Source organism: Podarcis muralis, chromosome 3 (genome assembly GCF_964188315.1).
Source record: "Podarcis muralis chromosome 3, rPodMur119.hap1.1, whole genome shotgun sequence".
Classification (NCBI taxonomy): Eukaryota; Metazoa; Chordata; class Lepidosauria; order Squamata; family Lacertidae; genus Podarcis; species Podarcis muralis.
The window spans coordinates 36643864-37167338 of NC_135657.1; the positions used below are offsets into that span (position 1 = coordinate 36643864).

Sequence of the window (523475 nt, forward strand, 5' to 3'; positions counted from 1 at the left end):
CCCTGACTGTAGCTTTCTTAGAAGTTACACAATACTGGAAGAAGTCTGAGGCTGGCTCCTTAGAGAGGTGGTACTTCCATGTACGGGATATATATGTCTTTACTGAGGGAAAAGTGACTTCCATGCAACATGGTAACACTTTATCTCCCATGTGAATGACCACCTCTTTTAGTGTTGCTGCTTCAGATGTTCTGGACAGTCTTTTCCAACATGGTACCCTCCAAACTTTTGGGACTACAACTCCCAGCTAGAGAGGCGGTTGGACGCTTGAATGCCAAGGGAGCCAAATATGTACTAAAAGAGGATAAGGAGATTGCAGAGAAGCAGAATTGGTTATTTGCACCTGCCTTCATAGCAGAAGATATAGGTCAGATCCCAGTGCCTGAACAAATCTTTGCAGGAAGGAAGTCTGAGTAACTAAGAAAATAGTGGTGATGAAAAACAAAGTTCCAGGCCTAAAAGACTAAATGAAAACTGACAAATCGTCAGGTCTGGATGGTATCTATCTGAGAGTTTTCAAATGTGAAATAGCTGATATGTAATTTGTCCTTCATATTTGTTGGTGAAACTTGGGAATATGTGTGAAATTGCACTAACTGCTTGGTCTGTGTCCCGAGCAGGGGTGTCAACTTGAATAAAATAAAATAACTAATAAAATAACTAATCACATGATGCAGTTCATGCAGACTATTTGAATGGCAATGTGCATCAACTGGGGGTGGGCAGCCCTCTCAAATATTTTATTGGGAGGGTCGAAGACATCTTGGCCCCTATGCCCTTTGTCCACGACTGATTTCTGTTCAGGGTAAGGATGCCAGCTGTAGTGGGTTTTGAAACAGCTCAAGGCCACAGGCCTCTGGTATTACTCATGCAGCCTCTCTTTCTCCAAAGAATGTGTGTACATACAAGCCACTTTGAACTCTGGGAAAGACTGACAACTGAAAGAAGGAGCAGACCCTGAAGCTCTTCTGGACTACTCTGCTGGCGCAGCACAACTCTACTGATTACACTGGGATAGGTGTGATATCAAAATCCTATCATACCTGAGGACTGGAAAGTAACCAACATAATGCGATTTTTTTAAAAAAGTGATGTAGCAGGTGGGGTGGGAGGGTGACCTAGAAATTGCAGGTCAGTTAATAGCTGTCCTTGGAAAATTGGTGGAAAGTATTGCTTAAAATAACCAAGCCTTCCTGAAGCAGAACCAATGAAGCTTCTGCATCTGCAAGTCCTCTCTATTTGAGCACTCTTTGAGAGTGTCAACAAGCATATACCGTAGATAAGAGCTGATCTGGTTGACACAGTGTACTTGGACTTTCAGAAAGCCTTCAACAAAGTACTGCAGCACAGACGCCTAAGTAAGCTAAACTGTCGTACAAGGAAAGGTCCTCTTGTGGATCAGGAACTGGTTACATAACAGGAAATTTTAATAATGAATATACAGTGGTACCTCGGGTTAAGTACTTAATTCATTCCGGAGGTCCCTACTTAACCTGAAACTGTTCTTAACCTGAAGCACCACTTTAGCTATCCATTCTTAAGGAAATCAGCCCTGAGTGCTCACTGGAAGGACAGATCCTGAAGCTGAAACTCCAATACTTTGGACACCTCATGAGAAGAGAAGACTCCCTGGAAAAGACCCTGATGTTGGGAAAGATGGAGGACACAAGGAGAAGGGGACGACAGAGGACGAGATGGTTGGATAGTGATCTCGAAGCTACCAGCATGAGTTTGACTAAACTGCGGGAGGCAGTGGAAGACAGAAGTGCCTGGCATGCTCTGGTCCATGGGGTCATGAAGAGTCAGACACGACTAAACGACTAAACAACAACAACATATATATAATAATAATAAATCTCCAAAGAATGTACCTTTCCCTGTTTGTTTGTTTTGTAAAAGGCAACCTGACAGGAGTGTGTGAAATTATGTATAGCATAGAGAAGGGGGACAGGGAACAGTTTTCCCTCATTCTCTCATAGATTAGGTTAGAACTCCAGTAGACATTAAATGAAGCTGAATGACGGAGGATTCAAAACAGACAAAAGTCCTTCCTCACACAGTACAAAGTTAACCTGTGCAATTGCTCCCTCAGGACTCAGCAATGTCTTATCAATTTGGGTGGCTTTAACAGAGGACAAATCCATGGATTTGTCTATCGGTAACTACTAGCCAGATGGGACTAGATGGGACGCGGGTGGCGCTGTGGGTAAAACCTCAGTGCCTAGGACTTGCCGATCGCATGGTCGGCGGTTCGAATCCCCGCGGCGGGGTGCGCTCCTGTTGCTCGGTCCCAGTGCCTGCCCACCTAGCAGTTCGAAATTACCCCCAGGTGCAAGTAGATAAATAGGGACCGCTTACCAGCGGGAAGGTAAACGGCGTTCCGTGTGCTGCGCTGGCTCACCAGATGCAGCTTGTCACGCTGGCCACGTGACCCGGAAGTGTCTGCGGACAGCGCTGGCTCCCGGCCTATAGAGTGAGATGAGCGCACAACCCTAGAGTCTGTCAAGACTGGCCCGTATGGGCAGGGGTACCTTTACCTTTACCTTTAACTACTAGCCATGATGACTAAGCTCTGCCTTCATGGTTGGAGGCAATGTGCTTCTGAGTACCATGAGCTGAAAGCTGCAGGAAATGACAGGGCTCTGGAGCTCAGGTCCTGCTTGCAGGCTTCCCATAGGCCTCTGGTTGGCCGCTGTGAAAATGGGAAGCTGGACTGGTTGGGCCACACTGGCCTGATCCAGCGGACTCTTCTTATGTCCATATGCTGCCTTGACGACCTAGAAATGCAAACTATAAATCCATTAAGTAAACTAACATTAAAGAGTGAGACATAATTCCCAGATGTGAAAAAACAGCTTTTTTTTAAAGCACACACTGCGGAACAGGACATTATATTTGTTTTAAATATTTGAGTAGAGTACAGATAACTAATCCCAAAACTATTAGTCATTGTGGTTTCGTTCATTTTGAGAGTTTTATATTGCATGGGTGTGAAATGTGCATCTTCATTAGAAAATCTCTGGAAGTGATGGCAGCGGAAGCCTTGGTGTTTTATCAAATCTACCAGGTTTAAGTAAAATGCTGTGGCTCATTCACACTCATTCAAACCATGGTACAATATATATATATATATATATATATATATATGCTTTCGTAGATTTTCACGGGTACAGGAATGCAGGTTTTGGTGTCCTCGGGTGTCTTCCCGTGTAAAAGTTGGGGTGTCTAGGCGACGTTTCGACGAGGTCTCACTCGTCATCTTCAGGCTGGTGCTTTCGGCTTCTTGTTACTGGAACAGAGCAGGATCTCAGTGTTTGAGTTCCTATAAATACTGTTGAGGAGGTGTGGCCTCTAATGTTCTTGGGCAGAGAGGAAGTTCCCAGGCTAGTGTGCCTTTTCTTCTTTTGTTTCTTAATTACTTGAGGGATATCTTGAGTGATTTCTTGAGTTGTATCCTGAGTACCACTTAGGTGGGTCATTAGGTGTGGATTAGTTGCTAAAGCCTTTGTGTCTTGACCTCTTGAACTTTGTGAAGAGTTTTTCTGGGAAGATGGTTGTACTGCATTTTGTTGTGCTCTGGCTTGGCTTCGTGTATAGGGGCGAGCTGTGGTTTTGTGGTCTGTGCCAGCCAGATCTGTGTAGGGATTGCAGGGGGGTGCAGCATCCGGAGGTGCCACCATGGTTTGGCTACTGGATGGTATCTGTAATTCATCTGTGGAGAGGGTCTGGGTTTGGGTCTGGTGTGGTTGATTGGTGATGGCGTTCTGTGTGCCTCTGGCTCTGGTGTCAGTTTTTGTGGGGAGGGCTAATTTCCAGATGTCTGGCAAGCGGGATGTGTCGTCACGCTTGTTCATGTATATGCATGTATATATATGCAGGTTTTGGTGTCCTCGGGTGTCTTCCCGTGTAAAAGTTGGGGTGTCTAGGCGACGTTTCGACGAGGTCTCACTCGTCATCTTCAGGCTGGTGCTTTCGGCTTCTTGTTACTGGAACAGAGCAGGATCTCAGTGTTTGAGTTCCTATAAATACTGTTGAGGAGGTGTGGTGTATAGCCTCCAATGTTCTGGGCAGAGAGGAAGTTCCCAGGCTAGTGTGCCTTTTCTTCTTTTGTTCCTTAATTGCTTGAGGGATATCTTGAGTGATTTCTTGAGTGATATCCTGAGTACCACTTAGGTGGGTCATTAGGTGTGGATTAGTTGCTAAAGCCTTTGTGTCTTGACCTTTTGAACTTTGTGCAGAGTTTTTCTGAGAAGATGGCTGTACTGCACTTAGTTGTGCTCTGGCTTGGCTTCGTGTATAGGGGCGAGCTGTGGTTTTGTGGCCTGTGCCAGCCAGATCTGTGTAGGGATTGCAGGGGGGTGCAGCATCCGGAGGTGCCACCATGGTTTGGCTACTGGATGGTATCTGTAATTTATCTGTGGAGAGGGTCTGGGTTTGGGTTTGGTGTGGTTGATTGGTGATGGCGTTCTGTGTGCCTCTGGATCTGGTGTCAGTTTTTGTGGGGAGGGCTAATTTCCAGATGTCTGGCAAGCGGGATGTGTCGTCACGCTTGTTCATGTTGTGAGGGTGTTTCTCTATCTCGATGGCTTCCATGATTATTCTCTTGTGGTGATGTTCCATGTTAGAGAGCAATTTGGAATCTGCAAAATTAATTTCGTGTCCTGTTTCTTTCATGTGTTGGAAAAGAGAGGAAGTTTTTTTCTTCTTTTTTGACGGCATTCTTGTGTTCTGCGATACGTGCATTTATTCGTCTGTTTGTTTGTCCAATGTACGTGGCTGGGCAGACTTTGCAGGGTATTTCATAGACCCCTTGGTTTTCCAACTGGATTTTATCCTTGGGGTTTCTGAGGATATTGGCTATCTTTTGGTTGGCGCAAAAGGCTGTTTTGATATTGTGTTTATGGAGGATTTTTGCTTCACCAGCCTGAAGATGACGAGTGAGACCTCGTCGAAACGTCGCCTAGACACCCCAACTTTTACACGGGAAGACACCCGAGGACACCAAAACCTGCATTCCTGTACCCGTGAAAATCTACGAAAGCATATATATATATATATATATATATATATATATATATATATATATTGCTTTCATGGCCTTTCTTTACCATGGAATTTTTATTCAAGCAATATTTTGGGAAAGATTGACAGTAGTCTTTGTCTTCATTGCATGGTACCTTCCCACAACTCTTCCTCAATGCATTATTGCATACACAAAGTGGGAAACAAAAAATACAGTGCAATCATAGACTTGTCAATTTAGAATTCAATAGTACTTCCTTCTCATTTTGCAGCCCAAGAGCTCAAAGCAATCCAACTCTATAATCTCCTCACATAGAGGGCCAAAGCTGAGATATTGTGGCCACCTATGGCCACTCAATGATGTCCAGGTATCTATGTGGACAAGGCCAGCCCAAAACATCTGGCCACCTGAGGTGGACAAGGTGGTCTCCTTTTCATGTGCAGAAGCTGACTAGACTGGCAGAAATGCTACAGCAACACTAATGATGGGACAGTGTCCTCCATCACACCAGAGGGCAGCAGGCTAGCATGTCCTCCAACACCTTACCCCTGCTCCATGCCCCTCAGCATCTTCCACTGGAGGCAGCTGTTTCACTCTGTCTAATGGTAGGGCCAGCCCTGGACGTGGAACCCCAGGTGACCAAAACCAGTCTTAGCTCTAAGAATGCCTCACTGGTCCTTGGAAGACCCACTTCCCACAAAGCCTGACAGTACGGCAGCCTGCCAGATAAAGAAATTGATGTTATTTTCAGGCCAAGGCACCTTCTACAATACTCAGGTTCAGGGGTGCCAAGCTGAATAAAATATTGTGAGAGCCCAGGTAAGCCCTGCACCATATAATTGATCACATGACACAATGCACACACACACACACACACACACACACACACACACACACACACACACCATTTTAATAGGAATACCCATCAACTCTGTGGGGGCCCAGCTCCTTCACATATTTTCTGGTGGAGGCCGAAGCCCCCATGGCCCCTTCGAGTTGGCTCCTATGCTCAGGATGCTAACAATATGATTTTATGGTGACTGGTAATGAAAGCCTTGTTTAAAAATAAATAAATAACAGCCCTCCAGCTAACTAGTGCAATTACAGGCCTATTATCCTATTGTAGTTAGTGATTTGATAGACCATTAAATTGCTTCGTAACTTCCAGAATCCCTTTTTTTAAAGCCACATTGTAAACATTTCAGGGGGAGTTAAGAAATGACTCAGTGGAGGTGTGATGCAAACCTTCAAAGTGCTTCCCTCCATTCTTGAAAGGCAATTCCCAATATTTGTTCTACTTTTAGAAGAGCCGACTCACGGAGGTAACCAAGGAGGAAGCAAATCTAACTCAATTTGTCGCAACTTTCTTCTTTTCTTTTTTTGCTTCTTCCCAGGAAATAATTTCAGTTTGGGTCCAATTTGATTAAGAAGCTACAAAACTCTTTTAAAAACCCTGAAAATAGGGCACTTTGAAGTGTGGACTGTGTTGGTTCGGGTGGTGGGGGAAGTATAAAAGAATAATTCATGGTACCTACAGTAGTTCCTCCCAAGGTACAGGGAAGTTGACATAGCATTTGTATCACTTTGGCCTTGACCCACCCTCTACTTCCACCTCCTTAGTTGGTGTGTGGAACAGGAGATATTGGCTGTGTTCACATCATAAGCACATTTAAAGTGCATGACATCCCCCTACCCCAAGCAATAATAATAATGCAAAATAATAATGATACAAAAAGATACAAATTTATGCAAAATGGAAAAAATACATAGACTATATTAAAGTACATTGTAAACACTTAAAGACATTGGCAGGATTTTTATAACACTTGTAAATTGCAAAAACCAAAAGACAAAAAAAAAGGATTAAATTAAAGTTAGATAAATTTAATCAAATGTGGTAAGATAAAAAAAATGTACATTTTGAAAACCAGGGAGGTGAGGGGAAGTTCAGGGTTCAGAGAACCCCAAGTTTATATCAGTGTTGTTTTGTTTGAATGGATGTTTGTAATGTTAAAAAACATGGAGAAATTTATTTTTAAAAGATACAAATTTATGTCTCCCTCGCTCTTTTAGGTGACTTATTTTTGTGTGTTTGTCATCATTTTTAAAAGTCTTTATTTTGGCTAAGGGGCCTCAATAGAGGGCAGTGGCTTGGCTCTCTCTAGACCTCTAAGTGGGCCTGAAGCTATGCACTAGCTTCAATATTCGAAACAGTGTGACTCTGAATATCAGTCATGGTGGAACACGATGGGAAGAGTGGACTATTGCACAAATGCCCTCCCTGTGAGCTCCCCATAAGTATTTAGTTAGCCATTGTGAGAACAGAGCACCAAATTAGATGGGACTTGGTCAATGTCAGGCTTCAGCACAGATCTTATCTTAAATTATTTTCTAATTTTGTATTTATCATACTTTACTGAAGCAACTTAAACTGTGTACACATTACCGGATTTAAAAGCAGCCTGGTCACTATTTTTCTCAATTAGGACAGAAGCTAGTTTGGGGGTAAACCTATAAAAATGATGTAATACATTTTAAAAAATGGCATAAGAGACACAGGATAGATATGGATTGTGGCTGGTGTCGTATGTACACCATTTTCCAAAACAGCAGTGGGAGCCCACTGATTGTGGAGTGAAAAAAAGTGTGTACACGGCTAAAGAAGCCACCCTATAATTCAGAACAATCCATATTGATTTTAAAAGACACATGAGGAAGAAAACAGTCTAAATTTATTTCTTTTCTTTAGTTAAACCTTTTGTCTCTGCAATATAGTCTCATGTTTTGTTAGGATAGCATGCAAACCTAGATCCACAAAAATTTTGATCAGCAGATACATTCCAGTGCCCTTTAAAGAGTTTGAATGGTACATAGTTCATTCTGATTTTAGAAATATTTACAGGCTGAAATAAGGCCTGCAAATGCTAGTAAATGCAAGCAGAAATACATTTTGCCACGTGAAATGATTTCACTGAAAATAATCCATCATATTTTTCAGACAATGGCTTAAGAAGCACGTTGCATAAACTGATGTTGCCTTCACTCGCCCTTTATCTACAGCCAGGCTCTGACAATGTTCTCTCTCAAGATTACCAAGTGCTTCACAGGCACACTCTCACACACCTGAGAGTAAATATAATTACTCATATTTCATGTAGAAGCAAAGGGACAAAGGAGTTGCACCATCAGGGAAAATTAGTTGGAATTGTTCTCCACCCAGTGATTCAACAATAAAAGAAAAAGGGGGGCGGGAAGTCAACATTTAATTTTCCTATTTGCATTTTAAAAATGGAAGTAAGGAAAGAGCCAGAACATGCTCAGAGAGGCACATCTTTGAAGTGCAGAAGCCATCATACACAGGTTGGAAGCGTGCAACTGGCAATGCTCAACTCTTTATGGGTTTTCATCACATAAAAAATCATGCAACTGAGAGAGCCTGTGTGATCTATTATTATTATTATTATTATTATTATTATTATTATTATTATTATTACAATTGATTTGTTAATTGTCTTCTAAACCACCATCTCAAGTTGATTTACATTTACATTTTAAAAGTAGTTGTGTGTTCAGACCCAGAGACCTCCCCCACTAAATAAACACACAATTGACTCAAATTTTAGTTTTGGTTTTTGGCAGAATTTAGGCCACAACTTTATTGATTACAGAAAAGTGAGTGGTTGCATAGGCTCTGGTTCAACTAGTTCCCTCCACCCTTGCAGGTAGCGCTGACCCAGAGCTCTATCATAGGTCAGCCAAGGGTGAACACCTGAGGCAGGTGAAAAGCCTGGGAACAGACTCTGTTCACTCCCCAGATGCTCCCCTGGACTCAGGCGCGGGCACAACCCCCTTTCGGGGGTTGACCAAACCAAGTTGAGTCCCTGGATTCCTTTAACGGAATACCCTTCACATAGGGATGGTGAGACCGTTCTCCTATCCCTATCACCTGAACCAGTGCCTATCCGCAACCTTACAAGTTGTGACGAATTGCTACGCGGCAGGCGAAACCCAAAGGCAACAGCCAATCAGCCAAGTGGGGGAAATTCCTGCCATGCCCCTGTCCCAACGACAGACGACACACAACGGCATAGCAAGGTCAAGCGCAACAAGCCCTAAAAGTAGGGAGAGGTGGGTGAGTGTTCCGAATGCACGCACTGAAAGAGGAAGCTCTGAGTCATGTGCATAGGTATATATAGGTCCCTCGGTCTGTTTAAACTGCACCCCATGGGCCAGATTAAACCCAGCAATGAGGGACCTACCAATCGGGTGTTGTGGCTGACCAACTGTACCCACCCACAACCAGGAGGTCAGTCTCCAGGTCTCACCGCAACATGTGCCCTCTTTTAGGGAGGACATGATTTAAGAACACAAAAATGATACATGCAAAACGAAAGAGTTGGAGGGGACCTTGAAGGTCATGAAGTCCAGCTACAGTACCTCCAACAGCCTCTCCAACAAATGGTCACACAGCCTTCACTTAAATATCTCCCTCCAGCAGATCGGCAGTCAGTTGTGCTGTTGAACAACTGTTACCATTAGCATGTTTCCCCTTTCGTTTAGCCAAAAGCCATACTTAGCCGAAGCCCACACTCCAGGGAACAGGCAAGGCCTTTTGTGTTTATAAAAAAGCTCAGGAAAAATGTGTGTTCTGCCTACAATTGACTTTTAAAAGCAAAAAGAAGCTTTTCCTTTGTTGTAGACAAGATAATTGTACAACTGTATGAGAAGACTAAGGAATCTGAAGGCAGAGCACGCCAACTCAATGGTGAATCATCTCCCCATGACAAACTACTTACCAACCATTACGAATTTGTAGAAGAATCTTAAAAATATATATAAAGTATGCTCTAAAAACAGAAGCTTCACATTTCCCCTCTTCATCTTCTAAAAAGGATGTCCAGTATTCTCACAGAACTCATAAAACAGTAAATAATTTTATTAAATGCTTGTACTGAAAGTTTAAAAGTAAGTTGGTAGCTGTTCAGATATCCATGTTCAAACAAAACTTTGATGCATTGCAATATATGAAGACTTCAGCAAGAGTCTGTCTGACCAGACATGTGCTAAATGATTCACAGAACCAGGAAGAGAAATGTGATGCAAAAATGTAAAAGAACTAAACAAATGGATGAATGAATGCACACACATGTGTGCGCACACGTACGCACACACACACACACGTTGGCTCCCAACTATGTACACTAACATGGTCCTGTCCCAGAGCACCACCCTATCAGCAGCCATTGAATACAGTTGTGTAATTATTGTTTCCTGGTCAGTATGTGATGCTGCTGACTGCATTGAAAAACTTTATTTTGTAAAATAGTATGACGAGTGTAGCCGGAAGGTTCTTTATATTTTTCACTTCTTCTTTTTCTTTTCTTTGTTCTTTGTTCTTTCTTTTCTTTTTGGTATGTTTGTAATATGTTGGACTATTAGTAATGTACAATATTTACAATTCATGTATTTTAAGTTATTTGAATAATAAAGGATTTTAAAATTTAAAAAGTAAAAAGAATACTGTTAAGGAATGCTGTTGAGGACTGTTGAGGAATGGTGGTGAGAAGGGGTGTTTTGCAGCTGTTTGATTATTATTTAAAAATATAAAGTAAGCAAAGAGTATGTGATGCTACTGACTGAATTTTCTTTTACTATATGTAATAAGGTGCTACAAAGATAAAATAGTGATGGATTAGGGATAATGATGTTCTTAAAAAGGAATGAGGAAAAGGTCTATTGAGCATCAGATTGTTACATTACTCAGCAATCTGTCATAAAGCCAATGAACATCAAATGGTCAACGTGGGCACATGCATTGTGGGTGTTCAAAATTTTCTCCCACACTTCCTCCACAGAACTCAATGTGGGGATAATCCCATTTTATCTGTTCAAATGAGCTGGTTTGTTTGCTTGCTTGCTTTCTTAATCTTTGGAGAAAGCCCATGAGATAGAGAACAGCTTGGGAATGCACAGAAGGCGTCATGACCAACAAGGAATATGAAGCTGGTTTGGTGGAGAACCTCAGGCTCAAGGGCCAAATGAAGGCCTCCAGACTTCTCTTTTTGGGCCCTTTGGACACTCCCTAGACCAGTGTTTCCCAACCGGTGTTCCGCGGCACACTACTGTGCCGTGAGACATCGGCTGGTGTGCCGTGGGAGGGAGGCGGGCGAGTCGGGCGGCGAGACGCGGGGCGGCGGCGGCGAGCAGCGGCTGCCCAGCGCGGGGCTCTCGCCGTCTGCCTGCCTGGCTGCCTGCCTGACGCGCAAACCCCCGGCGCAGGCGCCCCGCTTGTTGACACGGGAGGGGAGGGGGGAGAGGAAACGCTGCTGGTGTCGCTGCTCCTCGGCGGCGGCTCCTCCTCTCAGCCCGCCCTGCCTATATTTGCACCAATCCCCGCCCACTAAAGCATTCGCGCCTCCCAATGGGAAGCCTTGCCGGGCGGCGGGTGCTGCTGCCTGAGAGTTCTGAAGCCAAGCCCACTTTCCCAGAGACTGGCGGTTCTGAGGGATCCAGGGCAGGGCCGGCGCGCGCGCGCTTCTTGCTGCCCGGGCGCTTGCTCTAATCCCGCCTTCCCTGGGAGGGAGGGATGGCGGTGGCCGCGAGCGTCCGGGGTGGGGCGCGCGCTGGCTCTCCCTGGCGGCCCCCGTGCCTGGCGTTCTATCAGTGCGCCTCCTCTCTCTTTCCCCACCCATCCTCCACGTGCTGCGCTCTAACCCGGAGTTAGAAGCAAATTAGAACACGCCCCCCGTGTGTGGTGTGTTTTTTGTGCTGCTCCTCTTTTTTTAGGGCTTTTTGGCGGCTTTTGGGACGGCGTCGAGGGGTGGCCGCCTCAGCTGCCGCCGTCCCTCAGTCCCTCGCTCTGCTGCCTCCTCCCACCCCGGCAAGGGGGAGGGAAAAAACTTTCACTTTTGTGCGTCCCTCCCGGCGTGACGCTGCGCGCTGACGTCACGGGGCGGGGCTTTAATGGTGGTGTGCCGCGAGATTTTTTTCCGGTAAACAGGTGTGCCGTTGCCCAAAAACGTTTGGGAAACACTGCCCTAGACCATAATCTCATTGAGGTGTTCAGACAATCCTCTGTCTTAAAGGCTGCATGGTCCAAGTGAAGTTTAAAGTTTAAAAATACTCAAAGAAGGGAGAGCACCCGGACAGGAGATTGAGCAGGCATGATGGAAACCTGGTCACAGTCTCCTCAGCTAAGGCAAGATGCATTTCTATTTGAATTACAATGATTATTTATAAATTTGCATTGATACCTCTAAAGTATTGACTTCCTTATGTTCTTGGACTACAAACGTTCCTGAAGAAGAAACAAAACAAAATAAATAAAATAAAATAAAATAATAAAAAAAAATCCTTCTAGTAGCACCTTGTTGTTGTTGTTTAGTCGTTCAGTCGTGTCCGACTCTTCGTGACCCCATGGACCAGAGCACGCCAGGCACCTCTGTCCTCCACTACTTCCCGCAGTTTGGTCAGACTCATGCTGGTAACCTCGAAAACACTATCCAACCATCTCGTCCTCTGTCGCCCCCTTCTCCTTGTGCCCTCCATCTTTCCCAGCATCAGTGTCTTCTCCAGGGAGTCTTCTCTTCTCATGAGGTGGCCAAAGTACTGGAGCCTCAGCTTTACGATCTGTCCTTCCAGTGAGCACTCAGGGCTGATTTCCTTCAGAATGGATGCGTTTGATCTTCTTGCAGTCCATGGGACTCTCAAGAGTCTTCTCCAGCACCATAATTCAAAAGCATCAATTCTTCGGCGATCAGCCTTCTTTATGGTCCAGCTCTCACTTAGCACCTTAGTAGCACCTTAGAGACTAACTAAGTTAGTTCTTGGTATGAGCTTTCATGTGCATGCACACTTCTTCAGATACACTTTTTAATTCCTTCCTTCGAAAGCACTCCAAAAAGTGCAAGTAGATTACTAGGTACTGCTCCAGTGGGAAGGTAAACGGTGTTTCCGTGTGCTGCTCTGGTGTTGGTGTTCTGTTGCGCTGGCCACATGACCTGGAAAAACTGTCTGCAGAGCGGACAAATGCTAGCTCCCTTGGCCTGTAAAGCAAGGTGAGCGCGGCAACCCCAGAGTTGTTTGCGACTGGACTTACGGTAACTGTCAGGGGTCTGTTTACCTTTACCTTTACCTTTATGTATGTTATTATATTGTAAATCACTTCAGGATGCCTCATGGGAAGCAATTCATAACTGAAAATGAAATGATAATGCTAATTAAAAGCCAGGGGCATCTTGAGGGTGCCACAGTTTTTTTCAGACAAGTGTATGTGTGCACACGTGTGTGTGTGTGTGTGTGTGTGTGTGTGTTTAACTTTCACATTACTCTCCCAAAACATAGCTGCAGCTCACTCATCAACAAAATGACTGACTGCTGGAAATGCCTCTGTCAATACGAGAAAAGTAAGAGAAGATCTCCAAAGAGTTTTATGGCTAAATAACATTCTGAGTATGTGTTGACTTTGGCCTCAGCTACTGTCAGGCCTTCCTGACAAATAAATCATTGTCTTTTAATTGCCCTCTCACTATCAGTTCAGTGCAGTTTGCAGAATTTGGAGAGCAGCAGGTGGGAAAAAACCTGAAGCTTCCTGCCCTGGCAGGCTCCTGTTTCTTCAACAGGTGCATAACAGGTAGCCATGCAACTGATAAAGCCTTCTTCATACCTGTACCTCCTTGGCAAGCAAGGGTCTAGCTGTCAAATTTCTGTCTGTCTAGCAACTCTGAAGGGCACACACACAAAAAAGGTTTGACATCCTTGTTAAAACAAATCACATTTCCCAGTTCAGCAAGTTTCTAGCACATTCATTCTCTTTCCATCCTAACCAGCAGGCGTTTGCAGAAAGCAGCTGTTCCTGTTTACTGTGTAGGAAATTAGAAAAGCTCCTGGCTTAGAGAGACTTTGTGTGATTCCATTACACATTACGGCACGTTCTCACACACAAGTGGCTCCTTGACTTGCACGCTTTGTATGTGTAGGCAGACTGCTTCAGAACAAAATGGCTTACAGTCTCTCAACAGGTCCACACCCCGAGGATTCAATTGCCTGAATATTATTTCCTGATATTGTACATGCCTCTGTGGTTCTGGAGGGTTTCTTTTCCCCTCTTGGTTCTCCTTCCTTTGTTGAAATAATGACAGGGTCATTTAGGAAGCAGATTGTTGATTTTCTCTCATCTGCAGGAGAGCAAGGTGTGAAGTACCACTTTGCATTTGAGAAGCTTGGTCCTCACACTGGCTCTGTTTCTGAGGCTGGCTCCATTGGAAGTTGTTCAAAACTTTTTGAGGCAGAGTTCCACCTCCAAAGCATCCTTAGCTCTCATGTGGCTTTAGGGCAAAGCTCAGCTGAACTGGATTATCCCAGCTCAGTACTCATATACTAGATATGCACTACGCCTGTGGTCCTTGTGGCATTTGTCTTAGGGGGAAACCAGTGCTATTTTTCTAGAAAAAGAGGTGCCAGAACTCACCATGAACACCTCCCTCATTCTCTTAGAATGGCAATGGTCCCCATATGAGAGGTGTCAGAACTGAGTTCTTCTGGTGAGTTGTGGCTGAAAAAAACCCTGGGGCAACCTAGATATGGGCTTAATTGCACCCTTGATTCTAATGTGCAGTTATTGCCACCATTGTTTTAAGTAAATAAATGAACAATCCACATCTTTTAAAACTAGTGGCATCCTGTCCCACTCCCAAGAATCCATGAAGCCCATTTCTACTGGCCTTACCCAGTCATGGTAGACAGAAATGCAATCAACCTGTACTAGCCTTTATAACATCAAGACTCAATGTCAACATAACTTAATGGGAAAAAATACACTTCCATTCTGTGGAGTTAGGGCTACTGCATCATGCAATGAGTACAAGTTCACAACTGAAAGAAGGATATGTTACATACTCTCATGGATGGCAAATCCTATTTTGCCACCTGAGGTAAAACAGGAAGGAGCTGCCTCCCTGCCACTACCCCACCTTCACGCTGCAAAGCCTTGCTCACCCTGGTCACGCACCTACAGCTTCTGAGTTCTGGTGGGATCTCACAAGAGGTCCATGACTTCTCACTGGAACCCAGAAGCCAAAGTCACTTCTTGCTTCTCTGGTGGTGGGCAGGGCTCCCCTGCTGCCACAGAAGAATTGAGATGAAGTGGCTCCAAGATCTTATGCAAGCTCTGCAAGATGACACAAGATGTCCACAGGAACTCATAAGAAACCAGAAGCCGTGACCACTTCTCCTTGCTTTTTCAGTGGCAGGGGCAGGCAGGGAAGACTTGAGGTGCTGCCTCTTAAGATTCTGCTGCCGCAGTCCACCTCATGAGCGTGCCAGCCCTGCCTACTACTCGCACATGGGGAAAGATGAGTATCTGAAATAGACTCAACAAACAAGTCTTGTACAGAACTGACTGGACTACTTTGCCTATCTGTTTATCTCCTTCTGTCTCTGAACTTCTCTCACGATGCTATCTATACACAACCTTCCAGTTCAAACAACAACAACAAACCATTTCATGGTTGCCTGGGCTCATCCTGCCTGGAAAACAAGCCTAGGAAAGCCCTTCCCTCTAATCCTAGAGAGGCAGCATTTTGTTTATGGACGAGGCACAATGCGCCCCCACCAGCATTTGTTCCTTCTTCACAATGTTTGGGCTGTGAACCCTGGCACTGAAAACAGATTTCAGGGCTTTGCCTTGGCTGAGCTTAAGCTCCAACGCTGGGCTGTTTCTATTCCTCTTCATTTGCATCAAACGAAACATATCTGTCTTCCGTCAAGCATGTAGAGACAGCTCTATTAGTTGCTGTAATTAAATGTACCGCCGAGAGTTCTTAAGCCGTGTGCATGAATGGAATCCTTGGCTGCATTCCACCACACTGCCAACTACGGAGCAAGCCTGTGGCTTCCCATGAGTCTAATCTGGAGTTAAGTGTCGGGTGGACGTCAGCCTCCACCACCCTAAATATCCAGGCTGTTCCTTGGAAGGAAGGGGGGCGGGTTTCAAAGGCACATTCAGAGTTTACAGGGGTGGGTTGGCTTTATAGTCTATATAGGTGAGTGGTATAAAATTTATGAGTAGGTTTTAGCCTTCTCACCCTGTGGGTGGGTATTAGGCCTGATGGTGTGCAGACCTGCCCTGTGGGTTTCGACTTATAGGTGTGGGCGGGTTTCAGCCCCCAGTTCTTTGAATATCCAGGCAGCTCCACAGAACACGGCTGGCCCAATACATTTTTTTGGCACCTGAGGTAAACCACAAAATAGCACACCCACTCCTTTGCTAGGGAAGATGGGGTGAGTGAAGCTCTACATCAGGAATGGGGAGGGGTGTAGGGCACCAAATCAACCTTACTCAATGGTTGAAGTGGGAATTAAAGGGGCCCGTTCTGAATCATGCCAGGTTGGGCAGCCCCTGCTACTTCCTCCCTGAGGAGGCCAGCAGCACCTTCTATTCACTGAGAGGCCACTGCTGAGGTGGCATGGAGGGGGGCTGCTGAGGAGGTGGCAGATCTGGCCTCTAAGGAGTGTGCCGCAGCTATCACTGTCACCACAACAGTGGCAGCAGTGGGCGATGCATTCCTTGGAGGCCAGATCAGCTGTCCCTGTGGATCCTGATGCCTCAGGTGCTTGCCTCCCCTTGCCTGATAGGTGGGTCGGCCGTGGCCTGGAAAGTGTGGGTGGGGATGGATTTCAAAGGCACATTCAGAGTTTATCAAGCAGCACTTTGTGGCAGGAGGGAAGCAAAATATCACTAGAATCCCAGCAACAGTAAACATTCCTCCGGCCTATTTTCCAAAGGGTGGGATACCTCTAGTTTGTTCCAATGTGCCTGCTTCTTTGAAGAAATATTCAGATAGTGTTTACGATGAGGTGAAAAATGTGGATATTTCAGAAAGGGTGTGATGACAAAATTCTGAAAGAATGCATGGAAAGATTTTTAAATGCCACATGTACATTTCAGCTGCTGAGACTTAAAGGCTATGCTACTCCCTTTCTCTGCATGTTTGAGCCAGGATCAATGGAGGACTGGGAGACAGGGACCTTGCGTTGTGTCTATTCTGGGACTACGCACAAGTCTGTCGTCCAGATGCAGATGGAAGATCCCGTTCCTCATGGCCTCTGTCTAGCCTCAACTTCCCTGCATATTGCCAAACCTAAATACATAGAAGTAGGCTATGGGAACAGAACTGAATGTAAACAGTATTAATACAGTATGTTCTGGAGCAATCAACCGGGATAGTTTTAACTCCACTCATAGCTCTCGGCTTGTGCAATTGTTTTAAACCTTTCTGCCTTCAGGGAGAAAGCAGGGGAGGCTTTGGGGAGGTTGATATTGCAGTGAAAAGGTACCAGAAGGAAATGGGTTAAGCAGCTTTTCCTCTGTGTCTTTGCTATATTTTGACTTTCAACCTGCTTTGGGTTAAAAAGAAAGAAATCACAGAACTCCACTTACTGTGTCTGTTTGAGCAAATGAATTAACTGTCTTCAGAGTCAGTTTGCACACTAGCTGAAGGACACAGAGAACTCCTGGCCAGGTAACTGAGTGCCAAGCTGCTGCCTTCAAGGTTTTGCTCTGTTTTTCGCCTTTTGTTTGTTTGTCTTTCTCGTGGAAGTTCCTTTGGTTCAGTGATAAACTTTTAGCTCTCTGGCCTTGTTGTGCGACACGGAAAACTTTCCATGACTGAATTGTCAGAGAACAGAAATAGCCAGGCATGTTCCAAACAGCTCTTTGAAACCCACTTTGGATCCTAAGGAAAAAGGGGGAGTTGTGCAGAAGCTCACAGATGATCCGTACATCTTGTGTTGCTTTGTACAACCTCAAATGTTTAAAGGGCAGGGGGAGCCAAGGCATCAAGGAGCCTTGGGTATGACAGTGAAGGGTGTTTTGCAACCTTTTTGCTAAGGCTAGGATAGTTCCACAATATTTCTAAATGTGTTGCAAAACACTTCTTTTTAAAAAAGGTTCTTGGTTCCTTCCTCTGAAAAGAATTTAGTCCCAGTAGCTTAAGAGCAGACCTGGGGGCCAAATGTGGCCCTCCCAACCCCTGACAACTCCAAAGGTAAGGGTTGCTCCACTCACTTTTGGCCTCTGGCCTCAGTCACCACTGGCATGTGCAGGGCCATACCTTGGTAATATGGTGCCCAAAACTGCCTTCCCAAAGCCAGGTAAGGGAGGTGCTGTGCTTTGGGAAGGAGGTATAAGGCACTGGCAGGGTCCTAAAACTCTCCCACATTCTTCCCAAAGATGGGCAAGTGCTAACTAGGCTTTGAGAAGGAGGTGAGAGGACTCGGGCTGAGAAAGGTCCCCTATAAAAAAAAACACTAAGAGAAAATAAAAGCTAAACACCTGTATATACATAAAAGGAGGTCAAACACATCCCAGCCACTAAAGGAGGCCACAGTGTCTAATAGTCCCCACTATCGAACTCTCCCCAGGGAAATTCGCCTAGTGCCTTCATTATACACCTTTAGGTGTCAAGCAAAAATGTTCCTTTTTAACATCCTGATCAACATCCTATACCCATTTAAAATGTGGCTCTTTTGGGGAGGGGGGTATTATTGGGTTATTGGTTGCTTGGTTGGTTTTTTGATTTTCTATATTGTGATCTTGATCTTTTTTGTGAACCAGTGGCGTAGCGTGGGGGGTGCAGGGGGGTCGGCCGCACCAGGCGCAACATCTGGGGGGGGCGCGCTCGCACTCGCAGCTCTCTGCCCCTACCAGGTTAGGGGGCGCAAATTACTTGCCTTACCCCGAGTGCTGACAACCCACGCTACGCCACTGTTGTGAACCATCCTGAGACGGTGGCAGTATATAAGGCAGTATATAAATTCAATTAATAATAATAATAATGGCCAAAAGCCAGACTGAAAAGAAATGATTTGCCTAGTGATGTCACAAGGCAGGCCAGGCATCCATACAATCACACACACTTAACACATGCATTCGCACAACTACACTGCTGTTCTTCTCTCTTCCATTGATCTCCCACCCTAATCCAATATATGCTATTCTATCATCCCTTTCGATTCTGAGCCATATTGCTTCCTGATCCTCCTCCAGTTTAACATTTAAACAATCCTTGTAGGAACTGTGAGATCGCCTTTGCTCAAAAGTTGGCATGAGCCCCATGGAAGTTGAAGGGACTTACTTCTGAGCATGGTCAGTGCCACATTTGAAGGGCCCTCCCCATTCTCTTAGGCGGGGGCTCAGTAATAGTCTGCTTCCCAATTAAGATTACCAGGAGATGGGTGGCATGACAGCCCATGGAAAGGACAGGGTGGGACAGTAGCAGGGCTATCTTTAGCAGATGTGGCACCCCCAAATTACCATGGATAGTGTTGGGGTGGCCGTAGCTGTGCACTGCCAGCCATCCAGGAGGGGCGCAACTCTCCCCCAAGCCGCTGCGGGAGAGCGATCCTTGCAGAGGCTTGAGAGTGAAATTGCGCCCCTCCCAAGCATCCACAGGAGGAGAGCGCAGATTCCCTCTGAAACCTCCACGGGAGGAGAGCGATTCCTGCAGAGGCTTGGAAGGCTTTGGAGGGAAGCTCCCAAGGAGAGCGCCTCCCAAGGATGTGCCAGCCATATGATTGGTGGAGTGCAGCTTCCATCCTAAGCCTCTGCAGGGATCACTTTCCTCCCAAGGAGGCTTGGGAGGGAAGCTGCATGCCCGCCAGGTTTATGGTTGGTGGGGCACAGCTGGCGGGTGTGCAGGGAAAGGGGAGGCCGCCGGCAAAGCTGCACAGCTCCCCCACTTGCTGGGGCACTCCTGAGAGGCCAGAGCCCTGGTGCAACGCACTAGTAAGCCCTATGGGAAAGACGGCTCTGGACAGTAGGCACCTACTTGCCTGGGACTTCCTTAGCCTGGCACTGAGAATAAAAGCACACATGACAAAATGCAGGCATCGGCCTTGCCAGTGAGGAAGGTCCTATTAAGATCCAATACATGGATATTTGGGGAAAATGCTTAGAGTTTTGTACCTTGTTAATTTTATTATGTAACAAACATAATAAAGTGCTTTTCAAAGATGTCTGTGTTCTTTGCATGCTCTGAGGTAGGTAAAGGACCCCTGGATGGTTAAGTCCAGTCAAAGGCGACTATGGGGTGTGGAGCTCATCTCACTTTCAGGCTGAGGGAACTGGTGTTTGTCCAGAGGCAGCTTTCTGGGTCATGTGGCCAGCATGACTAAACCACTTCTGGTGCAACGGGACACCATGATGGAAACCAGAGTGCACGGAAATGCCGTTTACCTTCCCACCACAGTCGTACCTATTTATCTACTTGCACTGGCATGCTTTCAAACTGCCTGGTTGGCAGGAGCAGGGACTGAGCAATGGGAGCTCACCCCATCGTGGGGATTTGAACTGCCAACCTTCCAATCGGCAAGCCCAAGAGGCTCGGTGGCTTAGATCACAGTACCACTGTGCCTCTGAGGGCATACACTGGTGTCTGGGCCTGTCAACTCTGTTGAAACCTGCTGAAGAAGATTCTTGGGGAAATGCTTGCTAATTGTTTGCATTAATTACCACCTAATACTTGCTGAGCAAAATGGGTGCGAATTGACCAGAAAGGTTTCCCAAGTCTTTGAAATGAATAGGCGAGTGCAGAACATTTTCTTAGCATGTGTTTGGCAGTCTTCATTCACTGAGGTCCCCCCCCCCCCAATCTTTCCTGGCACACTTTTATTTATTAATTATGAAAACCTATAACCCTCTTTTCACCATACAGTCCCAGTCCATGGGAGTACATACGTATTTTTATTTAATTAATTTAAAACCCACCCCTCCTTCCTTAGGAGCTCAGGGTGGCAAACAGATACACAGGTACAGATACAAACAGAGGCAGGCCATTTGAGAACAAACAAAGCAAAAACAATCTAAGCAGTCAAAATGTTCTAAAAATAATTACTATTAAAAACATCTAAAAGCAGCTCCAGTTAAAAACATTCTTCCATCCAATTATCTCAGGGCTGCTAGGAATAGTATTTTTCAGACACCAAACGCTGGGGTAAACAGGAATGTTTTCAGATTCCTTCCGAACATTAATAATGTTGGAGACAGCCACTCCTTTATATTACATTAACACAACATTTCAGATTTTTCGGAAAATAAGTTTCTTTTCTTATCTTTGAAGGCTTTCCATAGCAGCCAAAATAATACAAATGCATGTGACCTATTTAGTCTACAATAGGAAGTATCAGCTTCTTAAAACCTCTGGAACCGGCTTTGTTTTATATTTGCTACATTGAGACAATCACAATGGAGGAATAATAACTGAACATCTCATTTAGTGTATTTTGGGCTGTTGTTTTTCTACATGCAGTAAGGACATAAGCAGCATGATTCACGGGGGGGGGGGGGTGTTATTCAGCTCATCAGGAGTTTTTAGGACTGCAGAATAGCAACAATAAGCCTTCGTTCCTAGCCACCTCATTAGTGGAGGAGTAAGTTGATCAGAATCCCCGCGACGGGGTGAGCTCCCATTGCTCAGTCTCTGCTCCTGCCAACCTAGCAATTCAAAAGCATGTCAAAGTGCAAGTAGATAAATAGGTACCACTCCGGCGGGAAGGTAAACAGCGTTTCCATGTGCTGCTCTGGTTCGCCAGAAGCGACTTAGTCATGCTGGCCACATGACCTGGAAGCTGTACGCCAGCTCCCTCGGCCAATAAAGCAAGATGAGCGCCGCAACCCCAGAGTCGGTCACGACTGGACCTAATGGTCAGGGGTCCCTTTACCTTTAAGTGCTGAAAAAGATGTGATGAACTGGCTTATGTCGGCACTCCACATGTGCCCTGTTATGTTTAATGCACTTACTATGTGGAATTAGTTCACATGTAGCATTGCAGTAATGGCATCAAAGTGGGCTACTGATTGCTGGTGTAAGGCTATACATGAATGAGCCAACCCTTCGGAGACAGTTCCTAGGGGCTGAGGTCCCTTTGGCCTCCCCCAATAAAATATTAGAGGAGGCTGGGACACCCCCACCCCCAGTTGATGGGCATTGCCACTGAAATGGTGTGTGTGTGTGCCGTGTCTTGTGATCGATTATACAGGGCGGGGCTTACCTCCCCACCCTCAATATTTTATTCAGGTTGTCACCCCTGACTGCCAAGCCATGTAGAAAGTGCATTTAAATGTGATGGGGTGCATGTTGTACATGAGCATTTCCCACCAGGTGTTTTAGACCACAACTCCCATAATCTCTGACCTTTTAACTACAGCAGCTGGGGCGGATGGGAGTTGTAGTCCAAAACACCTGAAAGTTACCGCACTGGGGAAGTTTGATTTACATGGATTTCTCACCATGTGCATCGTATTTGTTTTGAGAACTAAGCTTCCCAAGGAAGTTCTGAAATCCTTGGATGTCTTCACAAAATCTGTCAGAGATGTTTCAGAGCACAGGGTTGCCCCGTTTCATTCATTTGCTTGTTGCATTTATGCCATGTCCCAGGGGTCACAAACAACTCTACTTTTCTATATGTCTGTGGTTTGTCCTTTCAGGAACTGGCAGAAGATAAAAGTCCCTTGCGTTCCATCTGACACTCTCTTACAGGTGAGCTGCTTAGTGAACATCCATCCTGATTTGTTTGGAGGGAGATTCAATGATGTTTCATGAAATTAAGCACTATTCCATACTTTCCAGTGGCTGGGGCAACCCAGTCAAATGTGTGGGGTACAAATTTATATTATATTATATTATATTATATTATATTATATTATATTATATTATATTATATTATATTATATTATATTATATTATAATATTATATTATATTATATTATATTATATTATATTATATTATATTATATTATATTATATTATATTATATTATATTATTATCCCGAATGCAAAAATTATCCTGAATTGGGAAAACCATTGTGTTGTGCAAGACCTCTCAATCAACTATAACTGTGCACCTTGAATTTACCAGTATGCCTCCAAGCTAAAATAATGACAGTTTGGAAGCACCCCAAGACCGACAATGAGTCCCAGAACATACTGAGGACATACTCTCCCCCAATTTTTCCTGAAAGGATCCTCATGCTGGTTTGGGCCTTCTTGCTGCAGTTTGAGGCTTTGAATAGAAAAAGGCAACAGCTAACTTCTTGCAAACAGCACCTTTGACAGTCTCAGGTCCACTGGTGCCAGCACTCATGACTTGGGTATAGAATCACAGAATTTAAATCTTCTGATTTAAAGGTCACAGAACATCCCCTTGCAATGTGTTGCTGCTGTCTCCCCCACTTCGTGCGCAATAAGGGAAGCAAAAGGTCTTAAAACACCAGGAGATGAGAACTTTAGTAACAATTCAGTATCGTCATCTCTGCTTTCAGACACTTACTGGCGTTTGCCCGTCTGCAGTGGAACAAGTGAGCAAGTCCACTTCTTGTCCTGTATTTCCTTTTACTTATCTCTGGAAGACAACTGGCAAATGGCCAAGGCTTTCCATTCCATTCCCTGTTTATATAGACAATTTGTTTCTTAAAAGACTATTTATTTTATTGCTCAGAACATTTCATAAGGCACATCACAGTTTATTCAAAAAGAGGTCGGGGCATGAGTTTACCCATTTGCATATTGTGCCAAATGCATCTCAATAGCTGTTTTGTTTCATTCTTCCTCCCTTACAGCCTATGAAAAGGCCTCATCATCGGATGATATCATGGGAGAGGAACCTAGTCAGGATTCCTTACATATCAGTGGCTTCCTAGAGGACATAGCTGTGAAGGCAGCACTGTGATGAACTGCAATGGCTGTGCTGATCATGATAATTAGCCATAGTAAATACAATGGAGGGCAGGTAGGCATTTCAAAGGGTTTTCTTCCTTAGTCAATTTTGTATTCTGCTTTTTTGTATCATTCTGGGAAATGTATTAGGAAGGCTGACCAGGGGGCCTTCATTATCCTTTCCAAGCTTGAAAAGCACTACCATTCTATATCATCCTTTGTTGTTGTTTAGTTGTTTAGTTGTGTCCGACTCTTCGTGACCCCATGGACCAGAGTACGCCAGGCACTCCTGTCTTCCACTGCCTCCCGCAGTTTGGTCAAACTCATGCTGGTAGCTTCAAGAACACTATCCAACCATGTTACAGATAGGTAGCCGTGTTGGTCTGCCATAGTCAAAACAAAACAAAATTCATTTAAGGTGCTACTGGTCTTTAAGGTGCTACTGGAAGGAATTTTTTTTGTTTTGACTATCCAACCATCTCGTCCTCTGTCGTCCCCTTCTCCTTGTGCCCTCCATCTTTCCCAACATCAGGGTCTTTTCCAGGGAGTCTTCTCTTCTCATGAGGTGGCCAAAGTATTGGAGCCTCAGCTTCACAATCTGTCCTTCCAGTGAGGACTCAGGGCTGATTTCCTTAAGAATGGATAGGTTTGATCTTCTTGCAGTCCATGGGACTCTCAAGAGTCTCCTCCAGCACCATAATTCAAAAGCATCAATTCTTCAGTGATCAGCCTTCTTTATGGTCCAGCTCTCACTTCCATACATCACTACTGGGAAAACCATAACTTTAACTATACGGGCCTTTGTCGGCAAGGTGATGTCTGTGCTTTTTAAGATGCTGTCTAGGTTTGATATCATCCTAGGGATAACCAATAGAGAGTTGTTCTTTTTCCAGGTAGCATTCTTGGAGTGATAATGATACCTTTTTAAAGCAGATTAGGTGCACATATAGGTGCTCAGCTATGTGCAGCAATAGATCTTTCAGTGGATGGTGACCAAAGCTCCCCAATGGTAGGTTTTTTTTACTGCTATGTAGCAGGTGGTCTCCTGATTAACAATCCTGGAAGCACTATGTACAATACATAAGGTATATGTTTATTATCAATCTAAACATGACATACATAAACATAAGAAGCTTCCATTTAGGTCCATGTAGCCTTGCCTTGTCTGGTCTTCACTGGCAGCAGATCTCCAAGTTGTCTAGCAGGAGTCTTCCCAAGCTTCACGCTCTGAGATCTTTCAAACAAAGATTATGGAGATTGAAGCACAGGGTCTGCCACTGAGCAAAGTGCCTTTCATTCTGCAGACATCCCAAGTCTGAACAACATTGGGAGTGTTTTAAGACCTCTCTTTTTGAGATGGTTCAAGTTTGCATCGGTAAAGGGAGGTGGAATTTAATAGGACTGTTTATATGAAGGCATTTTATTTTCTATTGATAAGTTTCTTCCAAATGTGTGTGTGTGTGTGTGTGTGTGTGTGTGTGTGTGTGTGTGTGTGTGTTGTTGTGAGTTTGTGGGGTGGGGTGGACTCCAATGGAAGAGCCCATTGTTGAGTTAACTGGGCAGGGCTATAATGGCCCTAAGTGTGGGTTGGTAGCATAAGAAAATCAGTGGCTCAGTGCCAGAGGGCAAATGGGTGGGTCCCCTTCCTCACCTGGCTGGTAGTTAAAAGGATAACAGCTAGAGTTGGGTGTAAGAGAGAGAGAGCTGGGCTTAGGCAATAGCCTAAGAGTGAGAGACATGCTTAATTCCTGCTTGAATCCAAGGTTGTGGCTATGGGAGAAGCAAGACCTTTTGGGGTGTTAATGCTCCATCTTCAGCTCAGGTTGAAAATATATGTGTAAATAAACCATATATCATAAAGACACCACAGTCTCCACTCATTCCAATGAAACCTAACCCGGCGTAAGTGCCTGGAACCCCTGGAATCTTGCACTTCCTGGAGACTGGGTTGGTGCCCAACAACAAATATTGCAGCCATATTGCAAACAAATTGTGCGTATGTGCAGTTGCGATATTTGTTGACTACCTTGAGAGAAGCCTTTCCGATTCCCACGCAAATGGGCTTGCAGGAAGCATCAGCTTTGAAACCCATCATCCGAGGGGTTTAAAATCTTAATTGTAGGAGCCAAACATTTCCAGCTGTTGTTGTCTTCTCTTTTTTCCCACAGCATCCTGGCCGAGGTCTGTTCCTGGTCTGTATTCTGCAATGGCCTGAGATATTAGCATAATCATTGTTTATGCTGGACAGAGGGATATTCCTCAAGCCTTACTTCATTAACTCTTTTTTTTTTCTTTGAGGGAAAAGCTTGCTAACTTGTTTATCTTCAAAGGATGGAAACATTTTCCATGCAGTTTAGGCAGACTGGTTCTCTCTCTCCCCCCCCCCCTCCTTTTTCAGATCCTGACACTAAAGTGAACCAAATACCAGAAGTCAATCTGGGCTGTAAACTGGAATATGTCATTCAAGCTTCAGTGGCTTGCAATGTTGTAAGAAGTTGTTTCTATAGCAACTTTTCATCTTTTGGCTCTTTGACTTCCACCTCTTTCCGTCTGCCCATTAATTAGCCCTCATCATCTCCAGTTTACATGATTTACCAAATATTTCCTTTGCAAGCAATCATGGAGGGCTTTGGGGACCAATGTGACATAACAGCTAATAATTTGGAAAGGCGAAATGATTTCTGAAATGGCAGTTGATGCACTGGAATGAGTTGCTGTTGTGGAACATTTAAACCAGTGATAAAAAAAATCCATCTGAAAATAATATTTTTTCATTCTTGTTAGTGACCCGCATTATCTTTTTAAATAGCTCTTCAGAAACATTAGGATTTGGCCAATCTGTGAAATTTAATTTCTCTTAAAGTTTATGCTAAGTCGCATTAAAAATAGAATCCTTCCCTGTATTAAACAGCTCAGGACAGCAAGAGCCCAAGGGCTGCCTCTCTCCATATAAAGTGGCCCAGACCCTGCACTCATCATCTGAGAATGGACCTTTTCTGACTATTTTTCTGCGGTGTCTCCGTTTGTGGAATGCTCTCCCCAAGGAGGCTCACCTAGTGCCTTTGTTACATATCTTTAGGTGCCAAGCAAAAACATTCCTCTTCTCCCAGATCATTGGCTAATTAATCTATGGCCTTTTAAAGGTGTATGTGTGTAATTGTTTTTGTTTGTTGCAATGTTGTGTGTTTTTGTGTTTTTATATTGTAAACCGCCAGGTGTTCTTTGGAGGAAGAGCAGTATAGAAATTTAATAAATAAATAAGAATGAAAGAGAAAGAAAACTGAGTACTTTCATCTTGGTCCAAACCACTGAGAGCCACTTGGGCTTGCCGATCAGAAGACCAGCGGTTCAAATCCCCATGATGGAGTGAGCTTCCACAGCTAAGTCCCAGCTCCTGCCAACCTAGCAGTTTGAAAGCACGCCAGTGCAAGTAGATAAATAGGTACCCCTGCAGCGGGAAGGTAAACGGCGTTTCTGTGCACTCTGGTTTCCGTCACGGTGCTCAGTTGCACCAGAATTGGTTTAGTCATGCTGGCCACATGACCTGGAAAGCTGTCTGTGGACAAATGCCGGCTTCCTCGGCCTGAAAGTGAGATGAGCACTGCAACCCCATAGTTGCCTTTGACTGGACTTAACCGTCCAAGGGTCCTTTGCCTTTTTTACCTTTTACAGTCATTAGCATTTATAATAATTATAATTGATTCTGGCTTCTACTTTAGGAGCATAGGAAAATGCCTTACACCAAGCCAGGCCATTGGTCTACTGAGCTCAGTATTGTCTACTCTCCAGGGTTTCAGACAGGGAGTCTCTTTCAGACTTACCTGGAGATGCCAGGTACTAAAACTGGGACCTTCTGCATGCAAGGCAGATGTTCTACCAGTGAGCTATGGCTCTTGTAGTTTGCACAAGCTAGATAAATAGGCACCTGTTCCAAAGGGGCATTTTTTTTTTGAGGGGCAGGAGAGTAACATCAACCTTTATGAAGCAGCTTATCTTGATTTGGTGTGGTGTGCCATGCACTAAGTCTTTGCGGAGCTTAGGCAAGTCATGATTGGCTGCAGAGTGGTGGGAAGAGGGGGAGAAACAAGCATTCTCTCCCATAGTATTTAATATAGAAAGCAACTGTACATGATGGAACATCGTCCATCGAAAGCAAGTTCTCATTGTCAAGTAAAACACGGCAGGTGTCTTGCACGGCCGGTGCTGAGATACCTGGAGCATCTGCAGAGGGCCTAAGCCAAAAGTGTGAATATTTTTGGCACTGTCAAAAAGCATTTTGGAGTGTTTAGCCATGCAGAGCAAGGACCAGTGACACCAGCACTGAGGCAGATCTGGCTGGCTATCTCGTGCCAGGTAGCTGGGATCGACCATGTGATTTAACCAGGGAGTGTGCAGTAATTTGAGGAATAAAAATGGCATTGAAGACGCCCTGCTTGAGGGATGGGGAGAGGGAGACACAAAGGTAAATAATAGGCTTAAAACAAGGTTAACTTCCTCACAATGGTTAAGAGCAGACATGTCCAACTCCCAAGAGACTGTGATCTACTCCCAGTATTAAAAAGCTGGCAGTGATCTAACACTGGAGGGAGGAAGAGTGGGGGGGAGGTGTTGAGCTTTTTTAGGAGGGAAGTGCCCAGAGTTGTTGAGCTTTTTTGGGGGTAGGATTGCACAGAGTTTTTTAGCTCTCCCCCCCCCATACACGATAAGGATCCTACGATCTACCTGGATCAGCAGGGGATCTACCGGTAGATCGCGATCTACTGGTTGGACATCCCTGGTTAAGAGTATCAGACTGGGATCTGGGCAACCAGGGTTCAGATCACTACTCTGCCATGAAGCTCACTGGGTGACTTTGGACCAGTCACTGCCTCTCAGCCTAAACCTGAGGGGAGAGACTCCATCAGGCAAGGCCTCTTTCCACCTGCCTTGCCCCACCCTCCAACCCTAAGAGTCCTCACAAGGGAGCTGGTCCTGGAAGAAGAACTGTGAGGAGAGATACTTCATCAGGCAAGGCCTCCTTCCACCTGCCTTGCCCCACCCTCTAGTCTCTGCTTCTCAGTTTGTATTGTATTATTTAATGTACTGTGGCTTGCCGTAGTTTTATTTATTATAGCTTAGAAATTATTTATTGTAACTGCTGAGTAGATTTCTGTTTAACTTTTATATGTTATTATTATTTAATACTATTCTAATGATTGTTGAATGTTACTTTTTTGATGTAGGCTGCCTATTTTAAAGTTATGTTTTACTATCACATTTTTGTATTGCATTAGATTGTTATAAGATATGCATTTTTTTTTCTTCAGCTTGTAAACCACCTTGAGTATTGTAAGAGAGAAAGACGGTATGCAAATTAAAAATGATGATGATGATGATTCTTTATCCTAATTTATTCCTAATTTGTTCAGGTCCCTGAATGGCGATTCAAAGGCAAAGCATCCAAGACATATTAGGCTATCCTGCATCTGCAATCCGGTCTCTATCTTTCCTTTGCACTTTTCTTAGCAATCCCTGCCAAATGCACGTCAGAGAAACGATAGTTTCCCTCTCTCCCACCCTCCATCGCTTGTGACCTGACAGTTATATTTGATTAGTTAATTGAAAGGGTGGGAGAAGATCACACACCCACACACTTCTTCCCATTGCAGATGTCACGAAGGGAATAAGGGTTTTTGTAAGGTTGTTTCTTCTGCCCGAATTAAAAAGCTATACTCCCGGAGTAGGTTTCTGAACTAGTGGCGACAACTAGTGGTAAAAGAGATTAATCGAAGAAGCACATCGTCTCTGGAGACGAAGGGAGGGAAACGTTATCTCCAGGTTCTGATTAAAAGCAGTTTATTTAGAATCAAGTGGAAACACACGGGATGTTCTTTATGTCCATATTTCAGTGGACATTTGTTTGTTAAACTGCTGGCATGCATGGACCCACAGGCTCCTGTGCCCCTCATTCCCCTGGCATCTCTCCTTCAAACACAAAGAAGTTCTCATCTAAGTCCAATATAAAGTCTTCCCTCCCATTGACTGCATGGGAAGAGTGGGGAAGGAACCATTTAAACTGCATTACTTGTTGCACTGATGTACTGGGACCTAAGGATAAAGGATGGATAATAAATCAAAGGGAAGGAAGGAAGGAAGGAAGGAAGGAAGGAAGGAAGGAAGGAAGGAAGGAAGGAAGGAAAGGAGGGAGGGAGGGAGGGAGGGAGGGAGGGAGGGAGGGAGGAAGGAAGGAAGGAAGGAAGGAAGGAAGGAAGGAAGGGAAGGAAGGAAGAAAGAAAGACCCACTGCTGGCAACTGATTTGCAGAACATATCATGTGTTTAGAGAGGACTGTAATCTACTCAAACCCTTTGAACACATCCATATAAGGATTATAGGTTTTAATATACTAATGTATTTCTTATTATTCCTTCTGACTGATATGGCTAAGAAGCTACAGCTGCTTAGCCATGATGAAGAGCCGATATCCACTACACAGTAGCTGCCACAAGAATTTTATATGCAACCTATTAGAGACAAATGACTCCTGACACTTAGGGCAGACCCACACCATACATTTAAAGTTCACCTAATGTACATTTAAGGCAAAATATTTCCCCCAAGGAATTCTGGGAACTGTAGTTTGTTAAGGGTGCTGGGAATTGTAGCTCTATGGGGGGGCAACTAGAATCATAGAATCATAGAATCATAGAGTTGGAAGAGACCACAAGGGCCATCGAGTCCAACCCCCTGCCAAGCAGGAAACACCATCAGAGCACTCCTGACATATGGTTGTCAAGCCTCTGCTTAAAGACCTCTAAAGAAGGAGACTCCACCACACTCCTTGGCAGCAAATTCCACTGTCGAACAGCTCTTACTGTCAGGAAGTTCTTCCTAATGTTTAGGTGGAATCTTCTTTCTTGTAGTTTGGATCCATTGCTCCGTGTCCGCTTCTCTGGAGCAGCAGAAAACAACCTTTCTCCCTCCTCTATGTGACATCCTTTTATATATTTGAACATGGCTATCATATCACCCCTTAACCTCCTCTTCTCCAGGCTAAACATGCCCAGCTCCCTTAGCCGTTCCTCATAAGGCATCGTTTCCAGGCCTTTGACCATTTTGGTTGCCCTCCTCTGGACACGTTCCAGTTTGTCAGTGTCCTTCTTGAACTGTGGTGCCCAGAACTGGACACAGTACTCCAGGTGAGGTCTGACCAGAGCAGAATACAGTGGCACTATTACTTCCCTTGATCTAGATGCTATAACTACCATTCCCAGGATTCTTTGGCGGGGGGATACTGTGGTTTAAAGGTGTGTTGTCGATCTGCTATTAAATAATAGCTAGATGAAATGTGGCAACGAGTTCTGATGGCAAAAATAACTATTTCCACAGAAGGGGGAAGGCAGAAATTTGTTAATTTGCCAATAAACTGGATGGATTTTGTGATCTTAATCAATTTTACAAAGCTGTGGGAAGCTGTTTTAAAATGCTATGGCTTAACATGTATTGATTTATTGAGGGGAGGCAGTGAAACCACAACATAAGAATTTACAAGGAATACTGTATGTTGATTTGTGCATTTCACTGTAAAATATTTGCTTGCCATGCTCAAGCATTGAAGTGTGGGCCGCCACTCCTTTTCCCTTCATCCGTACATCTCTACAGCAGCACAGAGTACAGAATAGCTATAAGGCTTCCCAAATGGCAGTGCTGCCCTAGTTACTGTGTTTTGGGGTGATAACAATTACAGCTCGCCAAGGAAGAGGAAGAAAATACTAATAGCAGGTTTCAGTAGCATGAGCATCAAACCAGACACTTACACCCCAATATCAAAGCGAAACATCTCCACCTCCCTAAATGCCATGTGTCAGATGACCTGTTCTATAAACTGCCTGCACAAAGCTAAACATAGGCTTTTAGTACTGCTCTTGATTGTGCAAAAGAGCACTGTGAGTTGTGCTAGTGTTGGTGCTGACCCTTTGCCGTCTCATCCTCTGAATCTGACGTTGCAACAGCGGCTCCAGTGGGGAGGAAAGGAGGCAGGGAGCAGGAAGGGAAGCAGGAATACAGAGTGGCCCGGTACAGTCCCCTGTGTGCATGCACAGTGAAGTTGTAAGGTTTTATGTACTGAGCTGAATCCTAGAACAATAGAATCCATAATGCAGCAGTCTGATTGGTCCACAGGAGCCACCCAATCCAGCTCCAGGTGGAAGTGAATCCGCAACCTGATTGGCCTACAGGAGCAGCCCGGAATTAGTCAATCACGGGTGGGGGGGCATTATGTAAATAATGTATATATAGCAAGACGTTTTGGGGGAAGTTTCATTCATTGCTACTATGAGCTGAATAAAGAGCATGAAATTCACACTCGACTCCAAGTATATTTCATAAGGCTTAACATATCCTTTATCTCAACTGGGATCAAAGCTCTTGGGGCCAGGAAATGCATTAAAACGCAGAACTGTGTTTCATAAGAAATGACAGGATGGATGCAGAATAGATATGGATTGTGGCTAATGTTGTGTGTACATCGCTTCCAGAACCAGAAGTGGGAGAGCACTGGATGCAGAGTACATGGGAATGGGTATACCACTTGGATCTTTCTGGCGCCTTTGATGCCTTTCCACTCATGTAATTATAGAATCATAGAATCATAGAGTTGGAATAGACCACAAGGGCCATCGAGTCCAACCCCCTGCCAAGCAGGAAACACCATCAGAGCACTCCTGACATATGGTTGTCAAGCCTCTGCTTAAAGACCTCCAAAGAAGGAGACTCCACCACACTCCTTGGCAGCAAATTCCACTGTCGAACAGCTCTTACTGTCAGGAAGTTCTTCCTAATGTTTAGGTGGAATCTTCTTTCTTGTAGTTTGGATCCATTGCTCCGTGTCCGCTTCTCTGGAGCAGCAGAAAACAACCTTTCTCCCTCCTCTGTATGACATCCTTTTATATATTTGAACATGGCTATCATATCACCCCTTAACCTCCTCTTCTCCAGGCTAAACATGCCCAGCTCCCTTAGCCGTTCCTCATAAGGCATCGTTTCCAGGCCTTTGACCATTTTGGTTGCCCTCCTCTGGACACGTTCCAGTTTGTCAGTGTCCTTCTTGAACTGTGGTGCCCAGAACTGGACACAGTACTCCAGGTGAGGTCTGACCAGAGCAGAATACAGTGGCACTATTGATTCAAAAAAAACCCAAACACCTGGGAATGGATGGAATGTGCTTTTGTTCCATTGCATTTTGGAAACCTTTGCATGCCTTCCAATATCCTACTGATAAAAATTGTGGCATTTGACGCCCAAATTCAGGTCACAGAGGCACTCACAACCCCCACCACCACCACCCTGCCAGCCAGGGGCAAAAGCAGCAGGGAGGCTGGATCGGTGACGGGGCAGGTTCCCTCTCCCCCAGGCAAAAGTGCCAGCCAGGACTCACCTCCAGGGAAGCAAACTGACTTGTACAAGAGCATGGAACCACAAAATGAGACATTCCAGGATCCAATCAGAAGCCACGGATGTTCCTGTCAAATCAGGCTGGTTCAGGGATAAGACTATGTTACATTAGGTGGGGAGAAGTATAATTTTTTTTCTGTTTCTTTTACTCATATATGTTTGTTTGCTGACTATGTGAAAATGATTGTATTTATGAAGTATTTCCTTCATTAACTCAAGAAATTGATGGCAAAATGCTGTGGTACTGTTACAAGATGGAAGTCACGCCAATTTGCACCCTGAAGCCATCCAGGTTTCAGAGCTACAATCCATCCCTTTGCAGAGGGAACTTTGGGAATGTTAGCTCCATGAGGAGAATAGGAATCTCTGAATACCTCTCAGCACCCTTAACAAACCACATCTACCAGAATTCCTTGGGGGAAGCCATGACTGTATAAAGTGGCATCATCACAGACTTTAAAATATATGGTGTGACTGTGGTCCTGTTGGTACAAGGCAGACTGCTAAATTCAAAGGCTCTGCAGTAGTTAAAACCCAAATTGCTCTTAGGAGTCACATCCTCAGATGTTTAACTTTCCACTCCTTCTGCTCCCCATAAAAGCCCATGGCAAAGCTCTCAAGAGGAGCACATCTGGCTCTCACATTGAAAAAACAACAACAATATTTTGGAAGAATACCACATGAAATCGGAATTCTCCTAACCCTAACATAATAAGTGTGCATAATCTAATTAGGTTTCGAACTGGGATCACAGCAAATGGTCCAAAATAGAAATATTGTAAGATTTCAAAAAAGATAATATGGAAAATGTGTATATCATTGCCAGGCTCTGCCTTCCTTCAAATACATGAGGCATAATTGCCACTGATTCTAGGGGAGGCCTCTAGTCCTTTGAGTGAATCGAAGCTAAATGAGGACTACAGCAAAAGCAAATTGCAAATTATGAAAAAAAAATTGTTTATCACCAAGAAAGAACTGTTTGGTGCGCGAAGGACCAATTTGGGAGATGGGAAAAAGCCGAAGCCAAAAATGGGGAACATCCTCAGAAGGTTAAGGTTTAAAAAAGGAAGACCACGATCAAAGAGCCCAATAGTGGAATTGTTCGTGAGATATGAAGAAAAACAAAGGAATTTGCAATTATGTCAGGAATAAATGTCCTATGGGACCTTGCTGGGGCAAAATAAAAGTCATCTTAGTCATGGGAGAACAGAGCGCGATGAGAAAGTCATCTGCCCATTCCTTTCACTGTATGGTTTACAAGTTCAGATACAGTTTGTTTGGAACAATGGCACATGTACCAACATGTTACAACAGTGGTCTTCAGGAAAAAAAGGGGTTTTTTTTCAGGCAAAGAGAATTTTCCAAGGTTAGCAGATAAAAAAACAAAACTAAAATTGAATAGCTAAAGCTGAAAATGAACCAGAGTGATATAAGATGGTTTCCATCCTTCGCTCGTAAAACACGAAGTGGAAAAGGTTGACCAGAAGCAGCAAAGTTCCCTAACTTCACTGAAGTATAATGTTGGTGTCTGTACTGGAGTTGAAAGTGGTTTTTTAAAATATGTTCTGTAACTGTTCTGTGTATGCTTTATTGCTGTGTGAAATCATTTTGAGATCATAGAACCCAATACCCAAATAACTTTATTATACTAACCATTGGCCATAACAAACCTGAAGCAAAAATAAATACAAACAAAAGGCGTGCCACGCCACAAATAATAGTCTCTATTTAGGAGATCAAAGAATCGTAGAGTTGGAGGGGACCCTGAGGATCATCTAGTCTGTCCACTCACATTGCAGGAATTTGCAGCTTTCCCTAACAGGGATTGAACCTGCGACCTTGGTGTTATTAGCACCATGCCCTAACCAACAGAACTATGTTCCATAGGAAGCAATTAACACATGAAGTAAATGAGAGCAACAACAGCATCTGGGCTATTTCAGAAGTACCAAGAACTGGAGAAACTCCACATTTAAAGGAGGGAAGGTTCACTTTGAGAGTCATTGTTATCTGCGATTGTTGCTGTCATATTATCATGGAGGAGCCAAATGATGTTTACAAATTTATCTGGGCAGCCAATTTTCAGAAGGACAGTCCACAGGGCATTACACAGAGGCTGAAATGTCCTCTGCTGTTTTACTACTAAAGGTGCAGAATCTCTACCACTGCCTTCTTCAACCTGCTGCCCTCCAGGCCGATGGAGGATGGTCTAATGTAGGGTTCAGCAAACTTTTTCAGCAGGGGGCTAGTCCACTGCCCCTCAGTGGGGGACCAGACTATATTTTGGAACAAAAATATGATGCAAGAGCACCACGAGCCCCGGTGGCTGCTTACCTGTGCCTTGGGAGCGGCAGGGACTGGCGGCAGTGGCGGTGGCAGAGGGACAATGAGCGGCGCATGAAAGGGCTCTGGAGGGGAGCTGCTTAAAATGGCGGCCACTCGAATGCTGCTGCTGCTGCTGCTGCTGGCACCAACAAAGCCCAGCCCTCTTCCTCCTCTAGGCAGGGCAGGGAGAAGCCAGGAGGAGGCAGAGGTGGCGCCGCCATGTGAGCGAGAGGGAGGGAGAGGGAAAGAACACACACACTGGCGATCCATGCAGCAATTCCCAGACTGTCCGTGGGCCGGATCCAGAAGGCAATTGGGCCTGATCCGGCCCATGAGCCTTAGTTTGCCTACCCATGCTCTAATGGTACTGTATGCCCATCTTTCTTTACAGTTGGTCACCCTAGAAGAAACCCATCGCACCTTGACTGCAGGCATGCAATGTCTTCTTTAGACCAAGAAGGAAAGCACAGTGCTTTCATGTGGGCAGATATATGAGCTGTTTGCTCGTGATCCTGCTGGTCCTCCTTATGCATCAACATGATGGATTGTGCTTTGGACCAAGTGAAATGACTCTTGTTTTGCTTCCTTCAGATCCTGGCACAGGTCCAAATAGCCCAGGTGGATTTGCCTAAAGCCAGGCTTCCGACAAGAGAAAGCATTCCCAGATAAGCAGTCTGCCTTGGTTTCATTTTAGTTACAGATGAGGAGGCTCAAACACATTCCCCCTTTGACTTATGGACGGTAGATCCCTGGGACAAAGTTTCAAGCTCTGTGCAGCAACAGTTTAATATGGGTCAAAACAAGGCAACACAAATCTGCCACTAGGTACCTCAAAAAGGATGCAGATTTAGGAAGCTTAAGTAGAATATGTTAAAATTTATTGCCACTGGGAAAAGTCACTGGACTGTAAGCCACAGAGGATAAAACTCCTCTGTTTAATCAGAGAGCTGCTGCTTTAGCATGGAAAACTGAAATACAAGCTCCTCATAAATGTTACCTTATCAATACTTCGCATCTCTAGAGGCAGAAATATAGCATCCTTAACTTGCTCTTTTCCCATTTCACCTTTGATGCACTTGATGGAAACTCACAATTGTGCTTACCAGGCAGTAATAAGTAAGTGTAAGAAATTTATTAACTGGGTCCGTCAGAGCTTTGTTGTGTGGAACCTGAGAGCACAATCCTGCTCAGAAATAAACCCCATGATGCTCAGCATGGTTTACTGTTAGGTAAGGAAGTGGGCATAACATTGTGCCTTTAATCACCCAGTGTCTGAAGGCAGACTATTAAAATGTAATACATAAATAAAATACCCAGTTTCCTCTCCAATGTAAAGCAAATGCTGGAGAAGCTGGAACCAGACCAATAATGCAGAGCAGCATCCCACTAATTTGGTGACTTTCAGGTTTTTATTTTGGGGGCAGGGACAACTCCCATTACCCCTTGCCATTGGCCATGCTGACTGGGACTGATGGCAGTTGGAATCCAACATCACCTGCAGGGTACCATATTGGAGAAGGCTGACGAAGACCCCAGGCCATTGGTACAAGTCTTTTCCTTTCTTTTCAGGAGCTGGACCCCAACATTATGTAATTATGTAATTTTATGAGATTTCCAGGAGGCTTTTGATGTCGTTGTTAAAGAGGAATACATCATGCCACAAGATCATGCCCCAAGCTGTTAGGGCTTTGTGTAATAATATGAACACCTTTAATTTGGCTCAGGAGCAAATTGGCAACCAGTGCAAGTCCCTAAGAAGAGGCTCCTCCAACCAAGTCTTATCAATGCCTGCCAAGTCAACCCCTCCTTCTTCCATGAGCAAGTCGTAGATGAGCATTGGTCGTATGATGAACTGACCAGGCATTCAGTAACAGCACCACCAGACTGGAAGGCTCCACAGATAAGCTACTTGTAGCTAAACCTTCAGTGAGTTAGGGACTGGTCTATCCCCTACATGAGAAGACAGGCTTTGGTGGGTTGAGTGGATAAGACCAATAGTGGGTACAATGGTCAAGAAGGCGGTTTCTGCACGTGCTGTAGAGGGAATTGAGTGGCAGATGGGGATTGTCAGTCTGGGAAAGTAGCCCATCTAGGAGAAGGAAAACTCTAATCCTAAACCTCCACTGTTTTGCAGCTATACACATTTGCAAGAAAGGCCTCAGGAGTAAACCTTAAGGAACAATCCTTACTCACTGCTTTGTGGGATATTTTTGGAAGAAGAAAGGTCTAAGGAGTAAACCCGACACAAATTAGGAATGGAGTCCCTAAGATGGTTGGATGGTGCCTTGTATGCCTCCTTCCAGCAACTCTTGCAGCCAAACTGGTGCCAAATGTATCGCTTTCCTCTCCTTTGGACCACTTCAGCGAGGACAGGAGGTGAGTCTTGTCGCCTGAGCAGCCCAGGATCTCCATCCACACTGCGAAATGCGTAGGCAACCATAATATGGTGTGTGTTTTTAGCCCAGCTACAAAACAAAAGCAGCCTTTAAAAAGTTAGAGCAGTGACACCGTACAGACCATAAAAGAGGAAATGGGAACAGCAGCAGCCCATCTGAATGAGAAAGAGATCACTGTACAGAGAGATATCGTACAAAGGTGATGACTGGGGATGGCAATCCAGAAATGTTTCCTCCGCTGGCATTATTAAATGAACTAGCAAGAAAGGGGTTGCTGTGGAAAGCAAAGCTCACTTCAGCCGGGGTGATTTAAATAAGCTTTTGCACTCCTACTGCATCCTACCACTGCCACCTTGTGGGCAGTTTTGATACACTGTAAAAAAATTGTTTTAAATATAAAGGTAAAAGGTAAAGGCCTCCTGGACAGTTAAGTCCAGTCAATGGTGACTATGGGATGCTCATCTCACTTTCAGGCCAAGGGAGTCAGCATCTGTCCACAGACAGCTTTCCGAGTCCTGTGGCCTGCACAACTAAACTGCTTCTGGTGCAACGGGACACTGTGACGGAAACCAGAGCGCACGGAAATGCCATTTACCTTCCTGCTGAAACAGTACCTATTTATCTGCTTGCACTGGTGTGCTTTCAAACTGCCAGGTTGGCAGAAGTTGGGGCAGAGCAACGGGAGCGCACTCTGTTGCGGGGATTCGAACTGCCAACCTTCTGATTGGTGAGCCGAAGAGGTTCAGTGGTTTAGATCACAGCATCGCCCACATCCCTTTTTGTTTTAAATATAGTGAAGAGCTTGCTAGCTTTGCAAAGTTGCTGCCTCGTGGTCTACAGAAGAGTGTGTCAATTCAGCTGTGCTGCCCTCCTGTCCAGTTCCTTATAGCCAGAATGCAGTTGTGCTACTGGTCATTTTTAGATTGGCTGTAGGGATCTTCCTTTTCACCAATGGCTGGAACTCAAGCTGGTCTGCAAAGGAAGTAAGGAAAGGATATTTCCTTTGTGTAGTTCTCTCCTTTGAAGTTGGGTCACCGGAAATCATGGTGGTGTCAGGTGACTGAGAAGTGGGCAGCCAGATCTTGTTTCCTCACCTGCAACTGATTTGGTGCTCTGTGTCCTCCTCATTGACCACAACCTCCAAGTTTTGAGCTTTCAGTCTCCTCTCTAACAAAGCGGGTCTGATTAACATCCATTGCCTGCAGTTTTACTGGCTCTGACTGATCTCTGCATTTTTCAGTACGTGAGCTGTTTGCTTTACCTTTTCCTTCTGCTCTTTTCTATCTGTCCTGAACTGCATCCTACTGCTTCTTTCCTTGTATTTTGCTTGGCTGCTCCAGTTCTGACACTGCAGAAAATTATCATACGATTTTCTGGTCTTCAAAAGCTGTGACAGCAACACAAGCCATTGATTCACCACTTTCAATGGGGAAAACGGTTTTATTTCCTTCTCATTCCTGCATGACAAAACACATCTATAAAAGTTCCCTCTCCTGCTCCAGAATTAAACGTACAGAACCTCTACTACCCGCCAGATTTATGCCATTTTAAGCAGAGGTACGTATTCCCTTGTTAAGGAGCAATCTATACCCTATTCTTCATTCATATATGAAAACTTTATCTATTGAGGGCTGGACAAAATAACTTCTCAGGTACCTTCCAACTGAATGATTCTGTGATTGCAAGGTTGTGGATGAACTCTGCTACAATTTTATAGGAAGAGCTGGCATTAGAAAGCCAGTTTGGCACGAAGTGGTTACGAGTGCTGGGAGACCAGTGGTCAAATCCTCACTCAGCCACGAAGCTCACAAGGAGCCCTTTGGGCCAGTCACTGTTTCTCAGCTTGGTCTACCTCATAGGGTCATTGTGAGAATAGAACCATGTGCCCCAACGTGGAGGAAAGGTGGTATATAAATGTAATAATAAACAAGTAGATAATCAAAGGCTTTAAAAAGTGACATCGCTCTGAGTGCTTGGCCACCACAAGCCAATGATTTCTATGGTGATTTCTTTTCTTTTTTTCTTTTTACTACTCCTAGTTAAAACCTAAAAAGTTTGAAAGACCACGAGGCCTCACTTTCACTGCCTGTAAAGGTAAGGTAAAGGGACCCCTGACCATTAGGTCCAGTCGTTGCCAACTCTGGGGTTGTGGCGCTCATCTCACTTTATCAGCCGAGGGAGCCGGCGTACAGCTTCCGGGTCATGTGGCCAGCATGACTAAGCTGCTTCTGGCGAACCAGAGTAGCACAAGGAAACGCTGTTTACCTTCCCGCTGGAGCGGTACCTATTTATCTACTTGCACTTTGACGTGCTTTTGAACTGCTAGGTTGGCAGGAGCAGGGACCGAGCAACGGGAGTTCACCCCGTCACGGGGATTCGAACCGCCAACCTTCTGATTGGCAAGTCCTAGGCTCTGTGGTTTAACCCACAGCGCCACCCACGTCCCATCTTCGCTGCCTGTATTCATGGGGGGGGGGAATCAAGCTCAAAAGAGTTTTTGCCCTTATCTTTGGGTCCTAGGTGAATTTGAGCAACATAGCAAAAACAGAAGCTGTGCTGTTGGGTCTGCAAAATTCCTTTAAGACATCAAGTGGGTGAGGGCAGGGGGAAATACTTTTGGTTCAGGGTGTTACTTTCAGTCTGCTCCAAAGTTAAACTGGAACATCAGGGCCAAATTCTCAAATGATCTTATCCAGCACATTTTTCCAGAATCTATTGTACCATCTTCTTCTTTGGCCCTCACAATTTAATAAACTAGCGAGTAGAATTCTGCTAATACTTCACTGTCAATAAATGAAAACTAGGAGTTTGCTAGCAGTAGAAATACTGGTGGGAACTGTTCTATTTTCCCCCTCCATTCTCTCTTGTATTACTTTAATATTAACCTCAGAGTCAGTTCTGTTTTTGAGGACAACAATTTGTTTTGCTGGAATACTGATGAAGTGTATTTCAAAATCACTTTGAAACAGAAGCAGCATCACTTCAACTTTCTAAGAAACTAATCTTAGAACTAGCATTTAAACTTCTTATATAAAAAGTTTTTCTTTTTAAGGACACAGAGAACTACATTAAATTTATTACAAAGTGAGAGGAGGAAAGACTTAAAGACCCATACTGCTTGACTAAACATGTCAAATGTAATATTACCCTTGAAGAAGATTTACTGTTCAAGTAATGTCTGTTCCTTCTTTGTCCATAGCTAGAACTATCATAAAGCGATAAAGTAGGTCAGACTTGCCTTCAATAAACCCAGTCTCCAAACATTAGAGTCAGATATTTCATGCTGCAAAGGGCTAAAGGTACATGGTCTCTCTGTGTGTTAATTTAACTCTCTATCAGCAAAAAATAGAGTATAACCTTGCACCAAGTGCTTGTGAGTCACTTCACTCCTTTGGGCTCATTTTCCTTTCCTTGGACAGAACCCTCCAGGCAGAAGTAGACTTGCTTATTACTGAACAACCGGGTAGAATATTGCCTGCCTGATTCCCAAAAGATTCATATAAGTGGGAACAGCAACAAAATGTTGCAGCATGGCGTTCTTCTATACAGGTTTCTGGACACTGTAGTTCCCACACCATTTCCCCCCATCCCCATAGCAACAGTCTATCAGTATGGATGTTCCAGGAACCCTTTTTGGTACTTCTGCAAACATTCCAGCCTGCTGATACCTTCCTCTTTGGCATGGAAAGTGATGTTTTGGCTACATAAGCACTACAAACACTCACTTCTGAACACTGGAAATAGAGGCAATGGTATCCACACATCCCACACATATCTGCAAAAAGAAAGGACATCGAGGCTCTTCTTAATCTAGAAAGAAAGAAAGAAAGAAAGAAAGAAAGAAAGAAAGAAAGAAAGAAAGATTCAAAGAAGGACCCCACCAGATTGTCCTTCCATAAGATCACAGTCCTGTCTTGGAAGCCTTTCTTATGTTGTTTGTGTACATGTACATGTGTACATGCTAATGCAGGGCAGAAGACAGGAGAGGCAGCTTAAAATCAAATGTGTAGTGGGGGGGGGGGGATTCTCTGGGAGAGAATGGTAGCCATTCACTTACAGTATATAGAAAATGAGTGTACTCAGAAACTCTTAAGTTGACCCTTGACCCAGGTTGTTTGGGCTTTGCTCGGTTCTTAATCTGGATCTCACTCCATTTACATTGTTCCCTAGAACATGGATCAGGATTGGAATACAGTGGTATTTTGGGTTAAGAACTTAATTCGTTCTGGAGGTCCGTTCTTAACCTGAAACTCTTCTTAACCTGATGTACCATTTTAGCTAATTGGGGCCTCCTGCTGCCGCCGCACGATTTCTGTTCTCATCCTGAAGCAAAGTTCTTAACCTGAGGTACTATTTCTGGGTTAGCAGAGTTTGTAACCTGAAGCGTCTGTAACCTGAAGCATCTGTAACCCAAGGTACCACTGTATCAACAAGAACCCTCATCTGTTATGTTTAATTTCTTGATCATTCCAGAATGTGGCAGTGACAAACCCAGAAAGCTTGAACTATATATTACGTATATTGTAATGCACATTCTTTCAGCCATGACGAGATCCTCTGAGGAGCAAAGAATGAGAAGATATAGCTAAATATATACATATGCAATATAAATAACCCCTGTTTAAGTGCAATATTCATATCGCCTTTAACTACAATGCAAAGGTAGACATTACAAAATAGGATGAGCCACTTTATAAAAAAGATTTTTGGGTAGCAGATGGCATTTAAGGGATTTTTTTGTTAGGTAAAGGTAAAGGGACCCCTGACCATTAGGTCCAGTTGTGACCGACTCTGGGGTTGCGGCACTCATCTCACTTTACTGGCCGAGGGAGCCGGCGTACAGCTTCCGGGTCATGTGGCCAGCATGACTAAGCCACTTCTGGCAAACCAGAGCAGTGCACGGAAACGCTGTTTACCTTCCCACTGGAGCAGTACCTATTTATCTACTTGCACTTTGACGTGCTTTCGAACTGCTAGGTTGGCAGGAGCAGGGACCGAGCAACAGGAGCTCACCCCGTTGCGGGGATTTGAACCACCAACCTTCTGATCGACAAGCCTTAGGCTCTGTGGTTTAACCCCTTTAAAAAAAACTCATCAACTTTGGCCAACCCCCCCCAAAAAAAGCTCAACAACAACTCTGGTCACTCCCCCCTGAAAAACTCATTCTCCTCCTCCCTCCAATGACAATGTGTAGATCACTGCCAGATATTGTATACTGGGAGTAGATCGCAGTCTCTTGGGAGCTGGACATGCCTGATCTCTGCATTCACCGCTCTTAGGTACAGGTTCAGCACAGTGAAGGACTTATGCAGATATTGAGTGGCAACCAATAGTGACATTGACGGAAGTCATCTATCAACGGAAGGCACCCATCAGTGGAATGGGAAGGGAGGCAATTTGGTGATTTCCCCTCCCCCACGCAGTCTCCCACTTTTTCCTAAATCGGGTCCGGAGGACTGGGACAGAGTTTCAGGGTGCTGTGGCAAAAATGGGTGCCCTCCGTTTTGTTGATAGTCTTATGTACAATGGGGGAGATCTGGATTTGCAGTTGCCAAACTACATTGCTTATTGCCGTTGTACATATTAATATTTTGCATTAATTGAATGTTATGATAAGTTAAAAGACTTTGGGTACCAAAGGCATTTTGTCGCCAAGCAGACTGCACTATCTATTGTAGCAGTTACGTTCCAGGATCCCTTAGGATGTTGCAGAAAAAGCTGGAATAAATATATTCAGGCAGCTTCATTCATACCCCTAAAAAGATTGCTGTCCAGGGATCCCTTTGGTTGCTTTTACAGGTGAGCCTATTGTATTTTCAGCTCAGCCATAAAGTCACTGGATGGACAGAGTTCAAGCCATGAAACATTAGCTCTTTAATGTAAAAATGGAACTGCCCCCTGCCCAATCTTTTTAACTTTTGTGATCTATCACGCACCTTCTGGATGGAACAAAGTAAAACGTTTAAAGTTATTCACTTGTATTTATATATACAATGTATTTATGGGAAAATACAGATACATTATCAAATAAAAATAATCACATTTTTCAAACGAATGTGATTCCTTTTAACTGAATACCTAGGAAAGCTTTTGTGAAAAGCAAGCAGGAAATAATTTCCATAATGCCTTTTCATGGCAAAAGAAGAAGATAAAAAGATGGGCAGAATTCCCTGATCAGAATCCTCCTTTGGCTGACAGAGATTTCTTAATTTTTGGAAATCATCTGACATTTTACCATAATTGTTTCCCATCGGCAAGTCTTGAATATTTATTTGCCAAAAATATCTGTATGCAGTTAATATTAACAAATGCTTAATCAATTCCTTTTAGAAGTTGTTAGTTATGTACTGGTAACATTTTGTCTCTACTAAAACCAACTGTTGAGTTGATATCAATTCTATGGTTTATAGTATTGCATTTGATACTCCCAACTTAAATCCAGGGGGTGAAGTTTTAGCTATAAAAACCCACCAAAATTCTATGCATACTCTTGAGCACCTCTCAGCTTTATATATGTCTGCAAAAAAATAACCTCTTGCCCCTTGGTAATAATGCTTTTTGGGTTTGTGTGTCTTGCTTGCAATGCTGAATTTAGCATGATCTGCTCTGCAAAGAGGCTATCTTTCTATTTCTGTAACTTTCAAAGAAACACAAATGTGCTCCCTTAGAACAGCTTTCTTGTAGGAAGAAAGAAAGAAAGAAAGAAAGAAAGAAAGAAAGAAAGAAAGAAAGAAAGAAAGAAAGGCAATCCTTAGTAGTCCGGTCCTACAAACATGCTTCAGCTACCATTAGGTACAGGGGAGAGATTTGATTCAGTCCTCATTTAAAGGCAATTCACACTTTCTGAAACAATAAGTGAAACAAAACACAGCCATCTTTCACATTTCACACTTTTCCAGCCATGCATTGTGCACATAAAATGCATATATTGTTGAAAATATGAATATTACATAAAATGTGCTTTTACAAAATGTGTATATTAGGCAAAATTGCCTTAGAAAGTAAATTGGGAATAATTCACACTAAAATGCTAATGGTGTTTCTGTTAAGTATAATTGTTTAATTGTACATTGAAATGGAAATTAACTGTAATATGTCTGTGTAGCATGGCATGGAAACTTCCATTGAACTAAGCAAAAGCTATAGAGAGCCTACCACTTAACGATTAAGTGAGACTGTATCTCTGCTAGCTCTGTCACTAGGTGTTTAACTTAAATCACATGAAAAGAATTGTATTGCAGGTCTATGCCTATGCTAATCTATAGGCATCCATCTTGGGTGTGCAAGTTCTTTGTTCTGAAGCCACTGAAGAGAAAGGATGTGATTCTCTCTCCAGCCTCAGGCTAATGGAGGCCATTTGCAAGTGAGGCAGAGCTTTGATTTCAGCTCTGGGTGGTATTCATAATCCCAAGATATTTTATCGATGCTGGGACCAGGACATGCTATTATGCATCTATCTGAATGCAACTTGATTGTTTTAAGTTTGTTTTGGAGTTAAGTTCTGAAGAAAAGCTTCTGAACCATATTTTTGGAGTGGACAATTTTTATTTGAAGAGTTTTTTGTACATCCAATTTGCTTCCAAATGCACAATATTAATAATCTCAATAGTTTCATGTTATTTATACTTGCAAATAGTTATATATAATTGCAAATTGATGTGGAAAACTGACGCTAGGACTGGAAAAGATTGGAGAAAGTGAGAGAAACCAGGATTGACAGATGTGCCTATCTCCTAGTGACCACAACTGAAAACAAAGGCAAATTCTGGATCTTGAATTTGCCTTGTGCGCCAGAAACGTTCCCTCTCTCACAACTGCTGTTACTCCCACAAAGCAGAAATACACAGGAAAGATATTCTTGAAGCAACAGGCGGTGGGGGCAGGACCTTAGCTCAGTGACAGATCTTATGCTCCACATACAGAAGCTCCCTGGTTCAATCCCTGCTGTCTCTAGGAAGGGCTGGGAAAGACTTCCGGTTTGAAACTGCGGAGAGATTCTGTCAGTCAGTATCAACAACACTGTGTGAGATGGACCGGTGGGCTTACTTGTAGAAAGCAGCTTCCTGTGTTCCTATTGCGAGGTCAGAAGGCACCTCACTCCCTTGTAGAGCCTTGCAAGTCCATTATGCCATAATGCTGTGACGTGCAGAGATGGGATGTGAAACACCAGCACTGGGCCAATGGTGCGTCACTGTTAAAAGAGCCTTTTATACCAGGCTTTACCTGTGAGTCACTGCCTCACTATAGTGGTTCATTCTGCAAAAAGATGCAAAAGCCGGCCTGTGCATTCCTGAAGTTCTGCAGAGTGACCATTCAGTGTTAGAGCATCTGTCCAGTAGATGTGTTTCTGTCTCCTAGAAGACATCTGAAGACAGCCCTGTTTAGGCAAGTTTTTAATGTTTGATGCTTTATCGCTTTATTATTATTATTATTATTATTATTATTATTCTGTTGGGAACCACCCAGAGCGACTGGGGAAACCCAGCCAGATGGGCGGGGTATAATTATTATTATTATTATTATTATTATTATTATTAGACAGGAGAGAGGGTAACTACGCTGAATCTTCTGACCCCTGCATTCTTCAGACAGTTCTGCTACTGGTTCCGCAACCAGCAGGAGACCTTGGGGTCTCAAATTTCCCGTGCGACACCAAAATTTGGTGTGCCCACCCCACCCCCCGCCTCTCTAACTAAATAATAGTTGTGGCGTCTGCTGCACTTCATGCCCACTGTGACCAAACTGATTGTGGTCTCCTAAATCTGCCTCTGGTGGCAACTGTATACCAGGAGATTAAAACAGGTACAGACACCTCACTCTGTGGGCCTCTCATTTAGCTATTCTCACCTCAGCAAAATCCCCCTGTGTAAGCAGCTCTGAAAACAAAGTATGTGTCTGCCTTTTGGGGGAAATGAATTGCGATAATGGTTGTCTTAATAGCCCCACGGATCTCTGCATCAGTACAAACTGTTAGTAGAGGCGTTTGAACCATCACCACCCTGCTAGAGGCAGATGATAGATAAGTAGCAGGCAAGAAGCAAATACCATTCTGCAGGTTTTCTTGCCCAAAGATTCATATGAGAATAAGGAACTAATGACTTCAAGTCAAAAATTGATATATGGGCATTATTTCACACTATTACAGTTCCATCCAAAAGGAATGAAAACAATATTCTGAGCACCAATATTTATAACGCATTGCAGCGTTTTGCTATTTTAACTGCATCAAAGTGGAACAAAAATTCCAATGTGTTTGTAGAATGTCATCAGTTAAGAAATAACCCTATGGTTTAATCATGTTCTTTTGCTTGACCAGATTTAGCAGATTATACGACATTTACAGCTGACAGCTGTACTAAAAAGAACATATTTCTCAACACTTTCCTTGTAAAAATAAACTCCAACCGAATCTTTTCATGCTAAATCAGCTTCATTAAACCACTGATATTTCTGACTTGTCCTTTGGTGGAAAGTGTAACATTTCAGTGCACAGGAGTTGGTGAAGCATCCTACCCCATGTATTACCCCCAATCAGTGGCTCCAATCCAAACAAAATGTTAGATGTGAGAAGAGGCTGCGACAACATAAAGATATATTTTGAAAAGCAAGACGAAAAGACACATTATAAGCCCCATTGAAATGAACCGGAGCGTCACAAAAGTACTATTGTACCTATACATGAAACTTGTGAAGACAATGCCACCTACAAGGTCATTGTAAAACTTAGTTTCATGAAATAAATTCAGTTCATAGTTTGGGGTATTTTGTGGGACTTGTGCAGCCAGCAATTGTGCTTTCCTATAAGTATCACTATGGGACGCGGGTGGCGCTGTGGGTTAAACCACAGAGCCTAGGACTTGCTGATCAGAAGGTTGGCGGTTCGAATCCCCATGACGGGGTGAGCTCCCGTTGCTCGGTCCCTGCTCCTGCCAACCTAGCAATTCGAAAGCACGTCAAAGTGCAAGTAGATAAATAGGTACAGCTCCGGCAGGAAGGTAAATGGCGTTTCTGTGTGCTGCTCTGGTTCGCCAGAAGCGGCTTAGTCATGCTGGCCACATGACCCGGAAGCTGTCTGCGGACAAACGCCAGCTCCCTCGACCTATAGAGCGAGATGAGCGCACAACCCCAGAGTTGGTCACGACTGGACCTAATGGTCAGGGTTCCCTTTACCTTTACCTATAAGTATCACTGTGTTCAAAGGGCCGTATTCCCAAGTAAGTATACATAAAATGCACACTCATTAAAATGAAGTAATAGCTTCATGCATATCTTCACTGATTCACAGAGCTCCAAATCTGCAAAACCTCAGTAAAGAGCTGTACACACACAGGCACAATCCTTTGTCAAAACAGCCTTTGCCAACATCTGCTAATACAGACTTTGCTCCCTTGGCTCCACTGCAGTAATGAAACTCGATCATTAATTTAATAATCAGCTGGCCCTCTCTTTTTATTAGAGCATTTAGTAAGTCAGAGTGCATACATATACATTTCACATAGGAGGCAGTTTCTCAATAAATTAGATGAATCCGTCTGTGCTCAAGAAAACAAATGAGATTTGTTCATCATTAATATTATTTCGGAACAGTTTGACATGCACAAAATTGGCCGGAGCAGATAAAATGTGTGGCCAGCAGAGCTGTAGAGCAGCAGTGTCCTAAATGATTGGGCTTTGATTGGACTAAACCTCTGGATGAAGCTGTACACAGAAGTGAATAAATACACCAGTACAGTCATAGTGATCGACCAGCAGCAGTTGATTTGGTTCAAATGTAAACCTGGGGATTTGACTGAATCTCTTATTGCTTGGTCAGCTTAAAAGAAGCAGGGAATTTTGCAAAGAGTTGTGGATGTATGAAATATCTGGTGCTTCCATTCCACCTGGCATATGAAGAATGCTGTTTATGGTAACCAAGCTGTTGATTACAAAAACAGTGATAAGAAGCCAGAGTTGGACTCCAACTTCCTTCAATCCAGCCAGCATGACCAATGGTTAGGGATGGTCAAAGTTACAATCTGGCAACATCTGGAGTAACACAGGTTCCGCATCCCTGGTCTATACTGTGGTACCTTTGGATTTGAACGGGTTCCGTTCCGGAGCCCCTTTTGCATCCTGAGCAGAACACAACCTGTGTCTGCGCGTCTCGCAATTCACCGCTTCTGCGCATGCGCGTGACATCATTTTTAGCGCCTGCGCGAGCAGCGAAACCCGGAAATAACCCGTTCCGTTACTTCCGGGTCGCCACGGAACGCAACCAGAAAACGCTCAACCTGAAGCTACTAACCTTGCCTGATGGCAAGAGATCCTAAGCTCTTGACAAATACATTTCGGAGGAACTAAGCTCTGAATATGCCATAAAGGCTGCTAGGCTTCTATGTACTCGGTTGCTATTCAAGATGTGAACAGGTTCATCACTAAGCAACTCTGCATTCGCAAGAAAGAAATTGTCACGTTCTCTCCAAGATAGTGTTTCTCAAATATTTTGTGCTCAGAGTCCCCTTCTAGATTTACTGTACTCCATTTCACAGCAGGGTATGCAGAGATGGAGCAGGTCACAGAGGAGATATTTTCATAAATCCAAGTTGGCTCATTAAATCTCTTCATTCAACCCATCTGTGTCTTGGCTTCTGCTTGTGCTGTTCAGGGGTCTAGCCCAGAGAGGGATCTCAAACCAAAACCTCCAGTAGCTAGCCTTTGGTGCCTTATCTCCTGTGCTGTCTGTGCCTTCTTAAGGGAGGCCCAGTTAGGTTCTACTGGGAAAGGGTCCTTCAAAGCTCCAGTGCTGGTCTGAGATCTCTCTCTTGATCCAACAGCTTGAGGATGATCAAATGACCTCCAAAACCAATGGAAGGGCCTCAAGCTCCAAGAAGTCCTTCCTTTAGAGCTAGTCTAGCAGCCTGAGCACTTTATCACATCTAGGAACTATGACGGGCATTTCTGGTAGTTGACCTCCAGCCTGCCCATGGCAACATCTTCTGCATCTAGCATTGGGTCTTGCTTTCCTGATATCTGACCTCGTCTCTTACTTATAAAATTGATATGCCGGCCCATCAAAAATTATTTTCTTGATGGCCCAGGCCCTGACAGAAAGACGCACCTGTCTCAGGATGCTGTCCATCACTGGAGCTTCTCTATGTTATGCATGTTATGCATGTTCCTTCTAGGGATTTTACACATCCCAAAGGGGGCTGTCCACTCCATCATTTGTGAACAGCTTCAGCAGAACAGCTAGATGAATTCCCAACTCCATTTCATAAAGATCCACTTCCCCTCCATTTACGTACAACACTTTGGCTGTGAACAAACCATACATTTAAAGTATTCAAACACCAAAGTATCTTGGGAGCTCTAGATTACCCTCACAGAGCTACAGTTCCCAGCACCCTTAACAAAGGGTGAAGTTCCCAGGATTCTGAACCACAAATACAGAGGGAAGGATGAGAAAACAACAGGATAGCTATTCCTCTGCTCTCAAACAAAGTACGGTCTCTTGATATATTGCCATTCAATGTTGATGAAAGGAATTAAAACCCTGAAAAGCTATTGCAAATACATTCAAGTGAGCAAACATCTTCAGACAGCCTATATGGTAAATGAAGGAAGTTCCAGTGAAATAACCTCCGGCAAACTTAGCATTATATTAAAATTGGTTAGCTCAGCACATTAAATTCTGCAATAGGGTAACACCTAGTCACATAATTTCTTAACATAAAAGCAGATGGGGATTCCAATTGGCCAGATAAAGATGATAATGGTGATAGCAAAGGTAATGATCTTGCTGCTTGTAAAATTACTTGGAAATGTAATTTTACAAACCAGATAATTAGGGCCATTCAGAAAGGTGAATCATGTTAAAAAGAAGAGAGAACACTTTCTCACCTTCCCTTTGTCCTTGCATGACCCACTTTCTAATACTTTTTGCACTGAGTACGAAATCCAGAAATATACCCAGTCTGTGGTGTTAATATTACACACAAACTCATCTGTACACAAAGGACCTACTGCCCTTTCTTGTGTTTGTTTTAAGAAAAGCTGAATTATTGATTGTCATAGTGGTTGTCATAAACCTGGCTGGCTGTAAGATGGCTTTCATAGAGGACAAGCCTATCAAAGGCTACTGGCCAGACCTCTGCCTCAGTTGTTGGAGGTAGTATGCCTGTGAATTTCAGCTGCTAGACATCACAAGTCGGGATATACTAGATGGGACAGAACAGACTCTCATGTTCCTACTTCAGGAGGGGGCTACTACCAACCGTGTTCCAGTTTCCTCCCCCCTCCCCAATCCAGCAAATACAATCTCGCACCTGAAACTCTACAAGGGAAGATGGGCAAAGCCACGTTGGGGTGGGGAGTGCAGAAATGACAACGATCCTAGTTATTTATGTCAAGGTGTAGAAATGCTCTGCTACAAATGTCCTTTCCCACCACCACTTTCTTTATCTGTCTCTGCATTTAACTCCTGCAAGTGGGAAACGAAGCGGTGACCATCCGGCAGCTTTAAGGGGCTCGTTCCCGTGCAAGCTCCCAGACCCGCTGGAAGAAGGAACAGGCAGTGGCTTGCAGGGGAAAGCGTCTCCGTCTGGCTAGCATTTCTAACCGTAGCTGAAAATTGAGGCCATGAATGACACAAAACAAAAACCTAAATAAAACTTAGCGGGGTGGAAACAGCTACTCCTCCTTCCACTTCGCCCTTCTGACTTGGTGCGGGCCTTCCTGCCCCTCCTCCGGTCCCGCCCCGGGGGCGGCTCTCCCCGCCGGGGCAGATCCCGGCCAGCCGTGCCGAGCGCGCAACGCCAGCAAGCGCCGCTGGGCGCCGGCTCTTGGGCGCTTGTGCTGGACGTGGCACCGGGCGGAGGCGGGCGCTGCTGCTACGTGCATGGAGCAGAGGCTGGCCGAGTTCCGGGCTGCCCGCCGCGGTACTCGCCACACCGCTCCTTCGGCAAAGCCCCCAGGAAAGGCGGCGGAGGTGGAGACGGCGAAGGAGCAGGCCCAAGCCCGGCCCCCGCTGCCGAGTGAGGTTGGTTAGCTTCGGCGCGAGGCGGCTCCGCCTCCCGAGGCGCGTTGCGGGGAGGGGAAGGCCGCGTTTTCACCCGCTTGGCCTCGCCGCTGCTCTCCTTGCAGGTTCTTCTGCCGCTGCAGCTGCTCTCCCGTCAGAGCTGCCGCGTGCGATATTGCAACTCAAGGCGATGCTGCACGCGTGTTGTGTGTTCAGTGCCCCAGCACCAAACGTCAGGCGAAAGTTGTTAGCCTGGCCTCCTTTCTGACGTACTGATTTCCTGCGTGCACAGGTTCATTCATTCCTGCATCGTAGGGAGCTGGACTAGATGAGCCTAGGGGTCCCTTCCAGCTCTGCTGTTCTAAGGTTATCTCCTTCTTCCACCCCGCCGTGTTGGAGCATTCACAAATGAAGCCCCTGCCTTGAGCACTCAGGAAGAACTTTAGCACTTGGCTCTGCTCTTCCCATACTGATTTATTTATCCTCAGAGAGCCTTCTCTCTCTCCCTGTCCTCTACTATTATCTCATACATTTTAATCCCTACAGTTTTCTAACCAAGATCCTCAGGGCTTTCTCATCTCCACACCATCCCTGTGAGGTAGGAATAGGATAGGCCGGTGATCTTCATGTTTCTTCTGTAGCTTTGTCAGGGCAAGATGCACAGCCAAGCAAGGATTTGAACCCAAGTGTGCCTGGTGGTGATGCTTTCTGTTTTACAGTTCATACTGATCAAAATGTTCATTATGATTGGGAGTGGGCATGTGTGCTCGTGAAACCTGTTGGGGCGACAGTGTAACACCATTTGCACCATATCGTGGAGATGTGGTCCAGCGTCCTTCAGGAATTTAGCCATCCATGGTTGGTCCATCTTGTATTAGGGATGGAGGACAAGTTTTGTTCTCATGGCAACAGTTGCCTTGAAGTTCATCATTTTACCATCTGGTGAGGTGTTCCAAGGGATTGACAGTAGTGTAGTTGGGAGAAACTACATGTTATATAGAGAGTTAAATTGGTAAACTTTGTTAAGAAAAGGAAACAAGAGTAAGGCTGAAGAGTAAGCGTTAGAAATAGGGGTTTAAGACAGCATGAAAACAAACAAAACACCCAAACCCTCTCATCTGCTGAGATTAGTGATAATGGTGGTTCTCAAAAGGCTGTGGCGTGCCACGCCGGTGTGGCAGGAGAGGGTGGCATGTGTGGCAGGAAGATTCAAGGACAATCAAAGAAAAATTTAAATGTTTCAATGTAGTATAGATTGGTATTAAAAAAAAATATTTTTATTTGTAGAATATGGATAGGTATCTTTTCAAAATGAGAACAGGAACACAGGCTTTTCCACTACAGTTCTCCATGACATATTGTGGTGGACAGGGATTTTCAACTCTGACAAATATGAAAGATCAGAAAAGAGAAGGGCTTCTTTGTGTTGGATAAGAAGACGAGAGTTTGTCTCAAATTAGACTTAATATAAACAAGATTACCCAGCGAAAGCAATCTCATACCTCTCATTGAATTTGTATACATACTTAAGGTACATATGTTGTAAGAGGCACATTTATAATTATATTTTGGGAGTGAGTCATGTTCTTACATAGCTGCTTTGTTTTATACTTTCTAGATGTCCCATGATCATATTATAAATTAGTTGTGTTCCATGTTATAAATGAAGCGCTGCTAGTTGTTTCTTTTTGTTTTCCAATTTATTTTTATCAATAAAAAAATTGGTGTGGCACAAATTTTTATTCTGAAAGTGTGGCCCAGAGAAAAGTTTGAGAACCACTGTTCTAATAGGAAGGCTAGAGGGCATGGGCTGAATGGATATTTTAGCTACTACTTACTGAGAATATAGTTTAATGAGCTTTCTGCTCTGGTCCCAAGTTCTTTTTTCAGAAGAATTGAGCATGAGTCTATAGACATACCATTATTCATTATTTGCTGTTTTATACTTTATAAAAGCTGAATCCCATCTATTATGGTGTTGCCGATGGTCTTCCTGTTTGGAGATATTCTGCTGAAATTTCAGTTTTCTTTGCCTACCTCAGTACTGGTAGCTAGTGAGCCATGCCTCTGGATTATCCTTATTATTATTATTATTATTATTATTATTATTATTATTTTGGGGGGTGGGAACTAAAAACACTGGTCATCATTATAGGTGTGAGTGAAGGGTTGGAAAAAAACTGAGGGGAAACATTTTTCTCCAAACCCGTCCCCCACCTCCAAATTAATAACCCCAAAGGATTATGAAATACTTTATTTTAGAAATATGAACAGAATGTTTATAAGAAGATGGAGCTAGGATACTTCAGTCAGTAGAGCATGAGATTCTTAATCTCAGGGTCATAGGACATAGTGGACAAAAGATTCCTACATTGGACTAGATGTCCCTCATGCTCCCTTCCAATTCTATAATTCTATGACTTGGCCCCCCAAAATGATTACTAAAACTGTATCTGGAAGACTTTTATGTAAGACTGTGTACAGATCATTACAATTTCTGCACACTGTGACAAACAATTCCTGAGCTGTGCAATGAGAGTAAAACTTGCAAATGCAAGAGCAAGATGCATTTCTGCTTCTAGGAAGGCACTGCTATAGAAACAAGAGGAGGATTCAGTTCCTGCCATTGTGTCCTTCTGATTGTTGGCATAGTTGGTGGATCTGTTTGTTCTCTTGACTAGGCCTCAAAGGACTGGGAGTGGGAGAAAGTGCAGAACACCATAATTTTGTTGCCACCCAGTTCATGCTGCTGCAAATCTGTCAGATCCAAGATTCAAAGGCAGAAATGTAAGTGATGATAGCACTGCTTCTGTATTTGAGTGGAATACAAAAGCAGCAGCACACGTTAGACTTGTTGTTGGAAAGGTATTTTCGAATGCTGCAGAGCACAGAACATCTTCAGGTAATTGCATTCTGCGATTCTACCAAGCATAGATTTCCTGCAACATGGTGACATGGCCTTTGCCCAGCACAGCCTGACTCCTCTTGCTTCTTACCTACTTCCGACCTATTGCTCAATCTTCTGCAGCGGGTGAAAAAAGTGGTCTTTTTTGGAAATCAATATTCCATCACGAAATTGATCTTAGAAACAATTGCTGTTCTAGCCTTAATTATTTGTCCATTGCATAAATAACCCAGGTGGCTTTTTGTTTTATTTTGCAGGAATCCAGTCAAAGGCCAGAAAAGGCACCAACTGAAGCTGTTACATGCCCTGCACCATGGTGGACCAGTTGCTTTCTTCTGAATGTCACCTTTCTCAAGTTTCTCATCTGGCTTGTCTTACTGGGACTGTTTGTGGAACTAGAGTTTGGTTTGCCTTATTTTGTCCTGTCTATGTTTTACTGGATCTATGTAGGAACCCGCGGCCCTGGAGAAAGACAGACTGGAGAAAGAAGTGCCTATTCTGTCTTTAACCCAGGATGTGAAGCCATTGATGGAACACTTACAGCAGAACAGTTTGAGAGAGAACTACAGTATCGGCCCTTAGCCCAGAGGTAACTAGTGCCTATACCAGTATCACTAGGTCTCTCCCCTCTGCTTGAGCAAAATGGGAACTGTTTCCTGTGAGATTTTTCATCTTTAGAAATGTTTACAATATTGTAATTAAAGAGTTGAGCTGCAGATACTGTTTCTTATACAATAAACAACTAAAGACAGGATATTAAACATCCATATTCAGCCTCCCCCCCCCCCCAAAGGCTCCTTTTCTAGGCTATATGGTTCTCACCATTGAAGCTGTTATTTTCATAGACATTCCTTTCAAATGAAAGCAAAATATCTTGGGCAGCTTTATATTAAAAGATCCAGGAATGCATGTACAAATATGCATATATATTTAGACCAATGCCAAACATTAATATATACACCTATTCTTTTCCTTGGGGTTTCTCTCCTCACCTAAGTTGAATTTGGAGACCTCAACAGAACCAGCTGGAGGGGCAGGGGGACCTTACCTGTCATTGAGCAATAACCTCCAAGTCTGCTTATAACTTCTTTTAAAAATTTGATCCACTCCAGTATCAAAAGCAGAAGAGCCACATTTGTGGAAAGGATAATGTGACAATAATATATACATTAGGTTTGTATTTCTACTGTATGTGTGTTTGATTAATGCTCATTGAACTGAAAATTTGGATCTACACCCCACTTTTAGCAAAAGTCAGCTTGCACAAAAAGTTAAACTGTACTAACACCACCACATATGAACAAAACAGCTGCACTAAATTGGCAGGGGGAAAACAGCAGATATCATTTGCAGAAGTGGTAGAGCTATGTACCATCAGCATACAGATGACATCTCAGCTCAAACTTCCGCATTCCCGGTGCAGGGATTTAAGGCACTTGGCTGGAAGCAAGTGATATTGAACATTCATAGGATTGTGCTTCAAATCACCTCCTAATAGGTTAATAGTAAGGTGTGATTAATAAACTAACAAAATATGAGAATGTGTTACAAAGGCTTGGAAAAGGCAAACAGATTTTACTGGTGTGATGTATTGGGTATTGCTTGCAGAAAGCCACATATTTTACTTTTTGAAAACAAGCAGGTTGACCAGTCTATCAGTTGAGGTACAGTGTGTTTTAAATGAATTTAGTGCCTTTTAGCAGACAATGTCTATAAACACATAGCATACTGTTAAAATGGAATCCATCAGCATGGTTGGAGTGTTAACTCCTGTCCCTCAGAAGAGTAGCTCTGCTAATCTAATTCCCCGGGACCCTGGATGTTGGATATGGATGAAGAGAAATTCCCCAGGCCAGATTACCTGTGTGCAGTTCTGCAGACAGATTCCCCACTCCCATACTTGGGGGCCATAGGATAGTGGTGCCATCTGAGTCAGTAGGTACTATTAAAGCCTATTTTCAACTCTTACTGAATTTATTACATTTCACTGTTCGAGTGTGTTTGTGTTTACAATGTCAGGCACCTGATTTGATTCCATAAAGATCAGCATTATCTTGTATTAGGGATACAATATATGCTAGGTGTGCAAATTTTACTTTTTTTGGTTGCTTGCTTTTTGAAGATTTATTCAATGCATTCATTGGTATGTGTGGATTCAAGGCCTGATATTTTAAAAATGCATGAAGGAAAAAAACTGAATTGATTCTGCTCAAGTAGATCTAAAGTAAACTGAGATACAAATAAATTTATGTCTGACACATCTTGGAAACCATGAGGAGAGAATTACACAGTTAACATCAATTGCAGCAAACCTTTATATGGTAAATTACATTGCTTTTGCAAGACAAGGATGAATTCGCATGTGCACAAAGGAACATAATTCATAATTTGTTATCCATTTTTATATCATTAAAAATAAATACATGCAATTATTTTTTTAAAAAAAGGATCAAAACAGTAAGGATAGAAATATGACATTCACTCATTTTTAATGCTTAATATATATATATATTCACCATTTTGGTACATTTGCAATACGTGCCTCCACTTAGGTGCCTCACAAGTTGTATTAATTTAACAAGACTTGTGTGCATAACTGTGGAATGAAACTTAAGTAGAATCACAGTGAGTGAGCAGGTTGCTGGTGCGTCTTGGGTTGCTCAAACTGTTTTTTGAGCCCCGTATGAAGAGCAGTCTTAAAGCATACTATGAATTCCAAAGCAAAGGCAGCTTGAACATTGAGGCTCATGCACATCTCCTCTATTCATCGGTACTAGTTTTATTGGGAACGTTAAAAAGAGGCTGCTGGTAACGAGAGGGCATTTCTTGTTTCCCAAGGCTGCTTCCACCAGCCCACAGACATGGCTGAAGAGAGGTCTTGAATGCTCTTTTCTGCATCTGCTATCTTCTCCCAAGACTAAACAAGCCTTTAAAGGAGTTGCATATACTGCATCCATCATCACTTTACTAGGAACACATTCCAGAAATGAAAAATAGCTGGCTGAAAGAGGAATAGCAATACAATAGAACAAACAAATTTAACAACACCAACACTACATAATCAATAGGAAGAGAGGATTGTGTATGGGTGGTTTTTTTGGCAGCAATTGTTTCCTTGGTTAGAGTAAACTGTAAAATATCTTGCCAGTTGCAAAAGGGCTCTTTGAGATTTGCGTGGGCTCTACCCATCTCCTTCCATGGTCAGAATGCTCCTGTAATTCTGCTCCTTGAAAGCCCTATTGAACCAAGCACTGCCAGTATGGTTTCCATAACCTGCCAAGATGGGTCTGGGGCAAGACCAAAATAAGGTGGGGGCCCATGTTTAATTGAATTTTGTTTTGTTTTATTTAAAAAGGTCTTCAAAAGAGGAGAGGTTAAAAATCAAGGGAAACACAAAGTGATTTTAAGAACAAGGGAACAGTTAGTGAAAGTTTTTAAAAGCCATGAATTTAAATGGCTGCCTAGCCTAGAATTTTGGCGAAAATGAAAGATAAATAAGTGAAGGCTCAATTTACACACCAAGACAAAATATACTAAAATTTAGAAAATGTCTCTTGGGACACATCATTCAATAACCTTGCCTACTGCCTTTTTTCTTGCTGTTTGGTGAAGCGTGTGACGTTGTTTCCCATATGACAAGATCTATTATGCTACAGGAATTCCATTGTTGACTAAAGGGCAAATTAAACATGGTGGAGCATGTCACTCATGTGTCTGCTCTCTCCTCATATAACACTGAGTTTGTCTCCCTTCCACATGCTCCCCCTTCCTTTGTGTAAATCGGGTGGGGACCTCAGCCAGTGGGGTGAGATGCAACCTTCCAGGACTCTAGTTGGCCCTGGGAACTCTACAGGCGTGGCTTAGACACTACTAATCTTATGAAGTCCCATTTTCAAAACAATCTCTAGTAATAACTGCACAATAAGCATTCACAGATCTCAACCATGCTTGCCTGTAAATAGACATCTGTAGCACAACTATTTCCCACCAATGGGGATTGTGTTGGAGTAAATTGTGAAAAGTATAATGGGGGAAAGCTTGCAGTTGTCAGCTTTTAAAACCAGGAAAGTGGCTTGAAGGAGGCCATTGGAGACAGTCTATATGACCGGCTCTATAGACAATTTTAAATTTGTGGCAGCTACAGTTGCTGTGTCTGATGTGTAGGATTTCTGTCAAAGCCAGCCGATTCAACTCCTTAAAAGGGTTTGGTATTCCAGATCACTGAGCAGCCCACATCACTGAATTATGCTAGCAAACCTACTTGAGTCCGGTGGATTTTGGAAGCCTCGGGTTCTCAAGAAACTAATACGTTGTAGCTCACATCTGGCATGGACAGAATCCTAATATGCTAGTGTAACAGTATAAAAGCATCACTCCAGCAAAGGTGGCGTGTCCAGCATGGCTTAGAGCAGGGGCAGCCAATGTGCTGCTCTTAGAAGTTGTTGGGCTACAATTGCATTTCCCCCCGACCATTTGTATGCTGGCTGAGGCTGCCGGAAGGTGCAGTCCACAACATCTGGAAGCTACCACATTGACTGCCCTGGATTACCACGTTGCTGAAGGTTTCTTTACTGTTAGGTGCACACAGTATATACGGATGCAGCTTGCAAGGCCCAATTATGGCATCACAGTACACAGCCATAGAGATTTCTATGCATGCTCTACACAACACAGGGACAGTCTCCTGGGCCCACAGCAGAACCTTTCAGATTCTGGTAAATCCAAGGTCCAGTCCAGAACGGCCACAATAGTATCATGCAATATGTTTTTAGAGGAGACGACAAGTTTCAAATGTACTTCAACTCGGTGCTGCAGCGCACACCATTACTACCAATACGGTAATTAATATATGATGATCTCTGAAACCAGAGTTTCTCTGTATGCCATCAAACGTTCTAGGAATGACTGGCAACTTGAATTGGATTTACTGAAAAGGCAAATTGGATTTATATATTTTTAATTCATTCCTGCTGAGCAGTCTACATAATTTTTAAGATTCTAAAGGCTTATTGACAAGCAAGAAATCCGGCTGGCTGTAGCATAGAAGAGTGAGCTGGCCAAAGTGCTGAAAATATAGCTCCTGAATCAGCTTGTTTTTGTTTTCAACATCTAGCATAAAAGAGCCCTGTAGCTATAAGACACTTGAAAAGGAAAGAAAAAAAGCAAGGCATAGAAAAACCTATGCTAAAGTTAAGGACTCCTGTGAATAAATGATTAAAGTTCTAAAATACTAAATTCTACATTTGTGTCTCCATAGATGTTATAAAGGGTATTGTTTTCTCCATGTTCCTGTTTATCTGCTTCTATACCTACAGGGGGCAGAGAATAATGCGTTGTTCCCTGTCAAATACTCAATTCCAGAAAGCCACTAATTACTTTGGTTCATAGTAATATTTGTGCAGCCTTCTGAAGCAGTAAAGGTCTATGAGAGTGGTAAGACTGGGCATTTTTTAAAAAAACACTAATGACAGCAGAAAGGGTGTGCATTCATCACATGGAAAAGAACCATCATCTGCACATAGATTTAAGTTTCTCCGAGAGAGAAATTACTCTTTAACATGTTTGGGAGCATGCAACCAAAGGCAACATCAAATATCCAGTATTCATATACTTCAATCATGGATGTACCAGCAAAAATTGATCTGAATGGCACAAGAACAATTCAAGCCTTTTCAAATGATGAAATAGTAGGTGGATCCAGTCACCAGTACTATATGCTTTCCCCATGCAGTGGATGAGTAGAATAGTCCTGCTGGGGTCAGTAGAGGATTGCTCTGCCACATAGAAATTGCCTGTTTATCAGGTTTACTATTCTGCTGTTTTTTACAAAAATGAGGGATAGAATCCAATGCTGCAGAGAAGAAATGTACAGCATGCACTATTTTTTAAAAAAGAGGTATGTGAAAGCATAAGGGTGTAAACTGGTTATTTGTTAAATAATCTTTCCCATTTTTAATTGTACACATTACCATAAAACAGAGAACGCAACAAAAAGTAAACTACGTCTTACTGTGCCATAGGAGTGAAGAGATGAATAACCGTTCATTGCAAATAACGTCACTGGCCATTAGGTGTCCACGACACCACATGTGACATTCAAAACTGCAGTGAATATACTATTCTTGCAGTGTGAGTAGAGGGGGACACAAAAGTCCCATTTGTAGAAATGCCTGGAACACCCAAGTCAAATGACTGCATATTGGGTGTTTAAGAAAGCTACCACTTGGAAAGGCTTGAAGGCTTGAAATGCTTCTACAGATTATGGTGACTGTTTCTTTGTAACCATGCAAAAATTTAATCTCCCCTTTTTCCCAATGGGAGTTTTTTCTTGTTTGTAATGATCAGCTGCATCCTTGTAATTTAATCAGTAAAGCTGTCAACCTGTCTACCCACACTAATAAATGATTACCTTTACGCTTTGTGACAGCATCAACACAGTGTTTATAGGCTTTGGGCACCTGGAGGCCTCTGATATTGAGAAGAAATGCTTTAAGCTTACTTTAAAGAGCATGTCCTCCCCTCAAATGTATTGATTATATTAGGTGGCCGCTTTATTTTGAAAGCTTGTCCAGCTGCCTGCAGCCATGAACGAGGGAGGTTCAAGTCTTCCAAAGGCCTCATGCAATCTGGCTGGCTGGATATTCAAGGGGATTCGATTGTACCTCCTACAATTCATGTCAGCTGGTCAGACTCCTCTGCACTAGCCTTCACAGAAATCTTAGCTGAATGTAGCCTGGAAAGTGGCAGCATAGACTGTGCTCCCCAGGGTACCTCCACTGCTTATACTGTTGGCTGGGTACTTGAGAGGCTTCATGTTGCTGTCTCTGCGGACATAAAAGTGCTCTAGTCGCCAGCGCTCCCAGCTTTTCTGAAATTCTGTCCGAACCTTGCATAAGGAAACAAAAAGGCATGAGAGAGAGAAAGGGGAATAATCCAGTTTTGAGCCACTTCTATTGTAGCACTAAGAAAAGATGAAATATCCCATATAATTAAACACTGGCAAGGTTCTAAAGCCGCCCTTGTTATTGTTTCAGATAATTTCTGTAATTACTTAATCAGTCCTTCATAGGTAGTTTCATAACCAAAATAATAGCAGCACTCTCTCCTTATTCTATAAATAGATGTATGTCTGTGCAACAGTTGGGAACAGTATGCCTTAACTGAACTCCTTGCAGCAACCCGTTGATCTAAAGTTAAGAGGGCACATGGTTCAAACTAGTCTGAATTTCCTGCTTCAACGCCATTTTGAGAATCCAAGATACTCACTGTGACTGTCAACAAGTGTATTTCTGCATACAGATAGAGCTAAAGACCACAATTTATAGAATGTTAATTCAACAGTTGTAAAATCTTGAATAAGACTGAAATTCTAGGCATGCATAGGCTGCAATCCTACCCCTGTTGAACCACACTGACATACTTCTGAATAGACATGGCTAGGATTGTGCTGTTACTTGGGAGTGCCCTTGAAGTGAGAGGGACTTACTGCTGGGTAAAGATGCATAGGACTGGACTGAGGGGGGAATCACCTGGCAAATGCTGTTATGCTGACTTTGAGATCCATAGCAACAAAAAAGGGGAGGATTGGAGTGCTAAGAATACACACACACACACACACACACACACACACACACACAAAATGTAAGTGAAATGAGAGTATTTTAATTACTATGGTTGGGTGTGGATACAAATTGGGAAAGCCGCAAAAGTAGGTTCACCCCATCTCGTTTTCTCATTTCCTAAAAAATTTTAATGGGGGAAAGTAGCGTTTAAATCCAATTGTCACTGCAAGACCAAGTCTAGTGACATGTGAAAGAAACTTAGGACATAAGCAGGCAGCAAAGTTGGTACAACATGGTCAACTCTATTAGAGATTTCTCTTCTTAGGCTATTGGTAAGGGGGAAATAGCATTTGTATAAAGCAAATTATTATTTTTTAAAGCTATTAGAGATCCAGTTCTGTAGCATTCCCCCCACCCCATAATGTTCATAGTTTGGTTGTCATGGCCACAAATAAGCCTGTAAGCTTGGACAAGGGTGTCAATGATGTACTACTCTCTGGTTTCTCCCCCAGCCCCCAGGAGCTTCCTTGGCTGCCCCATAAGTCACTTTCTCAAGTACCTATGAACTGAAAGCTCCAAAACTGTACTGATTAAGGACAGCTCACCACTAGGTCTTATAGTACTTATATTAAACTAGAACTACAGATCCAAATGCAATGCATAGAGTTGGAAGGGACCATGAGGGTCATCTAATTCAACTGCCTGCAATGCAGGAATCTTTTGCCCAACGTGGTGCCCAAACCAATGACCCTGAGGTGAAGAGTCTCATGCTCTACCAACTGAGTAACTTTAGGTTCCATCTTTGAACATGGATCTGCACTAATCATCTGTTAAGCAAAATGTGTGGGGTCCAGTTGCATGAGTAAAAAGGGTGCTGATTTAAATAGTTAATTTTTTATTCAGAGCTGCACAATGTGTACACTAGGATTTGATCCATCACGGTAGCAGCAAAATTAGAAACTGCAGCAAAAGCCACTTATCACATCAGCTAGAATTAGCTTTTTGCACAAAAATAGAGGATACTTAATAAGGAAATACTATGTCCCTCTTGTAAGTGGATAATTGTGCAAGCATAAGCCAGCTAATTCATCTCAGTAGCTCTTGTACTGTAGATACTACTGTTAAGGGAGGGGGGGAATCCATTATGAGGTCTCTTACTGTTTATGATCTTTTTCAAAGGCTAGTCATATTAGCCTGTTGCAGAAAGCAACAGCAAAGAATCCTGTGGCACATATTAAAGCAGGTGGTCCAGATCTTAATCTCCGCATCCCTGGTGGGCCAAATCTGACAGGTGGCCAGTCCCTGAGTCCCTGAAATGAAGTTTCCGAGACCCCCTTTCTGTAAAAGTTCAGGCACAGGGATCTGGCGCCCACTGCGAAGACATGCAAGTTCTATAACACTGCCTTGAAGATATCTCTCTGTTCTGATCAAAATTTCACACAAAATAGAGAAACCAACCCAGATTATCGCCTACTAGGGCTGGGCGATATGTGCCACAGGATAATATGTGCCACAGGATTCTTTGCTGTTTTCAGCATCGTGATACCAGCTAAATATCGTGATATGCCAATATATCATGATGTCTAAAATAAGGATGGAACTATGTACCGTATTTTTCGTCCCATAGGACGCTCCGTCCCATAGGACGCACCTAGTTTTTTGGGGGGGAAATAAAGGAAAAAATTTTTCCTTTATTTCCCCAAAAGCAGGTAGGGGAAACCGAACCAGGTCGAGGAACAGCGGGATGGCGGCGCTGCGCCTCCCTCCTGTCCCCCGAGCTTGTGGGGCTGGCCGATGTCTGCCCGCGCAAGGGGCGCTCTGCTTCAGGGTGCCCAGCCCGCCGGGCGGCAGGCTGCTATCCGCAGCATGGGGAGCCCTGCGGGGAACTCCTGCAGGGCTCCCCATGCTGCGGATGTCTGTCCGGCGCGCGGGGCGCTCTGCTTTAGGGCGCCCCGCCCACCGGGCGGCAGGCTGCTATCCGCAGCCTAGACAGCCCTACGGGACCTCCCGCAGGGCTGCCTAGGCTGTGGATGTGTTCCCGAAGCGCCGGGAGCTCTGCTTTCAGCGCGCCCAGCGCTCCGGGAAGCAGGCTACTATCCGCAGCCTAGACAGCCCTGCGGGAACTCCCGCAGGGCTGCCTAGGCTGCGGATGTCTTCCTGAAGCCTGGAGAGCGAGAGGGGTCGGTGCACACCGACCCCTCTCGCTCTCCAAGCTTCAGCGAAAGCCTGCATTCGCCCCATAGGATGCACCCAGATTTCCCCTTCATTTTTGGAGGGGGAAAAGTGTGTCCTATAGGGCGAAAAATACGGTAGATGCAAACCGAGTAATGTCCTGGCAACTGCTATTACTTAGGGGTCTAAAACTGATAAATTTTTACTTATCTTTAACATATTGTTACAACTGTTATTTTATAGTTCAGCTAATTTTTAAATTAGTGTGTTTTCTCTAAAATAGGGAGGGAAACTATAAGGGGAACCAAACACAAAAACACTAGGGGAAAAAACCCTTCCTCTTTTTTCCCACTGGTGAGGGTGGGTGGGAAGGGAACAAAGAAAAAGAAAGCAGCCAGCAACACATAAGGAAGTATAGGGTTGTGGGAAGAAATGTGTGTGAGAAAGGAAAGGGGTGAGGGGAGAATTGGCGGGGAATTCAAGGCTGAGGAGGAGAAAATTGGGAACGTAATGAGGGGGGAGACAGATCTACACACAGAGAGAGAAGAGAAGGGGGAGGAGGCTTATAAAATGGTGACCAAACTATTTAAGCTTTTAAGCTTTTCAGAGTCCTTGTTTTCATTCAAGTAACGTAATCCTTTTAAATTTTATTCTGGCAGGGTCAACAAAATCCAACTTGGCAACAAGATAATAAGGCTGTACAACAAAAATTCCTCCAATCCCGATACACATTTCAAGTTAACAAGCAAAGGGATGTCTTCATACAGGTCTTCAACTACAACCCTCAACATATCAGTGCTTTATTATAACTTACCACTTTATTTACTCAAAAATTAATACAATGACCTTCTAATTCTCCATACTGCTACTTTGATATATTCATAGAGAACGCTATCTGAATGCTTTAGTTTTCTGTCAACTAAATTACGGTACTTGAAAACATTCTTTTCTCTCTCTCTTTTTGTATGGAAGGTAATACTGCAAAATACATGCCTCTTACCTCACTGTTGTTAAAACAGTAGAGAATTGCAACCAGAAGACCCTGGGGGGGAAATCAGTACAACAAATATGAGTTAGATAATTCATACTCATTCTTGCATTAAACTTCATTAGCCAAACTAGGAGATGAAACTATATCTAATCCTGCTACAAGTACTTCTTGAGAAAAGAATGCAAAAGACTTCATCCCTGTAAACTGAGTAATACCCTGCTGACTCAGGACTTGAAGAAGCAGCTCCTATAATGTGGCACTTAAATTCAATTTATTTGCAATTTAAGAGTGTGCCTTTTTCTCCATAAAAGTGATGGAGGAGTCAGTGTCTTGAAATTGGTTAGAGTTGGACTCCGACCTGGGAGACCTGGGTTCAAATCCCTGCTCAGCCATGATCCTCACTACATGACCTTAGGTTGTTGTGATGATAACTTGGGAAGGGGAGAACCTTGTGCTCCACAGAGGAAGAGAAGGATATACATGTAATAATAAATACATAAACAGATGCAACAGAACAGTGACTGTTTCAGCATAAAAAAGCAGCAACAAATAGATCAGGGGTCAGCAAACTTTTTCAGCAGGTGACCGGTTCACTGTCCCTCATACCTTGGGGGGGGGCCGGACTATTTTTTTTTTTTTATAAAAATGAACAAATTCCTATGCCCCACAAATAACCCAGAGATGCATTTTAAATAAAAGGACACATTCTACTCATGTAAAAACATGCTGATTCCCAAACCGTCTGCAGGCTGGATTGAGAAGGCGACTGGACCGGATCCGGCCCCCGGGCCTTAGTTTGCCTACCCATGAAATAGATGGGCAATCAGGACTCTCACAACTGAAATCCAGATTTGTGAGTGACAGCACCAGTGACACCTCTTATGCAGATGAACATCTTCATGCTGATCAATGCTAGTTCAAATAGATTAGCAGGCTCAGGGCTGATAGTTCATTTACCATACTGCAAAACTCAGTGCCAGTGCTTGGTACTTCTGTGAGGCTCATGTCCCCCGACTTCCTTGTTTAGCGACTGTTGTGGGAGGAAGCAGAAACCTTTCTAATGCTCTGATGGAAATGTGATAAAAACAAAAGAATAGCCTACTGGATCAGGCTCCCAGTAGCCCCAGCGAGCAAAGAGTTGTAGTTCAAATACTAGGTTGGGTTACCATAAAATAACCCCATTATAATTTCAATTTCTTTTTATATACTTGTCCAAAAAGTTCTAATTTTAAGGAAGACCAAAAAATATAGCCCATGTTTCTATTTGTTTTCTTCAGCAAATACAATTCTTCAGCATGCTGCGGCGTAAATACAATTAAGCCTTACAGGCACTGAGTGCCAATGAAAAATGAACTTATAAAAGCTTTCATTTAAATTTGTGTTGATTATTCATTGGAAAATATTTGGCCATATCCAATTCCAGATGGCTGTTCGGATCTGATGTCCTAGATCTCTTTCCCAATTATTCTGCTAAGTATTAATTGATGCATCTGCATTGAGAAGGGTTCTAAATGCAGGGTGCTCAACTGATTTTTATAATTGTGCATCATTTTATTTTCGAAACTGGTCTGTTTTGCTTGAAGCACTGATGATAAATGTTGTTCTGAACAGACAATTGCTGGGTACTACCTGAAAGGAAGAGGAGGAGAGTTCAAAAAGGAGCTTCACAAAGCGCAATGTTCCTTGGGCATGCTCATCAGTAATGTAAGCAAATACAATCTCGTGGGTCCCCAACAGTGGAATCAGAGTGAGTGTAGATTTGGCCAATCTAGAGAATAGAAAGCATAGGAAACTTTAGCAAAAGGGCAGTATCAGAACAGAAAACAAAGTCTTTGGAAGACCCTTATGAACTGGTCCCAGCTCAAACATGTACTTGTTTGGGTTATCTTAAGCAAATCACACCTTTAATATTCTAATGCTCAAATAATAAATAGATGCAGCTTATATTGACTAATGCATATATTTGTATACTTTTACTTTCCCAGTGTCCCTTTCAGTTTCATGTGCACCATTTATCACCTTCTTTCAAACCCCCTATGTTCCTCTCTCAAGCACCATTATATTTCTTGTTCACAAACTTGGGCATTCTTGAGTGTCAGTTTCCCCCCATTTGTAAATGGTGAGTACTTGCTCACCTGGATTGAACTGTTCCTATTAATTAATTATTGGTACAATAACAGAATGTTAAAAATGTAGAGGTAGTAGCATAAAAACAATAAATGATGAAGCATAGGGAGCAATACATTGCACCCCAGACTATACCATCTGTACTAGGCTCCAGAATTGCCTCCCCTCTGTGGGATCACCATGTGCTGCATGGCTTTTGGAGATCAAATGCACTCTAGCTACTAAAAAATATTCTCACAGAGGCAATTCTTGGCAATCATTAGGCAAAAGTCCTGCTGAAGGATTTGTATTAGTATTCTATGGTGTGACATCTTCAAAGCACCATCAACACATTCGTTGATAACTAACTTTGAGAAAATGAAGAGAACTACTGTGATGCAGTAAGAATATATATTTGCTGGACATATGCTCCAAAACCCAAGGAAATGGCTAGTAAAACCTTAGTAGTAGTAGTAGTAGTAGTAATAATAATAATAATAATTTATTAGTGTCAATATATTTTACTTTACACTTCCGAGAGACCAATGATTAAAAAGAACTGAATGAAAAGGAAGCAGGAGAAACTAGAATTCTTGATTCTGATGTTGGAAAACAGGCTCTGCATAAACACAATGTTCAAACATATATGACGTGGGAAGTCAAGGACAAGCTGATACAGCAGGACAGAGATGTCACTGCAGGACCTGTGCTAGGAAAGGATTTGTAACTGCGTTACCATGACCCTGTGTGCTGCTAAGGGATGTGCAAAAGAAATAGAACTAGCTACCTGTTCAAGCATCTGACTCAATGTTTACTGTTAAGTAGGGTTGGGAAACTGCCCCTCTGCGCCAATGTCTGTATTCCCTTGAGAGGAAAGTGGTCAGGGCCAAAGCATGCACACACACACATAATGCCTTGCTCAGGTTCTTAAACACACCGCATTCCTTCTGACACATACTTTCAGCTTTCGCAGCTTCTGTGCTGTGCACTGAGGAAGGGGCTCCCTTTTATCACCACACAGCATGGAAACGTAGTCATGTTTTCATCCATCAGCAGCTCAGCAGCAGGACTTAGCCGCAGTCCTTCCCTGCCATAATTTCTTGATCAGCTGGGGATTGTGGAGAGGCAAGTGGGCCAGAAGTTTCCCACCTTTGTCCTTTGTTACGGGTATCGGCTCATATTGCCAGTTTTTCTCTGCATCATTACTCGCCAAACACTTGTCTAATCCTTTGTTTTTGGTATTGAATTGAAAAAAGCTGAAGACTTCCTCTTATTTAAAAACAAATAGAAGCTCCCCATATGCAATCAAACTGTGATAGTTTCTGCTCAGTGCCACCTACTAGCTGCAATCTGAAATGATGTCATTTAATCCGTTCCTGCAAGCACTTTCTCCTAAGATAAGCACTGAATAGGTTTGCTGCCAAGATGACTCACCTGCATTTTATGTCAGTTTTGCGCAACAGGTTGGCTTGCAGCTTAGAAATGATAATGCAAATAACCCTGATAAAGATCAGGAAATTTACCTGGGTCAAACAAAAAGTAAAGGATTACACGGTGCATCTTTTAAAGCAAACTTCTATTAATTCTAAGACTCTACAGAAGTATCATCTGCCAGGTAGTTCAGCCCTTTCCAGAGTGCCTCACACTCTGAAAAAGCACAAACCACTGACAGACAATTATTTTTAAATGCAAATTCCAAGTGTAAATTCATGGGGTAAAGTTTTTTGGAAACTAGAAAGATTATTGTCGAGATATACAGACTGCCCTGCTGATTTCCTTTGCCGGGTTCCATCCATCTCTCTATACTTGAAAACATGGTCCTCTGCAAGAAGTCACCTAACCTGCAATCTGCAGGAGCCAAGTATCTGGCCTATGCTGCTCAAACTTGAAGAGTAATACATAAAATGAATATTTGTTCACTAAGTTCAAGAAAGAAGGCTGTGCCCACATGATTTGCGTCCTGGAGTAGCTAGTGATCCACAACTGGAGTTCATCTTGTAAACAAAGTAGACCTTACAAATAATGGTTTCATCTGTCCAGTCTCTCTCCCCAGATGTATAAAAGTTGTATCAGATGAATTTGTAAATGTATTTGTAGCTCACTGCTACAAATTACAGTTTTGTTGGTGTCTTGTGGGGAGTACACTGTTTTTCAGGTATGTTGTTGATGGAACCAATATTTTTTAAGGAAATCATCAGGATAATCCATGTACCTCGACAGTAATTATTCTAGAGTCAAGATGTAGATGTGGTGTTGGTTAATTTATTGTTGCTTTTAATGATCCTCTGTTTATGATTGCCTTTCACTGTTTTAATTAATGTGCTTGTAAACCGCCCTGAGAGTTCTGCAATAGGGTGGTATACAGATGTAATAAATAGGTTAATTTACACTTGGCAATGTACATTGAAAGGTTTCTTTTAGACCAGTGGTTCCCAACACAGGGGCAATTTGATTTTTAAGGGGGAAATTCAAGAATGAGTTATTAACAGTTAATGGTCTTTTAGGCTTCCTCCATGTGAATAGGTGTTCACTTTTTGAATAATAAGAATTATATGTCATGGGGAGGGGGATCAGGATTTTAGAGATGCTTAGGTGGCGTATGGCCAAAAAAAGGTTGGGAACCACTGTTTTAGACTGTATAGGTAAGCAGCACTAATTATGTATTTGTTGTCAATGCTACTTCAGAGTGCGAAGCATACTTCTTCTGGAGAGTGGAAATTATTGTATGTCTGGTCTGCTTGCAGACTAGTATGGAAACTGTAAAGAAGGTGACATTTTAAGCTACAAGTGACTTGTTTATGTGATGGACACCAAGGTCAAGAATAAGTAAAGTGTCCCCACAAACTCATCCTCTACAAACATGATAGTTAAAAACCAAGGGCATTACCTACCACATTCTCTGCTTCAGTACAAAATACATTTATTAGTGGAGGTTCACACCAGTACAATAATATTTCCATCTATTTCTTTTGTCTCTGGAACACACTAAATTTTCTGCAAAGATTCCTGATCACTCACCCCTATAGCAACAAGGATGGGCACCCTGATGATCAGCCAGTAGTTCATGTTAAGATTCTTGTTCCAGCAGCTAGAGAAGTAGAACAAGACAGGCAGGGGGAAACTTTAGTACATACATGCAATAATTTCCTCATCATCACACGTCTCGGCAGCGTAGATGGAAAACAACAGCAAGTGCTAGCAAACCAGCACGGTACATTGCACAGATGGATGTAACTGCTTGCTTGCCGAAGAGAAAGCTTTAGGCTAATCTGCAGTGATCACTGCTAAACTGGGTGCTCTTAAGCCTCTCTTTCTGCTTTTGTATGACAAACTTCTCCACCACAATTTGTCATGATCAGTAAATGATTATGGAGAATTATTTTATTAGAAGTCAGAATACAAGTCACTGTGAATTTTGTTAGTCAATCTCCTCCCACATACTAGAAAGTCTGAGCTTGAAGCTAGCAATGTTTTAACTCCCATTATAAAATCCTTGTACCAACTCTTCTTTCTTCACAATGTGTCATTTTGGTCAGAATTCTAGGTTTGCCACAATTTCCCTGCTCTCAGTTATCGGTTCAAACACCTAGCTTGTTTGGACTTTCAGTGATTACCTTCTCCATCCCATCTCAATTATTTTATGAAGATGACAGAAAGGAAACAAGCCTATGGCATCCACTGTAGTTTATTGGTGTAGGCTTCCTCCTCAAAAATAGTCTATTTTTGTTTAGAAATTCTCTGCAATTAAGAAAAGCCAAGCATGTTCTCCCAGTAACATGCAGAGTGCCTCGTCTTGTTTGAGAAGAATACAGTGGTACCTCGCAAGACGAATGCCTCGCAAGACAAAAAACTCGCTAGACGAAAGGTTTTTCCGTTTTCGATTTGCCTCGCAAGACGAATTTCCCCTATGGGCTTGCTTCGCAAGACGAAAACGTCTCGCGACTTTGTTTTCTTTGTCTAAAAACAAATACATGTTTTGTTTATAAAGTTAATTTATTTTCCCTTCAATTTTTGAACTGCTCTTTACAGTATGTGTGACTTTAAAGAGCAGTTAATAAACTGTTGTTGTACCAAATTTGGCTTTGTTTGGACTTTTTTTGACCATAGGAACGCATTAATTGATTTTCAATGCATTCCTATGGGATTTCGTGCTTCGCAAGACGAAAAATTCGCTAGACGACAAAAATTGCGGAACGAATTAATTTCGTCTTGCGGGGCACCACTGTACTTGATAAATTGATCATTTTGTAACTAAGGCATTCAGCAGTACTGAAGACTAGAAATATATGCATTCTCATGATGTGTGTATCTGTGTGTGTGCCCACAGAGGTGTCTTGTATGTAGCAGGGACCCATGGTATTGTAGTGTGCATCCCTCCCCACCCCCTGCAAAATTCCTGGCAGTGAGGTCAGGCCACCCAGTGTTAGGGTGGAGTAAGATGATTTACCCTTTATTGCAATGGTGTCCCTGAATGCAATTATTTCCTTTTCCTCGTAAGTTGTGATCCACCTTATATGGAATGGAGTAAAGATATGAACTGCTCCTCAGCCAATGCCAACAAGGCCCGCCTAGCCCCATCCTGTATGGTTTCTTGTTCCCACAAGAGTGTGACAGAACGTTGGCTAGATGGAGAGGTACCAGGGCTCATGAAAACTGACTGATAAAAGGTTAAAACAGTTGTCAGACGTATGGGTTATGCATCGTGAATTATCAACCTCACCATGGGCATTACAGACAAACATATATGCACCACGCTGCAACAAATGCACAGGCTATGACGTGGGGATGGGATATTATAGCTCCATTGGGGCATCATTTATGTTACACACTGCAGCATATAGAAAGCCTGCTAACATGCATTCAAACACATGAGCTAACAAGTAAACACTCTCAAAGCATGGAAAAAGGTGGAGTGGTAGTTTTAGTTCCAGAATGGTCCCCTCAGTTTCAGGTGGTTTTACCGTTTTCCAGTGGACTTTGCATTGCAAATTTATTTTTAAATATCAGTTTTTTCCTAGATAACTTTCAATGACGTTTTAGCCACTGGCCACATTCACATGTATAGACCATGGATTACCATGAACCAGTTGAGGGCTAGTGCACACTGCAGAACTGCTCTCCTTTTGCTCTTTCCTATGCTGAGCTGAGAGCAACAAAATATGGTGTTAATCCAAGCTTTTTTCTTGGCTTACCATTCAGGGTTTGTTTGGGAGAAATGAACCACAACTGCTACTTTAGACAACATGGTAAACCAACCACTCAAGAAAAGCAGCATCAAAACAGGAGCAATTTATTCACATGCATTAGCATGGTCCTAGTTCACACCAAGCCATGGTTTATGGGTTTCTGTAATGTGTGAACATGGCTACTAAAGCATAGGAAAAGTGTGTTTATGATATTATTACCAGTAGTTCTCTGAGGAAGGACTTGGTCGCAGGAAAGTCACTTCAGGGATACATGTGACCAAGGAACAGTTTTATGGCATATTATTTGGTCCGACTTAAGAATTATTGCTGGATAATAAGTGTGCTGGGGAAAAGGTTTGCTTTCCTCTGAATAGCGCTAGAACAAATTTAAATGTTTTCTGGTATAATGATATAGGTTGAGTAATGGTGCTGTGCATTAAATTCTGCTAGACTTCCTTATGCATTAATTGGCTTCTTACAGCACACCACAGCTTTAACTGCTTTTAAATGTATACCAATGTGCAATCAAAACATCATTACAGTAAAATTAAAATGCCAGAAAAACAAAAAGTGGTAGGAAAATGTAAGTAACTTATCTGCACACACTGCCTAGTTCCTTTGTACTTTCCCAAGCCTATGTTATTAAATCCCAAAGCTTAATGCAATCATCAGCATCCATTATAAATGCTTCAGTAAGATCTAAATCTAAGTTGAGGAGTCAAAGACAGCAGAGCACAGTTACCACTTCTCAGAGTAGTATTTAGAATTTCACTAGATCACATTCACACTGAGAAAGACTCATATGTTCTTCAAGGATGCCAACTCTGTTGTTGTTAGCAGCTGCCCATCTGACTGGGTTGCCCCAGCCACTCTGGGCAACTTCCAACAAAATATCGAAACACAGAAAACCTCAAACATTAAAAACCTCCCTGTACAGGGCTGCCTTCAGATGTCTTCTTTTTTATATCTTTGTCAGAGAGGCCAGATTCTCATTGAGGTGGTAAGCTTTTGTCTGGCCTGTACCACTTCCCTGCGGGTAACAACTAAATCTTACTCCATTCAGAAAATTGCCTCTTCATGGAAAACATCAGGGAAAGGGATTCTTAGCCTAGTTATGTTTTCTATGTACAGAGAATTTTCTACATAGAGGAACATTCAGTTATGCAAAATTTCCACTTGCAGCCTGAAAGGAGACCCTGCAGACACAGGTTTACCATATAAGTGGAGTCTTTATTGAAGATCAAATTACAGTGGTACCTCGCAAGACGAATGCCTCGCAAGACAAAAAACTCGCTAGACAAAAGGTTTTTTTGTTTTTTGAGCTGCTTCGCAAGACGATTTTCCCTATGGGCTTGCTTCGCAAGACGGAAACGTCTTGCAAGTTTGTTTCCTTTTTCTTAACACCGTTAATACAGTTGCGACTTGACTTCAAGGAGCAACTCATAGAACGCGGTGTGGTAGCCTTTTTTGAGGTTTTTAAAGACTTTGGTGATTTTTCAAGCTTTTCCAAAACTTTCCCGACACCGTGCTTTGCAAGACAAAAAAAATCGCAAGGCGACAAAACTCGTGTAACGAATTAATTTCGTCTTGCGAGGCACCACTGTACATTTCTGTACATGCCATGGGGTATACCTTAAGTGATGTCGAGACATCACCTTACCAACAAAGGTCCGTATAGTTAAAGCCATGGTTTTCCCAGTAGTGATGTATGGAAGTGAGAGCTGGACCATAAAGAAGGCTGATCGCCGAAGAATTGATGCTTTTGAATTATGGTGCTGGAGGAGACTCTTGAGAGTCCCATGGACTGCAAGAAGATCAAACGCATCCATTCTTAAGGAAATCAGACCTGAGTGCTCACTGGAAGGACAGATCGTGAAGTTGAGGCTCCAATACTTTGGCCACCTCATGAGAAGAGAAGTCTCCCTGGAAAAGACCCTGATGTTGGGAAAGATGGAGGGCACAAGGAGAAGGGGACGACAGAGGATGAGATGGTTGGATAGTGTTCTCGAAGCTACAAACATGAGCCTGACCAAACTGCGGGAGGCGGTGGAAGACAGGAGTGCCTGGCGTGCTCTGGTCCATGGGGTCACGAAGAGTCGGACACGACTAAACGACTAAACAACAACAACAATACCTTAAGTGTGTGTGTGTGCTGGGAAATATTTGGGATCAAATACACTCATTCATCTTTTCTAATCCTCAAGTGCTGCAAATCCACAGCAGATCAGAGTGAAAATAAGAGGCTGAACAAGAGCAGCTAAGTCTGCACTTCCTAAATTCCTAAATTCCACACTGGACTCTGCCATCATTCTGAGGACTGCTCACTGTTCAGCACAAGCAGTGCAAACATTCCTGGGCCAGATGGTCTTTAGCAAGCAGAATTTCAAATATATTTTATAACTGCACGCATGAGTAAACAAGGGCTTAAGAATGAAATTGCTACACCAGAATTTGGTGGTTTATGATGTTACACCAGTACTGCAGAAAGCTAAGACAGTATGCACATTCTGAATTGGGTATCTTACATATGGACCCAACCACTACATAGAAATGTAGTCTCCCTTTTTTGTTTTTTTTAAATTCGGGCTATTCTATCCCAAAATAGATCATCATAATGGTTCAATGTGATCAGTCTTTACCACAGTACCTAAGCAGCAGCCAAAGGGCACCATACAACAGAAATACATTTTGCAAGACTGACTAACAACTGAGGCAAGTGAACAGCCAACATATTACCACAAGGAGGCAAAAAACAAACACACAAACAAAAAACCCTGGTCACCTGTGCCAAAGTATTAAGTGAGCAGAACTGGGAAAGGAGAGGATTCCTTTCCAATTTTATTTACATTTGGCCTTGCTTGGTAAACAAGACTCATCCACTGAATTGCATCTAAATAAAAATTCCACCCTTTCTAACAACCTGTTTTATAAAAGCTAACTTGTACCATTTATGTAAAAGAGCTGCCCACTTATGATGGGGTTCTCCGTCTTTACTGTTTAAAATTATTGATTTTCAGTACCGTACAGACTTAGAACTGTCAGTTGCTTTGAACCACTGTGGTCTGGACATTATTCATTTCTTAATATCCCTCCTAAGCAAGGAGTTATTCCAGACACAAATGCAATTTACAATCTGCTGCACATCTACTGTAGCATCACAGAGACAAAGGGTAAGTGTTGAGCCTAAGGCACAGAAACCTTGCACTTTATAGAGAAGAAAAGGCACAAGGTTAGTTATTATACCATTTTAGAAATATTTATACAAGTTTTAGTTTACCCAAATTGCCCATTAGGGCCTGCTGAAGGCATCAGACAGTGGGTTTTGTTTAATAGAAATCATAAGCCAGCTTTGAGTAATACAAAAGGCAAGCAATTCAACGTGAACATTTCCTGACACATTTTTACACTGCCAAAAAAACTACTGAGTTTGCAGCATGCTTAGAAGCAGGGATTGGAAGATGTCTGGTTTTTTAAGGTACTGTATACTGATCATCAGAACAAAAATGGTCCTAGTCAAGGTCTTGCTTAGTTTGATCTGGCTTTAGACAAGAACTTCAGAAAATGCTAGGAATATTTTTGATGGGCAAATTGACACACACAAAAGTGTTACATGACTTATGAGCCAGGTGTACAATTCACATCCATAAGAACTCTCTCAGAGTAATTAACATTTTGTCTGGTGTGCTTTAAAAGTGGGAGAGTAGGCTGAGAAGAAGGGTACATTCTGTGTTAGTTGAACACACCCTCCCTCAGATGGCATGGCACCCAGGGCAGCTGGTAGCGTGACTGTCACACAAACATCCAGTCTATTTATACATTCATTTTTCTGAAATTAATGCGTTCAGAGTGGGTTCAAAATAGATACAACGTTAACAGGTTCATTACAAAAATGAATTATGTAATCAAAACAATTTTAATAGTCAGTACAATTTCCAATGCCTAATAATTCATTATACGTACACTCCACAATGACAGCACATTATTTTTTTTTGGGGGGGGGGCACTTAGTGCAACACTGGAGCTGGTTCTTAAGAGTCATTTCACACTTTTGCATGCACAGGAGCTTGCAGTACCAAACACCGTGGAGATATAATTCTTCAAATACTTAGGACTGCATGCTGGAAACCAGGACTGGTCCTTAGCATGTGCATTGCCCACTATGCTCATACACTTTACGCCAACTCTTTAAGGTTAATGTGCGAAGTGCCTGTGCCAAACTCTGAACTGGCTATACATAACTTTTACCCAGGGCATGAACTTGTGCTCTTGTAGCTAAAGAAAAAATAATAACCAGCATAAGACATACATAGCTGCTTCCAGTTGTTATGCCTCACCCACCCTGTGCTCAAAACTCTATGGGGACTATTGACCTTTGAGTCTAGGAATAAGAGTTGGAGGAGTTGCTAGTTATTACTGCCACTAGTTTAGGGGCTACACTACATTAATTGTCCTGTTGGTAAGGTTTATAAAAGGTAAAGGACCCCTGACAGTTAAGTCCAGTCGTGAACGACTCTGGGGTTGCGGCGCTCATCTCGCTTTACTGGCCGAGGGAGGTGACGCTTGTCCACAGACAGTTTTTCCGGGTCATGTGGTCAGCATGACTAAGCCGCTTCTGGCGAAACCAGAGCAGCGCACGGAAACGCCGTTTACCTTCCCGCCGGAGCGGTACCTATTTATCTACTTGCACTTTTTGGCATGCTTTCGAACTGCTAAGTTGGTAGGAGCAGGGACCGAGCAACGGGAGCTCACCCCGTCGTGGGGATTCAAACCACTAACCTTCTGATCAGCAAGCCCTAGGCTCAGTGGTTTAGACCACAGCACCACCCGCCTCCCTTATGCCCACTTAATTTTCTTTGATATGTCTTTAAAGAATTGCTGTTATTGTTGTATTTAAGCTATGTATTATTGTTATTATATTTAGACTGTTGTTTTTTTTAAGCACAGCTCTGCAGAAAATGTGGTATGTAAATGGACTGCGAATAAGCGGCAGGCAGCCATGAAAGGGTGATTGTGGCAGGGGATTATGGGAGGAAGTAGCCTGGATCAGCACGCTACCAACCATTCCAAGACTGGGGCTGCTCCTTGTGCTGGTACAACATTTTGTACCCAAGTCATGAGCATTAATACATGGCTCCATTTAACAAACTACCCCAGAGGGCAATGTCTCTGCCCTATGACTAGGTAAATTAGATGAAAGGGTTGTAAGCAGCTCAGCAGCATGTCAGGTGTATATGTATGTGAGAACTGGGGGGTGCAGTATATGTATTAAGATGCATAGCATAAAGAACCATTACTTCCCCCCACACTTATGATCCCTGAGCACAAGAGGGAAAGAAAGGGAACTGAGGAGGAAGAGGAAATAATGATGGAAGGACATATAGCACAAAAGGGGAGCACTCGGTAGCTAATTCACACACCCACTGAGTAAATTCTCCTAAAACAGAACTGGGAGCCCAAAACATTTGAACACCACCACCAGTTACAGAAGAGAGGAAGTGGTACATTTCTTAAAATGTTGTTTTCATATGTTCAGGCTTTTCCTTGGCACTCTAGAAGAACGTGTCGGGAAGTGGGCATCATGGTGGCAAGCTCTGCCCCCACCCACATCACTTCTAGGTAGGCATGTTGCGGATGTGCAAACGACCACAACCACTTTTATGTTGGTTGGCACAGCCTTCCACTCTTAACGTTCACAGAGTGCGGCTTTGACATTTGAAAGAGGCTTACAAGTAGTAATACCTGCTGCATTTGTTGTTCCCGCATGATTCGTGGGCTGCTGGTGCTGAATGAGAATACCACCTCACTATCACAGATAGTGTGATTGCCACTGTGGCAGGAACAATCAGGCCAGGCTGCCCTACTGCAATCCCTGTTGCCCAGCTGCATGTGTTTGATGAAGAGGTTTATTAAGGCATGCATAACCTGATGAGGAACTGAGTGCTAAATTATGTTTTTCGAAGCTATTTTATTTTCGCTCAAATTTAAACAGTAAAAGGTAAAAGAACAAGAAGTACATGGTAATGTCTTTTTATTTCTTTTGTGTGATATAGTTTGATGTAACAAGAGGCCACCCACACAGAAAATAGGGGTGTGTATTTATAAACAAGTCTGAATAACTCAAGTAAAGGCAAATAGGAAATCAGACACATATTGAGAATAACATATTTTCATCAGAGGAATGTTGTTTAGAGACACAACACACACAGTTGGAAATTTTTGCCAGCCTCTGGAAGCAAAATATATTATTGGCAGCATCACTGAATGTAAGATAGTAAGTAGAGTCTTGCTGGATCAGATGAATAGAACTATCTAGCCCAGTTTCCCATTTTCCACAGTGGCCAGACAGCTGCTCATGGGAAAACTGTATAGGCAGGACAGCTGGTATTCAGAAGCACGCTGCCTCTAACCTTGGAGGCAGTATAATAATAATAATATAATAATACATTTTTATTTATACCCCGCCCTCCCTGGCCAGAGCTGGGCTCAGGGCGGCTAACACCAGTAAAATTATAATTTTAAAAAATGGATCATTTTCAAGCACCAGAAGGAAAACACTTTTGTATATGGGCATCATAACCAGCAGCCACTGGTAAAGTCAGTTAATTTGTCTTATTCTGTATTAGAGTAATCTAAGCAAGTAGGCATCACCACATCTTGTGACAAAAGTGTTTTCCTTCTGGTGCCTGAAAATGATCCATTGGAAATATAAGATCCCCAGCTCATGTAACCTTGAGTAAAAACACAACCTTTTCCCTCAACAGCCACACCATTATAGGACACACACTTTCCCCATCAGATTATGCTTGTCCATAACAGCCACTACTGAAAATAGAAGTTTCGAGACATTCTGACTAGGGTGGTGAGTTATTAGGGGCAGGGAGAGGAAGGGGCCAGGATACAGAATAGGATACCTTTCCAAAGACACACGTATTTAATGATGCAGAAAATGGTTGGCCAGCAAAAGCTTGTGCTTATTTATTTTTGCCAAAATGTCATCAGAACTCTTCTTTTTTCTTCATGAGATACTTTTCTAGCATAAAACATGATCTGCTCTAACCAGGCTGCAACACGAGCAAATGGATAAGATGTCAGTCAATGGAACAGCCACTGCCAAAGCAATCAAGCCAAAGGAAAATGGGCACCTCTCCCCTCCCCACAGCAAACACAACCCTCAAAAGCGATCAGCTATGAATCAGAACTGAACCAACCCCACATCTTCATAAAGGTACTTGACAATTCCCCAGGGGATAACAAACAGCATTGGCACACCTGGAAAAAAAGAGGGAACAAGATATACACAGAAAATGAGAAACAAGAAAAAGGAAACAGGAAGGCGACACAAAGTTTTTTATATAACGCAGAACAACTTTAGTCAAGAAGAGGTTGCAGACAGTAAGTTGAGCCCATTATACTTAAATGAATTAAACACAAACACCCTTTCCTGAAGAAGTTTTCACATTACAAAATCCATAAGGTGGAAGTACTGAATTTAATCTGAAATTTATTCAATAGAACTATGGAATGCCAATGCTAATATTAATACATCGTGGCAGTTTCATTAGATAGCCTAAAGCCCAGATAAATGGCACAGATTGCTAGAAGCGATCTTCACTTCTGGAGTCATTTTTTTTTAGAAAATAAATTAAAACAAGAACAGTAGTAGATTGGACAAGATGATGAGGGCCAGTGAGACCAGTGAAGTGCCATCCTTGAAGTTGTTCAACAGACACCCAACATCTGTTTACCAAGACAGATGAGTAAGAACAGTCCAGCTGCAATATTGAAGATACTCATTGGGTGTCCCACCACAGATCATTTCCAAACCCAGGTGTTTCCTTTAATCTAATGAAACCTATTTAATTACTTCGAATGTTTAATTTCTTGCAAAGCGAAGAAGGTAAATTGTATTAATAAAAGCCTCAAACCATAACACTGGTTAGATGAGATATGAATGCTCAAAGAAAACAGGCTTTATTTCTTTAGAGCAAACAAATAGCTGAGCGGAGCAATAGCCCCTGTGATTTGCAGAGGGCCTGGATGCCTCAGAAAGACCGTCATATTTTATTGGGTTACCTGGTTTTTGAAACGAGCGATGTATTTTAATACGTACAAACCAGACAAAAACAGTTGCTGCTGCTAAATTTGAATGATTCTGTTCTTGTCAGTAGTTTAAAACACAACCCTGAGACCTGAAAGCAATTTGCATACCTATGAGCTGACAGCCTGTGCTTTGCACTGATATACTGTACACAAAGTTACCAACATCTAATTAGAAGTTATAAATCTGGTCAGGTGTATGCATGCATGTTTTACTGCCAGTACTGGGCAATAAATCCCTTGGGTATATAAAGGTGGAAAGGATGAGACAAGGTGGTCAGGTTGCGCACTGCAGGTCAGATACAGGGATGTGCTTGCTGACTGGGTGGCTATTTGCTACCAAACTGCCATGTTTGCCATAGCCAGAACTCAGGTGCCTAGCAGTTTTGAAGAGGAGCACTGAAAAACAAAACAGTGATTTCTATATACTCAGGAGACTCCCTAGGTGCATCCAAGTATATCCACCTGCAAGTTAAAAGCCAGAAGTACAACTGTACCTACCTGAATCACAGTTTTCCATTCCCAATGAAAGAATAGCAGAGAAAAATGAGTGTTTTGAATTCTACACTCCTCTGTCCAAATAGCTATAAAATGCTCAGGTTCAAGGATGGCAGCTCTAAGCCTGAGACCTCTAGCACTACATGCAGTTGCCTCATGGTAAGCTACTATTCATCCAGCTATCCTTCGTGTGAGATGAGGCCTTTGGGGGATCAGTGTCCGATAATGGAATCCCTTCTCTCCGGTATACAGCTGGCACCAAATCTATTGAGTTTTCAGTGCCAGCTAAAGACACTCTTATTCATCTAGGCCTTTACAGAAGTCTGCTGAATTGCTTATCTCATTGATTTATGTACGTTGTTTGGGCATCCTGTTTTAATATGTATTTAGTATTGATTTTAATGTAACCTGCTCTGGCAGTGCCTTGAAAATGAAGTGCAGGTAAGAGATATTATAAATAAACAACATATAACATAAGTCCAGTATTATCTACTCTGGCTGGCAGTAGTACCACACGGAAAAATATAAAGGGGGAAAAAATAATTATAAAGATGTGCCCTCTTCCATCTTTTTTATCTAACCCCCCCTCCCCACCTGCATCAGGAGCAACAAGAACAACAACAACAACAACAACAGAACAAGCAGCTTCCTTCTCCCGGTTAGCTAAAGACCCAAACGTGTGCTCCTCAGAAGGGTTTGTTTCACTTACAATTATGCAAAAGATATCATATGCTTCCACCGCTCTCTTATGCAAAGAAAACTTAAACCTGTAAAATTATTCCTGGAACTTTTCACAGCTTAGAAATGGGGTAAGTGAAATACTATCCCCGCAAAGAGATGGCAGCTGCATATTCCCAATTGCAACTAGAATTTTCTAAGTTTTTCATAGTATTAAAATGTGGTGCAGGCTCCCCAACAGGAGAACAGGTATGTTTTGTTTTCCCAAACTCCTGCTTCACAATCCAAAATCGACTGCCTCAGGCCGTTTAATCCTTCTAAAACTAATTATACGCAATATGTTCTCAGTGCAATTTGTATTGGCACTTGTGATTTATAGCAAAGTCAAAAAAGTTGTTACCGCTCATGTAATTTGATTTTAAAACTCCCTAAGGCTTCCCCGAAAATAGATTTTGCAGTCAGATTGTCTTGTCTTAGTCTTCGGTTACTGCCTGCTTCAGCCTAGATTGAGCCCTCTGACTGACCTTTGGAAGTTAATGCATATTGAAACTACTACTACTTAATCAGCCATTAAGCAGATTCCGGCATCTCCTGCTACTGCCACCTAGATTCAACAGGAGAAGGTAGTTTTTACATCTTAAATGGGATGGCGTGAATGAGACAGCTCTACAGCAATATCTTCACTATGTCTATTTAGAGTCTGAGAGTAGCTGCTACCATTCTCGTGCCAGCCTGAAATACAGCACTCCAAAGGATAGTTTGCAATGAATTCTGCTGTTAAAGCAGCTGCTAATTTGCACAGCTGCAGTTACAGCTTTAAATTAGTTCTTTTTGAACTAATTATATTATAGAAGGGCAAGAAGTCAACTTAGTGAAGAGAGATAAAAAAAAGAACTGAAATAGTCCATTTTCTGTATCAAATTTCCAAAAGAAAGCCTTTCAGAAGCCATTCCCAGAAGAATGCCAGAGATAGGACCACTACTTTAGGAAATGAACACCTGCTTGCTTTGTGTGCACTGAAGTTAATTTTTCTGTTTTAATTAGATAAACTTTATCACAGATCTCTGACAAGGTACCATAGTCTGCAGCTGCAGAATTCCTTGTTATAACATAATCTGATTAAACTCCTACTGAATTCAAGTGATTGTTACTCCCAGGTAAGTGGAGCTAAGTGTGCAACTTTGGTCTACACAAACATCTACTATATTCCAAGCTTTGCAACAGACTAATTAATGAAATCTTAATTTCAAGCCCTTTTGGTCCTTAATATTTTCCTGAAATTTGAATGCTCTGTTTCTGCACTGAGTTTCAGGTGGTTGCCAGGCAACAACTACTTTCCGTGCTTTCATAAGCAAACCTATAGTCGTAAAAAGGTTAACAATACTCTGTCAAAACTGGTTGATTGTTTGCTACATTTATGGAACTGAACTCTGTCAAGTATTTTGTAGGGAGCGGAGAGCAGCATTTGCAGGATATACAGCTTCAGAATGGTGATGCTTCAGGCTTAGAGATATGTCAAGTAATAGGGAAAACATCATATTAAGTTAAGTACAGATCTATATTTCCTAGTTTCTCTTCAGCTCACACCGAGGCTGCATTCAGCCAGCAGTTTATTCCAGTTCCCCAACATTCCCCTAACTGTTAATTTCTGCATGATATCTGAGCTTTCACACGACATACAAGTCACTTCCAGAAATATAGTGGAAAACAGAACAATTTTAGTGCTCATTTCCATGTTATTTGTTTCCAGGAAAAGTTTGCAAGTAACACAGAAATGAATGCTAAGCTTGTGCTATATTCCACTATTTTTCTAGAAGTTTCTTTTACATCTTGTAAATCAACACTGAGAGAAATGTTGGGGAAATGGAATAAACCACCCTGTGAATGCAGCCTAGCAGTGTTTTAATCAATCTGTGGAATACATATTGCTAACATCTGCCACTATTCATATAGGAGAAAGCCAAAGGCAATGAAAACTGGAGCCACAACTGAAGAATGATTCTTTAGTAGGAAACATAGTAGACTCAAATCCTTTCCAAAACACAGTTTACTTGCTAACATCTGACATCAGATGGAAAAATAGCCGGGACTATTCTCTAGTAGCCCTTGTAAAAAGGGATAATTCAAAAAGCAGCAACACATATAAGAAAACTTGGTTCCCTACTAAAGAACTGGTAACTAGTGAAGAACAGTGTAGTATGTCCTAATAAAGATGTTAATATTCTATTTGCAAGTTTCTTATAAGAAGAATAGAGTGATAATAGACTAATAGAAAGAGCCCATCTCCCATAATTCCTCTCCTATGACACAAGGCCCTCTTGGCTCCTTCCTAGTCAGATTCTATTGTGGTTGCCAACATGCTATAATAGCTCCTTGTCACTAGTAAGGGACAACAGAGAGAATAAATTTAGCTCAAAGAGGGGAAGGAAGCTTAATTTTCTCAGCCTTTCGTTTCATTTCCCCTTTTTGAATGGCATGTTCCTTTCTGCCTCTTTAGCTGGATATAAAAAATGCTACAGAAGGTACTCAATTTTTTAAAAAACCTTTCCCCCACATAGTCCAAAGCTCACCAACATTTGCTCTTGTAACACCAAACAATAGTTTAGCATTGCATTTAAACTAGCTCACTTAAATTACATATATCTTATAACTAACTACCTGATGTGGTGTTAATTTTTAGTTTTATACTCCTGTTAGTTAAAACAACTGGGATCAGATTCACAGTTACAAAGAGATTTCTGATACATTATAAAAATTGTAATTAATGAAATGAATACAATGAAGTGGATGGGCAGAATTGTGCTACAGTTGATGTTTCTATTCTAGAATTTACCTACAAGTTAAAGCCAGGGGACAGTGAAAAGGTTTTGGATTTCATATGGCATGAAAAGCAACCAAGGAAAACAAAAACTATTCTTATTAGATTCTCTAAAGCAGGAGGTTTATGTTTCCCTGACACTGTAATATTCCCTTATATTATTTTGCCTGCCAAATACATTTTTTTGAACAATGAGATTCTGGAAGAGATCATATATAGTGGAGAAATTGAGAAGTTTATTTCAAAACATACTCTGAGAGAATATGGACCAATGCAATAAATTCAGCATTAAGGTTGAAAATAGTATTGTGACTGAAAGCTTTCCAAGGGTCTGAAAAAAGTGGAAATTAAAACAATTAGATCCAAACACAGCTGCGTTGTCAGGAGTTATGTTTATGAAAGATCTTAAAGGGACAATTTAATTAGAAATGTTGACAGATCAAAAAAGAGTAGTTCCAATAATCCATATTGATTTGTTGAAAGGTGATAAATTTAGACAATTTAACAATGGATAAGTATACTCAGAGAATAACCAGGCAGCTGGTGGCTGTCACAGGCTGGAAAAAACTGTGCATTGTTAAAAGTACACTTGGAAACACAAAATGAATCACAGAGAGACCAAAGGGAGGGTTTAGCACAGTGTTAAAATTGAAGGGGGAAAACTGCAGCCCCTTTAATGGATAAAAATCTCTGCTTGTATACCCCTATCTTAGAAGCACACATACGATAGATTTCCATAATCATAGTAGTATTTTCAACCTTGCTAATTCCCAACATTATGTTTGCCTATTTCATTGCAGTGCAGACACACACTGTGCTAATGGTTCAATGAGGTTTCCACAATAGCCATGGTGCCTTTTTCTCAGTAGTTTCAGGCATTCAGAACACATCAGTGTATGTGTGGCATTGAACGCATTTGCTTTAATGTGTATTAATTTGCACTTATTAACACCAAGTTTCATCTACTGCTCTGTTGCCTGGTGAGAGAGATTTCTTGAGAACTCTTTGCAGATGAACCCTTCTATGTTGTGCTACAGTAAAGCACCATCTGGTTCTCCAAGTCAGGTTTCATTCTGTATGCAGATAGCCATAGTCTGTCTTTCTTTGCCTACAGATGGGCCTTAAAGTGATGCTAGAAAACTCACTAACCCTCTAGCTTTGTGAATGGAAACACGTACTCTTACAATCCAGAAGTGATGTAAAGAATTTTGAAGTATGTTTTTCTTAAAACCCACAGACTCTAATTTATGCTGAAAGCAAAAAAAGAAAAAAAGCTCAAATCCAAACTGGCATTTATGCAACATAGCCCAGCAAATATGCACATAAAAGCTAATGCCCATTCACCAACTGTTTATTAACATTTAGCTGAAGTATCTTTAAAAACAGTTTGCTGTTTAGCAGTCCAGGTTTTCACAGGCACCAGAAAAAGGACAGTCACTGAGTATGCCTTTTCTCTCCTTGTGGGAAACTATTTCAAATGTGTTTTGAATCAAAATTAAATTGTAGTCTCTGTTCTGGGCTTAAGGCTCCTCTTTTCATCTCATTTCTTTAGACTTCATAGTTGTGGAATACTCACCACTAGTACTTTGCAGGAGAACACTGGGAATAGTGCTCTGTTACATTTACCTCCATAGCTACAGAAGGACAGAGCGTGTGTGCACTCTAGGAAAATATTAATGAAGATGTCCCAGTTAAGTAGCCCTAAACAAAGTCATTATTCAGAAATATGCTATTTCACCCATTTTCCTCAATAGGTCCAAAGGTAGAATCCTAACCTCAAGATGCCCAAAAATCCAAATTCACCATAAGCAAAATTACACAATGCTATTTGAACTAATAAAGATTAAATCTGATTACATATAGAACTCCAGAACTTTACCTAACATTAGCTGAAATGCTAAATATTTTGAAACCATGATTTATGTTCAAGAGACTTCCTGGCCAAGCCTTACTGAATGGAATCCCTGAGTATAGATGTGTAAGAGTTTGTGTTGTATACCGCCCTAAGCTCTATGGGTATAGAGTAGTATACAAATTCAATAAAGAACAATAACAGTTGCACCATAATAGATTGCCCATGTAACTTTATCCAGCAATTTTCTCAACTGATTTGTCATTTGTTCATGCAATAATTCTAGAAGTTACCTGCATGACCCAGTCAGGAATATGTCAATGACTGCCCATGCAGAAGCATTCTATTTAAACTACAGAATAGGGCAATAAGAGGGAATAAGAGGGAAAGCATGGAGCACTTGGATAATAATGAACACTGAGGAAGTGTCTCTAAGAGGCATAAGAAAAATATTTCATTCAATTCCATCCTACTATCCTTTGCATAACCTGGAAGTCGCCTCTATTTAAGAATCTGAGAAATAATGGAAGGTTAAGACAACACAATTTCCTACCACTCTTATCCCTAAAATTTAATAGGATGGCACATCAGTGCTCTGCATTATCTGGAGAGTGAACAAAAGTGCACAACTTAAGCACAAAGTTATGATTACAAGCCATAATGATTAGGCAATGAGCAATAAAACCTTTCGAAGTGACGTATGGATTGCTGCTTGTTTAAGCAATTCATTCAGAAAGTAATTTGCATTAGTTAACAAGCTAGGGGAGATAACAGAAAGGGAGACCTAGGACATAATAAATTACTCAGGTAGTTCTGATTAGCACCAGTAGTCGTGTAAGCCAAACCAGAAGAAATCCATCAACACTGTAGAGGAGCTGCACTTCTAAGATCAACCTGCTGGATATTGTGCAAGGTCTTCCCCACTGGGGTAGTTGCCATAGCAGCAAAAAACACTGTCACTTTTCATTTTCCCACATACAAAACTCATTCACAAGAATATCTAAAAAACAACAAAGTAAACATCTTGCTCTTCACCTGGTTATAACTGCCCAAGCATGTTCTTTATCTAGTCACTCACTAAAAACTGAGGGAAGACATGAAGGTGTAAAAAAAAATTTTCTATATTAAAAACTAGCCAAGAGTCACTTTTCACACTATAGTACATTATTAAGTACTCATTATAATTTTTGTCTATACCCACTTGTACAATGCAATGTGTGATGCAACTAAACACATTTTAGTATCTATACACACAGTGCATAAATGTGCTGCAAGACAAGAGAGCCAGAGTGTGTTTTTTTCTGTGCTCTCATATGGATTAAATGTATGTATCCGTGTTCTGGAACACAAGCCAGTATTACTAAATCTGCAATGTGTGAATAAGCCTCATGACACATTCAGGGCATACCTTCAAAGCTGTCTTATACCACTTTAACAACCATAGCTTTCCCCAAACAATCCTAGGACTGTAGTCCATAAGGGTGCTGAGAATTCTTTTGGGGATGCCATGAGTTTAAAAGTGATATAAGAGTGATTTAAATGTATGGTGTTGAGGTGAGTGTAAGTTTGATCTGGGCGTCAGTGCTAGAACTAAAGAAGAGGAACAAAATCTACTGTTTCCTTGAACCAAGTCACAGTTCCTTAATCCCACTGCAGCAAACCTCCACATCTACAAAATAAGTAGAGATAAGAAAGATGCAATTTTTTAAATATAGCCAATCTAATTCAGCTATTAGATTCAGGGAAAGAGAGAGAAATTTATGTATATGGATGTTTTAAGATGGTCTATATCTGTAATATATCTAATAAAGGTTTGGAGAAAGAAAACATTTTCTTGGAGAAAGGTTTGGAGAAAGAAAACTATCATAGTAAGAAAAATTCACAAGAACTCTACTGCTGAACAGAAAAATATGTAACTGGGCATGATTCAACGTCCCATGAAGACAAGGATAATTTCACATTCTCTCTTTTAAACCCATACACAGACCTCCATTTTAATGTGCTGTTCTCAGCTCTCAGAGGAGAACTAGACTGCATTTGCTCAGAGTGCATATTGGATCCCTTCCCGCATTGCAACCATTGTCTTCAAGTATTGCTAAGTTGAGCCTGCAATCAGAAATATTTCAGGCAGCAAGACAGACAGAGCTCTGCTGTATTCCTCATAATGGATTTTTAGGTCTGTCTAGGTTTGGACAGACTATTAATTCCCCCCATTTCCATTTATTTAGATAAATGTCTAAAGTCAGACAATTTTTTTTATAAAGGGTAAAACATTTTGTCAGCTCTCTGCTTTGTAGGATTTTAAATAATTGTACAATTTGTAGGTTGTAAAGTGCCATTAGAACACCCCCGGCAGAATTGCTTTAGACATTTCTATCTATCTGAGCTCTTTATTATTTATATTTATTTATTGGCTTCAACAGAGCACAATATTTTCATCATCAATATATCACTGTGCATTTGGTAGAGCTAGGTGAATAATTTACAACTGATCATTTGTATGAATTTTGAATTTTGCCAATAAGTTCATTTGCCAGAATGTTCAGACCACAAGGTGAACCAGCAGAAGGGCAAAAACTTGCCAAAGCAATTTAGACATTAAAAATGCAACATATCTGTGAAATACAATTTCAGTGGTATTGGACACCATGTAGCTTAAGCTGTATTAATCTGCTGTTGTTGTTGCAACTCAATGCATGCTGGTTCCCCATCCCCCATATATTCTAGACATCTCAACAATACAAAATGTTTGGACAACTATGCTAACTATTCTCGATTACTGAAATGACAATCTACATGATACCACATGACCTAAAGGTAGCATTGTTTTATTATTTTAAAAAATCTGGTTGATAAGACTGATTCAGAGATAGTGGCTAATCTACTCACTGCTGCCAGGTTATGCAGAGAATGTAATTGGGCGGTAGGGCAAGAACCAATACAGCTCCTTTAATCTCAGATTGGTTATTCATAGATGAACTGTTGCAATTAAACGATTATGATTAAACGACCTGACTATAAAAGGATGCATGCTGGATGTAGACTGGACAAGGTAACTGTTAGGTGGATTTGTGGCTGGTTAACTCGTCAAACCCAAAGAGTGCTCACTAATGGTTCCTCGTCATCCTGCAAAAAAGTGACAAGTGGGGTGAAGTACTGAAGGTTCAAGAAATTTGCAGATGACACCAAACTAACACAGGTATAGTTTCATGATCAAGGAAAGTAATCGTACCACTCTATTTTGCCTTATTCGGACCACAACCTGAGTACTGTGTCCAGTTCTGGGTGCCACAGTTTAAGAAGGATATTGACAAGCTGGAACGCGGGAGGAGGGCAACCCAGATGATCAAGGGTCTGGAAACCAAGCCTTATGAGGAACAGTTGAGGGAACTGACTATGTTTAGCCTGGTACAGAGGAGACAGGGGAGATGTCGCAATCATCCTCAAATATATAAAGGGCTGTCACATGGAAGATGGAGCAAGCTGGTTTTCTCCTGTTCTGGAGGCTAGGACCTGAACCAATGGATTCAAGTTACAATAAAGGAGATTCCAACTAAACATCAGGAAGAACTTTCTGACAGTAAGAGCTGTCTGACAGTGGACCAGACTCCCACAAGAGGTGGTGGATTCTCCTTCCTTGGAGGTTTTTAAGCAGAGGTTGGATGGCTGTCTGTCATTTAGAAGAGTTTGGATTTGATATCCCGCTTTATCACTACCCGAAGGAGTCTCAAAGCGGCTAACATTCCCTTCCTCCCCCACAACAAACACTCTGTGAGGTGAGTGGGGGGATGAGAGACTTCAAAGAAGTGTGACTGGCCCAAGGTCACCCAACAGCTGCATGTGGAGGAGCAGAGACGCGAACCCAGTTCCCCAGATTACGAATCTACCGCTCTTAACCGCTACACCACACTGGCTCTTTACAGGTATGTTCTAGTTGAGATTCCTGCCTTGCAGAGGACTAGACTAGATGACCCTCAGGGTCCCTTCCAACTCACAATTCTATGAAATACATTTATTGAAAAGTGGGCATTACTCATTATATTCTGGAATAGCAAGTTTCAGGAGGCTCTGCTTATGTATGTTGTCTTGCATGCTGGTAAAGTGATTTGTGTTTTTTGTTTTGTATACACTGTGTGTGTTGCAAAATATCTAAACATCATGAAACACACAGTTGGATAAACCAAAGAACTTTAACAACATCCCGCTATTTTTACTTTCAAAACCAAACCAAATGAGAACACAAAGAAAAGGGTGGTCTGTAATAAAAGCACTTATAACTGCAAAGTCTAAAATGCAATCTAACCTTCTAAGTCTTCAGCCTCTCAAAGCATTCTAAAAAAGGACAATAGTAAATATAAACATTTCCTCCACTATAATAGGGTTGCCATATTTTGAAGAGCAAAAAAGAGGACGCTATGACGGTCATTCAAAGCAAATAAATGCAATTTGTCTCAAATTTTACCCCTGAAAGAGAAGATGTATCCTGGAAAAAGAGGACACATGGCAACCCTATGTGGTTTATTGTTCAGCATAATCTTCAATGTGTATTGATTATTTCATACATATGATTCAGTCAAAATACATTTAAAACATTTAAGTAGCCATGCAGAAAATTGGTGTCACAGTATAAACTAGAATCAACATGGTATAAGCTAGAATGATACAAATAAGGAAAATTAGCAGACGCTGTCCTTATTTTTCCTAATTCAATCTAGTAGCAAGCAATCAGATGCTTTATGAAATTATTGATCAGGTTCAGGATGGGGGGGGGAGGAGATATGAAAGATGCACAGGAAGTCCTGTTCTTTAAGCACTGCCTTCTGTTTCCAGAGCTCTTAGCAAACATTGCTGGCACAACCACAAATGCTAGGAACATTAAAATAAAGCAGCAAGATGATTACCAAAGTTTTGCATTTGTGACTGAGCTCTGTGCTAAGCATCACTATTATAATAATCACATTTCAAGAATTCCAAAGGCTAATGGATAATTTATCACAGAGACTTCATAATAGTTTGACAAACGGATATTAAGAATGTGCCTGATATATGTGATACATTTCTTGCCTGGTCAGTCCCAATTTTGCAATGTATATAACTACCAGGCAGATAGCCTTTTCATGGCAAAAGCCACTTGAACTACAATTGGTTGGCAAAATCATAGTGCGGTTAATAGAGATTTGGTTTGCTGGTCTTCATACACTCCCTTGGAAATGAGTATTGTGAAATGCTCAGCTGAGCACTCTCTTCCACAAAGAATCCTATTATTTTCTCTTTGAAAGTAAAGGCATAGATAGAGCATGTCACATACGCTACAAGAAAGGCTATCATTGTGGCCCACTTGAGAGCAGCTTCATCCCTGCCCCTTTGCATGCTTCTTAAAAGTAGACCATCCTCACCACTGATGGGTGGCAGAGTAGCAAGCCCAAGCCTAGCAGAAGAAGATCCTAACACAAGTATAAAAATGATGGCTATGTTGTTGTCTTAAAGAGGCATCTGAGTTTAGCAGCAAAAAGAGAAAAGAAAGTAGATCAAATGGTTAGTACTTCTTTTACTACAAAAGACAATGCTACCCCTGCTCCTGCTTCAATTTCATTTATTCTAGGGCACTCAAGCAGAGAAATGCACTTTTTCATTAAAAACGGTGGCGGGTGGGGAGGGAGGAGAGACTCACTTACCCCAGCCAACAAAAAGGTAGAGCCGAAAGATTCTCTGCTCAGAAAAAACGGATAGTGCCAGCAGCGTATACAAGTACATTCCCTCCACCAACAGCCAATAGTAGTTGGCAATCACACAATACTGCATCATCACAAAGACCAAGCGACAACTAAGTGACTCCTGAAACAGAAGAACAGAGAAATTAGTGAATACAGGATGCCTTGTGAAAGACAAGTAAGCAAAAGCAGGAGTGCATGTGACACGACAGATACCACATTCCCCCAGCCAGTACTTGGCTAGAAACGGCATTTTTAAAAAACCTTCTGAGAGTGTTAATTGTATTTTGAACAAAAGAGAACAAATTCAACAGGAGCATAGCTTTTCCACTACATCCCCCAAGTATGTGTGTACATATACCTATGTATCTGTCTATGCAAAGCTTATTCAGAGGGTCAGAGGCCCCTGTTAAACATGGCAGGATGGGCTGGTGAGGAAGTCATCTAAAATTAGACAGAGGCACCTTGTTCAAGTGGAAGCCCACCTGTATAAGGGACCTCTGCTCAATTTTGGCAATTTCCTCTTTTCTCATTGAATGCCCCATCCCATACTATCCAAGAGAGTCTCTCCAACTCTTCAGAGAAGCTTTCAGGGAGTGCAGGAGGCAGGCAAGTCCCCTTTGGCAACCTTCCTACTGTTTGAGTCTCTCAGGATCCAAGCCATTTCTCACAGCTACCGATCAGTGTAAAAGCAGGGATGGTCAGTCCTCACAAAATCAGGGAACAGAGACGACTGAATTCCCACTTTTTTGGCTGACACAGTTCAAATATCAAACCAAAGTGGAATTGTTTACCAAGTCTAATAATGGGACAGGGCAGAACTGTTCAGGAATCCCAGACCTTCTGCTTTGGGAAAACTCTGGTATCTTTGCCAACGTAGTCTTTGGTTTTTTGAGGTAATATTTCTAGATGTTTGTTGGGATATTGGAATAGTAGCTAAAGAGACATAGTTCAACAGACACTTGTCAGAAAAAGAATTGGTTGCTTCCTTCTCATCTCAGGGAAAGAAAATGACAAATAAAATGGAGCACAGAGGAAAAGTTTTATACAACAAGATCACCAAGGGAGATTTCAACTGTATCAGAAAAATCATTCACAACTGAAATTGTGACAGTTGGAAGACTAGCACTGAGAGCAAACCTCCAGAAGCGTGCAAATCTAACAAGACATCCCAGGGCACCTTTTCCTTCAAATGAAGATGGAAAGTTAAATACAAATATATTGAGTCACAGGATCACTGATACTAAAGGTGTTTTGGCCTCATCCCCCTACCTGATAAGAGAATAAACTCTCCCACTGCTGTTCACGAGGGGCTGTCCTATACATCCAAGTTATCACGGAGTCTTTAATGAAGATGGATATAGCACGGAGGATAAATGAGGCAAAAAGGTTCAAGTGAATGTAGTTCCTGGTGCAGTGCAGATGCCTGAAAAATAATCATCATGTTTAAGTTACTCAAACGTGTAGGCTGTAACAATTGTCGAACAGGGCAACAAGGAGACTCCGCTCAAAACTGAAGTGGGCAAATGAGTCACTTGGCATATAATTCAGGAATAGCTGCAGGGATTTCTTCTTATGTTGAAGGCAAAGGAAAACTTATAATGCCTTCACCCCGAGAAGCTCCAAACCACATTTAGACTAAAAAAGATGTGGAGAAGTGGGGAACTATTTTGAATTTTCACTAAAGTGGTCACAGGAGAGGGATTTAAAGAACAGAGTTTTTTATACTGATCCTCAAATCTCCTTAGATAAAGAAATGCATTTCGTGAGGCATGCCTTAGCTTTCTGTGCACTGGGAAAATCTGCAGGGGGCTGTGGCAGAAGCATCAAGAGAAGTTCTGATATTTACTACCTATTGTTTGAAAAGCAAGATAAGCCTCTATACCGATATGCCACTTAAGAACTATATGGACAGTTGTGGGAGCATGATTTCCCCTCTAGGCTCACAATAAGTAACAATGAACATTCATTATGAATCTCAGTCATGCTCTAGGAGAACAGAAATCACAACCTGTCAAAAAGGGAAAAAAATTCAACTCAGTAGCTAGAACCCAGTATCAATGTAACAGCAATCCTTTATTCAAGAATCTCAAACATTTCTTCTCCCTTTGTCTTTCTGCCACCTAATAACAAACCCCATCTGAAAAGAAATGTGCAGTAGAGCAAGGCAGTTTTGTCCCTCTATCGAAATAAAAATGCTCTGTCTATGATACAAAGCAAAATGTTCCTACACAATAGTTCAGCCATATCTGAGTTAATAGTGATTTCAGGGTTTACATCTGTTACTATAGCATCAAACTAATACCTCTTCGGGGGAGGGGGGCAGGAGAGTTTATGTCTCTCTATTAAGCACAAATATCAGCTGTTTCCGATGTGCAGCACACCATAGCCCAGTATGGTTCTGACTGATGAAGGCAAAATATTATCACTATTGGTTATAACGCAGCAAACTTGGGCACTCTCTTCTTGCACCACAGTTTCCCCACTATATGTATGTAATAGTTTACAACAAACTCTTTAAACTCCTCCACTGTTTATGTAAAGCTCACCTTTATGCTGCCTTTGAATTCCCATTTTATTGCATTCAAACGTTTGAGGTTTTTGAAATTTTGCAACAGGCATCATTAGTACTAGTCAAATGCTATTTACAATTTGGAGTTCATGACTCTTTGTAGGCATATCAAGGTTACCTGAACCCCAAGAGGATGCCAGTGGCTATGACAAGGGCCGAGAAGGAAAGAGCATATCCAGTGGTATAGATGGCAGAAAGGAATAGCATGTGGCCTTCTGGTGAGTCCTAAAAGAAGATAACATAAGAACGCAATGGAAGGATATAGTTATTGGACGAACCCAGCTTCCTCAAAATCCTTTAAGATGAGCAGATGGTCAACGCAAGGCATAGTTGAGTGGATAAACAGAACTGCAAAGCCAACAATCTTATACAAAACATAGGCAAGTAGTACAGATCACAAACATCAAGTCCAATATATCCAAGTCCAATCCCAAAACCATGTGTTCTTTTTTTTGTTCAGAACGATGTGCCCTGGGAGCATAACTTATCCTGAAAGCTTAAAAACTCATTCCATGAAAATAATAAAATGAAACTCAAACCCAAATATGGAAGTCTGTTATTGAGCCTAATTTGGCTCTTATATTTTGTATCTTGATACTGGAGTGGTGTTTTGTCCCCTGTACAAACAGAATGCTGCCTCCTCTCACACAGGAAAGGGGAAATTCTCCAGGATCACGTGAGCTGGCGGTATATGAGATATGCCACCCAAATGTCTTGTGAGTGATCTGGATTGTGTGGAGGGGTGTTGCTGTTTTTAAAGGGAAGACTAATTTGGAAAAGGAAAGAAGAATTCAGAACAGGAGGGAGAGCAGTAACTACATGTGTCAGCCAACTTTAAATTAATAACCAATGCATGGAGTTAGTTTGAAATTGCAAAGGGCACAAACTTAAGACACGAGCAGCAGAACTATAGGTGAAATTCATAAGTCACTGGCAGAACTTCCATTTATTTTAATGAGCTCTGCCTGGACCAATTGTTAGTCTGTGACCATTCCTCTGAGCTTCAATTTTTCCAGTTGGATTTCATGCTCAAGGACAGCTACAGCCAAGCCACATGATGACCTTCACCCTGCCCAAATCTAAAGGTTGTTCTGAGTTCTATTTTTATCTATGGCTCTAAACAGTGTGAGAATAAGTTGGTGGGGTTGTCTAAAATTGAAAATAAAAATCAGTATTTACATTTCAGGACACAACACAGTATTCAGGGTTTCTAAATCATTACCCCCCAAAGCACTCTATTTTATGGAAATGAGACAGGTGCCAAACGACCAAGCACTGTCGTTAAGCATCTGTCTTGTTGGCAGCTTTCTACACAACTGTGAAATAATCTTTTAAACAGCCAATGGAGACAAAAAATGTCCCTGCATGTGGTTTGTATTACAGCAATTCAGCTTCTCCGAACATCATCTTCAGCTATGTCACAGGCATTCAAAAGAATGAGAAAATAGATGGGGAAGCAAGCTTGGGGATTTCCTGCATTTTAATTAACCTCACTTCAAACTTGCAGAATTTCTCTCCTGCCCTGTTCTCTATTTGTATTCTTCCCACTTCTGCTGAATAATCGTAACATGGCAATGTAGACCGCGGTCGGTAACATGTGACCCTTAGACTAATTTCATGCTGGCTGGAAGAGCCCAGGGGGAGAGGTGGACAAGAAGGTAGTGGGGGGAGAGAGAGAGAATGGGAGTTTAAACCTTTGGAGGGAGGAGGTGGGACAAAAGCCCTTCAGACCTGCAGTAGAAATGGCTTATCTCTCCCCCAGCAGCCCAATGCATGGGGAGAAAGAGAGAAGGGAATGTCAGAAAGAAAGAAAAGTGACCCTTATAATGTTTGTTTCTGACCTCCAGAAGATTATCCCTGAGAGCATGCACTTCACCCCTACAGTAAACAATTGTAGCCAAAAGCTGATGTAGCATGATGTCTAAAATGAGCTTGAAAATCACCACTTTCAATCTCACCTTTGTCGTGGAGGATCACAAGGTGGTTCTAAGCAGCCCTCCATCTCTTAACCTCAGCCCAATATAACCTTACCTCACAGAGTTGTTTTGAAGATTAAAGGTAAAGGGTAAAGGTACCCCGGACCATTAGGTCCAGTCATTGCAGACTCTGGGGTTGCGGCGCTCATCTCGCTTTATTGGCTGAGGGAGCCAGTGTACAGCTTCCGGGTCATGTGGCCAGCATGACTAAGCCACTTCTGGCGAACCAGAGCAGCGCACAGAAATGCCGTTTACATTCCCACCAGAGTGGTACCTATTTATCTACTTGCACTTTGACGTGCTTTCGAACTGCTAGGTTGGCAGGAACAGGGACCGAGTAACGGGAGCTCACCCCGTCGCGGAGATTCAAACCGCTGACCTTCTGATCAGCAAGTCCTAGGCTCTGTGGCTTAACCCACAGCGCCACCCGCGTTCCTAGTTGTGAAGATTACTGTGCTGCAAACTCTGAAGTGCTATATTTATGTTCAATAGTAATTATGGTAGTCTGACTTCCACTGGACTGCCCCCAACTAATTTCATGTGATGAGGAACATTTATACAGCTTTGCATTCAGCTTTCTTAAGCTTTCTTAAGTCTTAAGTTTCCAACAAATTGCTTGCAAGTACAAATAACCCAGAGATGCCTTTTAAATAAAAGGACACATTCTACTCATGTAAAAAGACACTGATTCCTGGACCGTCCGCGGGCCAGATTTAGAAGGCGATTGGGCCAGATCTGGGTCCCGGGCCTTAGTTTGCCTACCCATGGTTTAAGCTGATGCGTGTTCACAGAGTTCCTCCAAAAAAGTCCACGTGGTTATTATAATAGTCTAAGTCGGTACTGCCCAGCTGAAGGCAATGTAAATGAAAATACAAAACTCCAAAAAACTCCACGTGGTTATTATAATAGTCTAAGTCGGTACTGCCCAGCTGAAGACAATGTAAATGAAAATACAAAACTGCTAAAAAGATGAGTTTTGCAACCCCATCCATTTTCCATTGCCTTTCACAAGTATCTTGTAAAGGGAGAAACCACTCAGAATTATACCACATTGTCAGTGTATTATCTTGCTTTCTCCCCCCTATGGTCACACATGCAAGGAATTTCCTTCAACATTTGCAGCCTCTATACTGGTTGCAATAATCGGTATCAGCCCTGATAAACATTGGGGCCAAAGAATGCCATGCCCATGCTACTTGTTTTAATTCCACTGAAGCTTTGAAACAATCTGAATTCGAGCAACCAGCAGTGGGTAGCATGCTTTATTACCTAACAGAAAACTTACATCTAAAAAACATCACTACCATTACTACTGCTGTAACAGTCTCTGGGGACAGAGGATGTGGCATACAGGCTAGTGACTATTTCAGCAAAATCTTAGGCACTTACTTCATCAGTAGCCATACACTCAGATATGTTCCTCCATGGAATGGTGGAATTTTCCTCCAGCAGCCACATGCCCTCCAGTGTGCAGAAGCGGTAAATTTGCCCTATCCAAGACCAGAAAGCACATAATGATGGAAGATGACATAAAACAAAAGCAAAATCTAACCCATTATTAGTATCAACCAGCAGAAAGCCCTAGCCTGGTACTTCCCCCGACAGCTTTCAGTAATGTATATTTAACCATAGTACTGACATAGAAGCAGTTCAAGCTGCTTCTAAGACATTTTAGGATTCTCATGTTACATATCTGTATCATGTTACATATCTCATGTTACATATCATGTTACAAAAATGTAACATGAAACCATGGCTTGTTTAGGTAAACTATGGTTTCTTTTAATGGCTCAGTTTTCACAAACATATATCTTGGCTTATCAAGCTGAGATATGAACAAGCCCTGTGTCTGTTGTGCCTCATCTCTCCTCCCTTCTTGGAGATTCAAGTGGACTTATTAAGCTGGGTCCTGAATAGATGGGAAACAAAAGCAGACAAGCACTGGTTGTCTGTTATACATGTAGATGATCAAACAATGATATGGTTCTTAACAATGGTTTGCACAAACCATGGATTTGCTTTACATCTGAACCCAGCCTCTGAGGCTTCAAGTTTAATGAATTTTGACACTGATTGTTTTTCTACTAGAAAAGTGAAGCAAGTTCATTGTACGTTTTTCAGAAAATCGGCAAGTGACAACTCCATGGATCTGAACTCTGTAACTTGAGAGTGAACCTATTACCTGAACCACATGGCTTTTCTCTTAGAATAATTTACATCCCACTTGATAGAAATTAGCATTTGGTTGGCATCCATGTCAGTAAATAAGTTACAGTCTAAATGATCTGGTGCCTACTGTTCTCTATGGACAATGAACAAGGCACTCTCAGAAGCCAAGAGGTAACCAGAAGATACTAAAGTTTGTCACTGCCATAGTAAACACAGAAATAATCTCAGATAATTTAATAATAATAATAATAAAATTTATTTATATCCCGCCCTCCCCAGCCGAAGCCGGGCTCAGGGCGGCTAACAACAATAAAATAATCAAACAATCAAATAATCCAACATTCTAAAAACATTTCGTTATAAAAATTAATTAAAATCAAATTAATGGCAACCGTTAAGCAAAATTCTGTGCAGGTTGCCAGAGGAGGGAGTCAGGTTGCGCCCTGACCAAAGGCCTGGTGGAACAACTCTGTCTTGCAGGCCCTGTGGAAAGATGTCAGGTCCCGCAGGGCCCTGGTCTCTTGTGACAGAGCGTTCCGCCAGATTGGAGCCGCAGCCAAGAAAGCCCTGGCTCTAGTTGAGGCCAGCCTAACCTCTCTGAGCCCTGGGACCTTCAGGATGTTTTTATTTGCAGACCGTAGGTTCCTCTGTGGGGCATACCAGGAGAGGCGGTCCTGTAGGTACGAGGATCCTAGGCCGTATAGGGCTTTAAAGGTTAAAACCAGCACCTTAAACCTGATCCTGTACTCCACCGGGAGCCAGTGCAGCTGGTATAGTACCGGATGAATGTGATCTCGTAGCGAAGACCCCATAAGGAGTCTCGCCGCGGCATTCTGCACCCGCAGGAGTTTCTGGGTCAGTCTCAAGGGCAGCCCCACGTACAGCGAGTTACAATAATCTAGTCTGGAGGTGACCGTCGTGTGGATCACCGTGGCTAGGTCAGGGTGAGAGAGATAAGGGGCCAACTGCTTAGCTTGGCGGAGATGAAAAAATGCCGCCTTTGTTATAGCTGTAATCTGTGCCTCCATAGAGAGGGAGGTATCAAAGATTACACCCAAACTCTTAACGGACGGTGCTGGCACTAATTGCACCACCGCAAGAGATGGGAGTTGCCCCCTCAATCCCATATCGTCCCGTCCCAGCCAGAGGACCTCTGTCTTCAAAGGATTTAACTTCAACCGGCTCCCACGTAACCATCCAGCCACAGCTTCCAGACATCTGGTCAGTGTGTCTGAGTCTTCTGTGTTTTGTGGGGAGGGGACAGAAACCTCCAGCCAGACCGCCAAACTCATGCTGAGTTGGTTTTGGCATGTCAAAAGTGGCCAGGATTTAACAAGACAGGAGTTATTTAGAAAACAGGAATTCAAACGGCATATCTGAATGCTGTATTAGGTTGCAATGGCAAGGATGTGTTTCATAAGATGTTTGTCATAAGACAAAAAAACAACGTCGCACCCAGGTCATAGAGTTGTACAAAATGACACGGTGTATACTTGTCTTTATGAAAGTGCTTTTAAAAAATGAGACAATGTGCTGCACCAGCTTTGTGCTGCTTTGATCAAAACAGCTTTATGTTAATGTCCAACTGCCATCAGCTTGCTTCTTCATGTGGGATCTTATTTTTCCATGGAAGTTGCCTCAAACTGGAAGAAATCAATAAGCGTTTAAAGCTTACACAAAAGAGACCAATATTCTAAAAATGATGCTGTAAAGCTGCACAATTAGGCCAGGGCTTATTTCACATTCTATGTAAGATGCTTTCACACAAAAAGTTAGTTTCTTAGAAGCGATAGCCTTAATAGAGCCTGTTTGCTTGAATTCCATGTCAATTACACCTTATTAGTATTAAATGTTTAAAGATATGGATTGGTGCCCAGAATCCTAACAGTCCCTGTTTGCTGATAAAAGACTGAGAGGGGAGGCCAATAGTTAGAACTGGAGTTAATGTCATCATTTATCTTGTTCTTGGATGAGCTTGTAAATCAAATCAAATACTACATCTGGCAAAACACTTTTAGATATAGGAAATATGTTATCACATGCCAGGAGGCTCACAAATATTTCATTAGCTAGCTCACTTATGCTGGAAATAAAAAAACAAATTAAATGCTTCCCCCTTTAAAACAACCAACCTGATCTGCATTTTACTACAGCTGTGTGTCAGGAATGGTGGAAGATTAGTCACCCAATTGTCCTTTGGAATAAATTGCCACATAATTTATCTTTGAAACAAATTACATCATGTCCTAGCCTATCACATTTTACCCAGACAGGGAAAGACAAGCTGAGGGAGAGGAGGCAGAGAGTAGAGTTTCCCCTCAGCGCGCTCTGCACACGTGTTGAGCATCGTAAGTTGTCCCAAATTAATAACTCTTCTTAATTCTCGACAGGGGAAATGTTCTGGAAAAGGTAACAGTTTTTTTCCAGAAGGCAGTGGTGAATCTGCTGTCTATGAGTAATAGCCAAATTATTTGCTGTGGTAGATTGACTTGCTGTTCCTTGACAGAGTGGTTTGCCCTTTGATGGCAAAAGATAATATATCCTAGCACAAGACTTTGTTCTTTGAACAGTTCCACTCAACCAGCACAACCTAAATTTATCAATCACACAGGCAGCACATCGGCTTTCAGCAACCTTTGTTTCATGGGCAAAGCAAGTTCCTATTCATAAAAACTTGTAGTCTGTTTCCCCATGGAGAACAACAAAAATAGTCTACAACTACCTTTTATTTCCACCCTTAGTTCCCTTTGCACAACGATGGCAGAATAATTTATAAAAAGTCCTCTAAAAATGATCTTGAAAATAATATGAAGCACTTTAGAACACACCTGTACCAATGTGAAAGAAGCCAGCTTCTATAGGTAAATACTAAGCACAGTAGTGTTCATCTCAAATTTCTTCTATAGACATGGAAAAAGTATTGAAGCTGCACAGTCATTTCTGAGTTAGGTATAATGCACAATGATAATATTCAACATGGGACTCAGTATCAAATTCAAGTGAATCTGACTCCTGTTGTCACACCTGACCTATGCCATGGCATCTCTGTTAGTGCAATATTTCATGGATACAGTATTTTTTCCATTATGGAAATAAACCATTATTTTGTGTTGCTATACATCTGTGGAACTTCTGTAAAGGTACCATTATACATGCCCCATATTCAAGCAGGAAGACATTTCAGAGGTTTCAGTCTGTACCTTGGATTGGATTCATTTAAATTACGTCACTGAAATTATATTTTAGTGCTATAAATACAGGCTGAGAATATGATGGGGGTTAACAGCATTAGCTCCAAAAGATATTGATTCCCATCAGATTTCTAGGGGAACCCCAGCACTTTAGCATTTGGATCTTCACAGACTGCAAGTCACCAGCACCAGTTGTCTACTGTTCTTTTATACTGCCAGATCTGCACACACAGACATGCATCTTTCAATGATATCACATCCAACCAGGTGAGGAAGGAAGAAATGTATAGCCACTTTTGCCTTACTTATGTTTCCAGCTCTTTAGTTCCAATGGAAACATATTGTCCTAGCTTATATTACAAAAGGGAAGACTTGACCAAGAAACTAGTCTGCCCATATTAGCAGTCTTCCCTTCTCCATATCCCAGTCTTTCATCTCTAGAATAACAGGGTTGAAGAGGATCCCACAATGACACCCAGCCCAATCCAAATCCCTTAACAGTATCTTCCCTTGGATTTCTCTTCTAAAGCAGGATTCCTCAGGGAGGCTTCAACATATCCGGCAACTCCATCTCCTTAACCACCTGTTCCAAAGCATTCAAGTGATATTTTTATCTCTGGAGATTACTATCCAGTTACTGTTTCTACTTATTTCCCATTTTAAAAAATCAAAATGCACAGAAAGTGGGTTCCTTCCTGTGTCTAAATCCAAATAGGTCTGTTGTTGTTGTTGTTTAGTCATTTAGTCGTGTCCGACTCTTCGTGACCCCATGGACCAGAACACGTCAGGCACTTCTGTCTTCCATTGCCTCCCGCAGTTTTGTCAAACTCATGTTTGTAGCTTCAATAACACTGTCCAACCATCTCGTCCTCTGCCATTCCCTTCTCCTTGTGCCCTCAAACTTTCCCAACATCAGTGTCTTTTCCAGGGAGTCCTCTCTTCTCATGAAGTGGACAAAATATTGGACCCTCCTCTTCAGGATCTATCCTTCCAGTGAGCACTCAGGGCTGATTTGCAGTTCACAGCCTAGTGACTCTCACCCACCCAGCACACTGTAGGAGAACACAAGTTCAAAGAAGGCTCTGCATTTGTATTCATTCAATAGGGACTTTCCCCTTGCTTAATTTGACTCCAGGGATGGTGATAATCAAGCTGCTTTCATATATGCAAAGCCAGGTTGTTTCTTGCAAAAGCAATTATGCTGATTGAGCACTTGTTTCTGCTCTTCCCTAACTCACTTCAGGTTACTCCAATTGTCAGGAAGCAAAGTAAATTAGCCCCAGAAGTGTAAAATGACTCTGGAAGTAAGCCAGAATCTGCTGTCATTATCTTCAAGGAAAAGCTATAAAAAGTGGGTTCCCTCATAAACATGACGCCATTAAGGATTTTGCTCTCGCTCAAATAAAATTTAAGGTGATGAATAGAAATTCTAAAAGTCAACATTTGGAACATGTTTGGGGGATAAAACTTTTATCTGCAGCACTTTCAAAATAAGTAGTAGGGACCTGTGCCTCCTGGGGACCATTTGGCCTATAACAGAAAAGCTCCCTGGAGGATCATCGTCAATAAAATGCAGGAATGTGAAAGGGTAACAATGCAAATATGAGTCATTGTGCAAAATTAAACAGCCTGTGTGCTTGATGAGAGGCAAATGACTCCATTTCACAAGCTTAGCACTTTGCAACTTAAGACTATTTTGCAGAAATGAAATTATTAATAATTTATCAAGTATTTACATATTTTATGTTCTTTATCTTCTTTGCAACATTTACCTTCTCAGGCAGACTTATATTAGTACCATTTAAAATATGAGAAACATGCTGAGATACTCATCTATGCTGATAATTCAACTCAAGCATGTCAGGTGCCCAAGCTCCATGCTTCAAACCAAATCTTTACTTTATTTAACATAACACAGAATAACCTGGTTCACCAAACTAAGCGCAGCATGCCAGCTATGCATGGCAGACCACTGGGAGCAAAATAAGCCTTCTCGGTATCTGTCTAACCGAGTCTGCAATAGTATCGTGGTAGTGATGTCAAACACCTTAAATGTAATTACATGGAGTTTGGCTCTCAACTCCATCGCCACACTCAGGACATAACATGCAGGAATGTCTAGCTTGTATTGCTTTTAAATGTTTTTCTGTAGTTGTACACTGCCCTGATGTTTTGCAAAAGGATGGTGTGTGTATATATATATATATATATATATATATATATATATATATATATATTTGCTTTCGTAGATTTTCACGGGTACAGGAATGCAGGTTTTGGTGTCCTCGGGTGTCTTCCCGTGTAAAAGTTGGGGTGTCTAGGCGACGTTTCGACGAGGTCTCACTCGTCATCTTCAGGCTGGTGCTTTCGGCTTCTTGTTACTGGAACAGAGCAGGATCTCAGTGTTTGAGTTCCTATAAATACTGTTGAGGAGGTGTGGTGTATAGCCTCCAATGTTCTGGGCAGAGAGGAAGTTCCCAGGCTAGTGTGCCTTTTCTTCTTTTGTTCCTTAATTACTTGAGGGATATCTTTTGTTCCTTAATTACTTGAGGGATATATATATAAACAAACAAACTTAATATGGGGGCTTACATAAAAAGAAAAAGTGATGTAGTTCAGTATTCATCTATCCTGTGCCATATAGTAAAGGCTTAGGCAGTAAGTGGGATCAGGGAACCCAATGGCTGTTCCATTTAATTTATTAAAATATATGAAAACCACTGTTCATCAAATAGGTATCAGGCCAATGTACAAAACAAGACCAAAAAGCTGTCATAAAGCTGTAAAACTATCAAACCAACTTTAAAATGCAGTGATGCATAACAGGATGGATTTAAAAAATAGGACATAAGTCTGGGCAAACAGTTTTTTTTGTTGTTTTTTTTAACTTGGCACCAAAAAGCTAACAGAGATGGTTTCCTGTTGGGGCACCATAACAGAGAAAGCTCTCTCCCTTGTTGACACATAACATGCAAAAACGTATTGCACATAAAGCAGCAGATCTTAAGACATGGGCAGGTATGTATACGGGAGACATCCCTTCAGGTATTTGGACCTTAAGTTGTTCAGGACACTAAAAGGTTGAAACCAACATCTTCAATTGGGCCTGGAAGCAAACAGGCAGGCAGCACAGCCTCCTAGGGATCAGTGTAAAAAACATCCTATCCAGCCACACCAGATGTGGCTGCTGTGTTCTGCACTAACTGAAGCTTCTGAGTTGTCTTCAAGCACAGGTCCATGCACAATGCATGATTGTAACCCAGTTGGGGGGTCCCAGATCATGGACCACTGTGGCCAGGCTATCCTCAACCAGGAACCGTCATAGCTGGTGAAGCAGCTGAAGATGGGAAGAGTCACTCCAAGTCAAACAAGCCACCTGGGTCTCGATCAAGCTAACCACCTGCTTTCTCAGGTAAAACTCATTGGTGACACCACACTCCAATTCCCTGTATGATCTCACCTAGCAGCTGCAAATGTTCAAAAGTAACCCCATCCACCAACGCTTTCTTTTGAACTAGATAAGTGTGCAACCAGTATATCACCATGTCTCCTTCCCACAATCCACAATAATAAGTCCTGTGGACACAGTTCAGAAAAAAATAATAATTAAATGGGTTAGAATCAAAATTATCTTTGTATTGCAGGAATGCTTCACTAAACACCCAGTTGAAACAACTGTGCTACTTGCATCCTGTACATCTAGTAAAGCCTTGACCTGCCATGCATTTTGTTCAGAAGTAAGGCTATAGTTTGAAGCAACACATTCTTGCCCCTGGCTCTCATGACCAAGTCATAAGGACCCATCGTATCAGTGCTCCTGAGGCATAACTATGCTGCACCAGTCTGCAGCAAAACCCTGTGTACTCCAGAGGGCATAAGAAAAACAAATGTGGTTACTGCACCTATAACTCTTGTTTGGAACTTGCGTCCCTGGAAGATTTTCTATTTAAGAGGATTTAGGGCCATTAGACAATAAATATTAGGACCCTGAAGGAGTCATAAAATGTAAAATGGATTACCGTAGCAACTCCAAGCTTTCTTGGTCTACACAGTGTTATTGGCAGCAGGGCTTAAATTATAAAACGGTAACAAAAATGAGATTACATTCCCAGTGACAGTAACAAGAGATAGATACCCTCTCTAAAAGAGAAAGCTCTATTTTCCTGAGGACACGATATTCTTATGCTCCTTTGCAGTTGCAGTGATTCCACTGAATGCCAGAAATTGCCTCAGCATGGTTGAAAAAGGGAAGGTAAATTTACCACTGGGCAAGTTTTTTACATTTAGCTCAGGAAAAATCTCCCACCTAAAAAGACCTGAAAAAGTGAGCCCCTGAGTATTCTTCCTACTCACTCGAGGAAGAGCAGAAATGAAAGTATCCTGGATATTGATAAGGTTGGACGTTATCTCTAAGAAATTAAAAGCTGTTTATAGGCTTCATAGAGATCTTCATTTTTTAAAAAAGGAGCGGGAGAGCAAGCCAGCTATTATTTAAGGACAAAAGGGAGTTGTAGGGAGAACAAAAGCCTGTGAAAACCAAGCCCCTGAAGAGATGAAAAAGCAAATGATACTCTCGCTTGGCTACTATACGGAAAAATAAATTTTCAACTCACTGTCCTCTTCCTAGACTTTCTGCCAAGCTTGATGTGTCATCTGCCAGCAAAGCTCATTTTGGGGGGCGGAAGGGGAGGCAGGGGTGTCCTGTAGTTTCTATCTTGGAGTGTGAAGTACATTGAGGGTGAACAAAATCTGTGATTCAGGAGAAACAGCGCGAATGTTCTCGTTCACAGCAAATATGAATATGGGCAGTGCAAATAAGGTAAATGCCCACATCATAAAACTCTCTAAAGCCAAGCGCTCACCAGTGGGCCATGCAAGACAGGCTTCGCTCCTGCTGCCAGGTGTCTAGGCCCACTAAATTAACTGCCAGTAACAACTACACAGATTTCTGTTCTTTTTAAAAGCAAGTGATCGTGTTGCATGATTACCAATAGTGATAGCTGTAACTAAACTCTAATCTAAGAGAGCTAGAAACCTCTTCATCTGCATGGACAATGAAAGCTGATGAATACAACACGAAATAGTTCATGGCTTTCACCCCTTAAAGAACTGTGAGACACCTGACTAATTTTGACCACAGCTTCTTTGGCCAAATTGACAGTCTTAGTTGGGCTCCACTTGACAAAGGAAAACTCAGGTGCTGGGAGCCAAAGTCAACAAAAGTAGCCAGTACTAACAAAGTATGCATCATGGTAAATTTATTTTTGAAGCCTTTGCTACACATAGGCAATTAATGGTTTGTTACACATTTTCCGAGTTGAAGTCTTCCTAGGTCTGCTTGCCCTCATAAAATTACCGGTTTAGATGCTAATAATCTTGATACTTGACAGAAGTTCAGCTATGAAGCTTTAGTACATGTATTCATTTTTGGCCAGCTCTAATTGGCCAAAATACTTGAAGAGAAGACTCTACAGTTTTTATCTATAAGCTGCCTTGAATCCCTGTCAGGAAAAAAGGCAGGGTATTAATTAATTAATTAATTAAATAAATAAATTTTAAGGAGTGGCAGAACCATTAGCTCTCTCTTTGCACTATTATTCTACATAAAGGCAGAAATAAGAGAAGTGGTTGGCTTTAGAATTATGCAGCTGCTGCCATCTTGGGCTACGTGAAATGGCCTGACTTTCAAAACATGTATAGGAATCTTGAGTAATATTTGGTACTATAGCTCCCACCAAGCAGTGAAGAGCCCCCACCCAAGCATTCCTTTATTTTGCTAACTTCAACCAACTCTTATTTATGAAAGTTTTAGTAAGAATTCTGTCTAAAAGGGAATCCATTATGCACCCTCACTTAAACTAACCTAGTTTATCTGGTTACATAATTTCTGGGAAAGGATTTAATGTCCAGATTAGCAAAGGGAACTCAAAAAGATTTTTTCCCATATGCTGATTAGGTTTTAGTACATAATGAAGGCCCAAGGAGGAAGACCACTGACCCCATCACATTGCTGCTGTGGTAAGGTTTTGGGAAGTTAAGTTTATTCATTATTTTATTTATAACAATATTCATACACATTTGTTTGTTTGTTTGTTTGTTTAGAAAATCAGAGCATTTACAATAATTACACATAAAGCTATACCATAAAACTATATAAAAAGTTAAAATCAGAAATAAATTAACTATTATGGAAAGATATATTCTTAATTGTTTGTATAAGTCTGACGGAATACAAAAGTTTTCAGCAGGCCTTGAAAAGTTGGGATAGAAGGTGCCTGCTGAATCCCTTGTTGACATTCGTCTGTCTCAGGGAACAATGGAGTGTGCCTTCAAGGGTGAAGTCAAACTGCCGCAATTAGCAGCATCAAAGTGACCTCTCTAGGGTACAAGCCTGGGCAGTGTGTATGGAGATCCTGGGCTGCTCAGATGTCATGACCCCACTCTTGGCCTCGCTGGCGCAGTCCAAAGGAAAGGAAAGCAATGCGTTGGGCACCAGCTTGGATGCAGGAGTTGCCAGAAACAGGCATGCAAGGTGCCATCCAACTGTCTTAGGGAATACACTCTGGATTTGTGCAGGGTTTACTCCTTAAACTTTTCTTTTCCCAAAGCTATTATGCAAGGCAGCATAGGTTTAGGATCAGAGTCTTCCTTCTCCTAGATGGGCTACCTTTCTAAGTTGGCGAGCCCCATCTGCCCCTCACTTCTCTCTTGGGACGGGGGCCAGGTAGGAATTTTTCCATTTGGCAGATTGGCCCTGGCCACTTGGTTTTCGCCTACCTCTTAGAAATCATCACAACTTTGTAAGGTTTGGCGGTTAGGCATTGGCTCACTGATTTGTGGGGGAGGGGAGGTCGACCATCGCCTGCCCCTCCATTGACCAAGGGTATTCTGTTGAAGGAATCCGGGGTCTTGATCCTGTCCGAAGTCCACTTGAGGGGCTAGGACCATGCCAGGCCTCTGGGAACACCAAGGAGAGTTACAGGCGGGTTCCCCCGATGTAGCTTCCTCTTTTAGTGGTTTACCATTACTGACTTCCTGCAAAGGGGGCAGGAGTCCAATATAGTCCTTTGCCAATACCTAAGCCAATACCGCTCACATTTGCTGTAATCAATAAAGTTGTGGCCAAATTTTTGCCCATTAACCTTAAACCAAAATTCTGTGTCAGTGTGAATTTTTATTGTAACGGGGGCTGGCTTGGGGGCCTTGACACGCAATTGGTTTCGTCCACTCAATCCACAAGAGTATGTGTTCAAATGCAGGGAAAGTCCCTAACTCACTGAGGATTTGAGACCTATCAGTTAGCCTCACCTGGTTTAGCTGGCCAGTTAAAGCTGTTTCCTAGGGGGTGGCCGCTGTTGTATGCTGATAGCTTCTAGGAGCCACAGGTGGGAGCTGAGTACTGGGTGGAGATCAAAGGTGGACAAGCTACCCCAGAAGGAATGTGACATTTCTCCCAGCAGATGTACTACCCCTCTCCTAATACAGAGCCAATGACACAAAAGACTTGGTTTCTTGTAGTTATCAAATGAGTCTCGCCAACTTGGGGAATGATCAACAATGCCGCTGCAGATTATCTCAGCGGCTGGGCTGGAATATAAGGGTTCAAGCAGTCCCTGAGGTACCCTCTACCTATGTTGTTCAGGGCTTTGTAAATTAATACACGGGCCTTGAACCTGACTTGGTAGTGGATGGGCAGCCGGTGCAGATGTTTCAACAAAAGTCTCATGTGTTGTCAGCAAGATGCCCCTGATCAGCATTCTGCACCAGCTGGAGTTTATAAACCCAAGGGCAGCCCCACATAGACAGCACTGTAGTAATCCACTTTAAAGTAAAAGTATGACGAGATTAACAGCACACACACACAACTACATGTCCATTTATAATGGAGGAGACCAAGGACTGCCACAGCCCATCATCAAGTCTATTGGGACCTCAAAGAAAAATTAGGATATACTATAGCAACAGGAATGAGAGGATTATAAAGCTTAATTTGTTTCCAAAGTGGTTTGCAATCCTTTAATGAAAATTTCTGAAGAGATCCAAATGTTAATGTGTTTTAAGTGAAAATTGTATTCTACCCCAAGATAATTCAGCTTTTGCTTATTTGCAAAAGTACATGAAAGATGCAGCACATTCTGGTAATTTATTGAGGTACAGGATTATGGTAAATCTTGGCTCTCTCCTGCAGTGATGATTTTTAGTGCTGTTAGCAGCCAAATGACTGCCACCGAGTCCTAAGTTGGAAAATAAATAGGTTTGCTGAAGGGAAGGCATTTAATCCTGCATGTAGGTTATTAGATAAAGGGGGAAAAGAATTATTGAAAGGAGTTATAGAATGTTTGATGGGCTCTTATATCAATTAATTGGGAAGTCAACAATTTTGCACATTAATACAAGCAAATGTTTAAGTAGCTGTAAATAATGTATATGTTTATTAATGATTGAGAAACCGATAAAGAGCTTGTAAATTAATTTTCAGATGACCCTAAGATAACAGTCGCTAGCAACCAAACATAATACAATATGAATACTCATGCAAAAGAGAGAGAGGTATGTCAGAAAAAAGGACTTCAAGAAAGAAATTTCTTTCCCACCCATACTCAGCATAGCGCCCGCCCCACCCCCCATTTATACTGAAGGGCTCTTTGGAATTAAAACCGACAGTCCTGAACCAGTCCATACGTCAATTACCTCTTTGTTCAAGTAACACCAAGTCCCAATGTATTTCCCACCCTACATGACCCAGCACCTAAGTGGTAACTACAAAAAGGAGTTAGTGTGGGTGTGATTAATTAGGTTCATGCAGACCTGCTCATGTTTCTGGCTTGCAAGGCCCTATTGCTTGCCACTTATATTTCCATGATCAAGCTGGGTTTACACTGCACATGCATTTACTATTATACCACTGTGATGCTTGCACTCATTGTTCAGAGAGAAGTCAGACTACACACATAGCTGTTGGGCACATGCAGAGTTCCAGATGAACTTTAGCAAATTTAGCAAGTTAGTGGCTAAGAGTGTCGAACCACAACCAAGAAGCGCAATATTCAAGTCTCCCCTTGACCATGAGGCTCAGTGGGTGACCTTGGGCTCTCTCTTAGCCTAACCTACCTGTTTTTGAGGATAAGATGGGAAGTGAGAATCATGTCTTCCACCTTGAGTTCTTTAAAGGAGTGGCAGAATATACACGCAACAAACATATAAATAAAATTAGCAGGCTGGTGGGAGAGAAATTGTGTATACTGGATGTTCTTCAAAGATAGGAAAACGTACTTACCTGGGCTAGCTGATGGAAGATACCAAGGGCAGCTCATGTTCACATAGGTGCCAGGCAGACCATCAGGCCAGCATGCATATTCATCAAATGTCCTGTTGCAGAACTTGCCTTCTACAGATAGAGAATATTTGGAGAGAAATTGGAAGAAAATGAAGAAGCAGCTTTATGAGGTTGCATTGCAAGAGTCCAGGTTGGGAGGATATAATATTAGATAGGTACCCCCCCCCCAAAAAGAGATCTAAATCCATTATTTGTGTCTTACACCAATCATCAGTCTCAATGCTTCTACAGCCCTGTTCAGCAACTAAGACTGAACAGAAACCCAATCCAGAACCAAGTGTTGTAATAATGACAGCCCGTTCCCTAATAACACCCCACAACACATAGACACAAACATTGGGGGGGAAGGAGGTAGGAAAAATAACCATTCTATCTTTACAATTTACTTCAAGCTGCTAGACAGCTACAACTGTAATTTAATAGCATGACTCAATACAGACTGCACAAACAATTCACAGCATTTGTTAGTGAAGTTCTTGCCATTCTGTTTATTAATTCAATATACTTCTATCCCCTTTATCGTCTATCTTGAAACTCATGGGGTTCCTAGGTGGTCTCCCATCCAGATACTGACCAGACCCTAATCTACTTAGCTTCAGCAAGGCAGCTGTGTCATGTGCCCTCAGCTCGTTTCTTGGGTCCTTGTTGCTTTCCTCATTGAATCCCTGGCATAAGGTGATTGTGCTTCACCATCAGCTCCAATTCTACTTGCTAAATGGCTAAGTATGACTTCAGTGGTTCTTCACCTGTCTCAGCTGACCAGCAACTTGGTCTTGAATTGTTAAGATTATCACTGTAGCCTATGGAAGAGGAGCAGCTGCCATTGAAGGTACTATCCTGGTACCAGATATCCTGCTTTGTCTGGTTTGCAACACACGTCTCTGGCATTGCATTTGCTAGTTCAATAACTCAACATACCTTATGTATTTTTCTCAATACAAATGATCTGCTGTCATGCTCTTAATTCTACACTATACACACTGACACATTGCTGAAATACTCACACAAAAGCCCACCAATCAGCATTATAGCTTATTCAACACGCTAAAGGCTCAGTTTCAGATTTATTAAACCATCAGCCTAGGAGTGTAGTGTTGGCTGCCTAGCAGAGCAAAGAGAGATTAATACCTTCTTACTATTATTGCTACCAGCAAGTGTCATTCTCTAATGTTACAGGGCAATTCTAAGAAGAAGCAATGGAAAAATCTAATGCTTTAATATATATGTGGGGGTACAGATCGAGTCTTATCCATTCCAGTGGGTTGGGACCAGAACATTTTAATGCTGCAGGCTTTCTTTTTCAAATTACTAGGAACCAAATGACCAGAAACCTGAACTTGTTACAGTAGGTTGTGTTTTCATTCAGTTGGTTGGTACAGGTTTTGATACTGTCATACAGTCAAAACAACCCAACATTTTGTGATATGTAAGTGATAAAGCAAGGGCATGATGAAAATAATTTGTAATTTTTTTAAAAAAACAACATACAATCAATCTTGCATAATTTGGATCTTAGGCTGCCTCCTCCTGATATGGGCATACACACATTTAAAACAATCCAATACAGCCTTCTTCCATCTGCCTTATTTCATCAAGGTTATTATAGTGGAACAGGTACATATTCAGCAAGAGTGTCCCAATCTGGAACCCTTTTCTGATAGACACCTGCCAAGTCCAGTTTTAGAAAGCCTGTTAATACATATTTGTTTTACCAAGTAATTTTAGCTGACTAAATTACTCCTACCACTATGATGCACTGATACTGTATACTTACAGTAATATATATGTTTAATATTTGAACATATAAACTTTTAATGTAAGCTATCCTAAATGCCTTTAATTAATACAATACCAGGATGTGTGTTTTAAAAAAATAAATATATAAAAAATGTTGTCTTAAAACACAATCATTTCCCTTCTGAATGCAGATAGCAAAAAAAGGGGGGACAGCTTACTGAACATTGTAATGTGAGGTAGGGGAATTCCCCCCTTGTACATGGACCAGCACCCCCATAATAATTATGGCACACACTGCACTGGAGCACCCAGCAGCAAAAGTTACGAGTACATGCCTAGGTGGAGCCACTCCACAATTAGTCTGTCAAATACAGGACGGGGGGCATGTACTTGATGCCCACTATTGTTTTTGTTTCTGACTCCCTCCCAAATCCCACACAACATCCCCTAATTTTAATCAGACTATTGACCCATGTAGCTCAGTACTGTTCACTTAGACCAACAGTGAGTCTCCAAGGTTCAGAAAGACATCTTTTCCACTACCAGCTGAAGATAACAGGGATGGAACCTGTAACCTTTTGTATGCAAAGCAAGCTCTACAACTGAGCTACAATCCTTCTCTTCTAGCTGCGGGAGGCTCACACTCTATAACTTAGCAAAATTCATTTCCTTCCATCGTTAGGAACTTGGCCCTTCAGGACACTGTAGACCAGGTTGCAAAAACTAATAGGAAGGGGAGATGATGGAAAGCACATTATGGCCTATGAGAACTGTAGCAGTATGCAGTTAGGATGCTCTTTGGGAGTGCCATTTGTGCTGAGCAGCCTTACCTGCCATAAGAGGGGGTGTTTCATGGAGATACTCCAAACACTGGAGCCGATATTCTTCCCATTTCTGCTTCAGTGAAGGAAAGGAGAGCTGGGGTCTCTGGAAGGAAAGAAAACAGCATCTCAGATATGTTGTTAACCAAATCCAATTATTTAGTGATGGGTTTCCTGGGACGCAGGTGGCGCTGTGGGTTAAACCACAGAGCCTAGGACTTGCCGATCAGAAGGTCTGCGGTTCGAATCCCCACGATGGGGTGAGCTCCCGTTGCTCGGTCCCAGCTCTTGTCAACCTAGCAGTTTGAAAGCATGTCAAAGTGCAAGTAGATAAATAGGTACGGCTCCAGCGGGAAGGTAAACGGCGTTTCCATGCGCTGCTCTGGTTTGCCAGAAGCAGCTTAGTCATGCTGGCCACATGACCCAGAAGCTGTACGCCGGCTCCCTCGGCCAATAAAGTGAGAAGAGCGCCGCAACCCCAGAATCGGCCACAACTGGACCTAATGGTCAGGGGTCCCTTTACCCTTTACCTTTTCCTGTGCATTAAAACATAGTAAACAACTTTACATCATGGGATCAAACTCCCCAAACTAGCAGCAGCTCCCAAGCATTAGGAACTAGCATGTAAAGAGACCAATCAGGTGACAGATATTCACTGAAATATTTTGCATTTTTGCTATACAGTAAACTACAAGCCCCCCTTTCCTGCTTTTAGAATCAAGACGACACTGGCAACCACTTTAAGCCAATGCCCATACTGGCCTCCCTCATAACAACCCTCAATGCTTTGTTGCTTGACACATTATTCCTTGTCAACATCTGGCAGGATTTATGAGAATTATACATTGTTTTCATCACATAAGGCCTTCAATCTTCTGTAATAAACAAGCTGTCCTTTCAAAATCACTCTCTAGCAAGATATGCTTTTTGTGAACCCACAACAATGCCAATACTAACCTGCCCCTCTGACAATGGCACCAGGGCCCTCATCCAAGTTCACTGGTTATCACTAGCCCCAGACGCTGAAGACAACCCCTTCCCCATTGCCAGGCTCCTGCCTACACAGACAGTCAGATACCCCAACACCCCTCCACGCCAAATTAGTGAAGGTGGAGAGGCCTCTGGCTGAGACACTGTGCAGGAGAAGCAGCTTATGCCTCAATGCTTGGGAACTTATTGGGTCATGACTCCATGAAAGGAGAAGCCTGATTATAAACAGAAGCAAGCCACTGTGTTCATCCATGTACAGCAGTGGTTCCCAATTAGGTAATTACTGAGGACCCCCCTATTTTTCAAAAGCCAAGCCACGGACCCCTTACTTTTGAAAATGTTGATCACTCTGTGGTATTTACCGATGCAAAGCACATTTTTGAAGAAAATGTGGGGTAGCAAAGCAATTTTTTGAAGAAATTTGGGGTAGCCCCTAAAAAGCAAATGGTTTTAAGTATACTTTAAAAAAAAAAAGACCATAAAATTCGTGATATTACCACAAATTGCCCATCCCCGTGATATTACCACAAATTGCCCATCCCCAGACAATAGGAAAAACTTGTGTCTATTGCTCCACTACAACTGAATTTAAAAAGCAATTGTGTCCCTAACTTGCAAGTGTTCTGTATGGAGAAAGCTTTTTATATGAGAGAGTATTCAAACATGCTATTCCTTACTTGTAATCTGAGTGGGTACATCTTAGCAAAACTTTGCAGCATATGGTTCTGCTAATTGGGGAATCTTGCACCTTCAAGACATAGGTGAAGGCTTGGTCAGGGCTTGAGGAAGTATTGATGAAGAATGAGCAGAAAACAGCTGGAGTTTTGTAACGTTGGTAAGAGGAGGAGGAGCCTTGAAGAAACCAATAAAATTCTCATTTGCATTGGCAATGAGGAAGGATCAGGAAAGGGAGAAGGTGGCTGAAGAGGGACCTATACTACTGAAGGTGTGACTAGCCAGATTTGTGCCTAATCTCTATTTAACAGTCTCTAGTAACCCTGGTTTTCCCAGTAGTGATGTATGGAAGTGAGAGCTGGACCATCAAGAAGGCTGATCGCCGAAGAATTGATGCTTTTGAATTATGGTGCTGGAGGAGACTCTTGAGAGTCCCATGGACTGCAAGAAGATCAAACGTATCCATTCTTAAGGAAATCAGCCCTGAGTGCTCACTGGAAGGACAGATCGTGAAGCTGAGGCTCCAATACTTTGGCCACCTCATGAGAAGAGAAGACTCCCTGGAAAAGACCCTGATGTTGGGCAAGATTGAGGGCACAAGAAGAAGGGGAAGACAGAGGACGAGATGGTTGGACAGCGTTCTCGAAGCTACAAACATGAGTCTGACCAAACTGCGGGAGGCAGTGGAAGACAGGAGTGCCTGGCATGCTCTAGTCCATGGGGTCATGAAGAGTCAGTCACGACTAAACGACTAAACAACAACAAGTAACCCTGGTAGTAGAGGAAACACAAGGTGACAGAACAAACCTTCCCAGTTAGACATTCCTAACATTAAGACACATTCCATGGACTAGAGGTTTTTTTGTCTTGCTCCCACCTCCCCATCCCCCTTTTTCCTTTTGTGTTATGACTTTTAGACTGTGAGCTTGAAGGCAGGGGTTGTCTTTTAAAAATTTTAATTATTGATATGTAAGCTTTTACATCTGAGGAGCAAGGTAAAGAAAATATAAATGTTTAAATAAGTTTGGTAGGTATGAACACATTTTGGTACATTTTGCTGCCTTCTCTTGTACCATCTAAAACAAACGTCCATAAAACTAAATTATGAACTTAAAAATTTACCATCCTTTAAATAACTAATGGCCCATCCAAACCATCTTCAGTAGTCTAGGCTGGATACTTAAGAAGAAGTCATAAAACCATCAGCAGGAACCTAATTTTGCAAAATCTACCACAAAGCTGCTGAAATGTCTCTTGACCACAGTTGTTGATACAAGTCTATACCCGCAAGCAGAAGGATTAACAGCCCTTGTAGTTTTATTTTAGCAGTTTGAATTGAAAGTTTGGGGAATACTCTGTCTGCATATCCATATTTTCCTTTTGGCAGGAAAGAGTGGGGAGGGTATTTGGTGGAATAAAAATCTCACATTCTTTGTATATAATTACACACATTTACGTTTGGTTCCAGATATTTGTATTCATATATAAACATACACCAGGTCCCAAAATCTCAAAGACCTCCATGAAGGCTCAAGCATAATTCTCTAAATTCCATGCCAAAGTGCGTAACATACGCATTCATCTCTTGCTGCCCTCATTCTCTTCCATTACTGCTGTTCTTACTATCAAAACTTATATCAACCTTGTACTTAACTCTTTGTCTGGTAGCAATACATGAGCAGGGGGTGATCAGGATGGCAATGGAGGCACAGATTGCTCCATTCCTTGTTTGCATGATAGAACGTAATTTATTAGTACCCTTCTACAAGGTAGTACCTTTCCTTGCTGCCAGCCTCTTAGCATTCTAGTAAATTATTTTTCAAGCTACTAAGAGAAGCTAGTTACAAGAGATTGTGATTGCCACCAACTTGTATGACTTTAAACAAGGATTAGACAAGTTCATGGAGCAAAAGACTATACTGTAAATGGCTACTAGTTATGATGGCTAGGTTCTACCACCACTGTCAAAAGCATTTCCAAGGCATACTGATCCATTTCCAAACCATACTGGTTCTGATCTTTCAAGCACTGAACACCTTGCTATGTGGCTAACTTGAGAACTGCCTCCTCCACTCCAAGCCTAATTCTTTGATCTTTGTTGGATTCCCTGTTCTGCATTCACTACCAATAAGTTATTATGATTTCTTTTGAGAGTATATTGAAAAGGAGGGTGTGAATGTAATAAATAGGAACACGCATAGTTGGAATTTTAGGCATGAAGCCCAATCCTATGCACATTTACTCAAAAGCAAGACCCACCATATTCTACATAGTGGAGTATGCTAATAAAATGGAAGAATGCAATGATGCACTCAAGCCAGGACTTAAGGAATTAAGAACCATTAAAGCCAAATAATTTGAACATACTTCTTTTTTTGCTGTGTGGTGTTATATTTTCCAACGCAAGTCAGAAGCAGAGGGGGAAGTCAGGAAAAAAAGGAGCAGTTATTTGAGACACCTAATGGAGAAAAGATGGGGGGGGGGCTGCCCTTGTGTGAAAAGCAAGCCAATGGCATTATAAACCATTATGTTCAATCACAAATATGCTCTCTGGGAATCATAAAAGGGATTGCAACCAACTTGCCTGCACACAACACACATGTTTATTAACTGCCTTTATTTCTGCAGTTTTTAATGTTAATTACAGCCTTTATCTTGTCGATGCAAAGCTCCCTGGTCTAAATCTAATCCTTGGCAGAATAGCTTCTGCTGGCACCTGTATTTCACCCACAGATCCAACTCAGGAATTAAAATTAAATAAGTGTAGATTTATGTACAAAATTTGTGTGCAGGCTTAGCTTGTCTAGGAATAAAACACAGCCCTGCTACTCATTAAAGCGCCCTGACATGGATGCAACTGCATGAAATCATTTTAGTGTAGGGATATATTTATTTATTTTAATTTAAACGAATTGGTGAAAGTAGTCTTCTACCCAGGATAGGTGTTTTTAATACCTACTATGGACTACTTGAATTGTGGTACTCGAATTTTTATTTTTAAATCCAAGTCATTCTCCCGGACACTTTTAAGTAGGTATTTTCTATATGCAGGGAACCACACTTGGATCACTTTGATGTTACTCAAACATGCAGTACCACTATGAACACCACTTGTGGAAACAATGGCATGCAATCCCCTTCTAATGTTTAAAAATCTACCAGATTTCCATTAACTATTATACGAGCTAAAGCGGAAGTATTCATTTCAAATGTACATTGCAGAATGCAATTTTGAGCAACTATCTGCACAGCACTACTCATGCTAAATGAGTAACTCATAGTAAGTAACCCGTTCTCCTCCCTTTTTTGCTCTCTCGTTGGCGTTATTGACATCTCATTAATTGAGACCCATTGCACAATGTGATAAGCTTTGCTAGTTTTTCTCTTTCAAAATACAGTGCTACCTTTAAGAAATAAAATGAAAGCTTATTATCTCTTTAATTTATAAAAGACAGTTTTATTTTTTTTTTGTACATTTTTTTCTTTAAAGAATACTTCATACGGCAAGTCTGTCCACCTACTAACCAGAATTAGATACCATATTTGTAGCAGTTTTTATATACTATGACAAGGCAGGCTTTGGAAAAGTTATTAGCAAACTGTAATAAGAAAATAATCAGACATGTTCTCTTGTAAGAATGTCTAATTTGTGGGATTTGATTTAAATAAAAACATCCTGTTCCAGTAAGACAGACAAATGAAACCCAAAGGGACCAGAATTTATTGACTTAACCACATGTGCACTTCATATAATGCTTTCAGACACTATACAGATGTTAAAATCCAATGTTTTAAACTTTTATATTGAAATATATAAAAGACAAAACATATCATAGACACTACTTCATACAGGAAGTATATATAAAAATATATTAATGGAGGAGAGAGACAGTGAGGGAGATACATTTTCATTGTATTCCAATGATTTATAAATAAATCCCACATAATCAACAAATCTGATGAGCATTGCTTAAGTGGGTCCTTACTGACAGAAGCTCACTGTCAGTGAAACTATGGAAGGCCCTGAAAGATTTCTAATAGAGTGCAAACTATTTACCTAATTTGCTGGCATTCGTTAAGCAGGTTAGATATTGTTAACTTATTTCAATGTAAATTGGCCTTTGAAAGGGATTATGAGTTTGTAGCAAATTAAGTGTGACTCATGGGTAGAGCCATTGAAATTAATGGGCAGGGCTTAAGTCCACTGATTTCAGTGGGTCTGTTCCAAGTATAACTTAAGTTGGATACAACCTTGTGTTTTATTCTGGTTTTTACTACTGCATGGTAGCCACACTGTATATCTGGAGAAATAAGCAGATTACAAAAAATACAAATCAATCAAATCATTGCATGGAAGATTAAAAAAATAATAATTCATGCTGTGCTAAGTACATACAAACATCATATTTTAAATACATTTAGCACTGGCAGAGATGTATAATCTGTTAACTCAACCATCTATGAAAGGTTGCTTCACTGGTTATAAAATTTATACACAGCTAATACCTTGTAGTTTCCTGTTCTCTTCAAATGCAGTGATGGGATATATGCAACCCCAGCCTTCCACATGCACTGTGACTTGAAGATTTTGTATATCACATGGCAGGACAGAGTTTCAAACAGAGATGTGCTCTCCCAGCATGTTCACACTCCTGTCTTAGCACTGTCTGCACTGGCTTGGTCATTTCCACAGAATGGAAGATGGCAGGATCCCCAAGGACGTGCTCTACGGGGAGCAGGCTTCCAACATCTGGCTTGTGTGCAGACCAACTGTGCGTTACAAAAATGTCTGCAAGCTGGCAACATCAACCACATCGTGTTGGAATCCCTTGCAGTGCCTGGAGACCGACAGTCAGGTTGTGAATTCATAGCAGTGACCAGAGGAGGAATGACCACTGGGAGGAGTGAAGAGAAAAGAAACGCTATGCTGCATCTGCAGCAGCACTACTGGATACCTTCATCTGCCCCAGCTGCAACAAAACATGTCTCTTCCATATTGGTCTCTGCAGCCACAGCAGACACTGCAACCTTCCAACAGCTGGACTTCATCCCCTACCCCAAGTACACTTCTCCATTGTCTCCCAAGACAACGGATGCCAACAATAGCTCTCATCATCTCTGTTTGTTAGCCATGATGGTTGCGGCTAGTTGGAGTGTAACAACATCTGGAGGGCCAGAGGTTCCCCGTCTCTTCCACAGAGCATTGTGTAGTTTGCAAACACTCAGTTTCCTGTCATTCTCATAGGGCATCTCAGTTTGTAACATTCCCACATAGGAGGGTTTCTTGGTGGACCTTATTCAGCAAGGTTTTCTGGAAGTCTTGAAGTGTTAAAGGTTCAACAGCTGTTGAGAGCCTAAACAAATGTCAGGTTAGAAGTTCTGTCTTCTGTTTATTCAATCCTTTTACTCAAACCAGTTTATGATGCTTTTAAACTTCCTAACTCAATTTGTGGATTTCCAAAAGGTTTGATGAGGGCTCAGAATGTGTCCTGACTGAAGGAAAAGTAAATAAGGAGTGAGTGGGGAATTCTAACCAGCCTGAAATATATAGCATCTGCTCATGTAAGCAGAAATGAGACCCAGTCACACTGGTTTCAGGCATCACAATGCTCCCTCGCGATACTGAATAACAGAAGATGTTTTGAATGTGTATTTCGAAGATGAGCAAATACAGCAAAATGAAACTATGCAAGCAAGAATAAAAGACGCTGTGTGAGTAGCAGTGGGATGCCATCACAATGCAATGCCATCAAATAGATGAGACAAGTACAAATTCGTTCAAATTGAGCACGGCACACACAACTAACTCATTTTGACAATATAATTAAGTGCAATTAATCTCTGGATAAATTACCCCACTCAACAAAGATCTGAAGCAAGCATCAAATGTACATTTCTTGACTGTAATAATCATTTGACTTTAGATGGCAGCCTGGGTGACAGCCACACGAAGCACACTTGGCTCATTTAAAAACTTTAAAAAAACACAACACTGTTCAGTATCGAAGAATGGATTTTAAAATTTATTGATACATTGTATGCAGGGAGGTCAAAGTAAGTTGCATGATTCTATGAATCCCCTACCCATTCCCCAAGAAAGATGCAGAAAGGTTTGTTTCTTTTCCAGAGAGTTGCTTCTCCCCTTCTCCTAACACACTTAGAATCAAGCCAAGCCAGGAGGAAGCCAGAATCTGGTTTATTCTTAATTGCAAACCTGGGCTAATGGTTTGTTTCTCTCCAAACAAATCATGAGTAGAAACTAAAGTTTGTTCTTGGGTTACCATTCATGGTTTGTTTGGAGAAAAAGAACATAGGTTCTTTTAAACTATGTTTTAATACTGCACACGCACACTAAGCCATAATCAAAGCAAGGTCCACAAATGTTTTGGTTGCTTTCTAAAATAAAGTAATCTCAGTGGAAACACTATGTGGTACTGAGCAAGTCAGACAACCATGTTCCCTAAAAAGCTTAGTGACCTTTTGCAACCACCAAACAACAACTTCGGTGGTCTTAGGCATTCTGAAAGAATCCTTCATTAGAATACTTCCACAGTTTGGACCACTGAATATATAAAAGCAGTCAATGGAAAATCCATTAAGTGTCCTTATCTGTTTGAAAAACCTAGTTCCTGGAGCTCCATCTTGTGGTAAAAATGCAGAGATCCCTTACTCACACCCTGCAAAAAACAAACAAAAAGACAGGAACAGCAGGGCAACTACTTTAAGGCAAACAGAGCTCAGCCAGCAATGATAGAATAAAGAACTTCTTCAAGTTGCCAGTCACGATTTCTCCTAAATTTCAGAATTCAAAATACTGTACTGTCAGCTGTTATTCTAATCATTAACTTGTGTAGTTTTTATTTCTGAAAGTGCTTCAAAGTTAGATGAAAACTGCAACCCTGGAGGAAAGTATCTACTTATTGGATGACTGGATTATGGCATCATCATTCAGCACGGGGGGGGGGGGGATATACATATGTTAAGCTGGGTTTCCACTTCTTTTTTGATAGCTTTGCTACCACCTTACGATGATCAAGTTGCAGTCTTTAAGGCGGGAAGAAGATGGGGGCTCTATTGCTTTGTTGCTGAACTGGACTCACCCTGCATCTTTCTTGCCTTTCTTCCTCAATCTGCTGTCAAGATTCAGGCCACAAAAAATATTGACTGGCCACAGCAGACCTTTTGAGAACGAGACAGTTGCAGGGAGAGTGACAGTTCTTGTTCCTCTAACCAACCCATTATTCAACTGAAAGCAGTTATGGAACCAATATTGAAATCTGAGCATTAAGGTTTCTCTCCATTGTTGTGTAATTTAAATCAAGCTGGTAGTAACTGAAGCAAATTCGGGAAGGGCTCTTGCTCTCATGAGGTGACCAATGAATCAGAAGAGCATCAAGTCGTGCCACAAACCTTGACAGTAACCAGAACAGACCTATAAAACTATTAGTTCACAACCATTAACAAAAACACATTTAGCATCATGGAATGAGTCCTTAGTTGCCATTAAACAAGGATTGGAAGATCTCAAATTTCTCTAGCTGCTGCAGTTCAATTGGGAGCCACACAAGTCCAAAATTCAAGGGAAGAAGATTGTCACCTTTCTACCCAGATAATGGAAAACAAGACACATTTGCTTCACATTGTAGTTGCTGGCACTCTATCAGATTTCAAAGAAAAGTGTTTTCTCAACCTTTATTTCAGAGTAGTTGGGAGATATTGTGATGGCTAGACTCGTGGCTTGCAAAATATACTTACAAAAAAGCATAGCCGCAGTTCTACCAGTCAGAGATGGGACCAGATTGTGGGGAAGGGGGGATAATTGGAAATAAAAGATTAAACTAGGAAAACAGGAAATTAGGAGGCTATGCACTAGGGACATTAGCTATGCAAATCTTTTCCCCCTAGATTTAGCAAATTGCATCATATATAGAACACCAAACATAACAGCTAAAGTTGGGTGGATTTACCTTACAATTATTTTTGTTCCCATGCCTCAGCCTAGAGCTATGAGACACTTGGGGGCATTATTTGCTTGCATCTAGTTTCCCCTCCCCACCTCCAGATTCTTCCAGAATTAGTGTGATTAGTTAATCTGTTGATGTACAGCTGTATTCCATCCCTCAGTTCTGTTTTGGAGTCGTGTTTCTTTTCGGATATTTCCTTTAACTGGACGAACCCAGGCACCAAATTAATATTCCCATACTCCCTTCTAATATTGAGCATTTGGCAGATCTCAGTTTGCGTGTGCATATAAATGTACAGGGAAGAGGTGGCAGTGGTGTGATCAAGCACCAAGGGGAATCGGGCCTGTGATGGTGTGAGAGAATGGCAGTTTACTGACCTGCTCCAGCCAAATGTCCTGGTTCCTCCAAAAGAGGTTTATCATAGATTAACTCAATAGCCAACTCCAATAGAACTTATGCTGCTGTCACCAAAGACGTTTGTTTCAACTTCAAGCCAGGGAGTGGGGTACGGAAAGAGAATGATAACACGCTTGGGCCAAGTGCTCACCAAGGGCACCAAGACACAACAGCAGAAGCTTCTGCAATGGGGACCTCTCAGTCAATGATGGTGGACTTTGTGGTGGCAGGGGTTACAAGAACCTGAGCTTGACATCTACCCAGGCTGTATTACTCACTATGTCAGGCACTCTGGAGCATGAAGAGAATTTTAACCCACAAAGTATGGGCCTATTGATAGCTAACATCTATAGGTTGTGATCAGAGGATAAATCCTGAGAGACTGACACAACATAACTCCGGCATTGTCCTATCTTGGTCGTCTCAGTCACTGAGGCAGCTATAGCAAGTGTCACTCTGCCCAAGTCAACAGCAGTACTAAATCAGATTGTATTTCTCTCCAAAACAGAGTTCTGAATATGCCTGCTTAGGTGCCCCGTCTCTCAGACTGACTGCATATGCATTCGGTGCAAGCCCATATTCCTAAACAGATAAGGATTGTACAAGCAGAGAAAAAACTAACGTGTTCCTGGAATTTGGCTACCTTTTCCAAGATATGCAATGATATTGCTAGCAAGCCACAGGTGTATGTTGGGGAAACTGTGTACGTGCAGCTACTCACACAGAGTCAATTAAGGTTTGGCAGACAGCCAGAAGGCAATCTGAAGGAGTAAGTCTGCCTGGAGATAACAGAGGCATGGAGACAGCTCCCTGAGTGGTCAAGCTCTCTCAAGGGAGCGATAATTAATGGTCTACTAACTGGTAGTTCAGGAGTTCAGTTGTTCTGTGTCAGTGTAGGAGTTGTGAGTCGTGTATGAGAGAGCTAGCTAAAGATCCGTGTTCTGTTCCTGTAAATAGTCCACTGTATATAATAAACACCTAACTATAAGTTCCTGGTTCCTGCTTCGTCTATCCTGTCTGCAGCCAAGTTGCCAATTGCTTCCGTGGATTCTGCGTTTACTCTGCTAGGTCTGGCTAAGGTGCTGCAACTAGTCAGAAAGTTGCGAAACACCAATAGGTTTTGCCAATAGTGTATCTGTATTTATACCCAGTCAGTACCATCAGCCCATCTAGCTTAGTACAGTCTGCACAGGCCAGCAGCAGCTCTATAGGATTTCAGACAGAGGATATTCCCGCCTTAACTGGAGCTGTTGGGGATCGAACGTGGGACCTTCTGCAATGAGGGAAAATCAAGTTCTGTGCTGTGAATAGTTGCTAGATCATTTCCCGTTATTAGGAAAATAATTTTAATGCATAGGATCAGAGGAGATGCAAGACACCTGAAGAATGCCACCCCCAACTTGCTATCCATGGGGTCACAAGAGTCGGACACGACTAAACAACTAAACAACAACAACTCTGTGGCAGGAGTAGCTCAAACCTCCCAGGGAGTAGAAGGAAGAAGGATCCATATTCCAGTTTCGTCACTAAAGAATTATCCACTTCTCTCCTGTGAAACTGGAGAAGGCAGCCACACATATCATATGCAGTCACTCTGGACAGGGACTACAGAATTTCTAAGCTTTCTATACCTCTCCAGATACAAATAAGCTAGATTTTGAGAAGAACAATGTCTAGCAGAAGTGTAACTTTAATGATCTCATTCAAATAGTGAGAAATTTAAATAATTTTGCATGTATATGCAAAGGAGCTAGCCAGCTGGTAAGCCAAGTTCACATTTAAATATGCATTGCTAACTGCTACATATGGATAATTCTAATTAAACCAAGAAGCACAGTTCTGTTCGGAATTTCTGATTCCCAAGATGAACACTGAAAAGTTGACATTTATTTCAACTATTTATTGCCCACTCTTTGTTCTAACAATCCCAGAGCAGGGTACATAAAAAGAAGACCCAGCATGCACAACAAAACACAAATATATCTCTTACGTGCAACAGCAAAAAGAACTGGAACAATAATGAGCAAATGGGCTACAGGTTGCTTGTGCTAAAAATAAACATAATTTGTTATCTAGCAATAAATCAATACTATTTTCAGTAACCATTCTTAGCAATTCCAGAAGAATGGGTTTTTGGGGGTAACTTATACAAGCCTTCATTCACAAGGATTAGGAGGAAAAAATGCTGAACCTTAAAACTCTAATACAGTGGTACCTCGGGTTAAGAACTTAATTCATTCTGGAGGTCCGTTCTTAACCTGAGGTACCACTTTAGCTAATGGGGCTTTCTGCTGACGCCACGCTGACGCCACGCGATTTCTGTTCTCATCCTGAAGCAAAGTTCTTAACCCGAGGTACTATTTCTGGGTTAGCGAAGTCTGTAACCTGAAGTGTCTGTAATCTGAGGTACCACTGTATTAGAGGTGAAGTGTCAACTAAGGGATTGGCTCTTCTGGACAGACTCCAGAAGGGACCTGCAACTAATTAGAAACTAACTGATATCCAAGAGGAGATGGAAAAATGCCGTATTGTGAACTACTGAAATCTCAAGATCTAGATTTTGTAACAAGAGATGTTTACATTTCCTTGTGCTTACCTTGGGCTATATGTATGCATTAGCAGAAGTATAGGGTTATTGATAATAACAGAGAATGAAATAAAAGTTTATCCCTTTCTACAATTATTGTTGTACAAAGCCTGAACTGAACCCACAACAAATATAGGTTATACTTTGTTAAAGTGTAGCTGGTAAACTTGCAACCTGGGGATTCATAAGGCTGGCACTATAAATGGATAACCTCTGCAAAATCTAAAATTCCTGGCAGATTATTCCAAACAAATATTTTATTTCGAGAAGGTGACGTTTCAGTTGCTCTTGTTCAGTACTGATGTTTTAGCAGCATCTTTTAAAAATGTATTTGTAGACGTATACATGCTAACCATGCAGCAGGTACCCAGAGAGCTAAACTTCACCCAGGACTTTAAAGGATTCCATAAAAGCAAACTGATAAGAGGTCGCAATGCCACCCACTTCAGATTTCCTGCCCACACACCTTATTTGATCCTTTTTAGCTAGCAGCAACAATAGCTTAGTGCAGTTCAGAGAATGTCATTGTTTCAGTACAATGCCAGAGAGCACAGAAGATTTGCATGCCTGTTGAAGGAGAAAGTGTACCTTTACATTCCACATGTGGAAAGGATCTTTGAGAAGGAGGGAATATATTGCACATTTTGCTCTGGGCATCCCCCAATAGGCTATCCCCTCTTAGGCTTTGGCAAGTGAGAAACATGTTTAAAAACTGGACATGCACCAATTTGGAAGTTCAATACTTCTTTTATTTTTATAGCACCATGAATGTGCATTGAAGAGGAAGACAGAGGAGAGGCCCCTGCCTTGCAGAGCTTACAATGTAAAAAAAAAATGGCACAGAGAAAACAAAGGAAGAGGAGGAATGTGGAGGAAGGGGGAAATGGGAAAATGAGTTATCAGATATACATGACTCTTTTATATATGCACACACTTAGGGCTTGGTTACAGAGTTACCGGTAGTTGCCCTCCAAGTGTCCCTATTTTCCAGGGACAGTCCTGGATTTACAGAAGCCATCCCAGTTTCTGATTTGATCCTGGAATTTACTGCTTTTCCTTAGAACATTCCTATTTTCACCAGAGAAATGTTGGAGGGTACGGAGTTATGTGGCCCCCGAGCCAAGGAGATAACTAACTATACAAGTTACAGTACTTTAGAAGACATCTGAAGGCAGCCCTGTATAGGGAAGTTTTTTTAACGTTTAATGTTTCATTATGTTTTTACATATGTTGGAAGCTGCCCAGAGTGGCTGGGGCAACCCAGTCATATGGAGAAATGTTGGAGGGTATGGCAATAGCGGGCAGCACAGTGGCACAGGCAGAGTGGCCAATCAGTGCTGAGCTCCCTGTGGCTCTCCCTTTTGGTCACTGACATTAACAGTACTGGGAAGCCTGGTGAACACCACCACCCTGTCAACCACTACAGCCCATGGGGAATGGGCACTAGGGGACTGAGCCAAAATTTTCAATAAAAAGGATGGAGAGAATTCATTATTGCTGTTTTATTTAAAAGTTCACATTCCAATAAAATAAAGCCCCAAAGGAAAATCTCACCACACAGTAAGTAATTCCTATACGCCTTTTTAGATTATTATTTTTTCCTCCTTGCCCACTGAACAACCAAGATCTATGGAGAACCATAGAAATTGCTTGGCATGTTTTGCCTAGAGATAATTAAAGGAGGCATTTACCTAATTGCAGTCTTCAAATACCTGGAGAGATGTCACACAGAAGGACCAGACTTGTTCTCTACTACTCCAGAACAAAAACCAAGTCAATGGGTGGAAATGGAAGGGAAGAAGACTCTTGCTAAGCATTAGGAAAAACTCCCTAAAGCATTAGGAAAAACTCCCTAAGAAAAGCTGTGCAGAAGTAAAAGCAGCCTGCCATTGGAGGTATGCATTTTTAAGCAGATGCTGGATGGGCTGTTGTTGGGTCTGCTGTCCTTGCACCCTGCACTGAGAAAAGGGTTGGACCAAATGACTTCCAAAGTCCCCTCTAACTCTTAAAATTCTATAATACCCTTTGTATAATGATCTGTGTGAATGTGATCATTTGGGCTCATTATAGGTAGAGTATCAAAGAGAGAAGAGGAATGCCCTTTTTGTCCTCACCATCAACTTACCCACCCTTCAGGTTTCAAGTCCTCAAAACGCCTACAACAGGTGTGTGGAGGGGGAGGCAAGCCAATGGATGTAATATCTCTGTTCCCTCCATCATTCATTATTCCCATGCATCATCACGAATTTTCACATGTCCCCATTTGCTACAAAGAGATGTTCTACGAAGGATCTCCCATGAAGAAGAGTGTAAGAAAGCTGCCTTAAATCAAGTAAACAACTTATTTCTATTGCTATGAACCTAGTAACAGAAGTGAACCTGGTAACAAACAGAGACACACTCCAAAGAGGGAGGGAAGAGACTTGCCGATTTTTACTTAAATGGAAAGATTCTCAGAGCAGGGAAAACAATTCTCAACTCTGTAGCCCCTTGTCAAATGACATTAGATTATCCTGCTTTCACTGTTTACTCATTTCAGCCACACCAATATTAAATTGTTAAAAGTCTAAGTTAAACAGAGGACACAAGGCAGTAAAAGAATAATCACAAAGCTATTAAACATAATCTCTAGTATATAATTTCATGGCTCTTGCATCTCCTAATGGTAAGTGATTGTGAGTGAGGAATACGATTATGTCTCAAAAGCTGCAGTTCCAGCCGAAGGAAGCTGCTTATTTTGCTTTTAATTAACTATGGCCCAGGGTAACTCCCTTAGAAGCTCATTGTCACAGTGCTCAAGGTTCACTGCTCATTTATCCACTGTATTGATCAGCTCCTGTTAGCCATCCCTCCCATAATTGTTTTTAAGTATAGTGGTGTTGCAAACACTCGGAAATAGCCTGGCAATAGATTTCAAGAAGGGTGCTTCAAGGGATAAAACTGCTCATACTAGTAAGGGTGCTTTGATGCATTAGTATAACAAGATAACATAAGAGCTCATCCCCAATATAACAGATGTGTATACTTTGACTTCCCCTCTGATTGTAGAAGAGCACAGTTGATATTTCACTTGCCTTACACAAGGGGGAACCGACCATTATATACACAGATCCATCCTTATGCTGGGAACTAGTGATGCATTTTGTTAACTTGCCTGCCAGGGGAAGACAGCTAATCTTACCATCAATCTTAGAGGCTGTCGTTTCTCTCCACAGAAGCACCTCACTGATAAAAAAATATTAATATTTGGATGTACTTGTCCATTTAAAATGTTTTGGTTAGTCAGACTCTTGCATGCTGGTCTCGTCAAATGCATGCTACCACATTAACTACCTAGTATTTTTCAATAAACAAACTTTGTAGTAAATAAAATATTTTGCTTCACTATTCCCCCAGGTACCCCTGGTTTATCTCATGGTCATCTGGGCCTCAACACCCTTGCAAGAAGCCAGCAATGCCATAGGCTTTCTATCGACAAATGAATAATCCCACATAAGCAGGCCCTTTATAGGTGGTGCACTGGGGGGGGGGGGGGGGAATTGCCCCCTGCATCACACCTGGAAAGAGCCACATCCCTGCTTGGAGAGTTTTTTGGTCAAGCAGTTTGTCATTGCTATGCTGCTGCCAACTTTTAAAAGCAACAGATGGCAAGGAACTGCTGTTGTCTCCAAACACTGCTGCTCTCATCAGCTGGGCTGGGCTTTTCCTCTCCCCTTGCAGAGATCCTGAGCTCCAACAGCCCTGTGCGGAACTGGAACAAGACAATCTTTCCTGGGGATGGTAGTTATCAACAGGATCCTGTGAACCGCCTGCCTACTTGCTGCAGTGCGAGTGACAAGAAGCCACTAGATCCCACCCTTCTGGCTACATTACTGTCACATCCACAAAGGCTCAGTCAACAGGATATGTTTCAGGAGGCACCAAGGCATAAGTTTTGAACCGCAAGCAGTTTGTTTCCAACCAAGCCATTGATAAAAAAAAGAATAGTATTAAGTATTTGATACCTGGGTTTACTTCCTTTTTTCCTCCATTCCCATTCATTTTTCCTTTTGCGCTGACAGGTTATTCTTATTGGATTTCATGTAACTCTGGAATTGTGGGACTCTGCATGACTAATCTCAAAAAGTGGAGTATATTTGTGTTTAGATTCTATACAACTAGATACTTTTATGTTTCCTTTAATATGAAAATGTGTCCGAAGAGAAAGGAAGGCTGGAGTAACCTGGGGGAAAACAGAAGACTAATAGAAGCCTTACCAAAACAGAAGCCTTTCCAAAACATTGCTTCTTCTTCAACCCAGCTTTTCAACTAAATATGAACATTGATGCATGTGGCCAAACTTCGAGTCTTGCATAGATTTTAATTCAAGAGTTTCAATTAAAACTGAAACCTGAATCATTTCACAGCAACCAGCTGCATTACCTAAAATGGCACCCCAGTTGTCAATGATACACGTGCACTGAAGAGTCAACTTGCCATCTTTGAAAAGTCAAAACTAAGGAACTCAAATACAGGGCAACTTGTCAGCATGGAAAGCATGTAATTATCAAGTAACTATGCAAGGTTAAAAATCCAGTTAAGCAGTTTCCGGGGGAGGTGGATGAAGAAGAGAAGAGTTTGGATTTGATATCCCGCCTTTCACTCCCTTTAAGGAGTCTCAAAGCGGCTAACATTCTCCTTTCCCTTCCTCCCCCACAACAAACACTCTGTGAGGTGAGTGGGGCTGAGAGACTTCAAGGAAGTGTGACTGGCCCAAGGTCACCCAGCAGCTGCAAGTGGAGGAGCGGAGACGCGAACCCGGTTCCCCAGATTAGCAGACTACCGCTCTTAACCACTACACCACACTGGCTCTCATGAAGACTGGGTGGAGGAGTACCAATCCACCACCATCACTAATAGCTTTTCCCTCAGCTGCATTTAAAAAGTGATAGTGTACTCACTAGAATTTTAACACATTTGTAGTCTGCAGTGTTGTGGATTGCTACTGGGACACACAAACATTTGAGTGTCTACATAGCAGTAGTTACATGGAGTGAAGTATAATGGCCAAGAAAGAAAGTCTTCATATACTATATAGGAATCTAAGGAGCTTCCTGGAATAAGGACTAGGCGTTTTGAAGTAAATTAAAAAAAGCTGTGAAATGTTCAAGGCAGTGCATTGTGTTTATTAACACAGTGCACACAAGTCCAGCATTGCTCATTGCTCTTCCTGTGGCCAGACTGGGCTTCTATATTCCATGCATTTCTCTGTCACTGTCATCTCACCATTGCAGTTCTTTTCATCCTTACACTACCAGTCTTCAAACTAATCTTTACCCTAATCTGGAATAAAGGCAGGGCAAATGGAATGGTGGAAGGGGATGGAGGGAAGATTTTAAATCTTAGATTTAAATATCAGCTGAGCCATTTGGAGTTATAACTTACAGAGAATTTCATTTCCCAGCTATTTTCAGAGTACAATTGGGTGGAAGGAAAATGCAGTAACAATAATATTCTGAAAATTGAAGGACCCATTCAACAGCTAACACAGCCTTGTGAGGGGGACGGGACTTCATTAACCTTACCCTAGCAGCTTTGCATCTCCCACCTCCTACCCAGTTCTAGTCTTAAGCAAATAGGAATCCATTCACCTCTGCGGAATATCTAGAAAGAACCATAAGCACAGAATCACAAAGAAAGCGCCCAACTTTCCTGGAAGAAAACTTTCCCCGAGAAATTAGATCATAGCCTTCCTAACAATGTAACACCCCAAGTAAATTTTTTAACCCATGGCTCATCTTTTGCTTGTCACAGACGGTTATTAATCCAACTATTAAAACATTAAGTATCTGGAGATATTATAAACGCTGCTATAGATTACAGAATTAAGCATTTATTCCACTGCATTTGTTCATAGCAGAAATCCTTGTGATTGACAACAAGACAACAAAGCAGCATCCAATTCAAAGTGACAAATCATTTAATAGTACAACTCAGTGTTTAACAATCCAGATAAAAATCAACTTTATAAGGGAAGACAGAATGTCATCAACACTTGATCCTTTGCTCTTTTTACGGAGATATTACATAATGCAGAGTTTCCAGGAGAGAAGAGGAGCCTTTTTTCAGCCCAAAGGTGTTGTTCGCTTGAGGGTAGCCTTCTGTAAGCACTACCCATGCCAGTGGCAGGTGGGATCAGAGACAAAAGTGGGTAGGACAATGGGTGAGACATTTATCTTTGTACAGTAAGCTACATTCCAACCATGCCAAGGTCAGAGGTTTCCACCCACCCACAAACTCACTCTCCATCCAGGCAAGCAAGAGGCATCACCTTCATCACACTTCAAGGACACATTCCAAGCAGGATAAAGAACTTGAGTGGGATGCAGAGCAGGTCCAGGGATGCGGGGACCACAAACCTGTAAGAGCAAGGGAGCCTGTCTCTCCCATAGTTTTAAAAGCTGCACATTGTAGCAGGCAAGATTAACCTTCTTACTGTTCTAAATTTGAAAGAACAACAAATCTTCTGAAAATGACACTCTAAGTTTTAGTAGACTATCCCATTGTCAAAATATTCAAGTGAATTAGCAGCAACATAAGCCGCACACATTTATCCATATGCGTATCTGACCATCTTCCTAGGTTCATATGAAAGTCAGTACAATGCAGATAACACCTCTTTAAATTTAGTGGCCTATGCGAAAGCTATTTTGACAAGAAATATTTATGTATCTAGAGTTTTACGGCAGGTTTCTAAAATTAAACACTTTTTATTGCTGCTATGCATTTAATTATATTTGAGCGATCACCATCCTGTTATTTTATGGGACAATTATATAGTAAATAATCATTATAGCATAAACAGCAGTCAACCACTAGGTAAGTCGGTGGGACACATTAAAAAGAAAACGGGCCTATTTCTTCTCAGAATGCCGAGCAGCGAGAGGGATGGGGGGATGGGGAGCATTTACGAGGCAAGCAGTTCACACAAGCAAATGAACAGGAAAGGGAAGGCAAAGAGAACAGGGAACAAATTCTTCCAGATGTACAAAACAGAGACAAGCTTCTGATGCACAGAAGGAAACCCTGGATGGAATACACCTGAAACTGTTTATTAAAACATTCAGTAGCAAGAAGGCAATGACACTAGATGTTCTCAGAAGCTTCTGTCCTTGTACATGTATTGTACCTTGGAAGGGACAAGTTCTACTCTCAATCACTTGATCAACAGGACGCCTTTTAAGAAAATTAGTACAACTTATTAGCTAGTCAAATTTTTCTCCCACCATATCCCCTAGCTCGGTGTTAATGACAACGATTCATGATTACACATTAAAGCTGTGCAGATTGTGTGCTAAAGAAGAATTATGCTCCAAGGCAACCCAATCTAGTGCCAAGGAGATTCAGTTCCACGATGGCCACATTAATGATGTAAAATGTCTATTCATTTGCCAATATATTTGGGGTAGATGTCATATAAAGGGGATAGAGAGGCCATGGAAATTGTAACAATTGGAATGAGATATTATTTAACCCCATCGCCCACATGTGATGTTTCTTTCAACACTGTCCTCTCAACTCATCTTTACATCCACGAGAACCTGAAAGCTTTTTAAAGAGCCAAAATTTGCAGGATGTGGAGTTTTGCCCGTATCCTAATATTGCATAACCATTCATTCACCTTCAGTTTTGCCACTAATAAAACTCTGCAGTGTTCATTAAAAAATAATAATCCCCGTTAACTGTGATCTCAGAATGATTTTTTGATGACTGTAAAAAGCAATGAAATTGCGATGTCCACATTTTGGTGCAGCCATTCTGGCTGCAAAACAGCACTCATTTCATCATATATTGTATAAGTCTTTGTTCCCACTGAAGACCTAAAAAGAACATTTCATGCCAGAATTACCATCTCTTCCATCTATACTTTCCCACTCATTGCTAGGATAACTAGTTCTAAGGAGTACTTCCCTATACAGGTCCAGGTTATCTGAAAGACCACATTCCCTCATACAAATCTGCCCAGGCTCTACAATCTTCAGGGGAGGCTCTTCTCTCAGTCCCACCACCATCACAGGGATGCTTGGTAGGGACACGGGAGAGGGCCTTCTCAGTAGCTGCTCCCAGACTTTGGAACTCCCTTCCTAGAAAAATTAGATTGACTTCCTCCTTGCTGTCCTTCTGCCAGCAAGTAAAGGCTTTCTAGTTCCAACAGACGTTTGGGAATCGGCTGCTGTTTTATTGTAATGACTTGTAAGTTTTAAAGCAGATTTTATATATGGATATAGTTTTAATTCTGTCGATGTTTAACTGTGTTTTAATGACTGGTTTTTCTTTGGTTTTAGCATTTCCTGAGCTATTGCAGAATTTGGCAGCCAGGTTGCTCCCTGGGACAAGACAGTTTGATATTACACCGATCCTGGATAGACTGTGCTGGCTGCCAATTAGTTTCAGAGCCCAATACAAGGTGCTAGTTTTTAATCTAAAGGTAAAGGTAAAGGTACCCCTGCCCGTACGGGCCAGTCTTGCCAGACTCTAGGGTTGTGCGCCCATCTCACTCTATAGGCCGGGAGCCAGCGCTGTCCAGAGACACTTCCGGGTCACGTGGTCAGCATGACATCGCTGCATCTGGCGAGCCAGCGCAGCACAAGGAACGCCGTTTACCTTCCTGCTGGTAAGCGGTCCCTATTTATCTACTTGCACCCGGAGGTGCTTTTGAACTGCTAGGTTGGCAGAGTTTTTAATCTACAAAGCCTTAAAAGGCTCAGGACCGCAATACCACAAGGGCCACCTCTCTCCATATGAACCTACCCAGATTCTGAGCATCCACCGGGGCCCTTCTTCGTGTGCCACCACAAGAGGTCTGGAGGGTGGCAACACAAGAACAGGAGTTTTCCGCAGTGGTTCCCTGCTTGTGGAATGCTCTCCCCTTTGAGGTTTGGCTAATGCCTTCATTATATCCATTTTGGTGCCAGGAGAAAATGTTCCTCTTCAAGCAAGTCTTGGGCTGATAAATATCCTATATCTATTTTAATGTGTTATGGGAGGGAAATTATTGGTTTGTTTTTGTTCTTATTTTTATTATGTATTTTGTGGGTTTTTTATATTCTAATTTTATGTTGTGAACCGCCCTGAGATTTACTGGTATGTAGCAGTATACAAATTTAAATTAATAATAATAATAATAATAATTAATTGTAAACTGTCTTGAGTCCCATCAGAAAAAAGGGGGGGTATAAATAAATAAATAAATATATTAGTATTATTAATATTATTGCTCTGACTCAGCTTCAGCATAGTCTGCCACATTTCTAGCTCTAGAAATTGAGGATATTTTTAAAAACACTTATCACCTTTGTATCCAAGCACCACGCAGTTACATAAAACACATGGCAACACATTCTTATCCTATTCCCCGCTTCCTGTGTTCATTGCTTTGAATCTCTCCTACCACCTATTCATAAATTCCTATTAAGGGGGCATTTAAATTAACCACCGATTTTTCACACACACATGATAATCAACACTTTCACCAATTTCACTTGGGGAGGGTGGCAGTAAGTAGAAGTAATATCATTAAGAATCTGACTGAAGTCCTCTAACATGTGAAGAAGAGAAAACAGCAGTCGCTGAAATATCATTTCCAGCTTTGTTCAGGTAATGCAGGGGTCACTGAACAGAGAGTGACTCATCTGATTCCTTTGTTTTTCACATCCTGGCAGCTTTCTAATCTGCTTTTCAGAGCTCAACAGGAGCCAGAGAGTATGTACATACACTTTCATAGCATCTGAAAGATCGCTATGGCTGCTAGCCCGCCATTCATTTGCTGGTTAATCGACCAGGATGGTGGGTGATGTTCCATCAGTGGGAGCAAATGGCAAACAAGGGTCTACTGGTAGCTAAAAATCACTGAGCATTTGTGGAGAGATACCAATCAAATCATAGAGGAAGTGACACCTGTCTAATTGAGCCCAAAACACTTCAGTTTTGCTATTGGAATGGCCAGGGTAGGGAGAGAGAATGATGGGAGATAGGAGAGCTCCAGGCTGGAACTGGTGATAAAGCTTTTGGGGTTAGAATATGCAAGTTGCTCTCTGGGGATGTGGCATTTGCCTAGCGGTGCCTGTTCCCTTCCACTATGATCTGACTAATTCTCCTATCTTCTCTCTCCTCCAAAGGAAACTAAACCCAGATCCTGGAATTTCTTCTGGTTTGGGAAACAGAGAGCATTTAATACAAACAAAAGTATGAAGACCCTACATACCATAGGAACCAGCTCTTAGGGACCATGGGGGCTTCAACCCCCACAATAAAGTATTTGAGGGGGCCAGGCCCCCAGAAAGTCAATGGGCATTCCAATGCAAATGGTGGGTGGGTGGGTGTGGGTGTGCGCACACACACACACACACACACTGTGTCATGTGATCGATTATGTGGGGCAGGACTTACCTGGACCCCTACAATATTTTATTCAATTTGGCACCCCTCCTACATGCAGAAGTCAATAACATGTATTCAGACCTACACCAGACCTTTCTGGGATTACATGCGGGATGATTTCCCCCTCCATTTCTTACTTCTTAATTGCCTGATCCATTCTTCAGTACGTAAAAACAAACATAAAACCAATACCAAATTCAGTCCCATGGATTCAGTTTAAAATGTTTCTGAAAGGCTCCCAAGCAACAATATGATCACAACAATCCATCAAAAGGGGAAGGTTTGCCAGAAAAGAGTTTGATGGTCTTCAGCTGGGGCATTGGGACCTGCTACCAGGTCACAGCCTGATCTATGGTGGGTTGCAGAAGCAGCATGACCCCCATAAAAATGTAAGGTAAAAGAAAAAGAAAATGGTTCCCAAGTGGTTTAAAAGGTGCACCCCAGGTGGGAAAATGGTGAAGACTACTTATATAAGTCAAGTTCAGCATGCACATTTTTCAGTACTTTTAAAACAAAGGCAAGAATCAATCTGAGATCTAAAACTAAGTTTATCGATGTGGAAGGCTAGGTAAGAAATAGCTATAGCTGAAGTACTTCACCCTCTTGGGCAGAGACTGCATGGAAGTCCTGTACTTACTGCATCTACTCTGTAGTAAGATCTACTCTGTAGTAAGCCCCAAGTTCAATGGGATGTACTCCCAGGGAAGTGGGCAAAGGATAGCAGCCTAAACAAAACTGCACAACTAAATGAATTGCACCACTACAGAATGAAATGAAAATTTTGAAGGGAAAGTGAAATTGCGGAACAAGAGTCCACTTTAGATAAGCGTTCTGAGGAATGTAAAAGTCAAATCTCCATATATTAAAAAACTTTCAACAATGAAAAACTGCTTAACAAAGTAGGAAGCTTTTAATTTTGGAGCCAAAGCAAGGCCATGTCTTCATTGCTCTATTTATAACAATATTGTGGCTAATATTGTTGACAGATGTCTCTTCCTTACAGGAATATTCTGCATGTCACACCACATGGTGCATTACACACATTTCTTTTATGAGATGAATGTATTTCAAAACAGTATTTCAACAATTGGCATGCTTCTCTGCTAGGAAAACGACATATATAACAAGCCACAAATCAAAAGTGTGTTGCTGTACTTTGGCTGAATGATGCTAACCTTGCTATCATCCACAGCACCTGCAGTCCAGTTTTATTCAAGCCTCATAATGAAAGAGGCCTGTATTTAGGCAACACTATCAACTCAAGGGAATTTTAATTCAGGGGTGGGTGTGAGAGAGAGCATCTACTTCATTTAAATTGAATCATGTACTGATTATTTACCCCCTTGAGCAAAACAGGAAGGAGGCTGGGGACAAAACTAGAATTAGTTGGCTGTCATTGGCTCCAACTCCACCTACAGTTGACCTCCCCTCCTAATGCCCTACCAGTCCCCAACTGGCACCAGCCACCACTGGACAAACCTTAAATAATACACACACACAAACACAAATCGAGGCTTGTTGGTATCTGGTGCAGATCAGCATAAATACCTCCCCCTTCAATAAGACAGCCTAAGCTCCCTTTCACAGATCCCCAAGTGCATTTAGAAGTGAAAATAAAATCCATCGTGTGAGACACAGAGAAGTTCAGTACTGAGAACAGTTGTGGCCTTGTTAGATTCTCTTCCAAGTAGCAAAAACACTCTGTGGCCATTCACACCCCCTTCAGTTCAAGGTTGAACACTGTTTTTCATAAAAGGACAATAAAATAACACATAAGGGAGTGAGAACAATGAAAACATTGGGACTTTATAAGGGATGCACTAGTCTGGGGCAGCCCTAGCACTCCTAATTAGGCTGTAGGGAATTAAAACTCTAAAGTCCCTGCACATCTCTCTTTAGAAAACCATTACATTGCCCAATTTAATTTAAGTTCTGTGCTGCTAACTGTTCAATTTGTTATCCGTTATAGAAAAGGGGAGGAAAAGAGCAAGAGTGGGAGAGTTTCTGACATACACTACAACAAAGTTTGCGAGAAATAAGAGTGGAAAGGGAGCGACAACAAAGTGGAAGCGTTCATGGGGATATACTACAAAACCTCAGAGAAATCAAGACCTAGAAGCAGTAACAAGAGGGGGAAACATAGGCATAGAAGATGAACAAACAGCAATGAAATTCAATCAGCAGCATTAAAGTGGAAATCTGAACAACGGTTAATTAATGGGCTGCTGCACTAGGAGCAATAAAAGCAAGGATGCCATCAACAATATGTAGCAAGAGCATGTAGGCTCTCTGTGCTAACATCAGATGCCATTCTCAGCTACATTTGGCATCTTACATGTTGCACAGGCTCACCAGGCCAAGCAATGAAAATGCAAGGACCCAGTGACCTCTAACAGCTGCAGAGACTACAAAAGCCACCAGTCAAGAAATTGTGCCCAGGCTTGGTAGCAAACAGTTGCCCCAAAGCACATGTGCAGTGCCTTTCACTTTCCACTAAGCAAGTAAAGCCTGCTCTGCCTGCCCATACAGAGTGAAGGAGGAGCACTTATGAGACAAGCAGGCATTGCTCCTCTGCAAGTCTGACTCCAAGTACATAGCTTTAGAAATTGAACACTGCTTGCACCTCTCTAGATAGCATTCCATACATTAGCTAGAGATCACAGACCCTGGTTCCTAAAACTCACTCCTAATTTTTCCCAATTCCCATCCCACAACTCTTCACAATTAAAATACCACTACCTGTAGATTTCCAACACTGCCGCAATAGGTAGGCTCTTCATTCTCACTCTCCTGCTAAGAGTGAGCACCCATCACAGGGGGCATGAGTAAGAGCCAGTGCTCACTCACTCAGTTAGAGACTGAACAGTTCAGATACAGAGATTCAGGATTGGAAGGGGGGGGGGACACCAGATAGGAGCATGCTTTGCCAAGACCCCATGAAAGAATCACCTTGGTGCAACAACAGCCACTTAAGACTGGCTAAAGCAGGAACAGATCCCAGCCCCCAACACCCCTGACCTTTTGCCATGCTGGCTAAGGCCAATGTGAATACAACTTCTGAAGAAAGGGCTACAAGTTCCCCATATGGGCTGAAGATGGGGTGATATAGCCATTAGAGTTTTGCAGGATGGACGGACACACAGCTATGAGTTTTTGAAGGGAGAATAGGACTAACCAAGTAGGACACTGGTGAAATCATCTTGGTGGACAGTTGTCCTCTCTGGGAATCTGAGGCAGTTGTGTTATCTGCACTCTGTGTGTGTATTTATAAACAGAAATAAACAATCACTACCAAGTCTCCAGTGCTCACTCTCATCTTGGGATGGAAATCTGTCCAATATGCTTCTCTCAGTTTCTCATTTTTCCAGTTTTGTGTTCTGTTCACTTTTCTGTATCAGTCATCATCTTCTTACTTTAAGTCCTCATGTAAATCCTTAGTTTGTAAGTCCTAATGTAAGCCCTTAGTTTACATTTCTCTTCATACACATTCTTGTATACAATCTTATCTGATGTAGACATTTGTGCAAGCTATTTTCCTTAATGCTATGCATCTTTTTGTTATTCTCCTGAATAAATGCCTCTTTACAACACATTTTCACCTAAAACACATTTTGGGGGGCTTGAGAACCAAATTGCACAATTTGAAGAATGCAGATATTGAAGAACAGCTGCACTTTGGCTTGCATACCATTTTGAAAAGTGTAAATCAGGCAGGTTCATGTTCAAATGCAATTTGAGCTAAATTTCTTCCGCATCTAAAAGGAAACTAAATGCTGTAGCATCAACCTCTGAATTTTCACACAGTGAGGAGAGATTGAAGTTAGCAATGCAGAAGGCCTTCCTATATGCTTCGCCAGGCAGATTTTAAAAGCAAGTCATAAGAGCAACTTAAGAAAAAACGAAGCTTAGGCGCAAGAAAATAAGTTTTACTTTTGTGAATGGGGAGGGCTTGCAAAACGAACAACATCCGTAAATCATATTTCAGTGGGTACACAGTAGCAGAGATACAGAAAGCTTCTCCATACAGAGCAGAGATAGTTGCCAGTGAAGAAGGCAGCCACCACAGGGAGTCATTTAGAGGGGGCATTGTGCTGCTATTTGTGCAGCCATGACCATCCCTGTGTCTGATCCGTCTTGCACTCAATCATTCTAGCATTCTATACTTTTGCTCTCTGCAAACTCCCAAATCTCTTCGTTGTTGGCTTTCACTGTGTAAGAGTAAAATAAGATGTTTCCTTTGCAGAAGCAAAAACCTTACTTTCTGAAAGGCATTAAGCTAGATCTCAATTTAAGCTTCTAGTGCAATTTAAGCTTCTAGTGCTAACGTATTTGGCAATGCTAGTTTAGCATTTTGGTCCATGACATTGCACAACCTTAACTTGTGTTGTGCTTTAAATCGTGCCACTATCAATACGTCTAGGTTAAATCACCTAACATAATTTATACACTTTCTTGTGCTTACAGGAAATGCATTCACAGCCTGGAATCTGATGCAACTAATGGGCTGTTTATTAATCCACAGCCCACAGCAACGGTAGCAATACCTAAAGTATGAAACCAAATGGCATTGTACACCTTACTATGGCATAATAAGCAAATGCTCTTCACAACTATTACATCTTGCATTTGAGCTGCCACAGATAAATACCAAGTGATATTGCTGGTTGTTCCCTCATTGCCCATTACTGCAGCTCTTGTGTTAAACATGTGAATAAGAATTCAGTCCTCAAAAAAACCAATGCAATTGTGATGTCCTCATTTTGGTGCAATCATTCTGGCTGCAAACAGCACTCATTTCATTATATATTGTATAAGTCTTTGTTCCCACTGAAGACCTAAAAAGAACACTTCATGCCGGAATTACCATCTCTTCCATCTATACTTTTCTGCTCATTGCTAGGATAACTAGTTCTAAGGAGTGCTTCCCTATACAGCTTAGGTCCAGGCTATCAGAAAGACCACATTCCCTCATACAAATCTGCCCAGGCTCTGAAATCTTCAGGGGAGGCTCTTCTCTCAGTCCCACCACTGTCACAGGGATGCTTGGTAGGGACACGGCAGAGGGCCTTCTCAGTGGCTGCTCCCAGACTTTTGAACTCCCTTCCAAGAGAAATTAGAAAGGCTCCCTTCTTGTTGTCCTTCCGCTGGCAGGACAACAAAAAGCCTGTTCTTATTCCAACAGGCTTTGGGGAACTGATTGTTTCTAATGAAATAGTTGGTGCTGTGGTGTTTTTATTGTAATGATCATTAGGTTTTAATAGATCTTATATACACAATGCACGCACACGCACACACACACAAAGATAGTTTAATTGCTTTTTAATGATTGCTTCCCAGTGTTTCAACAATACAGGTGCAGCAGCACCGTATGTTTTTCTAGGAACATGCCTCAAGACATACACAAAACATCTGGTACAGTTTGCACCTGTTCCTGGGTGCAACTGCTCATAAGGGCTGATAAGGGCTCCACTCACAAGTTTATGTTTGAGAGAGGTCAATACCTTACTAAAGCGGTACTAACTTCCTTTGAACATCTGTCCAGATATTATGCAGAATGCTGCAGAGAGTCAGCTAAATTAGCAGCAGTATATATATATCTACATGGTGTTGCACTCATCACTAAATAGATCAGATTGTCCTGTTAAACTGGCTGTTAGGCTAACTGGCTAAAATAGCTTTCTAACACACAGGGATTTTGACTGGCAAAACTATTATCTGTAAGAACAGATGAAACAATCTGCTGCCCGAACTTATCTTTTATTATTAATTATTATTATTATTATTATTATTATTAAACAAAGGGAAAAGGCTGACATTCAAATATATATATGAAGATGACGAGTGAGACCTCGTCGAAACGTCGCCTAGACACCCCAACTTTTACACGGGAAGACACCCGAGGACACCAAAACCTGCATTCCTGTACCCGTGAAAATCTACGAAAGCAAATATATATATATATATATATATATATATATATATATATATATGTTTTTGCCAATATCCAGAAAATTGTGTGTTGAAGTACCCTGCTCACCTCCAACAATTATTTATAGTTTTATACAAATAAAACTCTTGAGATGTCAGGTCATCTGACAGTTCCAGGTGGGAAGAAACAAGCAAGGAAAGACATAAATCCAGCAAGACTTTAGCAAAGTGCCATTAACTTAGTTTCAGTTACAACAGGGAGATCTCATGCAACGGATTCCGGCTGCAGATTTGTGATTGCTTGATGAGCTTCCATTAATTTATTTTTTATTTAACCTTTCAAAACAAGTAGTTTCTCAAGGCAACTTAACAGTTACTATCTTAGCTGTAAGATATGAAACCAATATCTAAAAATGTACCACTTAAACCAGCATAAACCATTCCTGAGCAGACCAATGAAATCATACTGAAATTTAAAAGAGAACAACAACTGTTTAAAAATCTAACTTGCTTCAACAAAAAGCAAATTAAAACAAATATCTTTAGAAGCAACCAGAGAGAGAGCAAAACTTTATATCCTACAGCACTTTTCTTTTTTGAACCCAGAGCAGTCTTGGATTGGGACTCTGAGCTCAACTGAGGGCTTTCCCTCAGTTTATTCTTCCTCCTGTGGCCCCTTTTTTTCTACTCAAGAGTTGTCCCCTTCCACAAGCTGCTTCTCTTCACAGTGCAAAAGATGCAGCCTTATGACAGGAGGAACAGGAAATGGTCATGCTTCAAAACTGATCCATTTATTACAGCTTTCACCAACTTGAATCAGGATGATGTATATATTAGCACACATTTCAGAATACAAGGAAAGCAACCATGCATAACTCTCACTCTTGTCAACAGGAATTAACTATTTGCTATTCACTGGCAAGAACTGAAAAAACGTATGTCTCCAATGGGAGGCAGCAATTGTACAGGGCCATTTATAAATGCCTCTGAAACAAATACACCTCTCCATTATTTGTTAGCAAACATTCATTGCTTCGGCAGAAGGAGCATTTATGTCTTGGTTTCCTTTCCCTAAGCACTGGGAAATTACAAGAAGGATTTTTGCATGTTCGGTTTCCTTGAAGTTAAGTATTATTATTACTATATTATAATCTGTTTACAAACTTTCCTGCTTAGAAAGAACAAGGAAACTGCAGGTACAGCAACATCCTATGTCTTTCAGTCAATTGCACAGTGGTTGTGAGCGCTCGAAATCTGGCAACAAGCAAAGAGGTAAAATGACAACTACCAAATGTGTTTACTTTGAGCAAATGTGTGTAGACTAAGGAGTCTCAACAACCAAAATAAAGGAAAAGAACTGTAACCTTCTGAGCCAAAGTGGACTGTGCATTTATGCAATTTCCCCACTCAAATGTTTACAGTGTCACTTTTAAACACTTGAATTACACCTGCCTGCCTTATCTGATGAATAAAAAACACAGGGTGGAGACAGTCACAGCTCTTACTTGCTACCTCTCCTTGATATGTGCATTTTATTGTCTGAAAGTGGTCTGAAAAGAGCCCTGTGATAAAGTATAAACTTTAATTTACCAGTACACCAGTTTGTGGGGAATACGCCATTTGAAGCTCATGTATACTTTTTTTTTTAGCAAAGATGTCATTCTTTCATCTGAAATGGGACTCCTGGAAAAATAAGGGCCGCAGAGATAGCAGCAGTTTGACCTACAATGAAGATGGTATTGATTTTGCCTAAAAGGGGAATACAGTCAACAAATGGTCAGCAAATGACTGACCAAACCAGTTAAAGTGAGAAACAGGGACACAAGTTATAGTCCAAAGATGATAAAAGGGAGAGCAGACAAGGAAAACATTAAACTGTTAAATAAGGAAAATTATGAAAATATTAAACCACCATAACTGAAGAGACATGCTGTCGAATACCTGAAATTCTTGATATATAACAGGGGGATAAATTAGTAGTATGCCATAAATCTCAATTTCTCTGGGAGAAGACTAGGCACAATGTGATAAAGGTGTTGTGCCATTTTTGACATTTAGGATTTGACAAGCAAAAGACATAGCACCTTCATGTTCAAGAGCAACCAAGCGAGTAAAGCAGTGAATACTTAATTTTCCCTTAGGAGATATTGGCAGTCTTATTCTCTACTTAAAATTTAAGAAAACATTTGCCCAAGCTGAAATTTGCACAACATTCGCATGAGACCACTACTCAATGGTGTGCGTATTTCCATTTGCAGATAAATTTCCACTACTGGTGTTCAAAAGGAGATTTGCATTTAAATACTTTGATGGCAATCTGGAGGGTAGGAGACAAACCAATGGCTGCCAGTTACAAGAAAGGAGATTCAGACTAAACATCAGAAAGGTCTTTCTGATAGTAAGAGCTGTTCAACAGTGAAATGGACTCCCTGGGCAGGTGGTAGGCTCTCCTTCATTGGAGATTTTTAAGTGGAGGTTGGATGGTCATCTGTCATGGATGCTTTAGTTGAGATCCCTGCAATGCATGGGGTTGGATTAGATGACCCTCAGGGTCCCTCCCAGCTCTACAATTCTGCGATTCTAGAAATGCTTACATGCCACTTAAATCAAATAGCAGTGGGCATGATTGCAACTTTACTAAATATAAGAAAACATAATGGTTTAAAGTGGTACAAACAATATGTGAAACTTCCTGCAGAGTTTTACTCTTTAGTACAGATGTAATTTATGAAAAATTCAAGCTAAAGTTTTTTGAATAACTTCTATCAGACAATGGGAAGAAGCAAGTTATTATGTTAAAACACACGAGAAAGCGTGCACGAGAGAGAGCTCACCCGCTGACTCAAAGCTACGACCCTTCCCTACTGATGAAAGATACACGTTTTCTTCTCTCAGCAATTTAAAGAGTTGCCCTAATCTATAGAATGCAGCAAATATATGAATTCTCCACCCTTCTATACTGATTTCTCCACTTTGAAATGACCGCTCCACTTTAACGTTCATTCAGAAGACAGCATGAATAAACTGTCCAAAAATGCATGACGCTAACAGTTTGATTACTAAAAATGCTTATAAAAATATTCACAGTACACAATGGACTACAGGTAGAGAAGGGACTACAGACAGAGATACATTATGTTCCAGGAATACAATGTTCAGTATCAATTTTTGTGTAGCTGTTGTGAGGACTTCACAACTGAATGGATCTTGAACAGAATGGATCTTTAAAGTGATATAATTTACATTTATTTTAATTCTTCAATGGCACAATCCAATCAGGAATGAAAAAGAGTTAATAGCATGGTCAAGGCACCTCAACGCATAAAATACAGTTAATACACAAGCTGTCTCCATCAAGAAGTCTAGAGCAAGTAAAAGAGCTTCTCTTCATTTCCTCCCAGTTTATTCAAGATACCTTGCATACCACTGATTGAATGGATTAATTATTGGAACAGCAGAAATATCTGAGGAGCTCCCCAGAGACAACAGAGCACAATAAATGCAGTTAAGTGAGCACATTTCAAGTTGAGAAGTACATGAATGTGGATAAAGTACAGCATTAAACCAACAGATGTTTGACGTATATTACTTTGTTAGAAACATTTAAGGAACTTTAAACAGAAATGGAAAAGCAAGCAGCATAGATGAATGGGTTTCTTGAAATTTGCCAATAATTTTGCCAATAAAGCTATAAACCAATGCACACCTACCTGAGAGAAGTCCCACTGAATAACCATGTATAGAATTGAATTTAAACATATGGCTTAGAGAACAAGAAAACTTGGATGTGGGCAGCTAGCTGATCAACAGCATCTTTTGAGGTGTGTATTTTCCGTGGTTAAGGGACACGGGTGGTGCTGTGGGTTAAACCACAGAGCCTAGGGCTTGCCGGTTCGAAGGTCGGTGGTTCGAATCCCTGCAACGGGGTGAGCTCCCGTTGCTCGGTCCCAGCGCCTGCCAACCTAGCAGTTCAAAAGCACGTCAAAGTGCAAGTAGATAAATAGGTGCCACTCTGGTGGGAAGGTAAATGGCGTTTCCGTGCGCTGCTCTGGTTCGCCAGAAGCGGCTCAGTCATGCTGGCCACATGACCCGGAAGCTGTACGCCGGCTCCCTTGGCCAATAAAGCGAGATGAGCGCCGCAACCCCAGAGTCAGCCATGACTGGACCTAATGGTCAGGGGCCCCTTTACCCTTTACCTTTATTTTCCGTGGTTAGTTGCTACAGGAATGAACATGACCTTTTATTCAGTCTTGCGTGTGTTAAGGAGTTTTCAAACAAGCTCTCTTCATTCTCACAGGGTACCATCCAGCCCAAAGTTATCATTTTATAAGCCTTACTAAATTCAACTTTAAATTGCTCGATGTTGCCAGAATTGTGTTAGTGGAGTACAAGTTATCATATTCTTTGCTTTTTAAACCCTATGTTGGGCATCTTTAAAAAATGGAAATAGCGAGTTGTGGCAAATATTTAAAGGATCTTTTTGTAATAACCTTCCCTTCTTTAATGTGCAGCTCCCTTTTGAAGAATCGTGTTATTAGCTCTAACATATTGAAAACTTTTTATTACAACATTAAGAGGCTACTATTATTTGGTAAAACTTTTGTTTAAAAAAAAAAGTTTGCAGCCCCATTGGGACTGATCCCTCATTTTTGCAGTATAGTAATATACTGCAGGTGACAGAATGAGGGCACATTAATAGAAACCAGAAGACACTGCACAAGTCTAACTCAGGGCAAAGCCACCTGGTCAAGAGAAGAAATGCAGAGAGGCTTGGTTATAAAACTGCACCAAGAGCTCATGTAATTCTAAAGAAGAAAGTGCCTCTTTCAAGTCTGTCTGTTGAGCAGCTCCTTGGGTTGCCTACAGCAAAAACAGTATCTGCCTAAGCCTATCCTCCCTCATCCTCAATGAGGCCTTGTCACAGAAGCTTGCATCTTAAGATTGTTCTCTTAAGCAAATGGGACAAAGATATGAGTTTTTGCTTTTCATTCTGCATCTTCTCATTCTGCTCAATTCTTACTGTTGAAATGGCCTCATTCTGTCACCTGCACTACTGTGGTGGCGGCAGCCTCCTTCTCCATCCTTTATCTGCTCATTTTGTAATTCTGTTTCGTTCAGTCTTGGACCCATGGAATACTAATGAAGGATCCACTGAAGTATGCAACAGCGTGTCATTCTTCTTCCACTACCCCAATGACACCATTCCTGCCATATCCCCTCTAATCCTCATCATCGAGCTCAGAGTTTCACTTCCTCTTCATAAAGCAAACCCATTTCACGGGCAATTATTGTACTTGACCTCAAGGGCCAGACACCTCCTGGCAAGCAAGGGTGACACTGGAACTTGCTAGGTCAGAAGATATTCCTGAAAGCAGGACAATGACTGACCATTTATTAAATTATACCTTTTATTTGTTTTTAATAAACCTTTGTTGTTTTGCAGGAGAGGGACCAGAACTCTCTTCAACATGTCCACATGGTGCAGTGGTTAGACTAGGACAAAGGAGACCAAAGTTAAAACCCAATTTAGCCACGAAACATACTAGATGATCATGGGTTAGTCAGTGTCAGTCAACATTATCTACCTCCATGGTTATGTTGAAGAGAAAATGAAGGGGAGAGGAGGCAACTATGCCATTGTGAGTTCCTTGGCAGAAAGACAGAACATAAATGTAGTAAATATATAAATGGTACCACTACAAGACCTTGAAAGACCCCCAAAAGGTTTTTTTTTTAAGGCTAAATACTGAAGGTACTGAATCACAAAAGAATATTTATCCTATCCCAAGTACTCTTTCTACATTAATGGCAAAACTAATAAAGCAAAATTATACATTTTGCTGATACTCTCTCCCATTCTTTAAAGTCATGTATTTCAACTAGCAATTCAGTCTTGGCTTCATGCACTGCCTGTTAATGCTTTGAATAAACTCACACTGCAGCATAAACTTAACATTCTATTTACGGGGGACATTATCTTCATACCAGCTAACTGAACTTCATGATACTTTACTGCCCATACTTTAAAAAAAAAAATCCCTCAGGATCTTTTCCAGCACACCTAGTTTGAAAGCTCTTTCTGGATGCTGTGTCAACCAAGAGGATTGGCAATAATTTGCTAACAGCTACAGTATACCATATTTTTTGTTCTATAAGACTCAGTTTTTGCTCTATAAGACTCACTAAGGGGAAATGTGTGTGCGTCTTATGGAGCAAATGCAGGCTGTGCAGCTATCCCAGAAGCCAGAACAGCAAGAGGGATCGCTGCACAGCGAAAGCAAGGATCCCTCTTGCTGTTCTGGCTTCTGGGATTCAGAATATATCTTATAGAGTGAAAAATACGGTAACTAAGACAAATAAGGAGGTTTATTCCATTATTGCAAAACCATCTTGTTCTCTTTCCTAGCATTTTCTATGGGATGCATGATTTTTTTAAAAAAAAAAAAAGTCTGACCAGATAATCTACCATTTCCTTTTGATCAACACTTACAATAGGCGCCAAATTCTACTGGCAAAGAGGCACATGATGCTCATATGCAGGTGTCAAAATGTCCAGAATGTCTGCAGTTGAATCAAAACTACTTCAAGGTAAATGAAGGTAAACCATGATTCTTTTAAGAAGTTTAAATTTATGTGAAGTTGCTGAGGCTACAAAAGATTCTTGGCACACTTCCTTGGAGGAGAATCCCACTGAACCTTTCCCATGAGCAAAAACATTCATTAGCTACACAAAGCTTAGCATTTTTAGGTATTTATTTTCAGGTCCGTAAAAATATTTAAAGTCGCAAAGGTGAGAAATTTTACCCTTTTAAAGAAAAGAAAAGCACCCACAATTCATAAACATTTTATACAGACTTTGCATGTACTTAAAATATATTCAGCATCACACCTTCCCAGTTCTGAGAATGCTGAAACCCAGCACTGAGACTGGTATGGATAAGGTAACGATGCGCAAATAAGGCCATTCAACACCTTTTTGAAATCCCTATATTTTATTCTCCACTAGCAAATCCCTGGTAGAGGACAAGGATCCTGAGATCCCGTTAAGGGTAGCCAAATTCTGTACAATTGCCGTAAAACGTAGGGAACAAGCTATGTTATCATGATAATAACAAGCTATGTTAAATGATAATTTTAGGTTATATGTTAGTGACTAAGTTTTAATATATGTATTTTTTAACTGTTGCTATATCTGTATTGTCCCTGTTATACCTAATTGCAAATTCAAATGTATCCCTATCGTGTTTTATGACTGCCTTGATATTGTATGTGGGCTGGAACTGGTCTGTGACCGAAGTAATAAAAATTCATTCAATTCGTTCATATATGGGTACTGTATACCCCAATGCAGATGCTGCTTGAGTAGCCTATATACAAACTGAAGCTCTCTTTCCAAGTTCACTTAATGCCAACCAAGTCCCTGACACAGCCCCATTCACGGCCAGCTAATCTGAGCATCCCACCCCCAATAGTCTTCTAAAAGTAATGCCACACATAACAGCAGACACCAAGAGGCAGAGGAGTGCTTGTATGGCTGTAGGAAACAGCTCCAGAGTGAACTATAGCAGAGACGCTTCAGCTGGGATCAAGTGGCTTTTGTTTAGAAACGCCTGACACCCAGAAAAATCAGTCCGCCAGTACTCAAGGAGAAGTCGGCCCCCCTTTTCATCCCTGTGCCAGGCATGTCTCTATTATATTGTCAAGATTTTGAGATGAGCGCGTCTTAGACCAGTGGGACACTCGGTTTCTGAACGCTGCTTTGCGATACCGGTTGCAAACAGCCATTTGATAAGCAATGATTTAGAAAAACAAAACAAAAAACTGTGTAGATCGTATAAACTTTTGACGGTGGTTGCAACCCCGCCAGCTTTATAACGGAACTCCCCCACCCACCCACCTCCCGCACTATTGCTAATATAGATGCAGCAAAGCCCGACTGCCCTTGGCCTACGGAAGGAGGAAAGCGACGGAAGGGTAACTGCCAAGAAATCCAACTACGTCGAGCTCCTCTGTCCTCGCAGACCGAACTGCCTGAAGACAAGGGAGTTGTCCGAGGGGCGGGAGAAAGTGGCTCAAAAGACCACGCTCCCTGATTTTGCTGGCTGGGGGTGGGAGCGAGAGGGATCGACTCCGGCAGCCCTAGCGCTGTGTCTTGGGGCAAATGGTGCCCCCCCTCCCCGCGCCCCGCTTCTTCCTCTCGCACTCGCTCGGGGCAAGACCGTGGAGGGAAAGCCGAGCAAAGAGAAGCAAACCCCGTCGAGTAGTAGTAGCCAAGCTGCAAGCTGGCCAAGCGCCCTCGGTTATAGCGCTCAGCCCCGCGCCCTCCTCCCCGTCACGACTCACCCGCCTCGAGGGAGTCGCTCCGCCGGTGGCTAAGAGCAAAGCCAGAGTGAAGCTTTTCCAGGGAGCAGCCGGCGCCGACGACGGAGGCATGTCTCTGCCGCCGGAGTTGCCCCAAGAAGCGCAAGCCCCGGCAGCCGCCTCGGCCACAGCAACCGCAGAGGGAGGAGAGGCAGGCAGAGGCGCGAGGCCACTTCAGGCGCGCAACGAGGAGAGCGCGAGAGCGCCCAGCGGCGGAGTTGGAGTGAAGTTTGGCGCGCGGGCTGGGCGGCATTTGTAAGGTGGGCGAGGGGGCCGCCTCGGCGCGGAGCTCAGCCCCCGCGCGCGCCTCGCCAGCCAATCGCTTCCAGACGCAGGACGCGCCCCCAGCCGGAGTTCGGAAGGCGAGGAAATGCAGCGCAGCCGCGAGGCGCCCCCTGCGCGGCTGCCCTGAGCAAACGCCTCACAAGCACGCGCCCCTCGCCGCCACGTGATCGCTGGCGCTGCCCCGGGCTTGTTACTTCGAGCTACCCGTCCTTTCCCGCGGGGTGGATCATCGTGCCATGGCTACCCCTTGGGAACCGAACACAAGCGCTCGGTAGGTGTTTCCCCGCCGCTGGCTTTTCGCTCGTTGGTTCTCGAGAGCGCGGAGGGCCGGGAGGAAGGGCGACTTTGGGACCCACGAGCCCCTTTTTGGGTTGTACTTTCAAGCGCGATTGGAAAGGGTAGGCGAGTGCAGCCTTGCTGGGAAGCAGGGTCCGTTTCTCTTGCTAAGCTGACAGTGCTTCTTGGGTCACACGGTCAACCGCTGCCTGCTTCTTCTGAGGATTAGAGGATTGCCACTCTAAGTGATCTGGAGCAAACACGTCTCACAAGCCACCTTTCGTCTTCAGTCGCCAGTCCCTTCACACAAACAAAAGTTGCCTTCCATATGAGGAAAAGTCGCAATATTTGGGTCTTCTTAATTTATTTAATCATTTTTTCAATACAAACAACAACCACAAAAAACACATACAACAAAAACCACAATAGCACTAATAACACAATTTAACATTTCAGATTTGAGTACAGTACTGATATACCTATGACTACACCTTTTTAACAATATTTCCCCACCTCTCATCCCCCTACTTCCCCCCACCGTCCGCCTTATCGCTTAAATATTCCTTCCAGATTTCTTCATATTTATCCATTCTTAATTTGCGTCGACATGCAATTCGTTCGTATGTGGCTAGTCTGTCCATATTGTCAATCCATGTGCTCAGTGGAATCTTTTTGCGGCTCTTCCAATTCATCAGAACAAGTTTTTTTGCTTCTAATATGGTCTTCTTAGTTGAGAAGAAGAAAGTAAGGGGAGTAAGGGGAACTTGGTAAAGGTGTGTGAATATGATGTGGAGAAAGTAGAGAAACATTTCTCCCTCATAATGTTAGAGCTTGGAGCCTTCCAGGGGAGCTGGCGAAGTTTTAGGACAGATAGGAGGAAGTACTTCTTCACCTCACATTGTTAAAACAGTGGCATTCGCTCCCATAAGATGTTGGCCACCAACTTGGGTGGTTTTCAGAGGGGCTTAGACAAATTCGTGGAAGATAGTCACTATAGCTAGTATAACATTATGTTCTCTTTTCGCTGAGAAGCAAAATACCACCTGCTGGGAATCACAAGTGAAGAGAGCACTGTTGCACGCAAGGCTTTTTTTGGTAGGAGGCTTTCCATAGTCATCTGATCATTAGATCCACGATCCTGGATCAGGATTATTAGATTGTCCTTTGGCCCAATCTAATGGCTCTTATATGTTTGTATTGTTCAGAACTCAGGGGTGGAGTTAGGTGCATCAGGAATGGTTTTGAAAAATATATATACTGTAAAGGGGTTTCTGGTTTAAAGCAAAAACAGAAAACAAAGTAGAGCCCAAAAGTCTGAAGTCTACCCACCCCATGTCTGCTCTCCTGGATATAGAAATGGTGGGGACTGAAACTCAGTTAGATAATTTTAGATGCTGGACTTAATGGTCTTATGCACACCCATTCCTTTAGGTGGTAATGTGTATTACTTCACTTTAATATGTGCTACAGCAGGGGGCCTATCTGCTGAGTAGAGCTCTGGGTGTCTGCCTCACAGCTCCTCAATGTAGATTAGCAGTGAAAGACTGATTCTGTGCTCCAGGGAGGCCTGTGAAGCCGCCTCATTCTGTTCACAGGTCCCAAGGGTCAAGGTGCAACAGGTGCATGTTGAGTTGATGACTGCATTGTTGCACAGTTGTCAGTTGTCCTAGGCAGGGAGTTCCATAAATGAGCTGTTGCAACAGACAAGACCCTAAGCAACTCTCATGCATCACCCAAAGGTAGAACCACAAAAAAGCCTCAGCAAATCTCAATGGTTGAACTGCCACACATGAATTATAGCTATGGAATGTCCATTTTTACTTCTTTAAAAAATGGATCCACTAGACTTGTCTCATCAGGATGCTTAGTTTGAACTCATGGAGCTTTTCACCATATAAATCACTGCAGTGTCTGCTATTAAATGTGCATCTTTCAGTGAAAAACAGCAAACACAACATATTAAATATTTTTAAATATAAAATGCTTACATGTGCATTTTTTATCATACACGTGCATATTATATTATATTTTTATGTTTGTACCTCTCTTTTTATCATACAGAAATGTAAGTATACTGCTTAGGGATTTTTAAGTATTAAATGGTGAATCTTTAACATTTTTTAAAGTTTTATGCTATATATGCACTGTGACTTGCTGCTATTTTTATTGATTTTAGTTAGTAATTATTGTAATCGTTAAGAGTGAAGTCCTGCTTAATTGTTATTTGATGATATTGAGAGTTAATTTTATTGTGTGTTATTATATTCTAATGGGTTATTGAATTTTATTTGTCATAAGTTGTCTATTTTAAAGTTATGTTTTCATTATGACTTTTGTATTGGATCAGATTATTATAAGGTGTGTGATCTTTCATGTATATTTTGCTGTTGTAAACTGCCTTGTGTATAAGAATATAGAAAGGTGATATACAAATTAAAAGTGAAATGAAATGAAAAGTGGTTTAGAAATGCTTTTATATAGATATATATATACCATATATCTCTGTGGCAAATGAGTGGTTTCTACAGATAACCTCCCCAGGGAAGCAGGATTAGCTTCTTGCCCCAACCACAGCAACAAATGTCACCATCATACATAATGTGTGAAACAGCTCTCAGAAGAGACTTCCTGACACTTTTTAAGAATAGTCTCCTAAGTCTGCAAAAATAATTGTTTACTTTTATCAAGTAATTACCAAGTAATTGTTCGCAGAATGCATTCACCATTAAATATCAACAAAACCTGACTTTTTTGCACTGAGAGAAAACAGACAATTATATTATTTTGTTTGTTGAGATGTGTATCTGAAAGGGATGGAACAAGGTGACATACAATGATGATAATGCAGCCTATCCAGAATATTGAATTGAATCAACTCAATGAAATTAGTTTGACCCTTACATCAGTTCGGATGGGAGTATTCAAATCTAAAACACAGCATGGAAACATAACATTCAGGTTCTTTACTGCAACCTTGTATGTGTCATTTCAGTTGAAACAAGCGGTGATAAAATTGACATATTTGTTCAACACTGAATATATCAACTTTAGAATAACCATGTTCAGGGTTCACTAGAACCTTGGGGACTGAGAGCTCCAATGGTGCTTCCTATCTGCAGTTTCCCTAGGTCCCTCAGTACCATTACTGGAGGCTGAATAAGAAGCAAAGGAGTTGGTGTTCTGGTAGCTGTTATGGCACTGAGTGTGGGCAGTTGAGAGCAGAGAAGTAGGAACATGTTCTCTGTTCCAAATTTTCCCTCCTGTGCTCCCTGGGCTATTTTAAATGTGTGCTTCCTGCTCATTTGGGGATGGAGGGGCATGTCATCTAGAATTACATCTTGGATCAGGGTTTTCTAACTTCTGGCCCTCCTGATATTGGACTCCCAGCTCCCATCATCCCCAGCCAATGGGACCAATGAGCCTGGTTCCAAATCCCGACTTGCCTGCAAACTTCACTGAGTGGTCTTGGGCTGATCACATTCTTGCAGCCTAACATCTCTCACAGGTTGTAGGGAGGAACCAACTATGCTTCTTTGGAGAATAGGTGGGAAATAATATAGTAGATAAACGCTACCAGATGATTTCAACTCAGGGGTAAGCCCCATTGAGTTCAACGAGGCTTACTGCCAGAACTGCTCCGCAGCCTAACAGTCTGCCTATCTGGCTATTACTCATTGGGACCTTAAAACATCTCCATGAGTTGGCAAGGTACAGAGGTTGTCAAAGGTCAGAAATGACACATTCCCCTTTCTAGAGAGAGGTAGGCAGACGCTGTATACCAACAGGCATTGTTAAATAATACAAGGTCAGCTTCGGCACATTTTGTAAAGTGATACAGGCTGTGATAGAGAATAAAGTTCATAGCAAGAGTGAAGAATATTGCAAGATGCTTGTCTCCTAAACATGTCGGTATAGTCAGGACTTACTTAAGGAAGTACCGACAGTGGTGAAAACTTCAGAAGCAGGGCACATATCAGGAAAAGGCACCACATAACCTGCATTGTAGAACAATGCAACATTTTTAGTGGCAAATGGTTAAAATGTTGACCATCCTGGCTGAATGCATTTTTAGCACTTCAGGAGGAGCTTTAGATTGGGGAAATAGCAAGGGAAAGGAGGAGTTAACCCCCATTTCATGGCACCAGGACTCCCAATCAAATCCAAAGCCCTCCCCAGCTACATGTAGCTACAAATAAAATTGCTGGGAGATCCGATCATGGACCCGACTGTAAAATGTCTGGTTTAGTCCACACTGTGGCTGCTGCTCTCTTTATCTGAAATGAATCTAATGTAATGTGAACTGCTGGTTTTTCCTCCCATGAGCTTCGGTATCTGAAAAGTGTTTATGGTACAGAAGTATATTATTATTATTTATTATACATATTCCACTTGTCCTTCAGGAAGTGTGGAGCAAGTGGGACTTCCAGACAGGTTAGAGAGCGCAGCTTAGCTTTAACAGAGTAGTAGAATCATGCAATCTTCTGGCTATTCTCTGGGGCAATGTGGTTTAAGTTAATCAAAAGCACATTTAGAAAGATCAAATAGAAATGCTACACTTTAATTATAGCTATCAAATAGCCATTATCTAATAGCAGAAAACAGGCTCAAGTCAGTTATTCTTAATGACCAGAATAACACAGGGCACTCCTCTGTGGATGCAAGGAGAACATCAAGCAATTTAGCAAATTGTGGGAGGCATTGATGAAAGGCATTTCAGCTGTGGTGGGAGTATGTTTTCGGTTTCTCTTAACTTCATCAATTGACCAATGTGTCATTGCTGAAAAGCTTAATTCCGCTTCCCACATCAGAGGCAGTGTAAGGATAAGAACAACTTAACTGCAGAGATTCGGTCAGTGTGCTTATTCTTAAATATATTGCCTTTGATGTAGAAAGTTAACTAAAGAGTGCCCAAGTGTTAACTGAACACAATCCAGCAGAAGTTAAACATTTTAACCTTCCATTGATTTTTAACTCCCATTGAATCTTAAAAGCATGTGCTTAATTGTCTACTATTTAAGTCAATGGGACTTTGACTGGATGCTGCTCGCTGAAATTCGAAAAAAGAGAGGTGTTCTAGTCCTAATTTATTTTAAGAAGTATTATCCAATATGTTGAGATAGCAGCAAGCAGATTATTGGGTTAATTCAGGATTCCCGTGATTTATGGCAAGAAGAAGCCATTGCTCTGACTATGAACTGACAAGGGAGAAGTTACTTCCTTTCACTGAGAAACAACTGGCAAAGCAGTTTCTAGAAAAGATGTTTCTGAAACAAAGCAACTAACATACAGGTTAAATATTCTAAAGTCTACGATAACTTTGCTTGATAAACAATGCCATATTTAATTCTGATACAGTGGTACCTCAGGTTAAGTACTTAATTCGTTCCGAAGGTCCGTACTTAACCTGAAAATGTTCTTAATATGAAGCACCACTTTAGCTAATGGGGTCTCTTGCTGCTGCTGCACCGCCGGAGCACGATTTCTGTTCTCATCCTGAAGCAAAGTTCTTAACCCGAGATACTATTTCTGGGTTAGCGGAGTCTGTAACCTGAAGCGTATGTAACCCGAGTTACCACTGTACTAACTTTGCCATCATAGTGAATCTGATAATCGGGACAACCATTTACTATGTTCAGATATTTATCCAGAGCTTCGTAAACCATGGTTTATGGAACCACAGATGAACTCTCCTCCGATTTTCTCTTTCATCCCCCAATCATTGTACTGGCTTCAGTGTGGCGACCCTAGCTTGCATGAAACCACAGTTCCCCATGCTGTCCAACCTGGGAAACTCTGTATCAATGTCAGTTAGTAAGACAGGATGAGAAGCCAGGATCAGATCAGAGAGAGACCCAGTCCTGACTAATCTAGTTTGTTAAACAACATTATGGATGTTATGGGGAGTTCTGGTTTGATGTAAGCCAGGATCTACACACCAAAACTAGTACATGCTAAAAGGAGGGAAAGAGGTATCTGAGGGAAGAGTGTGCAACCATGGTGCTGGTTTATGCATAAGGGAGTAAAGCAGCCTTATACAGTGGTACCTCGAGTTGCAGACACTTCAGGTTATAGACTCCGCTAACCCAGAAATAGTACCTTGGGTTAAGAACTTTGGTTCAGGATGAGAACAGAAATCACGTGGCGGCAGCAGCGGGAGGCCCCATTAGCTAAAGTGGTACCTCAGGTTAAGAACAGTTTCAGGTTAAGAATGGACCTCTGGAACGAATTAAGTTCTTAACCCGAGGTACCACTGTATACATTGACTGGCAATGACTGTCTAGGTTTTCGGGCAGGGGCCTCCCCCAGCCTTGCCTAGAGATGCAAGGGATTGAATATGGGACCTTCTGTATGCACAGCAGATGCTCTACCACTGAGCTATGGGCCTCCATAAAATAAGGCCCCAAATTGTTCATTTAAAATAAGGAACTGTCTTATAGCAGTTCAGACTTTTTGACCATCTAGCCCAGTATTATTGATGCACACACAGAGACTGGAGATCCCAGGAATTGAAACTAAGGCTTGCTACATGGAGGAGGGCTGGATCTCTAGCCCTACTTCACCAGTATGCTTGGTTTCTGTGCTGGCTGTGGAGGAAGGGAATCCCATCCCTCACTTCTGTCCCTCCCCTACCAGCATTCTTGCTAGAAGACAATGTTTTCCACCAGCCTTCATAGAGGCCAGGATCCTGCATTTCCATCCTGCTGCAATATATAACCCTCTCTGCAGCCAGCATGGAATCACAGGCTCATAAAAAAACACATTTGTAGGCTTATTTACACGGCTGAAGTAAAGTCCTATTTATTTTGCTGTTCCTTTTCCATTTTATTTTACCTGATAATTTTGGAGCTTTGGCATTGCCATTGCTTTTGTCTGCTGTTTTTATTGATTTTGGAATTATTGTGCATAGTTTTAAATTAAGCATTGGGCACCACATTATTATTTGTGAACCACTTAGAGAAATTCTCGGTGCAATATGGTAAACATACATCCTTTCCCTCATTTTTTAAAAATGCAACATTTGTGTCAGCCCATAGTTTTGCAGTCATCCGTGTTTCTGGTTAAAGCAGAGTTTAAAAGGGTTGGACGCAGGTATTGCGGCAAAAGCTTTCCAAAAAGTGACGTGACACTTTCTATGTGACCTATCAAATACAAAGAAGTTGCACATTTACCTTGCTTTACTCAAGTAGAAAATGCCATAAATATCTCCTGCATCTGTGACTTGCAGAACCCTGTGAAAACCTCCAAGGAGATTATGCCAGATGACTTTTTACTATAGGGAAATCTGTACTCCACTTTTAAGAGCCGCTTTAAATTGAGTTTTGGGGAGGTGTTGCCCAGAACAACATCAGAAAGGACAGCCAAGGGTCTTGATAAATTACAATTCTTTGGGGCTCCAAGGGGTACTTGATTTGCTGTTGATAAGTGGGGGGAAACCTCTTAGGATACTTAAAATCTGACATTTGTAGCAGTAGCAGATAGATGTGTTTAAGTTCATTTCTTACAGAGACAATTGGAAACAGAAACAGAGGAGCCCCCTGAGCTCACTAAATGCTATTGCACCTGGTTTAGAAGCCAAGACTTATGAGCCACGGAGCACATTACTTCAAGCTGGGAACGGGGGGGAACCATTTAGAGATCTGAAATCTGTAGATCAGAAATGAAGTCAGAACATTTTCCTTTATGGCCAGGTGATGTTTGCCTGGCAGCAGTTATAATTCAGTGTTCTTCAAAAACAAGTAGAGCCTGCAACAAAATGTTCAGGGTTCCAGCCAGCCATGCCCTGTTCCAGGATACTGCATTCCAAGCACACATCTCCCATGCAACAATCTTGCTCGTTCCTCAGTAGGTTGTTTTGATGGTTCTTTTCTCCCCCCCCCCCTTATTTTTTAAAGTGTGTACTTCAGCGAGCACTGGGGAGTCCCCTAAGCTTGCATATTTCTCCTTCTGTGTAGATGGTTCCGTTTTAGAAATATAATGCTTCGCACTCGGGAGAATCCTGTTTGCATGATAATGTCTCAGAACTTATCTCAGTAAGAAATATATACTGTTCCCATTTCCTAAAGTCCATAGCAAGTCAGTTGATATTCACTCTCACAAGCTTCTCCTACAATGTACTGAGCAATTCTAACAGGAGGGAGGGGGATTCCTTGGGGAAGGACTGGACTCCATTGGTAGAGCATCCCATCTGCCTTGCATGCAGAAGGTTCCTGGTTAAATCCCTTGTGTCTCAAGGTAGGGATGGGGAAGAACCCTGCCTGAAACCCTGGAGAGCCACTGCCAGTCAGTTTGGACAATACTGAGCTGGGTGGACCAATGATCTGACTCTGTATAAGGCTGTTACCTATCCAGTGCCAGATCCAAAGTCCCAAATGTTCATGGCAGCCTGGCTGGAAGGTAAGAAGAGTCTGTGCTTTTGGATTTTTTCCTCTGGTTGTCCCTCCCATTGATTCCATTGGGTGGGAAATTACCAGGCCAGCTCCAGAACTGGCATAGTTTAGGGTCATTTTGGGGCAGCAGGATATCTGAAAAGGGGAAGACTTAGAAACCTGTGGATTTATGTCCTCTTCTAATATGCTCCTAACATCCATCTAATTCAGTAGTGTCTACATCAACTTGCAGCAGTCCTCCAGGATGTCAGACAAGGGGGCTGTTCTATCTCCCCTACCAGGAACCCATCCTGTGAAGATTCCCTGTATCTTTTCCAGTCTGCAACATTAAAGAGTAGTTCCTTTGCATGAGGAGCCTAAACCTCAGAGCATAGTGACAGGTTCCCTGGTTGGCTGTTTCACAACATTGCATAACCACATCTGATATAGTTTGGTTAGATTCCAGAGGGGGTTTGGATATTACTTCTGCCTGTCAGGCTGCTTTTATATATTAAAGGTGAACCGGAAGTATATTGAAAGACTTACCAGCTGCAATTGGCTTCCCGTGGAGTAAGCATCCTACTTACTGCTTGTTTCTTTGACTGAAGTGAATAGGTGCTTGAGTGCAATGACAATCAGCCACTTGACTCGCAAACCCTGGCAGCTTAGTCAATGACTTCTTCTGCCCTAGGACTCTGAGAGGTGAATTCTGAACAAACTCTGTATTAGGATTAATAATAAATGTCTCATCTTACCTGGTCACTTAATGATTATTACAGTATTTAGACTCTGTGTCCTCGCAGTGCTGTGAACAAAATCCTTTTTTTTTCTTTTTTACTAACCAGAAGAGAGAAAACAAAAAAAATTCCTTCCAGTAGCACCTTAAAGACCAACTAAGTTAGTTCTTGGTATGAGCTTTCGTGTGCATGCACACTTCTTCAGATACACACGAAAGCTCATACCAAGAACTAACTTAGTTGGTCTTTAAGGTGCTACCGGAAGGAATTTTTTTTGTTTTGACTATGGCAGACCAACACGGCTACCTATCTGTAACCAGAAGAGAGAAATCATTATTGATCTCAGAATGGATAAGAACTCTCTCCACACACACCCCAATGTGTGACTCTTGGCATTAGATTAGGCTGTGTTTGGTTCTATATTTACTGGAACTTAAAACACACACACACACACAATTTGTATCACCAAACCAACTTCAAAGCAAACTCAAAGGATCCAAATGACAAATGAATAGCATTTACCTACAAGTATTTATAATTGGTAAGCATTCTGGTATCTGACAAGTTCTTCCAGGGTTAGAAGGAAATGTTTCTTGTTGACTATCAAAGGTATGCACAATACTTTTGCTGGGCCAAGTACTGTTAGTGTTTGATCTCCAGTAAGCACATCTGAAAGTAGTGGCAGAGAGGGTGGGGGCAGTTCCTGAGGAGGAAATCTCCCCGAGCCAATATATTGCAATATCAACCATTATCCTGTTTATGTTGACTGTGATGAATAGCTCACTTAAGCCACCATTTCTTTAACTTCATTTTATTTAATTCCATTGTCTTTAATGCTGCAAAAATTTGCTTAAAAAGAAGTATGTTGGTTTAAGTGGTTTGTCTTTTTCAGAGAAAAAAAACAATTAACAATTTGTATTATGGGAATGATTTATATCCATTCAACAGTTTCTGAGAGGCAGTCTGATTCACAAAAAAGTCAAAATAGGGTACCTGGATTTGTGCCAGTTTAGTTCCACTGATCTTCCCAATGTGTGGGCTACCAGATCTAAATACAGCATAATTCTTTCATTAACTAGGCTAATATGTTCCACTAACAATAAAAAAGTAAGTAGAAAGCTGGGGAAATTAAAACGCAAAACTAGATTTTTCTGTTTGGCAAGAGAAAAATTTAATATAGTTGACAAAAGTCAGGATACCAAAGCATAACTGTACAAGGTAGAATTGTTGGAAATTATAAAGCAAATGAGACTTTCTGGGGGAAGAGAATAGTTAATAATGAAAAAAAGGCAATTTGTGTGCCCCTTTAATAATCAAGTTTAAATACATCTTATTTTGGTGTATTTGTCAAAATCAAAGGATCAGGCTTTATTTGACGTCACACAGGAGGGCTACTCCTCTCAGTATCCAGTGATCTGGAGAGACAGTTGTCCTTAGGTAGATTGCAGTAATATAGGTCAAATCGGTTCTCCTTGGCTTCTTGTAGATGGGGCAAACATAGAGTTTAGGGTCTCTTGGGCCAGTTGTATTAATCGCAAATATATGCACAACAGGAAGCACAGTGAAAAGAATCTTCGCTGTTGATTCAGTGAGTTTATTATTACGTCTATCCCATCCAGCTCCATCCAAGTACAATCCATAAATATATACCCCTTCCTGTGTGAAAAGAATTTGATGTTTATTATGCATAGAAAAGTGTCTGCTTTTAAAATTACAACATGACTGTTTGACTTAACCTACTCAATATAAGATGTGGTATAATTAGCAAAGTTTGAAATCATAATAAAAAATTGATCCACAAAGTTCCTGAAATTGCACTAAATGGGAATGAAAAATGTTAAGATATTGAGCTCACCAAAAATACAAAATAACTAACTGTTTTGAGGCACAACAGCAGGTAGGTCTTACAGCAGGAGTCCTGGACTGCTATGTGGAAGGGCAAACAGCTCCTCACTTTTTTCTTTTTCTTTTTAAACCCTCTATGGTCTTCTGCAAGTCTTATCTGGGGTGTGGGAGGGAATTTTTTCCAACTCCAAATAACAGATTAAATATAGCTACTGTGCCTTCATGGTCTGAAGGCAACATGAGGCCACCACCTTGTTGATGCCAAAGAGCTCTGGGTCTGGCTAGTGCCCGAAACACCTGTATGCTGCCTTGGATTCCATGGTGAGGGGAAGACAATATATAATTTTTAAAGAAAATAAATAAATAAAACACTTGAGTGTGATAATTAATATAACAATTATGGGAGAATACACCTAGAAAAGAAAATGCACTCAGGGCAATGTTTCTTCACCTTTTAGCCTATCAGGTGTATCAGGATTCTATAATATGATCAATATCAAAGCGTTATATCAGGTTGGCCAACATGGTGCCCTCCAGATGCTTTGGAGTAAAACTTCCATCCATTTCAGCCAATGTAACCAATGGTCTGGGAGTTGTAGTACAAAACATGATGGCTACCCTTGCTTTTTTTACAGGCACAAACAATAGTGTAGTAAAATGTAAGGATCACATTGAATAGTTTTACCACTTCATTACCATATAACACAGTCGTGTATTTCATAAGAATAGGTGACCAGGAGGAGTTCATGAAATTCCATGCAAGTGGGTACAGAATAATCTAACCCCCCCCCCCCACTTCACCAAACCCATTTGGTTTCAGTGCTAGTCAAGGAAGAAGAAGAGTCTATTTGTCCATAACCATTGCAGAAATGCAGCAGGCTGGTTGGTGGAGGGAGGATAAACTACTCTGTTCTTATGTCTGCCTATTTAGCAGATAGCATTTTAAAAACCTAGCCTCTTAAGAGGCTAGAAGTCTAGGTTTCCATGCTTGCTATGGAAAAGGCTGCTTCTAGGCTCTTATCAAGCCAGAAAAGAAAAAGAGAGAGAGAGAGAGAGAGAGAGAGAGAGAGAGAGAGAGAGAGAGAGAGAATCCTGTTTGTCATCCTGTTTGTGCAGGGACTTCCACTTGCACAGTGCTTCTGGGTTTCCCCAAACCTTTCAGAGCAGACTGTTGAGGAGGAGAGGGAGGGAAGTTCCAGTGCACAAGTGGAAGTCCTTGAGCAAGCTGAGTTATTTCATTGGATGCAACTCCTATGAGTAAGTTCTGAAATTAATGCCAAAATATGAATACATCACACATACAGGAGGGGCTGTTGTGATTTCTTCTCTAGCTTGCTTCAGCACTTCATTGTGGATAGTTACTGTATCCAAAGCCCATCCTTTATGTGCTCGAGTCACTTCTTGCCTCATAGCTGTTAGGAAACCTTCAAAGTGGATGAAAAAACAAGGCAAGTTAAATACAACATTTTCTGTTATCTGTCTTCAGGCTGCAGTGCTTTATGGTAAAAGCATTCATGGTGTAAAAAAAGCACACTAAAACTCTCAGCAGCAAATTACCAACAAAAGATACGGAATAAATAAGAAGAAATGAGAAAAGCAAGAACAGTGGAACTATAGGCTACAACTACTGTTATTTATTAGTGAATTAATAGTAACAACATCTAGTGGCTACAGCAAATATTAAGGATTTGAAAAACCTGAAACTGTAATCAAAAGAAGCCACGTATTGGCCTCACTGGGACTGGAAAGTATTAGGGGCTTTGGAGGCCAAGAAGCACTGCTGCATTTTATATCTAAAGAACCAAAATGCTTTCAAAATTTAAATCATTTGTTGCCAAACAAATATTCTCTGAAGGTTTTATCTGTTCTTTGAAGCTAATCAGTTTTGTTTAGAAATTACACAGTGGCATTCATCAGTCTACCTCAGTACAAGATAGTCATTAAACCACAGAAATTGGCAAATTGTTTTATTTTAATGTTCTTTCTTCCCAGTCTTACACCTTTACTTATTTCTTTCCCCCTTACTTTTCTGAAAATGTCTAACAGTTCAATCCTATAAATGTCTGTTAAAAAGATAAGTCCCATTAACTTCCTTCCTGGTAAGTGGCTATAGAATTGTAGCCTAAATGTCCCTTGGTAAATAGAAACTGGTTGCCAAGATAGTATGGGAAAATAAATTGGCATGCAACCAACCATGCAAGCCCATGATGAAATGCTGTCTTGCTAACAGGGTATATGCCAAAAATGGAGAAATGCTTGACAAGAATGTATGCATGTTGATTTTCATCCATCTGAGAGACTACATTACTTGCTAGAATGTACAATAAATTCTATTTTGGTTCCAGAAAATTAAATACTACAGTGGAGGTCATACAGGGGAAATGTTTACAATTTGCAATTTTGGAAGAACTTGCATCTATGTCCTATGAGACACCACAGTCTTTTGGATAATATAATAATTGGAAATGCTACTTTTGCATCAATTTGACAGAAGCTATGAGCAGTTATTCTACATACATATTATTACATACATATTAGAAATGTAAATTTTCTTTGTAGAACTGAAAAAAGCCTCTGAATGTATTTGATCCCTTCCCCCACCCTCTGAGAATCTCACTACAGCAGAGTAAATTAAACTGTAGCTAAATGCAGGATAATGTACAGTTAATTTTACCCTTCTAATTCTTACCCTGAGGATTAAAGAATCCAGTCATCCAAAATACAGGAGGCCTCCCTTCAAATATCCAGATGCGAAACTGATTGTTTCTCTCTAGAAGTTCAGTAAACCAGAAGCCAAGTGTGGAAGAATCCCAAGATACACGTTTCCAAAGTTTAGGAATCCGAGCATCATACATGTTATCAAGCGCATCTCTTAAATTCTGAAGAAATTAAAAACAAAAAATTAGTGGCCCTGATATGAGATGCATTAGTTTTAAAATGAGTAGTCTTACATAATGATGGACTAGGTTACCTCACTCATAATAATAGTTCCTTCTATGGCGAGCTTAAGGTCACTTAGACTGGTTCGAACTATTTTGATAACCTTTTGCATTCGGTCAATTTCTTGACGAAGAAAAATATTCATAGAATTAAGATGTCCCATTTTTATTAAGCGGGCTTTCACCTAAATAGGAAGTTAAGAGAAAGTAATCTGGTCAATAAAGCATTTAGAGTAAAATATATTAATTATATTTTGCACCGTTTCTGTTTATGATTTGTGGGGCTGGGGCTAGGCCAACATAACAGGTACCAAGGCATCTTATTCTTCACAAATCATCTCACTCCCATCTGAGACCAACACAGGTTTTGCATTTTCCACAGCTCTCATACGAATGAGAGACCAGTCTCCTGTTACAGTACGGCATCCACGACAAGTGGTGTGAGCTGACACAGCCCCACTGATGGTTTCTGCTTTGATAGTACTTTGATGACTAGGTCCAGCTTCTGGTCCACCATCACCAGCTGGGCATTTCAACAATTATTGAGAAGAAGCAGGATCTCCATAGAAAAAACCCCTGAGACATATCTATTGGGCATAATAGGGAGTGATATCCCACAGAATAAGAAGAAGAGAATTTTTTTTATATGCCACAGTTGCCGCCAAAATAGTTCTAGCCAGCAAATGGAAAGACACGACGGTACCCTCTAAAGAAGAATGTCTTTATAAACTAAGTAAATTCATCGAGTTGGCAAAATTAACAGCAATTATAAGATCTCAAACAAATCAAAATTTAAAATCAGAATGGAAAAACTTCAAAGAATACATGGAAAAATGCTGCTCTTAAAAGAATGTGTTAATATGCATAGATTGAACGTGTAAAGTGGAAGTGTGAATATAAATATAGGGTTAGCAAGTATAGCTTAAGTATGTAAAGTAAAGGTGAAAATTAAATCAGAAATGGTTGTAAGAGATGAAGATGAATTTTTTTAGAAATGCAATGAAATAATAAAATTAAAAATTAAGGAAGCCGAGCCGTGGTGGAGGGAGGTCACAGGGGTGGGTAAGGTGTCTTGTTTTAGTTTGTATATATGTGTTTCTATGTGTATTTGTGGTATCTGTATGTCTTTGTTCATGTATTTCCCCCTTAAATAAAATATTAAAATATTAAAATTTTAAAAAGAATTATTGAGAAGCAGATTGTGTATGTTACTTGCAGATTAACGTCCACATGGAAAGTATGCAGGTGCAGGTGCATTTTACTGAGTGGTACCTGTGGTTCACCTCTCCCAGTATGCACTGCCTTGATATGGCTCTCCAAGGGCCGAGACAGAGGTCCTCCTAGACTGCTACTGGCAGTTTCTTTTACCAAAATGCCAGGGATTGGACTTGGGAGCTTCTGCATGCAGAGCATGTGCCCTACCACTGAGCTGTGACCTCTCGCTGTGTACATTACAGAGAAATGCATAAGACTCAAACGTGGCTTAAGCTCACAAAGTTTCCTCTTTGGATGGCACACTGGAAGTGCAAAAAAAGCAGGTGCATGTGACGTTAACATATGAAAGTGCTGGAGGTGAAATAGTTAAACAGGTTACCCAATCAGAACCCAGGGGGTGGAGTCAGAGGGACTATAAAACCAGCTCTGGGAGGAGCAAAAGGGGGAGTTCATTGGGAGTTGGGTGGTTGGTTGGCGTGGGAGTGAATTGGGATATAGTCTGTGGGTAGGTTGAGTTAGTGTAGTGAAATAAGCTGAGTCAGGAACAGTTAGGGGCTAGGAAGACAAGTAAATATCTGAGAGGTGGTTTAGTGAGTGAGAGCAGGTAGCAGAAGTTATAGGTCTGGATAGGCACCCCATGATTGTAATTGACTGATACCGTTTATGAAACCACACGCTTGTTAAACTGCAATAAATAAACAGAAGTTTATGTTCCAATTTAACACTGACTGGATTCAGTATTGTACCAGGTAGGGTCTGGGTGGTGGCAGCGAGAAATAAAGTGGTGGCACAGGGATCAATAGATGGTGAAACATCCAGGGACCCAGTGTGATCGCCACAGTGCATTACACGAATCCATGGGGAGGCAAACTAAGGCCCAGGGGCTGGATCCGGCCCAATCGCCTTCTAAATCCAGCCTGTGGATGGTCCAGGAATCGGCATGTTTTTACCTGAGTAGAATGTGTCCTTTTATTTAAAATGCATCTCTGGGTTATTTGTGGGGCATAGGAATTCGTTCATTTTTTCCCCCTTCAAAATATAGTCCGGCCCCCCACAAGGTCTGAGGGACAGTGGACCGGCCTCCTGCTGAAAAAGTTTGCTGACCCCCACTGACTAATCACTTACACAGATCACTTATCTATCCCATGCCCATGCTTGTTAAAAAATTATGAAGTCAGTGTCACTTAGAACCAATTTGAAATTGAAGCGTAGATACTGCTCTGCTAGCAAAAAGTTTTCTTTTAAAAATTAATGCTTCATCCTGAAGGCTCAAAGCAGATTACAGAACTTTTAAAAACTGGGGGAAAACAGCCATAAAAATAAAATTTAGAAAATGCTGTGACAAAAACAGATAATTAGTTGCAGAAGGAGGAGTTCTTGGAAGATGAAAATTAAGGAGGGGCGGGGGTGAGAAAAACTAAGAGAGTAGATAGTGAATAAGGGACAGAGACAAAGTGTACAGGAAGAGGAGTGGTCCAGTACAAAGATGTAAAGTAACCATAGGAAAATACCAACTCAGACACCAACACACACAAAAGCAACATTCATGTAGTGTAGAGCCAAGTGGGTTGAGGCACCAGCAGCTTTGAGTCCATTGGGTCAAAGCCCCTTAGATCCACCTAGGGACTGACACTGTGGGAAAAATACAAGAGGCACACACCCCTGGCACAACCTGTGCCCTGTCTGGTGAGCCAACAGGGCATGCGATGCGGCAGCAGATCTGCCACATGGCACCCTCCCCCACTTATGATTGCTCTACCCCGACATTTTTAAAAAGAGCAATGTTTTGTCATGTTAGCTTTGAACTCTCCAGCATTTATAAGAGACAAAACCTCCTCCATCCCCCCCCCCCCACCATTACCCCATGATGAGTCAAGTTCAGAAAGCACTTCTATATAGTCACCATTTACTTCAATGGAGACTGCCCAGGGAGCAGTGCTTCAGGGATTGCACCCTAAATCAGTAGACTTTATGATCATCTGAGCTCTGATATATAAAGGGAATGACTATCTAGTTAGTGGAGAGAATACAATTATTGCATTCTTACATTTTATGTAAGATTCGTAGGCTATTCATTGCGGACAATGAGTATACCCATTAAATTCTGAGAAATAATTACTATGCCTCTGAAGTTGTGGTATCCCATATACTTAAGAAACAAATCCTTTATGGGGTTTTTAAGGAAGGAGAAATTACAACTTTAATATCATCATTACTCTTTCGTATTTCTTCTGGATTAATCTTGCAACTTGTTTTTTGTATTGCCCTTGAAGAACCCATTGGATTTTTCAATAAGTGGCACAGATGGGCCAATGTTTGCAGCATCTTGACTATAAAAAGAGAAAATTATTCACCAATATGTACAGTTGTTTGAAGTTACTATAATCTGGGGATACACGTGACCTTTGATGTGATATATATAGAATCAAGGGAGCAATTCTCATTGGAAATTGATTAGCTAATAATTTTTCCTTAAGGTACAGCCATTAGATACACATCCAGCCAAATTCCTCTTCTAGCATCATAAAGGGACCTTTATGTTCCCTTTATGTAACCTTAGAGGATTCCCTATAACAGAATACCTAGGCGTAAGCTGAAACAGGTATGTGTATTTTACAAACAAACTTCTTACCCCAATTTTAGTTACTGAACTGGGGGGGGGGTGCAAAACAGAAGAAAAGGTTTGTTCAGAGTAAAAGCATTGTCCTCACTCTAATTTGGCTTCATGATATCATCATGCAGCCAAATCTGGCAGGCCATGTGATGACATAACATCATCATCATACTGTTCCCTTAATGGCTAGACTCACCTTAGGAAGATGCCCCCTTTTTAAAGAAAAATGGCACCCAAACTACAAACTGGGGAATAAAGCAATGGAGAGCAGGACAGGTTCCCTTTTACTTCTAATGTGTAAAAGCTCAGCACAGCTGTAAGAATATTATCACAGCTCTATATATCTTACTTTTTAAAAGAAGAGGTCTTTCAGGATCATAGCTGAATCACAAAATTCATTAGTTGCTTTGACTGAAATCTTTGGGAATCAGCCAGCAGCTGCTGCCTGTTAAAAGAGTAGTCCCTTGGAACTACTGTTCCGCCTAAGATGCTGCAAGATTCAGGAGTCTATCATAGTACCTACTCACACTCAAGTCACAAGCAATACTCAAAGCAATTTATTTTAACTTAAATCTTAAATTCTAATCTAATGGAAATGTTTCAGAACTTCAAAGCTGAGGTTATGAGTGTCTATCCCCTAAACTAGATAGGGGTGTGTGTGGGTTGTGGGTGTATGCTCCGATTCAGGATGTAGCTGCCAGAGTGATCACTTCAGCTGGCACTTGAAGTGTCAAGAACTCACAAATGCTTCTATATTGACCAAGAAAAAGAGGAAAAGGCCAGGTCCTGTTGTTTATACCAGGTCCAATCAACTCATAGGCTTAATACATTGCAGGAGTCAATGATGCTCAGCCCTGTCCTCCTCTGAGAGTAGGACTCCAAGGAAAAGCCCACATTCCCAGGAAGCTAATTAGGATGGACCCCAGCCTGGTTCTATCCCTGGAGAACAACACCTTGTTTAACTCCAAATCCTTCATCAGGTATCCATTTATTTGTCTGATGAACTGTAGGCAACTATTTGGTGTGGTCTTTTTAGCTTAAATGTATATTTTGGGATGTTATCAGGTGTTCTAACCATTGGGCACTGGGTCTGATGAAACATAAACAGATCTAGATTTAATAACCTGATTAATAAGGTGACATTAAACCAGTCTGCCAGCTGGTATGTAATGGGAAACCATAGTTTGTTTAAACTAGGACTAGAAGAGCTCGTGAAGGAGTAGTAGTATGTGGACACTGTTCTCAGCTTACTAAACCCAGCATTATCACGACAAGATCATTATGTCTAAACTGGCCCATTATGTCTTCTTAAAGTATAACCTTTACATGATAGAAAATCCAGGAAAACATCTATCTTTTTTCTTTCTGTCTAGAAAAGGTAGATGTTTTTCCTGGATTTAAAGGTTATACTTTAAGAAGTTCCACACTTAGCAGTTTGTCCTAGGTATGGCTTATATCAACTCACAGACTACCCATTCCTCTTAAAATTCCTTTGTTCCAGTTCTGGTTTGGCAAAGCTCTGGCTTTCCATCATGACCTTATGCTTGTTGTTTGCAACTTAGTGCATCCACACATGTGTGTTTGGTATTGTTCACAACCACAGATGCCGATTTCTAGACCACCCAGAAGCTGCATCAGTCTCAAGGGCCCTGCCTCAAAAAAAGTTAGTATTCCCATGTCTGCAATTCTCTTGTAGAATTTAAAAACAGTCACCTCATGTGCTATGTAATCAGGAGGCAGCTTCTCAAGCATATCTTCAGCTAATCGATACACGATAGCTTCTCGAGTTTCCCCCACTCCACCTCCGCTTTCCTTTGGCTGAATATTGGTAATGGTGTTCAGGACATCAGATGCTGTGCTACTTTGATACCTAAGAGGAATTTTCAATAATATGCAGCAGAATATTAGTTTCGTTGCTAGGAAATGGACCCATGAAATTTGCACTTTGCAGTTCTTTGTCAAGAGTATTTTACTTTTGCAACTATTTTTGATAACAGATTTATTTTCCCTCAATATCTGCAGTAAGAGAACCTGTTCTTTCTTCTTGCTTAAACTTTCTCAATTTGAGCATAAAAGAAGAAGGAAGGGAAGGCATTGTGACTCCAAAGGCTCATGCTACAATGAACCTTGGGTCGTTGTGATGTCTGAGTGCAACTAGGAATAGCTGTTCTCTGGCAATCCACAATACTCTACTCTACTCTACTCTACTCTACTCTACTCTACTCTACTCTACTCTACAATGCTAAAAAGACTCAGTTTTATTTACAAGGAAACGAACCAATGAATTTCATGTACATTTCAGAAAGGCAAAGAAACAATGCCAAGCTGCCTCTTGCAGGGATCTTTCAGGAAATTCCCAGAGCAGCAACACACCAACTACTCAAAACCTAAAATGCCACTTTGCAGCTTCTTTGGGCATTTTCTCCCAAAACTGTTTGATGGGTAGTTTAAATGAGATGCCAATGGTGAGTGATAAACTCAGCCTATAAAGCAATATACAAACAAATACATCTGCTGCATTGATAGTTTCATTAGCATTTCGAGCGATATAGTGGCAGCCCCACATTCAGAGCTCAAGAGAGCAGTGCTTGACATGCTATTACACAGGCAACTTATACTTCTTACTTAGTCCTGAGTTGTGGGTTCAAGCCCTATATTGGGCTAAAGATTCCTGCAATGCACGGGTTTGGACTAGATGATCCTTGTGCTCCCTTCTAACTCTGATTCTATGATTCAAGCTCTTTTACACCTCAGGGCTGCTTCTCACATTACTTTTGAAAGACATGGATATAATTACATGAGGCATGCTTACACCTGAATAATAATGAAATGTCAAAACGATAATACGTGTTGTAATATAATACAAAATGTCAAAGCCATAGCTCTTTAGGCATGAATCTTCAGATATGGGCACTCCCCCTGAGAATTCACTTCTGCCTTTCTGAGGTAACTTAAGGACTAGACTCTGTCCTCTACAGTAAAACTTTTGAAACCCCAAAGTAAATATCACTTTTAATAACTGAGTGTTCAAAACTTGTTAATAACACCATTGAAATGTTTGACCAGATTTTAACAATCACAGAAATGCTAAGTGTGAGCGTATTGACCAAAAGCATAATTCACGACTGAATCATAGGAATAACATAAAAAACTAATAAAATATTATGATGACTAATTACATCCTGTAGCAGATGTGCAGTATTTGAAGCAGAAAATAACAAACAACCTGCCAGGTATTTAAGGATGAAAAGTGACTAAATAAAAGATAACATTCAAAATGCAGTTATCAGGTAAGATTGAAATTCCATCGTTAAATTCAAAGAACTTCATAAGAACTAATGAAATAATATCATTTTTTGCAGTCTGTTTGATCCAAGTTCATCTTGTGTAAATGTCAACTAAATTATTTAGTACAATTGAGTGGGAACAAAAGTGTTGCTAGAAGTGTTAGAGCATATGGGAAAGCTCTCTGTTCATAGGATAATCACATTTTGAAAATTGTTAAAAGTAACGTTTAACCTGGAAAGTGTTAAGTTGGGGTAATATCCAATTATGATGTTCCACTTGTACAACCAACTTCCACTTTTGCAAATGGGACTTTCCCTTAATTCCCTCCCACAGACCAGCATGATGCTGGATTGTTCCCTTAATCTTGAAAAAGTCCAGAAAGGCTCTCTAAAATATTCTGGTATATGTAAATACTGTAGATTTCCAGTATACTTCATTACTTAGAATATATTTTTAAAAGTGATTAAAGAAAAACTTGAAGAATTTCCATCTTTGCTAAAAACCCACTTACGTAATGTCTGCATTAGGATGAAGACCAAATACTTCTGGGCTGTCCATTGATGGGAGAGTTGAAATATATTCATGATACTGATCCAGAGTTTTGCACACTGGTATTTTATAACCAGTGTAAAAACAGAATGTATTCTCAAACATCTTCTCACTGAACCAGACCTGAACAAAAACGGGGGGGGGGGGGTGGAGTTGAAATTTAAGTTTGTGAAGAATTAAGAGCTGGATTGCTGAGAATGGGGTACACAAGGACAGAAAGCAGAAGCCACCAAATGTTGGCAAAGTGCTCCTGTCCTGATCCAGAGGAGCTCACAGAGTAAAGAATGTTGGTTGTTGTGTGCCCAGGCGCAGTCCCCCACCTCCCGGGAGCCAGCCCTCAATTAAACAGAATGAAACACAGACAATATATTTTGGGATAAAAAATTGGCCACAACCTTATTGAATTCCAGATGTGGGAAACCTTGGCTTAGGTATCCCTCTCAGCCCCGTGTTGGGGTCTGAGGCATGGCAGTGTCAGTCAGGAATATGGGAACACTGCAAAGTGTGTGTTTACACAGCTGGCCCCCTTTCCACGTTGCAGAGGGGAGTTCTCAGTGCGCTAGTGGACAGAGACTCCCCTCAATACCCCTTTAATGGGGGCCCTGATATTGCCGCTGCAGAAGGGGTGAGTCACCATGCCACCCCTTTGTTGACTGTTGAATGAAAGGATTGTGCCCAAGGCCTAAAAACGCCAAAGTTGTGACAATTGCTATGGGGAAGGCAAAACCTGCAGAGCAGGGAAAATTATTCCCCGGCTCTGAAAGACAGCAACCATCATCCAACCATAGCAATGCCCATGAACCTGGAAGCAGAAAGCTCAGCCTGTAATGAAGGAAGCAATTAGAGTGAGGGCTGGGTGGGTGACACTCCAAGGGCCGACTGCACAGCCAGCATCGACTCCTGCTACTTTTAAGCCACAGGAGCGGACTAGAGTGAAGCCTTAGCAGGCGCGATCCGCTCCTGAGGCTCTGCGCCCTTGATTGCTGCCAAGTGGCTGGTTTGAACTGGTCCCTTCGGTGGGAAAAAACAGTGTTGCCGTGCTGACCACTGGTGTGGTGTGGCCCGGGGATGATGGCAGGCCCCACACCAGGCTGCAAACCCCACCCACCGCCAGGAACCAGTGAGCAGGCATTTCAGTACCATGGAGAGTCCCAAATGAGCAATTTGCTCCTACAAGGGTTGGGTGCAAACTGAGACTTTTTGAGCCTCTGTCACTATCTTCTTTTGGAGAACTAGTGTCTCTTAAAGGGCCACCCCTTTGGCATCAAATCAGGCACCTCTCCTTCATTGCACGGTCTCCTACCTGGTGTTCTCCATACACACTTGTACTGGTGAAGTACTGTGAAAGACACATGGTTCCTCAGGCCCAGAGGGTCCTACACCAGTTGTATGGGTTCTAATGCTGCGGTATCTAGTTTCAATGAGGTCCTGCCTGCCACCCTCAAGTTCAATTGTCCTCTGGTTACCAGCATCAGACCCAAAAAGCCAGGAATCTGCTCTGGCTTCTTTGCTGGTCACTGCTAGACTCTGAGGTCATGACAGCACAATCCTACTGATGTACACCAACCAACATCCCCAAACCTACTCATTAAATGCGTAGGATATTAGCTTGTTATATGAATAACCGAAAGCCTACTGTTTTAAAAACAAAACATAGCAATGGTCTTCTTTGCTGGTCACTGCTAGACTCTGAGGTCATGACAGCACAATCCTACTGATGTACACCAACCAACATCCCCAAACCTACTCATTAAATGCGTAGGATATTAGCTTGTTATATGAATAACCGAAAGCCTACTGTTTTAAAAACAAAACATAGCAATGGCTTTAATACATTGATTTTATGAGAAATACAAAATCATAAATTTGAAAGGCCTTTCTTTCCAGATGATTGACTATATGCCATGAGGGTCCTATTACATTGCTGGTGCATTTTTAACAACATACTATAGCTTATTTCAATTGAAAGTGAATCATTGTTCATTTGGAAGCCTTTTTTGCTTATTGTTAAGAACTTTTCATCACATTTCCTTACCCTTGCAAAGCAATTAAGAAGACGCTTATCATAATCATCGGTGACCCTGCCTCCATACTGTACTTCTCCAATCATGTATCGGACTGTGCTCCAGGATATTCCCTAGAGACAAAAACAAGCACATTTCAGAAATTCTAGTACATACTCACAAACTTGGATTGCACAAAGTGCTCAAGGATCATGTGCAGGCGCCCGTAACTCTGACTTTTGACCCAAGGATAACAACTGAAAACCTCAAACATAACTAAGTTTCTCCAGAAAACAAATAAAAATAAAGACCATCTTGTGATTTTGACCTAAGATTGTAGCAGTTTGAAAGCACATCAAAGTGCAAGTAGGTACCACTGCAGCGGGAAGGTAAACGGCTTTTCCGTGCACTGCTCTGGTTCACAAGAAGCGGCTTAGTCATGCTGGCCACATGACCCGGAAGCTGTACGCCAGCTCCCTCAGCCAGTAAAGTGAGATGAGCGCAGCAACCCCAGAGTCGGCCACGACTGGACCTAATGGTCAGGGGTCCCTTTACCTTTTTACTACAAATGCATTGCGTCCCACAGTGAATGCGCTGCTACCCAAAAGTACAGACTGCAGCCGCTTGTCCTTTTATAAGCCATAATAACTGTGGGTACGATCCATTCCTTTATGGATGCAGCTATGCACACAAAGCAATTGACATTTCCCTCTCCCTGGCTGCTGCAGGTATATGACATGTGCACATCACACTGCATGGACCATTACTTCCAACAGGAGGCCCAAGTGTGCTTCCCATATAGTCATCTAGCGATCCCTCTCCTCTGCCTGGGGTCTTGGCCTGCAAACTACACTGAGTGTGAGAGCCTGGGAAGAGAGGGAGGAATGAATTTCTATATGGGAGCTACACACATGCCTCCTGGTTCTCAGTAATAGTTGGCAAGTTACAATACTAAGGTACATGTTATTGCAGGTGGGAAAGGGCTTAAAAGAAGGCTCAGCTGAAGGCAGTTCAGTTCATCACCCACAGGAATCCATCACCCACAGGAAGATGGATGAAGCCCAATGTTTCAGACTTAGAATGCTGTTCATAACTGAGGCAGAGGAAAATATAAGTGCACAATTAATTTGTTTGCTGCTTCATAATCCACTATACGACCAAGACCATTCATCTTCACTTTAAACTTCTGCTAAGGAAGGCTTCATACTTTCAAGAGAAGCTATGTTGCAAATGGTTTGCAGGATCTCTCTGGGCCACACAAGCACTTATTTGAGAGACTGGGGGCTGAGTGAATGGGTGGGTGGGTAATCTGAGTCACTAAAAAAACTGGGGCTCTAATGCTTGTCTCTTTTTTGAGGTTAAGATAAACTGACCATAATCATCCTCAGCTTATACAAAGTAGAAACAACATTACAGTATAGGGACACTCACTTTTTTAATGTCACATTCGTCCAAATGATTCTGTATAAACTGAACACTGGCTGTGAAGTCTGCTGAGTTGAATTCATAAGGAATATTCCAGCCCAAAGGGCCAAATTTGCGTCTTTCCTGAAATAAGACAATAGAAACCAAGGAGTGTGATTTCAGTATTTATTAATGTTGTTTGTTTCGCTTATTACTGCTTTTCATTTAACAACTGCTATCGCTGACATTTCAGGTCAATACCATTTTCTGATCAAATATATTAGAATTGACAGAATATTGATCGAAAATGGACAAATGTTTCTTGATATGAATTATGCACCTACTGCAGCTCAAGATACACCAGGAAATCATCGGAAGAATCTCACAATACAATGTACTCAGAATGTACAAACAACCCAGAATGTAATACAGTGACCGTTACCGATCCCATTTAGACACAGCACGGTCACTTTGAGTCAGCTTAATTGGCAATTTCCATTCAAAAAATACAGGAAATACAGGAGATACAGGAAAGCTGTATTATCATATTCTTTAACTAATTTTTGTGCTCAAAGGATAATTCTTCAGGTATTGCCGTGGTTTGTCAAATACCCAAAGATGATAGATAGATAGATAGATAGATAGATAGATAGATAGATAGATAGATAGATATAGATAGATGATAGATAGATAGATAGATAGATAGATAGATAGATAGATAGATAGATAGATAGATATTGTTACCCTCTGAGGCCAAAAATGAAACATTTGAAGCAGAAGGATGGGTGTGCAGCATCAAGCCTTTATTGTGTATTATAAATATTGAGCTCACATATAGCAATAGGTTATTTTTCAGGCATCCCAGTGGAAAGGTCCTGTTAGGCATAAATGAAAAGAAAGTATGTTTGTAATACCTGAACAGTGGAGTGTAGGAAAGCCACGGTGTAAAGAAGAGGTTTCCACATGGGCATGTTGCTGACATCAAGCAAGTCCTGATTTATACCAGAAAATGTTCTTTTCAAACCTGCTCGCATACCTTGTGGTGGTTCATTTGTGAATTTTATAGAAGTCTGACATATATAAAAAGAAGAAAAGATTTATTTCATTTGACCCCAACAGTAGCACGCCTAAAAATCACGCCGTTTTCAAAGCTAAAGTTCAGACATAAACAAAAGCCAAACACAACTTTGGTTCTAGTGTGTAGTTTTAAAAATTACAGACATGTGACTGAACAGCTTCCTATTGGATGAAACATACATGCTTCCTGTATCCACACCTCCTTCCTTAGTCCATTGTTCCATTCGATTAGGTATGAATTCACAACACACACACCCCCCAAAAAACCCCTAAGATCCCTTGTTACTAGTCCAGTATAACAATGAGCTATAAGCTACTAAAAATGTTTCTAGATTCAGGTAGGTAGCCGTGTTGGTCTGACGCAGTCAAAATATATGAAAATTAAAAAAAAAAGTCCAGTAAGAAGAAGTGTGCATGCACAAGAAAGCTTATACTAAGAACAAATTTAGCTGGTCTCTAAGGTGCTACTGGACAATTTTGTTTATTTTAATATATTTCAACTAAAAATGTAATACCCTTCAGCAGCCAATGATCAACACTGAGGGCAGTGAGGTGTCTTATTTATGAGTCAGGGAGCAGCAGCTGCCAGTAACAGCATTATGGAACTATGCAGGTGAGGATTTGATTGACATTTTGGATTGGAGAAGATTGGAGGCCCCTTGCAAAATTCATTATAAATAACCCAAATAATTGACATCCACTAGGTAGGATATACATATATAAATAATTCTAAAATCTTTATAAGAACAAACGATAACACCAAAGATAGTGACAATTGGACAATGGCATGCCAGTCTAGAAAAAAAACAGCAAGCTGATGGCAGAATAATCTCTGCTTTAGGGCCCTGTTGAGTCTACAGGAGAGGAAACTTCTGAATAGGTAAAGATTCTCTTCTTGCGTCAACCATAACCTAAAGTCTCTCATATGACTGAAAAGTTTTTAACCTTTACCACAGTTTAAAATTCAATGCAAGCAATATTTCTCCTTCCCACTTTCAGTTTTGCCACATGAATTATCTTAACAGTTCATCTAAATCCCCTTGAATATACTAGGGCTAACCTGAAGCAAAGTAATTGGAAACTTCTCATGTGGTTCAGTGGTTATCCATACTCGGAAGCTATCATCAGGGATATCAGCACTAATCATTGTTTCCAAAAGTTCTTCCATGAACTCCAGACCCAGATGGCAGTTCTGAAGTAACACCCAGCCACCCTGTAGCAAAACAAACAAACAAACAAAAAACCTTAATTAAATAATCTGCTAAACATCAAACCAACTGCAATTTACTAACAACAACAACTACACTTGAGTATTCCACAGATGGAAGGTTTCACTAGCTACTTGTTATCATTTATATCTCCTTGATATTGGGGTTTAGGGTTTCTGTGTTTTAATAATAAATATGGATTTGCATTAAAATGAAACAACTACTGTAGGTTCCAATGAGTAAGTAAAGTAGTACTGCCATCTTGTGGTAGTTATAAAAATTATAGCAGGGCAATTTCTACTGGTTTTGGTGAACAGGAGATACCTTGTAATCATCATCATCACCATCATCATTTATTAAAAGAAACACCCTGCTTTTCCCTTCAGAATAAGGGTTTTGTTTAGGCTAAGCAAGCTCTAAGATTCCCAAAACTTCTATCAATCACTGAGGGGTTCTGGTGAGCTCTTTGTTTTAGTAGGGTTCAGAATACACCATGCATTTGAGGACTCATTTCTTACTTTTTAAAAACAATATATATTTGTATGGTGGTAGTGCTGCTATTGTGACCCACTTCAGATCATGTTGCACCACGGAACAGGGTCCCAACCCACCACTAAAGGCCAGTGGATTTCTGGCAGCGAAAATGGTGGGGTATAAATAAACTATGATGATGATTTATTCCTCCAAGAGAGAGTCCAGGGCTTCTCTCATCATAGGACACCAACACTTATTAAGTATGATGTTCGTATGCCCCTTTTTAGCCACACTACGCCTCATAATTCTGTTCCTCTATTCAGAGTTCATTTCACCTCTCTTGTTAGCTAAGCAAATTTTCCTTTTGCCTTGCAATCAGTGCCCTCTTCAAAGTTGAGTTACGGCTCTGGTGTGCTGCAGACTTTAGCCTTCAAGGTCACCTGCACTTAGGTGTGCATTGACTCTGTCTCTGTTGCTCTGTTTCCCTTGGCTGAAACCTACCCCCCCAAATATATATATATACACCAGTGAGGGAGGACAGAACATGTTCACACCCGCTCTGCTGGCATCCCCCAACACCAGCAAAAAAAGTTTCGACTCAGATTTAGCAAATATGCCACCTCTTCTTTTAAATCTGAAGTCACACTAACATCCCAGGCCTATAGACATTGCTTTGGAAGGAAGTCTCATTAAAAAGTACAGCAAAAGTTATTTTCAAAAATTACCATGTTTCAGATACTATAATAACTGCAGTTAAGCTCTGTTAAAATCAATGGGGCTTCCAAATAAGTCTGTTAGAAATTTAAGGTAACCAGTTTAATATGGGAATTACAGCTATTCCTCAATACCACACTTGAGTGAATTTAATAGTGACAGACCAGAACAGCCAAAATCCTATCCATCTTTTACAGTGCATTTCTTCACTGACCATGTCTCAGCCAGAATGACAAAACAGTGAGGTAAAGAGCAGATTTGGTAGCTAAGCAAAGGGGGTCAGGACAGATTACTCTACCCCTCTTTATATATATGGGCATTGATTATATATATATATATATATATATATATATATATATATATATATGCTTTCGTAGATTTTCACGGGTATAGGAATGCAGGTTTTGGTGTCCTCGGGTTTTCGACCTCGTCGAAACGTCGCCTAGACACCCCAACTTTTACACGGGAAGACACCCGAGGACACCAAAACCTGCATATATATATATATATATATATATATATATATAATCTCAATGGGTAGAGATATAGATAGATAGATAGATAGATATAGATAGATAGATAGATAGATAGATAGATAGATAGATAGATAGATGCTACCTAGAGAGAGAGAGATAGACAGATATGCCCAGGCTCCTAAGTAAAGAAGCTCAGTACAGTGGTACCTCAGGTTACAGATGCTTCAGGTTACATACGCTTCAGGTTACAGACTCCGCTAACCCAGAAATAGTACCAGAAATAGGATGAGAACAGAAATCACACAGCAGCAGCGGGAGGCCCCATTAGCTAAAGTGGTACCTCAGGTTAAGAATGGACCTCCAGAACAAATTAAGTTCTTAACCAGAGGTACCACTATATCAGATTGCAACCTTACTCTTTTAAATGCAATTATTTTATTTTATTTTATTTTTATTTTAAACAAAGGAATAAATAATAAATAAAAAAAATAAAAATGGACACTCCACCCTTGAGACCATTCCATTATAACTATCCAACCTCCCAAAATTTCAACACCTTTTGCAATGGTTTGACCCCTTTCCATTTTAATAGTACAAATTCTACAAATACCTTCTATATCTCTCAAAATCATTTCTCCTGCATATTCCCCATCTTACCTTAATAGCACATGCTAATTTATCATTAATAGCTATATGCCACACCTCTTTATACAATTTTTTTTAATGGAAGTACAAAACCTGAGTCAGGGGTGGGTGGAATCTTAAAAAAACTCAAGCAAAGGGATGAGACATTTTTTAATGTCAAGATTGTATACATACCTGTGACATTGATGTCTGAATTAGCTTGCGTGCATGAACTTCTTGTCCTTGTCCCATAGAAATAGCTCTGTTTTCTACAACAAGTGAAATGGTAGAATGATAATAAGATTACATAAATTTGTACTCTTGGTTGTAGGCAAGTTTTCAAAAAGCGTGCAAGCACTTTGGCTTTTCAATTCTATGCTTTAACTTACTAAAGAATCCTATGCATATTGTATTCATTTAGCAGATATACAGCATTGTATCTTTGTAAGACTTCACTGAATGCTGGCCTTTTATATTATTCATGTTTGTGCTGCCTTCCCTTTGCTACAAACCAATTAACTCAGTTAATTTAGTATATCACTTTGCTGCATGCATGAAGGTCTTTTGATGCCAATGAAAATTAAGTTAAGGAATAAAGGTAAAGGTAAAGGGACCCCTGACAGTTAAGTCCAGTTGCAGACGACTCTGGGGTTGCGACGCTCATCTCGCTTTACAGGCTGAGGGAGCCGGCGTTTGTCCGCAGAAAGTTTTTTTGGGTCATGTGGCCAGCATGACTAAGCCACTTTTGGCAAAACCAGAGCAACGCATGGAAACGCTGTTTACCTTCCTACCGGTACCTATTTATCTACTCGCACTTTTGGGCGTGTTTTCAAACTGCTAGGTTGGCAGGAGCTGAGAACCGAGCAACGGGAGCTCACCCCATCGAGGGGATTCGGACCGCCAACCTTCTGATTGGCAAGCCCAAGAGGCTCAGTGGTTCAGACCATAGTGCCACCCTTAAGGAATAAAGCCAGAGGTAATTTCTGACTCTTTCAAGAAGTTATCCTCTGTGGTAGTTAGCACTGGTGATAGTTGTGATGGCAGCAAATGTCCACGTGCATAAGCTGTAATAACAGAAAGGCAGCAAACTTTTTATCTGTCAAGAGCTGCATTCCCTTAAGCGTAATCTGTTGAGGGGCTAAATGCTGACAGTGGATAAAATCGTAGCTTGTGGCAGACAGGGTTGCCTCCCTTCCTCATTTTCTACCACCCCCTTCTCTCCCTTGCTCCCTCTTTCCTCCTACCCAGTGAGCTACTAACTAGAGGAAAGACATATCACTCTTCCAAGAGGCCTGAACTGGCCGCTTACAGCAATATTCTCTCCCCCGCCCCACTTTCCATCTCTCTATGTTTCAACCGCCCCCCGCTGTCCTGCCCTCCACCTCTTCTTCCGAGCTCCTCCCATCACATGAAATAAGGCTGAGTACCATATGAAACTTGGTGGCCACCCTGTCCTAGATCAAGAAAGAGCCATTTATTACAGAATTAGTGAAAGCTCCTCTAACAGTAGCCTCAAGTGCCTTGAAATCTGAAGCTCTTTCTAGCCCTGCCTTGTGTAACAATTGGCTTTTTATTAATGGACACCTCCTGCTTGAACAATTGAATACAACCCTCATTATAAAGTTGCTGAAGTTTTTTCAGGATTGTTGATGAGAGGGCCCACTGCAAATTCAGTGAATTATTACAAAAACCAAATTTACCAAAGTGTTTTTTTCTTTAAAAAAATATATCAAATTCTTATGTTGAAGAATAAAATATTATATTTATACCCAGTTTAAGTTTCCTGGCCAATGCATCAATCTGGATAGTTGGATCAGATCCCATTGATAAAAAACAGATGAGTGGGGTTCGCTTATCACTTTCCTCCCAAGTTTTCTCTAAGTTTAAAATGACTGGCTCTGTATACTTTTCATTCAGAGAATCTGCAATGTACTTCCTGGCTTGAGAAAGTGTGCGATCTGGACACCACGACCTAGGAATGAACATATTTGGTGAGGCTCAAATTGAGTGTCAGTTTCATCTACATAGCGTTTTTCCCCGAGGGAAATGCAGCATAGTGATTAGCACACAGCACTCTTAGGAGAATGCTAGCAAAACAGGCAATGGTGAAATTGCATGATCCTCACCTGATAAGCAAAAGTTTACGAAAAGTATCTAGAGAGTCACTGTATCCATCAGGAATCGTTTCTTCCTCTGGAGCCTCCTTGTCAAACCAATTCTTCCATCCCTTCTCATTACGACAGATCTAATGTACCAAATGCAATAGACAAACATAGTTTTCCCATTAAAGTACACTTGTGACAATTTTAGAAAGTTACACTTCAGTCAAAGTCATATTTCATAGAATCATAGAACTGTAGAATTGGAAGGGACTTTCAGGATCATCTAGTCCAGCCCCCTGCAATGCAGAAATCTCAGCTACAGGATCCATGACAGATGGCCATCCAACCACTAGTTTAAAAGCTCCAAGGAAGGAGAGTCAACCACTTTCTGAGTAAGTCTGTTCCACTGTCTAACAGCTCTTACTATCAGAAAGGTCTTCCTGATGTTGAGCCAGACTCTTCTTTCTTGCAACTTGAAGCCATTGGTTCGTGCCTACTCTCTGGAGCAGGAGAAAAAAAGATTGCAGCATCTTCTATGTGACAGCCCTTCATATATTTGAAGAGGGCTGTCATATCTCCTCTCCGTCTTCTTTTCCATGCTAAATATACCTAACTCCTTCAACTGTTCCTAATAAGGCTTGGTTTCAAGACCCTTGATAATCTTGGTCAGCCTCCTCTGCACATGTTCCACACTTGTCAATATCCTTCTTAAATTGTGGCACCCAGAACTGGACACTGTACTCCAAGAGTGCCTAACTAAGGCAGAATTGATCACCAAAGAATTGATGCTTTTGAATTATGGTGCTGGAGGAGACTCTTGAGAGTCCCATGGACTGCAAGAAGATCAAACCTATCCATTCTGAAGGAAATCAGCCCTGAGTGCTCACTGGAAGGACAGAACCTGAAGCTGAGGCTCCAATTCTTTGGCCGCCTCATGAGAAGAGAAGACTCCCTGGAAAAGACCCTGATGTTGGGGAAGATGGAGGGCACAAGGAGAAGGGGACGACAGAGGACAAGATTGTTGGACAGTGTTCTTGAAGCTACTAACATGAGTTTGACCAAACTGCCGGAGGCAGTGGAAGACAGGAGTGCCTGGCTGCTCTGGTCCATGGGGTCACAAAGAGTTGGACACAACTAAACAATAAAATCACTTCCCTTGATCATGAAACTATACTTGTGTTAGTTTGATGTCATCTGCAAATTTCTTGAACATCCCTTCGGTACCTTCACTTCACCTCCCCACTGCATGTGGTGCAACACACATCTAGTCAGGTTGCAACACCAATAGGAAAAACATAGGAAAAACGGTGAGTAGAGAGAAGGTGCACAGGACAAGCTTCTACCAAAGTGCAACTAAAGCAATGAAGCCCAGGGACTGCCCCGTCCAGTCCCCTGCCCTCAAGGAAAGGCTCTGTAGTGTGGCTGTGTGCCCCCAGCCCGTTTTCCAGCTGCACCCAGAGCTTGGTGGACCTTTGCTTCAAATCCCACCGTCCCCGTTTCACTGCTGCAGGATTGGAGGGGATGGGGAAGGAAAAAGAAATGGGTGCAGAAGATGAGCCCTGAGATATTTCGCCCCCTGACATAGGAGGTGAGGGCTTATTGAGCAGCTCTGACTTGCTGCTTAGAGAAGGAGGCTTAGCAGACTGTCCCAGAAAGCTCCGCTCATGTTAGGTAGAACATGTTTTTGAGGGCTGTGTCAGTATTTGTGGTTATTTATATGCCCACATATAGGTGTGCAGGAAACTGCCTTGTACAAAGTCAGACTATTGGTCCATCTAAGTCAGTATTGCCTACAACTGACTGGCAGTGACACTCCAAGGTTTTAGGCAGTGGACATTCCCAGCCCAACGCAGAGATGTCAGAATCTGGGACCTTGAGCACTTTAAGCACATGTGCTCTGCCACTGAGCCATGGCTATTCACTTGAGGGGGAAAAGATAGCATGTCATTAAGGTGCGAAACTAAGCAATATTGGAATTAATGGCCAATATTGGAATTAATGGCCAATATTGGAATTAATGGCCACGTCTCAATTCTCTAAGGCAAAAAGATACAATGGCTATGGGAAAGAATATACGGAACAGAAAGGAAGACAAGTGAGCCCACCTGGTTCATAATTTCAGAAAATTGCGGTAGTTTACTCAGTTCTACCAGATTCAACCATGTCATATCAAGAATCCACCGGAATGGTTTGGGAGGACAAGCTTTTAGGTCCAGTGCTGCACCCCCTGATTAAAAACAATCATCATTCATTATTACAGAGTACATACATGTTATGCTTAATATTATTAAATTTGAATTTTAGACTATCAGACAAATGGCAGTCTCTATCCCACCAAATAACAGAGGAAGCAAACAGACACAGTCCACAGGTACGTTTTGCACGAGTTTCTGTAGACAAACCTGTTGTGTAAGCTCTCTGGAGAAATGTGTGTTACTACCAGGGTTGGCCCACCCATGAGGCAAGGTGAAGAAGGATCCACAGGGGCAGCAGATTCCAATGTATATCTTTATTCCTTGCTTGTTCTTGATGTAGATCTTCACTCACTTCTTCCTGGGTGGGGAGGGGGCGCCCTTTTGTGGTTCACCTCAGGTAACAAAGTGTATTGGTCTGGCCCTGGTTAGTACCATGCAGCTCTCCTGAATATTTGTCTCCATTTGATATGACTGAAAACCCATGAACATATACTGGTGAGTAAACCCCATTGACCCCCATGGAATTGACTTCTGAATAAATATGTTTAACAAACACTGCATGGCACAACTGGGATCATGGCACAACTACAGAACTTCATAGGACTTACTTCTGGGTGAGGACAATAGTTTGAGTGATGTTGTGAAGTTGTTCAGACATCAATATGCATGGATTGGTACCTTCTAAGCATGAATAATATGAAGGTGTTGTCAGTGTGCAATGCAGCATTTACAAGGACGCTAAAGGATTATCTGGTGATGTAGGTAGTTTCATTTTTTTCACCTGCTGACGTGTTGTTGTGCTATTGACTGAGCATAGGATTGTGAGTATGCTATTATGTCAGTGTTAACCTTGATATAGCGACCACCAGGATCATAGGACCACCCTGCCTGGAAACAGTTTCAAAATGCCTTTCCGGTAAAATATTACAACATTATTTCTCTAAAACCAATGCTTTTTGTATTATATCTAAAAGCATGTAGGATGAATGCCTAAAATATGCCATTATCCTCGTTATTAATAATACAGAATCAGTTTTTTGCAGTTATTATAGCCTCATTGTTTGCTACAAACTTTTAATTGCCCTTATTTCACAGCCTTATACCTGATTAGCATTTTAATTCATTCTCCTTGCATCTATGACATCTATGATGGTAATGTATTATGGGTAATTTTACATTTTTGTATGACACATACACTTTCCTTTATGTGAATAACTTCCTTTTAGAGAGGTTTTTCCATGACTAATACAAAATAAGAGCCAAGACCAATTCGTACAGTGTCACAGACAATACTCCATCAGCAGCATTGCCTTCTTTAATATTTAGAATTCATATAAAGCTTTTATGTTTCAAAAACAGTTGGTGCATTACATGATTAATTGGCCAGAAGTCCTTCTGAAGAGTTCCCATAAGAACAATAGCAGACAGGCCTTCTTTGTGATCAATCAAAGCATGCCCTGACCACATTTTAGTCATCAGAAACTGTAGCTCCCATTCAAAGCCATGGTCTTAATCAGGGACAACCAAAATGGTGCCCTCTGTACAGTGGCGTAGCGTGGGGAGTGCAGGGGGGGGCGGCCGCACCGGGCGCAACATCTGGGGTTAGGGCAAATCCACAGGTTAGGGGGCGCAAATCCACGGGTTAGGGGGCGCAAATCCACGGGTTAGGGGGCGCAAATTACTTGCCTTGCCCCGGGTGCTGACAACCCACGCTACGCCACTGCCTCTGTATGTTGGAATACAATTTCCATTATCCATTGCTAGCCATGCTAGCTGTGGCTGGTGTGTTTTGTTGTCCAAAAACATCTGGAAGCACCATGTTGGCTAACCCTAGTCTAAACAAAGCACAATTCCCCAAGTTACCAGGAACTGTAGTTAGTTTAAAACTAGAAGCTTTCTCATCCTCACAAAGGGCAAAAGAGGAGGGAGACATTTCACAAACCCATGGCTTGCCACGACTTGTATTCATAGCAGGAAACAATTGTTTACAACTACAAATGAACTTGTATACATGAGCTAAGAGACACATACGTTTTAGGCTGCATTTCCGTTTCCGGTTACACAAAATTAATGCCCATTTACTACAGTAGAATTAACCGGCACATCAGTCTTTAGGCAGCCTTGCATCCTTAATAAGGTTTAAAAGCCTGCTCTGTCCCCATGAATGTGTTTGAATAAAATTGATGTTATAAAAAAATTAATAACCAGTGTGGATATGCATAAGGCTGGCTTACGTAGATGATGGATATGCAGGGCAGGAAAGGTACCAACAAGTGCACAAGGTCACCAGCATGGCTAATGAGCATTCTCAAGAAGGCTGTTATTCCGGGGCAATGAGCTCCCAATTCCTCTGATGTGGATTGGGGGGTGGGGTGGGGTATGCAAGGTCTGTGCTGCTGCTGAGATCCGTGTGGACTCACAAGTCACAGCTGTGCTGCAACTGACCCAAGCAAAGCATTTTACAGCAGCACAAAGAAAAAGCATCAGAAGTGAATGAAGTGCTTGCTTCAGGCAGTGAGTGAGTGAGTGATAGCTCCAGGATGCTGAGCGGAAAGTTCCAGACAAAACAATGCTCCAACTGCGTGCATTTGCCCTCTTCCTGCTGGCACTCAGCGGAGCTGGAGGGGAGCACTTCTGCCCCCCCGAAGAAAGGGAGCCTGGGGGGCTTTGTATAGGCATCTGGGGGGCCACTGTGAGAACAGAGTATGGGAGTAGATGGGTCTTTGGACTGATCCTGTGCGGCTCTTATATTCTTAAATTCCTGTTTACCCATTCCAATGGCTTTAGGCAGTTGTCCACTCTGTTTAGTGTTCCACACAGAGTTGCTTTCAGTATAATATGCAAACATGTATCCCATTACAAGCTTTTGTAACAAAGTAGAAATAATTCAGAACTAGTAATTACCTTTAATTAGTGCTTGGAACTCCTTTGGCTTGATTTGACCCCTCTGCAGATCAATTTTTAATGTCAGAAGCAGCGTAAAGAGAAATTTATGGTTTTCATATAAACCTCTAACAGAGTATGTGAAAGTTTCATATGTCAAAAACTCAATAATATTTGTGATCCTTTTCTGTGGAATAGGGGACTTATCAGATCTAAGGCATAAAAGCAAAGCAAGAAAGTAAGCAAACAGATTCACATCACTAAGCTCAAAGCGGCTCACATCAACTTCACAAAAGTTTACACAATAAAATATAGCAGCATTTCAAGTAAATTCGCTAAAAGAAAAAGTAATATACAAAAGGTACAATATTTAATATACAAAAGAGGGATTCAAATATTAATAGACCAAACATCTCATATTAATAAATATATACAATGAATTGTTTCTGCTTGTGTTTGTGCAAAGACTTCCACTTGTTCAGTATAACATCCCCTCTGCCTCCTCTGCTCATGCACACATACCCAATTGCCCCAAAGGGTTGGAGGAATCTCTAGAAGAGACATGGACAGGAGCACTGGGGGAGGAGAGGAAAATCCATTAAGCAATCAAAAGCACTTGCCTGAACAAGACAACTACACTGGATGCAATTCTAAGGTGAAAGAATCTACTAATAACTCACATGAAGGCCTAAGAATAGAAATACAAAAATATGTTATGCGTTTTGGGAGGGGTTAGGCTGAATGCACGGACCCTCTTCTAATTCTTGGAATAGCCAAGCTAGTTTCCTGGTGAGGTGATGGGGAACAAAGGCTCTGTGAAAATGGCAAATGGGTAGGGCCCCTTCCTCCAACTCAGGGCAGAGTTGAAAGCAGAGAGTTGTGAGTGATGTGAGCTAGAAGCAAAGCCGAAAGCTGGAGAGTGTCAGAGCAATGTTTGATTTCTGTTTGAATCCAAGGCTGTAGCTATGGAAGAAGTGAGACCCTCTTGGGGGTGTTAATGCTGTGAACCCCTCCATCATGGGCTCAGGTTGTGTGTGTATATTTGTGTAAAAGAACCCACACATCTTCAAAACACCTCAGTCTCCACTGTACCTCATTCAAAAGGAAACAGGAACCTAGGGTAAGTGCCTGAAACCCCTGGATTCTTGCAGCGCTTGGAGATTGGGGTGACATGCAACATTTATAATCTAAATAGCAGCAAAGAGCAGTACAGCTAAGCAAAATGAAACGTTGCTCTGAGCAACAACCCCAAAATCATTCAGGACTCGGCCCGACTAGATTGGGTGAAAATAAGCCTGAAGCAGAGGGGATGGATTGGGAAAAGATACAGGCGTCTGCAGAAATAACACGGTATTCTTACCTGGCCATGGACTGATCAAATAGTTTTAAGAACTGAGCTAATGAGGTTTGGTACATTGTATTGACCATGCTCATTTCTGTGATAAGAAAATAAAGAATGCTTCCTCGTGTAGCAGCTGGACGATATTCCTCTTGTGCCATGTTAATTTTTTTCTCAGTTTCTCCTGCAACTTCCAGCTTTTCAGACACCTCTGTAGCAGTTTGTTTAGTTGTCCTCAAAACACCAATTAAAGATTCGTCATCCACCAAAGACCCTAAAGGGCACCAGAGGAAATGTTTGGTAACAGTGCTTTTTAATTTCCTGTACAGAATTCAGAACTCAATATGGAAATAAAATCAACCAGTTCCTCTATCAGAAAAACATAATTTAATTAGTACAAAGAATGCAGGCCAAGCAGTTAAAGCAAAGTGGTTCTTTGCATTCTAAATGAGCCAAATAAGGGTTGCCCAGGCATTCTGCTGGTTGCTTCTCCTACACCATGCTATGTATCTTTCCGTAGAAAGCCCAGCAACTAATTATGATGAAGGAAGGACACTTCATCCTAAAAGCTGGGGTCTCTTTTTATTCCAGTGGAGAGACAGCATGTAAGTGGAAGAAACTAGTAAGAAACAATTAGCATGGACAGCATTACCACAAGGCTTTTTTGGGCAAAGGCTGGAGCCTCAGCAGGGCCAATTATTGCTGATGATGGGTGGGCTGCTTTTAAAAAAATCCTGACACTGAGAGGACCACAGGGAAGCAGCAGCTGCTGTTGCTACTTGCAGTGAGCTACCACCTGAATTCCCTCAAAATACTCACTGTCCCTGCCTCCAACATACCCCCATTATGGATGGATGCTAGATTGGAGCCAATTAGGGACGATTTAAATGGTTGCCTGCTGCAGGCAACAACATCCACCCAATGCTCCTCTCTGTCGCTGGCCCTGTTGCTGCCTCTTCTCTGTCATATGCCCTGTAGCAGGAAAATAGACTGGGGGAGATCTTGCCAATTTCCCTGCCTTTGAACACTACATGGCAGTGTTTCTCATCTGCTGGGTCATCCTCCATGGGGAAGGAACATAGGAAGCTGTCTTATACTGAGTCAGATGATTGGTCCATCAAGCCCAGCACTGTCCACACTGACTGGGGTTCAGACACTCTTCTAGCCCTGCCTGAAAATTCTGGAGATTGACCTTCTACACGCTAAGCAGATGCTCTGTCACGGTGGTCCTTTCCCAAAAGAGAAAGGAGGGTCCATAGCCTCCTCTGTTTTAGCCACAAAGAACCTCAACCACTAGTCTGCTTCATCTCAATCAGAGGAGTGTGATCTATCCATTTCAGACAGAAACTTCTGCCCTGTAGTTGTTTATCTTTTCACCTTGCACATCCAGTACTTCACATTAATATGGTAGGTAGGTAAAGGTAAAGGGACCCCTGACCATAAGAAGAAGAGTTTGGAATTGATATCCCGCTTTTTCACTACCCGAAGGAGTCTCAAAGCGGCTAACATTCTCCTTTCCCTTCCTCCCTCACAACAAACACTCTGTGAGGTGAGTGGGGCTGAGAGACTTCAGAGAAGTGTGATTAGCCCAAGGTCACTCAGCAGCTGCATGTGGAGGAGCAGGGAAGCGAACCCGATTCTCCAGATTACGAGTCCACCGCTCTTAACCACTACACCACACTGGCTCTCACACATAAGGTCCAGTCGCAGGCAACTCTGGGGTTGCGGTGCTCATCTCCCTTTACTGGCTGAGGGAGCTGGCGTTTGTCCCCAGACAGCTTCCGGGTCATGTGGCCAGCATGACTAAGCTACTTCTGGTGAACCAGAGCAGCACACGGAAATGCCCTTTACCTTCCCGCCGGCACGGTACCTATTTATCTACTTGCACTTCATGCTTTTGAACTGCTAGGTGGGCAGGAGCTGGGACCGATCAACGGGAGTTCACCCCCTCGCAGGGATTCAAACCGCTGACCTTCTGATTGGCAAGCCCTAGGCTCTGTGGTTTAACCTACCGTGCCACCCGCGTCCCAGGAAGGACATACTCGAATGCATAAGGATGTCTGAGAGGTTTGTCTAATGAATTAGGTGTAGTACTCGCAAAGAGCACACAGCATTGCAGAAGTAAACCTATTTCTGGACTGGACTGGACTGGACTGGGCTGGACTGTAGCGGCTCAAATGATTGGATGCTCCTCTGTACAAATAAACAAATAAATCTCTGCAGATAGAAATGAGATGCCAAGAAACCCTTTCTCCTCAGTGCGTAATGTCCTATATGCAGGGGTTATTTATTTATTGTAAGAAGGATTCAAGTATGCCCCCTATCTGCAGGCTGAAGTAGTGCAGTCCAGGTGCAAGCTTTCAACTGCATTTACTTCAGGTAGAATTAGATCTTTTAATATGGTAAACCAGAGACGTATGTCCCTATCTTTAATGGAAGCAGACTGATGCCAACCTTAATAAATACGAAATGAATATAGGTTGATACACTACCTTTAGTTGCAGTTAATTTATAAAGCAGGTTGTCTTCAAGTTCTTTCATCTTCCGTTTATTGTATGTTACATCTTCCATGAGTTTAATTCTCTCTGCTTCCAGTTCCTTTGTTAAATATCAAGACAAACTGTCTAAACATTTTTAACATTGTGTTATGATGCAATTGCCCCAATCATAATCTTTTAGCGCTTGCACATTTATGTTTTTTATAATTTAAAAGAGACTGCTGTATCATTATATTTACACTAAGGATAAGGAATTTGTTCAGTTGATTTTTCTTCTCCCAAGTTTCCTTCTTCCCAAAATTCATCCCCATCCACTCCAGCCACCACCTCAAATCACCATGACTTGCTAGCGGGTTCTAGACCAGCATTTCAGAATTAGAAGATCAAGCGTCAGTAAAGGATTACAGTTTCATTGTTTTGTTAGTGTATGAGTTCATTCTTGGTGATCTTACCTGTTTCTCTGTAAGAATTACTCTCTTCAATAACTGATTCTCAAGCCCTTTCATTGTAACAGTAAAATCTATTACTGATGATTTCGCATTGATCTCAGGAGTGAAGGCAGGATTAGGCAATTTTGTAGTGATATAAAGTTTAAATGTATTCATGACATCTACTTCCTTATCTCCAACTTTCACCTAAACAACAATTCAATATAACAATAATAGATATTGCATTCTAATCTGCACATATAATTATTCATTCAGGAAGATGTGCACACTTGAATTTATATTAAACATCACAATTGTTCATTTACAATTAAATTTGCTTAATCTGCATCTGTGCTACAAATAATTATTAATATTCTATGTGGCTGGAAAATCTGGTTTCTGTCCTTTTCCTCAGTTTTTCATTAAATCATAATGTGGGTCCCCACCCCTAATTTATCATCACAGAATCCTGCAGCAATTGCACAAATCAAGAAAAACAATGGTTTTAGAATGGTAATATGACTGTTTATGGTGCATTTTAAATTTCTTCTTATAATCTTCAGGTTGAACTCTTCCAGTGCCCATAAAGTGGGAGGCAGAGATGAGGAAGGAGCTTCTGGTATGAAGACGAAACTTGGCTGCAGCTGCAATTTTGTACCTGTCACTGGTGATCAGAAAACTGGTAGGCACCACCACAGATTTGTTCAGACCAAATCAAACCACTAGACTATAGAAAAATGAATCAAGTCCTCTCAGTGTTGAATTAAGGGTGGTGTCAGAGGTTCCCCCACACAAGGTGCCAAGCTGAGGGGGCACAAAGTTGAGAAGATACATTTTGGGGTGCCTAGCATTTCTAAGACCCTCCCTGTTTGAACTACTAATTAGGGTGAAAGAGAAGGGACTCCATAACTACCCTTAAAAAAATATGCTCCAGCCTTAGCTGAGAATATACGCGCACAAAAATATGGTTAAGCAGGCAGAGTGAGAAGGCCATTTGCTGTCTTTCAGGGACCGCTGCCCAGTTTTTCTCCTTTTACTGCCCAGTTATACTCGGCCCCCTTGATTTTGATGGCATTCATAAGTGCAAAGATGTAGTGGGAATGTGATTGATTGATTGATTAGATTTATACTTTGTACTAAGCACTGATCTCATGCAGTGTTAATGAAGTGTTATGGGAGGTGTGCTACCTGCTAAGAATTTGAGAGGCAGGGAGGAGAGAATAAGAACTCTGCCCCCAAAGACTGACAAAAACACAACAAAACCGCTTGTCAAGCAGACCTCCGACCAATCTACCCCTAAGATTCTGAGTTAGAGAAGAAACTGGTCACATGATCAAGAGGGTTTCCCCCTATTTGGCCACAGGATTTATTTCATTTGCTTGCTCAGAACAGATGTGATTAAATATTTATCACACTTTTAAATAAAATTTATTACAGTCATAGCTCTTTTATAAAGGTAACTAACCTTGAAAGAGGTTCCTGATTTAATGAAGTTCTTTTCTAATATATTATCAAGTGCAGGATCTAATTCTTCACTTATATCCTCAATTAAAAGTGGTCTCCCCAGAGAGAGGGCGTCCTCTAGGTGTGTGCGGAAATATTTATGATTCAGAGTTGTCACCTTAGAAATGGAAACAGTTTATTCTTACAAGAAAGACACTTGGCAAGGCACCTTCTTGTTACAGTATTAATTCTTAGAACACCTTTACATCTCTGCAACCCTATTCCTACTTACCTGAGCCTGTCTCATTGTACTCCGTGGGGTTTACATCTGAGTAGACATGATCAATGAGACTTTGATGTCCCATTGCACTAGCAGACCTCATTCCACATGCTCAGAAAGTTAAGTGCCTCCCATAGTGTGCAAGTTTACTATGCTTTCTATGGCAGGCCACTGAGGAAGAGAGATTTCAGCCTATAAAACTGTGACTGAGATAGGATTTGAATGCAGCAGCTTCTTTTCCTGAGGTTTTGGCTGAGTAACTTGCACTTCAGACACTTCAAACCACTGAAAGAACTGAGAAATATATGTGAAGGGGGGAGTGCCCTGGGAGGGTAGGAATACAATTGCTTTTCTTATATACAATGGTACCTCGGGTTAAGAACTTAATTTGTTCCGGAGGTCCGTTCTTAACCTGAAACTGTTCTTAACCTGAAGCACCACTTTAGCTAATAGGGCCTCCCACTGCCACCGGGCCGCCGGAGCACAATTTCTGTTCTCATCCTGAAGCAAAGTTCTTAACCTGAGGTACTATTTCTGGGTTAGCAGAGTCTGTAACCTGAAGCGTCTGTAACTTGAAACGTCTGTAACCCGAGGTACCACTGTACAGCACTTTTTAAAAAAGAAACAAAAAAAGGTGCAGGTACTCACCATGAAGTTGTTGCAGTTAGTGCCACATTTTAAACATTTGGGGGGGGGAAGGGGCTGGTACTGCATACCCTTGAGTACCCCCCAAAAAAGCACTGCTTAAATATGATATGAGTGAGAATGTCTAGAAGACACTAAACACGTATCTGAAAGTGACGCTAGCATAAGAGTTCAAAGAAAACTCATGCAAACCCACCAAATAATGTGTGGGTGCCTCAGTTGATAAAACTGAAAGGGTGCAGAGCAGTATACTCTGTTCAAGAGTTTATTATGGATGCCGGATTTGTGTGTAGATTTAAACACTACTCATATTTACTGAAAATATGTTTCCAGAAGAAGAAAAAAGGCATTTCCAGGGAGAAAAAAAAAGCACCCTTTGGTTTAAAACTTTGCAACACTTACTTGTAAATCATTTTCCTTTTCTTTATGTTTAATCCATGTTTTCCCTTGTGTCTGCGGGTCTATCAAGAGTGGGTACCTTGTCGCTTTAGTGACAATTATGCCATTTTGAACTGAGAGCTCATCTCCTGGAAGGCCTTGTAGGTTCCATTCGCTAATCTGGGCAACGAGAAAAAAGTCACCACTTCCATAACCAATAATGAACTGACGTTGTTCAGAGATATATTGACAGTTCAATCCTGTGCATGCGCACTCAAAAGTAAGTTCCCTTGAGTTCAAGTGAGACACCCTCCCAGGTAAGTGGGTACAGAATTGTAGATATAATTTATTAATTTAAAAAATGGTTCTACTGTGCGATGCAGCTATAGTCATATTGGTCACATCATATAAGCAAAGTATATAAGGTTGGTTTGTTTGTTTATCTCCTGCCCTACACCATAAGGTCCCAGGGTGAGTTAGAACATTAAAAACAATTTAAAACAACCAAGTTTGGTCAGCTTTAATCTTAACATATTATCAAGATAATGGTCTATACTGAGCTTTACTTCAAGTCCAAAAATATTCTGTTAAGCAATGCTGGATGCTACAGATTCCTGGAGGTTTTGAACACTGCCCCTATTGCTTCCATCTCTGAAACAACTTTTTTATTTGTATTAATATCCCTCCTTTGTAGGTGAAGAAATTTCACTCAAGGGACCCTACCATATCCTAAAATACAACTAAACGAAGGACAATCTAAAGTAGGGTCGCCATATTTCAAAAAGTGAGCTTTTATTTGTGGCAAAAATGTTGCCAAAATTCCGCCAGGCATATGGCAGCCCTATCTAAAGGAATAATATAATAACAGTAAGACTAATGAGTTCTAGTTGCTGAAGTTCTGGAACACTACTGTCAGGGAACTGCCATCAGTGCCGGAGGGAGAGAGTGAGCTCCAGAGGGATCCCAGAGAGCGTCCCGGGAGTGGGAGAGGCAGCCCATCTTCTGGGGAAGGGAATCAGCTCAGCTCCAGTGGAGAAGGGGGGCAGATGGGGGAATCTGAGAGGGAGTCACATGACTCCTTGCCGGGGACCAGCGGGGGGAGGAAGGGTCCTCCGCTGCCTATGCCTTCCTTGCGCAGAAGGCTTCCGCGCAGGGAAAGTAGGAGGAGACTGGGCGTGAAAGAACTTCTTTGCTGGAAGAAGTTTAAGAAACGCCCACTGATGGATTCTGCCAGCGATTGAGACAGCCATGGGTGAGTGGCTGTCCGGACAGAAAAGGTTCACTTAGGCAACCCAGCCAGGTGTGGGCACCGGCTTACGCACAAGCAACTCCTAGAACCATTACAACTACCTACCCAACTATGCACATTTGAGGCTTTTTACTTAAGGTGGGGAAGTGAATAAAGGGGGGGGAGGGAAGACACATGATAGAAGCATTATGAAATTATGCATGATGTGGAAAAGGTGGGTAGGGAGCTGTTTTTCTCCCTCACTCGTAACACTAGGACACATGGACATCCAGTGAAGCTGACCATTTGGAGATTCAGGACAGACAAAGGAAAGTACAGTGGTACCTCGGGTTAAGTACTTAATTCGTTCCGGAGGTCCGTTCTTAACCTGAAGCTGTTCTTAACCTGAAGCACCACTTTAGCTAATGGGGCCACCTGCTGCCACCGCGCCGCCGGAGCACGATTTCTGTTCTCATCCTGAAGCAAAGTTCTTAACCTGAGGTACTATTTCTGGGTTAGCAGAGTCTGTAACCCGAGGTACCACTGTATGTCTTCACGCAGCACATTGTTAAATTATGGAATTTGGTCCCTCAAGAAGAAGCAGTGACAGTCACCAGCTCACCACCACCAAGTTACTCTCTTGCCTTGTGATACTAAACTGTGGTGATACTAAAGCTTATGCCAAAAGCTCCTGCCTTTAAGATGTTACAGTAGCTTGTGCTCTTTTATCTATTCAAGCTGTTGGTGCACGTGCGTTTACTTATTTTTTGGAAGATTAAATTTATAGCATATCATAACTGGCGATGTACTGAGTAAATTATATGTTGCAAGGCCAGAGATGTTTTATTATGCGAAGACAGCCTCTGCCATATCCATGATTGCAGCAAGTAAAAAAACAAAACAAAAAAACCACCCACACCTGCAATAATGGAATGGCCTCTATGTACCCACATTTTGCCATTTCAGACAAAAATCTATCAATGAGGTAGTGTACACAAGTATCCAGTCACATGAAAATCACCCAATTTTTTCAATATTTGAACTGTTCTGAGGTCCACGATGGAATAAAATAAAATAAAAACCCTTTGTATAGCTTATATGTCACACTGAACACTTTCCTTTTATAACAGAGACAAAAGTAACAGGAGTTAATTGAATCTTTATTTTATGTAAAGAAATCACTCCTCCACTTAAAAATTTTTAGTTGGATCTCTGTGAAAGAGGTCATATGTGTCCCTTTATGTGTATGTTGTCTCATAACTTTTCTAATGGTTACTATAAAAACATAATTATATTATTTCAGTAATATCAACAGATATTACTTAACGCAATGGAACTCTTACAATAACTGAATTAAAAATGGTTGCTGCTCCAAGGTTTGGCCCGCCACAAGTTGCTGTTTGCTAGAACTGTTTCCACCTTGGTTCCTGCTGCCATTATAGTACAGCATAGCACACAAATTTTCTAGAACATGATGAATGAAAAAGCATTGTTCAGACTAGCTAAAAATGCAAATGGTTTGATTCTACCTCATAAACAGTAAATAGGGATAAATTTAGAGCAAAAAACGTTTACAGGATGCAAGACCTACCGTAGGAGGATCCACCAACATTGAAATGAGGTTCAAATTTTCAGTAAAAGGGATTTTCCTGACTTTCATTTCTGTCTCCCATAAATCTTTAAGCAAAAGATTCCTGAATATCTGGTTGAAAGGGCCACAATAGGAAAGAAAACCTGTGCAGAGTAAAACATCTCCCACAAGTCTAGAAAAATACAGAATCTCCATTAGTATTCTTTCAGATTTAATTTTTTAAAAAACAACATGGTACAGGCTTCTTAGAAAAATAAATAAAACAAGAACACCATTAGACACCATTTAAATAATTACAGCAGGATTGAAGGGGAGGAATAAAGTGAGTTTGATGTCTATTTTACGTTTAAGTATTAAACTGGGAAGTAGATGGATATTTCAAAACCCTCACAACTGGCTATTTAACTGGATGAATATTCCACTATCACTCAGTACAGTGGTATCTCTAGTTATGAACTTAATTCGTTCCGGAGGTCTGTTCTTAACCTGAAACTGTTCTTAACTAGAGGCGTGCTTTCGCTAATGGGTCCTCTTGCTGCTGCTGCGCTGCCGGCACAAGATTTCCGTTCTCATCCTGGGGCAAAGTTCTCAACTCGAAGTAACTCTTCCAGGTTAGCAGAGTCTGTAACCTGAAGCGTTTGTAACCTGGGGCGTTTGTGACTCAAGGTACCACTGTACTTGCTTCAGTGAACTAATTCACTGGACACTGGAACAGCACTATTCCTTATACAACTATAGGGATCAGCGGCACTGATATGTTGAGTAAGAAGGGAAGCTAAAAGACTATAAGGGAGACAATTGTGCAAGGTCTAATCTGCTTATGTATCCAGTCACCCCACCCCACCCCCAGTAAAAAGGAAGAGGGGAAAGAAGAAAATCGTATTTATTCTAGATATTAAATATTGATCAATTCAGTTCACTTGAAGTTGAAATTAGCGCTTTTAGATTAATTGTGGAATAACGTTAAGTCCCTCAGATTTCACTGGGGTGTGATACAACTGGCTGCCTACTGATAGGTGCCCAGTAGTATTTTTCAATGAATTTTGATCCTTTATTTGTCCTAAACCATACCTGTTTATCTGGGCTCGGAATTCTTTACTTTGCTGGGTCCATCTAATTTTCTCTCCACTCAAGCCATCTATAAGCGCAGAAGCTGCCTGCATCTTTCTCCTACACATTTCTGCATCATTCAAGAGGTCCTAAAATTAGGAAATGTTGTGTCACATTATACTTTTCAAAATGACCGTCATGATAGCTATGCTGCTCTAGGACAAATTATGAACATATATCTTGAAAATAGATGACATGGTGTTATCAAGGTCATTTATGGCATAATAGCTGCTAGGTTTCGATGGGAGATAGAATAAAATTGCAGCATTTGTAAGGGAGTCGATGAAAAGAAACCATAGCAACTACTGTTTTCCGCAGGCAGCAATAAGCCCAGGAACCTCAGCAAACAGGGACACCAGGCCCCATCAGGTGGTAGATTTTCCCATTTCTTTTAGGTCAAAATAATTGCCAGTAATCATCCCCGCAATGTCAGTCTCAACCGGTTAATCCAACCCCGGTGAAACTAAGTAACACAAAACCACAGTCAGATGAAAAGAGGAAAGAGAGTTTGGTGTACTGTTGTCACTTTACACCTTTAAGTTTCAGATATACATTAAACAGGAGGAAAGCCAAGCTAAACAGGAGGGAAAAGTTGGGGTATAAATAAATATCTAATAAGAAGTATAATATCATAAGCCATTGTATATTTTTATCCATTAGAACTGCATTAAAGAACCATCTTGTAAACACATAAAGAGTGTGCACACACCCCCCAATCTCTGCCAAGTGGGGCACAAAATTTCAGGGGGTTCTGTGTCGTGTTTCTGTTTAGAATCAACATGTGACAGAGGCTGTAGTGCCTTTAAGAAATATGGTTTAAATACACATATATACACCTGAGTTTAGATGAAGGAGGTGCAGATCTTGCAGCACTGTCACCTTAAGAGCATCTTGTTCTTCATAGCAGCCCAGCCATCCTAAGCACCATCCCTTTGTTCCTGCTTCTCAGCCAGCTCTAATGGTTGTTGTCCTTCATCCCCCAGCAAGTGTTCTCCCTACTTCCTTCCTTGTTCCCAGGAAACTCCTGCTCCAAATAACTCCACCCCATCCATGTGATACCCAGCAGTGGAGGGAGGCGGAGGAGTGGGGCATACCAGGTGGCACTTACCTTTGGGGCGGCACACTGGACCCCAAGCTGCAGCACCCTCCAGCCCCGCGCCGGATGCCTCCCCCTCAGCCACCCTCCAGCAGGAGGGCGCCTGGGAGGGATACGGCTACTTGGCCCCACACTGCGCCCTGCCCCCGGATGCCCCACCTTATGGAGAGGCACCCACACAGCTCCAGGTGTCCCCAGGCTCCCCATGCTGCTACCTCAAGCCTAGTTTTTTAAAAGGCACATTTCCCCCAGTGAGCATAGCCTGCCCCCTGTAATCTTGGCAGCCTGCTGCTTTCTTGCCTAATGCTGAATATCTCATCTTTTGTCATGCTAATGACTCTGCTATACCTGGTCTGTGTTCTTGCATGGCAGCTACCTAAGCCCAGCTCCTGAGGGAGCTGGCTTGACTTCAAAACCCACATTTACGCTGTGATTATGTAAGTGAAATAATGGTAAGATACGAGTTACCTGTGCAACTAAGCAGCGTAATACAACCTTTCACAACCTGGAGAACATCCAGATGCTTTGGACTACAACTCCCATCAGCCCCCATCAACCCCAGCTACTGAGGCATAGGAGTTGTAGTCCAAAACATCAGGATAGTACCATGCTGGGAAAGGCTGGTGTAATATTTATCCTATCTATCTATCTATCTATCTATCTATCTATCTATCTACTGCATTTCTGCCAATTAGGGTCAAAAACTATAGTATCTCCTGCACACTATTAAATAGGCCCACAAGCAACATTTCAGTCCCACACCCATGTCAGAAAGAAGTTCAAGATAAGGCAGTGGCCAGCTAGGAAATCAGCATCATAAATTATCTTGTTGGTGAAGCAGCATTTTCTCTTGTTTTACCATCTTTTCCTTCATAGCTGCATCAAACTTTGCTTGCACTTTATCCAGTTCTGCTTGCTTCTCATCTAATAATTCTTGAGCCATTGCTAATTCTGCATTTGCTACTTTCAAACGCCCTTCTTGTTTTGCCAAGTTTGCCTAAAAAATGGAAAATGAATGAAGCGGCAATGTTTCCAGAAATTCATTGTGTCTTCTATAACTACATCTAAAGTTTTTGTTGCTGCTGCTTTTTTAGCTATAAAAAACAGACAGACAAAACATTAAGACTAACTAGATGAAGCAGCTGTCTAAAGGAAAATTGTCCAAAGAGGGATTCAGTCTGAAGAAATACTCGTCTGAATTGCCTCTCCCTGGCATAGAGGAACTAATATGACAACTCATTGAGACAGGAAAAGATCTATAACCAGATATTCTGCTTTTTGCTTTGTTTGAATAGTAAATGGCTGTATTTGCTGGGCTGAATAATTTTTTGAGTATTTCTTCACAGGGTCTTGTGCCTATTATTATTATTATTATTACTATTATTATTATTATTATTATTCACCTTCCCCATAGATTTCTCAAGTTGATGTACAAAATATAATAAAAACAGCCAAAAAAACCAGCTCAGAAGAACAGCAAATGAATTAAAACATATACACGCTACACAGTAGACAATCATGGCAGGAACCTATTCATTCAACTGGGAAGGCTTGTCAGAACAAAAATGTCCTATTTATTTCATTTCATAAACTTTTTATATTGCTTGATTGTAAAAACCCTCAGAGATGGTTACTAAAAAACAATAAAACAATAAAATGATCAATAAAAAAGTTAACAACAATAATTTAAACCATTAAAAAATAAGATCAACAATAAAATAAAAGCAGATACATCAACATTCTAAATATCTGGGTAGGCTTGTCTAAATTTAGCAGGCACCAAAAAGAATACAGTGAAGGGCTTACATTTCCCCCAGAAAGTACAGTTAGTGGTTTTGCATCTCACATCTCAACAGGTATGCTGTTCCACAAAACAGGGACAGCCACAGTAAAAACCCTGCTTTGAGTTACAGAAGCAATCCACTCTTGTGGGCAGGTGAAAAGCACTGCATGATACTGTCAATCAAATCTGGATTGTTTTCAGTGTGTGATGTTGCATTGTGTTTTTACTACTTTTTGTTTGGAGCCGCCCAAAGTGGCTTGGGCAACCCAATCAGATGGGTGGCATATTCTGGTAAATATATCAGTATTAGTATTATTGCTGTTTCATCTTCAGAAAGATGTTTTAATTGTGTTCCTTGCAATATTGTATAGTTCAAGGCTTCAAACTGTAAAATTTAACTATTGTTCAATTTTTTAAAATGATTTGTCAACAAATTCAACTAAAACAAAATTAAAGGTAGATTTGGAGTTTCCCAAACAAACACAGCATCTGCCAGAATTTCAAGGGAAGTTTAAATATTATTTAAAGATTAGTGATATCATATATGAAGAAGTGGGAAGGGCATGTTTCTAGTCCCATTACACCCAACACTGCAGAAGTAGACAAAAAAGACTCTGCATGGTTTCTTTTGCCTCTCAATAAATGGAAATGCACTTCAAATCAAATCCTGCCATTTACCTTAAGAGGCAGTACTTCTCTGTTTATGCCATAAAATGTTGCCATGGCCAGTGTCCAAGAAAGCAGCCCTGCCACATTACCACAGACTTTTTTACCATTCTCGAAAGTATAATCTTCCATTTGAAAATACGGCTGTAGCAATTCTACTGTCTCTTCATTAATGGAATCTTTAGCAAACTGCTGGAGACTCTGCAGAAATGGTCCACTCATTAGCTGAAAATAAACAAACAACACCTGTAAAGCACTTTCTGCTATCACTGTCCCAATTGTAATTATCCCTTGTATATTTGTATTTCTTCTTTAATTTCCTAGTTTCTAAATTCTACCAAAGTAATGGAATGAAGTGAATGACCGGCTGTTTACTGTAACTGTTTTAGGTTTGGGGAGACTGTGACCCTCCAGATGCTGGGCCGCAGCTTCCGTCCTTCTAGGCATTGGTCATACTGACTGGGGCTGATGGGAGTTAGAGTTCCAACAGCACGTGGAGGGCCTAAAGTTATCCATCTTTGTCTTAAGAGTTGTGTTCATTGGACAACTGTTATGCAGTGGTCAGAAACTCTGATGAATTTAACAAATGGATGGGACATTTCTAATAAGTATTTCCTGGCCACCTCAGATAACCTGCTTAATCAGCTTCAGGTCCTTTATTGTATGTTGCTCTATGTGAGATTCTGGAGAACAGCATAATGCTTTTATTTGATAAAAAATATAAGAACATAAGAACAAACCTGTTGGATCATGCCAATGGCTCATTCTAGTCCGTCATCCTATTCTCCCAGTGCCCAAGCAGCTCATTAGGGGAAGCCCACAAGCAAGAGCACTGACCCCCCCCCCCTTGCAGGTTCCAGGCAAGATCAGACCATCACCAAATGTCTCTTTTTAATAACTGCTGTTGTTGTCAATATAATTTATAAGCTGTCGTTGATTTCAAGAAGAAATACCAAGGTGGAATTGCATGTAATGCTCCTTTCAAGTGGTAGGCAGAGGTGATGTCATGTCTAAGCGCATCTTGCACTCACAGGAGAATTGGGAGCTCCCTTTTGTGGAAATAGAAATGCCTTTGGCTTAAACCAGGGTGCCACTAGATCCAAGCCATTGATTCCCCCACCCCCAGTATTGAAAGCATTTCGGAATGGGATTTACTTTCAGTGACTCGCTCCAAGATGGTTTCAAACAAGGCCTTTCTGGATCCATGGTAACTGAATCTATTTTCTTTTGAAATAGCAACAGACAGCAATCCATGATCCTCATGATAAGATGAGGTGGCTTGGCAAGCTTTCGAACCGTTGCGATATCTGCCGGTTTGATAGTCTGCAAAGGGAAAATTAAATTCATTTATTGCTTGGGCCAAATTTTATATGGACCCAGGGGAAACTTAGTACCCTGAATTTAACATCACATTTCTCTAAGCAATAGACAAAATGAGGAATAATGGGACACTCAGCTTCCAACAGGGACATCGGAAATTTAACTGAAGCACAGTTTTACCAGATTGCAGAAAGCTATAGTCAGCACAGACTTACAAACTACAGTATATTTCCTAAAACTGCCATAGATGGTGCACAGAGCATCTGAGATAAGGAAAGGTATTCAGCAATGAAAGAAATAAAAATTAGGAAACAATGTAGAACAACTCAAATAGCACAAATAAAAGACTATTTCAAGCCCTGTTAATGTTTAACAACTTTTCTAGCTTTGCACCTCCACTTTCAAAGATAGGTACTTTGCAGCACAGGCAGGCAGACAATGGTACATTATCTATATTGCACAATTCATGTATGATTGATTTCTTCATTTATAGTGGCTTCAAGAGAACTGTGAATATTCTATTACAACGTCACTCACATTCAAAGCAGCTTCAGCTTCTTCTAATGCTGGTCTAGCTGCCTCCAGCTTTGCCTCTGCTATTACTTTCTCTGAATCAATTTCGTCTACAATCTTCTGTGCTTTGTCTTTTACACCTTGAACTTCATTTTTCACTTTAGCTGATGCCTCAGCACTTACTGTCACTTCTGCTAGCACCTATTATAAAATTTAGAAACATGCAGCAGGGTCATCCAGTTTGGAAGTTTGCAATGGAGGAGAGCTAGCAATGGTGAACTCAAGGTTTTACTTCCCCAAGCTCTTCATGAGCCACATCCATGTGAGCCAGCTCATAATGGGCTTATCCCCACTAGCCTCCCAGGGTTGGGTGGGTGGATCTGGCCTTTACACATTTAATTAATGTGTTGACATCAATGATGCCAAGCAATGCTAGCTTAGAGTAAGGGCAATTATTCCTGTATTGCACATGGGTGATGCTAGCCAGTCAGGAATCATGCAGCAAGTACAATATCAGTGAGGGCAAACAAAACCTATTAAAAGCATTTTCCCTACATAGTTGGTAAGGGAAAAGTGAGGAGGTGACTTTGGTGAGTGGTAGGGTGGTGAGGGTGATGGGGTCAGAAAGCAAAGCAAGCAGGGGCAACATATAATTAACTCAGCAGTCCAGCAATGGGACAAGGATAGTGTTGCCATACACAAGATAGATTTCTCCTTTTCAAAACATTGGGGGGACGGGGGACGACAAAACCAGTGAACTCAGTCACTTTCCTTTATAAAATACTGTGTTCTGGTATAAAACTTACTTTATCTGCTTTTACAGATGCCAGAGCCAGTTCCTTCTCTTTCACTGCCAACTCCTGGGAGAGTTTAGCAACAGATTCACTAGCTTCCATCAGCTTAGAAAGACCTACAAAAGGCATCAAAATTCAGAATAATTAAAAGTTATTTATGATGAGCAATAGTCAATAGAGTCATTGAAATCAATGAATTTACTCTGAGTATGACTTAGTTGGCTACCACCCTCATTATATGCAATGTTGATTTCATAGGGATTGGGCTGCCATTCCATCCCTCTATTCATTATTTGCTGCCAAAGTAGAAGTGAAACCTGTCTTTATAGACAAACTGGCATTTCTGTACAAAAAAGAAAAAAAGCTATGTCCTGGCAAAATCTGGGTCTAAGTTTGGTTTGTCAAAAGGAACATAATTTCTAGAATTTTAATTTTTATAAGGAAATTTGTTATCTTCATATAGAATGCACGGAGAAATCTCATGAAGACTTTTCTTTAGGTGGAAAACTTCTGAGGCAAGTCATGCATATGTGTAGCTGGATCCAGAAGGGTGACAGGTGATTTTCCTGCACCTCCTCTGCCCAGCAGTTCCCTGAAAAGACTCCACTAAGGGTCAGGAGCCCCAGCTGAATGAGGTTGGCTTGGTTGTGGCTTGGGAGGACTGAGAGAGAAGAGGAGATTGTTGGCAGGGGCAATGAGCTGGAGTAATCTTATCTTACCTATGTGCATCCGCTCAGCTTGTTCATTAATGTTGGCTAGCTTTTCAGCATAAACATCTTTGTAGCCATTAATGAAAGAGAGGTAAGACTTAGGGGTGACATGAGCTCTTCTTCGGTATCTGGAACATGCAATGGGGATTGGATCAAATACTCATGTTATCATCAGATACCATCCTAAACCCATGTTCATCTTCACTAATACAATTATGTCAATGACAAAAGCCACAGATTTCACTTTCAGCTGTAATCGTAATGCATGTTAATGAGCTGCAGTTGTAAAAATTGATTTCAAGATATAGCGACTTTGAAATAAATAACTGCTCATCTCCCTGAAACCCAAGTAACCATGTTAGATATAATCTCCTGTTATATCTAGGTATAGGGGCAGTTAGATTCTAAGCTTATCTGTTTTCTCAAACAAGTGTTAAATATTTATTAAGAGGAATCCAAAGTTTAACGTAATTGAAAACGGAAAAAAGTTACTTACATTTTCATATAAAAGTACAAAATTTACATATTGAATCTTTCATACAACAGTTATAACTGAGCAACTGAATCCATAGCTGGTTTAACTAATTTTGTTTTTTTGTTTGTTTTTTTAAAAATACATTATATGTATATAAAATAATCTATAAAAAATACATATTCCAGTGCCAAATGTTATCATTAAAGAATTACTACATGTGTTTCAAACGCTACCTTTGGAAATAATTATCACAGCTTTCTGAAACTAGATCATGAAAGATGCCCATAGTTTCCACAACTTGGGCTTTAACTTCAGGAGAACAGACAATGTTAAAGTCTGACAGGAAATAATGTGATACAGCAACAAGGGCTTCCTTAGGCCACTGAGTAAACCAGTCCATGGTGCAGCCAGATATAAGGCCAGGAAATTTCAAAGAACGCGCACGGAACTTTTCACCAACCTACCAAGAATAACAAAAAAAAAATTATTGTAATAATTAATTTTATAAGTCATATGCACAACTAAATGCAGAGGCTGAGATCTGGAATTTTAAAAACATTTCTGCATCTGGGGAGGGGGGAGTAAATATATACGAAAAATACCCTAACTCATACGATCTTTTATAAGTTTGATATTATTATTCTAATACATTTCTGTGTTTGTTCCTGTTTTCCTTTTCTTTGCATCACTTTATTTCTTTATAATTGAAACTTTTCAATAAAAAAAAGGGGGGAACCATTTTTGCATCTAAGGTCCCATATCTTAAACTGCAAGCCATTTCATAGCTACTTTCCCTTCCCTACAGGGTAGTATGGAGCCTTCCTCGTCACCAACTTCAAAATTAACATACATAGGACATAGCTGCCTGTTCCAGTTTTGTAGACTACATACAGAAATGGAATTGTTAGTAGAACAATTACCATGAGCTAGACTGCTGAGCCAAACTTGCAGGATTTGTCTTTAAAGAGCATGTTTGCCATAAAAATATTATTTTTCACATTTAAATACATAGTCTTGAATGGGGGAGGAATTATCATAAGCAAATATGTCCAAGGAAGGTAGATACGATTTTTAAAGGAAACTCACTGGAGAAAAGCAGAGAACAACATGAAGATTTTTCTTCGATCTTGATATAAAATATTCATAAAGATTATCAAAAGTTGGAGGAACTCGTGGTAGTTCTTTTTTCATTACAGATATCAATCCTTGGGTTATTTCATCCATTTCATCCCGAGCAAATAAATTGGAGATCTTAGCAGAGCCAAGGAAAAATGAAAATTCAGTTATGTATTTATAATGTAAGTTTTATAAACTATAGGTCTATGTTTCCTTTCCAAAACTGTCTAATAGTTAAGATATGCAGGCCAAAGACTATCTTCTTTCCTTACTTGAAGAGATGTATTCTAATCCAATGGACCATGTTTAGAGCAGCTGGGAACATGAATGTGGAGCCTTTGTTTGGCGAGCAAGGGTGCGCAGGGGAGAGGGAAATGAATCTAGCCCCCTGCTCCTTCTCCAGAGCAACTGATTGTAGGATTTTAGCTCTTTTTTAAAGGGCCTTGTGCACATAAATCTGGTTGTTGGGTCAAAGATAGGACCTGTGTGTACAACACATCATTGTGCAAACAGTGCTTGAAATTCCACAGAGTTCTCACTCCAACAAAAATAATAACATTTCCACAACTTTTATATAATCCATGGGAAACATGCAAGAATATAGACCCCAAGAAATACAGCGGCCAATGTGCCAAGATTCTGAATGGCTGTGGCTAGTTACTTGCCCACCCCATAAATTACTAAAAAAATCAACGGTGAACAAAATAATAATTTCATTTAAAGTTTATCCCTGAAAACTAGTTTGGGTTCAGCCCACTTCCCAAAAGTCTCTTTGCTCCTGCCTCGTCAAGGGACATGGGCTGATGCCCAGCCCAGTACCTGCATGATCCCAGAAATAAATTAATAATTTCATTTAAAATTGATCCCTGAATTGTAACTTTATTTTTAAAAATATTTTTCAAGATTTACATCTCTGCTAGCAGTAGCTCATGTGGGACCCCCCAGGTGTTGACTTCCAGCATCCCTGACTATCAACCTGATTGTGCTGGTTGGAGCTGATGTGAGTTGCAGTCAAACCTACCCTGAGCTTTTGAAATAGAAGGACAAGCAAAACATCTAACAGTCATCATAGCAACACAGCTGCAAAAGCCTCTGAAATGCTAACCTCTCCAGAAGAAAGCAGGTTATTAAGAAATTCCAGAAACGCTTCATCTTTTATTTCGTTATCTGTGAAAATAAATGTTATTCCTTTTCCTTCCGCACCAGCAACTCTGTATAAAAGCTTTAGATCATCTGTCAGATTGCTCACATTGTATGATCTAGGAAGCAAAAATGAAAAGGACAGAAAGCTTAACATGCAGTAGTGATTCATCACCTACTAACTTCGGAAAAGTAGTCTACATCACTGAAGCCAGCAGAGAGGGGAGCAAGAGCTAACTGAGCAAAGACTGCCCCTTTTAGGAGGGGCATCCTTGTGTAAGTATATTGCATAGTGAGCATGCTACTTCTTAAAAATGTATTTTAAACACACATTTCAAAATAAAGCAAACAGCAAAACAACTTAAGCCATTTTAAGAAATCAAAAACACCACCTTTCACAAGCGCCTTAAATTCCTCTGAGCAATCAAGGGAGACTACAATTACTAGTTTGTGTCTCCCCGTGTTTCTTAATTAACCCAGATTTGTCAGGCCGTCACCTCATTCATTAGTAACAAATGAGAATCAGTGACATCATGTACACATGAATATGCCAAGCTATCTTTAGGATGGCCATCTAGCCATGAATCTCATCTTCTATATTCTCATAAAATGGTGTATATATACAAACAGTAGCTTCTAATTATATAGGGGAAACAGCACATCATCAACCACTTATTTGAAATGTATTTTTTCTCACCGCGTTAAAGTTATCTGAAATATTTTATATCCAGCTATAAAAGAGGCTAGCCTGGAAAGACTCTGTTTTCCGGAACCACCAACTCCTACAAGTAAAGCATTCCCACATGCTGTACGAATTATTCGTGAAATCTGCATTACAAAAAAAAGGGGGGGAGATGATCTACTTAATTCGTTATGCAAAGTCAACAAAGTTAAATAATTATCCAAAAATATTTTTGTAATAAGCTTTTATAAAAGAGCCATCGAATGGTGCCTAGTTTAATAAATCTTCCCAATATTCTCAATTCCATATCCCTCCACCAATACCATAGATGCTACTTATACAATGGCAGCATATTTTAATATGGCATGTAATTTTGGCAAAAATATATATCCATTGACAACAGAATTTTCTCTTATATGGTGCTCCTGCGGGGGTTTTTTTTTAAAAGGAGCATCAACTGCATTGTTTAGGTAATCAGTCAATGTCCTTCTTTAACTACCACCTCCTTCAAAGGTGAAGCTTTCATCTTCAAGGCTTTTCCAGTTACAGAATGCCCTTTTCCAGAGCAGTACAAGCTGAGTACAACTTTGTTTTCTTTTCAGATCCTTGCAAAAACTTTTTCCCCCTTCACCCAGACTTCTGAAAACTGTTTTACTACCTTTAAACTATCTGACTATAAAATTATTCTTCTACCTGTTGCTTGTTTTATTTGTGTTGCTTGTTGTTTACTTGTTGCTTTCAACTTTTGAAAAATGTCTCGAGACACTGATAAAAGGAAGTTCATAAATGTTTCGATAAAATAAGGGCGCGGTCCTAACCCTAGACTAACTGGGATGAGCAAGTTAGGATGTGGTGGATCCCCAACTCACCTGGCTGGTTTCTGGCTTAAGACCCAACTTGGTCACATGTATGCTGACCCAAATCCCTCCTCCCAGTGCACTTGGGGCTTGGACAGTTGAGCTGAACTTGGTGGCTCTTAAGCCATGAATGAAGGGTACTCCAGGGCAATAGCATGGACAGGACCAAAGGTGGGGATTTAGACTGAATCCTAAACCCATTCAGCTCAGTCACATGAGCTGGCAACCTGGTGTAAGTTACGCAGGCAAAAGGATGATGTAACACAAATTGGATTTTAAAAGTTTGTTTCTCCACTGTCAGCAGTAGTTCTGCTCCTGAATGGAGTTTGGATCTGTTGTAGCTATATGCTGTATGCTATAAAATGACTTAATCTAAGATGGCATAATTTTTGCTGGCTCCCCATATTTAGAATTGCTTCCTAAGGAAGCAGTCTTATGCCCCACTGCTGAAAAGGAAGGTCCTCCATTAGTGTAACTGGTGACCTTCCCAGTGTTGCGGCAAAATGCTCCAATGCTGCGCCACCCGTGATAGGTCCACAAAATGGGAATTTTGGCAGCCATGGATCTAAAGTTTTCTATGCCCTCCCCACTGCCATTCTCCCAGCATGCCCTAGCTGTGGAGCACTAAATTCCTTATCACTGGAGTGAGTCAATGGAAGGAGTGGGGCAGGCTAAAAGGGAAAAATAAAGCCACCGTTCCCATCTTTTTTCCTGGCTGTGAGGTGGTAGTTGCTCTGCCATGACTTCCCCCTTCCCACCAGTGCTGGAAATGAAATGAAGACTATAACTTTAAAGAAGCATTCAGACCTTAACAAGATGTGTTATAGCGTCTTTAAAAAACACCAAATCCAGGAATCCACCTCTGACAGCTTCGTTATACTGCTTCTGATAGTACTGCAGTTTGTCAGATAAGAAGTCAAGAGATGGAATCTAAAAAAGAAGAAAATAAGGATAGCTTTCTCCCCTAAAAAAATAGTTTCAATAAATTAATGTAAAAGCATTTTAAAAAATATGAATAAAAGAAAATCATATGTCTTTGAAAAATGTCCTTAAGGGTTTGCCAGATTTATTTATTTATTTATTTATTCATTCATTCATTCATTCATTCACTCACTCATTCATTCATTCATTCATTCATTCATTCTGTTCACAGATCATATCCTAGAAATGATATGATATCAGCTTATTTTTCTCAAGATAGGATTTGTCAAAAACAAATATGGTATATGTATTCCCCAGGACTGACTTAACTCCTGGGCAGTTCCGTATCGGAGAAGTGTTTTATGTTGTTTATTCTACTAATGGCGGGCTATTTAGCCCAAGCAGTAGCTGCATATAACAGTGGATTGCCTCTAGATTTAGTTTTCTACTTCTTTTGTATGATCATTTCTAATACACAGAAAAACGGTTTTGGCAACTGCTCCTGCAGACAACTGCTGCAGTAGGTTCAACTTCCTATACCCATACTTATGAAAATAATGTTTATTAATTGTGTTAATCAAACACAAATGAATATGAAAAGCTACCAGTCACCCTCAAGCTTGTGATCTGTTTTTGATGTGGCTCCCAGTGCCTTGCCTATCCTGATCTACAATATTCTGCTATCTACCATACAGAGCACCAGTTTTACTCAATTTATTTAATAAAAAAATTCCTTCCAGTAGCACCTTAGAGACCAACTAAGTTTGTTATTGGTATGAGCTTTCATGTGCATGCATAAAAAGCTCATACCAATAACAAACTTAGTTGGTCTCTAAGGTGCTACTGGAAGGAATTTTTTTATTTTGTTTCGGCTACGGCAGACCAACATGGCTACCCTGTTTAGGGAAGCTTTTAATGTTTGATGTATTACAGTATTTTAATATTTTTTTGGAAGCTGCCCAGAGTGGCTGGGGAAACCCAGCCAGATGGGCGGGGTATAAATAATAAATTATTATTATTATTATTATTATTATTATTATTATTACCTCAATTTATTTAGACATACCCCACTTTTCAACAAGAGTCTTTAAAGCAGCTAAAAACCTGTTATGAAATGCAACAAAAACACCCAGAACCACATGCTACAAAATGAAACAACCAGCCTCACAGGGAAGGAGCTAGCATGTCCCCGTATTCTTCCCCACAGGGCAACTGTTGTAAGTCGGTTTAAGTGGGGCAGGTGGGCAACTGTCTGACTGGAGCAGCCCCTGACGTTGTCTTTGCCTGTGTCCCACAACGCCTTCTTCATTTCAACAGGGCAGTTGGTGTCTGTTGGCCCTATGTGGATGCAGGAGGAAAATGTCCGAGTGCAGGAAGTCCCGGTGTTGCCCCTGCCTGCCTTCCTCACCCTTGTTGCATTCCATTACAGGCAAATAAAAAAAGGAGCATAATACATCTTTCTCATCCCCACCCCACCCCCTGATTCATCCAGTTGTAACTCTGAATTTCCTCTAGCAATAATCCAAAATATTAGCCACATTTGGGATTATTTATAGTCAAGAGTAGGGAACATTTTTCAGCCCAAAGGCTGCATTCCCTCATGGTCAGCCTTCCACAGTCCAAAGGCATTCAGTCCAAGTACATTCATATAGCTAAAGCACTCCAGGAGAGGACATAGCAGGGCCAGTAAGTGAGGGGCATGGCCTGCGGACAGTCTTTGGGGACTGAGAGGCTTGGAGGCCTGCATTTGATCCTGGGGCCTGAGAGTCCCCATGCCAGTCCTTGTATAGGTATCCATTATAGATCTGAGCATGCTATTGTTGGAACCTAATAAAGGAGGGGCTTGGAATTAAATAAATAAATACCAATTCATAAATTTTTGGTGCTTCAAACACAAAATCTTCAGGCTCTTCACCAGTTGGCTCAGGCATATCCCGTAAAAAATCAACAAGATATGGTTCTTCTTCAATTATTGGTACCAGTTCTGAATCTACATGTTCTTCAATAACTCTAGAAAAGTTTCTTTCAAACCACGCTTCATCTTCTTCACAAACAAATCTAGAAGACACAATTCAGGTATGATGAATAGAAAGTTTCCGCTGTAGAAGAGTGAAAAGATGGCTAAAGATTTATATGGGTGTGGGTGTCCCTCAGCTGTGGATTAGATCTACTATATATTTTGGGAAACTGTTTCTCCGTTCGTCCTCTATAGGTTCAGCAGCCTCTTGAGATAGTGTCACCAAACTCAACACAAGGGTTCCCAAGGTGGGGGTGAAAGGCTTCATCACTGCTTGGGTGCCGGGAGCCATTTTGAATCAAGATGGCTGAACACAATGTCACACTGGCATGACTTCATCTCAGTGTTTGTAATTCCTCAGTAAATAATATAATGATCATACCTGTCAGCAATTACTCTTGTGCATTCATGTTTAAATAGCGACAGGAGAGTCCTGAGGTCCGCACATTCTTCTGATTTTATAGTTAACATTCCTTGCCAAATTCTAGAAAGATCTCTTAGATTGAAGATGTAATGAAATTTGGATGGTGTAGGCAACATTTTCACCTAAAGCAAATGAACAGGCATAAAAAAATAAAACAGGGCCTGCGCTGAGATCTACAGGTTTGGTTTGTTTTTTAAATGGCAAACCTCATAAGGGCAGTAAAGGGACTTTATTTTACTGTATTATGGACCTCACATTTCCCTCCATTACCTCATGGTGGCGTACATGGTTCCCCCACCTAATTTTATCCTTGCAACGATCCTGAGGTAGGTTAGGCTGAAAGTTGTTGATTGGCCCAAGATCACTCTGTGAGCTTCACGGCTGAGTGGGGATTTGAACCCTAGTCTACAGGGTCTTTGTACAACACTATAACCACTACACCACAATGGGTCTTCAACTACCAACCATCAAAGAGCCAGAGGCACTTGGAATCTGGAGCTGTGACAGGATCTAGTGGAGTTCTCCTCACCTCTGCATTCACAGGATAAATGATACCTAGAGCATAGATCCTTCTGGCAGGGAGTAGGAAATGAAGCCAGCAATAAACACGGTGAACATGCACTTGTTTATGTAACAGAAAGGACCATTTGTGTCCCTCCGTGTGCTGTTCGACTCCAGCATTCACCACCCCTAGCCAGCATGGCCAATAGCTGGGGCTGATGTGAGCTGGAATCCAGCAACACCTAGAAAGTGATATGTTTTTCATGCATTTGGGCAAATCTGAAGCTTCCCTTGGGTGATTCCATGCAGAGTGTGGGACAACTTCTTCATGAGTTTCAGACGACTAAGAAGTTCAAAGCAGCCCTACAACACTCACACTAAAAACAAGCAAAATAAGAGAATGGCTTGAGTGGAAACTGCCTGCCTCTTTGATAGTGGCTGATGGGAATTTTGAGGTCAAGAATTCCAATTCAATAGGCAAATTCTAGTTTTGCAACCACAATTTCCCATTAAAATGTGATCAGAAGAAATGACTAAATATTAGCTCCAGGCTGTATGTTATTTTCAGCGTTGATTCCTGCATCACAGAGGGTTGAACTACATGACTCTTGGGGTCCCTTCCAACTCTACAATTCTATGATCTGCTCATCTAGAACTAAGAATGGATGCACAGGTAGTTTCTTCCCTAGTCAACTCCATTCCTTCCAACCATGGAACCCTTACAGAACCTATACACTACAGGCGATATATGAGCAGATTTTAATCCTGGGTTAAACCCATAAATAGGGAATATTTTTCAAATAATTATGTTCATCTTTACCTTAGTCCACTGCCACAAGATTCTGCCTGCTGACACTAATTTTGGTATCATTTCACATACTTCAGGCTTGAAATGTCTACATGAATGAAAGTATCCACAGCCAATTATCCCTGAAAAATAACGGTATATTGATAACCTTAACATGACTCCAAAATTATATATTCTCATGAAGGGCTGAACGCTAAACATACATCTCCAGGAACAATCTACAGCTGTACTTAACTTTAGACAAGTCAATAGCTACTGTTTTGATGCAAGAGAAATCAAAGAGAATTCAAGCATTTCATTGCATCAGTTTCTTGCAGCATGTATGTGTTTGTAATCTTCACTGGTCTCACCTTTGGTTGTATGGTATCACTAACACTAAGTTCAGTTGATGGACTGATTTGATTACAATATGCAGCAGAGCAATGATATGGCTTCAGAAAGAAGGAAGATACTAAGCAGTGGACATTATAAATGACTTGTTATAACTTATTGTACAAGCAAAAATCTAGCTCATAACGAATTATTTAATGTAGAAATGTGCTTATGGTAGTGGCACTATATCTCTAGAACATTTCTTTTCACTAATAATTTTTAGGTGCCTTTCTAAAATGTAAAACAGAAATTTAATAAAAAATTAATGGAAAAAATAGTTTGAGGTGCCAAGCTAGATGCTGCTTGCATTTCAAATGTTTTTTATTTTCGACTGCCTTTTTGTATGTGTTTATAGTTCCCATTATGTATCAGACAGGCACCATCTCTAGTGTTGTATCAGTGCCTGTTGAAGACCTTCTGTCTTTCAATGTAACTTTTCAGTGTTTATCCCAGTCTTTATCTGTGTTGGACTTGAAACAGTCTTTTTACTGATGAACAGATGGGCAATGAAAGTGGATCGTGCAAGCCCTTAAGACTGCCAAGAGAGTTAACCTATACTTCAAGGCTGGGAGGGTGAGCTCTTGCCCCCATCCACTACTTTGTGGTCTGACGATCTCACTGCCCTGACTACTTTTGAGCATAAATCTCACAATCACAGATCTCATTTTGATACCTATTTGAACAAATAGACATATGTAGAAATAGTTTGTATACATGAAATTAGATAGATAGCTTTGAGATGTTTCATAGGAAGCAACAGAGTAGAAATGAATGAATATTAAAATATATTTTATGTTGTGAACACTCCAGTGCTATCTTGAAGGAAGAACGTAGCATAAAACCTATATAACAAATAAATAAGTTAATAAACAAATAAATAAGTTAATACTTTTCTGTTTGCCTAGGCATTCGAATGATTTTATACAGAATGGCCTTAACTGTAGTTTTATGTCACTTCTGTAATACTTGGTTGTTTTTTCTCTTTAAGAAAGAGAGAAAGGAATTTACATTCTACACAGGGGCAACCTAGACAATTAATATAAAACGAATTCAATTTGAAAGTACTAGAAAAACATATACCAAAGATTTTGTCTATGGATGCATTGGTTGGCAGAGTGCAGTTAAAAACTGTAAACTGCCTTTTTAAGCGCTGTGGGATATCATTTCGACCGCCTCCTGGGTGAATCATTGCTGCTATTAACTGCACATCAACAATCGTAGTAAAATCTCCAGGTTTATCCAAACTGTACATTCCTTCCATTTCCATCATCTGCCTCACTATTTCATTTGTTACCTATGGAATTAATAGAAGAAATGTTAACCGTTCATTGAAAACAAAATACCAGAGATACAACCCTGCTAATTTAGCCAAATAATTTGTTACTTTATTTTAGACATAGGGTAGAGTATGAAATATGCTACACTTGACAATGTCTATGCTTTTGTCCTATTTAAATCAATAAAATTTACATGGTGCTTAAATTTCTGTTGGCTGAATCAGGCCATGTCACATCTGAGGTGGTGGTCAGTGTTAGCAAAAAAATGCTAACTGTTCATATACATTAAGGCAACCTAGGATGATTCAGTCCCAAAACTGCACCTGCACCCGGATTGGATCCAGATGTGATGGGCAGTCAGGGTTCATTTGTCCTTTGCTGGTACCTAGCCCTTTAAGTTGGCCCTAATCCACACTACCAGGCACCAACCTCTGAATCAAAACAGTGGTACCTCTGGTTACGAACTTAATTCGTTCTGAAGGTCCGTTCTTAACCTGAAACCATTCTTAACATGAGGTACCACTTTAGCTTATGGGGCCTCCTGCTGCCGCCCCGCCACTGGCGCGCAATTTCTGTCCTCATCGTGAGGTAAAGTTCTTAACCCAAGGTACTACTTCTGGGTTAGCGGAGTCTGTAACCTAAAGTGCTTGTAACCCGAGGTACCACTGTAGATTCAAATTACAGGAAAGGCAATTGCAACCATCATTAGAAAGAACTTTATGACTGTTGCGAGGAGGCTCCACATGTGGAGAAGAAGGGTGGACATTCTCCATCAGCTTTCTGATTGTGGAAAAGGAGCCTGGTTGCTGTGCCTTAGGAAGAATGAAGGGAGGGGAGACAGGGAGGGTATAAAAAGCCTCAGAGAGAAGGAGAAAACCCAGTGAAGACACAGGGAACAGGCTGGGCAAGCTGGATGCCTAACTGAGGCTCTTCTACAGAGACTGGGGAGATATGGTCCTTGTTTCCCTGTGGGCAGCCTTCTGTAGGCTGTTTCCCTAAACCCCATTGGGTATGACTGAACAGGGAGTACCAACAGCCGCTAGCCTCCCCCTCTAACCCACCCACCCCTGCTCCTTTGGGAAGGCATAGGAGCCCTGGATTTAAGCCTGCCCAAGGCACTGAAGTTCAATTCTCTTCTTTGGGAAGAGCCTTCCATGGAATCCTGAGGCAGTTCTGAGCTTTGGGGAGACTGTTCCTGGGGTTTGGGGCTTCCTCCTGGGGACACTGGGCTAGGTTGACTTGGGCACTCTGAAGAGCTACCATTTCCCCCCCTTTTTTTGACCCCTATGCCATGGAAGGCATGGAACATGCATCCTTTGATGTGCCCTTTCCCCAAGGTCACAGTACACCAGACTTTTACTGACAACATTACAGAACGAAGCAGTACTTAACGATATTACTATGCACAATTTTATAACTCTACCTGATCTCCCCATTCGTTAATAATTGGCATGTTAATATCATCAATGAATATTGTCATTTTTCTGCCGTTTGGCGGTCCATAGGTACTTCCCATCCGTTTGTCTACATAACTTTCTATTGTCCTCTTAACAATTAAAGAACACAAAAAGAGGGGGAAATATGTGAGTAATCGCCAAAGTAGTTTACAAAACCTTATTTGTTTGTTTTTTTTAAAAAAAACATTCTTAAAATGTGTTTTCCAATTTATGTAAGTTCTCAGATAAGTTCCCAGATAAGCTTGGGAGCATGAATATTGTTGGAACTTGGTGTTAAAAACAGAGAACGAGATCAGGGTTTGCATTCATTCATTCATTCATTCATTCATTCATTCATTCTTATCCGCTTTCCCCTCCCCTCAGAACCAGGGCTCAAGGCATCTACACCTAAGATTATCGCAAAGCATTTTAAGTATTTCTGCAAGCACATAATGTAGAACTGATTATCAAACCTACAGCTTACCTGAAACATTCCAGGTTCTGTTGCTGAGGAAAAGTTTAAACATTTTGATAAATGTTCTTCAGGATCATACTTTTTTAAATAACCTTTAATCATTACAGTCTTTGCTGTTCCTTGTTCACCAATAAGCAACACTGCCTGCAACAACGTTATGACAATTTATTATCAGGCTTGTATAATAAAGCTAATTCACTGCACAAAAATGGTTTGAAACATAAATTTTAATATAATTATGTTGGTTTTCTTTCTAACCTACTATTTACTTTCACATTCTATTCAGGCTTCAGCCCTTACCAAAATATAAATGGCAAAAATCAATACATTTATGGGAAAGAAAAGGGGAAGGAAGGACACCGCAATCCCTTTGCTCATTGCTAACTCCCTTTTGAAACAATAATTGCTAAATCATCATTCAGTTAGGATTGGATCTGGGCTATTTCAATTGAGAGCTGTGAGTGCTTAAATTTTATTTATTTATGGTTGCTGCTGCCAAAATTGGGGATGGGGTGGGGTTAAGTTGAGTGGGGGGGAACTGCTTGAGGGGAGGGCAAATCTGCACACCAAACCGATTAGCCACCCCTGCCCTATAAATCATTGTTTAGAGTTAGACCTATATTGAGCAAAAGGCCACATATTCAGTAAGGGTTTCCCAGTCCCCTCCTCCTTATTGCAACCCCCAGAATAACCACTGCTGAACTTAGGAGATGGCATGAGATGGGTCACAGGGGTTGCATTAGGGCGGGTTTTTGGTTGTTGTTTTTTAAATCAAGCAGAGGAACATTTTCTGTGTCTATAATAGTCTGTGCTGTTGCGGTTAATCATAGACACAAAAGGACATATATATAATAAGGTAGTTTGGGCATAAAAAGACATTACCTACTCACATTTTGCAAAGAAAATATGCACTTACTTTGTGTTGTTTTGCTATGGTATCCATTAAAAACTGGGTTCTGACATTGTCAACATTTGGAACCAGAATAGATGCATATTCAGGAATACTGTCTGTTGGATAAACATATTCCTGAACTTTTTTATTCCAATGATCCCAGTCACCTAAAAGTAGCAAAACAATGGTGGAAGAGCTCTAATTATTTCACTTCTTTCACCAGCAACTCCACAGTACTTCCTAGGGGACAAGGGATGACACAGAACCCATTGGACCTATTCTACATGGGATCAAAAGACTTGGTGAATTAAAAGAAGCCAACATCTTTTCTCATATTATTATGCTCAGTCACATGAATCTCCAGAGTGTTATCATATAGGTGATTTTGAGTCACTGGTGGATTCAGAATAAAGTTCATTTGCTCCATAGTGATCACTGTAAGGAAGAATGGCAAGAAATAAAAGGAAAGCTTTATACTCCCTAATTCTGCTTCTTTTAGGAAAGAAGTCTTAACAATCAAAACTCAGCCATTAGCGAGCTGAGCTCATCCATCGAACACTAGAGCCCTATTCAGGCATTCAGATTACTTACATGTAAATAATTGCATGCACACACGCAAGAGAGAGGGAGCAGGTTTATACTGCTTATCTCCCCCCGTCCCCCACTCTAGCACATAATCTTGCCCTCTTTACAGCCCTTTGTGAGTTAGAAGGCCAAGGTCTGAAGTAGGGCTGGCATGAAATGATGCAGAGGAATCTGCAAGCTTCTGTCAAAATTCTGTTATGTTTCAGAGAGGAGAAAGAATTTTGGAAGAGTCGAAACTAACAGTATCAGTAGCCACCATTTTATTTCCTTATTTCAGTTGTGTTTCGGGGAAATCAAAATGACCTTCCCCTGTTGCTGCCACCTCTCACTGATGCAGAGGAGTTCTGTTCCTGGTCCCCGCATGTGTCAGCAGAGTACATAAGCTCACTCTTCCAGGTCCAAAAGGACTTGCGCGTTGGCAGTCATGCGCCAATTGGACACGCCTGTACAGAGCCACCATCTAACCTAGACTGTATTTCAGTTCATTAGTCCTCATTCATTACTACATATTCATTATGGCCAAATATAAATGCCTTTCTCTGGAAGTTTAGCAACATGCTGGAAAGAACATCTCCAGTACTGGGGGTTTGTGCACTTAATTATTAAAGAGCATTGCACTGCTTTTTCACTTACCATAATCAGCAACGTAGTACTCATACATTGTCTCTGAAGCACCTTTAGGAATTTGTGGCAAATCTATTTTGCTTTCATGGCTTCTTAAAAAGGCTTCCAGCTTTTCCCTGCTTTCCAGTTCTAAGAGGGAACCTAAACTCCACATCAGGCCAAACACAAATAATTTGTGAAGATGTGCCAAGCATGCGATACCACCCTCTTCCTTTGATGGTATCAAGCCTTCCAAAAGATTGATGGACTGGAAATATTTTTAAAAGGAAGAAAATGTTACACAATGTTTAACTTTCTTAATCAAACTTAAATACAAATTTCACTTCATCTCCGAGAAAAACTGCAATTTTATATCTATGGTCCTTAATGTTTTCCAAAAGATTGTCAGGAAGCAAGATTTCTATGCTTATTTCTTTAGAGGCAATCATGCATTGCTGTATGAACAAATGAGACAACAGTAACTATATACCTGCATGATATAGTTACACTCTAGAAGCTCCATTTTTGGACCAAGGTTTAATTTCATGTATGTATATGCGTCTTCAAACACTTTATCATATAAACCTAGCAGCACATCAGCTTCTTGTGTAGTACGAGTCTTTAGCCAACCCTGTAAAAAAGTCAGAAAAACAGTTTACATTATTTTAAAACCCACACTATTTAAAAGAAAAAGAAAATTTGATCATCCCTGCAAAAGTGTACCTGCAATATTGGCCTCCAGCTTAGTGCAGAAGAACTGATATACACCATGCCCATTCTAGAAACTGTAGCAGGAGATGCATTTTCAATATTGTGAACTTCAAAGAGCAACTTGCAAGTAGGAGACATTGGAATTCGATCACCATTTGCTAAAGTGAGAGTCTTATTATCATCTAGCACTGAATTCAGATTCTCAATCCAAATTGCATCTACTGGGCCATCTAAAACCAGAAAAATATTCTCGCCTGGAAACAAAGAGATATGGTTGAAATATGGAGGCTAACACTGAATAACAACGACAACAATTACAGGGAGGGTGCTTGTTGTTTAGATATTGAGGAGCATCAAAATGTGATTATCTCACCTGCTAGCTGAAATGACATAGCTCAGCGAAGGCTACACCACTGAGAGTGTTCCAATTGTGAGTTCCAGTTCTTAATTTAAGGCTGCACTGCACATCTTTAAGCACTATAGAAATCAATGTGTCTCAAGCCTTAAATTGGAACAAATTTGCAGTGTTGTCCCAATGAAATTTCACTAGACTTTTTTTTAAGAGTAAGGGTAGTATCCAATGATGTAATTCCATTAGGATTTCAGTTTTCACAGTGTAACGTCTCCTCTCCTCTCCTTATGCACCCCCCTTATGTCTCAAAATCTGCTCTGGTGGGCAGGGGAAATTTCCAGAACAGAATTACGGGACATGCAGAAAGAGAAGAGAGGGAGGGAATTCCATTGCAAAGCCAGAACTCGTTGTGCTAGTGGAACTACTTGGTTGGATACTGCCCTAAGATTATTGCAGTTTTATATTAAATGAATATATATTTTCTCAAGTTATCTTAATTACTTACTCAAGTTATCTTAATTATCTTTACTAGAACAGAGACCAATTAGTGCAGCTGCAAACAGAAGATCCTTTTCAGCAGTACGCTGAGAGATGATAATCAAGTTCCCATATGCACTATATAGAACACACTATAGCTTGCATACCCTTTTTAGCCTTAAGCGTTTTTCTCCACAGTGTGGAAAAGATTCCATCTGTCCAGTCATTTGTTGCTGTATCCAGTTTACCAAACATCTGAGGCGCAGTAATAGCTTTTGGGTTCATACGCATTTCTCTATGAGGATATCCACACTCCGTCATTGCCCTCATCAACATAGTTATAACAGTTGTTTTCCCAGATCCACTTGGCCCAAGTGTCATCAACCCATGGCGTACTTTGGAAGTTTCATACAACTAAAACAAGGAGGGAGAAAAAGGTGTGGCCAAATCAGAAATAACTATTAGGATTATCTGTGTTCTTATCGAGCTTGTTTTCCTAAGGACTTCCTCCTGAGCATGTCCCCAGTGCAAAGCAGGGAGGGAATGGGTACGTTTACCCGGGACTAGGCAAGGCAATTGCCACGAGAAAAACAATTAAGGTTAAATCTAGGTAGTGCTTGAGGACATTTATACAAACTTAATTATCTGTATCTGTATGTGGTGTATCTAGATCTTACAAGAGATTTTAAGATTTGCTGAAGTCAATTAGAACCTGCATTGGTAGAGAACAAGGAATATTTTGAACCATGAGCTGTTGGCTTAGGCACCAGGCCCTCCTCCAGAACAGAGAGAGAGAGAGAGAGAGAGAGAGAGAGAGAGAGATGCTATTGCCATCATATAACAGGCAGTATACGTCAATACCATGAAAAATATGAAAGGTTCCCTATGGAACCTTTCCATAGGGAACTACACAACGTTTAGAAGACATCTGAAGGCAGCCCTGTATCGGAATGTTTTTTAATGTTTGATGTTTTATTAAGTTTTTATATATGCTGTAAGCCGCCCAGAGTGGCTAGGGAAACCTAGCCTGAAGGGTGGGGTATAATAATCATCATCACTGCTTCTGGATAATAATGCACAACTATATGCACACCGCAAGTTACATAATGTGATACTTGGGTTGTTACTGGAGGCGAGGAGGGATCCTCTGAGACAGCTCAAATGTGGAAAATGTGATTTAGAGCAAAAATTCACATCTGTAGGTTCTGCAGTTTAAGTTTACAAGGTATACTGTAATACCTGGACAAGCTTAAGATTCCAAGGTGGGTGGTTAATCAGTCCTGCCTCTTCAACCTGATTTGCAACGGCTGCCTGAAGGTCAACATATGTATTGCTGTCCAATACCAGCCCCGGAAAGAGATCATTTATAAGACTAAGAAAGAGGGGTTCATCTTCATCTACCTGGAAAAATAAACAAAACACAATAATTTATGGATTTGTAGAGATGGTCACTGATCCAGATAAAATTACTCATGCCTCTCAGTGAAAGAAATAGGACTTGCAATGGTAATGAAAAACTACTTCCACTAAATTCAATGGGTTGTAAGCATTAATAATTTACTTTAGGTAAAAGAAATAAAGCAGCAGAGTTTCACTCTTAATGATGTAAGACACACAGGAACCTGCCTTATACTGAGTAAGGCCACTGGTCCATCTAGCTGAGTATTGTCTACACTGACTGGCAGCAGCTCACCAGGATTTCAGACAGGGCTCTCTCTCTCAGCCCTACCTGAAGAAGATGCTGGGGACAAACCTGGAACTTTATTCATCCACAGCAGATGCTCTGCCACGGAGCTACAGCTCTCCTCCTGAATTAGTCTTTTTTATTTGACTGCTTACAAAATTCAAAAGCCTATTTAAATAACAGAATAAGTATAAACAGTGTTCACGAAAGTGCTTATAGAAAAGTGTTCGTGCGTTTCTGTTCTTCTTTTATTTATAAACTCAATTCTGTCTAGTAGCTGTACAGAGTGGAGTGCTTTATACTCAATGAATGCGCACCATGCCTAAAGATTTAAAATTAGTTTTAGAACATGAGGAATATTTGAAACACATCTGAAACAGCAGCAATAAGAGAAAAGTACATAGTAGCCACATTGTAAAGTATCCTCTGAAAATCTTAAATGGATGGGTTCTTACAAGTTTAGAGAGGTTCATGTCCCTTAGTCCTCTCATGACAGTACTCATTTCGCTGTCGTCGGGCCTTGCCCTCTTCTGAGATCCAAGAGTCCTCAACACTGAAAGGATATTTCTCAAGCCGAAGTCATAGTGAACCTAAAAACGAAAGCGACAAATGCTACAAAGAGTAACATGGACAGAACAGTGTGCTGAGCCGTAATATTTCTAAAATGCAACAACTCAAAATCCTAACCAGAGAAATTAAGAGAATGTACCAGAGCACTTTAATGTAATATATGGAAATTGGATGTTCATTGAGAAAAGACAAATTTTGTATGTAAAAGGTATATACAACGAAAGCAAGAGCAACATCTTGTGGTGAAAGGGGGCAACCAAACACTTTGAGGAAGGTGAGGAAACCTGGGAGGTTCTGAGCACTTCTGGGGCCGGAGGCAGCGACACAGCTGACAATATGGAATATTGCTTTTCATCCCTGAACATATAGTCCAGAGATAATGTGGAGTGCAATGGTAACTCAAATGGTTACCTACTGTACGGTTTATCAAAGAGCAAATACTTTACAATATCCTGAAGGCATAAAACTTGATCACTATAATATCACACATGCTAGTCGTGTCAGGGTATAATCCTGTGGCGGGTCCAGGAAGCCTAGGACACGAAGAATGTCAGCCATCACAGACCAGCTCTGGTCAGAGAAGTGGCAACCAGCAAATAAGTCCCTTTGCCTCTACAAAGGTTTTTAGGTCAGGCTAACAAGTAAGAATTCTGGGGAACTAAGAGGTCCTGTTTCACTACTCTTTGTGACCTATGTACCACTCATTGGTCTACAGCTATTGCACTATAATGGTGATGCAATATTACCTGCTTGGTAAGCTGCTCTTCACAAAGCTTATAGAGAACAAAGAATTTCTGAGCCAGTATGACATTCTCAATAAAGCCACAGCTTGCAAGTTTCACTCTCATGATTATCTGAAAAAGAATAGCACGTTATTAATAAATTTATTAATATTATAATATTTTAAATAACAGAAAGAGCAAAGAGCAATGCATTTATTTTTTTGTAAAGGTATGCAGCTGAGAAATATGTTGCCTAGGAGTGATAAATAGTACCTGTCTATCTGGAACCATCATTGCAACAGTTCTGAATTGAATTTTTAGGTTTTCTGGAAGCTCCTGGCGTCCAGCATACCCAGGATTCTGCAAATAAACAAAGAATTTAGGGTAATTTTGTTCAGAGTATTTGGCATATGTCTCAACTTATGAGCACAATTGTGATTTATGACATGCATCTATATCCTCTTTGAATTCAATTATTTATTATTTATTATCTTGCCCTTCACCTTCACCCTAAGATCACAAGGAAAATTACCACAGGAGAAGAACAAATAATAAACCAAACATGGAATATAAATATAAATTTGAGATAGATATAGCTATAGATATAGATATATGTGGCTTTTTTCAGCTGGAACTCACTGGAACTCAGGTGGGCACCATTGCCATTATAAGAGAAAGAGGGAGACATGAGTTCCGGCACCCCTTTTTCTAGAAAAATTGTGTGTGCTCTCTCTCCTCACAGAGAGAGGAATATATATACACACAGGTATATATATTCCTCATCTCCCTTTCTGCTTTCTATAACATCTTACCTGACAAAGAGTTCTGGAGAACTCAAACATTTCCCACAATTTCATGACATTTCTGTTTATCCTAATTTAGGTATTATAAATTTAATGTTTTCAAATATATTGCTGTGTTAGACAAAGTAATTAACCAGAAAGGTAATTTATTTTCAAGTATATTGCAAAACAAAAATATGATTGATTTTCTCTCATCAATAAATTAAAAATGTGTACTTAACATAATAAATTTACCATTGTCAGAAAAATTCCAAACTCTGGGTTTAAATCTACAACATCTCCATCGGAAAATATGAACTGTTTTTTCCTTTCTTTTCTTGCTGTCAAAATGATATAAATTTGTTGAGCTGCTACTGACAACACCGGTAATTCAATTCTGTTAAATTCATCAAAGCATCCCCAGGAACCAGACTGTGCAAGTCCTAAAAGAGGAAAATGGTTTTTATTTTTTTACCCTGATTATATCCTTTCTGTGGTTAATTTTTTTATTCTTCTATGTTGCCTGGGCAAGGTCTCTCTTCCAGAGCTATATGCAGAGAAGAAACCTCAAAAGACTGCTTCTGGGTATGTACTGATGTTGTAGAAAAGTGATGGCAAACCATCTGCTGGCGTCACCCACTGTCAGCATATATTTGGAAGGCCATTTGTATGGTGTCTGCAAGCAGCAGTGCTTGCTCAAACGTACGGTTTAAAATGTTAACTTTCCCCAATATATACATATATATATCTGTCAAAGACGCGAATGGGAAGAAAAGAGCGTGTGCGCTCACCAAGAGCGTATCATACCAATTCCTACAACTTTCCTGGGCAGCTGCAGTATTCATGAGGAAAGAACTTTAATAAAATTAATGGTTTCTCAGGCCCAAAGCTTCGTAAGAGTGATGTCAGAATACCACATCCCGACTACTCAATTCAGCAATTTATTTTGCACGCACAATTGCTACAGCCCTCATACAAAAGCCTTTTTAGCCATCTCATTGTTGGGGGCATGACATTTAGATCGGCCCTGTACTTCCCCAGAAACCTATAGTGTGTACGCCAGCCTTTGTCAACCTGGCATTCCCCAGATGTTCTGGGCTACATCCTGCATTGGTGAGCCAGCACGGCTGTGTTGGCTGTGGCTGATGAGAATCGTCTCACGGCAGATAGAGATTAAACCTGCATGAATCTTACTGTTAAGTTGTGGGTGAACATATCAGACGACACAAAGATTCTTCAAACAGCTCTTGTTTATTCACAGGCCCGAACAGAACTGAACTGAAGGGTTCAGCCAGCCTGCTTATATAGAGCTCCACTAGGACGCAACAGTAACCATTTTCTGTAACTATCCAATCACTGACCGTCACTTTAGATCCCTTATTTGCATATGTGGACCTGAACTATCTACAGTATCCCCCTGCTGGCCCAGGGTGAGAACTTCAGTACATACCACTTACCTTGTGCAATCTTATACATGCCTGTTCAGAAGTAAATCCCATTGAATTCAAAGGGATTTACTCCCAGACAAGTGTGCATTGGATTGCAGCCTTAGGCAATGGATCTTTGAATCAGTAAATCTTCACTTCTGATCCAATATGAAATGCTTTCTTGTACATGCTACAGGTATAGAATTTGTTTTTCTTAACTTTTGCATGGCAATGTAATCTTCCTTCTATTATCTTTTAAACACAAGTATCAAAGCTAAGACCATTTTAAAAAATGAATTACTCCTTAGGAAAAAAAATAGGGCAGTACGTTTCTAATTATGAAACAAGTATCTGTTTATTACCATTACAATTGGCTGTAGTACAGTATACTATATTGCAAATATATTTTAAATTCATATTACATTCAGCTTGCATCTTACAAACCGTTATTACATTTCTTAACTCAGTCTTCCATAAAAACTATTATTCTATCTTGCAATTTCCCCTTATCAGATATTGGCAGGCCAATCCTGCACATGTTTACTCAAGAGTAAGTCCCACTAAATTCAATTGGGCTTGCTCCCACGTAAATTCTTGAATTGAATCTCTTTCCCTTGATTCCTCTTTGCTGCATTCAGGCTGTAAACTCCACAGGGCAGGAACCTTGCAGCTCCATCAACGTCTACTCGAGAATTACCACTGAGTTCAATGAGACTTACTCTCATATAAGTGGGTAGAGGAATTGAATATTGTTCTTATTTTCCAGTTTAAGAATTTTAAAAACACACAGGTTCCAGTGATAAAGATTGGTATGCACTTAACTCCAGATGTTGCTGAACCATGTATTTTACCGTTTTATATTCTGATTTAATATAATAATAATAATAATAATAATAATAATAATAATAATAATTTATTATTATTTGTATCCCGCCCATCTGGCTGGGTTTCCCCAGCCACTCTGGGCGGCTTCCAACAAAAACCAAAAATACACTAAAATGTCACACATTAAAGACTTCCCTGACTTCAGGTGTCTTCTGAATGTCAGGTAGTTGTTTATCGAGAAGGCCCTCTGCCTGGTTCCATGTAGCTTTGCTTCTCGCAATGAGGGAACCGTCAGAAGGCCCTCGGCGCTGGACCTCAGCGTCCGGGCAGAATGATAGGGGTATTTATGGCTTTAAAGGTCAACACCGACACTTTGAATTGTGCTCGGAAACGTACTGGGATTTTATCCTGTGAACTGCCCTAAGACCTGCAGGTGGTATATAAATTAAATTAATAAATAAACTACAGCTCCCACAATTGCTGATCATTGGCCGTATTGGCTGAGGCTCAAGGGGGTGCAGAATAGGGAAGCAGTTTCCGAAGCAGGGTTGGGAGGGTGAAAAGGGGCTTAGAAGTTGCACAGGGTAGAAAGGAGAAGGTCTAAGGAGTTTCCATGGGGTGGTGAGTGAAGGCTTGGTGAGCAGCATGAGCAGGGGGCAGAATCCCCCTTATATCACCATAATTATAGTTCCCTAACAATTTTTCCATACACCGGCTTAGGCAGATACTGTGGCAGATAGTAACTACAGTATCTGATGAGTGTATATCGAACACCAGCGGTGCACTGAACGCTGTTAATTCCATTACTCCTTTTCACTGTGTCCAACAAGCCAGGCCTTACCTTTGAAAATACGGCCCAGTCCTCTGAAATCCATTTGATCTGAGCAGTTAAATACGACTACGTATTTCCCCAAAGCTTTCCCCATGTCTTTCGTTGTTTCTGTTTTGCCGGTACCAGCAGGTCCTGCTGGAGCTCCTCCCATGTTCATTCCCAAAGCCTGAGCTAAAGTAATGTAGCATCTGTAAATGTAAATCCAGATCACTGCAGTTTAGAATAAGGATGCATACGAATACAATGCAATTGAACCTCACTCTACATGTTGAACTCGGGTAACACACAAGCCCCCATTCAGCAGCGGTGGCAAAAGGATCAGGTCCCCACTAGGGAGCTCAAAGATTCTCAGACTCTGCAAGTCCATGATAGGTCCCTTGCAGTAGGAGGGAGGGGAGATGGTCAGAGAAATGCAAGAGTGCTGCTCTGCCCTTACTTCCACACTGCTGGCAAGAGGCTGGCAGAGTTTTGGATGTGGTAGTTCAACTGCCTTCAGTTCTCCCTCGCCTTGACTATTTAGGATTGTTATCATTATTAAATTGTAGATAATATGTAATGAACCCACTCTTCTTACCTGTCTGTTAATGGTGTTATAACCAGCCGATCTGTGCATCCCAGAAATTCATTTTGATAAACAAAATCAACATCTGTAATTGACACCAATGTTTGATCGAGATCTTCCTTAAAATAAAATCTGGACTGCTTCAACCATTCAAAATCAGTCACTGATTTTATATGCATTTTAACCTTTAAAAAGAAACATTAATTATATCATAACAGTACAGAAATATAATTCACTTGATTAATTAAAAAGTTACTCCATTAAAATTATTCCCGCTATTTTCTCTCCTAATACTCATTTCTAGTAACTAAGAGCATTTTTTTGTTCTGATTTTTTTTGTGTGTCACCATACCTTTGCTACTTTTGTGCTTTAGTATACTGATTAATTCTGTTGTTTTCATTCTCTATTCCTCTCCCAGCCAAGGCCTTAATGACTTACTGGGCAGCACTTCTTCAATTAAGTACTTGCCAGCCACCATTAGAAGTTTATGCCAGCTTTGGGCTAAATATGTACAGGTTTAACCATCCTGTGGTGGATGCTTAAGAAACAGTGCTTGCATCTAACCATACAAGAAACTGCTTACATCTAACCATGGCCCAATTACTCTTAAGAGGAGAAAAATCTAAGGGAACTCTAGCGACTTTCACCTCCTTCTTGCCAGGCCAAACAGTGATATTGGATACATAGCAAACTTGGTAAGTTAGATATGAACTACATTAAAGATTTCAGCTAACATTTATACTTTACCAAGTCATCAAATATATCACGCTGATGCACATGAATAGTAATGAGGGTTTCAAACTTCACTCTGTCAAACTTCGTAAGATCATGAGTTGTCTGGCCAATAAGTGTATTCAGAATATCCAGAAATTTCTGATTTGTTACTGACATTATTTTCCTATCATCTTTTGCATTGGTTAATGCTTCTTCTGAATCGTGTGTCCACAGCATCTGAATTCCCAGCAACCCTACCTATAATAAATTTAACAAATAAAATATGTGCATGAATATTTATAGTGCATTCCAGCTCATACTTTTAAACTATAATTTAGAGTGATTAACTAGAACGATTAACAAATGCGGTTTTGATATGGATTTTCCTTTGGAGGCGGGAAGTAAATCAGGAAGTTTCAAGGGTCCTCTTCTCTATCATCATTTTCACATACATTCAGTGAAGTCCATAAGCAACCCTGTAAATTCCTTTACCATATTGCCATAGTGAAGCACAGAGACAATTAATAATATTTTCTTCAGAAACCGTCAAAGGTAAAACTATCAGGGTTGTTGTTTTTTATGTTACAAGTATGACTCTTCCCTGAAAGTAAGAAACAGGAGGAAGCACATCTGAAAGCTTATCATGAAGCTTGAAGTGAGAAGGAACTTTGACTTCTGGAATACTCACTAAAAACAGCCTACAATAACACTGTAAAAACTAAGAATGACAGTGGCAAATACGATAATGGACATGGCCAGCAAATTCCAGCTACCCTTCCATCCCCAGTAATATCGGGACTTGTCACCCACAAATAAATGGGTGACTTACAACTTTATAGTGAGCATTATTGCTGCTTCATCGGGTATCAAGGCTCATGGAATTATAAGAAAAACATTTGCCTTCCTGGGCCCTGATCTTGAAAAAAACAAGCTCTGTCCAGGGGTCCTTTACCTACCGGTACCTTTCTACCTACTAGTAGTTGGAATATTTAAAAAGAACCAGGTTTACATCCGTACTTTGCACTGAGGTTTACAGCGTGACCTCGGACAAGTCACCCTCCCTTAGCCTAACCTGCCTCCCAAAGTTTTTGTGGGAATAGAATGATTGGGGTGAGGAGAGAACCATGTAAATGCAATGCAATGAATGAATGAATGAACAAATAAAAATATTTTATGCTGCTATTCAGAAAATTGAACTTGACGGCCCTCCATAAAGCAGCAGATGACAGCATAGGACTGTGGACTCACAGCCTCTCTCCATTCTGTCTTCTCTAAAAACTACCATTTAGCTATAAAATAAATAAAGCAACCACTATCAACATCTTTTCAGATCATTCATTACACCTGTTGAATCACATACAAGATATGTCCCTCAACAAGTACACCACATCCATTAGCGGAGACAAATAATATTGTGCACACACAAGTTAATGTTAAGCAATTATAAATACCATTGATATCAAAAAGAACCTTAAAGTGGGTAGATGTGCCTATTGCTTATGACTACTGTATTTATTCTCACAAATGGCTAAGTCTCAATCCAGAAAAATATGCGCATATTGACAGGCTTTTTCATTTTGTCTTTCAGCATGCAAACCTAGCCTTTTCACCTCAGGCCTTCATAGCTGGATCTTACCTGCTTTTCAGACTTCTCACCTGTGCTGGAAAATGGTAAAGGAAGTTCAGTAGCTGGTACCCTGGATCACTAATCTGATAAAAGGCTGCCCGAATGACACAGTGTAATGAAGACTGTTGCATTTTCAGTAGATCCATCAGCCAGAGCTCTACAGGTCCTTTTGCATTTACTGGGGTGTCCAACTGAAAAATTAAAAGTTATGTATTAATTATTCAAAATGGGGTTTACAGTCTCTTTAGTTTGATTAAGAAAGGAGACAATGTACTAACTGGTGAATACCAGAAGTTTCTGCTTAGGAATAAGGCAGGCAAATGAAACTGGATGCCTCAAAATTCTGCAAAGCTGAGCAAGTTCTGGTATGCTTTCAGATTGGATGGGGGACAGCATGCGGAGATTCCTGAATTGCAGGGGGTTGGACTAGATGACCCTCAGGATCCCTTCCAACTCTACAATTCTATGATTCCATGATCCTAATAGTCCCAATTCTTCCAATTCTTTCCGGATGTCTAAAAAATTACCGGTAAACTAAAGCAATTTTCTCAACAACAAATATATAAGAAAAGAAAGCGAAGAGTTCAAATGGGGTACAATGAGACCATAAGAAGAGACTGTTGGTCTTACTTTAAATGTGTTTCTTAATGGGAAGTAGAATACCACCAAGCATAGCTGTCAACGTTTCCCTTTTTTAAGGGAAATTCCCTTATTCTAAACAGGATTCCTTGCAAGAAAAGGGAAAAGTTGACAGCTATGCCACCAAGTGAGACTGTGTTCCTCGTGTTACTTGAGGCAGGAAATTTGCCTAGATTACTTAGAGCATCAGGATATTGAGAAAGAAGAATTAAGTGATGGGTTGGAGTTCAACAAGCTTATTTTGACAAGATTGTTTAACGAAGCTTATTTTTTGCAATTGTTATGCAAGGCATCCTTTGACTTCAGATATACCCAGCACAGCCTAAACAGCCAGTTCCTTGTGTCATGGAGCTGCTGTCCTGAGTTTCAAACCGCTATTCAAACCTCACAGAAAGACCTGATCGCAGGGGTGGCCATTGTGGGGTGGAATTAATTCATTTTCAGTGTACTGAACTGTGTCACACAAGTTGATATTTTTATCTCAAAACAAGTATGGTTTCCCTTGTTCCTGTCTTCACAGCTGGATAAAAAAGGATATGAATTTGGGGGATTGCATCAAATGCTCAGGAGTGATACACTGCTCACCCTAAGATCCTACACACAGAGTTAAAAAGGTAAAGGTAAAGGTACCCCTGCCCGTATGGGCCAGTCTTGACAGACTCTAGGGTTGTGCGCTCATCTCACTCTAGAGGCCGGGGGCCAGTGCTGTCCGCAGACACTTCCGGGTAACGTGGCCAGCGTGACAAAGCTGCTCTGGCGAACCGGCACCAGAGCAGCACACGGAACGCCGTTTACCTTCCCGCTATAAAGCGGTCCCTATTTATCTACTTGCACTTAAGGGTGCTTTTGAACTGCTAGGTGGGCAGGAGCTGGGACCGAATGACGGGAGCGCACCCCGCCGCGGGGATTCGAACCGCCAACCATGCGATCGGCAAGTCCTAGGCGCTGAGGTTTTACCCACAGCGCCACCCGCGTCCCACCACACACAGAGTTACCTGGGAGTAAATTGCATTAAACACAGAACAAACTCATCTAAGACTAGAATTCACAGGTACACACACAGAAAAGCTAATACTGTATGATTGTGCTCTTCCTACTGCTGAGGGCTCCATTCTGATCTGTCTACCTCATCTAATGAGCAAGAATCTACTTCATAAAACATGGTTTACTGAGGAACAAAAGAACTAGAGTATTGTTATAATTTTAAACAGTTGCTGTACATATGATAAAATATGTCAAAGAGCACTGCCTACTGCTACTTCATGGGCTTGTAGCTCATACATCCCAAAGCTTCATACTGTATAGTAAATATGTTAATGTTAAAAGTTAGTTAATGCATAAAGCCTAACTCCATACTACCCTATCCACACTCATCAAAAGCTAGCCAAATATTTTATATCTCAAAAACATTTTATCACAATATTCAGGCTTTGGCAAGTCTAAGGGGTGGGTGGGATTGTTTTTAGTTAAGATATTCTAATTAGAGAACGGTCCTCTTACATCCTTCTGCACAAAGAAATAACATTTTATTTTTAACTGAGCCAAATTTATCATGGTAAGTAGGGAGAGATTAATTATAAAATTCAGAATCATACTAAATTATATTTTTAAAATGCAAATATTACAGGAATTTTTTCTCCTTCTCTTGATATGACTGCCATTATGCGATCATAATCCTTTGGATGAAATTCCACTTCATTTATGTTGTCCGATAAACCAGGCAAATGTGGCTGAAAGAAAAATAAAATCCATGAATGCATGTAGTATTCTAGCCAGGTCATTTTCACAAATTAGCTTATTTTTGTAAATGAGCACAAATTCTGAATTAAAGAAAAGAGCAATTGATGTTCATGGCCAGATCTCAACTTGGATTTCTTCCCACCATGGGAATTTACTCCTTGGTAAACAGCTGCGTTCAGCCAAAGGTTATTTGAATTTATAGGAGAGTTTCCAATAGGAAGTGACAAGAGGGAGCCATGCTGGAGTGATGAGAGTATAGTAGTTAATGTGCAGGAATACCTGGAATTCACCCTAAGTCTGGCTATAACAAGAGCCTCTATTTTCCTAGATATGTTGAACCATTTCAATTAAACAAGCATAAATCGTGCTTACAGTCACTGACTCCTTTACACTGTAGTTTTAAAGGTACATGAAGTACACAAAATCAGAGCTGTTTCAAATTTGTTCTGCATTCAGTAAATACTATTTTTCCATATATATGTTGGAGCCTACCTGAATAGTGTGTGAATCACTAGCTTGCCCAAGTATTTCCAGAAGAGCAGGGTCAGAGATAAAAAAGAATCTGGGAAACAGCAATCTTTTCTTTTCCAAATATCTTTAATAAGAAAAGAGATTTATTTCAGAAAATGTTTCCATTTTTCAAAGTGCACTTACTTGGGAGTTTCAAGCAAATGTAGGTAATATCAATCCAAGATGTAAATTTGCCAGTGGGGCAGAGCTACTATGCTAACTTTCGGGTAGGTGAGCGTTTACCAGGAGGGAGAGAGAAGGGATGAAGGAGCAGAGGGGTGTGCAAGGTGCAGATGCACCAGCAGAGCCAATCCAGTGTTTCTGTTGCACTTTGGTGACCTCTCTGCCACCTCCCCATTCTGGTGAGCGAGCCACCTACCAGGTAGCAAACTGCTTCTGATCAATCCTATGCAAAGGATGCATAGCAACAAATCTCAGGATTGCATGCTGAGTTTCCAGTACCCACAAAAGCTTATGCCATAATCAAAGTTTTAATATTTAAGATGCCACAGAACTCCTCATTGGCTTGGTTTGCAGCAGAGTTAACATGGCGACTCCTTTGGAAATTCTCATGCCCATCTGTGGACAGCTTCAGAAGCCTAAGACCTCCACAAGTTGAACCTGGAAATGCTTCTGGAGCTACTGCTTTACTGCTGGTTTTTATTATTTTCCTGGGTCAAAGTTACTTTGCTGCTCTTCTTGCTCTGTTCCTCTGCATTACAACAAGCTTCTGCCCCTTTTGGCCATTATATCCACTTTCCTTTATCTGTGCAACTTACAGGCATCCCAATTATAGACCCAACTTATGCTTCTAGCTCTTGCCTACTCCCAATTCTTTTCTTGCCTTAGGAAGCCTTTCCTCATGTAACATGATCTTGCTAGTAGTAGTACCACTATCTGTTTCCTTTCACAACCACCTGACTTGATGACTTCTGCTGGATTTCTGAACTCTGCAATCCTGCTTTTGCCCTCCCCATGCTAAGGGGGGCCTCTCATTGCAAGCACATGACAGTTGCAGTGCCAGGCAATACAATGAGATGGCAACAATCTTTGCTCTCCAGGAGTCCATAGAAAGCACACAGCAAACAGGTGCAGGTGAAAGTTTGAAATGGCAGCAGGGTTTCTCATACCACATGCACAACACCTTAAAGGCCTTGGAGTTTGCCTGTTCCCCATTTCTGGTAAGATGATGTAGTAAGTAAGTGATGGAAGAGGGATTTATGATGCAACTGGGCCAAAGCTGCTCTGTCCCATTGCCTCACATCCAATGCTACTTTAGCTTTTGCATATTGTGGTACATGCTAATGGATGATAAATCAGTGTTCACTGATATTTATTCTCAGCCTGCATAAACAATAATATTGAGACTCATTCAGGACCATTTGTAGTTTCAGTTTTTTGTGTGTTTTTTACTATTTATTCCCGACCCCCACCCCCACCCGCCACACATTCTTTTAAAAATACCCATCCCAGCTGCTGCCTAGTGCCCAACATCACCTAAGGTCATGCTTGACCTTAATCAGGGAGCTACAGATTTAAATTTCTCCAGCTTCTCCCAATTCCTAAAATTCTGGTACTAGAAAATTAAAAGTATAAAAAGTGAAGCATGGGTGTATAGAAGCCTAGATTTATGGGAAGATCTACTATAAACAGAAGAAAATATTCCTGCTTTTTACCTTCCAATATTATCTGTACTTTGAGCCATAACTTAGCTTTGGCAATTGACTGTCTGGAGTGAATTAATAAAAATATGCAAGACTAGAACAGTAATTATTTATTTGCAAAGTGATTTTTATATTATTATTATTCTGATTTCTTTTTACCAAACTAAAAAAAATATACCAAAGACCATAAGCAAATTTACATATATGGGCCTAAACTCATAAATCTGCACTGAGCATGCCAGCTGCACATGCTACAAATCAATCCCCTAAAATCTCTTAATAACTTCCCAAAACACCATTCCCAGAACTCTCCCCTTAATACCAAACACGAAATGACACTAAAAATTAAGAAGCATGCAATGTTAATTAAAACCATAAAAAGTTAATTAAGATGGACTATTACTTTGACCTAAATTAAAAGGATCAGATTTTTTTCAAAAAGTTTGTAAACTTTGTACCCTGTCAACGACTTCTGGCACACTTCCAACTGCTCGTGTAAATGTGGTAAAAGCTGCCCCATAGTCTCGTCTCCAACACAACAGTTAACTACATTGGGGTTTTCATGAGCTCGCTGCATTATTTTTATCCATGATTTGTCAATGTTTTGAAAACGTTTTGCTTCCTAAACAGAGTAAATGTAATGGAAACGTGAATGAATATTATGTCATTCTAAAGTGCAAACTACTGCTACGCAGCTACATTTCAAGATCAATATTTACATAACTGAACCATGATAGAATTACCTGAGGTAACTGCTTGGCAATATCTCCGCCTACAAAAACAGCTTCAAGATAAACCCAGAGGTTTTGCACAATCAACCATTCTTCAATTATATCACTGGAGGTACTAAGTTTGAACACCCAGTTCTGAATCTCTTTTTTAAAAGGTGCATTGTATCTGAGAATAGGAGACAAGAAATAGTAGCATGAAATTGAAGAGCGACCCTTTTCACAATATTATTGTTACTATATTCTTTTAACAACTGTTCCTCCCACACACACACTTTAAATATCTCTATTTGGTAGTGCCTTGGTATAGACATAATGCTGTCCATGGAGTCACACAACCCTTTTTTCTCTTCCCTCTTCCCCGCTCCTCGAGTTTTGTGGTTCAGCCGTGGTTCAGCTTTACAATTGTAAAGGTGTTGTGGCCTTGTTCACACGTAATGCTAAGCCAATCTGTGACTTGGCGTGAATGAGCAAGCATGCTGGCGCACAGTGAGAAAATCAAGACTGCTTGGCTCTTCCCCTGCTGCTGCCATGATACTGAGAGCTAAGCCATGGTTTGGCTTAGTATTATGTCTGAACCAAGGTTCATGGTTTGCTTCCCTCAAACCACAAACAGAAAGCCAAGAACAAACCTTGATACAACTTGTGATTTACCTGGAGTGAGGCAAACCATGAGTCTTTATTTGGACATAACGCTAAGCCAGATCGCAGCTTAGCTCCCACTAGTAGCTGAAGGAGGGGAGGACTGAAGCATCTATGATTTTCTCAGTATGTGCCAGCATGCTTGCTCACTCATGCTAAGCCATTGTTTGGCTTCATGTAACCTGTGAACCAGGACTATGGCGAACTCTTGTTAGGCCCAAACCACAGGATGCAACCATACTTAGAAGTAGGTTTTTGTAACTGTGGTTTAGACTACCTTAGTGATAATGTTGGTGCAGATGAAATACTACGAGTTTGCTCCAAAACTGAAAGAGAGAAGGGGAGGGCACTTACAAAAGAGGGGTCAAAGAGAGAGGGGTGTGCACATTTGCAAGCTTCTCCTAATCGCCTAACTGTGATAAGGTAACTGGGCACTGTTACATTTGCACCAAGCTGGTATTGGTGGCTGCAGCATCCTACTGCCCTGGCCATTGCTTAGGGTGGAGAATGGATAGCAGAAGAGCACCTTGTCTGGCCTCAGAGAGCACAGCTCCAACTCTATGGCCAAAATTACTCAGGTACCATGAACGTACTCGCCTGGGTACTATGCCGGTAGTCTTGGTTAAATAGGGCAAAAGGGTACTCTCTCTCTCTTCTGTCCTACTCAGCCACAGTTGGAGAGAAGTGGGAGATCACTGGACCTTTGTTAATATTGTTTATTATGCCTTTAAATATTTATGACATGGAAAAAAATTATATCCTGAGTTGTAAGAATGAGACAAAAATGTTAATAAAAGCATTCTACAAAATCTGTGAAACTACCTGTTACTCATCAAAGAGCCCAGGATCATTAAGCTGTCCTCCATCAGTGTAATAATTTCAGCAGATTCTGTTCCCTTGAGAAGTAGCTCTCCTCTTCCTTTGAATGCTGAAAAACTCAAGACCTGATTTGCCCAACTGTCAATTACTTGAGCTAACTTAGCTTCAATATCTTTTTCTTTTATAGCAGATATACAGATGTCCTGCAAAGAAAGATCCTTAAATTAATTTTTAAAAATATTGATAAGCCAACTGAGGAGTCTCAATAAAGACACCTTACTTGTGCCCATGTTTAGGTATACCTCTTTTGTGTACTGAAACAAACATTGCTGCACATGAGCAAAGAAAGGTATACCTTCTAGGCCAGGGGTTCCCAATTGGTGATCCATGGACCCCAGTGGGTCCTTGTAACCCACCCAGGGGGTCTGTGGTGCCATTCACATAACAAAAACTACCATAGAGATATTAAAATTTTCAGAAGTAGAGGATCCATGGCTTGGCCTTTGAAAAACAGGTGGTCCACAATACTTAGCTAATTGGGAATGACTGTTCTAGAGCATGCTCATTGACTCTCAAACTGCATCTTAGTCTGGCATTCTCTTTCAATATAAAAATGCAACTGTATGGAAGACTACCTCAATGTCATCTTTATGCTTGAGAAGCGGTGCTTCCATGATATTCCGAAGGCAAAAGGAATCTGATTCCACATCAAATGGATGCCCAGTTGTATCAGAAATACGGTTCCAGTGTCTTAGTTTCATTGCTTTATTAGTCATCATTTCCAACAGCGGGCAGGACTCACTGAAATCATCTATTCTTTTCTTAAGATCTAAAAATGCTTGCCAGTCTTTGAGCCCCTTAGGTAGTTTGCGGCACCTTTCATTGAAAAAGATCAAACATTTTACTATTTTAAACCTAAAATGTGAAAATATCTTAACAGAAACAAAACAATAAGCTCATTTTTGAAGAAGAAAAACTTCTAAAAGCTTTCCTAAAAACAAATGTATTTGCATCCTAGAGGATTTCATGCTTGGGATCAGGCAGATTGAAAGAGCAAGTTCTCTAAAATTGGAACCACAGCTTAGAAGGCCTTGCTGTGACTACCTGGCTGATGTTGCTTCCCAGGTGTTAGGAATCTTAGGCAGGATTGATCCTGCTTACTTTAAGAGATGCAAAGGCTCATACCACTAAGGTACGCTAGAAAATTCCACCAGAAATGGAAATGGGAGAAGAAATTGTCACTATTTGTATATTCAGCCGAGGTCAATAACAGAACTTGCACAAGCAAACACTGGCTTTTGCTATTGTCATTTTTAATCCCCAAAACATTACATAAATAACCATGTCATTTTCTGCATTTTTCTGACATTTGTATTACGCTGAAATGCATCCAAATTACTCACATAATTAATTATGTAGTTAATTACATTAGTTTCAGCCATAGGCAACAGGGAAAGGAATGGTACAGGTTTTAGCAGAAGATAAAATGTACATAGTGTGGTAGGTGGTTTGCAAATCATGCAGAAAGTAAGCTCACCTGTTTTGAAACTCCAGAAGTTCAGCATTAATTTTTTCAATATCTACATCTCCCCAGAGAATTTCATAATACCCACTGATATTATTCATCACAGTATCGTACAATCCATACAGTTTTTGAAGCAAACTTAGCTCCTTCCTGCAAAAAAGCACACATTGTGATGGAGCCTTCTATTTGTAAAAGTGGGACGTGGGTGGTGCTGTGGTCTGAGCCTCTTGGGCTTGCCGATCAGAAGGTTGGTGGTTCTAATCCCTGCAACAGAGTGAGCTTCCGTTGCTCTGTCCCAGCTCCTGCCAACCTAGCAGTTCGAAAGCACGCCAGTGCAAGTAGATAAATAGGTACTGCTGTGGCAGGAAGGTAAACGGTGTTTCCGTGCACTCTGGTTTCTGTCACGGTGTTCCGTTGCGCCAGCAGTGGTTTAATCATGCTGGCAACATGACCGAAAAAGCTGTCTGCAGACAAACACCGGCACCCTTGGCCTGAAAGTGAGATGAGCGCTGCAACCCCATAGTCGCCTTTGACTGGACTTTACCGTCCAGGGGTCCTTTACCTTTTACCTTTACTTTGTAAAAGTGCAGCTGATTTAATCTGAACTATGATCAAAATAGTGGCCCCCTGGGAGAGGCACAGATTTATCCCAAGGGGTCCACAGATTGGGGTGGGGAGAGACTTTAGCCTCCAAGACTTGGGATTTTTTTCCCATGAGGCAACTGACCATGAGGGTGCTGAATTCCAAAAACACTAAGGAGAAGAGAGAAGACAGCTGTGCTGGTACACACATATACCTGCTGCCACATTCACGGGAATGTAGATTCCAAGATGCTTATACTAAAAGTCTTCCAGTCTGCTGCCCAACTTCATTCTGTTAATATCTTACACAACTGCAGTTTCAGTTCCAAATCAAAGCAAAAGCTTTCTACAGCTGATTTTAACTGCTCGCTCTTAACACCCCTTCTGCCTCATCACTCCCACAACTCACTTTTGATTCTGCAGAACAAACATCACATGCAAGACACATCTCATAGCTGTCCCTCCTTCTTTATTTCCTCCTGTGATTCTTCACATTATAGCAAGTTTTCAGAGGAGCTGAGTTCTGAAGATTATATATAGTGTCCCCAGTGTACAAATACAATATTGTGCAAATGTCTCTCCCATCATTAAAGCCTTCCTACAATGCTTAACTTATTCTGGCAGGTAGAACAATTTTCCACAGTTACCTGATTTTATGTAAAACTTCATAGTCCGTGACAGGCAATCCAAATAGCTGCTCACCAGATGAATAAGTAATAAATTTCCTCCAGAGCTCATCAAAATTGGCCTAATAAATAACAGAAATTAACAAAGGATTTAGATTATGTAACACAAACATAGCTATCCTTTACTACATGCATATCCAAGACAAGTCCCTTGGGCTTCGTTCTCATATGAGAAGTCTGGGGATTAGATCAGGCATAACATAATGTTCATGATGCAGTTTGTACGCATGAATGTATTACTTGCAGATCTCTGTGAATGCCAATTACACAGGGCCAGTTCACTCTGGCATGCTAATCATTTGATGGCTGAAGCAATGTTTTTCAATGAAGTTGGTTCCTGCACTCAATAGCTATGAGTTGTCAAGTATGGAGAAATCAGGTGGTGAGAAATCAACTACTATATATGCAATGTTTATGTTAACTAGGCCTTCAGCACTTTCCTAGATTGGTTTGGATACTGCAGTCATGTGATATCTTCTTATCAGAAATGCTTCATGTGATCAGCATTTAGATTTATTATATTTTAAAATGTTTCTAGCCCGCTTTTCTGTTTAAAAAGCCAATGTCTGCAGTGGCTCACAAATTAAAAGAAAGCATGAAAGAAAATAATAACAATAATAACAACTAGAACAACAACAACAATAATAAAGCCAAAATAGCAGCTAGAGATTAGCAACAGAAAAACACAGCAAAGGGAAAACATAGCAACTAATCTTTCCCTTGTCTTAACACAAAGCTTTGTGAGGAGAAAGATGTGATAGGAGATGGCAAGGGAGTTCTGAAGCTTGTGTGCATTGGCTAAAAAGATGCTGTCACCATATCACCTCCCCAACCTCTGAGAGCAGGCCATAGGGGATGCAGAACCTGCCTCAGAATAGGACCTAAGAGAGTGGAGGACAGCTCAGAGTGGAAGAAGTACTCCTTAAAATACCCTACTCCCAAGTAATTTAGGTTTTAGGTCCTAATACCAGGACTTCAGGTTGGGCCTGGAGCCCATGTAGTCAGCACAAACGACCTTGGTTCCCTACAATATAGTCACATGCTCAAAGTCCTACAAAACAACTGGGGAAAAACAGGGAATTCGAAGTCTGCTGGTATAATATGTGGCAAATACATACACGTGAAAAGGCTTGGTGAATCAATTTGATCATTATCTATAACACAGAAGTGGTTGGCAATGTCACAGGGATCTCATTGCCCATATCACTGCTGTTTACTAGGAGAGGGAGGGGGGTCAGCATGGTGAGAGCACAGGATTGACTCCTCCAGTGCATTTGCATCGCGACGACCTCACCCTCCCTCTACCTGCAAGTAAGCTGCGGTAATGTGGGTGACAAGTCAGACAAGCACCACTACTCTACCAACTACTGCTGCCATAATCAAACAGTGTCTGAATTTACAAATATGCAGAAAGGGGCGGCGGCTGCACACTGCACTCACATTCTGATAGTAGGCTACCTTGTACTGTTTGATGAGCTCTTCTTATCTTTCACAGTCAACCAGCCACACAAGATTTAGGGCAGTCATTTGACTCTCACAGTGCCATATAAAAGGTTAGTCTCAAGGTTATCATAATGAGAATCAAAACAGCAAGAAATACGGTGGCATAGGCCCCGATAAAAGAAAAGTAGAAAATGTTTACTGATTAAAAACTCTTAGGGGACTAAAGCTCAGCTATAATGCAATACTTCAATAAAAACAATTTGGTGTATAACTAGTTAGAATGAAGCAAACCGTCACACAAAAATTGTTTTAGCTCCCCTTGTTTCAGAGTGGGTGCCTATAATACCTCATGCTTCAGGTGGGCCCCCAAAAGGATTCAACCTTGCTTTTAAAAATATATTTTCAAAGACAAAGCAAAACATGTGATGCAGTTACTGGAGAGTGTGAGTCTAAAACTAGGACTGAGACTGAGGGGAATAACTGAGAGGCAACAGAACAACTTGCATCAACAAAAGGCAGGGGGGAAACACAGGCGCGTTCTAGAGAAGTCAGTTTACTTCCTTCAGTTTGTCTTTCCCGTCTTTTTTTTTTTTTTCATGCATAATTTTTATTGGTTAGCAAAATCATAATACAAAAGTAAATAGTGTCCATACTCTTCTTATTACACAAAAGACTTCCTTCTGCCGTTCCACGAATCGTCCATACAAACATTATAATAAATCCGCATTTCTTTATCTGTAATGCCGCAAGTCATTCTCCTTCATCTGCTTTCCTTTGGCATTACCCTTTACTACTTACAGAGCACCTTTAAAACCCACTAGTGTTATCTGATCATCTGTTAAGCTTTCCAGATATTTCGTAAAGCTTTCCCAATCTTTAATAAACCTCTGATCTTTTATATATCTAATTTTTCCTGTCAACCTGTCCATCTCCACATAGTCTAGTAATTTGGATCTCCATTCCTCTATTGTCGGCAAACTCTCTTGTTTCCAATTTTTTGCTATTAGGACCCTTGCTGCCGTTATTGCATATTGGAACAATTTGTGGTCTTTCTTCTTTATCTCCCTTCCTACCAGACCTAGCAAGAACGCCTCAGGTCTTTTAACAAAGGTATATCTTAGCATTTTCTTCATTTCGTTGTATATACTCTCCCAAAAACCTTTGATCTTTTGGCATTCCCACCACATATGGTAGAAGGTCCCCTCCCTTTCCTTACATTTCCAGCATTTGTTGCAGGATCCATACATTCTAGCTAGTTTTACCGGGGTCAGATACCAGCGATAAAACATTTTCATTAAGTTCTCTTTGAGTGACACACAGGCAGTGAATTTTAGATGTTGCTTCCAGAGTTTTTCCCACTCTTCAAAATAAATATTACGACCAAAATCCCTCGCCCAGTGTGTCATTACCGCCTTGACCTCCTCATCGGCTAAGTTCCAATCTAATAATTGCTTATACATTTTAGATAAGATTTTTATATTGTTCTCCAAGATCTCAGTTTGGAATCTGGACTTTTTGTCAGCATATCCTTTGTCTTTGACATCTTTCCTGAACATATCATTTATCTGGTGGTAGTGCAGCCAGTCATATACTTGGGATTTAACCTGATCGAACGGCCTCATTTTCCACTTTCCCTCCTCCTTCATTAACAGTTGCTCGTAGGTTGCCCAATTGGCTCTCATGTTGGTCTTTTTAACTGACATAACCTCTAGTGGCGACAGCCATTGGGGTGTTCTAGGTTCTAGCACCTCCTTGTATCTTTCCCATACCTCCATCAGAGGGCCTCTAAGTATATGATTCCCAAATCCCTTGTGTCCTTTCTTCCGCCCATGCCACAAGTAGGCATGCCACCCGAATCGGTTGTCGTGGCCCTCTAGGTCTAACACTTCCCTGTCTTCCAAGTTTATCCATGTTTTAACCCAGCATAGACAAGAAGCCTCGTAGTATATCTTCAAGTCTGGTAGGGCGAAGCCTCCTCTTTCTTTCATATCCGTTAATAATTTGAATTTTACTCTCGGCTTCCTTCCCTGCCAAATATATCTGGAAATCTCTCTATGCCAGGTTTTAAATATCTTTGTACCTTTGATAATCGGAATATTTTGAAAAAGAAATAGGGTTCTTGGAAGTACCGACATTTTGATTGTGGCTATTCTGCCCCAGAATGACAATTTAAGCCGACCCCACGTCTCCATATCCCTCTTAACCCCCTTCCATACTGTTTCATAGTTATTTTTAAAAAGATCTATATTTTTTGGTGTTATCCAAACCCCTAAGTATTTCACCTTCTTTGTCACTTCTATTCCTGTTTCTCTTTGTAGTTCCTCGATTTTATCTGCTTGCATATTCTTAGCTATTATTTTAGTTTTCCTTTTGTTTAATTTAAAGCCCGCTACTTCCCCAAATTGATCAAATTCTCTGAGTACCTCTTTTATTGAGTCCAGTGGTTCTTCCATTGTTACGACCAGGTCGTCTGCAAAGGCTTTGGTTTTATGTTCATGTTGGCCAATCCTGATTCCTTTGATTTCTTTATTGTCTCTGATGGAATTTAATAATACCTCTAATATCATTATAAATAGCAGTGGGGACAGTGGGCATCCCTGTCTTGTTCCTTTAGTTACTGTTATTTCTTTCGTCTCCACATTATTTATCATCAGTCTTGCTCTTTGTTCCGTGTAAATTGCTTTTATCCCATTATAAAATTCAGTGCCTACTTCCAGTGTTTCCAATTGCCTCAGCAGGAATTCCCAATTTACGTTATCGAACGCTTTCTCAGCGTCCACGAATAACAGTAACCCTTGTTTGTCACACCTTTCTGATAAGTATTCTATAATATTTATAATATTTCTTATATTATCCTTCATTTGCCTACCCGGCAAGAAGCCGGCTTGGTCTCTATGAATATTTTTTATTAGAATATCTTTTAATCTTCTTGCCAGGACTCCCGCAAAGATCTTATAATCAATATTTAGTAGGGAAATAGGTCTGTAATTTTTAATTTGCTCTAAATCTGAATCTTGCTTTGCGATTAGTGTGATCAATGCCTCCTTCCATGTCTCCGGAATTTCTCTTTCCTTAAGAATATTATTCATTACTTCTTTCTTGTCTTTCCCGTCTTTGACCACAAGGCGAAGCAAAATCGCTGGCTAATGATGCCAGAAGCAGCTTAGTCATGCTGGCCACATGACCCGGAAGCTGTACGCCAGCTCCCTCGGCCAATAAAGTGAGATGAGCGCCACAACCCAAGAGTCGGTCATGACTGGACCTAATGGTCAGGGGTCCCTTTACCTTTACTTTACCAATGGGAGAAGGTGAGATATAAATGTAATTGATTAATTAAGGTGCTCTGGGAGGCTTTTTGGCTGAAGGCAGGTAGAAATGCTCTAAATAAATAACCCATAAGTGAAGGCAAAATATTCTAGGGCACTACTGAGAACTGTACTGAGTAAGGTGCCCACCAGTGTCAATGTTCTGAAGAGTTTAACAATTCAAAAAGAAAGGTTGCTGAATCATTCATTAAGGCCTACCCAAATACCACACCACTCAGTTTAACATCATAAACATTCTTACCTGAAATATCTGCAATCTGTTGCTAGCTTCTTGAGGTGGTGTATTTGGAACCATGGGTCCCTCCTGTAATAGGCAAAATGTAGCCAATGATTAATATATATTTAAAAAATAACTCTGAATCCTATGCCCCATTCTCATATCCACTCAACACACATAGATATCACAAGGAATAGATGAATTTCATGTTATACATAGGAATGCATGTGGAATTTGATTTCCATAAATTCCAATGCAAACTGGTCTGATTATCTCCCGTAGCAGAATACAACTATCTTTCAGATTTTGCACTTCTCTGAATTTTGGTGCCGCTCTTGGGTAAAAAAAATACTTCAATACATTAAAAATAAATAGCTGTAAAATAAAATAAACTTAGAGATGCACATGTTGCGATAAAATATACATTTAAATCTGTATTTTTGGAATTTATTTATATCCCAATATGATTTTAATGAAATTTTTTAAAAGAAACACCTGCAGATGAATGTAGAAAAAGGAGAGAAGTTTTTAAATTTATTAATAAAGGCATGCAAAATTGATATAGGCTGGAAACAGACTGACTTGTCCATCATAAGTTATAAGCCTTCATGTATTAGACTGCCTATAATACATATTCTAATACAGAACAGCAGAATTGTTTTTGACTGGATATTTTAATTTCTGCTAAAACCATATATGACCTAAATTTAATTTTTTCAAACCACTTGCTTTTTCTTAATCATAGTGCTTTGCTTTGCTTTGCTTTACTTTGCTTTGCTTTGTTCAACACAAGACAAAGTTAGATGAGACAGTTTACATATGTATAGTGTGAGATAAATATGTATGTGTGTTCAGATAAATTACCAGTTCATATGCTGTTTCATAGCCCGACACATCCTCACGGAAAACCTCAACAGCCTCCAGTAGCTGGCTCTTAAACTTGGGCTGCACTTGAATCAGCTCATCTTGAACACTGGCCTGCAATATAAATGGATGTTTAAAAACTCCAAGAAAGTAGCGCCCGTACAGTTTCAACTTTATCTATTCAAATGTGGATGGGCTGCCCTCCAACTCTAGGACTCAGACAGCAAATGTCAGTATGACGTAGAAATAAACAACAAGTTGCCTCTTCAGAAGTATTCCAAAATACATGGAGCAGAAGAATTACACAAAACTAAAAAAACAACTAGGTTGTTGTTTAGAAAGAAGATTTTGAGAGCGTCCTGGGCCAGAAGCAGCTTAGCCAGTAGAGCACACTGGTGGAACCCACCTGGTTCCCCCACCATTGTGTCCATCCCACACTGTCTTCCCTATTACCTCTCTCCTCACCAGAAGTGGCAGTGACCAGGCAGTTGGAAAGCAAATGTCTACCACGCTGGGCGAGTGCTACTGTCATGGGTGCATGGATGAGGAGCAAAAGTTCAAGTTCAAGTGAAAAGTCCTATAAGATCATAAAGGGAAGGGATATGCATCTTGCAGCCATGAGCCAGAAGAGGTAACTTGGTTTGGAAAGAAATGTGAAACATGGCTATTAGAATCATAGAATTGTAGAGTTTGAAGGGGCCACAAAGGTCTTAAAACAAACAATTGAGGAACACAAATCTCCAGTCCAGAAGCACCGTAGAGATCCATAAACCAGGATTGTTGATCTTGGAGCACAGGCCAGATGACCTAATACATTCTAAGCTGATACTAATGAACCTTTATGAACTGCCATTAATTAATTCTCGTATAATGGTGTGTGTTTCATATACTTACGGCTTTGCTTTGCAGCTTTATGAAAGAGTACCGTAATGTATCAACTCCTTCTGATTCCTCTTTTGTCACTTCAACTTCAAATCTATTTAAAATTGTATAAGCTTCCTAAAATCAAACAAAGCAAAGAACAGGATGCCTCACAATTCATGTAGTCAAAAAAGCAATGTCAACCCCAGCTCTTTTTTTTAAAAAAACAACAACTTACTTCAATGGGCCCCATAGTCATATCCATTTCTATTTCCTTGTCTCGTATATGAGCCAGCGCTTCCATAGCAAATCTGACATCATCTAAATCTCGAATTGGTCGAGATAGTTTTTTCAAATATTCTGCTATAAATGTTATCATGTCTTGCATTTTCTTCTTGTACTCCTCATTTAAATAGCGGCAGAGTAACATTTTCCATGCTTTAGCTTCAATTGAGAGCGCCAATTTCATTGGTCCTATGGAAAAATTACAGTCTCTAGATCATACTGAACACAGAAAGCAACTACCTTTTTGCATGTCACACATTGAAAGGAAATTGCACAGACAAGTTTAAAACAAAACAGCCTAGTCAACAAAATTACAACCTTTAGGCTGTGACCCCAAAATTTTCTGCAAGTAGCTTTGCATGCCAAAGGCTCTTTGGATTTGTATTTCCTAACCAACAGCTTTCAGAGGAGTCTCTTCAAAATGAAGGCTGTGCATCCTTCAGGCATGGGTCTATAGGATGCAGCAGAATCTCAAATCCTTAAACAGAAACTTAATGTGTCTTTCCTGTTCAATTTGTGCTAGATGATCAAAGCCTTGCTTCTTTAGATTTTGGTTATAGTTAGTAAAATAATATATGTTATTACATCTTCATGCTTTAGTCTCCCTTTGATCTCCTTAACAGAGCCCCCTGATGTCAAGTATCTAATTGGAGTTATGTAACAATTAGAGCCAATAAATTTAGTCATGGGGGGAGGGGATGTTTCCACTGTGTAATTATTTCCTATAACAGGGCTAGAGCTTAAGAATCAAGAGAAGACCTAGCAGTACACAGAGGGTATCCATCACATGTTCCAAGAATGTGCAAAACGGCATGTAGGGCTGCCTGTGCTGGCCCTGCCCACCTCTGCCTTCAGACACTGGACAGACAGTGTGAAGAGGAAACCTAAGCACGTTCAGCTGATTGTCCATAGACTCTTCCATCCTCAACTGGAGGTCTCAGTCGCATGGAGCTGTTAGGGCTGCTCAGAGCTCCCCAGCCTCTCCATATGTTCACAGAGCACAGTTCACAGATACAGTGGTACTTCGGGTTAAGTACTTAATTTGTTCCGGAGGTCTGTTCTTAACCTGAAACTGTTCTTAACTTGAAGAACCACTTTAGCTAAGGAGGCCTCCTGCTGCTGCCACGCTGCTGCTGCTGCTGCACGATTTCTGTTCTCATCCTGAAGAAAAGTTCTTAACCCGAGGCACTATTTCTGGGTTAGCGGAGTCTGTAACCTGAAGCGTATGTAACCTGAAGCATATGTAACCCGAGATACCACTGTAATAATTTCTGTATTGGACTTTAGAGATGAGTGGGTTATTTCCTAACATAATATGGTTGGTTACTGGGCTATGGCATGATCTTTTGTCTGCCTAATAATTGTAGTTCAAAGTAAAATTTCCACAAATGCCAGATTTGTGTTGCTATAACAAAATTTCAACTCAGTGCTATGGCTGTAAAAAAAGTATTAAGGCGTTTCTCTAGGATGGACAAAAGACAATCTGAAGACCTAGAAACAACAGAAAAGGATCAATTCAGGATTGCAAGATCAACTTGCAATTGATACAACTATTCCAAACACTGCTCAGCAAATAACTTGTTGCCCCCAAAGTGACAATTTATTTTCCTGCACATTGCACAAACCAAAGAAAATGGTTTTCATACCTGTATTCAGTTCAATGGGGCCAACAGAAATTGTAGGCTTTAAATCTTCTATCTCTTGTTCAAAGGTAGCGTAATGAAGAATCTCTGACCTGATCTCAGTCAGAGACGGGTTACTGGCCAAAAATTGCTGTAAGCAGTTGGAACGGATTATTAACATGAATTGTTTTATTCTGTTAAAACAGTATTCAGTATTGTAGTGTTACTTCAAAGGCTACATAAGGAGTGTGACACATCCATATAGCAGCTACATCAGAGCTGCAAATAGCAGCTTGCCCAGGACATATTGCACTGGCCTGCATTGAGTACCCCACTCCAAATCCTGCTCTCCATGGATGCTGCCACCTACCAACTACCAGAATAACCCAGGAGCCTATTCCACCCGCTTAAAGTCAAGATTCACAGTGGGAACAGCCCTGCACTTCAGTTTTCAGCCCACAAATACAATACAGCACTTATGTTCAGCTCCTCAAGCAAACTTTTTTCCTTCTGCTTTCTGGTAAAAACTGTGAATGCTGTTATATGAATGGGGTCGGATTTGAGGGGATTCGTGTGAGTCCAGGTCGTCTGCACCCAGGGGACACTGACACTTAAGAGACCCTATGCACTAGCTTTTGAACCATGAACCAAGTTGAGTAAAAAGAAATGTAGTGCTTAAAATCACAATGAAGGCTCAGAATTCAGTTTACCTGAACTTTCGCATCCCTGTCTTCTGTCCACAGAGCTTTATATTTTTGAAAGTCTTGCAGCGCTTCACTAGCTGCTTTCCGTACAGAGTTTACCGATGAGGACAGAAGCACAACTAACTTGGAAATATCTTTGTGTTCTGCCACTCCTGGATAGAAATTTCTCAACTTTCTTGCAGGATATGTCTCTTCTGGTGTTTCTGAGAAACATGGTTAACAACATAAATTCTGTAGCCTCTCTTTACACTCCCCTTCCATATATCAAAGCAGAGCAAAAACGTAAACAGCAGAAATCTACACTAATGAATATGTATTTCTTATTGAGCATAATCCATAAAAAAAAATCCACTGAGATTTAACAATTTTTTTTTTATTATTATTTAATAGACCGGGTTACTACTTTACATTTCCTGGATTGTGCTCTCAGAATCTATTATACTTACTTATGTATTTCTGAGAAATAAAGACTACTTGTGTTTTTTGTTAATTCCTCTGGCACTCGCCGAGGCTTATTTCTTTATCTGGAATATATATCCTTTGCCTACTAATCAACAATATCAAGGGGGCTTGCAATAGTCAATGTACAATAAGGATGACAGAGGACCTGAATACATTTGTTTAGGATAATGGTCCAAATATCCTCTCTTTAGATATACACTTTTCCCTTCTTCCCTCACTGGCTGGCAAGCAGGCCCGTAAAAACAAGGGTTTTGGCCACACGAAAACACAGCAAATGTAAGTTGCGCTAGACAACTCTCTAAGGTATGTTCGGGTTCATGGGGCAAAAAGCAGCACCATAGCCATAGGATGCACCAAGTCCCCTCAGAACACACCCTTTCTGCTCTCACTGGTTCCGCAACCCAAGAGGTGGTATCTAGTTGGCCTTGCTCATTGCTGGGGTCAGACTTTTTTAAAATTAAAGTGGTGGGAAGCTAAAGTCTCAGTTGCTGATGGCGCCACTGCTGCTTTTCCATGGTGCTACTGGGTTGTTTTGGGGGGTCATTTGGGTCCCCTGGCCTGTGCAGGATCCTCTGGGGTGCAGAGGATCCTAGACCCGAGAATCAGAAGTTGAACAGGTAATACATGAGAGGGGGTGTTTTATCCACAACACCATGCACATGTCACTTAAAAATTAGGCATTTCACAGTATAAATGCCCAGCTGGAAGCAGGCTGGGTTAGGTGTAGCTTTAAAGAACAGTTTTGAAATTTTGGAAGCAATGGCACTTTGTAATGGAAAAGAGGAGCAGAGGCTACTAACTTACTTTCTTCTTTTCTCGCTTTCCCTCCTATTAAGCTGGGTGATGCAGCAACACTGCTTTCCAGGGTGGTACTGGATCTTGGCGGGTGGTGCAGCTGTCCCCAGTGTGCCACCCCACGGCTTACATCCAGTGTCAACTGAATCATGCGGTTGATGGCTTGCTGGATATCATCCAAACTAGGCACCATTACCTATGTAGAACACATAAATGCTTTCCATTAGACACAATGCAACTGTCTTAAACCCAAATGTAATTCTCTTAAACCCAAACACAGTTTGGCAAGCATTTGCCATCAGCAGCCCATAAGCTTGTGAGTTCTCAGCAAGAAGCTCTGGGTATTCTCATTAAAAAAATTTAAAAACATCTCTAGATTTTGTACGTGAGTTGTACACTACCTCATCCAAATCTTCAAGAAATTTATGGAACAGCACTGCAAAAGTTAAGATAATCAGAAGAAATTAAGGAGTTCGCCTTCTTGATTGCATAAATCACTTACAACATTTGGAATAGCTAAGTGCACTTCAGCTTTTAGAAATGTAATAACATCTTCGGGTTTAGTAGTTGCTGTCTGAGGTAAATAGGATGGCCGACCAAATGAGCTGGAGCTGAAAAAGAAACAGGAAATATTTTATTGATATGCCACCGCAAAATGCTGAAATGGGGGGGGGGGCAGGAAGAGAACAGAACAGAGGGCACACCAAGAGGGTTCTGTGGGGCAGCAAGGGGGAGGTTGAAGAGAGCAAGGGGGAACATCCAGCTCTTCCAAGACAGGGAAAGTCTGGTCAATTGCTGTGTTTGTTTTCTTATGCCAGTGGCAAAAAAGTACTAGCATTTTGTGAGTTGTGAAGGAATAGGACTGAGTCTTGTGGGGAAAGAAAATCCACTTCAAGATTTGAGAAGACAACCTGTTCAGTTCAGTTCAATTTATTGTGTTTAGTGAGCAGCCATTACAACCTGTGTGGAATTTTCTTCACCACACAAAGCCTCTTTTACCACATAGGTAAAGGTAAAGGGACCCCTGACCATTAGGTCCAGTCATGACCGACTCTGGGGCGCTCATCTCACTTTATTGGCCGAGGGAGCCGGCGTACAGCTTCCAGGTCATGTGGCCAGCATGACTAAGCCTCTTCTGGTGAACCAGAGCAGAGCACAGAAACCTTGTTTACCTTCCCGCTGGAGCAGGACCTATTTATCTACTTGCACTTTGACGTGCTTTCAAACGGCTAGGTTGGCAGGAGCAGGGACCGAGTAACGGGAGCACATCCCATCACGGGGATTCGAACCGCCGACCTTCTGATCGGCAAGCCCTAGGCTCTGTGGTTTAACCCACAGCGCCACCCGCGTCCCAACTTTTACCACATACCTTGAAACAAATATTCGCTTTTTAAGGGCATCCAAGGATAATCGAGTAGCTTTCTGTAGGCTGTCCAGCAACTGATGACTAAAATATGCAACTACTTCTTTGCATTCCTACAATTAAGAAGAATGTGTTCCTGTTAAATATATCCCAGAAAACAGCCAACACTTTATCTCTCTTCTCTTTGTTTCATCAAACCAATAGATCAGTTATCTAGTTATTACTGAGTTGGTCATAGGGGATTCTTGTGAGAGAAAATGAGATTTGACTTAAAATCTTCTTACGTCCAGTAAAGCACCAGACCAGGAAACTCACACCTTGATCCTTCTTCATGGTACAGATCCTGCTTTGCCTTTCTATCTGTCCCAAACCCTGGGACTACTGAACTTGCCCTTGCTCTCACTTCTAAATACCCCCAAAAGAATGGAGAGGGGAGGAAAAGCTAAATAACATTTGAAAATTGTCTGTACAACTTGTGTAACAGCTTTGCAAATAATTTTCTGTTCAGTTTCAGTAATGTGCATCCTGCACTATATATCTGGTTACTCATTTGCAATGGAATACCTTTTTAAACTCATCTTCCTTCTCACTGTCCTCAGCGTCTTCACTACTAAGGATACCTGAAGACGCAGAGGTCTTCTCATCTGATGAACTTCCAAATGCTACATGCTTCCCTTCTATTGAAAATAAGATATAAAATAAATTTAATATAGTTCATTCAACTGATAGTCCTGTGCAGAAGTTCATACCAAACACTGTACACACGATGAAAGGGCAAGGATTACTGTCAGCTATTCATGCACTAAGACCTACTTTTTCCATAAGATTTTGCATACGTAAAGTCCAAAACATATAGGCCTCATCCCTGCAACCAATACACTACAAAACTGAGGTTAATGGGTCATGTAGGTCGAGCCTTTGCATAGTGGGCCCTATGCATATAAACTCCTCCACAAAGGTTAATTCAATCATATAAAGGTCAGACAAAAATTGGGTAGGAACAACATGGGAGGCAGGCAGGCCACATTCACCCCAATTCTTCATCAGCAGCCATTGTTCACACTCAGCCCCACTTTGTGCAGCACTGCAGCTGGGCCGGCCCTTGGCACAAAACATTATCCCAAAGTAATGGATCCGATTTGCCAATTTCCCTTACCTATACTGCTCTAATATTCCAGAGACCGTTCACCTTGGAGACCTTCTGCATAAATGGGAACAGTCTAGCCTGAGATTTATACCGTCACTGGATGCTATTGGAATGGCAATAAAGTTGCACACCACAACACTCTTCACAGCTGTGCAAGATTCCAGGGGTTAGAGTCGCTTACTCGGGGTTCGTGTTTAACTACAGCTGAGACTGTAGTGTCTTTACAATATATGGTTTATTTACACACATCTATATAACCTGAGCCTACTGTGGTGGGTTTCAAGGCGTTACACTCAAAGAGAGTCTTGTTTCCTCCATAAGCACAGCCCTGAATTCAAAAAGAAATCTGCCATGGTTCTCTGAACCTCTGCAGCTGGCAATATTTTGCATGCTGCCTCTTCCCTCCAGCCCAGCAAAACTCTAAAACTCTACTTCAGAAGTTTTGTCTTTCTAACTAATTATGAGTTGAGCGAGGGGCCCCTCTCATTTGCCTTCTGGCACAGAGCCACTCCCTTTGTCACAGCTATCAAGTCATCTTTAGTGGCCATCACAAGGCTGGCTCCTGGCTTGTATTTTTAACATGCTAAAGTCAGTGTATTACACCCAGGAATTAGAAGCGGGGTCCAGGCACCCCACAAACCTATAACAATAGGGTCAAGCCCCTCTCTCGGAACAAAATCATTCTAGGCAACCTACCCTTCAGAAAGAATAGAGAACTCTCCCAGTGGCTCCTGCTGATTTTGATTATCGAACCAATCAGCTTTCAAGTTGTCTACCCAATGCACATATTTCTGCTATCTTAAATTCTTCTCTGCCTGTACTAGAAGCAATGTCACTTCTGACTGCAGTGCATGAGATTTCATACCCCAATGAATGATATGTGCCTTTGTGGTGGCATAGTCCAGTCTTATCATCACATATGAAGCTTCATCCATGGTACAGAGTGCTACAATGCCAGTCTTGCCACCTAAAGTTCGAACCAATTTAAGCTTTGACTTATGACAGACTCCATGCACCCTGTACCATCGGTTCTCGGCAGCATGCACTGCAGTCTCCAGACTTGTGTCTAGCAAGGCCACCGGTGTTGTAGGTGATGTGTTGGTATCACCTGACTCTCTGTTGCATTCATGAAAAACCCATAGTCCTCTGGTCTCAATACACCAAATGAAGGAATGATGATGACCAGATCATGATGTTGTCTAAGTAAGGGTACAAATGTATCCCTACCTGCTGTGGATAAGCCACAACAGTCACCATGATCTTTGTGAAGACTCCAGTGCCCACTTGAGAACAGCTGGTCTCAAGATCAGGCACTGAATAGGAAGAAGTGTACTGAGGATTGTATTGCAAAATGCCTATTTGAGCTCCAGCCTGGATAAAGAAGCAGGCTCCTGACAGATCACAAATCTACCAGTCACTGCTGGTGTGATGAAGCAGGAAGGCAGGCAGGCAGGCTGAATAGGGTGGGGTGGCGGAAAGATGTAATGAGGAACAATAACAATAGTGTACAGGCTATTGGCAGAGCATGGGAGTGCAAGGGATGGAAGCTCCTGTGGAACATGCCCCACAAATGATATCTGTTTTTTAAATATTATTTTTTATATTTGTATCACTACTTTTACAATACTGTTCTGCTGTTTTTATGTAGTATTTTTGTGTACTGCATAGAGATTTTTAAATTTGGAGCAGTTTAGAAATGCTTTTGAATAAATAAATGAATGTCACCTTTGAAGCATTAAAAAAACAACCTTCTTATAATCATTGATAGTAAGGAATCTTATATATTCATCTAATCTTGGACAAAGAACACACACACCTCACCAAGAAAGGGAAAAGAAAATGTGCATAAATAATGTAACTACTTGGGTTTTTTTTGAACATTTCACACAGGGATGTAAAAAAATACCTTGTGCTTGAAATTTTCTCACAGATGGTTTTTTAGTACGCTTAACTTCGTAAATATGCTCAAATATAGATATCAGTTCTTGCACGGCATCTTCTATGTGTCTGCTTCTGTTGTTCAATATTTCAGCCCATTCCTTGGTGCATACCTGTTCATGATATACAGGAAGAATGTTTACAATACTGGGGGGGGGGGGTCAGAATACTTGGCCAAGGTTGTAATTCCATTAGTTAATACCAATAATATATCACAAATGAAAACTTATTTTGAAATGTATTTAATTACTTATGGTTACAAAAAGTGACACGTTTTAACTTTGATTTACACATATCACTTCTGAAGATTCAAAAGCAATAATCTTATATTTACCACTACCAGTATTTTAATATTATCAAAATTTGAAGTGCTTTAAACCAGAACAAATCATCTGGCCTTAAAGTTTGAACAATCAGTATTATTAGATATTATTATTCAAAAAGATCATAGTCTTCAAAAAATATCATACAAGGACTGAGTTCCTATGGCAACTGTGAAGGTTTCCCACCTTACAGGAACCTACTCAGTTGCTGAACCCAATACGAAGATCAATCCTAGACAACCAAGACAAGCCATCTGTTGCTTCACTCAGGTAATATGCAAAACACACACCTGAGACAGATTTTGCCATAATTTTACTTCTTAAACCTGAAGTTTCCAAACTATAGGAACATGGTTCCAAGGCAAATTAGCAGCCCAGGTGAATGGACAAGTTTGATATTGCTGTGGATGCCAACAAAATCCTACAAGTCTTCCCTCTCCTCTGCCTTAACAGGTATCTCATGTTGTAATATACAGTTATTGACTCACACTTGCATGCCTAAAAGGGTTAACCTGAGACCTGAGATCACTTTGCCAGTGTGGGTGTGGCTTAGTTCAAGGGAAGCAGAGAGATAGCATCCAGCACATCTGTCTCTTCCCAGAGACCAGAGTAGTGTAGCTTGAACCAAGTGACAAGGTACCTGAAGGGTTGGAATTACCCTGAGAGTTTTGGCACAAAGCTACCCAAGAGCCTCAATACACCAGCAACCAATTTTTAATGAAATTTATTAAGAATAAAAAATAAAGGAAGAGGACAAATGGAAGGTGCAGAATGTTGCTTCAATAAAATAACAACAAGAATCTTTTAGTTCAAGTCTATGTAACTGATAGCTACTTAGGAACAGGATTCTGGTCTACTCATGTATAAAGTAGTAGCCCTGATGGTCAGGTGAGGTGAGAGGCAAAGGAGTGTATGAGAACTAATCAGTAATGTTGTTGAATGCTCGCACACACAATCAATCAAAGTGACAAATAAAAATGTCTGTTCGGAAATATATTTGTTCCATTAATTTTTTTAAATTGTGGTCACCTCATTGCGTGCAAGTAAATCCTCCACTTTTGTGGGACTTTCTGGTAGTATAAGTAATAGGGTATTTGCCATATCTTTCATTGTTAAATCAATCTGCATTTCGCTTAAGTCATTAATCTGTTAAAAAAAAAAAGATAGTTAATAACATGCCAATGTCTTTCAAAGGTTTCCACAACAGTATTATTTTGGGAATCCCATAGATTTTGATTTTGAGGGGCAAAAACCTAACTCACCCAAAAACATCAATGAAGTTAAAGTACAAGGGCTGTGATTCAAATCCACACAACTAGTTCCACATGCCCACAGGATTTGAGCCCCATCCCCGCTTTGCCCTTGTCTTCACATGCATGGGAAGTCCCTACCTCACTAAGAGTTTGAGACCCATTGGCTACCCTCACCTGGTTTAGCTGGCCAGTCAAAGCCATTCCTGGGCTCTGGCTGCAGTCAGATGCTGATAGCTTCTAGAAGACACAGGTGAGAGCTGAGTGCAGGATGGGTACCAAAGGTGGACAAACTACCCCAGAAGGAACACAATGTGTCCCATACCAGAGGTACTACTCTTCCCCTAACACTCCATACATCCCAAGCTGATGGTGCAATATTAGCAATAAAACAACAACAAAACCTGTTGAACACATGTTCAAAATCAGGTTTACCTTCTTCAAAAGCTGATTAAACATTTTTATGACTTCATCAACTTCTTGGAAGAAGCTATCTAAAGTCAAAGATGACCAGGTTAAAATGGTAAGCCCTTGCCTCAGCACAGATTCTACCTACAGAAAGTAGGGGGGAAAGACAAAGACAGGAAAAATAGGCATTTATTGTGAATGCTATAGCATATAACAAATTGTAATGATAGTCAAGTATTTCACTAAGGGTCAGTAACATTTTTAAGCCTTTCTTTATAGATTATACTGTGTAAAGTTAAATATAATAATCATAAACATTTTCTCCAATCCTAATAAATTTATTCTTAAGCTCACAAACATGGAATCATCTTTAGTTTCTCTATTCTCTCCTTTTATCTAATTCTACAGTATCTATATATATTTTTCAAATCAAAACCTGCAATAGATCCCCTGTGGATTGGTATAAAGTCCTGGATTTGTACAGTCTCAGCGTCACCTTTGTAGAACTCAGGAGAGAGGAGGATAGGTCAAAATGAGAAGAAATGGGCTCTACCTACTGCTGCCCTACATGCCTTCTATGCTACCAGCCACAACTCACCTTCTTCATTTTGGGTGCCATCAAATTGACAAAGACAGTTGGTACTTCTTGACACAAATTTTCATAGCAGTGTAGAATATTCTGAGATTTAAAACAAATATTCAATAGCTTAATGAATTTTAACAGAATTTACAATGTGACTGTGCAGTAGAATATCCCAAAGCCCCACAGCCAAATTTTGGAAGAGTTAGAAGGTACTTCAAAGAGACGTTTGGTTCAACTTTCTGCCGATACAGCAAATCCTGATACGTCTCATCCTCTGCTTAAAAACCTCTAATAAATAATTATCTGCTACTGTCCGTGGCTGCCTGTTGTATTATTGAACAGCATGTATGTCCTGTTAGGAAGTTCCTCCTAATGTTCCTGTGTATGCTATTTGAAAGCACAAGCCATTCAAAGAAAAAAAATAGGTGAGGATTTACTGAGTGCCATGTGCTTGGTGGCTTCACTGACAGGAGTATCACAAGTATTAAGAAAGATATTTCTCCTCAGACAAAGAGCTCTGACCTCTGATGATTCAAAGAATCTGCAAATAGGACATTTTACACTTTCTCACTTAAAACTTCAGACATGAAGCTTCTCTCCCCATAGCCAGTATTCCACCACAGAACCACACATAAGATTAAGAATTGGGCTGCAGGTGTTCTCTGTAAGACACATTTCAGTCAGCCTTGCCCTATTGGCTTAGAGTCAAAATGACAACCAGGCTCTATCTTTAATTTTTAAAGTCTCTCTATAGTCACCCCCCCCCCCAAAAAAAAAACCCAGCTATGATTTTTAAGAGACAAAGAGGTACATTCACACATCTAAATCATCATGCCTATTTTTCCATTATCTATGCCAATTGTGTTTATTAGTTGGAGACATAAAGAAACTGATTCAGAAATAGATTTCAGAACAGTCGTCATGCAGCCATGTATACCTTGACTCTGGAACATTTCCTGCCTTGGGCATCAGGTGGCACCAACTGCCAACCTACCCACCTACCTGATGTCCTGACACCCAAGGAAAACAGGCTGACATGATGCCAAAATCCAACCAAAATTGCACATTATTTAGAAAAGAATATATATCATCACCGTTTACCTACCTCCAAACTTAATTTGTTTGCCTTAACATGGCTTTCAATCTTAACTATCCTCTTTGCCTCTTCGGGCACATCTAGTCCCATTTTTATCATGCATTTTGTCTCTCGAACAATCTCTAAAATCTTGGGGTCAAAATTAACCAAAAGCTTTCCAGTTTCAGGATGACGAACCAAGAGTGTAACCTGCAATGCTGAAATTAAATTGGGGTTTGGGGAAGACATCATAGAGTTTTAGGTCCATTTTTCTATCACACAAAGTCATGATGTTGCCAAGAGCCAAGCTGGCAAGTGCAAGGATAAAGTCTTTGTGCGGCAGTTTGGGTGGTCGCCTATGCAGTGTGACAACAGTGGGGGAAGCCAGTGAGTGGGTGAATGGGCAGATGGTTCAGCAGAACAAGTGAACAGGCAGGCAGTGTAAGTGGCCCCCGCAAGCCTTCATTATTTATTGTTATTTATTCAACTTATACCTGGAGGTCTGAGGGTGGTTCACAACAAGACCACAACATATAACATCAAACCAAAAACAGTAATCCAATAACCCCCAAAAAGCCACGTTCTAAAAGGGTGTTGGACGTCAATAAGATCAACCAAAGGCCTGGTTAAAAAGGAACGTTTTTGCCTGGTGCCTAAAGGTGTATAATGAAGGCGCCAGGTGAACTTCCCTGGAGAGAGCATTCCACAGATGGGGAGCCACTGCAGAGAAGGCCCGTTCTCGTGTTGCCACCCTCCGAACCTCTTAAGGAGGAGGCACACGAAGGAGGGCCTCAGAAGATGATCTCAGGGACCAAGCAGGTTCATATGGGAAGAGGCGATCCTTCATGCCCCCCCCCACTGATGTTGTGGGTGCTACCACCACAAAGAGAGAAAGTCTTGCCCCCCTTTGTCCACCACCCACCATCGCAAGAAGGAAGTGTGCAGTTCTTCTGTTGGTGGCAGTGCAAGGCAGAGGGGGCTGAAGACTTTTTCCTCTTCGTTCCCCTCTGGGAGTGGCTGCACCAGTCTTGGGACTGGGGCAAGCTGTGTGGGGATGATGGAGGGGGAGTTTGAGGTGAGCTGTGGGGGACTATGGTTTGACAATGGAGTGGGGGGGGGTTGTGGGTAGATAGGAGTGCCGATAGGCTGGATGGGGATTAAAGGAACAGTGAGGGGATGGGGAATACACAGGGCTGGTGAGCAATGCCAGCAGGGTGGGGGCTCCAGTTTAGTAATGTTCATTGCAGCTCAAGCAACATACCATACTGTAGCTGTGAAATTTCCTTCATCCAAGCTGTGTGAAAGAGCACCTCAAACTCCACCAATACATAGGAAATTCTATTGAATAATCGAACGACTGCTTTACCTTCTGCGCTTGCCAAGATATCTGAATTTTTCTGTTGAAATATTGAAATACATAATAAAAAGGTAAGTGAATGAAATACGGTGTCCTTTAATTAAAAGTAAAATTAATGAAGAAGGTATCTGTTTCGCCCCCAGACATACTGTATGATCTTGCATAATGTGATAAAAAAAGGCTTTCAATATTACACATATGCTGTTAATGCGCACCAGTGCTCCTTCAGTGTAATTACAGACAGCATCATAATTCAGCTTTTATATGCCTCGGCCCAAAGTCAAATAAATACATGAAGGAGAAACGCATAAGCAGTCTGGGGTTTGTTCACTTTCTCTCCAGCAGTTCCCGCAGCTGAATAGATAAGCAACTTTTACAACACATAGTAGTTTATCTCTTTTGACAGTTCGGAAATGCTGGAGGGAAAGCTAATGAAACCTTGGGCTGCATATGTGGCTCAATCCTGCACTCGCACGGAACGTCTTTTTGGATCCTGGCCAAAAGGTATAAAGAAAACGATTATATGAAAGTTTTTATTGATAATATTGAATTCCTAGAGAACTTCCCCTCTTCCCAGCCAGGTACACAGTACAGTGGTACCTCTGGATGCGAATGGGATCCGTTCAGGAGCCCTGTTCACATCCTGAAGCAAACGGAACACACATCTGCGTGTGTCACATTTCACCGCTTCTGCGCATGACATCATTTTGAGCGTCTGCGCATGCGTGAGCGGCGAAACCTGGAAGTGACGTGTTCCGTTACTTCCGGGTTGCCGCGGAGCGCAACCCAAAAATGCTCAACCTGAAGCATATTCATCCCGAGGTATGACTGTAGTATATAAATATGTAAACTGAAAGGAAAGGAAAGGAAAAATCTCCAAAACAGTCCAGTGAGAACCGAGCATCTTCAGGGGTCTCCAGGTGTCATGGATCCAGGACCTAACTACACATTATATTACGGTAAATGTTTACCACACAGTGATACTAAGCATGAGCTGTAGTTTTATTCTGAACTGCAGTGCACGATCAGGCATAATCCATTCCTTTCCCAGCTGCAATACAGATGAAAATTACACCTCACATGGCAACTAGCCTTTAAAAACAGATCCTGTTGGCAGTAACAGGAGTTCTCTTTCTAAACCAACCACTGCAAAGAAGGATTTTTGACACGATCACAGGCGGAAAGAATTAACACCCCCCCCCTTCCCTATATGATGTCATCTTGATGAAAACTTAAAATGAAAGTTTATAAACCACAGATGCTGCACTCTACACACCTAATGCAACATGTAGTTAGGCTCTCCACTGGAAAAGGAAAATGGGAAATGAAGAGGGGGTAAGAGTGAATAAGCCTGTAACACACGGTAGCCCAAGCATCACAGGGGCTGCATACCAATGGTGGGTGTGGCCAAATGTGGGCATGGCCACCCCACTCTTTCACTTTCACTTTCACATACACAACATACATCCATTCAGATCAACCAAGGGTTTTTTTTGCTAGGGTTGTGCGCCCATCTCACTTAAGAGGCCGGGGGCCAGCGCTGTCAGGAGACACTTCTGGGTCACGTGGCCCGCGTGACGAAGCTGCTCTGGCGAGCCAGCACCAGCGCAGCACACGGAAACACTGTTTACCTTCCCGCTATAAAGCGGTACCTATTTATCTACTTGCACTTAGGGGTGCTTTCAAACTGCTAGGTGGGCAGGAGCTGGGACCGAAAGACGGGAGCTCACCCCGCCGTGGGGATTCGAACCGCCGACCATACGATCGGCAAGCCCTAGGCACTGAGGTTTTACCCACAGCGCCACCCGCGTCCTTACTGCTCTTCAAATGATCAGTGTGATGACCAGGGAGGGAGTAATTTTCATGTGCATCAAGCCACTGACTTATCTGCTCACCCCAGGGCAATATCTGCATTAACACACACACACCCAAAAAATGGTGAGGTGTTGTGGAGCCAGAAAAAGTTGTCTTGGGGAGCACAGCAGATTACTGAACTGAGGGTTATATACTCCTGCTCTAATCATTTCTTGTATCCAGGATAGATGGGATACTTCTTCAGGAATGAAGATGAGCATTCCAGTTAGGGGGTGATGTTATAATGTCTCTTAATACAGTTTTTTAAAAATTAAGAAAAAAATCCTCTTGAGATACCTGATACCTTTATCTCTGCAACGAAATAATGACAGCTTCTTTGGGTTTTCTAGACACACAGAGAGATTTTAAAGTGACGGCAACCTGGCCTTTAGGGCTATGGCTAACAAGAATCAAACAACTGTGGAAATATGCACTAGATACTAGTGAGCTGGGATGTTGCTTTCAATATTGCTTTCAAACTCAGCAAAACAGCTCCACCTGCAGACTCTTCTACATCATTCCACACTCAGCAGCACTTTCTGGAAGATCGGAAGTAAGGTGATATTAACAAGCAGTATTCTTGCCAGTGGACCACAGAGAGGCGAGACAATGTAATTGAGCTGCTGGCTATGGTTTACAGATTATGTCACTTTCAGGTGGGTGATAATCGGAAACTTACATAAAAATAGTTGATTGGCTCACTGATACGCCTGAACAGCTGCCTCACCCACAATATCTTTCCTGCTACAGGGGGCATGTTTCGAGCCAGGGGAGGATCCTCCTTTTGAGCCTGATAAAGCTGCAATAAAGAAAATGTCCAATTTAAAACACGCCTTCTGCTAATACTTTACATCAGGGCTGGGAAACCTGCAGCACTCCAAGTGCTGTTGAATCCCAGTCCCCCTCAACCCCAGCAAACATTGCCAATGGTCAGGGATGGCAGGAATTGCAGTCCAGCAACATCTGGAGGGCCGCAGGTTCTCCATCCCTTGCTTTAGCTATGAGACATATCTCTGTAGCTATTTGGAACTGACAATATCCTATCAAGGCAGCTTACAAAAATAATATAGCAAATTACAAAATACAATGAAATACAACTGAAACTTTTCACAGCTAAAACGGATTTTAAAAGCAGCAAAACAAAACTAGCAATACGTCATTTTAAAAAGCGTTTAGCTGGAACAGAAAGTTCAATACATTTTCAACTGCTGAAATTGAAAAATCTAAAAGCAACAATCTAAAAAAGTCAAAGTTTTCTTAATAAAAGTGCTCAGCCAAATCTGAAAAAATGGATTTTTGATGCCCTTTTAAAAGCTAGCACTAACGTGGCCAGCTGCACATCCTTTCAGTGCAAGTTCCATAAACAATGGTCATCATTAAAAAGGGATTGTTTCTAGTTTCTGCCATTCTGACTTCAATGGCAGACCATGAGCAGGTTTGTGTTCCTGTAGGCAGAACTTCCAACACCACATCCTGAAACCACTTAAGGATGATTAATCTATAATCCAGCATTTCCAAAGATACCGGTAATATAGAAATTAGTCTGTAATGCTATCAAAAAACATAGACATACAAATAGTGTTTCTCTGCTTCTCCTGTTGGATTAAGTATTTTAGATCTTTCATTGTTATGGTTGTAGGTCAGCTAAAAAAATTTAGCTGATTTATCATCAGCTTTTAAACTTATTTTTAAGTTTTAATAAAAGGAACTGTTTATTGTTACAGGGGATGGTCATATTTAATGTTAGTAGCTCAGCGCATGGTGGGGCAAGGTGCCAGCAAGGTCAGTGAGGTGCAAACGCACCAGTTTAGCCAATCTGCTGCTCCTGCTGGTACGTTTGCACCTTGCTGCCCTCCCCCTCCTGGTAAGCAGCAGTCACTCACCTACCAGGAGGTCAAGTAAATGCCTCACCATGCCATCCACTACTATTGATATTTTTGTCTCATTTATCTATATGCAATTTTTTGACTGTATCTCCACTTTAACTGTCATAAAGGCCCTCTTCCTATTACAGTACCACACCAGAACCATGACACCCTCAAAACAACAACACCACCACCCAAGGGAATACTAAGTCACACTCTGGTAGTTAACATTTTGCCCCCATCAAATAAAATTATTCTCTACAACTAAAACCGGTTAAATTAACAAGTAAAGGTGGCTGTTTCTGCTCAAGGTAAATGCACTAAGATTGCAATCCAAAACACATTTACTTGACAGCGGTAGCAACTGGCAGGACAGGGAAACTTTGCTTACCTGGCTTCCCAATGTGAAAAGGAGGTGCACAGTGGCATGGTACATGCGCAGCCGTGGAGCCAGTCTGATGCTCCTATCACGGTCCCTGCACCATGCCAGCTACCCTGCTCTGCTGGCCACTTATAAGAGGTAAAGGTAAAGGACCCCTGGACGGTTAAGTCCAGTCAAAGGCGACTATGGGATGCAGCATTCATCTCGCTTTCAGGCCAAGGGAGCCGGCGTTTGTCCACAGACAGCTTTCCGGGTCATGTGGCCAGCATGACTAAGCCTCTTCTGCCACAACGAGACACCGTGACAGAAACCAGAGCGCACGGAAACACTATTTTCCTTCCCGCCACAGCAGTACCTATTTATCTACTTGCACTGGTATGCTTTTTAACTGCTAGGTAGGCAGGAGCTGGGACAGAGCAACAGGAGCTCACCCTGTTGTGCGGATTCAAACCACCAACCTTCTGATCGGCAAGCCCAAGAGGCACCAGCCACATCCCGCTGGCCACTTGTAGCATTTCCCAAGGACCTGAATGGGTCTTGCTTTTGATTAGGCATGCTAAGGATTGCACTGTAAGTACCTTTTTAGTTGCCTCAAGTTCCGCAACGTAATGCTGAAGAATACGCCCGATCGTGTGTGCGATTTCATGCTGAAGGCATGGCATATTCAGCTTCTGAAACCTAAAGAGATTAAACAGTCAACAGTCTCCGCTGAAAGGTTAGTCAACCTACTGTTAGGTTACTGTTAACACCATAGTTCTGTATGTTGTGACTGCAATGAATAAAGAAAACCACTTCTGTGTATTATTTAGACACATGTGTATCCTGAACTTGTATATAAATTTCCCAGGGTGCCTAACCACTTAAGTCTACAGCATCATGGAAGTTATGTTGTGTGAGAAAGAGACGAGGAAGAAAGAATTATTATTATTATTACATAAAATGTGCTGCCCTCTCCAACCTATCTAGTCACCCATGATTAGCAGAGGGGAACCATTTCTTCCTTTATTATTATTATTATTATTATTATTATTATTATTATTATTATTATTTTATTTAATAATGGCTGGGTTTTCCCAGCCACTCTGGCCGGCTTCCAACAAAGATTAAAAATACATAGTTATTCTGTTTGCTGTGGCCAAAGTGTTAAAATGGCATTTGCTGCTCATCTGTGAAGGGAAAAGTCACACCACCAGATCTGAAATTAAGATAAGCCAGGGAGCCATAGCTAATTGTGACTGCCCAGCATGTGCCCTCAAAGTGTTTGGAGGTGTGCATTTCCCTTTTGAGTTTTACCTGGTTACCACAGCAAACCGCATTGTTATCACAGGTTTAGCTGCAATGTGAAGCAGCTCCCACTACATGGCTATCCATCCAGTGGAAGCACCTTCCTCACGTTAAAGATGTTCACCCTCCAGTGACATTATTCTCCAGTAAGCCAATTATTATGTGATAATTGTCCTGGAGCCTTCTTAGTAAATAGAAGCCACAAGAATATAATCTACTTTGCTTCAGATGGTGGTGTTAACTGTGCTACAAAGGAAATGAGAAATAAGCTGGCATGTGACACCTTTTCTTTTATAGCTCAACTATATTTTAGAGAAGAGGGGATGTATTGTTTGAAAGATGTGCAGAAGAAACAGCATGATCTTACTAGAATTGCATATGCTTAAATATCACCCAGCTGTGCAGTCTGGACTGCACTGCGTGTTTGAAAAAGCCTGCTAGTTCCTCTAATTTAAAGTATTTCCTAAACATGTTTACCATACCTTTGAAGGAGCTGGAGAGCATGTTGTGAAGACAAGATTCGTCCAAAACAACCAGCCATAAATGTCTGTATCTGGACCTAAATAAAAAAATGAAACATTTAATGGCAGCAACTGAGGCTGGAATCCCACTTATCTGCAAGTAAGCCCACTGAAGACAGCTGGAGTTACTCCTAAGTACAGTAAATGTGTTTAGGACTGCAGCCTAAATAATTAACTGTGGGTTTTCTACACAGATAACAAGAGGCAAAATAATTAGTATTTATTTCATTTATTTATACGTAAGATTTCTCACCCACCATAACGTCTCAGGGCAGGTTACAGCAATATAACCATGCAATCTTAAAGTAAAACAATTCTAAACAAAAGCAGCACCGAACAGATTAAACAAAACAGAAGCGCTGGATAAAGTGGGTGCCCTCTGCACCAATACACAGGGCACCCAAACAGGGATTTGGGAGGAGGAAGGGAGTCAGTTGCTACGGTCAGGGGCACCCCTCCATATTTGCAGGCAGAAATTATGCTTTAGGGGGGAAAGCCCCCCAAACCAGAAAAGCATGGCTGGCTCCTTGAGAGGACCACTCCTATTTAGGAAGTAAGGATACACTGGAATTTATAAATGTATATAACGGACAGAATCTTAATTAAATATGAAAAGTGTATGGGTGATATCCAACATTATTCATAATCCAATAAGATGCCAAGTAGATCCGGTGATATAAATGGACTTAATTTATCAGATTCAATTCTCTCACTATGACTTAAATCTCAAAAACACCAACAATTTCTATCACTTAATCAGTACTTATGTTACTTACCTCTAAATTTTCAATTTTTGTCATGAAATCTGCGAAATCCACATCAAACTCTGTTTTCCGTGGGTCAAGAATATCGTATTTTTTCTTTTGAACGCTTTGGTAGATGTTTTTGAACTTAATTGCCATTATATCAATTCCTTCAATGGTGGACATACTCAGTGCAGAAAAGGTTTGAACTATGGTTATCATCTCTGTAATCTAAAATAGGGGGGTTGTTTTCACTATAAAGATAATGGACTCCTGTAATTTTAACTTTTATGATTTATTAAATTTTTGTACTGCCCTTCATCCAAAGATATGAGGGCAGCTCACAAGATAAAAATACAGGATAGAAGTACAAAATAAGTAGTGAAAACAAAAACAAAACAAAGTAATACCACCCCCATCCCACAAATACATTTAAAAGGCTGTAGAATATTAGTAAGTCAAAGGCTTGGTAGGATTACCATGTCACAAATACTAGGTTAGAACTCTTCTCACTGACATGAAGTTTTCTCTTTGAAGGGATTTCCACACACCTCACAACCGCAGTCTAAAGTATTACAACTCTGATATCATTTTACCACCCCAGTGTGTGTTTGGCCCAAACTACAGTTGGACAAAATGTACCTGAAAGAACTGGGAGCATTGGTTTTAACTCTAGATTGTGACAACAGCAGGTAGTTCCCAACCCCCTCAACGAAGATAACCAACACTACCTTATGAACTCCTCGACATATGTTAACGTGATCCTTTAGTTAATAGGCTGAAATCAAAAGATAGCATACATGGTGTTTTATTCTTAAAACAGGTTTTTGAAGCACACGTACCTTTTCTAGCCTTTTGCAGAAAGCTTCAAATTTGCCAAAAATATACATCTCAGAGACTTCGAATGTCTTCTCCCCTGAAGTCTCCAAAATTTGTTTTCTTGTTTTATGAAAACTCTTCTGATACTCTTTAAACAGAAAAATACAGTCCTAAGAACAAATAGATAGCAATTAGTACCAGCAAGCAAGCAAGCAAGGTTTATTAGGCAGGCTGCCTACAGCTATAAGCTGTCCCTTTAGCCCTCTGCGTGGGCAGGACAGAAATTCAATAAATCAATTCAATATTCCAATTATTGCAAGAAAAAATCCTACCATTTACAGTTGTTTTTCCTGTGTACGTGGCACTACCCAATTAGAATTTGTCTTTGCATTTTTATATGCAAAATTAATATTTCATATAGCTTTAATGGTTGTCATCTACTGAAATGTGAAGAGACCTAAATTTATTTTTGCTCACGTGGGCAAGCAGTGGGAGTTTTGTGGAGAAAGTTTTCTTAGCTTATATGATGAGTGTTCTTCCCTCTCCTGCCCTGACTGCTGAACGTTTCTCGCTAATTAAGGGGAAATGATGACAAAATGCTTCCTATTTTGTAACAATTCAAAATTAATTTCTTTTCATTTCCTAGTGTAAAGACCAAACCACAGAGTGCTGTACTGAGACAAATCCCCCGAGACCTAATTAGGAAGCAAAATCTGCTAAGATAGAACAATCAGAATTTTTCAAATATAAAAGGAGCATGTAAATTATTATACTATACATATTGGACTAATAGATGTAATGAGAATACACTATTGTAGCTTATTGAGAATGAAAACCAGAGTCTTACTGCACAACAAAAATACAATCATTATAATATATGTACACACACACACTTTCAGAAAAACATCTGCAGGGAGCAGTTGTAACGCCTACTGAAATCATGCACTGTTGCCACACAAACCTGAATTTTCTTAATTACTATAGGAGTATCCTGTTCCCATACACGATTAAAACCTCCATCAGTAATATATGCCTTACATGCTGTTACCATTTGATTTGTAACCTATCATACAAAAAGACAGAGAAAACATTGTCAGAATTGTTAGAATAGCCAGCGTTCTTGCTCTCATTTTGAAAAGATACCTATCCATATTCTGCAAATAAAAATATTATTTTGATACTATACTGCACTGAAATATTTAAATGTTTCTTTGATTGCCCTTGGATCTTCTCATCACACTTGACATCCTTCCCTGCCACACCAGTATGGCACACTGCACCCTTTGAGAACCACTGTCATACACAGATAGTATGCAGTCAGGGCTCTTTTTCAGCTGGAACTCAGTTCCAGCACCTCTCAAGTGGGCGCCATTGCCATGATAAGAGAACAAGGGAAGCATTTGTGGTAAGTTCTGGCACTTCTTCTGCTAGAAAAATAGCACTGCATACAGTATATATTTTCCCTTCTATTCCTCTACAGTTCTCCATGACATATTGTTGTGAACAGGGATTTTCAACTCTGACTCAATATGAAAGATCAGAAAAGAGAAAGGCTGCTTTGTGTTGATGAGGAGAGGAGAGTTTGCCTCAAATTGTACCTAATATAAATGAGATTTCCTGGCAAAAGCAAGCTCCCACCTCTCAGTGCATTTGTGTACATACTTATATAATAGGCTTGGTTATCATTATATACTGAGAATAATACATGTTATTTTGAGAATAATACATGTTATTACAATAAACATGTTATTGTTTTATCCTTTCTGGATGCCCCACAATCATATTATGAAGTAGCTGCATTCTGTGTTATAAATCAAGCACTGCTAGGAGTTGTTTCTTTTTGTTTCCCAAGGTATTTTTTATCACTAAAAAATTAGGTGTGGCACAAGCAAATTTTTATTCTGAAGGGAAATTGCATGAGCCATCTTCTGTGGAAAGAGCAGCCATGGAAGAGACCCCATGTTATGGAGGGAAAGGCCAAGGATGAAGCGTAACTACTTCCCCCGTCAGCGTATGAGACACATTTACTCTCTTCCACCTGCAGCTTTTCTCCCATGCATCTCTATTCCCCTCTCTTCCCTGACTTCTGTGCCGTCTTCCTGAGACACCCACTCTCTCTCCCTCTCCTCCATGAAACATGTGCTGTAAATGGAAAGATCTGACTTACCACAACCATAATGTAATATAAGGAAGTTCAGCACCGAGAAGGAAGGAGAATGAACAAGCAAGTGGACAAAGAGGGTTTGGCAGTTAGCTCGAGTGTGTGGGATTACTTTACGTAAAGCACCTGATTCTCTCATTTTGCATTCTGGGGGGAAATCCGCTCCTTTAAATTTACATACACATCTCCACCTACTTTTATAAACAGTGACGTCATTCTCTCAGAAGTGTTATAGTATCTTGAAACACTATGAATCATTCGGATAGCGTTAATCAAGTTCTGTATTCCGTGGGCCATGGAAACCTAAAACAAATATTTTGTAGAATTAGATGTAAAGCAAGATGCTTTAAACTGCCAGATGGGGTGACAAAAAGCAGGAAACAGGTGTCTCTCTTGTGAACAGGCTAAATAACTGAACAGAGAAGTGCTGGAGAGCTGACCAGTGTGTGAATCCCAACTTCAGAAGAGAGCTTCCTTTGCTTGGGTCACTTGAAACCAAACCAAATACACAAAGGCAAAGAGGTTTGCAGGTACCACCCATCAGCTTTTCAGTGCTGCCTGCAAAGCCCATTTTTTGCTTTACCTGCCCCACACCTGATGTTAGATATGATGCCTGGTGTAGGCCAGGTGAGCAGAGCCTGGGGAAATGACCTTGTGGCCTGTTCTTTGGTTTTGCTTCCAGGTTTGTCCTTTAATTCTCACTTCCTCTCCTGCCCTCTTTAGTCCCACCTCCTGGTTGTTCTTTGGACAATACCTCTTCTGGCTTCATCCCTTGACTCTGACAACACACATGCACCCACCCTCACCTAGCTCCCAGTTCATCTCAGACTGCTGGGTACACTCAGCCTTTGCAAACCTTTCCAGTCTACACCACCACCAGGCCTTTCTAAGTTGTATTGCTATATTTTGTTTGGATAGCTAGCCCTAAAGGTAACTTTGTGGTTAAAAAAATACAGTCTGGGTGGTGTTTAAATATGCTCAATTTTATACGTACTGCTTCTTGACATACATTCTAAAGTCATTCATTACATGCAAGTCTAATGAGAAATGTAACATTATATGAATTTAAGAAAACCCCAGTACTTACTAAATCATAGTTATAAAGTGGCTGGCAAACTTTTTCAAGGGTGTACAAATACCTCACATTATCTTTTGATTCATTTGCTGTATCTGTTATTCTGGCATCCAATTCTCTCCACAGCTAGAGTAAAAAATTATGGAACAGGTTAGTGTAACAACATAAAATGTGAAAAATTCACAAAGTAGAAATTGAATTACATTCAAACCACACGGACAAAATATACTCTGAAAACCTTTCCCCCCCCCCCGCCCAAATACATGCTAGTTAACAACATTTTCTCCTATAAATTATTTTCTAGAATTTATCTCATGCCAATAGATGCTGCTTTAACACAGTAGATAGAAAGCTGGACTCTGGGAGAGTCTTATGTTTGTCATAGCTATGTACACATTAGCATTTACTCTGACTCCAGTGCTCCTACTGCTAGTTTATGAATTTGTGTACACATGGCGTCAGCCACAATTCAAGGGTTTTCTGTAGTTTCTTGTGAAATGCTGCTGTTTAATGTGTTTTCCTCCATGCCAGCTTCTATGTGACTTGAGAACTGTAGACTTGTTGGATTCATAGGAAAGCCCAGGTGTGTACATTTGAGATTCTTACCTTTCCTTCCAGGGCATGGGGATGGTGGGAGAGGTCTTACATACTTGGCATCGTTGTGCAAAAGCAGCCCCTCCCCTCTCCCTCTCCCCTTGAGTAAGTCCCACATCACATGGACTGAAACTATGCCTACCGATCCTGTATAGAGGTCACATTGTAAATTATCATGTCAGTTGGTATAATCACTCTGCTGTACATTAATGCAATAAACATAATAGATTTTTAGAATTGTAGCTAAATGGTGGCAAAGGAACCTTTTGCGTCTATGTTCCTGGGAAGGGTTGCAACAGTAGTTACAGAACTAAACCAGGCAGTGGCAGTTACTCTGAATTAATTAAATTGGTTTGATAAAATATAGTCCTACATATGTGGCATACCTGGCCCTTGAGATGCATATTTTAGGACTCACCCTATTTTTGTGATTGCCAATTGTTCTAAACTGTTTTTAATGCTGTGCTGCATTTTAAATTATTCTAACCCACCCTAGGACCTTAGAGTGAAAGATGGGTAGAATAATAATAATAATAATAATAATAATAATAATAATAATAATAGCTGTGACAAAGGGATGCCACAGACACACTGTCATTAAACAAAATTTATAACACACGCATGCATTTTAAAGCAATGAAATAATTTCTTATTAAAGAATAAATTAGAATTACCTTTATTATTTTGGAGCGTGCAACATTTAGGACATTTATGACAGCCTTGCAATTTTGTCCTTTGATCTGTTCAATAATAAAATTAAACTTAGCAGACATACGCTTCCAGTGTTCTAGTTCGGTCAGAGGACCCGAGTCATCAGCTTCCTTTCTCATCTGTTCACTCTCAATCAAAACCTGAAATGAAAGAGTGTTACGTATACAGAAAGAGCTTATCACTTGGTCATAAATTTCACATTCTACATAGCCTTTATAAGCCCTGTCAATATTCCATTTCCTGCAACAGAAACATAAGGGCTGGTCACGGATGCTGATGGGTGCAAACTGGATGAAATTCAGCTTTTCTAATTTAACTTGCACATTGTTTTCTCAGTCCTTACTCCTGTCCCCCCCCACCACCACCACCACCAATAGTCTTTATTTATGCATTTTCATTAGTAAATATAACTAAACTGTCATGCTCATTCACACATGCTGATATCGAGATAACTTAATTCAAATGCAGCTTATTGTGGACACTATGCTGCTTGTACATACGTAATAGTGTACTCAACAAAATTCCAGCCCATATCCCCCTCCCACTCCCCCCCAATTTAATATGGATTTACTGTTTCCATGGTTGGTTGGTTGGTTTGTTTGTTTGTTTGTTTGTTTGTTTGTTTGTTGGACTTCCCACACAAACAGTAGATCCAGATTAAATAATATGAGGCAGCATTTTGATGAAGACAATGTCAGGTTGATGCTGCCACAAAAACCTGCATGCATGTGCAAACAATACTCTGCAACCAATGTGCTTCCCATTGTTGTTCCATCCTGTTATTTCCTATGAAATGTGTTTTGATGCATTTTGCCGCAAGCCAGCTCCTGTCCAAATTAGGAGAAAGAACCACCTAGCTGCATTTTAAGCGGGCAATGTGTGCAAGAAAATGCCATGTGGAAATGGCAATAGCTGGCAATCCAAAGAAACAGTTTGGGGGTGCAAAGGGGAACCAGCCATGCTCAAAACACTTTCCCTCCCCAAGTTTCAACATTTTCAAGAATGAAACATGCAAGTCACGTTTAAAAATGAACAGCAATCCGTGTCTTTGGCTGTGGGAGCTGCCAAATCAAGTTCCAGCCAATTAATTATTATATTTTATTTTAAACATTTTCAGGCTTCCCTTCCCTTTTTAGGCTGCCCTTTGGTAAAACAATCACGACCATGAAAAATAGAATAATAAGCACAACAATATAAAAATACAAGATATGATTCCTAAACGATCTTTTGTTTTAAACTATGTTTAGAACATAGCCATTGAATTTCACGCCGCCTTACAGTTTTTCCAAGTAAATGTAATACACATATAAACATGGCATTTACAGTGCTCCATATATACTGGAGAATTCCTGGTTCTTCAAAGCTAAAATACAAAAAGAAGCTTACTTGCTCAATTTGCTTATACCATATCATAAGCACTTCCTCTAATTGATGAACCGTATCAGGATTAGCAGCTGCTGCTGTCACTTGCTCAAAAGACTGGAATTTACTGAAGTCAATATAATCTATTTTTTTCAGCTCTACTGTCCCTTCAATGCTCACTCTTGCACCTAAAATAAATAACAGAGAATGTTGTGGGCCCAGGCACAGTGAAGTCATGGGCAGCAGGGGTGAGGCGTGGTGAAGTTGCAAGAAACACAAGACAACAAACTGGAATATAAACAGGCCACAACTTCATTGATTACAGATGTCAGAAGCTTTTGGTGCAGGCATTGGGTGTGTATCCTGAATCAATCAACCCATCTGCTTGTTGATTATTTGGCAGGGTTAAGGATCATCTTATGATGTGCATCAAATTGGGGCAACTCCCACCCCCCAAGATCACCATTTTGGGGGTGCTATGGTCCATCAGCTCTCATCTGGGTGTCTGGACAGAAGCACACACCCACAAACACCCATCCCTTTGATGGGATACCAGACTCCTTGGATGTCATGTGACAAAGATATTTGAGAGCAGAAGCAGTAAAGGAGTCTAGAAATGCTGTGAAATGCTGAAAAGCTGCAGAATCATTTGGGCATGCTGAATCACTGTGACTCATCTTGAGGATGACTCATTCTCTGTATAAATATTGTATCTGCTTGCAGGCACTCAGGTGGTGGGGTGGATCCTGTGCTCTGTGGAGCCTTTGCTCAGTGGTGGAGACTGTTGGTGCATAATGCTTCTGTGTGACTCAGTAACTCTGTGTATGCTCTGAAGCTACAGTCATACTTCATGTTACGTCCGCTTCATGTTACGTTCTTTCAGGTTACATCCCGTGGCGACCCGGAAGTACCAGAAAGGGTTACTTCTGGGTTTTGCCGCTCACACATGCACAGAAGCACAAAATGACGTCACGGGCATGCGCAGAAGCGGCGAATCGCAACCCGCACGTGCGCAGACTGTGGGTTGCACTCTTTTCATGTTGTGAACGGACCTCTGGAACGGATCCTGTTCACAACCAGAGGTACCACTGTAGTTTAATCTTCTGTTCACTATGCTGTTATTTGCAAACAAGTTTATTTTAACTCAGTAAAGCTTTTATTCTTTTGCTGAAGAAGACTGCGTTATCAATTTATGCTGCAAGACACTGGACGGGGGGGGGGAGAGGCTCCCGACCCCCTGTCCACCTAGACCAGGGGTCTGCAACCCGCGGCTCCAGAGCCGCATGTGGCTCTTTTACACCTTTGCTGCGGCTCCGGGGCAGATACTAGCGAGGGAAGGAGGCGCATTGTGCGCCCCGACACTCCCCACTGTGGCGGGCGCTGTACTGGCTGTGACGTCGCATGGGGGCGGTGCGTGCGTTAGTCACGCACCATCCCGACGTCACCTTCCCACCCGCTGTCAGATCGCGGCTCCAGAGATATATTTGTTTTAAATGTCGCAATGGTTTTGCGGCTCCCAGTTGTTGTTTTCTTTGGAAACGGGTCCAAGTGGCTATTTTTGTCTTAAAGGTTGCAGACCCCTGACCTAGACTGAGGATCCAACCCAACATAGATAATGTACTCAGACGCTACCATTTGATCTATAAAAAGTGTTCCACTTCAAGAGAAGACCTATATGCATTTTGCATGCGGGTTAAGAAAGTGTCCTCTCTGCCCTTGAGTGGTAGCAGATAGCTGCTCCTCACAAACCTCAATAGAAAATTCCACTTGCAGGAAACAAAAATGCATGGAGCAGGGGGCCCAGAGGTGTTTTGAAGATGAGAGGGCAGAAGGGAGCCCAAAATTCAATTAAACATAAAACTTATTTTTCTAATGCAACAATAATTTTCCTAGCCTTGCATTACTCAGGAAAAAAAATAGTTTCACAGTGTGAAACAGTCACATTGCTGTGCTCCAGTGTTTTCTGGATTGTGCTATCAAAAGATGCACTTCACTGAAATGTCACAGCACTTAGAAGCTATAGTGCATGACATTAATGTACATAATAAGTCCAAATGGCTTCTTACAGCAGAGAATTCAACCATGGCAATATTTTTATATGAAAGCTAAGATACTGTGTGCCTGTGGCTTTCCTTATCAAAGCAGAACATATTTTGATAAATATTTAAAAAATCTATAGTCATATAATTTTATGATAACTTTGTAACAGTCTGTCTTCTTTGATTAATATAATAGTCTATCAAAAATGACATACAAAATATGTCTTATGTCTTCCTTCATGAGATTTGTGTTATTTTTATTTGCTATATTATGATTCATGCTGCTTTGATGAGACACAGATTCTCTGATGTTAAGTGGCACCTTTCATCACCGCTATCTACAGCAAATGCTTACTAGATTTTAGCCCCATCCCTGCATGCCAACTTTGACAGGTGGGCAGGACGACCAACCTGTCAAACTCCTGCTGTCATTATGATGTCAGATGATGGCCATATGGCTTGCCCCATCCACCTGTAAGAGGCCCTTGTGCTGTGATTCCCACGCACCAAACAACCAGCTGGTTGATAGGCGCATGGGAATCGCAGTGCAAGGGAATTTGGCAGAATTCTGTTTTAAAGATACAGTAGAGTGTGTGTGCCCATGTCTGGCAGGGTTCTCTCACTGCCAAACAAGGTGTGCAAACTAAAGGCACATCTTTGGGTGCTTTAGGTGAGATCCTGGCATTGCAGGGGGTTGGACTAGATGGGCCTTGTGGTCCCTTCCAACTCTACAATGCTATGATTCTACGAAAGGCCACAGACTCTGAACTTGCTTTTACAGGGCTTTGTTGAACCGGACTGATCCTTGGAGTCAGCTGTCTTGAGTACTTGGTTAAGTGTTGGGACTTGTTTTGCAGTGTAAGAAACACATCCCAGAAACATGCCTCTGGTGGTAATACAAGAGATACTTTGTTAGGACCTGCAGGCTCCTGTAGCCTGAATCAGACATTATCTTCTTGGAAGAGGAAAGGGAGAACCCCAAAGTACAGTCCTCAGTACATGCTGGGACCAGATGGAGTTGGCTCACCAGTTCACCAGGACACCCACCCTTAGACCTCACTGAGTCTAGAGACTCAGGCTGAAAGCCCATGGTTGATGAGAATAAGACATACTGTGCTAAAGCCTGGGTGTTCAAGACAGACAAAGAGGCACACAGTGTCTTAGGAGGTATTTGTTTCAACACCTAACAAAAATATATCCCCACCCTGATTTGACATAGGTAATCCTCATGAAGAAAGGATCTAGAGATGCACAATTGCTCTGTGGGCATTGCCATTTAGTTGCTGGGCAGCTCTGGACTTAGTTGTATGCGGGTGGGGTAAGGAGTTTCCTGCTGCTGTTCTGTTTTTGTCAGAGACCGACAATACAGTTCTCGTCTAAATTCCTGTCTACTGTGTTCTGTGAGCATTCCATGACACCTTCTCATTTCGCTCTCTCAACAAGTGAACTTTCACTTGTTAAATGAGTAAGCATGCACAGATTCGTCATGCGCCGCATGAATTAGGAGAGAATCCCTCTTATAAACACACAAATGGCATAATACTTCAAAATCAAACGTCTGAGATTTTTTAATTGAGCTCATTCCTTTCTCACGGTAGTTCTTACCATCCAAAAATGCCATATATCTGTTCAGCGTCTCAGTAAAAGCCTGTTTTTCAAACTCTCCCTGCTTGGTTTGATTCAAAGCACCCCAATTATTTGTGGCAAGGACAGATGGCAGAAAAAGATTTGCGAGGATATTCTTGATCCCAAGCAGGAGTCCTTCACTTCCTTCCAGTACTGAAAAGTATATGTCCTTGAAAATCGAGCATTAAGATAGGTATTAGAAGTCAAAAGCACAAAAAATCAGTTATGCAACAATCTTTGAGGGCTCTAAAATAATCCTCTCTCACCTGTCTCCCAAGGTGTTGAGAGGAAAATTCCCTCCTTCAATCGTATCCTCTTGCCCAGCCTTAACCAAGAGGGACCTCAAACTGGGTCTCCACAGAGAAATGTAATTCACCCTCCCAGAAGTCCCTACCATTTATGGAACCTCTCCCCACCCACCACTGCCCTTGCCTATCTGATGGATGTACTGCAAATGATGGCGGTGAGAATACCTCATGCATAGTTTTGACATTCACGGCAGTGTCATTCCTGGCACGTACAAAAAATAAACACAGCCCTTTGAATTTGTCTGGAGATTCGTGTACATACAACTTCATCATTTTGGTTCCTTTCAGCACTCCTGGAATTGTTCTACCACACTCTGAAAACAAAAAAGTACCTTTTAAACAACCATAATGTCTCACTTTTATCTGAAAAATGCTATCAGCTGCAATGATGCATAAAGTGATCTGGTTACTGCCATGAGCCCATCCTATGCTGCAGTCATGTTTTATAATTTATTGCAATGTATGCAGCATAAGATTTGTTTGGTTTCTTGTGGATGTGGAAACCAAGCCAAAAGGATTTTGGTACCATGCAAGAATGCCAGTAAAGATGGTCAATTGGGTTCCTGGTTCCACAACTTGGGCACTGCAAAGGAAAAGGCTCATCCTTTGCCCAGCCAACCAGAGGCAAGGCAAAGGCCACTAATTATGAAAGCTCTAAGTGTACAATTTTACAAGGGAGGAGGTGGTCTTTCAAATACTGTATAGCACTAAACCTACATTTTAGGGCATTATGGGTAATAACCAGCACTTGAATTGTTATCAACTGTATTTTTTTATTAATAATGATAGACAGGTTCCTGGTTAGGCAGACTGTAGAAGTAAAAAGAAACATGGCAGCCTTTTATATTAGAAATCCAGGGATTAATTTTGGATGTCATACTAGCTAAAAGAGCCAATTGAAGCCAAATTGTGTAGTACTACTACCTAACGGCTGGAGGCAATATCAAAACTCAATATTTTACAGCCTCTTTGCTTATACCGTGGCCTCATGATTTACAGAAGTTTATTACTTGATCCAGTGTGATGAAAAGAACTTCTCAATTTCACCTGAGATGGAAGGTTAAATGAAATAATTGCTAACATTTACCGAGACCAGGAGCTTCCCCCTCCTGATAAATGAACTTCAGTGTTCTGCTTCCTCCTTTGACCAAAAAACTGTCAAACGCTTGTAACTGTTGAAATGAAAAAAGGTGGTTCAAAGTCAACATCTTGCCAAAACGCTGAAATATTTTTATTTAAAAGAAAGCAACCTTGCTTAGTAAGAAATTACATAGTGATTTACCAAACATTTTCACCAACACTGAAAGAAAAATGCAAGCTGTCTTTGTCTTTTTCAGAAGTAGTTCCAGCAGCCATAACTACCGGTACTTTGCCGTATGTGTGGTTTTCTTCTTACTTTAATTTTGTAAAAAAACCCAAAACTTTAAGGCATATCCAACTAAGACTGTGTATATTGCATGCATTTAAAGCAAAGTGAATGCACATCTGCCGCCCGCCCCCCCAAAAAAGAATCCTGGGAACTGTAGTTTGCTAAGGGTGCTGAGAATTGGAGCTCTGTGTTGGGTTGACTTCCCAGGATTCTTTTGGGTGGAGGGGCAGCTTTCAATGTATGGCATGCACACAGCCTAAGTCATCATGGAGTAGATTCCTTGAAATCTATAGTCTTAAGTTAAAACCATTGGTGTCAACTGGTCTAACTGAGTATGACTAACACTGTATATCACCGCTTATTCTAATTTTATTCCACATTTAATCATTTCCAGAAGTGTGGGCAGATCCTGACTTATAGGGCAATCTTTACCCCCGATGCTGTTAGCTGGAAGAGTTAGGCCAGCAATGCTACCATCTCTCCACTGGCCTCTGTCAATGGATAGATGCACGGCTAGTGTGGCCTCAACTCTGCTCAAGTGGGTAGTGGCTTGTGGAATGGCCACCAAACTGGGTGCTTTTTGACGGTGCACTGATGACTTTGAATCCTCAAAAGTGTCCAGTCCCCAGGATCTCCAGTTATGCTAGCCTGGTGTTGAAGTAAATTAAAGGAAAAGTGGGACAGGGGGTCGAAATACCATCCCACCTTCCACCCAGGCAACAAAACAATTGGAAGATTCCAGCATGGATTCACTAAAATCAGTAGACTTCAGTTAACATGAAGGCTTGTTTTCTCTCTCACACACAATGTTAAATTAACACATGAAGTATAACTGCATCACGACACTGGCTGTTTAATGGTTAATGATCTCTAAGAGAGAATTTCCCTTTTTCTCTGTTCCCCTTTTCCTTTTTGCCTACTCCTCTCACAGCTACGAATCCCACCACACGCGCACATATGTAAGGGACAAAGCTGAGACCTCTGTACTCTGTCCCCAAGCACTTCAGGAAGAGCACTGAAAGAGCCTCTCTCTTATGATAACAGCTCAGTAGCCCTGCTCCTCAATTTAGTGAACGTTGCGAGTCACTATAATTGACCATACACTTGAGCTCTTGGGACTATCCTGAATTCTTCTGAGCTGCATCCTCTGTGCAATTTGCAACCAACAGGAAATCTGACCTGGAAGAAGCATGGGTCTCCTATTAGTACTATGCGATGGTTGTCATGAATCTGATGCTAATAAGCTTGTATAAACTTAAGACAGTGGTTTCATCCAGTGTGCCATGGCACCCTGGGGTGCCTTGAATGATGGTCAGGGGTGCTGTGGGCAACTCTAGCCCTCTTTCTGATGCCCTTTCACATCTATGCCTCTCAAAGGTTTGCACAGCTGTTTGTTGCAGCAGCCCTGGCTACCAGTTCCCCAGGCGAATGGCGCCTCTGGGGCTGGCCAAGGGGTGCTTCCCAGGCCCCTGTGGGGCAGTGGGAGGAGGCACCTCTTTTGGGGGCAAGGGGGGCAGCTCAGAGACGAGGGACAGCAGCTGCAGTTGCCCAGAGCACTCCCAAGGAGAGGGGGGAAGAGAGGAAGCTGAGGGAACACTCCACAAGGGAATATGTTCGAAAAAGGGTGAGAGGCTGCCAGCTCTACACGCAAGGGTTGACACTACTGGACTCCTGAGTCCCACAGGGTGCCGCAGAAAGAGTGTAGTTGGTCAAGGGAGCCATGGACCCCAAAAGGTTGAAAACCTCTGGCTTAAGAGATGAATGTGTTGACATTAAGAGGACTGAGGATTTAGTGAGCAAGGCTTAAAAAAATTATTAACTGTAAAAGCAACATCTGTAAAGCAGACTCACCGTTGGGCCGTCTAAAATTAGCTCTTCCACAGTTACGATGTCTAGTCCAAGTCTGTCTGACAGAATTTCAAATATATACTTATATGCGGCATTAACTTTCATTTTGCGGCCTTCCCTGGCTTCTTTAAATCGTGCCTAATGGAAAGAAAATGTGTTAAGAAATAATGCAATTCTGACTTCTTCTTTTTCCTGCGAAACCTTTGTTTTCTAGGTCCCATAACCATACTGCAATTACACCTTAGTATGTGCAAGGGACGTGGGTGGGTTAAACCACAGAGCCTAGGACTTGCCGATCAGAAGGTCAGTGGTTCGAATCCCTGCGATGGGGTGAGCTCCCGTTGCTCGGTCCCTGCTCCTGCCAACCTAGCAGTTCGAAAGCACATCAAAGTGCAAGTAGATAAAAAGGTACTGCTAACCTTTTTATTTATTTACCGCTAACCCCTTCCAGTACTTCCAGGTTTCGGCAGTCCGTAACAAGAAAAAAAAGCAACCTGAAGCATCTGTAACCTGAGGTATGACTGTATAATGCATCATCTCACTAATACATGCCTAAATTTAAGTGGAAGAGCTTGTAAAACACACACACCCCAAACTCTGACACACAAACCTGTTTTTCCTTTAGAGTTTCCTGCAGAGACTGAACCCCACTGGTGCTCCGGCGGAATTTAGATGTTCTACGGCTTGCGGCGTCTGCCGGCCCACGGCCAGGGGGTCTAGGTCGACTACGTTCAGAAACTTCTTTTGGTTCTTCCTCTGCAGTTTCTCTGGCTCCGTCCTCCGCAGCTTCTCTGGCTGCGTCCTCGGCAGCTTCTCTAGCTCCTTCCTCTGTTGGACCAGGTCCAGAGTCTGCAGCCTCTGATGCCCCAGGGCCGCCGAGTTCAGCATCTGCTGGGGGGCCTGCGTCAGGATCTGGGGGAGGCTGAGCATCCTCTGGACCAGGAGCAGCATCCGAGTCTGTGGGTGCCTCTGGTTCAGGAGCAGGCTCTTGTGGTGCAGCAGCAGGCTCTGGGGCAGCGCCCTCACCAGCACCTGGAGCTTCTGGTGTCTCCTCCATTTCAAATGCTAGTGTGCAAACAACGTCTGTGTCTATATGATAAAACAAAAATTAGAACACCAGTTACCACAAGACTTGGGTTAGGCACTGGAACAACCTCCTAAGAGGAGTTTATCTCCACAAGGTGCCAAAGGTTGCACTGACTGAAGAGTTAAGACAAATTGCTAGAGGACAATAACAAGCAGAGACATTTTTAGTAGATGATCAGAAATCAAAATAAAAGAAAACAAAAATTGAATTCCTTTTTGGACTGGAAGGCCGAACCTTTAGAATTCGGGGGGGGGGGGGGGAGAGACAACACATGGCGGTGACCATGTGGTCTGAGCAAAAAAATGTGGCCCTAGAGGACCTGCACAGTGCACTGGGAAATGATGGGGGGGGGGCTGCTGAAGGCGCCTCGACACTTCCCCGAAGTGGCAACCCTACACGGTGCAGCTGGGGGGAGATTTGCATAGGGCGGCAGCAGCAACCTGCCTGGGCACTCGCAACCAGCCAGTGGCTGCCCCCCCATACCGTGCGAGCCCCCCTCTCCCTAACAGCTGTGGGGGCCTGCTGGGCAAGAAGAGACATTCTGCGGGGGGCAGCTTGCCTCACACTGTGCCAGGCTTTTTGTAAGGTCAGGAATATAAGCCACACTTTAATTTTTCACGGTCAGAATTTGGAGGAAAAAATGAGACTTATATTCGGCTCAATAGGGTATTATAGCACATGATACTGCCTCTTTCTTTTCTTTTTTTAAAAATAATTTTTATGAAACACTTTCAACATACCAAATTATCAATCCAAATAATCAATTATATTATTTTTCCACTTACCCCCCTCCCTCCCTCTCCCCCCCACCATGGACTTCCCTCAGCTCCCCTCTCTGATTTCTTCGAACAAATTGCTCTCTGCATGTTATTAATTAACTAATAAATTTGTGGATGTTTATTCAAAACCTGCCAAGGAGTCCAAGTCATTTTGTTGTCTTTTTAAATAATTTGTAAAAAGTTCCCATTCTTCCTTGAAGTCATGATTGTCCTTGTCATGCAGTTTATATGTCAATTTAGGCAGTTCCGCATAGTTCATCAGTTTTTCTTGCCACTGTTCTTTTGTTGGGGTTTCCTCATTCTTCCATCCTTGTGCTAAGACTATTGCCAAGACTACTGCCTCTTTCACCAGACCAGTGAGACAGGGTTTCATTATACTGTACAGAGGGCAGCAGGTCTGCCTCTATAGGCTTGCGTTCTCCAGTTTTCCTCCTCTAAAACAAGACACAAGATGTCAAGTATTCCCCTCTCTCCCAAGAATGTCCTCTGACTTACCTTGTTCAAAAAGATGAAAGAATCACTAAGACAGTCACAGTGAATTCATTCCCTGAGATCAGAGCAGTTTCTCTCTCCTCTTCAGAACAAAATGAAACCCAGGGATGGTGGGTGGAAGAATTCATAAAAAGCCGACTCACACAGCTAATGCAGTTTAAACAGGCTTCCAAGAACCCACGTGGGACTATATGCGGAAGGACACATTACATTCTAAGGTGTGCATGAACCACACTGGCAGTTGGGCACAGAACCTGCCCACCCAATAATGGGATGGAATCATGATGCAAGCCCAACTGTAATGTTGTATGGTTGCTTCCAGAAAACCTGTTTATGGAGTGTTCATCTTGATCTGTTCGCACAAAATCTGTGTGGATGCTACACAACATTGCTGTCAAGTGGCAATTGTTCCACATTTCCCCACCATTACTTTTCTTACCATGAAATGTCTTACTTAAAAAAAACCCAACACCACCACAAACGGTTTATTGCACAGAAGCGCAGCAGTGCTGTTGCTATTTATCATAAGGTACCCACTTTATTGCACAAATGATACATACAAGCATCTACTCAGATGGGTGAGAGATCCACACAAAAGTGTTGCTGACAGCTTGGAAGCAAACTATATAATCTCCATTGCTAGGCAAATACCTTTCATTGTGGCAGCCGAGGTGTACAAAAGCAGAATGTGCATCTAGCCTCTCAGGTAAATTCAGTGTACATGAAGACACACTGCAATACTCTAGATCCCTATCAGAAAGAACTAAGCTACCCAGGGCCAGTTGTATAAAGATTTGTGCTATTACTGCACCAACATTTTGCTTTGCTAAATAGCGGCAGCTGACTACCATTTGCTTATATACTTGAAAGGAAGTAAATGAGTGCACTTGACATCTCTGGGGTAGGCAATGCTAAACATGCTTCTTGCTTATCTCAGTCATTCAACTCATAAAAAATCTCTGAGTTAGATTTTACAGTATTTGCAAAGTTCTGTTTCAGCTTTTGTTTCTGTTAATTAGTCTCCCTCCCTCCCTCCCTCCCTCCTATTTTATGCACACAGGGGTGCTGTGTACAGGGAGCAGGTCCACTTTAGGTCTGAATCAAAGTTTGCTTTCACAAAGCCTTGATGATCCTTCTACTGCTAAGGCTGAACAAACCAGATCCATCTCCATCTCTGTTGTATATTCTTTGTGAGCGAGTGAGCAGAATGACACATTTTATTTTAAATGATGCACCAAAGATATACCTCATCTAGAGGTTGGGCTGTCTCTCGATATATCATTGCCAAACTCAGCATGAATGATCCCAAGAGGCAAGTGGGGGTCTATGTCAATATTTGTATGCCTGGTGCCATTTTGAAACAAGATGGCAGATCAAACCTGACTTTTGCATGAATTCATCTGTTTCTTGGCAAAGGGTTGGCTGCCTCTTAATATATTGCTGCCAAACTCAGCATGAGGATTCCCAATGTGTATGTGAGGGGTGGGGGTGGTCTTTGCCAGGCACCATTTTGATTGTGACTTTGCCTATTTTTGGTGTAAGTTTGGCTGTCTTTCAATATATTGTCGCCAAACTTGACACGAGGATTCCCAAGGTGGAGGCGGCACTCTTCATTGACATTTGGACACCGTGTGCCATTTTGAAACAAGACAGCAGACCAAAATGTGACTTTGGTGTGACTTAACCCAATTATTGGTGTGACAGGTCCAAACTCACAACTTACACTATCCATCTAAAAATCAAAATGTTTTAGGATTTCTAAGCTTCCTGAGTGGTTCTGGGTACTCTTTTAGTGATATCATAATACTGTAATGATATTAATCTTTCTCAGTGCCAGAGTTTTCCACTAGGACCCTAAAACCAATTTCCCAAGTAACTGTTAAGTTAGAGCACAAAACCATACTTTGCACTTTGTGCTCATTAGCATTTAACAGTTCAATTATACACACGTGTTTAGGATCATAGGCTACATCTCATTCTGTTCCTTGGTCACCTACAATTCCCAAAGTTTCCACGAAAAAGGGATTATGAAAGTGCTGTGAGAGCGGTTGCTCCGGTAAGGCAATAGGGCTCCAGAATTCTTTAGGGAAAGTTTATCAAGTGATACCATAGTGCTTTAAAAGTATGACATGCGCGCTTGGGCCATGTCTCTCCAACAAGCTGCTGTTGCATTTCCCAGCCAAACTCCACCACCACTCCCAACCAAAGACAATGCTTGCTACACATAGATTTGGGTCGTTCTCTGACCCTCTATGCAAACCTAGCCAAGGACTACCTCCTTGACCTTCTTCTTCATGGAGAAAAATGTATCACACCATCACAAATGAAAAAGGCTATTAGCTTTGTTTCCCCATCTTAGAATATTCATGCTGCAAATGGGCTGTCTATAAGCTTCTAAAGTAAGAGGTAAAAGAATGGGCATCCCTGAAAGGATTTTAATAGTACAGTGGTACCTCGGGTTACATATGCTTCAGGTTACATACGCTTCAGGTTACAGACTCTGCTAACCCAGAAATAGTACCTCGGGTTAAGAACTTTGCTTCAGGATGAGAACAGAAATCATGCTCCAGCGGCACGGTGGCAGCAGGAGGCCCCATTAGCTAAAGTGGTGCTTCAGGTTAAGAACAGTTTCAGGTTAAGAACGGACCTCCGGAACGAATTAACTACTTAACCCGAGGTACCACTGTATTGCTGAGGATAAACCAAATGAGGATCAGTAGCTGGTCTTGCCTTTTAAAGTTATCCTGCTTTTTCTATATTCTAGGCTTATCACAGATTATGTCTCCATCACTAGATATCTGCAAACACATGTATGCTCCATGAGAATCAGTAGCACAGGCTTTTGAACACTTGCTTTTAAAAAGAAATAGTGCATAAAGAAAATATCATGGTTTTAAGTTTTATATACATACTGATTTTTTATTAGTGAAGTACAATAAAAGTGTTGCCTGAAATTCTGGAGGTTGACTTCCTTCCAGTATAGTAGCTTAAATTCCACAGTAAAACTGAAGCACTTTTCTTATCTTGATGCTCTATTTCTGTCAAAACGTGTTTTGTTTACTTTGGGGCACTACCACCATACTTGAGGCTGGTACGCAGCCTGTGGAAAAAGTCAGAAGTTTACATCAAAGACAGGAGCTAACATAAACCCACATAAATCAGAAAGTAAAGAGGTAGAAGTTCTACAACAAAATAAACAAGCTCAGCACATTAAATGGAATGAAGTTTTTGCATAGCATGGCAGGAGAGTTCTCTGACTTTCTTCTCGAATGCATGAGAAACCTCGCATTGACTTGAAAATGGTTGCCAGGATTGTGAAATACTGTGCCTATAGTGCTTTCAGCGTCCCAGGAGATAACCCGTTTTTTTATTATCTGAATTAAGATTTACTGCTTCCGCTTCCCTGAAAAAGGAGCAGTGTCGCGATCTGCGAAGGACGGGATTAAAAATCACCTGCTTTGCTGGGGATTCTGGGAGTTGTAGGAACAGAGATTTCGTCCTAGGGAAGCGGCGCTGCTATAGGCGGAAGGGATTGCATGACGCGAGGTGCCCTAATTTGCATGGCTGGTCACTATTGGCCAGAGATTCGGGGAACCTCGTTCTCCCTGTCGCGACAGCTAGACGCTTGCAGGGCTTAGGATCCACTCCGGGAAGCAGTTCGTCTCCAGAGCCTCAACATGTCCGAGCAAGGGGAGCCCGCTGGCCTCACCGATGAAGCCGCCTTCAGTGCCTGCTCCGACCCTCATCCCAACACGAAGGTAAAGCGAGGAGATGGTTTTTAATGTGTGCATATATAAAATAGGAGTAAGGATTGCTTTTTGTAGGGGGGCGCAGAATTGCAAAGCGTTGGGTAGTTGCATTAACTCCTTGCAGGGAATCTCTCCCTCCCACTTTGCAAGCGGCGTGCTAAAGAGACGAGCTCGGTTCTCTTTCCGGGCTTGGAGATACAGAGCCTAGGCAGAGCCAGCCAGCGATCGCCTTTCACCCGAATATTTGCGTGGCTGAACTTTAGCGCCGTGACCCGAAGGATCATATCTCTCCCGGCATGCTTGAGCTCCCCGGCTATCGCGGTTTGGAGTCTCTGTGCGATCTGTTCTTGGTGCGGAGCTGTAGTTTTTCCTAGGAGAGTATATAGCGAGATCCTTTATCCCACGTTTGCCTTGCTTTAGCTGTCCGTCTCTTACAAGCGCCCAGGCCTCTGCGTTTCCATTTACTTGGAAATGCTCTACTAAGTAAAGCATTGTGCACAGGGCAATGCTACTACACACGCTTTACTGAGAAATAAGCCTCGTTGAGTTTGTGTTGGATTTCAGCATAACTCGTGTAAGGTTCTGGCCTTGCTTGGGCTGCACACTGAACCCATTAATAAGCCCCCTTCAACACAGTAGGACCGTTGAGAGAACCTGCTTGGAAATGTACTGCTAGTGGCTTTAAAATACCATTTCTTGCAATGCTTTTGCATGCATAGAAATAATCTGGAATAAAGACACTGTACTTTCAGGCATAGGCAAACTCGGCCCTCCGGATGTTTTGGGACTACAACTCCCATGATCCCTAGCTAACAGTACCCGTGGTCAGGGATGATGGGAATTGTAGCCCCTAAGCATCTGGAGGGTCAGTTTGTCTATGCCTGCTGTACTTGAACCCCAATCAAAGCATTTTGCTCAGTCCCATTTGTTTCTATGTCGGACTAGGACACAGAGTTTGACTGTCATTGCAGAGTCATATGTATTTTAAAAACCATTCTGGAACCATTGCATCTGCAACCCCAGTTTAAATTACAGGCAATTCCCAATTTACACAGGGGTTAGGTTCCAAGGCAAGTGTGTGTGTGTATAATTTATTTTTTATTTTAAAAAATCCAATCTATGCCACATTGTATCAATACCAGATTACCCCACACATTTCTCATTAACATTAAAAAATAATCAAGAATAACACATTTTTACACACACACCCCAAATCCCCAGACTTCCCTCCACCCCCTCTTCTGGTTCTTTAAATAAACCAAATCATCTTACATTCCAGATCCCTTTACCCAATTTTCCAACTACTAAACAATTAAACTTGTGGTGTACAGCACAGATGTTTTAAACATTCAGACTATTTAATACATTACACATCTGTGCTTTCATGCTATTTCTCCTAATTATCCTTACTGTTGCTTTTTGCAAGCATTTAATCCATGTCTGCTGATGTCCCAATTTATTTACAACCGCTGGCCCCTAAATAAAAACCATTTTCCAGACTGTTATCCATTCTTTTTTTTCCTACTTTGGCATATTTAAATCTCCTCTGAAAATGGCTACCCATTAGGACAATTCCCCATTTCAGCCCTTCTTCCTTCCAAATTTCTCTCTGTCTCCATAGTTGTGATTTCACCCAAATTTCTCTAACTATTTCCTGTCTGTACTCATATTTAAAGCTCCTTAAAGTCTCAGTTGTGTTTATTGAGCCAACTTCAAGCTTCTTCCTTCTTTTATTCCTCCCAACAGGAAATCTTATAATCCTCAGCAAAGCTCTTCATATACCGTAGATTCCAGCGTATAAGACGACTTTTTAACCCCAGAAAAGAGGTTAAAAAGTCGGGGGTCATCTTATACGCCAGGTATGGGCGGAGCGGAACCCGCCCACTGCTGCGGCGGCTTTGGAAGCAGCAGCAATGGGCAGCAGGCTCCGCGCCGTGCGGCTTTCTCCTGGTGCGGAGCTGCCCAGCGTATTAGGTGACTGGGCTTATAAGACGAACCCCCAAATTGCAGCTGCCAATTTGGGGGTCGTCTAATAGGCCCGGTCGCCTAATGTACCGGAATCTACGGTATCTTAATCCAAGTCTCTTCTTCTGAGTTCAAAATTAAATTCCCAATTTTATAATCCATTAGTGATAATAATGCAATTATGATAGAGTTCAGTTGTTAAGAATTTCCCTTTCCACAACCATAAACGAAAAGTTTGAGACAGGAGTCTGGCACCACCTTCCCTTTTCTGCCTCTCAGCACAGCATCGTAGCCACTTTTAAAATCTCCTGATATTGACAATCAGTAAAGAATGGGTTTTGGTGGCTCATCAACAGGCACTTGTGATAAGTTTTTAATAAAATAAGTTCTCTTACTTGCAGCTTTTCACCATGTAACGTAATTTATCCAGATATAGAAGGGTGGACCTCCTTCATGTATCGCCAAATTTAGTCTAATTAAACCCAATCTGATTCTTCAATCAAAATTGTAGAAGGTGCAAAATTCTCCTTACCCTCTTATTTCAGCTTGAATCTTTTTAGTTGAGAATCTCCTGCTGACTATAGGCAGCTCGAAGCTTCGTCCCACAGAATCGCATTGCAGCTGAGAGCGCTCTCAACCTCTCTCCACTCCCCCCCCCCGCTTGCCCTTTGGCAGTGGTTTTTTCGGGGGAGGTTTGGTGCTCTGCCAGGCCGCTTCACACTCTGCACACCTTTGGAGGCGCCTTGCCATGGCGCACTCACCTCTAACCTCTGTGGGCTCGGGTCTGTCCGGAGCTCAGACCCGCGCTCCCTATTCTGTCGGCAGGAAACCGGAAGTGAAATTGTGTATATTTGAAACACCACTGGAAACGCTTGCAAACACCCTCTAAACCTCTGGAAACCCTTAAAAAACCTTTTGAAAAAACAGCAACACTTGCCAGACATCACAATCTCTTCCTTCAAACCTCCTTGCTCAAAATTATTCAAAAACCAAATTAATCAATTTGAGATGACTTCCCGTGTACTGGGTTTCAGGTTACAAAGTTCTTATTTCTTCCTGCTTTCATAATCTTAATTAATCCAATAACAACAGTTCTGGACTTAATCCTTTGTTGACAGCCACTGGTTTCTTGACTTTCATTCATAGTTACATATTTAATAACTTTTATTTCTGCAAGCGGAATTTGTATCCAATAAATTTCCTATGTGAGATGTTAATTCCATTTGCTTCTTCATTTTCCCTGCTGTAATCCGATCATAAAAGGCATCTATGCATCTACATTTTCACTTTTTCTCCTCCTCTCATAAGTTGTTATTTCCACTGCATCACTTCGCCATCTTAGTTTGTCTGAACGAAGGTCTGTTCTTGCCACAACTCTTAACTACTTCCAAGTGGTGTACGAACTCAATTCTTGGATGTGGGCTATACATAACACCTTTGTTTCCTCATAATTCCTAATAACAGTTTCAGTTAGTTCTGAATTAGTGAACATTTTTCTCCTCAGAATTGGATAAAATAAGTGTGTACCATTTATGCTGCTGAAATCTCATAAATCCCTTTCCCCATTTCTTTATATAATTTACTTTCTGAATGGTCTGAATTTATTTCAGAGACAGTTTAAAATAGAGACTTTGTTGTTCAGATCAAATGTTTGTGTTCCTCCGCCACCTCCACAAAGATCTCAGCTGAGTGGTGATGTTTTTGCCACTGGCAATAGTAAGTGGAAAGCCCCAAAATAGGGTGTTTTGGGAACAGGGCACTGGCAGCATTGGATCTAAAACATTGTGGGTTCTCTGAGGGGCCCAGTACTTAAGGCCTCTCAGTAATACCAGCCTGGAGCTGTTGCAGTGAAATGGTAAGAAAAGCCATCCCTTTCTGCCCTTGCTGGCCAAGGTGGCCATGTTTGGGATTTGGCAAAGACTCTTATTGCTCTGCTCCTCCACCTCCCCAAGTTTTGCTTGCATTGTAACAAAGCAGTCTTGTGTCTACTTACTCACAAATGAGTCTTACTCTAGGCAGTGAGGCTTACTCTTTAATAAATATGTTTAGGATTGTAGCCTTTCACTTTAACTGCATAATTTATCCATCTGGCACTATTCACAGAACAGTAATAATCTTGAAAGCATTAACTGTATAGCTTCTGTACACTTTACGTTTTGTATGTGGAGCTCGAATTAACAAAATCATTCAAGTAAAAGCTACATTCCAGTGTTGAATGCCGTTCATGGTTGATAACAATTTAACAAATTATATATTTCTGTAGGATTTTCTGCTACAACAGACGATGCTGAGGGTAAAAGATCCCAAAAAGTCTCTGGAGTTTTATTCTAAGGTTCTCGGAATGACGTAAGTACCAACTGATTTTTTTGGCTGGCTCTTTTCTCTCATTAGCGTCTCTCCCAATCGTCTGTTCTAAACTGCAAGCCTGCCAGTCCTGTAAGGATACGAGATTGGAGACATAATTACATGACCTGCTTTTAGCATGGCTTAAGATGCAACAAATTTGAACAAGAATGTTTCTAAATATTCCATGTTGGTGATACAGAGCTTAACAGTGGGACATAAAAGTTCTGCCTCTCCTAGAACTGTGAAGTGATCCACACAATGGTGAACAAACTACTCATCTACCTGCCCCACCAACTGGTAGAAACTGGTCAGAAATTAGAGCTTGGTAATGTTGCCTGTGGAACAGCATTCCTTAGTAGAAATTACATGCCCTGGTGATTCAGAGTTGTCTCCACACCATGGAATTCTGTTTGCTGCTAGAGGAATCAGTGGGAGGTTGGAGAGGCCCTGTACTCTAGGTCAGTGTTGGAAATTAGCCATGAGCCAGGCATATAGTTTGGGTCCAATTATGCCCATGTGGTGATCTCTGGATGCCAAGTTGGCGACTGATGAAAGCAAAATGTCACTTAGAGAAGGTTCTGAAATCTTTTCTTCGATGCCTGAATTTGTTTTATTCTGGGTTGTTTCTCTGATGTTTTAATGTGTTGTAAACGGCTTTGAGATTTGTTCTTTAAAATATAAAGTGGTACAGTGGATGCTCGGGTTGCGAACGTGATCCGTGCGGGATGCATGTTCACAACCCGCAGTGCTTGAAACCCACATCTGTGCATGTGCGGGTTGCGATTCGGCGCTTTTGCACATGTGCAAAGCGCATTTTAGTGTTTCTGCGCATGTGCGACCGCTGAAACCCAGAAGTAACCCGTTCCGGTACTTCCGGGTTTCGGCGGTCCATAACCCGAAAAAACGCAACCTGAAGCGGCTGTAACCCAAGGTATGACTGTATAGAAATGAAATGAATAATAGCAATAACAATAACAAAACCCTCTGAAGAAAAAAAGGCACCTAGACATAGAGCCTTGGCGGTGGTCGGTTTGGATTGCTGTCCAAGTAAGCATGCCGAAAAAACACGCTGTGCACTTTTTTAAATTAAAAGGCAAACAGCCCCAACTATTTGTTTGCCTCTTTTTGCCTATGGCATACACATGGGACATCGTACTGTATTGTCCCATAAATGGTGGTGGTGAGAGTATCATGTTCTACATTTCTGGCAGTCTTGTTGTAATTGTGAAGAACAGCAGCAAATGTTGACTTTCTAGACTACAGTAATGTAGTGCGTTAGTCTTCTGCAGTAAAAACACCAAATTACCTTGTGGCGCTATAAAAATAGATTATTGCCTAAGTTTTCTTTTGATCTATCTCTGAAGTGGATTCTTGTCTGCAAAAGCTTGCATCATCATAAATTTGTTACCCTTTAAGGTGCCACAAGGCTTATATTTTCTAAATGTTCATAACCTTTCGGACATGAATATGAGAACTTGATTACAAAACTTAGAATGTCTTTGGTGAGTGTGTTATCTCTGCTTTTCTCACATAAATTTAATTTCAAGTTGTTTATCTTCTAGCCTACTCAACAAGTTTGACTTCCCTGCTATGAAGTTCTCCCTCTACTTCTTGGCTTACGAAGATAAAAATGATATTCCAAAAGATAAAAAAGAGGGAATTGCGTGGACTCTGTCTAGAAAGGGCGTATTAGAACTGACGCAGTGAGTGTTAAAACTGTGTTCTGTAAATCATGTTTTTTCCTTGTATTTTGATTATTCTGCTGGTTATTAATATAGTTGAAGCAGCGTTCGACTTTCTTGTGAGCAGAGTGCCTTTCTTACACACCAGCTAGCTTGAGGTGTTCACCTAAACCCTCCTGGACATTCAAACTGGAGTGGACTGTCCCAGATTACACCTGAAATGCAGAAGTAGCAGCTACAGAATGAAAATTACCTCCTGGCAAATGTTTAGTCTGCAAAGTTTAAAATGTGGCAAGAGGTACAGAATTGTTTGTGACAGCAAAGAAGTCGTGTTCATTACACAAACTCTGCTTCTCAAAGCATATGCTTGTCACTTAACACTGAAATAAAATGCACATATTTGGCATATGTTGCCAATCATAACAAAATCTATTTTGGTGCTTGCTTGTCAGCATGTCACCATATGATGCTAGTGTGAAAATGAAAGCATATCCAGAATGTTTTGACTAAAATGTTAGGCATCAGTAGATGCTAAGAATAAATCCTAATATATTATTGTCACTTAACTACAACAAAACTCCCTCTCAAATGTTTAGTATAGTGTACATGGATGGAAGGAGAGCATTGATTAAATAATAGACTGAACTTTGCCTGCACCTTCCTTTATTTCGGTGCTAGGATAAGCTTGTTTGTCGCTCTCTGAAATTGCATTTGAGACTTTTTGATTTGGTGTGCTTTTTCATACGGGAAACTTTTGTGATTAATGAAGGGGCAGCACTAGGGAGTGGGAGCAATGCCTGAGATTGTACTTTCTATTTCACTACTATCGCCCCCATCTACACTATGCATTTGAAGCAGTATCCTGGAATCTGTAGTTTGTAGTGGATGCTGAGAGTTATTAGGAGACACCTATTCCCCTCACAGAGCTACAGTTCCCTGAGTGGTTTAAACAGTCAGTCTTTCTTCCCAGGGGAACTTTGGGAACCTCAAAACATGGTGAAGTTCCACACAAGAAAATGGTCAGTTGAGCTACATTGCTTCTGTCAGGCCAGTTTCTGACAAAAAGTTTACAACATTTGCCAGCTCTTTTTCAAGTTATGAAAAAAGGTCCTGTTTGTCCTCCAAATTCCTTCTAGGTTCTTATGGGTTTTTTCCACACACCTATCCTGGAATTCCATTCCATTATACTTCATAGTGTATTTTTTGTCATTTCCCCCCACATCTGCGCTAGCATTTCTACGATGCAACTGGTTTTTCATGCTGATTCTTCAGCCTTCCATCTTCTTGGCCTTAGTTTGCTTTGAGCAAAATAATTACATAATTACAAACATAAAATGGTTCTAATATTTGTCAATGAAGTGAAAAGACTTCCTTCAATAAAATGGCTTTTTCAAGTGAATAATGTTATATTAATATCATCTTAATCCATGACGTAATATTTGTATAATATTGTTTCTAGTAACTTGAAAAGGTTCGTCATTTTATCTGTTCATGTTGTATATCCCTGATGGCTGGTCTCTTCTCCTCACACGCACTGTTAAATGTTCTCTTTTGCTATTGTAATAACAGTGTTTATCACAATGCATTCTTATTTTTGTTCTTATTCTCTTTCCCTTCCCACCCCTCACATCCCTCTCCTTCTTTTCTAGCAACTGGGGCACTGAAAATGATGAGAGTCAGGCTTACCACAATGGCAATTCAGATCCCCGAGGATTTGGTATGTTGTAAAGCAGGGGTGGTTAGCCTCTTTGGGATCAAGGGCTGCATTGACCCATGGTCAGTCTCTTGCGGCCAAAGTGTAAAAGTGGGCATGGTCAATTAAAAAGGATACATCCTGCAGGGTGGGGTTGGGGAACTTGAAATCACTAGAACAATTTGGAATCACAGAATCACAATAGGCTACCAGCAAGAGTGTTCAGTAAAAATAAATAAATTATTATTATTATTATTTTAAATGACAAGTGGGCGTGGGTTTTGGAAGGTCACAAAAAGAGATTTTAGTATTACAATGGGTAACCTAAGGGAGTAGTCGGTAATTTTAAAAAACACTTTTTAAATTGGAAAAAATTGCCTCAGGGTAAAAAGCCTCTTGGGGGAGGGGCAGATGCAGGCAGTGGTAAGTCACCCCTGTTGTAAAGAAAGCTGATGTGAGTAATGCTCACATTTATTTTTTTCTTCCCGTGAATTTCAACAAAACCTGTCTTAACTAGTAGATGCCAAGAACATAGGTATAATCCAATTCCAGAGTTTTCACCAGGTTTTATAGACTAAAAGCTAATTGGGGTAATTGAACTTATTATAAAGGCAGAATAACTGGATTCATAATTACTTCATAGAATTTGGCACAAAATCTTGAGAGCAATTTCTACATCTTAAGGAAGCAACAGCAGTTAAGGGTGTGTCTTGAATAAATGTGTGGATCTGGTGCACACATTATTCTGCATCTTTCTCTTTCTGACGCACAGCCTTTTAGTAAGTTTTCCTCTAGAGAGGAAAAGAGTGCCATTTTCCTGTAGGTGCTCCAACTCTGATAGCAGTGACTCATAAACTGCAAACAATAGTGCTTTATTGGTTTTTCAGTTGTGTGTGCCTTGTTGCTGTTACCCTATCCCCCCGGTGCCCCACCAGTTTGGTTTGTCATGGGTGTTATTCCTGTCACATCATAGAGCTAGCCACAGTTGGAATGCCTGTTTTGATGGAAAGGTGACATAAAGCCAACTTAGATGGCTTCAGAAAGGGATGGGGAACCTGTGACCAGGTGTTGTTGGGACTATGACTTTCATCATCCCTCACTGTTGGCCATGCTGACTGAGACTGATGGGAAGGCCACTAGTCCTGATGGGTATATGCTACCTCCAGGATCATCAGCATGCATCTAAATATCTGTTGCTGTTGTCCAACTGTGTGAGAAGGACGTGAGATGTGATGATGTGGGATTTCACATAGGCTTCACATCTCATTGGCCATGGGGGGGGGGGACAGATGCTGCGCAAGATAGGCATTAGGTCTAATTTAGCAGGGATCACTCTTAAGCAGTTGTTTGATGAACAAACTATGAAATCCTCTCCCCCACACAAAAACTATCAACCATTTAAAAGAAGAACTGAGGATGACCAGCTTCTGCATTCTGTTTTCCTGTTGTTGTTGGGTCTGGAAGCATATTTTCACACAACATACCCCTGCGTAAGAGGTCAGATATCAACAAGCACTTCACAGTGATTGTCTCTGTGTACTCTGATGTAGCTCGGATTATGCATGCAATACTGTCCCCAGAGAACCGTAACGTACATTTATGCTATGGTATAAATTAACTCTGGTATATTAAGTACACTTTCTACATTGTAACAAAAAAACTGATTTGCAATTGAGTTAAGAAAAGAAGGTTTTATTCACATTGTATTAAAAGCATCATTGCCTTTGGTTACTTTGTTGTTTTTCAGGTCATATTGGAATTGCTGTTCCTGATGTAAATGCAGCTTGTAAAAGATTTGAGGAGCTGGGAGTGAAATTTGTCAAAAAACCAGACGATGGTAAGTCTTCAGTGTAAATAGTGGCTCTCGAATTGTAAGTCGGCTCGTGTTTGTTTACTTGTTTGCTTACTAAACTAGTTTTAGAGGCTTGAAACATGAATTTGTTGAGGACTTTTTCTATTAAAGCTTATAAACTATATTTCTCTTTTGTAGGTAAAATGAAAGGACTTGCTTTTATCCAGGATCCTGATGGCTACTGGATTGAAATCCTGAATCCGAACCATATGATAAATATAATCCCGATTGGAAATACTGAATAGTGATCTTGCCATCAAGAGACCGAAAATTCTTAACAATGTCCTCCTGATTTAACAAAAAGTTGTTCTAGTCATTCGCCAAATGATAAACAAATGGGAATAAACAGCATTCCCTTTCCCCTTGCTATGTCTGCAAAGGTAGGAGATGGGAAGCTTCCATTTCTAGCTTGTGGTGAGCTATACTTTGCCATTTTGACAATGCAGGAAGCTATGGTTTGCCACCCACAAACTTGGAAGTGTAAGCTTCTAATATCTTTTCCTAATGCACGAACAAATGCAAGGAGGATGCATATGAATGAGGCTTAGCTCTGCTTATTTTCATAAGAAAAGGCTATGGGTTGTGCTGACTGTATTTAAGAACCCACACGGTGGTGTGCACTTCCAAATTTACAACAGATAAACTGTGATTTCAAGCTTCTTATCTTCTTTTGTCTTTGATCTGCACATTTCACAAGTTCTTTCCTGTCTGCATAGAGCAGTAGCATTTTGAGATGGAGCAACAGTCATAACTGGTTTGTGAATTCAGATGTAATGGCAGACAATAATTAGTGCAGACCATGATTGAGCCTAACATAAGGTCAAACATTTTAAAAAAGAAAATCCCATAGTTTGCCATACTGTTTAAATGTAGCCCGTATGTTCTAGAATTAGTTACTTGGTTTATCCTACACAGAAATAATTGTAACCTTTTCATAGCTGGCCACATTTTGCAGTATATTATGGCCAGATTCTTATTCTTAGTTAATTTTTAGTTTTGGTATGCAATATAGCTGCAGTTGCATTATTTAAACATGCTGGCAAAATACAAGACTGTTTAGATCTTTCATGTTTTATGAACGGGAAGCAAATACTGAAGTCTTGCTCCTTTTCTCTTTGATGGTGGCAAAGCTGCATTTGTTGAGGATTTTTATCATGACCCCTTCATGGGTATATAAGACTACTTCAGCTGCTGTTACTAGTGATTAAGGCCCATTGAACTCGTGAGATATGCTTCTGAGTAAGACATATATAGAATTGCACTGTTAGTCTGCATTGTTCCTGAATCCTGTTGTTGCTTTGTGCCTTGAACCCAAGTGCACAAGTTACTATGAATGAAATAGCGTACAGTTAAAGATGAACAGGCAAATACTACACTTACGGTATGAATGCTAGTTACAAGTGCTTGAAGTGGGGTAGGATGCCATCCTACTTTTCAAGCAGACATAATTCACTTTGGCTTAGCCATCCCGTTTTGTTCCTCTCCCACTTCTTGTACTGCTGGATATCACACCCACAGTTGCCCTTCAGGAGCTAGGTGGCATGACATGTATTTTCTTCTCAATATCAATTTTGTCTTGGTATACAGTAGTTCTAACATAAACTGAAGCCTAGGTGTCTGAAATGTTAATGTACCACCTGTTGTGCTCTTTACCTTTCTTCGGTGGGTTTCTAGTTGTTTCCAAGCTCTCCCAAGGTTTACAAAACTGACACATGAACTAGTTTAATCTTCATCAGTGTTTAATTTGTATTGACACATTTAGACTATGCAATCCACACTTTGCCGAATAGCCCTGACTCAACTGTCTTTGTTAATTGGGGCATTGTTAGCAGCACTTTAGATCTCCTTTTGGGATTAACCAGCCTTGAGTGCAGTGTTGACATCAAATAATAATAAAAAAAAATATTTTCAAGTTAAGAACTCTGTGCGTCGTCCTTTTGTCAGAACACATGGAAGAATATGTAAATGAGGAACAAAGTGCCCTGCACCATTCTTCACTTCCCCCCCCAAAAAACTCTTCTTTTGGCACCCTCCCATGCAACTCTTCAGAATACTCTGCTTGCCTGAGAGGAAAGGAACAACTGTGATGACTGTGAACAGAATTGCTGGCAGGGCTGAGTTTGTCTGGGTCACTTCACATAGGACAGAAGGAAGCTGCCTTATACAAGCAGCTCTTGGTTAGCACAGAACTGGTTGTTGAGATAGTCCTGGAAGTTGAGGTAGCCTAGGGGTGGGGTTGGTGTTCAGGGCAGAGCTGTGCCTGGTTCAGGAGCTTGAGGAGGAACACATCGGCCAGGGCAGTGCTTCTCAATCTGTCACCTGTTTATTGTTTCTTGGCTAAGTTAAGCTTCATGATTCTTTGAAAAGTTATTTGGAGTTGAATATTTTGGTGACAGTTCAAGGTAATGTATATAAGCAACCTTCTTACTGGCATCTTTAATAATGTCTTTTAATCTATAATACATAATTGAAAAGTTTGCTACTTCTAGCCAGCATAATTTTAAAGCCCCATAGGGGGTGTATAAACACATTAAAAATGTATTTGCTTTAATCATGGGTAGAGCACTCAAATGGGAAGGGAAATCATTAATCTAAAATACACTTGCTTTTTCAGTGTTAGTGTGTAGGCTGCATAATTGTGAAGACAACAGATGTGGCTAACACAACCTATAGCTTCACTCAGTCATCCCCCCCCCCCCATTTAGCTAAAAATGGAGATTGTCAAAACATGGAAATGAGTTCCAGTCCCCCACCTTCTTGTCCTCATACCTCACTTTGAGCAATTAGTTTCTCACTACTAGCAGTGGAAGCTATTGAATCCTTTCGGAAAAAGACTTGGAACTAATACATTACATAACAGTTGTGCGTTCTTAGGTGCTGTATCATTTCATAGTTTTTAGAGCCCTGTCTGAAAACTGCAGTGCATGTAGACTGCCTACAGGTGCTAAGAGCAAAAGGACATTGGTCCACAGTTTTCTAAAGTCAAGCCTCTTTATTGTACACTCCAAAGCATTTCCACATTGAAAGAGAATAATAACTTAAACATTTATTTATGAATAGCTTTACCTGAGCCAACTGTAATTTTCTTTTGGAGCACCAGGGTCCATTTAAATGACTGACCAGTTGCAGCCACTGTGAGGCCACTGAAAACCGCTGATCTGCTTAGGTACTATAAGCAGCTGGTGCAATTAGTATCTAAGAGCTCATTAATTGCACACTGCTGTGGCTGCTGTTTAGGTCATTTGCAAACACTGCACATACAATGGGTACAGCCAGTGAAGAGCCTTTAGGCTGAAATCCTAAACACTGGCTAGAGAATTCATCCTAATGAACATGGTTGAACTTATTTCTGAGTAAACATGCCTAGGACAGTGCCACTGATATCTAATTCAATATATTTGAAGCACCTATAGAGTTAATGGTTGTTTTTTCGGCAGCTTCTATGTGACCACTGTTGCAAGTCAATTAGTGTGTGATTTCTTCAATGCAGATTTTTTTGTAAGTTTTGTTTTGCTGCTTAATTCTGAAGTCTATGAAAATCTAGTGTCCATTGCAATTAATGACTTGTGAGGATAAAGCTTTCTCTTAAGCTCCAATCTAGTATAAACATGTCTGACTGTTTATTATTGGCCACTCTAATATTTGTAAATAACATTTGCATTAGCTCCCTGGATTTGTGTTAAATTCACTTGACTTTTGCCCATTGCTTTAGTGTTTGCACTTCAAATATAACTACTGTACATTAATTGTGATAGCACTAGGATAGGCAGTTCAATCACATTAATGTTTCACAATTAAGATCTACCTTATTTTTTGAATTGTTTGTCTACTATTGCCATGATGTTGACCAAAGTGTGCATGCCTGTTGTAGAAGTGCTGGATTTGTTGCATCTGTTTCTAAGGGTTAACTCAAGTGACATTACACAGGGGGTTTTTTTAGGTAGTGCAGATGTGGCTTGACCTGAGATTTATTGATTAAGAGTGTCAATTGGCTATACGGTATCAGCCCTGACTCTGGAATTTTTTGCAAATCCAGCAAAATCCACAACCTTTGGTTGTGTTTTAGATAAGACCCTGCAAGAATGAAAATAATAAGAGAGAGAGACCCCCATCAGTTGAGCCAAAGGACTTGTTCTGAGAATGTGAAAGACCTTTGGATATTAAAACATTGTTTAAGGAGAATCAGACATTTCGTTATTATATAGATTTGTCTATGTAATATAGCAGTTACAAAAATTTATGTCCATTAACAGTCATTCAAAGCTAGTTTCACTGGTTTGCCCCAAATGCCTGTGAAATAAGATGGTTTGTACTTGATGGTGGAAGCCCATCAGAATCTCTCCCATCCACACTTCCAGGGGTTGTGTGCTAAGTGGGACATTTTACTGAGGTCATTAATTAGATCTGTTCACCAAAGGAGAAAAGTTAAAAGTGATTCGGTCTAAGGGTTGTAAGTTAAGGAGGAAAAGAGAAGGAGGAGGAGGAGGAGGAGGAGTTTGGATTTGATATTCCACCTTATCGGCTAACATTCTCCTTTCCCTTCCTCCCCCACAACAAACACTCTGTGAGGTGAGTGGGGCTGAGAGACTTCAGAGAAGTGTGACCAGCCCAAGGTCACCCAGCAGCTGCATGTGGAGGAGCGGAGACGCGAACCCTGATCACCAGATTACGAGTCTACCGCTCTTAACGACTACACCACACTGGAGATGAGTTAGGTGTTATGTAGCTGACAGGTCGAGACAGGGAAGCTCTTTAAAGGGGTGTCTGGATCAATTTCAACATGGGATCCATTAGACTTATCAGAAAAAAATATAGCTCTGCTATGGAGAGACTCAGTACCAAGAATGAGGTTGATAGAAGAAATGCTTTAATGTTTTAAAATACATCAATACTTTCATAGAGTATACGTATGTAAATAAATGGACATACCTGCATGTTTATGGATATACTGGGTGGTATTTAAAGCTAGTCCTCCTCAAGAGTAGACCCCTTGAAGTTAATGGGCATGATTAAGGTTCCTTAATTGTAGTTGGTCCACTCTAAGTATGACTTAGTTGAGTGCAGTCCATTTAGAGTTGGAATAAAAATTATTTTTGGTATGCTGCCTCGTGGACTTGCTTCCTAACATTGTTGGGGAGAAGCCTTCATCCGTCTAATGAAGGAAGAAGCTTCTAATGTGCAGAGAAGTAATAGCAAACTTGGATTCATAAAAGAGTCACTCCGAAATTTCATATGACGTGTCTGCTTAATCTCTTAGCAGATGAGAAAAATACACAAGACAGGAAGATAGTTTTCGTTGCCATCTGGAATTGTAAAACTGGTTGTGTGTCAGAGTGAGAGGCACCTGGCAGATTGCTGTATATGTAGCTGCTGCATGTTCGGTCACAAGCTGCGAATGCCCGAGTTAGAAGGAAAGTGTTTGCATATTTGAGTGTGTACTTGCACTGAGCTTCTACACTGGCTTAGTGCTATATTTGAACTTGGAGAAGTTCCTGCTGCTGGAAAGCTTTCACATGTCCAGTACTTTATGACTTGTGGTGGATACATTCACTTTCAAGTTTAGCAGTAAAATGGAGTGCAGTTGGTGACGCAGGAAAGGTAGGACATGCCATTTAATTAGGGGCTTAATTAATTTAGCCCAGGCTAAGTGTTTTAAAGATTTCTTTTGCTTCTTTGCAGGTTGGGTGGGTTAGGTCTGCAGTATTCTGTGGTGTTAGTGAAAGGAGGGTATTGTAGAGACTGAAAACGAAACTCAAGTACAAACTGAACTGTGAACCAGAGGGGGCAGAGTTTGTAGTGGGCTAGATGTTCTGAATGAGGGTCTCTGTATAACAAATGAGGGTACCTTCATTTTCCCTACTGCCAGCATTGAGGACCATCTTACCCAGAAGGGAGAGATCACTGAACACACACCATCTAACATCAATTGAAATGCATCTCACTTCTCTCTCTGGTCTAATTTTTATAAGATGTGGGCCACCGTGAAAACAATCTTAATTTTATACTCGAATGGGCCCGTGATTGTATGTGCCTTTCTGCATTTAAACATGAATAGGCTGATGTGGAAAGCTGACATGCCCTCACTGGGCACTTCTGAGGCTCCAGCAGCTGGGCAAGAGAGGTGGGGCTTGGGCTGGGGCTTAGAGGCTGAGACCAGGGATGACAGCAGCCCCAGCCTGCACACTGCCCTCTCATCTTGCTCACCTAGACGCCAGCAGCAGTGATAGCGGTTAAGTCCCCACAGTGGCAAGGGGCTCATAGGTCCATGCCGAGGCTGCCAGAAAGGAAGAGAGGAGGAGGTAGGTGGGGAATCGGAAGCCTTACCTTTGCTTTCACACAGCAGCAGCAGCAGTGGAGGCTGGGGTGGCTCAGCCTAAATTTTGGGGGACCGAAAGGGTCTTGGCTCCTTAGAGTTAGCTCCTATGTTTGTGCCCAAGCGTCTTCTTGTTGATGCTACTGGGACTGTCTTCCCACAGGCCAGTGTCACCAGTATCTCCTGCCTTGATTTCCTCCCCCTCCCCCTAGGATAGGCAGGTTCAATAAAGTAAATATGTGTGTCATGCTCATGCCCTTTTGGGAGGTAGCTCTGGTTTGCATGCCATCAGTTTCCAGGATTAGAAAAAAGGGGTGCCCTGCTTGTGTTTTATACCAGCTTCTGTGAGTAATTCAATTGCTGGTTTGAATGTTTTTAGGGTTTTTCAGTGCTCAGAACTTGTAAAAACATAACTTGTTTTTCCTCATATTTGTCCTTGTTGCTCTCATTAGATCCTCATAGAATAGTCAGCAAAAGCTATGATAACATCTCTCAGCGGGCGGGGTGCCTTTAGGCTTTGGTCCTAGGCTACAGTAGGGCCTTTCCATATCTGTAGTGTTACACATTTCTGGAAGCAGGCTCTTCTGCCATTTAATAAGAAAACTCACTTGTTTTGTTAAATCTCCCAAGTGAATATTTGGCATCTGGGCCTCTTTTCTTGGCCATAAAGATTTAACTAGAAGTTTTCCTGTGGCTATTTAATAAGAATTTTGTCAGAATGGCAGAGGCCCAAGTCCATAGCCGCTTTGGCTTCTACATTCACTTTCTGACAGTGTTTTGTGTGTGTGTTTTAATGTAGGGTTGGCAGGTGTCTGTCTCAGGAGACAATGGAAGTGTGTGCTTTCATGGGTGAAGGCTAACTGTTAAGAGTTATAGAGCAGGCTGTGGCCAAAACGAGAAATGAAGGCGTCTGGTTCTGCTGATGCAGATGCACCATGGCGTTTGTCCTTTCTGTGCTCTTCCCAGCGGTACCTCCTCCTCTGGTCACTGCTGTGGCTACAGGACCTGACCTCGGGTTCCATGCACTGCGATCATCTGCAAGGAATTCCCACAAGGCCGGGTTGGTGCTGGCAGCCTTCATGCCATGTTTGCAGACATATTTGCAATGCAGAGTTGTTCTGGTGCCTGAAGCCAGCTCCCCGTAGAGCAGAGGCTCTTGGGCCTCTGCCATTCTGACAAAATCCTTATTTTATTTTATTTTTAAAAAGTCTGACAAAATCCTTATTTTATTTTATTTTTAAAAAGTCTCCCAGCAAACCACATAGCTATAAGTAAATAAATGCAAACAGATTAAGTGTTTGGAAACCATTTCTACACTTTTCCCAGAACTGAATCTCCATGTAAGTTTGTGTCTTTGGCCCAACCGGGTATGAGGATCCCAGCGCAACCCTTCTAGCCATTTTTAGTATCTCGCTGAAGCACTCCTGCGCTCTGCTATGGACGTCAGCGCGCAGGGCCGGCGGGAGCGTCGTTGCTAGGTGACGTCAGCGCGCCGGCCGACGCGCGGACGCGACAGCCGGTGTAGGAGGGGGGAGGGGGCCGCGCTCGAGCTCGCCAGCCCGGTAAGTGTGGCGGAGGGATGAGGGGGCTGGACTGGGCTGCCTGCGCCCTGCGCCGTCTCGCTCGGGGTGGGGACCCTTGAGGGGCGGGGCCCGGTTTCCCTCCCCTTCCCCACCCCCCACCGGTCCGGTGCTTGGGGAAGTGGGGCGGGGTGGGAGCCTGCCCTTTCCCTGGGTCTTGGTGCGTTTCTCTCTATTGGGGTCGTTGGGGAAAGAGGCAGAGAAACGTAAGGCCGGGATTGTGGGCGGTGGACGCGCCGCCTGCCTTTCGCTCGCGGCCCACGGTGGCCTCGCGACAAGACGGGCGCTGGGTGGGCGCACCTGGCGTTGCTTGGGGGGCGGGGCTGCCCCTGACCTTGCAGCCCTCCCCGCCCCCAGGAGACGGGGCAGGTCTTCCTGGACCCTTCAGGCGTGGTGGGTATTCTTTGGAGGGTTTTCACAGGGACAGGCAGGCCTCTTATCTGAGGATGCTCTGGACTCCTGTCTTTGAAGCCCAAAGCTTTACTTTTTATTTTTAATAGAAATTGGGTGCAGTTCAAGCTGCACTAGCTGCCCTTAGCTGCTTTCTTCGGGTGCTGACAAAAAATTAGCAGTAGGCTCCCTGGTTTGACAAGGAAGGGCTTGCTTCTGCATAGCCGGGGGTAGGATTGCAGCCTTGACCCATTTCCCTCCTTGCAGTTTTGCTAAGTAATGATAATGATAATAATGATTATATATATATGCCCCTCATCTGACTGGGTTGCCCCAGCCACTCTGGGCAACTCCCAACAAAAAATAGTACAGTAAAAGAAAAATACCACAAGAACAGTGTTGTTCTTGGGTTGGGAATTGTATCTGTGCTAGTTGCTGGAGAGCCTTTTCTGTGGTGGCACCTGGACTTTGGAATGCTCTCTTCAGGGAGGTTTGACTGGCACCTTAGCTACAATCTTTTTGGCATAAGGTTAAGCCGATTTTAATCAGCTGAGCTTTTGGTTTTATAAAATTTATTTTTATTTGCTATATTTATATCCCACTTTTCCTCCAAGGAGCTCAAGACTGCATATATGGTTCCTACTCCTCTCTGTTTTATCATTGTAACATCACTGTGTGATAGGCTTAGTTAGACTGAGAGACTGATCCACGGTAACCAAGTGATGCTCATAGCTGAGAGATGATTTGGACCATTGGCTCCCCAGTCCTATAACTTGTATGAAGATGCTGTACTGTCTTGTTATATTGTGTGTTTGTTAATAATAATAGTAATTATTATTTTATTTGTACCCCATCCATCTGACTCGGTTGCCTCAGCCATATATACCGTATTTTTCTCTCTATTACACGCAGATTTTTTCTCCTAAAAAGGAAGGGGAAATGTCTGTGCGTGTTATGGAGCGAATGGGGGGGGGGGTCCCTGGAGCCGATTAGGGGAGCGCAGGAACAAAAATCAGCAAAAATCAACCGTGCGTTGTGTCGGAGAGGGAAACCTGAAAAGAGGAAGTGGTTGCTTTCCTGCATTCTGCCTCAGGGTCTTACTGCCCACCCTCCTCTGTTTCGTTGCTGTGTTTGCTCAAACGGAACAAAGAGCAGGCAAATCCCCTCCCCTCCAGGCAAGCAGAGGGGAAAGCAGAGGTCTTTCCTTCTAATTCCTCTCCGTGCTCCTCGCAGGCAGCCAGAAAACATGCAGGAGGAGAGAGAAAGCTGGCTTCGGTTTGTGGAAACTTTTGCCTTTCTTTCCTCCCTCCCGTAAAATCTCTCTCCTGCTTTCTTAGCCAGCTGCTTCTCTGCATACCGCTCTCTTGTCCCTTCTGTGTTTTTCCTTCACTCCCCACTTAAAATGTAGTTACAAAGCATGGATCCACATGGATCCTCAGGATCTTTGCATTGGGCCACCCCAAATTCACCATCAGATCACATAGCAGCCTGCCCCCCCAAAATCACACACCCACTGTTGCCTGGGGCTGCAATGGTGCAAAAACGTTAAAAAGCATGGATCCACATGGATCCTCAGGATCTTTGCATTGGGCCACCCCAAATTCACCATCAGATCACATAGCAGCCTGCCCCCCCAAAATCACACACCCACTGTTGCCTGGGGCTGCAATGGTGCAAAAATGTGGTTAAAAAGCATGGATCCACATGGATCCTCAGGATCTTTGCATTGAGCTACCCCAAATTCACCATCAGATCACATGTCTGTGGCCACAGCATGAAGCACAAAAATGATACATCCACTGTTTCATTCAGAATTTTCCCCCTTGTTTTCCTCCTCTAAAAACGATGTGCGTGTTATGGTCAGGTGCGTGTTATAGAGCGAAAAATACGGTAAAATGTAACAAAACATTAAACATTAGAAAACTTCCCTATATAGGGAATCTTTCCAAAGGTTGTAGATTTACTTTTCTCCTTGACATCTGATGGGAGGGCGTTCCACAGGGTGGGCACCACTACCGAGAAGGCCCTCTGCCTCGTTCCCTGTAACTTCACTTCTCACAGTGAGGGAACTGCCAGAAGGCCCTTGGTGCTGGATTTCAGTGTCTGGCTGAATGACAGAGGTGGAGACACTCCTTCGGGTATACAGGGCTGAGGCCGTTTAGGGCTTTAAAGGTCAGCACCAACACTTTGAAATGTGCTTCTTGGAACCCATTGGGTGGAGGATGGTTTAATTTTTTAAAAAATAAAACTTTTTAAACTAGTGTTTTGCTTGCACAGATTCCTTATTGCTTCTGTTACCAACTTCAGTATAGAGCAGGGCTTTCTGCTTTTTCTATAGCTATCTAGAAGTGCAATGACAAACCAAGATGTAAAAGTGAAACTAAATTAGGAGGCCAAGAAGGCAGTACAGTACATGCTTGAATTTGTTCCAGCTCATCCACACAATGCTTAATTATGGTTTGGTGTGTCAACACGATCATTGTAAGTAACTATACTACAAATTGTGCACAAATTGCTTCAGTCTGGATGCACTGAAACTACATCAGAGTAGTGAATTTGTAATTTTGTTGTTGTCATTACCTGCACCTGTCAGTGTTTCTATCTTGAAAATCGTAGATACTTACAATGTGGTGTTCCATTTTCCAGGTTGTGCAGAGATTTTAATTCTGAAAGCCACAATCTCAGATATTTTACAAATAGACCCAAAGTTACCAGTTGTAGAGCACCTGTGTAATTTTCATTAGAACGCCATCTTTCATATATTCCTGTTGTATATTTAGTGGCATCTACTTTGCATCTGTTTCAGTTATTTGTACAGGTTTCTTGTTTTCCACGTATAAGACTGATTTGTAATAATTTGATTATTATAATAGTTTCTGAAAGGAGTTATTTACATAATTACCATTTTGAATCTCTTAATTGCTTGTCTTCCTTTTGTTGCATTTGAATCCAAGCTGTCATGACAGTTTTTCATATGCATATGTGAACACAGTGCATATGCACTCTTTGCCATAACAGAATTATCATTGCATGCACTTTTTTATTTAGATTTACAACTTGTGTAAAGCTTAATGACTTGCGTGAAGAAACAAACCAAGCACTCCCTCCCCCTGTATAAACTATCATCAATTTGATGTTTTTTCTTGTTTTTCTGTATTGTGCTTTTAGTCTGTATGTTGCCTTTGTGATATTGTATATGAAAGTGTAGTTTATAAATATTTAAATTAAATAAATTGAAAATTTCTGACCCATTCATAACCCTGAGCTCTAAATGGACATTTAAAAATAGCTATACACTCAAAGCAGTATTCATTGGTTCTTTCTCTGTTCATTTTATCCTCAAAGAAATCCTGTATAGACCTTTTTGTTCACAATGCTGAACAACATTATAAATCCAGGTTAAGTACCTATGGTTTAACTTAACAATTGCATTTGGACTGCCTGCATGGTATGTTTTGGGCCTAATATCTTCTGTAAGGTAGATCAACATGATTCTTTCCAGGTGGTAGATACAGGCTTAAAATCAACAAGTGAGGTTAGGGTGGAGGCAGATTTGAACTTCTTCAGTTATTTTAGGCACTATGCTGCACGAACTCTCCTTTTTGCAGTAACTTGATAGACTGAAACAGACAAATAGGGCTTGGCAACTAAAATGAGTCAAAGAAACGAAAATGAAAGCAGACAGAAGTCTTTCAAAGGTGCCACTCCTTTTTATAGTATTGAGATTAACTCAGTGCAAAAAATACTTTCTGCACTTATGATTATAATACTTAGTTTTGTTTTGGCCTCTGGTACTCATCAGGTGCTTTTCAGACCAGGACACATGGCAATGCTTAGGGACCGGAGCCACAATGATCCCTATTGCTTTCCCAACTCAAGTTGTGGAGCTCTGGAACTCCCTCCTGCTCAGACAGCTATACTATCCTTGAGTAGTGCATCAGGTAGTCCTGGTGGGCCCTCCTGAGACCTTGGGCAGCTGCCCAGTCCTGCTGACGTGCTCCTCCACAACAACCCTGCCTTAGTCATGCACACACTTAAAATCCTCAGTTACACTAAGTCAAAGCTTTCCAAACTTTTCATGTTGGCGACACACTTTTTAGACATGCATATTTTGCGACCCAGTAATTCAATTTTAGAGGGACGCGGGTGGCACTGTGGGTTAAACCACAGAGCCTAGGGCTTGCTGATCAGAAGGTCGCCTGTTCGAATCCCCGTGACGGGGTGAGCTCCCGTTGCTCAGTCCCTGCTCCTGCCAACCTAGCAGTTCGAAAGCACATCAAAGTGCAAGTAGATAAATAGGTACTGCTCCGGCGGGAAGGTAAACGGCGTTTCCGTGCGCTGCTCTGGTTCGCCAGAAGCGGCTTAGTCATGCTGGCCACATGACCCGGAAACTGTACGCCGGCTCCCTCGGCCAATAAAGCGAGATGAGCGCCACAACCCCAGAGTCGGTCACGACTGGACCAATGGTCAGGGGTCCCTTTACCTTTATTGTAATTCAATTTTACTAGCAAACTGGAGGTTAAACTAACCCCTTTCCAGCCTCGGGAGGAGTGTGGGGAGTGTTTGCACGACACACCTACACATTGCAGCTGACACACTAATGTGTCGCGACACAGTTTTGAAAGCTGTGCTCTAAGTCATTTTCCTGTTGTTCAATAGTTTATCCTGTAAGATTTGCTGTTCCTACTTGCTGACATGACACAAATTCTGTTCCATAAATACCTTTGGACAGCTCAACATGAATCTGATTTAATTTTATTCTGTATATATGTGTATTTAAAATTCAATTTACGTTTATATATTTTCCTTCTCCCAAGGACCTCAAGGTATTTTGCACTGAGCTATTCATCTTAGCCTCAGAACTACCTGTGAGTTAGGGAGGAGGAATGCATGTTTGAGTGGTGGAGATAAACTGGATCAAGGTATCTGCTTCATGCCTTGAGTGGGAATTTAAATCCAGATCTTCCTCAGTTCACATCCAGCATGGTATTCATTGTGCAACACTGGTTCTTAGTTATTAAAAACTTATATTCTGCCTTTTGAACCAGGAAATTTGGAAAGGTGACTCACAAATACACATTAAAACAACAAAAATGCATTAAACAAAAACAGAATGAAAGCCAACTAATAATTCCTGCAATAAACAGCAGAAAAACTTACCAAAAGCAGCCAAGGCTTATGAAAAAGTGTAGTGTTAATTTGACATCAGCCTTCTTAGGTAGAAGGGGAGGAGTTGCACGGTCCTTTTGTCACATTTGGACAGACATGCATACATAATTTTATTTGTATACTGCCTTTCCACAATTCAAACCATGCTCAAGGCAGCTTATGACATGAAAAAAATACATAACTACAACATGCTTGATGCTTTTATTATGTTTTTAGAGACGTTGTAAGCCGCCCAGAGTGGCTGCAGAAACCCAGCCAGATGGGTAGGGTATTACAGTAATAATAATAATAGTCATAATAGTCATAATCAATTAAACATTAAAAATACACAACCAAACTGAACGATTTCCACATAAATTACATCAATATCTAAAATAAAGATACAAAAAACCAACAGCAGCAGCCCCCCCCCAATGACAGCAAACCCCCCAAACACCTCAGCCGAAGAATCTGTTCAGCAGCTTCAACTTTTGCAGCTGGAATCAGTCCAGGCCCCACATTCCCAGGCCAGGTGGAAAAAGGCCTGCAAAGCAGGGAGCAGGTCTTCCAGTACCCTGTCTTGGGTAGCCCTCTCCTGTGATCTAGAGTTGGGCTCCTGAGGAAGATCTAAAAGTGGGGGTGGGATACCTGTGGTTCTCCAAGTGTTGTTGGATTTCAGCTCTCAACAACCTTAGTCAGCTGGCCAGTGTTGGGAGGAAAAATGGGGAGTTTTAGTCCAGCAACATTTGAAGAGCCACAAGTTTTCCTCCAGCAACTTAGATGTGTGATTAAATTCAAAGGAAAGACAGCTTCCCTGTGGCTCATCCCAGTGAACATTCTGTGGTTGCATTCTGAACCATTTGTCGTTTCTGAGAAATAGCAAGGCAGATTTAACAACAGTCAGATTGAGAAGTGGCTAAAAGATGAACGACCATCTGTTGAACTCTTGGCTCTAGTGAGTCTGGAAGTGGGTAGAGCTCACCTCTCAAGTACTGGCATCGCTGCAAAGTTAGAGAACAGGGCAAAGTGTGTTTGGCTTTTCAGTAGCTCTTGAAATAGTTGACTCTAAAAATGACTTTGATATATTTTGTATCACTTAGATTACTTCTGAAAACGGTTTCACCTGGTAATTTTAAAACCCCTATTACTGTTTTGTCTTCAGTTTCTACCCCTGCAAGTGCAGGGGTAGCCAGAAACCTCATCTTCCACATGAGCATTGGCTCTAGTTGCATGTACAATATAGTAAAAGCCATATTAAAAAGTTAAAATCTATTGTTTTCACTCACTCGCTTTCTCGTACACACAATTTTTGTGTAATGAAGAAATACAAGGTGTGAGAGAAAAATATTTAAATAGCTGTTCTAGATGTTCCGAAACTTTATAATTTATTTAAATGTGCATGGTACTCTATTCTCCCCAAAGTGGGTGCTAAAAATAAAAGCAGCTTCAAATTATGCACCGTGTGGGTATCATGAACTGAGCGAAGTAGCTAAAGCATATGTTTTGCAAATGCCATGTCTCCCCCTGAGAAGTCTTTTAGGCTTTGCAAGTAAAGAGCAGAAGGTTTATCTTTCCACAAAAGCTTCTTCAGTCTGAAAGCACACTGGGCATTGATACTTTCCCGGGAGAGCATTTCAAGGACTTAATAGTATATCTGTCTTATAAAACATGATTCGTTGAAAAGGCTTCCTATATTAATAATTGAAAATCACTGTGATCTCAGTTTTGGAGAGTTAATCATGCTCCTGTGAGAATAGGTCATAAATACTAATATTCTCGCTAATTATGGATGAAAACTCTTGGTGTAGATTTCAATATTTAATTTGAGCACTGCTATATGGTTCCTAATTGATCTGCCCTGGTTACAGAATCAATTTTAACTTGTACAGAGCATTATAATTAGTGAGTTGGCTGACTGTGTGGAAACCCTACAACATAATGATTTTCTTCTAATTTGCTTTATAAGGGCTTGTTTATTTGGAGCAGTTAGATTGGCAGTGTTGCATTCTGACATCTGCTTTCATTAAACCTGGGACTTTCTTGTAGCCAAACAGTGTTTGTATCAATCAGTTGATGAAAGGATGGTTCCATGTACATCACTTAACTTTAAAATAACTTTTAGAGGAGAGTCCCTCTTTCATATTATTTATGCTTTATTTTTATAGGTGTAGGATATATCACCATCCTGCAAGATGAGTAACAGCCATCCACTCCGTCCTTACACAGCAGTAGGTGAAATAGACCATGTTCACATTCTGTCCGATCATGTTGGTGTTCTGATGAATGGGGAGGAGTACAGTGATGTTACCTTTATAGTGGAAAAGAAACGTTTTCCTGCACACAGAGTGATTCTGGCAGCGAGGTGCCAATATTTCAGGTGAGGTATAACTTCTTATCAGATATACTTAGAGCTTCTGGTTAAGCAAGATAAAATAGAAACTACTAAAAGTAAACTGATTTCATCTGCTCAGTGCATGGGAGCTTTCTGAACACCTATTATGGTACACTGTTTTTAACTGTGAGACAATACTTATATTATGCTGTCATATCTTGACCTTCACTGCATATGTATCCAGAATGGATGTTGGTTGTTAAAGACCTAAAATTCAGGATGTTCACACACTATACATGCTTTCCCCCAGGAAACATTGTTACTGTGAAGTGTGGTAAAATGTGTGTATTTACATTTAATACAACGTGAGATAGAATTATGTTGTTGGATGTGAGATTTCACATTTTATTTTTTCCTTGCTCATCTTTTGAAATAGAGTTTTATGCTTTCTCCTACGGTTGTGAAAAACAACTCTGTCTTCCTTTCAACCCACTCCACCTCCCAACATTTGCTTTGTGTTCTGCCTGGTGGTAGATGAAATTTAGGCAAGCAATTTGAAATTTTCTTACTGAACCTTAATCTATTCTCCTTTTGGGTAGGTGTGATTGCCTTTGGTAGGTGTGATTGCCTTTGGTAGGTGTGACCAACTGATTTCTATGGGTGAAGTTCAGGAAAGCAGTGCTGATAGTATAATGTTATTGACTCCCAAGAACATCATGGTAAATATGGTAGATACTGCACCTTCCATTTGATGTTTTACCAGACACTCTGTTTCACGTGTTGAATGAAACAATTTGTTCACTTCCTTTTGTGCAGTTGCTTCTGATAATCCGTTGCAAGTAAATTTCAGTTTAGCTCTTGAATGTTTGTTCTAATATCTCATAGCAAGTCCTCAAATTCAAAGCTAAGGTCATAGTTTCTAACTTTAAGGACCAACTATAATTTTCATTCAATTGCATAGATTTAACTTTCAAATGAAATTATTGACAGTTGTGTTTGCCATATTCTACAATATATGCTTCAAGTCTTACTAAGGTCTCTCTTACCAGAATACAAGTTTTTTTTTTTTTTTTACATTGTTTCTTTCTCCCCTTGTACAGAGCATTATTATATGGTGGAATGCGTGAATCTCAGCCTGAAGCAGAAATCCCTCTCCAAGACACCACTGCAGAGGCCTTTACAATGTTGTTAAAATATATTTACACAGGCCGTGCCACATTAAGAGATGAGAAGGAGGAGGTCCTATTAGACTTCCTGAGTTTAGCACATAAATACGGATTCCCAGAACTGGAAGATTCCACCTCTGAGTATCTTTGCACCATCCTTAACATTCAGAACGTTTGCATGACTTACGACGTTGCTAGTCTGTATTTGCTTCCCAAGCTTACATGTATGTGCTGCATGTTTATGGACAGAAATGCTCAAGAGGTGCTCTCCAGTGAAGGTTTTCTGTCACTTTCTAAGGTATGTATCAGTTTTTTAAGCTTTCAGTAAAAAAATAACAGTCCCAATTTTATTCTTTATGTTTGTGTAAATGTTTTTGGAAATAGGACCCGAAAACCATTCCAGTATTCATGGAGTGCAATGTTCTATTCCATGTGTAGTTATTTTTCCATTTTCTATATATCTTGGATGAAGCTTGGTTGGAGTTCTTTGGGATAGTACCAAGACTCAGATAAGAGGGGAGAGAGTTGTACTTCCACCATTTTTTTTTGTGAGGCTTCCTGTGGGCTTCCAATTGGAGTCCATGGGGATTCTTCACTGTTTGTGAATACCTTTTCCCGTGTATGCTCCTTTCTCTACCACATAAATGTCAGTCTTCCCCATGGGACCATCACAACTGTTTGGGCTGTGCCATGGTGCTGTCACTATGCCTCAACCACTCTGTCCCCTTCACAGAACTGTTTTTGAAAACATGAAGACAATACCTGAAAATAGCTCTCATGTTTGGGAGGTAGAGTTGCTATACTGTGTCAGTGGTAGACAACATGGTGCCCTGCATATGTTACTGGACTACAACTCCCATCAGCCCCAGACAGCATGGCAAATGGTAAATGATTATGGGGGTTGCAGTCCAATAACATCTGGAGGAGAAGAACAAAGCAGACTTTGGGGGCTGGAAGCAAGCTACCTTTATATTGAATGAAACCTCTGGGACACACAATAACTTCCACTGTAAGAGAATTTCTGCCCCCTCCTGGAAATTTAATTATTAACATAATTGTCTCCATGACAAATAAAGGTAAAGTTGGTAATCAACAGTTGGTTATTCTTTGCTTACTGGTATAATATCACTGTTTATAATGCTGCCTAGCCTTAATATATATATTGTAAAAAGAGGAGAGATAAAATTGAGAAATCCACTGATTGTGGTAACAGAATTAGATGCAGTGCAGTGATTCTTGCAACCTTTTCTTAATGGAAAAGTCAATTATACAAAAGACATGATTAGATCAGAAAAGATCCCAGTAAAGAATCAATATGTTACCGAAAATTAAACCAGAAGCCCAAGGAGACGGGTTAATAATTAATATCATGTAGGTTTGTAAGTCATTCTGCATCCTTGTAAGGTGGCTAAGGTTTAGCACTCAAACTTTGATTTTTAACATGTAGTAAAAGACTGAAGCTGTTTTGAAGCTGTTCTGAAGATGATGCTATATTGTTGATTCTTTGAACACAGCTCTGCCTAACACTCTCTTAGGAGATAACTTTGAATATATTGTTTAGTATAGGAAACAAGCATCTTCAAATGTAGTTTCATCTGTTTAAAGAGACATTTCATACACCTGATGCTGAAGGTGCCCAGAAGATAAGAAAATGTGCTAGTATTCTCTTCTTCTGTTCTCTGCTTTTGATACCATTGCACTTTACTCTTACATTTTTGGTGTTTGTGGTTCTGTCTAAATTAGGGCACAGTAAGTCTGCAAACTTCACAGGAGTTATATTTCAGGGATCATTCCTAAAGCCAAAATCACATATAGTCAAAACACATTGCATTCAATGGTAGGTGGGATTGTGAAAGTCTTTTTCCTTCCCAATATCTGCTCCCTTTCAACCCTCTTTTTAATTTGTAATTTTTATTTTGCAAGCACACAAAGCTGAATGCACACCAGATAAATACACCTAAGTTGTGGGCTTACTGTATATATAGGGTAGGCCCTACCTTTTAGGCAGATTACAAATATTACCACACTGCATTATTTAGAATTTGCTGATTTTTTAAGTGGGGAAACTTTGATCATAAGTCTACATCTTTGGCTGCGAAGTTGGACCCATACCATATAAGTTATATATCAGATATGAGTAAAGAATGGTGAATACTAGTCAATAAATAATATTAGCTTTCCTGAATTGTTGAGAAAGATGTTGTGTGCTTCCCCTACCCTCTCCTCTTCCCACATACTTGTGAGAAGTTTCTTCAATCATATCTTGTGCCACCTGGACCTAGATCTGTGGCTGGTGGGTATGGGTCGCTTTGTGAAGGCATGGGATAGGGTCTTCTTGTAGTGGGACCCTGCCATGTACGATTCTCTCCCTCTGAAGGCATTGATACCCACTATATTATTGGGCTTCTGGCTCCAGTTTAAGACACATTTGTTGACCTGGGCCTTTGGTGGAATTGATCAGATTATTTAAAGTGTGAGGGAATTAATGTTGTATTTAATATTGTAATGATCTTTGATTTTTTACTTATTGGGCTTTATAATGCTAGCTGTATTTTATGGGTTGTTTTAGTTAACCTTTTGTAAACTACCCTAGGATCAGAATTTTATTGTGGACATAATAGTTTCTATGGTAAATAAAAGTAAGGTTTGTGATAAGCAAACTTGTGATGAAAGGTGGCTCCAGTGGCCACTCATGTATGTGAACTGTGGGATGCCAGCTGTGTTAGGTTTTCAAATTGTATTTACATTAATCTTTCCTTGTTTCTTAGCCAGCTCTTCTCAGTATTGTACTGAGGGATTCATTTGCAGCACCTGAGAAGGATATTTTCCAAGCTTTGATGAACTGGTGTAAACACAACCCGAAGGAAAATCATGCAGAAATCATGCAGGCAGTGCGCTTGCCACTGATGAGTTTGACAGAGCTCTTAAATGTTGTAAGGCCTTCTGGATTGCTGTCGCCTGATGCCATTTTGGATGCTATTAAAGTTCGATCTGAAAGTCGGGATATGGACCTCAACTATAGGGGCATGTTAAGTAAGCTTCCGTATTTCCAGGGAAATGACCCTATATGTTTTCTTATAATTAAAAACTTCCTTAGCTAACTATTGATGCTGAGTAAATGTTTACTAACAGAAATACAAGGCTATACAAGTGTTCACAAGGTTGTATAAGGTTACTTTGTTTACAGCAAATTGATTGAATGGCAAAACACTGTGTTGTATTCAAAGGTTGCAAGAGTAGAAGACCACCTGTGCAACCAATATTTTTCTTTGTCTCTCCAGAAGTTGGGGGTGTTGGTGAACAGTGTGGCTTGTGCCATGGAGTAGGGAGGGAAACATTGTTCATACTCGGTTTTGAGTGTTTCTTCACTCATGTTGTAACCCATCCTCATGACACAGTATACCCTGTTCCGGAGGCACTGCTGAACAGGCACACAAGAAGTTGGCAAGAGGGAGGAGACGAGGGGAAATAGCAGTAGTGTGAGTGTCCTTCTGCTGGTGGAAACTTTGGTTACTTGCTTAAAAACACACTTGTCTCAAATGATCCCTAAAATTCATTCTCTCCTGAATATATCAGAAATATTGCACCTCCTTAAATTTAGACAGTTACAAGTCATAATAAATTAATGCCTTCCCTACTGCCCTCCTCTAAACTGACTGTGACGAGGAGGCTACAAATCTGCAGTGGTACTCTTGAGCCACTTTTTAAATGATGTTTTCCTGGGAATTAGTATTTTGTGCATCTTATATAAATATAAAGTTCACCAGTAATAGAAATATTTTTGAATACTGTGGACACAGTCCAGTAGAAATTAGCTATGACCAAGTCCACTTAAAATTAATGGGACATGTGATATTCCTGACCGTGTCCCATTTTATTGCTTCTAATGTGAGTTAATCATAAGTACTTTATGTTGAATTGTTGTTTTGGTGAAAATAAGCAAATCTCTACACACACATATACACATAGGGGGTCCTTCTTGTAGGGTTCCCATAGGCATCTGGCTGGCCAATGTGAGAATAGGATGCTGGACTGAATGGACCACTGACCTGACCCAGCAAGGTTCACCTTATCTTCTTAATGACAGGGTAGTGGCTTTAACCAGTCACTAGACACTTCATAATGTCAGCCTTTTAGATACCTTCTGTTTTTTGTATGACTTTTTAATATCATTTGTTTCCACATTTTTGTAAATAGCATAATGTGCAAGAAGAGCATAATTTTAAAACGTCATTTTTATTCCCATTCTTCCAGTACCAGGTGAGAACATTGCCACTATGAAATATGGAGCCCAGGTAGTGAAAGGGGAATTGAAATCTGCTTTGTTAGATGGAGACACACAGAATTATGATTTGGATCATGGATTTTCCCGACACCCCATTGATGATGACTGCCGTTCTGGTATTGAAATTAAATTGGGTCAGCCATCGATAATTAATCATATACGTATACTGCTATGGGATCGTGATAGCAGGTGAGTTCCAAGTCATACTCAGTTTACCAACCATGCCTTTTCTTAGGCTACTGCAGGATCAAATCTATACATAAATATAATTACTTTAACAAAGCACTGGGGAACCTCTAGTTTGCAGACCTAATTAGGCCTTCCAGGGAGACTTTATTTGGCCTTCTGAGATTGTCCTGCCCCCCCCCCCCGGCAAGCCACACCTACCACCCTTCACCTGATGTCATGTATGATTTCAGGTGTCTGGGGCAGGCAAAGCTGTGATTGCAAAGGAAGAATGGAAAGCATTTAATTATGGTCCCAATTATTTTTAGGCAAGCGGAGTTTATATTCAGTGTCTCTTAAATTTGGCACCAAATGCACAGCCTGCTGGGATCAGCTCCTTTCAGGGAAGCTAATTGCTTTTGACAGAGATGTTCTCAAGTTGCAGAGCAGAGCAAATTGAGTTGTTAAAGTCGCCCATGACATGATAATTACCGTATTTTTCGCTCTATAAGGTGCACTTTTTCCCTCCTAAAAAGTAAGGGAAAATGTGTGTGCGTCTTATGGAGCGATTGCAGGCTGCGCAGCTATCCCAGAAGCCAGAACAGCAAGAGGGATCCTTGCTTTCACTGCGCAGCGATCCCTCTTGCTGTTCTGGATAGCCGTGTGAAGCCTCCTCAGGGCAGCGGGAGTCCCCCGCCCCGAAGAGGCTTTGTGCGGCTATCCCAGAAGCCAGAACAGCAAGAGGGGTCGCTGCACAGCGAAAGCAAGGGTCCCTCTTGCTGTTCTGGCTTCTGGGATTCAGAATATTTTTTTTATTGTTTTCCTCCTCCAAAAACTGGATGTGTCTTATGGTCTGGTGCATCTTATAGAGCGAAAAATACGGTAAGCCCACTGACCAAATCCTACAGCCTAACCCTGTGGGCAATAGGATTTGGTGAATGACACATATTAATAGTAATAGCAGCATCTAGTATAAGAAAAACAAGGATACTGTTGCAAATTGCAAGCTTCTAATAGAGCAGAATGATTAATTTGTAAAATAAGATAGCAGAGAGATGTATATAATATAGTGGATTAAAAGAGGAGGTGTAATAGAGTTGAGAGTTGTTGACCAAAAACTGATGGAAAATAGTATATAACACAAAATAAACTTCCCTTTTCAGTCTCCCTTTATTCTGTGCTGATGTTTATAGTCTGCTAAATCTTTCCTAAGCTGCCTTGCTGATGTTGTAGCAGGAATGACTACTGTGGTTCAGGTTTAAATTTAGCCTATGCAGGAGGAATACAAATTACTTTTTTATGACTTTAGGTGTGTTAAATGTCTGCATTTAATGTTCCATCATGTCTGAAGGAAGACTACTTCATTTTGTTGCGATTGTGAATTTTGCCATTAAAAAGATCTCAAAGTATTTTTAGCATGCAATTATATTTCAGTTTTGAAATGTACCTGTCATGCAAATATGTGTAAGAACTGTAGTCTTGGTTACATTAAAAGCTAATACTTTGTTATATTGCCACTAAAGGTGTAATTTATTGAATATTTGGCTTTATGTTGTGTAGTGGAGTTCATGTGACCTTAACATAGTCAGTCACTAGGATACATAAGGTATACTGTATAAAGATGGTGCATTGATAATCTCAGTGTTTCAATTAATTAATTTGCTGTTCAAAGGTCTTACTCCTATTATATTGAGGTGTCCATGGACGAGCTAGACTGGATCCGTGTAATCGACCACTCCAGATATCTCTGTCGATCTTGGCAGAAGCTGTATTTTCCTGCCCGTGTCTGCAGGTTAGTGCACAATTTGATCACATCTATGCAGTTTGGTATTATTGTCTGTATCTCAGTTGTTCCGATTTGGTTGCTTAGAGCTAGATGTCACATTCCAGTGGTTGAGATAGCTGTGTGATAATGAGCGGCAAACTGTAGGCTTGAAAAACTGTTAATCCTCTCCCTTTTTATATGCAATTCTTTTTCTGCTAGTTGTTTATCTACCTGGTCGTCTTCAAGTCCTGAGCATGATAGCTTTTTGTGTATATTGTAGGCATTGTAGAGAACAACTTGGCTTTGTAAGTATTTTATAACCCCAATCAAATATGGATGTTGTCCCTAAGTTTTGGAAAAGTGATGCTGAAAAACCAAGAAGGAAAAATTTAGATTTTTTCTTGAATGCTTACCAGTTAATTGCAGTTTACCATTATGGGTGATATACGTTAGTAATACTTTGAATAGACAAGCTCTGAGTTTGACTCCCATTGGATACCACCCATTGATAATAAAATTGCTTAGCATGTAGTTATCTAACTTATAAACCTGTTTTAAGCACTTCTTGTTAAAAATAAAAAAATATTAAAGATAGGCCCTTCCAGAGAATCAAGTACAATTTTGGATTGCATCACTCTGTTTCACCTGTAGAAGGTACTCTTTTTATTATTCATGCAGCTGCAATTTAGCATCATAATATTAGAAGAAAATGTCATTTTCCCCTTCAGTAAATTTCTGCAGTATTACAGGGATTGCAGTTGAGGCAGTGATAGTATGTGAGATGATCTCTGATTTGAAAAGCATTACTTTGTTTTCCCTCCCATTCCCTGGCCACTTTTTTTGGGGGGGGGGTATCTTTTCCCTCTTTGGTATATATAAGATCCTACACAGGTTCACATGGTATTTTTTACATCTTGTTCTAATTCAGATTGTGTGTGTGTGTGTGTGTGTGTGTGTGTGTGTGTGTAGGAATAACAAGCTTGTCCCAAGACTTAAGAAATAAAATCTCCAGGGGGTAAAACTACGAGAGATTCAGAAAGTAGCATGAATCACTTCAGGGATTGCAGTTCTCGGCTCTTTCCTTTGAAGTCCTCATGGGGTTAAGGATACCAATTCAAAGAAGCAGTAGCCTTAAAAACAAAGTTTAGTTTTTAAAAAGGAAAAGGTAAGTATCTTGTAAGAAACCAAGGATGAGTAATGCTTATATTTCTTTTCTCATAAACTTAAATTACATTCTAATGCGACAAGTTGTTCATTCAGCAAGGGATAGCTTTTAGGAGTGCAGTAGTTCAGGGACAGTTGGAGATGCAAAGGAATAGAGTTGCATCTCTTCTGCTGAGGTTTTTGAGGAGAAATCTACCCAATATTTATTTTGTTGTCCAGGCCTTTTTCTTTATCCTTACAATACAGACCATACAGTTTTGAATGTCTTACATTGCTTTTCTTCGGGAATGGGACCAAAGAGATGGAAGGGCATGTCCCTGACACAGTTTAATTTTAGTGCTGAATGCAAGCCATGCTTGCAAGAGGGGTTGGCTCCACTCTGGAGCCCTGGTCTACTCTGGAGCATCTAGCACAGTTCCCCATGGAGCACAAAGGAAGTATTGCTCTTTATTAAATGCACACATTTAAGCTCTTTCTGCTTACATATTAGGGACTTGCATCTTTGCCGTAGCTGCTGTAATTGAAGTTTATCTTAAAGAAGATAACTTGGGTCAATACTTTGTGTCAGCAACTCTGCAAAGGGATGCTTTGGACTGAATAAAGGAGGGCATGAACACAAGGGTATCAGTTTGCTATTTAAGAAGTGAAACAAGTATTCTGTACTTGATGACAGTGAGAGATAGGAGTAGTTTCAGCTGTTGTTGGACTCCAGTTTGCATCTGCCCCAGTCATGGCGTCGAATGACCAGGGATAATGGAAGTTGTAGTCCAAACAGTACCTGGAGGCAGCCCCTTGTGGAACTTGTCTGAGGCCCAGGGCGGCCATATTGTCAGAATAAAGATATAAACTCAAACTAAAATCCAGCTGGTCCCTGGTGGGGCCTGCCGGCCAGTTTAGCCCTCCAAGACCTGACTGCCCCTCACTCTGCACAGGCCTGCCTGGAGGGCATCATGTTGGCTACCACTGATGATGGGAAAGATCTGCTACACTGGGAAAGCATGATTGTTAAAAGCATTAATAAAAATTACTCGCCTACAAAATTATTTACTAATCTAGTAAGAGGTAAGGAGCATGGAGATGTGTGCTGCTAGCTGCTGAGCAGGTTACTAAAATATTGTATTCTACCAAGTGGCCAAAAATGGTGCAGTCAGCATGGAATTCCAAGTTGCCAGTAGCTACCAGACAAAGAGTGAAATAGAAGGCTGCATTAAAATGCTGGTAAAATATGGTGGCCTGTTGAATTATTGTTGTATGCAAATATCATCTATGGGAATTGAGAGGCAAGTTGAGCTCAGCTAGGAAAGTGTACTGATGATGCATTGAGTTTTACTGCTTATAGACTCTTGTGCTCCCTGTTTTATTTCTCCCAATTTCTTGGTTCAGGCTTCACAAAACAATACCAACTTCATATGAACATTATCACAAAGTCATACTGAAAGAGCTTGTTCCACACAGTCTGCAAACTATTCTAGTTTATTAATATTTAAATGTATGCCAGAAATTTCGCAGTAAACACAGACTGATTTAGTTGGCCTAATCAGTCATTCGTTGCATTACTTGCAATATATTGTAGCCATTATTACAGCCTGAAATTGGTTTTGAATAGCATTTTGAAAAATCCAAATTAGTTTCTGAACTGTTGATTGTGTTCTGTGCCTAGTGCATTTCAACGGAGTCTTGGAGTAGGCTAAACTGCTTGCTTATATATGTGTTGGTAACCTGTTAGTTGTCCATGGGTTGGTTCCAGAACTGCTTTCTGCTCATGGAAGGAACTGGGGGGGGGGGGGTGGAGCGGGGTAGGTAAGTCAGCTTCTACCAGCCTCTGCTTTTCTCTGGATCCAACCTAGGGATGCCGTTTAAAGCAGATTTGATTATTTTGTCTGTCAGTATTTTGTATTTAGTTGTTGATCCACTACATATTTAACTTGGGCTTGTATTAAACTGGGGAATGGGGTGATGACAATATTTAATACTTTTCTTCCTTAGAGTATACAATCTCTTTGTAGCTTATTCCATTTTCATGTTTTGTATCTGCGCAAAAGCTTCAGCTATTTTAAACTTTCAAGCTCACTTACTGACTGGGTTATGGTCTTGCATGGTAAACCTGAAAAAAAACTGAAGACTCTTTGTTGTATTTACTCTTTGTTGTATTTCCTGGTCCTGCTCTGTCATTTACTCCATGTGAAAGGACACCAGTTTATTATTATTATTAAAATCATATTTTAGCTTCCCACATAAACGCTATAAAAATACTAAATAATAATTGTTGTAAGGAGTTTAAAATTACCTTTGTTTTAATTTGGAAGTCACGGGGGGTGCTTTTGGAGATGAAGGACAAGGTAATAAAATAATAATAAAACAACTATAATAATACTTCTATAAGTAGAATATGATAATGCTGTTTTTTTCCAAGTCTTTCCACAACTATGAAAGCTAGCAAATATCATAGTTGCAGGAAGTTTGTTTTAAACAAAATGCACAAATTTTCCATTAAGCTGGTGCGAGAAGGATAAAACTGTCACACTGGCATGCTAATGAATTGAAGAGTCTCATATATTACGCTGAGATGTAACCTCGTGTTTATAATCCTTCTCTAAAAGTGCCTTACTGTTTTGATTAAATGCTAAAATTCTTCAGAAGAGCATCCTTGTCTTTTCTGATAGCTCTGCGACAAAGAGCTATTCAGATAATCAATAGTTCAGACAAGACAAACACGCATTCAAAGCAAAATAGTTGTGAGCAGCACTGAAAGTGTACAGTAGTTGGCTTTTACTGGTAGTTCAACACTGGAGCATAAAATAATCTACTGGGCTCTCCAACTCATACTGGTACAGTGGTACATAGGCAAGACGAATGCCTCACAAGACGAAAAATTCGCTAGACGAAAGGGTTTTTCATTTTTTGAGGTGCTTCGCAAGACGAATTTCCCTATGGGCTTGCTTCGCAAGATGAAAACGTATTGCGAGTTCTTGAGAGTTTGTTTCCTTTTTCTTAAAGCCGCTAAGCCGTTAATAGCCGCTAATAGCCGCTAAGCCGCTAATAGCCATGCTTCGCAAGACGAAAAAACCGCAAGACGAAGAGACTCGCGGAACGGATTAATGTCGTCTTGCGAGGCACCACTGTAGTTCAACACTGGAGCATAAAATAATCTACTGGGCTCTCCAACTCATGTTTCTTATTATGCAAAGTGCACAAAACAGTTAATTATAAAATACTGGTGATCAACTTGACAGAAATCTTTCTCTCTGGGCACCCTCCTCCTTCAGTGAATATGTGGTTGAGCCAGCTAATTTAGAAAATAGACAAAAGTCTCCAGTGGTCCTACCATTTTGGTGTCATTTATCTTGCATTGTTCTGTGTAAATTTCCGAACCTAGTTGTTAAATTCCGATAGTAAGTATTAATTTGGTTGGTAATTATCTACTCAAAGTGACAGAAATAGGAAACATATGCAAGTGTAAGACACATTGTCAGTTTCTTCTATAATCCAGTGTATTAGGTTTGATTATGCAAGTGACAAATGTGCCTCTTAAATCGTAAATCATCTAGTCCCCTATACACTTTTACTGATTTATTTCTTACTGTGTTTTAATGTTGCTTCATCTATCCCACAAGATGGCAAGAAATTTAGTTAGGATTTAGATTTTCCTTAATGTGCTTAGTGTTCCGGGCAGATGGCAAATTGGCATATAGCCACGTGGTGTCACTAAAGCATAACTTTCTTAAACTGGTGATTTCCTTGGCTGTTTTCCAGAGTAAATCTTAGAAACTGGTGACTTATTGGGAGTATGTTAAATTTGCATCCTTTTTAAAATCGCATTCTCTTATTTTCCTACCCTTGTAACGTATTGTGTTTTGGCCTCTCTGTTTATGAAATGAGATGGAAATCAATTGAAGTTGAGGATTGAAGGAATAAATGAGAAAGCAAGAGACACCCTTCACCTATTTTAGTTCACATGAGCTTCTAGTAATTTTAGGGTTTTGCAAAAAGTCTGTGTAAACAGGAAAGACGGCTATGCAAATGGACCCAGACTATAGTGTCAAAAACATAGGCATCTGGGTAAAAATGTGGAATGTACAAAGACATTGGCATATGGCCAAGCTAAGGCCTTGGCTAAGAAGTGTGTTCCCTGATCACAGATCTTTTATGTCCACTCTTTTGTGTGTTTGATCATGATTTGTAGCTATAATCTGAACTAACGATTTTGTTTCACACTTGCTGATATAAAAAGAAGAGTTTTCCAAAGGCTCTGATCGTAATCAATAAAACTGACACCAAGAACTCCTCCCAGCTCAAAGGGCTGCTTTTTTCTTATCCACTCTCATAAGAGAGCAAAGACTCTTAGAATTGGGATTGACACACAGTTAGCTTGACAGAGAAGCAAAGTCTGTTTTGTGTATTGATCCCCAGACACTGGGCAATGCGCCAGACTGTTTACCAGCTGAAAATTAATCTTCCACTATGAAAATGGAGGTCCTGCTCTACAGCAACCCATGGCATTGTTGTGAAAATATTTGACTGATATTGAACTGTTTAGTCCTGTAAGCCTAGGAAAGGTGAAAATCCATTGATCCAGTTTGGTGGGCCCCTTGTGCTGAGATTCTAAGTGGTGTGCCTTCTCTCTGTTATTATAAACTGCAGGCTCTTAATTTTGTAAAGTATTAACTGTTAGAATTTCGAAACACAGATTAGTTGGTGTAATGTATGGATTCATAAGCAAATTTAAAATCTGGTTTTAGAACAAATTTTAATTGGACTGATATCCTTTGTTCACGCAAGACGTCTTTGTTGCATGCCGTTCACTTACTCTTTAGGATTCAGACAGTGTGGCTCTGTGTCCTTCTGAACTTAACACACTCATGACATTATGTGACTGTTGACCAATAATGGCAGCAGTTTAATAGATAGTTTTTATTGTGGAGGGTTATTACCTATTATTTGCAAACACTGCATGCAGATAGATTCTATTTATTTATATATTTAAATGTTTAAATAAATGTTTGTGCTGCCCTTCATTCAAAGATCACAAGGCGGTTTGCAATATAAAAAATACAAAAATGCATAATGTAGTAACAAACAAACAAAAACAATACCCACCTTGCTGCTTAAAAGGCCATAGATTATTTAATTAGCCAAAGGCCTGGGGGAAAATGAATGTTTTTCTTGATACCTAAAGATATGTCATGAAGGCACCAAGCGAGTCTCCCTGGGGAGAGCATGCCACAAGTGGGGAGCCACTGCAGAAAAGGCCCATGTTGCCGTTCTCTGGACCTCTCGTGGAAGAGGCCCACAAAGAAGGGCCTCAGATGATGGCTGCAGGGTCTGGGTTGGTTTATATGGGGCGAGGTGGTCCTTGGAGTATTGAACTTTTGCAATGTGTGCAGCTATGACTCCTTTAATCTCTTGCCCACAGGTAGGAGAAGATCCTGCTTCTGTATATCTAGAAACTTGCATTTCTCCACCTCCTATGGGAAAGCTGTTTTGCCCCACAAAATGAAATAATGTTGGTAGTTGGTGCTGGGAGCGTCCTATAAAGGGTAGCAAATTTCTGATGTCTCATCACTTTGGCTCTGCCTAGCAATGACACATGAGAGCACCTTCTCTGCAGTGTCCTGTTGCTGAACAGTGCTCATCCTTCTGAGGTGCATCTTGCACTGACAGGATATGCTTTTTCATCAGCGGGCCTTTGTGGGAGGGTGAAGTGATGGTAGTCACCTCCTTCTGCAGTACAGTGGTACCTCGGGATGCAAATGGGATCCGTTCCAGAGCCCTGTTCGCATCCTGAATAGAACTTAAGATGCGACTGAGCGTGCGCGTGACATCATTTTGACCGTCTGTGCATGCACAAGCAGTGAAACCCGGAAGTAACGCGCTCCGTTAACTTCCGGGTTGCCGCGGAGCGCAACCCGAAAATACTTATCCTGAAGCATATTTATCCCGAGGTATAACTGCACAGTGGTACCTCTGGTTATGAACTTAATTCGTTCTGGAGGTCCATTCTTAACCTGAAACCTTTCTTAACCTGAGGTACCACTTTAGCTAATGGTACCTGCCGTGCGATTTCTGTTCTCATCCTGAGGTAAAGTTCTTAACCTGAGGTACTACTTCCGGGTTAGCAGAGTCTGTAACCCAAAGTGTTTGTAACCCGAGGTACCACTGTACTATCTAATTGTTGCTTTAACAGTGGTTTTATTATTTGCTTATACATTTCTCATGTTGTATAGTATTTTAAGTTGTTACGTTAATGCACTGTATGGTGAATGGCAGGCTATAAATGCAGTAAATACACTTATCTGAGTTCCTGCATTTGACAAAGTAGTTGCCACCTCCAGATGATTACTAAATGCATACTCTAGACATACCCCAGAGTTTCAACATGGAGCTTATTTCATTGCAGCGTTAACTCATTGTTTATTACAGTCTTCATTTCTGTTGTGAAGTCTTTTAGAGGTAACAACTAGTTTTACAGCTATTTCACTCTTGGCAACAAATGTAATGTTGCTCGAAACGATCAGGTTGTAGCGACTTTGAGGACTAATTACCAAACTGCTTGAAGAATTCACACATTGCGAATATTAATAATTCTGCAGTATGTCATAGGTTTGCAAGTTGGTTATACACCCCACAAGGTTATAAAAGTGATTGCTAAAAGACTGTCATTGCTTGAGGTTCCCCCCTGCCCAAAGGCGCTGCACGTGTTCTCTCAGTAATATTTTTGCAGCCAGGATTAGCTGTTCAAATCTGTCTACTTTTACCCCCTATAGTATCTTTTTTGTTCTGGATTTATCCAGAACTTTTTGGTTTATTTCAGTTTGTTGATCAGTGACTGCCATCTGTTGAATTAATCTAATGTCACTGCATAAAGTATCCATTTATGCCCATATTTCTAAGCAGATGATTGTAGTTTGTTGATATATTTCTGAAACAAACTGTACCCCACTTAAATTCACACTTGAAGTGCAAAACAGATAATGATACCATTTCTTGGTGCTTATGCATATTCATACTTCCAGCACAAAATAAAAAGAATATTGATGTATATTTTTTCAGTTTTAGGAGCCAAGATTTTTCGAGCCAGCTGTCAACTGCCATTGGACTTGCTTTTATCGCTGGTATGATTGAGTTGCAGTTAGTCACATAGCACCAGGAATAAATCTGGCCTTTTATGTTTGAGCTCATTTCTCTCAGGGTGTTTCAGTGTAAATTCTGCTTATCAACATAGCTTTTGATTTGACTCATACATCCCAAATATTTGGGGGTCGGGTGCATCATGATATCCTAGGAGCATACTCTTTGGAAAACAAAACTCATTAAGTCTCACACTGCTTCCAGCTACAATAATGAATGTGAATGAGAATCTGATAATGATCTTCCTAACGCAGTTGTGGTTTTGATTGATTGTAAATAACCTTATGTGTGGACATAATTCCTGATTCAATCTATGCACACATTATTGTTTTTAGAAATTGACACAGAATACTTTCAATTACTGAATTAGTGCAGGACTTAAAAAAAATACTGATCTACCACAGGGCTGTGGAACCTGTGGCCCTCTAGATGTTGCTGGGCTCCAACTCCCATCCCCACTGGCCATGCTGGCTAAGTCTAATGGGAGTTTATTAGCATCCACAGATTCCACATTCCTGGCTTAAACAAACCACAGATTCTTAAATTGGTAGGTAATAGGGTATTGTGGTTTGTTTGAAATTTGGAGGCAAAAACTTCTGATCTCCTCTGCTTGGTCTGCAAAAGCTCACCACAAGTCATTCACATAGCATGAAAGCATGATATCCTGTTAAGTGTGAATGGGACTTGCTTCTCCAATGTGGTGTAGCGGTTAAGAGCAGTAGACTTGTAATCTGGTGAACCGGGTTCGCATCTCCGCTCCTCCACATGCAGATGCTGGGTGACCTTGGGCTAGTCACACTTCTCTGAAGTCTCTCAGCTCCACTCACCTCACAGAGTGTTTGTTGTGGGGGAGGAAGGGAAAGGAGAATGTTAGCCGCTTTGAGACTCCTTTGGGTAGTGATAAAGCGGGATATCAAATCCAAACTCCTCCTCTTCTTCTTTCGCCTCCTTTTTGGTGCATTCTAGTTTTTATGTCTGTACTATGGCTCATTAACTAAAGAGATCCTTTGGCTATGATGATTCTGGGCTGACCATTTGACATACCCTGGAGTCCTGGGGGTTACTGGTTTGCTACTGGTTTTATTATTATTATTAATTATGTATTTTGTGTTCTCATTTTGTATTTTTTGTTGTTAACTTCCTTGTGATCTTCGGATGAAGGGCAGTATACAGAGTTAATAAACAAACAAGCAATTTTTAAAAGCAGTTTCACACTTAAATCTTTAAGGAGTTGTCAGGTTAATGCCATTTGACCTTATAACTTGTTTTTCATTACCTCTTAAAGTTTATCCTTGTCACATCTTATAATTTATATAACTTTCAGGTGCCTTCTCTGGAGCGATAGTTCAGATGTGGGCATTCAGTATTTTGTACATTGCTATAAATATTTCATTTATATTTAACGCCAAATGTTCATTTTTTAAAAAAAGAAGCACTGAGCATAGGACTTCATTCTGATTAAACTTTTATAGGGTTGCATCTGTACCTCTCTTCTTTGACATCTAAAGGTCCTAACTTGTCCTTGGTTGGTTTATTCCTCCTGATGTATTTGAAGACTTAATCTATTTTTTGGAAATTAAATGTAGCCACATCCTAAGCATTACTCAGTATTAAATCTAAGGTCTGCCTCTCCTTTTCCGGCTCCCATGATGCAAATGTAAAGCTTGATGAGAGGCAGAACAGATACTTCACTTGGCTTAAACATTCACCTGCATGTATTGTCATTCCTTTATAATCTGTGTTCGTGATTATATTTCCTATTATTGATGATTAAAGTCTGGGTACAACTAAAACAAATAGATACTGTCTTCTAACTCTTTCTAAAACTTAACAGAAAGTTTGAAGATAAATGTGCTTCAGACCTGATTAGGAAACCTTGGCAGAATAGATTCTAGCAGAATGAGGGACTGGAAGAAATTATTACAGATGATTTCAATTTCTAGTAAATTACAAAGCATACATAACCACCTGAAAAGAGAGCGAGCTCCTTAGCTGTATTTCATCCTGCTTCCACAGATAAGTGTGTAAATGAAAGGAAAATGAATTGTTTCAGCATAGCAAATCTATACTATTTTTGTGGAGTGAAAATGAATGAAATTGAAATAATTCACTCTTGCTTGAAACGAAAAACTATAAAAGTATTTTATCCGTTACTGGGGATCGACATACTGTAGATAAATAAAAAAAGAATGTTAGTTCTGTCCTTGGCTACTGTTGATATATTAAATGCTAAGTTGAGGTTAAAAATTGGATTGTATATATATATATAAAACCTTATATAATTTACACAGAAATGTGTAGAATTAATCATTTGCACAGAGAGTCTGTTCATTCTTTACAATATTTTTTAGACTGGCATTGTACATTCCTATTATTTGAAGTACCAAACACCTTATGAGGGCACGTTTATGTGACATTGTATGTTTACTACAAAGAAAGCCTCTATTTGTGTGGAAGTAGGTGAAATCCCAGGTCTTCTTGGTAGAAGACACTCTTTAGAGATCAGGAAAGCAAATGGCAACCACTTGACTTGTAGATATGAATGGTCCTCAGTGAAGTATGTTTCAAGCAGCAATCTAGACCAGTGTTTCCCAACCTTGGGTCTCCAGCTGTTTTTGGATGACAATTCCCATCATTCTTGACCACTGGTCTTGCTAGCTGGGGATGATAGGAGTTGTAGTCCAAAAACAGCTGGAAACCCAAGGTTGGGAAATGCTGATCTAGACCAGTGTTTCCCAACCTTGGGCCTCCAGCTGTTTTTGAACTACAATTCCCATCATCCCTGACCACTGATCTTGCTAGCTAGGGATGATGGGAGTTGTAGTCCAAAAACAGCTGGAGGCCCAAGGTTGGGAAACACTGATCTAGACCATTGTGTGTGAATTGGGCCTCTTATGCTAGAGTAAATTTCGAGCCAAGATCATTCTGTTACATAATTCTTATATAGTTTGTCTAGTGTGGAAAGCGGCCATAGTGATCCATGATCACCAATGTGACTCTTTATAGCACAAAAGGCCACTGCAATATTAGGGTGAGTTATCAGAAATTTTGTAACCCAAGCCTTTGAAGTGATATTCTGTTTGTCCTTAGAGTTAATTCAGAGTCCTTTTTGGGGGTGGGGGGGTGGGGGGTTATTTTCAGAAGCATGTTAGACAATAGATCTATGAGGAAACACAAGGGACTGCAAATGGAATAGCATATGTTTAACCAACAGGGAAGTTGATAAAGCTTTGAAGGTGAGCAGGGTCACTGTTTTAGTTCTGGGAGCAAAAAGTGTTATACTTACTAAGCCTGACGGTGTGTAACAAGTTAAGCCTTTCAAAGGAAAAATACCATATTGCTCGACAGCCATAAAGGAAAAATTCACTCATGGCTTACACAGGTACCAAGGCCAGTGAGTTGTGCCTTTTGAAATAGTTAGAATTGCAAGGATAATGATCACTTTATTATTTGTGCTAAGACACCCTCCCCTACTGCTGTCTTTGCTCTTCTTTTATTCAGGTTAGGTCAGTGGAGTGGGTCAGCTACACAAGATTGACTGAACTTTGGTCTCATTGCAGTCAGTGTGAAAAGTTAGTCATGACTTACATGTCATTTTATTTTGATGGGAGCTAGGTGCAGTTAGCTTGGCCCGGATTCAGATGTGCTGTGTACTAAAAAAAAAACACCACTGTCCAGATTTCTAGCCACCCTTTTTGTGAGTATTATATATTTCTTATTTTATTATGTTTTAACCATACTTGAAAGCCATCTTGGGAGAGACTTGCTGTGCAATGTGATGTATAAATCTCTAAAAAGGAACAAATGTAAGTGAATGAAATGCATATTCTCCACCTGTTTATCCTTAACTCTACCTTTCTTCCATCCTTGTCATTTTTGTACAATTTGAAATTTCAGTTGTAGGCAACTTGAGGCAGGAATGTTTGTTTAATAAATGTCTATCCTGCTCTCCCAAAACCATTCCAACACAGCTCACAAACATTAAAGCAGAAAAATCTGGGTATAATCCCAAATTTTAATTCAGAAAGCAGCAGCTATATAAACAGTGGGTTGGATGTAAAGGTTTCATTTATCTGTCAATGGAAGGGAACTTTTGGATTCAAGCCAATGTACTGAAATAAACTGCCTTGTAAATAAGGACATTCTTCTTTCTTATAAGTGTGGGCTAAATTGAATTCCCATGAGACTGGGAAAAGAAATGGATGTTGCATTATAACTATCCATATTCCAAGACTTATTGGGCTCTGAGATGGGTAAGAATCAACAACAACACCTACCACAATTAAAGAATCATCCTAGCTAATAAAGGAACAGAAATCCCTTGGGGGAGAAAAACAGCCTTTAAAGCTCTTTGTTTCCTTTGTATTATGTTTCCAGGGAAATTGGTAATGTATTTTGTGTGGGCGGCACAGTTTTTTGTAACAATAGAGGCCCTCCAGATGTTGCTGGACTATAACCCCCATCATCCCCAGCCAGCATGACCAGTGGTCAGGATGAGGAGAGTTGTAGTCCAGCAACATCTGGATGGACACAGGTTAGCTACCACTACTTTACGTCTTCATGGCTACATGTCTTTCCCTTAGAAATTCTATAGCATTCCAAACAGCTACCTAGCCGTTCCCTTTCTTATTCTTAATTGTTTTTAGTACATTTTTAACTTCCCAGCCTTCTGTTTTGACACCGTTTGCCACACATTCTGAAAAACCTCAAAAAGCATGTTCAAAATATAACATGCAAATTGAGCATATTTGTAAAGTCAAACTGTATACAGTCATACCTCATGTTGCATCCGCTTCAGGTTACTTGTTTTTGTGTTGCGTCCCACAGCACTTCCGGGTTTCGCCGTATGCGCAGAAGCGCTAAATCGCGCTGTGTGTGTGTGTACAGAGGTGGCGCTTCGGCTTTCATCAGTTACGTGTTATGGACGGGCCTCCGGAATGGATCCCGTCCGTAACACGAGGTTCCATGGTATATTACTGTTCAGTCTTTATCACCTCAAGATGTATAGATTGTGTAACATAGACCCTTACTAGCTGTATTTCAAACAGCTTCACACTATTATAAATTTTCCCAAGAGACACTGTTGTTTTCGTTGCAACAGCTGAATGCAGCTATCTCACTAGAATATATTCACATTTATTTTATTAATTGTTAAATATTTGAAATAATTATGAACCTGTTTTCACTGCACTCTGATCACTGTAACACAAATATCAGTGGCAAAAGAGTTCCTCAGATGAGGATATCAGAGTTTGTGATATCACATCCCCCCTGTTTCTCTTCTGAAGCAAGTAATCAACCAGAGGAACAAATCTTTCTTAGTGCCAAAGCCAGGCTGGAATCTGTAACTGAAATGGATCAAGATAATCAGCTTTAACCAAGTAGATCTGAAGTTGCAAGGCCACAACTCACAAGTACCTTGGCTAAGAAGGAATGTTGACACTTGGGCAGTAGTTGCTCAACAAAACCTCATAGTCCAGGAAGGGTCTTTAAGGAGGGGGCATGTGACAACCTCTTTCAGGGGATCTGGAGCCACCCTATCCCACAGTGAGGCATTGGTCAATCCTTGGGACTTAATCAGTTCATTCTGGCTGGTTCTAATAAGCCACAATGGGACAAGGATGGAGAGAACATGTAGTTGGCTGCAGTCCTTGAAGCATCTTGACCATACAGCCGTACCTTAGAAGTCGAACAGAATCCATTCTGGAAGTCCGTTCGACTTCCAAAATGTTCGGAAACCAAAGCTTGGCTTCTGATTGGCTGCAGGAAGCTCCTGCAGCCAGTCGGAAGCCCCATTGGATGTTCAGCTTCCAAAAGAACGTTTGAAAACCGGAACACTCACTTCCGGGTTTTGATTGTTCGGGAGCCGATTTGTTCGGGAGCCAAGGCACTTGAGATCCAAGGTATGACTGTACTGTGAAGACTGTAGCTTTGAGCACGGACTGCAGTTCAGTAGTAGAATCATAGACTTGTAGAGTTGGAAGCGTCCCAAGGGTCATCCAGTCCAACCCCCTGCAATGCAGGAATGTTTTGCCCAACGTGAGGCTGGAGCCCATGTTTTGCCTGCAAAAGGTTCCAAAGTGAATTGATGGTATCTCCAGGTAGAGAAGAAGAAGACTCCTGTCTGACATCCTGGAGAGCTGCTGCCAGTCAATGTACTGAGCCAGATAGGCAAATGGTGTCACTTAAGTATAAGGTACCTTCCTGTGTTCATATGCCTGTATTAAGTTAAATTTCACTGGCCTCTCCTTTTTTCAGATCATTAATGCTTATCTTTTTAAACAGTCTTGTGACCTTTTTATTTTGAAGCATTTCATACTTCATGTTTCTGTATAATTGTCATGATAGATCAGAATGTTGTATATATTCATACTGCACCATGTTCCCTGAAATGGTCCTTTTCCAGGATGAAAATGCAGTGCTCATTAAATCACTTCCTTAATAGTAGGTGGGAGGAATTGCTATTGATCTAATAGATTTAATAGTTCATATACAAAGTCTGTGGCATAGAAGTAATGTTCTGCAGCTGAATAGCTGCAGATTAATCCTTTAGACAGATTTCTAGAAGCATCGCTAAAACTGGAAAATTACTTTCTTTGCCTCTTAAAGGCATAACTGGGCTAAATGTATTTTGAGAATATTTTTGTTCATGCTGTATTTGTGAGCTAAATCCATGATGGCACAAACAGATTAGAACTAGATGTAGAACTGATATAAAATACCTAATGATCCATGGTAGATTCTGCCTAGAAACCTGTATGCTTCTGCTTTGTAATGTATAGAAATGGCTGCATCACTAAAGGGTATATAGAGGTCAACAGAGGAACAGATAACCACAGCATGTTATTGTGTATGAAGCTCTGTGATGGTTTGGTAAGGTCAAAATGGAAAGTAAGCTACTCTATTATAGTTCTTTTCTTTCATTTTCATGGCATTTTTGAAATAGCTCTGGGTTTCTTTTTGCTTAATTCCACACCTGCAATTTCCTCATTGTTAAAATCCATGCTTTCGGCAGGCAAAAGCAGCTGTGTATTCTGACGGTCTCAAAATAATTGACTAGAAATCTGTATACAATTCTGAAAGGTGATAAGAAACTAGAAACTAAGAGCAATTGAGTTATTGTGTGCTTCTTGCAGTTAACTGGACTTGTCCTTGGTGGTGAAATAGTTTCATTAAGTTGGTTGGTGATTTATTTATTTAAAATAATTTATACCCACCTCTTTCGTCCTCACTAAGGAGGGCAAAGCGGTGTACACTAAAAACATTAAAACAATATAAACAAGCAATAGCAAATAATTTTTTATTACCCCCCCCCAAATCTAATAAACATTTCAGAACAGAATAGTTCATAAATCATGATGATGTGAAAGAACCTTACTATTCAAGTTATAATGTAGTTGGAAATGGCCTAGGTTGGTTGGTTGGCAATTTGGCAGTGATTGCACAAATCTCTCCTCGTCTGGACAACTCCACAGGATGCAGCAAGAAAAGTTGGTTGTTGCGGCAAAGAAAGCTGCTTGTGAGCAGCTTGCTCTGATTAGGACTGGAAGTGAACTGAGGCACTTTGAGCCTTTGTCTCTAGTCCATTTGTCTGCTCCTCCCCCCATGCAGATTCTTAAAGGATCAGTCTTCTGGTCTGAAGGTGGGCACTTCACTTTTGTCCCATGTCCCAGGTGTCATTCACATGGTGAAGTAGTATGGGGGGCATACTAATTAGTTGCCTGGCTCTGGTTTTGTAAAACCTGATGCTGTAGGATCTAGTTCAGTGGTCTCCTACAGCCATCCTCAGGTTTGGTAGGCTTCTGACCACAAGCATCAGCCTCAGAGCCAGGAACCAGGAACTCTTGTGTAAAACATAAATATCAAGACGAGCAGAGAAGAAAAAATGGGCATGAGAAAATGGCACATTTGTTGCCTGTTTTTAACACACAACAAACCAAGTCTAAAAACTGAGGGTGGTATCTAATTCTACTCAGAGTACAGTTGAAATTAAGGTGCTTAAATTAGTCGTTCAATGGGTCTCCTTTGAGTATGACAAGCATTGATTGGATACCACACATTATTGGCAACAGCTTAATGTCCCTAATTTCCCAATTTAGATATGTGGAATATTCAGTATCATTTGGGCCAAATAATGCTGATACTTTTCTTTCTGTAATGATGGTTCTTGTCTAGTGTGTGGTTGTGGGATCAAACATCTTAGCATTCAACTTTAAAATGAACAAGGCTATGTAACTGCTTGTACAGATAGGTTACACCTGGGATCATTAATTACCTAACTATGCTAGTTGAAAGAATTAGTGAAGAAGATTGTAAAGCTCTTTGGTACACTAAATGTGGAAATTCTCACCAGATTGGATTGCCAAACCATATAAACAGGCAAAGTAGGTGTTTTAACTAGTTATTTCAGTTGGCTCACCAGTGGAATTCAAGGACGGTTCTGGTTCAGTAACATGGAAAATGGAAGGTATAAATCCTTGTAGGGAAAATGGTTGTATGTGTTGAAGTTTTCAAATGCAGAGCCATTTGTTCTGCAGGGAACATAGCTTTTGTAAGCATTTACAATGCATTTTGTAATGATAATGTCAAACAAATTTACTAATACTATGATCCATAAAAATAGTTAGGTTTACTGAATTTGAAATGTTATCAGATACAATGAAAGCATGTTTCAATGGGAGAATTAATATTCAGCTCAAGAAATGGAAGCATGGTAATAGTACAAGGGGAGGAGTGAGAAATTAAATAGTATCTTTTTAAGTCTGCCTTATTGCTCCTTGCATTGCTCCTGCGGGATTTTTCTACTGTGTGCAAGAAAATCAGCAAGCACTTCTTGAAAAACCCAGATGAAATTACTGCCATAAATTTTGAATTTTTTCCCCTCATGGTGTAAAAACCTTAATTTAGATGGGGAGGGTTTATTACCACTGTTTTCTTGGCATGGATAAATTCAATTAATTTCAGATGACAAGCTCCAGGGTTCTCTGGCTCTCTTCTCCTCCCCGCCCTTTCTCAATATGTTGAAAGTACAATTTGTTATTGGTTTGCCTTTGGCTCTGGAGACCTCATTAAAGGCTAAGGAAAGGGTTTCTATCTCTCTCTTTGACACCTTTCTCTTTTTTGGCTGAACCTCGACTATTTGCATTATCACATGGAATGGAGTATAGGAGGCTTGAGGATAAAAGCTCCTGTATTTATATTGCACATTGATCAGGAATTGTTGTGGCATATTAATTGCTCTTCTTTTTATGCTTTGCTGCTGTGCTATTAAAGTTGGCATCAGAGGAGAATGGTGGTTTTTATGATTCATGGAGCTCGTTCAAACACTCAGAAAACCTCAGTGTGGAATGTCCTTGAGGATGCAGCCACTAGGAAGAAGTAACATCTGGCTTAGCATGACCACACTAACAGGAACTACCACCAATCAAAGTTTGTAGAAGATTTTAAAAAGTGGGATTTGAACCTGAATCTAAATTACAGAATCCACGGTATTCCATGTGTATTGCATGCATGCTGCATTGTAATAATCATAATTTAAAAGCAAATATAACATTGCTGAGATAAATATTAACCAGAGTTCTGCTCTCTTCAAATATTTAGTGGGAAGTAGTGTGATACATGCTAAGACTGCCATGCTTCAGCTGTGCCAGCAGAGCACTTAGAAGATTAGACTAAAACTCATGAAATATATTTTAGCTCAGTATTTTGAGGGTTGCCATCTTTCAAAAAAGTAAAAACCAGGACACCAGTTGTTGAGCTTTTTCCGTTGGCTTATCTAAGATCCTGGACAAAAATTGTCCCCTGATGTCATTTCCGCCCTGCAATGTCCGGGAAAATCCGGATGTACGGCAGTCCTATTTACTAAGTATCTAAGTAGATTAGTTATTGTAAAGGAGAGATGGAAAGGGTAAACGTGATTATGTCTATCGAGTTTGGTTCAGGGTTCCCCTGGCTTAAAAACTGAGAGCCAGCCTTCAGAATTGGCACTCACTTGGTTTACTTCCTCCTTTCGCTTGTTTTCTCAAGCCATGATGTAGCACACAAATGAAGTGTGATTAATGCTAACCACATTCTGTTGAAGTCAGATTTAGTAATACTATTTCAAAGCCTGGTTTTAAATTCTGGTAGTAGTAATAATTATGGTTAGCCTTAACCAAGTTCTGTATTGGTGCATGTACTATGGTTAATGCAAATAAGGGAAGGATGTGAGGTGTTTGTGAAAGACAAGGGATTGAGTTCATGCTGACAAGGTTGGTCCTAATTTGCAAACCATAGCTGTATCTGTACCTGACCTGCGTGACCTGAAACTGTGATTTCAAAACTGAGACTTGAACTTGAAGGTGGGCTTGCAAACTGAAAAATAAGTTCAACTTTGTGTCTGTGGTTAGTTTGTTCCTTTGTGTGTGGCAGAGGCTAAGCTTGTGAATAGAGATTCCATTCAAGATATGGAGAAAAGTGACAGAATATTGGGTTGAGACAAAAATATTGACCTGTTTGTAGAATGTGAAATACATCTTGATGTTGATATTGCACTCAGAAATATATTTTGTTTTTGTTTTGTTTTTTTGTTTTTGTTTTAAAAGAACCCATTTCAGGGTAACAAAACTACAGAAACCATTTATGCATTTCATAGGCTAATATAATAATGCTAAATTATTTCTACAGTGTGCAAGCTGAATAGGCTTTTAACTTCAAAGGTATTGTCAATGTTTTAAACACATTTGGCCACTAGAGTGTGCTGTGTCTCTTCAAACCTTTTCTGATTCAGAAGTAACCGTTCTGTGTTCCCAGTAAGCAGATAAAAGATGTATATTATATAATGCCAGATCAGTCTATGCTTAACATGCAGTCTTTAAATGTGGACACTTGTTTGAATGACAGTAATGACTTTATAGTACATTAGTTAAAAGTTTAATATAGAGTAATTTATGATAACATTTATAATCCATTATTTAACTAGACTAAAAGAATTTACTGTTAACATTGTTTTAGTATTAATTACAGTAATATGGCTAATTCAACGGAAAACTTTCAACTGATTTCTTTTTTGCACCATAATCAGACTTATGACAAAATGAGCATAAATTCTGAAAGCAGTCAATGCTTTGAAGTTGTTCTTTTAAGATGATACTGTCATTCGCTCTTGACCATTGCCTATTGGAATTCATTTTCTTTTTTGTAAGCTGATGTCTCCCATTTCAGCTTTTAATCTTCTTTTCTTGTTAAGTGAGGATTTGTGGATGCAAAAAATGTATGCGTTGGTGGATAAGCTGATATTGCGAAACCGGCAAAATAAAGTTTTGATTTATCCAGTGCTGGGAATCCCCCATCATGTGAATGCTCAGCATTAGAGCCCGATAGTCAGTGTTATAGCTGTCATATAATAATAAAGCTATCTAAATGGAGCTATGATAGTTTTCAAAAAGTTGAGCTTTTCTAAATCATAGTCAGCGTAAATCAGGGGTAACTAACCTTTGACTCTCCAGATATTACTGGACTGTAACTTCCATCATCCCTGGCAATGCTGACTGGAGCTGATTGAGATCCACCGGTTAGCTACCCCTGATGTAATGGGACTTTATGGTGTGGCATAAAGAAGAGTCCTTGCCCCAAGGACATTTCTCCAAAATTTGTCCAGGGACTGGGGCAATAGAGGGAGGGATAGATGAGTGTAAGATGTGCAGGGCTGATAGCAGGTTTGATAGGGCCATGGACTTATTGGAGTGGAGACAGGTGGCAGCATTTAATGCATCACATATCCAGGCACTCAGTACTTCCTGAGCCCAGTGATGTGCTCTAAAGAGAAGTGCTGAGTGAGGCAGCTGCCAACATCTTCCTTACCTCCAGTGCCTCTGGGTCCCACCCTGACATGTACAGCATGGTCAAGACGCAAAGCCATTGGGGATAAGGAAGGTGATGTCGTTCGAATTAGGCTAGTGGTGATCAGATGCTTCATCAGGTGCTGCTCTTTACAGTGCTGGATCATTACCAATGAAAGAAGACATTGTCATCCACAGTGGGCCAGGGATTTGCCCAACCATGCTCAAGCTGGGCCTGGACTATATATGTACACACACACACACACACACACACACACACACACACACACACACACTATCTCTCTCTCTCCGGTTTGTGTTTGGGGTGCAGTAGTAAAGGTTGGGGCAACATTGGTAGAATGCCCATTTTAGCTCTTAACTTCAGTTCAAGTTTAGCACAATGTACTTGCAAGAGTCCCTACTTAACATTTTCTGATTCAGAGAGAAGCACCTGCATAATTTATGTTTTGAAAGTGTCATAAATATATCTATGAAGAGCCTTTAACCAATATGAACATTTGAGCTTTTAATGGGCTTGTTTTGCATTGTTAGTAAAATTGTGACCTTTATAAAAAGTTCTGGTTCCCGTTAGACCTGTCATCCAGCCCAAAGACTAATATTTTAGAATCTCCACATATTTGCCCATGGTTTCTTTCTCTAGACACCCTGTCCACCTAGTGTGAAATTCAACTCTCAGTGGCGCATCTGTCTTAAGTGTAGGTATAACTCATACTTAAAGTAGGCTGCCACCCATGCAGTCTTCTCAGGGTGGGGTGGGGGTAGTTTTTTTGGGGTAATATATTTTCTTTGCAGCCCTCAAACTCCACTTCCAGCCCCAACCCTGTTTGTTTACCTATGAAAAGAAAAGACAGATGACTGATTCCAGTTGTACATTATCTATTTTTAAATTTGAGAATAAGACATTAATCAGTTACTCCAGCCTGCAGCCTGAGCAACAGATTCTTACGAAAGCTTGCTTCTTGGCCTATTTCACCAAGGTAGAATTAATTGTCTGTTTTCTGTATTTAAAATACCTTGTAGTAACAACTCCTTCCATATCATTTCTCTAAGGGTGTAAACATTGCATACTGTTTTCTCGTGGTTTCATCAAGGATGAATATTCTTCATTAAGTTACATAATTATCTCTCAAATATCAAACTTTATACTAATTTAGAATAAATTCTGAAGGCACCGCGTTATGCTGAAGTTTATTTCTGTGCTGCCTTTCCGCCAAAAACAACCCCCAAGGCAGCTCATAAAAGATAATGCAAAAGATAACTCAAGCAAAAGCATAATATCTTACAACATACCGTACAAAAAATTAAAATGAAATCTTAGCATTTCAACAAAAAAAGTCTAAAATGCATTCATATCATTGCCGAAAGGCAAAAGGGCAGTTCCCGGAAAGATGTCAGAGAGAGGAGAGCAGGTGCCTCATAAAGGGTCGCAGGCAGGGGAAGTGGGAAAGCTTGCCTCTTACTGGTCCAGTAGTCTCTCTCCTGTAGCAACCCTGTGTTCCTAGCTGCAACTGTAAACCCTACATTGTCATCTGAGAATCTCTTCTTACTTTGGATGTGTCTTCCCCAACCTGGTGCCCTCCAGATAGTTTGGACTAACTCCCATCATTCCCAGGCACCATGCCAATAGTTAGGCATCGTGGGAGTTTTAGTCCGAAACATCTAAAGGTCACCAGGCAGGGAAGGGCTGATGTGGAAGCTGCTACAATGCTGCTCCATCCTGTGCCATCAGGGTAATTTGAGAAGCTCCAGGACAGAACGGAAGAGCCCATGCTGCAGCACTGCTTCATGCCATTGTCTCTTCAGTTTATCAGGGATTGTATTGGTATGGTTACATTGGCTAGGGCCTAGGCTCTTTCCCACATGGCCTGGGGCTGCTTACATTATTCTAGATGAACTAGAAAGGAGCCATGGATATATGGCAATTACCAGAACTGTGCTTATTATTCCACTTTGCACCTTTTGCAGAGCGCTCATCTGTGGTTCCATGTATTGGGCAGATTGAGATGGTAATGTTTCTGGGCTGCAGGTATAGGAGGATGCTTGTATGACTGACTGTTTTTCCAACTTCTCCCCATTAAAACAAAAACTTGGAATACCCTTCCACACCATAGAACCATAGCATAGAAAGTGATTTAGGCCTAGTGTGGTTTAGTGGTTAGTGATAGAGTAGAACTAGGAAGGCCCAGGTTCAAATGCCCACTCAGCCATTGGATGACCTTGGGACAGTCACTGTCTTGCTGCCTAACTTGCTTCACAGGATTGTGAGATAAAATGGTGGTGGAAGAACCGTGCATGTTGCTCAGAGCTCCTTGGAAGAAAGAGGTGAGATAAATGTAATAAATACAAAAGGTCTGACTTCAATATAAGGCAGATCCCTATGTTCCAAATAGATCTGTGGGGCTGACAGTTTCATTTTCACCCCCTTTCCAAATGATACCCAACATGGTTACCCTTTTTATCCACTTGTAGACCTCATGGATGAAATCAGTTGAACATCTAAACAAAGCTGTGTTAGGAAATTGAGGGGTAACAGTTCAGTATAGACCTGAGCTCCCTGAAAATGCAAAATGTAGTTGCATAAAGAAACTGCTGGGGTTGAAGAAGAATGGCAGGAAAGCTTGGATGCCTAATTTAAAGATAATGATCTTGAGTTGTATCCAGTGAAGACGTCCTTTTAGTGAAAGGGTTTCTACCTGTACAACAGGACCTCCTCTCTTCACCTGTAACCCTAAATCTGCTTTGTAGGGTTGGGGGAGCCTCCAGTACAAATTTTGAGGGGACATGGGAAAGAGGAACTCCTATTTCACAGGCAAAAGTCATTGCATTTAACTGGATGACTTCTTCGGATACCATCCTTTGTAATGATTTTTTAGTCAATTTCAACATCACAGCATGTAACATTCGGCCTAAGCAATGTATCTGAATAATTTTAAAAAATCATCTGCCAGATTATTTTGAATTCAGTACTTGTAATCCTTCAAAAAATCAGTATTTTGTTTAGAAATTTCTATTTAGAGCCATCTGAAGACTATTCCTAGGTGGGAATGTGGACTGTTGTGACTTTAAACCAAACACAGTGCAGAAAGTCAGAAAACTGCAAACATTTATTTTTGTTTTGCTTGTATCCCTGCTTGATTTGTATTACAAAAACAGATGATATGAGAAGAATATTCACTGCTTTATCCTTTGCCTGGAGGCCTTATCTCTTGACATTTTCAAGGTCAGCTCCACATTTCATACTGTGGGAAAAGAAAAGAAAGGCATATTGGAAACAATTGTTCTCTTTGTTTTATGTTAATTATGCGGCTTCAATAAATGTTGGGATTACATTGAAAATAACAACTGTAGATAAGATTTTGCTACTTGCAAACTGAAAATTAGCAAATGCCTTTCTGTAGATATATATCCCATCCTATCATATAGGCTCAAGGTGGCTTTCATTTAAGTACCCTCTTCTCTTGGGGGGTTGTATCCTCCTGCCCCCCCTTCCCTGAGGTTAGGGCCATAATAATCACATGCCCAAAGATATATAATATTATGTAGGGAACAGTGGTGGCTGTCCTTTTTTCAGTATATATGAGCTAAGATGGCTCTTTTTGAATCTCTTGATATATCTGTTGCTGTTGCTGTTTCATGCTGACTTCAGGGTTGAGTGAGAGGTTGATATAAATGCAAATGCGGTGCTATGACTCCAAATGCTGCTAAATATTACTACTAGAGTAGTGGAATTTGTGCAGTTTCCTTAGGACAAGTTGGCAGGGAGATATGTTCCATAATGAAGCACTGCTAAGCTTTGTTGATTGACTCCTAAGGCTATCCGTGAGCAATGTACCTGCATTCTCAGAGACTTTCAGAAGTTGTCACTAAGCTTCGTTTTCCCTTGTCATTATTGACAAGTCTGTTTGTAACATTTCTTCTAGTCCACAAAGCAGCTTAAACTCAATTAAGAAAGAAAAGGTTTCAAAAGGCCAGAAGAAGAACTGCAGTTCAGTAATAATATTTTCATATCATTAGTTCCCGTATTTGCATTGATGCAGAAAAATCTATTAGAAAGGCTTATTGCTCTTTCCATGTGAAGCCATCATGTGTGCTATAATGTCTGGCTTGACACTTCTTAAACACTATTTTTTCTTAACATTAAGAAGAAATTGTCAGCATTTATGACAGCAAAATGAGGTTGTTTTTGTTCTGTATGGAAATATTTCTACCTATTCTCATTCTCTTTGCCCCCTTTATGTTATTGGCATTTAACTAGTGGGAGACAGTGACATCGACCCTTTGCTGGTAATTTGGATGATAAAATTGCAAACTGATTCAACACTTCTTTTGACTTCTGCATTTAATAAATAATACAGGACTGTCAAATTCTTGTGATTTAGTCAAGTATATTTTAACAGTTCTTTCTCTCTAATGTTGCACAAGGTTTTATGGATTCTTCTTTGTGGGATCTATGTCTCGGCAGTGCTGTTTTCAAAATGCTTTAGCTGGAGAACTGGCACTCAAAAGGGAAGTCTTGCTTTATCTGCAAGCCGCTTCCCTAAAATATGGATTTTTCAAATTCAGCGTGTCTTTAAGTGTATCATTTCAGGGAGTGAAACTTAATTTTTGCAAATTTCTTTAGGGGGGGTCTTAAAATATGTTTTTGGGTATGAGGAATTCAAATCTGCTATCATTTTTGTGATTTGACAACATTTAGCTTGATAAATCTGTGTTTGATTAAAAAGCATGTAAACTGTTTTTGGAAAACCAAAGAATTTTAATTTTACCTTCTGAAAATGTCAGGCAATACTATAAAAAAATTAGTTCCTCTGCATAAAACATAACCTACTAAGCATACAACATTACCTTGTAATCATAAAACAACATTAGAAAGTAATGATATCTGTTCATAAGATAAAACAACATTAGAAAGTAATTACATCTGTTAATAAGAAATTTAAACAAGATGTTTCATGAAGTCTTGCTTTGATTCGTTCTTGTACATCAGCCGCCAACTTGCTGCTGTACCATGTAAGATTTTCAGTGCTGTTTATATGCCAGAAGAACCTAAAACTCATACCATCATACAGTAGTGATACACCATAGAGCAAACACAAAACCGTCTTTAAAATGTTACTGTTGTATCTGCATTAGGCTCATTCAGTATGTACTTATATACTAGGCAGACCTGTTGGGCCTCACAGCTGTTCCTGGGGATTTGAGTGCAGCTTAGGGTGCACTTCTGTAAAAGATTAATAGAAGAGGGCAAACTATAGTTCAGGAAAGTCTGCTCTTACTGCTCTCATTGAAGAACCCTTGATAAGTTTAAGGGTTTTAAGTTTCAATTCCTTGAAACCCGTTTGCTTGCAAGATTTGGATTAGTCCACAAGAACCTAACTTTTAGCCAAGTGCATGCACAAAAGTATAACCCACTGAAGAAGGTTATATTATACAACTAAATTTTGTTTAGTTTTTTTGTTCATTTCTTATTCATCAGCATTACATTTATATATGTTCCAACTTTGCTCTGAGGAGCTCAAGGTGGCATTTATGGTCTCCTTTCCCTCATCTGTTATCCTTACAACAATCCTATGAGGTAGGTTAGATTGGCAGGTAGTGACTGGCCCAAGGTCATACCTGGAGTTTCTTGGCTGATTCAAACCTTGGTCTTTGGGATCAAGTCTTCTTAATATTCCTGTACCTTCTTTTTTCCCCACATTCTGGAAAGACGTTGAAGTGCATAAGCTGTGGGAGGGGAATAACCTTTTCCCATGGGTCTGGACATTTAAGGAGTCCATTGTTAACAGTCCTGTGTGGAACCTTTAAGGTTAGCCAATTCAGGCTGCAATCCTGAACATACTTAACAGGGAGAAGTCTCCATGGAATGTACAGTTTCTTTGGCATGAACCCACATTAGAAATTGTGACAGCAGGGACCGCTTCTGAAAGAAAGTAGCACACTTTTGTAGTTTAGTTAGGTGTTGTTTGTAAAACTGCAATGCTTACGTGTCCACAGTACAGAGGAGGTTGGAGAGAAAGCCAGAATAACTTGGCCACACCTCTGTGACCTCGGAGCTGTGGCAGGTCTAGTGGGCACCAGTCACTACAGCCTGCAAGGTGCAGATCCCACAATGAAAAACCTATGAAGCCTTACACTTTTACAAGGTCATCTGAAGAAGAACATAGCCAGCAGATTGTCTCATAAAATTTGGTGTGTCGTAGTGCAGTTTGCAATGGAGAATTACATCCCAATCTACACATTTGTTCAGGAATTGTGGATCAAGTGAGTTTGGACCCAGTGAATTTCTTGAGCATTGTTAGTGGGAAATAAAATAAATAAATAAATAAATAAAATAAAATAAAAACCACAAACTCTTCAATGCTGAAACAAAGCTTTTAAAAAGAGGGAATTTAATGGAAGAAATTGTGGGAATTATTTTTTTTCAATTTACAGCTTTATTCATTGCATATTAAAGAAAAAGCGTTGAATCATATAATTAAATGTGACTTTACTGCTACCTAGTGACATTTTTGTTAGATTGTTTAAGGTGGGAACTTTTCAGACAAGATGCCCACCCTTTAAAAGGTGAAATAAATGAGTGAGAATTATTTGTGCACAGTTTGATGACCAGGTAGACTTCAATCTAACCCTGTATTCGTTGAACTATTCATCTACAAGCATGCACAGATTCATGTTGTTCATAAATGACATTTTAGGGACCACTTCAAAATTACATGCAATTCAGCAACATGGAAGATATCCAATTGTAGCACCCTGTATGCGCAAATGGGACTTCCTCTTCTTCTCTTCTGCCTTCCTCCCCTCCCTTAAATCTACTTTGGAGGGTTGCTGGGGGAGTGGGGCATTGTAGGGAAAAGGAGTGAAAGAGGAAAGTTTGGTCATTGGACCTCTGCTCATAGTACCAAAACTGAAAGAGAATTACTTTGTTTCTCAGTTTAAATTAAACCATATAAACTAAAAATTCCCTTTTGTTATAGCTGCACAAGAAAATAGGATAGTGGGTTGGATGTAGGTAGATTTTATCAAATTTGAGCAATTGCTGACCTTTATAAATGTGAATACAATACATTTGGTGTCAAAACTACACATGTGGATGATGACTTATGATACAAGCAGTCTGCAGAGCTTAAAAGAACGTGGAAATGGGGTACCACTGACAATACCTCCTGGAATAAGCTCCAAGATAATTCTCCTATACAGTGCAGTAAGCCCACAACATAACTTGTACACATTCAGCTTTATGCTCTTGATGGATTCAGGAAAGAAAAACAACCCAAGGGAACATCTAAATAACACTATATAAAAGCGGTCTGCTCAACAAGGTGAAAGTTGTGAGAACATATGGACTGAAAAAGGTGGAAAACTTTTGTTAAATCCAATACACCTTGGCATCTGCTCTGATGGTTTTGTGGGCAAGTAATTAAATTCCCTTAATTTGTAGCCAGATCATGTAGTAAGTGAAGGTTACTCAGTGCCACTTCATCATATGCAAACTCTAAAATGCTGTGGAAAGTAATAAGGTGACTCATCAGTGAAATATGCTAGATATGTTTTCCTTCACTAATTGGGCTACAAGGACTAATAACACCCATGATACACCTTGGTTCATCCAAGCAAAGTCCCATCTGGTAGATGGGAGAATGTGCTGGGATCTTGGCCATTTATACTGTGTCTATATTGTTTTCTAGCTCATTCAATATACTGTATATTTTTGCATTTCTACCTTGAAACATTGGTTTTTCCCACAGGATGCATTCTCTTATGTACAGCAATAGCCACCATTGTAGCACTTAGCACCAAGCACCTATTCATTAATTACGTAGCCCCTGAGATTGTATTTAGGGTGAGCTCAGAAGAGTTTCTTCGTTCCTTCCTGCATCTTTCTTGTGAGTGGCAGAAGTTGATGTGAACACAGGTGTGCAAAATAAAACTAGTTGGTCCAACTCAGTTGTTAATTTTTACCCACATTGGACAAGCTGTGGAAGAGCACAGGGGAGTGTGTGATAGTTTGAGGCCCATCCACAGTCTCAGGCCAGGCACAATCCCAGGGATCAAGTAGTAAATGACCAACCCCCATTAGCTTCAGATATAATAGTCTTCTCTTCACCAATTCCCATTAATCATTTTAAGATAGCAGTAGAAAAACTCAACCAGTACCATACTTAGGCAAAAGCCCATATTGAAAGCAAGTCTTGACAACAAACTAGAGTTGTGGTAGTGGAAAGTATAATCTGCCTAAAAATTGCTTCTAGAAGGAAGAAAAGTTTTTCAACTGTTTAGACATTTTTATTTTCTCCATGAACAGTTTCTTTAAATCTCCATGTTGGGTTTACTCATTTGTTCCAGGCCATGTTTTTAAAGAGTTACATACAGTGAGTGGTGCTGCCCTCTTAGTTGATGTTTTGTGTAAGAATGTGCTATGAAATGCATAGAAAATGTTCAATAGTAAAAAGTGTTCAGGTATGTCCTTAAGATTTCTCTTGAGAATTTGTTAGGCGCATAGAGGTGAAGAAAATGCAGCAGGCTTTGTTGAAATATTATCTCTTGTTTCCCCATAAAGCATAACTTGTGAAAGAATGGAAGGGAAACCGTGTATCACTGACAGGTTCATTGCAGGCTCTTCTCTGGTAATTTACATAAAATCTTCTTCATAACTTTTTTTGAGCTTTAAATCAAATGCAAAGGAGAATAAGACGGTGGGAATGTTGACAAGCAGAACCTGTCCACATTTTCCAGAACTTCTGAAATATTGAATATCTCCATTTCTGATGAATTCAGTCTAGACGGTCTCTCATTTTAGCTCAGTCAGCTTGGCTTGTCAGCTTGTAAACTCTGATAAAGGAGAAGAACTCATCATTACTTCCTGCAGAAATAGCTAGCTGGAAACATATTTTTTTTTTCTGTTGAGGATTGTTCGAGGGGCTAGAATCCCTTTCACTTAACTATAAAACTTCTTGGAACTGGAGACTGTGTATCTTCTCCATAATGAGCCTTCCTTGAGGTGCTAGGAATAATGAAATTCAGTAGGGCAGCATGACAGCTGAAAACAGAATCCCCCACCCCCACCAGAGAATACTTTTTCTGTCACTGGAAGGTATTTTTATTTGGAAAGGGAGAGAAGTAGTAAGGGGGCTGTCTTTCCCCTTTTCTAGCTCTGGAGGGCAGAAGGGAAGTACATGGGCCCCAGGCTTGCTGTGGCTCATCCTCATAACATTAGGCAAGCATGAGTTTGAAAGCATTTGCTTCCATTTTAGTTTAGCTTTTGGCATCCAAACCTAGACAAAGTATGACTAACCTGAAATATGCTTTGTTGAAACAAGCTACTCCCCTCCCTGTTTGGTGTCATCTGCAAATTTGATGATCATCCCCTCAATTCCTCCATCGAAGTTTTATAAAGACGTTGAACAACAACAGGCCCAGGACAGAACCCTGTGGCACCTCACTTGTCACTTTTTTCCAGGATGTTGAGAAAGCATTAGTGAGTACTCTTTGGGTTCAGCTAGTAAACCAGCTGCAAATCTACCTAACAGCTAAGATTAAACTATATAACTAGTAAGATTAAACTATATAACTTGTAAGATTCAACCGCATAACTAAGATTAAACTATGTAATTAGCCTGCCAGAGGTGAACCCTTGTTGGTGTAAAGGGCTTCCTAATTTATTGTTTTACCCAAATCTGCTCTTCAGAAATGATCTGTGGCTTTGTCAAAGTCCTATTACATGCTTCCCCGCTAAACAAATGCAACCCATATTTCTTAAACAGGAATTTGCAGGCGTCACATGTCAAGTTATGGTGAATGAGAAGATTAAATACATAATTAATTCTATTAGCAGAAAGCACCTCTTTTTCATGTTAGTATAGTTATTGAATAATTTATATGCATTGCTTGTTATAAGTTGCTTATTAATATTTTTGTGGAAGGTTGATCTGTGGAGCTCTAGAGTGGATTTGGTCTTCAATGAGACCTGGATGGGACTGGTTTCTGACCAAACTGTTTGCATAGCAGGCTGGTTATAGCTATAAGTCATTTGCTGGTGGGCTTTCATTTAACACTGCTATTCCACCAGTTACGGATGAAGAAAAGCTCTCCTCTTCCGAGCTCCTCCAGACCCAGAAATATTCTGGTCCTAGCTTTAGTTTAGGTAGGGACAAGTGCAATATCTATAAATGGTTCTACTGCAAATCTTATTTTTGCCTGCCCCATGCCATCCTTTCAGCTCTGCATTGATTCTGGTTGTAGAACTGCAACTCACCATAGACATGAATAATATTATCCACTAGAGTTTTTCCCCATGAGTCACTTACACCTCCAATGTCAAGGAGTGAGTGGGGAGAAGTGTAACCAGTTAGCTCAATCAATACATGAGAGTTCAAGTACTGGAACTTAACCATATTTTGCTATCTGTTTTGTTATTTACATTGTGTCACTTGTACTCATCCTTGCAAACTCTCTCTTACATGAAAATGGAGACTTGGGATATAAATGTTATATAAATGTCTGAGTAAGTCTTCTGAGGGAGTGCCTTTTGAACTATTTTCTAGGACTGTGCGGATGTCCCCCTTCCCACGTAGGGTTTTTTGTACTTCAGATTTGCTGCCCTCTAGTCAGTGGCGAAGTTGCATGCTCTGGCACCGGGGGCGGAGAGCAGGCGGGGGCATGGCAGCCGTATGTCCTGGGGGGGCATGGCACGTTGCCTGCGGGGGCGTGGTGCCCAGTGCAGTGAGGGTATGCACAACACGTGTTGGGGGTGCGGCCGCGATGGTACCCCCCTCCCTGATGGTGATGGGGGTGGTGCACTCCCCCCGCCCCCCTGTTCCTCAGCCAGTGCCTCCAGTTTCAAGTTTGAAATTTTCTAAACTTTATTTGGGGTTTGCTGGATCCCCAGAAGTTTTCACTTTATATCTGTTTCCCCTACCCTCCTTAGAGCTTCTTAGTGTGAGTTAATTAAAACAGCACACAAAAAGAAGTTTTTTGATCACTTAAAGAGTTCACATGACATTATTATTTAAGCCAGGGGTGTGGAATCTTATTTATGTTGAAGGCCTCATTTTCTCAGGCGCAATCTGTCAGCAGCCACATGCTGGTAGTGGATGGGAGCAGAGCCAAGTGTGGCACTTAGCATTTTCTATTTCTCTTTTTCTCTCTCCTGTGCTTGCACATGCACACACAGAGCAGAGGAGGGTATGATTACCAGGAGTGGCAGAGGAGGGGGAGCAAGAGTGAGTCCACAGTGTCTAAAGGACCAGAGTCCCCATCTTTGATCTAAGGAATATATATATGGACATCTGTAAAGGGGAGGGAGATGATGTGCAGGACTGTGAACAAAGTCCCAGAATCTTTTGAGAAGAATGCTGACTTGCTAACACACTCTCAGACAAAGATTAGGTAATTCAGATCCCAAAAATCTGTGAAGGAATCCAAAGGGAGATAGTTTCATAAACATTTCTAATATCCTCCCATAACTTTGCCTTCTACACAAAGTTATGAACAATTGAATGCACAGAGAGTGCAATACTTTTCCTGACTCCAATACATTTCCTGACTTAGCAGTTGGTTGTTCTCTGTCCCTTGGTGGTCGCACATATTGAGAAGAAGCTGCTGTTCACGTTTTATAGATCAAACAGCAGGTCAAAATATAACTAATGCTATTAATATTTTTCAGACTACTTCCAAAGGGACAGCATAATAAAAAGTTACTTGATTCAGAGGACCTGTTAGCAAGAAAACAGTGTGTATACATTAATAAATCCACCTCTGAATCAGCACAGCATAACTCAGAATAGCAGTGAGATGGTGGTACGGACTGTTCATCAGTATAGGTGTCTGCTAGTAGTTTCTATGCTTAATGTTTGTACAACTAAGCATTGCATATTGCAGGCTTCCAGGATGTTTTCAGACATCCTGGTAAAAGGCAACAACTCCTTTAACTGATACTAATAAACTCATTTTTTAAAAGTTTTTTTCTGGCTATGTTCAAAGCAGCAAGCAAGCAGTAGGTCCTCTGCATGGAGGAGGAGAAGAAATGCTATTGGGTGACAGAGAGAAAGCGGAAGTGCTCAACACCTACTTGGCTTCTGTCTTCACCCAAAAGGAAAGCAGTGCCCAACCTGGTGATAACAGAATAAACAATGCAAGGAGGAAGCTGCAACCCCAGAAAGGAATGGGGTGGTCAGGGAACCACTAGCTACTTTAAGTGAATTCATATCTCCAGGGCCTGGTGAACTGCACCCAAGGTTACTAAAGGAGTTTGTGGATGTAATCTCAAGAGCCTGTTTATAATCTTGGAAGATTCTTGGAGAACAGGTGGGGACCCTGCAGACTAGAGGTGAAAAAATGCCCTCATCTTCAAAAACCAAACAACAAGACCCAGATAACTACCAACTGGTCAGCTTGATGTGGATACCAGAAAAGGTACAAGAACAGATAGTTAAATGGTCAGTCTGTGAGCACTTAGAAAAGATTGCTGTGATTACTAAGACCCAGCATGAGTTTCATCATGCCAGACGAAGCTCATTTCTTTTTTTGATGGAGTTACAAGCTTGGTGGATCAGGGGAATACTGTTGGTACAGTGTAACTTGGTTTCAGTAAGGCTTTTGACATAGTCCCACATGACATTCTTGCCAAGAAGCTGTTAGGTGGATTTGTAGCTGGTTGACTGACCAAACCCAAAGAGTGCTCACTAATGGTTCCTCATAATCCTGGAAAACAGTGACAAGTGGGTGCCACAGGATTCCAACTAAACACTAAATGAATAATTTTCTGATGGTCAGAGCTGTTTGACAGTGGAATGGACTCCTTTGGAAGGTGGTGGACTCTCCTTCATTGGAGGATTTTAAGCAGAGGTTGGATGACCATCTGTCATGGATGTTTTCGTTGAGACTCCTGCATAGCAGGGAGATAGACTAGATGACCCTCAGGTTCCCGTCCAACTCTACAATTCTATGATTGAGAAGTCCCTTAAGGCCTAATTCTGTCACCGATCCAGTTACTGGCATTAGCTGAGCTTAGGTGAAATGTTGTTAATATTTTCCCAAATTCTGCAGCATTTAATTAATGGGACTTACTTCCCCAATTTGTTAAAGTATTAACTGAAGTTCTTCAGAATCATTCAGTTCTGCTATTTACTCAGTTCTGCTATTTGAGACCTTTTGGTGCATTATGGGTTAGGTGAGAGAACAAGTGAACAAAATGGAAATAGAAAATGTTGCTATGTGGTAGTTCAATTCCTTAACTTCAGTGAAATGTGGGCTAAACAATTTTAGAAGCATAGCAAGACCGTCGTCAAAATAGGAAGACCAGTAATTCTAATGATTATAATCCTTTAATTGTAATAGTGCCTATTAAGTCTTGATATATTTAATTGTCTATTTAAGTGTCTTTATATTTAATTTTAGCTTTCACTCAAATATAATTGTGATATGCAAATTAGAAGGAAAGAAATTAATAACATTGATTCAGTTCAGCTTGAGTAGAATTGACAATTACTGAGAGAATTTCACCTTGCTAGAGTCTGGCACAAACCAAGCTGAACACAATCATGAACGATACTGACACAATCGAAACATTCACCTGAACACACAAAGGGTTAAACAGGGATTGCGCAAGGTTGCACACACAATTCCCTATCTACAAGGAAAGCAGAGTTGAATATGTTCCTGATGTTTGCTAGGGAAAAGGGGGAGCCAAGTTGTGGGGTGTATATGTATTGTGTGCATGCACATAATGGATCTTTTCTATTGGAGGAAGACTAGACAGATCTTGCAAAACATACATAGGCCTATTTAGTTGTTGCTTTCTGAAGCAAGATTTCACCCCATAAACTGTATTGGGCCTTTGCATCCCCCATCCCGTACTGTGCAGAGAAAATAATGAACAGTTGTGAACTGCAGTTATTGTAGAATTTATCTAATCCCTCAATCTGGATCCTGGATTGAAAGAAGATGTTTGTTTGCAGATTTTTAGAAATCTTTTATTTGAATAAACTTTGTACACCATAATGATTCACTGGTTTACTCCATTTGATGAATGGTGGGTTCTAGCACCCGTGGTTATTATTGGGTTCAGATTTACTCCTTGAAACAAGTGAACAAAGCATTAATGTTACTACTTTTGTAGCCCTGCAAGCAAAATTGAGAAATAGAACTCGTCAGTTAGGCAGGCGGGGGATAGGAAATGAGCTTCAGGCTTGCTTTCTTCAACTTAATCAAAACATAGGCCTTATTCTCAGCTTTTCAAGGATATGTAGACTTAACATATGGAGCTGAGAATGGGACTGCTCTGGGTGTCCAGTTATATGAATGTAAACCCGACAATGTAATCCGGAGCCCTAGCAAAGGTGTGGTCAATCTTACTCTCACCTTCAAAAGTTGATTCTGTGACCATAAAGATTGTGAGACTAGAGCTGTAATTTGACATAATGTTAATACCTGACAAATCAGTTTGTCCACACCAAGCCAGAATTGCTGCTTCCCTGCTCCCACCCCCCACCCCATGTCAGGAAGTGAGAAAATTAGAATATATGAAAAGATGAGGAAGTGCACAAGCATGAGAGTCATTTCTGATGCTCCAAATCATGCTTTGGCAGTTTATCTGAATTGACCCAGTCTCTTGATTTTTGATAACAAAAGTTATCTATTAGTGTGTATTACACCCCCACTTATTTTTGGATGCTTCTACATCCTCTTGATTGCCCATCCCCCCTTCCTATAACGTTTATACCCAGATCAATGGCACCAGGTACAAGGAAGCAGAAAAGCAATTTTATGAAGCAGCTGTGACATAATTATAAGATTTGTTTCCTACTCAGAAGCTATTGCTGTCAAGGGAACCATATTTAACTTTTAAATAAGACTCGTTCATCCTTTTGAAGATGAATGCAATGTGTTAGTGAAAGGTTGATACAGCTTCTTTTTAAAGGCACCTGTTAATGCATTTACCTTGCTAGCATTTTCAGAGTGAAGGACCTGAGGATAGTTTCTAGATTGGTTGTCAGCTTATACCTGACAAGAGATGCCTACACACAATTCTATGTAGGTCTTTGTGGTTGTGGGAGAGAGGTGGGGGGAAGGTAGGTGGATCAAAATTCTTCGCTTTTGCTTCTGTTTAGTTTCTTTTGGTTTCCTCTACCCTGGGTCACTGAAGGGATTGTACACACATGAAGGAGACTGCTGGCTGCTGAAGGATCCTGTGTGAGAAACAGGGATGGGAAGATCTCCCAGGGTGAGAGCCTGGGAGAAGAAAGGGAAGGTCCCAGGTGAGAACTGGGAGGGTCCACCCCCTTCTGTGTGAGACGAGGACTAAGATCTACCTTTGAGAGAGGGCTCTGTGTTTTCTCTTTTTTTCTTTCTTTCTCTGTTTTTGTTTTGATTTAAATTAGTTTCTTTTATCTTACTATATTACAAAAAGCCTTAATAAAATATTATTGGGGGGGGGGTGTTTCTGTGTCAGGTGTGGGCAGGTGTGGGGGACTCCCTGGTCCTGAATGGGGTAACTGCCCTTGAAGGACCAGGTGCACAGCCTGGGAGTCATTTTGGACTCACAGCTGTCCATAAAAAAGGTAAAGGTACCCCTGCCCGTACGGGCCAGTCTTGACAGACTCTGGGGTTGTGCGCCCATCTCACTCAAGAGGCCAGGGGCCAGCGCTGTCCAGAGACACTTCCGGGTCACGTGGCCAGCGTGACATCGCTGCTCTGGCTAGCCAGAGCCACACACGGAAACGCTGTTTACCTTCCCGCTAGAAAGCGGTCCCTATTTATCTACTTGCACCCGGGGGTGCTTTCGAACTGCTAGGTTGGCAGGCGCTGGGACCGAGCAACGGGAGCGCACCCCGCCGCGGGGATTCGAACCGCCGACCTTTTGATCGGCAAGCCCTAGGTGCTGAGGCTTTTACCCACAGCGCCACCCGCGTCCATAGAGTCAAGTTAATTCTGTGTCCAGGGCAGCTGTCTACCAGCTCCATCTGGTACGCAGGCTGAGACTCTACCTGCCCACGGACTGTCTTGCCAGACTGGTACATTCTCTAGTTATCTCCCACTTGGACTACTGCAATTCACTCTACATGGGGCTGCCTTTGAAGGTGAACTCGGACCATATAACACTGATCCTGAAAGACATAACATTGACTCCCCGTATATTTCCAAGCACACTTCAAAGTGTTGGTGCTGACCTTTAAAGCCCTAATGGCCTCGGCCCTGTATACCTGAAAGAGCGTCTCCACCCCCATCATTCAGCCCGGACACTGAGATTTAGCACTGAAGGCCTTCTGGCAGTTCCCACACTACGAGAAGCGAAGCTACAGGGAACCTGGCAGAGGGGCTTCTTGGTAGTGGCACCCACCCTGTGGAACTCCCTCCCACCACATGTTAAGGAGATGAGTAATTATACAATATTTAGGAAACATCTGAAGGCAGCCCTGTATAAGGAAGCTTTTTAAGGTTTAATGTTTTACTATGTTTTTATATATGCTGGAAGCCACCCAGAGTGGCTGGGGCAACCCAGTCAGATGGGTGGGATACAATTTATTATTATTATTATTATTATTATTATTATTATTATTATTATTATTATTATTATTGACTTCCAGGAACACCATAAAGCTCAACATTTTGTTTGACCCTCTGTTTCCTCTAAATGCAGCAATTTGAGAAACTGAAGATTGAAAGTCACTGGCTATAGACTGGCAGTTAAAAGCATTAAAAAACACACCAAACAAACATTGGATTTTATGTTCAGTCAGTTCACATACATTCTTGATCTCAGAAGCTAAAGCTATTTACCATTTCCTGCTGCAACTTTACACGTTTATAATATGAAGGAGGCATTATGAAATGGGAAAAAGAAAAAGCATTTTTATATTGCTAAATATTTTAAAATATGTTTTCTTCTCTCTCATTTTCTTTCTGTTTATCAAATATAGCCTTGGAGAGATATGTGAGGCACATTTCATAATGTTTTGTTACATTCCAAGCATAAGGGGTTTTTTTTGGGGGGGGGGACGAAGAAGCACTGAAAGGTTTTATGGGTGCCATTTTCATGCTTGTTTTCAGACATTATCTGCAGTTGTTTGCCCTCTAGAAATAGTACAGAGCTAAGCATTCACAATTCTTGCAGACTTCAGAACTTTGAATAGCTTTGTTTTATAGATATATATAATATCAGCTCATTTGGTAAGAGACCTGTTCTGTTGATGCCAGCTTCTCTTGCAGACAGGAATAAGAAAACGAAATCACAGAAAGGTGCACCACTGAACTCAGTTATAGGTCTATAAAGGGTGGGATAGAAGTATAATGTTCAGTTTTCCCTTCCCTAATAGTGTGAAATAGAAAGTGGACAATGTTTATTTCTCCATAAAGCCGTACCTTTTCTTTAAAATGTATATGCATGCTAAACTAGAACCGCAGGACTTCCACATCACAAGTTTCCCACCATTGATTTTCTCTGTTGCCCTTTCTTTAACTTTTGGTCTTCTGTACCTTCTCTACTTTCTTCCCTTTGGTGTTCTTCTCCTGTTCCTGCCCTCCGCTTATCCCTTTTTACCCTCTGTCCCTCATTAGCTTGCTCAATATACTGAAGTACTTGGAATGAAGAGTCCGGATCCAAAATTCTTACTTAGGAATAACTGAGCTAATTGGGGTTTTTTTCCCCATTGTTCCTGCAAAATGAAATGTGAGAAAAACAAGTAGTTTTTGAAGAAATGGAAGCGGGAGAAGGGTCTGCAGATAGAATTCAGAATATAAAGTATGAAATACTCTTTACTTTGACGAGTGTTTTTTTAAAAAAAGCATCAAACATGATTAATAGTTTTGGGGGATTCTGAGCAGGCGCTTGATCGATCAGCTGCTTGTTAATGAGGGGAAAGCAAGTTAAGAGGCAATGCAGTCCACCTACCTGTGCAACAACCACCTGCCTTTTTTATATTCTTGTTTCCCTCTAATGAAGGAACCAATTGGTTTAGAGTGATCAATGCTGACCTATTAGGATCAGACGCTGTTCTGGCATTGCTAAGGCAATTACACAGAGTTGCTGGCTTCTAAAAAAAAAAAAAGATTTGTGTAAAAAGGCCAGAGACTTTGAAATGAATAAAAACTACATTCCTGTAAGGGAAACAAATATTCTGGTTGGAATGAACTGTTTGTTTCTTTCTATACACAAAATCAGAAATCAAGGTCAGCATCATTTGTAAGTTCTTCTTTCTGTCTCTGGGATGTTCTAGGGTTGTATCCAACTAAGTCATTGTGTGAGCAAAATTATTTCCATGAGCAGAATGGAACTTTTCCCTCACTCCCCTCTCTCTGTCACCCCAAATCTACTCTTGACTCCCCCCCCCCAACTCTCTGGAGTTTATTTGGAGGGTTATTCTGTAGGGGCACTAAATGGGATGTTTTGTTGTACTTATGTAAGTTGTTCTCCTAGAGCAATTACTTAGTATATGGGATTTTCCATGCACACTGTATTTTTTACAGAAATACTTAACTGCATTTTAAACATCTTTCTGTAGCTCTTTATTTCTTTCATAAAACAGGGACTTGAATGGGATAGCCTGCGAGTCCCCTTCAACTCTACGATCAGTTATCTTTTGGAATGAAATAATAGGTAATGTGTACAGTTTGCTGCTAAGGGTTGTCTTAGGTAATTGAATATAATGTATAGTATCTCTACATTGTTTGCCCATTTGTTGATCTGAACAAGGGACAGGTTTAAATATGGAATTTCCTAGGTGGAATAAAAATAAAAATATCAGGATGACTATATAATATGTATGACACAGATAAATTGTTCTGATATGTTGATGAAGGTGAAGTTCAGACTCCTAATTTGAATTGGCTGCCAGATAAGATTCCTGTAAAGGTTGCTTTATCTCAGTGTTTTGAGATCATCTCTGGGGTAACAGTCAAAAAGTGGTGTGAACAAATAAAGATCTTAAGGAAAATATGTAGACATGGCAACAATTTTAATTCAACTTATGCAATTTATTTAAGATGCAGAGTAGCACTATATGACGATAACCATTAAAAAACAGATACAGTATAATAAGAATGCTAGGCTATAAGAACTGATATTGTAGAGAAAGTAAGTATCTGAATTCATCAGATTATATACATTTCCTTTCAAAATTGTCACGGCAAGAGTTTGCCAAGTATTCTGAGTCGTTGTCTTTTTTATCAACTTTTTCTAAAATTATCTGGGGGGCATTCCAGTATCTAAAAGCTGCACAGCTTCTGTTTGGACAGACTGAATATATGATTTAAGTAGGATTATTTTTGAACATTTCAAGGTTCAGCAACATTGCAAATCCTAAGGTGAATAAAACTTTAAAAAAAATAAAATTATTGAGACATGACTGCTGCTGTTGGATATTCTGCTGTCCCTCACATACTGCCACCCTTCCAAATCATAGGTGGTTGCTTTTCCAGCACCCCTAAGTTAATACACTTCTCATTCACTCCCTTGTATCCCCCCCTTTCAAATCTGTTTCTGTGTTTGGCCCCCAACCCATATACACATTAGCCTACTACTCTTTACCTTCATCACTTCAATCTGTTCACCATTATTTATTCCAATCAAACAATCACTCTGGGTAACTTCTGATAATGATGCTGCCATCTTCTCCTCTTCCTAAGCTTTAAGCCAGCTCCAAAGTTACAAACACATCATTTGCATGAGATTCTTTTTTTTTTAAATTCCTTTTTAGCTGCATGTGACATTTTCTTTGTTGCCAGACTGTGCGCAGCAGGACATGAAGAAAATGTCTTGTAAAAAGATCTGAAATGTTTCTCAGTGAAGAAAAGAAACCTTCCCTGGTTCGTACTAAGAATGTACGCAGTGGTGTTTAAATGGTGTTTAGATGTTCTGTCTCCTAAACGTGTTATCGTAACATAATTTATCAACTGGGAACTCTGCTATTTTAAGAACTACCTTATTAAATATCCCATAAGTAAAGATCAGTCTAGGCAGCACTCTGTATAAACAGCCAGAAACTGTAGCTAGGAAACTCACTATAACAGGGTGTGATGGAAGTAACCATCTCCTAATGTTTTACTGCAGCATCTGGTAATCCAGCCTCAAAAATAAGCCCACAATTGCTATTACCTGTCAAAAATATCCTGAAATAGTTGTGTGCACGAAGGACCCATCTTTAACATGGCTTGGGGAAGAGAATAGAGAGGGTGCTCAAATTTGCAGATCACACCAAACTGAGTGGGGCTGGTGATTAAAGCCCTGGATACCTTCAAGGCAACCACTTTTCATACCAGTTTATCCACAGCCTGTGATCTGACAGAGAGACCCTCCTCTACATTCCACTTAGATGTTTTTGCAATTTTTGAAAGCAGTGTATAAATGTATTTAGAGATATCTAAAAGCTGTGTATAGATATCAGCCAGTGAATTCTTACTGGCAAAATCTTGAATGCAATCCAGTAAAAACAAACTCCTAATGAATCACATTCTACAGCATCATGTTATACCCTGCAACATTATACAGTGACATTCGTAATGAATGTGTGGATCTTCCTTGATCTTCATATGTCTATAGATCTATGAGCTGGCTAGAATAACCTATGTGGTCCCTAAAAGCATTAAGTACAGAAAAGAAGATGTTTCTGAAATGCCTGATCTAGAATGACCAACAGGTCTAACTACATTTTCCAGTTCTCTCTATGTTTTATGCGGTTTCCATATTATAGACAGTTTTCCAAAGTAACTAGTAAAATCCCTGATTTGAAGCCATGTCATCATTTTAGTTTCAATGCTTCCTTCCTTCCTAACATGGCGTTGTCAGTTTCAAACTTTAATTAAATTGTCATTCCACATTCCTTACATTTGATTGTATTCAACAAAGTTATACATGGAGTAAACCCACAGAAATTAACGTAACTAAGTTAGCAATGCCAATTAATTTGAATGGGTCTACTCTGATTACAACTAATGTTGGATACGAACCATAAATATGTTGTTTTCCAATAATATAGCACATTTTAGTGAGTTTTTGGACCCTAAAATATTTCCTAGTATAATCATAAGTAAACTGAATAGCTCTAAGATGAAAATTCCAGCTATACTTGTTCATAAATGACCTGGAGTCAGAAGTAATTAGTGAGGTCATCAAGGACAATATAATCCATTTATGATATTATACATGGGTGTGTTGTTCAATTTTATATGCCAAAGATTTATGGGAAGTCCAAGTGCACAATTTTTACTGAATCATTCCTTTCCCATATGCTTGCAGAAACCCTCAAATATTTTAAAATGTTAATATTGTAAGACTTCACTTCTAAGAAGCTATGCTTATTTTTTCCTCTGTGTAGCATGTTCTACATATATATCAGTTCCACTTTTAACAATGCTTTCTACCCATTGAACTGCTTTCTGGGTAAAAATTCTGCTTTGGGTGCCTAGTTTGCTTGCAAGATGTCTGCTCTGAGCTTTTCCTATCTCACTAGTCATGGCTCCCCCTGCCCCCCCCCCCCAGCAGTGATTATGAAGGGTCTATCTTGATGACTGTGACATATACAGCTAGGATAATTTGGATGTCTTCTTCAAGCATATATTACTACTTCTGACAACAGGGGAGATCACATGTAAGCTTTTGCCAGAAACAACATCAATTAGTGAAATGGCACTTGAAACATTTCTAAGTGTTTAAAATTTGCACACTGATGCTATCAAATAGAAATGCTGTTGTTTGATGCCTGGAGATCAAGCAAAAAACGGAAGTTGCTGCCTTTCCCAAGTACTTTTGGTAACAGATGGGCTTGTAGGGACTGAGCTGCATTTATTATGAAGGTTACTAAATGGTTTTTGGTAAATGTTAGAAAGGGTTCCGTTAGTGGGGCATTATACGTGAAATTATAATTCAGTTCACTGAGGCTTTATTGCACCTATGGGTAAAGAGGCTCTGTTTTGTATCACCTAAATTGTGGCCAAGGACAGGCTTGTACCCAGCAGAAGTGTGTGCTTAATTTAAAAATGAGGGATGGTAGCAAAGGACCTAGGCAAGGTCAAAATTATTTAAAATTAATATTCTTTGTCTCTTCCACACATTGTGCAATGAAATGAAAAAGTTTAGTTAGTTGTCCACTTTCACTTTAGTTTGATAATGGTAGCCTGTGATGTAGAATGCTATAATTTCACTAATTTTCTTCAGGTGAGCAAATCTCGGATAAATTGAAAAACAGGCTTTAGCTTTGCATGACTTAAGAATTTGGTTTCTTGCGGAAGGTCATTGGGAAGACGGGTTGGCAGAAGAGTTGAGAGATTATAATAATGCTTTTTACTCTCAAATTGTTATACAAATTTCCAATGTTAAGCGTTCTTTTACTGCTTAATGTGAAAATCTGTCATCTTCTTAAACTGTGTTTGTCACAGATAATAAATTTACACAAACAGTTTGGTTGATAGCATCTGAGCTTGGGGAGAATGTGGTTCTATGTTTCAGAGACTATTCAAATGAGTCCCTGGTGAGGAGAAAAGCTGTTCTTGTTAAAAATAACTAGAATTATTTGTTGCAGGTAATGTGAGTTTGTTCTTAATGTGAATTTATGGTTTCCCTTACCACCTTTCTTCCCTTCCATAAAATACAGTAGGATTTAAAAATAACTGACCCTGTGACTCTATTGAATCCGGTGCATTGTCCACTCCTGATTAATAACCTTTAAAAAATAAATGGCATTTGCTGGCTGTGTCCTGTTCTTTGGAGGGCAGCAGCAATTAGCTGTTAGCTAGTGACTATGTTGCATAGTTTACAAAATATAATGCAAGTTAGTAAGCCCTTATACTTGAAAGCAAAGTAAGTGATACTGTAGAAAATGTGTATTTTAGTATCCAGGGTACTTTTTGCTGAGAGTGGGAAGCTGGAATTTCCCCCCCATGAGGCAATGAAATTCAAAGCTTTGAACAGGATTGATTTTATACTATGATATCATGTACATTTTAAGGTTAAAGCTTACTTGACTTCTCTAGGAATGAAGTTTCATATTATATTTAATGGATCTTGGCTCTAGTTCATTCAGTGGATAATGCATGCTTCCTCTGGAGTCCACTATTCTTACAAATGCATTTAGTTCTTGTTTCACTCTGTACTTCGGGTAGGTTTTTACCACTTTCTTTTTTCCGCTGATGTAAATGGTAAGATGTTGTTCGAGCTTGAAGCAGCAAGTTTCAGAAGAGAAAAAAACTAACATCAGCATTTCAAATCCAGTGTAACTCATTAATACCACAATTCACATTCCAATTAAACATAAGTACTTGAATTTAAGCTTGCTTAGTCCCGTTGGTGCCAGTGAAACAAAACTAGTTTAAAGCCATAGGTTTAGACTTTTGGCTGCATATAAAATTATATTTATGTTTTCTGTAAACCTTGATTTATTGAATTGTATCCTAAGAACATGAATGGAAGGACAACTGTCACCACTGATATTCTGCAGGCACCTGCACAAGAATTCACTCAGTACCATAATTGTCAGGATTTTATATTAGTTCTCATGCAATTGGAAGTACATCTTTCAATGTCATTTCACTTTTGCTGTGCCAAGATCTTAATGCAAGATTTAAACAGCTTTTCCATGTATAGAAGATGCCTTCCTCATGAGGAAATGTGCTTTTGGATCCAGCCCTTGTTAACAGAACTATTCATATCACCTCCTATATGATCTGTTGAGAAGTTTTATGAATGCACTAGAAGTTTGTTCAAGCCACCATAAAATGTCAGACTCATTCAAAGCATATGCACAACAGCAAATACAGGAGGCGAATACTTTGATATTACTCTAGAAGGGGGGAGCTGTTTGGTTTATTATTATTATTTTAAACATTCTTTAACTTCTAAACCTCAAATGTCCTTTATAAAAAAATGACTGACTGTCTTGACATGCCATGAAGTCCTTTTTAACAAGAAAAATGCTTGTATTAATATTTTGCTTAAGGATTCCCTTTGGATGAAGTTGGCCATGTTTTTATACCGGGGTTCATAGAATCCTAGAATCGTAGAATTGGAAAGGAGCCCAAGGCTCATCTAGTTGAACCCTCTGCAATGCCAAAGGATAGGTAACAACATTATAAAACAATGCAGTTGTCTTTGCTGTCAGTTGAGGCTCAGGTGGCCTCAGTGGCACAGAGCAGGGTGGTGGCCCAGGTGTGCTCCTGTCTGGAAAAGGGTAGCCTAACTGTTTATGCTCTAGTAACCTGAAGATTAGATTACTGCATTGTGTTATACAAGGAGCTGCTTCTGAATATGGTTCAGAAACTTCAGCTGGTGCAGAATTAATCAGCCAAGTTGCTCATCAGGGCAAGATGGTTTGAGCAATCCTGGCCCAACTGCACTGGCTGCCAATTAATTTCCAGCCCCAATTCAAAGTGTTGGTTTTGACCTGTAAAGTCTTAAATGACTCAGGACTGCAATACCTCAAGGACCACTTCTATCTATATTAATCGACCCAGACCCTGCAATCATGATCATGTGGCCCCTCCCCTAGTGGTCCAGAGGGTGGAAACTCAAGAATGGGCCTTTTCTGAGGTTTGTGGAATGCTCTCCCCCAGGGAGGCTTGCTTTGTTACAGACTTTAGGCACCAGGCAGAAACGTTCCTCTTTTCCTAGGCCTTTGGCTAATTAAACAATTGAAGGCCTTTTAAACTGTGCGTGAGAGAGGGGGGGGCATAGTTTTTTTTTATTATTATATTATGCATTATAATATGTATCTCCATTGTGTTTTTATATTGTAAACTTCCCTGTGGACCTCGGGTATAGGGCAGAATGAATGAATGAATGAAGTGCCCAACCTGTTTAGGGTTTTATAGAATACATAGTAATCTTTATAGGAGTTCCCATTAAAAGAAAAAACTGCTTTTACTCTTCATGATTTCCTACCCTAGGTGTAAAAGAAAAGAAAAGGAAAAATGAGTTATTTCTGCAACTCAGACACCTTTCAGGCCTTGTTTCTGTCAAATGGCAGACTACTATGCATTACCGCTAGACTCTCAGGAATATTTTGTTATTTTAAACTGGTATGAAAATATTAAAAGATAGCTGAAGAACTGCTATATAAAATGCATATAGCACTCATATTGATGCTATAACTCAGTATGACTACAGTGGTATGTAGCTTCATAAAAGGCTTCTTGGTTGCATTAGAGACCATTCCAAGGTTGAAATTATTTTCCGATTTTCAGTAGCAGCAAAAATATTGATTGCCAGGTTTTAGAAGAAGAATTATGTTCCCACTATTATAGTTATATAGGATATAGAAGACTTAAGTTACTCAAATTGTCTTTCCTTTAAGGAAAGTTGGATGGAAAAAAGATTGGAAGATTTGTTCTTTTCAGCTGGGCTTTTTTGTTTTTGTCTTTATCAACCTCAATAACAAGCAAAAGCAACAAGAAGAGATGAACGTGTTTCTGTATCTGTTTAAATAATTAGGGTATGAATTATTTCATATTGGTCATCACAAATTTGGTGATACAACACATTACATTTATGTCTTTTATCTCCAACTGCACTCACCTACAGATTAGTAGATATGATTACGTGGTACTTCATTGTCTTCGGCAATTTGCTAACTGACTTTTGGAAATTGTCTCTGGGCAGAATTATGCTTAATGGGATTACTTGATTTTTCATCTGAATCACATGAAGAAGGATAGTAGGATGCAATTATAGCTCTGCAGTCTTACCAGTGCTCTGTTTCTTTTTGTGGTTCTCAAAGTGTTCATTGGGACTTCTGTACGAAAAGACCCACAATGAAATTAAATAGTTTAAATTTGGGTCTTCTGTAGCATCCTGCTGATTTTAGCAGAGGGATAAGTCTGCCAAATAGAATTCAGTTGCAGCTTTAGGATTTTAAAAATGCATTAATGATTATCTATATCCTGCCATTATCTATATACCTTTTAAAACTTTTACTAAGTTTTTACACTAGTAAGTGAGTTATGTCAACCATGGAATGCTGTCTCTTTGCATAGGGATCTCAGAAGAGCCTGAGTCATGATGTTTTCCAGAATATGCTATTTATTTAACACTCAGCTCCTGTTCAGGGCAATGGTATGGAGATGTACATTCCAGCATTCTTATTCTTGTATCATATTTCTAGAGTGATTCAGATGCTATAATCAACTGCTCTACAAAGAGACTATGAGCTGATAAAAACTTGCTTAGTAGAATTCACATTTTGCCCATTTTAGGAGGAATTTGGCATAATCAGCCAGCAGTTAGTGACATTTTCTATTGATAATGGCTTTTTTCAAATCGCTAAATTTCTTCGCTGTGTTGATGTTCTTTTTTAATTGTACCCCACAAAATGTCAGTTTCTTACATCCATTCTTTTGTATTCACTTCTCCTATAACAGATTCCATCTCCAAAAATCCCTCTGGATCTCCCCTCCCTCCCTCCCTCCCTCTTTACTCACTCACCTTCTTCCCTACCCTAGGGGACACACACAAGCTCTCCAGCTCCAGGGCAGCTGCCCAATGCCCACTTGGACTTATGAAACGCAGCAGGCAGGCAACATTGTGGAATTAGTTAGCAGGGGCTTCCTGGCTCACAGGAGACAAGGGATATGGGGTTTGGGAAGCAACAGGACCGGAAGGAGCAATGACAGCCTCAGGCACTTATCCTTTTTTATCTCCCTTGGTCTATCCAATTTGTCTTCTTTCCTCCTCTCGCACTCCTCCATATATTTTCTCTTTCTTTCATTTCCTCCCCTCCAACTTGGTGTGCTAACAGCCTCAGTCTCTAATCAAGTACTGTTCCTTTGCATTCCTATACACTGTGAGTATGGAAGCGAGAGCTGGACCATAAAGAAGGCTGATCGCCGAAGAATTGATGCTTTTGAATTATGGTGCTGGAGGAGACTCTTGAGAGTCCCATGGACTGCAAGAAGATCAAACCTATCCATTCTGAAGGAAATCAGCCTTGAGTGCTCACTAGAAGGACAGATCCTGAAGCTGAGGCTCCAATACTTTGACCACCTCATGAGAAGAGAAGACTCCCTGGAAAAGACCCTGATGTTGGGAAAGAAGGAGAAGGGGACGACAGAGGACGAGATGGTTGGACGGTGTTCTCAAAGCTACCAACATGAGTTTGACTAAACTGCGGGAGGCAGTGGAAGACGGAAGACAGGAGTGCCTGGCGTGCTCTGGTCCATGGGGTCACGAAGAGTCAGACACAACTAAACAACAACAAATACTTCCCCCCTAACATACTTATTTTCCTCATTTATAAACATCTGTTGGAAACAGTCAGGGTTTGGAGCAGGGGTAGGCAACCTAAGGCCCAGCAGATGGATGCGGCCCAATCGCCTTCTAAATCCATCCCACAGACGGTCCGGGAATCAGCATGTTTTTACATGAGTAGAATGTGTCCTTTTATTTAAAATGCATCTCTGGGTTATTTGTGGGGCTTGCCTGGTATTTTTACATGAGTAGAATGTGTGCTTTTATTTAAAATGCATCTCTGGGTTATTTGTGGGGCATAGGAATTCATTTAAAAAAAAAAAAATAGTCCAGCCAACCACATAGTCTGAGGGACGTTGGACCGGCCCACTGCTGAAAAAGGTTGCTGACCCCTGGTTTGGAGCATGGTGTCATCAGTATGGGTATTACACCCAACTCTATTTCTCCCTTCTTTATCAGTTGTTATTTAATTAAATTTGTATACCCCCTTCATCCGAAGGCCTCAGATCTTAGAATAGCCCGTTACTTGCTTTGCTTCTCTTAGATTTCAGTCCCAGCTTGTTGTGATTCTTCTACTACACTAAAGATTAGAATTACAGTATATTTGTGCTATGCAGTATTGCATGGAAAGTGGGCTCTTAACTTCTTGTATTATGATTGTGCCCTTATTGATCTAAATCCAAATAGATTATTTTATTTTGGGGGTTATCTCATGGCATTCTGTAAACTTATATCCAATTTCTATCCACTGCTAAACACATATCTCCTCATGTTATGCTTTCTAAGAATCCCCTTCCAAATATATCTGAAATCAAGTTATGATGCAGTCAGCTGCTTTTGATGAATCATAAAGTTTGATAGTTTAAAATTACTGTGAGGCTTGTCAATACATGAGTAATAAGACATGAAGGGTTGAGGGAATCAGTGAAAAGTAGCCTCAAGTGATTTTAAACAGAAAGCATCCTGATTTTTAGTCTTAATAGTAAATTTAGCAGCTTCAGTAATTGTTCAGTTTTGTGAGCTGCTAATATTTGCATGGCACAGATGTCCATTGCAGTAAAACAAAGACTGTAGCTTTCCTGAAAGGGGCATATCTGCTTTCTGTATTAGTTTTTTCCAACCCTTTTATAGTAACCCCCCTTCTTTTCCCACCCCTATTTTGCTATGTAAGTGTTGATTCAGCTGTGTAGGCGGTAAGGATCATGCATTTGACAGATCTGTCAAGAATTAGCATCTTAGGTTGTGCTGAATGACACGATTTCCTTTTCTATTGAAAGACAAATGCAGAATTGCCTTTTAATGCCTGCTCGTCTGTACAAACTGAAGAGTGTTTCTGTGGCAGAAACAGCTTTGTAAGCTAAGGACAGTAATTATCAGAATGGGAATAGTTCTGAATAGTCTGAGGCATGTCAGCTGTGTAGTAATAGCAGCTTTAAAAGTTCAAACAGAAGAAGAAGAAGCTTGGAAACAGTTCGACCCCCCTATCCCCTTCAGATTTATTTATCTGTGGCATTAGCCATTTTGTCAAATTACACTTGCTTTTAGTGAGCTAGATAAGAAGATAAAATGGTAAATTGTTGCAGCAGAGTATACACATACCTGTTTCCCTTCTTGTCTTTTAAGCATGGCAGTTTTAGTACACTTGTACTGATCCATTATCATTCACAGAGTTACAGACACATATTATGGAAACTCCAATCCTGTCTATTCCAGACTGGTAGCCATGTTAACTTGTTGCTGCAAAAGCAACAGAGAGTCTTGTCCCACCTTTAATATTAACAAATGCATTATAGAATATGTTTTCGTGGACTAGAGTCTACTTTGTTAGATACATGTACAATCCTCAGTTTGCATCTCTCACACACATATGGGTGCCAAGGGAGAAAATGTAGAAGTTGGATGGATGCATTTAAGGCAAAATTAAATTGTCACAACTACTTTTTGTATTTCATTGCCATTTAGCTCCAGCTTTCAACACACACACACCTTTTATGTACATGTGTATCTGATGTTCACAAAATTGTTTCATCTTTAAGGTGCCACAAGATTGTCCTGTTCAGAAGAAACCCCCTGCTTTGAGTTGTGATATTATGTGGCCTTCATAATGTGGATAACTGAATCTGTGGTACACAGTGTAATGGTAGTTGTTCACATCAAATAAGTCAGCTACACAAACAGAAATAATAGACATTAAAAAGCCTTTCAGTTTATTAGGAAAATGAAAGGTAGCTGCAGTTGTCTATAGAAATAGGTTGCTATAGATACAGGAAATGTTGTGAAAGGAAAATCGCTTCTGAAGTCTCTGTGGCTTCTCATGGGAATAGAATGTGATTTGCCCAGCAGATTTTATTTCTCTCTCCTCAAGCCCCCTCACCTCCCCATTTCCTCGTGGATATGAGAACTAGACTACACAAACAACAGATCAGATAGTAAAACTGTTCACCCTGCTGGGAGAAAGGGATTGCCAGAGAGAGGGGCTGTAGTCTAGCTTTCTCTTGGACAGGTTTGCTTCCTTTGTGCTATGGGGTTCAAAGAAAACATTCAAACATGTGATCTCACAATTTGAAGTGATGAATTCTAGGAATAATTTTCAGTTATGGGAGAAGAAATCTGCTAATCTCTAAGGTTCCACAATATTCTTTCCTGTTATTGCACTGGTGTGCTGCTTGTGTAGAGCAGATCAGTATACTCTGGCACCTTTGTCTCTCACAAAGAAAGATAAATACTACCCACATTTTCTTCAATTCAGGCTTTAGTTTAAAGCTAAATATATTTAGTGCCCTTGATGCAAAAGTAAACAGCAACCATAGATATCACTGAAAAGCATAGGGATGGGAGAATTCAAGTCGAATGATCTCAGAGAAGCATACAAGTTTGAGGGGTGCTCCTGTGGTTAATAGGTCAGAAAATGTTATGTCTGTACTTAACCAAATCATTGTGTTAAATCCTGAATTGACAAGAACCTTTTGTTCAAACAAAAATTGTGATTAATTTGGTAATCCTGTGGATTTATAATAGGCTTGATGAGATTATACTTTCCCCATTTGCAGAGGATAGCATAATCATGCCTTTTAGTCCTGCCTTGGACATGAGCAAAAGTAGAAGAAGAAGAAGAAGAAGAGTTTGGATTTGATATCCCGCCTTTCACTCCCTTTAAGGAGTCTCAAAGCGGCTAACATTCTCCTTTCCCTTCCTCCCCCACAACAAACACTCTGTGAGGTGAGTGGGGCTGAGAGACTTCAAGGAAGCGTGACTGGCCCAAGGTCACCCAGCAGCTGCAAGTGGAGGAGCGGAGACGCGAACCCGGTTCCCCAGATTAGCAGACTACCGCTCTTAACCACTACACCACACTACACCACACAGCCTTGACATTACATTTAAATGGGATTTACATGTGAAATCTGATGAAATCTCATGAATTACTTCTGTGTGTGATACAGATTGTCTTCAAACCTATGCATGATGTGTTTTATGTTTATAACAGTCTCTTCAAAAGCTTCCCCCACACATGAATTGTAGGACAGGTGAGCCTACTGTGTAGGTGAGAAGGTGCTCTATGTGGGGCAACCATGGAAGGTGACTCTGAACCTACTGCTAATCTTGAATGCAGCTTCCAGACTAAATGGCCTTAGCCCTGTATATCTGAAGGAGTGTCTCCACCTCCATCATTCATCTTGGATACTGAGATTCAGCTCTGAGGGCCTTCTGGTAGTTCCCTCGTTGCAAGAAGTGAGGTTACAGGGAACTAGGCAAAGGGGCCTTCACAGTATTGTCTGGGCTGCTCTGTGGAATTCATTCCCAATTGAAAGGAAATAAACATCTACCTGACTTTTAGAAGACATCTGAAGGCAGCCCTGTATAGGGAAGTTTTTAATGTTTTATGTTTTATTGTGGTTTTATAATTTGTTGGAAGCTGCCCAGCATGGCTGGGGCAACTATAAATTCTTGTTGTTGTTGTTGTTGTTGTCATCTCATTACTTATATGGTAAAAAATATTCTAAAACTGTAGTTATATGTCAGGAACATTGGAGAGTAGAAATTTCAGTTCACATACAGTAATTGCATTTTCTGTCAACGTGTCATAAATTATATTTCAAGGATAAACTTTTTTATTTGCTGGGAAAGACTACATTTTTTTTTATTTGCAGGAAACTTTATTCTTGCATAGGGATTCAGACCAGAGAAACCCAGATCTAGTTATTGTGCCTTAAGCTCAACCTGCATGCTCCCACACTATATTAAAAAGGCAATAAAGTACCCAAGGGGAGCTTATCATTTCAGAAACTGTAACAGGCAATTAGGATACATCATTGAATTGAAGGCAGAGCTCTGCATTCTACCAGGTAACACAGAAAATTTGGTGGAAGCTTAAGTATCATCTTCCTGCAACCATCATGAATTCCCTGGAAATCGCCATCATTTATGCTGTTCTTTAAAATTGCAGTAGAACAAAGTTTTTCAGTGTAGCTGGTTGATCTGAGGCCGTTGAGTCTGATGGTTAAATAGAACTGCATATTGCTTGAATTTATCATTCAGACATAGCTAGTTTGTCCATTACGAAAATGTTCCATACACTCAGAATCCATTTGATTTCACTTGGAAGAAGATTAGGTTTTTATTGTCAGGCATTGACTTTTGTTTTTTGTTTTTGTTTTCCAGTTGGGCTGAGTGAAAAAACAGACTTTAATTTATAGTCTTGAGTTGAAAATGCAATTCATAAAGCCAGGGTGCTGGAGTAAATTGTTAAGGTTGCAGATCTAATTATTTATAGAATTTATAGAATAAATTCCTACCACATGGACAAATACATGATTAAGGCTGAAAGCTGTGCTCACCCTGAGAGAGAAAATAAGGGAAGCAAACTGCAGAGAGCTTTTGTTGTAGGAAACGGATGGGTTCTTAGAGTACAATTAGTTCTTTGTTGTGACAGTAGTACAAGTTGTTCAGTGGTAAAATAAGTTGTTGTAGAAATAGTGTTTAAATAATCTTAACTGCTGTGAAGATTAACAGAGCAATATATCTATCTGTTAGCTGGTTAGAGAGCTTTATTATAGCTGATCACTAGTGTGAAATACTCTTGAGCTGTTATCATATAATTGTGACTGTACATTTTTCCTTGTTGAACCAGCAAACCACCCAGGGTGTTGAATGTTGCTCATTATGAATGAAATCCAATATCATAGAAGCATCATTGCTTCTGCTTCTGCCCCTTGCAGCTCACTGCAGACCCCAAAAATCTACTCTAAATGGTTGGGGGACTCTCTAGTGTAGAAGTGGGAAATTGCGTGGAGGAGGAGAGGTCCCACTGTTTACATTAGCATCAGTTTTGTTTGTTTGCAGACATGATTGGATACCACCCCATTTACCCACTGGAGATGCTGACTTCATGTCAGCCTCTTCAGTATTGGTGGTGCACACTTTGGGCCCAGAAACAGATCAGAAGCCTCTGTAACAGTTGAGATGCATACTCCACAAAACATGGCCTGATTCTAAACATGCCAATGCGTTCTGCTCCAATTTAAATTTCCAGATAGCCTTCAAAGGCAGCTCCACATAAACATATCCCAGTAATCCTGTCTAGATGGGGGTAACTGTGCCCAGATCCACTCTCCCCTTGTAGGTGGTACTCTCAGGGTCATGTGAATAAACTGTCTGGCTGTGTTTTAAAGTTTGTGGGCTAGGCCTGTAGTTTTTAGGGTCTACATACAACATTCAACTAAGTTTTGCTCAGAGTGCACCCATTGAAATTAATGAACATAACTTAAGTTACAGTCTTTAATTGAAGTGGGTCAACTCTGAGTAAAATTTAGTTGAATACCTTTCTTTGAGTATTCTCTTTATCTTCATTTACCTTTTTCAGTTTTTCTCATGACTGTGTACGTGTTTAATTAATGACTACAACTGATGACCTCTAACTACAACAATTTCTATCGCCCTTTGCTATTGGCCATGCTGGTTAGAATTGTTTGCAATTGTTGTCCAACAGCTTCTGGAGGTTGTCAGTTTGAAGACTTGTGTATCAATTAAAAATATTTATTTAGGTATCCTAATTAATTCTAATTCAGCTGTCATAGCTCAGTAGGGTTGTGGGTTTGAGCCCACATTGGGCAAAAGATTCCTCTATTGCAGGAGTTGGATTAGATGGCCCTTGCAGTCCCTTTCAACTCTATAACTCTCTCAAAGTAGGGAACCCATATCCATTAGTGTTTGTGGACACATAAATTTGCTGCAGCCTGTGGGACAGAAGAACAATGCGGTACAGATTCATATTCATCCCTGTGCAAAAAAGAGGGACAGGAAAATGGTGAAATTATACGCTATTCACTCTCATACTGGCCCAAACCATTGTGCAAGCAAACTTCTTGTGATAGCACTGTTGACATGAAACCTAGCTCTGTAAAAACACAGATTTATAGAAAAGAAATCTGTTTGGCAGCTGCCTTATTACTCTCCAAGTAAACAGCAAATGTGATAATTAATTTTGAGTTGCAGATAAGTAAGCATAGCTATTTTGACTCCATGTCTGCAGGTTATGAGATGACAATGCTGAGACAAATGTGTTGATTAAGTAGAGCGTAGCAGCCATGCTGAAGTAACACTGCTGAACCTCTAGGTTTAATACTTAGTAAATCCTGAATTCTTATGAATGCTTATGTGCAAGCAATTTTTATGAGAAATAAGCCTTGTATGTCCTATGGAGAGGTATAGCAGGGAATCCTTGTCTGTTCCGTTAGTACATGATTTAGCTTATAGTGAAAAATATATAACAAAGTTCCAGGGATACCGAGAAATGTACAGTTGAACAAATCTGTGCATTTGTTCTGCTTTGATTTTTCCTTAGCTTTGACTTAGGAACTGACTAAAGCATACAAGCAGCAATGGATAAAATCTGAAATAATCCACATTGGAAATATTCCTTGTTCCCTGTTCCATAGCAGACTCTTGACCTGATGAGTTAAGGATTGCTCCTAGCAAGCCTAACAAAGCATGTTAAGCAGTTCTCCTTCCACTTCTCCTGAGCTGGTTGAGGGATTAAAAACAAGGTAATAATATGTATACATATCAGTACAAACTCTTTAACCTAAAAATGAATACAAGCCCCATACACAATCTTGCAGTGTAATCCCATGCATGCTTTAGTTGGAAGTAAATCCCACTTTCTTCAATAAACTTACTCCCTAGCATGTTTGTTTAGGATTAGAGCATTAGAGTAGGACTTCTAATGGTTCCCTAAGTATGGGATAGAGTTTGAATATGTATGAGATAATGAATAATTTGCTGATGGACAGCAATGAAGCAAATTAAATGTCTTTTGCAAGAAAAGTGCATGTATTAATCATCCTAATCTTCCTTCATTTGAAAAGCAACAGTAAATGTTCACTTGTTACCATTACCATTCCTTCATAACTCTGAAACACATGTATGAAAACAAACCTGATTGCTGCAGCACTGTTGAAGGAAAATGACTGAAACTGGAAATCGTAGATAGGTTGCTTTAGTACTCTTGCCAAAACTTTGATTCTCATCAGAGGTGGACAATCTGTTGTGTATCTGCCATCTTCAGCCCTGTTTAAGGTTTAATTATCTTCCATCTGCTTGAGTTGCGCTGGAGGACCTTAGAGATACTGAAAAATAACCACACTCTCTTTCTAGCAGTACCCCCTGAGAGTTTGGATAAAGACGGTTGTCTGCTGTGCCCTTATCAGTTTGGAGGATCGGGCTGACTTTGCATTTTAAAAATGACTTTTAAAGGGAAACATTGGTAGGGGGCAGGGAGAGGCACACATCTAAAATTTTGGCCTTCCATTCAGATATGATTTTTATGAAGTGTGACATGAGCTGCCATTGGCCCTGTGCCATGACCTGGAACAGAAGGCTTTAAACCAATTAGGTCTTCTTACACTGTTTCCTATAACCATACAATTGCTATTAAGCTACTTTATTATTTGTTGTCTGACAGTAATCCTTGTAGACAGTAATTTATCAAGTGCTGCCTCTTGGGGCAATGCTTCAGGGTAGAGGAATGTTTCTCTGGGTTCCTTAATTTCTCAAGTCCACATCTTTTAGATGTTTTAGATCTCACTTAATGGAGCCATACTTCTGAATTACACAACTGTGTCATGACTATCTAATTAAAATATTCCTATAGCCAGAGGACAGAACTTATTTATCTTTCCTTTGGTCATCACCTAGCTACTTGAGGTGTTTTATAAATGACAATATAATAGAGTATAATTACAGGTATTTCTTATTGTACTACCTACCATCAGCCTCATCTCCTACTTCAGTCTCTGTGCATATGTGTGTGTACCTTCTATTTCACAAGTCCTTTTAATATGTAAAATGAAACAAGGAACTCATTATTCTGTTGTATATTACTTGAAACAAGTAGAAGTACATAGATATTGATATAAATATAGAATGCACTAATAGTATACAAAATAGGGTTGGGAAACCTTTTAAAACTCAAGGGCCACATTCCCTCATGTCCAATCTACTGAGGGTTGCATGTTAGTGGTGAGCAGGCTTACCCATCCACATTCTCACTCACACACTCTGCCCTTTTCTCCTTCTCTCACTGTGTGCTCTCTGCAGTTCCTTTTATACACTTGAGAAGAACATTTCTCATTGTAGGGAGAAGAATATGAGCAGGAGCCAAGCAGAAATCGCTCCCTGTGTTGACTGCCAGCTTGCCCTGATACCCCAAAACACCAGAAGTAAAACATTAGGACATTCAGAAAGGGTCCAAATGGTCCCAGGTGTACCCTGCTGCAGCCAAAATACAGGTGGGGACTAGAACACCAACGGGAAAGATACCTAGTGGCCCCCACTTTGTTCAGCAGTTTGGTTCTTCTTTTTGGTGGCAGTGATGCTGCCATCAGTAAAATGGGTCTGGGGGCTAACGTGCCATTCTGAAATGCTTGATAGGTTGGATATGGCCTGCAGGCTGATGGATCCCTGCAGTGGTGGAGCTTGGGGTCTCAGCAATGACAAAATCCCCCCCCCCCCCATTTCATGTTCCGTTCTAAATAATAGTTGTGGTATCCCCTACTCTGCCCCGAGGCTCCGCACTCAATGCTACTAACTGGTTGTGCTCCCCTAAATACGCCTCTATTGCCTGTCCCTGATCACTATTTCAAGACCCCACTTACATTCTCTGTTGGAGTGCCATTGCATGTCATACCCCAAATTTCAGTTATTCAATATAAAAAAGATACTTTCAGACAACTTGTGAAAGCAAACCTTCGATATAAAGCTGGCTGTAGATTTCGGAAGGCCTTTGAGCAAGACATCCTCTGCCAGACCTCTCTCTTACAGTGAGTCTAATCCTAACTGCAGCAGATCTTGTCAGTGGGTCCCCAATGGGCTTTGGCCCACAACAGATGCACAACCAAAGCTACAGGTTAGACAGCTAGAGGGACTTGCGTGCTTTTCCACTCTTCTTGCCTTGTATGCTAGCGCTCTGAGCATAAAAATATTTTTTTCATAGATAAGTATTCCATAATATAATTTCTCTGCTGCAGCTTGAGGTGGTACAGACAAGACATAGATCTAGCTCTTCATCTATGGTTTGTAAGAACTGTGCCTGTTCGATTCCTAAAAGAGAAGTGATATTGGATCACAATTTCTTTAATAATAATTAATTGGTTTCCCCAACCACTCTGGGCGGCTTCCAACAAAATATTAAAATACAAAGACAAAGCAGTGTATTTAAGCCATTTGGATGCCATTGAAATACAGGAGAGTAAACTGGTTTGGATTTGGCTGAAAGTAACCTAATGATAGCCATGTGCATTGCAGAGTTTGAATGTTCTGTCAGGCATGGATCTTGTATTCCACCTTGAGTAATTTCCCTTTGGAATGGCAGCCTAGAAAATTTACTGTAAGAATAATTTATTAATTTGATTTTTTTCTGAATTTGGACTTTGCTTCTTCAAAGTTTTCCCAAAGCTCTTGCTGTATTCCTTTGCATCCAAACACTATATAAAAATGCAATTTTTGCCATAATGTGTTTAGTCTTTGGAGCAAAAAAGGAATAATTTCATTGGGAGTTGAAACCGTGCCACAGAAACAAATGATTCAAGCTTCCTCAAAGATAATTAAAACAAAACTGATAAATTAGAGATTCACTGCTTGGAGACCATGGTATATGAATTGTTTAAATAAATGCATGAAATAAACTTGGTGGTAAGCAGAGTTAATGGTGTGTTTTTTTAAACCCGAGTAGTGATGACTAAAAGAAAAGGAGCAAAACAAAATCACAGTCAGCTTCACAATGGACACAGGAAGGCCCCAGTGAAAATATAAAGCTGGTGAATTTTGAAAATATATTTTTTCCATTCCAGTTGCAGAACTTGCTAATTGATGAGAGTAAAATTTTATAAAATAGAGTAGCGTATCTCAAGCTATCTCTCCCTATCACTCACTTTTAAAGTGTGTTATGGAGTCTAGAAAATGTCCCCAAATACCCACAGAAAACCCAGTAGATAAAAGTGTGGCTGAAAACCTCCTAAATTTCCATCAGAAGATTTCATTTTTAGTTAAGCTAAGGTTTTAAACATTGCTGGCATGATAAACAGCACTGAAGTTAAAAGTTATATCATCTTTAATGGGGGATTATGTGGGAGAGCTGGGAAATTGCTCTTAACATGTCACATTTGATGAATAGAAACTTGTTAATTTAATAATGCTTCTTCTTTCACTTTGGATGACAGGATATTCTATTCAAATGATTTTTGTTAGTTATCTTTTCCAGCTCAGCAAAGATGGCATGTTGTACTCCACTTGGGATTTTCCAGAACTTTTTATTAGTAGCTTCAGCTGTTCATTAACCTCTGAACTCTCGCTCTCCCTTTAGAGAATGAGGGGAACAGATTGATTCAAGGTTAATGCTTGTTTATAGAAGGTGATGTCTCAGAGGTAATACAAAGGGTGAATAGGCCACTGTTAGCAAGAAGTGTTCCATCTGACTTTGCCGAAGTATTAAGAATTGCAAGCTGTGCAGCCAGGAGTGAAGTTCACAGGTATCTTTGTTAAACAAAAAATGCTCAAATAACTTTAAGTAAGAGTTTAACAGCAAGGGCTGAGATCCAAAGGATCATGTGTGTATTTTCCAACATATTCCAGCCTGCACTTTTTCTGAACACTATAAAATCCGCTCCTGAAGTTTGGGAGCCCCCCACCACCACCACCACCACCAAAGCAAGATATAATGTTTCTAGTTGAGGTTGGGTGGGGTGGCAGCAATCCATCCCTCTGTGAACAAAAGAGTTTTCTACTCATACATGGAACTGGATTCAAACCATAGAAGCCATTGTGTGTTTCAAGTGATAATGTGGAATGTGAATAAGGGCATGACAAAAGACAGAGGTTCATTTTTGCAGGTGAGGAGGATTGATTTATTGAGTTTGTCTTTGATGTATAAAACCTTTCATTATGATGAAAACCTACTGAATAATATGTCTTCAGTGAAAAATGGAAGCCTGGGTTTTGTAGGGGTTTTTGTAGTTTTGAAGTGTGGCTGTATAATGGACATGTTAATGGTGTTGAATTAAATAGCCTTCAGTTTTTGTTTGCTTGGAAATCAAATGCAATCATGTTGTGTATTTTTTTAAAGAATAAGCCTGCTACATTTATTTAGGTTGCATGGGAAAAAAGGCTCCAGTTACTTCTCCCCCTAACCCCTCATTTATATCTCTGCTAATACCACTTTAGTGCAGGTACTAGATATAATGTGTGACAAGTCTTTGGTCTGCCATCATTGTGCTTCTGGGGCGGCTCTGGGGTGGGTGTTAGACTGCTTTCCACTTGGTGGGATGTTTTCTACCCCAAATCTATTTTTTTCAGCAAACCTCTGGGGATTGAGAATTGCATTAGGCCTCAAATAAAGGTGCCTTCACCCAGAGGAGATAATTAAAACTGATCCTTAACATAGTTACTTCTAGCATAAATGTTATTCCAAGGCGTGACGTAGACTTTCCACATTTTCTTAACTTCTGCATTATTTCTTCCCTTGTAGGTACATCAGAATAGTTGGAACACACAACACAGTGAACAAAGTTTTCCATATCGTGGCTTTTGAATGCATGTTCACCAACAAAACCTTCACACTTGAGAAAGGCCTGATAGGTAAGTGATAATAACAGAGCAAATAATGCAAATGTTAGCCATGAAAGCAGAATATAAATTTATGCCAACTCTTCAACTCATTATAGTGTTTTAATAGAATTGCTGTGTGTCTAGTGGGGTGGAGTGTTCAATTATATGCCACCATTTAATTGCCGTTCCCATGATGAAAAAAGATCATATAATCATAGTAATGTTGGTGTGTAAAAATGTAGGTGACTCCATAGTCTAAATGTCTAATGCCTTCAGTGTGCAGGACTTTGCCAGTGTCTGCCTTCACATTTGCTATATCTGTATGATATTATGACACAGCATAGCCTCATTCAGGTGTTTGCTTTCTTTGTAAAAGAAATACATAAGTGGGGAGGGGAGTATGGATGATCACAGTAGCTCCATGTATCTCCCCCCCCCCCCCATTTTGATTTAAACAAGGTCTTGGATAGCTCAGTTGGTTAGAGCATAGTTCATGATAATGCCAAGGCTGCAGGTTTGATCCCCGTATGTGACAGCTGCAGATTCCTGCAGTGCAAGGGGTTGGACTTGATGACCCTCAGGATCCCTTCCAATTCTACAATTCTATGATTCTAAGGTAGCAGAAATCCGAATAGGCCTAGCATCAGTTTTTGGCCTTATGCCAATACAGTGGTACCCCGCAAGACGAACGCCTCGCAAGATGGAAAACCCGCTAGACGAAAGGGTTTTCCGTTTTGGAGGCGCTTCGCAAGACGAAGTTCCCTATGGGCTTGCTTCGCAAGACGAAAGCCCATAGGGAAATCTCCGGGACAGGGGGGAAGCGCCTCCGCTGTCGCCCGCCAGCATTTTAAAAAGCCCCGGGACAGCGGGGGACTTCTCCGCTGTCCGGGGCGATCTTAAAATGCTGGCGTGCGGGAGCGAAGCCTCCGCTGTCGCCCGCCAGCATTTTAAAAAGCCCCGGGACAGCGGGGGACTTCTCCGCTGTCGGGGCGATCTTAAAATGCTGGCGGGCGGGAGCGAAGCCTCCGCTGTCGCCCGCCAGCATTTTAAAAAGCCCCGGGACAGCGGGGGACTTCTCCGCTGTTCCGGGGCAATTTAAAAGCCCCGGACCATGCCCCGATGCCGGGCGGTGGGGCGGGAATGCCTCCCCCCGCCGCCCGCCATCAGGACCATGCCCCGATGCCGGTGGACGGGCGGGAACGCCTCCCCCCGCCTCCCGCCATCGGGACCATGTCCCGATGCCGGGGGCGGGGCCGCGAAGCCTGGGCGCGCTGATCTCGGCGCGCCCAGGCTTCAGGATGCCGGCATCTCTCCGCAAGCAGCGGCAGCGCTGCCGCTTTTTGCGGAGAGGTCCGCGAAGCCTGGGCGCGCTGATCTCGGCGCGCCCAGGCTTCAGCATGCCGGCATCTCTCCGCAAGCAGCAGCAGCGCTGCCGCTTTTTGCGGAGAGGTCCGCGAAGCCTGGGCGCGCTGATCTCGGCGCGCCCAGGCTTCAGCATGCCGGCATCTCTCCGCAAGCAGCGGCAGCGCTGCCGCTTTTTGCGGAGAGGTCCGCGAAGCCTGGGCGCGCTGATCTCGGCGCGCCCAGGCTTCAGGATGCCGGCATCTCTCCGCAAGCAGCGGCAGCGCTGCTGCTTTTTGCGGAGAGGTCCGCGAAGCCTGGGCGCGCTGATCTCGGCTCGCCCAGGCTTCAGCATGCCAGCATCTCTCCGCAAGCAGCGGCAGCGCTGCCGCTTTTTGCGGAGAGGTCCGCGAAGCCTGGGCGCGCTGATCTCGGCGCGCCCAGGCTTCGGCATGCCGGCAACTCTCCGCAAGCAGCGGCAGCGCTGCCGCTGCTTGCGGAGAGGTCCGCGAAGCCTGGGCGGACAGCTTTTGAAGGCAGGGGGGGGAGCAAAGACTTTCGCCCCCGCCGGCCTTCAGAAGAGGTCGGGGGACAGACTGTCCCCGGACCTGGTCTGAAGGCGGTTTCCCTGGGAACGCATTAATTGATTTTCAATGCATTCCTATGGGAAACCGTGCATCGCAAGACGAAAAACTCGCAAGACGAAGAGACTTGCGGAACGAATTAATTTCGTCTTGCGAGGCACCACTGTAACTATATTGTGTTAGGTAGTAATTGCCAAAAGGGCATATGTGGACTTCCTAGGCTGCTTTGTGACATCAGTGTGGAAGATTAGAATTTGTGGTGCTTTGCTGGCTCAGTAATCATTGCTCTTCATCATAAATAATTATTTGCTGATGTAACAGATCATCAATTCAGACTCTCAGATAAATCAGGTTCTTAATCATAATTTCTTTTCAAGGTTGTCCAGTGCTGTTAAAGACCCTTAGTTTCTAATAGCAGCCCTGGACTGGCTTTCTGTGTTTGCTGACTTGAATGAGAGCAATCACGTTCAGTGCACAATAACTGTTTCCTTTATAGGTGCAAAATCCTGATATTGCAAAACCTCTGCAGCTTAAGGTTGTAAAGTCTTAAATGTTTCTTTTATAGCAAACATTAAATGGTGAGATACCCTTTCAAAAGCAGTGTTGGATTTTGTTAAGAATAACAATATATTAAAAGTGTGCCATTATCTATGGGGAAAACCGAGCATTTAAATGCCATGTAGCCATGTCTAAAATATATTTGAATTCTGCCCTGATGATTATCAGAGCAACTTCCTTTTTTATTGACTAATAAATAGTGTATAAAAATGTGACTTGGTTTTAAGTACCTTACTTCAAGGTATTCTTCAAGCATCCTGTGAGCTTTAACAATTTTTTTAGCTTCTTGAAACTTCACCTTCTTTATTAACACAGGAAAATATCAAATATTTGTTTGACCACCATTGATTGAGGGAGATGGGACTTCTCAGGTTTGTGTTCAGCTGTGTGCTATAGGAGTTGGAGATACTGAACATGTCGCTATGCCAAATATAAAAGCCTGCTTAGATCAGACCAGTGGCCATCTAGTCCAGCATTCTGTTCTTAAAATGGCCAACCAGATGATGGTGATGATTAATTAAAATTCTGTACCACCCTTCATCCAAAGATCACAGGGTGGGTTACAATGTAAAACACCAAAATCCATAACATAATAAAAAAGAAATCCTATATACCTGAGGGAACGTCTCTGCCACCATGATTTAGCTTGGACACTGATGTCCAGCTCCAAGGGCCTTCTGGCAGTTTCCTCACTGCTAAAAGTGAAGTTACAGGGAACCAGGCATTATTTTTACTTGTTAGTATTGTTAATTATATTATCCCTGGTGATCTTGCGTAGGCTCAGAACTAGCTTTCTGGTGCATTCTTAGCTGATATCCATCTTCCCTCCAGAAGAAAACAGCATGTGTTTCATTAGTGACAAACTTCCTCCAATCCCAGTCTTTTTCACCTAGAGTATATGTATCACTATGAGAATGTGATTTCAGGGAATAAAGAGAATATTAGCCTATTGTGGCAGAATTCTAAGCTTTGAAGATGGAGGGAAGACAACAACTCTGAAGGCAGCTGCTGCTTAGTACAGTGGTACCTCGGGTTAAGTACTTAATTCGTTCCAGAGGTCCGTTATTAACCTGAAGCACCACTTTAGCTAATGGGGCCTCCTGCTGCTGCTGCACCGCCGGAGCACGATTCCTGTTCTCGTCCTGAAGCAAAGTTCTTAACCTGAGGTACTATTTCTGGGTTAGTGGAGTCTGTAACCTGAAGGGTATGTAACCTGAGGTACCACTGTACTTAGAAATAGTAAGGGAACTGTATGCAGCTTCCAGTAGTCAAAATAACTCCACATGGCTTAGACCCTTTGCTTACCCACCAACTTGTGACAAAATGACATTGGAACAGAAGTTTAAAATTCTTTGCATGTGTGCACACATATGGTAGAACAAAATCAGTTAATAAAAACAGCTAATATATGCAGATTATATTACAAATTCCCCGAAGAAGAACTTAAAGAAATAACAAAAGAATATGCTAATTTATTTTTTGTTTAAACCATTAGGATATATCAAAGAAAGTAGAAATTTTAAAAGTAAATGGGTTACAGTAAATAGGGGCAAGATGGGGAGAGGGGAATAAATAAACAGAATGGTAGTATTTTACAACTGTATAGTAAAATGTACAAGCAGCCTATGTTGCATCTTGTCTTGTGAGTGACTTTGGTAAACCTGGGCACCAAGTATGTCATAGTTTTATATCTGTTTAGATTTTTGTTCTGTTAAAGAAAAGTTCAGTCTAAAATAGGAATAAGTGTACTAATGTATGACCAGAATAACTGGGTCCAGAACTAATGGTAGATATATTGCTGTCCCATGATTACATTAAAGATGGCAATGGGAAAAGCAAAATAATGAGTTTATATTAATAATGTGCTGAGGAAATTTACCCTGACCCCCCTTGGCAGAGCATGGTAATCACATAGTAGGCTATGTAAATGCTTATTAAAAAGTTAGGTCATATCCATACCACAGCTCTTATAAGTTATTCCTTCTCCTCTGATTTCTGGCGATGAGTAGTGCTGTAGTCCTGTGGGCAGCTCTTTTAACCCTTTCACAGATACTCAAAATACTAGAACTTTAGATGTCTTGGTAAAATCTGCTTGTTTATACATATATACAAGTTGAGCAGAAGAGAGCAGACATATCCAGAAGACAGCACAGGGTTTTAAGGCAGTAACAGTTCGCAACAGCATTCCCCCAACCCAACTGCGTTCTCTCAGGTCAACTGCAGAAGTACAGTTGATCTCTATTGTAGATTGTGCTCAAAATTGTTAAGCTTATTTTGTTTAGCCCCTACTTAACCATTTGTGGAGCATCACAAATGACATTGGTAAGCACCTCTGAATACCAATGCAGCCAAAGTCCAAGAGAGAGGTGGTCATTTTGTATCTCCAAAAAGTATGCTTATAAAATTAAAATTAGCACCTTTCTTATTAAGAAACCATATAAATATTGGTTTAATATTGGTTTGCTCATCAGCAATGCTTAGCCTTTTTAGAATGTCAATTGTTTAAATTTCACTTTGAAAGCCACCTATGATAGAGAATGAATCTGTTATTCAGCTAATTCTTCAAACAAGCCAGGTCAATGAAAGACTTCACAGGCTACATTATTTAATCTCTCTTTTTTAGTCATTTTCAGTTGGATCAAGTAACTGTACATATATATGGGGATCATTTGTCAGATGTATTATATTACCTTGCTATAGCATCTACATAATGGTCATTCCTGTATACTGAAGATTAGAAGCTGTGCAAACAAGTAATAAAAATGAAGGATTGATAATAGCAATTTTATGTTGCTGCGTCTTACATGCAATGTTATCAAGACAAGTCATTACCTGCCATTTTCTGACATTTACCAAATAATACAGTGACATGCCAGTATAAGCCTTTTCCAAGAATTGCTGTTCAGCATTTAACTCATTATTCAAAGGTGAACAGGCAAACATATATGGTTCATCTAAGACAAACCCTTTGCATAAATCCTAACATTTGGCAGAAGAAAATTGTATACTTAGGTTGAAACCAGACATTATGGGTTATATGTGACTACTGCTGTAAACAGCACCCCTAAATTGTGGTTAGTTCACACAAACTATGGTAAACCATAGTTAATGATATACTGTGATTACACCTTTCTTGTCTGTTCTTCTCTTCCTTGCTAGCATGTGGAATAAACAAAGCACAATCTCTGGCATAGTATTTAATCTGAACCAGGGATTATGGTTTGTTTCACTCCCAAGAAACCATAGCCTGTAACCACAATTTGTTGCCTTATAAATCGTGGTTGTTGGAGCAAAACAAGCCAATATCCCTGGTTCAGTCATAACATTATGTCAAGGATTACAGTTTCTTTCCTCCATATGCTAGCAAGGAGAAAACAAAGAGCCTAGAAAAACAAGGTTCACAGTAAACCATTAGGTATAGTTTACCATGACGTCTAAGTTAGGCCCCTAACTGAGACAATACCATTGATACTGGAAACAGTATTTTTAAACTACAGTATGCAGAAGTCCTCTCAATAGTGTGTTCAGAGCAGATAAATGCGACCTCATTGTAGTAATGAGCCAAATTAGACTATTTCGGGTTATGGTGACATACGCATTCTAGTCTTATTTTTAATATCAAATTAAGTGATATTACTGAATAAATAGCGTATGAAATACTCTGCAATGTAGTTTTAGAGCTAAGGGTATAATTTTCTTCGTTGTTTGCAACTGGGTACTTTTTGTTCAACAGTCACACATAAAGAATGCATTAGATGAGTCACTTGTGCAGAATGGCATAAATATTGTATTTAATATGAAGTTAGAATGCTGAAGAAAACAAAAACAATATGATTATATTAATGCTTTAATGACATGCAGCCAGAGACATATTTACAAATCTGAGTCTGAGGTGTACTTTTATAATTCAAATCAAAATAAACAAGTTTTCTTAGCAAGCTAGATACTTGTTCACAGTTCTTATGCTGAGCCTCAGAAAGTCATGACATGGGGGGGGGGGCGGTGCTACTGCTGCTGCTGCTGAAACAACATAGCCCAGTCTCAAAATTTCCCTTTATTTCTGAATTCTCTGAAGGCAGAGCTTAATTTGAATCAGATGAGAGACTTCAAATCACGATTCAGTATCGGGGCTCAACTCTTGGAGATATGAAAAAGAGTGGTTTTCAGCATATTCAGAGTGTGTTATGTAATGGCAGGATATTCGTAATCACCAGCCCCACATCTGGTAATAAACAAGGAAGGGGTTTTCAGCACTAAATATTTTAATATGCAGTGATGTTTGAGATTTTCTGAGAAGAAGAATGTCAATCCCTAAAATAAAATATTTGAGCCCTGTCATATGCATTTTACATATCAGGGGAAACAGTGCTCTGTTTGGTCATAGTCTTTCTATCTCCTTTCCTCTGAAATGGCTTCTGAGTTTTTCCCCACCCATGCCTGGCAGTGGACAGATATGTGGGCAGCTGGCTTGGGGTAAGCGGATGAGCACTTTTTGTGCCTAGGAGTCTACTTTTCCATTCTTGTCAGTACTGTGAAGCCTATTATTAAGGAGGAAGTTCCATAGGAAGGTCCATAGGAAGTTGTGCCACTTACTTCTCAGACATAAAAAGGACACAATGGAACAGGGTATCATGTTGTACAGAAGCCTGAGCAATATTACTTTTAAGGCTTGTCTTATGTGCCTACTCAACCTCTTTGATCTGCAGAACTGATACCTTCACAAGTACCATATAATGTCTTTTCTGCATCTGCTTGATGCAGCCACACAGAAAGACAGACTTGTATGCTTTGGGAACTCCCAGGCAATATTGCTATACTGTTTTAGATGCCTGCTAAACACTTTTTTTTTTTAAGGAAGCCTATGCATACACATAATTATTATCTGTTTATTATTGATCATTGTTTTATATTGTTCCATATCTCTCTGAATAAATATTTTACTATACTTCTGCTGCCATAGTCTTCCACTTGTATGACTGGAGAATTAGACTGGTATATTTACTTGCCTGAGTGTGAGTATCCCCTACAGTACTAATTATTGTAGCGCAAGAAGGCATGTTGTGCCTGGAGATGGTGGCCAGGAACCTTTTCCAAAGATTGGTGAATGAAAACATCAGCTGTGCTTCACTAACGTCTCACAGCTGTCCAATTTGTGTTAGTGAAAAAAGAGACTGCTTATAAATTACCGTACCTTCTAGAATTCTGTGTTACTGGTGGCTCTTCTGCTGTACCAAAAAAGGAAGTCCTATAGAAGCACAAAGGTTCAGTAAGTTTCTTATGCTGCCTTGAGGGCTTGGTTGTTGGAACTATTTCTTAGCAATATTCCCCACCCCCCTTATATACAGAACTATGTGCATCTCTATCTTTCCAGGTTGCTTTCAGTTTATTGTCCCATCTTTGTACTACTTCATAACACTCCAAGGGACAAAACAGTGAGTAATGGGTGCAGAGCAGGCGATGGAGATAAAAAATTGGATGTCCTTGGTTATCCTCTAGGGAATGCTTCCCTGAACGATGAATCACTGTACCCTTATTTGTGCATCCTCTTGTGCCTTAGGAGAAATTGTTTAAAATGCCGGGTAAGGGAGAAGATGAATAAATAATCATTCATTTGTCTCTTGCTCAGTGGCAGTTATTATAAAAATCATTTAAACATCTAGCAAAGGGAAAAAGTCAAATCAATTTCTTAGCAGTACACCTTGGTGTTGTGAAATATTACTGTGCCTTTCACTTAGTGAGGCATCCAGAAGGTGCTGTTCCCTTGTCCAGTTTAATGTCTTTTCTGCATGAAAGCCATTGCCACCCTGTTCTTTCTTTCCCCTTTAAAGGTTAGCTGTCTTTTAAATTTGCACAGGTTTTCCTAGCAACAGCTGTCGGCTTTTCAGTAAGCATACCCTTAGGAAATTATGAAAATTTTAAGACCATCTAAATAGTGCTGGGACTTCTCTTCTACAGTGAATATGAGATACATGGCCAGTTTTATTTACCACTATACATTTTTTCTCTGGATCTACAGACCTGTCTTCCTAGTTCATATTTGATTTCTTTTTTCCAGACCAGTAGCAAAAGCAGATCTCAGAGGCCTTTAAAGCACCTGTAGCTTTTGAAAGAAGGTTCCTCACTGAGTAGTTCATTAATTTCCACTTGTACATTCTCAGATTCGAAACCTCCATACTAGTAAACAGTAACACTGGAGATTTATATTGTTTAATTCCAGTATTCAAGGCACTTTACATTTTCTTTTAATGCAACAAAATATACAATAATAGCAAGAATGTACTACATTTATTGTTGGGCTGGCGGGGGCAGGTGGAACATAGCATTTATATTTAATTTTTTCTTTTAATTCTTATGGAAAGTCCAGGATTATTATATCCACATTGCAGGTAGGAATGAGATTCAGGGAATAAGCTTGTCAAAAGACACATAATGAGATCATAATTGACTTGAGGCTTAAAGAAGGGGAACTTGCTTAAAATCTCGGTGACTGAACTTTACCAGCTTTCTGGGAAACCCAGCCAGATGGGCAGGGTATAAATAGTAAATTAGTAGTAGTAGTAGTAGTAGTAGTAGTAGCAGTAGTAGTAGTAGCAATTTTGTACTGCAGGGATGGGGAACCTCATGCCCAGGGGCACAAATGCAACCCTCCAGACCTCTCTGTCTGGCCCGCAGGACTCTGCCCAGACTCTCCCTCTTCTTGGCCCCGCTTTCCTTGAATGACTTTGCCTGGCTGAATTATGTTCTTGAATTGTAATAGTTTATCCACAACTCCGCTTCCAGTAGTATTTCAGTTGCACCTTGATGTCATTTTGTTTGTTCCAGTCATTTCTCATTTCCACCCATGTTATGTTTGTCATAGTCACTTAATTTTCTTATTAACTTCCTTCAAAAAAAATAAAAAATCTCAGACACATCTCTGGGTTAAGTCTGTAGACCTACAGCAGTAAAAATTACCAGGCAAAAAAAAAAGTGAGGATGGGAGACACTCTCATATCATCAGAGTGACTTGAATGTATGACTGGGAGCCAGGGAGCCATACTTGGCACTTAATCTAGATCTCACAGAGCCAGAAGTGGATGCACCTATCCCTAAAGTTGCTACAACATACTCAATGGCAGACAGACCTTCCTCAGACTGCTTTGTGGTAAATGTATTGATGCTATCTAAACTGATCTTTTGTTTACTTCCCTAAGAATGCAGAAATCTTAGATTAAAGGTACTGTTCAACTGTGGCATTTGGAAGTTTTTCTTAAGGACTAACAGGACTGCCTTTGTACTCGATTTCAGTAACTCAAGAGTCGAGGATAAACTCCCATCTCCACTTCCAAAGGCAGCATGGATTTTATTGCTAAGACACAGTCAAACTAGACATGATAGGAAAATAATGTTTCTTGTTCATGTGTATCCCTGTTTATGCATAAAGCGAAAAGCAGTGTTTCTGTCTTACTTCAAGGTGAAAAACTAATATTCACTAGATGTATAAATGAGCAGACTTGGCAAAAAGCAGCTTACAATGTTCCTAAAATGAAGGGGGTGAAGGTTCAGATCCCTAACCTGCATGCTGCTTTTCATGTTTTTGGTTTTTATGAATCAACAAACATGGTTGTCTCTGTTGCATCTATTTTGACCCATAGACATTAAAAAAATAACACTAGTGCTCTACTTTAACATTTTGTAATTTGTTACAAGGAATAAGTACTGCCATTGGGGTTCTCTTTGTGTGTGCCTGAATAATAGTGAGGGGATACCTTCAAATTGGGTTTAGCAGTTGTAACGCCAGTGATCCTGAGTCAAATAACATCCCCTGACTTTTAAAAAGTAGTCATATTAAAAAGAAACTAAGGTGGAAAATACTCAGGAGAAGATATATGCCTGAGCGCAATTTTTCCCTTCACTCGTTTTTCATCAGGTATCATCGGAGACAGTAAAATTACATGTCATCTTATCTTCAAGTATAGTTAATATAGATAGTCTTTAGGTCATGTCCTGGAAATAACACTGCCTTTTAAAACTTTTTTTTGTGTCAAAATCAAATATATTGGCAATCTGTTGGCCATAACCTGTTACAGGATAAGAGTCAGGAAGAGTAACACACAAATCATATCCTTCTCCCTCACCCCCTGCGGTTCCCGCTGCTGTTTCTGCCTTGGTCCATTTTAAAATTCTGCTTGCTTCCAGAATGTCTGCATTTTGTTAGCATGTATCATTTTACATTCTATGGCAACAATATGCTAAACTTGGGCAGAACTGTTACGTGCACAAAGAATGAGAACAGTAATTTTCAACCTTGTGTCCCATTCTTATTTTTCTTTTCTCTTGCAGCACGCATTACTTAGCTAGTTGAAGGACAGAAGAAAAAATGCAGAAAAACATAGAAACAAGATACTGTTGGTTTTGGCAGTCCACTTTTATAAACAAAGTGACACAAATAGAGGCAGAAATTCCTCAGGGATAGGAGAAGGGAACCAAAAGACTGAAAATGCAGCACAGAGCAAAGTCCCTTCCAGATGGTGTTTTAAATAAATTTATCAGGCGGGTATGAAAGACGATAATGAACATTCAGAATGGGGAGTGGCAGCCTTCCCTTGGGAGCCGAAACAACATGGTACTTTCTGTACATTTCAATTATTTGATTGCTGTCTAATTTCCCAGTGTGCAAAACAGTACAAAATCATTAATACAGTATATATCAAGAACTTTATTAGAGAATGGCAAGTTGAACAATTGCTTTGGTAAATAAATAAATAAATAAATAAATAAATAAATAAATAAATAGCATTTGTGTTGAAATGGATTATATAATAAATAAACATTAAACCAGATTTTAAGAACACATCCTTAAAACCAATATGCACATCAGTAAATTGGAATAAATTAATTTCTGAGTAACATCCTAAAATACATACGAGCTACTGAATACTACAAAAATTCCAGAGTGCTAAATCTTGATGGGCTAAGAAAATATTGGTTGCAAATGCTTTGATATAAAACAGCAACAAAACAATTGTTACAGGTTTTAGCTTTGAAATACCTTATCCCCATTATGAACTCGAAGGGAAGCATTTGATTATTTAACCTGAAACAAGCCATCTGTACATTTGAGCGATATTATTATTTATAAAGCTCCATAAGCGTGTTTTGATTTTAGTGTATATAGTTTTTAAATTGTTCTGCGCTGCTTAGGGAGCCTTGTTGTTGAAAGATGGGCTGAGACTTTTAAAAAATAACTACATAAACACTTTATGCAATAGAATAAAATGAATTGGGAGGAATTACAAGAGGGAAGAGAAGGATCAGAGAGAGGCAAGAAAGAGATGAATATGAGGAAATGTAGATATATTTATTTATTTCAAGTCTGCAGGAGCAAAATGCAAAATAGGTCTGAGGATGGATCAGGAGAAAAACAGTGGAACTATCTAGGTGTTTGGGGACAAAACATTTTTGTAAGGGAGACATTTGTCTACCAGGAAAGGTGGTAGACCCAAGTAACTTTTTCTTCACTGTCGGCTTATGTCAGACTATAGCAACATAATTCAGGTCTCAGTACTAAAGGATTCACAGCATTTCCATTTCCTCGTTGCTTATGTAATTAGGGATTTGTGAAGCATTAGCTTCAAGTTCTCCACGGTTGAAAACATTTTGGAAAGACACACATATAATGTTGGTGTACTTTATAGTAACATCAGACAAAAGGGCTCATGTAGTGGACGGCTTCCATGATGATCGTGACTGCAACGCATGAAGCAGGAATAAAAGTCATGAAAATAATGTCTGCTCCCTCAGGAGGTTGGGGACTATCTTTCCTCAGAGGTTTTTAAGCAGAGGTTGGATGGCTGTTTGTCTTGGATGCTTTAGCTGAGATTCCTGCATTGCAGGGGGTTGGACTAGTTGACCCTTGGGATCCCTCCAAACTCTACAATTCTATGATTCTTGAACTTCAGCTGAAGCACTTGAAAACACCTATTACACGTTTACACAGAGAGTCTACTGAGCCTCCTCCAGCTTGGATCGCTCAGTTGGTTGGAGCACAGTGCTGATAATCCCAAGGTTGCAGGTTTGATCCCCGTAAGGGACAGCTGCATATACCTGCATTGCAGGGGGTTGGACTAGATCAGTGATTCTCAACCTGTGGGTCCCAGATGTTGTTGGACTACAACTCCCATCATCCCTGAGCTCTGGCCTTGCTAGCTAGGGGTGATGGGCGTTGAAATTCAACAACATCTGGGGACCCACAGGTTGAGAAAGGCTGGACTAGATCCTCAGGGTCGCTTCCAACTCTACAAGTCGATGATTCTATGATCACACACACACACACACACACATTCTGAACTCAGAATTAAAGATTCATAAGAATCTGTGCTGCCTTCAAGAGTTCCTCAACTTACCTGAAACCACAACTGAATGGCATAAGTAGGCCTGGGGAAAACTGTAGTGTTAGCAAATGATCTTCCAGCACTCAGGCCCACTTGAAGAGATTGCAACCAAGATCACCTAAAACAGTTTGCAATGAAAGGTTCACTAGGCAGTTTAAGTTTAAACCCGCTAGATGAAAGGGTTTTCCGTTTTGGAGGCGCTTCGCAAAACGAATTTCCCTATGGGCTTCCTTCGCAAGATGAAAGCCCATAGGGAAATCTCCGGGACAGCAGGGAAGCGCAGCGCGTCTTCCCCACTGTCCTCGGACCTCCTCCGAAGCCTGGCGGCGGGGCGGGGACACCTCCTCCCGCCGCCCGGCTTCGGAAGGCTGCTCCGAAGCCTGGCGGGGGGGCGGAGAGACCTTCTCCCCGCGCCAGCCTTCGGATGGCTGTCCTGAAGACTTGGGGTGGGAGAAGGGTTTTCCTTCCCATCGCCAACATTCAGAATGCTGTTCTGAATGTTGGCGGTGGGGAGGAAAAACCCTCCTCCCACGCAAGCCCCGGGAACAGAGGAAAAGCGCTGCGTGCCTTCCCCTCTGTTCCCGTACCTGTCCTGAAGGCTTGCGGTGGGGAGAAAAGCCCTTCTCCCCACCGCCAGCCTGGCAAGCGGTTTCCATAGGAACGCATTAATTGATTTTCAATGCATTCCTATGGGAAACCGTGCATCGCAAGACGAAAAACTCGCAAGAAGAAAAAACTTGCGGAACGAATTAATTTCGTCTTGCGAGGCACCACTGTACTGCCCAATGCTGTAGCTGCTTTATTGACAGTACCACTGCTTTTTTTAGTCACTGTGCATTAGGAGTTCCTTAGAAGGTTGGTTGGCATCTTGTACGCCTGCTTCCGGCAACTCCTGCAGCCAAGCTGGTGCCAAAAATATTACTCTGGTTTCCTTTGGACCACATCAGTGAGGCCAAAAGGGAGTCATCATCTGGGCAACCCAGGACCTCCATACACACCACCCAGGCCTGCACCCTGGAGAGTGTTAGCTATTTCACTCCTCCAATGCTGCATTTGTGATTGCTGTAAATCACATACCTGTCAGAGAAGAGTGTGGGAAATGGAAGACAGTCTTATCTCTTCCGCTGTATGTACTTTGTAATGTACTTTCACTTTTACTTGTGCTTTTTGTTCTCTCGGAGCTGGAGAGAACGGATGCCATTATGCTTTTGTCTGTACATAGTGTGTAAACAAATAGTAGATTAGCTCTGCGATGTCTCACGCTTCTTGCTGTGTTATGCCAGAAGTGTAGAGTGCATATACCATCTGGTATATGTCGCTAGAAGCGCATTGGAAGAGAAGGGAGATGTCTTTTCCAGAGCTGTGTGTACCGGAGAACGCTCAGAATTCTGGGGGCTTGCAGGCACCCCCAGGGCGTTTTCCACTTTGGTGCTGCTAACACAGTGGATTCACTTCACCCCTAGAGGTGCACTCCATTGTCTCTCAAGACAGACGGGTGCCAACAACAACAAAAAAGTGCATTGCCATTCCTGTCCTGGTCCACAATTCCATGTTGATCCTAATATTGAGGTTGTCTGCTTTCAGCAAAACAATTGCTATGATATTAACCTGTCTAAATACTTATTTGCAATCCATAATTTTGTTCTAGGGCTGCTTTGGAGTTAAAGGTTCTCTGGCCTGCCCTGGTTCAGACAGTTCTCCCATTCTTATTCATTATTAATCTATGCTCTGAATCATCAGCCCATGTGTTCCTGCTTATTTTTATTCTTCCCCAGAAATAGAAATGGATGGTTGTCTGTGCCTGCTTTTGATCTCCTTTGGTATTTTAATTTTCAGTTCCCACTGAGAACGTAGCAACTGTTGCAGACTGTGCCAGTGTGATTGAGGGCGTAAGCCGAAGTCGCAATGCCTTGCTGAATGGAGACACAAAGAACTACGACTGGGATTCTGGGTATACATGCCATCAGCTAGGCAGTGGTGCTATCGTAGTGCAGTTGGCACAGCCTTACATGATTGGATCAATTCGGTAAGATTTCTTTTTTATGAAAAGCTAGTTCACTAAGGGGAAAATTCATGCCTCCTGGATACCTTCCATATGCAGCTTCAATTTCTTTAAGCGGCATCTGAAACAACACCATGTGTTAGTTGTTAAGATAGAGGATGGTGTATTTTATTTATAAATCTTTATAAGTTATCTTTATAAGTTAAATAAATAGAAGGTGTGTGTGTGTGTGTGTGTGTGTGTGTGTGTGTGTATCATGTAGAAAGGTCAGTTGCTTTTCCTTGCTATGAGAATATTCTTCTCATGATGCAATAGCATGCAAAACATAACTTGAAAAACAAATCATGACACACATTTAATATTAAAATAGTGGCATAACTTGTTGCTGGGGATGACATCAGAAACAGAGTGCTATAGATATTATTATTATTATTATTATTATTATTATTATTATTATTATTATTATTATTACTATTTCTGATATTTATCACAATCTGCATAGCCCCCAAACATGCCTCTGTTAATCTACCTAGTTCAGTTTTTTTATTGCTTGATATAGTTGGAAATCATAGGCTTAGAAGACTCAATTAGTGCCATTTTCAGTGCCTGTTGACTGGCTACTTCTGTGTTTTCTTAAAATAGACGCTTAGATATTTTCTCCAGCTTACCTCCTCAACTATGAGGTTTATGGAGTAATGGGTATATTGGATAGAATGTTGGTGTTAGACCAAGGAAACATGGATTCAAGGCCATGAATCTTACCACATGATCTTAGGTGGAGAAATAGTAACAGCAAGTGTAAAAAGGTAGAAGGTAAATGACCCCTGAAAGCTAAGTCCCGTCACAGACGACTCTGGGGTTGTGGTGCTCATCTCGCTTTACAGGCCGAGGGAGCCAGCATTTGTCCGCAGACAGTTTTTCCGGGTCATGTGGCCAGCATGACTAAGCCGCTTCTGGCGAAACCAGAGCAGTGCACGGAAACACCATTTACCTTCCCGCCGGAGTGGTACCTATTTATCTACTTGCACTGGTGTGCTTTCGAACTGCTAGGTTGGCAGGAGCTGGGACAGAGCAACGGGAGCTCAGCACGTCGTGGGGATTCGAACTGCCGACCTTCTGATCAGCAAGCCCTAGGCTCAGTGGTTTAGACCACAGCGCCACCCGCGCGGGTAGGGAAGCCTTTTCTTTCTGGGCACCATGGGCTAGTAGTGGAATGGGGGCAGAGGCAAAACTGGTCAGAACAATGAATGCATTTTGTGTGTGTGTGCCATAGACTAGTTTTTACACACATATCCCTCTCCGCCCTACATCCAAGGAAGCAAGAAGAATCAACAGAGTTCAAGGCACATTCCAGCCAAGCAAATGCACTCAAAGAGGGTGCGAAGCATGACCAGTGGGGTGGAGTGGGGGGGGAAAGAGAATTTCAGGAGCCAGATAGAGAGGCTTGGAAGGATACATTTGGCCCGTGGGCCTGAGATTCCCCCTACCTGCCTTACAGGGTTATTGTGAGGGTAACACTGCAGTCAGAGCAAGTACACTTCTCCTTGAAGGAAAGGCCAGATAAAGCACTACATAATTCATACGTACTACACTATTTTTATAAAGGTAAGTTGAACTATTCAAGATGCATTATCAAAGAAACATGGCAAGAGCTTTGGACAATTCCAAAATCCTTAACTCCAAACATGAGATCTTCAGAAGGATTCCCCATGGATGTAATGTTTTGTATTTTAAATACAGCGGTACCTCGGGTTAAGTACTTAATTCGTTCCGGAGGTCCGTTTTTAACCTGAAACTGTTCTTAACCTGAAGCACCACTTTAGCTAATGGGGCCTCCCACTGCTGCCGCACCGCCGGAGCACGATTTCTGTTCTCATCCTAAAGCAAAGTTCTTAAACTGAAGCACTATTTCTGGGTTAGCGGAGTCTGTAACCTGAAGCATATGTAACCTGAAGCGTATGTAACCCGAGTTACCACTGTAAACAAAAACTAATAAGACACCAGAAAACCTATCCAGAACAGACATTCTGTAAAATAAGCTATGAAATGAGTCAATATCCTTTTTATAAGATCAGATCCTTATTTTAATTACTCTCAATTCATCTTTTCAAGTGCTTAGTGTATGTATTTATTTTTTTAAAGTCTTAGTCCATCTTTCAGCAAGGCTTCCTAAGCAGGTCAGAACACTTTAAAAACAATATATTATAAAATTAGGAGACACTTACAAAGCTTTATAAATAATAATACTGCTCAAATGTGCAGATGGCTTGTTTCAGGTTAAATAATCAAATGCTTCCCTTTGGGCTCATGATGGGGATAAGGTATTTCAAAGCCAAAGCTTATAACAATTGTTTTGTTGTTTTAAATCAAAGCATTTGCAAAATCCTTGCATTTATTAATGCTTTTCTCTGCCCCTTACGCTTTTGGTATTAAGACACTTTCATAAGTGAGGGATAAAATAAGGTATACTCTTTTCAAGGAGGCTGTACTGTTTTGGATTTTTCTGTGTGCTTTTGGGAAGTGTTAACATGCCACATATGACAAGATGAAAAAGAAAAGATATCTGAAATTACAGTGCATCAGTGCAGGTGGATGAAACTGCAGATCTCCCTACACTCGCAGGGATTAGTGAGAGTGAAACTTCACAGGCAGGCATATACGGCTTACAAGTAGATCATTGACCTCCTTGCTAACTGGATATGGCAGCTACTAGTGACATACAGGTTCATTTTGTCACAGGGAAGTTCTTTTTTATTTCTGAAATACCTTCTATATTTGAAAGTAAATATATTCGCAGATAATCAGTTTTACCACCAACACCCTCCAAACGAAGCTGTCAGGCAATGCATACATTATTCTTTATCTTGTACTCCCTCCTCCCCTTCCTTACTTCATTAGTATAGATTAACTCCTCAGGTTTGCTTATAGTTAGAGAGCAACTTTCGTTGCAAAAGGCTTTGCAGTCGTTATGTTGTTGGTCCTGACAGCAGATATATTTCACTACTATACCAGATGTATTGATAAAGGAATTGCTGACGAAAGCCTACCACATTGTTTAGGGATTTGAATTATTATAATCTAGTGGTGTTAGAGTCTCCAGGGAGTACTGATCAATGCTGCTAAAACAAATGCATCTCACTTGTGTGGTGCATCTAGACTCACCTGTCACCCTAACAACTTACTGTCCATACATGGTGGAACTTTGGCTTCTCCTGCATCTGTTGCACAGAACAAATTGGGCTTCACAGATAACTGCAGGATTCTGAGAAGATCCAAATGTATCTTCTATTGATCACTAAAAGTTATCAAGTGACCTTCAATGTAAGTTATCTTAATATTTTATTCTACGCCCCCCTCCAAATATATATATTGAAGTACTTTTCTTTAAAGTGATATTTTTATGATTTTCACACATAGATTTGGATCATTCAGATGAAGCATTAGCTTTTTAGAGGTGACCAGGCAACTGTCTCTGTTTTTCGTTCACAGTTATCACAAAAAGTCCCATTTCAAACTTGGAAACAGTTATATTTTAAAAAATCTAAATTGTGTGAATTACAGCTATTATCTTCTGGACAATTATATTATAAAACTTGCATATTTCATAAAACTTACATATGGTACATACCAAGCAAGAATAGTATTTTGGGAGAATAAACTTTTACTACAATGGCAGCTTCTGTCGTGCATGTTGCCAGGAGTTTATTTTCCAAGTAGCTTGCTAACATTACAGGGATATTGTGAGGATAAAATTAACCCCGTCACATCTTTGGAGCAAGTGTGAAATAAAGGTGTGGTGTGTAATTAAATACACAGTATTACAGATAGAGAAGATAATGTGTGGGAACTGCTGGAGCATCCATCATGATTTATGTGTTTTGACTAGTCACAATGACTATGTTCTACCTCCCTGGTTGGAAGCAATATGCCTCTGGATGCCAATTGCTAGGAATCAGAAGTAGGGAGAGTGTTGTTGTCTTTCTTTCAGGCTTCCTATAAACATTTGGTTGTCCATTGTGAGAACAGGATGCTAGATTAAATTGCCACTGCCCTGATCCTCTTATTAAGTTCTTATAATTTCTTATTATGATTCATGTCTGCCTTTTAGCTGCAGGGTGGATCACCATCATTAATGATTAAGTTTTTTTACATGCTGAATATAATTACTATAGTAAATCAGTAAAAAATGTATTGCATTTGTTCTGCACAAAAGGTATTACAATTTTTTTTAATGTATATCTAAAAACACCACACATTGTAAATTGGGCCCTATATATATATATCTCTTTACAGAGACAGACTAGTACAGTGGTACCTTGGTTTACGAACTTAATCCATTCCGGAAGTCCATTCTTAATCCAAAACCGTTCTTAAACCAAGGCACAATTTTCCTAATGAGGCCTGCCACCGCCGGTGCCCTTCCACCTTTCGGATTCTGTTCTTAGACCGAGGTAAAGTTGTCAAACCAAGACACTATTTCCGGTTTTGCGGAGTTTGTAAATCAAATTGTTCTTAAACTGGACTGTTCTTAAACCAAGGTACCACTGTATTGTTCTAATGTGCCTATTTTTAAAAATCTAAATCCACCAAATGTGTTGCTAAAGTACAAATAACAAACTTGTCAAAATTCTAGTGGGATTTTTCAGTGGCAGCTTAATGTTGTTACATTTTCATCCATTTAAAGTATTCAAAACACATTATTCTTGTGTTTTTTTCAGCACTGAACCTCCTCACAATAGCTCTGCGTTGCGGTCCTCAGAAACAAACAATCCAGCAGTTTTGTTTTTTTAGAATTTGCTTCCCAAAAACGTCTCAAAGCGCTTTAACAATAAAAACATCAACATTAAAAAATGTATATAAAAACAGCTTGTTGAAAAAGGAAAATCTTCCACAGCTGCCAGATAGACTGTGCCAGTCTGATATGTGATGGCCAAAGTAGGTGCCACTGCATTAAAAGCCCAATTCTTATGCCATACAATATGGACTCCTATAGACTGCAGTGATCAGTTGGGTATATAAAGGATTAGAGAATCTTTTTAAGTATCCTGGCCTCAAGGGCTTTGTACACCAGTACCATCACCATGAACTTAGCCTAGTAGCTAATTGGTAGCAGTTGCCATTCTTCCGGCTGTGGTGTAACATTATGCCAATATTCTGTTCCAGTGAGTAGTGAACTACTGCATTTTTCGCTAGCTATGGGGCAGCCCCACATATTGATTAATCGGTTACCCAGATCCGGGAACCACTCACCCACAATGCTTCCATCTTGCCAGTTTGTTGGCCCTCATCCAAACAGTCACCAAGTCTAGGCACTGGTCCAGGGCTTGCATAGCATCTCCTTTTTCAGATAAATAATGCTGGACATCATGGTTCTGATCCTACTTGGTTGTTCCTAGAGAGTGAGGCTGGGAGAGTGCTCTTCGGTCCCATGGAGCATGGGTAAGCAAACTAAGGCCTGGGGGCCAGATCTGGCCCAATCGCCTTCTAAATCCGGCTCGTGGATGGTCTGTTACTTCCGGTCACCGTGGAGCGCAACCCGAAAATACTTACCCTGAAGCGTATTTATCCCAAAGTATGACTGTAATGGACTGGATGAGAGCCAACAAGCTGAAGCTCAATCCAGATAACCCTGTTAGTAGGCCCCAGTGTTAGTCCCTAGACAGGATGGATGGGAAGTTGCCCACTGTTGATGGGGTTACACACACTCTGAAGGAGTGGGTACATAGCTTGAAGGTCTTTCTGGATCCTTTGCTGTCACTGGAGGCTCAGGTGGCCTGGGTGCCATGGAGTGCCTTTCATCAGCTTTGGCTGGTGGCCCTGCTGCACCCCTATCTTGACTGGGATAGCCTAATGTCTGTTGTCTGTGCTCTGGCAACCTTGAAGTTACATTACTGCAGTGCATTATACCTAAGACTGCCTCTGAAGACTGTTCCAAAACTTTGGCTGGTGCAGAATTCAGCAGCCAAGTCACTGACCGGGGCAAGACAGTTTGAGCATATTACACTGATCCTGGCCCGATTGCACTGGCTGCCAATTAGTTTCTTGGCCCAATTCAAAATGCTTATTTTGACCTTTAAAGTCTTAAGTGACAAAGGACTGCCTCTTTCCTTATGAACCGACCCAGACCCTGCAATCACCACCTGAGGTCCTTTGTGTGACTTATCCATGAGAGGTCCATAGCATGACACAACACAATAATGGGTCTTTTCTGTGGTGTCTCCCTGTTTGTGGAATGCCCTCCCCAGGTAGGCTCACCTGGCACCGTCATGACATATCTTTAGGCACAAAATCCTTTTCAAAAAACCCAGAAACAATGCTGAAGTCACCAAAAAAGAGAGACATTTGTTCCTATATGCAGCATGTGTGTTACTAGTGCAAAAATGGAAAACAGATAAGGCACCAACAAAAGAAGAATGGCATATCAAACTGTTACAATATGCAGAGCCAGCAGGGATGACCACTAGAATCAGAAACCAAAATGACAAAGGGTATAAAGAGGACTGGAAATATTTTTTTGAATATATGAAAAAGTATTATAAACAGACAATCAACCTAGCAGGATGGCAAGATTCTCAGCAGTGTAAGAAATAGTCAAAGTTTATATAAGGAGTTCTGATAGATGGGATGAACCAAGAAAACGCGAGAAAAAGAGGAGAAAAAAGGAACCATGGAAGGAGAGGATGGGAAGCCAGTTAAGGAATGTCTTTTGGATTTCTGTCTATTTATGGACTTTCCTCCCTTCTTTATTAATTTCAGAGATTCTTCTCTTTTTGTACTACTTTTGTTTATATCTTGTTGATATGGGAATGTATCAGAAATGCAAATAATTATAATAAAAACAAAGACATATTATATATAATGTAGGGCCACAGTGAAATACGTAGCATTTCTAGTTCTACAGGGAAACCTTGTGAAATATAAGAAAAGGATATAACTGCCAACTATCAGCTAATCAAGAGCACTTACAATCCTCTCTCTCTATATATGTATAATGTATATAATAATCTACACACACACATCCCATATGGGGGAGGGAGCAGAAATTCTGTACAGAGTCTAGACCTGGGGTTATGAGCCAAGGAAGATTAATTCTGTGACTGCCCCATTTTAAAGCGAAACTCCTCTTCTCTATTTTTAATGGATACATATTCTCCCCCTAGAGTGCTAGGCTCTGAGATTCTTACTAAAATGTAAGGTGGTGCAATCAAATTTTTATTACACTCATTGCTACCTATTTCAATTAATGGACTTCTAGCAAGGTTGATGCTTCTGAGGCAAATGTTTAATATTCTGGATATTGCAGGAAGTGAGCCGGATGAACTTCAAGTTCACTCAGCATTTCTTCCTACAGCCCAGAGGGCAAGATTGACTAACGAAGGCTAATTTAACATTTTCTTCTAATATAAGAAGCCTTTGTAGCAGAAACAGCATTGCCCTAAACTGTTTTTTCCCCTGTGATGTGTGCAGTTCTGCCTCCTTCACTTAAACATTCTCTTTCTATCCTAGTGTATCCATCACAGCACAACCTAGCCTACTCATTAATGTTTACTGCGGTACCTTGCTCAGAATACATTTGAAGGATTAGTATGTGGCATGAAATGTGGCCCTTGTGCCCAGAGTGCACTAGTGAATATTTATACTGGCACCTGAGAGGCATTTTGTGGTAGTCTGAAAGGGCAGTTCATGCAGACTGAATTCTGTGCAACATGTATTTTTCTTTAGCTTCTAATTATTCAGATGGTATCATGGAGAGGCAAATAAGAAACTTCAGTTGGGCTACTGTTGACTTGTGCAAAAAAGTACAATTTACCTCTTTTTAAATTCACTTTCAGGGGTTTAGGTGGGTCAGCATTCAAAAAACAGAAAGGTAACAGTTCAGTGGACCAGGCCACATGTTGCTGACCTGGAAGTTGCTATTTTGTCCCCATATGCATGAATACTTGTCAGCAGAGGATAACACCTCAAACATCTTGCCTTACCCTATAGATGCCCAATTGACTTCTTCAGTCTGCCAAACTGGCACTGTTACAGGTGCCACACAATACTCGTTCTGTATTTGTAAATAATAATAATATTTTGGTGTGGCAGCACCCACAATTTGGGACTCTGTGCCTTTTCACATCAGGCAGGCTCTTTAACTGTACAGGTGCCTTCTAAGAACATTTTTGTTTAGACAGGCCTACCTAGATACGTGGAATGTTTACATGTAAATTCTATGAAATAAATAAGTAAACTAAATCTCATGAAGTTCACTCTAATTTACATAGTCATTAAGTTACTATAAAACTCTTTATCCTGTTACACTGAGACATTTTAGGAGCGATAGCACATTTTACCTTACTGCATTTTTAGCTATTCTCATCCACAGTTGTGTGTTTTGAATCAACTTAATATAGGCTTCAGCACTGTGGACAGCACTTGGCACCCTGTGTGGCTCTAGATAATGTTCGATATCAATACAGTGGTACCTCGGGTTGAGAACTTAATTCGTTCCAGAGGTCCATTCTTAACCTGAAACTGTTCTTAACCTGAAGCACCACTTTAGCTAATGGGGTCTCCTGCTGCCTGCCGCGCCGCCAGAGCACAATTTCTGTTCTCATCCTGAAGCAAAGTTCTTAACCCGAGGTGCTGTTAGCAGAGTCTGTAACCTGAAGCGTATGTAACCTGAAGCGTATGTAACCTGAGGTACCACTGTAGTTCATCCTGCACTATACAGAACTCAAGTGTGTCCACAGAACCTGTTTGCCAAGAAACTTCTAGAATTTACTAGCCTTCTTACTAGCATCTTACTGTACCTTCTTACTAGCCTTGAATATTTGAACCAAGGAAATGTATTGGGAATCTGAGGTGAGATGCGCACATAGCAAAAGTTACCCACAGTTCCAGCCACCACACACAGGCAACTTATGATCCAAAATAGTTTACTACTGTAGAAGATTAGGCTTTAGTAATACAGTTCCATACGTTGATATACATTACAGTTTGTAGGCTTTGGAGATGCAGATACAGATATATACAAGTACAAAGTATCTGTGTTGTTCCAGCTTCAAGACGTAAAACAGACTCCGACTTACAGAGGGACTGACTGACTGACATGCCTTAACCGCTTATATAGATAGCACTGGGCCATTGCCATAGCAACTGGCTTGGCTGATCATGCACCTCTTGGCTTATCTCATACACGGGATGATTTGTGCTCATGAAGGAAATTAAGCCCTTCCTCCATGTCCAGTTTCTCCAACAGGAAACTACAAAGTCCCGTAATAATTGTTGGATTATTTTGATTGTTGTTAGCCGCCCTTAGCCCAGCTTCGGCTGGGGAGGGCGGGATATAAATAAAAATTTATTAAATTTATTATTAATGATAAAAAGTATTCCCTTGGGGAAAAATAATAGATTCCTTGGAGGGGATTACATATGTTTTTGCTTTTATCCATACTTGTAATTAAAAAGTGTTACAATGATTTATATCTGTGTTTATCTCATCACACATCTAAGATTCTGCCCTTAAGTTGACAGATATTTTTAATAAGCAAGTTAGCTACAATCTTGCTTAGAGGCACCAAAAGACTTTTACAGCTACATAGAAAGATAGTGGGTGAGAAAGCAGAATTTCAGATAGCTGAGTCTTTCTTCTGACCAAGTGTGCAACGATGCCTTTGGGAATTCTGACTGAATCAGCTCTAAATTTTTAATTTGCAGGAAGTCAGCACTAATGAGAACTTTAGTTTTCCTTCAGAAGCCTTTTATTTTTGCTTCTGAAATGATGACTTATTAATATTATTAACAGCCAGGCTTAAGCAAAGGGTTCTGGAACAGCTTTTGTAAAGCTTGTTTGACCAGCCTATCTTAACCCCAGACAGTGTCAAAGGTTTTAGAGATGTGGAGGGCAGTTTATTATTGAATGCCATGCCCTTTAGGTAAGCAGGCTTCTGAAGTAGTTAATATTTTCCCAGAACCTAACAGGGTTTATGTTTATCTCATAGCTATCAACCAACAGCATCATTAAAGGGGGGAAATGAGGCTGCTGCTGGTGCATGGTGAAATAATTTTTGCAGAAATAATGTTTTTATCATCAGTTGAAAGTAAACAAGATATCTTCAATAGGAATAAAGGAATACATTAAAGAAAACTTAAATATTCTTCTAAGAAAGCTGTATGCGGTCTGTATAAAAAGTTACACTTTTATTTTGGTAAGAGAAAGATGCGTGGTTAAATTGCATTTTAAATCTAATGTAGAAGCAGCGAGTTTTTCCAGTTGCTTTGGTGACATGCTGCTGTCATTTGATATAGGCATGATAAAGATGAGATTGGCATTCACCATTCATAAATTTAAGAAAAGTCCTGCTTGTTATCTCTCAGATGGCCTATAAAAACTATTTATGGAAATATACTGCATTGCTTCCTAAATTTAAAAGATAGGAGATTCCCTCAGATTAAGAAAGGTACCATTGAGTGCAAGAGTATGCCTGCATGGTTATTGAACAGACTTAAGGAAGTTGTAGAAGGCAATAAGGATTTGTTCAAAAGGGTGGGGGTGTAGAGGAGCAGATTGCTAAAAACCTTAATCCAACAATAAATATGTCTTTAAATGTGTATCAGAAGCAGGAAACTGACCAGGGCGGCTGGCCAGATTTGCACTCTTCAGGGTGTCTGTATATCTACTGATAAAAAAAGTGAAATGCTGGCTGTAGGTTTTGGAGGGCCCTTGGTTCCAGACTTCCTCCATGGACCACCCTCTCTCATTGAGTCTTCTCATCACTATTATCAACAGCTATTTCTGTTGTTCTTCTTCCAAATCATTAATCCAGTTTCAAAAAGCTTTTGACAGAGTACCTCATCAAAGACTCCTGAATACGCTTAGCAGTCATGGCGTAAAAGAAGTCATTTTGTGGAACACTGGTTATGAAACAGGAAACAGAGAATAGGAATAAATGGACAGGTCTCCCAGTGGAAGGATGTTGACAGTGGAGTTCCCCAACTTCTTCATAAATGATTTAGAATTAGAGCAGTGAAGTGGCCAAGTTTGCTGATGATCCTAAATTGTTCAGTGTGGTTGAAATAAATACAAATTGTGAAGAGTTCTGAAAGGATCTCTCCGAAGTGGGTTGTAAAATGGCAAATGCAATTCAATGTAAAGAGGTTGTTGTGAAATTAAAAACAAAACAAAACTTTAGATTCACCAAAAGTTCGAGCTCTTAGTACACCTGCTTTCGTGAGAGTCACAAGGGTCTTTAAGCTCAATCAGAATGCAATAACATTTATGCAAAACATTCAGTACACAAGGTACAACTTTAACTTTCCCAAATTCGCAATGGAAAAGAAGAAACTAGTTTCAACATTCCTCAACCTTTATAAATAAAATTGTTTGCCCTTTAGCATCAGCCTGCAAACAATATCTTCCCCATCCTAGAAGGTTGCAGTTAACATGTGAAAGCAGAACATTACAAAATATTTGTTCCAAAGCTAGCGGTCAGCGTCACCTTTAGTTCAAGCCAACCTGCTTTTTGGTTTAACTGGAGCAGAGTTCATATCTTTAATCCTTAACAACTGGTGGAAACCAATTTGTTTTGGGAGGAGCAGGGTATCAGAACACATATTTAGAAACATAGGTTTGGGGTTTGTGTTTGTTTTTGTAGCTACGGTTTGGTTTGGTTTGGTTTGGTTTGGTTTTGTATAATGTTGTTGTTTTCCTTGTCTTCTTAATTTTTGTACATATTGTTATAAAATCAGATAGTTTGGGTTTTTGTAAATAAAGAGAAATTATTCCCAGTGGTGAAAATAAAAGCACATCAAGAAGAGTTTCAGAAGAATCTTTCTAAACTCGGTGAATGAACAACAAAATGGCAAATGAGGTTCAGTGAAAGTGTAAAGTGATGCATGTTGATGGGTGGGAGGAATCATAATTCAACATAAACACTGCAAAGTCAATGTGTGTGCGCTGTAAAAAAAGCTAATTTGTTGCTAGGGATTTTAAAGAAATGAATCAAAATTGAAGCTGTCAGTATAGTCATAGCTTTATACAAATATATGGTTAAACACCCTTAAAATACTGTGCACAATTTTGGTTCCCTCTTCTCAAAAAGGCTATTGTGCATCTGGAAATTCTGCATTGTAACTGAATGGCAGGATATTCTGGACAGATGATGCAGTATAGTATTTCATAGTGCAGAAATTAATAAACATAAGTATGTTAGGTGAATTAACTTCAGTGGGTCTGAACAAAATTTCATTGAATACTACTCCATGTTCTTAGGAGTCTAAAATGTTATATAAATCAGGGGCAAGGGGCTACCCAATTAATCTTTGGTTTCATGTGGAACAATCCCTTGGGATTCCATAGAAATCATCAAATGTCATCATTGTCTATTATGTTTGTATCATAATTATTGTGTGAGCCACTCCCCCCCCCCAAAAGGGAGACTAAATTATGAAAATTGCAATAATTATGTTCAGTAATTGTGTTGTAGAAGGGTAGGCTTTCCACAACAACAGGGCAAAACGCAAGCAATGCAGGTCAATTTTACACTTTCTAGTCAGTGCCATTTAAGTGAATAAGCACCAAGGCATAGGCCTTTTAACTCTGGACCTGGTAGTAAATTAAACCCTTAAGGAAAAGAGCAGAAGTTAAAAATCACAATCAGCACAATGTAGCTTGCCATAACATGCATAATGCAGGCTTTCCAATTAGAACGCTGCAGTTTAAAAACTTTCTTTCTAGACTGATGAGAGAGCAATTATTTTAAGCAAAGTAAATGCAGTCTTCTGGCTCTGCTTCCAGTTACTTCTTGCTCCAGTAGCAAAGACAAAGCTTTTGAAAACCATAGTTGCTATTGAATTTTGTATCAAAACAGCAGCAAAGAGAGCAATTTGTTGCTATAAACTCAAATCCTGCTAATCAATGGTATGCAGCCAGCCAAAACATTTGTAAAAGATGTAAGCAAAATCACATTTGGTAATCAATTTATAAAAGCAGTTCATTGGTCCTAAAGAAAAATCGATAGTGAGCTTAAGAATAGGTGATTGAAGATATGTAATATAACCATGCATTTTGTGTACTTTCAAGATGAGCACTAACTAGGAAGTCTGTATTGGAGGACCATGTGAAGGTTTTCTTGCTATAAATTGGCTAATTCACATCTTTATGAAGATCTGTGGAAGAGGCTTGAATAATTATGCATGCTTATATTCACTTTCACTTCTACTTATTTTTCTACTCTTTTGTCCATTTGGTGTGAATTTCTATTTGGAATGGGTATACCTACATCATTTCTATTTAATGTGATTTTTTAAAAAGTGGGGGCACCTTTTTGTGTACGCCGATATCCTTGACACCAAGTAAGGACAGTTTGGTTTTCCTTTCAAGTCTTCAGGCAGCACTTCTGTTGTCAGGAGTTCTGCTTCAGCTGATTTGCCAGCAGCCACCTTATTTGGAGGAAGCAGACTTGGCTACTGTCATTCATGCCAGAGTTACATCCACATTAATCTACCATAACACAATCTGTGTGGGGCTGCCTGTAAAGTTCAGAAGCTTCAGCTGATCTGCAATGCAGCTGCCTGGTTGCTTGTGAGATAAAGTAATCAGACCATAAAACATTTATTCTGTAACTAGCTGTGTTGATTACCAGTGTATTTCTGGACTGCTGCCTTTCATGCATTCACTGGTTTGGGGCCTTGCTATCTGAAGAAAACGTACCCAGATCTGCCCAGGCCTTGACATTTGCCACAGAGACCCTTCTCACAGGCCCACAATTAAGAATCATCTGGTTAGCAACCACAGAACCTTTCAGTAGTAGCTACATCACATTGTAACACCCTCCCATGGGATGTGTGCCAGGCTCCTTTCCTGATTGTGTTCAAACAGGCCTTAAATACATTGCTATTTGAAGTTGCTTTTAATTGGACTTTAACTGTTCCTGCTTCTTCCTCCCTGTCCTCTGTGTTGTATACTTTAATTGTCTTATCTTTTGTTTTTATGATTTTGACTCTGAACTACCTTGATACTGCCTTTGGCCCTGAAAGGTGGTATAAAAATACCAAAATAGATAAATAAGTACAGTTTTTGTTGGCCTGTGAATCAGAGGCTGACCTTCACTTTGGCAATGCAATCATATTCACACTTGCCGACTGAACTAGTTTTCCACATGGATTGATTTTTACATAAATTAAGAATAATTTAGATGAATTGCAAATAAATGCTCTAATTGACAAGATATTATAGATTGCTTAGAAAGTTTAAAGTAGGATAATTATTTAAAGCCTAATTATCAGGCATGCCAGAAAAATATGTATTCCCAGAATTCTGCTCCTACCTGCAGCTTTAAAGCAGGCTTCTTCAAAATGGTGTCCTCCAGATGTTTTTGGACTGTAACTCATCACTCCAGCTAGCACTGGGACTGATAGGAGTTATAGCTCGAAACATATGGAGCCACCAGGCTGGATAAGGCTGTTTTAACCTAGATAAAAATAACAAAGAAATAGTTGATAAAGAAGAATTTTCAGGAAGTAAGGATCTGGAAGTATAGTATAGTTTACTTTTATGCCTACTTATGGCCAAAATGTCCCCCTTTTAACTAAGGTTAAAATACAACTACCAAATTCAAACTGCTGATTATTTAGAGACACATTCCAAGACAAGCAGTTAACATAGGTTAGCAGGAAAGATTGTAGAAATAAATTATGTATTCCACGGTTGGTTGGTTGGTTGGTTGGTTGGTTGGTTGGTTGGTTGGTTGGTTGGTGATCACTGAATTCTTACTGTTTCTGTTCATGCAGGTTACTTCTCTGGGATTGTGACGACAGAAGCTACAGCTATTACATTGAAGTTTCCACTAACCAGCAGCAGTGGACAATGGTGGCTGACAGAACAAAGGTTTCCTGCAAGTGAGTTTAATTTTCTTCTATTTGTACCTCATCCCTTTCAAATCTAATAGAATGCTTGTACGTGACTAACCACCCGAAACAAAAAGGAGGGCAGAATTTGCTGAGAGGATCCAGCAAGGATTAAAGTCAAATGGCTCCAGCCAGGCTAAAATTGAATGGAGGATTCTGTTGTTGAAGTAGCTGGAAAAGTTCCTTTGCTTGCCTCCTAAGTACAGTCATTAGTCCCTTCGTCTAGGCAATGATTGTTGGCCTGAACAGTTAAGCACTGTCACCACAAAGCTAATGGGTAGGCCTTCATCATCTGGCTGGAAGCTGGCTGCAGACTGAGAAGCTGAGAACCAGAGACATGCTGTGACTAATGTAGAATCGAGACCTCTCAAGGTGTTAAAGCTTGAACACCTCCATTTTACACTCCGATTGTGTCTATGTGTGCATAAACCATTTATCCTAAAGATACCACAGTCTCTGCCACCCCTCATTCTAAGGAAACTGAACCCTGGCTAAGCTCCTGCAATCCCTGGAATCTTGCTCCGCTTGGAGATTGGGGTGGCATGTAACAGTATATTACTAACAAAATAAATACAAATGAAACATTACTGATGATAAGAGACTGGGTAGGAATTTCCCTTTGCAGTGCCCAGCAGTTTTACACCACTTTCCATGGTTAGGAGTTTGCTTTAACTGTGACAGGAAGAGCTGGAGAAACAAAACAATATTTTATTTCTTTATTTGCTGTATTTCTACTCCACCCTTCATTTTTAAGGGTCCCAGGGCAAATTACAGTGCAGTATTCACAGTGAAACAACAATAAAACCAATCATAGGACAATACCAGAACCAACTAAAACACCAATACCATGAAACAACTGTATTTCTGCAGCTGTGGAATTGGTCTGTTACAGTTGGTCTCCCAGTCCAACCTAATTTACCCCAAAAGGATATTAATATACTGCTTTAATATCTCATAAATTGAGGGAACCACTTTGATAGGCCAATTCAGAATTAATTTTGACATTTGTTACACAAAGAAGCATGGAATCCTAGCTTAAACAGAAGATTCTTCTAGTGACTCCAACTTGAAAAGTGAATTATTTGAGCAAAAGCAGTCTGCTTCTGCTGATGTTTTGTAGTGCTTCTGTTGCTGTTTCATATGTGCTTGGATAATGGCAGTCTCCTTCCTTGCCAATTCCTGTGTGCCTAATCTTGCATTGAAGATCTAATCCCTTGTTCATGTCATGAATTTATAGCATGAAGAATGATTGCAAAGTCCCAACTAGCTAGTTCACAGCAGGAAAAATAAGACAGACCGAAGGTAGCAAGCACAAACTTCAACAAGCCTCTCTGATCAAGTGAGAGTGGCAAAGAAAATAATGCAGAGAGGGAGGGAGTAAAAGTAAATGGAATTCAGTTTGCATGTCATAGACTGCATTTGATAGTCTAACCAAGTGTGAAAACTTCTTTTCAAGTCTGCTTCTGCTGCCTTTGGTCGATTTAATGGTATTTTAATGTAGTATTTTGTGTAAATTAATAATTTAGTACTCAAAGCCTGAAGTGACAGGCTATTTCTAAACTCCTCTTTTTACTCAGTCTCAAAAGGCTGGCAATGGAAATGATGGTATGTTTATTATCTTCACAGGAAAGCTTTCTGTCCTCCTTAAATGGAAGCCAATTAATGCACAGTGATTGTATAATTGTCATTTTAAATGCTTCATATAGGCTTTACAAAACCCTGCTTTCTGGCTAACTTCTGTTGTTTTCCACGCAGTATGACAGTAATGAAATCGATTCATGTTCTGTTCTGTCTAAAGGGCAAATATTTCTGATAAGTTTGCTTTGGTTTGTTAAGCTTGAACAATAGACATGTATGCTTGTTAAAAGATTTTGCGGATGAAGAGTCTAGAACTTGGATTAAAGGCTAAAAAAATGCAGTTAGTAGGGCTCAGATTGCTGCTATGATTAATTCTTTAAATGAGCATCTGCCTAAGACACTATGAACAATCAGGAAACATTACTGTCAGTTTAAAGGTTGGTCTTTGAAGTTTTTTGTTTGTTCTGCTATGAAACGCATACTGTTAATTGCATACTGAGCTGCTCTGTTGTCTTACGGGATTTGGCTACATATGATCAATCAAGTCCAGTGGTCCACTGATTGGCATATGAGTTCCTGGAGCAAGAATCCCCAACCTTTTTGGATCTGTGGGGACACTTGGAATTTTCAAACTGTGTTATGAGCAGCACCACGAAATGGCTGGAGTGAGAAGACGGGTTCTCACAAAATGGCTGTCACTGGAGGTGTGCCCTGCCAGAAACAATGGATGTGCTCTCTGCGTGCATTCGTTCCTGCTCTCTCCCCCCCCCCCCCTCTCTCCCAGACCCAAAGAATACATAAACACAGACGGCCTCAGAGTGAGAGAAACAGTCACAGGCTCAAACAGGGGAAACCAAAACATGCAGAAATTTAGAAAGGGAGAGAAAACACACATGGGCTGGGGCACACATGGGCATCCAGAGAGAGAACGCTCAGAAACATGTTTTGTTCTCTTGTCTCCCCCGCCCTTGGCTAGGCTTACTTTTTCTGTTTATCTTTTGAAACCTTCCTTTGCTTCCAGGCTTTTGGTGGTATATGATGACTCACTATTATGTCAGCCGAGCATTTGATAATTGACTTGCTTGTTGGGTGATGATTTTTCCATTATTTGTCGACAGTGGTGCGATGTCTCTTGTTGAGGACTCTGTGTGCATTTTTGCATTTTTCAAAAAAACTTGGTTGTAGGTCACCTTGAGTCCACTCTGTAAGGCAGCTAACAAATTGAATAAATTATAAGAAAGTAATATAATAATCTGGCCTATCAAGTACTGATACTGGAGAAAGAGAAAATGGGCTATCCTTTTAAAGTTGGCTTATCCTAGACTGTTGAAGATGTATTTCTGTGTGTGACGTTCTTTGTACTTTTGTCATATTTATGGAAATTTGCTGTATTTGTACAGATGCCCAATGGCCCTTAGGGTGAAGCTTTTCTATATATTAGAAGAAGTTGGTTTTGGTTTTTTTACGTAGAAGATTTCTTGGTTCACAGAGAGGCTGCTACCTGTGACTGTTCTGAGACTATATGTATAGTTACATTTCACATTTTTGTTTGAGAATTTCAAAGAAAACTTGCTGTTGTGTGTGTGTGCATGTGTGGAGAGAGACAGAAAGACATAGAATGGATTTAATTTCAAAACATGATTTGCCTTCTGTGCTATAGGATTATTAATCTTGATATTCTACAGAGAAAAGAGAGTTGACAGGCCCAAATATCATGCACTAAAAGTGTGTCTTCGCATCAAATACCAGCCTTAAATCAGTGTTCTGGGAGAGGTGCATTTTTCCTCATAACTACAGGGAGAATTCTTTTCAATTAACTTTCTTATAGTGAGTGCTGGACTATTAGTGAGAACTGTAGAGGTTCACAGTTAGCTCTATTCCTATAGTGGAAAGAAAAATGTCTTGAAAAATAATTAGAATGAAATATGTAACTGGTTATTTCAAATCAATACATAAACCTGAACATTATTTGCCTTCACAGTTCCTGGCCATATGTAGTTTTCTATCTATTCTCTCCCCTCTTAGATTCCATTCTATAGCTTTCTTACTCCTGTGATCTCCCCCCCCCCCCATTTTCTTGGGCATATCTACTGCCCAGCTCCTGTTTAGGATCAGAGCAGCTCTGTCAATGAGCATCTGCACATTACGGCAGCCCAGCCAATTCTTGCCAAAGCATTCACCGCCAAAGATACATGTTGGATGAGTTTTTAAGAAAACAAAGGGAAAATTGAACACCAGATGAAGTGTTTTCTCAAGAAAGAGTTGGGTTTGCTGAGACATACATTCACACCTGTGTCTGTACTTATATTGGATTAAACCCCATTGAAGTGCATGTGTTTTCCTTTGTGAATGTGAAAGGTGTGCTTGCATCCATAGATTTTCATGCCCAAGAAGTAGCTGGGATAAGGGATTGATCTTCCGATGTGGGTATTCATTAGATGTAGAAAACCCATGTACATATTGCATATTACATGTGAAAATGGAAGCAGATATATATTGCCATGTGTGTGCACACTTTAAAGCTACAGTTACTAGCAGGTTCCTAATCTTTTTACATCTATGGAAGAAAAGCAACCCTGCCTTAGATCTCTGGAATTGATGTCTTTTTAGTGAAGCTGATTTTTCTCATTTAATTTTATTTTAAATATCAGCACAATGCATGGTTTTCATGTTCATTTGTCCCCCTCCAGTAATTCTGTTTATAAGTGATGACCATTACAATGAAAGCTCCTTCAATAAATCATAATTAAGCAAGCAGATCTTTTGACTAAATGTGGGTGCCCAATTAAATGCATAGTTACACTTGTGAAAGGTTGGCATTTGTACTCTTTAAAAAAAACGGACAGCTTTGCTTCAAAAGTCAACCAAATTGCTTTTTATTATTTAGTTTTGTGGTACTTATTGCTACTAAATGTCACCTGTAGAAAATTAAAAGATCCCACAAACTGTAGTTGAAACATCCATCTAGAGGAGTAATTGACGCTTTACATTTGCAACATTAGGTGATCTCTTTGAAAACCTTTTATCTTCTGTTTGTTCTTTTGATATTTATAAATGTTAACCAATGTAAATTATAGGGTTTGTGAACCTGAACACCCATAGTGAGGTCCCAAATGTTAAAATGTTTTTCTGAGTGGTGTAATACCTGTATTTAGTATGTCTGACTATAGTACCTTTCCTCAACTTTTATAGGCATTTTAAAAGCAACTGTCATTGTTAAGGTTGCATGAGAATCTAATTTTATACAACTTCCTTCACTAGGAATAAATTATTAACATGCATAACTTAGAGGCATCAATTCCTACATACATAGAACTCGAGTAAAGAGATGCAAGACCATTAGGACAATGGATGTTCAACCAAGTCTGTAAAACTATAAAAGAAATGACATATTTTAGGGAGTTTTCTACAATGTAAGGGCATATAGTTTATTAAAGTATATTAAGATATATACTTGGAGGGAATTGAGGTTTTTTGGTCTCACTTCAAATATGTCATTATAAAAAAATAAAATAATCTGTCATGGCTCCATGCAAATGGGCGCAGCCCTGGAGCTGGTTTCATGGAAAATTGCTCATCTCTGCAAACATAAGAATTATTATTATTATTGGTTGAGCTAAGTGAAGCTTTTGGTTTTACTTGCCTGTTTAACATTTCACAGAGATGAGCAATTTTCATAAAGGTAGGAAAAAAATTAGACCAATAATAAGGAATCTGAATACATTGTTCAAATGGTCAGGAATTTTAAATCCATATTTTGGGACTTTCCAAAGACCAATTGCTGTTTTCCTCAATCATGAGTAAGTACGCTTTATTTATTTTATTGCTTTTCAGAAATGCATAATAAATACCCAAACTTTTAAAACAAACTTTCTAATCAGAAGTACGTTATATTCTCGATCAACTTTCTCATCAGCACCATCCATGATATTTGAACATCTCAATTTATTAAGAATCCAAAGGTAATAAAAAATATATTTTACTGCAATCAGTTTATTTTTGCCAGCTTATATATATATAAATATTCTAACAGTTACCTGAGATTGTATTATTGCCATAGACTGCACAGACTACTACATAGTTCTGAGCAAAAAATGAGTGGAAAATGCATGTGTCACCACTTAAATGTTCTAAATATTTTTGCCAATACCAGGTAAATAAGTTCTTAACAACAACAAAAACCATGCGCTATACAGAGAACATAAAATGCAGAGAATGTGTGTGTCTTTTTAAAAATCACAACACACCCTTAAAAATATTCTTTAAAAATTTAAATACATATAAAATACAATGTTGTAAATTGTTATATGTCAGACTAAGATAGATTAAGGCTGTCAACTCAGAACTCTACTGATGCAGAAATGGCAAGCTACACATTTATTATTTTAACATGTACCGGTAAGCAGAATTGTCACTGTAGAACTCTCTCATCAAAGCCTCAATTGCTGGATGCATTTCAGCTTGCTAGTCTTCCTCAGTGGTAGAAAATTAGAGAAATGTGCATGAAATAAATTCAAGTACAGCAAATCATCTATCTTCCAGGCTCAAGGGACAGGCACACTTAAATGCTTCAGAATTTTCTCTTCCTACATTATAAAAACACTCAGTTAAACCATATACTCCCAAAGGGCATTTTCTGTTCTTAGAAGTGAAGAGGAAGACACTTTTTTGGGGAACAGTTCACCACAGAGAAGATCTGCATTCGTAGTTCTTCAATTTCCTTAACGTTCAACTCACCTTCATTTCATTCTACTTAATACTACAACATACCTGTGCTTTTTACAATCAAGAGCTATATCCATTTAATTGATTGATATGCTCTGATGCTCATATGCTCTGATCCCATGCAGTCAGTTCAGGGTGAAAGGCCAAGCCCATGAATGAATCGTTCGCTTGCATGCTCCTGGTTTATATAGGACATATGCAATCAAAGTTTGACAGTTCAGATGTAGCAGCAACCAGGAAAACAAGACGACCCTTGATGAATCAGACCAAAGGCCCATCTATTCAAGCATTCTACTCCCACGGTGGTTGACTGGAAGGAGAACATAAGCACATAGCACTCTCCCAATCATGTTCTCCAGCATAGTGCCTCTTATGCTGAATGAAATGCATAACCATCATACTTAGTAACCATATTCTTCAGGAACTGGTCTAATCCATACAATGGTTTCTCTAAACCATTATCATCATACAGAGCATGCAAGGAAATGCATGAACAATGGGATTCATTTATGTGCATTAAATCTGAAATGACCCAATTTTTCAGAACAACAATTACCTTCAAATTAGGTATCATCCCCAGAATTTCAAAAGCTGAAACCTTTTATCCCAATGTCAGCATGGAAAAAACCCTGACCTCCTTTTGTAAGGCAAAGTGAGCCAGCCAGCCAGAATAGTTCCATAGAATGGAAGTTAGAGTAGAGACATATAAATTCATTTATCTGACTGTGAAAGAACTTCTGTGTGGAATTCGACAGGAGTAGCATAATATGAGTAGGGCATCTTTAATTATACATCTTTGAATTTCATCAGCATCTATTAGGACTTCATTCCAAAGAGCGTACCTTCTTTTCTCAAAAATCAGCTCCACATATTAACAGTCCAGTAGGACTACCTTTCAGTTTATTGGAGGCGGTGTTCAAATGTGAATGTTGGATGCTAAATGTTATCGTAATGGTTACATTTTATTTAACATCATTTTTAGCAGAAGCTGTCCAAAGAGCAAATGCTAGGTAGATTTTTCATTCAAAGTCTGTCCTCAATAATAAATAATCAAATGAAAGCTCTGTGAAATCTTTTAGGCAAGGCCTTGCATTTCATTAAACAGTATTTGTTCTAATTAGGACATTATTTGCACTCTGTTTTACTAACTGCTCTTGTGTAATATCTGCGGCTTTCCTACCACCATCCACCTGTCTGGCAAAATGTAGTAAAACTTACACAATATTAAACTATTGATTCATTCTAGGTAGGTTTTACCAGGACAAATTAAATACATGAATCATAGAAATCAGAGAAGTAAAAGAATTATTAGGTCTTCAACTTTTCCCTGTGGGTTTATTCTGAGATTATTCCTTACAGTATATTTTCTAGAGTTTTATTGTCAGTCCAGTTTCATATGTCTCAGACGATATGGCTTTCACTACTTCCCGTGGGAAACTATTCCATAATTTAAAAGATAGCTGTCATTAGTAGATTTTCCCCCTTCACCTTATTGCAGTTCACTATTTTCCTTTGCATCTCCAGCAGTCCCTCTTCCCTTTTGAATTCACACTCTTGAAATATTGAACTTATAGACATTCATCCTGTTCCTCCCACCAGCTTAACAAATTGAAGGCACTATTTAGTTTTTAATCTTTTCTCATACCTTGGACTCTAAATCATTTTTTCCCCTTTATCCATAGCCTTCCAGTTCAATGTATATCCTTTTTATTGCGGTTCAGAAAATTGTATATTCGAACTACAGCCTCTTCCAAAATGGGGAAAAGTTTCTACGTCGGGATGTGGTGACATCCTCAAACTGCTTTCACATTCGCATCTGTTAGGCCTTCCTTCCTCAGCTTAGTGCCAATGCTGGCTGGGGCTGATGGAAGTTGTAGTAAGGACTACACATTCGCCCCCTACATTCTGTGCCCTCCCATGTATGTCTTTCCCTTTCAATGTTAAAACAATACAGTTTAAAATAAAATGGAAATGAAACATATTTAAATCATCTAAAAACCATTTAAAACTATCTAAAACATTTAGAACATCTGGAAACATCTAAAAGCAGATACTCTCACATTTACTAATTTCAGTGTTATCTATAAGCCATCAAAGGCCTGGATAAACAGGAATGCCTTCAAATAATAAATTATATCCACACTTTCTGTGGATATAATTCAAAGCATTTTGAATTCTCCAAACTGGTCAGTATTCACTAGGTTTAATTTTGGTGCCTCACACTGTCTTCACAGGGTTGCTGAGAGGATAGAATGAGCAAGGTGACAATCATGTGTGCCCCTTGGAAAGGGAGGGGGGATAGTTGTGTAAGAGAAGGTTTATTTAGGGACCAAGAGCTTTTTAGTAGATGCAGTAGCCCCAAGATTTGTTATGTCAGCACATAAACACATAGGTTTGGTGAACATAAGGTGTCGTGTTCATATATTTAACCCAAACATATGCGGCATACCACCAGACATACCTGTGTGGGCATAAAAAAGATGTTAAACTAAGGTTGTATGAAGTTATGGGAAGAAACGTTCAGGACTCTGTGCAGTCGCAAGAATGCTTGCTTGGGTCACCATTTGTGCTGTTCAGTCTTGATGAAAGTTGTATCATAAACTGAGTTGTCGTCTTTCCTAAGTTTAGGTTAACCAGTGCTTAGGTATGAATCATTAACAAACTGCTGTATTACGCATTTTGCAAAATTCAGGTGCTTGTTTATCTTTTGACTTGTTTATTTTCCGTTTGGAGGCGGTGCTACAATTTACTGCATTCCTTAGTGGTTTGACATATCAATTAGATGCTACCAACAGTAATGGAGGGGCAGTTGCTCTCACTGTGAAGTTTTTATGGCCAGGCTATGGAATAGCACCCCAAGGGAATGTAAAAGAAAGTATTGATAAATAACATGTAGCCTGGCAAAACAACAAAGGAGACTGATTAAAAGGGTGGGGTAGGTCCATCTAAAATGCTGTCAGCTCATTTTGTGGCAACTATATCTTTTGTTTTAATTGTAGTGGAGATCACTTGGGCTAGATTTATAACAATCTTGTGTTACTTAGTTGCAGATAAACTAGGAAGAACTCTCCCTTATTATTATTATTATTATTATTATTATTATTATTATTATTATTATTGCTGGCTGCATGAGGAGAAATGAGCAACAAGTTAAGGAAAGACTAAAAAGAAACATGCTTCAGTATTTATATTTCTACCTGGCTTATCCTCAAAGGCCTGCAAAATTTGAAACCAGTTACTTAGTCTGAACTATTAGTTTAGTTTTACCACACAATCCTGTCCATGGAAGTAAGCTCCAGTTTCTTCACAATGGCTTACTCTCAGGAAAGTGTCTATAGTATTGCAGCCTTAAGCAACTACTATCTTCTTTAGTTAGATGAGAGAAGGCAGCCTCAGCTTAGACTTCCAAAATAGTGCTGTGGTTTAAACTGCACCATGCAGCCCCCAAAACACAAAGTGAAGGGCAAGTGTTGCATGAGATTAGATAATTGAGGTGGGGGGCATTTGAGACTCAAGTGAAGCACAAGGTGGATGACTATTTTATACTGCTGTATTTGCATTTGCATATATGCTCAGATAATTGATTTGTTTGAGCTCTTGTGGCAGAAAATGTGATGAATTGTATTATTTCCAGGGTTACATTATTAAATTTATTTAAGATTTCATTTGTTGTTGTTGTTGTTTAGTCGTTTAGTCGTGTCCGACTCTTTGTGACCCCATAGACCAGAGCACACCAGGCACTCCTGTCTTCCACTGCCTCCCACAGTTTGGTCAGGCTCATGTTTGTAGCTTCGAGAACACTGTCCAACCATCTCGTCCTCTGTCGTCCCCTTCTCCTTGTGTTTCCCAAAAGATTTCATACATGTGTTTATGTTTGTGTAAAACCATGTTTTTTCCAAGATGTTCCCAATTTCAAAGGTCCAGGTTATAATTGTAAAACATTTAGTATCAAAAGGTCCTGATATTTGGGTGTATAAATGTTGTTCATTATGAGTTTTGTGTTTTACACATTTTTCTCTTTCCTGAATTAATCAAAACATCGTTTTAAAATGGTGTCATCATTATTATTACATGAGCAGCTTTATAAAAAATGCCAAGGAAGTCAGTATAGACTTCATTAAACCTTTTATGTTGGATTTTCCGTTGTAATAAATATGCACTATCAGTTCCACGTTTTATTTCTGTTGTAAATCATGCGCCATAAAACTTTGTGGCAGTTTCACACAAAAAAGTACGTTATTGATGATTGTAGGTTCCCTCTTTTTACAAAAATGTAAACATTTAGCTTTGAATCCATGTGCAAATTATGAGAGCTGTCTTATGGGGAGATGGGAGATGCAGGAATTAAAGAGGGAGCGTTTCTGTAAGAATTTTTCTTCTGTAAGACATTAGCATAACAACTTAGACAAAAGTTATACCTACACAACCTTTGACTCGCTAAACCAAACACTGTTAGGTGCAGCGGCCCAGCATGGGCTCCTGTTTTTCTGCTTGCCTTAGAAGCAAGCCCCTGATGGAGCACAATCCCTGGCTGGTGTTCTTCCTCTCTCTGGCTTGGTGCATTGCAAGTTCTGAACAGGTCAATGTGTCTGGCTGTTAACCAAAAGGTTGGTGCTTCAAGCCCACCAAGGGACAGGATTCATGCATTGCAGGGGGTTGGACTGGATTGCCCTTGGAGTCCCTTCCAGCTCTACAGTTCTATGATTCCATGAAGGCCTGAAGGAAAAGGGAGCCCAATTTATTTGCCTGGAGTGCTCACTGCCCAAGCCTCCCTTTTCTGAAAGTCTTTGCCTTCCCCCTCATTGCCAGCTGGATCAGATTATTAACCACTTTGGGGCTTTATTGTTCTGATGATGATGCTCTGTTGTTTGCTTATATTAATAGGGTTGTTTTTAATTTTATGTATCATTGGATTTTGTTCATCATTGGAAAATGTCTTGGGATCACACTGATGTGATGCAGGTCAGTTTACAAAGTGGATAATCAAATAAATAAATGCAGTGAAATCTAAACTTACCCTTTCCTCCCTCTGTTCTCTTCCCCAATGTCAGATTGTAAGTCCTTGGGACAGTGATAGGTTTGTTTTATTTATGTTGTAAAGTTCCATATATTTTAATGATGCTGTATAAAAATACATTAATCAGTACCTGATTGATAGTCGGGAATCTGACACTGAATATTTTTGTCTGTATCTAGCAAGAATTCAAGTTTCTAGGAAGACATTTCTCATTGAAAACCTTTAAAAACTAGGGCAGGGTAACATCAAGATCTCCACAGACCATAATATTATTTGCTACACAAATGCATAGTAAACGCCTAGGTGAACAGATACCTCAGCTGTAATTATTTAGCTGCCTATTTGTTCTTTCATTTTAAGTAAATTACTTCCCTATGTTGTTCTGAGTATTTTAAACAGAAACAGCCGCTTCCATGCATGAATCTGATAGAAATGTATTAAAAATAAATTAGTCCAAGAAAGACTAATTGCTAACTCCTCAGAGAATATATAGGCAGAGATTTTGCTATGCTGGTTTTATTGCCAGAGACGGAAGAAGTAACATTTATCGGAATGCCACAGTTGTTGGCATGTTTAACACTCTGAGTCATTTGGGAACTGAATATTTCTCTTTAGGTTTTTGTTTTTGTTAAGCAACTATCTTAATAATTGATGCATAAGTCAGTCATGTAAGTATAACACCTCTAACAATGTGAGATGCTTGTTCATATTACATTTTCTTCAGAACACTGATTATGCAACTTTAGTTACCTTTATTATCATTTATGATCTTCTGTTCTGTATTTTTAATTAGTACAGGGAGTCATATTAGTTCATTGTCACATCAATAGAATGTATATTTATGTTCCCATTAGACGACATTTTCCAGTTTCTCTTAACAGCTCAAAAGGGAGATCAATATATGTATTCCGGCTGCTTTCCAAAATATATGGTTTGACTGTCATCCAGTGGTGCAGTTAGGTAATTTTATACCCTAAACTTAATGGTCTTACTGCCCTCTCCCTTGCTTCAGTGGAAATGGTTTGGAGCCACATTATTTATGAGTGGAAGGGAAGTGGCAGTTTTCACCAGCTCCCCCACCAATTTCCTGTGCCCCTAAAACCTGCTCCAGAGGTTGTGGAATCCTCCAGAACAGTGTTGGGAATTGCCAGTGGGCAGAAGAATATTATTTGTCTTTTTTACAAATGAGTGGAGCCTTTCTGTTCATTGAAAGACAGGTTTGCATCTATCCTGTTTCATATTACTTAAAATGTGGTAATTTCTCTCCCCCAACCCTCCCATATGCTTTTAAGCTGTTACCTTACAGGTGTGTCAAAGCAAAGTAATCTTGCTACAGAGAATTATTTGCTAGTATTTGCTAAAATTATTGCTATATAAATCTAATATAAATAAATAAATTTTAGGAAATCCTATAAATGGTTTTGTTTTTTTAAAAAATTGACTGATCACGTACAGAACTCTTGTAAAAAATATGTTATCGATCTGTATATGTAGATGTATGTGTATGTGTGCTTATAAATATAAACACATATCTGGATTATATATTATCATCTTGATCTGTAATCAATGAGAACAATAATTAAATTAATCCACACATCACACATCAAAAAGAAAGATTCATTTCAGTGTTTTATGTTACATTATTTGTTTATTTATTTAAAAACCTGATCATACCCATAAATTATCCAGTGTCATCCAATCTTCATATTTCCTTAATCAGATTAATTATAGATTAGTACCCAGAAGCGGCTTAGTCATGCTGGCCACATGACCTGGAAGCTGTCTGCGGACAAACACCAGCTGCCTCGGCCTCTACAGTGGTACCTCGGGTTAAGTACTTACCGTATTTTTCGCACCATAGGACGCACTTTTTCCCTCCTAAAAAGCAAGGGAAAATGTGTGTGCGTCCTATGGAGCGAATGCAGGGGGGAGGCAGGCGGGAAAAGCCCTCAAGAGCCGCACACAAGCTTCGTGCGCTCTTGCGGGCCTTTCTCCAGGAGGGAGAAGGGACTGACTGGCTGTAGCAGTCCCTTCTCCCTCCTGGGGGAAAAGCCCCCAAGAGCGGTGCCCTCTTTAAAGGCTGTGCGGCTCCTGCAGGCTTTTCTACGAGGTGGGGGAATCCCCCCACCTCCCAGAAAAGCCAGGAGAAGCCGCACCGCCCCTTTAAAGAGCGTGCGGCTTCTGCGGGAGGTGGGGGAAGCTGCAGCAGATTCCCTCCTCCCGGGCTCCCTTTGAGGCGGCAATGTGGGAGGGGAGCAGCTTACACTCGTGTAAGCAGCTCCTCTCCCACTTTCCTCCTTCAAAGCAACTACGGAGGAGGGAAGGAAGAGGACCATGGATCCTCCGCTGCTGGAGGCTGCAGCGGATTCCCCCCTCCGTGATTGCTTTGAAGCAGGAAAGTGGGAGGGGGGCAGCTTACACTCGTGTAAGCAGCTCCTCTCCCACTTTCCTGCTTCAAAGCAACTACGGAGGAGGGAAGGAAGGGGACCATGGATCCTCCGCTGCTGGAGGCTTCAGCAGATTCCCCCCCTCCGTGATTGCTTTGAAGCAGGAAAGTGGGAGGGGGGCAGCTTACACTCGTGTAAGCAGCTCCTCTCCCACTTTCCTGCTTCAAAGCAACTACGGAGGAGGGAAGGAAGGGGACCGTGGATCCTCCGCTGCTGGAGGCTGCAGAGGATTCCTCCTCCGTGATTGCTGGGAGCTTCTCTGGGCAGGAATTCCCTCAGCTTAAGTGGGGTGGGGGGACGCAGGTGGCGCTGTGGGTTAAAGCCTCAGCACCTAGGACTTGCCGATCGAAAGGTCGGCGGTTCGAATCCCTGCGGTGGGGTGCGCTCCTGTCGTTCGGTCCCAGCGCCTGCCAACCTAGCAGTTCGAAAGCACCTTCGGGTGCAAGTAGATAAATAGGGACCGCTTACTAGCGGGAAGGTAAACGGTGTTCCGTGTGCTGCGCTGGCTTGCCAGAGCAGCGATGTCACGCTGGCCACGTGACCCGGAAGTGTCTGCGGACAGCACTGGCTCCTGGCCTATAGAGTGAGATGAGCGCACAACCCTAGAGTCTGGCAAGACTGGCCCGTACGGGCAGGGGTACCTTTACCTTTACCTTTAAGTGGGGTGGGGGAAGTGTGGCAGGTAGGGGGGTACCTACCTAGACAGTGAAGCCACATGTCTCTCCAATGAAAATTGGGAGTGGGCATTGTGTGAAGTGGCTGTGGATCTCCTGCCGCAGAACTGTAGGACTGTATAGAGTTGGGAGGGCCACCCGAGGGTCATCTAGCCCAGCCCCCTCACAATGTAGGAATCACATCTAAAGAACGCCAGGCAGATGGTCCCCCAACTGCTGCTTAAAAGCCTCCAGTGGTGGAGACCCCAAACACCTTCCGAGGTCATAGAATTGCAGGGTTGGAAGGGAACCCCAGGAGTCATCTAGTCCAGCCCCGGTGGACAGCAGGCGCAATCCATCCCATTGCGCAAGACTAAAGATGCTGCGCAAGGCTAAAGAAGAAGCCAAGGCAGCGAGCAGGATGGATTGCGCTTGCTGCCTTGTCTTTTTCTTTAGCTGCACTGGAGAGGTTTAGCTCCTGGCTGGAGAGGTTGCGCGGCTATGGACCCCGTGCGCTGTCTTGGCTTCTTTGCTCTTTGGGGCTGGGGGGGGGGGGAACCCGGGCTTCCCCCGCAGCCCCGAGAAGGTCTGGGAGAAGTGGATAGGCTGCGTGCAGCCTGTCCGTTGCTCTTTGGGGCTGGGGGGGGGGAATAATATTTTTTTCCTTGATTTCCCCCTCTAAAAACTAGGTGCGTCCTGTGGTCCGGTGCGTCCAATAGAGCGAAAAATACGGTAATTCGTTCCAGAGGTTCGTTCTTAACTTGAAACTGTTCTTAACCTGAAGCACCACTTTAGTTAATGGGGCCTCCCGCTGCTGCCGCTCTGCTGCTGCACGATTTCTGTTCTCATCCTGAAGCAAAGTCCTTATCCCGAGGTAATATTTCTGGGTTAGCGGAGTCTGTAACCTGAAGCGTATGTAACCTGAAGCGTATGTAACCCGAGGTACCACTGTAGAGCGAGATGAGCGCACAACCCCAGAGTCGTCCACGACTGGACCTAACGGTCAGGGGTACCTTTACCTTTACATAGAAAATACCAATCCTTGTCACCAGCTCAACTCCCATGGCATGCCAGATTAATAATCAAATACACCACAATGAGAATATAATTATGATCAAGTGGAATATAATGATGATAAATACAATAACTCAGCAATACTATTTTAACTTAATTTGAATGAAGTATAGCAGTTAATATCTAATTCATATTTATTTATCATAATCAAAAGATATAAATAATGCCTAATTGTAAAATCATAAGTAACAACATGTTGCATGTATCAGTGTTTCATGTTTTAAACTCATGTATCTTCTGTGGCTTTAGTTTTTTCCAGATGCTATTCTCATAGGGGGGTTTGTGGATGTACTTCCACTGTCACTATAGCAGCTGTGATAATGCTCCCCTCCCTCGCCATATCTATAGCACAAATTACATTATTTCAGTTTTCCAGAGCAATTATTCCACTCCCTCCCATGTGAACTCAGAGTTTTGGTTGTTTTCAAATAATCAAGATAAATGTATTATTTTCTGATATGAGAACCAAATTCAGTTCATGAGCTTCTGTTTGTTACTTTGGGAGATAACTTTCTCAAGCATTTATCTAATTTCTGGGATGTTGAATTCTCCACTGTGGCTGCCAACCACTCTTGAGAACTTCCCAACTGCAAGTATTCTCAGTAGTGGTGGGGCAGAATTGGGGCAATGGTAAGAAAGCTATTGCAGTGGTACCTCGGGTTAAGAACTTAATTCGTTCCAGAGGTCCGTTCTTAACCTGAAACTGTTCTTAACCCGAAGCACCACTTTAGCTAATGGGGCCTAATGTGCCACCGGAGCACAATTTCTGTTCTCATCCTGAAGCAAAGTTCTTAACCCGAGGTACTATTTCTGGGTTAGCGAAGTCTATAACCTGAAGCGTATGTAACCCAGGGTACCATTGTATACAGGAACACCCAGGAAAGCAAGGCCTCTAGCCCTTTCTGCTAGCTGCTAATCCCTTCCTCCACCTGATTGCCTCACCATTTCAAGTTCGGCAGCTGGCATACAATTTCTAGCACACAGCACACACATCTCCTGCCGCAATTCCTACAGGTTGGTCCACGCTTCTACCTCCTATTTGCCATTTCAGATTTTGTGCATTATCACCTTTTGCCCTCTCATTTTGTTTACCTACTTGCTTCTCTAACTCTCCAAGTAAGATTCCTCACACCAATTCAAGCAATGTGTTGTTTACATTTGACTCCCTTCTTCTTAACCCCACATGTCTAACTGGCATCTATTTCCTCCCATCGAATTATATGTTATCAACCTTTCTACACCACCCACACATTGCTTCTTTCCCCCCCCTTCTCATGCTATTGCCCCTGATCTCCTGCCGCCTATAGCCTCCTATAGACAACATATACCATAGTTATCAGTCTAATCTGAATGCTGTCTATGAGCCGAATCTTATTTTAGTAATACATTGTGTATTTGATTGCTTTAAACTCTAGTTTATTGTCTTGTTGCCATTCCCCACACTTAGAAAATCCAGTTTTTTGCCATGGTACACCAAGGACCTAACAGATATCATTTGATATACATGTGTGTTAACTGTACAGATGTAGACAAAGACATGTTCTAACAATGGTTATTACTTTAAGGATGGAAGAAAAGTAGAAAATTATACAGGCACCCCCCCCCCCCAAATTATGTGTGTTCTATGCACCTGCAGTGCCAGGAAATAAGTAAATGGAATCATACCAGGAAGTGGCAGGAGAGACCTGAAGAGTCCTTGTGGCTGAGGAGGACATCAGTGAGGGCGGAGGAAGCCCCAAAGACACTGGAGGTGCAATGGGGTTTTGTTTCGGCTGCTCAACCTCCCTGCGTAACAGCTGATGTGTGGGATAGCCCAGCAGTAGCAGGTGCTTTCCTGTACATCCTTCATCCTCCTACTGGCCCCAGAGCTTCAACTCTGGTTGAAGGGAGAGTTGAGTTGGGGGGGGGGGGAATTGGAGAGCAGGACAAAATGAGCATTTAGAGGCTTTTTAGAGGTTGCTCCCCATTTTACACGATTTCAACTCGTGTGTGGGCGCCTGGAACAGAACCCATGTGTAAGTGGGAGGGGGGGTGCCTGTAATATAGGCAATTTGTATCCTGAGCAATAATGTATTTTCCCTTCCCTCTGCCTCCAAAATAAAGGAGCAAGAAGAAGGATGAAAACTTGCCTTTGAATTGACTGTGGGATGCTCAAAGCTACTGAGTTTCTTAGTGACAGCTGTTGCTGTTGGAAAGATGAAAGTACTTAGCCCAAGAGTCTGTTTATGTGTTTGAGCAGAGAAAGCAATATTCGTCGCAGGAAGCTCTGGAACAGACAGGCTCTGAGAATGAGAGAGCGTGAGATAATTATCTAAATTATGTTCAGGCTATTATTGAAGACGAATATAGTTAAAATGTAATTAAATATGACGGGCTCACAGGATGCAAGCATGGCTTTGGAATGCTAATCATCAATTACAGCTCTCCTTGGGGGACTCAGGCAGAACGAGAAAGTTGGGAGGGGATGGCTGAGGTGAGATATGGAGTATTAAATAACACCCCTAGGGCTATAACAAGGCTAATTTCTTTTAAGAGATGAAGCTGTGGCACCAGGGGACTTTGCTGGCCAAGCAGCATGCACTGTTGCCTTTCAGCTTGAGGACCCTCATGCAAGCCTAAGTATAGGCTGCTGGTACCAGGCCTTTTCTTCAAGATGTAAGCCTCAGCTGGAAGTAATGATTATATTCCCCCCCCCCATTATAATGCCTGTGTTTTTGTGTATATGTATCAGTGCTATATTTCTTTCTTAGTCTTCCATTCATTTATATCATCTTACTCAGGAGGGCCAATGGTCCTTGCTGAGATTTCTTGGCATTACTAAAAATAAAAAATTACTGCCGCAAGAAAATTGGGTTCGTTTTCTAGCAGTAATTCATGTTGTGATGCTGGAGTGAGAAAATATGCACTTAACAGCTTCCAGGGGCAATTTCAGCAGAGTACTGTGTGAATGGTAAGCCATGGTAACAAAGCTACTTGTTAGAACCTGTGGAAGTATGTTTGATTTCTCCCCACCCTTAACTTGCTATGCATTTTCCTTGGACCTGTTGCAGGTTATAATAATCTACTATTATCTATCAGGTTACTTTTACTAAGGCCAGCAACCATTTCTAATTGTTAATGAATATTCCTGGACCAAAGTAGCACAGAGCAGAAACTCTTAAAGGTAGGAGAATGTTCCATCTTTTATTTGTAACATTTCCTGCTGAATTCAATTCATCAGGCCTCGCCAGAGCTCACAACTGGTCCCTGAATGCTTGCTGTCAGTCGTCTGAATTTTCCAGTCTCCCAGTTAGAAGTTACAAATCTCCTAGGCCAAAAGTAACACAAGTAAATACTTCTGGAGTGTGTGCGGGTGTCTTATAGATATTGTGTATAGCAAATACACAATCAATATAATCCCATAGTAAAATTTGCATCCTTGTTCTCAAAATCACAGCTTGCATTCTTTGCCATGACATATGTAAGATTCAGAAGAAGATTGCAGTGTTCCTGATCATATGGACTCTCCCAAATGATGGAGGCAGTTGTAAGGTCAACTGCAGGAGGCAAACTTCTGAAGGGTTATCATTGCAATATTCAGTAAAGATACCCCATTTGATCAAAGCCTCTTAATGTCAGTTGTATCCTTCTGCTGACGCATTCAAGTCTTCACTTAATATGACAGATGACAGCCTTCATTGCTTATTCTCTTCTTGGGTGGAGATCTGCAATGAAAGCTAAAACTCTCTTAGTCAGTGTTCAGAGCCAATGGGCACAGTCTTATTTGTGTCTCAGGGACCCCTGAATTAACTTGGCTTTCTTGTGCAAGCAATGGAAACTAATGCAGGAAAACAAGACTGCGGCAGTAACCATATCAGAAAAGTCACTTGCAAATTGGATTTTTTAAATTAGCAGCTGTTTCTACATTTTTTTGTCCCAGGAGGGAAAAGTTGAGGTGGTATAGACATGCCATATTCTCCCACATAAGATGCTTCTCAAGCAAACCTGCTCAAGTCTTACCTAAATAAGCAATAAGACTACCAAAATTACCGGAGAATGTCTTCTTAAAGCTGGTGTAAATTAACTTTAGAATGAGGTGGATTACATTGGGTTATATGCAGGGAAGCTGTGCCTTTGTGGAAAGCTCTTCCATTTGTGCAGTGTTTGTTGACCCTTCTACTCATAAAAGCTCAACTACTTGGGAGGGTTGTGGGACGCTCCAGAACAGAAAGGGGCACAGCAAAGAGGAAAGCTTTGGGCAGAAACCAGGTGCTGCTGACTTGTGTGACTGTAAGCACTTTCTGCTAAGGCAGAGCCATCATTCAATGCAGCCCATAAGAATTGATTTAAATAAGTATAGAGTGATGCTCAACTAATGGAACAAGTTCACCTGGATCAACTAAAACATTATTTAAGCTTTGTAAAAGGTCGATACTCCTGCTCAAATTATACAGCAATTGTAATAGACAGGTGTTGTTCTGGTGCTTTCCTTTCTGCTAATTAATAGTATACAAGGCTATTCTAAATGCTTTTGTGATGTAATCTGAATTTCTAACCCCTTATCCAGAAGGTCATCTTACCTGGGTTTTTTTTTAATCGTTTCTTTTATTCTTTAATGCTGTAATCTAGTTTGTAAGAAGTCAGTTTGGTGCTTTTTTTAATCTGATGTTCAAGTTGAGTTCAAGAGGGAAAAACACTAATCTGATAAAGCATTAATCCAAAGTATTGAAGGAATGATGTTATATGAAGTCATCCAGATTTTATTTCTGTGTCCTGTTTGGTGATAATAAATGGGTCATCAAATTGCCTTGCTTAATGTGGGCCTTTTATAGTGTAAGAAATTACACTTGGGAGAGGGGTTGTTGTTGGTATTAATTTTTTGTATCTTTATTTTTATATATTTTTAGATTTATGTGGGAAATGTTCAGTTTGGTGGTTTACTTTTTGATGAATTTTATTGTTTATGACTACTTTTGTTATGTTTGTAATTATGCACATTTTTTCATGTTGTAAGCCGCCTCGAGTATGGTTTTAACTATGGAAAGGTGGCATACAAATAAAATTAATTATTAAAAATATAATAATAATAATAATAATTATTATTATTATTATTATTATTATTATTATTATTATTATTTATACCCCGCCCATCTGGCTGAGTTTCCCCAGCCACTCTGGGCGGCTCCCAATCAGTGTTAAAAACAGTACAGCGTTACATATTAAAAACTTCCCTGAACAGGGCTGCCTTAAGATGTCTTCTGAATGTCAGGTAATTATTTATCTCTTTGACATATGATGAGAGGGTGTTCCACAGGGCGGGCGCCACTACCGAGAAGGCCCTCTGTCTGGTTCCCTGTAGCCTCACTTCTCGCAATGAGGGAACCGCCAGAAGGCCCTTGGCGCTGGATCTCAGTGTCCGGGCTGAACGATGGGGGTGGAGACGCTCCTTCAGGTACAGGACCGAGGCCGTTTAGGGCTTTAAAGGTCAGCACCAACACTTTGAATCGTGCTCGGAAACGTACTGGGAGCCAATGCAGATCTCTCAGAACCGATGTTATGTGGTCCCGGCGGCCACTCCCAGTCACCAGTCTAGCTGCCGCATTCTGGATTAATTGCAGTTTCCGGGTCACCTTCAAAGGTAGCCCCACGTAGAGTGCGTTGCAGTAGTCCAAGCGGGAGATAACTAAAGCATGCACCACTCTGGCGAGACAGTTCGCGGGCAGGTAGGGTCTTAGCCTGCATACCAGGTGGAGCTGGTAGACAGCTGCCCTGGACACAGAATTAACCTGTGCCTCCATGGACAGCTGTGAGTCCAAAATGACTCCCAGGCTGCGCACCTGGTCCTTCAGGGGCACAGTTACCCCATTCAAGACCAGGGAATCCCCCACACCAACCCGCTCCCTGTCCCCCAAACTAAAGCATACTGTAATCCACTTACAACTACAGTTTTCCTTCCTTCCTGTACAGAAATCTTAAAGCATTGAGTTATTGGACCAGATAAAAATCCATCTAGTATAGCATCCTGCTTCCTAGCAGCCAGCCAGATGTTTCTGGAGCCTCACAACATAGGGCCCTGTTTATTATTTTCCACAATGTCCCTCTCGGAGGACCAGATACAGTGGAGGACAGCAGGGCTCCTGCCTCTTTTGCAGTTATAGAGAAGTGCCAATTTCAACAAGTGCAGCCTGCTCTGTGGGGTAAGAAAAGGTGCGCTTTCTGAAATTGCCTGTGCAGTACAAGTATTAGAGAAGCAAAACTCCATGTCCTCCTTTGAATCTGGTAGTTTGTTTCTTTTCTTTTATTGTTTTGTAAGTTAAAGAACTACAAAAAGAAAGTGGTGGTGGCACTGGTTCAACTGAGGTCAAGCGCTTCTCAGCCTACTAGTTGCAGAATAATGTCACATAGCATAAAGTGATGCTATATTGCTCAATTTTTAAACTGTTCTAAGGGTTTTACCTTCTTATTTTATATTTTTTTTATGTTTGTAAGTCTCCTTGAGTATCCCATATAAAGGTGACTCAGACACTGAATAAATTAAAAAGCATACTGAATATCAATATGTAAACATGTAATTAAATCACTATTAGAAGGGAAATGCCCTAATTGCTTTGTTTTTCTCTTTGAATTGAAAAAAAGCACACATCTCAAACAATTTTCTTTCGTCTGCCCTGATAAGCACATAAAGAGAGCCCTGCTGGATCAGGCCACAGGCCATTTAGTCCAACAACCTGTTTTCACAGTGGCCAACAAGCTCAGAAGCAACAGCACTTTCCCCATTTGTGTTTCCTAGCAACTGACATTCAGAGGCATATTGTATCTGGCAATAGAGGTGGAGCACAGCAACTGCTAGCCCTATCCTCTATAAATTTGTCTAATCTTCTCTTTGTTGGCATCATTGCATCTTGTGGGAGCATATTCCGTAGTCTGACTATGCACTGAATCCTAACCTCACTTACCTAGGAGTCTTCTCTTCTTCTTTAGCAATCACTCGTAGCTGACTAAGATTGTCTTCCATGAATATGGTGTTAACAATGTGTCTGTAAGTGACTGTGGAGGCCAATTCTGGATCCACACATCCTTCAACAGTGGGGAAATAGGTTTCTGGGTGGGAGTTGTTCACGGTGAGGATTTGCCAAATGTGTCTTCCTCTTAGCTCGTTTTCCCCTTTCGTCCTGAGTTTATGCTTCTTCAAAGTCCATGACACCTTTGGTAGAGGCTATTCTCCAATTGGAGCGCCCTCAGGCCAGTGTTTCCCAATTAACCATGCTTACACTGCATTTTATTTAGATTTGCCTTGAAAGTGTCTTTAAACCTCTTTTGTTGTCCACTGGCATTTCGCTTTCCATTCTTAAGTTGGGAATACAGTAGTTGCTTTGGAAGACAATAATCAGGCATCTGAACAACATGACCAGTCCTAAGAGTAAGCCCCACTGAATTCAGTAGGGTACGTAGTAAACAATGTTATGATTGTGCTGTTAGTGTGATTGTTAATTTTCTTTGTCCTTCTGATTTCTCTTGCAGATCTTGGCAAGTAATAGCTTTTGACAGACAAGCAGCATCTTTTATCAGAATTGTTGGAACTCACAACACAGCTAATGAGGTAACATAATAGATGAAGGTCTGCTCTATGATTGATGCTAAGATAATGTATAACATGTCACCCAGTTTTCCGTATTCAAGGCTGCCAAAGGTTAACGTTGTTCTTTTGTTGGGATAACTTCGTAAAGATGACAGAATATGTCCTCTAACTCACTAAATGGGGAATTTATTGGTGTCCATAACTGTTTCTTTGAAGTCATGTGTTTAAATTTATCATTACCGTGTTACAGTGGCCTTCACTAGTGCATTGTTGAGTGCCGCTTGAGGATACGGTTAGAACTTTGTGCACCTTTCTAAAAATGATCACATAATGCTAATGCACTGCAATTGGTCCATAAATGAGGAAAACACAATTAGCCCTTATTTTCTTTAAAAGTGTGTGTGTGTGTGTGTGTGTGTGTGTGTATGAGACACTAATTTAACCTAGTGTTGAATACAAAGAAGCTAGCCAGTTAGTGATTCCTTTAGAGCAGGGGTGCACCACCTGTGGCCCTCCAGGTGTTTCTGGACTACAACTCCCATCAGCCCCAGCCAGCATAGCCGGTGATCAGGGATGATGAGAGGTATAGTCCAACATCTGGAGGGCTGCAGGTTGTGCACCCCTGCTTTAGAGTGCGGCAGGCAGGGGTAGCTTATTTATTTATTAACTTAGAGGGCAATCCAAATCCTGGTTGCCAGCCAGTGGGGATGTATGAAGTGGTGATGCTCCCTCTTCAAGTGCCACTACTGCAAAGGCCCTCTCCCTGCTGTTTATTTAGCTCATTTCATTTGGTGGAAGCACTCACGGAGCGGCTTCTGAAGAAGATCTTAAGGTTCAGGTAGATGCCTAGAATAAAGTGAGAGGTGGTTATCCGAAGTTATCCAGTGAGGTTTTTGGCTAAGTTAGGATTTGTGCTTTGATCTACTTGGTCAAAATATGATATAGTCCAGCTATCAGACTGCACTGGCTCTACTAATCGATTAGTATGAGTTACCTGAAACTATAGTGAATGCAAAAGTTGCTCAGGAGAGTAAATATTTCCTATATCCTTGCATTATATTCTCTTCGTGACATGTTCCTATTTTCTAAACTTTTTTTTTTTTTTTACACTTCTTGGCTGTGGGTGATCTTTTAATCTTTCTTTTGCCCTGCTGGTACCACTAAAGGACAAGTCGTTGCATTTTGTTGCTCATATTCATTTCATCAGCTATCTAAGCAATTGGGCATACATATCTTTGTAGGACTGCATCCCTTGAGTAGGATGGTTGTTGTTACTTACTTGCAGCCAGGGTTTGACTTAAACGTAAGAGGCACTTAGGGAACACAAGGCCCAGTGCTTGCCATCCTATTTTCACTTCTAAGCCTACAGACACCAATATCAGCATATACCCTAGGCGAAGAGTAAGAGAGAGAAAGCAAAAAACTGAAATGAAGCTGTGGTCTCAGGAGCCTGGCGAAGAAATGTATAAAACTGCTTTTTTATTTTAAAAAATCTGGTCATGTTGCTGAGTTTTCTTGGAGATTAGAGCCAAGTTCTTGATGTAGGTTAGCATATTTATATCCCTGTCAGTCACATTAGAAGATCTTTTTACTGAACGAGAGCTGATATATTTTAATCTTGTAAAAAGTGAATCATGTCATTTCACAGAATAAATAATAGCTCCATTAAAATAGAAGCCACAAATGCAGGTAGGTAAATTATTCATCCCTTTAAACTGTATGTGTTGAGTCTCACCCACCCCACCTCGCACCCGCCTGCCACCAGAGAACCAAGGCAGCACTTTAACCTGTTAGAAGCTTAAATGTGGGCAGATTAATGTCTCTAAAGCCACAGATATTACATGCTCCTGCATACATATTTCATACAATGGGAAATTATAAATAAGTCCATAAATTAAACTTGGTGATGGCCTTGGATGGTTTTAACCATTCATTGTCTGATTCTCAACCAGAATCTATGCTGCTTCCTGGGCTAAAGTAATAAACTTGTTACATTTTCAAAGGTATACATTTTTTAACCTAATCAGTGCTTACTGCTTCTGCAAGGTTTATTCAGTACCAAGGATGCTTCACAAAATGCTTATTCTGGGATGTTTTTCCTTTGCGCCCTCCCCCCCCCATACTTGATTTAGCTAAATACAATGTTTGCCTGTATTTACAGTTTGTTGTAATTAGGATCATAGTAAACCAGAATAGTGTTCCATTTTGAGTTCAGCAGCCTGTCGCCAGCAGTGATCATTATCAAATGCTTGAGTGAATATGCAACTAAATGCATAGTAGACAATTACAGGATAGCCCGCTGCTAGGAAAAGTGCTCTCATAATCTGCTATTAGTGGTGAAATTAAGCCCTAATGGCCTTTTGAGTGATACGATGATATTCTCAGTGTTTCAAAAGTGCAATGATACCCATGTAATATTTTGAAACATTTTCCATGCAAAGTTCCGCAAATAACACACTGCTTTCTTGTTCTAGATGAAATTGTAGGCTTACTTTTTAACCATTACATCTGTGTCATGGGAGGCATGTAGGTATATCCCATGTTGAAGCTGTACCATTTAAAGGTCTACAACCTCCCTGTAGGTAGTGTCAAAGGTGCAGGCCTTTGACACAAAATAGTCTGTGGGCAAAATCCAGAGTCTATGATTACATGTTAAAGATATGCATGATTGGCTCTGCCCATCTTATTTATGAACTGTGGAATGAATCCATGGAAAAAGTGGTTCCCGGGACCTGACTACGTCACATGGTAACATTTAACATGTGCCAGGCCCAACAAGGAAAGGGGAACTTAAGAGCTCTGTTGAGGCCTAATTAGTCCAGTATTTTGCCTAAGCTAAGGGAAGTCCACAGGTAGAGGCTTTTACTTAACCTGTGCTTCAGTCTAGTTTATAGAGGCTGGTTTGTATTAGGTCTTGTATTTCAGAGGCCTTATTAAAGTACTGACTGTCCTCCGTAGAAGGCACTACCGCAAATTTAAATGCTAGATACTTTTGCAACTATGATTTAAGGTGGAGCATGATCCTTAGTCAGCCCAAATCTTGTGATGGAAAGAAGTACAGTGGTACCTCTTGTTAAGTACTTAATTCGTTCCAGAGGTCCGTTCTTAACCTGAAACTGTTCTTAACCTGAAGCACCACTTTAGCTAATGGGGCCTCCTTCTCCCGCTGGGCCGCTGGAGTACGATTTCTGTTCTCATCCTGAAGCAAAGTTCTTAACCCGAGGTAATATTTCTGGGTTAGCGGAGTCTGTAACCTGAAGTGTCTGTAACCTGAAGCGTATGTAACCTGAGGTACCATTGTGTGCCAGTTATGCAGCTCAGGGCAGAAACAGACATCATGCGCTTGCTATTCAAAAGCATATCAACTGGGACTTCCCATGTGCCCATAGCGTGATATCTGTAAGCTCTGGCTATGCATCTATTACATTCCTTTCTTTCCCAAAGTTGTGGGTGTTATACTTGCTCTTCTAATCTCAGCTGTGTCCAATGTTTTCAGACAACATTCTCTTCACGCTGCTAGAGCCACTAGAGTTAATGGGTTTTTTTTTTGTTGTTTTTTTTTTTAGGTTTTTAGTCTTGCTTTTGGTGTGTGTTTATTTATTTATTTTTTTTAAATATTTTTTATTGGTTTTTTACACATATAAAAACAATACAAAACAAAACACATACATCAAAAACACACAACAAAAATTGGACTTCCCCATACCTTCCTTTCACCACATCCTTGTTTTAACATTTTTTCAGCAACCCTTCAGTCGGTTTTAGCTCAAATCTCTTTTAAATTTACATAAGATTTACCCTTTACAGCTGTAATTCTCGATTTCTTACCCCTAACATCTTAACAGTCCTCAATTTTACAATAGTTCTTAAGATATATTTTAAATTTTCTCCAGTCCTCCTCCACTGTCTCTTTCCTCTGGTCACGGATTCTGCCGGTCATCTCTGCCAGTCCCATGTATTCCGTCACCTTCGTCTGCCATTCTTCCAGAGAGGGTAGTTCTTGCATCTTCCAATACTTTGCTAGTAAGATTCTTGCTGCTGTGGTTGCATACATAAAAAAATTCTTATCCTTCTTTGGTACCAATTGGCCGACCATGCCCAAGAGAAAAGCCTCCGGTTTCTTAGCAAATGTCCATTTAAGGACTTTCTTAATTTCATTATAGATCATTTCCCAGTAGGCCTTGATCTTTGGGCAGGTCCACCAAAGATGATAGAATGTACCTTCAGTCTCGTTACATTTCCAACATTTATTATTGGGCAAATGATAGATCTTTGCCAGCTTAACTGGGGTCATGTACCACCTATAGATCATTTTCATTATATTCTCTTTCAAGGCACTACATGCCGTAAATTTAATACCGGTGGTCCATAACTGTTCCCAGTCAGCAGCCGCAATATCATGACCTATATCCTGTGCCCATTTAATCATGACTGATCTCACCGTTTCATCCTGTGTATTCCATTTCAGCAGCAAATTATACATTTTAGATAAGTTCTTAGTATTGGATTCTAGCAGTTCTGTTTCTAACTTTGACCTCTCCTCCTGAAAGCCAAGTTTCCTGTCCTGCTTAAATGTCTCATTTATCTGACGATAATGTAACCAGTCTCGAACTTTATGCTTTAGCTTCTCAAAACTTTGAAGCTTCAATGTTTCACCTTCTTGTTCTAAAATTTCAGAATATTTAGGCCAATTTGAGTCCATGTTAAGTTTTTTTTTTTTTTTCCACTTCCTTAGCTTCCATTGGTGATAGCCACCTGGGGGTTTTACTTTCCAATAGATCTTTGTACCTATTCCAAACATTGTACAATGCTTTCCTGAGTTAATGGGTTATTTTAAAGTATCTGCTGCACAGCGAGGAGTCATCTGTTGGTTAGTGCATTAGTATTGGCATAATACCCAAACTTTAACTTTTGTAACACTGTGCCAGCTGTTTGCCAAGTTGCCCCAAACTTAGAGGGGCAGTTTAAATTAAATGAGGAGTTTAGGTCTTTTTCTGTGCAATAATGAACTTTACCATTCAGTATCACTTGTTTTCCCACACAGAAATCAACTCCATCTTTATTTAGCATGGGGAGCAACTAGAGGCTGTTAAAGTAAGAATTCATACATTCATCACACTTAATGCAAGAAACCAGATTCATTCCTATGAGTATCTGTCCCAGCATTCTGTGGTATTTCTGAATGTTCTGAATGTTTGGACACATTTTCCATCCTGTTATTTCAGAACTGCAAGAATACATATGATGGGTAGAGCAGAGGAAGCAGGGTTGGTTTATTTGTTTTTTGTGTCCTCTGGCTTCATCATGCAATAGTTTGTGTGGATTGACTTTGTAGTGCCAATCATATTTGAAGAAGTGCTAATTGCTAGCCGTTAACAAGCTTCTGTTTCTTCATATTTTTCCTCTCTGTCTAATAGTAGTCTGGTTGCCACCTGTCTTTTTGAATAAGGTATCTCAAAGGCTAATTAAAAAAAATCCTGGATCCTATTTAATTATAGCTATTAACTGTGCATTTTCTTTCCAAAAAGTTTGACAATGTTTGTGGAATATTAATCATTTCCTGTTCCTCTGGTGTTTTAGCTCTTTATCCAGTGTGACTCTGAAATTTTTGTTAGTCTTTGGATGTTTTGATTTCTTGATCACTTGCTCAGCATGATTTTGATTTCCTTCAGCATTTTATCAGCCTCCTTTGGGAGAAGTCTGTCTACTTCTACCATCTGCCTCTCATCTTTCTTTGTGAATGGTGAAATAAAGAATGCATTATGTTTTTAGCGATATTTTATGGTGCTTATAAAAATCCCCTCATGCTACCTTTTCAAGCTAATGCTGCCTTCTGTAGTAGCCTCTACTTCCTTAACTGTTTTAAAACTAGTTTTCATTACTTTTCTTAACTGCTTACAAAATGTTCCTTTTCTTCACCATCTGTGCTTTATCCCTCTCATCTAACCTTTGTCATGCTTGGTGATGGCATCTCACCTGTACATTTCCTTTTGGATTCTGTATAATACAGAGTGTAGATTGTTCCATTCTTATTTTGCTTGTCACATGTACCACTTAGCGCATCCAATCTTTACCTTCTTTTGTTTCTGTTTGATTTCCCTCGCAGTTTTCTAAAATGTTACTTGCATCCTCTAATTAAGCTAAAACCCATCTTGTTCTCCTGATCAGCTTCAACCAAAATCTATGTTAATAACACACACACCAAAGCAGCACATATTTCCCATTTTCTTCCGTGTCTGCAGGCTTCATCTAGTAATACCTTAACAGTCATTTTCCTTTTTTGCTGTCAGTCCCCAGATGAAGGCATATGGGGACATGCAAACATACAGTCCTTCAGTGAAGATATTTAAACTGTTCAAGCAAATACATGCATGAAATGGTTCCTTCCATGGAAATGGATAGCGAAGGCATTCTCTTCATGGAAGCTCTGTACAGACACCTCTATCCTGCACCCATAATAGATCCCCAGATCATTTTACATATTTGAAAACGTTTGCTTGGTATTGTTCTTTTGTAGTTCTGCCTGGTGTCTTCAGTTATAGTTGGTAGCACTGTCTCATAATACCCTGACTTTGCAGCACATTTGTTCCGATTTTTTTATTCTGGTACTTTGTCCTTGTATGATTCTATTTTATTGTGTATATGATACATAACCTTTATTATTTTGAGAAGCATTTAATGGAAGATGCTGTTTGGGACAATAATAACAGTGAGTGTAATGATGCTATAACATAACAGAGCCACTCAGATTTGACTCCTGATATCAGGAGTGTACTCAATTACATTGCCTTCCCCAGAAAGTAATGTATTCTTGTCAATTGATCCAGTAACTAAATTCAGGGGTTGGTTTTGGGGCTGTTCTGGTGTTTTGTTTTGTGTCCCCCCCCCCAAAAAAAATTGTGTTGCTGATCATGGCAACTGAAAAAGTGGCAACAGCTGTTGCTTGGGGGGGGGGATGAAAAGTACAAATGATTACAGTATTTTGAGAAGTGTCTTTAATCAAAGCATCTCCACCTCCACTGAAGGGGCATCTCCACCCCCATCGTTCTACCTGGACACTGAGGTCCAGCGCCGAGGGCCTTCTGGCGGTTCCCTCACTGTGAGAAGCCAAGTTACAGGGAACCAGGCAGAGGGCCTTCTTGGTAGTGGCGCCCGCCCTGTGGAACGCCCTCTCACCACATGTCAAAGAGAACAATAACTACCAGACATCTGAAGGCAGCCCTGTTTAGGGAAACTTTTAATGTTTGATGTATTACGGTATTTTAATATTTTGTTGGAAGCTGCCCAGAGTGGCTGGGGAAGCCCAGCCAGATGGGGGGTATAAATAATAAATGACTATTATTATTATTATTATTAATCACGGCAACACATGTGGAAATCACCCTGACAATTGCAGGAAAAGCTATCATATAAATATAGACAGATCTCTCCAAGAAAATAGTGAAGGGACAGCTGAGAATCCTTTAGAAAACAAACAAGAGGGGACTTCCAGTGTGGCAAAATGGGGATCACCATTAAAATGATGATCGCCTGCTGAACAGGGAACTGTTTGCGATGTTGCCACCGCTGTGTTAGGGAGAGTAGGCTACACAAACTTCGCTCCCTGAGCGACCTCTCCCTGGGATCGCTGCCATCTCCCTCAAATAACTGAGACCCCTGAGCCTGTCTCTGCTGTGTTTTGAAGCACCCTCAGGTCTACACTGTTGGATTTTTTGCATTTTTATTTCTCTTCTTCATTGTTTTTAAGATTGAATTGACCCCAGAGTTTGACCTTTGATCCTTTTTAGATTATAAATATACCATAATATAAATTTATTTATTTTAAAATATCAATTGGACTCCTTACTTCAGCTCCTGATTTTAGCCTCCAGTCTGTCTCTCTCTCTCTCTCTCTCTCTCTCTCTCTCTCTCTGTGTGTGTGTGTGTGTGTGTATATCTAACCCTCTCCCTCCCCCTTTGTTTGTTTGTTTGTTTGTCTTTTGTTGCCTAGTTAGCTAGTTTGTTTTCTTCCTTTCCTCACCCCATATATATATATATCCCATCCCCTACCTCTTTCCTCCCATTTATATAACAACCAATTAAATTTGTAATTGTTCTTCACATTTTCTATCAAATTTTTACTTCGACTTTTTGACCCAAGTTTTAGACTGGTCCAGATAAATACTTTGGTGAACTTTAACCTTTCACCCCTCTGCAATCCCAGTTGGAATTGGATACCATCACACTGTTTACAGTGAAAGGATCTTCCCCCCCCCCCCCCCCGCCAGTTACTTAGTTTTTATTTTAGAAAACCTAGCAGCTACACATTCCCATCAGCCTCTTTCTTCCTAAATTCAAACTACGAAACTGTTTCCTTCATCCCCAAGTCAGAGAAGTATGCCATAATAAACATTTCTGGGAATCCGCTGGCCATCAAATGCCACTTAAATAAGCTTTCAAGCCTTCAGGTCGTTTTGCATATCCAGAGACATGCTTGCCACAAAGTATTTTTAAAAATTCAAAGAACATAGTGACTGAAGTTGCATTGGTTTCACACATACTGTAGGGGCTGAATTATCCAGAGAAAATCCAGGGGCTGAGGTAGACAATTCACTGAAGATGTCTGCTCAGTGTACTGTGACTTTCTAAAAGGCTAATCGAATTCTAGGCTGTGGTGGAGGAGGGAGAATATTCTAATAGTCTTGTATAAATCAATGGTATGTCAGTAACTTGTTTTTAGCCTTTTCACTCCCAGAGAGATAACAGGGCCTGGATAAAGCTAAGTGAAATCATAACAGTTTCCAGTCAATGTAAAAGAAGGTTTGGAAAAAGATTTTTAAAAATCTGAAGAAATAAAGTAAATACAAATAAAGTAAAAAATAGTGGTCACGGCAAAAGCTTTATCTTAAAAAACTTCACTGTTATTATTTATTCATTGCTAGTGCCACTCAGCATAGTTAATTGACAATAGCTATCAAATCAACACAGAGGAGCATTTTTTTATATTATAATTTTTACAGAAGAATGTTACAGAGCAGTTATCATCTGAATTATTCATATTAGTATTGTATATTTGCTTTGGTTTTGCATACTATAACATTAAAACCCTTTGAACAATAAGCAAAAGCAGTATCTTTTCTTTTTCTTTTGTAAAGTTGAGCTACAAGCATGTGGGCCAGTTCGGACAGTATTTCTGCCCCTTCACCTGTATGTGATCTGAGTTCAGAAATGTGTGCTTCCTCTCAGGCCCCACACACCATATGTAGAAAGTAGGGCTTTCTTTAAATCAGGGGTGGGGAACCTTTTTTGCCTTGTGGGCCAGACTGTTATCTCCTCTGACCTCACGGGCCAACTTTGGCACATGGATCAATTACTGTATCTTACTTTTAATGTTTAATTATAACAGTTTTTCCTCCTAATAGTTCTATAAGCTTAAATCTTTCAGAGACAAAACCTTACAAAAATAATAATGTTACAACTTCATAAAACACTTTTAAAAGGATTTTTTTAAATCATTTAGATGCAGTGCACTGGCTTGTTCCACAATTTATGCACAAGAGAGCATTCCTCATAACTTTTAAAAATAAGAATTAGATGGAATCTTATTATACATTTGAAATCACTAAACTGTTTTCTGCTTTATAAATCAGCTTGATTTTTAAGGTGCAGGAGTGTTTCTTTGAATGTAGTTGGTACCTTCATCTGAGAAACAAAGAGTTTTTGCAGTCTCTGATTCTAAGCAGAGTACCTCATATTTAAAGTTATCAAATATAAATGCTTATAAGCGAAAGGCATCTCACAATATTTATCTTTCTCAGTGTTTCATCTATGGTGTTTGTTTTTTAACGGGCTATAAACACAAAGCTGTGAAATGCAGAACCATACCTTTTGCAGCCTAGTGCTATTCATAAGGATAAGCCTGTCTACGGGATTTACCTGCTAGAGTGGTGATTTGTTCTATTTTCAGCACTGCTGGCTGAACCATGCTGAAATAAATAAATAAAGTCTGCAAGCATAATAAACAAGTTAAAGCAATGTGTGAAACCTTCTAAAAAAATCCATAAATGGGCTAAGACAAGAAAAAAAAATTTTTAGAGAGAATACAAAAACAGCAGCAGTCACAAAATAATTTTAGCAAGGAATAGTTGTGAAAGCTTGCCAGAAGATGTCATAGCTGCTCATCAAAAGGCAATCAGTCATGGCGTCTGGCAGACTTCCTAGACAGGGTGTTGCATTGTCTCTATGTCACCACAGAAAAGGCCCCATCCCTTCTGCCCACCCTTTTGATGCTGATAAGGAAACTGAGTAGTAGAGCTCCATGAGACAATCTTAAGGGTCAAGCTGAATTTGATGGGCAAAGACCATTCTTCTATAGTTCCTGGTCATTTAGGGCTTTAAGTTTAGCCTGGAAACAAAGTAGTATTCAGCATAGATGACATGAAATTGGAGTGCCATGTTCGATATTCATTGGGGCTTACATGAAGGCATGCATAAATTTGTGGTCCTTTACCATGAGCAGCTTCTCTACGCTCCATTTAGAAGGTCGTTTAGTTCTAACTATACTACCCTGTGTTCCTATTTTATTGGTTGACATTCTCTTGTTTTGTTCTGCTTTTCAGGTGTTTCATTGTGTACATTTTGAATGCCCAGCTCAAACTGCTGCCCACAAGGAGGAAGGCTGTGAGGAAGACATGTGCACAAGTGGGCAGCAGCTGGCATCCCGTCCACCTCGAGCTTCGAGTGCCAGCTCTGTGCACTCTCTCCCAGGATCCACTTCACACCCATGAGCTCACCAAGCCTATAAAGAGCGCGAATAAAAGTATTTATGACCCCAGTGCCATGATAAAATTGTTCACCATCTTCTTGTTGTAGCACCTCTTGTTCTCTGAATGGACAGAGGGGACCGTACTTGGCGGCTGGAGATGTTCAAGTGGAAAAGGCCACCCAAAGACTTGAGGGGTGGCTTCACACTTTCCATTTTGTTCAAATCAGGATGTTCTCCAGGGGAAAGAAATAGGCTTTCAGTTTTCACCAACTCTCCTATTTACACCCTACCTCTTTAACTGAACCAAATCAGGTTGAATCGAAGGAAACAAACCAACAAAAAGCCGAGCCCAGTTGTAACATAAACATACCACGTGAACAGTATGGAAAAGAGATAATTACATGTGCCTGCAGAAGGTACTTCCTAGGAAATGGGTCTTCCCTTAGAATGTTTATGGAAGATAATGTGTACAGAAACCATATTTTTATTTAATTTATTCTTGATCCACATTTCTTTGTAAATTGCAAGCCATTTTCAAAGTCTAAGAACATAAGAGCCTGCTGGATCAGGCCAGTGGCCCCTCTAGTCCAGCACCCTGTTCTCACAGTGGTCAGCCAGATGCCTGTGGGAAGTCCAATAAAGGGACATGAGTGCAGCAGCACTCTGCCCACCCATGATTCTCAGCAACTGGTATTCAGAGACATGCTGCCTCTGACAGTGGAAGTAGAAGAATAGCCATTGTAGAAAGTTGATAGCCTTACCCTCCATGAAGTTGTCCAATCCTCTTTTAAAACCATCCAAGCTGGTGGTCATCACTGCCTCCTGTGGGAGCAAGTTCCATAGTTCAACTTTGTGCTGTGTGAAAAAATACTCTGCCCTGAATTTTCCAACATTGAGCTTCACTGGATGTCCACAAGCTGTAGTGCTACAAGGGAGAAAAAACTACTATCTACTTTCTCCATGTCATGCATAATTTTATAAATTTCCATCAAGTCACACCTTACTCACCTTTCCTCTAAACTAGAAAGTCTCAAATGCTCCAAACTTTCCTCACAGGGAAGTCTGTGGGTGTATGTATTGATATACCTATATTATTTGCTTATCCTTTTCCTTTTTTCTTGAAATGCTTGCTTGTTTCTCATTCTGTATCATATAAATATACCTAATAGTGGTAGGCAATGTGATAATTACTCCATTTGACAAGGAAAAACCCTTAAGGAGGTCATGCATAAAACAATTCAGTCCAAGGATGCTGTATTGGAATTCTGACTATTTGATATGAATAACAAAATTGTCACTTTTTACTCCCATATAAAACTGTCCATCCGGTTCTCAGGTGCAGGAAGAATTATTGGCTACTTTAGAAATTACTAAATCATTCTTTAATTTCTACATCAACTGATTTCCAACATCTTTTTTTTTTGTGCTTTGGAAAACAGAAATCTATCTGACCAACATTTCAGCTGGATTTGGTATAAATCAGAGCCGGTGGTACAATCCTGGAAATTTATAGTAAAGGTTTTTTGTTTTGTTTTGTTTAAAAAAGATTATACTATTCCATTAGGGATTTTAAAAAACCCACTTCTAAGAAGCTTTTCACATAATCTCCATAAATACAGATTTGACTTTTATAGTTGGATTTGGTATGTGCGTTAAGTTATTTACAACTCAGTAGTAGCTATCCTTTGTAACTTAATCAGATTATTTGTTTGATTATTCAGAATGTGTTCACATGCAGCATTCCTCACATTCAATTGTTTTACATCCTGCTGCATTTCCTGGAGTGAAAGTGGCTATGCATTTACGCACACATGTCAATGCCATCGACCCATCTAATTAGGGGGGGAAAGATGCATTTGTCATGAAGTATGTGACTTTGGAGAATATTATTATTGTCAACTTGTGGTTGTTGTTTTTTTAAGTGGTGTAATATAGTTTGATGCAAATTGTTTGCTTTGACCATGGTGTCCTATAAATAACATTGTTGTCACAGTGCTTAAGCTTAAGTGCTTGCATTCTACTGAATGCTGTTTGTAATAAATGTGGGAAGGAATAGACAGCATTGTGGCTGCAAAGCAGTAAAAGAAAATGACTTCTAAGTTGGCCATGACTCATCTTCAGTTTTTCTTGCTTTTGGTATTTCATCTGCCATTATCTAAACCAAGCCTGCAAGAGTACTGCAGTGTTAAGTGCAATGCAGGTACACAGTGACCAACCTTTGGAGGAAATCAGGAGATTAGCAAATGAATCATAGAAATGTAGAGTTGGAAGGGACTCCAAGGGTCATTAAGTCCAACTAAAGCAATCTCAACTAAAGCATCCATGATGGGTGGCCATCCAACCTCTGCTTAAAAACCTCCGTTTGACTGTTGAACAGCTCTTAGTGTCAGAAAGTTCTTCCTGATGTTTAGTCGGAATCTCCTTTCTTGTAACTTGAATCCATTGGTTCAAGTCCACCCTCTTGGAGCAGGAGAAAACAAGCTTGCTGCATCTTCCATGTATCAACCCTTGAGATATTTGAAGATGGCTATCCTATCAAGTGAAGAAAGCATCAGATTCTTCTGCCAAGGCAAAGGGCCTGGAGGTACTCTGTAGCTATCGTGACAACCTTCATTCATTTCACTCTTGTTTCACAGGATTTCCAACTCTTACTATAGTGCTGCTCTGATTGTTGGGTATGTAGGGAGCTCTAGATATATTGGCTAGAAGGCATCTGCTAACATAGCTTGTAGATGAACTGTAGTAGGAGAACAGAAAAATAAGACAAAGATCTGGGAGAGAATGTGAATGGTCTCTTCCTGCCCAAATAAATTATTATTGTTGTTGATAATAGGTGTTGAGCAGTGAAGAAGTGCACCCTCACTTTTAAGTAGCCTTGTGTCTGTCTTTTCTTATTTTGAATGGGGATAATCTAGACTGCCCATAACTTGTTTTTGATCTCTCTTTTCAAACAGTCAGTCAGTATATAGCACATGCAGGTAAGCTGAGGAGAGTGCCAGAGTTCCCCGCTTTGGAATGGGGGTGGTAAAATGTTTGGATCACTGTTGTGAACAGTAAGCAATAAGATTGCACATTGTGCAATCACAGCCAGGGGTCTGTGGGAGCAATCAGTAAAATTATTATTATTAATATTGTTATTGATATTAATATTATTTAAGGATATTTTGGAGAGGCACAAAATATCTTTTGGGCATTACAATGGAAACCTATCAGAGCAGAGATTACAAAAATAAAAAATTTGGAAAGGTCCAGGATTCACAAAGAAGCTTTTGACAGTTTTCAATTTTGAGTGTCGCTAGTGTGTATTTTATGTTTTAATTTTTAATATTTTTTTCTTCAGTTAGAAATTTGAAGGTATTCCTCATCAGGACATGGAAACAATGCAACTATACTGCATTTGTAGCTATAAAGCTTTTTGTAGCCTCCATCCACAAAGTTAGCATTTGCATCTTAACACAGACTCCTTAAGCTGCACAGACTCCACCCACACTTTAAAACTGTGTAGTAATTAGATATGAGTTTTTCACAGAAGAAACACATACACACTGCTGTGGCTTAAGTTGCTTTCCTATTTTAGCTCTCCTTGTGTGGAGTATTCATCTGTGTTGCTTGCAGTATCCCCTAGAAATACCTGACAAAAATCCCTAGGCATTTTAATGACATCTTGGGTTAAGGACAGCCTCCTTGACACACATCCCTCCAGGAAGCTGTTTTGGGGATTTGTGTTCTAGTGGCAGACCTGGCTGAAGACAGGCCAGTCAGATCTGCACTTGTAACCCCACCCCCTTGATTGGCCATAATAGGCTAGTTTAAAGTTCCCGGGTAAATTCCAACCACCCTAGTGGCCAACAGAGGAGCCGACATCATCCGTTGGCTGTGCTGGAAGCAGGAGACCACCCAACCCCTGACCTCTGATGGCTCAGCCAGGCCACAGCCGCTGCTCCCGAGCCATGACGGTAAGCGGTCTTTTCTGTCTTAAAACTGCTAGGAAACTGAACAGAGAGTACTCAATTCTTTTGTCAAGTCAGAGTCAAACTGTCACAAGAAGGTGCTTCTGAAAGGTTTGTTTAGTTTTCTGTTAAACTTGTAGGGGTAGTAAACAGATTTGGTTGCTTTTAAAGAGAAAAATAAATGGGACAATTTAAAGAGCAATTAGGTATGCTGACTGCTCTGCAATCTCCTGAATTCCCAGCCCAGTGCTTTAGTACAAACCTAGAAATGCAAGAAGGAATATATTACAGAGTTAAGATGTATAGTACGCACAGCAAAATACTGTCTGTCCCTATGTAGGCTGTAGGCTGACCACATCAGTTGTGAAGACAGATACGTGCATCGATGTCCAGTAGCAACAGGACATTTAAGTAATGGCACCCTGTCCCTTCCCAAAATCACCAAATTAGTATATGTTAACCAACCTGAACCAGATTGTAAATAACATTTCCATGTATTTGGTTTAAAGACAGTTTAGTATACTTCATGGAGACTTAGCAGCCATGCAATTTTCCCAAGTCAGTCAAATGCTATTTCAGAAAGTGCTTATGCGTTTGTATGTATATAAGGCAACCCTATTGCCACAACATTGCCGCATTCTTAGAAATGCAAATTTTCAGTTTTCAGAGGATTTGGGTAGTGAGAAATTCCTTACTGGCCTTTTACATTACGCAGATGCTAATGACTTTTCAAGGCTCTCATTAATCTAGAGGGAAAACTTGACCTTATTAATTTCACTGGGCGACATGCAATTAATTGTGATGGGTCCAAAATTTCACACCCATTATAATTGGCAATTAACATGATTATAAATGCTAAAGCAAAATAGTTTCAAAATCGGTACTTATAACTGATTCACCAGTGTGTCCTGGTGCAAAGCTTTTAGGAAGAATCTTCAAAAATAATTCTATAATAACTGGAGCCCAATAGTAAAAGTTACATTATGCACGTGGACATTACTATTTGACTTGCACCAATTATTTCTGTTTGATGTGAAGCCTGCAGTGTTCTGAATATTTGCTGCATGTGAAGTAGTACAAAATGCAGACAGACACTGACCAGGGTTGCATGATGCAGTAAGCCAAACTGCCCTGAGATCTTCTGATGAGGGGCAGTATATAAATTTAATAAATAATGAAATAATAACTATTTGCTGACTGCTGAGGAGCAGAGGGCAGCTGCTTTGCTCCTCTCTAGGCTTATTAAAACAGCAGCTAAGCCAAGATTTGACTTAGTATGTCGTCTGAACCTGGGATCGTATGTAAGGTCTTACTTCTATAACCATGACCTGTAACCATAGGAAATACCTTTGCTACAACTTACGGTTAGTAAGGAGTGAACTTAGCAAAAGGTCGTGGAGCAGAAGGCACACTAAACCAAACCTTGGCTTGGCTCAGTATGTCACAGCAGTAAAAAGAACCAAAGAGGAAAAAAGTTAGAGAAATATCCTCATTGGGGAGCCCACAGAGTCCTACTGTCTTGCTAAGCCACAGCTTGGCTTACTGTGTTGTGCTGACCAACTCAGTACAAGAGTTTCAAGGGGAGCACATTAGAAGCAAGCACGGTGTATGCTGTGAAATGTGTTGCAAACATTACAGCTTCTAAGTAATCATTTTGTGTGTCTGAGAAAATAGTGTCTATGGATGTGATCCTGAGTGATACGTTCTTATTCAAATCTGGAACTTGCCTAGCTATTTCTGTTCCAACAGTTTCCATTGCTGAAGAAACCATGTACTTTTTCAACTGAACAGTGGCTCATCTTTGGTAGGAGAACAGAAACAGCAAGTGCATTTCTGTCTGGGTTCGTCACAGGCACAGCTCAATTCTTTGGATCACAGCTTATATCTGCAGAAAATAATCTTAAATGACATTATCAAAGGGCTTTTTGCAAATCTGTTGAGTAAGAATTGTGTGGTATCCTAGGGGAGGATTTAGCTTTTTTAAAACTTTAATTTTAAAACATCCCAGTAGGAAAAGAGGCTTTAAAAATTATTAACAGAATGAATGCAAACTGACAGCTGCAATGTGTTGGATCTCTGGTGGGACCATGGAATTTCTTGCCATGTTTCCACACAATGACTACAAATTTCATCACATGGCAGTTCACTTATACGTCACTCAGAATTAATTACTTCTCATATTTTATTTCTCTAACATATGTGAGCAATGGCTAAGGGTAACTCATAAAGAAATGGTATGCTTTTGAAAGGTTCCATGCTGACATTAATCATTATTATCCTACTGTGTATCCAGCAATAGCCACATTTCCATTCTATATCAGTTTTTAAGTGTGTTATTTATAGCTATCAGATCACTGAGTTGTGTCCATTACTGGAGAGGTCTGGGGGCAACAGTTCAGATTACATCAGATGAAATACTACAGCTGGTGACTAAAAACGATGAAAGTGGGGGAAAGAAGGGAGGGCTCTTCCAGCTTGGTTAAGAGGTAAAGGAGCAAAGAGCCAGAGGCAATGCTTAGCGGGTAGTGACGCTATTAAAAACCCCCACTTTTGACCTCTCCCTTGAGTTGCCACCAATACTTATTATAATTATCTAGTATTTAAATTACCGTGTTGGTAAATGGATTTTGCAAGATCCCATTCAATGCCATTGGGGAGGATGTGCTTTGAAAACCCTTTGAATTTTTTTAAGCTAGCATCTTAAAACCTTATAATTAATTGGTTACACAAGGATTGCTTTGATATACCAAACAAGCTTGAAAACCTGCTTTCGAGTCAGTGCTCTGTGCTAGTCCTAGGCAGAGTGCGGTGATTGTTTCAGGCAGCTGACCTGAAGTGTCACGAAAAGCGTAGGAAATAGTTATTTAGTTTGTTACTGTTGTTGTTGCTTGCCAGGGAGTCTTGCAGACTTTTCTGCCTCAATAATTTGTCTAGTCTTCTGTATCCTGCACCTGGAATGAGAGCAGGGCAGTGGTGGTGCATCAACTTATGCTCTGCACCAGGCAGCAGAATGTTTGGGGTTGGTCCTGCTCTATGCCAATAGGATGAAAATAGATGTGCAATGATGAAAAGCTAGGCATACAAAGTAGCTATTCTGGAATCTCAAAGGGAGAAAGTATGTTCAAATGCTACTAGCACAACTCTGAAATTCAAAACAGAATACAACCATACCTCGGAAGTAAAACACCTTACGAGACAAATGTTTTGGCTTCCAAACACCACAAACCCAGAAGTGATTGTTCCGGTTTGCGTACATTCTTTGGAACCCGAACGTCCGCCGTGGCTTCCAATTGGCTGCTGTAGCTTCCTGCAGCCAATCGGAAGCTGTGCCTTGGTTCTCAAACGTTTTGGAAGTCAAATGGACTTCCGGAACGGATTCCGTTCGACTTCCGAGGTACAACTGTACTGGTGAAATGCCATGAAATCGACAGAAAGGAGGAAACGGAATGAGCACCTGTCAAGGGCAAGAGTAGTACTGCTCTCAGAAATGCATTGCAAACACACCCATCACACTTTACTGGACCAGTCATGCTACCACTTTGAGGGGCATGCAGCAGTGTCCCTTTTTATAGGGGAAACATTGAAGTGTGCTCAAGAAATCATTCAGCCTTTTTCCTGTGGCCAAAGTGTCTTGTGAGGAGTGCAACCCCTGCCCTGGATTTAATTTTTTTCAGTCATGCTAATGCAAATATACGGACTCTATGCCTTTCTAGATTCCAATTCTCATCATCCTTTATTATTGGCCTTCCTGGCTGGGGCTGGTGGGAGATGAGTCCAGCAACATCTAAAGGCTAACAGATCCCCTGCCCCCATTCTAACAAGTCAGAGACACAGAACCCAACAACTGGATCTGGCATTTTATTTAGTTGTAGTAACAGGGACAGTGCTAGCAAATCCAGAATTTAGACCAATTATTTTCCTTGTATTGACAAAATGAAGTGTGTATGGTGGCAGGACTGTTGGTAAAGATGAACTATATTGATTTCAATGTGGCTAGGACCTAATATATCCTGAAAAGAATTCTTCTAGTTAACAGGTTCCTCTTTTCATCCTATGTGGCATGGTGACATTTATAGTTTAGAAAGCGCACCCAGGCTGTTTAACAAGTCACAAAGCTTAGTTATGCATTCTTGTCCATCTTACCATTAATTTATGGATCTGAATAATCTACACTGTGTTATAAAAAGGACAGCAATGAAAGTGTGTCTAGAGCCCTGGAGAATTGTATTAGCATAATGTTCCCGAACTCCCAGAACGCTCTCTTATCAGTCTGTCCCCACACCTAACTGCTTCTCATTTTCTCTTTCCACACTTATTGCTCACATTCTTGTCCTCCTTCGCTCCACCTGCTCTACCTTCAGCGTTTGATCATATTTCCTATTTGCTTTTCTGAAAGATGATAACATTATGGAAATTTGGCTCTCCAGCTGTCTGTCCTACACTTGGGTAGTGTATCTGTCCTGTGCCTCCTAATTAAAAGGAAAACTTTTACCAGAAATACTCAAAGCTAAATATGATTAGTACTGAATCTTTGCTCACTCTGCCATCAATTGAGCCCCTGTCAACCTTCAGGTTGCATCCTGCCCTGCCCTGTGCTTTTGATTTCTCATCCACAAACCAGTCAATTATACATAATTAGCTGAAGATCTATGCAGTATCAGACTGGGGGGGGGGCATTATAAGGAACTGCATCCAGTGTCATTTCTTCCACTACAGTATTCCAATGGGCTTCTCTGAAAGCTGCCTTGGAGTAAAGCAATTTGGGGAATGGGAATTGCGCTGAGCATTTGTTTGTTTGTTTGCAAGATTTCTCATCCACACTCCACCATAAGGTCACAGGGCAGCCTACAACCATATAATGCAGTTACAGAAACAAATAAAACCATTACAGTTATAAAAACAAGTAAAACAGCTTCAAATGGATCCCAACAGTATATATTCAGCAAAAGAAGTGGGTCCCACAAAAGAGAAATGCCTTAACTGTCAAAGACCAGGGTAAAGAGATGCATCTTCACCGCAGGGCAAAAGCTGTACAATTAATATGCTAGATGCGCCTCTGGGGAGAGTTTCACAATTTAGGGGCCACTCGATCAGGCCAACAGCGGCCTATCTAATCCAGCATCCTGTTCCCTCCGTGGCCAACCAGATGCCTGTGGAAAACCTGCAAGCAGGATTCAGGCACAAGAGCACTATCCCCTCCTGGAGTTTCCAACATCTGATACTCCGTTTACTGCCTCTGGCCATAGAGACAGAGCATAGTAGCCATTAGTGGCCTTATCCTTCATGATTTTTTCTAATCCTATTTTAAGGCCAGCCAGGTTGGTGGTCATCACTGCCTCATATGGGAACGAGTTTCGTAGTTTAACTGTGTGCTGCGTGAAGGACCTTCTTTTATCTTTCCTGAATCTTCCAACATTTAGCTTCACTGGATGTCCACGAGTTGCAGTGTTATGAAAGAGGGAGAAAAACTTTTCTCTATCTACCTTCTCTATGCCATGCATAATTTTATAAGCATCTATCATGTCGCCTCTTACTTGTCATTTTTCTGATCTATGAAGTCCCATATCCTCATTGCATACTTGGAAGTTTGGGGTTGTTTCCCTGTTGACACTCCTGAACACAAACCTGCCCCTCAGCTGAAGTTTGTGCATTTTGTACATACCATATGTAATGAGTGTGGTATTTTGGCTATGAAGCTGTGGCCCCTCCAAACATTGTTGAATTCTAACTCCCAACAATCCAGCCTCAAGGCCATGGTCAAGGATAATGGACGTTTCAGTCCAACAGCATTGAAGGGCCTCAGGTTTCTCAACCCTGTCCTTAAAATTTCCCAGCTTTTAAGAAACTCCATTCCCTCGATCATTTCAGTTCTGTTTCTTTTCCCACTGTGCTTTCTCCAGCTCTACAATATGATCTCCTTCCCTACTTTGCCCTACCATCATTCCTTAACGTATTCAGACATGTCTGATGTACACTCTGATCAAAGTCCTTGTTGGTCAGTTCCAGTGGGCCATACAGAGTTCTCCACTTACCTCTATCAGTGGCTCTCATTCCTGACCTCCAGCAGATACTTTCTGACTTTCCCTGCTCACCTCAGACTACTTACCAAGTCATGACTTTTTGCATTGACTCTGCTTCCTGCTTCCCCCTTGTATAATAAATTGGTTCACTTTACCTACTCTAAACTACCTCAGATCACATTGTGAACACAGATGGGCTGAAACTCAAATACTTGGATGATGAGAGAACCTTTTTTGCTCTTCAGACACCACTTGAGCTCTCTGTAATACCATTAGTTTAAGTAATTAACTGTGCAGATAAACTTGATGCGACTGTAGGCTCATCCTGTCATTATCTACCATTTTAGTGGTGCCTTTTTCAGCCGGCACTTTGCAATCCAAGAAGCATAGCCCCTTGTGTCCCACCTCCCCAGATTCCTCTCTATTTTAGAGCAAAATCACTGTACTGGTGCCATCTTTAACTGAAAACCATTTACAAATTGCCGCATTAGTCCTCAATGCCTGGCTATTTAAAAGAGCTGTGCATCTGTACTTAACTGTGCCTATTGTGTAAGAACACTTCTCCCTACAGCATGCTGTGATTACATTGCTGACCTATTTTGTACTATAGCATTATCTGCATCACCAGCCATTTTGACTGGCTAGATTGATTGGTTCTGTATTGTGGGTCTTTCTGTTCTTTTCCCCTTCTCTTGTCTGGCCTTAGAGAATGTTCATGTAAGTCAGTGGACCTCTCTATTTTGAAACGTGCTGCTTTGAACATTCTTCACCAGCAGAGATAGCTCTACTAAGCAACTAGTTACCCTGCAATTCTTATGAACTTTTAGGAAGTGGGAAAGTTCCACAGATGACACCCTCAAAATTGTCCCTTTGTAATGTCTGCTGGTGTTCAGATGAAAAATGTGCAGGGCTGCTGTGCTGGTATGAGACAATCTAAGCATGCTACCAAACTCTGTAACAGTTTCTCATAAAAAAAAATAAAAAAGGATGAATAACAAAATTTGGAAATGGGAATGATCATTCTCAGGTTTTTTGGGAGGCGGGGAGCAGAAAGAGACCACTGAAGTCCCAAATCACTGCCAGAACGAACAATGTTATGAGCAAATGTGGAAAAGATATTATATTCTTTGCATTTATTTAATATGAGGTTTCTTTGCATTGTAATATGTAATGCAAGGTAAAAAATATATATCACATGTTGGAAATTAGGTGTGCACCTTGTATAGATGATGTGGCTGTGGTTTTAGGAATAAACTTGATATTTTGTGCTTAACTCCTGATCTTTCTCTCTGCCTGTCTTTTTAACAACCAGCGCACACAAATGGTGCCATATGCTACCATTTGGTAGGGCAGAAGTCCAGATCAAAGTCAAGGCCTTTGTTCTAATACAGAATTTTAAGTACCGCTATCAGAAGGTGGAATATATCTGTGCTTTCATTGCCCCTTTTACTCCTTGCAGGCTTTGCAGAATGGTAAATATATGGCAGGAAAAACGGGGGGAATTCTAAATGCATCAGTCAGTACAGGCCTATCTTTAGACAAACGGAGGCAGATCAGCTCCACCTTTGCCACTTGCTATACCTCTGGCCACCCATCCTACAAAACTCTTATGCGTCTTTCGTCCTCCCCCTCCATGCTGTGTTGCTTTGAGGAAAGAAGACTCCTTCCTCGGAGTGAAGCATTCTGGGCAAGGTAGCCAGGAACAGTACCGTTATTACTACTACTACTTTGCTGCTGTGGCTAGAAGTTCTGGTTTGAAATGAGTTGTGATAATTTCCAACTAATAGCTAAAGAGTTTATGGGTAAGCAGGGAGGCAAGGCAGCATGGAAGGGAGAGGATGACGACTCAGGGGCAGCAGAGCCACCCACCTTGAACAGGGCACTGTTTTGGTCTGACTCTGGCCTCCACAACCAAGGAAAGTGTGTTTGGCTAACAGAAAAGCAGGAATATGTTTATAAAGGCTGCCGGGTAATGACATTGCTGTTTTAATTATGGAATGCTGTCTTGATCTGAATCTAGCATAGCTAGTCAGCCCACTCCAGACACTATAGTGTTATTATATGAGAGGGCAGCAGAAAAGGATGTGCTAGCTTTGTCCCCTTGTTGCCATTCTCACTGCCCTCCAATTCATGGACAGCAGACTTGCGAAATTCCCTTGTGGTGGAATCTGTGGGGTGAATTCATTGTTGTGCTAATGTTCTATCAGCACATCATTTTACTGTTGGTTCTCTTGATTCCACAAAAGCAGGGGGGGGGGGGACTCCCATTGCACAAGCAAAAGTCTTAGTGCAGGGTTTCCACTAGTGAGATTCATTATGTGAATCCTGCCCTGCACATTTAGATGAAATGAGAGCTGATAGATTGGCTAATTGGGGGAATACAGTCTTGATGAGGAAGTATGACCAAGCAGACTTGTGATGAGACATCAGCTTTATATTCCAACACAAAGCACTCTTTTATTGCTTGTTTCTAATTCCAAAGGGCAAAACTATTTATTTTAAGCAGGTGGCTGCTTGAATCTTAGAACACTATCACATCCTGTCATTTGAATGCTGCTTAAAAGGGTTGAAGGGGCAGAGCTACTCAAAAGCACAATTTTACCTTCCAGTTTGGAACAAAATTTAACTCAAATGGTGACATTAAACACATACTTAATGTAGTTCACTCCACCTTCTGGGAGACTGCTACAAAGCTAGCATCTTCTCCGGCAAGAGAAAGTGGCTGCCCATCAGTACAATACAAGGCACAGAAATCTTACAGACAGGGAGATCTGCTTGTGCCCACAGTGGCCCACAGGCAGTAATACCAGAGAGGTATTTTAGAACTTTAAAACAGAACTGCCACATAATAAAACAGCAGATAAAATCGCACAAGATCAGCAACAGCAGCAAACCAAATCTAGTCCACATAGTCAAATCACCATAAAAGGTGCTGAAAACTCATCAAAGTTGGTGCCAGCCTATACAAAGGAAAAGGGGGGTAGATTCAAGGATCTAGTTTGTCCCTAAGACATTTTTATTTTTATTTTATTTTATTGGTCTGGAATGTGCAGCACTAACTACAGCACTTTATTGTCCTGAAGGTGTTTTCCTCTTGAGAACGAGTGATTGATTGATTTATGAGCCTGCAGAAAGAAAGAGTGTATCAGGCCAGAGTGTAGAATATGGTACTTCCTGGCCTTTAAAGATAAGAAATATAAAAAGAGTTCAGATGGATTAGGTCACTGGTGAATCTAGTCTAGCATCCCATAGTGCAGAGTGAGCAGCCACAGGTCTACATGTGAAGGCAAAACCGCTCCCTCCCCCCTGCATGTTCTGGTCCAGAACAGGTTGGACTGGCAGCTTACAATCTAGCCAAACAATTCCCTTCTGTTCTGGATGGTTTCTGGGTGTGAAGGGGTTATTAAAAGTATAATATTGGAATGATATGAGTACCAAAATATTGCTCAGCCTGTTCGGTTCAGTTCTGGCTTTTCAACCAGGGTCGTCAAGTTAATAAGCTCCTCATCTTCACATACGTACCATTCAAACACCTGACAATATTTATCAATAACTAATAAAGATATTCTTAATACAACAATACAGCTTTCCTGTTAATTCAACCAAAGCAACATCTAACCATTCCAAGAACAAGTAACTTCCATTGCCTTAAAAGGAGCCTCTAACTGATAGCTTGATCCCAGCATATCCCTGCAGACTTAAAGGTTAATGGGACTCCGCCAGCCTTGCTAAATTTTCTGGGGCAAATTTTCTCTCTCCTTGGGCCAGGCTGGACTGCTGGCATCTTCTGAAAGCAGCCTGCCTATCCTGGAATGCTACCTACTGAGCATGCTCCAACAGATGCCTCTTCTGGCAAGGGGAAGAGGAAGCGTCATTGCCACAGCTTCTACTGGGGAATACTGACATGCTGGATTTCTGTTCAATATTGCTACTAACAAATATGATGACAGCAGCCTGGGTGACACAAACACAGTGGAGATTGGTGCATGTGTTGCTATTAATATATAGATATAAAGAACAGAGTGGAAGACTGCCCAGGGCAAGGTTGAAGCTCTCAACTGGCAGCTTTATAAGTCCATTCAGTTTAATGAGGCATTAAATTATCATTGCATCATTGGGACAAATTAACATAATTGATGTCAGCATCGGAGTCTGAAGAATGACTTGTATCAAGCCATTTAATAATCCAAACATATTAGATGTCTGTCTTAAGTAATGGCTGGGGTGGGCTGGGGGTGCACCAGGCTGCCCCTCTTGCAAAAAATGCCTTTGCTTTTGGTGTTGCGCTGCTGGAAGGGTGCCCAAAATCCACCCCATTGCAAATCATATGGCAGCTGACGGCTGGGAAGCCAAGATGCATTGCCAATTAGGGAAAGGGCCCCCAGCCCCTTCCCTCAAGGAGACGGTGCAAGATGTGTCCTTGCGGGTGCCTTCTCCCAGGTTTCAATGTCTTGTGGGACAGGCCTTCCATCACTCCTCTTAAAGCGACAGTTCCACAGCCTAATACATCTCACTAATGGCAGCTGTATCCTGACAGGCATCTATTAATGCAAAAGAAACAGTTAGGCCAGGCAATTCTTCAGAAAGTGCTCTAGCTCAGTTTTGTGTTGAGGAGGCATTCGTGGCCTCAGGATGAGCCTGATGTGATGGTCATGTTACTTTAAAGTGCAACTGCTCCAGGTTTTTGTAGGCTTCTGGTAAAAGGAAATATTGTATGTGAGGAGCCCTCCCCACTCCCCCCCCCCACAACCTACACTCCCAACAAGGAAGAGAGAAATAACGCTACTGCAAAGCATATAAGAGCAGAGAAGCATCAGATTTTTCAGAACTGTTGAGAGCAGGATTCTGTTGGCTTGTTCTCATAGCACTGAGGCCCTTCTACCAGCTCCATGTAACAGATGGGTTTCCCGAGTATTTGGGACTTTTATAATGTGGGTTATGTTTCATAGCCTTGAAAATGGTATTCTGCATACAGGGCTCAAAGCATTGACCTTTGCCATTCTCATCACTGCTGTGGTGGGGGTGATGATTTGAACCTCTCATGCTGTCCCCAAAATGCATCATACTGGGATTCAGCTATGAGAGTCAACACTGCAACAACAATGGCAAGCCCCAAATAAACCTATCCCACAGCTTACATTCTGTAGAACAGGGACTCCAAGCTCCCATCATCCCCAGCCAGCATGGCCAATGATAAGAGATTATGGGAGCTGTAGTCCAACAACAACTGGAGAGCACCATGTTGGTTGTCCCCAGTCCAGAATGTCCTCTCTAACCCACACTGTAATCTGAACCACTCTTACATAACTCAACTGGCATGTAATGTGTGCAAATAGTATTGAACTTGGAACGTCACTGTTCACCATACAGTTTTCACCTTCCTATGTGCTGAATGACAGCCACCTTGTGCTGAAGAGATAGTGTGAATAGCCCTGTCACTTGGTGGATCCTGTACTCTTCTCTTGAAGACTTGTGACCTGTCATTCCAGCTAATTTTATTCCTAACAAATCAGGGTGTCCAATCTTAGCAAATGACTCCAATTGCCCATCCTTGCTGATGGGAGTTTTAGTCTGAGGCCATTAAGAAAAGCCCTGCAGAGTCGCCTGGTTTCCTTAAGGAAGAGACATCCCTTTGCCCACTTTCCTCTCCCCCTTCCTTGCCTTGTCCCTCAAACTCCTTGCATTCTTTTCCACAGACATATTACCCAAGTGCAACACAGATGATGAGGAGACCCTTTGTGTGATGGATTTTTGTTTTTATCATAAAAGCTCTAAAAACAGAGCATTTTGGCTCACTTAATCATTTTGACAGATGACAATACTAAGTACCATTCCCAGACAGATGACACTCGACGGCTGACAATACTAATCCTACAGCAGCTTCTCAGGGGAGATACTTATTGTAAAAATTGACATCTATTGCACCCGGATGCTCATAACCCATTTAGCAACGCTGTGTTGTGCAGCATCATTCTTGACTCAAGGTTTCTGCTGCTGCTGAGTTTGGGCTTTGGCAAAACTGGCAGATCCTTTGTGTCAGCCGCCTCTCTGAAAAGCAGCTGAAATTGTGATGTATAGGGAAAGCACAGATGTTTGCTTAATGGTTATTTCCCTGGGGACTTCTGTTAAAGTTACTGGCAGCAGAGAAGCGTGTGTGTGTGTGTGTGTGTGTGAGTGTGTGTGTGTGTGTGTGTGTGTGTGTGTGAGAGAGAGAGAGAGAGAGAGAGAGAGAGAGAGAGAGATGTGACTGTTAGCCATACATTTATTTTGTGCAAGAACATTACAGAAGAAGCAGGGGCAGATACAGACTAACCCAAATGGCCCTGAAATGGATCATGCCTCGATTTTGATTCACTGGAAGGAACTGCAAAGCTTTGACTTGACTGTGTTGGACTACACACTACATCAGATCTCTGGTGGTGATTCGTGCCTGATGGGAAAATACAGTGGAATGTATTTTTTAATGTACATCAAGCAACTTAGCTTGAAGAAGAGGCCAAAGCGTCTTGGAACTAGTGTCGAGCACCCGGTTGGTATGAAAGTTGAAGGTCCAATCCTGATTATATGCATAAATATGCATTACAGTGATTATTGCAGTAGGTCCAGAACAGCAGACAAAGTGTCCTCCAGGCGACACTGGACTCATCAGCCTGGCCAGTGTTCAGAGATGAGGGAAGCTGTAATCCAACAACATCTGGAGGGCCCCACATTGGCTACACCTGCAGTAGCAGTGCTAGCCTATGTATATAGGGTTCTGCTGAAAGACAGTGTTAAAAATCTGATATAGGATTTCAACATCTCTTCAAGCTCCTGCAGAAACTGCCCACAACTGTCCCCCTTCCATTTTTGAGGACTCTTTTTCACATGCATGTCTATTGTCCAATGACATCAGGGGTTGACTTACATGAGTGAATTGGCCACGAGAGATCTAGCACCATGCACAGAACTTCCATATTGCTGTGTTGTCACAAAAACAGCCGTCACTCCCCTGTAAGGTTCATCACTTTCAAACAATGGAACTTGGTCATAGCCAACTGGCTACTTCTGTTGACTTTCACAGGACATTACTCACAACTAATGCAAACTGGATTAAAGACTCTAGCACTGGAACTTGTGAACAGAAAACGTTTTCAGCTTGTGATGTGGAACGGTGAGGTACAATCAGAAGCTGCTTATGACTGGACACAGATGCACCCCTTACAGCAGCCTCTGCTCACCTGGTGCCCTTCAGATGTTGCTGGAGTACACCTCCTACCAGCCCCAGCCAACAACATCTGCAGGGCACCCGTTGGCAAAGGCTGCCTTGCAGAATCCCCTTGCAGAACCCTGTACTCCTGTTGGCAGGGTGTGAGGATACGCAAAATATTCTGTTGCCTTGTATAATTAATGAAGGCCATGATGTGACAGATTCTCTGTCTGAATGAATGTCACTGCTAAAAAATAGTATTCTGAAATCTGGCACACATTTTCAGGAGCCACAGCTGAGTCAGAGGCAGCTAAAGAACCATGTGTGGCTCTTTTGTCATCTTCCATAGGTTGCTTTTCTGTGCAGGAGATATGTGATGAGTGCCTCCTCCTTCCACTTCTGTGTAAACTGATCTCCCCCACCCCACCCCACGCACACACACCACACCCTCCCTGCCCCCCACATCCAGCATTATTGTTGTGCTTCTTACACAGGTCACAGAATAAACATTCTCTCAGCTTGCCTGATGCTTGCCATATGTTGACTCCTTCCGAGATATATTTTCTCTCTCTTGATTTCTTTGATATATTCAGCATCACTATCCCCATATGGTATTTTGTAGCTGCTGCTTTTGTGTATTCCGGTGGGGTTTGTCTTTTGCCTTTCAAAGGTTTGTCGTGGAGACAATCCTTCGCAGAACAGTGTTGTGAGCCTGGTTCGTCTAATTATACTCGCTCATTAGAGATGCATCAGAGGTTTTGTGTTAAATTGCTGAGGGTTTTAAAAGCTGAATATCTGAGCAGCAAAAGCTGCATAAACACCAGAGAGAGAACAGAAGGCTTCTTGTATTGAAAGATGATGCACCCTGAGCCGATTTCTTTACTCCTTCATTAATTGCAGATACCTCTGTCCAGGCTTTCTCAGCGCCAGCTTAGAAGTGTTTATCAGGAGAGACTAGGACTGGATGTTGAAGGCTAGAACTGTGTATGCAATGTGACCAGCCCTTTGACCTCTAAGCAAGGTTGCTTAGGGCAGTGTGCTATGGACGGTGTTAAAGGAAGAGTCAAGTGCTAGCCCCGTTAGCTTCTGTAACAAAATGTATTGTCTGGCCCCTATAAAGCAGCTGGAAAAAACAAAGCTCAGGCTATTTGGCAAACTCCAGTAACAAGACAATTGGGAGCAATTCCCACGTGCTATAAAAATGCATACATGCCCATGTGGTTGTGTGTATCTCCTTTGAACTTTGGTACAGTGGTACCTCGGGTTACATACGCTTCAGGTTACATACGCTTCAGGTTACAGACTCCGCTAACCCAGAAATATTACCTCGGGTTAAGAACTTTGCTTCAGGATGAGAACAGAAATCGTGCAGCGGCGGCGGCGCAGCAGCAGGAGGCCCCATTAGCTAAAGTGGTGCTTCAGGTTAAGAACAGTTTCAGGTTAAGAACGGACCTCTGGAATGAATTAAGTACTTAACCCGAGGTACCACTGTACAAGCGAACTCTGAGTTTCCAATATGGCGACCTGCAAAGACTAGCAGAACAGGTCTCAGCACCTGGCATCCTTGGACAGCTGCCAGGGCCCTGGCTTTTTAAAGCTGATACCTGTCCTGGGTCCACCTGCTCTAGCCTTTCCTTAAATTTCCTACACTATGCCATGAAATTCAGTCCCATAAGATGCAGCGATGAGCACCAACTTGGATGTCTTTAAAAGAAGACGCTACAAATTCATGGAGGATCAGGCTGTCAATGGCCACTTACCACCTGGGCCTCTGAATACCGGTTGCTGGGAATCACAGGTGTTGCACTCAGGTCCTACTTGGTGGAATGCTGTTTAATTCAGCTTCCATGAGTGAAAAGGGGTTGCAAAAAGAGAAATGATGCTAGCAAATTCCTCGTTTCTCCTGCATTCCCCTGCACCAGCTGCCACACAACTTTAAAGGGTCCATTTAGAGGTGATTTGGGGTGGAGTGGACTCAGGAGACTTCAGAGGGAAATAGGATTAGCAAAAATCGCCACTTCTTCCTCCCCTCCCTTCCACTAACAGTTTCTGATGGACCAAAGAATTTTCCATCAGTGGAAAGGCACAACTGGATACAGTTTGGGAATTCTATTTATGATGACTGTAGCCGCTTCAATGTACATCAGGGAATGGCAACTTTTTCAGCTACATTCCCTTCCGGATAACCTTCTGAGGGCCACATGCACTGATGGGTATGGCTACAGGTGAAAGTGAATGGTGCAACAAATGGACATTTTGCCTTTGTACAGTTGGCTGGTTTCTGCACATATTCACACACCTCTCTCTATCTCTCCCCCCCCCCAGACAAGCAATGAGCTTGGGGGTGCAAAGCCACATCTTCTAGTGGGCAACCATGTGGGTGCCACATGCCATTGGTGAGTAGGGCAGTTAATGTCTTGTCTTGTCTTTGTCTTTGTCCAGTAGGCTACTGTCCAGCCACATAGACCTCCACATACAATGCTCCATTAAGGCAAGGAAGAGGCATAATTACAGTTCAGGGAGTCATTCAAGCCAGGCAAGGAGGCGGCTGTGGAGTGGGACCAGTGAGGGGTGTGGCTTGGGGAGAGTTCCAAAGGCCAGAGAGAGATGCCTGAAGGGTCAGATTTGCCCCCCAGGCCTAAGGTTCCCTATCCCTGGTGTACATGGCACTTTAGAGGGCCATGTTAAATAATGAAATTGAAGTTCCTACCTCAAGAAGCTTGCAATATAGATTTAGAGAGGGAGGGGAGGATGGGAGAGTGAAGGCTCACAAGGGATGACCGTGTGGTTTACTCACAGAAGGTCAAATACAAAGTACAGATGGCTTATTGCAAATCTGTTCTTTTTGGCACCTGTTTCCCAGAGGACAATATGGCTTTTTTCTCTGCTAGGTCCTTTGGAGTGGAGTCAGCCAGGGAGCAAATCAGGCAGGCGCCCTGCTGAGAGAGCCTGACCTTCTGCCATTAATTCTGATAGAGCTGAGAGCGATTGTGTCCACAAACCTGGTTAAAGCTGATGCAGCAGAAGAGAATAACAGTCAATAAAGCTTGCAGCTCACACTAGCCAACAGCTCTAAGACAAAGGTGCCCAAGGAAATATTCATCATCTAAAGAACTTCAGGATCTGAGTGGCATGCTGAGTTATTGCAATGGCTTGTCCTTGCTAGAGACTTTGTTATACAGTAGCTAGTTTAAGATGTGGTGGAAAATGCTTGCTGGCTCACCCTTGTGGCTGAACGGCATATTGCAGGACGCAGCTTGCTTCTAAGCCCAAGCTAATAGGCGACATCAAAGGAGCATCCCTCACTTCTGTTTGTGCAACTGCTTGAGAGAGTTGCATCACGTGGCATCGCTTTGGTGGGCTCATTGATGCTATCAAGAAGAAGGTTACTGTGACACATTCAGCCCATAAGGAAGATCATTATCATCAGTAGCGTGACATTTAATAACGCAGTCGATAAAGTATTAGCAATATTGTGTTTTTCATACCTTTTACAATTGATTCTGGGACATTCTTTTTTTTTTTACAGAATGCAATCAGCCTGAAGATCTTTACGAAAATCGAAAATGATTGCAAGGGAAGAATGTGTTGTGTAATAGATTAATAACAATACAGTAGTATATTTAAGCCAGTTCTGTTCCTCTTTAGCGGGATATGCTTGTTGCTTAACTGTCTCTTGTGTCCATGCTAGTGGTGTCCCTGAATGCATCCCTTTACTTTCCTCCTCCACACTTGGGAGTCCACCCCACCCTGCCATGACCAACTATGAGATAACATAGTTATTCCCCTTCTGAAGACAACTACAGGGTTGTGGGAATGGGGCATCCCTATCCTACACATTACTCATGACAGGCATGTGGCCATTGAGTCACATCCTCGTTTCCACACAAAGCTGGCCCAAACCGATGTTTTACTGTGCATGCACCAAGTTGTTGAATGCTTGGGGGCGGGTGGGTAGTGTTTGTGTCATTAATTGTCCTTTTTATGTGTGCAAGAACGACTTTTATATGCAAAGGGAAATGTGTTCATTCCTCGCTAGGATAGAACGATCGGTTTTGGAAACAGGAATTCCCCTTGACTCAAATAAAAAATGGATTGCCAGTTAGAAGCAGCACTGGAGAATGCTATATGCAAATAAATATTTTTTCACAAGAGTTTGAAATTGGCTCATAATTATTTGAAAAAGTGCAGACATTACATTGTGGGGATGGCAGTGGGGAAAGACAGCACACCACCTACGTCTATTCTGTGATGCACACCACCCCAATCCCCAAGCAGTGTGAGTTTTCAGCCGTTCCAGGGTTCGGTTTCCTCAAAATGAGGCACAGGGGAGACTGTGGTGTCTTTATGATAATATGGGTTCTTTATACATGTATGCAACCTGAGTCTAGGATGGAGGGGCTCACAGCATCAACACCTCAAAAGGGCCTTGCTTCTCCCATAGCCACAGGTTTGGATCCCACCAGAAATTAGGCCTGGCTCTGACCTCCTGCTTTTCTAGCTTGCTGCCTTGTTTCCAGCTTCTATCTTACACACACCTCAACCCTCAACTCTGGCCTTTGTCTTTCTAACTATCAGTGAGTTGAGGGAGGTGGACTCACTCATTTGCTGTCAGGCACAGAACCATTTCCTTTGTTACCTTAATAAGGTAAAAGGTAAAGGACTCTTGGACAGTTAGGTCCAGTCAAAGGCGAGTATGGGGTTGTGGTGCTCATCTCTCTTTCAGGCCAAGGGATCCGGCGTTTGTCCACACACAGATTTCTGGGCCATGTGGCCAGTATGACTAAACCGCTTCTGGCGCAATGGAACACTGTGACAGAAACCAGAGCACATGGAAATGCTGTTTACCTTCCCACCACAGTGGTATCTATTTATCTATTCATGCTGGTATACTCTCAAACTGCTAGGTTGGCAGAAGCTGGGACAGAGCAACGAGAGCTTACCCCGTCATGCAGATTCGAACCACCGACCTTCTGATCGGCAAGCCCAATTGGCTCAGTGGTTTAGACCAAAGCGACACCTGCTCCCCCTGGCTCATACTTAGACGGCCATTACAACACCAGGAAGCTAGCCTGGCTATTTCAGGAATCGAATCCATGCTGGATCCAGGAATTAGAAGGGGGCTTATGCATACAGCCTATTCCACCCCCCACCAAAAAAACTCATACCATGTTCCCTATTTTTCCTGAGTAGTTCATGCTCAATGATGCCTTGTTCCTTGATGGGCACTAACCGCTGTTCCACTCCCACAGCTGTCCAAGTCAAAAAGGTGACCCCAGATTTAGGGATAGCTCTGCTAGTCCTGCTGCCAGCCTCCTGAGGTCTAGTTCAAACTATCTAACTGCTACACCACCACCCTTAAAGAAAAAGTCACTTATATAGGATGTAGGTCCTGCTCTTGGGGCAAATGTAATTTTTTCTAACTCAGGCATTTCTGTCCAAATTAATCTTTCAAGTCACTTATTTTTTAAAATGTAAGACGATTTCAACATGCACCAACACAGCAGCGACCATCTTAAGAATGAATAATATAATATCCTTAGTTGAAATTCTGAGCTGAAGACCTTTTTCAGGGACGAGGGAACTCATCTCAAAAAACGCATGCACTGCAAACTCCATAAATTTCTATTTGGAGCCTAATATTTTTGAACTACAGCAGCTTCACCAATATTTTACATCATCTTGTTTGCCTGAGCAGGAAAAGTGAGGATCTATGTTCAGTCACCCCAGATTTGACCAACAAAAGATTATCATTGTGTCCTTCCCATTCAGTCAATTTAATTCAGCTGACAGAAGACAAAGAGGATAGATTAGGACCTGTCTTTTACATGAAATCATATCTGGCAAACTGATGTGCCTGGATTTAGATCCACCAATAGACAATGCAATGCCTAATAACAAACAGGTGCACTGTGGGAGATTGTCTCGAAGAATCAGCGCACCAAAGAGAAGAAACCAGCATAAAGGGAAGGTTTTAAAACAGTTTTCTCTGGCAGGAACAAACAAGTTTAGCTGCTCTGCTCCCTGGTTCTCAATTACCAAGGAGTGAAAATAATGAGCTGTTACTCTGAAATTTATTGAAACAGCTACTTGAAGCAGGGGTTAGGTATGTGATATGACAGTTTTCCCTCTGTCCATGACTGACCTTTTGTTCAAAAGAAATCCAAAGCTGTGTTACTGAACATTTTATCAAATGCAACAGAGAAAGAATTACATGCCCATTTTCAACACTCCCTATATATCCACTGTTAGGAATGTTTTTCCAAGAGAATCGTCGTTGTTTTTTAATTGTCCCCAGAGTCCTGTAGAATTAGAAGCACAGAGTAGCAAAACGATATTTCTCATTGACTAACTATCCTTTCGAAAAGCTGGCATAATGTGGCAATAAAGATCATAAGGTGTGCAACAGAAAGGCCCTGTTTCAATCTCACCTTATCCATGAACTCACTGAGTAGTCAACTTTGTGTAATCCATAATAACAACATATTTGATTTCTGGGAACAAGAAAACTTGTCTATTTTACTCCAGTGGTTGCTGATGCCCACTGGAGCCGATAGTGTGAAGGCAGAAAGACCAACAGAATATGGAGCCAACTCATTCTGTCCCCATCTTCCTGTTGAGTCCCTCAAGGGCAGCACTATGGCTAAGGAGGAGGAAGTGGACACTCAATGCCACTGCCACTCCAGACCAGATGTAAGTAAAAAAGCAAGCAGGTGAGGGGTGGCTGAAAGCAAAATGAGACCGGCGGGACAGTTCACACCAATGAACTAGTATCGAGTGGAAGTACTTCACTAGTGGAGACAGAAGAGGTACCTCAAAAAGCCAAGGGAGATGCAAAGGAATAAAAAGGTCGGGCAATTTATATGACAGATGCATGGAGAATCAGGTCCCCGTCCCCCCCGCACTATTTACATGGGTATTTACTATTTACTACTATACAGCCATAGCAGTGTACCAGACTCCCTCCCTTTCCCACTGCCTCCACCAGAACAACAAAGACAAGCACAAGGGGGAAGTGCTGGTTTTCACTTTTAAATATAAATCTAAACAGTTTGGGACCAAATTATATGGAGGGCTACTAATGCCTGTATGGGCCTGTCAATGCATTAAGATCTGCCTCAGGTGCCCTGTGTGCAAGTCTTTCTGTAAGGTTGGGAGGCACAGAAGATAGGGGCTTTACTGCTGTGGCACCCATATTGCAGAAATCCTCTATCAAAGATATGCCCATTTTAAAAACACATTTATTTGGCCTGCTTGTTCTTAATTGTAAGACAATTATTTCAGAAAGCTATTCTAGAATGGATGGTATTTCTATTTTGCTGGAACTTATTTTGCTCTTTTATTTTCATTATTTTAACTGGTCTTCTCTGCAGTTATCCCGTTTATAGAATGCTCTCCCCAGGGAGGCTCACACGGCACCAATTTTGTCACTGCATTAACACCAGGCAAAATTCATTGTTGTTTTCCTGGGGATCTGAGGAGCACCAATGATGTGATTGTACTCTTAAATCTGTTTTATTAAGGTTTCCATTATTTTATTGTTGTATTTTTTATTTTGGCTGTAAATTGCTTTGGGCTTTTCTTAGTGGGAAGCAATGTACAAATCAATAAACCCAGGCCTATTTCAAAACACTGCTATATAAATTTGTTGGTTTTTGGTGTTTGTTAATGAGAGAGAAGCCACCCTAGATGAGTTGTACCCAAAAGAACAGCTTATAAATAATTTTAAAAATGGAAGGAAGTTGGAGGAAAAACAGTGGAGGAGTGTGATGGTTGTCTATGGGAAGTGGGGTTGAGGGAGCCAGTTGTGCCCCCCATGAAAATACTGAATTTTACAGATCCATAAAAGGTTTGGAATTGAATGTGAAAGAACTGAGTGATTTTCTCAATGCAGAATGAAACAGGTCAATCTTTTAGAGGACAATTTGAAGTCTGTCTTGCCCATCATTTGTGAACGCTGTGAAGAAACTAAGCAAGGAAATAAGAAAAGTTATACAATTCCCTGGCATGTTTTTTTGCAGTGTACATGTGCCAAAATAGGTACTTGCATCTGCCTCAGAGATTATGAGGTACAAATAGTATACTAACAGGTAAAGCAGCCCTAACTTTGTACATGGTTTCTCATCTACTGGCAATCAATACAGGTGAAACTCGGAAAATTAGAATATTGTAGAAAAGTGTTGGTGTTGGTCCACTGTGCTTCATTAAGTCCAGGGTCAACGCAGCCGTCTACCAGATTTTGGAGCACTTCATGCTTCCTTCCACAGACGAGCTTTATGGGGATGCTGACTTCATTTTCCAGCAGGACTTTGGCACCTGCCCACACTGCCAAAAGTACCAAAACATGGTTCAATGCCCATGGGGTTACTGTGCTTGATTGGCCAGCAAACTCACCTGAGCTGAACCCCATAGAGAATCTATGGGGCATTGCCAAGAGAAAGATGAGAGACATGAGACTAAGCAATGCAGAAGAGCTGAAGGCTGCTATTGAAGCTTCCTGGTTTTCCATAACACCTCAGCAGTGCCACAGGCTGATAGCATCCATGCCACGCCGCATTGAGGCAGTGATTGATGCAAAAGGGGCCCAAACTAAGTACTGAGTACATATGCATGCTTCTACTTCTCAGAGGTCCAATATTGCTCTATTTGCAATCCTTGTTTTGCTGATTTCATTTAATATTCTAATTTTCTGAGATTGTTAATTTGGGGTTTTCATCAGCTGTACACTATGATCATCACAATTATAACAAATAAAGGCTTGACATATCTCGTGTTGCATGTCATGAGTCTATTTCATATATTAATTTCACCTTTTAAGTTGAATTACTGAAATAAATGAAGTTTTCCAAGATATTCTAATTTTCTGAGTTTCACCTGTATGCTTGAAGACCCCTGCAGAGGCCTTTCTCGTATTCAACCTCCCCTAGTTTCCCAAACGGTGGCCAAAATGCTCTGGACTCATTGAAACAAACATCTCTGCTAGACCAAACCACAAATGGCACCACCGTAAATCAGAGAGTTTGGCAGGAAAGTTGCAGAGTGCTGTATGTACCGTAAATCCTGGAGTTCCACACAAAAGTTACACCATAACCTCTGCTATATTACACACTAAATCAGACGTGTCTCCAAAGAAGTTGCAACATCAGCCACTTGCCTGTAGTCTTGATATTTATGGGGAGTATCCGCCGGCAGCAGATATGATCAACGTGCTGCTGCTTCCATGAAAGACAAGATAGCACGGAAGGCGCCGGCAGCGTCTGACTTTTCCTAGCACAGTTTGGGTAGCCACTTGCGGATGCTGCTGCTGCTTGACTCCAGGTCAAAGTGGCTTGAGAAGAGCTAGCATGAAAAATCCCTGGGAAGCTTTGGAGTTCATTGTAACCGCGGGATCATTTCATTACTTTCTTGCTTAATCTTCAAGAAAACCTCTTATCTGTTTTCCTATCAAAGCCCTTGAATACATACCATGCTGGAGATGAATGGTTTAAATACCAAGCCAGATTAGAGAGCTAAGATGAAGGTAGAACTGCAAAAGCTGAGACCAGATCAATATCCATTTCAGCAGTGCAGGAAAAAAAGAAAGGAAAGGGGGGGATATCTAAAACTAAACATGCTGTGAAAAAAGGAAGTGGTAGCTTCCTACAAAGAGACCATGCTTGACAGCTAGACTTAGGGTAAGGCCTGGGGATGATCTTCTGAGTACTCAGAGCTGGCACTCACCTTCTGAAATCCATATGATGCCTAAAGCAGTCACGGTACTGACCCCCCTTAGTTCTGACTATTATGGAAAAAGAGTAAGAGGGCAGGAAGCATAACCCACAGGGAACAATGATGCATAATCCCCCATGCTTACAATGACGTGAACTACGCAGTCTCTAGTGGATGCAACAACTGCAGACCATTTTTTCAGTGTTATAGAGTTCCCTTATACAGAGTCAAACTACTGGCCATCTTGCCCAGTACTGTCATGTCTACAGGTCTCCAATGTCTTGGGCCCTGCTCAGACAGGAGACATTTCCCAGCCCTGATCTTCTTGAACCGTATATTCTAGGGATGTATGCTTACTATGGGTCTAATTACAGGTGGAGATGAATCAGCGTACAGGGGGGAGGTTCAAAAAGTATCTACATGGTGCTTGAGAACATGCGCAGAATGGAAGGCAAGAGGGAGCCAAATAAATAATTAGGGCGCCAAAGTTTGTCCTTGCTCAGAGTGCCATATTACCAAAGTTCACTCCTAGTTACCTGCAACAACCAGTGATCCCAGATTTGGGTATACACTGTCTTGACATTCTGGCCAATTGAATGGGACTAGGATATGTGTCATGTGCATGTCCATAAACACTGCATACATCAAAGATACTTTCCAAAAGCATCGTGTTGTTGTTTGCTTGAGGAGGCTCTGTCCTTGTTCATGGACAGCCCTTTTAAGAACTTAAGGAAACCCTCCTAGATCACACCAATGGTCCATCTGGTCCAGAATCTTGTTCCCACAGTGGCTAATGTTTGTATTCTACTTTTCCAAAAGTGGGAGAAAACCAGGCAAGTGCTCAGTTCCAGTACATGTAAAGTGGGACATTGATGGTTAAAGCAATATAATCTACCAGAGCCTGCTCATATCTTTTTCAGACACCCACACTTCTAATTTGCAGGGATTCACTGGAACATGGATTAGAATTTAGGTATATCATACCTTGGTCTCCCTCTACCTACTCATCCTGGTTTCATAGCTAAGTTTATTTCACAATTCAAACACTACCAGAACAACTAGTATCAGTGCTCCACTACAGCTGATTTCTATTTAAAACAACACTAGTACACACCCACATCCAAAAATCCTAGGAATTAACCCCTCGCAGAGCTACCTGTCCCAGCACCCTTAACCAACTATGGCTCCCAGGATTATGAGGGCTAGGGTGGGTGCTTTAAATGCATGGTATGTTCAGGGCAAGTAATTTTTTTGCAGATCTTTTCATTCCATGGGCTCCCCAAGTACCTTCCACTTTAAACCGGGCAATTCTTACCTGTGTAAGCCCCCAAACTGCTTTCACCTCACTTTTAGCTCCTGTGTTGCTAGCACATTAATTTCCAATAGTGCTATTAATAGTGCTACTTGGCTGCTGCTTGCAGCCGAAGACTGACGGTCTTCGGTGATCTGGATGGAGCCCTGCTTAAAGCATTGCAGAAGGGCACACATCACGCTCAGCAGCAGGACTTCAGCACTTAATAATAAAAGCAGCCAGCAGCACCATTTTATCAGTTAATAATAAAAGCACTGATGAGCAAGCGTCTGTTGATTTGGCCTGGTAGTCAAGAGGGCAGTCTGAATGCTGTGAAGGAGTTGGAAGGAAAAGGAATGACTTTGGAAGATGAAAGAAGTTACTTAAATAATTTTGGGAGATGACATTTAAATCTTGACCTGGGAAGTTAATGGAATGAATTTGGGGTGATCTGTTTTGGAGGAGACTATGTAGAATTACCGTAATTGATGTGCTTGAAAATTAATGGAATCAACATTTCTGCAGGGAACGATAGTGTTTGTTTGTGTGTTCACATTTAATTATTACCGTATTTTTCGCTCTATAAGATGCACCAGACCATAAGACGCACATAGTTTTTGGAAGAGGAAAACAGAAAAAAAAATATTCTGAATCCCAGAAGCTAGGACAGCTAGCGGGATCGCTGCGCAGCGATCCCGCTGGCTGTCCTGGCTTATGGGATAGCTGCACGCAGCCTCTTCTAGGCAAGGCGAGCCATCATCCCCTGCCCAGGAGAGGCTGCATGCGGCTAAGGCTCCCCCAAGAGCGCACAGAGTGTGTGTGAGGCTCTTGGGGGCTTTTCCCCGAGGAGGGCTGCCCTTCTCCCTCCTCGGGGAAAAGCCCCCAAGAGCCGCATACACGCTCCACGCGGCTCTTTAAAGGGAACGCTGAGCAGAGCCTCCTGCCTGCATTCGCTCCATAAGACATACACACATTTCCCCTTACTTTTTTGGAGGGGGAAGTGCGTCTTATAGGGCAAAAAAATATGGTACTTATTTTAGAGCAAGGGTCACCAGTGTTGCACCTACAAAGGCTTTCACTGGCACCTCCAGGTAGGGCTCCCACATTCTGAGCTTTTTTTAAAAAAAATAAAAATAAGGATGAAAGTCAACTAAATTTTATTCTGAGTAGGCCCATTTAAATGAGTCACAGTCATTAATTTCAATAGGCCTACTCTGTGTAAAACTTAGTTGAAGACCACCCTAAGTCTGCAGCCTTCCTAGAAACAAAGTTATGCAGCAAAATGTGCAGGTACCCTTCTAAGCAATTTATATGAAATGAGTCAGCTTGACAGCTCCTGCCTGAAAGTGTTTATAGTCAATGAGTGAAGTCGGAGCACTGATTGATAAGTTAGTTCTTTGGATACAAGGCAATAGGAATCCCTAGGTCTTAAAGACCTGCTGTTTTCCTCTCTCCTTTAATGCACTTTTCCAGTTTCTGATTTATTTTCTAGCCCTTGGAATTCCCATACTTTGCCCTTCCTTTCCCCCTAGCAACCAGGATACATCTTTCCTGTGGTGGATTTGTCTGAGATTAAGCAGTCCCTAAAAATTATTTTCTGCAAATACTACTACACACTAACAGTGGGTGGATGTTATAAAACACCAAAAACCCTCTATCACAAAAAGCAAACATGAAAAGTTTCCAAAGAGGCTTAAGCCTGTCTCCTGCTATGCAGGAGCTGAAGTCTAGGCACTCATTAAGAGTTCACTGTAAAGTTAAATTACAGTACAATTGTATACATGCCCACTCAGGAATAAATTACTTTGTGTTTAATAGGAGCTACAGCCTATGTTTTGGTTTAAGTTTGGCATTGGGGAAAACAGAGTTCTAGTGCCGTTAACACTAGAAGAAATCCAACAGTTTAAACATGTTCTAGTATGGCAATACAATTATGGGGAAAGCTTCACTATGACCGTACTCTCTAATTTTGTGCTATGCCATGCCTTCTGCCCCACAGCAGACATATTGGGCTGGGCCCACAGCACTCTCAAAATTCAAAATAAGCCCACTTGTCCAAAGAGGTTGGTGACCCCCTGTAAATACAGAACACCATATGTGCTAAGTTCAATTATTAAAATGCTATGATTCTCCACCCTAAATAATTTAAATTAGGATGCTAATAGATTCATCACTTTGTTTCTTCCCTAACAGTTATGTTAAAAGCAGTAATGATTATTGTATTTCTATAGATATTCTGTTAGCCACCTTGAAATATGTGAACTGGGGATCAGGATATAAATGGATACATCAAAATAAATACATTCAAGAGATGAAGCTTTCTTCCAACATGTATTTTCCCCATCATGTTATTTACCGTATTTTTCGCTCTATAACACGCACCTGACCATAACACGCACATAGTTTTTAGAGGAGGAAAGCAAGAAAAAAATATTCTAAACAAAACAGTGGATGTATGATTTTTGTGGTTCATGCTGTGGCCACAAACGTGATCTGACGGTGAGTTTGGGGTAGCCCAATGCAAAAATCCTGTGGATCCATGCTTTGTAACCACATTTTTGCGCCATTGCAGCCCCATGAAACAGTGGGTGCGTGATTTTTTTGGTGCAGGCTGTAGCCATGGACATTTTATGTGATCTGATGGTGAACCTGGGGTGACCCAGTGCAAAAATCCTGAGGATCCATGTGGATCCGTGCTTTGTAACCACGTTTTAAGTAGGGAGGGAAGGAAAAGCATTCAAGGGACAAGGAGCATGCGTGGGGTGTGTAGAGAAGGATGTGGCTAATGATGCAGGCAAGCGGTTAAAGGGGAGAAGGAACACGCGTGGGGTGTGTAGAGAAGGATGTGGCTAATGATGCAGGAGAGGGATTTAAGGGGAGAAGGAACACGCGTGGGGTGTGTAGAGAAGGATGTGGCTAATGATGCAGGAGAGGGATTTAAGGGGAGAAGGAACACGCATGGGGTGTGTAGAGAAGGATGTGGCTAATGATGCAGGCGAGCGGTTAAAGGGGAGAAGGAACACGCGTGGGGTGGGTGGAGAAGGATGTGGCTAATGATGCAGGAGAGGGATTTAAGGGGAGAAGGAACACGCGTGGGGTGTGTAGAGAAGGATGTGGCTAATGATGCAGGAGAGGGATTTAAGGGGAGAAGGAACACGCGTGGGGTGTGTAGAGAAGGATGTGGCTAATGATGCAGGCGAGCGGTTAAAGGGGAGAAGGAACACGCGTGGGGTGGGTGGAGAAGGATGTGGCTAATGATGCAGGAGAGGGATTTAAGGGGAGAAGGAACACGCGTGGGGTGGGTGGAGAAGGATGTGGCTAATGATGCAGGAGAGGGATTTAAGGGGAGAAGGAACACGCGTGGGGTGTGTAGAGAAGGATGTGGCTAATGATGCAGGCGAGCGGTTAAAGGGGAGAAGGAACACGCGTGGGGTGGGTGGAGAAGGATGTGGCTAATGATGCAGGAGAGGGATTTAAGGGGAGAAGGAACACGCGTGGGGTGGGTGGAGAAGGATGTGGCTAATGATGCAGGAGAGGGATTTAAGGGGAGAAGGAGCTCGAGTGGGGTGTGTGGAAAAGGAGCTTTTCGGCGAGCTGAGAGGGGAGGGGGGAGGGAAAGAGCACTGTTGCTTTAAAGGAGCCAACCAGACAGCAGCCACTTACAGCAGTGTAAGCAGCTCCTTTCCTCTCCCACTTTGCTCCTTCTCTCCCTCTTTGCTGCTTTACGCAGCTAATGGCGAATCCCCTGCAACCCAAGTCCTGCTCAGCGGATCAGCTGAGACGCTGGGAGAATCGTAATTTCCCTCTCTCCCTCATCCCGTGCCCTCCTGTCCCCAGCAGCCTTTTTAAAAACTTTTTTACTGGTTTTCACTGCGCTCGTGGCTCAGAGCCCTCCTGTGCCCTGCCGTCCCTCTGCAGCCTCATTGCTCCGTTTAGAGAGCGTTGCTAGCTGAGGCTGCAGCAGCTGTTGCTGGCTACGCGGCGCTTTTCCGGCTCCCTATGGCTCCCGTCTGTCCCTCCTCGCGTGTAAGCGGCTGCTGCCCGCTTTGCTGCCATGGCTCTCCTTCCCTCCCTCCCTCCCTCCTCGGCTCCTCCCCCTCCTCCTGGCTGTAAAGCAAGCAAAGCTTGCTTTGCTTGACTGACGGCAGCCATGGATCCAGTCGAGTGCATTCGCTCCTTAACACGCACAGGCATTTTCCCTTACTTTCTAGGAGCAAAAAAGTGCGTGTTTTGGAGCGAAAATTACGGTACATCTATTGAATTTGTGCCTGTTATAATAGTGGTTACAAACACAGAGGCCGTCCACCACTACCCTGGTAAAGAAGAAAGGAGGCACCTTCACATATTATTTATTTGCTCATTTTGCCTTAAGTTTATGTCCCGCCTTCCTTCCATCCTGGAACCCCAGGTTCTATACTTGTAGTTTCTAGGGGTGCTCACCTATCCAGGCACTGATCAGAGCTAGACCTACTTAGCTTTATCAAGGTAGTGGCTTAATGTGCCTTGAGATCATTCCCTGAGATGAAGAAGTGTGCAGGAACAAACACTGGGCACAGGGAATGGAAGGGGCAGTAAGACCTCAAAGCAGGCACTTCCAGATACACTTTTAAAGCCAGTGAGGTTACTCTGGCCTTCATAGGCTTGGAGATGGCCCTGAGCAAATGACAAACATTAATTTGCCACCTGTGCAAATACACGTCGGCTGTTGAAGCTGAGTGACGAAAAGGTGAAACATTTCACCCAAAACTATGTTTCTTGACTGTGGGAATCACTAAACAATCTCTTATTTCAGAGCACATTCAAAAAAAAAAACCCCACACAAGCTGATACAAATTCAATTTTTAAGAAAAGCCGCCTGTGTACACAACACCTGGCTGGCCCTGCATACAGAGCAGCTGCTGCATAGTAACAACTGTGCTTACTTAACTGGGCTGCTGAAGGGTTTTCCTTCATTCATACCTAGAGGCAAAGGATTATGACGGCTGCCTTTCAAATACTTATCTGCGGCTCAGTTCCTATTCCTTCCTAATGTCTCCTATAATAGGATTTGGAGTTGCTGTAATGGGGCTTTGCTAAGGAAACAATGAAGACATTTAAGGTGAGGTGGGAAGCTGAATGTCCTGCTCAGCTGGAGGTTACTCTCCACCCCCACCCCCCCAACTCCCCACAGAACAGCCTGAGCATGTCACGCTTTGCAGGAAGGAACTGAACATTAGCTGCAACACTGGGGGAGGATATCAGCGACAGAGAGGTTTGGCTAAGCAGCACGGAGCAGGCTGCTGCTCCCAGGGCAAATGCAGATGCTGTCATTTGCCACGGTGGGTAAATGTAGGCCCTCTCTGCAAGCCAGTTGGCTGTAATATCCTGCCAAAGGGTAGAAAGAGAATTCGGTTCACATATTTCTACCTCTTTAGAAACCGGGGGGGGGGGGGGGCAAAGATGAAGTAAATTACTCCTCGAAACTGGCAGCTTCCTCAGTGTTTACAAAAAGAGCTTTCAAAGTATTTCTTATACAGTATAAGAAATTTAACCTGGAATGGGATTTTAGCACATCTTATTGTTACATGCCACCCCAATCTCAGAGAAGTGTGAGATCCCAGGGGTTCTGGGCATTTACCTAGGGCTCATGTTTCCTTTTTGAAATGAGGCACAGTAGAGACTGTGGTGCCTTTACGGCATATGGTTTATCTACCCATATACAGTGCTTTTCTTCTTAAAAAAATATGTTTAGGAGTAGTCTCATTTTGACTCAAGAAAATAACCATTTTATAGTTCAAATTGGGAAAAATAAATACAGCAAATGGACAGAAGTACAAAGATTCACAAAATGTTTAGGGGTATGCATACCCCTGCGCCCCACCCCAAAGCACTCTCCATATAAACAACCTGATCTCACATCATCAACACCTCAAAAGTGTCTTGATTCTCCCACAGTCGTAGTCTTGGATTCAAACAGAACTCAAACATTGCTCTCAAACATCCCTCTTCAGCTTGCTAGTTTACTTCTAGGTCACATCATTGAACTCTTAACTCTCACCTGTGGCTTTTGTCCTTCTCGCCATCTGCAAGTTGACGAAGGGGCCCCACCCATTTGCCATCTCCCTTTGTTCTCCTCACACATCATCAGGAAACTTGCCTGGCTGTTCCAAGAATTAGAAGCCTTGAATAAATTTTAACACCTACTGGATCCAGGGATTGGAGGGGTCTCAGCATACAGCCTACCTCCTCCACCTGCAAAACCGTAACAATATATTTTCCTAGATTGTGAACCGTTTTGTTGAAAGCAACCCTAACAGTCAATCCTATGTGTGTCCATTTTGATGTCCCATTGTGTTCAGCGGGATTTACTCCCAGGTAAGTGTGCGTGGATTTCCAGCCTAAGTCATAGGGATGGAGCAAGCTGGAATAAATCAGGAGACCCTATCCCAATGTGATGCCCTCCAGATGTTGTGGACTAAAGCTCCCATCCGTCATGGCCATTGGTCATGCTGGCTGAGGTTGATAGGAGCTGGAGTCCAACAACATCTGGAAGGCACCAGGCGTGTGACCCCTGCCCCATACCATATAGTTACACCAGCCACAAGCACATTTTTATTTCTAAATCTTTTGTTTCAGAAGGTCTTTCTAGAAAAAGAACGCCAGAGTTGGACAATACATTTTGGTGCATGAGATGAAGGGAACCCAGTCAACACACCCCTCACATTAGTCAACATGGGATACGGTTGAGTGATTGAGCTGTGCAAGAGTATGACAGGCTATGCCTTATAGGTCACCTCTTGCTCTCACCTTCGTATTGTGTTCACTCAACACATGGAGGAAGAAGTGGGATCACAGATCCTGGCCCCACCCTCTTTGTATCCAGCCTCCCATGCAGTGAGGAAGCTGGATCAGAGGTCCACCTGCATATCCAAAAACAACGGATATACGGTTTATGTGTGCAGAGCTCCCTTCACATCATCCACTGAATCCATAGAGGGTGAGAGGTGGGGCTGATGGAGGTGATCTTATTCCTTCCCCCACCAACATTCATGTATTATTTTTGCTGTATATGTATGGCTTTTTTTTTTTTAAAAAAAGGTATTATTTGTGTTGCTATAACCCGTCCTAGGACTTTATGGTGAAGGCTGCATAATAATTCATAATGGTGATGACGATGTGAATTAAAGTGGCAATTGGGTTTCAGACTACTCTGCCTCTCTGGGCCAGCCCTACCATTAGGCAGAATGAGGTGACTACCTCAGGCAGTAGATGCTAGGGGGCTGTGGCAGAAGCACCCTGGCTGTTCTGTATTGGAGGACAGAGCTGCATATACCAGACAGCCTGGTCCATCTGCCCCCGCCCTGCCCCACCCCACACACTAGCCTGCTGCCTTAGGTGCAATGGAGAGCACTATCCTAATATGAGAGACTCAGCTGCCAGTCCAGTGATTTCTCTATGGCAGCGGTTCTCAACCTGTGGGTCCCCAGATGTTGTTGGACTACAACTCCCATCATCCCTGAGCTCTAACCTTGCTAGCTAGGAGTGATGGGAGTTGTAGTTCGACAACATCTGGGGATGCCATCATGTCCTTTACCTCAGGCTGCAAAATGTATTTGGCCGGCCCAACCGTCTCCCACTCTCCTGTGCTCTGTGCTTGCAACCCATTGCCTGAGGTGGTTGCTTCACGTGGCTTCATGGTAGGTTTGCCTCTTAAGAAAGACAGACTGTTGCTGAGGTAGCTAAGCAGCTATGATGGCTAAAGCGTTAAACACACACACACGCACAAACACACTCAGATATTTAGAGACAAAAAATGCAGTTTACATTTGTCTCTGGCATACATTTCTCTCCTGGGGAGAATGTCTCAGGCTACAAGGACGGCGGTGCTCTGAATAGCCCCCCCCCCCCCCCCGCTTCTCTGCCAACATAAAACACCATCAGATAACCTCATGTAAGGAAAGGAAGAGAAGCTATTAAAATTAATAAGCAACCAGCTACTACAAGCAGCTGCTTTGTCATTTTACATATTGCCTGGCAAGGAAGAGCAATATTTCCATTCCAGCAATGGTAATAGACCGTCTTCTTTCTTCAACGCAGGAGGGAGAACTGCAAAGCTGCCAGGAGCTCACACCGAGATAGCGGCAGGACAGCAGGAGGGGATTCAACACATCCAGCATCCCCGCTGCCCTGGGCTCCACAATTATCTTTCTTCAGCTATAGGGCCACATTCCATTCTGAGCAACCTTCCAGGGGCCACATGCCAGTGGTGGGTGGGGCCAGAAACAAAAGTGTGGGGTGTGTGTGTGAATGTTACCTTTGTACAGTAGTCTAGTGTCTTCCTACTCACACACCTCTGTTTCCCCAATCCAAGCAAGCAAGAAGCATTATTAGAGCTTAATGGCACATTCCAGCAAGGTAAAACCATTCACGGCAGGTGCAAAGCAAGGCCGGCGAGGAATGAGGCTCAGGTGAAGTCCCAAAGGCCAAAGAGACAGTACAGGAGGGTCAAATTTGGCCCCTGGGCCAGAGGTTCTCCACCAGTGCCCTGCACAGTGTTCCTCTGCATTCATCCACCTGCCCACCAGCTATAGGGCAGAAACAGGGTGGGAAGCACAGCAGACACAACCTAGCTGGTTGCCCTGGTCCATTTTACAGTGCAGGTGAGGATCTGGCAACTCCAAAGCTGCACCTCTCTAAAACAAACAGGTAGAGCTAGACATATAGCACCTCTGCTTGCCATACTTTGCTCATATTAGATGCAGAATGCCCATATGGCATATTTTTATCTCCTGGGCCTTCAGTTCACTTCCAGATGGTAGTCACATCCAAATGGGTAGTGAAATTGAACTAAAATTAAATACAGAAATTAAACAGTACCTAATAATGTATCTCACCTAGGATCTACAGAGCTGAGCTTGCCTATCAGTTAAGATGGCAGTGCGATATGATGCTTCTCTACTCAGAAGCAAACTTATTTCCAGGAAAATGCTATAGGATTTCAGCTTGAGGTCCTCCTCTGAGATCATCTGCCACCATCAGTTAGATCAGTGAGCACAAGACAGAGCCAAGCTTTTTCGTGCCTTGTAGCAACTTTGGAAGACCCTCCCTAGAAAGTCTCGCCAGGCAGCTTCACTACTACTGACTATCTGGAATTATTGTATTTCCCCTTTAATGAACAGCTTGGCTTTATGCCCTTATATGACCTACTGTTTATTGAAACTGTTCATTTTTTAAAAAAATCATCTAAGTCAGATATCATGAGTGGGTTGTTTTTTAAAAAATGATTAAAATCCCCCAAATAAGTAGACAAAAGAGTTGCATTGTGTTGGCTGAAAGCAGGGTTGTCGCCTTGCAGCTGCTTTTGGTTGGAAGGCTACTGTTATATGCCATTTAATGCCAAGACAGGCTTCTACATGGTTTAACTAAAGGGTTTAGCCTTTCCCTGTGAGGGATGCAGCGGAGAGACTCCCAGCTTTTTATAACAAATAATATTCTCAGGGTGATTTGGCAGCCTTAACAGCAAAGAAGACTGGAAGGAAGGACTGAGAAAGTCAGAGAGGATATAATCCCCTGAGATATCGCAGAACAGAAAAGGAAGAATGTCAAGCAAAAGAAAGGGGGGAAAGCTAATTATATGTGCCAGCTCTGCCACTGTGTGTGCACACAGCATAGTTCTCACCAGAAGACGAAGAAAATCCCTTCAACAGCCTGTTGGGGAGCCAAAGCTCCTTGGACAGAGTGTTAGAAGATTCCAACCCTATATTTCTCCTCAGCCCCCACCCGCTTTAATGATAAATGAATTAATAGGTCTTTTTCAGGGACAAAGCTGAAGCAATTCATCTACAAGTGGCTGGGGGGGAGGCAGGGGTGTGGGATTTTGCTAGCTGTACAGAATGGGGTCACACAAAAAATATTTGTCTGCTTACTTAAGCCATATATGCAAATACACTTGGAGGTAATAAGACGTTTTTGCAGGAGAGAATTGTCTCCTATTGGCTGCACTAAAGGCCATACATACAGGGCTGTATTTTTTTTCCATTTTCAGGTCAGCAAGGAACTCACAGAAAAAGTCATTCCTATGCTAATTCTGGTCAGCTATACTGTATAATACCACAGTTGTTGTTGTTGTTGTTCTTCTTTAGGATTCCAGTGTCATTAATATTCCCACAAATGGGAACATGGCTGACACTCATATGACTGAGGGATAGGCATCATATTTTGAGCTCTGCTTCTGTTTCAGTAAAATGACCGCCAGTCTGCTCTAAGTTCCAGAACTGGCTGGTGGGATCAGTGAAGTCACTATTTCATCTATGCGACTGGCTATTGCCATTTATTGTGAAGGGTGTCCCAGGGAGGAAATATACAAGCTCTTGCATAAGAATGTAAGAAGATCTCTGCTGGATCAGACAAAAAGATCTACTTCAGCATCCTGTTTCCCACAGAGTCCAACTACAGGAACCCCACAGGTAGGACATGATTCCTGTAAGACATTTATCATATTCCCAGCTTTGCACCAAATGCCAGACCAAAAGAATAGGGAGCTATCATTTCTGTGTTTCCTGGGGGAAGTGCACCATGTGAGTGACCCACTGGCCGACACTAAAGTTTTCTCGTGGAAGAAAGCCAGTTGTACCTGGACTCAACACATAACTCATACACAACTCTAAGTCAAACCATGGCTTAGCATGAATGAGCAGGTTTCCAGACTGAAGATTGTGACTGCCGTGCTCCTCCCCATGTCTTGCTGCACTATGGTTTAGCTGTGTGTTACATCTGAACCCAAGCTTGTGTTTTGTCTTCCTCCACACAAGTGCTAAACAAATAATAAAAAAATAACATGGTTACAGCTCATGGTTTGTCTGGAGTGAGGCAAACCATAGCCCTGGGTTATGGTTAGGGTTAGGGTGAGGCAAACCATAGCCCAACAACACACCAAACGTGGCTTAGCCTCAGGTAGTGTGGCTGCAGCAGGGTCAGCAGAGAAGCACAGGGTAAAGATCTTCACTCAAACTAAGCCATCATGTGCAAACTTGGTCTTTTTGTTTAGCTTAACTATTGTGTATGTGAACATGTCACCCCCGATTTAAATCTGAGCTTACACATAAATACACTGACTTGGCTTTCACCAACTACTACTTCTCAATCCCATTCCACCTCACACTGTAGCATGAAGTTACAAAGACAGGCCTACCATAAAATATTATTTATTTACATAGTACCATCAGTGTCAGTGATACTTTACAGCAGGCTTCATCAAACTCGGCCCTCCAGATGTTTTGAGACTACAATTCCCATCATCCCTGACCACTGGGTCCTGCTAGCTAGGGATTCATGGGAGTTGTAGGCCAAAAACATCTGGGGGGCTGAGTTTGAGGAAGCCTGCTTTACAGAGTACAAAACGGCAGGTCCCTGCCTCAAGGAGCATACTATCTAAAATTTGGCACATGACATGGACACAACAGAAGAAGGGGAAGAAATGAGAGGCAGAAGTAAATACATCTAGCCATTTCACAGGCACATTCTTACTTTTATAGTTAGAGGCTGAAGATTATTGTAAGAATTGCTGAGATGGGGGATGTGAAGCCATGTTTCTTAACCACAAAGGAAATGCTAAATTGTGCTTATTGTTATTAATGGTTCATCCAATACAGCAAAAAAGAAAAGAAAAATGAAATGAAATGAAATGAGAAATCAGCACTTCAAAGTCCCTTCTGTTTCAACGGAAGGATCAATGGGGCTTAAATGTGCTAGATTGTGCCCTTAGTACGCAGACCTCCTCCCTTTCTGCTCCCAGTGACTGTTTCTGCCCCAAAGGTGAGCTGCTCAAACTGTTTCTCAACCCATCAACTCCAAGCTGGTCCAGACAGACTGCATTGTTATACATCCTCGTGTGCTGATAACAGCATTAATGTGTTTTAATAGCAAACATCTCTGGATTCCAAGTCACCTTGGCTCTAAATGAGTCAGATAGAAGCTACCTGCCAGGACTGAAAGCCCATGTTGTTATTTCAGCTGTGACTCAAAGATAAGGCAGGTGGTAAACAGATCTCACTGGACAGCAGATTTGTTTGGAAAAATACATGTGCTTGTTCTTTTCGAAATTTTCAAGAGAGCTTGCCTTGCCCTTTTGACAACCTTTGTTCATCTCTGCACCCCCTTCTCCCTCCCTCCCTTCTCTTCTTCTTCTAAGCCAGTCAGCAGCAGCACAGTAGTTCCAAGTTTTTATTCCCATAACTATGTTCTCCATGCTTTGGGACTATGTGCTCAACAATTGCAGGTGTCCTTATAGCCAGGTGCATTCTCTGGGTACAAAGGGAAGTGGGGCCAGTTGCCCCAGGCTGTCAAATTAGTGCTTGACAAACTATTTACAAGAAAGGATTGATTCCTCCGCTGAGCGTAGTGCTTGTAAGTTTTTCTGCAGACGGATCACAATTTCCACGAATGTGTCAGCTTTTTCTTTCTTCAAAAATTGCTTCTTTGGATGTTTCAGTTGCACATGATTGGGCCTGGCTCAGAAGTACTGGACATGGCAAGACTTGTTGCCACTGAGGAGTTTGAGCTGCTGGGATTTGCAAGTTTTGCCCGGATAGGGGAGTCTGGACACACAGGCTAAACTGGCACATAAAAAGCCACTGATCTAGGCAATCTAAAGAGAAACAATGAAATATGAGGTAGCATGGCTTGCAAATGGATGCCCTACTTTCTGAACACAGAATATAGCTGAGGCCTCATGCCACGAAATATTCCCTTACTTATGCAACATCATCTTAAAGCAGGAATGGGCAGCTTGTAGGCTTCCAAATTCTCTTGGACTCCAACTCCTATTAGCCCCAGCCAGCAGGGATGATGGGAGCTGTTGTTTCTCTCATCCTTGTCTTAAAGATATCCATCTCTTCTTGGGACATCAACACCCAGTGTAAACCTGTTCCAGTGGATGGAAGGCAAGAATTTTATTGGCTGGCATCTCAGCCAAGCCTGTAAAACTACACCAATCCGAAACCACTCAGGAGTTGGCAAATACCTATTCCTCAAAATGATGAATGACTTAGGTGAGGAGGGTGGGGGTGGGGGGAAAGAGATGTTACCTATTCTAGGACTCTAAATAAATTATTTAAACATGCAACCTGTTTATATCCTCTCCATATGAAAAATTAATGCACCACAGGCTCTTTTGTGTTTTCATGGTAAAATAAATCTATTTAGAAACTTTCCCCTCTTGAGGAACAAAAGAAAAGGGCTTTCTATTGCCAGTGTCAGAATTTCAACTATCAATCGTCCCCCTGTGCGGAAAGGGGACAGCTCTATTAATGAGTAGCCAGGTATTAACATAACAGAGCAGCCCCATTAATCTCCTGAGCACTGTAAGGTGCTGACAAAAATAAGCTGAAGCAAAGCTTTGTTGCTTTACTTTTTAATGGGGAAATGAAAGAACAATTGCACCACCTCTGCTTCACAGCAGCTGAAGCCTGCCATAGATCCACACCAATGTGACTGAAAAAGCTCGGCTGGGTGTTTGAGCTCAAGAGGTGAAAATTAAACATGTAATGGCCCCTTCAGGTATCCACCCTTCAGCAAAGCAGCAGCGAAAGATCTGCTTGTTAACCGGTTGGTAATACTCTGCTGAATAGCCACTTTGACTATGTCCACCCATTCATAAACTTCTGCAGGTGACATTCTAGTATACACTCATTCTACTGGTAGCAGACAGAAAATGCACCAGTAGAAGCGGTTGTGCATTGGGAGAAGGTCAAGGCTTGGTCACACTCATGCATGTATATCACTTGCTTCAACACTCGGCAGCTCACAACTAGTACATAAAGTCAGCCTACACAGAAATGTTGTTCTGTGACAGCTCATTCATACGTCTGACATTTAATGCCAAGACCAAACCAGATGCCTTTGGCCAATGACCAAGGAACACCCTCATTTCCATCATTTACTGGTACAATAAATATTTCCGACATTGATGTCAGAGCTTTCCATAAATAGAGATTCAGAATACAAGACACATCCATTTATTTTGTATCACATGCATGTTTGCAACAATTCTCCTCCTTTACCAGAAGGCTCTTGACCCCATGCTCCCTTCTGCAGAAATCACAGCCAGCTCTTGCTTTCATGAGCTGAGCCCCTTGGTCCTATGGAATGGAATAAGCTAGAGCAGCATGAGCTGTAGGGTGGTCTTAGGCAATATTCAACTACAGTGGTACCTTGGTTCTCAAACTTAATCCATTCTGGAAATCCGTTCCAAAACCAAAGCGTTCCAAAACCAAGGTGCACTGCTTTCCCATAGAAAAGAATACGAATAAGAATAGAAGAAGAAGAAGAGTTTGGATTTGATATCCCGCCTTTCACTCCCTTTAAGGGGTCTCAAAGTGGCTAACATTCTCCTTTCCCTTCCTCCCCCACAACAAACACTCTGTGAGGTGAGTGGGGCTGAGAGACTTCAAAGAAGTGTGACTAGCCCAAGGTCACCCAGCAGCTGCATGTGGAGGAGCAGAGACGCGAACCTGGTTCCCCAGATTATGAGGCTACCACTCTTAAACATTACACCACACTGGTGTATTTATTATTTATACCCCACCCATCTGGCTGAGTTTCCCCAGCCACTCTGGGCGGCTTCCAACAAAATATTAAAAATCCATTAAAACATCAGTCATTAAAAACTTCCCTAAACAGGGTTGCCTTCAGATGTCTTCTAAAAGTCAGATAGTTGTTTATTTCTTTGACATCTGATGGGAGGGCGTTCCATACGGCGGGCGCCACTACCGAGAAGGCCCTCTGCCTGGTTCCCTGTAACTTCGTAATGCAAAATGGATTAATCCATTCCAGACTTTTAAAAACAACCCCTAAAACAGCAATTTAACATGAATTTTACTATCTAATGATCCATAAAATGAAAGCAATAAACAATGTACTGCAGTTGCACAATCAATCAATCAATCAATCAGTAGCTGAACTGGGTTCCACACGGTCACAAAAAAGAGCCGCAAAAACAAAAACGCAAAATAAATAGCAAAAACAGAAGGACCTCAGCATTAACACTCAAAACGGAAGTGTGGCACTCAGAACGGAAGCGTAACACTCAAAACGGAGCATGTTCAGCTTCCAAAAAAGGTTCGCAAACCAGAACACTAACTTCCAGGTTTGCAGTGCTTGGGTTCCAAGTTGTTTGAGTACCAAGGTGTCTGAGAACCAAGGTACGACTGTAACTGATCCTACCAGGAGTGCCATGACTTCCTCTAGCACCATGAGGCTCCCCTCTTCTCCCTCCTTTACTTAGGGGGGGATCAGGAGAACCCCCAGAACAGCACACATGGGAGGAAAGGGGAGACCATTCCATCAGGCAAGCAGAAATGCTTGCACTGACAGAACATTTGACAGCATGACGTTGAATTCCTGTGCATATATCCTGTTTTACAGACCAGGGCTGTCTGGTCCAAGCCTGGTTTAAAGATAAAAAAAAAAAGAAAAACCCCAAATAAAGGAGACCAGTAGGAAACTTAAATTGGGCCATCAGCCATGAATAGGGACACAACCGATCACCTGGTCACAGCCTTCCCTTGTGTTTCTATTTAAATTTTGGCAATTATTTCTAAAATGGCAACCGTACATATCAATTACCAATTATGCAAATTGATGCCTTTGCTCGGCCTCTCTTTTTTTGGTGAGACGTAAGCAGCCATTCTCATTAGCAGCAACTCTGTACTGTTACTGCAGCTGAAGTGCCAGCCTTATTCCTGGAAAGTATGGCAAAACCTACTGGGCATGGGCCTAGGCTGCCAGGAAATGGGGGCCACCAACGTGGCATCTGCGGGCACACGTATTCCTGCATTCATAGGGTCCCCTCCCCTCTCTAAAATTAAACTTGACAGCAGATTCCATTGTAGCCAGTAGAATAGGTTGTGAGGTGCTGGTACCCATGACAGTTTCCAAATGTGCCCATGGATTCAGAAAGGTTGGTGATCCCATCTGCTTTCTCTTACAATAAGCAATATCCGTCCTGTGTGCTGCCTGTGTGCCAGAGAAGCCCAGTGGGTGCAGCACAACGTCCTTTATTAAAAAAGAACTACTTTGCCGGATCAGACAAATATCGCCCTAGCCAAGCCAACAGTGGCTCCCTGGATACATCTAGTTGATCAGAAGGGCATGCAGGCAATAACTATATTATATACCTTTACTTGCCCTCCGCTTCACTATTCAGAAGTATACAAGGAGTTTCCATTTAGCTATTAGTGCTAATAGCAATGGATTGACCTCTCTTCAGAGAGTTTACCCGTCTCTTCTAAAAAGCCATTTAAGAGCCAAAGTGCATGTTACACACAAACAAGCACAATAGAACTCCAATGGCTATTGGAAAAGAGCTTTGGGAAGGGTCAATTTGTAGCAGAGAAACAGTGCCAGAGAGGGAACACACAATCTACCTTCTGCTTCTCTCTCTCCCATCCTCTTCTTCCCACTGTGGAGTGGGAGACATGTTCTGCATGTAATGCGTACTTTTGGCGTTAAACTACTGGGCATCATCACATCATCCTGTAGCAGTGAATTTTCTCTGCTAGTTCTGCACTGCACTGGCATCACCAGAGCTGCACTAAAGGCTGTGGGATAAATCAGCTTCATACAACCAACATGCTTAACTCTAATTAATGTATGAAGGGGTTAAGACCATAGAATAAGCTGTCCTCCCAGGCTTAGCTAAGTCACTCCCCCTCACCTTGGGAGGAAGGTCACCAAAGTCTTTGTTCTTTCTTTTTTCCAGCATGTGAACCCTACCAGGAAGGAGGTCTGGCCTGGTTGCTCCAAGCCCAGAACACATGACTTAAGCAAGCCATATTCGTGTTTCTATATAAATAATTTAGAAACATTTACCACTTTTGAAACTAAGTTAAATTGCCTGTCTTTTCTTGCTGCTGAGGCACAGTCACTGGAGGCCAGATCTGCCCACCTTCATAGGCTGCCGCTGCAGCATCCTCTTGGCAGATAAGAGGTGCTGTTGGTCTCCTCCTACCTTTGCTCCTGATGTAGACCTTTGCTTACCCCTTTTTCCCGGGGTGGGGGGCACCAATTTGTGGTTCACCTCAGTTGCCAAAATGTCTTTGGGACATTTCCCTGGGTGCTGGGAAGTGAAGCTCCATGAAGGGTGAACTATAGTTCCCAGGATTCTTTGGCATGGAAAATGTGCTTTAAATGTATGGTGTGTATGCAGCATCTATCCACAACTCTATGAGGCCTTGTGGCAAAAGGGAGAACATTCAGCCTGCAAGATGAGGTTTCTGAATTGATATATGAGCAAGAGCCTCTGTCTGTCTGTCTGTCTGTCTGTCTGTCTGTCTGTCTGTCTCTCTGACACACACACACACACACACACACACACACACACTCTTCCCCCTTGTGTCCCTCTCTGTCTCCCAAGGCCCTCTGCTTCCCCCCTCGTTACTTATTTATTGCATTTAGAAACATTTTCAGCTGACTCTGCACTTGCCGCTTTGGTACACCTTGTCCTCTACGATGCGTCTCATACATTTTAAAGACAATTTTATTAAAAAAATAATAATAAAGAAGGTGAGTTAAATAATACCCTGTCCAGTCTTGGACTCAGAAAAGGGAGATTTAGGTGAGATGCAAGCTCTGGTCTATGAGGGAAGATGACTGAGAAATTCTTGCTTTCTTCACTGGCATCTATTATGGATCATCAGATAAAAGTGTAAATTTGGCAGAAGGCAGGCAAAAAAAGAGGGGAGGGGAGGGGAGGGGAGGGGAGGGGAGGGGAGGGGGGAAGCCCCTTCAATTAGGTTACTATTTAAGTTTTATGAACCTTTCACCCCTGGCTAGGACAAGAGGCTAGGGTGATGAGTGAGCCTGTCATTGTTCATTTAATATCCTCATATACTTAGGTGTTATTAGTTTGCTCTGTGACCCTCATCAAGTAAGGGATGAAACCTGATGTAAACACCATGGCAGTCGGCCTCTATGAAATGTGCTTAGAACAAGACTTCTTCCGGCTGAGGGGCAGACACTCTAACAGAGCAGTCCAAAGGAATTAGGAGTTTCTTCCGCCTTCGACTTTCTTTCTACTATGTCCAAAGCCCTGCTGGGGTTGCACAAGCACATTGGAGAAGGAAGGGGAAGGTGGCATTTCTCCACTTTCTTTCTTCTTTTAAGAAGCAAGAAAGCATAAGAAGAGACTTACTGGATCAGACCAAAGGTCCATCTAGTTCTGCTGGTTGGCCATGGGAAGCCTGTGAGCAACATCACTCTTCCTGCTTGTGATTCCTAGCAACTGGTATTCAGAAGCAGCTTGCCTCCAACAGAGTAGCCACTGAGAGCCTTTATACTCCAAGGATTTTGTCTAATCCTTTTAAAGGCATCCAAGTAAGCCTGGATATGGAAGTGGGTTTCCAGGAAGTTGTGTTTCCATCACCTCAAGATTTATCCTCCCATTGATCCCAATGGGAGGCAAAATCAGTAGGCCATCTCCATTTCAGAAGTGTGTTAAGGAATGGTAGGGCTCTGAATCTGGCAGATCCATAGATTCGCCTGATCCCCTGAGACATAATACAGGAAGGAATACCTCCTTTTTGTCATCTCCATAGAGATTACCATGCTGCAAGGCGTTATCCATGGAGCCGGAGATCTGCAAAAATCCTGCGGTCCCTGGGGAAACCCACCAGGAAACAGAGGATTGCATCCTAAAGCTAGCTAATTCCCCCCCTGGTCATTAAGTGTTGACACTTATTATTTACATTTACACCCCAATCCCTCCCCCCCCCAAAGAGCAGCATCTATGGTTCCCCGTTTTATGAGCTCAGCAACCCTGTGAGATAGGGTAGCTACATCATTTGCTGAAATCCCCTCTTCTACACAACTTCTTAAGATGCGTAAGCCCTGTTCTCTTTTGCATCTGGTTGAGAGATAGTGGCTAACCTAGAGGTATAATTTTTTTGGAAAAACTGAAACCATAGGAAATGTTTGCCCCACCACAATTTCCAGAAAATAAATGGAAAAATGGAGGGAGTAAAAATACACGTTACTTAGGATTCTCTTATCAGTTATAAACTTACATTTACTATGTCAAGAACATAAAATATTTTATGTATAACTTAGTTAGCAAACAGTAAAATTTTATGTGTTGTAATTTAAAACTAAAAATGCTTTCAGTTTTATTCAAACCATAATTACAAATATGTCCAATGTTAGAAATGGAGCAGCAAGCTGCTGCCCCATAAGGTGCCAAATATACCTTGTTTTTTTCCAGTTGGGAAAAACACAGAGGATAAATATAGCAGTAAAGAAAGAAATCGTTTTTTATTTGGGCTCAGAAAACGTCTAAACCACCAGTTTTATCAAGGAACAGGGCTGGGAGAAACCAATACTGTACAACCTCGACCCCCTTCCAATTCCATGATGGAAAAGTAGGCATGGCTACATATACCATAAGCAACCATTCCTCTTTCAAAGTTTTTCAAACTCTCTTAAAAAGAAATGATGTGTCTGCAGGCCTGTCACCCTCCAGATGCAGTTGGACTCCAACTCCCATCAGTCCCTGACTGCACATCATGCTCAGGGATGATGGAAGTTGTAGTCCAGCAACAACTGGAAGACACCAGACTGGGAAAGGTTGCTCTGGTTTTCTGCTTGCTCTGCTCCTTTCCCAGGGAAAACATGCTCTTTCGGAACAAGCGGCAATCCGCAAGAAAGAAAAAAACCTGTTCTTTGCTCCGACTGAGCACTAAGGAGCAGTTTTCCCTGGGGGTGGGGTGGGCTGGGAAGCGGCAGCAACAAGAGGAAGTGCGGATAAGCTTTTACACTAGGCTGGACTCCTGAGTTACCTCTTGACATCACAATATTGCAACTCTGTGGACAGGAGACAAAGTCAGAGAAACAAGGAGTGTTGCCATTTGTAATGATGAAACAGGACTTCATAAATAAAACCTGTTAGGAGTAAAGAGAAACAAGTGACAAACGGCTCTTGGTAATAGGAAATCCTTACAGATGAAAAGTCGTAAGCAACAGCAGGAGGAGGAGGAGGCAGTCGGGCTTCTTGGCTGGAATATAAGTCCTACCAAGAGAAGGAAGTGAGGATGTGCAGTCTCAATGAAACCATGATTGAGGGAGGAAGGGATAACACTTTTCAAATAAAAAGCTGTCATAATGAAGATGGAAAATGGCTATGTGGCCGAGCAAAGAACAAGAAGGAATTGATTTAAGTTGTGGTGTGGTCAATTTAGATTAAATATTAGGGTTGAGAACAAACTTTCAAACTGCCGGAAACTGTTGAACAAGCTATCTAGGGGAGTTGCAGAAATCATCTCCTCTGAAAGTTGTAAAGGCAAAGTTCTCATCCATATCCCAAGAATGGAATCGAAGCCAGAGGGCACGAGCAGCCAGGGACCTATAGTCATGAAATGAATTGGGGTGTAAGTGTCAAATTAAAAGCGCAACACATATAGAGCTGTAGGGTTATGATTGTAAAGATTGCTGAGATACTATAGCCCTGTGCACAGTGGAGGTTGGTCCATTGGAATGAATGGTGCCTTGCCCCAGAACGTCAGACGTTCCCACAAATATATGAGAAGAAGCCACAAACAATGGGTATTTTTTAATTCCCCAGGAGGCTGCAAATAGAGACGCTGTTGACATGTAACGGGAAGCCAAACCATGGCTTAACTCTGTGTAATACAGTGGCAGCAGGACTGGGGAAGAAGTGGCCACAATTTCTGCTCTATGTAGCTACATGCTTGCTTGTTCATGCTAAGCAATAATTTGGTTTAGAGTTATGCGCAAAGCATCATAAACTTTATATAGTGCCATCATGTTCTAGGAGCATCTCTCACCTTGGTGTGTGAGCTCCTAAATTCCCAGACAAACCCATAATCTGGGGGAGAAAGGAAGGCACTTTTCCTGGGAATGGTGGAGTATATACCCTGCTTGGAGAAGGTAGCAAGTTCAAGTCCTGGTCTCTCTAATTAAAAACATTGTAGCAGACACAACAGGAAAGGCAAATAAATGTCCATGGAGGACCTTAAAAATAAGAGTAGTGTAGGGACAGCCTTCTTGAAGCATATACGGTAGAAGGAAGGAGCAAAGTAGAGCACTGAATCAAAACTCACTGACCACTACAGCTGCCAAATGCATTACATCCAAGCTGGGTGAAAAAGCAAACATCTTACATATCAATTTGCATCCATATCTGTACAAAGCCTTAGAGCATTTCCAGACTGTTGCTATTTTGGGGTGGAAGTCCACCACATACCAGCAAATTCAGGTTGAGAAATTATACTTGATTGTAAGGCCTTGTGCAACAAACCCAATTCCCAAAACAGCCAGTCTCTTTGCAATAAGGAAAGTGATGGGGAAACGCCCTGGAAAGTGTGGGATAACATTCACTTTGATGCAAGGTCATCTAACCTTGCTGCAAACAAATCAGAACAAATGCTAATTAAATAGCCAACATTATCTAATCTCTCTGCAAACAAATCAGCAAAATGCTCAATAAACAGATTGGCTAGAAGCACCCTTAGTGCATCTTTAGTTTCAGGCTGACCTTTGGCCAGTTATCAGTGAATCTAAATTGTATTAAATCTAAGCACTACTGCCTCCATGATTTGAGGGATCTTGGCCATAGAAGTCACTGCCCTGGAAGGGGAATTGTTTGGCTGCTGCTTAGGCAATTTGACTGCTAGCAAGACCTCCAGAAAAGCCAGTGTTGGGGATGGGTTTTGCTGGCTGGAGGTTGATGAGGTGCCTGTCTTTGATGAGAAGGTGCTTAGTATGCTGCAAGCTCCCTCTTGGCGTTTCTCATTTCATTTTGAGTAATCAATTGGGCTGCTTCGGAGAGGCTGTTTACGACCTGTAATTTGTATAATTTGATTTGACAGTAATTCCATTGTCGTTACATTTATTTACAAGATGCGTTCTTGCCCTGTGATTTGCTCAGTTCTTATCGGTGGTTATCTTTGCTTTTCCAATCATGGTTTTTCATAACCGTTGATTACTTTTTAATTCAGAGAAACCACAATGGAAGGACACAGGTAAGGCAAGCCCTTCGTTCTTTTTTCCATTCCTTTAGGGCAGAGATTTGGATGTATGTTTGCTTGCTTTACAGTAAGGCCTGGTCAAACAGGACAGGTCATCACATAGTAAAACTCCTCCGGAGCTATACCACTCCAGAGGGCTAGCATATTTGAATGGGGTGGGGAAAACCTCTATGTAGAAAGTTAGCAAGTCTAGCAGAAGGCTAGGCAAGAACCCTCTCGCTTAACATCTCACTTTCTATGAAAAGGGCAGCCTCCCATAAACAAATGCTCTCCAGATGTTTTAGACTCCAATGCCCATCATCCCTGATCATCGGCCATGCTGGCTCGATCTGATGGGAGTCCAATGACATCTAGAGGCCACGAGGTTGGGGATGGGTGATACAGCAAGTAATTGTTAATTGGGAGCAACATCCAATCATGCTATCCCCCCCCACACACTTTCAGGCTCAAGCAGAACAGTCCCAGAAAAACAGTTTCCCTATGTTGTAAGTTGTTTCTGTTTAGCAAGCTTAGGTCCTGAAAGAATTCGGAGGAACTAGCTGAGTAAAAGTAAATGTGGTTGAAGGCCAGGCTAGATGGTATGCTAGCTCCGTATCTGTGCCCTTAAATGCAGGGTTGTTCTTCTAACAACATAAATTACCAGCGTTGTGGATGTGTGCTTCAACACTCTGAGGACCTCTCATGGACTGCAAATATTAATATGGTTGTGAGGAAGGTGCAGGGGAGGTTGTATTTCCTGAGAATGCTCAGGGGACTGAATCTATCTAAGCACCTACTTCTGTCCTATTATCACAGTACCATCGAGAGTGTCTTAACCTATAGTATATTATCGTGGTATGGGAGCAGCTCTGAAACGGATAAAAAAGCTTTACAGAGAATAATTAAAATTGCCCAGAATGTTGTTGTTGTTTAGTCGTTTAGTCGTGTCCGACTCTTCGTGACCCCATGGACCAGAGCACGCCAGGCACTCCTGTCTTCCACCGCCTCCCGCAGTTTGGTCATGCTCATGTTTGTAGCTTCGAGAACACTATCCAACCATCTCATCCTCTGTCGTCCCCTTCTCCTTGTGCCCTCCATCTTTCCCAACATCAGGGTCTTTTCCAGGGAGTCTTCTCTTCTCATGAGGTGGCCAAAGTATTGGAGCCTCAACTTCACGATCTGTCCTTCCAGTGAGCACTCAGCTCTGATTTCCTTAAGAATGGATGCGTTTGATCTTCTTGCAGTCCATGGGACTCTCAAGAGTCTCCTCCAGCACCATAATTCAAAAGCATCAATTCTTCGGCGATCAGCCTTCTTTATGGTCCAGCTCTCACTTCCATACATCACTACTGGGAAAACCATGGCTTTAACTATACGGACCTTTGTTGGTAAGGTGATGTCTCTACTTTTTAAGATGTTGTCTAGATTTGCCATCGCCTTTCTCCCAAGGAGCATGCGTCTTTTAATTTCGCGACTGCTGTCACCATCTGCAGTGATCATGGAGCCCAAGAAAATAAAATCTCTCACTGCCTCCATTTCTTCCCCTTCTATTTGCCAGGAGGTGATGGGACCAGTGGCCATGATCTTCGTTTTTTTTGATGTTGAGCTTCAGACCATATTTTGCGCTCTCCTCTTTCACCCTCATTAAAAGGTTCTTTAATTCCCCCTCACTTTCTGCCATCAAGGTTGTGTCATCTGCATATCTGAGGTTGTTGATATTTCTTCCGGCAATCTTAATTCCGGCTTGGGATTCATCCAGCCCAGCCTTTCGCATGATGTATTCTGCATATAAGTTAAATAAGCAGGGGGACAATATACAGCCTTGTCGTACTCCTTTCCCAATTTTGAACCAATCAGTTGTTCCATATCCAGTTCTAACTGTAGCTTCTTGTCCCACATAGAGATTTCTCAGGAGACAGATGAGGTGATCAGGCACTCCCATTTCTTTAAGAACTTGCCATAGTTTGCTGTGGTCGACACAGTCAAAGGCTTTTGCATAGTCAATGAAGCAGAAGTAGATGTCTTTCTGGAACTCTCTAGCTTTCTCCATAATCCAGCGCATGTTTGCAATTTGGTCTCTGGTTCCTCTGCCTCTTCTAAATCCAGCTTGCACTTCTGGGAGTTCTCGGTCCACATACTGCTTAAGCCTGCCTTGTAGAATTTTAAGCATAACCTTGCTAGCGTGTGAAATGAGTGCAATTGTGCGGTAGTTGGAGCATTCTTTGGCACTTCCCTTCTTTGGGATTGGGATGTAGACTGATCTTCTCCAATCTTCTGGCCACTGCTGAGTTTTCCAAATTTGCTGGCATATTGAGTGTAGCACCTTAACAGCATCATCTTTTAAAATTTTAAATAATTCAGCTGGAATATCATCACTTCCACTGGCCTTGTTATTAGCAATGCTTTCTAAGGCCCATTTGACTTCACTTTCCAGGATATCTGGCTCAAGGTCAGCAACCACACTACCTGGGGTATATGAGACATCAATTTCTTTCTGGTATAGTTCCTCTGTGTATTCTTGCCACCTCTTCTTGATGTCTTCTGCTTCTGTTAGGTCCTTTCCACTTTTGTCTTTTATTATGGAAATCTTTGTACAAAATGTTCCTTTCATATCTCCAATTTTCTTGAACAGATCTCTGGTTTTTCCCATTCTATTGTTTTCCTCTATTTCTTTGCATTGCTCGTTTAAGAAGGCCTTCTTGTCTCTCCTTGCTATTTTTTGGAAATCTGCATTCAATTTCCTGTATCTTTCACTCTCTCCCTCGCATTTTGCTTGCCTTCTCTCCCCCGCTATTTGTAAGGCCTCGTTGGACAGCCACTTTGCTTTCTTGCATTTCCTTTTCATTGGGATGGTTTTAGTTGCTGCCTCTTGTATAATGTTACGAGCCTCCATCCATAGTTCTTCAGGCACTCTGTCCACCAAATCTAAATCCTTAAACCTGTTCCTCACTTCCACTGTGTATTCATAAGGGATTTGACTTAGATTGTATCTTACCGGCCCAGTGGTTTTTCCTACTTTCTTCAGTTTAAGCTTGAATTTTGCTATAAGAAGCTGATGATCTGAGCCACAGTCAGCTCCAGGTCTTGTTTTTGCTGACTGTATAGAGCTTCTCCATCTTTGGCTGCAGAGAATATAATCAATCTGATTTCGATGCTGCCCATCTGGTGATGTCCATGTGTAGAGTCGTCTCTTGTGTTGTTGGAAAAGTGTGTTTGTGATGACCAGCTTGTTCTCTTGACAGAACTCTATTAGCCTTTGCCCTGCTTCGTTTTGAACTCCAAGGCCAAACTTGCCAGTTGTTCCTTTTATCTCTTGACTCCCTACTTTAGCATTCCAATCCCCTATAATGAGAAGAACATCCTTCTTTGGTGTCACTTCTATAAGGTCTTGTAAGTCTTCATAGAATTGGTCAATTTCAGTTTCTTCAGCACCAGTAGTTGGTGCATAAACTTGGATTACTGTGATGTTAAAAGGTCTGCCTTGGATTCGTATCGAGATCATTCTATCATTTTTGAGATTGCATCCCAGTACAGCTTTTGCCACTCTTTTGTTGACTATGAGGGCCACTCCATTTCTTTTACGGGTTTCTTGTCCACAGTAGTAGATATGATAGTCATCCGAACTGAATTCGCCCATTCCCGTCCATTTTAGTTCACTGATGCCCAAGATGTCAATATTTATTCTTGCCATCTCATTTTTGACCACATCCAACTTACCCAGGTTCATGGTTCTTACATTCCAGGTTCCTATGCAATATTTTTCTTTACAGCATTGGACTTTCCTTTCGCTTCCATGCATATCCGCAACTGAGCGTCCTTTCGGCTTTGGCCCAGCCACTTCATCAGCTCTGGATCTACTTGTACTTGTCCTCCGCTCTTCCCCAGTAGCATGTTGGACACCTTCCGACCTGAGGGGCTCATCTTCCAGCGTCATAACTTTTATATGCCTGTTGTCTTTGTCCATGGAGTTTTCTTGGCAGGGATACTGGAGTGGCTTGCCAGTTCCTGCTCCAGGTGGATCACGTTTCGTCAAAACTCTCCACTATGACCTGTCCATCTTGGGTGGCCCTGCACGGCATAGCTCATAGCTTCTCTGAGTTATTCAAGCCCCTTCGCCACGGCAAGGCAGTGATCCATGAAGGAGGCCCAGAATGTTATTGGGCTCCAACTACCAACCCTGGATGAGATCTTCACGTCTCGCACTTTGAAGAAGTCACACAATATCCTGAGAGATCCCACCCATCCTGCTCACAACTTCTTTGAACTGTTGCCTTCGGGCAGAAGATATAGGACAATGAAAACACGAACCACACGCCTTCTGAATAGTTTCTATCCAAGAGCTCTGATTGCACTAAATAATGATCTTAGGGCCAGTTGCAAGAAATAGCAAGCAGGGAGTAGGAAGGAATGAGATAGGTTTTAGGTTATGTTATGCCTTTAATAGGTTATGTTATATTCTGGATTATGTTATGTTTTTATAGATTATGTCTGAATAGGATGAGAGTGTTGGAGATACGTGCAAATGTGTATGTGAACCCGGTCTTTGGGTGGGTGTTTGATTTTCGTTGTTGTGTATACTGTGTATATACGGACAATGACAATAAATTTATCTATCTATCTATCACTTTCCCCTCCCCTTCCCGTGGCACTGATTTGGACTGGGAGCCCTGCACTGAGAATTTGCTTCGATGGAAGCTTCCTGCCCCTGTGCAAATTGTCAATATTGCAGATATTAATATTGTGCAGCTTGAAGTGACTAGAGGCATAAAAATCGACTCCATTTGGAATTAAACATGGACTAAACCCATTAAATTGTTCAAAACTTTACTTGCACAAGTTTCTTCAAAACAGAACAAAACCCAGTAAAGGATACATCCAAACAATTGTACAGTATCTTGTACTTGTTAAGCATAGGCTCAGTGTCTTATAAGAAAATAACTTATAATCAGAGCTGACAAATATAGCTCTCACACACAGGCTCCATTAGCCTGCATTCTAGCCCCAAAGGCTATGGAGCTCCAACAGAGCCCGAGAACAAAGACTCAGCTACCACCCTTCCAAGATGGCAAATTTGCAATTCAACAGCCTCCCATGTGATCTAAAGTTAAACACCTCCTCAGAGCTACCAGAGAACAATAACAACAGTTAATTATCAACCTATCTAGGAGCTCAGAGATCCCTTTTTGCTTTTCTTCAGTTTTCAGCAATACATATAGACATTCTCTAGGGTTGCCATATTTCAAAAAGTGAAAATCCAGACACAAAATCGGGTGGGTGGGTGTTGAGCCCCCCCCCCAAAAAAAATCACAAAAATAAAAAGCAAGTTTTTGAGGTTTTTTTTAAAAATGAAATCCCCCCAAATCTACACTTCTGACATGGGTTACCATGGATTTTCCTGGACATTTCAGCAATTTCCACCTGAACACTGTTTCCGGCAGCTGAATCCTGGCAATTCTGGACATATGGCAACCCTACATTCTCTATTTCAGTGTCAATTAAACAATTATACTTAACATTCAATGTATGGGAGGAGAGCTAATTTGGATTGGGAGCATAATGGGGAGCTAAGGGTTAAAATCAGGAGCCTGATCAGCCATAGGACCACATTCTTTCATGGGTGACCTTCTGGGGGCCACATACCGACACACATCACTTAATGCAGGCAAGCCAGAGGCATTACCACAGCTGAATGGCAGGTTCCTGTCAGATAAAATCATTAGAGGAAGGTTCACAGCAGAGGCAGTGAGAGATGTGGCTGGGCAGAAGCCCAAGTGTGAGATACAGGGCAGTGAAGGGTCTCATTTGCCCCCTGCCCCAGTCTGGGCTTTCCCACCTTAGGTTAAAGTTTCCTACCACCCATTGTGCGGTCCAAATCTGGATCAGGTGTTGTGTGTAAATATCATTTTTTTATGATATGCAATGTCCAGACACTATATTCCAAAGAAAACTTTACTTTCAAAAATATAACTTAGAAGAATATATCTACAATCTCATGCCTGGGTTTCTCCCTATTAACATTTAGGGATGTCCTCTGTCTGTTTCACCTCAGACAGATCACACTAACACACATTGTCCTCAGCAGTATCTTGAGAAACCTCTCACAGCAGCCATTACCCCTCACACATCCCCAGAGGGAAGAACAGAAAGCAGTTAAAAATGACAGTTACTTTAATAACAGTCACAACAGAATAGAATGGCTCTCTCATGTGACTCAAAGGCAGCCAATCACAGGAGAGCTTCTATCAAAGGAAAAAAAACCCATGCTAAAAATAAACAACAATTCAACATAAGCAAACATTCCTGTTTCAGAAAATTAAACTATTATCCTTAACAGGTGTCCCATATGTTAACCCTTTCTCCCGCAATTGAGGACACAGACACAAAACTAATGTGTATGGTCTAGTTTGGTCAAAAGGAAGGAACACTCTGCCTTTTAAAGACCTGTCGTATGTATAGTGCATAAGACCTGCTAGCCTATATCAGATCAAAAGTTCAGTGCCCCTCAACCAACTTGCCTCTCAGCGCACGCAACTCCTGCAAGTTCCTAATTGTGAGATATTCCTGGCGCTCACAGAGCTAAGTATAGTGTTCCTGCCTTTTCCAATCCTTTCTCACCTTCTGAAAAACCTTGATTTGCTGTATTCACCATTTTTTAAAGGGGTCGGGGGAAGATTTCTCCCATCTGCCATCCTACTTGTGTTACTGCGTTACAACAACCAATAAAGTAGCACCTTTCTCCAATATTTTAACAAATTGAAATATTTTTGTCTTTGAGTCCAGATGCACAGATTGTTGCTTCCTGGGAATGGAACTTGCACTTTTGTTGATGTTCAGGCCACAACTTGCCGAGCACTTTAAGCATCAGAAAGTCATGTACTTGAAGAATGAAAGGAGAGACCATTAACTTTCCTGGCATCAGATTTTTTTTTTTAAAAAGTTAAACGTTTATATTTGGGTCCTAATGTATACACTACTACTGAAGGTATATAAGCACAAAATTGTTTACATGTCACCCAGAGACATTCTCTCGCACAAAGCCTGGATGCAGCATATGAAATACACTCCAAAGTGACTCTGAAACATTAGCAGAGACCTAAAAGCTTAAATGCTGTTCTGGAGAACCACAAATTCCCCTATTCACCCCACCTCATGGTAGCCTTCAGTAACTCTCAGTATGAATTCAGCTTTCCACAGAGGAGTTTCAGTCAACTCTATAGCAAAACCTCCTCAAAACAACTATCTATTATCTAGTGATGGCCAACCTGGAATTCTGATATGGTCCTAAAGGCACTAGTCAGAAAATGGCTGCTGCCATCACGAAATGGCTGCCACCACCAAAAGAGTATGAGAGGAAAAGGGACCAGAACATAAAATGGTTCAAACATGGCAAATAAAAAACCTATTCTTATTTTTTAAAACGAAACATGTTTGAAAAACGTTCTTCTTTTCCATATACTGTTACGTCTTGGCTGTTATGGAGTTTTCCCCCCCAGTGTGTCGTTTAGAGCAAGAAAATAAAAGGTAACTGAATCAAGGTATAATTTTGAACTGCTACAGCCAGCCATACACAGGCATATGATTCTACGAAATAAAAATACATATTCATGCTGGCAATGTGGGTTTTTTAAACTACATTTGTGGAAGAAAAACATCATAAATACAATGAAAATACTCACCGGAGTAGTAGCTGAACAATTCTGGCCCAGAGTAGTGTGATGTTTGAGGCTGAAAGTCATCTACAAGCTTCTCAAAACTCTGTATGATGAGGCAATAACAATACTTGTAATGTTTCTGCATTTCCATTGAACTCTCCCCTGTCTCCAAAAGACAACCTTGGAGCAATGCCTGTTGTGGGGCAAGCAGCAGAAACAAAAGAAAAGAAAAGAAAAGAAAAAGGGATGCCCTACCCTCTCACTCACAGCCCCACCCCTGTGTTCAATGGAAGCCTCTCCCAAGCAGCTGCCTGCTCCATGTACCAGTAGGTAGCAAAACAAAACACAGCATGAATGGGAAGATTCCTGCATTTGTTTCCTCACCTCAACATTTTCCAAAAGTTCCTCAAGCAGCTGTCTGCCCAGTGTTCCACATGGCCAGAAGGCAGCAAAATGAAGGTTTCCTGTGCTTCTTCCACTACCTCCACACACTTTTTTTTTAAAAGGCTTGTCAAGAAGCTGACCGTCACCTGCTCCATATCAGGCAGCAAAACAAAACAGGTGGATCCAAGGAATAGGAAGTAAGAAAGAAGCAGGGGAAATGCAATAAAGAGAGGAAAACAACTCTTTAGAACCCCAGGGATTCCTATTGCCAAACAACTCACTTGTCAATCACAGCTGTGACTTCACTCATTGGTTAAAAACATGGACAGGTGAGAGGAGCTGGGCTGCTACATTTCACAGAAATTGCTTGGAAGAGTACCTGCACATTTTGTTTCATGACCCTTTTTCTAGGAGGGCTAGAGACCTATAGTACTTTTTAAAACAAGAAAACTTGGAGTCTGGGGCTTCTGCCTGAGGGTGCCAATGAAGGCTTCCTGGGCACCATGGCACCCAAGGGCCACTAAGTTGGCAACTTCCAAATTACCCCAATTGTCCCCTGTATGGTCATATTAGCAAGGCCAGTCCAGCCATTAGGTGAAGTGAGGTGGCTGTCTCAGGCAGTAGATGACGAGGGCAGGGTGTGTGGCAAAGTGTTGGATTGCAGAGTGGGGTGTAAGCTAGCCTCCATCTCCAGTATTGAAACAAAATAAGGTTGAACTCCCCAGCTGGTTGGTTTCTGTACAAGGAATGGGATCAGTGGCCTCAGGCCGCAAAGTGTTTTGGACCAGCCCTGCATATTAGCCATCTGACTACCGTATATTCAAATCATTTGACATAAAACGATAGATAAATGAGTGAAAGAATTCTTTTCAACAGACAAAGAGAAGACATCAGCCTTGGAGTGGGCAATTCTGCACCCAACAAAAGGAAAGGAAGTGTCTTGCAACTACTAGGAAGACCAGAAAACTACCAGAAAACGGTACCACTTCCATCATCAGCACACAAGGAGCTAAATGTGCAGTTTCTCCTAGGCATGTGGTGTGCATTGAAGAAAAGCCTTAAGAAAGCAGCTGTCAAACAATGGTTCCCAATGATGACGGGGTGCTGAGTCTGATGGACATTGCACAACGGTTGCTGTTATTCTATATTGCTTCTTGTTTTGTGGATTAAGTGTCAAACAGGGAGCCACCTTCACCAACTGCCTATTATAATCACACCTGGCACTGTTGACCTACTTCCCTTCTTTCATGCCTTCACAGGGTCTACCTTTTCAGACATAGGAAAGAAACTCAATAAGAGCTAAACCAGACATTTTACACATCTTATTTTTTCTGTTTAAAATTATAGGTGGGTGGGCATGGGTCGGGGTGGGGGAAGAGGCAATTCTTAGAAGGAGGTGGTACACAGGATGAGGGAATACTTCTCTCATCATTCACCCACCATGATCAGAATGAGTTTCTCTCTCTCTAACACACACACACACACAGAGAGAGGGAGAGAGAGAGAGAGAGAGAGAGAGAGAGAGAGAGAGAGAGAGAGAGAGAGAGAGAGAGACTGGCTAAAAGCCATAGGGAAAAAGGTCTTATTTGGTATCAACGGTGAGAAGCCAAATTGTATTTTTTTTTAAAACAACAACACTCATTTGGGGATGGGGCATTTTGAAGTGAGGAACATTTTGCCCTGCAGAGCACAATTAGAGGTTTATTGATTTATGGGAGCAGCTAGGGGGAAGAAGACTTCCATACCTACATTCTAGGACCACTTTGGAAAATGTCCAATACATTAAAAACAGAATACAAGCCTGCTGGCCACACCCAACCTCTCTCACCACCAAGGCAATACAGTAAGTGAATAGTAAGAGAATCCATACAAGTAACACTGACACAACCCCTCACACACACTTAAGTAGAATAATAGAAGCATAACCACCCGACCCCACCACCCTTGCCACTCCCCCTCTCCCCCCTCTCCCCCTTTCTTTTCTTCTTCTTCTTCCTAATTGTTTAAACCAATTCTTAAACCAAGGACTTATACATTGACCACTAATAATTAAACATGTTGTAGATATTTTTCCACATTTATTTTGCTATTTTTGTGATATACAAATGACATGAGAAAACTTGGTATACTTGGTATACTTGTTTGTATAACATTATTCTTGTTTATAAAACCTAATAATAATAATAATAATAATAATAATAGCCTGTAAGCTAGTCATGAGTGCAACAACCTTCTGCCCACCTGTGATTCCCTGCCACCAGTATTCAGAGGCATAACGCAGTGCTGAGCTACCACGTTACAGTCCACTACTCTCAGCAAAGGTCTACATGTACAATATGAACAGCCACTGTTGACTTCATGTGCCACCTTTTGGAGGGCATTCATTCAGTTTCCACATATACCCAACAAGCAACCAACATTTTCAAAGCTGCGCTAACCATTTGTGTGTGCATCGTATCCACACAAGCCTCAGCGAGCTCTGCTCACATATTCTCAAGTGCTCACTGTGGAGTTTTCACTCCACACAGCACTTTTTGTCATACTGAAAACATTCTTCAGTGGAATAGCATTTCACCAGCGGAGCATTACAATGATTGAGTGTTGAGCATTACGTTATGATGATAACGAAATGTGCGCTAATGCTAAGGTCCTGTTAACATTTAGAAATGCAGAGAAAAATCAAAGGGCTAGTTTCAGAGTGGAAATATAAATGGCCACCTCAGTGCAAAGACACACAGTGAGAGCACACACACTACTTGTCTCTGCAGTGCCTCTTACGTGCTCAAAAGATGGATGGCACACACCAAAGTAACTACAAGGACAAACACAATAAGTGATGCCATAATAGCAGAGAAGCCCTTGGTGACGGAAACGTACAAGGCATTTTTATCTTTCATAATAGTGAAGCACTCACATATTAGTGATGAATACCAAAGAAATTGCTATGATAAATATACTAATACAAATGTCTCACCTCCCACTTGGGAATGGGAAAGCAGGTGGCAGGGTAGCTAAGCTATCTGTAGATGGAGCAGCTGAGCCAAAATAATAAGTTTGCACATCCCACAGCCATCTCAAAGACACAGAATACTGGATTTCATTCCTTCCTAAAGGTCAGTCTCAATCAACTCATGGGGCTTTTGCACAGGAGAAGTGTGATCCAGAGTGGCTTGAGTGTGCCCACAAAAGAGGGTTCAGATGTGTGTGCTCAAAGGGATGCATGTGCTTGTATTATGTGCTTGAATTATACTTTATGGAACGCGGGTGGCGCTGTGGGTTAAACTACAGAGCCTAGGGCTTGCCAATCAGAAGGTCAACCCGCGATGGGGTGAGCTCCCGTTGCTCGGTCCCTGCTCCTGCCAACCTAGCAGTTCGAAAGCACGTCAAAGTGCAAGTAGATAAATAGGTACTGCTCTGGTGGGAAGGTAAACGGCGTTTCTGTGCGCTGCTCTGGTTCGCCAGAAGCGGCTTAGTCATGCTGGCCACATGACCCGGAAGCTGTATGCCGGCTCCCTCGGCCAATAAAGCGTGATGAGCGCCGCAACCACAGAGTCGTCCACGACTGGACCTAATGGTCAGGGGTCCCTTTACCTTTTTTTTTTATTATGCTTTATATATTCTGTGAGCTGCCCAGAGTAGCAGGAGAAACCCAGCCAAACAGGCAGAGTATAAATATTATTATTATTATTATTCCCTCCCATTGAAGTGAATGGGAAAGCCCATGTGCATGGGGACACCATGTAGACATGAGACTAAATACACTGCTCTGCACCATGGGGGTTACTGTGATTTTGTGGGAAATGCCTAGCAGCAATTTCTATTTGTCTTTGGAGATTTCCATGACTCACATAGAGAAGTGGCAGGTACCTGATATCTGTCCAAAGAAAGACATGGGTCCCTCTAGCTGACATTTGCCTCTGTTATCTGAGCCTTGTGCAGTGGGTTGAACATAGAGAGTGGCCCTTATACTGAGCACTGGCTCAGCTCCCAATATCTGATCTGCTCTTGATGGCCGTGGCTCTCTGAGGCTGCAAGAGACATCTGTTACTTGAGATCCTTGTATCTGGAAATGCCTGGAATTGAACCTGGGACCTTGTGCATACTGAGTGTTTGCTCTACCTTACAGCTGTGGTGATCCAGGCATGGCCAATAGCAGCCTAATGCTGGTAGAAGACAATGTAGGCCCAGTGGGAGGACATGTCATGTTGTAGGTGAGAATAGTCCCTGTGCCAGCACTTAAAACATCATCTCGCGTCTTGATGTCCCTTCTCAATTTACTTGGCCTCTCTCACACACATTTATTTCTTCTTATTGCACCTCTGAGTCCAAGCTGGCTCCTTCAATAGGTTAAACACACACACGCACACACAAAAATTAAAATGAAATAAAAACAAATTATGAAAAGCCATTTCCCTGAAGGTGATCCCACAGATGACTGAAGCAGCATCTAACCCATTGAATTAAGCAAGTAATTTCAAGACCCTTTCTCCTTTCCCTCCACCCCCATCTCTCTGCGGTAAAGATCACACAGACAAACAAGGCAAAGATGAAAAGAGGATATAATGTGAGGGGGGGGGGAGCAAGGACGAAGTGATGGAGAAAGTTCCTGCAAAGACAATCAAACCTCCCCTTTGGCACAAACAATTAAGACGTGGATCTTGTATATGTCATTTCCTTAAGAACGTTCTGATCCCTGAACTGTATATTCTCTGAATGGTATGTCAGTTATTTATTATTTATTATATTATGTTATATTTTGCTGGATAGAAAAAGCTGAAGTTCCATTAAATTAAAAATAGAACTGCAAATAGGCCTGGTTTGATCTCTGTGGCATCTATAGCAGAGTAACAAGAGTAATTCCAGCAATTAGATGTTAATTGATGTCTGAGCATATCTATTCCTAGAAACAGCAAGGCCGTGTATGGCATAACTAGCATCATTAAACAGCCTTGTCCCCCCCCTCCAGGCTTAGCAGAAGCTGAGCTTGAGCGGAGGCAACTCGCCCAGAGTTGCTGCACCATGGATGAGGCAGGCAGCAGGTGGCTGGGGAAGAAAGCCTGCAAAGAAGAGACCCCTACAATCCGCTTGGAGTCAGGCTGATCACACACCCCCTTTAAAAATGCAGAGACTGTGTCATTCCAAGCTCCTCTAATTATGCATCTTCTTTATTAGTTTCATGAACCTTTTGGATATGATTTATCCATTCTTGCTGCTTGCCTGCCTTGGTCCTTGTGCTCTGCATGATGAGCTGGGGGTGAGGATATACTACGGCCAGATCACATATTTAGCTGTGTTTTTCTGAAACATAACCATCCGGGAAATTAGCAGGAGAGACATCAGGAGACACTGCCCACATATTTTCAAATGTTTCTCAACACGAGGATGTCCCGGTTTGCCTGTTGTTTTTTTTAAAAAAGAATTAAGCCACTACAAGGTCTGTTCCTGTCCAGTTGGTGAGATACACATTTTAGAACAAATGGATAAGAAATAAAATGAAGTGAAGCAGCTAGATCATGGGCATTAGGGGGCAAAATGCCAAAGAAGCCTGTTCTTTATTTATTAATCCGTCTAATTAAAAAAGACAATGGGCCACGTCAACAGAAATGGGACCTTTGGACCAGTTTTAATGTCACCATAAACATGCCTTGCTGCAGCTTTAGCAGACGTTACTGGGGCTTAATGGGAGTTGTAGTCGAAACATCTGGATGGCTTCAGGTTAGGAAAGGCTAGTTTACTGTAATGGTAATCAGCTGCAGTGAGTCTTAAGTTCAGAGCCTTGGCTTTACTTTCCCACTGCAACCACAAGGTGCCTAGGAGGTTCCACTCCTGTTTTTGATTAACTGCACCATGCCATTTTGTCTGAACGGACTTACGCCATCATGCCAAGAATACTCCCTCCCTGGACCTCACACAAGCTCTGCACAGGACTAGGGTAGCATGTAACAGTATCTAAAAGGAAGTAACAGCTGCCTGGAACCTCAATCAGGAACCTGTGAGAGAGTGAGAACATACTTAAAAATGGAAAGCGTAAGGCCGGTGGTCAACAAGAGGTTTAAAGACTCTCTCAAGGCAAATCTAAAAAAAATGTAGTATAAACACCGACAACTGGGAAACACTGCTCTGCGAGTGCTCCAAATGGAGAACAGCCTTTACCAAAGGTGTCGTGGACTTTGAAGACGCTCAAACTCAGGACACACTAAGAGGAAGGCATGCTTGGCAAACCCTCACCATGATCAGTTCCTGCCCGGAAACCTATGTCCCCACTGTGGAAGGACATGTGGATCCAGAATTGGCCTTCACAGTCACTTACGGACTCACTGTTAAAACCGTGTTTGTTAAGTTGTGGGTGAACATATCAGACGACACAGCGATTCTTCAAACAGCTCTTGTTTATTCACAGGCCAGAACAGAACTGAACTGAAGGGTTCAGTCAGCCTGCTTATATAGAGCTCCACTAGAACACAACAGTAACCATTTTCTGTACCTATCCAATCACTGAACGTCACTTTCGATCCCTTATTTGCATATGTGGACCTGAACTATCTACAGTGCCTGAGAGGGGGTTTACCAAGCCAGAGCCCTCTCATCATGCTGGCTGGCCATTTTCAGTAAAGCAGGGCTACCTTTGGAACTGAGCATGCCCAAGACTGGAAAATATTTAGGATTTGTATTATTGTATACTCTGGTTGTTGTTAATGTTAATTATGTCAGAGCATGGTTAGACAAGTGTGTGCTTGAGGCAAGGCAGCCTAAAACAGAAGGTTCTATGGTCTTGGATTGGGGAATCAGTGTACTAAGAACTCCTCTTAGAAAACCAATGTGACCTAAATTCTACATTGATTCTGAGTATGACTTTTTATACAGTGACGCTCAAGCTTTGGAACACCCAAAATGAACCACTTGTCATAGTCCATATATTTAGGTTTTTAGGAAATATTGAAGGTGCCTCTCTCTTTTTAAAAATCTTTATGGATTTTATACAATTTACAACTTTAGATAATATATTACCATTTTTACTTGGCTTGGGTTAATTTTTATAACTTTAGTGTACATTTTACTGTATTAGTTTGTTAGTTATCCTGATGCTGTTGTGCCGGAGTGGGCAAGGCGTTTTTCAGCCGGATGGCGCCATTGCCATTATAAGAGAACAAGGTAGGTGTTCATAGTGAGCTCTGGCACCTCTTTTTCTAGAAAAATAGATCTGGGAGTGGGGAACCTCTAGCTCTCCCAAGTATTACTGGATACAACTTCCATTATGCCTGATATCCCTGACTATTGGCCAGACAGGCTCAAGCATTCAGGCAGCTTTGTTTTTAACCACACAGGCCTTTCCCCTGCAATTCAGATCCCCTCTTCTTCTCAGGGCAGTCACTAATTAATTAACTCTTAATTCATTAAGAGGCAGAATGCCAGGACTTCTGTCTACTGAACTCGCCTCGGCTCCAGTTCTTCTGATCCTCCTTTTCCACTTCTTTGTTTCTGTTTTGCAATACAACACATCTAGAAGAGAAAGTACTAACCTTGAGTTTCGAGAAGGTGTAGCAAGCAAGGTACAGTACTAAAATCCCACGTAGACCAGGAGCAGCTTTCATCAGAAGGTCTGAAAGCTCTTGATAAATATGAGTTTGCCCTCTCACGGCACCTTGGAGCTATTAGCATCCCTTTTACAAACAATCATCGTTAGCTAGCAGCGGCCATGCTTCAAAACATAAGGCACACATGGATTTGTGGTTATAAGACTCCTCCTGGCAACACCTCACGAAAATTTGGCCTCGCCCAAGGCAGCTTAGTAAGACTAGTCCCGCTCATTGCATGATCGTAACGGGGGTATGAATCCACTCTGTGATTCCACCAAAGAAAACATAAATGTTCTACAAACAACCCCAAAACCTACTAATGCCATTTGGTCATGTCTATACAAAGCTTAAAATCTAAATCAAGCGATTGGCTATCAGGCCTCTAAGGGTCACCCAGGGAACTTCAAGGGCTACCTTTAAAGTTGCTGGACTCCAACTCCCATCATGCCTAACAACTGGTCTTGCTGGCTGTAGTTGATGGAAGCTGAAGTCCAACGACATGGAGGGCTACCCCTGCACAGAATTGAAGGCGAGGAGACAGGCAGACAAAGGGACTTGGTTACAATACTGCAAAAGGTTAAGTTTCTACATCTTTCTGGCAGCTGAGCGGGTGTTTTGAGTGGTGAAAAACTGCCCCTTGGCAAAGCTGTATTAATACATTCAAACGTGCCATTAAGAAGGGGAAGAAAATAGAGTTTGATTGCAATTAACAAAAATCTATGTCATTAATTGAAAGTGCATCACTCTCACTTCTCTGTGCTATATTCAGCACCCAAGATTGATTGGGCTAGCGCAGTTTGACTCAGTGAACAGGATATCGATCTCCATGAAAATGTATTGGTGAAGACAGAAGTGGAACCGATCGCAGGCAATGAGCTCCCACCTTCCTGTGCCTTTGAAAAAAAACAAATAAAGGCAGCTGATATAACTTATTCTAAAGCTGTTATGAAAACAAGCACGCTCACAGATTTCCATAGCCCACAAAGAGGAAACATCTGTTTGCAGGCAGCTGAATAACCAAAGCTTTTAACATCTCTGATCCAATGGCATCTTCACAGAGGCTTCATCACAAGGAAAGGGAGCAAAAGGAATTATGCAGACCCCAGTGCCTCCCCTTCCCTGCGCAAGTGCTCTCCATTTGCATAGTGTGGCAGGGGGCAGCCACAGAAAGCTGCAAGCTCCAAAGCACAGGTTTTAAGGCCATCTGGCAGACACTACTCAACTGTCCATCATCTGAGACCCAGACATGCCCCTGTGCTCCCAGGGACCTCCAGTTATCTCAGTTTCTTTATTACTGTCATTTGTTGACATCAAGAAACGGAGATTATGGGAAATGCTATTTATGTGCAAAGAACAAGCGGCACTTAACTAGCAACTACCTTCTATGTAGTTTCATTCTGGGTGGCAAGGAGGAAAGGGAATCGTCCTTCCATTGCAATCTCCTACCAGACTTTAAGCTTCAGCGAGTGGGTGTAGTCATGGAAAAGTAGCCTTTGGTTTGTCCAGTAGTTGACTGTCAGTCCTTGCTTGGACCGAAGAGCTCTGAAAATACCAATCTTGACAAATGTATTACCTGATCTAGGTTTATAATGCCTTATTGTGCAGCAATGCAGTGGTAAGAAATTCCAGAGCCACCTGTAAAATGGCTGCATCCATTATCCAAGTGGTATAATCCACAAAGCCATTGATTCTGTGTGATGGCTGTTGAAGGAAACAATTCTAGATGGGGGGAAATGTCCTTTCTGATCAGTTGAGCTTCAGGGTCCAATTGTACAGGACCTTCACAGGATGAAGCAGCCAAAGATGGCACCCTGTTGTCACTTCATATTGGATTGTGCCAACATGGCAGCCAACAGCCACCTCTATTGTTCCATCTGTTGAGGACGGGGGCCCATGATCACCTGTAGATAGCCTAAAGCAGCCTTTCTCAACCTGTGGGTCCCCAGATGTTGTTGAACTACAACTCCCATCACCCCTAGCTAAGCAAGGCCAGAGCTCAGGGATGATGGGGGTTGAGAACCGTTGGAAGTGAATAGCAGGAAATTGATATAACAATCTGTTCACTGACCCCTCCACCCAATTCCACAAAGTGGTTCAGCTAGACATAATTTAGGTCATTGAGAGGGATACCTTCATATAGTTAAGAGCCAACCCCTCAATATTATCAAAGGAGTTTGGAAACCAAAGAGATGTAAAAGCAAAATCCTTGGGGTCATCTCAGTCGCTTTATGAGACTTTATTGGCCTGCCATAATTCTCCCCCTCCCTCCATTTTTATCAATGCATTAAAAGAGCTAGAATGCCTCTTTTTTTAAAGGGCTGGGGAATGGGGAGGGGGAGCAGATATCTAAAATGAACCAATGTATATAGATGGCTGTACTGCATCTCTTGCTTCTGGGGATGAGGAGAAATGCAGCACTCCATTCCACATAATGCAAGGACACAACTCCAAATAAAAAGGCATTGAAGATGAGGTTAATAGAAAGTAAAACAGGGCAATAGCAAGATGCAGCAGAAAGGTACAGGGATGCAATGACTTGGACATTTGCAAACACATTAGGAAGTGGTAACCTATCAAGCTGGCTTAGCAATGACTGCAGTGGTGCAAAGCAGTGTCTTGTTCTTCCATACTAATACACACACACACACACACACACACACACACACACACACACACTTCCTTTTAAGAGTACCAGGGGTGACAAACATCCCTTGTCCAATTCCTCTTACATAGCAACATTTCAAGAGTCATTTGATAATGGAAGTGGGAAGAATCTCATACGGACCAACTCAAGGGAACAAAATGACCTGCCTCTTTCACTAAGAATACCATTTGTTCTGGCCAGACACAAAGGATCCCCACTCTTAGATATATGTGGGTTTACTTTCCTCCAAAGCTCAGACACCACAAATCCAATAAGAGTTTTCCATTGATCGCTGGAGTAAATATAGAAGAGAAATTGAAGCCTTCCCAGGACTGTCAAGTAGGTGGAAATTTGACTCCCTTGGGTGGGCAGGCAGTGGTTATTTTGCCTTTGTTTTGAAGTTTTTAGAATCTGAAGAAGAATATCCTTTAAACTTTTATTTGGAACTGAGGCACTGCACTTCCTAAGAATAGGATGTTGAGAAGATCCTACTGCAAATGGTCACACATCCCTAAAATCTGTTTTTGAGGAGAAATATTCTGGTGGGAACAGCTGTATTAAGAGCAAATGTACATACACATCTTTGTTAATACACAAGCCACACTGTAAGTTGAAATTTAGTTGGTTGTGAACTATATGTGTAAAATGTAATAAGTACAAATATATTTAAAATTACCTTGTTGATAATTCTAATGCAGTACTAATTTAAAGGAATTTGCATAAGCACACACTATCTTTCTATAATAAATATAAATATATAAATATGATTTGAGAAAGAACAAGGAGTTGTGCAGTGAACTTTATGTTCTACACATAAACATACAACTGAACCGCAGGGATAAAAACAGAATGGAGAGGCAGCAGATCCACACCCCTTCAGTTAGATCTCCTTAGAAGAAGTGTGTTGGTTGCATTTACTGGTATTTTGTCATTAACAATAAGTGAAATAGCAACTGTAGAATACCCTCCTGGAGGCTTGTCCAAGCCTCTTATCCTCAAGCTGCCAGGCAAATCTCCTTCTTCATTCATCCAGGCACTGGAATTTTAACGTGTTAATGTTGCTTTGACCATAACGTTTCATTGCAGTTGCATTGTATTCCCATGTCTTAAGCTATTGTAGACTGTCCTGGGATTTCAAAACGGAGAGCAGTAGACAACATATTTTTAAACAAACTAGTGGTATAATTAGTGTGGCTGTTCCCGTCTCCTCCATTTTCCAGCAACAGTTGTGCTCAGTGGCAGAACATGCCATGCCAACACTAAGGCATTGAGGCAATACCTGCAGCACTGTGATTCAGCAAGGAATGTTGCTTTTAGGCATTAGGTGCTGATGCGCCAGCACTGCATAGCTACAGGAATGCATTAGGCTAAGAAAGAAGCAAAGCATCTGGTTATTTTAGACTGCAGCAGTCTATTTTCTGTCAAGTGCTGCATTCCACTGGGATTAAGCAAGCAGGGGGCATATACCTGCAGTGAGAAGGGCCAGAAACAGTGGTGCGATGACCCCCCCCTCTTTCCTTGGACAACAGCTGCATAGACAAGGACAGATTGCTCTTGCAGAGATATGAACTGATTGCTTGCAGTGGGCAGTCATTCCCACTTCCTCCCACCCGGCTTCCATTTCTCTCTTTCTGCCTTCCTTCTCTCCCTCCAGGTTCTTTCCTCTTGCAATAAATTTAGCCCAGGGCCACAGGTTCATGGACCTTCTTTAGATATTTCAGATATACATATTTTTTTTAAAGAATTCCTACTTCAGCTTAAATTGTATATGCTTTTGTCTCAGCACAATCCTATGTAACACAACGACAACCATCCTTTTCCTTTGGTAAAGCATCTTGGTAAGAGGAGATGGAGAGTACATATAGGTTTGAGAACGAATGCAGAGTTCCTTGTTCTTTTGGGGACGGTGTTCATTCACATGAATCAGGAAGAACTTGCTCTCTAACCCCAGATCAAGGTCTGAAGGCACTTGGTGCTGCACCCTTACCAGAGCTAAACAGATCTGGGTCTCCTCATCAGTGCCTGGGCAGGGAGAGAGAGAGAGAGAGACTTGCTGGAAAGCTGATGGACACTGGCTTAAATTCCATCACAGAAGAAAGCTGGAATATAAATGAAATAAATTAAGTGCAACCCCTTACCTTTAAAGTTGAAGTCTTTGACTGTGGGAAAATGATTTATCAAAATACCATACTTGTATGGGATTTAGTAATTTCTCAAGTATTTACCGAATCCTATTTAAAGCCCTAGCTATCGTTGCTAGTACCTACCTACCATGGGCAAAATCAAGCCTTTGCATTTCTGGCCAATAACTTCATAATAAGGCTTTGAGTAGCTGATGGGAAGGACACCCTTTTCCCAGTGTGTAGGCTCCATTGCACCTCCTCCACCATTAACTAGCCCCAGAAGCCCCTGATAAACTCCCCTACTCCTGTCACATTCCAGAAATATTTGTATGTGTTGTGTCTTATTCCATGAATTAAATAAAAACATTTCACACACACAAAAGAAATTCCAGAAATACTACAAGGGGTTCCAAAATACCACACTGTAATCACTTCCAATGTATATTGCACTGAAGGATACCCTGAAGAACTTTCTGAACTGAAACACCCAAAAGATAACTATTGAAAGAAAGCCTCATTTTGCAGAGCTCTCAAGATTTTAAATTGCCTAATGAAAGCTACAGGAAAAGAGTCTGTCTTCAGAGAAAACTATGCTGCTCTCTCATTGCATTTCAGAGTTACCTCCACCAGTAATCGTTCCAACACCGTGTCCCAATACATTAGTTTCACACATTTGGAAATCGAAGGGCCAAATACTAGGATTACTCTGTCCACAAATGCTGGATTACAGCTGTTTCAAATTACATTCACAGTATAAAGGCTCCATGTAATACAGGTAAGGGAGACCCACAGGCAGTGAGGGATTAGGCAGGCTCTGCTGATTTCCTGCTAGTTGTGATGCAGCATGTGTGCCTGAACTGCTTGTACAAACAGAGGAGATGCTTTTCCTGGAAAAGGCCCTTCCTGAATTATGCATGCTGTGATGGATCCACAAGGCTAGAGATGCATGCTGCCCAGTAAACGCAGAGAGTTCAGAATCCACAACTATTCAATAAGTGGTTTCCAATTATCCTCATTAGCTGTCCAAGGTCACCATATTTTAACAGATTCTTTTAAAAAAGGGAATACATATAATGCATTTGATCTAACCAGAGTTGAGGTAATGATGATTTGTGTTTTAATTTCCTGCTCAAATGTCTACCTGCTCGGTTTGGATTGCACCACCAGCAAAATGACAAGTACCAAATATCTTGGGCTACTATCTGTTTTCCTAGTCTAAGGATAGAAAAATTCAGTGTGACAAAGTTTTGACAAACCGCTTATAAAAAGATGTTTAGAGGCAGGATTTAATGCTTGTGCCACTTACATCTCTCCCACACCCACCCTGAGGAGCAAAGTAGACAAGAAGTGTGAAAGCTGGAGTAACAGTACAATCCTAACCATGTCTACTAGGAAGAAACTCCAATTGCATTGAATGGGTCTTACTCCCAGGTAGGTGGGATCAGGATGCTAGCCTAATTATCTGAAATTGCTACAGGACAGGTTATCTTACTTGGATGACTTTTCACTTCCATGGTCCAAGAGCAGCAAAACTCCAATCGTAGCTTTTGTGGTAATTGTTGTCAGCCATGGCTACATTTCAAGATTTCCTACCTGAACTTCTTATTACCTCCCTAGTATAGTCAAGTGAGCAAAAGTAGAAAAGTTGTATTTAAAATACACTTGTCCAAAATGCTGATTTCTACAAATTTCTCATCTAGATTATATTTTCACAGCTCTAGTATAATAAAAATTGATCAGTAATTTGGATTTGGGGTGGCAGAGGGCGGGGCAGGGGATTGCTCTTTAAAACATGACCAGGCCTGAGCAGAGTAGACAGGAAATGACACTAGGCCAGATTCCTTTAGGCCAGAGTTTCCCAAACTTGGGTCTGCAGCTGTTTTTGGACCACAATTCCCATCATCCCTGACCACTGGTCCTGCTAGCTAGGGATGATGGGAGTTGTAGTCCAACAGGTGGAGACCCAAGTTTGGGAAACTCTGGCCTAAAAGTTTGGGAAACCCTGTTTTAGGCGATAAGAGGCCCTGGTCTCACAGAGATAGTAAGCCTCAACCATTTCAGGTGGGGAGTCTTCTGACTGAATGCTCCCTCCTTATCAAACAGTAATTCCAGACAGAAAACTAGTATGCAGTGGATAGGTTAGATTCCGCCAAGCTCCCAGCATCATTTTCTGTGTGCCAGAAGATACAGATAATGGGGAATTCAGCCATGTGACACACACACCCCTGATCTGAAGTGGCAAAGCCCTGACACAGATTTACTGCCTCTATAAAAGCTAGCAGTCCAGGAATAGAGGAGTGTCTCTCTCACAAAAGGGATGAGCCTGGACACAAACAGCAAATTACCGAATTTTTCACTCCATAAGATGCACTTTTTCCCTCCTAAAAAGTAAGGGGAAATGTCTGTGCGTCTTATGAAGCGAATGCTGCAGAGGAGGAATGGATGGGAGCCATGGCTCCCCTTCCTTCCCTCCTCCATGGCTAGCTTTAAAGCAAGCAAAGGCAGAGTCGCTTACACAAGTCTTGCTCTGCTTGCTTTACAGCAAGGCGGGAGGAGGGACAGACGGCAGCCCCTTCAGCCCCAGCTGACTGTAGAGCAAGCAGAACCACTTACACGCCACAGGCACACAGAAATGTGAGCTCTCCCTCTCTCTTCCTTCCCTCCCTCCCTCTTCCAACTTGAATAAAATATTGGAGGGGGGGAGGTAAGCCCCACCTCTCATTATTCAGCCTTTCTCAACCTGTGGGTCCCCAGATGTTGTTGAACTGCAACTCCCATCACCCCTGTTTATTAAATAGTTTAGTACAACATTTGATTCAGAATATTTTTTTTCTTGTTTTCCTCCTCTAAAAACTAGGTGCATCTTATGGTTGGGTGCGTCTTATAGAACGAAAAATATGGTAAGTGGCATGATTAGCACTTAGTTGTTCCAGACTGCCCATGACTGAACGCTCACTTAAAAAAAGCACCTTGATTTAAAAAGAAAATGAGACATCGGAGAGAAAGGTTCTAGGGTAGCTCCTCTCACTGCTGCCCATCTTCTGAAGTGATGCCGTCCAATAAGTTTACCTCCATCTGCTCCTTTGTGCAGACCAGGCATGGCTGAGCTACTTTCTCTTGACTGTTCATACTGTAGGTAACTGAAAATGTTTCCCACTGGTAGCATCTGTCCAATTGCTGAAAGGCAGATTTCGCATTATAGGCACAAGCGCAGCCCAAACATATACAAAATGGGAAGAGAAGAACCATTTTTGGGGAGAATGGCAATGAAATAACCTTCTTGCGCACGGCAGCCACTGGAGGACAGAGAAGCCACGGATAGAGAACAAGAGAGAGACAGATGGGGGCAATGTGATTCCAGGGTAGGCTGGCTTCCACTCAGAGCTTCAGTGAGATGCTTCTGGGGTGATGTGTGTGCGCAAATGTGCAAACATAATGCAATTTGTGTTTGTTTTACTCCCAAACAGCATGGTAGTTCTGCTTCCCCCAGGCCTTTGATTTACAAGAAAACAAACATCTCTTTGCCTAACAAAGGCACAGGGAAAAAAATCCCCTTTGAAACAGTTTAATTTTACAGGCCCTGAAGCAATGTCAATAGAAAGCCAGGAGCAAAAAATAAAAAATATATTAAAAAGGGGGAGAGAGAGAGAAATCCAAAGTAAAACAGAACACACAAATGAGCTTTCAGGTCTGTTTGAACATGGTTACAAAGGGCAGTGTTCCAATTAACTGAAACTTACCTAATTAGTATTGCATCTAAATGTCTCCACTGTGGATTTTCTCACAACCTGCATGTTTAAAAACACAGGACAAATCCGCAGGTGTGGTATGATCACACTCCTGTTTTATAAATTATAGGCATACAGTTTCAGCATCTACCATGCTACTATGTAAAAACAGCATTGAAAATGTTTTTTATTTATTTACACACTTTTAAAACATTGTTTTCACATTTTGTTCAAACTGATGCACAGAGTACAGTAGATAAAACCAAGAATAGCCCCCCAACACACACACACATTTAACAAACACAACTTCTAACAAAAACTATAAATGTTAAGACAGCGATGAAGAACTTGTGGCTATCTGTATGTCAAATATGCATCACACACACACAACCTAGTGTCTCTGGGGTTGGTTTGCCTCTAGTTTACTTAACACAGAGCAGGAGAGAAAGGCAGAAAATCAGGTATGATTATTCATTTATTCCACATACTATTTAATTGTAATAAAATTTCAAAGTGGTTTACAAATATGAGAAACTTCTTGTTGTGTTCTACACAGATTAAACTGACATAATTCAGTGCAGGGCAGCAAGGATTAACGATGCAATACTGAAATGTGCTTGCCCCAGGTTAGTTCTATGTAGACCTGTTTAAAATAATGGCCATGACTAAATTCACTCCATTAATTTCAACAGGTCTACTCTGAATATAACTTAAGCACCATCTATCATACCACTTTTAACAGTCATGGCTTTCCCCAAAGAATTTTGGTCACTGTGGTTTGTTAAAAGTGCTCAGAGTTGTTAGGAGACTCCTATACCCCTCAGAGCTACAATGCCCAGAGTGGGATGAAGTCAATCCCTTTTCCCAGGAAACTCTCGATAATAGGGGACTAGAAGTTTCCTAACAACCCTCAGCACCCTTTAATTTTGATCAGGATTCTTTCAGGGAAGTCTTGGCTTTTTAAAGTGGTATGATGGTGCTTTAAATGCATAGTGCGGATAGGGCCTTAGTTGGATACAAGCTAAAATCACTAGCGGTGGTATAGTGGAGGGAGAAAACAGGGGAGCACAGCTCCAGGCCTTCTTGCCCCCCAGAAGGATCAATGGCATCATCAGCCAGAGAACCAGGCTAATTGAGGAGTCCTTGCTCTGGCAAGCGAATAAAGTGCTAACAAGGCTTTCAAGTTTGCTTGTGGCAGGTAATCACTGGCAGTAAACAATGAAGAAAACAATACATCGAAGGCTGTTTATTTTAGGGATTTCGTACTTCCTGCTAACAGTTTAAACTGCAACACTTCAAGCCTTGGTTTCTAATTCAGTTAAATCACAAAGGTTGCATTTCAGCCAGCTGAAGGTCTTTTGTTCAAGATCCGTGTGTTTTACAAGTTGAACCTGTCAGAAGCAAGCACTACCCAGTTCAATGGTGGAAACTATGCATAGGGTTACAACCACACTGATCCTAATAAATTGGCTTTTATGCCATGTATGTGTGCATATACACAAACTATATGTGTGTATATAAAGTTCTCTCTCTCTCTCTCTCTCTCTCTCTCTCTCTCTGTGTGTGTGTGTGTGTGTGTGTGTGTGTGTGTAATACAAGTCATATGGATCATTTCATCTGCCTACATTTTTGGATTTTTCTTGGGGAAAGCCACTGCAAGCTCCTGCACTTTGGAACTGACCACTACTTCGCGGTATATCCCACTGAATACGGTGGGACACTTGAATAAACATACATAGGTTCAGGCTAAGCAAAGGAGACTTGGAAATTTCACTAGTGTAGGCAGATGTGTAGAGGAAGCACATCTATTTTACAGATGCTGAAAAGACTGGACACTAAATTCTGCTGAAAGTGAGAAGAGGGTTGCTGAACTTCTAAAAACCCAAAGGATTGCAGCAGGTTTTTTGCAGCATTTGGCTTCCTCCTTTGCATTATGGGGGTCTGATGTGCATACCTCCCGCCACAAGTCTGCAATGTGATTTATTTTCTGCATGCGTAAAGCCCTGCTGTAAGTATGCAATCTTGACATCCAATTCAGTTTACATCAAGGAATGAGAGCTACCTTCTCAGTGCATCTGAAAAATTCTTTTGTTCTACTGAATGCATAGAGAAAACTCCCACCACAAAGCACACGACTTTCTTCAAGGATTACATTGCTTTGAATTAGGTGTATGATCTGTCAAAGTGATGCCTTCCTTGCAATATATAGCAATAACATTCTGGAGTAGGAAATAGTAGTATCAAAACCAGAAAACTATTCAGCAAAAATTAATTCCCATTCAATACAAAACACAACATCTGTTTTGGTTCAAGCATTTTGTTCTGATTTCATTTGTATTTAAATGACATTTTAGACTTAGGCAATTCCCCCCCCCCCAAAGTCGAACACTGAAGACTGCAGTCTCCTATTACAGTTCTTAGCTCAAGACTGTACACCATTGCTGCACTTGGTCTTGTAGACAGTCATAAAACATTGATTTTCATGATTCAGAGCAGGTTCAGTGATGTAAATTGCGCATCCACGTCTTTTGTCCTCGTTTCTTAGTGACGGATGTTATGTCTTCTAGTTGGACAACAAAGTAAAGTATAGCAGTTTCACAGAGCAGGAGGTACAAGTTTAGCAATGGGAGTACTTAGGCTACAGTTCTCTCAAGATGTGAATATGCAGAAAATTAAGGCCCAGCTAAAGAACATAAGAAGTGTTCTGCTGGATAAGGCCAAGGCCTACCTAGTCCAGCGTTCTGTTCATACAATGACCAACCAGATGCCTATAGGGAGCCCACAAACAGGGCTTAAGGTGGAAATGAGTTGTGGGTACAACACTTAAAACATGCATCAGGCCATGCATGTAAAACAGAATGGAGAAACTGTGGGCCTTCACATGTTGCTAGACTACATCTCACATCACCCCTTACTATTGGCAATAATGGTTGGGGCAGATGGAGTCCAGCAACACCTGGAGGGCCCGGTTTCACCACCTCGGTGTATAATTTTAGCATGCCAGTGACACGCAACCTGGAAAGATTCCCTGTTGCCGTGCTAATGATGTGCATGTGGGGCAGCACACATTGCAAATGCATTTAATGAAACAAGTGCCTTGGGAAATTATCTTATGGGCAGGTGCTCTACACACCGCCCTGCATCAAGTTTACAAATCAGGCTTTGACACAGGTAAAATGACAGTTACATGGAAAACCTTGAAACAGAATAGCTTCCTTACTCATTATTTTCCAACAATTATAAAAATGCTCTGTCAGAATGGGTGCAATGCTCTACAAAATTCACTCTTGGATAGAATGTGTGACTCATAAAAAGAGCTTTGAAAGCTAGCCATATTTTTATCTCTCAGAGTAGTTAACCCAGTACTGGCGAGACAAAATTAATAAATCAGAACTTCTTCTTAGATTATATACAATGGTACCTTGGGTTACAGATGCTTCAGGTTACAGACTCTGCTAACCCAGAAATAATACCTCGGGTTAAGAACTTTGCCGTGGCGGCGGCGGGAGGCCCCATTATCTAAAGTGGTACCTCAGGTTAAGAACAGTTTCAGGTTAAGAACGGACCTCCAGAACAAATTAAGTTCTTAATCCAAGGTACCACTGTATATGGTAGCTAATTGTAGATCTGGACAGTTTTGCATCAAATGTGATCTCAATTTTTGCAAGCTATGGCTCATTGATTTATCTATAGGGGTTCAGTCCATCAACTCTGCAGCCAATGCTTCTTGGACCAACAATGAAAACTCAAAAAAATTGTTAAGATTCCTGTAGCTGAATTGATATCAACTTAGGTTCAGCTTGATTGTCAATACGTGACACCTCCAAAAGTCAATGCACCCTGGGAAGTAATTTGTCCTTATCCATCCTAAATTTCAGTTGTACAGAAAGCAAAATTGTTTGCAAAATGCAACCTTCTTCAGCCATTTCAGGAGGGAGAATCCTAACCACAAAAGACAGAAATAACTCGAACATGTGCAATTGTAGTTCATTTGTATAGCTGTACAATTATTATTTTTGATGAAAATATGAGCAGGGAAACCTTCATGAAGGTAGGCAGACACTGGTGAGGCACTACAAAGATATATAAGGGTTTCCAAAAGGCTATGGTCACCACATAGTAGCTAACAAGCTTAACATCTTACGAAACTGAAGCTGTTTTTAAATAAATAAATGCTATATCTAGGATTAGCTCCCTTTCCACTTTGCATGACAAGTGCATACCTTGAATGTGTGTGTTTCCTGTAACAGAAGTCAGACCATTTTTTTTAAAAGGCATATTTCTTATTGAGACTAGCAAAGTCTAGAAAAGTGACTTAAAAATGTGTTGGGGGAATTTCAAATTGGTGTATTTCAGCATATGGACCAAAGGGCCCTCAAGCTGCCTAATGAACATCCATTTAAATCTGCTTTAGCGGAACACAGCACACAGGCAGAAACAGCCACGTTTAAGTTAACTGTCTAACCTCAGAAGTTACATGTTTTGATATGTAGTGTTTTGGTACACATATCAAAGCACTAAAACCAAAGTTTTCAAAAAAATGAACAGATATGGAGAAGAAAATTCTGAAAATTTTGATTTCCTCTGTGGAATTCAACTAATAAATCCCTGAAAAACCTCAGACTATACTGTTTCTAAATGGAAAAAAGCTACAGATACACACCTCTGTGTAAGAGTAAAGATGTGTGTGCCTCCTTTTAAAAGGAACATTTCAAAATTTAAATAAGAAATCAAAGGAATTAAGTTGGGTAGTACCAGAGTCTGCACTCCTGTCCAACAAATTGTACTTTCATTCAAATAACTGCACATTTTTAGAT

At 41.3% G+C, this 523475-nt stretch overlaps 6 protein-coding genes across 10 annotated transcripts; 3 read left to right on the forward strand and 3 right to left on the reverse strand.

The window, feature by feature from the left end:
- The first annotated feature begins 51641 nt into the window (after positions 1–51641).
- On the forward strand, positions 51642–56884 carry SAYSD1 (SAYSVFN motif domain containing 1). Its single transcript, XM_028724402.2, has 2 exons — positions 51642–51905; positions 55047–56884. Exons 1-2 carry the CDS (start codon positions 51765–51767, stop codon positions 55380–55382), a joined length of 477 nt encoding a protein of 158 aa, XP_028580235.2. The 5' UTR covers positions 51642–51764; the 3' UTR covers positions 55383–56884.
- Positions 56885–57019: 135 nt separating this feature from the next.
- Positions 57020–151966, reverse strand: GLP1R (glucagon like peptide 1 receptor). The gene is made up of 13 exons (XM_028724400.2): positions 151566–151966; positions 114273–114369; positions 111646–111756; positions 98398–98498; positions 95151–95257; positions 93733–93886; positions 92425–92584; positions 80015–80075; positions 70639–70708; positions 69055–69143; positions 67144–67282; positions 65524–65565; positions 57020–61675 (listed from the first exon to the last, which is right to left on the reverse strand). The coding sequence occupies exons 1-13, from the start codon at positions 151653–151655 to the stop codon at positions 61508–61510; spliced, it is 1389 nt and encodes a 462-aa protein (XP_028580233.2). The 5' UTR covers positions 151656–151966; the 3' UTR covers positions 57020–61507.
- Positions 151967–162302: 10336 nt separating this feature from the next.
- Positions 162303–280614, reverse strand: DNAH8 (dynein axonemal heavy chain 8). The gene is made up of 90 exons (XM_077925645.1): positions 280536–280614; positions 279614–279762; positions 279120–279309; positions 275500–275663; positions 274077–274253; positions 272821–272934; positions 271929–272036; positions 270534–270635; positions 269596–269742; positions 268787–268984; positions 267972–268048; positions 266784–266883; positions 264638–264757; positions 262009–262144; positions 260778–260965; positions 259688–259768; positions 259117–259233; positions 258461–258577; positions 257077–257221; positions 254588–254697; positions 254030–254136; positions 253163–253265; positions 252670–252856; positions 251410–251606; positions 250724–250850; positions 249031–249266; positions 248826–248930; positions 247932–248045; positions 247092–247154; positions 242043–242143; positions 240826–240963; positions 239924–240164; positions 239292–239491; positions 237843–237996; positions 237558–237721; positions 235418–235520; positions 234811–234915; positions 232576–232737; positions 230953–231177; positions 230217–230389; positions 229652–229830; positions 226814–227001; positions 226050–226136; positions 225801–225908; positions 224940–225074; positions 224040–224201; positions 222968–223214; positions 221984–222225; positions 221751–221891; positions 221291–221528; positions 220097–220239; positions 219190–219324; positions 218693–218815; positions 217073–217286; positions 215633–215742; positions 214270–214433; positions 213736–213928; positions 211757–211879; positions 210108–210238; positions 209376–209529; positions 208241–208405; positions 207388–207614; positions 206689–206807; positions 205982–206085; positions 205200–205376; positions 204498–204665; positions 203355–203567; positions 201753–201890; positions 199759–199886; positions 198688–198859; positions 195893–196048; positions 194588–194743; positions 193147–193329; positions 192689–192794; positions 190218–190470; positions 188879–189069; positions 185885–186006; positions 183804–183922; positions 183447–183649; positions 181873–181946; positions 179242–179394; positions 178019–178174; positions 177132–177248; positions 175733–175834; positions 173660–173820; positions 171574–171730; positions 166064–166216; positions 165782–165971; positions 164395–164516; positions 162303–162903 (listed from the first exon to the last, which is right to left on the reverse strand). Exons 2-90 carry the CDS (start codon positions 279719–279721, stop codon positions 162616–162618), a joined length of 13494 nt encoding a protein of 4497 aa, XP_077781771.1. The 5' UTR covers positions 279722–279762; positions 280536–280614; the 3' UTR covers positions 162303–162615.
- LOC144327161 (uncharacterized) lies at positions 280525–285130 on the reverse strand. Its single transcript, XM_077925330.1, has 4 exons — positions 285027–285130; positions 283276–283754; positions 282669–282803; positions 280525–280620 (listed from the first exon to the last, which is right to left on the reverse strand). Exons 2-4 carry the CDS (start codon positions 283720–283722, stop codon positions 280525–280527), a joined length of 678 nt encoding a protein of 225 aa, XP_077781456.1. The 5' UTR covers positions 283723–283754; positions 285027–285130.
- A 3486-nt stretch (positions 285131–288616) lies between these two features.
- Positions 288617–300230, forward strand: GLO1 (glyoxalase I). Its single transcript, XM_028724398.2, has 6 exons — positions 288617–288781; positions 293001–293083; positions 294646–294786; positions 296415–296482; positions 298206–298295; positions 298449–300230. Exons 1-6 carry the CDS (start codon positions 288701–288703, stop codon positions 298553–298555), a joined length of 570 nt encoding a protein of 189 aa, XP_028580231.2. The 5' UTR covers positions 288617–288700; the 3' UTR covers positions 298556–300230.
- A 3565-nt stretch (positions 300231–303795) lies between these two features.
- BTBD9 (BTB domain containing 9) lies at positions 303796–465710 on the forward strand. 5 transcript variants are annotated; one of them, XM_028724392.2, is made up of 12 exons: positions 306080–306185; positions 313907–314118; positions 315174–315537; positions 318008–318272; positions 319494–319713; positions 321362–321481; positions 380775–380884; positions 395547–395736; positions 410488–410595; positions 433599–433677; positions 444255–444454; positions 465086–465710. In XM_028724392.2, the coding sequence occupies exons 2-11, from the start codon at positions 313934–313936 to the stop codon at positions 444420–444422; spliced, it is 1809 nt and encodes a 602-aa protein (XP_028580225.2). In that variant the 5' UTR covers positions 306080–306185; positions 313907–313933; the 3' UTR covers positions 444423–444454; positions 465086–465710. The 5 variants fall into 5 exon arrangements, with proteins under 5 accessions (XP_077781772.1, XP_028580225.2, XP_028580224.2 ...); XM_077925646.1 differs by lacking the exons at positions 306080–306185; positions 465086–465710 and adding an exon at positions 303796–303908 and having other exon boundaries at positions 444255–455643; XM_028724391.2 differs by lacking the exon at positions 465086–465710 and having other exon boundaries at positions 444255–455643.
- The last annotated feature ends 57765 nt before the right edge of the window (positions 465711–523475 follow it).

Bases quoted from the DNA above. Each gene is read 5' to 3' on its own strand.
- SAYSD1 (XM_028724402.2), top strand. From the start codon at position 51,765: ATGGAGCAGAGGCTGGCCGAGTTCCGGGCTGCCCGCCGCGGTACTCGC. The intron at 51,906-55,046 runs GTTGGTTAGCTT...TTTATTTTGCAG, and splicing joins GGCCCCCGCTGCCGAGTGAG to GAATCCAGTCAAAGGCCAGA.
- GLP1R (XM_028724400.2), bottom strand. From the start codon at position 151,655: ATGCCTCCGTCGTCGGCGCCGGCTGCTCCCTGGAAAAGCTTCACTCTG. The intron at 70,709-80,014 runs GTTGGTTCAGTT...CTACTTCTCTAG, and splicing joins TACCTTTATGAAGATGTGGG to CTGCTGGAACAAGAATCTTA. The intron at 61,676-65,523 runs GTAAGAGGCATG...TCCTTATGCAAG, and splicing joins ACTGTTTTAACAACAGTGAG to GTTCGGACAGAATTTCAGAA.
- DNAH8 (XM_077925645.1), bottom strand. From the start codon at position 279,721: ATGATGAAGTTGTATGTACACGAATCTCCAGACAAATTCAAAGGGCTG. The intron at 257,222-258,460 runs GTGACCACAATT...TATCATGAACAG, and splicing joins ATTTACTTGCACGCAATGAG to GTATGCACCAAGGAATGGGC. The intron at 193,330-194,587 runs GTTAGTTACCTT...ATTGTTGTTTAG, and splicing joins AATCAGGAACCTCTTTCAAG to GTGAAAGTTGGAGATAAGGA.
- LOC144327161 (XM_077925330.1), bottom strand. From the start codon at position 283,722: ATGGAGGAGACACCAGAAGCTCCAGGTGCTGGTGAGGGCGCTGCCCCA. The intron at 282,804-283,275 runs GTTTGTGTGTCA...TCTTTCCATTAG, and splicing joins AAACTCTAAAGGAAAAACAG to GCACGATTTAAAGAAGCCAG. The intron at 280,621-282,668 runs GTGAGTCTGCTT...TCATTTCAACAG, and splicing joins TAATTTTAGACGGCCCAACG to TTACAAGCGTTTGACAGTTT.
- GLO1 (XM_028724398.2), top strand. From the start codon at position 288,701: ATGTCCGAGCAAGGGGAGCCCGCTGGCCTCACCGATGAAGCCGCCTTC. The intron at 296,483-298,205 runs GTATGTTGTAAA...GTTGTTTTTCAG, and splicing joins TTCAGATCCCCGAGGATTTG to GTCATATTGGAATTGCTGTT. The intron at 298,296-298,448 runs GTAAGTCTTCAG...TCTCTTTTGTAG, and splicing joins TGTCAAAAAACCAGACGATG to GTAAAATGAAAGGACTTGCT.
- BTBD9 (XM_077925646.1), top strand. From the start codon at position 313,934: ATGAGTAACAGCCATCCACTCCGTCCTTACACAGCAGTAGGTGAAATA. The intron at 318,273-319,493 runs GTAAGCTTCCGT...CCATTCTTCCAG, and splicing joins CAACTATAGGGGCATGTTAA to TACCAGGTGAGAACATTGCC. The intron at 433,678-444,254 runs GTAACATAATAG...TCTGCTTTTCAG, and splicing joins CTCACAACACAGCTAATGAG to GTGTTTCATTGTGTACATTT.